This window comes from Oryctolagus cuniculus, chromosome 1, assembly GCF_964237555.1.
Source record: "Oryctolagus cuniculus chromosome 1, mOryCun1.1, whole genome shotgun sequence".
NCBI classification, from domain to species: domain Eukaryota; kingdom Metazoa; phylum Chordata; class Mammalia; order Lagomorpha; family Leporidae; genus Oryctolagus; species Oryctolagus cuniculus.
In genome coordinates, this window is record NC_091432.1 from 38,646,640 (window position 1) to 39,223,355 (window position 576,716).

At 41.1% G+C, this 576,716-nt stretch overlaps 4 protein-coding genes, 2 long non-coding RNA genes and 1 pseudogene across 68 annotated transcripts; 6 read left to right on the forward strand and 1 right to left on the reverse strand.

The window, feature by feature from the left end:
- Nucleotides 1-42,349: 42,349 nt before the first annotated feature.
- Nucleotides 42,350-264,981, reverse strand: LOC103351120 (uncharacterized). 50 transcript variants are annotated; one of them, XR_011387927.1, is made up of 8 exons: nt 233,786-238,883; nt 229,344-229,410; nt 175,551-175,757; nt 169,466-169,504; nt 140,440-140,512; nt 137,378-137,504; nt 129,208-129,331; nt 127,765-128,055 (listed from the first exon to the last, which is right to left on the reverse strand). It is a non-coding gene; the product is annotated as an uncharacterized lncRNA (long non-coding RNA). The 50 variants fall into 50 exon arrangements; XR_011387925.1 differs by lacking the exons at nt 127,765-128,055; nt 129,208-129,331 and adding an exon at nt 93,301-93,564 and having other exon boundaries at nt 233,786-238,880; XR_011387928.1 differs by lacking the exons at nt 127,765-128,055; nt 129,208-129,331; nt 169,466-169,504 and adding exons at nt 179,435-179,514; nt 180,970-181,081 and having other exon boundaries at nt 136,577-137,504; nt 233,786-238,881.
- Nucleotides 55,058-69,760, forward strand: BDNF (brain derived neurotrophic factor). The gene is given in 2 exon segments (XM_017345633.3): nt 55,058-57,353; nt 68,507-69,760. Coding segments are annotated over 2 exon segments (990 nt in total). The 5' UTR covers nt 55,058-57,128; the 3' UTR covers nt 69,272-69,760.
- Nucleotides 233,892-245,982, forward strand: LIN7C (lin-7 homolog C, crumbs cell polarity complex component). The gene is made up of 5 exons (XM_002709024.5): nt 233,892-233,993; nt 237,693-237,811; nt 238,727-238,798; nt 241,260-241,469; nt 242,387-245,982. Exons 1-5 carry the CDS (start codon nt 233,957-233,959, stop codon nt 242,540-242,542), a joined length of 594 nt encoding a protein of 197 aa, XP_002709070.1. The 5' UTR covers nt 233,892-233,956; the 3' UTR covers nt 242,543-245,982.
- On the forward strand, nt 261,735-383,159 carry LGR4 (leucine rich repeat containing G protein-coupled receptor 4). 7 transcript variants are annotated; one of them, XM_002709023.5, is made up of 18 exons: nt 261,736-262,440; nt 326,264-326,335; nt 355,318-355,389; nt 356,634-356,705; nt 362,486-362,701; nt 364,769-364,840; nt 367,147-367,215; nt 368,412-368,483; nt 368,650-368,721; nt 369,055-369,123; nt 370,946-371,017; nt 372,080-372,145; nt 372,854-372,925; nt 374,906-374,977; nt 375,291-375,416; nt 376,596-376,711; nt 376,940-377,023; nt 380,126-383,159. In XM_002709023.5, the coding sequence occupies exons 1-18, from the start codon at nt 262,256-262,258 to the stop codon at nt 381,400-381,402; spliced, it is 2,856 nt and encodes a 951-aa protein (XP_002709069.2). In that variant the 5' UTR covers nt 261,736-262,255; the 3' UTR covers nt 381,403-383,159. The 7 variants fall into 7 exon arrangements, with proteins under 7 accessions (XP_017201116.2, XP_002709069.2, XP_069928228.1 ...); XM_070072127.1 differs by lacking the exon at nt 261,736-262,440 and adding an exon at nt 264,981-266,374; XM_051825178.2 differs by lacking the exon at nt 261,736-262,440 and adding an exon at nt 266,463-273,094.
- Nucleotides 309,386-321,193, forward strand: LOC138849305 (uncharacterized). The gene is made up of 2 exons (XR_011387974.1): nt 309,386-315,066; nt 315,446-321,193. It is a non-coding gene; the product is annotated as an uncharacterized lncRNA (long non-coding RNA).
- Nucleotides 383,160-386,042: 2,883 nt separating the features above from the next.
- Nucleotides 386,043-546,228, forward strand: CCDC34 (coiled-coil domain containing 34). 8 transcript variants are annotated; one of them, XR_011387889.1, is made up of 12 exons: nt 386,087-386,584; nt 389,077-389,106; nt 393,880-394,018; nt 402,178-402,285; nt 412,211-412,369; nt 412,885-413,026; nt 415,316-415,539; nt 464,113-464,216; nt 533,823-534,025; nt 539,385-539,492; nt 542,337-542,430; nt 545,654-546,228. XR_011387889.1 is itself a non-coding variant. In XM_051825207.2 (8 exons), the coding sequence occupies exons 1-7, from the start codon at nt 386,238-386,240 to the stop codon at nt 415,528-415,530; spliced, it is 1,140 nt and encodes a 379-aa protein (XP_051681167.1). In that variant the 5' UTR covers nt 386,087-386,237; the 3' UTR covers nt 415,531-415,539; nt 424,445-436,927. The 8 variants fall into 8 exon arrangements, 5 of the variants coding, with proteins under 5 accessions (XP_002709252.1, XP_051681200.1, XP_051681167.1 ...); XR_007911402.2 differs by lacking the exons at nt 533,823-534,025; nt 539,385-539,492; nt 542,337-542,430; nt 545,654-546,228 and adding an exon at nt 477,167-477,547; XR_011387901.1 differs by lacking the exons at nt 389,077-389,106; nt 464,113-464,216; nt 533,823-534,025; ... (1 more) ...; nt 542,337-542,430; nt 545,654-546,228 and adding exons at nt 424,445-424,551; nt 427,611-436,927 and having other exon boundaries at nt 386,043-386,584.
- Nucleotides 457,250-458,340, forward strand: LOC127484439 (large ribosomal subunit protein uL10 pseudogene; annotated as a pseudogene).
- Nucleotides 546,229-576,716: the final 30,488 nt, after the last annotated feature.

The following is a 576,716-nucleotide window of genomic DNA, read 5'->3' on the forward strand; positions in this document are numbered from 1 at the left end:
TAGAGAGAAAGATCTTCCATTTTCTGTTGGTTCACCCCCCAGTGGCTGCTGTGGCCGGCACGCTGCAGCCAGCACACCGCGCTGATCTGAAGCCAGGAGCCAGGTGCTTCTCATGGTCTCCCATGCAGGTGCAGGGCCCAAGGACTTGGGCCATCCTCCACTGCAGTCCCAGGCCACAGCAGAGAGCTGGACTGGAAGAGGAGTGACCGGGACAGAATCTGGCATCCTGACTGGGACTAGAACCCAGTGTGCCAGCCCCACAGGGGGAGGATTAGCCTATTGAGCAGCGGGGCCGGCCTCTAAAATGTAAATTTTTTTCTGATAAGTACTTTTAGAAAATGTCCCAAAATAGCTAAATCTCCCTACATAGCCTTTAATTTGTAATTCATAACCATCACCACACCTTTCTTCTCTCTTCCATGTCCCATCTTCATTCATATTCCAGATTGAGCTAGTGAAATTGTTCGCTTTTTCCAAGATAATATACTACCTATGTCAAGGAAAAGCAAGATAAGAGACTCATATCTGGTATTGAAATCTTTTCTTCACCATACTTAGCCAAAAGAAGTACTCAGTAAACATTTGATGATGGGAGGAAGGAACCATCTATTTATAACAGCAGAGTCATTAAGCTGTTAAGCAAGATTATTATAGGCCTCAAATTTGGGTTTGATTTGGTGTCATTGTGTTCACAACTTGACTTTTTTTAAATGCTACAGATGAAGGAAGGAACTCATTCTAATTTTGAATTTAAATATTACAATAGATAGCAATTAGCACAGACATCAAAGGAGTGGGGAAAATTTCACCATTACAAGGATAAGGATGTTATTATTATAACCAAAGAAAGATGATTAGATGCAAACCTATTATAACAGCTTCTAATGGAATAAAGCCTCGTAAAATGGGTTAAATTACCTCCCTAATATTAAACAAATGATTTTACAGAGGTGTCTTGCTGGAACTGAATATGAGGACAAGTCATGGCAAATGAGCTCTCCTGTTATTGCATCCCATAACAAAGACAGAAAATAAATGAATCAATGTAATTGTGATCACATCAATATTTACTTTCTAATCCCTTCCACACGTATTTTCATTACTTTATTAGATTGAAAGGTGTATCAAGTCAGATTTGGGATGTTTGAGTTTCAAATATATAACCCAGTGGAATCTGTACTTATTTGTTGATTAAGTAACACATGTGACCCCTGATAATTTTTAGAGTCAAAGAGGGGGAATTTGAATTCTCATGTCATTTCATTCTCCTCCCATAAACACAGAGATAAATTACTTTAATGGAATTTTTATGCTATTCAAAGTGTCTGCCTATAGCACTAGAAGTTAAGTTTCTAAAACAGCTCTAATATAGAATGGAGGGACAGCCTTTCATCCATGGGAATTATCAGGAATCATACGATGTCTTAACTGGTCAGAATTATTATTCAACCCCAGCAAAAGTATATAGCCCTTTAAAAGAAAGAACAGAATGGCTTACAAATGAAGTGACATCTCAATTTAACAGCTGAAGAGAGCAGTGCAAAATAATTTTGGAAGGAAGTGAAGCTTACTTTAACCAAGTGAAGAATGTAGGAGAACTCAAAGTTGTCAGAATGCAATTATCCCTGCTGGAATTTGGTCAGGCCAGCATCTGACACTTCTAAGCAATGCTGTAGGCCTTTTTAATGAGCATGAAGCCTCTAGATTGGATTTCACCTCAATTCAAGGTATAAAGTTTGCACTCTGTGAGTAAGGAGTTCAGAGATGTTAATTAGTTCACTACCATCAGGTTCAGAATTTCCCTCCTAGAGATCAATAGATCTAATTTCATTTCACAGAAGAAAACTGAGGGCTGAACAAGATCACACAATAAACAAAAAAAATTTTGTGCTTCCTTCTGTGTTCCAAAACCCATCACTTCCTCAATTCAATTTAATTCAACAACTATTAGGCCTTATTGTGTACCAGACCCTTTGCTAGAGTCCTGGGAATTTAGATGAAGGATACCTGGTTTCTGCTTTTTCAATCTTTATTTATTTATTTAATCTATTTAAAAAGCAGAGAGACAGAGAAAGATCTTCCATCCATTAATTCACTTCCCCCAAATGCCCACAATAGCCAGGGCTGGGGCAGGCTGAAGCCAGGATCCAGGAGCCTCAGGCGGGTCTGGCATACGGGTGGCAGACACCCAGCTATTTGAGTCATCACCTGCTGCCTCACAGTATGTATGGTTTCTGGTTTTTAAAAGCTGCTACCCTGGGTGGAGTGATTGACATGGACAGAAGTAATTCTATCAGAGGGCACAGTGTGTTCAATGGATGAATGAATGAAAAAAATGTGGTATATATACACAATGGAAAGAAAAAAAAAGAGAAGCCCTGGTTATTTGCAAGAACATGGATGAAACTGGATGACATTATGCTTAGTGAAATAAGCCAGGCACAGAAAGATAAACTGCATGATCTCATTTATGTGGAATCTAAAAAACAAAAAAGAGTAGAAGGGTTGTTGGCAGAGGTTGGGATGCTAAGGAAGGGGGAGATATTGGTCAAAGGGTATAAAGTTTTGGTTAAGAGGAGCAATTTTCAAGGATCCATTATACAAAATGGTGACCACAGTTAATAATAATATGTTGAGAGCCGGCGCCGTGGCTCAATAGGCTAATCCTCCACCTTGCGGCGCCGGCACACCGGGTTCTAGTCCCGGTTGGGGCGCCGGATTCTGTCCCGGTTGCCCCTCTTCCAGGCCAGCTCTCTGCTATGGCCAGGGAGTGCAGTGGAGGATGGCCCAGGTGCTTGGGCCCTGCACCCCATGGGAGACCAGGAAAAGCACCTGGCTCCTGGCTCCTGCCAGGATCAGCGCGGTGCGCCGGCTGCAGCGGCGGCCATTGGAGGGTGAACCAGCGGCAAAGGAAGACCTTTCTCTCTCTGTCTCTCTCTCTCACTGTCCACTCTGCCTGTCAAAAAAAAAATAATAATAATAATAATATGTTGTATACTTAGAAATAGCTCAGAAAGTAGGTTTTAATGTTCTCATCACGCAGAAAAAAAAAACTAAGTGAGATGGTGATGTATATATTAGTTTAACTGGACAAATTACTCCACAATCTATAAATATCTATGTATGTATCAAAACACCCTATGTATGCCACTATATATATATATATGTATGTATGTATGTATACATACACTTTTTCATGTGTCAGTGATAAACTCTAAAAAAGAGAAGGCTGAATGTGCTGAGCTAAAGAACAGATACAAGGCCATGGGAATATGCTAGAGAGAAATATTCCCTTCTCTTAAGAATCTTAGAGAGATCCCTGGGGAGGTCTGCCTTCTTAAACATCCAAGACTCTCTCATAGCTTCCCACTGGGTTTACCTCCGGATCATGGACCCTGCTCTGTCATTTTTCAGACCCAAATTTTAATTCAGAACTTCTCTCAGATTCATAATTTTTTAAAGATTGATTTATTTATTATTTGAAAGGCAGAGTTACAAAGAGGCAGAGAGAGAGAGAGAGAGGGAGAGAGAGAGAGAGGTCTTCCATCCTCTGGTTCACTCCCCAAATGGTCACAATGGTGCGAGGCTGATCCGAAGCCAGGGAAGAGCCAGTAGCTTCTTCCAGGTCTCCCACGTAGGTGCAGGGGCCCAAGGACTTGGGTCATCTTCTACTGCTTTCCCAGGCCATAGCAGAGAGCTGGATCAGAAGTGGAGCAGATGGGACTTGAACTGGCGCCATTATGGGATGCCAGCACTGCAAGGTGGTGGCTTTACCTGCTACACCACGAGCGGTCCCCAGATTCGTTCTTCTGGGTTTTTCTCAATTTCAGCTTGAAGACATGGATGGATCCAGGTTTTGTGAGGCTCAGCATATATACAATTTGATATACTCTTTTAAAGAGAAGAGTTCAATAATACGAATATAACTTCAGGTACAAAAGTAAATATTTATTTAGAAGAAAAGAAATCACAGCAAACTGTTGGAGGCTTGGAAGTTTGGTCCCTTTCTTCTTGGGTTTTTTGGTCAACTTTCCAGAAATGCTTACATAGAAATACTTTCTGATTGCTACCTGGCTCCCATATTCTCCCTGCTCCTAAAGCCCACTACTCTATAGCTCCTGGAAACTCCTGTCTGTAGGGTTCTGCGCGAGTGAGATGTTTCCTTACCTTCATAGTAAGTCTGTGTTTGGGAGAAGATTAGCTCAGGGTCACTCAGTGATTAAACTGGCCAAATCAGGAATGGAACGAGGGTTACTGGAGTGGAATGATCACAGGTACTGACTAGCTGTGTGACATTGTGCAAGTAACTCCTCAGTTTCACTTTCCATCTCTCTTAAATGAGATAATAATATTAGGCTCATAGGGCTGGAAACTATCCTAATAGCCCAGAGCCATTCCTGTGGCTCAAAAAATGATAACTGCCGCAAAGTTTACTAGTTTTCCCTAACATTTTTTTCTTTTTCATTAGTAATAGAATTTATAAAATTTAGCTAGTCAGATGATGTCCTAAATCAAGTTCATGTCTCCAGCCTGTGTATCAGTTAGGTTTGGTCACATGACTAAGTTTGGACCAAGGGAATATACAAACAGTGTATCTAACTTCCTCAAGTGTCCCTGAAGTCATAGACTATATCCTTTTCCAACCATTTCTTCTTTCCTGGTGGCAAAGAAGTAGCTATATTCTATCATGAGGTGACACAAAGAATGATACCACATACAGCATAAAACAGGCAGAAGATTGGAAGAGTATGGGTTTGTGCCACTACAGGACAGCTCATGGCTCAAGACCACCAACTAGCATTTTAACATGAAGTCAAATTTCTAGCAGACTTAAATCATTTGCATCCAAAACTAATTCTAAGGTTCGTTAAATTCTGTGCTCTTCCCCTTGAACTACGTTGCCTTGGATTGGGAGTGTCTTTCCATGCATTAGTCTTGTCAGATGTAATTAGAAATTTAAAAGGGATTGAATCCTTAAAATGAAATGTTACAACTCAAAGGAGCCACTTGTGAGATGTGTGTGGCAAACCAATAAGTGTTGCTTGCCTGGAATAGAGTATTTCATCCAACCCCACAGGAACTGTAGGCAAGATGGCCTGGTTTCATCATCATAATCAGCAGTAGCAATAGTATTACTGCTACAGTAATTTAGGATACTTGTTATCTGCCTGGAAAATTAAAACCTCACAAAATTCCACACAGCCGTGTTGATTCCCTGTTACAGTTAAGGAAACAGAGTGAGAGATATTGAGTGACTTGTCTGAAGTGAAGTAAGTGACTTATTAATTGCAGAGTTTATCAGAATATAAATCTCAATCTAAAGTCCAATCCCCTAACATTCACACTTTACCTCCTCCCTGAGCACAAAATGAGATATGACAAGATTGGACCTAAATAGAATTAATACAACCATAAGCATTTGGTAAGTCCGTTCAGAAGTATTTGTTATACCAAGTAGCAATAAGCTACTCTAAAACCTAATGTCTTACATCAATAACTGTATCTGATGGTCTTGGAATTCTTTGCCAGGCAACTTTTTCACTCAATAGGGCATTGACTGGAGTCTCTTAGTGAACTGCAGCTGGTGGCTAGTGTGATGTGGTTAGTGTGCTCACATGCTCAGAACCTTGGCAGAGCAAAATGGAAGGCTGAGCTCCACTGGGCGCTTCTCCCTCTCCATGACATCTCAGAAGCACAGTTGGGCTTCATACATGTTGGCCAGGGCTCCAAGAGCAAATTCCTCTGAGAAATGAATAGGAAACTAGGAATCTCATAAGACCTGGGACCCAGTAATGGACACAGTGTCACTTTTGCTATATGCTACTGGTCAAAGAAGTTACAGGATCTACTAGGATTTGAGGAAGGAGCACATAGATCCCACCTTGCAATGAGAGAACTGCCAAACATTTGCAGTCAACTTTAGTCCACCTCAGTAGTAAATATATTAAAATAATTTTCACATAAATAGGAAGGCAGATAATTTGACTATTTTCCATCTTTTTTAGTTTGCTATAGCCGCTGAAACAAGGACCACACTCTGGGTGGTTTCAATAAAAGAATTTTTTTTAATTTTTTACTTAAATATTTAGTTATTTGTTTGAAAGACAGAGATATAAGGAGGGAGAGAGAGAGAGGAGAGAGAGAAGAGAGAGAGTGGAGAGAGGAGAAAGAGAGAGAGAGAGAATATAAATCTTCCACTGGTTCACTTCCCAAACAGCTACAACAACAGGCACTGGGCCAGGCTGAAGTCAAGAGTGACTAGCTTCCTCTGGATCTCCCACAGGACAGGGGGCCAAGGACTTGGGTCATCTTCCACAGCTTTCCCAGACTCATTAGCAGGGAGCTGGATCAGAAATGGAGCACCTAGGACTTGAACCAGCACCCATATGGGATGTCAGTACAGTTTAACCTTCTATGCCACAGCACCGGCCCCCAACAGCAGAAATGTATCTTTTCACAGTTCTAAAGGGAAATCAAGATACTGTAGTGCAGTGGATTAAAGCCCCGGGTCTGCAGCACCGGCATCCCATATGGGCGCCAGTTCTAGTTTTGGCTGCTCCTCTTCTGTTCCAGCTCTCTGCTATGCCCTGGGAGAGCAGTAGAAGATGGCCCAAGTCTTTGGGCCTCTGTACCCATGTGGGAGACCTGGAAGAAGCTCCTGGCTCCTGGCTTTGGATCAGCGCAGCCCTGGCTGTTGCGGACAACTGAGGAGTGAACCAGCAGACAGAAGACCTCTCTTTCTCTCTCTCTGTCTCTACCTCTCTCTGTAGTTCTTTCAGATAAATAAAAAAAAAAATCTTTAAAAAAAAAAAGATAAAGGGGTCTGTCTGCAGGTTTATTTTGCCCTGAAGCACCTCCCCTTCATCACCTTCTTGCTATGTCTTCACATAGCCTTTTCTAGTGCACATCTTTGGCATTTCTCTCTTAGAAGATACCAATTGTATTGGCTTGAGCCTCACCCTAACTAATGGCCTCACTTTAAGTTATTCACATCTTTAAAGACTTCTCCGTAAATATAACCTATTATATTCTGATGCACTAGAGATTGGGACTAAAATACAGGAATTTGGGGGTGGGATTCAGGGATATACAATTTAGCTCGTGATAAATGTTAAATAAGTTAAAAAAAACTGAGCCCTAGAGAGAGAGAATGTTGTGTAAAGATCAGACTATTCAATTTGTAACAGTGAGGAACAGAGCTCTTTCTAGTGCACCACCTTCTAACACATCAGATAATGTTTCCAAGACTTATATCCTGTCTTATAAGAGGTGGGAAACAGGCAAGGGACACCCAATAAAGGCTCAATGCAGGGTGGGCAGACATTCCCTCTTTCCCTTAAAGGTTCAGGCTTTCCATGGCTGTCTTGATTCTAAGCGAATGAGTTCATGGGCCTCTTGATAGACCCAGATCTCTGGTCTACTCTTTCCTTTTTCCCATGTCTTGGCTGACATTTCTGGCATTCAGGACAGTATTTAGATTCTGAACCACAGAAATATTGGAGACTATGTTTCTGCCTTAGCGTAGATCTGTCAAGACTTTGGGAACATCTCCCCAGTGATTTGCAAGCTCAGACCCATTCTGGGATTCTGAGTCATCACATTAGTGCCCCCTAATTTGCAGTGTGTACCCCGTCTTTGATTTGCAGTCCTTGGATCTCAAGAATAACCAAAAACTTAGAAAGGAATTAGACTACACTCTCCAGGACTCTCATAGAATGTATGTGGGGGAAGGGAAGACTCCAAAACACATTAAATTGCTGTTCACTGCTCTTCTTCCAGTGTCTCCTCACATTCCAATTATATTTGTGTGTGTCTTTCTACAGAAATAAAGGAGCAATTTAACTCCAACTCATACTGCAAGATCTTATTAAGCTTCTATTATATACCAGTCACGGTGTTGAGGGAGAGCACTACAGGTAAGTGTAACCGGCTCATCCCAGTACACCAACACAAAACAAATTGCAGTAAGAGCAAAAACGTAGATATTAAGAGAAAGAAGACAAGAAGGGGTAAATGTAATCTAGCATTTACAAGCATAAATTTTGAAATCTGAAAACCCTGAGTCTTAACTCCTACTCTAACACTTACAAGATATGTAATATTGGGAAAGTAAGTTGATCGCTTCATGCCTCAGTTATAATGATAATATTATTAGAAGACTAAACATAAGAATTAAGCAATGTTCTGAACACAATGCCTCACTTAGAGTTAGTGCCCAAAGATAGAAACTATAATTTTAACCTGTCTCCTAGTATAGCTATAAAAATTAAGTAACCCACTCCTCATCTAACTGTAAATCTGCTTTTCCTCCAAATCTTCTGCACTCAGTAAATGATTTCTTTAAACATCAGTTGTTCAAGCTAGAACTTTCCCTCCTTCTCATTCCCATAAACCAATCACCAAGTCTTTTTGATTTATCTTCAAACTATATCTCACATCCATTCAGTTTTCTAAGTCTAAGCCTCTGTCATGTCTCACCTGACACCTGTAGTAGACTCCCACATGAACCTCAAATCTAGATCCTTCTAATCTATTCTTCATTAGACAGCCAGTCAAGTCTTCAGATATTTTGCAGCCCTGGCTGTCTTGACTGCAACCCATGAGACAACACAGCCCTTTCCTCCCCAAGGCATGATTTCCTAGGCTGATCTGGAATTCCTGACCCACAGAAAATATGAATATACTAAGATATATTTTTATATAAGTTATTAAGTTTTAGAGTGAGTTGTTACATTGTAGTCACTAAGACATCACCTCTGAAGCTTCAAAGAGGGTATTTTCTCTTCTTGGAATACTCTTTCCTCTTCTTTTCCTCAAGCTAACCCTTATTTAGAATGCAGAACAGAGAAGAGCCATATGAGAGTGGGGATGCACAATCTCACGTTGTCTAGGTGGAGGAGGAGGCAGTGAGAGGCAACAGAATGCATATGAGCACCACATATTTTAAGGAAAAGCTAAAGAAGCCTCCTCTTTCTTTTACTTATATCCTGAGTGACTGAACATTCACAGTGGCCTGGGACAATCTAAAGGAGTGGATCTATAGCAATTCCCACCAAGAGTTGTCCCACTGAAAAGACAGAGTTGAAAATGAATTTTGACAGAGGTTCAGAGTCCTGAGCTAATTTATAGTATGATTGATACATCTAGAGAGCTCATTAGAGAATCCTCAAAGTTTCTGGAAATCATGTATATTCCAATAATATACAGAAAAAGCTGTTTGCTTATTAACTCTATGAGCTCTATATGCCCCTGACATAAAATGATAGGGCTACTCAGATGGCCTGTAAATGCTTCTATCTCTGTCTCAGAGATCAAATGAAAACTCTGGTCCTCATATTTAAAGTCATAGGCAATGCTCTTTCTTTCTTTTTTAAAGATTTTATTTATTTATTTGACAGACAGAGTTACAGACTGTGTGAGAGAGGGAGACAGAGAGAAAGGTCTTCCTTCCATTGGCTCACTCCCCAAGTGGCAGCAACGACCAGAGCTGCGCCTATCTGAAGCCAGGAGCCAGGTGCTTCCTCCCCGTCTCCCATGCGGGTGCAGGGGCCCAAGCACTTGGGCCATCCTCCACTGCCTTCCTGGGTCAGAGCAGAGAGCTGGACTGGAAGAGGAGCAACCGGGACTAGAACCGGCACCCATATGGGATGCTGGCGCTGCAGGCGGAAGATTAACCTAGTGAGCCACGGCGTCGGCCCCAGCCAATGCTTTTTCAAAAAGTAAATAAGAAAATAGTTTCCAGCATTGATACAGAAAAAAAAAAAAAGTAAGAAAAAAAAGTGAGAGGAAGGAAGAACCCTGCATATTGTAACTGACTATTTACATTTCTCTGCTGAATTGATGAAAAAAGTGCCATTTTCAGATGAAGAGGAAACAGAAATGTGATGTGTTACAGAAGTACAGCCCTTGAGCCTGGGGAATGTTAGTAAAGTTCACTATGTGCTATGAATACAAGATTTCTATTAGATTAATAAATTCTCATTTGAAAATGTTCTTAATGAACAAGGAGATAGGATCTCCCTTACCTTCTCATTTTCTCTCTCTCACTTATTTCCCCTCCTTATGTGAGCAGTGGAGTTTTGCCAGTAGGAACACCACTAACCGAGGGCCTTTAGAAAGGAAGAGCCATTCTTCTGGGCTTCAATCCTTGCCAGAACCCTTCTATCTTCTTTCCATAAGGCACTCTTGTCGCATCCTATTACTTCCACTACTTTTAGAATGATATCACCTCAGTGAGGTACCATCTCTTCTCTCCTTACAAAAGAAAATAGACCTAGTTTCTTTAACCTTTCAGCAGAAACAAATTCCCCAAATCCCTCTGTCATTCTGGTTGCCTTCTGCTGTGCCTTCTCTAGTTCCAAAATATCCTATTTATAGAAAGAATCCCAGAATGAGCTCAGGACTCATAATATGACCTAACCAATCCTCTTTACATGACTAGAATAATTTTTTCTGACCTCTCTTCTGTTTTGCAGTGTGCCCAATTTATTGCAAACTGATTATTTTTATTTTATTTAAACACATGTTATGAAAAATACTCAAACTATAGCCAGTTACTGACAATAGAAGGTTGATGTCCACTATGCTTAGGAACTTTCTAGAATTAATCAATTCAGGAACAGATTACAGTTTGTAGTTTATGTAACATTAGGGTTAAAGGAACAATCGTTTCCTTGAATTATTCTTGCTATATGGAATTCACTTCAGTAACTAAAGAGCTTGCTGCTCTTTGCCATGTTGCTGTGCATAATGTGGTGCAACTCCTTCACCTGGGGAATTTGTTGAAAATGTCAAGTCTTGGTCCCTACCCCAGACTCAGAATCTGCTTTTTAACAAGTTTCCCAGGAGATTCATGGGCACATTAAAATATAGGAAGCATAGTTTAGCATCTGTTAAAGTTTCTTTCCAGATGTTTTAGCAGATTAGATCTCAAGCATAGCTTGTTAGGCCCCACCATGATAAATATTCTCTGCTATTCTTAAAACTTTCACTTGGTTTTCATGATCCTAAGTTTGTTGACTCATTGGAGATTTTATTTAATTCCTAAAATGATCTTACATATCTTGCAAATCCTGACCTGACACATTCTTGACCTGTCTTAATCTTCTATCAAATTTTTGTATTAACAACATCACTTCTCCCTTACTTACCACCCATATTTCCTCTTATTCATCTCTTGTCTGTAAGATGGCTTTGAAAGAGTCATTCAGGCCTTCCTCAATATTCCATGTGGGCTTGCTTCAGACTCATTACAGGGCTGTCTGGTTTTCTGAAATTGAGTTAAGTCATGTCCAGATCTTCTATCGCATGCTTACTTGTCAGGCTCAGAAATATACAAAGATTATTGTAAACTAAATCATGACTTTCCCAAAGCTTTCTCTCATTTGAATCTTTTTGATGCTCTGATTGTTTCCTTTCTAACTAAACTAGGTTTAGTAGATAGAAGACTCCTTGAATTCTTTTTAAATATGAACTCAACACCAGGTTCTTGGCAATCGTTGCCTATTCTTGTAGTTAGAAAGCTTTCCAAATTGTACATCGTGATTCTTTTCTTCTCTTCCTATTGCCTGTGGAGAACCATTAGACATCAGGAAGTGACTAAGGGAGCCAATCTTTCTTACCTGGTCAGAATCACTTCTTATATCACAAACAGAGATCTTCTGCTACCTGTTTTTTTCTTTTTCTTTTCTTTTTTGTTAGTTTGTTTGTTTTAGGTTCCAAGGCAGCAATTATCTCACACTTTTATTCATTAATTATTACAAACAATTTTGAGGTAATTACTAGGGGAGAGAAGGATTGACAGGGGGAAGAAGGCACTTGATGTCTTGGCAATAATTATCCAAGAACTCTTCAAATCAAACACTCTGAGATTGTTTAAAGTAGGGACTTACTAGTAGATGGATCACCAACCACTATCAATGCAACTGACAAAGAATACTAAAAGAGAAGAAGAAATAAATAAAAGTAGGAAGGAAGGAAGAAAATATTCTAGCCAGCACAAAGTGAGGTAGAGATCTTGGCAATTAATTAAAGCCAAATAGACTTGAAACAAATAGTGGGAGGAGAGAATTAAAGTACTATCTCATCCATGTCTGCATTGATGGATAGGAGGAGTAACATATCATTTAAATAGTATGTTAAATTTACTTTTTGATACCAAGAGAGTAGACTTTGTCTCAGGGGACATTCCAAGCATCTCTTAGTTCTCTAAGAAAAAGGAACCTTCTTTCATTCTTGGTTTTGTAAATGCCTATTTTGTTGTATCTCACATTAATTCTGATCCACTTCACACACCTCTTTAATGTTCTCATGCTTCTTAGTTTTGATGAGCCCCTCTCACTAATATTTGTACTTATCATCATAAAAGTCCAGACAAAGAATAGCTTTATAACTGTGGCTCTAATAGAAAACTGTATGTGAACATTCAACAGTTCACCTATACAATGAACATAATGAATGTATGTAGTTTGAAAGCAAAAAAATCTTTCCTTCTAGGCTGTGTTAATACATGTTGTTTTAAGTCTGGCTTCATTGTTAGGTAATAATGCTTAAGAAACAAGATTTGTTTATCATGCAGTTAGAAATGTTTTTAGCATAACTAAAAATGAATGAGGTCAGATGAACCCAGGGAAGTGTGACATTCATATCACAGCTAACGAGGGTTGTGTTGAAAAAATATGACTCAGGAATAAGTGGCCCTGAGATTAAAATTATAACAGGTACAGTGCTTGGCATCTATTTTAACAAATGAAAAGACTTCAAACTTGCTTATATTAGATGCTCAATTTCTACATGAAAAAAAAAAAAACAGAAAATTTGAGAAAAGCCTGGAGAGTTAATAATACACCAAATGAAGATAATTATCCTTCAGGTCATTGAAAAAAATCAAGAAAGGAAAATATACATATAGTTGTCAAATATCTGTGTCTCTTCATCGTTCCCCTAACTTTACATAGTAAATCTCATTGTGTGGCAACTCACGCCCCCTGTCTTGGTCCATGAGTTTAGGTTTTAGTAATGGCTCTAGGAAATGAGGGCAATGATAGAAAATGTTCCTTAGGAAATACTGTCAATATAATAATGTATTGTCTAAATAATTTCAAACTAATCAATGGTTCCCATTCTGAATCCTCAGACACCCAAGTCAACAACTCAGAGCATCCCAGTATAAAACACAACATTAATTTTCAGGATAAAGATCCATCAGAGAAGCAGATGATAGTTTATGCAAGCACCACAAACATATTTTTTTTTAAGATTTATTTATTTATTTGAAAGGCAGAGTTACAGAGAGGCAGAGGCAGAGGCAGAAAGAGAGAGATAGAGAAAGGTCTTCCACTCACTGGTTCACTCCCCAGATGGCGGTCATAGCTGTGCCAATCAGAAGCCAGGAACCAGGAGCTTCTCCCAGGTCTGCCACGCAAGTGCAGGGGCCCAAGGACTTGGGCCATCTTCCACTGCTTTTCCAGGCCATAGCAGAGAGCTGGGTCAGAAGTAGAGCAGCCAGGACTTGAAATGGCACCCATATGGGATGCCGGCAGGTGGCAGCTTTACCCACTATTCCACAGCACCCACCCCACAAACTTTTGACTAAGTCAAATAAGTATATCTCATAGCTGATAAAGGAAAATCAGAATGTTCATGTAGTAATCATCTCCCTGTGCCATTTCAAGATTCAGCTCTGTACTAGAGTTACTGATTTTATCAACAGGCAAGGGAACATATTTTTAGCATTATGGATGGTATTCTCAAGGAAACAATTTTAGGAGCCACATTGTGGTTAAGCCTCTGCCTGTGATGCCAGTTCAAGACCCTGCTGATCCTTTTCTGATCTAGCTCCCTGCTGATGCACTTGTAAAGGCAGCAGAGGATGGCCCAAGTGCTCGGGTCCCTGCACACATGTGGGAAACCCAGAAAAAACTTTAGCTCTTAGCTTCGGCCTGACCCAGTCCCAGACGATGTGGCCATCTGGGGAGTGAACCAGTGGATGGAAGCACCCTCTCTCTCTCTTACTCTCTCTGTCTCTCTCCCTTCCTCTCTCTGTCTCTCTCTCCCTCTTTCTGTCTCTCTTCCTCTCTCTGTCTCTGTCTCTCTGTGTGTGTCTCTCTTCCTCTCTCTGTAACTCTGCTTTACAAACAAATAAAATATAAATCTTAAAAAGCAAGGAACCAGTTTTGCCTACAAATTCTGCACCCCAAGACCTCTGAGGATGGTATATGCCAGCTGTCTCAGTCTTAGGGCAGCATCTGCTGGCTAATTCATGGATGGACAAAAATTGGCACTTGTGGGCAATATGAAATCCTCTCTTCATTGGAGGAAACTATAGATTTGATGACTTGAGGGGAGGGAGTGTCTGGCATTCTTTTGCGATGACCCTCCTCAAGTCTCCAGGAGCTTAGCAAATCTAGAACTGTCCCTAATGAGGTCCAGGAAGCATTCGTATTTATCCATTGGCTAGAGTCAAGGATTAGCTGGGTTGACTTCAGAGTACCCCAAAAGAGGTATGAACTCTCAGCACTGGATTTGCAGCCAATAATAACAACCCAGTAACAATGGGAACTCCAACAAACAGAGGTCTACATATTGAATTAAGGAATGAAGCACAATTTCCATAAGGCAGGCATTTCTGGGATGGGAGGGGTGGAAAGGACTTTGAAGCAGCCACTGAATGATAATGTCCCATGACTTCTAAGTCATCCAGTCGTGTAAGTGAGGTTTTCATACATCAGAAAGGAATGAGTGCCATTCAAATACACCAGCTTTGATTGGATTAACAAAATTAGAAATTGGAAAGAACTAGGTGGTCTGAAATTAAGAGCTATCTACCTTCTTCTGCAGTTGCTCTCTGTCTCATCCCTGCAGTCAATAGCGCCACGGCCAGGGCCTGCGCTGCCGCTGGTGGACCCCTCTGGTGGAAAGTAAAATCAGTGTCTGTGCCAAAGCTATGAGACCCGAAAAGCGTCTGGAGACTTCTCCGGGAACTCGCGCTCCTCGGCCCGATGAGTATCTCCATAACAACTGGTTTACATCCATCCTCTGCTCCTGTGCTCAGCCGTGCAGGCGGTGGTGGCTGGGGGTAGGCAAAGGACAGTTTCAGTGGAAAGATACCTTGGGTTAGTGCCTCCCTACCCTGGGGAATCTTGCCAATGCTCGAGTTACTGCTATTTCCTGAGGTTTCCGGAGTTCTGGCCAGGTCTCCAGCAGAGAGCACCACCCCTCCCCCATCCCGCCCGTCTTCCCCTTTATTTTACACCAGCGGTGGAGTGGGCCGGAGAGGGGGGGGGGGATGGAGGTAGAGGATTGTTTTATTGTGCTTTTCTCTTCTTGGCGAAGTTCATCCTTCTGCTTCCAAGTTACTTTCCGCCAACACGTGACCTCTCCACTTCCCAACCTGCGCAGCCACCGGTGGGGAGGCGCGGGTGTTAACCGCGGGGCTTCCTGGGAGAGCCCCTTCCCGGCGTTCGCAGCCTCAGCCCCGGCTCCTGTCGCTCGCCGCTCTGCTCCCCGCCGCGTTCCCCCACGCGCGGCACCCCGGCGGCGGGGAGCCCCCGGAGGATGTGCTAGCGACTCTGGGGCCGAAGCACCAAGCAGACGCGGAGCGCCAAGCCTGCGGCTGGGCCTCCCTCGCTGCCACCGCCGGCGGCTCCGCACTCCGCGGCCAGCCATGCAGAGCTAGCTGCGCACCGGGGCTGTTAACTCACATTTGAGAAGCCATAACCCATTAGAGCAAACGCAGTCATAACTTCATTCAACTCAGCCGCTCGAGAGCTCGGCTTACACTGGTTCCTGTGGGCAACTAGTGGCTCGCTCGGGTGTCTCTCGCCTAGTCATCAGTCCCTAAGAGAAAAAGGGAAAGTTGCCTGACTGATGCGCGATTCGACGCATGCAGTTGTTCCCAAGGACAAGTCACTTAGTCCCCCCTCCCTCACTCCCCCGCCCCCCGGCCGGCCCCCCAGCCCCCATTTGATCATCACTCACGATCTCGTCGGCTGGAGACCCTTAGTCATGACCGGGGTGGGGGGTGGCGGGGGGGAGGGGCACGAACTTTTCTCAGAAGTTTCCTTTTTAGCAAGGAGTCACAGTGAGTTGGTCACGTAAATAGCTCTGAGAGTCGTCGCCGCCGCCGCCCCCCTTGCCCCCTCCCCGCTGAGCTTTTCTGACACTGTTATTAAAGCGGTCGCCCGCTGGCGCTGATAAGCAACAAGTTCCCCAGCGGTCTTCCCGCCCTAGCCTGACAAGGCGAAGGTTTTCTTACCTGGAGACGGGGAAATCTCCTGAGTCGAGCTCAGCTTTGCCAGAACCCCCAGGTCTGACCCGAGCAGTGGGCAAGGGAGCGGTGTACGTGCTGGGTTATTTTTGTAAGGGTACCCCGAAACTCCTCACTTTTTTTCTGGGAACTTTCTCAGCCTGGACCCAGTGACGAGCGGTTAGGAGGCGCCCCAGGAGCAACCTGCTGTATAGCAGGGCAGTTGGGCAGTCATTGATGACCTCGCTCATTCATTAGAATCACGTAAGAACTAAAGAGGAAACGTGGCTCTCGGAGTGAGGGCGTTTGCGTAAATCTATAGGTTTTTCAACATCGGTGCCGGTTGCTTTGTCTTCTGTAGTCGCCAAGGTGGTTGAGAGTTTAAGCTTGCGGATATTGCAAAGGGTTATTAGATTCATAAGTCACACCAAGTGGTGGGCGATCCACTGAGCAAAGCCGAACTTCTCACATGATGACTTCAAACAAGACACATTACCTTCCAGCATCTGTTGGGGAGACCAGATTTTAAGACACTTGAGTCTCCAGGACAGCAAAGGCACAATGGTGAGTAGCGATAAACCTTGCATTATAATTGAGAAATCTTGACATGTTGCTTAACAACGGGCATATCACGGCGCTTCCTAGCACTTCACACGCCAAAGAACAGCAGCTACTCGGGCCAGGAGAATCGGGTTTTTACACAGTGCAACTTTAATTGGAATCATTTGAGATTTAACACAGCAATGTGGAACTGCGTGGAACAAACTTGGAGCTGAAGACGGGGGGTGTGTTATATTGTCTGTTCCAGGCTGATGCTTGTCTTCCAACCGTCTTGTATTCCATTCTTTGCCTTTATGTGTATGATGTGTGAGCATATTTTATGATTTATATGTGGGCATGTAATTGACATTCACAAGGGGAATAATTTCCATATAAAAACAGTAATACCATTAGAGGTTGGGGTTAGAGCTGGAAAGGGGGTATGGGTGGGGTAGAGGCTGGGAGTTTAGGTGCAGTGGGGGAGGGGTTCCGGGGGGGGGAAATAAGTCAGAAGTGCATATCTCCGGTAATGAAATGGGTAATCCTCTCAGAAGAAAGGGGGCTCATCAACATGTGATCAACTGTTAACAGGATGGCTTTGGCAAAGCCATCCGCGCGTGACAAAACGTAAGGAAGTGGAAGAAGCCGTCTAGAGCAATATCAAGTATCACTTAATTAGAGATGTTTTAGCCTTTTCCTCCTGCTGCGTCGGGTGTGTAATCGGGGCTACCGGGAGTCCATTCAGCACCTTGGACAGAGTCAACGGATTTGTCCGAGGTGGCGGTACTCCAGGTAGCCTTCTTCGCCCCCTGGAAAGCCGGCCTGAGTCGCCCTTAAAAAACGTCTTTTCTGAGGTTCGGCTCACACTGAGATCGGGGCTGAAGAGAGAGTCAGATTTTGGAGCGGAGCGTTTGGAAAGCGAGCCCCAGTTTGGTCCCCTCATTGAGCTCGCTGAAGTTGGCTTCCTAGCGGTGTAGGCTGGAATAGACTCTTGGCAAGCTCCGGGTTGGTATACTGGGTTAACTTTGGGAAATGCAAGTGTTTATCTCCAGGATCTAGCCACCGGGGTGGTGTAAGCCGCAAAGAAGGTAAGCACCGGGCCGGGGACCCCCTGCACCCCAGTTCTTGAGCTATTTTGATTCTCGATCTACGGGAGAGGACGCATGGTGGAAGGGAGGAAGTAGAGGGAGAGCGTGAGAGGGGGTTGTTTTGTGGTATTTGCCCAGTTTGAATTGCCCTAGGTGAGAACCCTGTGGCAAAGCGAGGAGGGGGGAAGGGAAAAAAAAGGTCAGTCTTCCTGCGGATATAATGAGTTTAGTTAACTTGGACCTGCAAATGTCTAATTCAAATGTAAGGTTTTTCTTTTTCTTCCCTTCACCTCCCTCTTTTCCGTTCTCTTTGCTGGGGTGTGTGCGTGTGTGTGTGTGCATGTGTGTGTGGTGTACAGTAAATTCATTACTAATTATGAAGCTTTTGGACAACGTTCGATTTCCTAAAATTTGACTTTGTACCATTCAGAATGAGGCAGTGGAGGTGGCGTGCAGTGGGGGAAAAGGAGGTTGGGGAGAGGGAAGGAGGTAACGCCAAATCTCCAACACAAAATGAATCAAGGTAATTTCAGCTCTTCTAGTGAGGAGGATTCATTCTCCCTGTAACCCTCCCTCCCTCTCTCTCTCTCCCTCCCTCCTTCCCGCCCCCCTTCTTCCACCCCGCCCCCTCCTGCCTCCATCCCTCCCTCATTCTATCTCTTCCTCTCCGTCGCCCTCGCTCCTCGCTGGATGTTTCTTTCTGGTTTTCTTTTTCTTTCTTTCTTCCTATCCTCTCTGCTGGCGAGTTTGGGGCGCTGGCTTGGAGGGCTCCCGCTTTCTCAAGGGAAGGGGAACCGCCGAGACCGCGCTCCGTTTCCCTGCCGGGCCGGATGCCTCACTGAGCCCAGGTCCGGGTCGGTCTGGGTAACTCAGGGAAAGAGAGCCTCTGCTTGGGAGTGAAAGGTCTTTTCCTGACCGAAGAGCCAGGGAGCGGGCCGGGGGCGGGAGTGGGGGGTGGCCTGGGTGGCTGGAGGCGGTGGAGAACACTGGTAGCTCCGGCGGCTGGAGAGAGCCACCAATCAGCTGGTCGCGTAGACCGCCCAGCCAGGGCTAGGTTTCGCCTGGAGGCGCGGGTAGAGGGCGGCGGACAGCCCGCAGGGCCGCCGCCGCTCCTGTGAACCCGGAGCCTGGTGGGTGGTGGAGGTGGAGGGCTCCGCGGGTGAGCCGGGAGCAGCTCGGAGCCGCCCAGCCTTCTGTTCCACCTCCTGGTCCCCGCCTGTGCCCCCGGGGGACCCCGGGAGGCCGGAGCCGGGTGCTGCGTTGTCCTCCTCTTTGGAGAGCCAAGGGACTTGCTCGCTTCTGGGCGGGGGCCACCCACCTCTTCACACTCCTACACCCCTCACTGCCACCCCATTCCTGGGCCCTTTGTTCCGGCCATAGTGCCCAGCCCGGTGGCAGTTTTAGCCCCGGGGCTTGATCGTTCTGGTCTCCTCTCCCCATCGGTCCTTGTTAATTAAAAGACAAGGGTTTGGGATGGGGGCGAGAGGAGTGTACAGAATACCTATTTCCCAAACTCAAGACTCAAAACTGGTTTAGCGAAAGAAAGAATCCCAACTCTGCGCAGGTGAAAGGATGGATTCATAGGCAACGCGAGGATATTGTGGAAATTTAGAAGGGGGGGGGGGGAACAGGCACTAGGATCAGATGACGGTGATAGGCTGCTCGGCACACAAAGAGAGCGTAGGGCAGGGTTTACGGAGCAAGCCTACAGCGAATGGGGCACAGATTGTTCCGAGATCCAGTCGTTTTCTCAGTCAGATCTACGCGAGAGGAGGAGAGAGGAGGGGCGGGGAGGGGAGTGTGACGGGAGGGGCTGGGCTTGGGGGCGGGGGGATTTCTGATCAGTCTGATGCAATTCCAAGCGTGCTGCAAAGGAACTCCAAGGCGCTCGCATCACCATCGCCACCCACCCTTCCCAGATGGTGCTGTTTTAAATACGGATCTGCAGGGCTGAACGCAGAACTGGGAGATTTATTGCAAAATCCCAGGAAGGGGGGAGGGGGGACGGGGAATGGAGGGACCGAATTTAAAGGTGCAACGCCTGCTTTTCCCCAATCAAGTGGCAACCATTCGGAATTTCTTTTTCTTTCTGCCTTCTTGTCTCTGGGTTCTAATTCACCAAAGAGGAGGTGTAAATATTGTGACATTTCGAGGCAGCTTGATGGATGAGGAAAAAACTCATCTGTCACTCTAAATTGCAGAGTTCCCTCTCCCCGCACCAAGCCTTGCTGGCGAATACTCGCTGCTGCCTGATACAGTTGCTAGAGCTTCAAATGAATGCACCGTTAAGGGAATATTATCCTTTTAGTCTACTTGCCAATTTATCTGACAGTTGAACCGAGAAAATTGTAGATTTCATGTCTCTGGGAGACAAGGAGCGGAAAAGCTAAACAGTCTAATTTTTGCAACCTCGAGCTCTTTAACAACTTAAATAAACCTCAAAAGTGTCACGTCATTCTCGCGCGCGCGCGCGCACACCACACACACACACACACACACACACATCCTTGACTTGTGAAATGAAATGGTTTCACCTAAAGTGTCGTGGACATGAATGTCACTTTAAGAACGGTGCACCTGGTGTTCAGTGTTTATGTGTATTTACATAGAGCTCTTCAGCATGAAGAATAATAATTGTTAACCTACAAAATTTAACAGTAAGCTAGCCCACTTTTGTATCTCCTGGTCTTGCATATTAATATTTCTGCCTGCCAGATCTTAGCTTGTTCTAGCTCTCCCCATGGAATATATCAGTATTGATTTAGATGAAAATATGCGAATCCTGCCCATACGATTTTCAGTGTCATTGATAGTAAGACCTACAACACAGCAGTTTTTGGAGGATGAAAGAGAATGTAGGAAAGAGCGTTGCAAACTGGGAAGCAGGCACTCCCTAAACGGGGAGCATCATTGTGACATTCTTCTTGGCATATAACATTTTCGTTTCATGGGACCAGAGTACAAATTATTTTAAAATATCATCTAATATGTGTATGGCCCAGGCAAAAATGATAATTTTAAGAACAAATGATTAGCTGACTTACAAAATATTATTTATCAACTGTCTATCAGTTGGAAATTGGAAAGACAACTTTAAAAAGATCTAAAATTCACACAGATAAGCTTCCTCGTTCATTTACCAGACTCTTTCCCTATCAAATTTCTAAATTCTTGTTAAGAAGAGAAGCTGGTGAATTTCTTTCCTTTTCCTGGCCTGTCCTCTAGGGGAAGCTTTAGTAAGAAACAACATTCCCAAATCAGGCAGTGATGGAAATAAGGCCAGGGGCTGGATGACTAGAAAATAAACAACCAGACACAAAAGCCACAAAGAGAAATGAGGGGAAATCAGCTTTAAAACATGACTTACAAATGTTTTTTATATTTTAATTCTGTTTTAATTATCATGGTTTTAATTTTTGATCTTGGGATCAGGTTCCAACTTGCTCAAATAACATTCCCCCAATCATATTGCTTACAATCTGTCAGTTAGAATGATGTTTAATTGAACATATTTTTTATTAAATATACTTCTACCAAAGGCCAATAAAGCTAATCTTTGCTTTTAATTAGGACAAACTAATCTAACCATTTAAATGAGCTTAATGAGTATGAACTGATATCATCTGTTTTAAAACTCTGCTTAAAACTAAATTTGTTCTGAAAAGCACTGACTTGCCAACAAATTATCTATTTTTGAGCTTTCTTTTCACTCTATGGATAATTTAATGAGTTGCCTATTTTAATTTTACAACTGCTACCTCAGAAGTATCTCAAATTATCTTTCTTTGGCTGGTGTCTTTGCTGATCTGCTACTGCCTCTGTGTGTGTGTGTGTGTGTGTGTGTTTTCTAGTGAGAATTTAACAAGCAGTCTTTTAAATTTACATGCATAATCCATGTAAAGAACAGGCATAGTGCTTCATAATAAAAATAAACACTAGCACTCAATGAAGGCTTACTATTTTTGACTACTATAGACATGGGAGCAGAGGAGTTCTTTAAGGGAGAAAAACTAAAATTCTTAAATGATAAGAAAGAAAATATTCATCCCCCTTTGGCTCAAGGGTGACCATAATTTCAAAAATATTTAATTTTTCTTCCTTTACTTTGGAATTTAGAGGTTTAATAAGTGTCCCTTTAGAAAAATACACATGTTCTATAAAGAATAAAACTGTCTGTCCTAACATCATGATGCAGAGATCAAAATATTAAATTCCTTATCTCAGCCTCCACTGTCATTTAACAATTTTGAGGGAAATCTGAGTTTTAAAAATTCAGATGACTTTTTTTCTAACATTCTAAAAGATGCCTGTAAGGAATTCTTTCTTGTAGTGCAGACTTTACTTGTACTTCCCTATTAATGGTAGTTTATATTCATATAGCACTTTGAAATCTCTTTATGGATTTCTTTATTTGACTTCCTTTATCAAACATGTGGGGTAGAAATCATTAATCACCTTTTATAGATGAGAACACTAAGGTGAAGGGTTGCCCAAGACCACTTTGCCAGGAAGAGGTAAAGGCTGATTCAGAATCTACATCTTCATATTTCAAAGATGGCATTCATTCCTCTCTAGACCAACTCTGCCAAGGCAGCTGAGGGAGTTGTAGGCATTACTTCCTCATATTTTTATTTCTTTAGCTTAAGAAATTGCCTACTGATAGTTCTAAAATTTCTGCAGGCTTAGTGCAAAGTTTTAACCAGCCTATGTCCTTCCCTTAATAAACCTTTCTTTTCCTCTCCCAGTTATAGGTTCAAAGAAGGCAGGAGTCTTACTTTAGCAGAAATACCATCTGAAGTACCATCGCCAACTCCCCACAAAACAAACATAGGAAATAGAAGAGCAAAAGCCAAGAAGTACATTACTTTTACTCACGAGTCATAGAATCTGAGGGGTAGGAAAGTTCTCAGAGGCCACTTAGCACAGCCCATATTTGATCCATGAATTCATGCTGATTTATTTTCTTTCAACCCCCAAATTGCATCCCAGTCTTGGATGCCTGGATACTTGTTTATGTTGGTAGATATTCGGTGGATATCTTATTTGATCATGAACTTGACTGGCCATTTCTCACGTTGTGCAAAAGGTACATTTTCTATGGAGGCTCTAACATTCTAAATTTTATTTTGTAAGTATTCATTGACAATATATTAAGCATCATGAACTGTGTTGAGATCGGATATTCAGCAATGAGCAAGTCTCTTAACTTGCTGAAGCTTATAGTCTAGAGACAAAGACTTGTCCCTTCATTACCTCTGTTCCTTGAAAGGGAACAAACTTCTAGATTCTTACTTCTTTCAATAGAATGCAGTGAATCAGAGTAAAAGCCTGAGTTTAAGCATTACTCTCAACTAGTTGTCAGAAGCTAGAAAAGTCAATCACCCAAAATCTCCTTTTCCAGCTCTGACTTTGTGTGATATAAAAGGTGGTCTATAACTATTTATTGGTGGGAAGTATATCCTAAGTTACCCTAACCCTCGATGATTTATAATTTTGGGTTCCACCAATTTTAGCTTGTTAAGAAAAACATTATGAAAAGTCAAAGCAAGTCATTTGAACCCAACATAGAAGGAATCTAGGTATTGAATTTACCGTTTACTGAGGAATGATGACTTATAAAGTTTTAATTTGACCGATGATTTCAAACTTCTGTAGAGTATTCTTTAAAGGATATAGTGTGATAGAAGACCTTTTATCAAAATTTAATCCTTATGTTCTTTGTGCATGTAGATGTTCTAATTTTTCAGGTCATTGCCTTTTAAATCAAAGATATTGCATCTTGAAATTGCCTGAATATCATGAATAATGCATTATATATATATACACGATAATAGGTAATTAGATGGACTAACCAGGAGAAACATGAAAGGGAGCGGGTAGCCCAAGAATTGCAGAAGGTGTGTGGGCATTTTGACATCCAGGAAATGCTATAGATCTGTCCTTAGCTAACTCAGCCTGGTGGAGATAATTAAGAAAAAATGTGGGTGTAAAAAGACTGCAAGCTATTCCCTAGGATTGGTTAGACTGCTGCAGTAGTTCAAAAACAATTGGCACTGCCACCCACACTGGACATGATTGCCCTTTGATGAGGCAGCTATTGACTTTTATAAAGATGCCATATTTAAAATAACTTCTGATGCACTAGGGATGACAGACATCATTCTTGAGTTCTATTTTTGACAAATGGCAAAACATATTCCAAAGTATTAATTTAAAAATAAAAAATCTTTGAAGTCTACTTTCCAAAAACAAGCAGTTTAGCAACATGTGACCTCTGAATTTAACAATTCAGCCTAAAACTGTGAGAAAATCTATGGCTTGTATTTAACAAGTAATGGTCATTTTCTGGACCACCACAGGAAGTAGAAAGTATGTCCTCTGTGTTCTTAATCTCTGAGTGAATGCTAAATGAGCTTCAAAATGTTCACACACAAAGGAAAAGGAGGCTGGCGCCGCGGCTCACTAGGCTAATCCTCCACCTTGCGGTGCCGACACACCAGGTTCTAGTCCCGGTCAGGGCGCCGGATTCTGTCCTGGTTGCCCCTCTCCCAGGCCAGCTCTCTGCTGTGGCCAGGGAGTGCAGTGGAGGATGGCCCAAGTGCTTGGGCCCTGCACCCACATGGGAGACCAGGAAAAGCACCTGGCTCCTGCCTTTGGATCAGCGCAGTGCACCGGCCGCAGCACGCTGGCCTCAGCGGCCATTAGAGGGTGAACCAATGGCAAAAAGGAAGACCTTTCTCTCTCTGTCTCTCTCTCTCACTGTCCACTCTGCCTGTCAAAAATAAAAAATAAAAATAAAAAAAGACAAAAAAAGAAAAAGGAATTCAACAATTGTCCTAAATAACAGAAGAAAATGCTCTATCTTGGGGCCCAGAGTATTTGCTATAAAGTTATGCTATCTATAAATTACTTCAAAATATGATAAATCTCATATACATAAATATCAGAAAGGGTTGGAACAGATTTTTCTCCAACTTCAAGGAAATAAATCAACTATCTGTTGTCCTTATGTAAGAAGGCTACTATGGGGAAAAAATCCCTAAATTAGGTAATTGTAGAAAGGCTCAACAAACAACAAAAGCATCGGGAGTAGGACAGTGCAGGATGAATGAATGGAGAGGAAAAAGAGGATGTGGAAAAATTTGAGTCAAGAAATAAAAAGAAGAGCCAAGATAGAGTTCAGATTATCCTGGGGCTCTTGAGTCATAGCTTCCTGTGAATAAACCTCAAGGTCTTCTGTCCATGGATATGTTATCTACCTTCTTTTTTAAAAAAAAAAAAAAGATTTATTTATTTATTTGAAAGGCAGAGAGAGAGAGAGAGAGGTCTTCCATCCACTGGTTCACTCCCCAGATGGCCTCATTGGCTGGAGCTAGGCCAATCCGAAGGCAGGAGCCAGGAACTTCTGGGTCTCCCTTGCAGGTGCAGGGGTCCAAGCACTTGGGCTATCTTCTACTGCTTTCCCAGGCCATAGCAGAGATCTGGATTGGAAGTGGAGCAGCCATGAGTTGAACTGGCACCCATATGGGGTGCCAGCACCACAGGCAGCATCTTTACCTGCTACACCACAGCACTGCCCCATTATCTACCTTCTATACCCTTTACTGCTCTGGTTACTTCATTCAGAAGCAATAATTTCTTTTGATTGTACCTTCTTCTTCCATTAAGGGCCTCTTTTTCCCCAACATGTTCCTTAATTATTGTTTAAGTTTTACTCTCTTAGTATTATCTTTTATCAAATGTTGAAAAATCATGGTGTTTGTAACCTTTCATGTGCCATGGAGTCCACTCTGGGAAGTCTGGAGAATAATGTTTCTAAATGAATAAAATCATAACTGTAAGATTACAAAGAAAGCCCATTACAATGATATACAGTTATAAAAATATTAGGAAACAGTATTGTGTGATACAGTAATAGATATACTTTTAAATGCATTAAACAAAAACTAGTAAGGTAAATACTATAATTTTGAAGTAGTGATAAGCATCAATGTATTTTGAAATATCTCTAACAACTGACTTGTAACATGAAGATGTTTGTGATGTCTTGTTATTAAAGTTTGCAATTACTACTGCATGACAATTCTCACACATGTTTGACAACATAACACTTAGGGGACACTTATTAATATAGTATAGATTCAAAAATGTTAATTTAACCAATGGCAACATTAGCTATTGGTTATCATTCTTGGCAAGAGAAAATTGCTGCTTGGTGGAAAAAAAAACCTCCTCAAAATCACTTTTGCAATTAGACAAAGGACCTTATGGGGGAAGGCCCAAATGATGTGATATCTAGGGTGGATAGACATGTTTCTATTGACTGAGTTATAACCTTGCAGTGTATCCTCAAGGTTATCCAGGGGCACATGATACTTAAGTTGTTTTCTGAGGAGCAAATAAATGAATAATAAAATCAAACTTTATGGAGCTCATTATAATGATAATTCTGTATTTCCAAATCTAGTTGAATGTGCACAACCACTCTTCTAGGAAGAGATTATTATTATACTATTATTTTAAAGATAAGAAAACTGAGGCAGCAGTTAATTAATTAACTATACTAAATTAGCAGAGCCAATAAATGTCAAAACTAGACTCAAACATGTATCTAATGTCAAAGCCCTTTTTAAAAAATTACCAAGCTAATATTCAAAGCCCTATGCAGTCTTAGCTGCTACTATGACAATGGCTATAATGCTAAAAATGCTATTAAGAGAGAGAATTGTCCGGAAATAAGTATATAGCCACTGAAGAGAAAGACTAGAATTCTGGGGGGCTGGTATGGCCCAGCAGGTTAAGCCTCCTCCTATAATGCGTGCATCTCCATTTCCAATATAGCTCCCTGCTAATGCACCTTGGAAAGCGGTGAATGATGGCCCACGTATTTGGGCCCCTGCACCCATGTGAGAGACTCAGCAGAAGCTTCTGGATCCTGGCTTTGGCCTGGTCCAGCCCTGGCCATTGTGGCCATTAAATGAGTGAAACAACAGATAGAAAAGCTCTCTCCCTCACTCACTCGCTCTTGCTCTCTCTTTTTCTCTCTCTTCTCCTCTATCTATAATTTTGCCTTTCAAATAAAAAAAAAGACTTAAAAAAACTTTTAAAAAAAAGGAATATGGGACTGTTCACCTGCATGTTCTTCCTTCCACTTCATTTAGTTTATTACCAATTGGATGATGTCTAACTCCTTTCTTAACTTGTTTAGGGCAATTCCAAGTTAGTTAACTTCTGAAAGTTATTGAGTAAGAAACGTTATAAATTGTTTAGATTAGGATTTAGTGTGTTTAGAAGACATTTCATAAGTTTGCCTTTTCAAACTGTTACTGGCTATAGTACTGCAGATGCTGTGAGGAGGAACGCCCTCTCCAAAGACACACAGTGGATGACAAACCTCCAAAGCTAACATGTTGTTTATAGATGTAGAGAAGAAGAGGATGGACAAGTACAGTCTTAAACGTAATTACAAGGCTTACAGTCCCTGTTGGGGACTAAAATGTTTATTGGCTTTCCTTGTGCAATTCAATGTTCTTCCTCCAAAGGCTCCACTCTAAACTTGGAGCCTCTCTGGAAATAGCATCTCATTTGGGAGAATGCCAGGAATTATTGTTTGGGTCCTTTGTGTCTTTGCATCAACTTTGAACTTGGAATATTTGCTGTAAAAACTAAACTAGGAGGTGATCTGGGTAATGGAATCATATATCTATTTGGGCATCTTCCTGATAAATGCCATCCATCTTCCTCCTAGAAAGCAGCTCCTAGAAAGACGTGGTTTTAAATGAGGGATTGGATGCATACTGGTAAGTCTTAGATAGCACAAGTCAGTGGTCTTGGCAGAGCTTCCAAATTCATGTAAAAAATCAAAGATGTAGAAGTCTATGGAGAGACCTTATCCCACTCTACTCTTAGGGAATAACACCATGAATTCATAATGAATTTTAAATGTCCTGGAACTCAGAAATAAGCCCGGTGAAAAAGGATGATCTTAAAGCACATTTTCATGTGTGAAGAAGTCCTCCCAAAGCCTTGTCAGATGTAACTAAGTAATACAATGGAAAGAAGAATAAGCAACCTTACTTATCTTGGCTCAAGGCTCTAACTTTTGAAACTTTTTGGAACATGAGTTCCAAGTTCAGTTTATTAAGTAATATATAGCTCCTAAAAGGAGTCCAAATTTACATGGAAAAAATGCCGTAGAGATGATCTACTTCCTTAGTTCCTCTACCACATTGAAATCACATGAATCATTTGTTCTTTCTGAATTAGGGTCTGAATGTGTTGCCAGATTTGACAACTACAGTTTATAGCCCACTGACTTCATTTTATTGATTGAGCAGCTGAGGTGCACAGTAGTGATGATCTTTCAATGTATTCAATAAATAGTTATACGGTCTTTATAGTATCTATGTATACAAGCTTGAGCTAGTGAATTTGCTTGCCTAACTTGGCTAGAAAATGATAGAGTTTAAATAAGGACCCAAGATCTCTTGACTAGAATCTTGGCTTCAAAATCATGTCAAATGACAAAGATATTTCTTCTATTTCCTAGTAATCAAAACAAAAGAAGGACAAAAATTTTTAATTATTTTGATTTTCAAAATAAACTGTGTGCATATAACAGATTACACTAATAAAATATAAGTAAAATATTGATAACATGTCAGTAATAAATTTATTAATTTCAAAATGGGAGTACAAAATAATTATATTTTAAATTTCTTAAAACATCCACAGTTACTTAATAATTATTGAAACACTAGCTAAGACAAGACAAAACAAAACCTCAGGTTTTCATGGATTCCCATATTATTATTTGTGTTTCAGCATTACTGTATTGACTCTCTTGTCTGAGATTTGACATTACTTCTCTTTGTTTTTCAATGACAACATTGTTTTAGCTCTCCTCCACTCCAAGGAAAACAACAATAACAACAACCTGATTTGTTTCCCTTAAAATGATCAAGAAATAAAGGAGGAAATCTAAAATTAATTATATTTGGCCGGCGCGCGGCTCACTAGGCTAATCCTCCGCCTTGCGGCACCAGCACACCGGGTTCTCGTCCCGGTCAGGGCGCCGGATTCTGTCCCGGTTGCCCCTCTTCCAGGCCAGCTCTCTGCTGTGGCCAGGGAGTGCAGTGGAGGATGGCCCAAGTGCTTGGGCCCTGCACCCCACGGGAGACCAGGAGAAGCACCTGGCTCCTGGCTTCGGATCAGCGCAATGCGCCGGCCGCAGCGCTCTGGCCTCGGTGGCCATGGGAGGGTGAACCAACGGCAAAAAGGAAGACCTTTCTCTATGTCTCTCTCTCTCTCTCACTGTCCACTCTGCCTGTCAAAAAAAAAAAAATAATAATAATGCAATTATATTTGTTAAAATCCACAGTCCTATAAAATATTACAAATTTAATTTTTCAAAGCAATACTCTTTAGAACTGTTTCCTTTGTTCTTATATTACATCCATACTTATGGTTATGCTTTTGAGCAACACTGTTCTAAAGTTGTAGTCTTATAATTATCATCCAAATGAAAGGTAAATTAGATATTTATAAATTAATCCTACAGATGGAAAGGAAAATTGTAAATAAAAAAATCTGAACTTCCAAAGCACAGTAATAAAAGATAATATTAGAAAAAATATGAGGCTAGCCAATAGTCAAGACTATGTTAAACTTCTACATATTTTTGGGACAAATTGACATCATATAGATTAGCATGATTCCCTTTTATAGAATTGAACCTATTTTTTCCCAGATTAATTATTTTTTTATGCATACAAAATGAAAGGAAAAGAAAATTTGTCTCACAAAGTAGTTCTAACATGATCTACCTTCACAATCTGGCTGCAGTGCTCTATGGATATGCTATTCATGTGACCATGATAACTGAAGTCTTTCAGAATCAACAGAAAGTAACAAGCAATGTAAAGCTCACTTCTGTAGCTTACACTGGGAACTTCTTTTTTATTATTAAAGAGGCCAATAGATGGTAATATGTTTGACTCATTTTTCCCAAGGCCTTCAGGAAAACATGCCTATGAAATAAAAGATCTTCAATGAAAATGATTGTCTTGCATTTTGGAGAAGCATGAAACTTGGTAAATAAATTAAATATTTGGTCTTCATTGTTATAATTCAGCATGGAGGGTAATTTGAGGAAAACTGACAGATATCTAAGTTTGTGTCTCAGAATTATATTTAATTTGTATCATAGCATTAGCATCTGACTTCCCAAACTGTATATACAGCCATATACTCCACACACACACACACACACACACACACACATACACACTAAGGAGTTTACCAAAGTGTACATATAGCAGTGACTGCAAAAAGAGAAAATTAAATTAAGGGGTCTTGGAATTTAAGTTTATGATTTTACTTCCTCCTATTCATTTTCTATTCCATTCCTCTGTTTTCCGTGTTAAGGAAACACTGTATCTGTCCTATCTAGCTCCATCAGCATCACCTCTTCTCAGCTCCAACTAGACTTACCACTTCTTGGTACCCATCTTGGGAGACTAAGGTTTAAGAATGCCTACTTAAAGCAAACACTTGTAATTGTCACCATTTGGTGGCAGAGTCCCTTGGCAATTTCTCAAGGTGCCATTATGAAGAAGTAATCCCTCTTCCAAGTTTCCTTTTAGACTGCTGCCTTCATTCCATATCTGGCCTAATTTCTTTTGCAGACAAGTGAATTGATTTTACAGTCACCATTGTATATGTCCTCAACTGACAACCATGATTAGCAGGAATGGAATACCTGGTGATCTTCAGCTGGGCTATAATTAGAAGGCCCAAAATATTTGGCTACATTGGGTTATGTGATAATAATGAAGATATACCTGATGGGTGAAATATTCAGCTAAAAACTTAATTTTTGGTATTATGTAGGTTAGTATGATTCTTTTGTAGAATTCAACTTAATTTTATCCGGGTTATTCTAATTAAGTTTGTGTACAAAAAAAAATTAAAAGAAATGGTCCAATTTAGGACAAAGTGAAAGAGTCAAAAGTGCTGTAGTATTTATTAAGCTTCCCCTCCTGGAAAAATTATGTCAAAACATAAATATGTGTGAGTGTACAAGCACTGTAACTTATAGGTCCACAATTTGTGATATTAGGTGAAGTACAGAAAAATCACTTGGTCTTAACCAATTTTGTTGGGAGTGGAGTGGAATAAAAATTAAATATACTAGTCAAGATCTGGTGGGTTTTTTTTGAAAATATACTTCCTCTAAAAGCTGAAGATGTAAGATACAGCTTTGATATGAAAGCTTATCTTTTTATTAATCATCCACTTCTGTCTCCAACTTGCAAGGGGAGGATTTGTCAATCTAATTGAATCTTCCCTGAGCTTTTTCTCAACAGCTGTGCTCAGATAATTCATGACTCCCATGTTTCCTGAGCCCTGGATAATTTCACACATATGTCTAGTGTAGGGCTCCATGGTTTCCAAAGAATATGGGGACCTTGGAGGAGGTCCAAGGTAGACCAAGGGAAATGATTAATAGATTGGAAGTTGGAGTTTATGGAGTAGGTTGTGAGATCTGATCTCTTGCTATGAAAAAAGTCTAAGTGGTGACTTAACACAAGGAGGTTAGTAAACAGCTGTTCTCCATCTTCACTAAGATTGGATGAAATGAAATAAGATATAAATTGCAACAAGAACAAATATATATTACAAGTGAGAACCTCCAAGCACTAGCATTGCTGGATTCTAGAAAGATTCTCAGAATAAGGATGATAGGCCTGATCTCACTGATAGGCCCAAAAGCGGTGAGGAAGATGATATAATCTTTTAAGATCACTTCTGAGCCTACCTTTTCATAATTCTAAATAATCACCTTTAGAAAATTTATTTGCCTCAAACAAAAATTCTTTCTCATTTCCTCCTTACTACTTCCTCTACCCTTGGTCCTTTGCCAATCTTTCTTTGAAACTAATAACCATGAATGATTGGGACAGTGATCAAAGTGGGGACCACAACCCCTCTCTCCCAAACCCTTGGTACTCCTCCAGCTTTGGAAACAAGTGTCTTGTCAACACTGCTACGCTACCCCTTGGCCACTAGAAGCATGATGATTGTCATCTCTGGCAAGGCAAACCAAAATGTACTTTTGTACCCTTGATAAATTCATAAGTGGCCCACGGGATGAACGAAAGCTGAAATTGAGAAAGTTTCCAGATGATGCTGTACGCTAGACAGACCTAAAGCCTAACCTATGCCATCCACGTGTGCTGTTGAGGATGTGATTCTCACCATGTCTGGTTATTTGGAGGAGCAGGACAACAGACCCAGTTGAAGATCTTACTCAGTGCTTTTATCAAAAAGATTATTACAGAAAGACACATATCAGAATCATAGAAAATGTGGCTAAATTCTTAACATATTTAATATAACTTTGTGAAGTTTGGTAATTATTTTTCTCATCATTTTGTGCACTTTTTTCCCTCCATTTTCTTCTTGAAGACTATTAAGTTTAGCAGTTCTCTCACTTCAATCATCACACAGCTTAAATAGGTGGATCTCAAAAATAAGATAATTTGTTCCTTATCTGATTCAATGTCCTGAAATCCTTTAATTTTAGCATTGTTAATTTTTCTCATGGCTCTTCTCCCATCACAACAAATATGACAGTCTGTTTTAATCATTTTAAGTTTTAACTTATGTCCCAAGTCCACAAACTCTCATTCCCTTAGACCATGCGTAAGGAAATAATATAATGAATCAACCAATTTATTCTTCACTATTGATTTTTAAACATTCTCAAGGAAAACCTGGTATCACAGAGGGTTATAAGTTGATGGTTCTCATATGTCTGGGGGTTAGTCTAAGCAAATTCATAATGATTTTTGTGCTGTGTTCTTGATCCAACTAAATATTCCCAGATGGGTTCAGTGTTTTTTTACCTTCTTGTTCTACTCTTCTAATCTGGGCCCTTTAAAAATTTTCTTCTATGGGTTTTTGCTGTTACCAACTAATGGCCATAGCTAGGTACATAATTCCTATAACAGGGGGTGACTAATTTGGACACATTTGAGTATAGCATGGAGCTACTTTGATGGTTCATAAAAGTCTTACTTAAAAATTCCATGTAATGAATAGGGAAATCATTTCTCCATTAAAGTTTTTCTTAGGATAGGCCTAACTCAATAATTTCTTTTTTTCTTTTTTTGACAGACAGAGCTAGACAGTGAGAGAGAGAGAGACAGAGAGAAAGGTCTTCTTTCCGTTGGATCACCCCCCAAATGGCCGCTACGGCCAGCACACTGTGCCGATCCGAAGCCAGGAGCCAGGTGCTTCCTCCTCGTCTCACATGTGGGTGCAGGGGCCCAAGCACTTGGGCCATCCTCCACCGCCTTCCCAAGCCACAGCAGAGAGCTGGACTGGAAGAGGGGCAATCAGGACTAGAACCCGGTGCTTATAAGGGTTGCTGGTGCCACAGGCGGAGGATTAATCAAATAAGCCACGACGCCGACCCCCTTACTCAATAATTTCAAGGATTGAGAGTGACATAGCTCTGCATTGAATTGGGCCTTGGAATTCATCAAGCATGACTTTGAAAACACCTTCCTCATCAGGGGCGCTTTCTGTTGACTTATTATTTTCCCTGTGCTAATTACTTACTCCTGTTTTCAGCAGTGTTTGAGGTCAATTCATCTGATACTAGACAATCCCTCCACCCCCCCCCCTTTTTTTTTTTTCAAGAAACACTGAAGGCAGGAGTAACTAGGAAACTTGAAAAAAACATAATTAAACATAAAATACTTAGGGTGATGGAATTGACTTCAGCCAATTAAAATTATTAATAGAAAAAAATGTGTCAATGTCAACTCTGAGCCTGTTGCCTCTGTTCCACTTGGGTAATGAGGATTAGTTCATATTTCCTGACAAGAATAGATGGGAACTCACATTTCTTGCTGGCCTTTGTCCTCCTGGAACATTGCATTAGGATAGTATTGAACTAAAACCAAAAAGAAATAGATTTTGACTAATTTAAAATTAACATTTAAGTGACACCCAAGAGAAATAGATAGCATTTTCTTATCAAGCTGTGACACCTTTCCTCTATTTGGTGATAGAAAAAATGCTTGTATCATAAATCTGTAATCTGCTCCTAACACACTAATCATGTCAGAGACCAATCTTTAAGAAGCTAAATCTTTAAGAAGAACCAGAAATGCATGTTTTATATTTTCGGCATCACCACTGATCACAATGGGAAGAAATTCCATGAAAAGTTTGATCTTATAATTGAAAACTATTTCAATATACTATCTGTTTTAAACAAATTTAAAAAATATTCAGAAGTCCATTCAAGGCACTCGTACAGCTTTAGGTCATTTTGACTTCATTGCACTTGAATATAAGATAATCTTTTAAGGGAAATGGCTAAGCCTATAGAGTCTGAGATCTTAGCATGTGGATAATTCTATAATCACAGGTGAGAAAATTTGGAAATGCTCAGGTGTGTTAAGAGGACCTGTTCATAAGACTAATCTGAACTGGCATTTAATCTTCTTCTATTTCTAAATGTTCCTGCTTTTTTCTGGCTCCTCTTGTCTCTTCCTCAGTAAAACTGCACCACACACTGGAAAGAGAAGATACAAACATTTATGTATATAATATCAAGGGAGGGTAGGAATAAGAAGATTGGCCACAGATCTATCCAATCAGGCTCTCAGAAAGAACACTTTTTTCTTCAGCAGAAATGGTGACGTAACAGTGTCAGTTTAGAAAGTAAAAGATTTGCCACAACTTCTACCTGAGCAGCACTGAGAATGCTAAGGTTCTTGACTGACATTCACTTACCAGGTACTTTTCAGGAAGGAAGTAAATCACTTAAAACTCTGGGGGCTATAACTAATTTTCAGGCAAATTTAAAGTTAGAAAATAAGCATTAGTTTGATGCTGACATAAAGTTATGTAAAGTGTGGGTGAGGGTTCCTCCAACTCTTTATAAAGTAGTGCATTTTTAAAAAATTATTTGTAATAGTCTGCTACATTGTATTAGGATATTAAAAGAAATTGTGTCTACTTTCAGCTTACACCCCTGGGAACCAACACAGAGTATCCCCAAGGTGACCAAGGCCAGCTCCATGTCCTCCATCCTTTATTACTTTCTAGTTAGCCTGCATATCTTACACAGTTTAAATGTGCCACAATAAACTGCACCATCTGTGCAGTAGGGTAGTTTGTATTGGTCATGTGCTCTGTCAAGTTGACAGAGGTGCAAAGCTAAATGTGTGACACTCTAAGAAAATGCATATATTTGAATAATTTGACTAGTCCAACAATTTGCAAAGGCACTCTGAATGATCACACATTCTGATGACACTTCCCCAGGAACAGAGAGCTTCCTCTATTGAGGAGAAAGGGATGTGAGAAGGGCAATTTCCAGCAGGCACACTTAGGTTTACTGAAATCTTGTCTCTGGTGCTTCACTGTGAACTTGGTCCAAATTATTTCCTGGCACTGAGCCTCAGGTCATTCATTTATAAAATGAATAATAACTTCTGTCACTAGTCTTTAGAAGCTCTAAAATAGCTAAGATTAGTAAGCTCATTTTGCTAACTGTAAACCACTAAGTGAATTGAACTGAGCATGTAATGATACTGTATATTCAGTTCAACAGCAAATTCTTGATAACCACAGAGGGTCCAGGAAAGGAAACTGTTTATAAATCTTTCCCTTTAGCAAAATTAATGTTGGAGTGTTTAAGGAAATTCTTACAGCAATGGGTTTTAGCAATAATTAGGTCAGACTTTTGAGATTACAGAAAAATGCACGTACACAAAAAAGCGCTTACAAAAACTTAGGGAGGGACCGGAGAGATTCCTCTTATGCTCATTTCTGCATCCTTAATTTAAGAAAGTGTGTATGCTAAAGAGTGACTTCAGGTTGTCTACATCTGAACTCTTTGAGGTGCTTATTAAAATGCAAAATCCTGGATCCCGCCTCAATTTCAGGAGGAGGAGGAACCTTCATTTTATCACTCTCCTAGGTGATTTTTATGCTCCGGGAAGGTGGAGAGATTCCAGGTTAACAACCGCTGTCTCGTTCTTTTTGAAGTTTTAAGGTCTGTCCTGATACCTGTGAGTTGGTTGAAATAATGAGAAAACATTTTACCTTCAAAGCCGAAACCCAGATAGATGGTTGAGTTCCTCAAGCGACTAACTGAAAATTGTCCTCTGGCCCCTAGCCACATCTGCTCTGTGGAAGGGTCTCGACCACAGGCAAATGAGAACCCGGAAGATGCGTCTTCTGCTAGGGCGGGAGCTAGGGGCTAGGAGGTGGGGCGAGGTGGGGAGGGGGCTTAACGAGCCAACTCCCAGAGACCCCCGACCGCCCACTCTGGGTGAAGCAGAAGGCTTTTGATTTGTATTTGCCGGCGGGTTCCGTGTTCAAAGGGGTGGCTGTTGGGTGTAGATTTGCTCTGTCTGGAGATGAAAACATCTGCAAGAAGCATGCAATGCCCTGGAACGGAACTCTTCTAATAAAAGATGTATCATTTCGAATGCGCTGCATTTTGATTCTGGTAATTCGTGCACTGGAGTGTCTATTTCGAGGCAGCGGAGGTATCATATGACAGCGCACGTCAAGGCCCCGTGGAGCCCTCTCGTGGACTCCCACCCACTTTCTCATTCACCGCCGAGAGGGCTGCTCTCACCGCCGCTCCCCCCCCCCCCCCCCCCCGCGAGCTAGCATGAAACCTTCCAGCCTCCGGCGAGATCAAATGGAGCTCCTCGCTCAAGGGGTGCAAGCCGTACCTCCGCCATGCAATTTCCACTATCAATAATTTAACTTTGCTGCAGAACAGAAAGACTACCACCGGGCAGCAAAGACTCGCCCCCTCCATCCAGCACTGCCCCGCCACACACACACCCCCTTCTTTTTAACCGAAGGGCAGGTGAGAAAGGAATAACAAGAGTCTGAGAGTTTGGGGGCTGAAGTGTTCCCAGAGCAGCTGCCTTGATGTTGACTTTGACGAGTAGTGACTGAAAAGGTGGGTTTCTCTCCTTTCCTTTCGTTTTCCGTTTTCCCCTGTTGGGTCTGCTGGAAGGTGTGTGGCTGGAGCGAGGTCTGTCATTACCTCGGCTCCCCGTAACTTGCTGTAATGTTATCTGGGGGGGCTCATTAATAAAAAATGCCGTTATTATCTTGATTGAATTCCTATTAGGCAAACTCAGGAGAGAGGTCAGTGCGCGAACTCTGGTTAAGCAGGTGTGTTTAAGGGAGCGCGGTAAACCGATAGCTCCCCGCGCTCCGTAGGACCTCATTGTGTGCGCTCGTGTCCGCGGTGCGGGAAGGTGCGGGAAGGTGTGTCTGTGGCCCGGGAAACGCACGCCCTCTCCCGCGGAACTTGGGTGCTGGGATGGGGAAGAAGCGGAGAGTTGCAAGCGGAGAGAGCAAGACCTCCGGGCGGCCGCTCCGCTCTGGCTCTCCCTCCCGCCCTGGCACGTACTGCCCGGGTTTCCACAGAGGGCGCGGAACGCGGGGTTCCCCGCGAGTGGGGCTCGCCCACCCTTTCCAAACCGCCGGCGTCCAGCCGAGGCAGCCTGGTCGGACGTGGTGCTAGCAAGGCCACATAGCGGGGGCCCAAGGGAGCGAGAGGTCAGGACCGGCGGAGCGCATGCCCGGGGGGAGCCCTCGGCGCGCCCCCCGGGGATCCCTGGGCTGAGCCGGGCGGAGGAAAAGGCGCGGCGTTCCCTTTAAGCGGCCGCCCCGAACTGGTATCGGTAGCGCGGGCGAGCCTGGGCAGGGGGGCGGGGGGGCGGGGGGGCGGCGCCGTCTGACCAATCGAAGCGCAACCGAAGAGCTAAATAATGTCTGACCCGAGCGCAGGGTGCAGGCTGGAGCTCCAGGTCCCCGCCGTCGTCGCCGCCGCCGCCGCACCCGGGCGTGCCCGCCCGCAGTCCCGCGCACCCGGTCGCGCTTCGGGCTCCTGGGCCGCGCCGAGGAGCCGGGCCCGCGCGCCCCCACCTCCCGCAGCTCGGGAAGCGTGGATGAGACCCTTGAACTGCAGCTGCCGCTGCTGCTGTGGGGCCGGCGGGGAGCCGCGCCGCGACGGGGACTGGGGCTGCGCGCAGGGGCCCGGAGCGGGACAACGATGTGACTCCGCCGCCGGGGACCCGAGAGCTTTGTGTGGACCCTGAGGTAGGCGAGCGCCGGGCGTGGGGGCTCGGCGCGGGAACTGGCCGCCCGCGGGGAAAGTTGGCCGGGTGAGGGGGTTCCCCGAAGTTGTGGGACGAGGCCAGAACTCCGTCTCTCCTCCCCTTCGCGGGGGAAGGGGAGGATGTGGAGTGGCTCTTGGGGGAGCTTTCTCCTATCCCGCGAGCCCGATGGGCGGCCGGCAGCCCGAGAGAGGAGGACCCCGAGCAGCCCCGAAGCGTGGGAAAAGAGGCCAAGGAGGACGCGCGGGGCTGCGTCCCGGGGATCCCGGAGCCGGACCCCAAGCCGCGCTGGGGAGCGAGCGAGGTTCGCGGCGCCGGCTGCCGCGGCTGGGGCCGGGGCCGAGCTTAGGGTGTGTCGGACTTGGGTACGATTTTCCCCTCCGGCTGGGTGTCCCCGCGCCGACGGCGGGGCTTGCGCCCTCAGCGCGCACCCCTTCCCCCGGGCTCTGGCCAGTGTGCGCCCGGACAGCTGCTCCCCAGGAGCGGAGAGCACGGAGGACGCACAGGTCCCAGGCCAGAGGAGCGCGAACAACTTGGATCACTGATGCCCTCGGAACTGAAAGGGTCTGCGAGACTCCCGGAGAAGCGGTACCCAGACCTCTCCTCTCGCTGTGGCCCGCCCTAGGGGGCACCCTCCAGGGACGTCAAAGTTTTGACTCCCAGGGTGTGTGGCGGGGAGGGGGCGGGGGGCGAGAGGGTGGTCCTGACTCGGGTTGCTCTCTGGGGATGCAGAGCTGGGAAGAGGAATGGGCGAGTGAGTGAGCTGCGCCTGGGAAGAAACAGGGGAGGGTTGGGGGCTTTTGTACCGGATGGATCGCGAGAAGAGGAAATGGGAGACTTCAGGGCACCCTCAGGAGAAAGAGCCACGGAGCACGGGGGGGTGAACTGAAGTCTTAGCCAGAGGATGCAGTGTTTGTGCGTTGGGGGTGGAGCGGGCACGAGGGACCGCGGGGTGGGGTGGGGGGGGCCGCGGAGCGTGAGGAGCGGGAGGAGGAGGTGGAGGAGGGGACCGGGAGAGCGGCTCTAGGGAAGGTAGAGGGCGCCCTCTGCCGGCCGTACTGCCAAGCGCAGCCGCTGGGGGCGCAGGGCTGGGGGGTGGGGACGTTAGTGATGGTTTTGTGGGATCCCTTTGGGAGCTGGTAGGCGGGACTTGTTGAATGACGTGGCCGCCTGCGGCCGGGTGGGGCGGGCGGCTCCGCGTCTTAGGTTTAGATTCGTCGCGCTCCTTCGGTTGCGGTGCGGAAAGTTTTCCTCGCGCTCAGGGAGTCTTGATGAGCCACGGTTGGTGATGAGTTAGGTGGTCCTGGACCTTATTTCCGGGACTTCCAGGTATCTTGCACGTGCTCTTCAATGTCAGCAGCAAGCAGTAGACCCTTTCCGACAAGAATGCAGCAATGTTCTTGGCTTGAAGCAAAGAAAAACATATTTCTGCGTGTTTATTAACCCTCCTGGTATAATTAAGCAGTATATGGTTGGGAACTTCGATTTTTAACTGCACATAAATGGTGTGCTGTTAAAGGAGACCTCTCAAACTGGTTCAACTTCTTAGAGAGTAACCCCTTCTGCTGTTATTTTGTCCAAAAATATTTTGATGTACTGTTGTTATCAAGAGTCGTTTGGTCTTACAATTTGCCAATATTTCTTTACGTCTTCATTTAATGAGGATATAAATGAGTTTAATTCACCCAAACATGGGAGCCTTCAGTGTGTACATCGTGCCCCATTATCATTTTTAGCCTTGGGTTTCTAAGATTATGACATGTAGCACTTGGAACTGTTTCACGTAATAGAAAACAGACCATGTAAAAATTACAAAGCTTTCACCCTGGGAACAACACCCCATCTGAAACAACCAGAGTCCAGCACCCTGATTCTGCAGACGCCTAAGACAGCTTTCTTTTCTGAGTTTACCTCTGAACTAGCAGCGGAGGTAGGAGAAAGGAAAGAGACACTTACTGAAATGTAACCATAACCTTCACTGGAATTTAAAACACGTTGGCTACCCTGACTGGAATTCCAGGGGAATAAAGTTGTTGTCTTTCTTTATTTTGTAAAATGTGACAAATGTTCATAAATATAGTCCAGTAGAAAGTGTTATGACTGGAAGAGCACAGTGCATGTAGGACTATTTTGTTATTACAGAGCACTATTTATAAATGAGATAAGCAGGAAGAAATGAGTTACAGATAAATAAGACCTATGCACGTCTTGAAGCATCACATTTCAGACACACTTAGATATCACTTTAAAAAAAAAAGCATAGTAACAGTAGTTTTTCTCATACTTTTGGAGCCTTTCATAGCCTGTGCAGAGCTGAGTTAATACTTAGAAATATTCTTTATTTTAAGGTGTTACGAAGGCCATTTAAGAGTATAATATGTCAACATTTGTGCATCCAGAAGTTCAAGCATTTAAGAAATCTGTCTTAGGATATCTCATCCTGTGTAACTTTTACTTGCAAACAAAAGGGCCCAAGAAAGTGGTCATCTGCCTAGAATGCAGTAATCAACTCAAATGATTCATGCTTCGTGAGTTAATCGCTTAAATCTCATAATGGCCATAGGAGGGAGGAGTGGTGCTGGAGTATTGTGGGTTCATTTTGACTCACCAGGTGGGGAGAAATCCTGTAAATGTAAATGCAAATTTCTAAAATCAAGACTGGAAGTCCTTGTGTTTCCTGTTTACAAGGTCCATCATCAGATTGTAAGCTACTCCTTCTTCCTGCAGCCTGTAAGAGACAGCTTTTCAATAGTGGGAATGTAGGTGATTGATAATCCCATTTCTTTCAAATATAAATAGCTCTGGTGTGTAACTCAACACACAGAGCAAGCAAGCTGAGCATGCCTACTTGATAGTATAGCAAAGAGTTTGTTTATGTTGTTTTACACTGGCCTTTTAAAACCTGTAAATCTGTCTCTGTGTCACACATACTCAACACATGCATGCACGCCTGTGTCCAGGTAGTGACCTTTGAAACATAATGCAGCCAGCAGCCTTGGATCTCAGTCATGGACTTAATCTTCCAAGCATCAAGAAAATTGAAGTTGTGCACAATAGAAAGTTCATATACAGATAGTTCTTCAGCATTTTGAGATTTAGATTTAGGAAGTTAGTTGCAGAGTAGGGACAACAGTTTCAGACTTCCCGAATGAAAGCAGAGAGCCTGGAGAATGGAGAATAGCTGAACTCTGAATCTTGTAAGATGAAGGGCGCTTCCATTTCAGATGTCTGTAATGCTGATTTCATTTTAATGGTTAAAACCTAACACTTGTGTCTCTCTGTGGAAGATTTCTGTGTGAGGGGGCCTAGCCCATTGCAAGTGACTGTATCCCTTTAATAGGATAATTGCTCACTTGTCTCAACTTGTTTTCAAACAATTGTTATGGAGCACGCCATTTCCACTAATTGCAAAATTGCTGCTTAATTGAAGGACTCTCAGCCATCTAGTGCAACCATTCAGCCACTGGCAGGCTCTGTGATCTCAAGCTGTGAATTGCATTTTAAAGAGGAATCGAGGAGAGATTTCTGTGGAATTCTAGGTTTAAAATGCTGGCAGTTGTTCAATGGAGGAAGAACTCATTTGAAGGAGAATTGCATTAGGTTGAGTTGGGATAAATTTTCTTTATTAGGATGAATAACATGCACAGATGGGCTTCAAAAGTGAATGAGCAAACTTACTGGTTACACTCTGCCTTCCTTTATTCTGTGTAGCATAGAGTAATGTTAAGCAATAAATGATGTTGGCAAATGAAATCCGTATGGCATTTGCATGTGGGACTTAACCCCAGGAAACATGGGGAGGCTTTGGTACTTTGAAGTTTAGGCTTGTGAGTTCTTAAAGTCCCCTTAAACTTCCACTGTAGGCAGATAATTATTTATCCTAAGCATTTTATGCTCAAGTGCATCACCAGATTTCCACAGTCCTTACACTAAAGACTTAGCAAAAAGTCATGAACTCAAATTATTGAATATATGGAATCATTTATTGATGACATTGCAAAACAATGGGACTCACTAATGTATTGACATTGGACAACTTTTCGGGGAGAGGAACTGAAAATGAACATGAGTATCTTCTCAGATAACTATGGAAACTTCATTCGTGTGTAAATATTCAAATTCATGTCCCTCTGGGACATGTAGGCTCTTGGCGAAACAAATCTGAGCAAATATATTGGATGCTAAGAAGTTTTGTTGATAGATTGTCTGATGTTTGAAGATGGTGCATGAGATGACTTAGGGGGCCGGGTATGGAATGGGAGAGTGACTGGGGGGAAGCAACATAAATTTACAAGCTCCAGTGACAGCCATAATAAAGTAAAAGTTTATTTCGAAAGAGCCCAGAGAGTAACAAATGTTATGTAGTTTTCCCCAAAGGTTCACTTGAAAGAACTTTTCATTGGTTGTCATGGTAGTAATGTACTGATTTTGAAAGCTTGCAGAACTTAGTAGCTTTTAAATGCTCTTTCATCTTTGTGCCTTTGGTCTGACTGAAACTTTATGACGGCCTTCTGTGTTTTTGACATGCCTCTGCAGTCTAGGAGGGGGAAGGCAGGCAAAGGAGAATTTGTTAATGTTAAGACAGTGTAGCAAAGAAATGTAAAATTGCATGATAAAAATATCACCGAATGTCAAACTGGCTTATTAAAATAAAACCTAGAAGCAATCCGTCATTTAATTACAACTGGTATGTATGAAATTAAGATTTATGTGATAGAAATTCAAAGAAAATAAACAGTTTCAAGTTAATTTAAGCAACTCATCAAAAACTGAAGTAATAGTGCCACCTAGAGAACAAAATCATCAGCCTTAGCAGACACATGGCTTATTTCCATATGAACCACATTTCCAAGGCTGCATTTAATAGAATTATGGCTCTATGCAGATTGGGGGAGTGTGGATGCAGGGGGCATGGGAAAATAGGGCAGGGGAGGGTGCACTTGGGATTGTAGATGATATTTTAAACCAGGCAGATCCACAAATCAGTACATGCATGAAGTTCTTTTTGCAAAGTAGTAGCCAAGTGTAGGGTAGCCTGCCAGGGATCAAGGGCTAGTCTCCCTTTTAACCTTTGTTATTTTCAGGGATATGCGCTGAAGCAGTGGGTACAAAGCTTCTGATTTTATTCACTTGCCACAGGCAAGTCACTAAATTTTTGAGATAAAATAACACCAAATAAATTGAGTGGAGAAATCTTTAAAAATGCCTTTGATCTTTGCTCTAAGTTTAATGATTTTGGAAGATTTAAGAATAACATATAGGGTCATATATGTAGTAGGATTTAAACACCAAAAAAAAAAAAAAAAGAAAGAAAGAAAAGAAAACCAGAGAAGGGGAAGCAAATGAAAAGGATTGCCTCAAATTAGAATAGATAAACTGAGCACCTAAAAGGAAACCTGTAGAAGTGAAACTGACACTATGAGAAGCAATGACTTGATCAGCCCTTGTCCTCGCTGTCTAGTAACAGCTTACTATTTTATTCTTTTTAGTATTTTCTTGTTCTACTTAATACAATTGGTTGAACTCTTTACTTAAAACAGAATTATTCTTAGGTGTTTAAATCCAATTGAAAATTGATCTCTGTTAAAAATAAGAGTGGAAATAAGAGAGGGAGGAGATGTACAGTTTGGCACATGTTCCCTTGGACTTATCCCAAAGATAAAGCTAAAAACTTGCCATAGGACTCCAAATCTCATTAAGTTGGCAGGTAGGTACCAATGCCATCTTACTAGTTAAAGTGATCAGTTTAAGTTCATAATTGATCATAAAGATAGGATTAAGTGTCAAAGATATCACATAAATAAGACCAAGTGTATGCTAATAATTGATAGAATTAAAAAGGAGAGAATGATCCAACATGGGAAGCAGGCCACACAGCAGACTCATAGAATGACAAATGCCCTAAACAGCACTCTGGCCTCAGAATCAGCCTCTAAGGCATTTGGATCTGGCTAAAAAGCACATGAGAGCATTTCAGGCATGGAAAGCCAAGACAATTAAAAATGAATCTTAATGAAGAATCAGATGGGAAAGGGAGTAGGAGGTGGGATAGTCTGGGAATGGGAGGGTGGTATGGGGGGAAGAACTGCTATAGTTCAAAAGTTGTACTTTTGAAATTTATATTTATTAAGTAAAAGCTTTTTATTAAAAATATAAGGCTCAGAAAAAAGATTATATAAAGGTATACATCAGAGCCAGCAATAATAACAATAATAATGATGGAACTAGGAACCAACAGTTAGAAATTGCTTAAAATTCTTGGATGACAAAGTCTGTATTTAGTTCATTTATGCATGCTCTCACAACAGCATCCAGAACAGTGTTTGTGGCAGAGAAGACACTTAGATAAATGCTGTTGAATGAACAAATAGATTGACTAACAGTTGCTTTAGATTCTGACTAATGATGTAGACAATGCAGAAATTTTATAACTGTAGAAAATTGCTGGCAGAAATTAGAGAAAATAAGTTTGATAATGCTTGTTTTTTCCAGTACCCATTATGAAAGTCAGTTAGATGAGTTCTAAAATTTCTTATTTATAATCTGATTCACTCACAAAATTCTATTTGCAACATTTGAAATGTTAAAGTCAATTTAGAGAGCAACTATAAACTTGCTGGTAGATTTTCTTTTAAATGTCTTCACATTTTTGGATACCAGAGGAGATGTCAGTTATTAAGCTTCTGGAAATGGAATAAGAAGTCACCTCAAAAGCTTCCTGGAAATATGGAATAAAAATATGTTTCTTTTGATGCAAAAAAATTAAATCTATGCATAGTTTTTTTTCATAATACACATTTTCCATGAATTTTTTGAAGGCCCCCTCTTACAGTTTTGTGTATCTCAAATTTGTTCCCAATTCTGGTAAGCAGAGGGAAAAAAATAGCATGGTAACTTTTTTTAAAAAAAGAGTTATTTATTTATTTCAAACAGTTACAGAGAGGCAGAGAGAAAGAGAGAGAATGGTCTTCCATCCTCTGGTTCACTCCCTAAATGGTATCAACAATGGTGGAGCTAAGCTGATCCAAAGCCAGGAGCCTGGAGCTTCTTCCAAGTTTCCCACACAAGTGCAGAGGCCCAAAGACTTGGGCCATCTTCTACTACTTTCTCAGGCCATTGCAGAGAGCTGGATCAAAAGTGGAGCAGCCAGGACCCAAACCAGCATCCATGTGGGATGCCAGCAACGCAGGCAGTGGCTTTACCTACTATGCCACAGCCCTGGCCCCAGCATGGTAACTTTTAAAAAAAGTCATTATAGGCCGGCGCCGCGGCTCACTAAGCTAATCCTCCGCCTAGCAGCGCCGGCACACCGGGTTCTAGTCCCGGTCAGGGCGCCGGATTCTGTCCTGGTTGTCCCTCTTCCAGGCCAGCTCTCTGCTGTGGCCAGGGAGTGCAGTGGAGGATGGCCCAGGTGCTTGGGCCCTGCACCCCATGGGAGACCAGGAAAAGCACCTGGCTCCTGGCTCCTGCCATTGGATCAGCGCGGTGCGCCGGCCGCAGCGCGCCGGCCGCGGCGGCCATTGGAGGGTGAACCAATGGCAAAGGAAGACCTTTCTCTCTGTCTCTCTCTCTCACTGTCCACTCTGCCTGTCAAAAAAAAAAAAAAAAAAAAAAAAAAAAGTCATTATATTGTCTGTACTTTTTGTCATGTACAAAAGCAGTGAAATGCAGAAAACTTTATTTTCCAAAAAAAGAAAATGACTTAAAAAAAAGAAAAGTGTGATAAACAGCAGCAGGATGTCCATTGAATATAATTTTTGCCACAGGGAATTTAATTTTATCAGTATTGCTGATGGCAGCAGCATTTTCTGATGCTTTTGTTCTGTCTTTATGTACCTTTGAAAGCTGAAACCATGCCCAAATTGAAACAAATTTCTCTATCTTTTCACTTATTTCTTGAATGGGTCTTTACACACAGACAACTCTTCTTTTAAATCATGTGGAGTCTGAAGGTTAAGAAATTTGGAGTCGTGCAGCTGGAGGGAGATGCTTGGCGGAGTCCCAGGTCACATTCCTAGACCAATTCACCAAGGTGTTCTCTCTTAGGCAGCGTTGGGAAGTACATCCAGCACTGGCGTGTTGGCTGATAGTGAGTCTGAAGGCACAGATGATCTGCTTGTCATACTGAAACATAAAGCCAGCGACATTCTGTTGACATTCAGTTGCTGAAATGTGAAATACTATGGTTAAGTTGAAAAAATCTATATGGGTAGAGTAGGGAATTGGTGGCTCATTTTTGGGTGATGACTTATCAGCAGATTGTAGAAAGGAAACCTGGATGTTTTGGGTAAGTGTAAGTTCAGTGTGAGCCAGTAGTGTCACTAGGAGCTGTTAGCATAGCTTCTGAAATGTTGGGCTGTGCAGGTAGAGGTAGATTTCTCAAACAGAGAAGCTAATAATTCTCTTCCACTTCTCTGTGAAGTCAGGAGGTGATTTTGCTCAAATATGTGGTATGAGTAAGAAACCATGTGGTGGCCGGCGCCGCGGCTCACTAGGCTAATCCTCCGCCTTGCGGCGCCGGCACACCAGGTTCTAGTCCCGGTCGGGGCGCCGGATTCTGTCCCGGTTGCCCCTCTTCCAGGCCAGCTCTCTGCTGTGGCCCGGGAGTGCAGTGGAGGATGGCCCAAGTCCTTGGGCCCTGCACCCCATGGGAGACCAGGAAAGGCACCTGGCTCCTGCCATCGGATCAGCACAGTGCGCCGGCTGCGGCGGCCATTGGAGGGTGAACCAATGGCAAAAGAAGACCTTTCTCTCTGTCTCTCTCTCTCACTGTCCACTCTGCCTGTCAAAAAAAAAAGAAAAAAAGAAACCATGTGGTGTTTATGTGTTATGTAAATACGCAATATAGCAAGAGCACAATTTGGCACCATCAACTCAGAAATGTTTAACCTCTTGGTTAACAACAAGGAAGCAAACTTTGACATAGTTCTTTTGTGAAACTCAGAAAACAAAAATCACTAGACCAAGAAGTGGTTATAGATCCCACTTTCTGAAACTAAATTATGCTGCATTCCTAGACTTTGCTGTCACTCCTGGGCATGGCCGTCAGAATACGCAGTAAATAAGTAGGACCAGCAACCACTCCTGTCTTCATTCTTTGAAACAAAATCAGAGAAACAGAAACATGTCTACGAACCTGTAAATTAATAATACAGATATAAATAATAAATAAGTATGATCAGACCAGATTTTTTTCCTAGTAAACTTTTATATGGAACCCCAGTACATCAACAACAGTAAGCAGTGCTGGTCAAAGTTGAGCCTCAGGAGGGAGAACATCATGGCTGTGCCTTCTTGAACTCAGTTTTGCCTCTTGTAGGAGGTTCCCTTAGCACTCTGCTCGGCAAAGCCCCACTGGAAAGTTTATTGTTCTAAATCAAAAGTCAACAGGTAGAGAAGTTCCTAAGCAGTATAGAGAATTGGTCCTAGTTGCTGAGATTCATAGGTTTGTGATATGCCCAGGCACTTGCTGTATTTAAGAACTTTTATAAGTGGTTCAGATGCACAGGAAAGTTTGGGAATTGCTAACCTAGACGCCTAGTAAATGGAATACCCTGAGATTTAGAGACACTTATCGTTTATTTGATTGTCCAAATACTTGGATTAGACCATGGTTAGAAGGGATTTGTAGCCTTGTAAACAATCAGAAATTCAAGGGTTTTGACATGGAGGCCTGCTGAAGATTTGCTTCTGACTCATAGAAACTTCCTAATCAGACAGTTAGACCTAGGACAGTACTTCTGAACCTGAGGATAAAGTTTTATCCCAGGTCTAACACTTACTAGGTCCATGGCCTTGGGCAAGTTATTTAACTTCTCTGTGCCTCAACATCTTAACAGGGTAGTAGTAAGGATTAAATGTGTTAATATATACAAAGTGTTTGGAACAGAACTTGGCATAGCCAATGTTTCATGAATTGAGCCATCTTTTTTGTCAATAGCATTTTCCAACTCTCAAAGAATAGGTTTTTCCAAAGAAACCTTTTTATTTATTTAATGAGTACAAATTTCCTAAGTACAACTTTAGGAATATAGTGATTCTTCCAACCATACCTGCCCTCCTACCCTCACTCCCACCTCACCTCCTCCTCCCTCTCCCATTCCCAGTCCCATTCTCCATTAAGATTCATTTTCAATTAACTTTATACACAGAAGACCAACTCTATACTAAGTAAAGAATTCAACAATTTGCATACACACACACAAACACACACACACAATATAAAAAAACTGAGAATAAGTTTTACAGTTAATTCTCATAGTATAACTCACTGAGGACAGAGGTCCTGCATGGGGAATAAGTGCACAGTGACTCCTGTTGTTAATTTAACAATTAATACTCTTATGTCTGACATCAGTGATCACCCAAGGCTCTTGACATAAGCTGCCTAGGCTATGGAAGTCTTTGGAATCCACAGTCTCTGTCAGTATTTGGACAAGGCCATAAGCAAAGTGGAAATTCTCTCCTCCCTTCAGAGAAAAGTACATCCTTCTTTGATGGCCCCTGCTTTCTACTGGGGTCTCATTCACAGACACCCTTCATGTAGGACATTTTTTCAAAGAATACTTTTTAAGTTTAGTTTTTATTGTTATCAAAACAATAAAAAGCTTCAACAGCATGCTTTATGCCTGGGTCGACTTCGCTTTGTAGCAAAGTTGACAAGACCAAAACTCTTATTTCGTTGTAAGTGTCTGAGTCTATGTGTTTATTTATGACTTTCTTCTCCTTCTATCCATTCAAATCCTACTCATTCTTCAACTTGCTGCTGGCATTTTCCTTCCTCTTATACACCACTCGTAATAAACTTGCCCATCTGAGCTTCCAGGTTCATCTGTGATCTCTGTCATAACTTAGTGGTTACTTGTATAAGCAACTGTATAACTATTAAACCATTATTGTGTGTCTTTTCTGTACTGAGTTCTATATTAGGAGCAGGGGATATGATGTTCTTGTCTGGAAAAATGTTCTAGAATGTCCTATTCAGGATCATCTGTTGACTTTAAAAAAATATTTCTTAAATAGAAATGACATCAACTCGCCCAGACCTGGTACTTACATTCCTCAGCCTGCTGATTAAATTTTATTCCAAGTATACCACTTACTAGCTCTATGCTCTTGGACAAATTACTGACATGCTCTGTGCCTAGAAAAATGTGGAGGAAACTTCTTTTCCCCATTCTTGTGCTTTGACAAGGGTCTTGCTTCCTAAAAGGGAACACTATCCAAGGAATATTGCTGTTTTATCCCATTATGTGTGAGAAGAGAGAATATGACTGTTGAAGCACACTCTGTCATATTCTGGATTGTGTAGCCTGTCAATCAAAGCAATGGACCACTGCACTGTAATTGAGCTACCTTGTTTCATGGGACTGCCACACCCAAACCTGTGGGCTCTTGACATTCTAGTCATTATATACTGAGTAATAAATGCAGGGCCTACTTCCCACAGACTGCACCATAATCCCTGTCTTCAATTCCCATTTTTCTGGCTCTAACTCTATGGGTCCCACAACCGGAATTTCAGATACTAGGAAATAGGCTATACTGTGTTTCTAACACAGCTTTGCTAGCATGAGACTGGCCCTGTACTTTTATGTCCACTTGACAGTTTGTTTCTGTTATGTTCTCAGTTCAAAATTCCAAGGGGAAAAGATATGATTGCCCTAAAAATATAATAGTAGGAAGTTGAATAAATGGCAAATTTTCAAAGTTATGTGAAATATGATTCTTGTCCCAGAAAAGCTCTTATAATGTTTGCTTTTTTCCCCCTCTTAGGATTTTAGTGTTAACTTTACATTTAAGTTGTAAATCCTTTGGAAGAAAATTACATTTCCTGTAATTGTTAGTCCCCATAAGACATAACACTTCTGGGCACATACACAGTGGGTGACCCTGTAGGTACTTGCAAAGTGAATCATGAAAAACCTTTAGTGAAAAGAAATATTTCAGCATTGTCCTCATCAGCTAGGAAGGGGGTCTGAATGGGACTAGGTAAGTACTTATAAATGAGTGTTTGGTTTCCAATCTATCTGCACCAGCAAACACTGATCTCTTCATGGTTATTCATCTTGCTTTATGAGTTGTGCATACTGAGGGGTGGGCAGATCAGCTAATATAATATTTTTTTTTTTTTTTGCTGAAAAATATAATCTCCACTGAACAAAACTCTGGGCCAAAGCCTTTTCTCCTCTACCACCTTCCTCTCCCTTTTCTTTCCTCTTTTGGGAGTGCCCTTTGTGTATAAGTGAATTAATTACAATGTGAACAGTACCACACTCTACTGTCAGTTTATGTGTCTAACCCACTACTCATCCCTGCTTCTAACAGTGAAGTCCCTAAAGACAGATTCTACCCCAGTCATTTGGATGTCCCTAGTGCCTGGGCTCAAAGAATGTCTAATAAAAGGAACAAATATTTAAAAATAAATTTTAGGAGAAGGTTGAATCACAGTCATCCTAAGTCCTAAGCCTGAGGAGTTGACTTCCAAAAGAAAGGCTTTCACAGATAACCATAGATAGACAGGTGACCTTTGTAACTCTGAATGGAGAAGAGACAGAAATTGGAAAATTTTGTGGATTTTTTTCCCTTCATGGAATAAACAATCTGCCACAACAGAATTCTCTTCGCATGAGGGAATGACAGGAACACAGCCACCCACAGCTTCAGCTGACCACCAGAGCTCAGCTGATGAAATGGGGTTTCGTGTCTTGGTCCCTGACATGCATCTTGGGGGTGTCTGCTCAATGTTTCTGTGCTCACTTAAACATTTTTGTAAACATTGATTTTTACCCCTCTAAAATGACAAACCATGTAAAATTGATCACTGAAAACACTATTGATAGATAGGCGTATCATATGTCCACCTCCATGGCTCTCTAATTTTCTTGTTATAATTGAAAATCAGTGATGATTTAAACTTGGGATAATCACTGATAAATCGATTAAGAGTTATCAAGTTAATTATTCCTATTTTACATGCAGCAACCTTAAAAATGATTTTCCTAAAGCAAAGTACATCAAAACTTGGTAAATTCCTTATAATCTTTGCTGAATGAATAACTGAAACGTTAACTAAAATTTAGTACATTGTTAATTCTTTTTTTTTTTAAGGACGTATTTATTTGAAACAGCTACAAAGAGAGAGGGATCTTCCATCTGCTGCTTTACTCCCCAAATGGCTGCAACAACTTCTGGGTCATGCTGAAGCCAGGAACCAAGAACTCCATCCTGGTCTTCCACATGGGGGTAGGGGACCAAGTACTTGAGCCATCTTCTGCCACCTTTCCTGAGACACTAGCAGGGAACTGAACTGGAAGCAGAGCAGGCAGGCTGCAAACTGGCACTCCAGATGGTATGTCGGTGTTGCTAGTGGTGGCTTAACCTGCGACTGCACGATGCTGGCCCCTGTATTCTTAATTCATAACCAGGGGTAGCTTGAGTTTCTGCCTTGAAGTAGCACAGGAAAGCAAAGCTAGAGAAATTTCTGTAAGGAAGCACAGTCTGCTATGACACATGACGCTGGAGCTCATAGGACATAGTATTAGCCCCAACGTGCGTTCAGAGCTTCTTACTGTGGCACGAAGTCCAGGTCCCTCATTTCATTAAGAGGAAATCCCAGAGTACATTGCTGCAGGCACTGGCACTGGGCATTGTCCTGATCACAGCAGTCAGACATTCTTTTCTAGCTGTTTCTCGGGTCCTAATACCTGCCTTCCTAGCCTGGCATCTGGAGAGCAGTCCCGAGTTAGGGCACCTTTGGTGTACTTCCTCGTGGTTATTTCCAGCCTCTCAGAATGTTTCATTTTGGGAAGGTGAGGAAAGCAGCCCTCAGATTCATGCGATTAGTTTAATATTGTGGCACGGCTTTGACCATCTGTTTAATGGGAGATCTGCTTTCCAGATGACTGAACATATGGAGAAGAGAAGAGGGGTGTTTTGGGGGGTGGAGAGCGTTGAAAGAGTGGTTTTTCATTTGGTCTCAAAGTTTGGGGTAAAAGGTCCTCCAGGGAGCATTTTCACAAGTGTTTGAAGCTTGTGTTTGATTTTGGAGGTCCACTGGAGCCCCACCTGCATGTGACAGGTACCTCTGCATCAGCTATATTGATCACAGGGAATAAGGCCCATCCTTTTCGGTGACTTGTTTGACATTGATGTCATCTTCAAATTCAAGTCTGTATCCTTGTACTCTGTTCCCAGATATGGCTCCCTAGCTTCCCTATTAAGCTTTTCAGAATTTCCAGTATATTCAATTGCAGTTGACCACATATGGAGTCATTTAACCACGTCTTGCTTTTAAAGTCTGCCTTTGTCAGCCTGCTCTTGTTTTCTATTTATGTTTTGGTTCGTCTTTTGGAAGTTTTCTTTCCTCCCTCCTATTTCAGTGCCCTGCATTTGGCCATGGTCACCCCTCAGGCGAGGGTTGTGTTTCACGACAGTTGTTTATAGAGTTGCCTCTTCAGTCTCAGTCTCTAAAGTCCTTGCCCTGTATTGATGATCCTGTAGTAAGGCTGTGACTTACTAAGGCAGGGTGTCTTCTTATCCTTGTCATCCACAGAGGTAAGATAGCAAGGTCTTTGAATTTGTTCACACATGAATCTGTCCTATTTGTTGGAATGGTGAGGTCTCACTTATTTCATAGAGCCAGCTTAATAGAATGCGGAAGAGGCAAGACCAGCACTCAGATCTTCAGTGCTGTCTACTCTAACTCCGTATGTGCCTAAAATTGAGATGGCACTCACCAGATTCATCCTTGTCACCCCCAGGACACACAAACAAAGGAAGTGGTGGAAATCTCTGGAGTATCTTTTGCATCAGAGAAATGTGGGAGATTGTTTGGTGCCCCAAACAAAGCCATTAGGTTAAACATTTCTAAAAATTGGTTATTGTTAATTTTAATAGTCCATGAATTTACATAATTCAAAGTCAAAATACTATTCCAAAGAAGTTTTCATTGAGAAGTCTTGTCCTGCTTGGATCTTGCCCACTCCAGTTTCCCTGCCAAACACACACCATCTCTAGGCCATCACTGGTATGTTTCTTGTGAATCTCCCACAGTGTGTTTGATGGCAAAACAAAGAAACGTGGCTATGCATTAAATTCATCTCTTCTTTTTTTTTTTTTTAAAAGATGGCATACCATGTCTGTACCTTGTTTTTATCACCTAACAATAAATTCTAGAGAGCTTTCCTTTTTGGTGTATGGGGAATAACTTGTTTACAGTTGCATGGATTCTATTTTAAATATTATTGTAGTTTAAATACATTCTTGTAGCTTGAAATTGGGCTATTTCTACTATTTTTACTATTATATACCTTATTCCAATTAATAACCTTGTATATATAGCATTTTGTACATTTGTACATTTATTTTCTAAGTAGAATTCCAAGGTCAGCAGGAAAATTCATTTATAATTTTGGTAGGTATTGCCTAATTTTCCTGCAAGGAACCTTAACTGTTTGTACTCTCATCATCAGTAGATGAATATGTATTTCTCCATAGCCTCATGACAGTATGAGATGAGATGAGAAATGAGAGGCAAACTTTTAAGTGAAGTCTCTGTCCTTCACCTTGTCCCAGGTTTGCAGTGGGAACACTGCACAGTTCCAAGAGCTGACGCAGGCATCAGTTCCAATGGAAACAATGCCTCACCACAGACATGGGCTTAAACCAACTCTCATGGTGCACACAGAATCGATCCACGTTGCCACTTGCAGAATTTCCTGTAATGGAAAGTTGAGCATGCATTCATTATTCGCCTAACTAGCAATGCTGGAGCTAGAGCATGGCAGTGTTTACTAGAACAGAAAAGAAAATTGTTCCACCACAACACACTGCACACCAGGCTTTCAATGCTCTTTTCTCAGCTTTTCCTGGGACTGAGTTCAAAAGATGTATACCAAATCACAGAGAAAATCTTGCTAAGCTTTGAACTTTCATACCCAAGGGATGCTTTTTTGAGGAATGATCTTACATTTTCCTCTAGATTTCAAATTAAATAATTAGGGGTTGGCGCCATAGCTCACTTGGTTAATCCTCCACCTGCGGTACAAGCATCCCATATGGGCGCTGGGTTCTAGTACCGTTTGCTCCTCTTCCAGTCCAGCTCTCTGCTGTGGCCTGGGAAGGCAGTGGAGGATGGCCCAGGTGCTTGGGCCCTGCACCTCCATGGGAGACCGGGAGGAAGCACCTGGCTCCTGGCTTCGGATGGGCAGCGCCATCTGTAGTGGCCATTTGGGGAGTGAACCAATGGAAGGAAGACCTTTCTCTCTGTCTCTCACTGTCTATAACTCTATCTGTCATATAAATAACAATTTTTAAAAAAGAAATTAAGTAATTAGTTCTTTATAAGTTACATTGAAACTTCCATGGTACAGTATAAACTTTGAATTGTGATGCAATATTGCTGAAATTCTTCCTTAAAGTTTCCAGGCAGTTTTCTGCATTATACAAATAGGGAATCCTAAAAACACCATGATTCATGACTGAGATAACATTTCCACATTTGAAAAGTATATACCGCAGGTCACCCTCACATAATTCCTTACCATTCTCAGAAAGATTGATTCTCTATCTTGTTTTTATCTGAGGACAGAATAATGTGTTTAGAGAAAAAAATCCCATCAGTTCCACTGTATAGAAAAGTGTGGTAGGCTGGCACTGCGGCTCACTAGGCTAATCCTCCGCCTGTGGTGCCGGCACCCCGGGTTCTAGTCCCAGCTGGGGCACCGGATTCTGTCCTGATTGCTCCTCTTCCAGTCCAGCTCTCTGCTGTGGCCCGGGAGGGCAGTGGAGGATGGCCCAAGTCCTTGGGCCCTGCACCCGCATGGGAGACCAGGAGGAAGTGCCTGGCTCCTGGCTTCGGACTGGCGCAGCGCGCTGGCCATAGCAGCCATTTGGGGGGGTGAACCAACGGAAGGAAGACCTTTCTCTCTGTCTCTCTCTCTCTCACTGTCTAACTCTGCCTGTCAAAAAAAAAAAAAAAAAAAAAAGTGTGGTAAATGTAATCTGGCCGAGGCTCCATCTGAGGCTCCGTTCAAATGGAATGACCAATCCAAATGGTCACTGTTTTCTTCTTTTTCTATAGGATTTTTGACAAGGTCACTTTAAAGGGGAAAGCATCACTTCTCTATGAAGTAATTCCACTTGGAGAATTGCATTGATGACTGTACCTGGTCTACGCAAGAGATCATTCCGAGGCATATAAGGGTGGCCTGCCAAAAGCTAGCTGACACACCTCTGACAAATACACATTTTCTTTTGTTGATAATACCTGTGAAAGCTTTCACAACAGGCATTTCCAGTTTTGTTCTCAGGCTCCTAGCAGTTGCTTCTCTAAGAGTCTATGCTTTGCCAGGGGCTGACTGTTGACAGAAGCAAGGTGTTCTATCTTTTGTGCTGTCATCATCAACCCCTCCATGCACATTCAAGATGTTAGCCCAGGTCTATGTTTTGCAGCATCTTAGTATAGCTATCGGGTCCAGATTGCTTCTGTTATTCATGCCAATGACCTCAGGTACCAGTTTTGTGGGAGACTAGGACTCTTGTTCCTTTGACTTGATGTTGGTGTGACTCGATGTTGGCACAGTCTGAGAGTATGCTGTGTGATCTGTGCTGGATTATCTGTTCTGTTGTCTTTGTGGTCTTCACCAGTTGTTTGAACTATTCCTTGAGAACACATTTGAAATCATCCTGCCTCCCTGAGCTTTTCACTCACATCTCAGCCCCTCAACCGTATTCTTGAAGAACTAGACAGATGGGATGGGTCATGAGTGGGGTGGTATACAGTACAAAGCTTCCAGACACTGAAGAGATCAGGTTCAGGTGTTAAAAATTATAATTATTTTAAAAAGGCACATTGGTACTTGGGTCTTGATAGAAATCATTCTTACTCAAGTGGGGTTGACAGAGGAGTATTAGGTAGTTGTGGTTATGAGTCCGAAAAGCGTGTGATTCTGTTCCAGCGCCCAAAGAGATTTCAGGGGAAAATGTTCTGACATCTTCAACAAATTACCTTCATACATAGTTTTGACACTGTGCCCTATTAAGGACACACGTACAGTTGGTACCTTGAGGGAATAATTCAATATTTGGAAGAGAGTAGTAATAAAGAAACATTACGGTTGTATTCAACCTCTGTGGAATTAGTGTATAACCAAACTGCTTATCAGAAATGGTCATATGGGAGCTTTACTTAAATAAATTAGGAGCTGTTGCAAAGGGACTGTGGGATACCTTTGCCAAGTGGACCTCCCTCAAATGGAACACACCACATCCACATCTGACTCCATATGGAAAGAATCAGTGCAAGCCAGCCCTGGTTCAAGTTCAATCTTCACCACAAGCCAGACATATGGTTTTAGGCAGTTCACTGAAGCTCTCTGTGCCTCAGTTTCCTCAGCTGTAAATTGTGTATAATCAGATTGTCACCTCATTGTTAATATTTTTATCTTCTTAATGCAAGGAGAAGCTTGATATTACTTATCGTTTATGCAGCTGTGTGAGCATCTTCCAAAAATCTCCTTCGTGCACAGCACCACCACCATCAATACTGTGTCAATTAATAGTTATTATGTAGGACTATGATCCCTATCTCATTGCTTAGATTAAACTTATGGATGTTTGAGTGTGCAGGTCATCTGTAGGAATCAATGTTTAGTGCAAAGGAATAAGAGACAATGGATAGTCTCACAGTTCTGTTACAGTGCCTGAATGTTTACATATAGGTACATTCAAATGGCTTAAGTGATGGGGATATTTTCTGACCACCTGTATGGATCTTTTTGCTCTCTGAGATGTTAATGTTTTCCTTATATTTTATAGTAGCTCAGAACACAGCCAGTTTCTTGAGTAGGGTCCACATGGCTCATTATGCACAGGACCCAGAAACTGCCTGACTTGTGCTATTCAGATGAACAGTGACACTTAGCAGGGAGCTGAGTTCAGGCAGTAGGCAGAGGAACATACTCAATTATTTTTCCTCCTGCATTAAGCTATAAATAATGAACACTTTCCTGTGCTTTACAGTAAGCAATTAAAATAAATTATAGAGTTGGATGCAAAAATAACCCAAAGGACAACTGGATGTGTGGAATCACCAGTTTTCTCCATGCATGCAGAAGATTAATCCTCATTAACACTTAGAACATTGAGTTTCTACCGAAAGGGTTGCATGTCCATACATGTTTTGGCATCTACCCACACGCTTCTGTGTGGTGTGACTGTGCATCCCAGAAGAAGGGCTGTGGTGTGTGCCTCAGCACTCCAGTGGAATTGAACCAACTGATTCCTGAAAATGGTCTCATAAAGGTGAGCAACAAAGAGCTAACAACCCGGACCTGCTAATTGGATCTGTCCCCTAGGATTCTTGTGCTGGTTTGAAAAGTAATGTGATTCCTCTGTCTTCTTGCCTCCTCTTTCCAGTTTCTTCCCCAACCTACTTTCTCTTGCCATTTTAAATTCAGTATTCTATGTACTTCAGAGGATGGGGTCTAGAAAGGTCCCTTTTTGGTGAAAATTCTGCATCCCATTCTCATTTTAGTCCTTCTGAATTAATGATGTTGAACCTGCCAGCCTGGTCCAAGATATTCTTTCTCTAATGGAAACGCTGAGATAACTAATTAACCACAGGAATACATTGGCTATGGAAAGATTTCAGGTGCACCATCTGGAAAACTGGGAAGGGCAAGCCTTTACCACATCGCTGGGGTCCATTAGGGGTGACAGAGTCTAGTGGGGCATTGGCTCTCAGCTGTCAGCATTCCCATGGCATCTCATGGTAGAAACTCTGTGTCTAGCAAAGTTATTAAGAAACCTGTTGATTTAAAGTTGCCATTTCTGGAGAGAGAGACTGAAATATGTCAGACTGGTCTTAATTTTCTCTTTCTCTCTTAAAATTGTAACTGTTTTGGCATGTTCCCGAACCCCACATAATAGCAAACTTACTTTCCTAAAGAAGGATTCCCTTTATCAGATGGGGAGAGTGACTGCGTGTTCTCCCTTTTGGGACAGAGAATGGAGTTGAGTCATCCTTGCGTTATTTTTTGGTGTAGAGCATACTTATTCTTTGATGCTGAAAGACAGTACTCTGGTTTGCTTTCACAACATCTCCTGTTAGTAGATGTGCCTTGTATATAATTTGGAGGAGGTGGTCCCTAGCAGTATTGACGCCTGTACTTTTCAACTGGGTCTGAAGGTGAAACCCAGCAATACTTGAGATACCTCCTGGGAAAACAGGGTCCTTTGTTATTATCTCATTCCCACCCATTTGTTAATGAGTTAACAGCAATATTGTCAGGGTTCTCAGTGCAAGTTATTTGCGCTGAGGAACTTGATGACTTCTTGATGTTTGAAAACTCGCAATCTTTACAGTCATTTGCAAAAACACTAAAAGGGTGGAGTGTTAGCCAGCTCTGTTAACAAAACTGATGCTTCAACTCCCCAGAAATGTAACTTTTTACTATTTGTGGTACTTTAGTAGGGAAGCAAAAGATCTCAAATATTAGCTACCAACTGAGAAACTGGGTAACCTGCTGGGTGCCTTAATTAAAGTAGAGACAGATCTGGGTTAGAGAGGGGTTTCTGATGCTTTGTACTTCTACTAATGTATGAATATTTTACGGTTTTGCTGCTGCTGTCATATTTAGTGCGTTTTTGTCTTATTTTAAATTACATAGTATATGGTAGGAGAGAGATGGTTTTGTTGGTTTCAGGACAAGTCTAGAAATAAGCAATTCAGCATTGAGTGAGTGAGTCACTTCTCCCTGCCTGTCTCTACTTCACCATTTCAGAATAGAAAGAACTTATGTGAAACAGAGACAACTGGCTGAAAGTAATCTGACATCTGGCTGAAGTAAAGTGCCTGGAAAGCTACCACCTGCTGAAGCTAGTCATATCATTTCCTGTATGGTCTTAACTGACTGATTTTTAAAAAAATATTATTTATTTATTTATTTATTTGAAAGTCAGAGTTACACAGAGAGAGGAGAGGCAGAGAGAGAGAGGCCTTCCATCCGATGGTTCACTCCCCAGATGGCCGCAACAGCCGGAGCTGTGCCGATCCAAAGCCAGGAGCTTCTTCCCGGTCTCCCATGTGGCTGCAGGGGCCCAAGGACTTGGGCCATCTTCTACTGCTTCTCCAGGCCATAGCAGACAGCTGGATCAGAAGTGGAGCAGCTGGTCTCGAACTGGCACCCATATGGGATGCTGGCGCTTCAGGCCAGGACATTAACCCACAGCCGACCCAACTGACTGACTGAAACAAGGCTGCATTAAGTGATTAGGCTGTCCCATTATGCTTGCACTTACCCTATAGCATTTAGGTAAAAGTTAGTGATTGAGTAGGAATCCAAATTTAGGTCAGCAGTGCTCTATAAATTCTTATCTTGCCAAACATGTTTATAGGTGTCCTGCATAAACACAATAGTGGAAAAGCCAGTTGACATAAAGGGAATGCAGATTTTTACTTAATAATATTATGAAAGCTAATATGTTTTCCCACATAATAAATAACCCAACAAAAGAAGTTGAACAGAGGAAGAAAAATGACAGGTTATCACATGGCATGCTGCAAAAGTAGTATAATATTTAAGTTGACTTTGACCCCTTTGTTGTTTCCTTATCTTACACAACTTCCTTTATCATTTAATCTAGTGCTTCTCAACTTTACTAAGTTTATGAATCACCTTGAGGTATATAAATCTTGTTGAAATGCAGGTTCTGTTGAGTAGTCAGGGTAGAGAGGATTGGCTGCATTCTGCTGGGAGCAGCTAAGAGTTTGCATTTCTTGTAAGTTCCTAGGTGATGCTTGTGCTACCGGCCCATTGATAACACTTTAAAAAGTAAAGTTGAGGTCGGTGTAGCGGCTCACTAGGCTAATCCTCCACCTGCGGCACCAGCACCCCGGGTTCTAGTCCCAGTTGGGGCGCCGGATTCTGTCCTGGTTGCTCCTCTTCCAGGCCAGCTCTCTGCTGTGGCCCGAGAAGGCAGTGGAGGATGGCCCTGGTGCTTGGGCCCTGCACCCTCAGGAGGAAGCACCTGGCTCCTAGTTTCGGCTCAGCACAGTGCACCGGCTGCAACTCACCAGCCGTAATGGCCACTTGGGGGGTGAACCAACGGAAATAGGAAGACCTTTCTCTCCGTCTCTCTCACACTAACTCTGCTTGTCAAAAAAAAAAAAATAAAAATAAAAAATAAAAAAAAGTAAAGTTGAATTTAATTTCAGCTCCTGAAGTTTATCCCATACCTTTGTTTTCTAAAACTTTTTTAGTTCTCATAGATATCTCTTTTTGCTGGGGTATTTTAATGGCAAATTTGAGTTGTGTAAATATACTCAATTTATAGATATATGCATAAAATTCACACTTAAAGTTTTTATATAAATTCAAAAGTCTGTATATGCAACTGTAATTTAAATGCCTGTGTTATGTGACTTTTTTTCCCATTCATTATTTCCAGAGTCATTGCAGCTTTACAGGAATTGCCCCTGCCCCCATGACTTCACAGTAGTTGTGGAACACCTATCATCAAACATGATGTTTACTTGATAATTTTTCAGGTCCTTCATTACTGAAACTACATAGAACCCATTAGAATTAATTAAGTTCTTAATTAATGTCAGTATCTACCATGTGTGGGAATTTGGTAAGTAATACACTGTTAATTCTAAACTTTAGTGAAATGTAACAAATCCCACCTGAAATTCTCTTAAAGAAAATGAAGTCCACAGCTCTTGTCTATTCCATTGAGGAACAATGTTTTTTTTTCTTTGTACTGTTTGTGGTACCCTTTTATTTAGTGTAGGGTTAACTATACAATCATTAAGTAAGCAAAAATTGTAAAAATTAAAAGTAGGAATGTGAGAGGGAGGAGGAAAAAGGATTGAAGTGTGGGTGGGAGGGAGAGTAGGGTAGGAAGTATCACTATTTCTAAATCTGTATATTTGAAATACATGAAACTTGTATAACCTATATTTTTCCGTTGGTTCACCCCCCAAATGGCCACCACGGCCGGCGTGCTGTGGCCCACGAGCTGCGCCGATCCAAAGCCAGGAGCCAGGTGCTTCCTCCTGGTCTCCCATGTGGGTGCAGGGCCCAAGCACTTAGGCCATCCTCCACTGCCTTCCTGGACCACAGCAGAGAGCTGGACTGGAAGAGGAGCAACTGGGATAGAATCTGGCACCCCAACTGGACTAGAACCTGGGGTGCCAGCGCTGCAGGTGGAGGATTAGCCAAGTGAGCCACAGCGCTGGCCAAAAAATAGTAGTTTTAAAATATAATCAGAAACATATTTGCTAACAGCCTACTTATTTGATATGCATGTCACTTGGGAATGCTTGGTGCTAAGACTAAAGATGTGTACAGTTTTTTCTTTTATCCCCTACCCCAAGACTGATGACATTATTTCAGCTCACTTTAAGACTTACTGCTCTTACTTTAATTGCACCTCCCTAAATACTATGCAGATAATACCAGCACAAAGAGAATTAAGCCATTCAGGGTCAGTGGAACCTGGTTTGTACAGGGGACTATACAAATTGCTCCAGGTGGTAATTCAGGGAGAACATCCAATTCTTATGGAGCATATGGAGTAAATTTACTCTTAGAGAGGTGTAGGTCTCCTGCCAATAGAAAAATCCTTATTTTTTTCAGGGGTGAGATGAGGGAATATGAGCAGAGGAAGGCAAGAGGACTAGAGCTATGGTGATTTCTATCAAATATACGTATAAATTTATCCATCAAATTAATAATTCAGGGAAATAGTAGTTTTTTTTCTTATGGTAATTACATGTACTTACTACTCTTGGTATGAACTGAAAATGGGCCATTTCCTTGGCACTCTTAGTGAGGATAAGTAATGTTTGCAAGTGCCACTCAACACCATGGACACACCAGGGGATCAAAGGATACTCTGTATGAAGGACTGCATTTTGTGCAGAGTTGTGTTTGGGTTCTCTAGCGAGACAGAACCAATGCAATTTATATACACAGATAGAAGAGGGGCTTTATTAGAGAAAATTGCGCATGTGATTATAGAGGCCAAGAAGTTCCAGGACAGGCCATCTGCAAACTGGAGACCCTGGGATGCTGATAAAGTGGCTCAGTCCACGTCTGAAGGTCTGAGACCCTGGGGGTGGGAGTGGAGGCAGAGTGTAAGACCTGGAGTCTAAAGGCCTGGATTCTAACATCCAAGGGCAGGAAAGGAAGAGTGTATCCCAGCTCCAAGTCAGAGAAAAACCAATTTTATATTCTTCTGTTGCTGTTCTATCTGGGCTCCAAGCCAATTGTGTGGTACCTGCCCTCCTTAAGGGCAGATCTTCCACATTCACCAATCTCTGAAGCAACTCTCACATATATATGCAAAAATAGTGCTTTACCAGTTCTCTAGGTATTCTTTATCCATCTACATTATCAATTAAAATTAACACTCACAGAAGTATATTTAGATGCCCTCATTCATAAACTACATGACAATATACTACTGCATTATAGTACTACATATACATACTACATATGACATAGTACTACACAATATAGTAAATCACATCTTCAAAGGTTCTTCCTACAAAACTTTTTTTTTTTTTTTTTTTTTTTTTTTTTTTTTTTTTTTTTTGTGACAGGCAGAGTGGACAGTGAGAGAGAGAGAGACAGAGAGAAAGGTCTTCCTTTTGCCGTTGGTTCACCCTCCAATGGCCGCCGCGGCTGGCGCGCTGCGGCCGGCGCACCGCGCTGATCCGATGGCAGGAGCCAGGAGCCAGGTGCTTTTCCTGGTCTCCCATGGGGTGCAGGGCCCAAGCACCTGGGCCATCCTCCACTGCACTCCCTGGCCACAGCAGAGGGCTGGCCTGGAAGAGGGGCAACCGGGACAGAATCCGGCGCCCCGACCGGGACTAGAACCCGGTGTGCCGGCGCCGCTAGGCGGAGGATTAGCCTAGTGAGCCACGGCGCCGGCTTCTTCCTACAAAACTTTGAATCATCTGCATTATCTGATATCATTCACTGAGATATTTAGTTTCAGTTGAATGGTCATTCAGGTAAGTAGGTGAGTTGAGAGGTCAATGTATTGTGTTTTCCATTTCATTTATGGATTTCAACTTCTAATTTTTTAGGAATTACTATATATCTTATGGGTTTCAACTTCTAATTTTTTAAAGCAATGTGAGGTGGTTATTGTTTTGGTGGGTTTTTTCAATTTGCTTCTTAAGTCTTGGCTAAACAATACACATAAATGGTAAAAATAATGCAGAAATAATGTGGAATGGTGGGACAAACTGGGCTCTGCAGTTTATGGCCTAGTTTCCTTTGGAATCTGGGAATCTGACCTTGTTCTACCAAGGGAACCACAGTAAGAGGATGAGTTGATTAAAAAAAAAAAAAAAACTCCTGTAAAAAATGGGGATAATTATAGTTACCTACTCCTCCAGGATCCTATGAGTCTTAATTACTTAATATTTTCAGAGTGTTTGGAGATCTTTGAATTAAAAGTGCTGAGCTGTGGAATCAAAGTTCAGTGTAATTATAATTGGAAAGCAAGTCTGTAGTCCAAGCTTCCTGCCACCTCTATCATGTCCTTTCTGCCAACCCAGACATTACTGTCGAGTGCTACTCAGCTCTGCACACTTCTGACTGCTTGCAACCCATTGCAGCCTAAGGATCAACAAAATAGATGGTTGATTAATTAAAAAGTTCTATCTAGACTTAATGACAATATTTATTTTTAAAGCTAAAGAGTCACTGAGAATAAAATTGTTAAGCCAACTTGTTTCTTCTCCTCTATCATTTTTTCATGTCCCGCTATGTATAGTGATAAACTGGTCTTCCTGAAGCATTCACTGCTCAGAAACTCTTCTGGGCTATAAGTCAACATCCAGTCCCTTCAGTGTCACCCTCAGAGCCTTTCTGTCTGGAACCTGGCAACCGTTCCATCTTATTTCTCACTATTCCTTTTCCAGAACTCTCCTCTCCAGACGTTTATTCAATGCTTTCCAACCTCCCTGCCATTAATCAAGCTGCCACCCGTCCACTGCTGTCTTTTCTGCATCTGTTCAAATCCTTTGCAGTCTTCTTCACAAAGCATTCCTCCATTCCTTTTTTGGAAGTAGCTTCTTTATTTTTGTAGAATTGTATTTGTACTTCTACCTTTATGTTTTGGTTACATATGTGCACTATTGCCTCCTACACTTGATAAACTGGAAAGTAGACTCCATGTCTGATGAATGAATGACCAGAAAGAAAGCCAGAATACATGTAGTGAAACTGGATGCAAATTAAAGATTTTCAATATTTTTAAAAGATTTATTTTTTATTTATTTGGAAGACAGAGTTACAGAGAGAGATAAAGACAGAGAGAGAGGTCTTCCATCCACTGGTTCACTCCCCAGATGGCTGCAACAGCCGGAGCTGCACTGATCTGAAGCCAGGAGCCAGGAGCCAGAAACTCCATCTGGGTTCCCTTCTTGGGTGGCAAGGACTCAGGCATTTGAACCATCATCTGCTATTTTTCAGGCATATTAGCAGGAAGCCAGATAAGAAGCAGAGTAACCAGGACTGGAAGCAGCACTCAGATATGGAGCGTGTGTATCACAATCAGTGACTTAACTTGCTGCACCACACTGCTCACCCTGTCCAATTCCTGAGAGTTTACAGCTTGGGGCTAGTGCAGCCTATCCTGTAAGACCTAAGAATTTCAGTGGATTCAGTGATGATTTCCAAATGGAAATTTTGTGAGAACTCTTCTTCTTAATTTAAAAACCCACCAGTAAGTTTTTATTGAGTACTTCTATTACATGTTTCTATATCATTGTTATGGAGGATCACACGTGAACCATTTCCTCGGAGAACTTACCATCTACTTGAGGACTAGCCCTAATTAGGGAATACAAGTAACAATAAGTGAGAAGGGGATGAAATACTAGATAAGATGTACTGTGGGAGTGTAGAGGAGAAACAAGGCAGTGTGTGTTGGAGTGATTACAGAAGATGGCGTAAATGATTTTGATGCCTGAACTGGGTTATGAAGGGGAGAAAGAGGAGGAGGGTGGTGGTGGTTAGATAGATTTGCCAGAAGAATGGAACAAGTCACTTCCAGGCAACAATATGTATAGAACTCCAAGGACTCTGGCCTTCATCAGAAGTGATGAAGTGTTGAGTAATATGAGAAAGTGAAGTATTGGGTAATACGAGAAATTTAGCTAAAAAGGGTGAGGCCAGATTTTGAAGGGCGTTGGATGCCAGAAAGAAGAGGCTTTATTTGATCAAGTGGAACCAAAAGGCTTTGTGAAAGAGAATGATGAGAATGGTTAGTCAGGCAATGGTCATTAGAGTTGGACAGAGAAGAAAATATGTCCAGTAAAGTAAGGGAACATTGTCATCACAGAATGTAATGGTGAGAGCTGAACCAAGATGGTGGCAATGGGGTGCAGGAAAAGGAAGGGTCAGGAGAAGCATTTTAAGGGGAGACTGTTAGCACATCTTTAGTAACTGGATTTGAAGGCAATATAAGAAATATATTGTCAACATTTATTCTAAGATTTCTGACCTATGCCTAGGTTACCTAAATAGAAGGGAACCATTGTTAGAAGCAGAAAAGATAGGGATACCACTGTTCTAACAAACAGTTTTGAGTTTCGTGTTAAATCTTCTTGTTATCAAGGCTTTCTAAGTGAACATCCAGTAAGAATTGCAGAAATGGGCCTATACTGTGACACAGAAGGTGAGACTAGCACCAGTTTGTGTCCCTGCTGCTCCACTTCCATTCCAGCTCCCTGGAAATGTGCCTGGGAAGGTGGGAGAAGATGGCCCAAGTTCTTGGGCCCCAGCACTTACATGGGAACAGTGGTATCCCTGGCACAGCCCCGGTCATTGTGGCCATTTAGGGAAGGAACTAGCAGATAGAACACATCTCTCTCTGTAACTCTGCCTTTCAAATAAATAAGTAAATCATATATATATATATATATATAATCATATATATAACGATTTCCCAACTGTTTAGTTTAAGATGTCTCAGAACCTTGAGCCATTTTTAGCTGTTAGCGTGAATACTTAGTAAATACTTATTAAACTTACTGTATTTCATTAGTTCAAAAGTGCACCTTGTTTCTTACTCTAACATCTTTCAGATTGCAGTAGTTACTACAGAGCCACTGGTTCCTTAACCAGTTTGTTTTGTTTATTTTTTCTTTTTATACATGCAGAAAAGTTCTTTATTATAAAGTGTGTCCAAATAAATCTCAAGGAGCTCTTTCATTAAGTGTCCAATAGGATTCTAAGTGATGAATAGGTAGTTCTGTAGTTTTCTTTCTCAGTGGTACATAAAATGATATGTTTGTTCTGCCATGATAATATCTTTGGTTTGATGAAATGTGTTTTAAGATAGCTGATCACAATCAAACTCTACCAAAGTGATATAGATGGTCAAAGTATTCTAAATTCCTATTCTTTCTTATACCTGAAAGTGAGGCATCCTTTGGGTTGTTTTAATTTGTGCTAGAAATAGTAAGAGAAAGAGTTTTTATTCAACAGTGTAATTACTGCCTGCCAGGAATAGGAACCTCCTTGGAGAACCCATTTCTTTGATGGTACAGAATCCATAACATTCTCAAAATCTGTGTTTAGCAGAATGGGAATAGGTATGTTATTCAGGCCCATGTTTCCCTTCCTTATCTCAGACTACTGTGCAGTCCAAGCCACTCTGAGCATACTTGCTGTTCCTGTAAAGTGAGAGTGAGTCTACAAGGAAGTTTTGTTTGTGTCTAAGGATGGTATAAAGTCTCACAGTGGTAAAAAAAAAAAAAAAAGTTATCTCTTACAAAGGTCAAGGATAGAAATATTTGATTTTTAATACCAGGGTCTTCAGTCATTTCTGCACTATGATCGATTGATTGGAGGTAGGTTGCCTATGTGTTCAGTGATACTTTGTGGACAGAAACACAGTCTCTTTTCTTACGGATTTGCATAGCATAATGATTCTGGCATGTGTGTGTCTTTTTGAAAGTTTGTGCTCCAGCCCTGGGAAGTAGGAATAAAGTTAGAATGTTAGGGCTGAGGGATGCTACTCCTTACTACTAAGGGACACAATACTTCAGGTAAGTGATGCTGAAGTCCTTCACCACCTGGCGGTAACCTTGGGTTGATCCATAGGTATGTTTTCATTTTGCTTGTTTATCCATTCTAATTGGCTTCCTAGAGCTTGCTTGTAGAGGTAGAGCCAAACTGAGATTAGAGCAACCCTCTGGCAAACAGGAAGAGATTAATTTTGTGGTGTGCTGTTAAGGGACTTCCCAGGAAACTTCAAAAGCACAGAGACACACTTGCTGCCTATTGCAAAAATGTGCAAAATACCACTCAGCTTTCTAAAGGCATGATAAACTCAGAGCCTACGTTCTCTCTCTCTCTTCAACACACACACACACACACACACACACACAGGACCATATTTCCAACAAAAAGAGAAGTTGGGCTTTTTTTTTTTTAGGTAGACTTGTATATTGGCTGGAAAAGCCAAGGGATTGAGGGCTTCAGAGAGTTGGTGGAGATACACGTGAAGCCTGCATATGGGAGGCATTTGAAATTGACTTAAATGGCTTTTTAATGCTGACTTCTCTAGTTTTCTCCTAAGCAGACACATTGTTTTCATGATATCAGCCCCAGGCAGGGACACATCATTAAAATGAGCATACAGAAAATAGTTTTGGTTTGAAAATAAGCAAAACATTTTCAGTTATGACCACCCAGGTGTAATAGACAGAACACTGGAGTTGGGAGCCTCAAGTTCTAATATAAACTTTCTTCGTGACACGAGGCAAATCCTGTACGGCCTTGAGTTTCCTTGCCTAAAACAGCATGGCTCAATGAAATCTTTCTTTTCTGAAATAGAATATCTCTATGAGAGGAAAGAAAGCCAATGGAAAGGCTCCTTGGAGCTCCTTGATTGCTGTTTTATTATTGTGCTCTTCATACCTAGACATTACATAGGAAGAAAGGTTCATCAGACCCCTCAGGCCACCAGTGTTCCTGTCACACATTCCTGCAAAGGACCACATTGCTAACATGAAAAAAAATTACTATTACACTTGCAGCTGTTGCTTGGTAACCTTTCCGATTTTGTGTTTCTTGGGATAGCATGAGCGGAGATCATTAAAAATTTAACTTACCAAACTGCTTAAAGTGAGGAGAAAGGAGAACGTGAAGCCACAATTTTTTCACTTGCATAGATGCCATCTAATCTTAGGTTTATTTGCTAAGTCTTGGGGAAAACACTGCATGTCTCTGGTTTATATTAAACCACATTCAGCACACGACTGACATTGATTTGTGTCTAGTGCAGCTGGAGTTGATCACTAAGACGTAAAAAACCTTGACCCTGCAGAATGGCCTGGAATTATAATCAGATGGACCACATTGTTTCCCTGTGAAAGAAAGCCCTAACCAGTGTGGTGTCTTCTTTCTGCTTTTTCCCTACAGTTCCACCAGGTGAGAAGAGTGATGACCATCCTTTTCCTTACTATGGTTATTTCATACTTCGGTTGCATGAAGGCTGCCCCCATGAAAGAAGCAAACGTCCGAGGACAAGGCAGCTTGGCCTACCCAGGTATGCGGACCCATGGGACTCTGGAGAGCGTGAATGGGCCCAAGACAGGTTCAAGAGGCCTGACGTCATTGGCTGACACTTTTGAACATGTGATTGAAGAGCTGTTGGATGAGGACCAGAAAGTTCGGCCCAACGAAGAAAACAATAAGGACGCGGACTTGTATACTTCCAGGGTGATGCTCAGTAGTCAAGTGCCTTTGGAGCCTCCTCTCCTCTTTCTGCTTGAGGAATACAAAAATTACCTGGATGCTGCAAACATGTCTATGAGGGTCCGGCGCCACTCTGACCCTGCCCGCCGTGGGGAGTTGAGCGTGTGTGACAGTATTAGTGAATGGGTGACAGCGGCAGACAAAAAGACTGCAGTGGACATGTCGGGCGGGACGGTCACAGTCCTTGAAAAAGTCCCTGTATCGAAAGGCCAACTGAAGCAATACTTCTACGAGACCAAGTGCAATCCAATGGGTTACACGAAAGAAGGCTGCAGGGGCATAGACAAAAGGCATTGGAACTCCCAGTGCCGAACTACCCAGTCGTATGTGCGGGCCCTTACCATGGATAGCAAAAAGCGAATTGGCTGGCGGTTCATAAGGATAGACACTTCCTGTGTATGTACATTGACCATTAAGAGGGGAAGATAGTGGATTTATGTTGTATAGATTATATTGAGACAAAAAATTATTCTATTTGTATATATACATAACAGGGTAAATTATTCAGTTAAGAAAAAAATAATTTTATGAACTGCATGTATAAATGAAGTTTATACAGTACCGTGGTTCTACAATCTATTTATTGGACATATCCATGACCAGAAGGGAAACAGTCATTTGCGCACAACTTTAAAATGTCTGCATTACATTCCTCAATAACGTTGTGGTTTGTTGCCATTGCCAAGAATTGAAAACATAAAAAGTTGAAAAAAATAATAAATTGCATGCTGCTTTAATTGTGAATTGATAATAAACTGTCCTCTTTCAGAAAACAGACAAAAAAAAAAAAACACAAAAATTTGAACCAAAACATTCCGTTTACATTTTAGACAGTAAGTATCTCCGTTCTTGTTAGTACTCTATCTGTTTTACTGCTTTTAACTTCTGATAGCGTTGGAATTAAAACAATGTCAAGGTGCTGTTGTCATTGCTTTTCTGGCTTAGGGGTAGGGGGGATGGGAGGGGTAGATTTCTGTTTGTTTTGTGTTTTATTTTTGTTTGTTTGTTTTGTTTTTTTTTAGTTCCCACAGGGAGTAGGGATGGGGAAAGAATCCCTTCAGTATATATTCTGGTTAATGAAAAATACATCTGTATGTTGTAAAGATGTTCGCAATATCAATCAGATGACTGGAAAGTGAATAAAAATTAGGCAACTGAATGAAATGTTCATACTTCACTTCCCATAATGCACCTCCCAGACCCCGGCTCACCCTATGGGCATTGGTTGGGGGGGAAGCTTCTTTCCTTGGAAAGACCTGCATTTGCTCAGAACACATTCTTTCCCTCCCTCCCCCTTTGGTCCCTTCTTCGTTTTGTTTTAGCTTAAGGGAAAAAATTCAGTTGCGCGCTCTGAACTATTTTACCACTGCTGTGAATAAGTGAACAAATTGTGTCACATCATGGCAATCGTATAAGCATGGGGAACAGTGATTTCTTTTCCTGCTTTTTTTTTTTTTAGAAGAGAAAAAGAACAACAACAACAGCAAATGTTTCCTTTTTAGGAGCAGTGAGATTTGCATAAACCATTGTAACACTTAAAAAAAATCAGGGGAAGGCTGAGAAATGTTTTATAAGTGAAAGCTAGAGTTCTAAATGAACCCAGAAACACCTAGGTCAGAGCAGGAATCCACATTGCCAGTGAAGTGAGACTAAGCAGCCAGATGGAGACTGTGCGGAGCTGACGTCATTTCTTGGCAATGCCGGAGGAATTTCTGAGTGGCCATCACGAGGTCTAGGTGGAGGTGGGGAATGGTATTTGAGACATTCCAAAAGGAAGGTCTCTTCAGGGCCCTTGAGGGGACGCTCGGGAATGACACGTGTCAAGTTGCTTGGACCTCGTGCTTTAAGTGCCTACATTACCTAACTGTGCTCAAGAGGTTCTCTACTGGAGGACCACACTCAAGGCGGCTTATGCCCTCCATTCCACCCCTCTATAATTGTGCATAAAGTTGGATTAGCCCAGAGCAGATTTGGAACCAAATGTGGTATTTGTGATGATGAGACTGACACATTGAAATAGAAGATGTTTGTACATGAACACTTAATTTCTTTGAAACTAGATTTGAGGAAACCAGGGTTTTATCTTTTGAGAACTTTTGGTAAAATAAAAGGGAACAGGGAAAGGCCCCAAGACTCAAGCCAAGTGATCAAAGGCCACTAATAGAAATCTTGTCCAGAGACAAGACTCGGGGAAGGTGCCTTGCTCTGTAGAAGAGGCTGGGACCGAGCTGACACAATCTTGCTCCCCAGAGAAGGCCGCAGCAACCTCCTGCCCATCCTGTCTGCTTATGAAGAGGGCTCCTGTCTCATCTCTGCCATTCTGGGTTAGGAGAAATCAAACTGGAAACCTGGAATAGTGGTCCTGAGAAAAATGGACCCCAGTGGAATTTAAGGCTCATCCCATTCACCCATTCAGCCCACTTCCAAAGCTGAAAACGGTGGTGGTTACTACCTGGACTAGTGTCCTTGAGTTTCAGAAACAACTGCATGCAAATGCTGCATGTGAACAGGGTGAGGGATAAGCTTAAATGTTCCAGGGAATAAAGATGCCACCAGCAAATAATTTCTGCTTGTTTCATTTTTCATTCAGAACTGGCCTATCTTTTACAGTATCACCTGAACACCTGTCTTTAAAACAAGGAAGACTTTATGTAGTATAGATTTGTTATGTGATGTTTGAAAATAATATCTTTGTAATTATTTTTAACCTGTAAGGAATGCTTGGGATATCTGTTATATGTTAACTTTTTGAAGCTTCCTTTGGAGGGACAAAACTTTAACAGCAAAAGTCCCTATCACAATCTTAAAGTATTGCAAGGGACAGATCTGTTAGGTGATTTCATAGGAGACATTTAGCAATTGTGTGGTAAGTGTACCCAAAGAGATATTTCACTATCACATGCTTGGTGGTTTATGTTGATCTGAGATTTATTTTGTTAAAATTTCTCTCTGTTGCTCTTTGTTCTTGTTCTGTTCTTTTCTGTTTTGTTTTTTTTAAAGTCTTGCTGTGGTCTCTTTGTGGCAGAAGTGTTTCATGCATGGCAGCAGGCCTGTTGCTTTTTTATGGTGATTCCCATTGAAAATGTAAGTAAATGTCTGTGGCCTTGTTCTCTCTATGATAAAGATATTATTCACCATGTAAAACAAAAACAAATATTTATTGTATTTTAGTATATTTATATAATTATGTTATTGAAAAAAATTGGCATTAAAACTTAACCGCATCAGAAGCCTATTGTAAATACAAGTTCTATTTAAGTGTACTAATTAACATATAATATATGTTTTAAATATAGAATTTTTAATGTTTTTAAATATATTTTCAAAGTACATAAAATCTGGGGGTTCTGGGTTTTTTCTCTTTACTGTAAAACAAACATGAAAACGTGTTTCCTTATAAATACGTGTGCTCCTTGCTTTAAGACCAACCTCACTAGTTTTAGCAATTGAAAAGTGCCCCAGAGAGGATGCTTATGCAAGGCTCAAGGAGGCCAGTTCTGCTGCCTGTGAGCTTCTGAGAAGCTCTGGTATTGGATCTGTCTTCCACCGTGGAAGACTGCAGTGTCATTTTCTAGGACACTTGAAAGTTTTCCCCTTTGAAGTGATATTCTTTCATCAAGTAGAAAACCATGTATCCTAGCAACATGAGGATCCATGAATCAGGGCTGGCTGGCTCTATGTGATTATAAAATAACTGTTAAAAAAAATCAAACTAGGTTTACTTAGGGATAATGAGAATAAATTGACCCAAATTTAGAAAGTCAACAAATGAGAAAAAAATACAGAAATTCAATATGTGGAGACAGGTCATATGCCCTCAGTTTGGAAATGATGCTGTTTGCAGTATGTATTTGTATCCATTGCACTGATTTAATTTTTGTACATTGAGCTTGCAGATTTTATATCATAGTACCCACGATCTAACAGATTGCTAGGATTTCTAAAAAGGTTTGCCTCTGTGATGGCTGCCAAGCCGCTGGGTAATTTAGTTAAAGTGTTTAAAGTTATCACTAAATCTTGGTGAAATAAATGGAAGGATTTTAAATTAGAGAAAGAGCCATTAAGGAAAAAAAGCATCTGTTCTTACTCTTCAGACTCCCCATTTGAACACTGAGAACCCATCCCAGAACGTGGTGAACTATATCTGTGCAATGTATCATTTCTATTTCAAACATACACACATGGTTTCCTCTTGTATTGTCTTATTAATAAGGATCAAGAAAGTCATAACAAACATTGACTTGTGTTGTGTATATGGAAGAACAGATCGAACTAGATGAATTATTCTCATCTGTCCAGTGAGTTTTCAGAGTACTCTAAACTCTAAGAGAAGCTCTTGACTGCCAGTCACGACAGCCCAGCCATGGAATTAAGACCTTGGTAAACTTCAGGCTCAACCAATTTTCATAGTTGTGGAAGTCTAAAATATTTTTGAAAGGGTTTAGTAAAAGAAAGTGAGAATTAAATGTGACATTCAAATTACTTACCAGAGTTTGGTCTGCATGACTGGAAGTTTTTATTACAAAATGAGGTTAGAGAAACAAAAACAAAAATGGAGGCATCTGTTCACCAACTTGGAGTTAACGGGAGTAAACACAGTAGTGTGGCCATCGGGTAAGCAGCTCAGCCTTGTTTAATTATTAAGATGCCAAGAAATATACCATTGCTTTGACCTATTGTTTTTCACCATGCTGCCAAGCCTTTGTGCTCACTAGTTGTGTCTGTGAAGTCTTTATCGGCTGTATTAATTCTATGATTATTGTCTCAGTTCTGGGTGAGAATCTGAACTAAATTCTAGAATTAATCAGTTCAGTTGTCCCTCATTCATTGAAGTGGTTACTAGACCCTGGATAAAATGTCAAACATCTTTAGAACTGCAACCAAAGGCTTCAGACCTTGCTTCAATTCAGCTCACACTCTCGGCAGTATTAGGGTTTAAGCCTGTTTCCAGTATGTTCCAACACAAGGCCTATTCTGCAAGTGGAATGGCAGCATATTTTGGCAAACCGTTGTTAAAGAAAGTTAATCATTGGAATAAAAAATAGTGTATGTACATAAATATAGTGTCAGTGATGTAATTAGCCTGGAAATTTGGATAGTTGGATATTATCCAACCTCAAAATACCAGCAGAATTGGTGTTTGATGGATCCTGGGCCATTCTTTCAGTTGTGGACTGTTGTTTTAAAGGTTTGCAAGTAGGTTTATGGAGTGAGGCGGGGGGTGTCTGGGTTACGTGGAATTAACTAGTGGTCGATTCACTCCCCACCTAAGAACCAAACACAGTGACACGAGTGGATGCAACCACTCCAAAATGGGTAGCATCTGAAAACATTCCACACCACCCACACCACTACCCCAGTTCTTTTGAGCATCATCATTCATTCTCTATCCTGGCCACCAGTTCAATACTCTGCAGGGAAAAAAAAAGAGTGCAACTTCCTTATTTTTTGACCTGTAGTTAGATACAGTTACCCAAGAAGATGTTTAAATATTAACAGGAAAGTTTGTGGTTTTACACATATTCCTCATTCTTAACAAGAGCCAGTTTTATGGTATGCTGTAGGATTTCCACAGACGTTTATTTTAATCCCTCCAATTATTTGCTAGGCACAAACCACCAAATCATGAGCTACTGAACCTGGCATTTGCTTTTCAGAATAACAGTCCTGTGTGCTTGGTTATGTCAGTAACATGGAATGGTAAAATCTGCTCTTTGATTTGTTAAATCTCATCATACACACAGTGTAAACAAGACCTTTACGCAAATTATATATTTAAGTGTGAGATGCTGTATTATTAATGTCTTTTAAGATGGCAAAACAAATGTCCCTTGGAAAATTAACCCCTTCTGCCCTGCAAAAACTCACACAAAATGCCCTATTCATGACAGGACATGACTTAAGCCTGTAAATAACCAAAAAGTGTTGGCTGAAATACTGTGCTTGAAGTGTGTGTTCTACCTTTGGCAAGGACAAGGATGCCCCTGCACCACTGCGCTTTGTTCCTGTATTTTATGTCTAATGGTTCCTTATAATCAGGAGCTGGTCTGTGTAGAATGAACACAGGGGAAATATTTTTGTCTAGCTTAAGTGCTCACATTTTGGAAAAATCTATAGCAAGTACTGCAGTACACATTTGCATTTAGTAAAGCACATTCTCTATTCGGCCCCAGCGTTTAAGAATTGGTGTTTAAGCTAGGACTTAGTACATATCAGGAAGGAAAAAGACAAAAAAGACATGCTGAAATAGCAGAGACCTCAAAAAGACACTGAGCAGTGTTTGCTTGGAGATAACAGTACTCATCCTCTCCTCCAACTGGGCTAATACAATGATTCTGAGTGTGATCTCTGACCAGCAGCAGCAGCAATGGCTCTGGGACCTTGTTAACAATGCATATTCCCAGGCCCTATCCTAGACTTCCTGAATCAGAAGCCCTGGGGGGGGGGGGTAGGGCCCAGAAAGCTGTGTTTCAACCAGTGAGTCTGTGCCCACTCAAATTTGAGTCTCATTGGATTCAGGGGATTAAACAATCAGCCCTCAGTGTGTTTTTCTATGTGATAGGAAATGACACAGCCCAAGAATTTGAAACTCTTGAGTTCTGATCCTAGTCATGCCACTACCTCTTTCCATGGCCCCAAACATATGATTCCAAACTATCTAGATTCCCATTTCCTAAAGCATACAAGAGTAATGGGTGCTCTGAGGTGCTCAGTGTTGGGAGAGTGCCCTGATAATTTAGAAGCACACATAAATGTGTGCCAGAAAAGCTCATTGCAGTTTATAGTTATATTTTTTTCCCTTCCCTTTCAAAGCAACAGCAGTAGTGGATTCAGTACCCAGAGCAAGTGGTCGTTTGTAACACATTTGAAAAATGTGACTGTGAGAAATGAGAAGCAACATGCAGCAAATTAATAAGGAAAAGATCATTCCATCTGGGGAGCTGGGCTCTGCACATGCTGACACAGCTCGCTTGCTCTCTCTCTCTCTCTCTCTCAACTAAAGCTATATTGTCACAAATTAAATAGATATCTAGGATTAATCAGCTGTTAATGTCCAGCAGAGGAGTCCTAGGTTCATGCCTCCTGAATGACCAGACTGCAAATACAAAGGTCTTTGTGACAAAACTTTTCCTAATTAGAGTAACTGGTTTCTGGAAATGAAGACCTGAACATAATCTATTCCCATCCCCACTCCATCTGTGTGTGTATGTGTATGTCTGTGTGTGTGCACACTCCTGCACATTTTAAGCTACAAACTGTATTTGAAGATTTTTCTCTGCATGGGATGTAGGCAGGGTGTCCAAATACATTACTGATCTAACTTGGCAGTATTGCAACCCAAATCTAGACTAGGAGTCCTAATAGTCAGCCATTAACTAGGCTGGCAAACACATTTCTGGTCCCTGAGCCTTTAGACCTTGAATCCCTCATCCTCCATAGCAAGAGGCTCAATTGGGTAGTCTTGGAGGTGAATTCCATTCTCCTACCTTCATTGTCTGCAATAAGAAGAGATTAAAGAGGTTTGGAATCATGGCTGGGGGATGCTATGAGATAACTCACCATCCATCTCCTGACTCCCTCCATTTTGGTGCCCTTATTACTTGGTATTTGCTGCAAAGTTGAAATCAGGAGGCACTTTGGGTCAGCGTGTGGGTTGGGGATGGGGGACATGTCTAAGGGAAGGTTTTTCTGGTTTCAACCTGGCCCAGCCGTGGCTGTTGCCAACTGTTTGACAATTAGGCAGAAAGTGCCTTGTTCAAGGTGAATAATTTTTTTGCCTGACTTTAAGCTCACTTTCAAAGCCCAATAATATTATTTACTTATGTTTCCTGTCATGCATTTATGCCTATGGCATGATGCCTAACAAGGAGGATCCTGCAGTCAGTCAGGAAACTCTAGATTAAACTGCTGGATTTACATACTGTAGAGGTTCTAAACAGAATGGGTTTTTGGTCTTGATAAATTCACCAAATATATGCAGCTCTAACCTTGCTTCACTGCCACCCCCAGCAATCTGGACAGATCCTCTTCTTTAGCGGATGGCAATGAGGACAAGGGTATCTCTTGAAAAGTCATGGCAACACCACACCCAATGGCAAGTATCTTCAGGGCACTCAGTCATCTTCAGTATGGTGGGGGAGGTCATTCAGAGTGGGGCTTTGACCACCTGTTGAGCTAGACCTCAGTGGCATACCAGGGTCTGGAACCTCACTTGATAAACCCATGTTTTCTTTCTAATTGACTCCACTTCTACTCTTGCTTCATGCCCTGCCCCCCTTCCTCAACACCTCAGGGCTTTGTTTCTTCTGGGAATCAACTTTTCACCTCTCAGAGGGCACATAGTATGATAATTAAGGTATACATTTTGGAGCTGAATGCTGGGGTCTTAATTATGGGAGCTGTGTGGCTGTAGGCAAGCCACTTTCTCTGTGCCTGAGTTTCCTCACTGGCATAAACACTACCATTTCCCTTGTAGGATTTTGTTAGAATCAAATGAGGTAATGCACATAGGCATTTAGAAAAGCCAAAGATTCATGGGGAAGCCTAAAAAGTGTTTACCAATTCTTAGTAGTCACTTTGCTGACTGGCGATAAGCTGGGCTCACTCAGCACAGACCCCAGAGACCCTTTTCTTATATCCCTGATTCTTTAAATGGACCCCGTCTAGTCTGTGTCATTAGCATCCAGGGCCACTGTGTCTTTTCTGAAAGATTCAGAGAGGCAACACTTGTTTATCCAGTAGCAATGTTGCTTGACAATTAAGCTATGATCACTACACTTAGGCAAATGGAAGAGACAGACTACAATAAAAGGTGTTTTTCTGGACTACACATTCCAAATGAAACCCATTATCTCCAAGTGACCATCCTGGCTAAATGGCACTGCCTGAAGCCAGGGTGGAAAGAATGAATTCACACAGTAAGAGAGAAGCAGAAGCCACAGTCACATTCCTAGACGTGATCATGGTACATCAGAGCAATCCTACCTCAACTTTCTGCTTCAGGTCATCGGTGCATCCAGCCCATATTCATGAGTAGGTAGTGCTGGCACACCTGATACAGATTTACTCATGTCACAGCAATCCATAAATGAGGTGGTATATTAGTACTTCCCTTTTAGAGATGAGAGAACTAAGGCACAGAGAACTCAATTAGGATGTCAAAGGTCGCACTACCAGTGAGTAGCAGCTCAGGGACAAAATCTACACCCTCAAGATCTGGAATCATTCTCAACAACTGCAAGTTTGAAAGAGTGTAAAAGCCATCAGGCAAATGACAAATAGTTAGCTACGTATCAGAGCATTTAGGCCACCAGCAGAAAGGGAGAATTCTCAGTGTTCACAGTTTTTCAGGAGTGCACTGGCTTGAGTTTTTAAGGGATTAAACAAGCAAACAGGTTCACATTGCATGGAGACCCTTCCAAAAGTGGACAAAACACTGTTCTGCGCTGAACAATCTGAGAGCAGTTTTCTGGAGCTTTGTGCCAGATGTTTCCAATACCTGGAAATGGAAAAGCTGTCATCCCTTCAACCTCATAGTGGATCTGAAAGATTTCCTTATGAGTTGCTGAGATTGGGTAAACAGAGTTCCCTGAAACCTTCTGCCAAACTCAAGAATACCCATTCCTCCCTATATGAATACTTTACAAAGTTATTTTGCATTTAAGATTGGTGGAAGAGAGAAGGGAAGAGAGATCTGTCTACATTCATCTTGGACACCAGTACCAGCCATTTCTTTCCCACTCTTCCATTTATGGTGCTCATCACTAATAAATCCTAGCTAAGCTCAGCCTCAGAATCCTTCCCCAGGTCATGCTTCACATGGTCACCACCACTTAAATGACCCCCCTCCCCCCAAAATGAATTCCATTTGCTGTCCTGGTTTTGTGAAGAGATCCTATATGTAGTGAGGTAGATCAGGCAGCAATGTTGAAGTGCTGAGGCCTGGATGTACCCCTCAGGTTAAGCAGCTGTTAGGTGTAAAAGAGTGAAGAATGTTTTATAGACATGTCTATGGAGAGTGGTATCCATGGGCTTCAGACAGAACATCTGTATGGAGAAGCCCAGTAGAGGAAGATCACGTTAGGAATTAGTTGAACACAAGAACGAAAGTTTCACAATAGGCAATAATGTTACGTACCCATTTTGTACCAGATACCATGCTAGATGTTTGCATGCTATCTAAAATACTTGTCAACTATGTGACAGTGTAACTTCAGAGATAAAGAAGCTGACAACACAGCAGACTATATACCTTGCCCAAGGTCACACAGTTCAAACCACATCTCTATTACTCCAAGGCCATAATCTTCTTTTTAAATTTTTTTTTATCTGAAAGGGTTGCAGAAAGAAAGAGAGAGAGAGAGAGAGAGAGAGAGAGAGAGAGAGAGATCTTCCATCTTCTGGTTCACTCCCCAGAAGGCCACAATATCCAGAGCTGAGCCAGGCTGAAGCCAGGAGCCAGGAGCTTCATCCAGGTATCCCACGTGTGTGCAGGGGCCCAAATATACTTGGACCATCTTCCACTGCTTTTCTCAGGCAATTAGCAGTAAGCTGGATCAGAAGTGGAGCAGCCAGGATGTGAACCGACACTTATATGGGATGCCGGCATCACAGGTGGCAGCTTTACCCATGGTGCTGGCTCCCAAGGCTCTAATCATAACCATCAGACCAATCTCAATCCTGACCTATACATTTGAGTCATATAGGAAACTTAAAAAAAAAAATCTATGCCCAAGCCCTACCCTGGATAGGTTAAATTAGAATTTCTGAAAGTGAGGCCCAGACATCTGTATTTTTTTAAAGATTTATTTATTTTACTTGAAAGTCACAGTTATACACACAGAGAGAAGGAGAGGCGGGAGAGGGGGGGATCTTCCATCCGCTGGTTCACTCCCCAGTTGGCTGCAACAGCCAGAGCTGTGCTGATCTGAACCCAGGAGCCAGGATCTTCTTCCAGGTTTCTCACGCAGGTGCAGGGGCCCAAGGCTTTGGGCCGTTTTCCAGTGCTTTCCCAGGCCATAACAGAGAGTTGGATCAGAAGTGGAGCAGCCGGGTCTCCGACTGGGAGACAATCCATACGGGATGCCAGAACTGCAGGTGGTGGCTTTACCTGCTACGTCACAGCACCGGCCCCAGACATCTGTATTTTTAAAATCTTTCGAGTGGTTCAGTTGACCAGTCATTGAAGAACTGCTGTCCTAGATTTCTCTTCCTCCAATAAATAGGAGTCAGAGATACTAAAGAATTGTTGACGTCAGGAAACAAGACCCTTGGTGACTAGGACTTGAAGATTAGCTCTACAGGACACTAGTCCTAAAGGACATTGAATACAAGTAGGAGTCTAACCATAGAAGCAAGGACAATGATTTTAAATACTGAAACTGACTTTCAGAGTCAGAATGGGACCACCAGACAGTGCAATCTAGCACTGAGCTCCTGCACCAGGGTCTGTAAATTCCTTCAGACTCCCTGTGATTAGAACAGGAGAATCTGAGTCTACAGATGAGGGTCAACTGGCCATGTGCTGGGGGTACAGAACTCCACTGGCATCTCACAGGCCAGTCATACATCACCCCACCCACCTCCAAGCAACCTGGTCTGAGCCAGGAACTTGTTCCCACAGGTCATTTCACAAACCCTAGGCTTATTCTACTGGACTCCAAAGGCCTTTGCAAAGTTCAAGAGGAGAGAAACGATCCACGTTGATTGTAGTGCTTTCTCTGTTTTTAGAAAACATCATTGGATTTCCCTCTGACTTTGTTTTCTGATCCTTGTAACATATTTATCTCTTCCCCACCCCTACCTCCAAACTGCCAAGCAGTCAGTCCTGATTGACACTTACCGGGAAAAAGAAAGCCATTTCCAAGTCTCACAGTCTCTTCTTGGAAGGCTTCTTTTGGCACTGATGCAGGACGTGCCCAGCTTAGCCAGGCCATGGGCTAATCAAGTTTGGCAGACACTCTGCGTCAGCAGACACAAGCGTGCTAATGCCCAGGTCAGCTGGTGAGAGGGTCAGTGGGCAAATACCTGGCTCCTTCCCCATGTTTTCAGGACAGGAATCTGAGTCCCAGGAATCACTAGCTTATGGGACCAGAGGCTATTTTGGGCCTTCCCCTATCCAATAGAAAGTTAGGGGTGGTGTCATCTGAAACTGCCAAGAAGCATCCAGTTTCACCCTTATCCAGGACGTGTCCCGGAGGAAATGGAAGCAATGTCAATGAGGCCAAAATGCAGGTGTCAGAACTTCCTTTTGTTTTTATTTCTGGGTCATTTTCAGCTCACCCCTTCCCCTCCTCCCACTCAAGTCTTCATTGTGTCTCACCTAGACTATCATAGCAGCCTTCCAGTGGTCTCTCTACCTCCAAGCTATGACCCCCACCCCCTTCCAGACTATGCTCCCATGAGAGAAGAATGAGATGTCTGAAAATTCAATGGAAATAATGAATGTGAAAATGCTTAGCAGTATATTTCACAAGTAGCAACAGCCTCCTCACCACACACACACTGCACACAAATATGTTGATTTGGCAGGGATGCAGTAAATACTCACTGTGACTGCACAGGGGTAAAGTCCAGTGCTTTTGCAAGAAGGAAAACTAGACAGAGGGGAATGCTTTAGGGCAGTAAGGTTAGAGACTGAGGCACACAGCATGGATCTTCTAACAAGTCCTCACCAAAGCATGCAAGGTAGTCTTTCCTGCTTGGTAATTGTATCTCAGTATGGCAATCTTGATAAGAATGTAGGCTGTGAATCTAGGTCTGCCCATTTCTCGGGCAGCCAAGACTGAGAGAGGCAGTAATTTGTGGGGATGACTCAGCACACAGCAGAACCATAATATAAATTTAGAGAACATATGATTTAAAATGTGTTACACAGATATAAATACACTTTGCAGATGGATGGCGAATGGATGGATGGATGAACTTTATGTGATTTCCCTCCCTTTAACATGTCAAAGCGCTCTCTATTGCTGACAGGGCACAAATTAGTCAGAATGGCATTCAAGGCTTTCCAGGGTGTGGTTTTAGTTTGTTCTCTGAGTTTAATGTCCTGAGAACTCCCAACATATCTTGCACTGCAACCACATACTACTTCTCCCTATTGCCTGAACATATCTTATACTCTCCCTTTTCTGTGCCTTTGTTCATTTCCTGTTTCTCTCTTTGATCATAAAAACCCAACATCATAACCTGAAGTAGGGTTGTCAGATAAAATACAGGATAACTTTTAAATTTGAATTTCAGTTAAGCCATGAATAACTGTTTAATATAAGAATGTCCAAAAACTGTGTGGCACATAATTGTGCAAAAAAAATTATGTGTTTACTAAAATTCAATTTTCACTCGGTGTTTTGCAATTTTAGTTGTAACATGGTGACCCTATCCACAAAATGGTTGTTTCATGGGCATCCTCTGGTTTTGCAGATCTCAAAGTGGGATTCAGCACTTTGTATGTCCCATACAGATTCCACTGTCACCAAATCATTAGTCAACAATGTGTGTGTGTGTGTGTGTGTGTGTGTATATATTTATTTATTTATTTATTTATTTTGGGGGAAATTTCTTACTAAATGTGGAAAACTAGGTTTACAGTCCACCAAAAATAGTGTTTTATTATTTTAAGTTCTTAAAATGTCCTCTTAGTGTAGGTGTTTTGGCACAGGAGGCTAAGATCACATTTTAAGTGAATTTAACTCTATGCATAAGGAATGAATCAGGGAGTTACTTGAAAATCTGAGTAATTCACCACCCTAATTGCATGTTAAACATATGGGATATTTTTACAAGTTGCAATGTCTAGAACCCATCCCAAATCAAGTGAATCAGGATCTCAGATATCAATATTGCTTTCAAAGCTCCTAGTTGATTTTTCCCAGATAGGATGTGTGGAAAACTATAGGTGATTGCTGGAGACTGGGAGCAATGTTCTTCTCTGGGTGTAATTCATGACAGAGGAGAAAGAGCTATGGCTTTCTTATTGTTTTTTTTTTCCCCCTTTGTACAATGTTTCATCTTTTACACAGTTCTTTCACACATACGTGCTCATTTACGCACATTCCACACCCACTGCACAGTCTGGCCACTGAGCCTTCAGCTGTGTGTTCACTTTGTGGGTATAAATAACAAGGTGGCCTCAGAATTGCTATGCAAATATGCAGTCTTGGTTTTGGTTGACTTGGATATTGCTTCACCAAGTTCCCAACTCCACTGTCACTCTTGAGTTCTGGTCTCAACAAGAATTCAATAACTGGTAGTTTCAGGGTATGAAGAGATAAAGGACTTGCTAAAGCAGAATTGGCCAGCTTTCCATGTGCCTCTCCCCACCCCAAAAAACACACACATACACCCAACCTGAACTGACCATCTAGAAGAATACCAACAGAACCATTTCTTGCTGGTTTGGATACATTCCACTGAAGCTCTTCCAGGCATTGTAAAGCAGAATTCCTTTCAGTAGATGTGACTGTAAAGGGATGGATTCTTGACATGGAGACTTTGAAAAATAAAGAAGAGCATGTTCAGAGAGAAAGTGTGGTCTGGGAGTCAGCAGATTGGAATCCCTGACCTTTCTCTGCCCTTTTTTAGCATCTAAGTTGGGCAAGTCCCCCTTTACTTCTTTAACCTCGATCTTCTCCTCTGAAAAAGGAGTGTCTTCATCTGTTTGTGTGGGTATAACAGAATACCCGAGACTGGGTAACTTACACAGATCAGAAATTGATTTCTCGCAGTTCCAGAGGCTGAGGACATCCAAGATCAGAGCACCAGTTGGTTCAGCACTCTGGTGAGGGCTGCTCTGTGCTTCTGAGGTAGTACCTTGATGCTGCTTTCTGAAGAGGGATGTGCTGTCCTCTCATGGTAGAAAGGACAGAAGCACGAAAAGGCATCAAAACCCTTTCATCAAGCCCTTGTGTAACAGCATTCATCTGTTCATGAAGGCAAAGCCGTCACAGCTTACACAGCTCCCGAAAGGCCAAAGGCCCCCATCTTTTAATGCAGTTGTGTTGGGGATTGTGTCTAGCACATGAACTTGCAGGGGATGGGGGCAGCAATACTCTTAGGCCACAGCAAGGAGAATGCTGGATTTCATGATGTTAAGCTTCCTTCCAACTCTAACCACTTCATGGATTCTCAGTCTTGAAGCACTATTTGAGAAGTCTGTTGAGACTCTGTGAACCATTCCTAAGAAACTGAATTCTCCCCTACAGCCCTGTAGGTGCCCAGATGACACACTGAAATGAGCACTCAAAGGAGACAGAGCAAGTCCTGGTCCCTGGAACTGGCTCTGTGCTCCTGAAGAAGTCATGTTGTCTCTCTAAGCCCTAGTCTCCTGCACAATAACATGAATTCTAGACTAGGCCATCGGTACTGCTCCTGTCAACTTTGCCATTCTAAGGATGTTAGGTGCCCCAGTGGCTGAGAGTTTATGTCATAAATAACGTGAAATTTGAATGTAAGACAGCATTCAAAGCATGAGGAGAAATCAGAATTAAACACACTGTTTTCTAGGACAGATGAGTGAACCTGGCTAAAAGTAAATAGAAGGAAGCAAAGAAGAAAAGGAGGTAAGGAAAGAACTCAAAAATAAATTTAAATTCTAGATCTATTTTATAAACTCAAGCAGAAATACTTATAAATTGCATTTTAATATAGATATCAAAATTATATCAGATTTCAGAAAAAAATTTCTCAACTCTCCTAATGCAAATCAACTCTCCTTATGGTTTAAAGAAAAGGTATGACGTGTTCAGAAGAGAACTTACGAAGTAAATAAACCTATCTTTTCCAGTTCTTACTGGTAAATAATCACTCTCTCAAAATCTTAGCTCTTTCTCTTCATTTTAATTCTTTTTCCATTTGACTTCTTTTTTTTAAAGATTTATTTATTTATTTATTTATTTGAAAGGCAGAGTTACAGAGAGGCAGAGGTAGAGAAAGAGAGGTCTTCCATCCACTGGTTCACTCCCCAGATGGCCTCAATGGCCATAGCTGTGCTGATCCGAAGCCAGGAGCCAGTAGCTTTTTCCAGGTCTCCCATGTGGGTGCAGGGGCCCAAGGATTTGGGCCATCTTCTACAGCTTCCCCAGGCCATAGCAGAGAGCTGGATAGGAAGTGGAGCAGCTGGGACTCAAATCGGCACCCATATGGGATGCCAGCACTGCAGGCGTGACTTTACCCACTGTGCCACTCCATTTGATTTCTTTAAGAGCCCTTTGAAGGACCTCCAATTATTGGTGCACACTCCTTAGCCTGGCACTTGATGCCCTTTGTAGTGTGACATCAATTAGGGTTTGAGGCTTCACCCCTCCTTAATCTCCTACATATACCCTGAGGTCTGTTATCAAATCAGCAGCTACCAGTTGCTCATCTAGATCTCACCCTTCCTACACTGGGGCCCTTTGTCCTTTCTCACTCCTGTTTCTGCATAAGTACATCCTTCAAGATTCAATTCAGTTGGTTGGTATTGTGGATCAATGGGTTAAACTGCCACATGTGATGCTGGCATCCCATATCAAAGTGCTTGCTCCTGTCCCAGCTGCTCCACTTCTGCTCCAGCTCCCTGAGAAAGCAGCAGCAGATGTCCCAAGTACATGGGCCTCTGCCACCTGTGTGGGAGACTTAGATGGAATTCCAGGCTCCAGTTTCGGCCATGGCCATTTGGGAAGTGAATCCTAGTGTAGAAAATCTGTCTCTCTCTCTCTCTCCCCTTCTCCCTCTGGAACTGTGCTTTTAAATATAAATAAATAAGTAAATAAATAAATCTTAAAAAAAAAACCTCAATTCAAATCCCTCATCTTTCTGAAAGCTTATTCTAATTTCTTAAGCTAGAAACAATCTCCCACAGGCCCTGTGCTGAAATGCTCAGCCCACATCATTTCTCTCTTGTGGTACTTAGTGTCCTCAGCCCTGTGTTAGTGCTTCTAGCATGCAATCTTCCTGAGAGAAGGCTGGTATCTGACAGCAGCACACAGCTCAGGGCTTACATGGCCAGGCCCAGCTGTCCGTCAGACCTAGGTTTGAATCTCATCACTGCTTTAGGCAAGTTACTTGACCTCTTAGCTTCAGTTTCCTCCTCTATAAGAGGAGGATATGGGGGCTGGTGCTATGGTGCAGTGGGTTAAGCCACTGCTTGCAATGCAGGTATCTTATATCAGAGCTCTGGTTTAAATCTTGGCTACTCTGCTTCTGATCCAGCTCCCTTCTTTATTTTTTTTTTTTTATTTTTGACAGGCAGAGTGGACAGTGAGAGAGAGAGAGAGAGAGAGAGAGAGGGAGAAAGGTCTTCCTTTACCGTTGGTTCACCCTCCAATGGCTGCTGCGGCCGGCGCACGGCACTGATCCGAAGGCAGGAGCCAGGTGCTTCTCCTGGTCTCCCATGTGGGTGCAGGGCCCAAGCACTTGGGCCATCCTCCACTGCACTCCTGGGCCACAGCAAAGAGCTGGCCTGGAAGAGGGGCAGCCAGGGCAGAATCCGGCGCCCCGACCGGGACTAGAACCCGGTGTGCTGGAGCCTCAGGCAGAGGATTAGCCTATTGAGCCGCGGCGCCGGCTGATCCAGCTCCCTTCTAATGTGCCTGGGAAAGCAGCAGAAAATGGCCCAAGTACTTGGGCCCCTACACCAGTGTGGGAGACCCAAATGGAGTTCTGCCTTCTGGTTTTGACCTGGCCCAGCCCTGACTGTGCTGGCCATTTCAGGAGTAAGCCAGAGTATGGAAAATCAATGTCTCTGTCTGTCTCTGTCTCTCTCCCTCTCTCTCTCTCACTCTCTCTCTCTCTCTCTCTCACACACACACTCTCTTTCAAATAAATAAAATAAAATAAAATTTAAAAAGAGGGGGGCAGTGCAGTGATAAGAAGGGGAGGAGGCCCAGAGCTCATGACATATGTCAGACAGTATAAGCACCTGATGTTTATTAAATTCATCATTCTCACAGTGACTATAAATGAACCCCACTTGACACACGAAGAACTTAAAGCACAAAGAACTTCATGGTTTTGCTCAAAAACACACAACTAGTAGGCATACTGGTCTGTAAATGCATGCTTTTGGCCACTGTGCTATGAGGGATTTGCAAGAAGTTCACAGATGGAAAAACTACACATGGATTTCAATTTTTTGCATCATAACAAACTTTTTTTAATTCCATTTTTGAAGTACCCACATGTATTACCTCTGTTCTATGTTATTTATTCTTTATCTGTGAATAATTCAGTTTCCTTATAGAAGTTAGCATACTGTTGGCATGAAGTAGATGCTCAAGAAAGAATGATTTGACTGAAGTGACTGGATATTTAATTTGAAGAAATGCACCTGGTTAGATGTAGTTTGGCTGTTAGGTGAATGATGCAATTGCAGCGAGCCAACAACTGGTGAGCCCAGAGGTGTTTTCTGGTTTCCCTCCACTGGGAGATCCCTACGATCCCCAGCAGTGAACCTATCATATGTTCCATTGGCCCTTGGAAGAAAAGATTTCATTTTGAAAAGTATTTGCTTTCCAAAGAAATATCAACAATCCTGAAAATATCAAAATGTGTCAGAGGAAGAATAATGGCAGAAAAAGATTACTATTTTGCTGTGTGACCTTAGGCAAGCCGTTTCATGTCTCTTAGTCTCCTCATCTGTAAAATGACAGGGCTAAGCATAATGATCTTTAAGCTGTAACATTTTGTGATTCCATGTTGTTATGTCTTTCTGTCTTCTTTTGAAATCCCAAGATAGGCCTTAAGGCACACAGAATGCAGAAATGAAAAAACAAATGACCTATATAGGGTGTAATTGCAAATGCAGAGAACAAAACAGAAACAAATGCATATAGGGTTATTTTCATTCCTGCTTATAGATTTGCACAGCATTAGTAGGAATTGTATCTCCTGTGAATTTAATAATATCTTTGCATTTATAGAGGGCTTGAGAATTTTTTTCAAAGGCATCCACTTCTCCTATAAGAGTTCGCTAGACTGCTGAAAACATTGCAGCCAAAACATGAATGAAAGATGCACAGAGAACCTGAGTGTTATCTGCATATCTAGATTTATAAAGCATCCATCATTTTTAAGCTCCGTAAAGAAATTTGAAAGACACACCCTAGAGTTAAAATTATTGCCACCTAAGAAGTAAGACATAAAGATATATGCAGCTACAGATTAAGAATATGAAAGTATTGTGCAAAGGCCTTCCTAAAACATCCTGAGAACCAGGCTGTAGTCCAAAAGATCATCCTAAGAGTTTTCTGCCTTAATAATACCTTCTAAATTTGTGGTACCTTGGAGTTTCTAGAACATTTCAGATTAAAAAAAAAAGACTTATTTATTTATTTGAAAGGCAGAGTTACAGAGAAGCAGAGGCAGAGAGAGGTCCTCCATCTGCTGGTTCCCTCCCCAAATGGCCGCCAGCTGGAGCTGCACTGATCTGAAGCCAGGAGCCAGGAGCCAGGAGCTTCTTCCACGTCTCCCATGTGGGTGCAGAGCCCCAAGGACTTGGGCCATCTTCTACATCTTTCCCAGGCCATAGCAGAGAGCTAGATCAGAAGTGGGGCAGCCAGGACTTGAACCGGCACCCATATGGGATGCCAGCACTGCAGGTGGTGGTATTACCCAGTATGCCACAATGTTGGCCCCACTCACATGGATTTTTAAAAACCTAATCCTTAGAATAGAACACACATCACCACCATCAACTCCACATCTTATTTTACAGATGGGGAAATGATGATTCTGAACTATAAGCAGATTTAGCTTAGGTCAAGCAATGAGTATAATGTACTGCAAGATTAAAATCCAGGTCTTCTGACTCCAGGTCCTGCTTCCTTGTCTCTTTTTAAACAGTGTATCTGAGTTCAACATTTTAAGGAGATCAAAGAGACAGGTGGGGAGGCACTGGAAGTTTTGGTTACAGTCAGGGAGAGTAATACAGAACAGGTGTGCTTGAATGAGGCTGGAAAATCCACTACATGGAAGAAAAGAATGATTCTCCTTGAAACATTTTTAATTGGGAAAAGGTATTTTTATCTCCACTTACAGACAAAGAAATCAAGTCTCATAGTAATGAATCCCAATACACAAAACTAGTGGCCAACTCAAGGTTTGGAATCAGTGTGTCCAATTCTAAATATAATTACTATAAGTTTGTGTTTTGGTTTGCCTTCTGCTCTCCACATAGATTTGGTATAGCCAGCTCTCTAAGCCGTGTGTCCTCATCATGAAATAAGGCTCATAATCACTGGTAAGATCTTGTTATACATCATAGGTGATGTACTATATCCTGAGCCAGGATATAGTACCTGGCTCAAAGCTTAGTGCTCAGTAACTATTAGCCACTAAAGTTATTTGCTAGTCCTGACCATTCTCTTGAGAGTTGCTGCTCTGTTTCTCCATGTCCTTCTAGAAAGATACAAGGGAACATAAGAAGTTGTACAGAAACATAATCAGGTAGAATAGACAGCTCACGTCGACCTTCCCAGTGAACTGTCTTCAATCCATGGACACAGACTTGGTGCATGGGGCAGAGCTGTTTGGATTAGAGGTAAATACCAATTTAAACTATCAAGTTCCCTCTTCCTCTTTCGTGTATATGAAATTGAGACTGCAAAACACATGACAAATTTTGCATATATCTGGAACTATTACATGAAAACATGAAAGTGATGGGATGGCCATGTGCCACCCTGTGGACTGGAGAAGCAAAGATAAACTGCAGGGGGAAAGGATAAAGCCAGTTCACAGAAGAAGGCAGAAACAAGAGAAAGTTCACTACCTCAGTCCCTCCCTGAAAGTAAACTATAACCCTACTCTTGAGTTGCACTTCCATTTCCTCCATGTTGCTTAAACTGGCTCAAGAAGTCTCACTATTGCAGCAGTGACAGTGGCCCTGTAGCCCTTATTCAGCCCCCTCAGTGCTTGAATCCAAACCACCAAATCTCCCTTGAGTCACCAGGCCTGGCTCTTTAGGAAAGAGGTCATGGAAGCTGCATACCCAAGCACCCAGAGGAACACTTAAGCCAATCTGCTTCTGGACTGAGGCTGTGGGGTAAACCTATTTCAGATGATTTGAGCTTTCAGGATGCAAGATCACATTATATGCTGACACCTAAGAGTTCAAGGGTTTGACAGATCCATAACCATCACTAAGACCCGGTCATGCTTACTGCAGGCAAGATAACAAGGGTTTTCACAGGGCAGTGAAGACCCACCTATGAAAAACAACACAGTCTGTGGGAGAAGTTACAGTATTGCTGTGGTAATAAAGCCTTCGTCATTAAAGGAGAGGAACAAACTCTGGCTTAGTGTTATGTGTGTCAGTCCAGTTCCCCACAGCATCTTCTTTATGAAGCAATGTAAGGGTATATACAGAGGCAAATGGGTGCTGAGACAAAACCCACCATGCTAAGACTCTAAGACATCAGGCTACCATCAGTTTGGTAGCTATGCTGTAATATATCACATGAGAAGCATTCATTCTACCCACCACTGCATGTCAACCCCATATAACCTGGACATCTCTTGGCACTGGTGTCAGGAGGGAGACTGGTGCCCAGCACAAGCAGATCACCAGGGAAATGTGGCAAAATAAGGTAGATACCATGTAGAAACCCAGAAGACCAAGTGACTGATGCATGTGCAGCAACGTCTTTGGGCTCCTGGAAATAATTGGATAAAAGAAGACTTTTAAAATAATACCGGAAGTACTGCAGGAGTAATTAAGAGTGTGGGGAGGTGGGAGCAGCAAAGCTCAGGTTAGCAATGGCAGTAACTCATGGGACATAAATACGAACTCCGGCAACCACAAAAATTGGGACCAGATGACCTGAAAGAATTTAATGAGGCTGAAAATTTAGGCCAGTGATGTGAAGTGCAGATGGGCTGCTGAATTGCTGGACTGAGAGTCATCCAATCTCTTTTCCCTTTAATGCAAATGGTAACCTTGGAGATATACAAAGAGGTTTCTCCCTTCCTATCTGAATATCATCACACATATTCTCATCAGAGACTCAGCAGAGGGGATGCCAGCCAGTGCAGGAGAAAATCAAGTTGGGTTTTCCTGTTATCAAGTATGAAAACTGGTATTTTATATTTTTTTACTTGAAAGGCAGGGTTACAGAGAGAAAAGGAGAGTCAGACAGATATTCCATGGACAGGTTCATTCCTCAAAGGGCTGCAATGGCTAGGGCTAGGCCAGGCCAAAGCCAAGAGCCAGGAGCCAGAAGCCACAAGCTTCTTCCAAGTGTCCCACATGGGTGTAAGGGCCCATCTTGCACCATCTTCTGCTGTTTATCCAGGGCACATTAATAGGGAGCTGGACTGGAAGTTGAGCACACGGGACATAAACCAGCTATATGGGATGCTAACATCATAGGCAGGAGCTTAACCCACTGCACCACAATGCTGGCCCCAGAAGATTGGTATGTTAACTCTGAAATACTGTCAGGGCATCAGGTGCTCTGGAGCTGCAGAAATGTATGTCCATCCTTCATAAGCAGGAAACAGATCCTAGGTGAAGCCATTGTGGTAGAAAGGTAGAGCAGGATTTAGTGGTAATTCAACTTGAAGCCAGAGAAACCCAACCTCAAATTATGGTTCCACCACTTAGCAACCATATGACTTTGATCATATTAATTAACTTCTCTGGTCTCCAGTTTATCTTTCTGCAAGATTAGAATAATATGGGGCCGGTGTTGTGGTGTAGCAGGTAAAGCCTCTGGCTGCAACACTGGCATCCCATACCAGCACAGGTAAAGTCCCAGATGTTCCACTGCAATTCAGTTCCTTGCTAATGCTCCTGGGAAAGCAACAGAAGATGGCCCAAGTGCATGGGCCCTGCATCCATGTAGGAGACACAGGAAGAAGCGCTTGGCTTCTGGCTTCAACCTGGCACAGCCTCTGCTGTTGCAGCCATTTGGGGAGTGAAACAGCAGATGGAAGATCTCTCTTTCTCTCTGCCTCTCTGTTACTCTTCCTTTCAAATAAATAAAAATATGTGTTAAAATATTTATTTATTTGAAAGGCAGAGTAACAGAGAGGCAGAGAGAGAGAGAGAGAGAGAGAGAGAGAGAGAGAGAGAGAGGTCTCCCATCTGCTGTATCACTCCCTAAATGATCACAACAGCCAGAGCTGGATTGATCTGAAGCCAGGAGTCAGGAGCTTCTTCTGGGTCTCCTATGTTGGGGCAGGGGCCCAAGCAGTTGGGCCATCTTCTACTGCTTTCCCAGGCCATAGCAGAGAGCTGGATGGGAACTGGAGCAGCCAGGTCTTGAACCATCCACATGGGATGCCAACACTGCAGGTGACGCCTTACCCACTACACCACAGTGCTGGCCTTATCAAATAAATAAAAATCTTTTTTATAAAAATTGAATAAAAATATACAAAGGCAATATTATATAAAGTATCTTCTAATTTTTCTTTTATAAACTGGATTGGATCAATAAATCTTTTAACCTCATATTTATTTTCCTTTCCATTCCTTCCTCTAAAACTCAAATGCCAGTGAACCAAACAGGTAGCCTGGGACCAAGTGGGAAACAGCACAGAGAAGAGGGCCTGCCCCATGTGAAGAGGCTTCCTCAGAGTCAGCTTACTCTTGCTGTGGAAATGCCAGCCCAGGATTATCAGATGTGATATTTCAAGAGAAGCCAGAAATCTGGAGTTTCATGTGAAGTCTCTCATTTTAAATGTTGCAACTAATTCATTTTTTTTTTTACAAAACCACATTATAAGGCACATCCCCAGCAGTCTGCAATCCCCCCATAGCTGCTGCCTTGCATGCTCTGGCTCTGTTTTGAGGAAGGAAATAATCCTGAGATTGAAGCCTTGACCTCTCCTCAGAAACCTGTTCAAACCTTCCGAGGCATCATTGGCACCCTCTGCACAGAAGGTCATACTGAGGGAGAACGGAAGAAAAGATTCTAAGTTCTATGGCTAAGTGGGGTCTTGATTATCCTTGTTGGATCAAGGATTCCCATGTCCACCTGGAGTTCCCAGAAGTCCAATGGAAGGGTACTTCCTCCATCTTCCCACAAGGGGGCCGAGGTTCTTTGAACCTGAAGTCCACCCATCCATGAGATTCTACATATAGGGAGTGTTCTAACCTCCTAGTTCTCCTCTGGGTTACCTCATTGATCCTGCAAGGACAGGGTAATAGAGATATTCTGTTTTCTTTTTAAGTAAGATATTCTATTTTAAATTTTATTTGTTTCAGAGTGAGAGAGAGAACTAGAGAGAAAGAGAGAGATCTCACCCACTGATTCATTCCCCAAATTTCTGCCATAGTTGGGTCTGTGCTGAGCTAGGTTGAAGCTGAGAGCAAGGAACTCTACCCAGGTCTCCCAAATGGGGTGGCAGGGATGTAACTACTTGAGCCATCACTACCTCCCAGGGTCTGCATTAGTAGGAAGCTGGAGTCAGGAGTTGGAGCTGGAAATAGAAACCAGATTCCTTGTGGGACATGGATGCCATAACCAGTATCTTTTTCCAAAAAGTTTATTTATTTGTTTGAAAGGCAGAGTTACAGAGAGGCAGAGGCAGAGAGAGAGAGGGAGAAAGAGAGAGTCTTCCATCCACTGGTTCACTCCCCAAATGGCCACAACAGCTGGAGCTGAGCTTATCCGAAGCCAGGAGCCAGAAGCCAGAAGCCAGAAGCCAAGAGTTTCTTCCAGGTCTCCCACGCGGATGCAGGGGCCCAAGGACTTGGACCTTCTTCCACTGCTTTCCCAGGCCATAGCAGAGAGCTGGAATGGAAAAGGAGCAGCCAGGACTCAAATTGGCACATAGGGATGCCAGCACTGCAGATGGCGGCTTTACCCACTATGCCACAGCGCCAGCCCCCATAACCAGTTTCTTAACTATGATGCAAAACACCTGCTTCAGTAGATATATTCTTCATGCAAAGCTGAAGGATTATATTTACAAAGCTTGTCAGGAGTTGATTGATTTTGACATTATCTCTCAGGCTCCAATGAGAAATTATCTTGGGAATCAAGTAAAGGAGGAAATCTCAGTGAGAGAGACAGCCACAAATAAATGCAGATGGAGGCCCCTGGAGAAACACTGGCGACAGAGGAAGTCAACACATGACAATAAGGTCATGGCCTCGGTGGATTAACAGGCTATCAAATTCACAAAGAACATGATGGTAATTCAGCCAATCCTGCTCCAGCAAGGAAGGAACACTCATCCAAGGGTTTTATCTTCAATAATCAGACAATTTAAAAATTGTACATGGTTATTCTGCAAGTCTAGTGAAAGGAGAGAGCTTGGGGCTGGCGCTGTGACGTAGCAGGTAGGGCCACCGCCTGGAGTGCTGGCATCCCATATGGGCACCAGTTCGAGTCCTGGCTGCTCCACCTCCAATCCAGATCTCTGCTGTGGCCTTGGAAAGCAGTGGACCCATGTGGTAGGTCCAAAGAAGCTTCGGATCAGCCAGCTCTGGCCGTTGTACCCAATTGGGGAGTGAACCAGTGGATGGAATACCTCTCTCTCTCTCTGCCTCTCTTCTTTCTGTGTAACTCTGACTTTCAAATAAATAAATAAATCTTAAAAAAAATAAAGGAGAGAGCTCACATGTGTAAAATACCTACTATATTCTATAAATACATATTCTTTAGCTATTGGATGTGGCACAAGTTACTTATCACTGAGGCCCAATTTTCATCTGTAAAATAAGAATGATAATAGCCATCTTATAGGCTAATTATAGGAAAGAAGGTAGGGGCTGGAGCTGTGACATAGCAGGTTAAGCCGCTGCCTGTAGTGCTGGCATCTCATATGGGCACTGGTTCGAGTCCTGGCTACTCTACTTCTGATCCAGCTCTCTGAGATGGCCTGGGAAAGCAGTAGAAGATGGCCCAGACCCTTGAGTCCCTGCACCCATGTGGAGACCTAGAGGAAGCTCCTGGCTTCAGATTGGCGCAGCTCTGGCCATTGTGCCCAATTGGGGAATTAACCAGTGGAAGGAAGACCTCTCTCTCTGCCTCTCCTTCTCTCTCTGTGTAAATCTTTCAAATAAATAAATAAATCTTAAAAAAAAAAAAAAAGAAAAAAGAAAGAAGGTAAAGTGTGTGTAATCCCCTAATACTGTTTTTGGTACATAATTATTCAACAACTCATCATGCGTTTTTTTTTTTAAGGCTTATTTATTTATATGAGAGGCAGAGTTACAGACACAGAGAGGAAGAGACAGAGAGATCTTCCATTGGCTGGATCACTCCCCAGATTGCCGCAACAGCCAGAGGTGGGCTGATCCGAAGCCAAGAGCCAGGAACTTCTTTGGACCTCCCACATGGGTGCAGGGGCCCAAGCACTTGGGGCATCTTCCACTGCTTTCCCTGGACATTAGAAGGGAACTGGATCTAAAGTGGAGCAGCCAGGACTTGAACCAGCACCTATGTGGGATGCTGGCACCGCAGGTGGAGGCTTAACCTACTATACCACAGTGCTAGCCCTGATGATTATTATCTTATTTCAGTGATCTCTTGCAACATCCCAGGAACAGCATCTGCATTTCATGATGAAACTTAGTAAAGAGATGTTTTGTCCAAATTGCTTGCCCCAATTCTTCCAACTAGCATGTCAAGGAGCTTGGAGTCAAATCTAGTTTTGATTTTGATATTTTTCCCATGAAGTATTCTTTTCCTGATTTAGAAAATCTCCCCCACCATCTCCAAATACTTTCACCCATCTGATACCAAGAGCCAGGCCCTCTACTGTCAGTGTCACCTCTTTCCTCTTTCAGAAATATTAAAAAGTATTTAGTTGTGTGTGTGTGTGTGTGTGCGCGCGTGCGCGCACGCGTGCGTACTTCAAGGGGGGAACAGTAGTGGCAGTGTATGTATTACAAAGGAAGTACATTACTACAATTTGGTGAAGTTTATATTTTACTCAAAATCTTAAAGCAAAGGCTTTATGTATGTATGAGTGAATGTAACCAAATTCTCTGTTTATTCTTTATTAACAGAAAAAAATAGACTAGGCCCAATGGCAGTTGCAAGGGATGCCAATCTGAGTAATCCATGGTGATGTCCCCCTGGAGAACTCACTTTCCATAGGAGAAGACAAGTTTGTATATAGAAAATATCCATAATTAAGTATGAACCTTTTCCCTTAACCTCCTCTAACTGCTACAAAGCAGTATCACTTGATGTGGCTAAGAGAATAATAAAAATAATAACTGACATTTGTCAATGACTTGCTAACTGGCTGCCACTTCTAGATGTGCTTTCTAACATTACTATTTAATTCTAACAGTTATTTTGAGATAAGAATTACCACCATTTCCATTGTACAATGAAGAACACAAAGCTTCAATATCTGAGGATTAAATATTAAGTATTAGCTGGAGAGAGACAGCAGAAAGGACAAGATAAGCAAATGCACAACAGAGTAAATCAACCTGGGGGAAGGAGAGCTAGGAGAACAACATAGCAGAACTTGTAGGCCTTATTTCCTAGTCGCATGCCCAAGAATTCTTCTCATATTTTGACCTGTATGGTTTTCTCTAATCCAAGGGAAACAGCTCTACTGTTGAGTGATGGGCTAGATGTGCTGGTAATTAACACAATAGCACATTGAGGTGTGCTGATGGGAGCTGGTGTGTACATGGCCCTGCTCATATGCTCTTCAGGTGAGCTAACCCTAAGGCATGTGTTGTACATGTTTCCAACGTTGCTGTCTGTGGTTAAACTCTGGCTTGATAGCACAGCTTGTCAGTCACTTCCCTTCGCTGCATCACTTTCCTGGGCCTGACTTGCCTTTGCTGCACTTAGCAAGGATAAACCTCTTAAACTTTGTTGCAGGGTCTGCTTCTGAGGAAACATAAATGTAGTATTGCTAAAATATAAAGTAGGAAACGGAAGAGGTGTGGCAGGGTGTGTAGAGTCCACAGTCTGCCATTCCTTCACAGACAGAGGCCAGTTACCAGCCCAGGAGGATGTATGTTGTAGACTCATCAAACAGGTAACATGTGTGATGTCACTGTAGGAAGTCCCTGGAGACCATTTGTTTGTATTATCCCCATTTTGCAAATGATACACCTGAAACCTGGAGTGGAAGATGAATTGTCAATTGTTCCTGAGCTAGTTTGTTGCATAGCCCAAATTCTTGTCACCTGAACACTAATAGTGAGAGTCCTACTCACTGAGGTAAACTAGGGAGATGTTTGGAATGATTTTTGCACCAACTCCACCACCTTTATCAAATTCATCAAAGATTAGAACATTAATTTTTGTGTCCTGACTTTCTCAAAAACCAGCATGTGCTAACCAGTGTTCCAGAGCTGGCCAGGGCATACAGTGCAGACAAATGGAGAACTACTGTCAGTTTGCAAATAAACCTGGGTGTCAATTCATTAACCACCTGCTCAACATAGTCAGTTCACTGTTTCCTGGAAAAATAATAACAGGAAGACATGCATATATGTGCACGATGTAGCATTGTTTGTAAAATTGTAGAAACCACCTGAGTATCCCAACAGTGTAGCAATACATAATGCCATTGAATAAAAGAAGTATAATCTAGAAACACATCAGTACTATACTAAGTGAAAAAGCAAGTCAGAACCATGTAGGTACAGTTTGATCCTCTTTTGCTTAAAAAATGTGTGTAGATAGATATTTTGCTTTGTAAGCACAAGAAAACTTGGGAAAAATACTCATCAAATCATCCACACTGTATGATGGTATAGTTTGGGGGATATTAACTTGTGTTTGTTCTCCCTGTATTTCTTCACTCTGTCCATTGTAAGCAGATGGTCAGGCTTCTTTGTGGCCTCTTACCACAAGGGAGATGTTTGTCATGGGGCCAGAAGCCAAAGTTGTCTGCAAGACACTTCCGATCCTGGTCCTGACTTTTAAAAAGGCTCAACCGTTTGAGGAGAGTGTACTTGGTGTTCTGGAGGAGCTGGAGAGAGAAGGGAAGGTGTTTGCAATGGAAGGGGAATGGCAGTCTGTCAGTCCTGGAACACTCTCCAGAAGAGGAAGATCTCAGATGGGATGAGCCAGGGAGTTGGGAATTCCAAAACCTCCCCAAAGACTTTCCTGGATTTAAAAGAGGCAGCAAAGGGCCAGAACTGGAAGGGACTATGTGATCTGACACCACAAACACCTCAACAGTAAATTTCATAGACCATGTCCAACGGCTGAAAAGACCTCCCTGGGGATAGGTGCTACACGAAACCCTGGGACTTTTGCCCATCTCTGGGTGACAGTAATGGCTGAGATTGAATTCTTAAGCATCTGATGGGATTAAAATGGTTACAGCCTCAGAATTGGATTTACTCTTATGCCAAAAAATAAAGTGCTAAATTTTGCACATCTCAGTTTGTGTAATAAGATTCATATTGACTACTAATAATAAGATGGGAGATTTAAAGAAAAGAGGTTATCACTTCATGAAACATAGTTTTCAAGTGGCAAGTGTGTGGATAGTTTAGATTTTTGTCCCCTTTTGGCTACCACTTCCCTCACAATTTTTAAAAAGTAATGTGGGTTTTAATGTTCATTAAGTCATTCCACCTTCTTAGTCTCAGTCGAGAGGGGCTGAGTCAGCTGCAAAAGCTCCATTTCTGACTCTGAGATGGTTGGCTGTTATCTAACCATTTAAATATCACTTGAAAGATTCACTTCCTCAAATGGATTGTGATGTTTGCACAAACAGGAATGCTCACCCACCTGGGTTTGAATTTCTGGTTCTTCTGGACTTTCTAAAATTTTCTACTCTCTCAGAAAGGAACCTTCTTCCTGTGTTGTGACTTCGTCTTCACATCCAGGTTCCCTTGATGAGGTTCTTTTAAAATTTATTTGGAGGCCATCCCTCTTTGGAGGACAAAATGCCTTTATGGATGGATAGGAAGTACACAGAATATGGTGATAGCTGGGGACAGCTGTAGACAGTCTGAAGTGGACGCTGCTGTCAGTTATAGAAAATATGACTCAGTTTTGAAAAATGCAGTAATTCTAAGTTCCCTGTGTTAGGGATCCATTCTCAGAGAAAGTAACTGTAGTGCAGTTTGAAAGAAATTAACTGCGCTGTAGAAAAGTAACCACTCTAGAGCATAAGTTTGAAAAGGGACGGCCTGATTGGACGGCCTAACCGCAAACCACAAGCCAACTGTCATAACTGTCGTCGCCATGACTACAGGACCCTGAGAAGTCGGTCGGTGGGCGGGGCTAGCCTCTAGAAACTGTGTATTAGGGGACCCTCAGCCATTGTAAACCAGAGGTTGCTCAGCCTCTCTCCCCAGTCCGTAGCGCTTTGTGCCCGTGGGGAGAAGCCCCTGGTCCATAGCGCCTTGTGCCTGCAGGAGTAGGCTTGAGCAATCTCTCCTTCTAGTCGCCTAGAGTATAAAATGTGTTTAGCTTGACCTTCCTCAGTCTCCTTGACTCTTCCTTCGCGGCAACCTGGCCAGTTCCCAGAGGGGGAGATCCTGACACCCTGGATGGAAGGAAAAAGGCAAAGCCCTTTTCTATGTATCAGTCCTCAAGTCCTACCAACCCATCCAATCTTAGTATCTACTGCTCTCCAACACACCTCCAAAATATCAGGCTAGGACTGACCTCTCAAGGGCACAGACCCAATCTCCTGGTCTTTCTACGTGATGAACCATCTCTAGTGCACTTCTCTTAACTTGATGCTATTTGTCTCTCATGAAGCCTACCTTCACTCCTCCTGGCCTCAGTCCCCTTCTCTGAATCCAGATGTTCCTTATTTGTATCATGTTAGTCAAGGTTCTCCAGAAAAACATATATATATATATATATGTATGTATCTCTGATTATATATGTATATATTATACAGTCACACAAATATGTAAATATATATGAAGAGGGAGAGAGAAACTTTAAGGAATAGCACAGCCAACTTGACACAAAATTAACCATTACAATACTGACACTATTCTATTGTTTTATGTGTTTGAATCTTGTTTCCCTAATAGCATTTTTTTATTTGACAGGTAAAGTTATATACAGTAAGAGAGAGAGAGACAGAGAGAAAGGTCTTCCTTCCATTGGTTCACCCCCCAAAATGGCCACTATGGCCGGAACTGCGCCAGTCTGAAGCCAGGAGCCAGGTGCTTCTTCCCGGTCTCCCATGTGGGTGCAGGGGCCCAAGCATTTGGGCCTTCCTCCACTGCCTTCCCAGGCCACAGCAGAGAGCTAGACTGGAAGAGGAGCAGCTGGGATAGAACTGGCGCCCATATGGGATGCCGGGGCCACAGGTAGAGGATTAATCTAGTGAGCCATGGCACTGGCCCTCCCCAGTAGCATTTTAAGCTATGGAGGGCAGGGGACAGAATGATATCATGAGCTCAGGCCTGAGATGTGCTATTAAAAACCTTCATATAGTAACCAGAATCTCAAATAATTACAGTTCCTTTGACTGTGAGTTTAACTAGAAAATGTGGGCTTCTCAGGGTTGGTATCATGGTGTTTAGTGGGTAAAGCTGCTGTCTGCAATGTTGGCATTCCATATGGGTGACAGTTCAAGTCCAGACTGCTCCACTTCCCATATAGCTACTTGCTAATGTGCAGTGGAAGATGGTCCAAGTGCTTCGGTTTCTGCACCCACATGAGAGACCCAGAAGAAGCTCCTAGTTCCTGGCTTCAGCCTGGTCTAGCGCTGGTTTTGCAGCCATTTGGGGAGTGAACCAGTGGATGGAAGACCTTTCTCTCTGTCTCTGCTTTTTTCTCTCTCTGTAACTCTGCCTTTCAAATAAACAAAATGAATACTTAAAAAAGAAAGAAAGAAAATGTGGGTTTCTCATTCTGCTACTGCTTCCTGGATGCTTGATGTGGAAATAAATTTCTATTGTTGTTGAAAGTAAAAACGGTCAGTGGAAATAAATTGTTGAAAATTGTGATTGGGTTGCAACTCTTTTTTTTTTTTTTTTTTTTTTTTGACAGGTAGAGTTATAGACAGTGAGAGAGAGAGAGAGAGACAGAGAGAAAGGTCTTCCTTCCATTGGTTCACTCCCCAAATGGCCGCTATGGACGTTGCTGTGCCGATCCAAAGCCAGAAGCCAGGTGCTTCTTCCCGGTCTCCCATGCGGGTGCAGGGGCCCAAGGACTTGGGCCATCATCCATTGTCCTCCAGGGCCACAGCAGAGAGCTGGACTGGACGAAGAGCAACCTGAACTAGAACCCGGCACCCATATGGGATGCTGGCATCTCAGGTGGAGGATTAACCAAGTGAGCCATGGTGCCGGCCCTGGATTGCAACTCTTAATTGCCTCTGGATTTCTTTAAGTCATGCTAATCATGATAGACAGTCAGTTAAATGTTTAACTGAGCCATCATCTCCCCTCTGCACCTGCCCACTCCCTGTTCCCAAGACAGATTCATGCAAACACAGACATTGGTGTTAGTGGATCTTTGCCTGAATTAACCGAAGGTTGATCTATTAATTTGAAGTCAAGTCTGACGCATTAATCTTAGAATCTGTCTTCTTAAAAGTGACTGGGGATCTGAGTCAGAGAAAATAACGATACCAAGAGGGAAGCAGAAGGGACAAACTTGTCAGCTTCACTGCTTTGCTTCTGTTAGCCTCTAGAGTTCATCACAATAAACAGAAGCATTTTAAAAGGGTCCCCATTGCAATTGGTCATGATCATACAACGTAGTCCCACTTAGAGAATATTGCTGGTGTGGCTGTTCTTGTTCATTCCCTGAAACCTGTCATCTCTGAGAGAGACGGTATATAATATTTTACTATTTGATATAAAACACATACAAGCAGTATTTCATCTGCCTGTATCATGGTCCTAGAGGTATATTTAGAATTTTAAGCTGCTCCAATGACTACACATTTTGCCAAATTTTAGTCATTGAGGGAGCTGTATTTAAACATCTGTTGACTGCAGATGTTAAGTAGTGAGAAATATTCTTATAAGATGCCAAAAAGCAATTAAAATCATAATATTTTTCCTAGTAACACATCATGCTACATCAGTGGAAATTCAGAAGGATAAAACTCAATGAACAATGAATGGTAATAATTCTCTAAATAAATCATCCATAGCTCATGGCAAAGGAGAATTAACTTTTAACTAAATTATGTTAAACCACTGATGCCAATTTTTCTAGATTTTGATGAGAGTTTTTTTTTTTTTAAGCCAGACAATGAATGGTCAGGTAGAGAGAAATGCAAGGAAGGATATATTTTTAGCTTAGGGTATGATGGTAATTGGGTAATACATTTCTCTTGTTTTTTTGGTTGGGCCATTGAACCAGAAGATCTTCTCTTGAATGCCAACTTGGAAGTGTCTGATTTATACCTGGGCTCAGGATCCCAGAGCAGGTGTGGAGAGTACAGCCTAGACATGCCTCAATCTGGTTGATGAACTCCACCCAAGACAGTGGAGGAAACATGTAACATGAGCAGAGAGAGCTTTTCTTCTCTACTTCCTAAGATTTTAAGCTGCCTTGTTTTGGTTGCTGGGTGGGGAAGTGGGAGCAATAGTGGAGTTTCCAGAAGACATATGAGAATTATCTCTTAGGTGTGAATTAAGCATTGTCAAGAGACCTCAAAATAGCTCTCTATCCTGACTGAAATTCTACTGCTAGAGTTTTCCTTTAAGTTTAAAACCTTGAAAGGAACATAATGTTCCTGGTTAGAACATTAAAGTCATTAATTGTCAGAAGATCTCTTCAATTTTTTTTCCTTTCAATTTTAGGTCTATTTTTTTGTTGTTGTTTCCTAAGAATATGATTCCTATTTTCACAAGGCTTGGGGCTACATATGTAAATGGTTCAAACATCTCAATTTGTTGACTTAAACCAATTCAAAAAGTAAAAATTCTTGTTTGGGTAAAAGTGAAGTTATCAAGTTGATTGATCCACTCTTTCTTAACTTCATCAATGGTTAATTGAACATTTGTCATGTGCCAGTTCCTACATTAGTTCCTAGGGCAACAAAGAAGAAAATCTATCATCTCTGTTTCCAGTATGCTATCAGCTAGATGGAGACACAGGTACATAAGTAGAAAATCATGATGTGGTAAGTGGTAGTGGAGATATGCATAGAAAACTTTTGAGCACAGACCGGTAACCCACTCCACCCTGGTACTGTGGCTTTGTCCCTGAGTTTCCAAAAACAAAGAAAAAATGTAATAAGGATATGATAAATTAATATGTAGTATTTATATAAATTTCTACTATGTATCCACTCCTGTGTAAGTTGGGAGTGGGTGTTGGGGAAGAGGGGAACAGAAGTTGGAAAAGAAAACACCCCTCAACCACCAAAGAGTTTACAATGTAATTGGAGGAAATAATGTACAAATGTAGGAAATGAAGAAAAATCAAAACAACTTGTAAATCTGTAATGTAGAAGTATCAAATTATGTAGGCAAACAGTAAACACAGGTACTGTAAAGAGGGAAGGAGTGATCTAGTAGAATAGTTTCAGAAAGGTCCTCTGGGAGGAAACAGGCGAGAGACAGCATGGAAGGACTGGTCCAACTTATATTGGTACAAGCACAGGGCCCAAGCCATCAAACTAGTGAAGATACCAGGGCTAAATGCCCAGAGCTGGCACTGAGGGCAGGGTAAATGAGTATCAAAGAGGTGACAACAGGGACCTGTACAATAATAAGGAACCAGCCAGTGTGAAGCTGAGTTTGGGGCATGATCTTTTACTCGATTCTCGAGGGCTATGCATTGGACTACATTATAACGAATATAGGAATTAATACATTTTTGGCATCTGGAAGTGAAATTTCCTTGAACTTTAATGTGTTAGGGTCTATGTCTTTTTCATTTAATCTTTCAAATACTGCCTACGTCATGAAATTTACCTGATCTGTTCAGGTAAAATAATGTATACAGATAACACTGTGGCATAGCGGGTAAAGCTGCTGCCTGCAATGCTGGCATTCATATGGGTGCCAGTTCAAGTCATGGGTGCCAGTTCAAGTCCTGGCTGCTCCTCTTCCAATCCAGCTCTCTGCTGATGCACCTGAGAGGGCAGCAGAGGATGGCCCAAGTGCTTGGATCCCTGCACCCACATGGGAGACCAGGAAAAAGCACCTGGCTCCTGGCTTTGGATCAGCGCAGTACCGGCCATAGCAGCCATTTGGGGAGTGAACAAGAGGATGGAATACCTCTCTCTATATATCTCTACTTCTCTCTGTAACTCTGTCTTTCAAATAGGCAAAAATAAATCTTAAAAAAAAGAGATAATAGTATCTAGCATTATGAAGTTCCCTAGGCCAATGTTCTATACACGTTCTTCGTATAACTTATTTGTGATGACAGTCAACATCTTTTTTTTTAAAGATTTATTTATTTATATGAAAGTCAGAGTTACACAGAGAGAGAAGGAGAGGCAGAGAGAGAGAGGTCTTCCAGCCACTGGTTCACTCTCCAATTGGCCGCAACGGCCGGAGCTCCGCCGATCCAAAGCCGGGAGCCAGGAGCCAGGAGCCAGGAGCTTCTTGCAAGTCTCCCACGAGGGTGCAGGGGTCCAAGGACTTGGGCCATTTTCTACTGCTTTCCCAAGCCATAGCAGAGAGCTGGATTGTAAGTGGAGCAGCTGGGACTTGAACCAGCACCCATATGGGATGCTGGCACTGCAGGCAGCAGCTTTACCCGTTACACCACAGTACCAGTCCCAAGTCAACATCTTTTAAGTGTTTCAATGTACCATGTTATGTTCTTTACAAAGATTACATAATACAATATGTAAAATGAGCTTTAGAAGTATGTACTAATATTATCCCCATCATCTATGTGAGAAAAACAAGGCTCTGCAGGATTAAATGATTGCTCTGGGGGCCACTCTCAACATTTTTGGGGGAGAGGGAAGATGCTGAGAGAGCAGTGTAATCAACACCGTGTGTGTACTGATGTGAAATAATGTGCAGCACATGGCACATGTTTGCCAAAAAAATGTTGAATGTGTATTTGGTTAAATCAACATGTTTCAGTTTATTGAAAATAGAGGGATAAAGATTCAAAGCAAATGACACCAGAAAGTAGTAAATAGAAAAATCTAGGATTTGAAGACTATAAGGATTGCAGGACAATTGACCTGATTTCTTCACCATGTCAAATATCTTTACATATATATATATATATATACATACATACATATATATATGTATATATTTACAGGCAGAGTTAGACAGTGAGAGAGACAGAGAGACAGAGAGAAAGGTGTTCCTCTTCTGTTGGTTCACCCCCGAAATGGCCACTACGGCCGGTGTGCTGCGGCCGGCGCGCTGCACCGATCTGAAGCCAGGAGCCAGGTGCTTCCTCCTGGTCTCCCATGTGGGTGCAGGGCCCAAGCACTTGGGCCGTCCTCCACTGCCTTCCCGGGCCACAGCAGAGAGCTGGACTGAAAGAGGAGCAACCGGGACAGAACCCGGCGCCCCAGTGGGGTTTAGTTTGTGCTAATTTAATATTTGGGCTTGTTTCATTCCTGATTTGAACATATCTATTTTGTAAAGTCCTTTTTTAGTAAGTAAGAAAATTTGTGGACTGATTATTGAAAAATACCAAGGAAATATTTATTTTGCATGTGATAGTGCCGCTGTGGTTATGAAAGAAAATGCAAATACACATACAAGTGTGTTGGGAAAGACATTAAATCTGGGATTTGCTTAAAATTATTTAGCAACAATAACTACAGAGAGGATAAATTATGTCAGCATGGCAAATGTTTGCTAGCTCTTAGAGCTGAGTGATGGCTATACTATCATTGCTTTAGTGTTTCAACTTTGCTGTATACTTGACTTTTTAAAACAAGTGCTTATTCTTTTTAAACTTGTGTTTTAAAAGCAGTCTGTTGAAATCTTTACTTAGTATATACTAAATTGATGTTCTGTATATAAAGATAATTGAAAATGAATCTTGATGAAGAATGGGATGGCAGAAGGATGGGAGATGGGATGGTTGAGGGTGGGAGGGAGGTTATGGGGGGAAAAGCCGCTGTAATTCAAAAATTGTACTTTGGAAATTTATATTTATTAAATAAAAGTTAAAAAAAAAGCCACCTAGGCATCCTCCCATACCATAGGACTATTTCTTTGCACACAGTAGGTATTTCACAATTGTATGGTGAGTTATCAGAATTGGATCCTGGGAAACAGCTACAGCATGAATGGAAGATGCCTTTGTGTTCATAAACAAAGCCACAGCTGTGTGGACTCCAAGCAGGAAATCTCTTCTTTATCAAAATGTTCATACTACATGTGGTTTTACAGCGTCTCTTCCTTCTCTCTTTGCCTTCAAGGTTGCCTTTGATGTTAATTTCTATCAGAATTTACATAAAGCTATAAATATGAGGGAGAGGGGCCTCTGTAATGCTGTTCACCTTGAAAGGCTAGATTGCCTGATTATGAAGAGCTTTGAATACAGGCTGAGACATTGACCTTGTCTCTCATTGCAGCAAACAACAGCCACAATATAAGCATAGACATGATGAATCAATGGTTTAAGGAGACCAGTTTCTAGCTCCTCTGCTGCATATGCCTCCAAATCTGCCTTTTAGAAATGCATTTCTCTTGCACTAGGATAAGAATACTCCCAAACCATTACTGTAGAGATAATGGCTGCAAAGGACAGAAAGACATTACCAGTGCTATCCTACAACTTTGAATATGACCAGGCTATTTTTCCATACCAAACCTGTGAGGGATATAAAAAATTATGCCAACAAATACTCTTCTGGAAACCAATTTATTATACCAAATAGGAAATTACTGATACCTTTCCAAGGGGAAACAAGATTAAAAGCTCCTGCATACAGCCTGCTAATGATAAGATATTTGTGTCTCAATTCCAGAAGCTGGCAATTGAACTCCAAGAAATGAACTGGCACCAATGACTATGAATCATTTCATTCTTGAAAATTAAACAAAGATGTGACTTAACAGGTGATGAGTTGAGCGGATGTGCAATGTTTCCACAAACACTCAGCCATAATACATGCTCATATTATTGGTGTGATTAGAATCCTTTAAACATTCTTGCATTTGAGGCTAAGAAGAGAGAAGAAACCCAGAATATCTGTTTAAACATGCTTAATAAACCATTTTTATGGAAGTCTGTCTTTCACATTAAGTCATGTGTAGTTTTTAGGGCCTGGAATACCTCACTTAAGACATCCTTTTAAAGGGGCCAGCGCTGTGGTGTAGTAGGCTAAGCCCCTGCCTGTGGCACCGCATTCCACTTGGGCATCATTTTGTGTCCTGGCTGCTTCCAATCCAGCTCTCTGCTGTGGCCTGAGAAAGCAGTGGAAGATGGCCCAAGCGCTTGGGCCCCTGCACCCATGTGGGAAACCAGGAGGAAGCTCCTGGCTCCTTCTGATAGGCCTGGTTGCAGCCATTTAGGGAGCGAACCAGGGGATGGAAAACCTTTCTTTATCTCTCTCCCACTCTATCTGTGGCTCTCTCTCTCAAAGAAATAAATAATTTCTTTTGAAAAAAGACACCCTTTTAGAAGCTAGTGTCTGCTTTTGTCCCCTCACCTAAAGAAGAAATGAGAATATACATGATTAGAATTAATAGTCACTTACTGTCTCTTATACAACCAGAGACCCACTTCTCCATTACTTTGAGCATATAAAGCTGAGCTGTGAAATACAACAGTCTCTAACCAATGTGAATAAATACATTCAAATAAAATAAAATTAAAAATTCAGTCTCTCAGTTGCATTTGTCATATTTCCGGTGTGAAACAGCCACATTTTGCTAGTGCTACTGTGTTGAACAGCCCAGATTTAGAATGTGTGCATAGCAGAGAGAATGGGGTCATTGATAGAGTTCCTATTTCCCTATTTCTTGAAGTTTGAAGAGCAGTATTTTTCTCTATAACTCTCACAAAACGATATCACAGGATTAGTGAGAACAGATCTGAAATTAGTTTCTCCAAAACACATCCTGAAATTCTGTGGCCCTTTTAAATAGTAGAAGATTTTTAATGAAATCTGTCTTTAAATATTCAAAAACAATAGACATGTTGAAAACATTTAAGAATCTACTTTAATAGCTAATTGAATTTTTGACATTTGATGCAAAATAGCATTTTATTATATCTCACTTGAAACTTAGGGAATGGCCTAGGTTTTCATATTTGAAATACTGATTGAAAAAGCCCAAACATGATGAAGGCATGCTTGTGTAATATAATCTTTTGTGTTTTTTTTTAAAACCATAGAACAGGATGTACAGTGGCAAATGGGAGTTCTTTCTTAAGTGACTTCAATGACTGATGTCAAGTGGGTGAAATGATCAAGGAGAAGGCTAGAAGCAAAGTTGTTGTCAAAGCTCGAGAGTTGGTATTTTATGTTTATTTCCAGGACAACTTTTGCATCTAATGAAATGATTTGGGTATATTGCTTTATCCAAAGATAAAACCCATGTTAAATTAAACAGTTTCTGTTAGCCAGTGAAGATTAATGGCAAAAAAAAAAAGTACCATTGCAGGGGAAAAGTATTCACCATTACTTATTTTTAAAAAATATAATGGAGTTCCCATTAACACTAGTCACGATGTTAGGTACACTGAATGTTGGAGAAAATAGGCATTAAAGAGATAATTGAATGTATAATTAATTACAAATGAAATAAGATTATAAAGGAAAAGTGAAAGATCCTATAAAAGCATATGATATGAGGACTAACGAAACTTCGTTTGGGAGTTAGAAAAAATTTGCCTAAAACAATTGCGTTCACAGGGGACGTCTAAATGATGAGTAGAATTTATCCAGGTGAAGAGGTAGGGGAAGAGCACTTAGGATGGAGGATATATATGAGGAATCCTTAAAACAGGGAAGAATATTAAGCATTTATCACGTGGTAGGGAAAAGAAAGAACAAGGAGAGTGTGACCCAAGGCTGGGGAGGCAGGCGAGCACATGCTGGTGCAGCACCTTACAGGCCATGGTCAGTGAATAAATTAATGAATGAAATATGCACACATATAAACATTGCTTGTTTGTATTTTAACAATTATAATTCACAGAAAAAGGCATGATATGCAGAAGTACATGGTATAGAATGTTATTTAGTTATCCAGATCTATGAAAAGAAAGATTTCCAGATGGAAAGAAACTGTGTTTTTAAAGTTGTGGAGGTAACAAAAAATATGGTGTTTTCTAGAAATAGGAAGGGGAAGGACAAGAGGAAAAGTTAAATTGCAGAGGAGGCCAGATTGTTGAAACTTTAAAATGACATGAGAAGGTGAATGAACTTCACTTGTTCAGCAGGTACATTGACGACTTTCAGTACAGAAAGGGCAAAATAAAAACTTTATTTAGGATGCTAGATTAAGTGGTGGTGAGTTTGGGGGAGAGAAACTTCCCAGAAGGAAATGAATTCAGTAGATAGGTGGAATGAAGCTATTGCAACTATGAAGTAAGGAACAGTTAAGAGTATACGGGAAGGCCGGCGCCGCGGCTCACTAGGCTAATCCTCCGCCTAGCGGCGCCGGCACACCAGGTTCTAGTCCCGGTCGGGGCGCCGGATTCTGTCCCGGTTGCCCTTCTTCCAGGCCAGCCCTCTGCTGTGGCCAGGGAGTGCAGTGGAGGATGGCCCAGGTGCTTGGGCCCTGCACCCCATGGGAGACCAGGAAAAGCACCTGGCTCCTGGCTCCTGCCATCGGATCAGCGCGGTGCGCCGGCCGCAGCGCGCCGGCCGCGGCGGCCATTGGAGGGTGAACCAACGGCAAAGGAAGACCTTTCTCTCTGTCTCTCTCTCTCACTGTCCACTCTGCCTGTCAAAAATAAAAAAAAAAAAAAAAAAGAGTATACGGGAGACAGAAGATGGCAATTGGGATCTTCCCAACTGCCACATATATGTGGATATAAAGAGCCAAATCCGAATTTCTCATTTGGCACAGGGACTTAAATTGCTGCTTGGGACGCCACATGGGAGTGCCTGGGATCAAGTTCCGCCTCTACTTCAGCATCAGCTTCCTGCTCATGTGCATCCTGGGAGCCAGCAGAGGATGGCTCGAGTACTGGTGTCTCTGCCATCCAGGTGAGAAATGCCGACTGAGTTCCAAGGTCCAGACTTTGGCCTGGACAATTCCTGGCTGTTGCAGGCATCTAGGGAGTGAATCAGCAGATGGAAGATCTCCCTCTATGTGTGTCTCTGTGTATGTGTCTCTTTCCCTGTGTAATATATATGTACATATATGCTTTTCAAATGAAGAAATGAAAAATATTTTAAATTAAAATTCAAAAGAAATGAGATTGCTAGTTGGTGGTAGCCTCCTCAGCCTCCATTTTCTTCTTCGTCCAACAACATCCGAATCTTCCTTTAGAGACCTGCCCTCACCTCGGTTATATGGCATTTAGTAACCAGCTAGGTATTTGGTAATTGTGTCAGGAATCTCCAGGAGACCCCTTTGGTGTTACTTAACATTTGCTGGGGCCTCCCTGGGGGAGAAATTTCTTTATGGTTCTCCACGAGCTATCAGAGGAGGTCTTTCTCCCTCTGAAGAAAGCAAGGGAAGGATGTGGAGCCTTGAGAAGCTGCTGCCTGTGTATACTCCAGGATGGGGAAAAAATATGTGGATCTTTTGGTCATAGGGGTCGTGTGTGGAGACAAACAGATGACATCAAGAACCTCTGTCTAGCTTGTGCACTGCAGTCCTATACATTTCTTAGTAGCATATTTTTAAACATTTTAAAGTTTTTTTTTTTTTTTTAAAGCAGAATGACACAGAGAGATCGTCTATCTGCTTGTTCACTCCCAGAATGCCCACAGTACCTGGAGATGAGCAAAGCCAGGAGCCAGGAACTCCATCTGGATCTCTCACATGGTTGCAAGAACCCAAGTTCTTGGGCCATCATCTGCTGTGTCCTAGGCACATTAGCAGGGAGCAGGATTGGAAGCACCTAGTAGCTGGGACTTGAAACAGCACTCCAATATCGGAAGTGACTGTCCCAAGGTGTTGCTTATCACACTGTGCCACAATGGCTGCCCCTCACTTACATATTTTTATGAAGAATACCTGCATGATGATAAAAGGTAAGGATGTAGAGCTCAAGTACATGCTCATATCTTGGCTTTTCCCTTTGCCACTGAAGCTTTCTTGGTTTCTTCATTTCTGTTTTGCAGTTTAAATGAAGAAAGGCCTCTACAGTCCTTTGCCAATGCCTGGCACAAGTGGTGAGAGTTATTATAATATTTTTTTAATTAACTGTGATTTGAGACAGAGAGAGAGAGGGAAAAAAGGAAAAAGCATGCTCCCATCTTGCTGGTTCACTCTCCCAAATGACCACAATGGCCACCTGAAGCCAGGAGCATGAACTTCATCCAAGTCTCCCACTCAGGAGGCAAGAATTCAATTACTTAAGCCACCATCTTTGCCTCCCAAGGTCTGCATGGACAGGAAGCTGGGTAAGTAGCCAAAGGCAAGTATCAAGCCCACAGGCCCCAATGCAGGCATCCTAACTGGTGTCCTAACCACTAGGCCAAACGTCTGCCTCATTATTGTTGTGATATTATTAATATATGGGATGCTGCAGGCCGCCAAAGTGAGGAGATAGAGAAGATATGTTTAGATAAATATGTATAATAGAATTTAACCCTGTATATGTATACAACAGAAAAAAAATTAATAACAGAAAAAGAGATAACCAGAATTATATTTAATACAAAAATTAAATTATGAATTTGAGGATGAAAGAATTTTATAGCATAATTGATATACAGTTTGAGTGATGAAGTTGCTCAAACTACTGAACCTTCAAGCCCCCTTTTGATTCCTTCTCACTTTCCACAAATTAAGATGAACAGAAACATAAAAGTAGAGCTTATGGTCTTTATGAAAAAGTGATTTTCTGTGTCCTTAGGCAAAATGCCTTCAATTGACACAGGCTCCATCTGTACTCCAGGCAAAACTGCACGTTCTTCTTTTTTTAAATGTGTGTTTTTAAAATACCATTTGGCACCTACCCTACAAAGCTTAAAAATCAGCATTTGAGAAAAAAATCACCCAAAATGTTGCCTCTCGTGTAGAGGCAAGCAAATTGGATTCATGTAAATGATCCTTAAAAAAATGTCTTTACGTCTGTATTCTAACATTGCATTTTTAAAAATACACATTGATTTTAAAATTCTAGTTTCTCTCTATTTTTTCCTTTATTAGAAAAGAATTATGAATTATGTAAGTATATATTGCCTTAAGAAATCTAATGTATATTGCATTAAGTAACCTAGTACATATATCTAAGAAAAATTAGGGACTCATTACTCCTCAAAATGATTTTCAAAAATAATTCAAAATAAAATCCCTTACAGAGAAAAATGCTCAAGGTAACTAAAAATATCATTTAATTAAAATAGAACTTTTCTGAAACTCATGTACTATGTATGTATAGTAACATAACAATGAACATGAAAGAACTGTTAATATATACTCCATTATACTCCCAGCAGTGCTTGTAATTCTGTAAATATTTTGAGCCACAAAGAGATAGCACAAATAGCCCCAGTAATTCAAGAAACTGACTGCATCCAGTGCAGACTGACAAAATGACAGTAAAAGGGGTCACTTTGAGAACTTTCAGGGAAAGGCCGACACTGTGGCATAGTAGGCTAAGACTCTGCCTATGGCACTGGCATCCATATGCAGCACGCCAGTTCATGTCCCGGCTGCTCCACTTCCAATCCAGCTCTCAGCTATGGCCTGGGAAAGCAGTAGAAGATGGTCCAAGTCCTTGGGCCCCTGCACCCATGTGGGAGACCCAGAAGAACCTCCTGGCTCCTGGCTTCAGACTGGTGCAGCCCTGGCCTTTGCAGCCATCTGGGGAGTAAACCAGCAGATCGAAGACCTCTCTGTCTCTCTCTCTGCCTCTCCTTCTCTCTGTGTGTAACTCTGACTTTCAAATAAATAAATAAATCTTTAAAAAATTGTATTTCTTCAATGTGCTTAAATTACAATCAATCATATGAAGAAAAAACTGAAACTGTATATCCCTATCTCATATCAGATACAAAATATTAATTCTCAATGGTTTAATGATCTTTGAGAAAAGCAAAAATTTTAAAACCTTTAGTAAAACATAAATATATTTTTAGACTTGATCTAGAGAAGAATTTTTTAAACAAAAAGGGAAATAGTGACACATCTGATAACTAAAAGTAAGAACTATCAAAAATATTAAATAATAAAGTGACAGACATTATAACAAGCTTAGGAAGGAGCCTTCCAATGATTATAAAAAAATCCTTTCTTCAGGTTGATATGAATCTCTACTTTATTTCAGATAGAGCGATTGATTAGTTATAATGCTGCTATGATGAGGCCATTTTATCTAAAAGGTTGTCATTGGAATTGTTACAAATGCATCATAGCAGTTTGATAACATCCTTTAGATAATTCTTTCACCTGTTCATTTAATTGCTCATTCATTCATTCATATCAATTAGTAAATATTTATTGACCATCTGCTTTTTGCCCAACATTTCCCTAAGCCCTGAACATCCTCAAGAGAACCAACTAAATTTAGATCATTCATTCATTCAACAGCTGTCTATTGAGTAGCTACAATATACAGGCACTGTTCTAAGAATTGATAAAGAGCAGGGAAAAATGTGAAAAAATTTCCTGACTTTAAGGAATTTACTTTTCAGTGATATCTACTAATATCTCATTAACATTAGTAACTAAAGCTCTCTACACCTAATCCTCAGCTTCTCAATCAAGAATTACAATTCCTTGCAAACTCCCCTTCCCCCCATCAATATATTTCTAGTGCTTACCAAGGAAGTTCATTCATTCCCACAATTTGGAGCAGGCTATTACTTGTCACTGGATTATTTCATTTAATTCTATGAGGTAATCTATGCAGGCTTTAACTTTGAAATAAAGTCATACATAGCCTAACTATGAAGATACATTCTAAGAAATATGACATTAGATGATTTCATCATTGTATGATCATCACAGAATTTTCTTACCCAAACTAAGATGCCTCTGATATCACTAGGCGGCGATATGAAAGTATGGGACCATCATCGTAGATGCAGCTCATTGAAGGAAACATTGTCATGCAGTGCATGACTGTTCAGTATAGGCAGATGTCTGTGTGTATGTGTGTGTGTGTGTGTGTGTGTTTTAATCTACATTGCAGAGTAGTTAATTACCTTTGTTAATTGCCTAAAGCACCTTAGGGGCGGTCAGTTAATACTCAAAGGATTTTAACCAGGAAAACTCCTTGCATAGCTAGTTGGCCTTTGCAAGACTATTAGAATCCAACATTCCAGAGGCAGTTACTACAAAACTATTTTAGTCCTTTAGTTATCATGATCTCTTGACTAACACCAAAGGTTTATCAATTAACATCGGTTTAGCTAGAAGGATCATATAGTCACTCTCCCCATTAACTAAAGCAGGTATGAGAAATATGTATAATTTTTAGTGTCAGTTAACTATTTTCTTTTTTAATTTAGGGAAAGAATCTAGTCACCCGATAACCTAATTGCTCCAAAAGAATCTGTAGACAGGATCCTGAACAGAGGTTGTTGTTTTCTGGTTTCTGCTAGAAATTTAAGCTGAATTGTACCTCTACAATTGTCATATTACAGGAGAATCACAAAGAGCTAGCACTTTGTCACACTAACAGATTGGGTTTGATTACTGTTTTGTGCCTTCTTGTGGTAGAATTTCAGAATTTGGTCTGAGGCCTGATTTCATTGCATAGTAGCACCTGGTAAAGGGATTGTCATGGAGAAAACCTGTAGCCCTCTATGTCTAACTATTACAGGCTACCTACTATCTACTAAAACAAACCTAATAATAACCACTGGAGAAGCTACTATTTGTGAATAAGTCACAGGTAGTCATTTATCATAATATTTTAAACAGGAAGATTTAAGGAGTTTTTTTTTTTAAAGATTTATTTTATTTATTTGAAAGTCAGAGTTACAGAGAGAGGTAGAGACAGAGAGAAAAGTCTTCCATCTGCTGGTTCACTCCCCAGATGGCCGCAAAAGCCAGAGCTGCGCCAATCTGAAGCCAGGAGCCAGGAGGTTCTTCTGGGTCTCCCACATGGGTGCAGGGGCCCAAGGTTTTGGGCCATCTTCTACTGCTTTCCCAGGCCATAGCAGAGAGCTGGATTGGAAGAGGAGCAGCCGGGACTAGAACCGGTGCCCATATGGGATGCTGGTGCTTCAGGCCAGGGCTTTAACACTCTGTGGCACAGTGCTGTTCCCTTAAGTAGGTTTATGGATGCTAAGTCACTATATAAAATTCTAAAATTAGGGGCCCACGCTGTGGCGTAGTAGGCTAAGCCTCCACCCACTGCCAGCATACCATGTGGGCGCTGGTTCGTGTCCCAGCTGTTTCTCTTCCTATCCAGCTCTCTGCTTATGGCCTGGAAAAGTAGTAGAAGATGGCCCAAGTCCTTGGGCCCCTGCACCCACATGGGAGACCCAGAAGAAGCTCCTGGCTCCTGGCTTCAAATTAGCTCAGCTCTGGCTGTTGCGGCCATTTGGGGAGTGAATCAGCGGATAGAAGACCTTTCTTTCTGTCTCTCCCTCTCACTGTCTGTAACTCTACCTGTCAGATAAATGAGTAAAATCTTTAAAACAATTTTTTTAAATTATAAGATTATTAAGTGGAGGAACTGGCAATTCTGTGTAGTTTCACAGACTTTATTCCAAACTCTTAATCACTATGTAATGTGAAATTCTGCTTTACATTATTGGACATATATTTGTTTGGTTCTCAACCCATGGGTGAGTTATAAGCACATTAATGCAAGGTTTATCATTCAAGAATACACATTCATTCTATTAAACTTCCTGTCCCCATTGCTTTTCACTTGACTTTGGCCATAATTCTTGGGCACATTTTTGGGTACACAGGGTAGTTCTGGGTGGCAGACATATGGTCTTTTTTAGCCATTTCTGCCTCAGGAAGGAAGATACAGGACATCCTGAAACCCTACTACTTCCCTAAGACAGTTTTCTCCCTAGGATTCTGAATGGAATCCTCTAGAGAGAAAATTATAGGAAAGGGCCAAATTTCTAATCTTATTAAAATTGTCCAATTGTTTGAACTCAGATGCTTGACAGCATATGAAGATGCACTGATCAGTTTACAGCCATGTAATCCAATTCAGATAATGTTCTGCCTAAAATGGCACTACTCATCCTTACTCTGATGGCAGCCCAGACTGGGAGCTTTCCGGCTAGAGCCACAAGATTCCCAGGCCAGTGAACTCTCGGGCTTTGTTCTGGCACACTGTACGTGCTTACATGCATTTAGGATATTGCCTTGTGTTAACTCCAGTGTTCACAGCTGGCTTATGTTCCACTCTCAGCCCTTGAGCCTTTGTAGTCACCTATACAAAACGGCCCCAAAGTTCCCTGAATGGTGCCTGGTGTCAAGTGGAAAGGCCCTACTTGCTTAAGTGTTAATTATGTTTAGTCTATTAGGGCTGATGTAACAAAATATCATAAACTGGCAGGAGAAAGTTATTTCTCAATCAACCAGAAAATTCCTCCAAAACTTCCCTTTCCAATCAATAATTATTGAGGCATCTACCATCTACCATATACTGATTCTGTTTTAGAAATACAACAGTGAACAAATATAAAGTCTTGCTTTTCTGAATTGCACATTCTTATGAGGGGAGTCAGGCAGTAATAAAGCCAAATAAGTATACAGCTATATGAATACAGTAAAGGCTGGTGAAGAGAAAAGCCAACAGCAAAATGTTGAAATGGAGGGCTAAAACTTTAGATAGTGTAGTCCAGGAAAGCCTCACTAGGGAAGTGACTTTTGAGTAAAGACATGGAAGAAGTGAGGGGACTAGGTCTTTCAGTAGTTGGATAACATCATTATGGGAAAGAAGAAGAGGAAACGCCCCAAAGTAAGAACAGGCCCAGCTTTCTGAGGACTGTCAAGAGCACTGACACAGATGAAAGAGTGTAGGGTTGCTGTGGTGATGGGGACAGGAGGGAGGGATAGACGGGGTAGACAGGCTCTTTGTAAAAATATTTATTTCCTTATTTTCATCTACTTGAAAGGGTAGTAGAGAGAAAGGGAAGGGAGAGATAGAGAGAGAGAATCTTCCACCTGCTGATTCATTCCCAAAGTTCTGCAACAGCCAGGGCTGAGCAAGGCAGAAAGCAGGAACCAGGAACTTCATCCTCGTCAGTTATCATCCATTGCTTCCCAGGATGCAGTAGTGTTGCAAGCAGCAGCTTAACCCACTGCACCAAAACACCTGCCCCAGGCAAGTCTTGGAGCTCAGATTAATGATGTTGACTTGTACTCTGCATTAATCTGACTGGATATAGACCTTCACAAGACCACTCTCTCTGGCTGCTTACTGAAAATAGACTACCAACAGGTATGAGCAAAAGAAGAGAAGCCAGTTAGGAAGCTATTTCAGTAATCCAGGCAAGAGATGATGAAAGCTTGGGCCAGAGTGTGGGCAGTGGAATTGTTGAGAAGGTGGGTATGGTAGAGCTGACAGGTTCTAATAACATACTAAGTGTGTGGTCTAAGTGAAAGGAATGAGTCAAGGCTGACAATAAAGTGTCTTGCCTGAGCAATAGAAGTGATGGAATGACATCAAGAGAAATTCCAAACTTTGAAGTGTGCAAGACAGAACCCTTCACGAGCTCCTCTCCTCTGCTTTTACCCTTTTCCCTCTTGAGCTCTGACCCAATTCCAGTTCTCCTAACCCATCAGGGCTCTCTCTTGCCTCCACACATAGCACCCCTTCTTTCTGTCACACTTCTGACTCCTTCATTCCCTGAAAGAGGGGCTTGTCCTCAGCATATGATTGGTCATGTTCAAAGAATAAATAATGAATGAATACCTAAATAGCTTCTCAAGGATACCCTGGTGCTGGAAAGAAGTTTGTCCAAAGCTGAAAGGAAAAGCGTGAATTGAAGAGCTGCAAGTTCCAGGGAGTGCATGCTTCAGTTATTAGAAGCTGGCAGGATAGCGGTGGAGTGGAAACCAGAGTGCTTTATCCATACCCCTTTATAGCATGGACCACACTTGTCAGAATGTGAATATTGGCTGAGCTTCTCACTGGAAATGGTCTTTTATCATCTAAGGCAAAATTCTCTCTCAGGGAACTGTTTCCAGTGACAGCTTACATAGGAATAAAAACTCTGACTTGCATGGTTCCATTTGAGACTACTCAGAGGGACTTTCCCAACATTTGAGCTCCCCATAGAATGGCTGAGGCATGAGTAGGAACTGCCTTGTAGGTCAGCTTCTCCATCTGCTCAATGTCGTCTTCATCATTTCTTTACAGGTGAATTTCCCAGGAGCACTTGCAAATAAACTTAAAATATGCAACCTTCCATCTCAAAGTCTATTTCCATAGAATTCAATCTAAGGCAGGACACACCCTTTTAAAGGACAGATACACTATGGACTTGAACGAGTAGCATCTTTCTGTGCATCTCGGAGACTCAAAGAACCATGGAGGATTCAGGAGGTAGGAAAGCTATGAGGCTGAGCCCTTGAAAATTGTAATTGTTCATTAGTAAAACTATGCAACATAATTTCATAGAAGATTATTCTATCTGGAGGCTAACAGATGGCTCTGAAGCCAAATTTGGGGCTGTAATTCAACAGAGGGATTCTGCTGATGTCACCAGCACTTGAGCTGTGTGTTCTAGTGTGGGCTTTTTAAGGGTTTTGGTTGTCTTTTTTATTTTTTCCTTCTACAAACAGCCATAGAGCCTCGAGAGTTAATTCAGCCTTGTAGTCACTCCAAGGCCATCTGTTGTTCAAATTAAAATACATATTTTTAACTTTAACCTTTCAATCTCTAAAGTTTTAAACCTTTGCAATAGAAACAGTCATTTTGCAACAGCTTTTCAGCTTCCTGATTCAGTGACATCAATGAAAGGGTAATGTCAGATTTGGGGACGTCAGTAAGGAACGTTGGCAGGGCTGACATTGGTGGAGGGACATAGTGAAGTTACCAGGTTATTTTCTGTTCTTGCATGATATGGTGTCATGCTATGCTCTCGCTAGTTGGAGTTAATCGAAACTCTGATTTCATAAAAGATAATTTAGGAATCCACATTTCTTCTGAGAAATGAATAAATAAAGGAGATAGAAAAATATTGCATAATTTAGGATCTTTTGTTAGTTCTATTAATCTGTTGGCATATTCTAATGTGGAAGACAGAATAAAATATAACCAAAATGCTAATTTATGAATTTTTTTATTTTAAAAGCCATGCATACTCGTTGTAGAAAATATGGAAACTCTGGAAAACTGCAAAGATACTTACCATCTTCGTGTCTAGAGATAAATGCTTTTAGTATCTTCATGTATTGCACTCCTATTTAAAAATGTGAATTTAAATACTTCCTGAATGCAGACATGGGGCATTACAACCCAGGATGTGTGGTTGTTGGTATTTGAAGTGGCTGATGCCAATCCCTCATTAAAAGGAGCATATGTTTTGAATCTATTTCCTCATTTTTTCCCCACCAAAATTCATGATTTTTGTGCCATCCTCCTTACCTGTGACAAATGAATAAATTTGCTGAAGCTATTTTAAACTACACAAATTAAAATGGTATATTACCATTCTCAGTTCAATTTAATTCAACAATCCTTTTTTAAAATGAGAGCTACTATGTATTCTTCACTGTGCTGCATAAAGTGTAAGGATGGAGTGGGATAGAAAGACACAAATGTGAAGACCACACAGATTCTATTTCTTCATTCATACAATAAATATTCATTGAACACCTACTACATGCTGTGCATTGTTCTAAGCATTGGAAATAGAGTGAAAAACAATAAAAACAAGGTTCCAACCTTCATGGGGCTTATCTTCTATTAGAGTAAACAGACAAAACCATAAATAAATGATTATTTTAAATAGCATATGTTAATCATGTTTTTAGCTTTCTGTATCTTCTGATAATTTGACATTTTAAAAATGGTGGTGACCAGAAAGCGACTGCCTCTCGAGGGCCAGCCGATTCTTGGAGATAGCCCAAGGTTGAGGAGCACTCTTTTCATATGCCACCCAACCAATCCTGATCCATCTCTAACATCCCATTTATCTAACTCTCACACACCAGACCAACATTTCTACTGCCCTAAATTATCCCAGGGCCAGATACTAGACAGCTGGAGAACATCCCTGTAGCGCAATGCCCTCCAAAATTATTAAAACTAGCCCATTTTAGAGGTTTATTCCACTCTGCATCACCTTTCCCATGGAATGTCCAATAAAGGTTCTGACCTGGGCCTAGCCCTCCCTTCTGCTTCTGCCTCTTACCAAACCTGATGCTTCCTCCATGGCCCTGCACTGTATGATGTAAGAAACAGTTTCCTGTCAAAGGCATTGACAACTCCATGTTGTCACTCAGTCACCTCTATAAACTATAATAATTAAGACATGGTGGTAAGTACTAGGAAGGCAATAAAAGGGAGAGGTGTTACAGAGAGAAGCTTACTAGTGATAAGGAAAGTATTTGCAGTGCTGGGTGTTTTGGCTGAGACCTTTATGACGGAAGGAGCTAGCTACACAAAGAGTGTTCTAAGCGGAAGTAATAGCAAGTACAAATATCCTGCGGCAAGGCCAGCTTTGCACATTCAGTGAACAGAAAGGCCAGGATGGCTGAAGCAGAGTGAGTTGGGCAGAATAGGACAGGAAGAGGTGGGAGACATGGGTGGGGCAGAGTACACAAGACAGTCATGGAATGGAGCAGACCAGACACACTTGAAAATAAGCATGACAATGCATTCTGAACAGTACATGATATTTGCACTCCTCTCAGTTTTTGGGGATACAAGATTGGTGAACTCAAAAGTTTGCATCCTTGGTGCAATTCCAAGAACTATAGCTCAGTGGTGCCATTGGCACTTCTGGGTGGCTGTATTTGATAGCACCCCTTAAGACATACTCACCTTTTTTTCTGTGTGTTTTTTTTTTTTTTTTTTTTTTTTGTAGGGTGAGTCCTTTTAAATTGATGGAAGACTGTTTTTCATCCAGCAGTGTTTGAGGGAAATTATAAATGTTGCAGTTTCCATAATAAGGGCAAAAACCAAGTGCAAGGTGCATATCCCTTGTGGTATGTGCGCAAGGGTTGAGGATGGTAATGAGCAGGAGAGAGGGATGGCAGATCTCCTTAATAAGGTCTTATTGAAGCCCAGATTACAAACTGTTGGGTGGAGAGCATGCACATGAATCATGATTCACAAAATGGGCCTCAGTGCTGATTAGAATGAAAACTAGAAGGCTCAGTCCTGACAGCTTCTTATTGTCAAATACAAGCAGACATACATTCTCCTTTTTTTGGTTTGGTGCGACATAATTGTATTTTTGTTTACCTGTTAAGTCCATGAAAAGATTTAGCTTCTGGGTTCAGAAAACAGATTCCAAATATTACAGAGAAAGGACTTTCTTTTTAATTCCCCCTTTCTTTTTTTTTTTTTTAACTTTTATTTAATGAATATAAATTTCCAAAGTACGGCTTATGGATTACAATGGCTTCCCCCCCATGTCGTCTCTCCCACCCGCAACCCTCCCCTTTCCCACTCCCTCTCCCCTTCCATTCACATAAGGATTCATTTTCGATTCTCTTTATATACAGAAGATCAGTTTAGCATACATTAAGTAAAGATTTCAACAGTTAGCTCCCACACAAACATAAAGTGAAAAATAATAGATGATTTTTTAAATGATGATGAAATCAGATCAGACCTATTTCTATAACACAAAATATCTTCTTTTGAGCAAAGCTTGGGCTGCAGCTTTACTCAAACGAAAGGGTGTGAGTAAAGAGTAGTTTATTAACTGCAATAATATGAGCCAAGTTTTAAGCTTAGGGCTATATAATTTAATACATTTATTATTATTACAATGCTGTTCAGTAGCTGGCATTATTTTCCCCACTTGACAGATGGGAAAACTGGGATTCAGCGATCTTAAATTACTAGCTTAAGGTCAGGCTGGCGCCGTGGCTCACTAGGCTAATCCTCCGCCTGTGGCGCCGGCACCCCGGGTTCTAGCCCCGGTTGGAGCCTGGAGCGTCAGGGGTCTGTCCCAGTTGCTTCTCTTCCAGTCCAGCTCTCTGCTGTGGCCCAGGAAGGCAGTGGAGGATGGTCCAAGTGCTTGGGCCCTGCACCTGCATGGGAGACCAGGAAGAAGCACCTGGCTCCTGGCTTCGGATCAGCACCTGCACGCTGGCCATAGCGACCATTTTGGGGGTGAACCAATGGAAGGAAGACCTTTCTCTCTCTCTCTCTCTCTCTCTCTCTCTCTCTCTGTCTACTCTGCCTGTCAAAAAAAAATTACTAGCTTAAGGTCAAATAAGAGGTATGGACCCAGATGCCCAAAGAACCCAAGTCTTTTTCCTTCCTGCTTGGATTTTACACACCCATGTCTCCCAGTATTCTGTTTAACCAACTGCAGAAAAAGAATAGTCCTAACAGACCACCTCACATAGTTTTTGCCAGGAACAGACGATAATAATCATGACTTACAAACGACTACAGATTGCAATTTTAAATAGAATAAAAAGAAACCACACAGTAGATACCACCAGCTCACTGACAGGCCTCAATTCCAGGTAGCAAAGTTGCATCCTGTGAACATCAACTCTGCAGCCAACTCCTGGTGAGTTTCTTTTTATAGAACTGGGTTTGGAACACACATTTCAAGGTAAAAGAGTTTCCCATTTTGAAAAGAAAGCAGCACTTTTAAAGTGCTTATGCCAAGATCTAGACCACTAATATAATATATTCTCACTATTATAATTCTCTATATAATGTTCTTTATAATATATTCCACATGTAATTCTCCTAATATATTTCCCCAATATTATAATTATAAACATCTATTAAATGTTGATTTTGCATATATTTATACTTTGTCCACACTATATTTTTAAAAGTATAGGAGGCACCTTAGAATTATGAAAATTTAACATTATACAAAAGCTGACAAGTATTTATATAATGCAAAGAAAATAGACAAAAAAAGGAATGTGGAAGCATGGAGAGGTTATGTAACCTGATATATATTTTTCAGACCACTTATCCTTTCTAAATTCAGATGCATTATCCCATTCGATTCTTGACACAATCCTATGATATGGGAAAACTAAGCAATATTGATAGAATATTATAGATGAGGAAACTGAGATAGGAAAAGCTTACATGATCTTCTTAAGATGACATAACTAGTTAATTCTAGGCTGGGATCAAATCTTAGATTTAATAACTAGTAGTCCAGAGCTCAGTGAATTCTAATGCCCACGTTGCTCAGGTGAAAGAGAACCCAAGGAGTGGGGATAGAAGTGAAGCTTGTCTTGGAACACTTGCTATCTTCAACTATCATTCAAAGCCCTCTTGCTTCTTGGCTGTTCCGAGTCCCTTACAGGAGCCTTTGTCCTTCTCCACTCCCCCACCAAAGACTCATTTGGATTAGTCTCCCTGAAAATATAAACCTCTATGTCATCAACATTACCTGATCTAATTTTTGAAGTCTTGGTGTCAAGTGTTGCTTTGGTGAGTGCTGGGTGAACATTGGATGTACATGTGTTGAGACAAATCATAAGCCAACAGTGATGATTATGAAGAATGATGTTTTCATCTCAGTAAAATACAGACCTTCTTATCAACAAGGCTGTCCAAAATCAGAGCGGGCTAGTTGGGTGGAGGGAGGCAAGGAGGAGCCATGAGTTCCCATCCCTGCAATGGACAGCACCTGTCCACAGCAGACTTTGCTGGGGATCACCTTAGCCCTTATCAGTCAGACCAGATGCCTCTGATTCTACTTTCCACTCTTTCAGTCTGTGGTTCTTAGGGAACCTGTGTTGATGGGGTACTATTGCCCTGCCTCACTCCTCTCAGGCAACCCTTTCAGTCAAAGCTCTCACTCAGAAGTGGGACTACACAAGGGGAAATTCCTCAAGCCTGGGAGAATGGGGTCAGAAGGACTTAAACACCCCTTGATTGTAGTACAGAAAAAGCCACCAAGCCCATATAACCTTCCTTCCTGGGACAACCTGGCTCTGTGTATGGGTTCTTTCCAAACCTTCTCTTTTTATGTTACCGTTTAAAGGTTTTCCCTAAAATCACTGAGTTGTATCTCTATTTTTAAATGCTTAAAGGCGTTGCTCAGTGAATTTGAATACTGGGAAACTTCATACCATTAAAGCAGCCTTACATTTTAGTCTACTCTGATCTCACAATGGTTGTCTCCACCAAGAACAGCAGTGAGGCAGGAATAGTAAGGAGGAGAGGAGGAACAATTTCTCAGCCTGTGCACTTCCTCCCCAAGGGGCCCATTTCAGTTTTTGGGAGGTGGTATGTTAACAATGCTGCTTCATGTTGGAGGAAAAAGAATGACTGCAGGATCATGGAATGCATAGATAAGATTTCCAAGTGCACTCGGTTTGTGCACTACCTCATCCCTAGCCAAGGTGCAGGCATTCTCCTGTCTCCCTGCTATATTCACCCCAACCCCAGGTTAGTCTCCAGTGTCACTTGTACCAACAAACACACTTATCAAACACCTCCTTTGTGCTGGATATTGTCATTAAGGAGATTATTATCTTGTGGAGGAGGAAAAGCACGAATATTTTTATATGCTGTATTCTGTTCAGAAAAAAAAAAAAACTAAAGGCAGTGATTCGGTTAAGATGCTACTTGGAATATTTGCATTCCTTATCAGAGTGCTTGGATTCAATCCAGGCTCCACTCCCAATTCCAGCTTCCTGCTAACATGAATCCTGGAAGGTAACAGGTGATAGCTCATATAGTTTGGTCTCTGCCTCTCTTGTGAGAGACCTGGATTGAGTTCCTGGCTTCCATCTTCCAAGCTGGTGGGTATTTGAGGAGTAAATAAAAAGATGGGAGAGTGCTTTCTCTCTCTCTCCCTCTTACATAAATAAGTAATGTTTAAGATAAAAGTTTACAGAAAAAGAGTAAAGTTAGCAACATGAAATGAGGTTGATAGACACAAACCATAGAAGAATGGATAAACAATACAATATCATATGTAATGGAATATTTTTAAGCCTTAAAAAGGAAGGAGATTCTGAGGCATGCTGCAACACAGACAAAACCTGAGAATATTATGCTAAGTAAAATAAATCTGCCACAAAAGGAAAATACTGAATGACCCTGCTTATATGAGATAACTAGGCATATTCATAGAGACAGAAGAAATAGAATGGCATTTACCATGGACTGCAGAAAGAAGGGTGTGAGTAGTTATCATGTAATGAGGATGGAGTTTTAGTTTAGGAAGATGAAAAAATTTTTGAGATGTATAGTAGTGGTGGCTACACAGCCATGTGAATGCACTTGATACTTAAAAATATTTAATTTTGGGGTAAATGTTTAATCTAGCGGTTAAGATGTCTATGTCCCATATTAGAGTATCTGGATTCAATTCTTGGCTCTGGCCTCTGACTCCAACTTCCTGTTAATGAAAACCCTGGGATAGAGGAGATGTACAGTTTGTCACATGCTTAATCGGACTTACCCTTAATGGTAGAGTTAGAAACATGCCATGGGATTACAATTCAATCCCATCAAGGTGGCATGTACCAATGCCATCTCACTAGTCAAAGTGATCAGTTTCAGTTCATAATTGATCATAATGATAGGATTAAGTGTCAAAGGGATCACATAAACAAGACTAGTGTCTGCCAATACTATCTGATAGAATCAAAAAGGAGAGAATAATCCAACATGGGAAGTGGGATACACAGCAGACTCATAGAATGGCAGATGTCCTAAACAGCACTCTGGCCTCAGAATCAGCCCTTAAGACATTCGGATTCATCTAAAAAGCCCATGAGAGTATTTTAGGCATGGAAAGCCAAGACACTCTGGCAAAATAAAAAAAAAAAATGACCTAAATGAAAGATCTCTGTGAGTAAGTTCCCAGCAGAAAGAATGGGTCATCAAAGAAGGAGGTACCTTTCTCTGAAGGGAGGTGTGAACCTCCACTTTGACTATGACCTTGTCTAAATAAGATTGAAGTCGGTGAACTCAAAAGGCTTCCATAGCCTTGTCAACTTATGAAAAAAGCCTAGGGAGATTACTGATGCCATAAACAAGAGTGTCAAATTGTTAAGTCAACAACAGGAGTCACTATGCACTTACTCCCCATGTAGGATCTCTGTCCTTAATGTGTTGTTCAATATGAATTAATGCCATAACTAGAAAAAGAGTAAAGTTAGCAACATGAAATGAGGTTGATAGACACAAACCATAGAAGAATGGATAAACAATACAATATCATATGTAATGTAATACTCAAACAGTATTTTACACTTTATGTTCTGTGTGGGTGCAAACTGTTGAATTCTTTACTTAGTATATACTAAATTGATCTTCTGTATAACTGAAAACGAATCTTGATGTGAATGGGATGGGAGAGGGAGTGAGAGATGGGATGGTTGCAGGTGGGAGGGCAGTCATGGGAGGAAAAAGCCACCGTAATTTAAAAGCTGTACTTTGGAAATTTATATTTATTAAATAAACATTAAAAAAGGCCGGTGCCACAGCTCACTAGGCTAATCCTCCGCCTGCAGCGCCAGCACTCCAGGTTCTAGTCCCAGTCGGGGCGCTGGGTTCTAGTCCTGGTTGCTCCTCTTCCAGTCCAGCTCTCTGCTGTGGCCCGGGAAGGAGTGGAGGATGGCCCAAGTGCATGGGCCCTGCACCCACATGGGAGACCGGGAGGAAGCACCTGGCTCCTGGCTTCGGATCAGCGCAGTGTGTTGGCCGTAGCGCGCCGCCTGAGCGGCCATTGAGGGGTGAACCAACGGAAAAAGGAAGACCTTTCTCTCTATCTCTCTCTCACTGTCTAACTCTGCCTGTCAAAAAAAAGAAAAAGAAAAGAAAGAAATAAATAAAAGTTAAAAAAAAAAAAAAAAAAAAAAACAAGAAAACCCTGGGATACAATAGTGATGACTCAAGTAGTTGGGTTCCTGTCTCCCACCTGGGAGATCTGATTGAGTTACCAGCTCCTGGCTTCACCCTAGCCCAGCCCTCGCTATTTTCCATTTGGAGAGGGAGATAGCAGATGAGGTAACATGCTCTCACCTCTCTCTCTCTCTCTCTCTCTCAAATAAGTAAATAAAAATTTTAATTTAAAATCATCAAGTTTATGTTATATGTATTTTACTACAAAAAAGTGAACTTCAATAGCTTAGTTAAAACAATGCAAGCCCTCTCGTTAATTCTTTTTAGATTTATTAAAATGTTAAAATTTTGGATGTTGTAGGTTAAATGAAGCACATCACTAAAATTTTTTTAGATATAAATCAAAGTGGAAGAATGATCAAATCAAATAACTTCCAGAGAGCCAGCGGGTTCATACACATGTGAAATGACAAGTGGTGTTCATAACAGGGAGTGAGCATGTTTGAGGCAACCACAAGACTGTGCATTCCTATTAAATTCTCTAAGGCATCCCTATTAAATGTTTAAGAAACTCCAGCTAAACCCACAAAATGCACCCTGTGTCTCAATGTCTTTGGACCAACAGTTAGTGACATTTGACACAGACTGTCATACATTTGCTAACAGGGTATGAATTTGTCTTGAGCTCCTTAGCAACCAATGTAAAAAGAGAAATTTAGTCAGTTGCACAGTTTACAAGGTTGCAAGATACAAATCAAGCAATTATGCAGAATCTCTTGTGCTAAGGATATTGAAATAGGGAAGAAATTTCTTTTGAGAGTTCCATAGAAAGAACACAGCCATGTAGTAAACAATAATCTTACAGATTGAGACACCTCCATGAGATTTTTTTTGTTGTATCCATCATTAAAAATCCACTCTTTATTTCTTTTTGTTTTTTAACTTTTATTTAATGAATATAAATTTCCAAAGTACAGCTTATGGATTACAATGGCTTCCCCCCCCATAACTTCCCTCCCACCTGCAACCCTCCCCTTTCCCTCTCCCTCCCCCCTTCCATTCACATCAAGATTCATTTTCAATTCTCTTTATATACTCTTTATGTCTTTTTAAAAAATATTTATTTGAAATCAAAACAACAGAGAGAAGGGGAGTGGGGAAAGACAGAGAGAAATATCTTCAATTTGGTGGTTTACTCCTCAAATGACCACAACAGCCAGGTCTGGGCCAGGCTGAAGTCAGGAACTAGAAACTCCATACTGGTATTCCACACGGGTGGCAGGAGCCCAAGCACCTGGGCCATCTTCTGCTGCCTTGCCAGAAGCTTTAGCAGGAAGCTGGATCAGAAGTTGAGCTTCTCGATGTGAACCAGCATTCTGATATGAGAACCTGGTGTCACAAGCAGCAGCTTAACCAGCTGCACCACAATGCCAGCCCCTGAAACCCATTATTTCATAGAACAGTACCACAAAAAAACAGCTCATCCAGAGGTCAATGATCCAGTGGGAGATAAACTAGGGTTGAGTGAATAGTAAAGATGATGAGGTGCTTTTGGTGTCCAAAGGAGGGCAAACTTCCTGAGAGGTCATTTATAGGGAAAGGCTTCCTAGATGCTGAGGCAGCAGCTAGAGCTTTGAGAAAGGTAGGATTTATGTAAGTTCCTGTCTTGTATATAGTGGGTACACAGGCAATATTTGTTATGTGAATGAATAGATGTCTTAGTCCACTCTGCTGGCTAAAATGAAATATTTTAGAATAGGAGAATTCTGCAGATTGGGAACTCCAAGATCAAGGCTCCAGCCATTTCTTGTGTCTGCTGAAAACTTCTGCTGTGATTCTCAGATAGCACCTTCTAGTAGATTCCCCATAGGGTTGAAGGAGCAAAGGAGCACTCCTGGGCTTTTATAAAGGCACTAACATGGTTCGTGGAGGTAGAGCCCTCATGACTCAAACAATTCCCAGTGCTCCACCTCTAAATACTATGAAATTGGGTGTTAAGTTTCAACATTTGAATTGGGAGGGCACACCAACATAAAGGCCTTAGCAGTATAGAGGGAAAATAAAGGCATTTCAAGGCAAAAGGGATAGAGTATGTTGGAAATTGGAGGATGTTAGGGCTTTCTTGGTGGCAAGTGACAAAAATCAATTTGATTTAAAGAAAACTGAAAATTTATTAAAAGCATATTGAAGAATCATATGTAATTAAAAGAAAGACGTGAGCATTAAACATGGTAAAGGCATGCTTGAAGGTCCAGGAGCATCCTTTCCCTGGGCAGCCCATATTCAGTGGCTGATGCCCATAGGAATATTAAGGTCAAGCCATCTCAGCTCATGAAGGACAATTATTATGGAAGTTCTCATGGGGCTGGGCCAAGGTTTTGTCAAAACTACACTGAGATCAATTTCTCCTCTACCCAATCCTGCTTTATCTCATAAGTCCTGCTTCCCAGTAAACATCCTGCATTGCAAACTCAATCTCAGGGTCTACTTTCATGGAATTCAATCTTTGATAGCATAAAATACATAAAATAAGGAACTTACACGCTGCCAGGATGCTTTTTCTCTCATCTCTCCTTTTCTCTGGATCTTTGCTCTTGACATTTCCACTCCAGATTGTTTTTCTCCGGCCATTGGTAAATCTGGTTGTAAAGAATATCTGGTAGCTCTAGCCCCAGAAATGATTAGATTCTTATTGCTCAGTTTCTGATTTCAAAAATGTGTAGGGGCCGGCACTGTGGAGTAGTGGATGGGGCCGCCACCTGCAGTGCCGGCATCCCATATGGGTGCCGGCTAGAGTCCTGGCTACTCCACTTTCAATCTGGCTCTCTGCTATGCGTGGGAAAGCAGTGGAGGATGTCCTAAGTCCCTGGGCCCCTGCACTTGCATGGGAGGCCTGGAGGAATCTCCTGGCTCCTGGCTTCAGATCGGTGCAGCTCCAGCCATTACAGCCATCTGGGGAGTGAACCAGCAGATGGAAGACCTCTCTGTCTCTCTCTCTACCGCTCCTTCTCTCTGTGTGTAACTCTGACTTTCAAATAAATCTTTAAAAAAATTGTGTAAATTCCAGGAATGATGCTCATTCAAAAACAAAAAACAAATCAACTCTGGCCTGGATGTCAAGGGAATACAAATTTCTAGGCTTGGGTCAAAACTTATTTCTCAGGAATGGGATCATATAAGAATAGACATGGCAGTCACACATATCCATGGAGTTCAAGTTAGGGTTGTGGAGCAAAAATCATAATGATACCCCTCTAGTTTAGGGAATAGTAATAAAAATTGCCTTTGAGAGATAAATTTGGGATTTTGACTGCCAGGTGTAAGAATTGTAAAGTATCTTTATCTAGTTAATTAGTTTTCAAATACTTAAAACAATATAACTCTTTTTCAAACAAAACTTATTTTGGGACACCAACATGGTAAGAAGATAACCATGATGCTGCTGATTTGAGAGGATATGTTATTCTTCTCTAGTTACATTTGTCAGCGACCAGAGTCACCTCATTCATTGATTCAACAAATATTCACAAGACTCTTATTCTGCCTTAGAAAATGTGCTAGGTGCTAGAAAAGACAATGGCTGAAAAAACAAACACAATTCTTATTTTCAGAGTACACTACTACAATCCTAGGATGAAGTTTGAAACCCACTTTTCAGAGCAGTCTTGTGAGATAGATAAAGTCAAATAAAGGATTGGGAAAGGTAAAATAAAGGATTGGGCTAGGAGTGCGATGCTACAGAAATACTGAAAAATACTTATCTGGTAGTTTTAAATGTTGCCAACTTGATTTTGGGAAGATCGTTGATTAATTTGAAGCCCATTGCGATAGCTGAGCCGTGAAATGCAGAGGAAATGAAAAGGAAGGTTGGATACAAAAATATATAATATAAGAAAAATTGATGAGTCTTGGTGACAACATCTTAATGGATCTGGCTGGTGTCTATTAATGTATGACATTAAAACAATCCCATATACATTTATAGGTCCTCGGTATTCCTTTCACTTTTCCAGCTCAATCAAATGTACAATATATTCTGATCCACATCACTGCACTTACATATTAATCATTCATGCATTCTTGACAGCCTATTTCAGTTCCATTCTTTCAGCACCCTAACCACTCACACATACTTCTCCCTGGTTCCAAGTACAACACCCTCAAGGCTGATAGCAACTCTGGCCATTCCTCATGTCTTTCTTATATACAATAGCAATCAATATTAAATTCCTGATAATTTACAGTTCAACTAGTATCACATATGCTTTTTTCCAAGATATTGTTCTTTAGCTTCTCAAGGACTTACTTTACATCATATGAAAAAAGATTTAGTACTCTTTTTACATATTTTAAGTTCAAGTACAATTCAATGTGTGATTACATGAGTTAGGGTCTACTTTTCTGGCCTTTATAATGACTCAGTATTCTTGAAGCATCTTTGGGCTGAAGATGCTTGGACAACCAACCTTGTGTATATTCACTTCACAATTTAGATTCTCTAAGAATTTTCTAAGATTATCTCTAGAAAAGTCTTTATGGAATCATTGCTCCAATTCCCCACCCCACTCACATTTCACAGTTGAGGGAAACTGCAGAGGCTAAATATGAAACTTCTTAATTTCAATCTTGTGTTCTTTCTCTACTAGATGATACAGGTAAAGGTAGATACATGTATACCTTGTGAAAATTTACTAAAAGGGATTGGAAATTATTGTTAATCACTAAATATTGTTGGTCATTAAAGCCCTGTTCACAGACAAATCACTGGGGGCAAAGGTTTAGATTTAATTCTTACAGTGGTGTCTGGTTCTATACGAATTAGAATTCGTAAGCTTATTCCTAAGGTTGCACCTACATTGCAAATTACTTGAAGGCAAAGTGTGTTTTCACATACCACTTTATTGGCACAAAGATCCTAGGTCACATGTCATTCATTTTAAGCTATTTATTGAGTACTTACTGTGCACCAGGTACTGTTCCAGGTATTTGGATACAGCAATATATAAAGATGACATAGTCCCTACCCTCATACATCATATTGTGTGGAAAGAAAATTTTATATTGAACAAGTAGGATCCAGTGAAAAGACAATAATCAACAAGTAATACAAAGTGTGACGATAGAAACTCAAAAAGGAGAGAGTGGAGGCAAAGTCTGTGGAAATAGCATTGAAAGTACCCATTTCCTTTCTTCTTAACTTTTCTTCTCTCCTGCTTCAGATACATGAGTGTAACTGGCATCAATGGTGAAAGGCATAAATGTTACAATTCTGAGATATCTGTGTTCGTTGGGGTCCTTTCTATTGTTAAACATGGTGATACCTTAGAGCAAGTAGTATTGTAGGCCAAGCCCAAGATTTATAGTGTTTCCCAGAAGAGAACAACTGGGTGTGACAAGCCTGCATTCATTTATTCAGAAAACATTTACTGTGCATTTATTCTGTGTCAGGTGTTATGAGCAAAACATTTGCTGCCATTATTGTTGCACATGTGTGGTGGGGAGACATATTATAAACAAAAGATCTCACAAAAAAAAAAAAAAAAACAATAAAGTACCTTGGAATAAATTTAACCAAGGAGGTCAAAGACCTCTATGATGAAAATTACAAAACACTAAAGAAAGAAATAGAAGACGACACACACAAAAAAATGGAAAAACCTGCCATGCTCATAGATTGGAAGAATCAATATCATCAAAATGTCCATTCTCCCAAAAGCAATTTACAAGTTCAATGCAATACCAATCAAAATACCAAAGTCATTCTTCAAAGACCTAGAAAAAACGATGCTGAAATTCATATGGAGAAACAGGAGACCCAGAATAGCTAAAGCAATCCTTTACAATAAAAACAAGGCCGGAGGCATCACAATTCCAGACTTCAAGGCATACTACAGGGCAGTTATAATCAAAACAGCCTGGTACTGGTACAAAAACAGATGGACAGACCAATGGAACAGAATAGAAACATCGGAGATCAATCCAAACATCTATAACCAACTCATATTTGACAAAGGACCTAAAACCAACCCCTGGAACAAGGACAGCCTCTTCAACAAATGGTGCTGGGAAAACTGGATGTCCACATGCCGCAGTATGAAGCAAGACCCCTACTTTACACCTTATACAAAAATCTACTCAACATGGATCAAAGAACTAGAGATGCGCCATGACACCATGAAACTAATTGAGAGCATAGGGGAAACCCTTCAAGATATCGGAATAGGCGAACAATTCCTGGAGAAGACCCCACAGGCACGGGTAATCAAAGATAAAATAAACAAATGGGATTACCTCAAATTGAAGAGTTTCTTAACAGCAAAGGAAACAGTCAGGAAAGCGAAGAGGCAACCAACAGAATGGGAGACGTTATTCGCAAACCACACAACAGATAAAGGATTAACAACTAGAATCTATACAATGATCAAAAAACACCACAGAATCAAAACAAACAACCCAATTAAAAAATGGGCCAAGGACCTTAAAAGACATTTTTCAAAAGAGGAAATCCAAATGGCCAACAGGCACATGAAAAAATGCTCAGGATCCCTAGCCATCAGGGAAATGCAGATCAAAACCACAATGAGATGCCACCTCACTCCGGTTAGATTGGCTTACATACAGAAATCAACCAACAACAGATGCTGGCAAGGATGTGGAGAAAAGGGGACACTAATCCACTGTTGGTGGGAATGCAAGCTGGTAAAGCCACTATGGAAGACAGTCTGGAGAGTCCTCAGAAACCTGAATATAGCACTACCACAGGACCCAGCCATCCCACTCCTTGGAATATACCCAAATGGAATTAAAGGGGTGAAAAAAGCCATTTGCACCTCAATATTTGCTGCAGCTCAATTCACAATAGCTAACACATGGAATCAACCTAAATGTCCATCAATGGATGACTGGATAAAGAAACTATGGGATATGTACTCTATGGAACACTATACAGCAGTAAAAAACAATGAAATCCGGGCATTCACAACAAAATGGAGGAAGCTGGAAAACATCATGCTGAGTGAAATAAGCCAGTCCAAAAGGGATAAATATCACATGTTCTCCCTGATCGATGGCAACTAAACGAGCACCTAAAATGATACCCATTGAAGTGAAATGGACACTATGAGAGACAATGACATGAGCAGCCCTTGTCTAGACTATTGAGGAAAAACTTACTATTTTGTTCCTTTAGTATTTTTGTCGTTGTTGTTGCTCGGTTTGCTCTACACAAGACCACTGGTTGAACTCTGCAATCAATCCACAACCATTCTTAAGCGTTTAAAAATTAACAGGAAATTGATCTCTGTGGAACATGGGAGTGGGAATAAGAGAGGGAGGAGATATATAGGATGGCACATACTCACTCAGACCTACCTCCAATGGTGGAACTGGAAATGTGCCAGGGGATTTCAACTCAATCTTACCAAGGAGGCAGGTACCAATGCCAGCACACTTGGTAAAGTGACAAATATAAATACACAACTGATCAAAAAGATAGGGTAAGTGTCGAAGAGATTACACAAATAAGACCAGTGTAAGCAAATAATGAAAGATAGAATCAAAAGGGAGAGAATGATCCTGCGGGGGAAGCAGGACACACAGCAGACTCATAGAATGGCAAATGCCCAAAACAGCACTCCTGCCTCAGAATCAACCCTTGGGACATTCGGATCTGACTAAAAGGTCCATGAGAGTCTCACAGGCATGGAAAGCCATGACACGGTGGCAAAAAAACAATCTAAATGAAGAATCCTGTTGAACAACACCTCAGCAGAAGGATCAGGCCATCAAGGAGAGAGGCGCCTTTCTCTGAAGGGAGGAAGGAAACTCCACTGTGATATGGCCTTGACTAAACAAGTTCAGAGTTGGTGAACTCAAGGGGCTTCCATAGCCTAGACAGCTCATAGCAAGAGTCTCGGGTGATTGCTGACGTCATAAATAAGAGTGCCAATTGTTAAATCAACAACGGGAGTCACTGGGTTCATGCTCCCCACGCAGGATCTCTGTCCTTAATATGTTTATCTATGAAACTCAAAAACAACACTACTAGTTGAACAATACCCTATACCTGGTTCGGTTGTGTGAGTGCAACCTGTTGAAATCCCTGCTTAGTATATACTAAGTTGATCTTCGGTATATGAAGGTTATTGAAAATGAAACGTGATGAAGGGCGGGATGGGAGAGGAAGTGGGTGAGGGGAGGGCCACGGGAGGGAGGGAGGTCGGGGGGAAGCCACAACAATACAAAAGATGCATTTTATATTCTACTTAAAACTATTGGTTGAACTCTGTAATTAATACACAATTACTCTTAGGTGTTTAATCAATGCTATAACTAGCACTCAAATAGTATTTTACACTTTGTGTTTCTGTGTGGGAGCAAAATGTGGAAATCTTTACTTAACATACGCTAAATTGATCTTCTGTATATAAAGATAATTGAAAATTAATCGTGATGTGAAGGGGAAGGGGAGAGGGAGTGGGAGAGGGGAGCATTGTGGATGGGAGGGAAGACACGGGGGGGAGGGGGCTATTGTGGTCCATAAGTTGTACTTTGGAAATTTATGCTCATTAAATAAATTAAAAAATAAATAAACAAAAGATCTCACAAAATGTAAAATTACAATGGCAGGGTTTTGTGGTTGTTTTTTTTTGTTTTGTTTTTTGTTTTTTTTTTTTTGCCAGAGTGTCTTGATTTCCATGCCTAAAATACTCTCTTGGGTTCATGGGTTGTTCAGCCAGATCCGAATGCCTTAAGGGCTGATTCTGAGGCCAGAGTGCTGTTTAGGACATCTGCCATTCTATGAGTTGCTGTGTATCCCGCTTCCCATGTTGGATTATTCTCTCCTTTTTTAAATTCTATCAGATAGTATTAGCAGACACTAGTCTTGTTTATGTGATCTCTTTGACTCTTAGACCTATCATTATGATCAATTGTGAACTGAAATTGATCACTTGGACTACTGAGATGGCATTGGTACATGCCACCCTGATGGGATTGAATTGGAATCCCCTGCCATGTTTCTAACTCTACCGTTTGGGGCAAGTCCAATTGAGCATGTCCCAAATTGTATATCTCCTCCCTCTCTTATTCTCACTCTTATATTTAACAGGGATCACTTTTCAGTTAAATTTAAACATGTAAGAATAATTGTGTGTTAATTAAAGAGTTCAACCAATAGTATTAAGTAGAACAAAAAAAAATACTGAAAGGGATAAAGTATTAAATTGTTCATCAACATTCAGGACATTCCATAGCCTTGGCAACTCATAACAAGAACCTAGGGTGATTACTGATGCCATAAACAAGAGTGTCAATTTGTTAAGTCAACAACAGGAGTCACTGTGCACTTACTCCTCACGTAGAATCTCTGTCCTTAATGTGTTGTACAATGTGTTGTACAATGTGAATTAATTAATATAACTAGTATTCAAACCGTACTTTACACTTTGTGTTTCTGTGTGGGTGCAAACTGTTGAAATCTTTACTTAATATATACTAAATTGATCTTCTATATATAAAGAGAATTGAAAATGAATCTTGATGTGAATGGAATGGGAGAGGGAGCAGGAAATGGGAGGGTTGTGGGTGGGAGGGAAGTTATGGGGGGAAAAGCCACTGTAATCCATAAGCTGTATTTTTTTAACTTTTATTTAATGAATATAAGTTTCCAAAGTACAGCTTATGAATTACAATGGCTTTTACAAGGCATGCTTAGCCCTTTTCTTAAATAAAGATGATGTGTATTTCACCATTATTGATGATAGCCATTGAGTGTGGGGAGAATTAACGTCTAAAACTAGACAATTAGTTAATAATTTATGGTATATGCATACATTGGAATGCTAAAAGTGATTAAAATGAATCTAGATTGTATCTAATGATATTTCATATATCACAAATATTCAAAAAATTTTGTAGAGATTTTATTTATTTATTTGAGAGGTAGAGTTACTGACAGAGAGTGAGAGGCAGAGAGAAAGGTCTTTCATCCTCTGGTTTACTCTCTAAATAGCTATGATAGCCAGAGCTGGGTCTATCTGAAGCCAGCAGCCAGGAGCTCCTCCAGATCTCCCACACGAGTGCAGGGGCCCAAGCACTTGGACCATCTTCTACTGCTTTCCTAAGCCATAGCAGAGAGCTGGGTCAGAAAAGGAGCAGCCAGGACATGAACTGGTGCCAATATGGGATGCCAGTGCTGCAGGTGGAGGTGTAGCCTACTATTCTACAGAGCCAGCCCCTCAAAAAGTTTTTAAAAACAGATTTTATACATATATTTCACATGTATTAATCAGTATGTCTATCTAATCTATTAATCTACTTATATGGAGGTAGAGAGATCCAGGGATAAAATCTGGGAAAATATTCTCTAAAAAGTTAACAGCAATTATCACTGACTGATTAACATGTATCTCTTTCAAATTAAAAAAAAAAACCACATTAATTTAAAAATAAAGCAAGTTGACATCTGGTTTTAAAATGATGGAGTAAAGACACCTGTCTCTGTTCTTTCCAAAATCATCTTACAAGAACAAGCAAAAGGAAAACAGAAATGCAGACTCTGCCTTTGACAAAACTAAGAAATAACTTGAAATCTGAGTGATGATATGTGGGGAATGGGCTGCTCAGTGTGGAGACCACTAGAGAGGCCCATGGAAAAATGAAGCCAGGACCCACTCAAAAACGCAAAGCTCAGACAATGCTGGAAGAGCACCTGTTCTCCAAAGAAGTGGGAGATCCCAGGGAGAGCAACCATCAGTTCTTTATCTAAAGGATGATAGTGGAACATGCAGGCTTACAGCAGAAGCTTCTTTAGCCCTCAGCTGGTAGAAGCAGGGAACCTGGGGTGGAAAGCAGAACGACACAGGCTTAACGAAGCAATCCATGAATGAGATGAGGCAGGGTAGAGGAAAACACTGCACTACAAGCTGACACTAGAAAAATAAAGGCAAGGTAATTCTTTTATATACTTACATAACCACACTCACACAACCCTGCATTATAAGAAGTTTTATGACCTTCAATTAAAATAAAACACAGTTATATTACAGAAAAACTCCAAAAGCTTGAACAGGATGGAGACTATTTTTCTTTCATTTAAAAGAACTTCAAGAATAGCACTTATGTAGTGGCTTCAGGGTGTCATCAGGGAGCCAGGCTCTTGACTTTCTGCTCTGCAATCCTCTGCACATGGTTTCTATCTTTAAAGTCACCTCATGTTTTTAGATAGATTCTGGAGTGCCAGTCATTATATCTACCCATACTGGCGCTTGCAGGGATGAAGAAAAAAAGCCCCTTTCCCCTCTGCTTTTAAGGTGCTTGCCCTTGTATATTCTTTTTTTCTTTAATTTTATTTAAGGTATACAAATTTCATGTATTTCACATGTACAGATTCAGGAACATAGTGATACTTCCCACCTCACCCTCCCTCCCACCCATGCTCCCACCCTTCTTCCTCCTCCATCTCCTATTCCCACTCTTAATTTTTGCAAAGATCTACTTTCAGTTTACTTTATACTCATAAGATTTATCCTACACTAAGTAAACAGTTCACAAATAGTATGAAGGAAAAAAAATACTGTTCCTCAACAGTAGGAACAAGGGTTGTAAACAATCATTGAATCTCAAAATGTCAATTTCATTCTAATACATTATATTTTAGGTACTCTATTAGCTACCACAAATCAGGGAAAACATATGGTATTTGTCTTTTTAGGACTGCTTTGTTTCACTAAATATAATGGTTTCCAGTTGCATTCATTTTGTTGCAAAAGACAAGATTTCTGAGCCGGCACTTTGGCACAGTGGGTAAAGCTGCCACCTGCAGTGCTGGCATTCCATATGTGCACTGGTTTGAGTCGCAGCTACTCCACTTCTAATCCAGCTCCCTGTTAATGCACCTGGAAAGCAGCAGAAGATGGCCCAAATTCTTGGGCCCCTGCACTCATGTGGGAGACCTGGAAGAAGCTCCTGACTCCTAGGTTCAGGTTGGCCCAGCTCTGGTTGTTGTGGCCATTTGGGGAGTGAACCAGCAAATGGAAGATTCTCTCTTTTTGCTTCTGCCTTTCAAATAAATACATTTTTAAAAAGGGAGACATGATTTCACTTTTTTTTTTACCACTGAGTAGTATTCCATGATTTATAAATACCATAATTTTATCCAGTCTTCAGTCAATGGACATCTGGGTTGATTCCATATCTTAGCTATTATGAATTGAGCTGCAATAAACATGGGGGTACAGATAACACTTTCGTTTGTTAATTTCATTTTGGTTTGGGTAAATTCCCAGGAGTGGGATGGCTGGATCATATGTTAGGTCTATATTCAGATTTCTGAGGTATCTCTACTGTCTTCCATAGTGGCTGCACCAGTTTACATTCCCACCAACAGTGGATTAGGGTACATTTTCTGCAACATCCTCACCAGCATTTATTGTTTGTTGATTTCTGTCCTTACATACTCTTAAACAGAATTTAGTCACATGGCCATAACCAACCATAAGGAAAGCTAATACTGGATTAGAGGGTATTTTGCATGGGCAAAATCACAATGAATAGAATCTGGTTTCTGTTGTAAAAGAAACATGAACCAGAGAGAATTCTTTATAGCTCAGAAACATGATTCTGTTTTGTATCCTTCCAATAACTTATCAGAAATTACCTCTTTCATTTAAAGATAAGTAGTGATTTTAATTGAACCATTATACAAACCGTATAAAGATATTGTAAGAAAAAGGAGGAAAGAAAATAAAAGCAAATGGCAGATGGAGAATGAACATTTATTAAACAAAAATGTTGTGGACAGGCAGACAAAATTATGATTAAGCATATTGCCATATCACCCAAGAATTCAATACAATTTTCAACAACCTCAAAGCAGAGATACAAGAGCCAGGGAAAGGTTGAATAGATATTGCTGAAAACACTAGAAGGTATTCAGAAGACAGGGCTAAAAAAAGTAAGCAAAATGAGATAAATATGAATAAAGACGAGAGGCTGTAGAAGCTTGTCAAAGTTAAATGAAAAAGTGGATGACTGGTGTCCTTGGATTCCACGGCAGTCCAATTTTGTATTTAATCAAGATAACATTCAAAATAAACAACAGCAAAAAAAAATCAAATCTACAACGTGCTCTGAAAAACTGATGTAGGAGAATTGACTCTAAAATATAACCTAAAAGTTTCTAGATGTTAGAGATAAAGATTTCTTTGGACATCCAGGGAATGACACCAATGTCATTAATGTGGGTAATAGAGTGACTGGGAGACAGGTGACCTCTGACATCTCTGTAGCATCGTTCTGTATGAGAAGATAGAGGAGAAATGTCCAGATTTCTAAACAGCTAAACTTGAGATCAGGAAACTTTTTTTAGTGTCAGATATTAAATGTTTTCAACTTTGTGGATCACAGGATTTCTGTCACAAGTATGAAGTTTTGTTTTTGTGCCTGAGAACAGCCACAGACAATATATAATTGGGTGGGCATGTTGTCTTCCAATAAAACTCTATTTAGAAAAGCAAGCAGACTACTGGGTTTGGCCCAAGCTCCACAATTTGCTGACCCCTGAGATAAACAATCACGCGACTACAAAGGCAAAAAAGGGAAATATTTTTGAAGCTGTGAGATCTCTGGGAATATACTCCACATAATCTAAACTGTTAGAAGACAAACTTCAGTGGACAAAAAGATAAATGAAGTAACTGAAGCAAAAATACTGGCAAGAAATAAAAAGCTAAAATATGTTCTTCTACCTGCAGAACAGAAAAAGAGGCATACCTTCCGGCTCCTTTGGCAGCAAGCGCCTTACAAGCCCCATGACGTGAAAGGATAATTCAAGAAACCAAGACATCTGTTGGAAGCCATAAAAATTATGATCAGTTCTAAATAAAGAAGGTGATGTCACATTCACAGAGCCCTTTAAAAACATCTAGCAATTCACAGGGATATTTGGATTGTTAACCATAGTGACAGCTAAAGTAAGATGTAAAATGAAGAAATTGTATTAAATCAAAGGTTCCTCAGCCCTAGGTGCTCATTAGAATCACCTAAGACCAAAAATGCTTATGCCCTGTCCCAACCCATAACCTGAATTAGAAATTCTGTATTTAGAAAAAAATACCATTGTTTTAAGCTCTCCAAAAACTTACGTATGCACTCAAGTGGGAAAATCACTAGATTAGATTTTTTATATATTTATAAATTCAGATATTTTATATATGTATATATAAAGAATCATCTCAAGCTGAGAAATTTAGAAAATGTTGCAAAGCAAAGTATAATAGTCAGCTTTGTGTCACCATGGTAAGATACCTGACAGGCTACACGTGAAGGTATGCAACAAATTTAGCTCACAGTTTTGGAGAGTTAAGAGCATTGTGCTTGCACCAGCTCATTTCTGGGGAAGACCATACTCCTGACTGTGTCACATCGTGGTGGATTAAAATGGTGGGGTACACGGGGCTGGCGCTGTGGCGCAGTGGGTTGAAGCCCTGGCCTGCAGCACTGACATCCCATATGGGTTTGACTCCTGGCTGCTCCACTTCTGATCTAACTCTCTGCTATGGCCTGTGAAAGTAGTAGAAGATGGCTCAAGTCCTTGGGCCCTGCACCCACATGGAAGACTGGGAAGAAACTCTTGGCTCTTGGCTTTGGATTGGCTCAACTCCAGCCACTGTGGCCATTTAGGGAGTGAACCAGAGGCCAGAAGATCTCACTCTCTCTCCGTCTGGCTCTACTTCTCTTTGTAATTCTGTCTTTCAAATAAATAAAATTAAAAAAAAAAAAATGGTAGGGTTACAAGCATTCACATCTCACGCCAGGAAGCAGAGAGAGCTGGGTAGGGACAGGCTTGCTCTTTTGGTAACAATCCTTACCTGAGAACCACAGAGAGTGCCACAAGAATTACCAAGGGTTTGCAAAAGAACACTTTCACTTTCAGGGACCTAAGGATTTTCTACCAGACTCCAACACTGGAAAGTTCCACTATCTCCAAATACCACCACTTTGGGGACCAAACTTCTAACCCAATGGCCCCTTGAGGAACACCCCAATCATATGTAAACCAAAGAGTCTAAATTAGTTGATTTCAGATGTATACATACCTTTAAATTACAGTTTCCATATTAGTTTGAGTCACAAGGGATTCTAAAGAAAACCTGAGCACTTAATGCCATCCCAATGTAAAGAAACTGGTAAGTATTTATGCATTAAGAAAAAAGAAGTAACTCCTTCTGGCAATGTAGTCAATTCATTATTTTAAAGGAAAAGTATCAATGTTGGGTAAGTTGCCAATGTTGAATGTTCTTTTGTTTCAAAAGTCAGAGTTCCCTGGGATGGTGTTTGCTTTTAAAGAGCATTTCATTAAGACTGGTGCATAATCTACCTCTTAAATCAAATCACTCAGATTTGAAAGTTAGAAAATCCAAAGAAAATTTTAAACACACAAAGAAAAATAAATGAATCTCAATAGAGAAATAAAATATTTTCCTAAAGAAAGCAGATAATCTATAATGATTAAGGTGACAATAGTTCCAGTTTTCCATCACGTGCACTTGTTATTCCAGAGTAATTACTAGTAGTACTCTCTCACTCTCAAACATTTCTCTAGTGTAGGCAAGAAATTACATAGTAATTCTCCTATAGATGCTAACAACAATAAATGAGACATATCTCTTCATTACAGCAGATATAAAAATCTATTCTTGGAAATATATTAATGATTAATATTGTACCTTCATAAGAGGAAGCCAAATTTTTAACCAGAGCTTGTGGTTGGAAATCAGTTTTACTCTGTAGTGAAGTAGGGGGAACTAAATCATTTAGTGGGATCAACAACAATATTTTACAAGAGGATATCAATAAATATTGGAAGGTGCATAATAGAAAATCAAATTGGAATTGTTGATAATGGAATTGGAGAAGTTAGCATTGCTAAAATACTAGGGAAAAGCAGATGCAAATATCAGGGCCACAGGGACTAAATCTGGTCAGGAACAACAAGGAGAGACAGAAGTCAAAGAAAGGATCTAGAGAGGTCATGTATAGTCACTTTTCTAAAGAACTTTCAACTGTTTCCTCCAGCTTTTCACTGACCTAATCACAAAATAGATCTATTGGTTTCTAGCACTCTAATGGAGTTGAAGTTTGTAGAAAACTATTCAAATGAATCTATTCTTGCAAAGATTTCCTTAACTGAGACCTTTAATTCAAATTGTTCAACTTTTTTTTAAAAAAGCCTGATTTTCAAAGAAAACTGATCAAATGGTTTCTAAGATAATTATTCTGAACCAATGTTATTTGATATTCTAAGACTTTCATGAATTAAGAAGAAAATTAAAGTCTGCAGAAAACACAAAGATAAAGTTTCAAACCGGTTAAATCATTCTTGCCCAGAGTATCCTGATGTGCACCACCAGTCAATGGAGAGACAAATGTCACTATCAAATATCCTTCATATCCAAGAAAGAATGTGTGACAGCATTCTAAAAGTGAGTTACAACATTTAGTCATTAAACAGATATTTATTCAACATCTGCTACAAACATAGCATTATGCATCCCTGGTAGAGTATGGGTATTTGTAAAAAGATGTGAAAAATAAACTACAAAAAGAACAAATATGTGCACAAATGCAGTAGTAATGGAAAAGCACCTCATGGGATCCTTGATCAATCTCTTCTAAGAATGGCTTATTTATAGCACCTAAAAAAGACATGGACTTAATCAGTAAGTTAGTGACCTATGATCCTAAGGGAAGACAGAGAACACCATAGCTCTTGGTTTCCCATGTTCTAGTTCCAGAACCTCAGAAGTCTCAACTTCTTATCCTAGGGTTTAATGAGACATCCTTATTCTCTTTCAATCAATTCCTCATTTGCTTAAGCAAATATCAGTGGATTTCTGTTCATTGCAAATGAAGAACCTAAGACAGATAACAAAAGTGAACTTGATATTTTAATATAAGAAAATAACAATAGCTTATTCTTGATGTTTGGTATAATTCATGTCAAGAATATGGCAACAAAAGACAATTTCTTCTAGAAAGAATTGGATTAAATGTAAATGAAAGGGGGAAGGCTCAGTGATAAATGAGGTCTAATCCTAGTGGGAATCCTTAAGCTTTGTGCTAGTATAATGAAGACCACTTGGATGAGCATAAAATAAGAGACCACCAAAGTTGATAGTTACAGAAGTATGTTATTGCCTGTTTAATCAAGTAGAAGCTACAGATAATTAATGCCTTCTTAAAATATACTGGCTGTTTGAGTTCTCATAATTACATAATAATATCCCTCACCTTGCTTTCATGGGTTGAATTTATATATTCATCCCTGCACTTTTGAGCAAACTTTTCAAGCTGTCACTGGGTGACGCTGCCTACTTGTTGACCAGAAGAGCAGTAGTTTCAGCAATATAGCCACCTTTGCCCTCACTACAGTATTCATACAATCACTTGAGTATCCTATGACAGGTTTGTAGTCATTTTCTAAAACAAGAGGGGTGAAAAAATGTGAACATATTGACACTACGATTAAGTAATACAAGGATAGTTCAAAGAATTTGTGGGGAAAATGGAATTCAAGGACAAAGATGGGGGCCGGCATTTGACATAGCAGTTAAGCTGTCTCCTGGGATCCCCACATCCCACCTTCACTTACAACCCAATTTCCTGTTAATGTGCACACTGTGAGGCAGCAGGTGATGGTCCATGTAATTGGCTCCCTGCCACCCACATAGGAGATCTGGATAGAGTTCTGTGCTCCTTGCTTCAGCCTGGCCCAGCCCTGTTGCAGGCATTTAGGGAGTGAACCAGCAGATGGAAGATCTCTTTCTTTCTATGTCTCTCCACCTTTCTAGTAAATAAAAATAAAAGATTTGTAAAGATAAGTTTATTTTGGTTCAAAAAGATTCTGAAATGCAAGCATAGCTCTTTCATATTATACATTTTACATAAACTTTTTAAAGAGCTCTTGTACATTTGTCTTTAGCTTATTACAACTAAAACCAAGATTGGAGTCATTTACCATCAATTGAGGTCATAAGGATTAATTTCCCAAATTGAGGCTTAGGTGTAAAGGAAAACAATAACATTAAAGAAAATATATAAAAAATAAGACTGTTATCAAGTTTTTAAGACTGTAATAGGCTGGCGCCACGGCTCACTTGGCTAATTCTCCGCCTGCGGCACCGGCACCCCAGATTCTAGTCCTGGTTGGGGCACCAAATTCTGTCCCAGTTGCTCCTCTCCCAGTCCAGCTCTCTGCCGTGGCCCGGGAAAGCAGTGGAGGATGGCCCAAGTGCTTGGGCCCTACACCCACATGGGAGACCAGGAGGAAGCACCTGGCTCCTGGCTTCAGATTGGCGTGCTGGCTGTAGCGGCCATTTCGGGGGGTGAACCAACAGAAAAGGAAGACCTTTCTCTCTCTCTCTCTCTCTCTCTCTCACTGTCTAACTCTGCCTGTCAAAAAAAAAAAAAAAAAAAAAAAAAAAAGAGAGAGAGAGACTGTAATATGATCGAGGTGTTTTTTTTTTTTTTTAATTCTTCTGGCAATAGAATCCTTCATTATAATACTCACGTCTACTATTCAATATCTATGCATTTGATTTCCTGCAGTCTCAGAAAAATGTCCTGTACTAAAATAATGCACTACCTCTATGACAAAACTGGCACAGAGGTGCAGTGTATGTTTATGGGAAATCTCAACTTTCTTGACATCTACTAGAATTCTTCTGAAATTCAAAGTGTTTAAAAACAGTTTCCTTTACTTGACTGATAACATCATCTCTGCAATAATAGACAGTAAAAAATAATACTGCTGTTTTGGACTAATTTCTGCCTAACAAGGAAGAACTGAATAGTTACCATGTCACCTTGGAATTTTTAATATGGAAAGGAAATATAGGGCAGAACCTGACATGTGCTGAAGATTTTAAGAAAGCAGATGCTGAGAGCTTCAAAGGAAAGGAATTTCTAACACACAGGGCAAGAACTCAGAGTACAGATGCCAAGAAAGATGCAAATCTGCATTCTGGGTGTAACACTAGTTGTATAACATTGATCAAGCTATTTAGCCTCTTTCAGTCTCATAAGTCTCCTTTGTAAAGTAAGGATAATAAGGATCCCACAAACTGCCTAGGGGGAAAAATCGCTTAACTTCTCTAAACTAATTCTCTTAATTTCAAAAAATGGGGAAAGTTACAGTACATATAAAATACAGAGGCGTGAGAGAGAACTAAGAAAATGTATATGAAACACTTAGCACTGAATTGGGAAAATAGTGAATATTTAAATACACACACGTTGTACATGGCATTGTATACTGTTATTAAAGGTCTACATTTTCCAGAAAGGAGGATGGTAGTCAGGTAAAGAAGTCAAGCAGAATGTACATCCAGCGATAGTTTAGAAGAGCGAAAGGAGGGACTGGAGACGTAGAGCAGCAGATTAAGCTGTTGCCTGGAATGCAGGCACCCTGATTCATGGCACTGTTTCAAGTCTCAGACACTCTGCTTGCAGTCCAGCTTCCTGCTAATGTGCCTCAGAAAGCAGCAGCAGATGATTCGAGTGCTTGGGGCCCTGCCACCTGTGTGGCAGACCCAGATGGAGTTCCGGCCTCCTGTTTCTGGCCTGGCTCAATCCAAGAAGTTGCAGCATTTGATCAGTAATCAGCAGATGGAAGATCTCTCTCTCTCTTTCTTTCACTCTTTCAAATAAAAAAAATAATATTTTTTTAAAAAGGAAAAGAAAAAATGAAGTACAGTTCCTACTTCAACTGCATTCAAGCTTTCAGATCCATAGATTAAGTAGATTAAGTGACATCTCAAGACTTTTTCCAGGACCATAATTACTGGGCATAAAAAGATTTGTTACAGAGGCCAGTCCTGTGGTGTATGGGGTAAAGCCACTGCCTACAGTGCCGGCATCCCACAGGGGAGCCAGTTCCAGTCTCAGCTACTCCACTTTTTTTTTTTTTTTTTTGACAAGCAGAGTGGACAATGAGGGAGAGAGAGAGAAAGGTCTTCCTTTTCTGTTGGTTCACCCTCCAATGGCCGCCACGGCCGGTGCATCGCGCTGATCTGAAGGCAGGAGCCAGGTACTTATCCTGGTCTCCCATGGGGTGCAGGGCCCAAGAGCTTGGGCCATCCTCCACTGCACTCCCGGGCCATAGCAGAGAGCTGGCCTGGAAGAGGAGCAACCGGGACAGAATCCGGCACCCCGACCGGAACTAGAACCCGGTGTGCCGGCACCGCAGGCGGAGGATTAACCTATTGAGCCGCAGCACCGGCCAGCTACTCTACTTCTGATCCAGCTCCCTGCTATGGCCTGGGAAAGCAGGAGAAGATGGCCAAAGTCCTTGGGCCCCTGCACCTGTGTGGGAGACCTGGAAAAAGCTCCTGCCTCCTGGCTTCGGATCAGCACAGTTCCAGATCAGCATACCTCCGGCTGTTGTGGCCAATTGGGGAGTGAACTAGCGAATGGAAGACCTCTCTCTTTGTGTAACTCTGACTTTCAAGTAAATAAATAAATCCTAAAAAAAAAGATTTGTTACAATAATAATAAATTGGCCATCTATATCTTTACAGATTTTGATGTACTTTATAAAGCATACATAGTTTACTTTGATATATTCTTTTGAAGAATATTAAATTATTTAAACCAAATAAGATTCTCCTAAAGCAAGTCAACAATTAGTAGATAGCATCCCTTACTGGAATTTGCTTCCTCCTTCTGAAGATTGACAAATAGGTCAATGAAACGAATCCTTAATTATCCAACAAGGATTTGAATATTTATTAAGTGCCAAGTAAACTGAGAATATAAATATGACCTTTGCTTTCTGTGAAATGAGGTACACAGTCTTGCGATTAGGTTGAAGTTCAAAACATAGTCTGAAATATCAAACATAGGTGCAAGAAAATTGATGCAGGAACACAGAGATGAAGCAATTATTCTGAGCTCAAAGATCAAAGACAGGGAACAGTTGTAGGCAGGATTGCTACAAAAATACAACAATTTATATGGCACAATACATCAGAATGGCCTTTTGACAGAACAGACAAATCAGAAGATAAAATATAGTGGCAGTGGCTTTCCTAGAGAAGTCACCAGCTGGAAATGGCAAGACCAGTTAGAACGTCATTAGTGCAAGTGAGGGATATAAGGGCAACACTAAAACATTGTAAGCAGAGAAATAAGAGAATGTAATGTGTAAGATTTCTAGGCTGTATAACAAGCTAACACAAACGGAGTCACTTGAAGCAACATCCATTTGTTATCTGGGTTTTCATTGGTTGTGAGTCTGGGCACAGCTTAGCAACGTGACTGTTCAGCATCTCAGAGGGCTGCAGTCAAGATGTGAATTGGGCAGCATTCCTACCTGGAGGCTTGACTGGAGAAGAATTTGTTTCCAAGTTTATTCTAGTTGTTGGCAGAATGAGTGTCTTTGTGGCTATATGACTGATTTCTCCACTTCTTGGCGGCTCTCAACTTGGAATACCTCTGTACTCCTAGGGGTCACTGTTGAGTCCTTGTCACATGCTCTCTGGTTTCATAACACTGCAGCCTATGTCTTCAGTGTTGCAAGAGAACTTCTGTTGTTTTGAGTCTCTGGACTCCAGAAAGTTGAACATCTCCTTTAAAGAGCTCACCTGTCAGAAGTAGCTACCAGGGGATGGTGTAGTGGCACAATGGGTTAAGCTACCCTCTATGACATGAGTATCCCAAATGAGCTCCAGTTCAAGTTCCAGCTGCTCCACTTTCAATCCAGTTCCCTGCTAATGTACCTGGAAAAGCAGTGGACCAAGTACTTACAACCTGCCTTCCACATGGGAGACCTGGATGAAGTTCCTGGTTCCTGGCTTCAGCCTGGCCCACCCTCAGTCATTGTGGCCATTTGGGGAATGAACCAGAATTTGGAAGATGTCTGTCTGTCTGTCTATCTATCTATCTATCTATCTCTATCTCTACCTCTCTCTGTAACTATGCCTTTCAAATAAATAAATAAAGTTAAAATAACAACAACGATCACAACAAAGCAGCCGCTACTGGGGCCCAAGTTGTGGTACCATCAGTTAAGCCACAGTTTGTGAGGCCATCATCCTATATTAGAGTGCCAGTTGGAGCGTAGCTTCTCTCCTTCCCATTCTGTTTCCTGCCGGTGCACCTGGGAAGGTAGGAGATGATGGTCCATGTGCTTGGGCCCCTCCAACATTCAGGAGACCCAGGTGAAGCTCCTGGTTCCTGGCTTCGGCCTAGCCTAGGCCTGTCTGTTGCTGCCATTTTGGGAACAAATCAGGAGATGGAAGATCTTTCTTTCTTTGTCATTCTGTCTTTCAAAAAATAATTTTAAAAAAATGTAGCTACTACTGGGGCAGGTGTCTGGTCTAGCAGTTAAAATACCTATGTCCCACATTGGAATGCTTGGGTTCAAATCCCAGCCACAGCTTCTAGTTCTATCTTCCTAGTAACACACACCCTGGAAGCAGCAGGTGATGGCTAAAATATTTGGGTTTTTAGCATCCATTTGGGAGTCCCAGATTGAGTTCCCGGTGTCTAGCTTCAGCCTGGGCTAGCCATTGTGGGCACTTGAGGAGTATCCAGCAGATGGGAGTTCTCTCCCCCCAATAAATTAATTAACTAATTAATAACGAAATGGATCACCTGGTAAGGTCAAGCCCACTCAGGAAAATCCTCCTTGATTAATTAAAAATCAGTTGATTAGGGGATTTAATTATATAGGCAAAATCCCTTCACCTTTGCCATACAATGTAACCTAATCACTGGAGTGACAGTCACCAGATTCATTTTTCCCCACCCTCAAGGAAAGGGATTTTATTTATTTATTTATGATTTTATTTATTTATTGAAAGGTAGAGTTACAGACAGTGAGAGAGAGTGACAGAGAGAAAGGTCTTCCTTCCATTGGTTCATTCCCCAAATAGCTGCAACAGCTGGAGCTGCACCGATCCAAAGCCAGGAGCCAGGTACTTCCTCCCGATTTCCCATGCGGGTGCAGGTGCCCAAGCACTTGGGCCATCTTCCAGTGCTTTCCCAGGCCACAGCAGAGAGCTGGATTGGAAGAGGAGCCACCAGGAGTAGAACAGGCACCCACAAGGGATGCACGCACTGCAGATGGAGGATTAACCCACTGCACCACAGCGCTGGCCCTGGAAAGGGATTTTATTGAAATTGTACCAAGGATTAAGAATCTTGGGAACCACTTTAGAATTCTGTCTACCACATCTAAGAGCTGATTAGACGCAAGGAGGAGACAGGTCAAACAAAATTTTAGCCTGAGTAATTATGAAGATAACCATGTCCTTAACTAATATATGGCACAGAGAAAAAAGTTTTTTCTTTAACTTATCTTTTAATTTTATCTTTCCATGGGGATTTTTAAAGTTTATTTATTTATTTTTATTTGAAAGGCAGAGCCAGAGAGAGAGAGACAGAGAGACAGAAAGACTGAATCACTCCTCCAAATGCCTGCAACAATTAGGGCTGGGCAAGGCCAAAGCCAGAAGCACAGAACTCCATCAGATCTCCCACATGGATGGCAGATACCCAAACACTTGAGCCATCATCTGCTTCTCTCCAGGGTGCACATTAGCAGGAAGCTGAATCAGAAGCAGAGTCAGGTACTCCGATATGGGATGTGGACATCCCAAGAAGCAACTTAACACAGTACCCACAACGTCCATGCCAGGAGGAGCTTTAATGAGAAAGATTATGAATCTTGCTCAGGAGTATTCATCTTGCGGTAGAGCCATTAATGCTAAACCAATCACATCAGTTTGTTTCAACAGTATTTAAAGTTTAATAGTGTGGAAGAGAAGGGCTTCTTAACATCTGGAATGATTCTTTCATAAAGTACACTATTTTTTTAATGTTACAAATGGCCATGAACTTGAGAAACAATTAGCAAGCTGATTATGTTTTAATTCATGTCTTCTTCTTTTAATAGAGCATCTAGTCACAGGGATTTTTAAAATTGAGTTGTTTTGATAAATGCTCCTTTCAGGCTCTGTTATTTCTGAGAAATAGCCAGACATCTTTTTTCTCCCAGGAATGTTTATCTTAAAATACATCCAGTAATAGCTGAATGAGTTGTTAAGCAAGTAGATACATGAAATGCCCAAAATAACCAAGGAAATATTAGGGTTAGCACTAATATGAGTTAAAATAAATAATCCAAACTCTCCTTTTAAACTATCTCATTTATCCCATGACTTTGGGATTACTGCAAATCACACACACCATGGTACACACAACGAAATAAGAACTATTATTACTTGGCACAATTTTTAAAAGAAACATTTACCAGGTCTCTCTTATTGCCAATCCCTACGCTAGAAATTTTTCACATATGCTATCTTATTTCACTCTAACAACTTTGAAATAAAGATCATATAAGCCTCATTTTTTTAGATAGTGCTGTTGAGGCTGCAGTTTCACATTCCACTCAAGCTGGGACACAGGAAAAGCCAGGTATCAGAACCAAATACAGGGATAGTTAAGTTTGTGGAAAATGGAATTAAAGATAAGTTTATTTTTCAAATAGTAAAGCTTTGAAACTCATGTGTATGAAGGAACTTGAAAGAGTTCTTACAAAATGTGAATTATAACAAAATGCTATATGGATTTTAAACATTTTTTGCATGAAAATACAAGTAAACTTATCTTTTAATTCCATTTTTCTACAAAATTTTTGAAGTACCCTTTACATCTAATTCTCATGCCTCATTCTTTCCACTATTAATCTTTCTTCAGTTCTCAGATTAGCTGCAACTTCCTCTAAGGAGTCTCCCATGACCACCGACCACCCTCTGGGTCTTCAGAGACTATGTCTCTCAGAAACCCATTCCCACCACCATGTCTTCCCATAACAACCAATTAGTGCCACAGTTATGTGCTTGACTTTCGGGACTGTATGACAGGATTCAAATTCCACAGGCCAAGATTCAAATTCTGGCTTTATACTTGCTAAGTTTATGAACTTGCAGAATTGACTAAGCTTGAAGTTTTTCAAGTGAATTAGGGGTAGTATCATTTCTATTAATCATATTAATTATTCTTATTGCATTAATAATATTATAGTTGGCTCAAGAAATAGTTGAGAGAATGAAAATTTCTGTTATTGTTATCAATAATACTGTAGGTTGTTATTGCACTTACTGTGCTGTCATTTGCCTGTTTACTTTCTGTATTTCATGCTGGATTATAGAAATCATCTCTGGGATGGAAGTTGGGCCTTGTTAGCCATGATTTCCCAAGAGCCTAGCACAGTGCCCATGTGGCACATGCCAGGTGCCCAAAAATTGCTGAAGGGAGGAAAGAAGCAAAGAAGGGAGAGAGAGGAGTCAGGAAGGAGTGCAGTGAGCAGGGAGGGAGACTTGAGACTGCCCATTATACAGGTGTTCCTGCTTTTCCCTGACACAACCTCAATAAAGGCATGAGGATATGTGCTGATATAAATAGACCATTATTCCTCTTGAATTATATTTAAGGATCAGAGACCTTAAAAATTAGTTTGTTTTGACATCGTTAATGCCCAATATGAACTGGAAATCCTGTTAGGTTAAAAAGTGTATAGAAAAAGGCAAAGCCCAGAAATTTTTCAACAAGTGATCATTGTCCTCCTTCAGGAGGCGAAATCTAGCACTGATGTATGAAATGTAAATGACCTCCCGTGAGCTTCAGAACCCCCCACCATCCAGTTCTCCAGCTCCCATTCCCTATCAAACAGAAACTCCAGTGCAGTTATGAAAATGCCAAGGCTCCCATTTTTTTATTATTTAATAAATATGAATTTACAAAGTGCAACTTTTGTATTGTTGTGGCTTCCCCGCCAACCTCCCTCCCTCCCGTGACCCTCCCCTCTCCCACTCCCTCTCCTATCCCACCCTTCATAGAGTTTCATTTTCAATTACCTTCATATACTGAAGATCAACTTAGTATACACTAAGCAAGGATTTCAACAGGCTGCCCTCACACAACCGCACAAGGTATAGGGTATTGTTCGACTAGTAGTGTCTTTAAGTTTCATAGTAAAACACATTAAGGACAGAGATCCTACATGGGGAGCCTGTACCCAGTGACTCCCGTTGTTGATTTAACAATTGGCACTCTTATTTATGGCATCAGCAATCACCCGAGGCTCTTGCCATGAGCTGTCTAGGCTATGGAAGCCCCTTGAGTTCACCAACTCTGAACTTGTTTAGTCAAGGCTGTATCACAGTGGAGGTTCCTTCCTCCCTTCGAAGAAAGGTGCCTCCCTCCTTGATGGCCTGTTCATTCCGCTTGGGTCTGGTTCACCAGGATCTTTCATTTAGATTGCTTTTGCCACCGTGTTGTGGCTTTCCATGCCTGTGAAGGCTCCCATTTTTAACTTCATTCATCTCAGCTACACCCATCTTCATATTGTCACCTTTCAGTTCTAGCAGGCCAGTGCTTATTTTTAATTCTTCTGGTGACTAGAATACATTTGGAGTTGCCTGTATATTATTTCCACCCATTGGAATCAGTGCATGCAAGTGAGAACAAACTATCCAAATAAGTGTATTTAAGTAATATAAGGTCAGGCAGTTTACCCACTCATAGTCCAAGACAATAAAATATTCTTCATATTTTTCACATTTCTTATAATAAAAGTCAGAGTCATAGGTAAAAATGCAAATTATGCAGAAGTCACTGCAGAGAGATGAATATAAAGACAAAGAGCCCTATTCATCTGTGATTCAAAAGTCCATTATTCAGAACACATCTTCTCCAACAGCCTTGTGCATGCTGCATAATTCACCAAGCCCAGCCGTACTTAGGAAGTGATGGTTAAATATTGAAAATCTGATTGGAAGAAGGAGGTGGCTTCCTGCTCTTTCCTGTAATTGCCTTGTCTGATTTTTCTCATGAACAATGTATCACTGGAATTTTTGACTATGATAGAGTGCACCCTCCTGAGAGTTCTGCCCTGAAGGCAAGGACTCCAACTCCGCAGGAGCCATCTGATGGAGGACTTCATACATCTTCTCTGCACCTGTCATCCTCGTTCCCTTGTCAAGCCCCAGGGTGCTGTGTGGAACTTATGTGCCTCTCCCAGCCTGGCTCCCTCCACTCCACCGCCTCTTGCACATTACAGCAGCTTAATGAGTTGAAGAGACAGAGCCAGCCCAGGCTTCTTGTTACAATCACATTCCATTTTCTTCAAATAAACTCTGCTCGGAACAAAAGCAGGGCCTTCTGGGCACAGCCTTTGTTGTGGATGTTTAATCATAACATTTTGGTGGGACCCGGCATATTATGATGACTGCTTTCAAGTAATTTGTGATATACATGCTTAGCGGATGATGTAACTGCATATTGTTGCTGTGCTTTTTGCTCTGTCACTTCACGAGGCATAGTTTTCTATGACAGTATACTCTACAAATGCAAACAGATGTATTTCCCATGACCTTAACCCTGACAAAATAGAGTTGTTTCATGTATTTCCCAGTTAACATTTTGAAAGCTTCAAAACGTAGGCTTCTAAGTTCTCCCAATACTTGTGCTTTTCACACTTTTAATCATTTTAGATATTTCAGGAATGTGATAACATTGAAGATATGTTAGGACAAGAAATACAATAAAAAGTATTTAGGCTCCAACTATAAAAAGTTTATTTTAAAGTTGTTGGATTCTCTTAAGCCTTGATTTTAATTAACTGACTAAATGGTAAGAAAGAGCTTTTGAAACAAAATGTTAAAAGTGAAAGGCATCTAGAATTAGGTGATATCTGAAAATAGATGTGAAAATCTAGCAAAGAGAATTCCTAATACATTATGATGAAATCACTCTACAACAAACAAATGGGATTTATCCTAAAAGAGCTAATACATAATCGTTATTAGAGCCATCCTGCCACAAATGCCCTATTGTCTCAACCACTTCCTGCTTTGTGTTTTTTGCCTTCTAGGGTCTAAGGAGATGAAAAGAATTCTGAGGAGGTGGGATTTCCTCTTATTTGTGCCTGATCCTTTGGCATTTTCCAGTGAATCCTTACCAGTGAGGTGTGGTGATTAAAAACACTGGCTTTAAAATCAGATAGCCTTAAGATAAAAAAAATTTTCAGTTCTTAATAAGTGATTTTTAAAATTATGATTTCTTGATTTAAAATAGTTTTAGATTCACAAGAACTTCTGCAAATAGTAGATATTTTCCAAATACCCATCACCAAGTTTCCCAGTGGTAATGTATTACAGAACCACTGGATAGGGCCAAAACCAAGAAACTGACATTGATACAATACATTTTCAAACTAGACCTTAGTTGGATTTCACATTTTTTTGCATGAGCTATTTTTGTGGGGTGTATGTGCATATGGTATAGTGCTATGATTGGTATAACCAATAATTAAGACATAAAACTGTTTTATCAGCACAAAGAAACTCTAGGGTTATATGCTTATAGTAACTTCCTGCCTCTAAACCTAACTCCTGGTGTTCACAGATCTATTTATCACTATAATTTTGTCACTTCAAGAATATTTCATAATTGAGGTGGGCATCTAGTCTAGCGGTTAAGACATCCATGACCCATAATGCAGTAGCTAGGTTCAGTACCTACCCCTTGCTCCTGATTCTACCTTCCTACTAATGTAGGCCCTAGTGATGGCTCAAGTAATTGGGTTCTTGCCTCTCACGTGGACAACCTGGACGATGCCTTTTGTTGGCAGCTCTGGAGTAAACCAACAGATGGATCTGTGTGTGTGTGTGTGTGTGTACAAATCTCTCTCAAATAAATTTTAAAAGAATATTAAATAAGTGGAATTATTTATACAGCAGGCAATGCTTTCAGTCTGGCTTCCTTTTTTAAATTCAAAGATATCTAATTTATTTTCATTTATTTATTTGAAAGGCAGAGAGAGACAAATCTCATCCGTTTCATTCCCTAGATGCGCCCAATGACTTGAACTGGACTAGATTTAGTGCTAAGTGCCAAAGACTCAATCCACGTTCTCCATGTGGATGGCAGAAACTCAGTTATATCTATGCTGCCTCCAAAGGTCTGCATTAGCAAAAAGTTAGAGTCAGAAATCACAGCTGAGCATGAAGTCTAAGTAATCTGATATGGAATGTGGGAGTCTTAACTGGTATCTTAACTCCTAGGCTAAATGCTTGTCCCTGCTTTCACTTAGTATAATTCTTTTGAGATCCATTCAAGTTGTTAATACCATTTTATTGTTCAGCAGTATTCTGTAGTATAGCTGTCCCATAATTTGTTTATCCCTTCACCTATTTTAGAACATTTGGCTTGTTTTCAGTTTTTCACTGTAACAAAGCTGCTGTAAACTCTCTGATACAGACTTTTCTATGGATGTAACTTTTCATTTCCCTTAAACACTCATCAAGAGTTTTCTGAGTCATGTAATCTGGGTATGTTTGATTTCATAGGAAACTACCAACTACTTTCCAAAGCCGTTATACCATTTTATATTCCTTGTTATTATATGATATTATGACCTTTTTAAAAAGATTTATTTATTTTTATTTGACAGGTAGAGTTACAGACAGGGAGAGGGAGAGACAGTGAGAAAGATCTTCCATCTGCTGGTTCACTCCCCAAATGGCTGCAATTTGTGCAATGGTGTAGCTGGAGCTGCACCGATCCAAAGCCAGGAGCCTCTTCAGGGTCTTCACATGGGTGCACGGGCCCAAGGATTTGGGCCATCTTCCACTGCTTTCCCAGGCCATAGCAGAGAGCTGGATGGGAAGAGGAGCCGCCAGGACTAGAACCGGCGCCCATATGGGATGCCAGTGCCGCAGCCGGAAGATTAACCTACTGTGCCACAGCACCGGCCCCTGATATTATGACATTAAAAAAATTATTTGAAAGGCAAAGCAACAGAGGGAAAGTTCTTTCGTCTGCTGATAAACTCCTTAAATTCTTGCAGGATCTAGGGCTGAACCAAGCCAAAGCCAGGGGCCTAGAACTCAATGCAGATCTCCCATATGAATGGCACAGACCTAACTGCTACCTCCTAGAGTGTGCATTAGCTGGAATCTAGAGGCAGCAGCAGAGCCAGGACTCAATCCCAGGCATTCTGATGAGGGACATGGGTATCTCAAGCAGCATCTTAACTACTTGTCCAAATGCTCATCCCATCAGTATTGTTTTTTATTTTGATTATTCTTTTTAAAAGATTTATTTATTTGAAAATCAGAATTACAAAGAGAGAGGGAGAGAAATCTTCCATCCTCTAGTTCACCCCCCAAATGGTTGCAATAGCCAGTGCTGGGCCAGGTCAAAGCCAGGAGCCAGGAGCTTCTTCTGTGTCTCCCACATGGATACAGGAGCCCAAAAACTTGGTCCATCCTCCGCTGTTTTCCCAGGTCCATTAGCAGGGAGATGGATTGTAAATCAAACAGCCAGGACTCAAACTGGGGCCCATACGGAATGCTGGCACTGCAGATATGATGGCGGCTTAACCCACTATGCCACAGCACCAACTCCTATTTTGATTATTCTAATAGGTGTGTAATAGTAGGACATGTAGCTTTAATTTGCATTTCCCTAGAGGATAATGATGTTGAATAGCTTTTCATATATTTATTTGCTATCTGTTTGTGATCTTTAGCATCTGTTGAAATCTTTTGCCCAAATTCTACTTGGATGACTTGTTTTCTTACTATTGAATTTAGAGCATTTTTTTATATATTCTGGATACAAATCCTCTATCAGATATGTAATTTGCAAATATTTTCTCTCAGTGTATAGTTGTTTTTTTTTTCATTCCCTTAGCACATATTGACAGGTTAAAAAGGTTTTAATTGCGGGGCTGGCGCTGTGGCACAGCAGTTTAACGCCCTGGGCTGGGGCACCAGCATCCCATGTGGGCGCCTATTCAAGACACGGCTGCTCTGCTTCCTGTCCAGCTCTCTGCTGTGACCCGGGAGGGCAGTAGAGGATGGCCCAACTCCTTGGGCCCCTGAGCCTGCGTGGGAGACCAGGAGGAGGCTCTTGGCTCCTGGCTTTGGATCTACACAGCTCTGACTGTTGTAGCCATGTGGGGAGTGAGCCATCAGATAGAGAACCTCTCTCTCTCTCTCTCTCTCTCTCTCTCTCTCTCCGTCTCCTCTCTCTGTGTAACTCTGACTTTCAGATAAATAAATTTTTTAAAAAAGGTTTTAATTGCAATGAAGTTTTTATCAAGTTTGTTTTCTAGTTAGTTCAGGCGAGGAATGGAAGCCAGTGTTCTTTGGACAGGCTCCACCAGACTGGGCAGGTCGTCACTCAGGACAGGATTCCAGGGTTATAATGGACTGAACTGTGCTCCTTCCAAATTCGTGTGATGAACCCCAATGTGGCTATAGTCAGATTTAGGGTCTTTATAGAGGTAATTAAGGTTAAATGAGATCGTAAGTTTCAGGTTTCATTCTGAAGAAGAAGAAACGGGAGATACCACCTTCTCGACTGTTGCACAGAGGAAAGGCCACGTAAGACGCCAAGGGGCCAGCACAGCAGCCTTGTAGACTAGGCCTCTTGTCTGTGGCACTGGCATCCCATACCGGTACTGGCTCATGTCCTGGGTACTCCTCTTCAGACCCAGCTCTCTGCTATGGCCTGGAAAAGCAGTGGAGGATGGCCCAAATCCTTGGGCCACTGTACCTGCTTGGGAGACCAGAGGAAGCTCCTCGCTCCTGGCTTCCGATCGGCCCAACTCCGACCATTGTGGCCAATTGGGGAGTGAACCAGTGCATGGAAGAAATTTTCTCTCTGTTCTCTGTAGCTCTACCTCTCATACAAACAAACAAAACCAGCAAGAAGATGGCTGCCTGCAAGCCAGAGAGAGGTCTCTCTAGAAACCAACCCTACTCACACCTTGATCTTGGTCTTCTAGCCTCCACAGCTGTGAGAAAATGAATTTCTGCCTCTCATGGCATGATCCTCTGTTATGCCAATCTGCCTTAGCCCATTTTCTGCCATGATAACAGAGTGCCACAGACTGGGTAAATTATATATGGTAGAAATTCATTTAGCTGGCAGATCCAGAAGCTTGGAAATCCAAGATTGGAGGAGTGCATCTGGTGCAGACTTTTTTGCTGTCTCATAACATAGAGGAAAGCATCATTTAGAGAGACAGCCAGAGTAAGAGCAAGAGCAAGAACCTACTCCCTCAGCAACTAACCCATCTGGCCTTAATTCACTCATCACGACAGTGCCCCCACAATCTAATCACCTCTTCTGGTTCCACCTCTCACCATTTTTACAATGACAATTAAATTTCAACAGGAGTTTCAGAGCAGACATTCAAACCATTGCACAGCTAGAGTAGACTAACACAGATTTCCACCTACAGATTCCACAGGGGAAGGGTACCACCTCCTTATTGCAGGGAAAGTGGGTGACAGGCTTCGGTCCGTGAATTCTATTGCCTGTAGCGCCCATGAGGGTGGAGGAAGAACATGACTTGCTTCTAGTCCTTACCTAGAGAGCAGGCAGGTACGGTTAAAGGCTTCTGACTCATTGGGTTGAGCTTTTCACAAAGAACTTTTCATAGCTCTTTGCCTAGAGAATTCAAGCTTCTCTTGTGGCTATTTTGTCTATGCCTGTTTCCACTTTGGTGGTTTCTCCAATGCCAAGGTCAGTAAAAACAGGAAGTAATAAAATGTCCCAGGAAACTCACCTTGAGTCTTTAGATTCTTAGCTAATTCACCTTCTCTTCTCCGCTTTTCAGATTCATGTATTTTATCTAAGATTTCTTGTTATGATAAGTGGAGGGGTTACACGACATGCACCTTTTATATCTTGACTAGAATTGGAAACTGAAACTGTTTTTGTAAAAACTAAACTGAAAAGATTTCAGGATCTTGAGGGTTCTAGAAGTTACCTTGATTGGGAGACAACAGCAGGGTTGATTGACTCGATCTGGTATTGAAGAAGAAACTCTGGACTTGATGGAATTGGTTTCCATTTCAGTTTTGTGTGACCTTGGGGAAAGTGATTCACTCTCACCTTTCCATATTTCACTCTCTTCATTCATCAGAAATGTGACTGGGTTAGATCTGAATTAGGAAATAGATTTCTTCCCTTGTACCAACAAAATGAAATTGGAAAGCTTTGTTCAGAAGTATTCTAAGACCATGGTTAGGCTTAGAGAGAAGGAACATTGTGTTTAATTATTGATGTCTATTGTAGGCACAAAATAAGATCATGGTAGCACATTTGCCTTGCTTTTCTCTCTGTACTAGAAGATCTCTAAGGACTTTGCCAGGTCTAAGATTGTCTGATTCTAATACTGAAAGGAAATTAGCTCGAATGTATAGATTTCCAAGATGAAGATAAAAAATATCAGAAATTATCTTATGAAAAATGAAAATAACCATAATAGAAACAGAAGATAAAACAATTGAGAAAAAAATTTATCTGGGCTTCCTGTCAATCATGGTAAAAGGGGAAACTTTTTTTCTGGATCTCATCTCTTTATTCCTACTTTCTGGTGTGGTGATACAAATTTCCATATTCTCTTTTTTCTTTATGACTTTAGATGCTGTAGCAAAATGTTTCCACCTTTTTAATGGTTATTCTTAAATTTTAGAAGTACATACTTTGTAATTTTAAAAGTATACACTTTCAAAGTATTTCAAAGAGTATAAAGTCATTCAGCTTCAGTATCTCTGTCCTCTCAAATAGGACAAATAACACATTAAGTATCCTGTAAAGAACCACTTAATTTTCTATTATTTTGGTTTTGACTTTTAATTTCACTGTTTTAAATTTAAGAAAAACTTATTCAGTTTCTCTGCTTGCTTTTTATCATCCACCACAGTCTTCCTCTCTGAATTTCATTTTCTCTTTAGAAAAAGATTTTTTTATTTATTTATTGAAACACAGAGTGACAGAGAGAGGAGAGACAGATAGAGAGAAAGAGAGAGAGAGAGATTTTCTATCCACTGGTTCAGTTTTCAACTGATCATAACGGCCAGGCCAGGTACAGACCAAAGTCAGGTGCGTGGAATTCCATCAAGGTCTCCCATGGGGAAATGTGGTTGGAAGAAGGATGAACTGATATCATCTTCCCAGGCAAGCCTTGTTAGGTCCTGAGGCTGATGATAACCTTTTACTCAGATGATTTCCATCAGCATAGAATAATTTAACAGTTTTTTTTTTTTTTTTTTTTTTTTTACCTCAGCAATTTGTAGATATTGCTCCATTGTCACCTGGTATATGTAGCTGCTAATGAGAAGTAAGCTGTGTGTAATGATGATTCCTTTAAGAATTTGATCTTTCAGGTTAGTGTGGGCTAAACCATCACTTGCAATGTGCGCAGGATGCATCTAACTCTGCACTTATTTTTATTTATGCATCTTAGAACCTGAATTATATTTAATTTGAAGACTTGTGTTTTCAGCACTGAAAAATGCTTAGCCATCATCTATTCAGTTGTTGCATCCTTTCCACTCTTCTATTCTATTCTTCTGGAATTTTTGTTAGGTCTAAATCTCACTTCTCTATCTACCAATTCTCTGAATTGCTTTTTCATAATTTCCCAGTTCTATGTTATATTTTGGTAATTTTCTCTTTCATTGTGTTGATAAAGTTTATGGTATTTTATTTCTAGGATTTCTAATAAATTAATCTTAGATCTGCCTGTTATTTTATTTTTGCATGTTTTGGTTACATATTTTCTTATTTTTCATATTTTTATTTTTTAAAAAATTTTATTTTATTTATTTGAAATGCAGAGTTATAGGGATGTTCCATCTGCTGGTTCACTCCCCTTGCAGCTGGAGCTGGAGCTGGGCCAGGCTGAACCCAGGAGCATGGAGCTTCATCTAGATCTCCCACATGGGTGGCAAGTGCCCAAACACTTGGGCCATTCTCCACTGCATTCCCAGGCTTATTAGCAGAGAGCTAAATTGGAAGCGGAGTAGCTGTGACTCAAACCAATGCCCTTATGGGATGCCAATGTCACAGTCATGCTGGCTGTCCCTCTAGAGGATTTTCAATGGCTTTCACTTAACCATGCTAGGCTGTGAAGCTAGGACTATTTTACACTGTTATATCAGGACCCCTTGCCTGTGGATATAGTTGTATATTACAGCTATAGTCACTGATACAGAAGCAAAAGTTCTGGTTTAAAGCTATGTCAGTATCTTTGCTTCCTTCCTTGCTATTCAAGTAGTATTGGGAAACAGTTTCTTTAAACATCCCTTCATGTCCAAATTGTGATCTCCCTGGTCCAATTCCCAATTACCTGGAAACTTTAGATCCTGTCACCCTTTGGGTGCTTAGCTCCTAGTTTTCTATTCTGGCTGTTTACTATGCCCAAACCCAGCATACCCCCAGCTCTGGCCACATTCATTGCTTTGCACTTCTCTTTTCTTCCTGATTCAAAGAAACATTTATTTTGTTCCTGGAAGTGCTATTGGCTCTTGAATTTTTTTTATTATTTTATCTATAATTATTGTTACTAAGAAAAGGAGGGGTGGTTCAACTGTTGAAACTTCATCTTAAACAGAACTACAATATCTCTTATTCATTACCCAGTTTACATTCCACTTCTTTTGAAACATTTTATCTTGAAGATACATTGAGTAAGGTAATTGGGAGTGGTTCTTCAGAAGTAAACATATCCTTATCAACGTTACATAAAACCATAAAGCATCATACTTAAATGTTATAGAGATGACAATAATTCTAATGAAATGAGAGCTATCATCCAAATAATGTCTAAACTTTGTTCAAGGTTAAAACTTATTAATTCCAAATGGCACTCTTCTCAGCCTAGCTTTTTGATAAGACTGAATATTAAACTATTCAAAATTGAACTCTTTAGAGGAAGTGAAGACATTGTGCTGATTGAAAAGAGATCCATATGTTTTAGTCATATGTCAGGTGGCAAGGCTGATGTTCTGTTATGAAAATGCACAAGTGACTTTTACTGTTACTCCAGAAGAAGGCCTTGCCACCTCCCCAGTGAGCTGTAACAATGCCTGTGAAAAAGCTAAACTCTTAGTTTAAAAAAGCTTCAAATCATCTCAAAGCCTTGGTAGAAACCTCACTAGAGATCTTCCATAGCACAGGGGGAATTTTGTAGGACCCAGAAGGAAGATGTTGACTAAAGCAGATATTAGATCAGAGAACATCAAATGAAACACATGTGATCCTAATTTTCCTCTTCATTTAAAGTTGAATGCATATTAAACAAAGACCTTCCATGTTCTCATCTCAGTTCTGAGGATACTGAAATGATGGCCATTTGTTTCCTGTCCTTGACTGATTACATCAGTACAAGACTAGAGGCAGAGAGACACGCTCAGGAAATAACTAGACATTGTGAAATATGAAAAGATTAATCTAAGGGAGTGGAAATGTGAAAGGGATAAATAAACTTTTTGAAAAGTTTTAAAGGGACAAAACCTCAGTAGAGGGGCTGGCACTGTGGCTCACTTGGCTAATCCTCCACCTGCGACGCCAGCATCCCATATGGGCGCCAGCACTAGTCCTGGCTGCTCCTCTTCCAGTCCAGCTCTCTGCTGTGGCCCAGGAGGGCAGTAGAGGATGGCCCAAGTGCTTGGGCTCCTGCACCTGCATGGGAGACCAGGAAGAAGCACCTGACTCCTGGCTTCGGATCAGCGCAGTGCCAGCGTAGTGGCCATTTTGGGGGTGAACCAATGGAAGGAAGACCTTTCTCTCTGTCTCTCTCTCTGTCTATAACTCTGTCAAAAAAATCTAAAAAAAAAAAAAACCTTGGTAGAATGCAGAGTAAGGATACAGGAAAAATTTATAACTCCAAGATTATTTCCACATGTTTTGTTTATGTGACAGGATTGATAGGTGGGGTCAACCATTGATTGACACAAAGAATATGGGAGAAAGAAAAGGAAAAAGGGCAGTAAGACAAAGGTTTTAGGTTTCAGATAGATTGAACTTTAAGCGTTTGGTGGCCATCTGGGTAAAGGAATCCTCCAGTGGGAAGCTGGATGCTTGGTAAATTTTAAGACAGAAACTATAAAATTAAGAGCCATCAGTTTATATGGACAGTGATTAGAGAAAGAATCCCAGAGGGAAGAGCAGAAGGAGTTATAATTTCTCATTCCATCAAAGAAAGTCCTGATGAGCTGAGACACATGAATAAACATAGAATTAGCATTTTTAAATATAGTAAGGCCACAGAACATTCATTTCTGGAGTCAATTTGATGACTTCTGGAGTAGAAGATTACCTGGACTAGAACCCTAGGTGGAGAGACCCTCAGAGAAGTTCCATTACTGAGAGTAAGCTGCCCTTGAACATAGGAGGAGGTTGAAAGAAGGTAATAAGAGCTACTGGTGCCGCGGCTCACTAGGCTAATCTTCCGCCTGTGGCGCTGGCACCCCGGGTTCTAGTCCCGGTCGGGGCACCGGATTCTGAAGGCAGTGGAGGATGGCCCAAGTGCTTGGGCCCTGCACCCACATGGGAGACCAGGAGGAAGCACCTGGCTCCTGGCTTTGGATCAGCCCAGTGTGCCAACCATAGCGGCCATTGCGGGGGGTGAACCAACCGAAGGAAGACCTCTCTCTCTCTCTGTCTAACTCTGCCTGTCAAAAAGTAATAAGAGCAAGTTTTGCTGTTCACAAGCATCTGTGCCCTGGCGCTGTTATATAAACTGCATTTGTGGACGCAGAAGTTGATGGCTGGAGAGGACATAAATTTCAGGGAAGTAACAGGGTCTTCCTCAAAATTCAGGGGCTTATGCCAGAGTCACATTCCAAGTAGAAAGCAGGTGACTTTGAACCCAACAGTGCTGATAGGACCAATGGGAATGAACAAATGTAGCCAGGGGGACATGAGCAATGAGAATAAAGAAAGGTACTGGTGGATCCATGAACAGTGGAAATGGACATAGATTGGCACCATCAGGATGAGCACCATCAGGGAGCATCAGAGCATCAGAGCAGGGATTACAACATGGAGGCAAGATGAGAAGCTTAGGTTGGAAGAAACCTAGAGATCAAGTCCATGCCCACGGGAAGACTCAGAAATAACTCTACGATGCTTCAAGTGGGGAAACTTTCAAACCACAATAATTTGTGAAACAAAAGGGGTTGCAGTTGTACTTGCTGTCATAGACTGATGAGGCAAGTGATATTAGGAATTACATACAAAATATCTAAAACTCCTAGAAATTCAGGAGTATGTCAAAATGTATTTGAGTTTTATTCATTAGAAAAACATCTGTATTCATTTGAAAAATAGCATATGAAAGTGAAGAACAAATTATTTATTCATACTGAGACTGATATGCAAATAGACTTAGGTACTTAAACTAATTTTATGTCATCTTCCCCACATCATCCACTGTGGGGAGCAACCCGGACTAGACTAAGTTACTGGAATTAAGACTTATTCTATGCATCTGCTCTCCCACAATATGGCGCTGGGAGAGGAGAAAAACAGCTTCTACACAGCTGCCTCCAGTTCAGCCAATAAACTGTAGGACTTGCTCCTGATTGGAGGAGAGCAGCGTACTCGGCGTGTGGGCAGCCGAGTTGGGATTGGCAGAGGAGGACTATAAAGGAGGAGAGAGACGGCATGCACCAGGAACATCTATCTGAAGGAACACCTGTGCAGCCCCCGAGAGAGCCGGCCGGCGGTGTGCTGCTCCCCCGTGGAAGTGGGGAAAGTGGCTAGGGGGAACCGCCCTTCCACGGAGGTGGAAGGGTCGGTAGCCAACCAGGGAAGAACCAGCAGCAAACCCAGGAAGGGCCGAGCAGACAAAAGAACAACGCAGGGTCCTGTGTCGTTCCTCCACGAAGACGGGGAGCGACATAATGGTGCCGTGCCTCGGATATGAAGCCTAGGCAGGGTTTGGTGTCGTTCCTCCATGAAGAGGGGGAGCGACAATCCACTAACCAGTGACTCAAAGACAAATTATTTGGTGCTAGCAAAAGCCCAAAGAAGAGAGTGTGCTGATCCTATTTAGGATGGAATCTCCTCATGGCTGTCAGAAGGTCTAGCTAAAGAAGTAGAAAACTGGCTCTCAGTGCTCATGACCTGACCTCTGCTGCATGTTTAGCTTCATCTCATACCAACGTGTACATTGCTTTTCTTGCTCCCCTCTTACTAGTCTGCTTTTTGTTCTCAAAAACTTCTCTCTCCATGAGAGTCAGGGGTCTTTTGAGGGCTGTTCCCTCTACTTTACATGCTCTAATCTTCACTTGCACACCCACCCCCACCTTTGTCTAATATATTCCCAGGCCTCCTCAAACCAGAAAGTTTTATGCCTCTATGGTATTATGATAGAGTGGGAAAAACAATGGTTTATAAGTTAGGAGAAACTGTTTCTAATCCTTTATCAACTTCTATGTAGCTGTGTACTTTGGGTTACTTTACCTCTCTGGAAATTAATTTACTCATTAGAAAAACAGTTAAAAAATTAAGTGTACCCAACCCAAAGGGTAGTCAAAGAATTTTTCTGAGATAATAGGAAGGCCTTTAATAGTACTCATTCAAGGCACTATATTTGGAAAGCTCTAGGAAGACTTTTCTATTACTCAGCCCACAGCTTCTCAGCCTGTTCCTCACATACTCTACAGTAGACATCAGACATCCAATCTGCCTTCCTCTTTTACAATAAAGGTCAGTTCTCACCAGGTCCCATGAAATCACATTGCTCAAGAATAGTTGTTCTCCCTACTCATGATAACATTTGATGATCCAAAGCCCACAAGTTGTTTGACTAGTAATTACCACCAGGAAACAAAGCTAGCAAAACCAAACTCCAGACCTCTGGAAATCTATTTCTCTCGTATGTTTTATTTTTTTCAGAATAACCTAAACATCTTTGGCTTTTATCTTCTAGCTTTCTTCTTAGATGTAAAGCTCAAAACTTCCTTCTGCTTTAGATCCTGGTGTTAGCAAACTCCCTGAGAATTCTGCAGCAATATTCCTCTTCCTAAAATGAGAAGGAAGAAAGGTTTTCTCCTTGTCTTAGGTGCAGTGTGCAACCTGGAAGCCTCCAGTTCTGATGACTCCATGGAGCCTCAGGAATGACCTGAAAGAAGGGAGGAAATACATGGCCCAAGTGCTACTAGCCACCCCATGCCAGTGCACACATTGAGCACACATTGCTGAGTGAACCTAGAGTTCTTTCCAGTTGATCCTAACTCAGCCTCATAGTTCTACTCATTCCAGCCCTTCAGCCAGTCATCATCAATCAAAAGCCGACAAGTGAGATAAAGCCAATTAACAACAAATACCATTGAGGCAGAATCTTTCTCTGAAAGTTCACTCTTAAAAATTCTGGAGTAACCTTCTGTTGTGCCAGAATTAGAAACTACCTTCAACTCTGTAATGTGTGTGTACTCTGGCTCACTTCAGAGATGTTCAGTTCAGATTGGTAAACTGCTCTAAGAAAAGATTTATTAAATAGGACAATTCTGTTTTGGACAAAAATAAATACAGGCTGGAATGATGTTTATGAGGTAATTTTTTCCCTTTGGCAAAGCAATTTTGTACTTTGTCTTCTATAATTGCTGTTCAGGGCTAGGAAACAAAACTTTTGCAGCCACCATTGGTGGCCTATACAAATCCTTTCCCAGTCTTCTTCCTTGCTAGTGGAATCAAATTTCACTTGGGTATTCACAGGTTTACTTTGCTGTGCCCATTCTGACTGGTTGGTGTCCATCTGTACCCACTGTCCAATATTTCAAAGATCACTTTCTAGCTCCCCTCTGCAGAGTTATGCAGTCCTTCTCACAGCTAGGAGTGAACAGAAATTTGTCCAAGCCAATCAAAGTTATTATCTAATTCTCTCTGCCAGTGATTGACTTAGGTATTAACATATACTCCTCCTGGTTAATGACATGAGAAAGTATGTGTGACATTATGATATAAATGTGTTTTTGTTGATGGTGCCTGGTTCATAACTCCCTCCCCAAGAAACCAGAATTTGTCTTCCTCAAGGTGGGTCATAGAAACTCTGATCTTCCACTGCCTTTCAGTCTCAGAGCTGGCCGTAGAAAAGTCTATAACATTCTTTGATAGTAGAAGACAAGATCCTCATTTAAAAAGGGGTCTTGCCCCATACTCACAAAGAAAGAATGTGAAACAATCTTAACAGCTGGTTTCCCCTATTCAGCATAGTAGTAGCATAAGAATATACCATTTCGCCCAATCACATTTCTGTGTGGTAGCCCATTTCAATCATAACTATGCAATGAATTCTCCACAAAAACCCACAAGACAAGGTTCAGAGAGCTTTCCAGAAGACTGAACACATGGAGGTTCCTGCACAGTGGAATGTCCAGAGAGGGCATGGGAGCTCTGTACCCCTTGCCTGATAACTTTCTTTGTGAATTTCTTCATCTTTATAGTATCTTTTTTATTAGACTGATAAATGTAAGTATTTCCCTAAATTCTGTGAGCCACTCCAGAAAATTAATTGAATCCAAAAAGACAGAGTTGTTCAAACCCTAATTAATGGGTGGTCAGCAGCACAGGTGAAAACCTAGGACATGCAATTTGGAATCTAAAACAGGAGGGAGCCTTCAATTCAGGTAGACAATGTCAGAACTGAATTGACCCAGCTGGTGTCTACTGCAGAATTGATTGCTTGCTTGGTTTTGGGAAGAAATCTCCACTTCTTTTGAGTTCACTAGAGTCTTCTTCATTCATTGTTGTGGTGTGAGAAAGCTGAAGGAAAACATGCAGTTTGTTTTTCAATTCAATAAGTCTAGTGAGGAAACTTCTGGGAAAATGTTTTTCTTAAAAAGAGATATCCACGGGGTTTCACAATAAAGTTAGAAGATAAAATGCTTGTATTCAACACCAGTTCCTTCTAAAGCTCCACTAAAAAGACAGTAAAGAAATTTCCTTTAAGGCATAAATTGTAAGAACAGGAAAATATGAGAGAGGATATCAACAATTTGTTTTGTTTTTGTTTTGTTTTGTTTTTTGACAGGCAGAGTGGACAGTGAGAGAGAGAGACAGAGAGAAAGGTCTTCTTTTTGTCGTTGGTTCACCCTCCAATGGCCGCTGCAGCCGGCGCGCTGCAGCCGGTGTGCCGGCGCTGCAAGGCGGAGGATTAGCCTAGTGAGCCATGGCGCCGGCCAAACAATTTGTTTTTAAGCTAGAAAGCATACAGACAAGTAGGAACTGACTTGCAGAACCAAGTTGAATGTCAGCCATCATGGAAAAGTCTAAGAAAGAACACCATTTCACGAGCATGCTTAAAAGTCTCAGGAAGTGGAAATTGGCCACAAGAATATAGACCAGGGCTAAAACAAAAGGATTTTTAAAGTTTTTATTGTTGTTGTTTGAGAGGCAAAGAAGGAAAGAGAGTTCCCATTCATTGGTTCATTCTGTAAATGCCCTGAATGGCCCCTGGCTGAGGATGAAGACATGAGCTGGGCATTTAGTCCAAGTGTCCCACAGAAGTGGCAAAAATTGAGTTACTTGAGTCATCACCACTGCCTCCCAAGATTCACATTAGCAGGAAGCTGAAGTCAGTTGTAGGGAGGGTTATTGAACCCAACCACTCTGATTTAGAAGTTTGGTGTTTTAATGGGTGTCTTAACTACTAAGTCAAATGCCCACCCCTAAGTGTTTTTTTTTTTAATAAATAAAAAGCATCTCCAAATCTCCTCTGAAAATATAATCATTACCCCTCCCCACAATGATGAATTTTGCTCTAAAAGGCTTAGGGAGCACCAAGCAAAATTGAGGACAAGAATTTAGTATCAAGAATGAGGAGCCTGAGTAAAATTCTATATTCTCAATATTGAGATCCCCAGCCCTCTTCTCTAAGTGGGATTTCCAAAATGTTGGCTGCCAGAATTATACCTACCAGGAAGGAGACTGGAGAGTCTTCTCCTGATAATCTGTCCTGTCCAAGAAAAAAAATTAAAGGTCATGTTATTAAGGATTCCTCTCTTAAAGGATTATAAGAGAGGCTCTAACATTTAATCATTTAAGAGAAGCTCTAACACAATGGACACAGTCCAAAAGACATATAGAAAAGCAACTGTGAATACAGTTATGACACAGGGAGAAGAAAACTTCAGGGAAATCAATGTCTTCATTGCATCCATAAAATAAAATAAGTTTCTATTTTTATAAAAAGGATAGGAGAGAGTTTGAAAGAAAAGAAAAGAGCTATCAAAAATAAAAAATTTTCAATGAAAAGACTGGAAGATAAATCTGACGAATCTCTCCCCAAAAATAGAACAAAAAGAATGGGAAAATTTGGATGTAGGAAAGCAAATATTGTAACAAAAAAGACTTAGTATTGAAATAATGGAATTTCTAGAAAACATAATGAAAAATCATAAAGAAACCATGGAAAAAAGAATATAATCAATTTTTAAAAAATTTCCAGTGCTGTAGATCATCAAATTCCATCTACTGAGTACCAAACACATGAATAAAAATAGATCCACACTAAGGCACTTCTGTGGTCTAAATTTTACGTTCACCTGCACCCTCCATTCATACATTTACCTAGGCACCAGGGATATAATATGAGTAAGTGGAACCTTGGGAGATTCCTAGGTCATTTTCATTTTACCCTCATAAATTAGATTAGTCCACTCATCTCACTAGACAGCCCAGTGAGCTAGCTCACCTTTTCTACCACCCAACAGAGGTAGAAGGCACTGTCTAGGAGCCTGAACACCTTTACCAGATGTTGAGTCTGATGCTGCCTTGATCTTGGACTTTTCAATCTTCAGCACTGTGAGACAACATTTAAGCTGTTTATAAGCCACTCTATTTATGATCCTTATTGCAGGATGAAATTACTAAAAGATATATACTATGAAATTTCAAAAATTAAAGATTGGGCAGTTATATTACTTACTAAGGATCAAGAACCACAATGGCATCAGATTTTTCTACAGTAGCATTAGAAGTAGAGAGGTTGTAGAGCAATGCATCAGACTTCTGGGTGGAATAACAATCTATACCAATCCTATCAATCAAATATAAGGATCAAATATGTTTTCAACTATTCAAAACATTTACCTTCCATATACCCTATCTCAGAAAACTATTGGAGGATGCACTCCATCAAAATAAAGAAAGAAAAAACAAACAAAGAAACTTGAAAACAAGAAATCCAAAAGCAAGGGATTCACCATAAGAAATAGAACTAGAAGCTCTAGCATGAAGAAGCTTAGGATGACAGGAAAGCCACAGGACTAAGGCGAAAAACCAGCTCATATTGGCACAAGTCAGGAGATTGTAAGAGATATATCTCCAAGAAGATAAAGCTGATAATGGAGCTGCTAAAGGCGCATGACATCCACAAAGAAATATGCCTTAGTCAAAAGCCAAAATGTTGGGGCCAACATTCACGGTGAAGCAGATAAAGCTGCTGCCTGTGAGGGTAGCATCTCATATGGGCACCAATTTGTGTCCCTGCTACTCTGCTTCCAAGCCAGCTCCCTGCTAATGGATGGGAAAAGCAGTGGAGGATGACCAAAGTGTTTGGGCCCCTGCCACCAATGTGGGAGACCCAGATGAATCTCCTGGCTCCTGGCTTCTGCCTGGCCCATCGCTGGCCATTGTGGCCATCTGGAGAATGAACCAGTAGATAGAAAATCTCTATCTCTCTCTGATTCTCCTTCTCTCTCTGTAAGTCTGCATTTGAAATAAATATATAAATATATAAAATATATATGTAATTTATTATCATTTAGTATCATTCTTGATACTAAATTATATATTATATATAAATATACAAAATATAATGTAAGTCTGCATTTGAAATAAATATATAAGTAAATACATAAATATATAAAACATATATATTTATATAAATATATAATTTTTTTTAAAAAGCCAAAATGTTGAATATATCAAATAGAAAAGGTATATAACGACACTGTGGGACCAGCCCTTTGGTTTAGTGGGTAAAGCTACTGCCTGCTGTGCCGGCATCCCATATGAGCACCAGCTCATGATCCGGCTGCTCCACCTCTGATATGGCTCTCTGATAAGGCCTGGGAAAGCAGTGGAGGATGGCCCAAGCCCTTGGGCCCCTGCACCTACGTGGGAGACCTGGAGGAGGCTCCTGGCTCCTGGCTTCAGATCAGCACAGCTATGGCCATTGCAGCCAACTGGGGAGTGAACCAACAGATGGAAGACCTTTCTCTCTCTCTCTCTCTCTCTCTCTCTCTCTCTCTCTCTCTCTGCCTCTCCTTCTCTTTGTGTAGCTCTGACTTTCCAATACATAAATAAATCTTTAAAAAAAAATAAATGAACTATACCCCTGATGATACCACTGAACAATCCTGAAGCCATCTAGGTCTTCAGACTTCATGTTATGTGAAAAAATAAATATCACTAGTACAAACTGCCTTCAGTTGGATTTTCTTCACTTGCATCCAGAATCATATAATTAACAAAAAGACGCAATTTCCTACAGAAAAAAATGGAGGTGTAGAGTTTGGCGCATGGTTTGGAAAGCCATCATGAATTAAAATAGCTCTCTCATTAGTCACATGAGCACTCCCAACTTTCTCCTGCATCTGTTCAATCTCTCTTTAGCTCTCATTTCCTCAGCTTACTCATATTCTTATACTTTTTTTTCCCCTGTTTTTAGCAAATGGCTGGTTACTACCCCTCCTCACTGTTTACTTCTACCTTCAACTCTCATTATTAAAATAAGAATATTCTCTAGTACTTTCTTGAAAAAATAAATTGAGGAGGTCAAGTTCATATTTTTTTTTAACTTTTATTTAATGAATATAAATTTCCAAAGTACGATTTATGGATTACAATGGCTTCCCCCCCATACCGTCCCTCCCACCCACAACCCTCCCCTTTCCCACTCCCTCTCCCCTTCCATTCACATCAAGATTCATTTTCGATTATCTTAATATACAGAAGATCAGCTTAGTATACATTAAGTAAGGATTTCAACAGTTTGCTCCCACACAGAAACATAAAGTGAAAAATAATAGATGATTTTTCTTAAATGATGATGAAATCAGATCAGACCTATTGTCATGTTTAATCCCAGTGAGAGTCAAGTTGGGAGTTGATAATTTCTTTTTTTTTTTTTTTTTTTACAGAGGATCAGTTTAGTATGCATTAAGTAGAGATTTCAACAGTTTGCACCCCCATAGAAACACAAAGTGAAATATATTGTTTGAGTACTCGTTATAGCATTAAATCTCAATGCACAGCACATTAAGGACAGAGATCCTACATGAGGAGTAAGTGCACAGTGACTCCTGTTGTTGACTTTACCAATTGACACTCCTGTCTATGGCATCAGTAATCTCCCTATGCTCCAGTCATGAGTTTCCAAGGCTATGGAAGCCCTCTGAGTTCTCCGATTCTTATCTTGTTTAGACAAGGTCATAGTCAAAGTGGAGGTTCTCTCCTCCCTTCAGAGAAAGGTACCTCCTTCTTTGAAGACCTGTTCTTTCCACTGAGATCTCACTCACAGAGATCTTTTGCCAGAGTGTCTTGGCTTTCCATGCCTGAAATACTCTCATGGGCTTTTCAGCCAGATCCGAATGCCTTTAGGGCTGATTCTGAGGCCAGAGTGCTATTTAGGACATCTGCCATTCTATGAGTCTGCTGAGTATCTCAGAGGTCAAGTTCATATTTAAATGCAAGGTTGATGGTACCTCTGACCAACTTTCTGATTGGATTCCTTTCATTAAAACAACAGTCCCGGCCGGCGCCGTGGCTCACTAGGCTAATCCTCTGCCTTGCGGCGCCGGCACACCGGGTTCTAGTCCCAGTTGGGGTGCCAGATTCTGTCCTGGTTGCCCCTCTTCCAGGCTGGCTCTCTGCTGTGGCCAGGGAGTGAAGTGGAGAATGGCCCAAGTACTTGGGCCCTGCACCCCATGGGAGACCAGGAGAAGCACCTGGCTCCTGCCTTCAGATCAGTGCGGTGTGCTGGCCGCAGCGCGCCGGCCGCGGTGGCCATTGGAGGGTGAACCAACAGCAGAGGAGGACATTTCTCTCTGTCTCTCTCTCTCACTGTCCACTCTGCCTGTCAAAAAATAAAAATTAAAAAATAAAAAAAAAAAAAACAGTCCCTGGCCCAACCAACCACATGTTGTGGGTGGAGGAAGGAAAGTAGTATTGAGGTCATGGTGAAATAAAACTGGTTACCTGGACTCATTATCACCTCACAGAAGATGGGTGCCATTTCTTCTTAGAATGGGCTGTGGAATAGAATGAGTGACTTAACCTAAGATAACTGATTGCCTTTCTGAAACATCAAAAAAGAGAATACACAAATTCCTTTAATGGCCCATTCCTTTTATGCTACCTCACAGCAAAGGCATTTTAAAGCCTAAACCACAACTTCCCGCTACAATCATTTTCTCTTGTGGCCTCACTGGAAATAAGATACAGAAGCTTCCTACCACAACTATAGTATCCATTCTGGAAATACTATACCCCTTTGATAATCCCATTTCTAAGTAAAAAAGAATCCATTTATTCACACTATTATTTTTAAGAACTAAGGAAGAAAATGTCTCATGCATCACATCTATAGAGCATATCTCCACAAAATGAAAGTGTAGATTAGTTTTTGTTCAACAATAATATGGTATGATGCAAATATCAAAGGCAATTTGATATTTTTAAGAAGGCAAAGATATTTTAAGTTATAGCACTCTAATTCACAGGCTCTGTACTGAATACAATTTAAAGAAATAAAATTTTTGTCTTTGTAGTGCTCACAAAATAACACCAGTCATTTCTTGTGGGAGGCCAGAAACTTATGATGGATGATAGAATTATATATGGAAATGTATATGGATATGCATTACATTATAGAGAAATATACCTAGATATAACTAATGTGCCATTAAGTGCATATAAACTTTGTGACAGCTTGATGTATGCATAGCTGCTTCTAATTAATGTTAATGTGCCTTATATATACAAAAGGGAATTTCAATGTGTATGTGTGTGAACATGTATTGAAAGAGCAAAAGAAACTGACATGTCTTTAAAGACATGTATTAATGTGTACTGTAGACACATTAGCATTACAATGTATCTTTTAATACATGTTTTAACGTGTCTTTAATGCAAACCTTGTAGCAGTTCATCAGAAATATAAAAATGACCTAGCAATGCAGTTATGGAAGATTCGTTGAGGTTTATACATATTTAGGAACTTTCTTGTTAGTAGCCAGTCTATGGACAGTTACACTTCACATTCACTGAGTACTTACAAAGCACTAGAAACAATGCACAGGGCTTCCCGGCTCATGGACAATTGTGGTTAAACTTCCTTTCTGTCCTTCTCGTGTTTGATCCTGCCTCCTCATCTTAGCTGTCATCAGCCCGGGAAGTCCTGGTCACCTCAGCAATTGCTCTGTGCTTCAGTTTGCTGCCCTCTAGATTGTCCACTCCCATTTTCTACAGTGAACACTTTATGGGATCTTCGACCATCAGCCTGGGAGTTTGGTGGAGGAAGAAACTGTCTCCCCCTTACAATTCCTCCTGGTTTCATCATGAGAGAATTACATTGTATGGGAGGGCCAGAGATAAATCACTGAGAGAAGACTCTGCGTATTTTTACAAGTATTTACTTGTTTTTATTTACTTGAAGAGCAGAGTAAAAGAGAGAGAGATGAAAAGGGGGAATGGAGAGAGAAAAAAATATTTTCCATGCATTACTGATGGTTCTATGTATTTGGGAATAAACTTGTGCAAGCGTCATCATCTGGGAAATTATATAAGTAATTAGATGGTTAATTTTAATGTGTCAAGTAACTGGGCTAAGAGATGCCCAGATAGCTGGCAAAAGATTATTTCTGGGGTGTGTCTGTGTGAATGTTTCCAAAAGATATTAGCATTTGACTTATTAATCTGCACTTCTGTTCCCGGGCCTTCAGACTCCAGGATTAACACCAGCCACCACCCTCCACCCACAACCCCAGTTCTCTTACCTTATTGAGTTGTGTCATCAGATCTCTTGTTCTCAGGTCTTGAACTGAATTGTGTCACGGATTTTCCTTAGTTATCCAGCTTGCAAACAGAAGATGGTGGGACTTCTTAGCCTCCATAATCATATGAACTAATTCCAAGTTATATATAATTACTTCTGTTTCTCTGGAGAACTCTTCAATAATACAGATTTTGGACCATGAGTGGTTCTAAAGGTATAAAATTTTAAGGGTGAGTTTTAAAATTAGTTTCTTGAATTTCTGGAACAAGCTTTCTAATCTGATTAAAAATGGTAATGACTATTTCCAGTACTAAAGATAACACTGATAGTCCATGGCATGCACTATTTACAGAGATATATCAAATATCTGCATTGGATACCTCTAACCAATCACTTATAAAGAATAAGAATATTGGCCGGCGCCGTGGCTCAATAGGCTAATCCTCCACCTAGCGGCGCCAGCACACCAGGTTCCAGTCCCGGTCAGGGCGCCGGATTCTGTCCCAGTTGCCCCTATTCCAGGCCAGCTCTCTGCTGTGACCCGGGAAGGCAGTGGAGGATGGCCCAAGTGCTTGGGCCCTGCACCCCATAGGAGACCAGGAGAAGCACCTGGCTCCTGCCTTCGGATCAGCACGGTACGCCGGCTGCAGTGTGCCAGCCGTGGCAGCCATTGGAGGGTGAACCAACGGCAAAAGGAAGACCTTTCTGTCTCTCTCTCACTATCCACTCTGCCTGTCAAAAAAAAAAAAAAAAAAAAAAAAGAGTAAGGATATCAGTGACTCTATATGTGATCCTTCTGAACATTTTTGGAAAACTAAAAAATAGAGCCTGGCACTGTGGCATAGTGGGTGTGAGGCCACCACCTGCAATGCCAGCATCCCATGTAGGCCCCAACTAGAGTCCCAGCTGCTCCACTTCCGATCTAGCTCTTTGCTATGGCCTGGGCATGGGGGAGGGGAGGATGTGGAAGATGACCCAGGTGCTTGGGTCCCTGCACCTGCGTGAGAGACCGGGAAGAAGATACTGGCTTCAGATCAGCGCTGTCCCAGCCATTGCGGCCATTGGGGAGTGAACCAACAGATGGAAGACCTCTCTCCCATTTTCTCTCTCTCTCTTTCTCTCTCTCTCTCTCTCTCTCTCTCTGCCTCTGCCCTCTGTGGCTCTGCCTTTCAAATAAATAGATAAATCTTCTAAAAAATCTGAGAAATAAAATTATGTTGAATGATTGCTCTTAATGTCATTGGGCATAATGATGTTTTTAAAAATTATTAACTTAGGGATTCAAATACATTCTTTGAGTGCTGCATAAATGACCTAAGAGTTTCTGTGTGTTCCCTAAAGTAACCACAAGGCTAAAATTGCTGAAAATCATATGCAAAGTCTCATCCTATGATAGGCTGAATTGCAATAATTCTATGGTTGAAGTGAAGACATTAACCCTGGGAGGTAGCAAATGATGATGGCTAAAGTGCCTGGGCTCTTGCCACCTATGTAAGAGAACTGGATTGAGTTTCAGGCCCAAACTTGGCCATTGTGTGCAACTGGGGAATAAACTAGTGGATGGAAGATCTCTGAATGTCTCTGCTTTTCCCTCTGTCTCTCTGCCTTTCAAATAAATAAATAAAGGCATTCATTAGTAAACAATAGGATCCTGTAAGCTGGGGTTAGGTTGTATGGAAAAAGCTTTTTTTTTTTTTTTTTTTTTTTTTTTTGACAGGCAGAGTGGACAGTGAGAGAGAGAGACGGAGAGAAAGGTCCTCCTCTGCTGTTGGTTCACCCTCCAATGGCCACCGTGGCCGGCGCGCTGCGGCCGGTGCACTGCGCTGATCTGATGGCAGGAGCCAGGTACTTATCCTGGTCTCCCATGGGGTGCGGGGCCCAAGTACTTGGGCCATCCTCCACTGCACTTCCTGGCCACAGCAGAGAGCTGGCCTGGAAGAGGGGCAACCAGGACAAAATCCGGCGCCCCGACCGGCACTGGAACCTGGTGTGCCGGCGCCGCAAGGTGGAGGATTAGCCTGGTGAGCCGCAGCGCTGGCCTGGAAAAAGCTTATTAAAACTAGGGAAATTGAGTCCCTAAATTGTGATTAGTCTTCTTTGCCAGTGGAAGACATCTTATCCCCTGTAGAAGTGGTCTCCTCAACATCAGCAGTGGTATTTTCCCAACCCCTCATGTTAGTCCATCCCCACTCACAGCATGTGAACCCTTCTGCCTCCATCCGAGAAGATTAAATAATTTCCGCAACTGCCCAAGGAAATGGTAATGGCCTTCCCTGAGCCATTATGCAAGATTCTCCTCAAGATCCATCCCTAGCACCCATCTTTGCCTCTAGATCAATAATTGGACTCAAGTTCAGCATGTCCCTGAAAGTGATTTCTAAAATGTGACCCATGAGGGGGCACACTGCATTCCAGAAGAAATACTTGAGTTTTCTAATTTATATAAGCAGAAATATTAGGAACATGTGAAGAGATGGATGTTTAATATGTAGGACAATGGTGTTAGGAAAATAAAGTTGGGTCAGGTCAAATTTATTGATATGGGCTCACTAAAGCCAAGATTCAAAGCTTTAATAGTGCATCTTGGGAGTCAGAAAGAGCTCTACAGTGTGTGGCTGATTGGTTACCTTAGTTTAATGTAGAGAAAGGGATTCAAAGACTTAGAGAGATTAGAATGTCAGAGTAGATTTATTATTTAAGACATATTTACCCACACTGAGAAGGCCCAGAAGACATACCTTTCACCAATACTTTGAGAAATAAATTTATGAGGAGAGTCCCAGAATCTTTGAAGACCTCTGTAATCAACCTTCTCTGCAGACCAGGCTTTATAGTGGGAACTGCAGCCACTCAACTGGAAAACCTAAATGCCATATGAGTAATTGTATTCAGAGTGCCAGGGGCCAAATGGAAGCACTCAAGGAAAGGTGGACATTGTTACTGTGATGGATAGCAGGGCCAAAGAAGCAATTAGAATAGTCTGACCCATGCAAACCTATGGTGTTTCCTAGTTAATCATGGTGTTCCCAAAAGTGCAGGATAGGAAATTTACTATGTTTTTACCTGATTTGTATAACAGAAAATTTTCAAGTCAAGTGAACAAAAATCTAACTGGAATGGTAAAACAGAGAGTCAGAGCCCCTCAATCAATTCCCAGATCTGAGAGATTTTACAAAACCAGAGCCCCTTGAATAAGAGAGGCAGGGTTCCCTCTAAAACACCCTGGTATATTACCCCAATTATTTATTGTTAATCTTTGTTCTAGTTTCACCTAAGAGACCCAAGACATTAAAACAGGGTAAGTGTAAAAATTAAATAACCAGAACTTCTGAAGACTATTGAATACTGACCTTTAACTGACACTGATTCCAGGAGACCCAGAACATCTCTGTGGCCCTTCAGTCAGAATAAGGGGTTAGGCAGATCAAGTGATCAATAGAGTTTCAGCTCAGGTCTATCTCACAGTGGCCCAGTGGAACCCCGCACCCATCCTGTGGTTATTTCCCAGTTCTAAAATGCATAATTGGAATTGATAGACTTTTTAGCTGTCAAAATAACCACACTGGTTCCCTGATCTGTGGAGTAATTCTTGGCTAGCCACGTGGAAGTGACTAGAACTTCAGCTGCCCAGGAAAATAGTAAGCAAAAGTAATACTGCATTCCTGGAGCAATTTCAGAGTCCACCACTAAGACCATGAAAGATGCAGAGATGGTGATTCTGATCACATCCCCATTCAACTCTCCTATTTGGCTTGTACAGAAAACAGGTGGATCTTGAAGAATGACAGTGGATTACTGTAAGCTTAACCAAGTGATGACTCCAATTGCAGCTGCCATAGCATATTTGGTTTCATTGCTTGAGCAAATTAACACATCCTCTTATACCTATTATGCAGATATTACTTGACAAATGCTCTTTTCTCCATCTCTGTCCATGAGGCCCACAGGATGCAATTTTCTTTAGGCTGGAAAGAATAGCAATACATGTTCACTGCCTCAGAGGTATAATAACTCTACAGTCCTATGTCATAATTAGGTTCCAAGAAATCTTTCTTTTTTAAAGATTTATTTACTTATCTATATGAAAGGCAGTGTGACACAGAGACAAAGACAGCAAGAGAGAGAGAGAGAGAGAGAGAGAGAGAGAGAGAGTTAGTTCCATCTGCTGGTTCATTCCCCAAATGGTCATAACAGCCAGGGCTGCCAGGCCAAAGCCAATAGCCAGGAACTCCATCCTGGTCTCCTACATGGGTGACTGCATCCCAAGTACTTGAGCCATCATCCACAGCCTTCTTAGGTACACTACCAGGAAGTTGGATTGAAGGAGAGCAGCTGGGATTTAAACCGGCTCTCTGGTATGTTATGCCAGTGTTGCAAGTTGTGGCTTAATCTACTGTGCCACAATGCTGGCCCACATTCACAGAAATCTTGATTACCTTTACCTCTGTCAAGATACCACACTGGCCCATTCCAGAGAGCTGGATCAGAAGTGGAGCAGCTGGGATTCAAACCGGCACCCATATGGGATGCCAGCACTTCAGGCAGCGGCTTTACCTGCTACGCCACAACGCCAGCCACATAAAGTTGGTTTTATCCAACCCACCAAGCCATAACATTGAGCATGCACAGCAGCAGTCCATCATCAAATGGAAGTTTTATATATATGTTACATATATATATTATATATATAAATAAATTCAGATGTGAGAAGGTCCTGAAGATACAAGTAAGTTATAAAGTTACATGAAGTGGCTCAAATGTCCATGGTCCCCATTCCTGCTACACTGCTATATTGTTTTCCCCCTCCAGTTGTACCTATAGCTTCATGGAAACTTCCCTGCAGTCAGTTAACGGAAGAGAAGACCCGTGTCTGGTTTATAATGGATTTGTATAATATGCAGGTACCACACAAAAATGGAAAGCTGTTAATACTATAGTCCCTCACTGCAACATATCTGAAGGGCAGTGATGAAAGGAAATCCTCCCAGTGAATGGAACTTCAGGCCACACACCTGTTTGTGCACTTTGATTGGAAGGAGAATTAGCTAAATGTGCAGTTATATACTTATTCAAGGACTGAAGCCACTGGTTTGGTGAGATGGTCAGGGGCTTGGATGGAATCTGAGTGATAAAATGGTAACAGACAATTTGAGGAAGAAGTATGTAGACAGACTTTTCTGAATGGACAAATAATGTGATGATATTTGTGTACCATGTGAATGTTTACAAAAGGGTGACTTCAGCCAAGGAAGATTTTAGTAATAAGAGAGATAAGATAACTTGTTTTATGGATACCTGTCAGTCTCTCTACTAAGTTGCTCCTGTTATTATTACCTAATGAGTTTCATCGACAAAGTAGCCAGGATGGCAGAGATAGAGGTTACTTCCATATGAACTCAGGAACACAGACTTCCACTCACCAACACTGATCCGATTATAATCACTGTGGAGTTCATAATCTGCCTGCAGCAGCAACCAACACTGAAGAGAGTTCCCAATATGGCATCATTCTCTAGGTAATCAGTCCAATATCTGGGAACAGATCAATCATGTTGAATCATTTACATTGTGAAAAAAATACTTTGTCCTTTCTGGAATAGATACTCCATATATGGGTTTACCTTCTCTGTATGCAATGCTTTTGTCAAAATTATCATCCATAGATTTACAGAATGTCTTATCCATCATAGGTTATTTTATATAGCATTGCTTCTGATCATGAAAGTTATCTCACAGCAATAGAAATGCAAGAGTATGGGACCATCCATACTCCTGGAATTTTCTGGTCTTACAATGTTTCCCGCCACCCTGAAGCAATTTTGAAATATTGACAGAATGACCATTTGAAGACTCAGTTAGGGTGCCTATGACCCTAACCATCACACTGCACCTTTACAAGATCTGGCCTCTAATGGGGACCCAAAAAATAGGAGTTTCCAAGGTCCCTACTGGACCTGTATGGACTTGTATGATTGCTGTCTTCTCAGAGAGAGAATTCTGAGCACAGAAAGTGTCCTTTCCTCTATAAATCTGAAGTGCAAACTTCTACTTTACAATAGGACCTCAGATAGGTGGCAATACTTGAATCAGCATCCAGGATAGTATTGTTTTTCCCATGACCAGGATTCACAGATCCAGGATTGAGGAGTATAAATGGTAGTGATTATTATCCCTAGTGACTCAGTAACAGAATTTTTGCCTCTTGTTTCTGTGATGTTGTACTCTTCTGACCTAGAAGTGGTAGTTCCAGAGGGAGGAATGCTCTCACCAGGAGATGCAACAATGCTTCCTTTGAACTGGATGTTAATGCCACCCACCCAACCAAATTGGGCTTCTCATGTCTCTGAGTCAACAGACAAAGCTGGGAGTGACAGTCTTGAATGAACTCATTGACTCAAAACCACCAAGGAGAAACTGTACTACTATTCTATCATGGAGGTAAAACTGTATGTTTAGAAAATAGAAGGTTCCTGGGCCAGCACTGTGGCTCAGTGGGTTAACACCCTGGCCTGAAGCGCCGGCATCCCATATGGGCACCGGTTCTAGTCCCGGCTGCTCCTCTTCCGATCCAGTTCTCTGCTGTGGCCTGGGATAGCAGTAGAAGATGGCCCAAGTCCTTGGGCCCCTGCACCCACACGGGAGAACCGGAAAAACTCCTGGTTCCTGGCTTCGGATCGGCGCAGCTCCAGCAACTGTGGCCATCTGGGGAGTGAACCATCAGATGGAAGACATCTCTCTCTCTCTCTCTCTCTCTCTCTCTGCCTCTCCTCTCTTTGTGTAACTCTGACTTTCAAATAAATAAATAAATCTTTAAAAAAAAAAAGAAAATAGAAGGTTCCTTATGCAATCTCTTCAAATTATAATGCTCATGAGAAACTACAACAACTCAATCCAGGTAGGACAATGAGTGATCCAGTCCATTGAGGAATAAAAATCTGGTTAACATCACCAGGTGAAGAACTGCAAGTAGCTGAGATTACAAGTAGCTGAGATGTTTGATGAAAGTAAAGGGAAAACAGAATGGGTAGTAGGAGGTAGTTATAAATATAGTCTCAGTTACCATGTTACCAGTTACAGACTTGATAACCCTAATTGTCATGCATATATCCTCCTTATTTTGTTACAAATACATGTGTACATGTACACATAATAGACAAGTATCTTTTTCTTTTTTTCTCATTTCCTTCTTATGTAATGTATGATATATTGACCTGACATCAGTATTTAAATATTATTTTAAAATTTTTAATTTATTTGAATAACAGAGGGAGAGGGGGGAGAGAGAGAGAGAGAGGAGATTTTCCACCTATAGATTCTCTCCCCAAATGCCTGTGACAGAATGAAGCCAGGAACCCAGAATTCATTCTGGGTCTCCCATGTGGATGACAGGGACCCAGTGACTTCAGTCATCACCTACTGCCTCCTAGGGTGTTCATTAGTAGGAAGCTGGAATCAGAAGTGGAGCCAGGATTTGAACCCAGGCACTCTGATATAGGATAAAGGCATTCCAAATAAGCATGTTAACAACAACATCAAATGCCAATCCCAATATTTAAGTATGACTAATTTTATAGTAAAAGAAAGGAGATGAAGAGTAAACATCTTCTCACAGGAGAAGAATAAATTACTTACGGACTTTATTTCTTCTTCTTTTTGGTATTTTTTTAACTTAATGTTTTATTTATTATTTTTGAGATAATATTTTTAATTTACATTCTAGTCAAAGGCTTAATGGTTCAAAAATAAAAAGTAAAAAAACCATAGTCCATCAGGAAAATAAGCAAGGGTTATAAATAATCATCAAATAGGCTGGCCCTGTTGTGTAGCAGGTAAAGCTTCTGCCTGCAGTGCCAGCATCCCATTTTGGGCCCCGGTTCAAGTCCTGCCTGCTCCACTTCTGATTCAGCTCTCTGCTGTGGCCTGGGAAAGCTGTAGAAGATGGCTCAAGTCTTTGGACCCCTGTACCCTTGTGGGAGAACCAGAAGAAGTTCCTGGCTACTGGCCTTGGATTGGCGCAGGTCCAGTCATTGCAGCCACCTGGGGAGTGAACCAGCAGATGGAAGAACTCTCTTTCTCTCTCTCTGCCTCTGCCTCTCTGTAACTCTGCCTTTCAAGTAAATAAATAAATCTTTTTAAAAAATAATAATCAAATAAAAAGGTGCTGGGGCCAGCACTATGGTACGGCAGGTCAAAGCCATGGCCTGTGATGCTGGCATCCCATATGGGTGCTGCTTTGAGTCTCAACTGCTCCACTTCTGATCCAACTCCCTGCTAATGCGCCTGGGAAAGCAGCAGAGGTGGTCCAAGTCCTTGGGCCCCTGTGCCCAAGTGGGAGCTCCCGGCTTCTGGCTTCAGCCTGGCCCAGCTCTGGTTGTTGCAGCCATTTGGGGAGTGAACTAGCAGATGGAAGATCTCTCCCTTTGTAACTCTGCCTTTAAAATAATAATAATAATTTTAAAATGTGTTAAACTTCACTCATAAAAAATTTTAAAACTCTGAAGATCATTAAAATTATAGTAGTATTTATTTCCTGTCATTTTATTTGACAAAGATTTGAAAGAAAGTTTAACAAAACCCTATATTTGAAGCAAAACTGGCACACATATGCATTTTTCTTTTTTTTTAGTTGTTTTTTGTAATTTTAGCTCCTATATGTAAGGGAGAAGAATATACATTATTCTTCTATGTCTTTCTTATTTCACTCAACATGATGTCCTCCAGTTTCAACCATTTTGCTACAAATGATAGAATTTCATATTTTTTAAGTTTTTTAAGCTTTTTATTTAGTGAGAGAAATGCATAGGAGAGTGAGGGCTATATCTAAGAGAGAAAGGGAAATCTAGACCCATAACGAGCAGAGAGTAGGCTAAGAGCCACTTGAGGAAGCGTTTGGTTATGAGCGGCTGCTACAAGCAGCTTATCATAGGCAGCAAAGTGAAGGCAGAGAGCGTGGGCTACCTCAAGGCCAGGTGCCCCGAAGGCAGGGGGCAACAAGGACAACAAAGGTCCCTAATGGCAAAAAGGAGAAATTCATCTTTTAAGGTGAATAATATTCCACTATATGTAGAAACCACCACTTTTTATTTTTCAATCTGGCAAATATTTTATTCAGAACTGTTATAGTAGAAAAGAGTGTTTGACTTCAATAGCATTAATGGGAAAGATGGGAGGATTTTCAACCATTGGATGAGGTTATGAGAAAGTACTGGAATGTTAGCGTGGAGATTAGCCAATGTGGTTAGACCCTATATGTTTGCTAATTGTCACTCACTGATGTTAGGCTCCTAGCTATGCAAAGAAAGTGGACCACTGCTTTTCCATCTTAAGGTAATATTAATTAATACAAAAAGAAGAGTCAATGTAGTTCATAGATAAAATTCTAAAAATATTATGATATTCTTCCTCTCCCTTTCTTTTTTGTTTAATTGTTTTATTTTGGATTTGAGATAACATTTTTTAAAATTTACATTATAGTCAAGGGCTTAATGCTTCACTTAATAAAGAGATCAACAAAGAAAAAGTAAAAAGACCCTAGATCAATGATATATGCAAAGGCTATAAACAATAATCAAATGGAAAGATGATGGTCTCACCCATATATAAGAAACTTAAAAATTAGCACAGATTATTAAAACTACAGTAGTGTGGCATCCCTAACCATTGAGAAACCATTTTCTTTATCATTCATCTGATGAGGAGTACATTGGCTATTGGGAACAGTGCTGCTATACAGATAGTGGAGCAGGTATCTCTTTGATAAAGTAAATTTATGTCTCTTGTGTATACACTCAGGGATGGGATTGCTGAATCAGATAGCAGGTCTATTCTTAGCTTTTTAAAAAATCTCCATGCTGTTTTCCATAATGGCTACCCTAATTTACATTCCCACCAAAAATGTATAAGAGTTTCCTTTTCTCTAAGTATTTGTTGCTCCCTGTTTTTTGGACAACAGCCATTCTGACAGTGGTGATGTGATATCTCATTACTTACTTCCCCTTATAAGGAAGGGATTAGTTTTAGTGTACAGGATAGTTGTATTGTGTTAGGTGGAATTTTGACCTTATGATTGTCTATTTGGAGACTGAGTGTAGCTTAAGAAAATGCATATAGGTGCAGAGTGGTAAAGGGTAAATTTGTACTGGTTAATTTTATGTATCAACTGACCAGGTAAAGGAGTGCCCAGATATCTAGTAAAACATTATTTCTAAATGTGTCTGTAAGGGTGTTTCTAGAAGAGATTAGCATTTGAATTGATAGACCGGGTAAATATTCATCTTTTTTTTTTTTCACCAGAGACAGGTTGCTTTATTGGAAGCAAAGAGGTTGGCAACAGTCTGTTTTTGCAAAGAGACTGCGTGCTGGGGGCATTTGGGACTCAGGTTTTATCTGGTTAGTGGGAAATTTGCCACTGAGGGAGGAGGTATAGAAGGCTGCTGGGGAAAAGTGGGTGTCTCTTTGAAGCCTCAGAGGACTTCCCCCTTATCTGTTTCTTTTTTTTTTTTTTTAAGGTTTTTATTTAATGAATACAGATTTCATATGTACAGCTTTTAGGAATATAGTTGTATCTTCCCTCCAGTCCTGACTCCCCCCCACACTCCCATCCCACCTCCTACTCCCTCTCCCATTCCATTTTTCATTAAAATTCATTTTTAATTCACTTTATATACACACCAACTCTATACTAAGTAAGATTTTCACTGTTCGCACCCACACAGACACACAAAGTAAAAAGTACTGTTTGAAGACAGGTTTTACCATTAATTTTCATAGTACACCTCATTCAGACAGAGGTCCAACATGAGGAGTAAGTGCACAGTGACTCCTGTTGTTGATTTAACAATTAAGACTCTTATTTTTGATGTCAGTGATCACCCGAGTCTCTTGACATGAGCTGCCAAGGCTATGGAAGCCTTTTGAGTAAACAAACTCCATCGATATTTAGACAGGGCCATATGCAAAGTGGAAGTTCTCTCCTCCCTTCAGAGAAAAGTACATCCTTCTTTCATGGCCCCTTCTTTCCACTGGGGTCTCACTGACAGAGATCCTTCATGTAAGTTATTTTTTGCCAGTGTCTTGGCTTTCCATGCCTGAAATGCTCTCCTGGGCTTTTCAGCCAGATCCAAATGCCTTTGGGCTGATTTTGAGGTCAGAGAGCTAATAAATATTCATCTTCACCAATGTGGGAGGGAATGGTCCAATCTATTAAGGGGCTGAATAAAATTAAAAGGTAGAAGTAGGCAAGTTCACTCTATCTGAGATGCATCTCCTAGACATTAGAGTTCCTAATTTTCAAGCCTTCAGTCTCCAGGACTTACACCAGCAATCCCCAAAACAACCCACCCTCAGTTCTCAGGCCTTTTTTGTCATAAACAGAATTATACCATTAGCTTTCCTGGTCCAGTTTGCAGTCAGAAGATCATGAGACTTTTCAGCTTCATAATTATGTGAGCCAACTCAACTAAATACAGGATATAGAAATATATCCTTTTGGCTCTATGTCTCTGGTGACCACTGACTAACACAATCTCCAATATTAATATTCAACAGTCTGCCGTTTCTGAGAATCATCCGGTCTTGGCTATTAGGGATGTCAGAGACTATGGAAACTCGGGCTTTAGAGTGACTGCTCACAGTCTCAGCCGAGGGCTGGCCCCTTGAGGTGAACTTTTCCTTGTGGAGAGGAGTCATGAGAAATTTCATTTTAGTGTGGGAAAAAAAAAAACCTATCTAGACATACACAAAACAACTAAGAAACATATTCAAGGGAGCGAGATGATTTTCTTCATTTTGACTTTTAACCCAAAATGTTACTGTGACCAACCACATATCACACATTCTTTCCAACAGGACAATGACGTATCTTCAAACAATGCAGTCCTGAACTCTTTTATCTAGCTTCTTGGCTGATCTGAAATCCAATCAACTTGAAGCAGAAGGAAGCCTGGACACTTTTATGATCATTTACAACAACTGACTGATCAATTACTGTTATTGTGTTTTCCAGTCTAAAGCAAACATTGAAAGACACTTTCTAGAAAAAAGGTAAATGTTATTACACCATGCCACAAATTCTTCTATGTGACGCTTAAATTACATGTTTTAGAGCAGGCAAACTATACAAATTTGCCAGCCCATTTCCTTTCTTGTCTACTCCACAAATTCCTTAATTACAGAGATCGATTTAACTTCAGGAGGCAAGGGAGTTGAGAGGAGGGGAAAAAAATCTGCGCAGCTCATAGCAGCTGTTCCTAATTATAAAACATTAAGGAAGAAAGTAGCCTATTAGTTTAGAACAACTGCAGAACCCAATCATAGAGCACAAAATCCTATCTTCTTCTGTCTTTGCCAAATTAAGCCAGTTGTTCCAGACTCCACTTCCTAAATCAAAGTCATACATTGAACAAGGGTTTGCTCCTTTCAGATGAAAATCAGAGGTGTTTCTAGAAGGCTCTTTTACCTATGAAATCTATCTACATAAGTAGCATATGCAAAATGAGGGGGTCAATTACTTTAAACATATGAGGTGGGCAGCTCCACATTATAATATTTCAATATAAATTTCCTTTAGATTTCTATAACTGCTTTTAATTTAAATAACATTTTATCATTATAAAAATTATTCATCCTTAGTATAGAAAGTCTGGAAAATAATATTACGCCTACAAAAGAATATAAAAACCATCACATTATCATAATATATATTACTTACTATTTTGGAATTTTTCCTCCAGTTTTTTTTATTCAAATAGATTTTTTCAAAAAAGTATGTCTCACCATATTTGTATAACATCTTTGTATCTCCTTATGAACTGAATGTATATTATATGCATTAAAAACTTCTCTCACACTGTTTTTAATTGATGCAAAGTAGTCCATTTAATGGAAGCACCATCATTGAACAAATACTCCTCTAATCGCATATTTAGGATGCTTCCAGTGTTTACTATTACAAACATTATTGCAATGACTCCAGATTGATACATTTTTGCAAGCATGTATGATCATTTCCTCCTGCTCTGTTCTTCATGTTAGATATTATGGACCAATATTGGCAAAATCTTAATTCTCCAAGTTATTTACAGAATGTTCACTAAGCAAAGATTTCTGTTGTTAAGGGTTAGAGATCTTGTGCCAACTCATTTTTTTTTTTTTGAAATCTTAAATTCTCATAGAGTAAATTGAAAAACGTTCCTTCTGGGTTGTCTAATTTAAAATGCTCTGAAATGGGGCTCAGCTCAGGCACAGATTTCTTTTTCCAAGACCTGCAAATAATTTTGCAGTGTAGTCAGCATTGAGGACCACTGGGGCTTGTTAGTGAGCTTCCTGGAGGACTAGGAACTTTAGTTCCATGTAGGTGGTAACTAAATCACAAACCCATAAAAATATTTTAAAACTGTTTGGAGCAAATTTTTTGAGAGGCACAACTGTGAGTTTACACGAATGAGTTTTATAGAATATCTGTCGTCCTCATGTGCATGTGTATAAAGTCCACATATACTAAATGTTGAAATCCCTGTACCATCACCTCTTTATTTAAAATCCAGTACAAAATCTACAACAAACAAATGAGTTAGACATTTTTTGGCTGTCATCTTTATTTTAAAACCATTTTTTAAAAGAACAGTGGAAGCATGATGTCCAACACCATAAATTCTCAGAGACAGGAAGATGAGATTCTACTACTTCCTCTTTCTAAGCTTCAGTAATCTTTCAGAACATTATAATCCCCTCCTCATCCTAAAGAAATCTGATCAGCAGCTTACTCATGCAGCTCTCTGTTTTCAGGCCCCCTTCACAGTAGTAACTGTCATCCAGTCTCCCCTCCTCCCTCTGGCACAGTCAGCTGTGTACATTGATGTCACTTGGAAAATAAATGCCTCCACTTCCACCCTCCCCAGCCCCAGTATAGTGTGCTTATCCATTTATATCTTTGGTATTGTTTCATCATTTATCCTATTTGATCTTAGGTCTTTGCATTCAACTCTAAATATCTCTGCAATTCCCATAGAGGGGCCTAGCTATGCCAGGGCAAGCCACAGAAAGATCAATTTACAAAAGACAGGAACTATTTGTGTCTGAAAATGTTGGCTTGTGTTGTCTTTGGCCATTTCCTACGGAATAGAACCATACTCTTAATGAATAATAGAAGTAAATACTAATATTTATTATTTTGTTTAATAAGCCTGGCAGTATACCAAGGACATTGGCTGTATTATGTTTAATACACACAAATAACCCATTTCATGGAGGCAAAAGTGAGGGTGAAAGAGGTCAAGGCACTATTTTAAAGTTACTGGGAAGTAACTGAATGAAATCAAGGAGGCTGTCTAACTTGAGCACCCACATAAACTTAGTTTTGCCTCAAAGGACCTCTACTCTCCCCTTCTAATTTATCTTCTAGGCAAACTCCTAACAAATTATCTTATTCCCTGTTCCTTCAAAATGCCATCTGGAATTATGGTGAAAGATCTGCCTCTCTTATTGAAGTAAGCCACAAAATCCTTTAGAATTTCAGCAGAGAATTCTTGAAGGATAATATTCAATTAGGTAGAATCAAATGTCTGTTCATATGTACCTACTAACCCCAATATATTCCTACCAGAAGTTTTGTTTGGTTTTCAAAAATGGTTTCCTTCTACCCCTTCTTTCTGTTTATACCAAGTTGAGTCACCCATCAAGATCATACTCAGACCCTGCACATACTGTCTCAGGGGGTAATTCCTCTTTTCTTGTAAATTCCTAGTTCACCCAACTACAGGAATCCATTTAGAAAGGCACCAAACGTGAAATTATGATATTTTCTGTATGAGGATACCCCAGAACATTGAAGGAAAATAGAATTAAAAGATAAGTTTACTTTGAGGCAAAATAAATTGAAACCCATGCATGATTTTCTTTATAATACACATTTTCCATAAACTTTCTGAAGTATGCTCATATGTATACTGTACTTGTGATAGAGAATACTCACAGTGAAGGGAAAATTTTGGAAACTAGCAAAATATGACATTGAGAGAGGAGGGAGGCAGATTTGGCCCAATCTTGGCCAAGTTATTACATTTCCAAGTCTTGGTTTCTTTGTCTTTCAAATGCAGAGGTTAGCTTAAGTAAACTCGGTTCTTACTGCTTATACATCTTTGTACAGCCTTCATTATCTGCAGCACTGTGGATGCTGAGCAAGAGATAAAACAGTTCATTAAGTATGAGGCTTCTGACTAATAAAAAATTGTATCTAAACCTTAAGTCCATGTAACCATTGCTCGACTTCAATTTTTGCCATAAATGCAAAATACTATTGAAATTCTGAACTAATTTGGCTTAATGATTTGGAGTAATTCCACCACCAAATCTTATTCAAGTGTCCAAATACAGATAAAACAAAGCTTTATGAAAGCACTTCTTATTGTGGAATATGTACACTACGGAATACTACATGGCAGTAAAAAAGGATGAAATCTGGTCATTTGCAATAAAATGGAGCAAGCTAGAAACCTCATACTTAGGGAAATAACCCAGTCCCAAAGAGACAAGTACCATATGTTCTCCCTGATTTGGGAGAATTAATAATGCACCTAAAATGGGAGCTATAGAAGCGAACTGTCACTTATATCATCAGTGACTTGAATAGTCCTTAATCTGACCATCAAGGGACAGTTTATCATTGTTACTTTTTATTTTGTATATCCTTTTTGTATTGTTTTGTTTTTTTCTCTGTTTTCTTTCTTTTTCTTTTTTTCTTCTTCATACTATATGCTGAACTCTTTATGTAACATAGAGTCAATCATATGTATTCTAAGGCAATTGGAAAAAGATCCCAGTTAAAAATAAGAGGGGGAATAAGAGATGGAGGAGGTAGTCTATAATTGTAAATCAGTATAGTACTGCATACAGTCATTCAGACTTACCTCTACGGGTACAGCCTAAGAACTTGTCATGGGGCTCCAAACTCATAAAAATAGGTGGCATAAATGCCATCTCAACTGTTAAAAATGATCATATTAAATGCTAAAGTCAACATATAGATTGGTTTAAGTATAAAAGTGATCATATAAATAACATCAAGTGCCTGATAATAATAATATAATTAAAAAGGAAGGAAAGTCCAATATGGGAAGCAGTCCATACAACAGACTCCTAGAGTGACATTCACTGTAAATAACACTCTGACCTCAGAATCAACCCTTAAGGCTTCCTGGTCTGGCTGAAAGGCCTGTGAGAGCATTTCAGGAATAGAAAGCCAAGACTCTGTGGCAAAAAAATATCCTACGTGGAGGATCTCTGTGAGACCTCAGTGGAAAGAATGGGCCATCAAAGAAGGATGTACTCTTCTCTGAAGGGAGGAGAGAACATCCACTTTGCTTATTGCTGTGTCCAGATACCGATGGAGTCTATGGTAACAAAAGGCTTCCATAGCTTGGCAGTCCATGGCAAGAGCCTCAGGTGATCACAGACATTCATAAATCAGAGTGTTAATTGTTAAAGGAACAACAGAAGTGACTGTGCACTTACTCCCCATGTAGGACCTCTGTCCCTAACGAGTTGTACTATGAGAATTGACTGCAAATTTTGTGCCCAAACTGTGCTCTATATGTTGGGGGGGTGGGGGTGGGAGGTGGGGGGTGAAAATTGTTGAAATCTCTATTAAACATGGAGTTGGTCCTCTGTCGGGATCTCAAGTCCGAGGCTGGCCCCTGACCAGCAGGGGCCAGTACAGACCCTCTCCAACAAGGCGAACGGGAAGGGTAAGGTTGACGGGTGATGAATACACCACAAACACCCATCAGTTCTGTCAAAGCAGGAACCGCTTTATTGAGGAAGTATACAGGCTTATAAAGCTTACAAAGGACATGCGCAGTAGGGGAGCCAATCGTAGAAAAGGTCACGCAGACACGGGTGGACCACACACAGGGGCACCTTAAGTAGAGTATAGGGATCACGCACTGTCCACATGTTCAGAACTAAAGCGGACCTATCCCTGCCAGTGGTCTGATCTTATGTAGTTTAACCTCGGCAGCCGCAGACATGCCCCTCAAACATCTGCCAGGCGCCATATTGTAATGGAGATTTTAGGCAATGCCCAACAGTCCTCCATATATAAAATCAAACTAAAAATGAACCATAATGAAGAAGGAGATGGGAGAGGGAGAGGGAGGTAGGATGGGAATTGGGGAGGCGGGAAGGTGGGTATGGGGGAAAGAACCACTATATTCCTAAAGTTGCATCTATGAAAAAATACATTCATTAAATAAAAACTTAAAGAAAAAAAAAAAGAAGCACTTTTTTACCTCTCATTAAAAAAAAAAAAAAAAATCTGTCCCTCTCTGGCTGTTGCTGCATGCCAGCCCTGATAGTGCTTCTGCAATAACAGTGATATTTCAGATGCCACACACAATGATGCCTTTTCTTTTTTTTTAATAAACACTTTATTTATTTATATTTGAAAGCCAGAAGTACAGAGAGAGAAGGAAAGAGAGAGAGAGATCTTCCATCCGTTGGTTCACTCCCTAAATGGTTGCAATGGCCAGGGCTGGACCAGGCCAAAACCAGGAGCTTCTTCCTAGTCTCCCATGTGGGTGCAGGAACCCAAACACTTAGGCCATTTTTCACTGCTTTCCTAGGCCATTAGCAGAGAGCAGGATCAGAAGAGCAGCCAGGACACGAACCAGCACCCATATGGGATAAGCCACAGTGGAGGCTTAGCCTTCTACACCACAGCGCCAGCCCCACAACGATGAGTTTTCAAATATACTCAACTTCTCCCTGCTATTGGATCTGGGTGACTCTTCTTACTGAACTCTCTTGACTTACATGACCCTTTTCTCTCCTCTGATGCCCCATTCTCTTGTAATCCCCATTTTAATCTCTTTTATGATTCCTTCTCTCATATTCCCTTATGTATTAGTATCCCGAGTTCCATCCTCAGTTCTTGTCATGCATTCAGTCTTCTTCATTTCTATGCACTCTCCTTGAGTAATGTAATCTGTACTTCTAATTTCTGAAATGGAATTCCACACCCTCACCTCTCTCCTCCGTGTTCTAAATGTAGTAAATACCTCACATATTCCTTAAGGCACACACACACACACACATATACAGATACCTACACATATATGTTATTATATTCCATCCAAAAGCTATTCTAACTTCATCCTGCAAGTAATAAATGAATACAATCAGGGTATAAATGCAATTAAGTCTTGGAAAACCTTATTTTAAGACCCAACTTAAGTCCTTCAGCACCAAAAATTTTCCAAGTAATTATTTTATTTATTTTTAAACTATCGTGCACTGTAATTGATTTTTTTTAAATATTTATTTATTTATTTGAAAGAAAGAGTTACAGAGAGAGAGAAAGAAAAAGGGAGAGACAGAGACAGAGATCTTCCAATCCACTGGTTTACTCCCTAAATGGCCGCAATGGCAGGGCTGGGCCAAGTCAAAGCCAGGAGCCAGGAGCTTCTTCCGGGGCTCCCACGTGAGTACAGGGGCCCAAGAACTTGGACCATCTTCCCTGCTTTCTCAGGCACATTAGCAGGGAGCTGGATTGGAGGTGAAATAGCTGGAACTCCAACCCCTGCCTGTATGAGATGCTGGCACTGCAAGCAGTGACTTTACCTGCTATGTCACACCGCCGGCTCCCATAATTGATTTTTTTGTGTACAGTTCTATAAATTTAACACATGTATAGATTCCTGTAACTACCTCCATAAAAACCATCCAGAATACTCCTGTACCAAGAAAAATTCTCTTATGTTCGCCCTTTGTGGTCACACCTTCTCCATATTCCAAACCTCTAGAAATGACTCATCTTTTCCCTGTTGCACCATTATGCCTTTTAGAGAACAGCATATAAATGGAATTATACAGTATGTACCCTCTAAAACTGACTCCTTTATGTTACTTCAATGCCTCTCTATTTCATCCAACTTGTTTTATATATGAATAGTTAATTCTTTTTAATGATAAGTAGTATTTCATTGTACAAATTAGCACAGTGTATTTATACATTCATCCACCGAATGACATTTGGGTGTTTCTAGTCTTTGGTGATTATGAATAGAGCTGGTATAAACATTCACGTACAGGTCATTATTTGAACATAAGTTTTCATTTCTCTAAGGTAAATACCTAGGAATGGGATTGCTGGGTCATATGATAAATACATGTTTACCTTTTCAATAAACTGCCAAACTGTTATCCGGAGTGGTTGTTTTCTTTTCCTACTAGCAGAGTATGCAAGTCCCAGTTGCTTTTCTGCATCCTTACCAGCACTTGTCAATTTTTAAAATTTTAGCTATTCTAACAGATATGTAGGATATCTCATTATGGCTTTAATTTACATTTCTTTAATGGCTAATGAACACTTTTACATGCCTACTTGCCATCATTTTTCCCAAATTGGTTGGAATATTTTAGTTCCTTTGCTTTTCCATATAATTTATTTCTAACCCTTTGGCTACTTGCCATCATTTTGCCCAAATTGTTTGGGATATTTTGACACTTTTGCTTTTCCATATAATATATCTTTATTTTTAAATCTTTAACCCTTTTGTTGAAATATAATTAACATAAAATTTAATATATTTAAGGTGTAAAACTTGATTTTTCTTTTTAAAAAATTTTTATTAATATAAAGAAAACAGATTTCACATATTTCATAGATACAATTCTAAGAAGATAACCATACTTCCCTCCCACATCTGTCAATCCCTCTCCTTACTTCCTTTTTTCTTTAATTTTTGCAAAAACATAATTTCTTTGTTTTGTTATTTATTTATTTGAAAGTCAGAGTTACACAGAGAGAAAGAGAGGCAGAGAGAAAAAAAGAGGTCTTCCAAAAAAAAAAAAAAAAAAAAGAGGTCTTCCATCTGCTGGTTCACTCCCCAAATGGCTGCAATGGTCAGAGTTGGGCCTATCTGAAGCCAGGAGCCAGAAGCTTCCTCTGGATCTTCCCACTCAGGGGAAGGACTTGGGCCATCTTCTACTGCTTTCCCAGGCCATAGCAGAGACCTGGAACAGAAGTGTGGCAGCCGGTACGTGAACCTGTGCCTATATGGAATGACAGCGCTACAGATGGTAGCTTTACCTGCTATGCCACAGCGCTGTCCCCAAAATAATAATTTCAATCCATTCTTTACTCACAGGCTTAATGTAGCATTAAGCATAACATTCAATGAGTAAAAAGTAGAAAGAGCACAGTTCCACAGGAGTATAAACAAGGGCTAAAAACAATAATCAAATCACAAGATGTCTATCTCATTCCTACGCATTTTTTGTATTCTATACTAACAAATACATTGTGAAATGACAATTACATTCTGATTAATTTACATATCAATCACTCCCACTGAGTTAACATGTGTGTGGTGAGAAGATTTAAGACTTATCATCTTAGCAAATTCCAGTTATATACCCAGTATTTTCAATTATCATCCCTCATGCTATTTAGTCTTTTAAATGCACTTTAGAATCAACTTTTCTCTGCTAATGGCCCGAGAAAATCATCAGAAAATGGCCAAAGTACTTGGGTCCCTGCCACCCACATAGTAGACCCTGATGAAGCTCCTGGTTTCAGCCTGGCTCAACCACAGACACTGAAGCCATTTGGAGAGTGAATAAGCACATGGAAGCTCTCTCTCCTCTCCCTTCCTCTCTCTCTCTCGCTTGCACTTGCTCTCTCACTCTCCTTCTCTCTGTAACTGTGACTTTCAAATTAATAAATAAGTCTTTTAAAAAAAAAAGCAGCTTATACATACCTACCAAAAACATGTTCCGTTAAATCTATAGATAAATTTGAGGAAAACTGAATATCCACTTTGTTGAATCTTTTAATTCATAAACACAGTATTTTTAAAAGTTGAGATGGGGCCAGCATTATGGTACAACAGGTTAAGCCACTGCCTGTCATGCTGGCATCCTATATTAACATGCAGCTGTGCTTCCAATCCAGCTCCCTGCCAAGACTCCTGGGAAAGCAGCAGAAAATCCCCAAAGTACTTGGTCCCTGTCTCCCATGTGGGTGACCAGGATGGAGTTACAGTTTCCTGGCTTCTGCCTGACCCAGCCTCAGCCATTTCGGTCATTTGGGGAATGAACCAGCAGACAGAAGATCAATTTCTTTATCTGTCTCTCCCTTTCTCTCTGTCACTCTGCCTTTCAAATAAAGTAAATCTTTCTTATTTTCTTTTTCTTTTCTTAGAACACATCCTTTTGGATATATGAGTATAAACAAGGGCTTTCTTTAGTGGATTGGGCTTAGTGTCACATTTAAAAACTCTTTCTCATAACAGGTCATAAAGTTTCTCCTCCAGGTTTTTTTTTTTTTAAGCTGTACATTTTACATGTAGGTCTATGATCCATTTTTAGTTCATTCTTATATCAATTTTGATGATCAGGGCTCATTTTTTGCATATGGTTGTCCAGTTGTACCAACACCATTTGTTGAAGATCTGTACTTAACTCCATTGAATTATTTTGCAACTTTGTGAAAAACGAGGACATATTTGTGTGGGTCTATTTCTGTGTTCTCTATTCTTTTCCAATGATCTGTGTCTATTCTTTTGCCAATATCACACTGAATTGACTGGTGCAGATTTATAGTAAATCTTAAAATTTCATAGTGTAGGGGCTGGTGCTGTGGCACAATGGGTTAACACCCTGGCCTGAAGCACCGGCATCCCATTTGGGCACTGGTTCCAGACACAGCTGCTCCACTTCTGATCTAGCTCTCTGCTATGGCCTGGGAAAGCAGTAGAAATTGGCCCAAGTCCTTGGGCCCCTGAACCCATATGGGAGACCGGAAGAAGCTCCTGGTTCCCGGCTTCGGATCAATGCAGCTCCAGCCATTGCAGCCAATTGGGGAGACAACCATCGGATGAAAGACCTCTCTCTCTGCCTCTCCTCTCTGTGTAACTCTGACTTTCAAATAAATAAATCTTTTTTAAAAAATTCATAGTGTAATTTCTCCAAATTTATTACTCTTTTTCAATATTGTTTTGGTTATCATAGTTCCTTTAACATTACATATGAATCTTAGAATCAACTTATCTGTATCTATAATAACACTGCTGAGATTTGATTGAAATGACACTATTTCTATAGGTCAATTTAGGAAGAGTTACATCTTTGCCATGTTGAATCCTTAATCCATAAAATAATATATTTTCCACTTATTTAGGTCTTCTTTGATTTATTTCATCAGGACTTTTAAATTTTCAGCACACAGACCCCATAGAGTTTATGTTTTGTTAGATTTATACCAACTGCTTCATTTTCTGGATAAAAATAAATTTTTTAGGAAATTATTTTCCAATTGTAAAGTATTCAAATAAAGAAATACATTTGACTCTTGTATGTTGACCCTCTACCTTGCAACTTGGTTAAACTCACTTATTAATACTTGGAATTCTTTTATGGATTCTTTGGAATTTTTTAAAAGATTTATTTATTGATCTGAAAGTTATACAGAGAGAGGAGAGGCAGAGAGAGAGAGAGAGAGAGAGGTCTTCCATCCAATAGTTCACTCCCCAATTGGCCTCAACAGCCGGAGCTGCGCCGATCCGAAGCCAGGAGCCAGGAGCCTCTTTTGGGTCTCCCATGTGGGTGCAGGGGCCCAAGGACTTGGGCCATCTTCCACTGCTTTCCCAGGCCATAGCAGAGAACTGGATCGGAAGTGGAGCAGCCAGGACATGAATTGGCACCCATATGGGATGCCGGCACTGCAGGAGGCAGCTTTACCCACTGTGCCAGAGTGCTGGCCCCTGGAATTTTATGCATAAGAAATCACATCATCTAAAAATCTGCATACCTTTTATTTTTTTCTTACCTTAACACTTGAATAAAGCACCCCGTACAACAGTGAGTGATAAGAGCAGGTATCTTTGCATTGTTCCTAAATTTAGGGGAAAAGCATTATTCTTTCACCCTTAAGTATGATGGTAGTTTGTGGTTGACTTTTATCAGATATTGAGAAAGTTTCCTTCTATCCCTCGTTTGAGTCTTTTTCTTTTCTTTTTTTTTTTTTTTTTTTTTTTTTGACAGATAGAGTTAGACAGTGAGAGAGAGAGACAGAGAGAAAGGTCTTCCTTCCATTGGTTCACTCCCCAAATGGCTGCTACAGCCAGAACTACGCCAATCCGAAGCCAGTAGCCAGGTGCTTCTTCCTGGTCTCCCACACGGGTGCAGGCACCCAAGCACTTGGGCCATCCTCCACTGCCTTCCTGGGCCACAGCAGAGAGCTGGACTGGAAGAGGAGCAACCAGTACTAGAACCAGCACCCATATGGGATACCGGCCCAAAAGGCGGAAGATTAACCAAAGGAGCCATGGCACCGGCCCCTCCTAGTTTGAGTCTTAATCATGAATGGATGTTAACTTTTGTTAAATATCTTTCTATCAATAGATATGATCATGCGATTTTTTTCTTCTTTAAACTGATAATGTGGTAAGTAACACTAATTAATTTGAACTAGTCTTACAGTCCCATAATAATCTCTGCTTGGTAATAGTATATTTTTAATATATTGAAAAATCCAATGCTATAATTTTATTAATTATTTTTGCATTTATTTTTATGAAACATTTGATTTGCAATGTTTTGTGGAATTTAAATTTTTTTTTCTTATTCTGTCTTTGGTTTCTAGACAATGCTGGCCTCATAAATTCAATTGACATTGTTCTCTCCTAATTTCTGGAAGAGATTAAAAGGAACTGGAGTTAATTCTTTATATATTTGGTAGAATTTGCCGATGCAATCATCTATGCCTGGAAATTGCTCTTTTGGAAGCTGTTCACTGTAAACACAATTTCCTAAATTGTTCTGCAATCTGAGTTATCAATTACATCTTGGGTAAGTTTTGATAGTTCTACTAAATGTATATGATAACCCTCTGATTACTAGTTTTCTTCAGTTACACCTGCTTCTACCTTTATATCTCTTTAACCTGGAAATACTGATATGTATGGTGGGTGCATCCATAGTATTTTGTTTACAATATATTCAGTTGTACCCAATGTGATTTACTCAATCAATATTAATAAATGTTTCTGAAATGTTTAAAATAATTGTTTTAAGTCTGCTATTTTAAAGAATTTAAAAGTCCTTTAGAAGGAATCACATCTAAATCACAATATCTAAATCAATCAATAACAGTGAGCATCTATTTTAAATATACTATGTGCCAGACATTGTGTATGTGGGGAATAATACATACATTTAATTTCAAACATATCCTACAAGGTACACATAGAATATAAAGGATGATAGTTTCACAGAAAAAATATGAGTTTGGAGTGAAACCAATTTGAAACTTCTGCTGTCTCACTTATCAGCCACGTGACTTAAGCCATTTATTTATCCTCTAAAACTTCAGATTTGCAAATTGAGAAACAGGGATAAAAGTTGTTGTGAGAATAAGTGATACTGTACGAAAAGAGTCTAGGAAAGTAGGGAAATTAGGGATTTGAAGTTTATGATATTTCAAATACAACATCATAACATATTAGTCATGAGACCTTTAGCAAGTTACTAAACCTCTCTGAATTTTAAATACTTCATATTTAAATAGAGCTTATTAGATGATTGATAGATAACAGAAAGAATGAATATGTGTGCAGAGACAGATGAATAGATACAAGATCTTCCATAAAACTTCTTATTTAGGTATTTCTTTCTTAATTATTGGCAACTCCATACATCCCCTGAATTGTTCAGAAAAAAAACAACTTTAGGTAGATTTTGAACCTCTTCCATAACTTGTAACCAATATGAGAGTAAATATCATTAGCTTTACTTTCAAAATCTCTTCAGACTCTCTCATATCTACTATCTCCTCTTACATTATAACCTGAGCCACCTGCTCTAATTGCCACAATTTCCTAACAGGTTTTTCCAGCTTTCACCCTTATGCTTCCAATGCACTACAAGTATTACAACAACCAGAATGATCCATTTAAATTTTTTTCATCTATTCAAAAGGGAGAGAGAGAGAGAGAGAGAGAGAGAGAATTTCACATTTTCTTGTTCATTCCCCAAATGTCTACCAACAGCCAAGGCTAGACCAGGTTGAAGCCAGGATCCTAGAACTCTGTCTGGTTCTTCTTTTTTGGTGGCAGAGACCCAACTTCTTGAGCCACCACTGTTACCTCCCAGAGTGTACATTAGCATGAAGCTAGAATCAGAAGCTGTGGCTCAGGTACTCCAATATGGGATGAAGGAATCCCAAGTGGTATCTCAACCCCTACAAACTCCTGCTCATATGTTGACCCTTTTAATTCTAAGTATGACCAAATTCTCCAATGGTTTCCCATCTCAGTCAGAGTAAAACTGGTCTTTACAATGACTTAAAAGTCTTCCAGAATTCTCCTACCACAACCACCCCGCTATATCACCAAACTATTTCAGGGATCTCTTTTACTCTCTCTCACTTGCACCTGTTCCTCTGCAGACTCACTGGCCTACATGCCATTTTGGGAACACTTCTGGCTCTCTTGCACTGAGGGAACCTTGTACTTCCTATTTCTTCCACATGAAATGTTTTCCACCCAAATAGCTTCAAGACTCCCTACCTCCTTTAAATAATCTTCTTGGCAAGGCCTTCCCTGTCCATTCCACTTAAAATGTCAACAACCTACTCTGCATCCAGAACTCTCTACTCCCTCACCCTGACTTATTTTTCTTTATTGCATTTATCACCATTGAAAATAGTTTTACTGTAGTTACTTTTTTATTGCTAGTACCCTATATGCACAAATGGAAACTGTGAAAGTGGGCATTTTTGACGGTTTCATTCATTTTTTAATCACCAGAACCTAGATAGTATCTAATACATAGCATTTTCTCTCTCAGCCTTTCCCTCATTTCTCTCTCCTTCCTTTTCTCCTCTTTCCACTCCTTCCAATTCTCTCTCTCTTGCATATATATATACAAACACATAAAATGAAAAAAAAAATGTTTGCTTATGGAATCCTAGAGAAAGCAATCTAAAAAGCAAATCTTCCTTTGTTTGTTAGATACAATCCCCCCCCCTTTTTTTTTTGACAGGCAGAGTGGACAGTGAGAGAGAGAGACAGAGAGAAAGGTCTTCCTTTGCTGTTGGTTCACCCTCCAATGGCCGCCGCGGCCAGCGCGCTGCGGCCAGCGCACTACGCTGATCCGATGGCAGGAGCCAGGTACTTATCCTGGTCTCCCATGGGGTGCAGGGCCCAAGCACTTGGGCCATCCTCCACTGCACTCCCTGGCCACAGCAGAGAGCTGGCCTGGAAGAGGGGCAACCGGGACAGAATCCGGCGCCCCAACCGGGACTAGAACCCGGTGTGCCGGCGCTGCAAGGCGGAGGATTAGCCTAGCAAGGCGGAGGATTAGCCTAGCAAGCCGCAGTGCTGGCACAATCCCCTTTCACTGGGAAGGAAGGTGGGATTTATGGTACATAGTAGTTAACATATATATACTGGAACCTAAACCAAATACTATTTTATTTAGGATAAGAAATAATATGTGTTCTCTAATCACTATCTAGTTTAAGAAAGAAACAAGTAAATATATAAAAAATAAGAGAACAGTGTTCAGGAAAACAGCAAGGAGGGAATTATGAGAGGTTTAAATATAGGTCTGATGTGGTCAAGACAAATCCGGCAATAACAATCAATTAAACAGAAGACTAATGGCATAGTGTGAGTTTGGTGCAGAAGTTTCCCCATTTGATCAACCTAGGGGGTTGATCAAGATGATTCAAGTGTTCCCTTGACAATGAGTCATCCATAATTTCATGATTGCTTTTTCTGTGTTTGTGGTTATGAAATGATCCTCACGCTACCATTCCTAATATTAGAAGATTCTGTTCTAACCAGTACAAATTGTTAGGCAAGGGAGCAAGTGTTTATAGCACGGGTTTATTTGTTCTCCAGTGGGCCTGGGTTACAGTGAACTCAGCATTTACTGAATAAGAAACACATACTAGAACCTTCCTTAATTTGCTGAATGGAACTAAACAAGAGGTGCTTGGGGGCACATTCAGGGGAACTCAAACATCCAGATGGAGGAATGGAGAAGGTGAAGAGTAATAGCTAAAGTGTTCTTGCAGTCTGAAAACAAAATTGCCCTTCTGAGTAAACATTCAGCAAACTGGCCGAGTCATAGCTCTAGGGTTCAGAGGGCTGAACGTGCCAATAGCAACAGTGAAAAGAAGCCTTGAGGACATACAAGGGAGCTTTCTGAAAGTTCATGGAGAGTAATATCATCATTTAATTCTATTTTCCATGAACTTTTTGAAGTCTCCTCAAACCTCCAATTTTCAAAACCTGTTTCATTAGGGAAACTTCCAGAGCTCTGTTTGACATTCTAAAAGTCTAACTCTGCAAGGTTCAGGGTGGAAGCTGTAGATACACAGGGAGCAACTAGGGGAAAAACAAAATCTTTAAACTTACTCTTTGGGAAATGTCAGGAATAGCTGATAGCTGTGTGGAGCGTGGTTATTCTGTGGTCATTATACCATCTAATCCTCGTAACACCCTTAAGAAGCAAGTATTGCTTATTTTCAGCATTTTATAAAACAAACAAGAGGCTCAGAGAGATGAAGGAACGTTCATGAGAGGCAGAGCCAGGACTCAAATTCTGGTCTTCTCACTCCTGATCCTACTACCTTTGTCTACTTGCTATGCTGCAATCCTGGAAAAGTAAAGCTCCATTCTATAGCAACGTTTCTCAGCCTTGGTTGTTCATATCTCCTGAGAAGATTGATACCCTGCTCAGATCTCAGTCCTATCACCAGAGATTCTGATTTAATTGAGCTGGATTGCAATCTGTAAAGTGGGAATTTTTAAAGTTTTCCAGGTAATTCTAATTGTAGTCAGACATGCAAAGAACTATGAGGTTATTATTGTAGATTACAGATTCCCTGAGCTCCATCCCAGGTATATTGAATCAGAGTTCTAGAGGTGAGTTGTAGTGACTGTTTTATAAATAGTGATTTATTATATAATATCTATTATATAATAGGGATTATATAATAAAATATATGATTATACAATAAAATATATTATATAATAGTGATTTATTTTATAAATCCCAGGCTATTTTACTAAGTATCCAGCTTTGGCAACCACTGATCATCATATGACCTTCACAGCTGCTCATTTTGCTAATAATTACTAAAGATCCAGGTGTTAGTCCTACCTCTATCCCTGTTCTCATGGGGAACTGCTTTATCTTCAAAGCACCTGTCTTAAAGAGCCTATTAATATTTGTCCCAGAACCAGTGTTGTGGCTGAACAGGTTAAGCCACTGCCTGCAATGCCAGCATTGCACATGGGTGCTGGTTCCAGTCCAGCCTGCTTCATTTCTGATCCAGCTCCCTGCTAATACACCTGGAAAAGCAGCAGAGAATGGCCTTAGTGCCTAGGCCCCTGCACTCATGTGGGAGACTTGGAAGAAGCTCCTGGTTCCTGACTTCAGCCTGGCCCAGTCCTGGCTGTTGCAGCCATTTGGGGAGTGAACCAGCAGATGGAACCAGCTTCCTTTCAAATAAATACAATAAATCTTTAAAACAAAAATTTGTTCCCAAGAATCTCTTTGGTTGTATGTCTAAAGAAAAAACAATGAAAACATGAAACAAACAAAAAAAACATGAAAGTGTTTCAAAAGCTATAAGACATCACAAAAATGTAAGCTATTATTACTATTGTTCCACATGGTGTTCCTGATTTTTATTTCTGAAATTGATTGCCTGAATATGCCTTGCGCAGGGAAGGGTCCTACCCTCCACTGATTCCCTTTTTAATCCTCTTCCCAGTTCAGAGGAGGAAGCCTATTGGCTGAGAAGGGTAGTTTCAGATTCTTTTTCCCATCACTGGAAAGACTATAAAGAGGAGGTTTGCCCCAGTGAGAGGAAATGGAAAGAACAGAGAATTTTATAACCTCCACCTCAGGCATTTGTTGTCAAAGATACAAATTCAAACAAGGGACTGAAACATTAGCCAATATACTTTCCCAGCACACAAATTCAATTCAGAAATGAGACTGCTCATTACAAATATCATCTTATTCCACTGGGACCATCCAGCTTCTTTATCCGGGTATTCTGTGTCTAGCTCTATAATGGGAATATGAGGAGTGACTTGGGAGTGGGGTGAAGAATCATGAAGAAACAGAACACATTGTGAAGATGATTTCTCAGGTCAGATACAACTCCGGGCTTCTGGTAGGTCCCCACTATTAAAATTTTCAGGACAGTGGCACAAAGGGACTGATGGCCTTCTGTCGCTCCCCCTCTTCGTGGAGGAATGACACTAAACCCTGCCTAGGCTTCATATCCGAGTCACGGCACCATTATGTCGCTCCCCGTCTTCGTGGAGGAACGACACAGGACCCTGCGCTGTTCTTTTGTCTGCTCGGCCCTCCCCGGGTTTGCTGCTGGTTCTTCCCGGGTTGGCTACCGTCCCTTCCACTCCGTGGAAGGGCGGTTCCCCCTGCCACATTCCCCACTTCCGCGGGGGAGCAGCACACCGCCGGCCGGCTCTCTCGGGGGCTGCACAGGTGTTCCCCTTAGATGTTCCCCTTAGATGTTCCTGGTGCATGTTGTCTCTCTCCTCCTTTATAGTCCTCTTCCACCAATCTCAACTCTGCTACCCACACGCCGAGTACGCTGCTCTCCTCCAATCAGGAGCAGGTCCTGCTGTTTATTGGTTGAACTGGAGGCAGCTGTGTAGAAGCTGTTTCCTCCTCTCCCAGCGCCATATTGTGGGAGAGCAGATGCATAAAATAAGTCTTAATTCCAGTAACAGTCTAGTCCGAGTTGCTCCCCACAGCCTTCTAAGAGGTTTTAACACTTTAGACCCTGGAGAAATCTTTGCAAAACACTTATGCCTTGGGTCCATCCCCTAGATATTCTGACTTAAATGTTCTCAAGTGGCATCAAGTTTTTCAAACCTTCTGTGGAGATTCTAATAGGTAACAAGGCTGAGACTCCTAGGAGAGATGGATGACAGTAAAAGGGGCCTGATCTGTATCTCTAGGCCTCTACCTTCTTTGGGAGTTTTTTGGCCAACCCACCATCATTTTAACTTCAGTGGAGTGTCCATTCTGCTATAAATCTCTGAGTTAAGTGGGTCAAGGTGGGGAGGAGTTACTTAGCTGTGAACGTCTTTAACTGGCACATGAAAATTATACATATTGATGGGATGCCATGTGATATCTTGATACACGTATCTTGGATAAGTTCAAATCAAGGTAAACATATCTATCTCCTCAAATGTTTATCATCTCTTGATGGTGAAAACATTAAAAATATTCTTCCCATTATTATTTTCTATAGTTCCCTTACTCTATTGTGCATTATATGACAAGAACTTCTTTCTCCTAAGAAACTAATTTAATGCCCATTAATAAACCAATAAACCTTTTCCAATCCTTTCCCACCCCTACCCCCCGCCAAGAGTCCTCACATCTGGTAGCAACCATTCTAGTCTGAACTTCTATGAGATCAACTTTTTTAGACTCTCCATATGAACAAAAACATGGTATTCATCTTTCTGTGCCTGGCTTATTTCACTTAACATAATGACCTCTAGTTCCATCCACCTTAAAGCAGATGACAGGATTTCATCTTTTTTATGACTGAATAATAATCTATTGTGTATATAAACCACATTTTCTTTACCTATTCATCAACTGATAGACACTTAGTGAGTTTCCATTTCTTTTCCTTTTTTATTTTTAAGATTTATTTATTTATTTGAAAGGCAGAGAGATCAATCTTCCATCCTCTGGTTCACTCCCAAATGGCTGCAATGGCCAGGGTTAGACCAGGCCAAAGTTAAGAGCCAGGAGCTTCATCTAGATTTCCCACATGGGTTCAGGGGCCCAAGGACTTGGGCCATCCTCTGTTGCTTTCCCAGGGGCATTAGCAGGGAGCTGGGTCAGAAATAGAGTAGCCGGAACTGGAACCAGTGCCCATACGGGATATCAGCACTGCAGGTGGAGGTTTAACCTACAACACACAGTGCTGGCCCCAAAGTTTTCATTTCTTGACTATTGTGAACCGTGCTGCAATAAACATGAGAATGTCTCTTGACAGACTGATTCCCTGCCAATTCAATTGGCAGACATGTTAACCAAGTCAACACTGGTTGGGTATTTGATTAGTAAAAGTTACATGGCCAAAAAAATTAAAAAGACAAGTAACTGTAATAAATGTTGGTAATTATTTAGGGGATTACAACCTCACAATTTTAAATTTGTTATTTTTTAAAACACCTTTAAATATGATTTAGTATAATAAAATAATCAAAATATATATTTATAAGTATCTTTCTAAGCTTTGGCATTAGATAAATGAACACTTAAAATGGAAGAAAATTTACTGTGTCAGATCATTACACACTTAAAAAGTATTTTGTCTTAAACAAGTGGCAAGTAAGTGCTCCAAAGACTGTTAGATGATTCAAAAAGTAATGCTAATTATGAGGAAAATACTGATACATTTCTCCTAAAATGTGAGTTGCAAAAAGACATGAAATTTGATTTCAAAAAAGCAGTAATTCTAAGTATATTTTTTCTGTAACATATCTACTGTGGGGAGCAACTCGGACTGGACTGAGTTACTGGAATTAAGACTTATTCTATGCATCTGCTCTCCCACAATATGGCGCTGGGAGAGGAGAAAACAGCTTCTACGCAGCTGCCTCTTGCCAACTTGAGTGATGACCTCCAGGAGCTGATCCTGCTCCTGATTGGAGGAGAGCAGCGTACTCGGCGTGTGGGCAGCCGAGTTGGGATTGGCGGAAGAGGACTATAAAGGAGGAGAGAGACAACATGCACCAGGAACATCTAAGGGGAACATCTATCTGAAGGAACACCTGTGCAGCCCCCGAGAGAGCCGGCCGGCGGTGTGCTGCTCCCCCGCGGAAGTGGGGAATGTGGCAGGGGGAACCGCCCTTCCACGGAGGTGGAAGGGACGGTAGCCAACCCGGGAAGAACCAGCAGCAAACCCGGGGAGGGCCGAGCAGACAAAAGAACAGCGCAGGGTCCTGTGTCGTTCCTCCACGAAGACGGGGAGCGACATCTACAAATATCTATGCTTAAATTTATATATTAAATGTTATAAGTAGACATTTCATATTTCACTCTTCTCCAAAGTTTATATATTTATGCTTCCTGATTTAAAAAAATTCATAGTGAAAATGGAGGAATCATGTCTAATTAGTCATAAATAGGAGAAGGTTGATTCTCCCAGTGTTTTTCACAGCTTTAAAAATACTCATATGCATTGTGACTCCATAAATTGATGTATTTCCCGTTGTTATTTGACCATGGGAAAATTGATCTACATGAGACAAGAACAATGCTTTCTTTTAAAAAGATTTATCTATTTATTTGAGATGGGGGTGGCATATAGAAAGAGAATCTTCCATCCACTGGTTCACTCCCCAAATGCTAGGGCTGGGCCAGGCAGAAGCCAAGAATTCATCTTGAGATCTTCAGCTGCTTTCCCAGGCACATCAGCAAAGAGCTGGATCAGAAATGGAACAGCCAGGACATGAACCGGTGCCCATACAACATGTAGGAACTGCAGGTGGCATCTTAACCTACTATTCCACAATGCTGGCCCCAAGAAATACTGCTCTTGCCTCCAAGGAGTCTGACCAACCTCAAAAGCACCTTTGTCAAGTTCCTTCTCTTTGATCTCCAAGCAGAATGCCTCTATGTGTGGTGCTATCTTCCAGGCCACCACAGTGAAGCTATTCCCTGCTGGGCTAGTATGTTTTAATCAAGAAAAATATTTCACTTTCTTTTCTCCAAGCCCTGCCACTCCCTGGGGTTCCAGCCCTATTGAATAATTGAAATAACAAATGAGCTCACTGTTCAGATGTGTTCTCAATCATTAAAACAGAATTCTCTGGTCATTTGCTTGCTCAACTGTGTAATAACCCCTTAATAGGTGCCAGCATTGTGGTGCAGTGGATAAAGCCATGGCTATGATGCCAGCAGCCCATTTGGGCACCAGTTTGAGTCTCAGCTGCTCCACTTCTGATCCAGCTCCCTGCTAATGCACCTGGGAAAACAGAGGAAGATGGCCCAAGCACTTGGGCCCCTGAACCCATGTGGGAAACCACAAAGAAACTCCTGGCTCCTAGCTTCAGACTGGCCCAGCTCTGGCCATTGCAGCTATTTGGGGAGTGAACCAGCAAATGGAATCAATCTCTCTCTCTCTCTTTGTAACTCTGCCTTTCAAATAAATAAATATTTTTTTTAAAAATCCCTTAATAGACATGCTCAATCTGACTTGCCCCAAATGGTAGAGTTAGAAACATGGCAGGGGATTCCAATTCAATCCCATCAAGGTGGCATGTACCAATGCCATCTCACTAGTCCAAGTGATCAATTTCAGTTCACAATTGATCATAATGATAGGACTAAGAGTCAAAGGGATCACATAAACAAGACTAGTGTCTGCTAATACTATCTGATAGAATTAAGAAGGAGAGAATGATCCAACATGGGCAGCAGGAAACAAAACAGATTCATAGAATAGCAGATGCCCTAATCAGCACTCTGGCCTCAGAATCAGCCCTTAAGGCATTCAGATCTGGCTGAACAGCCCATGAGAGTATTTTAGGCATGGAAAGCCAAGACACTCTGGCAAAAACAAACAAAACAAAACTAAATGAAAGATCTCTGTGAGTGAGATCCCAGTGGAAAGAACGGGCCATCAAAGAAGGAGGTACCTTTTTCTGAAGGGAGGAGAGAACTTCCACTTTGACTATGACCTCGTTTAAATAAGATCGGAGTTGGCAAACTCAAAAGGCTTCCATAGCCTTGGCAACTCATGACAAGAGCCTAGGGTGAATACTGACACCATAAACAAGAGTGTCAATTTGCTAAGTCAACAACAAGAGTCACTGTGCACTTACTTCTCATATAGGATCTCTGTCCTTAATGTATTGTCCAATGTGAAGTAATGCTATAACTAGTACTGAAACAGTATTTTACACTTTGTGTTTCGGTGTGGGTGTAAATTGTTGAAATCTTTACTTAATATATACTAAATTGATCTTCTGTATATAAAGATAATTGAAAATGAATCTTGATGCGAATGGAATGGGAGAGGGAGCGGGAGATGGGAGGGTTGCAGGTGGTAGGGAAGTTATGGGGGGGAAAAAGCCATTGTAATCCATAAACTGTACTTTGGAAATTTATATTTATTAAACAAAAGTTAAAAAAAATCCCTTAATATACAACATCCAAAACATCTACCCAAGAATCATACCCTGAGTAATGGAAGGTCAAGTAGTTCTTCTCATATGATAGGCAATGATGATGAGTAATAACATAAACTGTAGCTATAATGAAGTGAGCATCCATTGGACTATGATACGAATGATAAAATGAATAATTATTATGAATGGTATTAATGAATCATATGTGGATGGCATACTATACGGTTTGTTCTATACTAAGCTCATAATATTTAATTCTCACTACATTGAATATCCATTTTACACCTAACTAAACTGGGGAGCAAAGTCCAAACAACTTACCCAGAATCACACAATTTGAAAATGGCCAAGTTCAAGTAGTTAGCCCTTTATCACTGTACTTTCCAACCCTTAACTCTCCAAACTTTATTCTCAAACTGCTTGGGAGCAAAGGCAGTCAAGTTTCATATTACAGAGTTATAATTTGAACTCAAGTGACTGGTTTTTATGCAGTAGCTCCAGCTTGTGGCAGACAGGAGAAAATAAAATGGATAAAAATGGACAGGAGGAATAAAATAAAAGTTCTGATAATGGCACAGAACTTCAGAGAGTGACTAGAAATATTTTTGTTTTCACATAAAAGAAAAAAAATCAGGCACGTGTTCTATTGTATTTGACAACTCTTCAGTGATGAACTCCTGGGGTTTGTTTCCACAAGGAAGAACTGTGGAAAGAGAGGAAAAAACCAGGCCAACGTAGGCTTGCAGCTGGGCCTCCACATGCCTTTCGAAAAGTTACCTCTTGGCTGGTGCCGCAGCTCAATAGGCTAATCCTCCGCCAAGCGGCGCCGGCACACCGGGTTCTAGTCCCGGTCGGGGCGCCGGATTCTGTCCCGGTTGCCCCTCTTCCAGGCCAGCTCTCTGCTGTGGCCCGGGAAGGCAGTGGAGGATGGCCCAAGTCCTTGGACCCTGCACCCCATGGGAGACCAGGAAAAGCACCTGACTCCTGCCTTTGGATCAGCGCGGTGCGCCGGCAGCAGCGCGCCAGCCGCGTCGGCCATTGGAGGGTGAACCAACGGCAAAGGAAGACCTTTCTCTCTGTCTCTCTCTCTCACTGTCCACTCTGCCTGTCAAAAAAAAAAAAAAAAAAAAAAAAGAAAAGCTACCTCTTGACTTTTCATCTAAAAAATGGGGATAATTATCCTTCCTTGTAGAGTTGTAAGACATAAATCATGTGTCATTTGTAAAGAATTTTTACAATAATTGATAGTTTCCTTTCCCGCTGAAAAAGCCATTGAAGACGATTCATGTGTTTTTCTGCCCAGTAGCTTGTTGGCGCTGATATTACTTACAAGTTTCCACCAGGGGGTGATCCACTGCACTCTGAGCAGTATTTGGTTTCCAGTGTATCAGATTTGGCTGGGAAAGGTAACACTAACAATAAGGAAGCTTCAAATCCTGTATAGGGCTTACCTTTGGTAAAGATGATGCAACTTCCCCAATAGCAAGGACATAATTATGTGCAGCAGTAGAACTTCAGTGATGAAAGCTGCACACCAGAGGATGGTCCCTATATTTCCTCAGTGCACTTCCTTCAGTGTAGTTCCCCAGCCACCAGGAAATCTCTGTATCCAGGGAACACTTTAATATAAGGGACAGCTATGAGCGCTGTTTGTATGTTCTGCCTATCCAAAAACATACCGCAATTTGAGGTATTTAAATGTAACTCATGATTAAAACAATTGTTAAATTTTCATGAAATTATGTATGCAGTAGTATTAGTATGTTTTTGTCTTTATTTTTAAACAAAAATTACTGATAAATTATTTTTAGCATTTTTACAGATTTATATTTAACTGTTTAAGTACTCATTCCTCAATTTATGATGATATTATAGCCTGATAAATCCATTGTAAGTTAAAAGACATCATTAAGTTGGGCCGGCGCTGTGGCATAGTGGGTAAAGCCACCACCTGCAGTGCCAGCATCCCCTACAAGAGCCGGTTCAAGTCCCGGCTGCTCCACTTCCAATCTAGCTCTTTGCTTGGCCTGGGAAAGCAGTAGAAGCTGGCCCAAGTCCTTGGGCCCCTGCACCTGCGTGGAAGACCTAGAAGAAGCTCCTGGCTCCTGGCTTCAGATTAGCACAGCTGTTGCGGCCAATTGGGGAGTGAATCAGCGGATAGACGTCCTCTCTCTCTCTCTCTCTCTCTCTCTCTCTCTCTGCCTCCCCTTCTTTCTCTGTGTAACTCTGACTTTCAAATAAATAAATAAATCTTTTAAAAAGATATCATTAGGTCAAAAATGTATTTGAGGGAGTGGGCATAGTGGCACAGCAGGTTAAATTGCTGCTTGGGATGCTAGCAACTCATATTGGATTGTCTGAGATTGAGTTCCACCTCTACTTCTGATCCAGCTTCCTGTTAATGCATCTAGGAGGCAGCAGATGAAGGATAAAGTGCTTGGGTTCCAGCCACCCATAGGGGAGAACTAGATGGAGTTCCTGGCTCCTGGCTTTGGTTATTGCAGGCATTTGGAGAGTGAACCAGGGGTAGAAGAGTGATTGATTTCTCTCTCCTTTCCTTCCTCTCTCTGCCTCCTCCCTCCCCTTCTCTTTCTGTCATTCTTTCAAATAAATAAATAAATATTTTTTTAAAATGTATTTAAGACAGATAACCTACCAAACATAATAGCTTAGCAATGTAGCCTATTGTAGAGTATTGGTTGTTTGCCCTTGTAGTTATGTGGTTGACTAAGAGCAGTGGCTCACTGCTACTTACCCACCATCATAAGACAGTGTTGTATAGCTCAAGAAAATATCAAAATTTTAAATTTGTAGTATGGTTTATACTGAATGCATATCACTTTTACAACACCATAAAATTAAAAACTCATTAAGTTGAACCATAGCAAATGAGGTACTATCTGTATAATTAAATATTTACTATGTCGAGATGGAGGGAATATTTTCTTTTTTTAAATAAAGAAAGGTGGGGGGGACTATAGTTTTGGAAAGATGAATGTTTCAAAAATGTAAATGCTGTAGACCAGAACCTACAGTGAACTTGATATTTCATAAGTATATAGCACAAGTACATTTAAAGCCTCAGTTTACTTGCTAATAAAATGGACATAGTATATAACTTGAGTGTTGCTGTGAGGATTTTTTTAAATTTTTATTTAAAAGACAGAGTTACAGAGACAGGAAGGGAGAGGAAGAGAGAGAGAGAGTATACTCCATCTACTTGTTCACTCCCCAAATGGCTGCAACACCCATTCCAAAGCCAGGAGCTAGGAGCTTCTTTCAGCCCATGTGGGTGTAGGAGCCCTGCTGCTTTCCGAGGTGCATTAGCAGAGAGCTGGAATGGAAGTGGAGCAGCAGTGAACCAACACCCATACGAGATGCCAGTGCTCAGGTGGCAGCTTTACCCGCTACTCCACAGCGCCAGCCCCTTCTATGAGGATTTTAATATGACCTATGTAAAGAGCCAGGCATTTGGTGCAATGGTTGAGATGCTGATTGGGACACCTACATCCCATATCAGAGAGTCTTGAGTTTGAGTCCAGCTCCACTCTCAATTCTAGCCTCCTGCTAATTTGCACCTAGGGAGGCATCAGATGATGCCTCCAATACTTGGGCCACTGCCACTCATACAGAAGAGTTGTACTGAGTTATTGTTTCTTGGCTTCAGCTTGGCCCAGCCCTGGATGGCGCAGGCATTTGGGGTATGACCCAGATGGGAGACTTGCTCACGCTAGCGCGCTCTCTCTCTCTCTGCCTTTCAAAAAAGTAAAATAAATAAATAAATAAATAAATAAATTTAAAGCAAGCCTAGCATGAAACACAGCATGGAACAGACATTCCTATGAATATTAATTTCTTTTGCCTTTCCTGTGAACTGGTGGGCTTCCTCTAGCAGATTCTGACTCCTCAGAAAAGGGCTTCAATACCATCTTAGGACAGAGAAATCTGATTTTAACAGGCTGCTTCAAACACTCAGAAATCTAGGGTGAATACCAACTAAAAAATTAATTAATTAAAAGCCAGTGTGAAAATTATATACACAAAATTGTTAAGTTCTTTTTGAAATGAATGTTGTAGAAACTATTTTAAATGTCTCGATGGAAAAGGAGATAAGAGCTGTCACTGTGCAGTAGCAATTCTGTGGCTTTGCAGTTTATGCTCATCTCTGTGCCTCAATCTATTCATCTAATTCACCAGGATATTAGTGAAAACAAAGAATACGCTAACGGGCTCAGAGCTCTTCCCTTCAAAACATTATTCTGACATGAAAGCAGCTATTTGTAAAGCAATGCTTAGAATTCTTGTAACTATATAATGGACTGAATACATTCTGTTGTCCTTTTTTTTAAAGATTTATTTATTTGAAAAGTCTGAGTTACAGAGAGGGAAAGACAGAGAGATCTTCTATCCACTGGTTCATTCACGAAGTAACCACAAAAGCCAGAACAGAGCCAAGTTGAAGCCAGGAGCCAGGAGATTCTTCAGGGTCTCCCAAAAGAGTGCAGGGGCCCAAGCACTTGGGCCATCTTCTGCTGCTTCCTTAGGCACATTAGCAGGAAGCTGAATCAGAAGTGGAGCAGCCAGGACACCAACGGTGCCCAGTATAGAAAGCTGATGAAGGGCCTCTAAATTGTTTTTCATAACATGCATTTTTCATGGATCTTTTGAATACCTTTTGTACATAATAATTGAATGAACTATCTAACAAAAAAGTTCTTGTACTGATTTATTTCCATTGAAGTTCCTGAACTTTGGAAATGATCCTCAACTTACCAGGAAGAGCAAGGTTCCCATAGTTGAAACACAAAGTGAGATACACCATGTAGCTAGTAAGGAAACGATCAAGAAAGCAGCCTACATTTGCGGAAACAAAGCACTTTCATAGTAATTCTCTCATTTGATCCTCAACAAGTCTGTGACATTAACAAAGAAAATATTTCTCTTTTTTATGATTTATTTATTTGAAAGGCAGAGTTACAGAGAGGCAGAGTCACAGAGAGAGAAAGAGAGAGAGAGAGAGAGAAAGTCTTCCATCCACTGGGTCACTCCCCATATGGCTGCATCGGCTGGAGCTATGCGATCCAAAGCCAGGAGTCAGGAGCTTCATCTAGGTCTCCCACATGGGTGCAGGGACCCAGGTACTTGAGCCATCTCACAACACTTTTCCAGGCATATTAGCAGGGAGGTGGATCAGAGGTGGAGCAGCCAGGAATTGAACCAGCGTCTACATGGGAAGCCAGCACTGCAAGTGGTGGCTTTACCTGCTCTGCCAAAGCACTGGCCCCAGAAGGTATTTCTTAGTATCTTCACTTTATTCATGAGGAAATTGAGGCTCAGTAATCTTACCAGGTAGTAAAGCTGGAAAGTGGAAAGGGGAAATGCTGACTCCTTCTGAAAGGGAGGTAGGTAACAGATAAGAATATTATAATGGCAAGAACACCTCTTGGAGATGGAACAGTTTATAACAAATTCAATCTTTTAGCAGAGCAGGAAGTAGGTTATAAACAAGAATAATCAAAAGGTTCATGGAAAATGGATTAAAAGATAAATTTCTGTACAACAGAATTTTGAAATCTATGCATAGAGGGGCTTTCAAAGTTTGTGGGAAATATGTACTATGTAAAACCTATGCATAGTTACATTTTTGTACTAAATAAAATTACCTTTAATTTTCCATGGACTTTTTACCCTCTGATGACAGCAGTGATATTCATCTGCATGTCACCTTTCTTTGGTTCCCAGTTCCAGTCTAGGATGTTTTGAAATTAATTAAAGAATGCAAGCAAAGTGATTCATTCTGACATTATTTTAACTTTTTCACCTCAGAGGTAAGAACAAAGGAGAATATGCCACCAACCTGACCTGTTTTGGTGAATATATATAAAAGCAAATTAACCAAAGCTTAAAAAAATAAATAAATGGACCGTCTCACCTACCACACCCTTACAGAATGCTAGCCAGAAAGACTTACATATTGTGTTAGCAGCATGAAAGGTGGGGAAAAAGGAGTAGGGCAACCCAAAGTCAAAGTCAACAACCGTTATAAATTTGAGCCATATATTCTTTGCTTACAGGGGATAAGGGAAGAACCAACTTTCCACCGTCTTAATGCAGAAATGAGAGCAAATGTTGATAAACAATGGAAACTCTTTTTCTCTCCTTCTGGTGGGAGGGACATGATTTAAAACAGCACAGTGTCACCTCAAGTCCCAATATCCTAATTAGAAAGCAAAAATGGCATGATTTTAAAAAAATCACACATAATTCATACATATAACAACAACAAAGTAAGATGTCTCCAATCTTTGGTGTAATGGGATTATACACAATAATTAATGATGAATTTGTAAGCAGCCCTGTTGGCTCTGTTCAAATGCCAAGTGTGGTAGTCCAGTGGATCATCAGTTTTAAGTGTGGATCCCTAATCTAAAGGCACTGAAAGTATTGGCACTGAGAGATGGGTTTCAAATGGTTGCAGAGACTTGAAGGAAAAGAACAAGGCTTTGGGGACTAAAAACCAGCCAGACACTTGGGTTGTTTTCTTGGTGCCAAATGTCATCCCTCTGGTCCACAGACTTCTTTCAGACAGAATCAAACTCAAGCCCAGAACATTCAGCAAAGCACACACCCAACCCATACTTAAATCTCTGCCAGCCTGAGATTAGGCCTGAGGACATCTGTCCTAGCCAGAAGAGGACGAATGCCAGAAAGCTGGAATTTAGCCTACCATCCTGTGTTTGCTGGGACTTGCATCCTCTGTATCTGCAGAGAGAATTTTGACACTAGATGGCAAATTCCTGTAGGCATGGCTTTGTATGAGGCTGAACAGAAAAATCTCTTTAATGAAGGCTTTGAATGATGGATTATGGTCCCATGATGATCAAACCATTTCAGCCATTCCCACACACAGGGATCACATAACCATCAATGGAACAAGGCCAGCCCTAGGCCAAATTAAAAACTAGGCCAAATCTGTCCTTGGCTTTCTCCAAGCTTGGTGTGTCTGCCAGCCTCCTTTCTTTCAACATGCTCCACCTTCCCTGACTTCTTCCTATTCTCCACAATAGTAAGGCCTAAACTCTTTATGTTGCCTCTGGCTCTCCAAGAAACCCTCTTAGTACCCCTGTTATTTGAAGTAAGGAAGGCCTTGACCCACTCCAGCAAACATTTACTGAGTCTTAATGATGGGACAGAAAACAAACTATGTACAAGAATTATATACACACACACACACACACACACACACACACGGGTGAGTGCCAGGCTCCCAGCTTTGACCTGGCCCAGATCTGGCTATTTCAGCCATTTGAGGAATCAATCTGTGGATGAAAGACCACTCTTTATTTCCCTCTCTGCCTCTCTTTCTCTCCCTCTCTCCCTCTCTATCTCACTCTATGTCATTCTGCCTTCCACATAAATCAATAAAAATATTAAAAATATTCTCCTCAGCCTTGATGAGAAAGCCTTATAATTCATTCAAAAGCATGACTGGACCACCTACTGTAGGAAACAAAGTCTCCTGGATACCCTAGAGAATACAGAGATTAGGAATATACATTTTTACTTCCAGAAGTCCCTTGAAATTAGGAAAAGACTTAGAAGCAAGAGAAAGAGAACTACATGAATGCAAGAACCATTATGTCTTGCCCAATTAATATAAAAGCTTCCAACTGCCCTTCCTGCTTCTACTTTTATCTCTTATAATAACAATCATAATGAATATAAGTCTATTCACCATCCAGGACCCAAAGTTTTTTTTTGTTTTGTTTTGTTTTGTTTTTTTGTTTTGTTTTGTTTTGTTTTGTTTTGTTTTTTTGACAGGCAGAGTGGACAGTGAGAGAGAGAGACAGAGAGAAAGGTCTTCCTTTTGCCATTGGTTCACCCTCCAATGGCCGCTGCGGCCAGCGCACCGCGCTGATCCGATGGCAGGAGCCAGGTGCTTCTCCTGGTCTCCCATGGGGTGCAGGGCCCAAGGACTTGGGTCATCCTCCACTGCACTCCCTGGCCACAGCAGAGAGCTGGCCTGGAAGAGGGGCAACTGGGACAGAATCCAGCGCCCCGACCGGGACTAGAACCCGGTGTGCCAGCGCCGCAAGGCAGAGGATTAGCCTAGTGAGCCACGGCGCCGGCTTCAAAGTTTTCTTTGTAAAACACAAATCAGATTATGCTGTTTCTAACTTAAACTATCTCCCTACCCCCCCACACAAAGATTTCTCTTTGTCCATAGAATAGAGTTCAAAGTCCTTCTTGTCATTTCCTGCCATATAGCTTTTCAATGACTTTTATCACACATAGCAAACCCAGTATCTAGCAGAAAGGTCTGTACTATCCAATACAGTAGTATGTGGCTACTGAACACTTGAATTGTGGCTAGTTCAAAGTGAGAGGTTCTTTGAGTGTAATTTGCACACTGGATTTCAAAGACTTAGTATTAAAAAAAGAAGCATCTTATTAATCATTTTATATTCATTACATGTGAAAAATGTTAAAATTTTTGACATTGTACATTGCACAAAATATTTTATCTAAATTAACGTGTTCCTTATGACTTTTTAAATATGTCTAATAGAAAATTTAAATTTATATCTGTGACTCACATTTATGTCCTTTATTATAGTTCTGTTGCTCAGCACTGATATAGATAGTATGTAGTTATGATCATGAATGAGATCATCTAGTGAGTGAGTGTAGACAGAAAACAGAAGAAGTCTAAGCATAGAATCCTGGGGGTCTTACAAAAATTAAGGAGCCAGGGAGATAAAAGGGAGCCATTTAGAAAGATTGAGAAAGTATCCAATGAAGTCAGAGAAGACTTGTGACGAAGTCTCAGAAGCCAGATGAAGAAAATATTTCAAGGAGGAGTTATCAATTGTTTCAAGTGAGATAAGAACTAGGAATTGACAACATGGAAGTCACTGGAGAGATTGACAAGGACTATTTTGTTGTAATGTAGTAGATAAAAATCTAATTAGAGTGCTTCAAGATTGTGTGAAACAAAAACAATTACTACAAACATGAATAAAATTTAAAGAAGTTTTATCAGAAAGTTGGTAAGAAAAATGGGAAGGTATCTAGATGGAAGCATGGGATTAAGGAAAAAATGTTTTAATTTGGGAAATACAGTGTGTTTATATGCAGTGTGTTTGTATGAAATAAATTGATAATGAAAAAAAAAAGAACCTCTCCAAAATTACTAGAGTAAAATTGCTAGAGTAATCTCTTTGAGTAGATAAGAAGTCCTGGGAGCTACTGTACAAGAAGAGGAGTGTGCCTTAGAAACATGGACCACTCCTCAGAGTAATAAATGGATGACAGAATATGGGCACAGTATATGTAGGTTGGTAGAAGTGATGGAAGACACAAGGAAAGTCTCTACTCTTTCGATTTTCCCATTTAAAAAAGAACGACAAAGGAGAAAGTGGTAAAAGTTTAAGGAGAGATAATAAAGTTTGAAGTCATGTTTCTGAAGGAAGAATAGACTAATGAAATGAGTTAGAATTGTTGGACTCGCTTGAGTTTAGTGGTTCATGAGTAAGAAGGATAAATATGTAAAAGTTGCCAAGAAGTAAAGGATGTGTGAAGTGTTATTATTATATGCATAGACTATAAGATCTAGGATGGGTAAGGAGATAATAAGAACATGTGGGTTGTAAAGAATAATGAAAAGATGGTAGGACAAATGTACTGTTGGGTCAGGGAATTTTTAAGTCACAGTGCTTGGGACAGCGAATTGGAAAGATACACAGCTGTGAGCCTAGAGTAGAGTGATTGAGGTTGCGATTATGGAGAAGGTAGCAGTTATTAATAAGGACAAAACTGAAAGTAGTGTATGAGTGGTCCATTCCATGGGAATGATTTGCTAAACCTGAGATTGAGTAAGATCATTAAAGGATAAGAGATCAAGGATCTCAGAGTCTATGGTTTTGAAATCATCATCTACATGGAAAATAAAATCACTGACAATTTAAGACAGGCATATTGTTGAAATGAATAAGGGTGAATTGGGAGCTTAAATCTTCAAGGAACATGATGGGAGGTACAAAGTCAGCAAGTAACTTCAATAAAGAAGGGTAATTTGAAATGATGTTATAAGTTTCACATCAAGGTCCTAAAGGGAGAAGAAAACTGGGGTTGCCAAGAGCAAAGGAAACCAATGAGACATCTCCTCCACATTTAAGTACAGAATTCTAGTCCAAAATCACATTCCAAATATTGTCCATATATTCCTGAACCTACAAAAGTCAGACTCTATTCCCAGACAAGCTAGAATGATTCTAGGCTTTTTGCTTTAACTCAAAGCAATACGAAACAGATACCAGCAACACTTGATTGGGCTACAAGAAAGCAGGACTTTGGAAGATCCAGGTTACAGAGCAAAAATGCACAGGGGACACTCAAAGAAGTTGAGAGTACAAAGATTTTTGCTGATGATGAGAGAAAAAAAAAAAAAAAACAAAGAAGAGGAGGATGAGGAAACAGGGGTTGGGACTAGAATAAGGAATAAACAGATTAGCTGTAGGTCTGGGTTATAAGGAATGACTTGGTAAATTGGGATAAGGGTTAAGAGAAATTGTTTGTGATCAACTCAGGCAGATTGTGGTAGGGAAGCTATGAGTATTCATTGAAGAAGGAAGGTGAGGGTCTTGCCAGAACCTAGGGTTGAGGGCTCTGGGGATATTTGAAACATTGGTGTCATTTGCAACACTTCCTCATACCCAGGATGTGTGGCTCCTCCATTAAACTTTATCCTAACAGAGTTAAATACTCATAATATGAGCCTGCTTATACTTTCATAATGAAATTTGCTAAATTCTGAAGGAGAACATAAGACAAAACAACAGGCCGGCGCTGCGGCTCACTAGGCTAATCCTCCGCCTTGCGGTGCCGGCACACCAGGTCCTAGTCCTGGTCGGGGTGCCGGATTCTGTCCCGGTTGCCCCTCTTCCAGGCCAGCTCTCTGCTGTGGCCAGGGAGTGCAGTGGAGGATGGCCCAAGTCCTTGGACCCTGCACCCCATGGGAGACCAGGATAAGTACCTGGCTCCTGCCATCGGATCAGCGCGGTGTGCCGGCCACAGTGCGCTGGCCGCGGCGGCCATTGGAGGGGGAACCAATGGCAAAGGAAGACCTTTCTCTCTGTCTCTCTCTCTCACTGTCCACTCTGCCTGTCCCCCCCCAAAAAAAAAAAAAAAGACAAAACAACAAACAAAAAGGACAAAATATCCACATTCCAAATACAGGTTTCTGATGTCAGAAGAGTCTTACCCTAGCCCCAAAGAAGATACTATGGTTAAACACTTGATGGTTTAACTTGAAGGAAACACTCATGAATTGCTGAGACAGTACTGCATGATACCAGATGAAGATGTTTTGGAAAGGGGTTTTTAATACCTGAGCATTGGTCTACATCTGCAGCTTAGCTGTTTTTTATTTATTTATTTTTTTGGTTCGGAACATTCTTCATATTAACAACAACAATAAAATCACATAAAATCAGTCCATGAATAAATGTTTACTAAAAATCTGAACAATAAAATTTTATCTGATACTCTGAATGAGGGAAGTTCAGGTCAAGTTCATTGAGAGCCAGGAAGATGAGTCACTAGCTGACATCTATAGCAATGCTCTTAATGATTTTTACAATTGTTTCCTTAATAATGGAATCTCAATAAGCAGGTCAATGTTAAATTAATAACATGGAAGTACTCTAAAAAGCATATTAAAATATGATTTTAGCCCATTCATTTAAGGTTTATAACCATTCTCCAGATTTTTTTCTTCCTGGTGGAATATCATCTAGTGAAAGGAAATATTTAAGCTAGGGATAAAGTTTAAAGCACAAAATTAGTAAGCAGGAAAAGTATAGTTTTAACAACACCCAGGCAAAGGCTACATAGGCATATATCAACACTCACAGACCCTCGCCATGTTTTAGTCAATGAGGAATCACCCAACATGTGTAATGTGCCAGACAGATTGCTACATGCTAGAGAGACCACTGTGATCAAATTGCCATTCTTACCCTTGAAGGTAAGGAATGGGGAGTATAGACACTTTAGCAAACACAATACAACATTGATAATTTGTATGAAAAGTGCAGTACGGAAAATGTGTCATTTGAAGTGAGCCTTCAAGGGTGGGCAGAGGTTTGCTAGACAGAGAAGAAAAGTATGCCAAACAAAACGAAGAGTATGTCAGAATGCAGACAGGTATGACTGAGCAATGACATACCCGAGGACCATGAGCAGTTCGGGGAGGCAGGACTACAGGATCCGGAAGAAGGGTGTAAGAGATGAAACTCTTACTGTAGAAGCACCCAAATTCTTTGCCCCATTTCTAGCCACCATTTACCTTTTTTGTCACCACCCTCATTTCCCAATCCTCAATCATCATAAATCTAAATACAATTAGCATGTTGTGATCTTTGCAAACATAAGTAATGATCTGGAGGTCATGGGGAAAGGTCTCACAGTATAAGCTGCATCATCGCCCCACTCTCACCCCTTTACCTGTCCTCAGCTCTTACTCTTCATCCCATGCTGGTACAATTATTCAGCATTTTCTACTTTCTTCTCTACTGTTTTGGCACCAAACAACCAGAGGTTGACAACAGACAACGCCAAAAAAAAAAAAAAAAAAAAAGTGATCCTCTCCTTCAAAATAATTTTCTTACTGTATTCTGATAATCAGAGCATCTCCCTCTGATTATATTTCTTTTTTTTTTTTTTTTTAATTTTTTATTTATTTTTTATTTATTTTTAACTTTTATATAATGAATATAAATTTCCAAAGTACGATTTATGGATTACAATGGCTTACCCCCCATACCGTCCCTCCCACCCACAACCCTCCCCTTTCCCACTCCCTCTCCCCTTCCATTCACATCAAGATTCATTTTCGATTATCTTAATATACAGAAGATCAGCTTAGTATACATTAAGTAAGGCTTTCAACAGTTTGCTCCCACACAGAAACATAAAGTGAAAAATAATAGATGATTTTTTTTAATGATGATGAAATCAGATCAGACCTATTGTCATGTTTAATCCCAGTGAGAGTCAAGTTGGGAGTTGATAGTTTCTTTTCTTTTCTTTTTTTTTTTTTTTTTTTTTTTTTTTACAGAGGATCAGTTTAGTATGCATTAAGTAAAGATTTCAACAGTTTGCACCCCCATAGAAACACAAAGTGAAATATATTATTTGAGTACTCATTATAGCATTAAATCTCAATGCACAGCACATTAAGGACAGAGATCCTACATGAGGAGTAAGTGCACAGTACCAGGGGATTCCAATTTAATCCCATCAAGGTGGCATGTACCAATGCCATCTCACTAGTCCAAGTGATCAATTTCAGTTCGCAATTGATCATAATGAAAGGACTAAGAGTCAAAGGGAGCACATAAGCAAGTCTAGTACCTGCTAACACTAACCGATAGAATAAATAAAGGGGAGAGTGATCCAACATGGGAAGTGAGATACTCAGCAGACTCATAGAATGGCAGATGCCCTAAATAGCACTCTGGCCTCAGAATCAGCCCTAAAGGCACTCGGATCTGGCTGAAAAGCCCATGAGAGTATTTCAGGCATGGAAAGCCAAGACACTCTGGCAAAAGATCTCTGTGAGTGAGATCTCAGTGGAAAGAACAGGTCTTCAAAGAAGGAGGTACCTTTCTCTGAAGGGAGGAGAGAACCTCCACTCTGACTATGACCTTGTCTAAACAAGATAAGAGTCGGAGAACTCAAGGGGCTTCCATAGCCTTGGAAACTCATGACTGGAGCATAGGGAGATTACTGATGCCATAGACAGGAGTGTCAATTGGTAAAGTCAACAACAGGAGTCACTGTGCACTTACTCCCTCTGATTATATTTCTAAAACACAGTTCAATTGCTTCAATGTTTTAAACCCTTTAAAAGCTCATTCCAACTCAAAGAAAAAAATCCAAGCATTCATCAGCCTCCACATTCTGCCTCAGTTTAAATAGTAAACCCTACTTCTTCTACATCTTTCCCAACCCTGTCTGTGTACTCAAGACCCACTGTGCCCATTCCCATCATCATTGTACAATGGTGACTTCTTGCTACCACAGGTTCTCAACCCTCATTACTACTGCCATTTTGCACTGGATAATTCTTTGTTGCAGGAAATTGTCTTGTGTATTCTTAAATGTTAAACAGCCTCCTGACCTCTTTGTAAATGCCAGTAACAATTCTCATCCCCACTACCATCCAAGGTCCTGAAAATTAGAAATGTCTCCAGATATTGCCAAATGCCTTTCAAATGTCTGATTGAGAAACACTGGTCTGTAAACTGTTCTCTGGTTACCTCCAGTAAGAAAGCTTTTCTCCCTCCTCTACTCCACAACACTTGCACCTCTGTTAAAATCCCCACAACTGCAGCACCAGCATCCCATATGGGCACTGGATCAAGTCCCAGCTGCTCCACTTCCAATCCAGCTCCCTGCAAATGTGCCTGGGAAATTAGCAGAGGATGGCCCAAGTCCTCAGTCCCCTGCACCCATGTGGAAGACCCAGAAGAAGCTCCTGGTTCCTGGCTTCAGTCTGGCCCAGACTTGGTCATTGTGGCCATTTGGAGAGTGAACCAGCAGATGGAAAACCTATTTTTGTCTCTCCCTCTCTTACTAAACCTTTCATATTTTTTTTTAAAAAAAATCCCCACAACTAAAGAAATAGCAGCAACTATTAGAGTAACATTTAGCACCATCTCTCTTTTGTTTCTATTGGTTGCTTATAAGTTTGCCCCCTTCCACCAGTTTGTGAGCTCTTCGAGCAAAGAATATCTTCCTGGTATCCCTAGTGCCCAGTATAGTGTCTTAGTACAATGGGTAACTGGACAACACTTGCTGAATTGATTTGAAAAGGCTATTGCCTTGGTCTATTTGTCTTTTGAATAGCCATGTGATGACCAGATCAGTTGGGGAACTGAGAAGCTAAAAATTATTCTAATGCTGTTTTTTTTTTTTTCTTTCTAATGCAGGGCTTCAGTCATTCCTGAGAAGTTTAAAGAAGCATTAAGAACAATAGATCTGAAAAAAGGTTTGTTTATTTTATTCTCACATTTTACAATGTTTTATAATTGGGTGAATATTAATTTACAAACTCAGTTTAGGTTAGCATAGTAAACTGTTTTTAGTTTGAATCAGTTTACAGACTGAATGAATTTTAAGTTTGAAAAATAAAGATAGAGAAGTGGTTTAAATCATAGGACACAGAACTTCAGTTTATACTAGTAGAAGTGTTTTGGATTATTTCATTTATATAGGTTTCATGTACCCAGATTTCTTGAAAGTTGCTTGAGGCCAGAAATACACCTGGGATTTCTTTTCTCTTCCATAACATCTTCTCAGTAAATACCTCTGAGTTAATCATTTGAAAACTTTCCAATGTGCGGAAATAAATCTATTGATCTAGAATTCTCCTGGAAATAGTTAAATCTATTTAAGTTTTAGAGGTTGTGGTATGCTATGGCAATGCTTGCCAAAGGCTTATCCCAATATTCATTTCTGCCTTCATACTTAGAAAACATTTGGGATTTCACAGCTGTGTCCCTTGTTATTCACAAGACTATTTCCTAGTTCCTTTACTGCAAGATGGAGTTATGTATCTGTTCTAGCTGATAAGATATGGGTCAAAATATGTGGAATTTCTGGAAGCGTGCTTAAAATCCCACCTAAAGCAACTGATTCCATTGGGAAGGATGATTTTTATATTCTGCAATTCCTTTTACTTTTTTTTCTAGCATGCAACTCACACATAATGACTGGAACTCCTACAGTCATCTCACATCATGAGTGAATTTGATTATGGAAACCATGGCCTGGGATTGTGGGGAAAAACAAAGAAGCTAGGATTGAATCTTAACTCTGCTTTTGATTTGAGCATCTGCTAACATGTACCCTGGGAAGTGGAAGGTCATGGCTCAGGTACTTGGATCCTTGCCATCCACAAAGGAGACCCAGGTTGTATTTTGGACTCCTGGCTTCAGCTAGGCCCAGCCCTGGCTATTGCAGGCATTTGGAAAAGTAAACCAGTAGATGGACTATCTCTCTGTCTCTATTTCTGTTTCTCTCTGCCTTTCAAATAAATATTTTTTAAAATATTTATAATATATTGTTAGATGAAAAAGGACTATTTTCAAAACATGCTTCGTGAAATAATGACACTGTGTTGGAGTTGTTATACTTGTTCTGAATTATCTATCTCTGGGTTTCTTTTACGCACTTTAAACACTGCTATTTTGAACTTTTCTGAATTTTCTTATAATCTTTATTTATTTATTTGAGAGGAAGGGAGGGAGGAGAGGGGAGGGGAGGGGAGGGGAGAGGGGAGGGGAGGGGAGGGGAGGGGAGGGGAGGGGAGGGGATAGGAGAGGAGAGGAGAGGAGAGGAGAGGAGAGGAGAGAGGAGAGAGAGAATAAGAGAGACAATGAGCTAGCTCCCATTGGTTAGCTCTCCAAATGCTCACAATGGCCAAGATTGTGCCAGGTCAAAGATGGGAGATGAAAACTAAAGCCAGGTCTCCTGTATGAATGGGAGGAACCCAATCACTTGAATTATCACTCCTCTCAGAGTCTGCCTTAGCAGGAAACTGGAATCAGTTGCCAGAGCTAGGAGCGAAACCCAGGTATTCTGATATGAGATGTGGACATTTTAACGGCATTTTAGCCACTAAGCTAAACATCCACTATGGACTTTTGTGGTTTTATACAGATGTACTTAATCCTAATTGATACATAAATATTTAATTTGTCAGTAGTTCTCAAAGACTGCATACCACAAAAACTTTCATTGTTTTCAGAAAGCACAATTGTCTGGGCCATACTTGGAAGTTTCTGAATCAAAACTTACAAAATTTACAGGTTGGGCCTCTAGCAGGAACATTTATAATTATCTGTATGTACATATAAATATAAAATCATAGGTTAATAAATTAGGCAACTTAGCACATTTGTAGTTACATAGTTATATATTACATATAGTTATTCAGCTATATACAGTATATTATTTAATGGAGAGCTTTCATAATTGTCACTTATATTCCTTTTGCTCTTATAGGGTTAGTAGTAATGTCCTCTCTTTTATTCCTGATTTTAGTAATTTCTCCTTTCTACTGGTCAAACTATTGTCACTTTGTTGATTTTTTTTCTCATTTACTTTTAATTTCTATTGTTTTGGTTTTGTTTTGTTCTGTGCTCTACCTTTATTGTTTCCTTCCTTCTGCTATTTTAGGTTTACTTTGCTCTTTGTTTTTTGCGTATCTTAAGATAAAGGGAAAAACTATTGATTTGAGATCTTTCTTTTTTTTAATATAGATATTATAGCTATAAATTTTCCTCTAAACAGTGCTTTAGCTGCACCATGAATACATTTTTAAACCCCTGCAGAGAATTTTGATATGCACATTTGGTGAGAATATGCTGTACTTCTTTTGTCACTGTAAGGTTTCCATTTTTTTTTTTTTTCATTTTCATTTTCTCTGGTCTTTGGAATAAACAAAGCTTTTCTTACAAAGCAAAATGCCTTGGCTTGAGGTTGATTAGATATTGCAGAAAGACTCTTGTTTGCAACTCAAGGATTCCTTTCATAATCTAATCTAAAAATTTTGACCTGATATTCTTCTTTGAGAAGTGAAAACTTCCTTTGAAGGGCACTTTCAGTTGGAAATTTTCTTCTCTGCCTATATATCTACCATGCATTTTTGCAGTCCTGAAACAATGATATCCTGTATGTAGAAGTTAGCTAATAGTGAAACATCCCATTCCACCCTACACTCCCCCTTATTTGGCCTGTGTGCTTTCCTATATACCTTGCTTTTTCCATAATTTGGCAGCAGTATCAGCCACTGCACGTGACAAGTGACATCATTGCTATAATGAGAATTCCAAGCAACACCACTGGATCAAAGCCCATCTGTGTGCCTGCTCCCACACTTGACAAAACAAATTCCAAATTCATTCAGCATGCCGGTGCCATTTAGTCACTGTGACATATCCCAAATTTTGGACTCTATGCAAAAACCAATCTGTGCCCACAAAATTAATCATGGAACACATTTTATGACGTTTGACAACAACTTAAAAGGTTTTCATCTCTGGCAGGTGGCTCTGCCAGTCTGCAAGTATGTTCATGACAAATTCTGAACAATATATTTTGTGTCTGAAAATTCATCTTGCAGGATGCACACCCTGGAGAGAACCAGCACGAGTCTGACCAATTCTGAAGTATTTTTCAGGGACACATAAGCCATACTGCTGTCTTGTGAAGGAAGGATGATGGCCCCAGGTAGTCATAGAAAGCCAAAGAAAAGGCAACAGCTCGTGTGCCAGTAGATGCTGAGAACACTGGCACAATTGCCTGTGTTGGCAGGACCAGGAGTTTGAGATGGCTAATTTAAGCGACAAGATCCTGGCAAACAGATTTATTTAGGGCAAGGGTGCGTCAGGAAGATGCCAGAAAAATACATCAATCTGTGCCTTTAGATGTACTATGGAGTGATGATGAAACAATTGACATTAAAAAAGTCAACCCTTACACTTTAAAATAATCTGCAATTCATCCTAACAAGAAGTAGGGTTTACTTTAGATCTCTAGAACTTCAAGATGGGGTTTTATGTTTTGATCTGAGATTTGTGATAAAAGTTCCCTTCAAAAGATGTGCTTGAAGAGATCTCCTCATCTTCCTATGTTTAAGTGATTAGACCAAGTATTTTTATATATTATTTAATTCATTTTAAAATGAAGCCTATTTTACATGACAATACCATTAAATAAATGAAACTATTTATCCAACATTTTACTTTTCTGAAGCATATGTCAGAGAACCTCTGTTGAGGAAAAAAAAAAAAAGGAAAACAAAAGTTGTTTGTTTTTTTTTTTAATTATTTATTTGAAAGGCAGAGTTACAGAGCGGCAGAGAGAGAGAAAGAGAGAGGTCTTCCATCTGCTGGTTCACTCCCCAGATGGCCACAACAGCTGGAGCTACACGGATCCAAAGCAAGAAGGCAGGAGCTTCTTTTGGGTCTCCCACGCAGGTGCAGGGGCTCAAGCACTAAGGCCATCTTACACTGCTTTCTAAGGCCATAGCAGAGAGTTGGATGGGAAGTGGAGCAGCTGGGACTCGAACCGGTGCCCATATGGGATGCTGGCACTGTAGGTGGTGGCTTTTACACACTATGTCACAGCACTAGCCCCGAGAAATGAAACTTTAAAACTTTAGTTGTACTGTTAGAAATCTAAATGCATCCCTTTAATTAAGAAAAATGTTCTATGCAACGTACAAAATTGTTTTTAAATGTGTATTTCATACAGTATGATTATTTGTGTATGGCTTGATAGAGAACAAAATAGAAATTCCACTTGCAGCATCTTGCTTCCCCATATTATGTTCCACTTTTCCTAAATTCCCTAGACAACCCTCTACCCCAAGCTTACCCCACCAACTCCTCTTTACTCTTTATTAATGCTATCTAGGTACAGCATCTTTACAATGTCTCAGGTTAAGAAAGCTTTCAAATCCAGACAGCCTGGTTAGGACTCTATTTGTTCTATAAAGACAAAATACTCACGAGCTAGCTTTCACTGGGATTTGTCTGGACCCAACCTTCCTGTTCTAATCTGAAAGTTCCTCTTCATCTGTGGCAGGAAGTAAAGTGAGGAAGCAACAGGTGAAGGGTGCTTCCACAGGAAGAGCAATTCTTAATTAAGAGACACAGTGATTTAATAACCTGGCATAGGCATAAAGGCAAAAGCACTTCTCCCTCCTTTGTGCTAACAGTCTTCTTTGAGATATAGGATACCACTCCATTTTCTCTTTTGTCAAGTGAAGGAATTGGACTTTCTAGATGTCTCCCAACTTTAATATTCTGGGACTTACCAGTTAGGGGGAAACATTTTGGGGATTTTTCATTATATAATAGTTGATTCTTTAATATTTTATATGTTGAGTATAAGTGGATTGCTAATTAGAACCATATTTTCCTTCCCAAAGTAGCTCCTAAAACTTTTTTCTTCCTTACCTACACCTCATAATTATAACATTAATTTTAAGATTTATGTGTTTACTTATTTGAAAGGCAGAGTGACAGAGCGTAGAGGAGAGAAAAGGAGAGAGAGACAGAAAGCGAGAGAGTTCTTCCATTCACTACTTCACTCCCCAAATTGCCACACTGGTCAGGGCTGGGCCAGGCTTAAGTTGGGAGCCAGGAACTCCATCGGGTCATCCACATGGGTGAAAGGGGCTCAAGTATTTGGGCCATCTTCCACTACTTTCCCAGTTGCATTAGCAGGGAGCTGGACCTGAGTAGAACAGCCAGGACTCAAACCAGCACTCCAAGGCAGCAGGCTCACCTGCTCTACCACAATGTTGGCCCCTGACATGAATTTTAAAATCAGCTAGAAATGTTGCCCTTTATGCAAGGACACTTTATCTTTTTATAATGGAAATAATTCCCTCAATAACACATCTCTGCAGTTTTGCGAAGAAAAAGAATTTTAGGAGGAAGAGACCCTAACAATCACATTTTGAACCCCAAACACAGGTCAGGCTGGCTGAGTTAGAATCACAAGAAAGTTTTCAAATGTAGATTCCCAGGGCCTTTTCACAGATTCTGGTTTATTAAATCTATGAAGCTCAAGGGAATTTGTATTTAAATAAATATATGCTATATTACTTACTGTATGAGTACAGTAATTAATTATGGTTAAGTAATTTTCATGTACAGACCTTATTCAGTGGTGTTGACAGATGAGGAAACAGGTCTAGAGCAAGACTGATATTCTCAAGATCACACTATCACATGGTGGCCCTGCTATGATTAGAAACCAGAGCTTCTGACATTTACTTCAGTGCTTTCCCACGTCCAGTTGCTACTCCTATGGAAACTGAAAGGTCTTCCCCAAATATATACGTAATATATTTTACTACATACACCAAATGCATTGTCTGCCATGCCCAGCCTTTATTTCATTTCATTTTTTTTAAAAGATTAATTTGTTTATTTGAAAGAGTTACAGAGAGGGAGAGGCAGAGAGAGGTCTTCCAACTGCTGGTTCACTCCTGAAATGGCCACAACAGCTAGGGCTGAGCCAGGCTGAAGCCAAGAGCCAGGAGCTTTACCCAGGTCTCACATGTAGGTGCAGAGGCCCAAGGATCTGAGCTTTCTTTCACTGCTTCCCCAGGCACATTAGCAGGAAGCTGAATCAGAAGTGGAACAGCCTAGACTTAAACTGGCACCCATATGATATGCCAACCCACTATGCCACAGCACTAGTCCCAATGCTCAGCCCTTTCTAAAGGAAGATGTTCTGCCCACAGTCCTATCAGAGCCCTAGGTTAATCATTACCTCTATTCCATAACGCACAGTTGATGGAACCAGAGCTGAGTATTCAATCAAAGGTAGCAAACCCATGGAATGACTACAGTTCCTAGGATTCAAACATCTGATAATGCAAATTAATAAATCTAACAAATGAAAATTGTTTAATAACTAAAAATTACTTCAAACCTAGTAAGTCTGTGCTTTCAAACATTCACATAGTTTTTGCAGTCAAGATTTTTAATATCCTTTATGTCCAAATCCCGAAAGCAAACATTTCAAATTGAAAATACAAGGCTGTGGCTGATGTTGTGGCTCAGTGAGTTAAGCTACCACTTGAGAAATGGGCATCCCACATTGGAACACTGATTCAAGTCCTTGCTACTCCACTTCTAACCCAGTTCCCTATTGATGTGCTTGGGAAGAGAGTAAGTAGACCAAGTACTTGGGCCCCTGTCTCTCTTTTTTTTTTTTTTTTAAGATATTTTTATTTTTTATTTGACAGGCAGAGTTTACAGACAGTGAGAGAGAGAGACAGAGAGAGAAAGGTCTTCCCTCCGTTGGTTAACCCCCCAAAATGGCCGCCTACGGCCGGCGCTGCACCGATCCGAAGACAGGAGCCAGGTGCCTTCTCCTGGTCTCCCATGCAGGTGCAGGGGCCCCTGTCTCCTAAAGTGGGAAACCTGAATAAAGTTCCAGTCTCTTTGTGGCCATTTGGGCACTGAACCAGCAGATGGAAAAATCTCTTTTTTTTTTTTTTTTAAGATTTTATTTATTTATTTGAGAGATAGAGTTACAGTGAGAGGGAGACAGACAGAAAGGTCTTCCGTCCATTGGTTCACTCCTCAGGTGGCCACAATGGCCGGAGGTGTGCCAATCCGAAGCCAGGAGCCAGGAACTTCTTCCAGGTCTCCCATGTGGTGCAAGGGCCCAGGGACTTGGGCCATCTTCTACTGCTTTCCCAGGCCACAGCAGAGAGCTGAATCGGAAGAGGAGCAGCTGGGACTAGACCCAGCGCCCAGCGCCCATATGGGATGCCGGTGCCGCAGGCAGAGGATTAACCTACTGTGCCATGGAGCTGGCCCCATAAATAAATCTTAAATAAATACATACAAGGCTAATAAAAGTTGAAGATTTCAAAATATATTAAACACTATACAATATTCTGGTTATTAATTTTATCATTACGTTTCATTTTTATTAAAATTTATTCTTTTAAAACATCAAATAGCATTACAAGGTTTACAACTAAATAAAAATAAAGTGTTTTATCACCCTCTGTACTTTCCATCACTTTGTGGTATGCAGTTAATCTATTTTGTATTCTATATTTCCTTCCTCATCCAACATTTTAGATTTTTAGTATTAATAATTATTTCATTTACCCCCATTTGCTTAAGTTTCTATGTGCTTGTCACCAGTTCTTCCCTGAACTCTCCACTAAAACTGTTTGTGTGGTATCAATATGGTCACCCATGGAGCAAGCTGTTTGGGACACTGTACCCCATATTAGAGTGCCTGGGATCCAGTTTCCTCCTAATGCGCCTAGTAAGCAGTAGATGATCGCTCAATTACTTGGGTCCCTGCCACCCATGTGAGAGCCCTGGATTGAGTTCTGTCTCCAGGCTTTGGCCTGGCTCAGCCCTGGCAGTTGTGGGCATTTAAGGAGTAAACTAGAGGGCAAAAAAATCTTTTTGTCACTTAACTTTTCAAATAACTAAACAAACAAAACTTTAAAAATAATCATGGCCAAGGGACAGGCATTGGGGCACAGCTTGACACCTGTATCGGATCTATGAGCACTGGCTGAGGAGAGTCCTGGCTGCTCTACCTCCCATCTAGCTTCCTGCTAATACATCTGGGCAGTCAGAAGATGCTAGCATAAGAACTTGGATCCTTGTCACCCATATGAAGTTGTGGGAAACCCAGATGAAGTTCTGGCCTTCTTGGGATAGTGAACCAGCAGGAAGAAGAACTCTCTCTCTCCCTGTGTCGCTCTGTCTTCAAATAAAGAAAATAAAAATTTTTAAAAATGGTCATCCACATTGGTGAATTGCAAATTTCATTTTTTTTTTCTTGGTGACATCCCATTTAGTCTTCTGCCCTGCTCCAGTGTGACTGAGCCACCACTCTGCAAGCCATCTGCATGGGCTCCCCTGAAAAATGCTGATAATTAATTTGCTGTGTCATTTTGACTGTTACGGGATGCTCAGATGCTAGGTCAGTGAGGCTGTTTCTAAATGACATTAGCATTTGAATCAGTAAACTAAGATCACCCTCATTGATGTGGGTGGGCATCATCCAATCAGTCTTTCAGACAACTGAGATATCCATCTTTTCCGAATTCCTTGTCAGGACTGCACACTCGGACTAAGATTCACAACACTAGCTTCCCTGGGCTCAGGCCTTGGAGTCTGGATTGGAACTACATCCCCATCTTTCCTGGGTCTCCAGCTTTCGGACAACAAATCTGCACAATCACCCGAGCCACTCAATCCCTCAGGGTAAGTCTCTTTGTACGTAGCTATTTATAGTCTTTTGGTTCTGCTTCTCTGAAGCCGTTTCTCTATCCTAGGTGAAGCCAAGGGTTTCAAGTAAGAGGTATGAAACCTGTACCAAGGTGTTAGAGTTGGGAAAGGGGCTTTTCTTAATCTTAGTTGGTCGACACCAGAAGCTAAGGAGTGAAGCCTACCTTAAACTCCCACGCGCAAATACACCTACACTGGAAGCGCCGGGAAGCACCTCGCCACCCGCCTGCTCTCGCGATACCCGCTAGTCCTCGCCCTTCCGGCTCCGGTAGGCCCCGCCCCTGCCTCAGCGCCTCTGTCGTCATTTCCTGTGGGTCTGCAGGCTAAAAGAGAAGATGGCGGCGCTGGGGGAACCTGTACGGCTAGAAAGGGGTGAGTGCGGCCAGGGTCCGGACGGAGGTGGGTGGAGGGTATGTGAGAGTGCCGTGTCGCTGGAAGTGAGGAGGGAAGGTCTAGGTCCCGAGATCCAGAGCCAGGCCGTCCATGGTGTTGGCGCATGCAACCGTCTACGTCGCTGTGCGCGGCTCCCGGGAGTGAGCTTAAGGTCTTTTGATTGATATCCAGCCCCGCTCTGTTCAGCACGGACTGTCCGGGTGTTTAGCACTGTTAAACACAACCTTGCCCGCGTTCGCATACAGGCACGGCACATGGGCTCCATGGGTGGCCACAGCAGACGCGGCATTTGGAGACCTGTAAGCTCTAAAAGCAAACGTCACACGCTGTGTTCCGACCGACTACACTCGAACCCATGCACGCGCAAAACCCCGTGTCCCCGCCTTCACCCACATATCACACACTTAGCAGACACGGCACCTCCTCCAGTGCCCCGCTTAGTGCACAAACCGCATTGCTTTCACCCCAGCGTCACTTGTGTTTGGAAACTAGCTTTGCTTTTCCTTTCAGTAAAGGAGAGGATGCTTTAAGAACGATGCTACTGACTTGATCTTGGGAAGTTTATACAACTAGATGGAATAGTGAGTGACACTTGCAGGTGCCATGTTATGCTTTCTTTACAAACACTACAATTGCAAACTGTGGCAGGTTGATTGCTTCTTAGATTGTGAAGGAAAATAAAACCTGTTCCACTGAGTAATGTAGAGAGGAATCGGCCTGTGAAAATACCCGACTCTGCCCCTACCAGCTTCCTGATACAGATTTCCAATATTCCACTCCTGCATCCTCCTCAAATCGTTTTTTTCAAGCAGATTTTAAACACAACAGCATTAGAATCCTTGAAAATAATCAAGAAGTACAAGGTAAGTATTTTGAATACTGTTGGGAAACAAAGCATAGAGTGGAAATTGAAATTATTTTGCACATTGTCACATTTGGTCAAATTTGCAGTTATAGTTATTAATATCCTCTAACAACAATATACATTTTTAGAATTATTGTACTTCTGTCATATCATCCCACAAACAAATGTGTACTTTCAATTGTAAATTTACTCCTTATGGTGTTCACCATTTGGAAGCCTCTTTGTATATGAGATTGTTACTGTTCAGCCCACCAGGCTGTTAATTAAAGCAGCACTCTATGACAGGGGCGTAGCTAGACCTAAGACTGTACATCTTCCTTGCGAATGCAATGGCATTGTGCTTTGTAGATAGAAACAAATCTGTTTGGTGTTAACAGGAGGAGGTATTTTTCTATGAAAGGTGTTTGTAGGATTCTAAGTTAGCATATTTTTGTATTTTTAAGTACAGTGCAAAATGTGTGACAGAAATTAGAAAATACATAGAGCCTCTAGCTCATGTGGAAAGAAATGTGATATTCATTTTGAATTTATAGTTGTTAAACACTTTTGAACTTTTCTATAGAACTAAGGGCCAGAAGGTTTTCAGGGGCAGTAAATCTTCATACTCTAAAGGCAAACTTATTTTTTTAATTTAAAATTAGTACCAAATCTGGTGTACTGTTTGGAAAATATTGTTTTTAAATGAGATTTTAAAAATTGATTCCACAGTAAATAGAATTTTTTAAATGTATTTATTTATTGGAGAGGCAGAGTTAGAGAGAGAGAGGAGGGGGGAAAGGTCTTCCATCCATTGGTTCACTTCCCTAATGGCCACAACAGCTGGAGCTGCGCTGATCGGAAGCCAGGAGCCAGGAGCTTCCTCTGGGCCTCCCATGTGGGTGCAGGGGCCCAAAGACTTGGGCCATCTTCTACTGCTTTCCCAGGCCATAGCAGAGAGCTGGATCAGAAGTGGAGCAGCCGGGACTAGAACTGGTGCCCCTATATGGGATGCCAGCACTGCAGGTGGTGGCTTTACCCGCTACGCTATAGCACTGGCCCCAATAGAACTGTTAATATCATTTTTTTTTAATTTTCATTAATCATATTTAGAAATAGAATTAAATTTTTGTGTATTTTGAAATGTAGAACTCCATTTCTGGAATTAGTGATGATTTTGTGTTTTGTTTTCCAAGTTTCTATAGTTCTACAATAGAATTCTCAGCACTATAGTAGAAATAAGTTAGTAGTGGTTCCATTTATCAAGATGAAGTCAGATTTCATCAACTTGTATGTAGAATTTTATCAGAGTCTACTAACAAACGCTTGCAATAATCTTATAAAATTAATGCCTGTGATCAAGATCCCAAGAGCCCTCTAAATCATCAAAACGTGATTCACTAGAAAACGAATTTGAGTACTTATCAGATACATTGTAGATTTAGTAAAGGGTGTTCTACTTTCTTAAATTTTTTTGTTAATTTAAAATTTTTACATGGCTCATGTGTTATAACTTTGCAAATAATTGGTGAACCAACTATCTCCATTATTAGCCTTTCTGGTGGTAGGAAATCATTGCATTTGATAAACATCAGTGTAAGATTTTATTATCTGAAATTGAAAAACCACGTTCCTTCTTTACTACATGTATTCATAATTTTCCAGCTGCAAATACAAAGAAGGCAATATTCTATGAAGAGGACTCTTCAGTCCTTAGGTATAACATGAAATTAGGAACTTCTTCCATTTCAGTCAGGACACAGGAAAGGAATAATAGCCAATACTCTGGTCCACTGGGGTACAAAAGCAGTTCAGAAAAAAAAGTCAGAATAGAGGTAGTTATAGTATTGGAACATGAGTCTGACTCTGAAACTTCTGAATTCGTAAGCATGTATCCTCACACTTCCCAATGAGAACTGACCGGCATGCTTAATGCATTTGCATAAATGTATTCAGCCTCTTAGTGTTGTGAGTAATTGGTGCCCATATAATTACATTTATGCATGCTAGGCCCTTTTTCATGTTGTTGTTTGTTTCAGTCATCAAGTAACTCTTAGGAAAATACAGTTGTCTCCATCTTACAGTACAAAAGAAACTGAGACACTGAGACATTAAGTGGCTTGCCCAGTTATATACAGATAGTGTTGAGGTGAAATTGGCAGTCATAGAGTTTTTATTTTTCTATTTTGTAAGCATGTATTTGATTGAACTTACCTGAATTAATACATTGATCCTAAGTTGAAAGCAGAGCAGTTAATTTTGTTTGTACTGTTTTAATCGGCTCCCTACCATTAACTACACCTGTTAATGAATATTTTGCATCTACATATGTGTCATGTTTTCAGTCAGGAATTGAATAGTGATTTCACCAGCACAAGGAAAATTATCCTGTTCAATGCTTTGGATGCTAATAATTTTTATTGACTAAATCATTCCTGGTAATGTGAGTACTGCCAGCTGTTCTGAAGCAGGACAGGCTCTATCACATTTGAGCCCCAGTCCTTTCTGGTGATATTCAGTTTTTTATTTTCAATTTGCCTATCTCAAAAGATTCCATTTCCTGGATTTTCTACCTTTTGCAACATGTATTTTTTCCTAATGTACTCTAAAATGTGGCATTCTCAGATTTTGCATTCCCACCTGCCATGTACGTACTTAGCCACACAAATCCTCCCCATATATGTGCATATGCACACTTTCCCCCTCTGTCTTCTATATATTTCTTGTTAGTCCTTGAGAAATGAATACTGTTCCACTGTCACATAGGCATATAGAGCATATAGAGAATCCTTGGAGAAAATTATCTATCAGTTTTTTTTTTTTTTTTTTAACTTTAGATATTTGTAGAGCAATTGAATTGTTGGAAAAACTGCAGAGAAGTGGGGAGGTACCACCGCAGAAACTCCAGGCTTTACAAAGAGTCCTTCAAAGTGAGTTCTGCAATGCCGTGAGAGAGGTAAGTAAATGTGATTCACATTTACTAAAATTTTGAACTGATTAGCCTCTGGAATTGGGGTGCAGAATATCCTTTTTTTTTTTTTCTTTTTTAAGTTTTTTGTTTGTTTGTTTGAAAGAATGACAGATGAAGAAAGAGAAATAGATCTTCCATCCACTGGTTCACTTCCCAAATGGCCACAATGGCCGGGGCTGGGCCAGGCAAAAAGCCAGGAGCCAGGAACTCCTTCCAAGTCTCCCACAGAGGGGCAGGAACCCAAGTACTTGGGCCATCTTCTGCTTTCCCAGGTGCATTAGCAGAGAGCTGGATCAAAAGCAGTGCAGTTGGATGGATGCTCTGAAGTCAGCATTGCAAGTGGTGGCTTAACCTGCTGTGTCACAATGCTGGCCCTGATTTCAGAATTTTCTTAATAAACTTTAAAAATAGAGTGGTGGTATTAGAAGAGAGATTAAGATGCTACTTGGGATGCTCACATCCCATGGTGTAGTACCTGGGTTTTAGTCCCAGCTCCACTTCTGGTTCTAGCTTCCTGCTAGTGTACTCCTTGGGAGGCAACAGATGATAGCTTGAATTCTTGTGTTCCTACTATCCACATAGAAGACCTGGATGGAATTCCTGTCTCTTACCCTTCTCCTGGCCCATCCTTGGCTGTTGGGGCACTGGAGGAGTTAACCAGTAATGGAATATCTGTCTCCATCTCCCTCCTGCCCCCTACCCCCATTTATCTCTTTCTCTCTCTCTGTCTCTGTCTTTCAAATAAGTAAATAACTTTTATAAGAAATACTAGAACTTGTCCCTCTCAATTTTGGAATTTCGAATCAGATATTTTACAGCACATTAATTGACTACAGAAAGAACCCAAACATAGTATAATCTGAGGTTTAAAATCAAATATGATAACCTTTGGTTTTACAGGTATATGAACATGTCTATGAGACTGTTGACATCAGTAGCAGCCCTGAAGTGAGAGCTAATGCAACTGCAAAGGTAAATTTTTTCATTTACAAAAGTAAGAACTCCTTATAAATTACATGTTTAAAATATGTGATTAATAGATTCATAAGCTTATTTTGAAAACCAATATACAATATCTTTAAAACTACACAAAATATTTCAGGTACTTAAAAATAGAATACATTTTTTAATTGGCTTATAGGATATTTTATCATGAAGGTAATGTACTGACAATGTACTTACACAAATATTATACACATCATGCAGAAATAATATATTACCCATGCGTAATTAATTATGCAGACTTTCATCAAAATTCTGAGTTATGAATTACTGAACACATTTAATGGTAAAGAAGCAATATTTATAGATTACTTGCCTAAAATCACATAAATAGTAAATGGGAGAGCTAGAGTATTTCTCTAGGTTTCTGTTTGCTTTCTGTTTTGCGTAGCTCTGCAAATATATAGAAGAATGTCAGGAGTTATGAAGGTTACCTCTTCATAGCTGCAGGTAGCAGGTTTGTCCTCAAATAATTCAAGCATTGACCAGTGTCTATCATATGGTTAGAATAAATTAATATAAGCTAATAGGTAACTTATACTAGAAATAGTCATTAGCCTATAAGTTTTCATTGATAGCTCACAAAAGGAAGCGCTAGACACTCTGTTGAATACAAACATTTAGCCGTGTGGGTATAGTTTGGCAGAACTGAAAACAGCAAAAGAAACTTGGTGTTTATTCTTATAGAGTTATAGGACCTTTGAGCCTTAGTCCCATCAACTCTAGAATAAGGCCTTTTCACAGCTTCACAGATAGTATTCAACAGATCTTGGTTTACTTCCTCCCCATTCCCATTTTGTCCATGTGTCCTGATGTATCCTGAGCCATCATGAAAAAAATGGCACAGTCTTGATTAAGCCACCACTTGTGATGCTGGAGTCCCAGCTGCTCTGCTTACAACTCAGCTTCCTCCTATTGCGTCTGGGAAGACAACAAATGGCAGCCCAAGTGCTTGAGCCTATATCATTCATATGGGAGACCTGGATGGAGTTCCTGGCTCCTGGCCCAGACCTGGCTGTTGTGACCACTGGGGAGTGAACCAATGAATGGGAGAGCTCTCTCTGTCTCTCCCTCTTATCACTCTGCTTTTCAAGTAAATAAATTTTTAAAAGGCGCCAAATTACTTAATTACCCTTAAAAGCAAAGAGAAACAAAAAATACCAATTTTTTGTTGGAATTAGTCTACATTAGTCTAAATTTGAGTTTAAAAGATATTTTGGCTGTTTCATCTTCTGGTTTTCTTAGTTTTTTAGTTGTAACTAGTTAGCCAAGGCAACCAAAAAACACATTGATAATAAGCACTCCTCTTTTTCTCAATATTTATTTTTTAATCTATTAGTTATTTAGCATATAATACAAATAGTGTAGAAGCCAAAATGACTACATAGAAGGACACTTCCCTGTAAGTAACGTAGGCAGGTTATGTTCTGCAAAAAGGCCCCTAAAGGAGCTGGGCCATCTGCCTCTACAGCTCAGGGCTACCAGCATGCAGGGGGACAGTCTCCTCATTAATTTATAGAGTGTCCATCTGCCCAGCAAGCCTGCTTGTCAAGCTTTGTGAAAATGCAGCTGCACAGAAGTTCTGGCCGCTGAGCAAGCTATGACAGACCTGAAACATCTTAATATTTACTACATACTTTTCAGTTGGTATCTCTAAAGAGCCCTTCTGCTTGGCATACTTCTCAGAACCACCTGTGGATTTATGAGCATTTAGACATTAAAATATATGCCCTCAGTAGTTTTAGGACAAGCTTTGTGACAGCACGTTAAACTGCCCCTTGTAGTGCTGAGGTGCTTGTTTGAGTCCCAGCTGCCCTGCTTCCTATCCAGCTTCCTACTCATACAACTGCAAAGGCAATGGAAGACTACGCATGTGAGAAACGAGTTCCTCACCCCTGGGTTCAGCGTGGCTCAGAACTGGCTGCTGTGGTCATTCAGGTAGTGAATCAATGGATGGAAGATCTCTGTTATCTCCTTGTCAATCAAATGATTAATAATAAATAAAAAAAATGTTAAGTTTTATTGATGTATTTACTTGAAAGGCAGAGAGAGAGAGAGAGGGAAAAACAGAAAGGTCTTCCATCTGCTAATTCACTCCCTGAGTGGCTGCAAAGGCTGGAGCTGGGCCAGGCCGAAGTTGGAAGCCTGTACCTTGTTCCAGGTCTCACATACCTGGGTGACTGGAGCCGAAATACCTGGGCCATTTTCTGCTGCTTTCCTAGACACATTACTTTAGCAAGGAGCTGGATGAGAAGTGGAGCCGATGGGATTTGAACCAGCACCCATATGAGATGCCAGCATTGAAGGCAAAGCTTCAACCTCTGTCCCACAATGCTGGCCCCTAAATCTTTCTCTTTAAGTAGTTTTTAAAAGAGACAAAAGAGCTGAAGTAAGCAAAGGTCAGTTTTAAATATGTAAAATTTTATTTTAGGCTACGGTTGCTGCATTTGCTGCCAGTGAAGGACATTCTCATCCCCGAGTTGTTGAGCTACCAAAAACAGAAGAAGGCCTTGGATTCAATATTATGGGAGGCAAAGAACAAAACTCTCCAATATATATATCTCGAATAATTCCGGGTGGAATTGCTGATAGGCATGGAGGCCTCAAACGAGGAGATCAACTCCTGTCTGTGAATGGAGTGGTAAGAATGAGTTTTATTTCTGTTTGTAGTGATATATTGTGACCAGTTGGGGGTGTATTTGAGTTACAGAAATAAAATGTAGGAAAAAGCTAAGAAACTTTAAGAATCCCTTGAAAGGACAGGTAGTACTATTTAGTCCAGTGATCCTTTTTTTTTTTTTTAATTAATTTATTTATTTTTTGACAGGCAGAGTGGACAGTGAGAGAGAGAGAGACAGAGAGAAAGGTCTTCCTTTACCTTTGGTTCACCCTCCAGTGGCCGCTGTGGTCGGCGCGCTGCAGCCGGTGCACTGCGCTGATCTGAAGCCAGGAGCCAGGTACTTATCCTGGTCTCCCATGGGGTGCAGGGCCCAAGCACTTGGGCCATCCTCCACTGCACTCCCGGGCCACAGCAGAGAGCTGGCCTGGAAGAGGGGCAACCAGGACAGAATCCGGCACCCCGACCGGGACTAGAACCCGGTGTGCTGGCGCCGCAAGGTGGAGGATTAGCCTAGTGAGCCGCGGCACCGGCTCCACTGATCCTTTTTAAAGCTTTTAAGTGTGCTTTGCTTCTTTCCGATGTAAATTAGCAGTGTTTAACATGGCTTATATGACATAATTAAGCTCTTCAGTAGTGAAATACAATACATTAAATTAGTACTGTGCCCTAATTAGATAAATGCAGTTGCTGGATATATTGGCAATAATAGGATTTTAATAAATGAATGATTTGAGACTTAAAAAAACAGTTCCTAAACTATAAACAGAATTGATACAGCATAGAATTTTATACTAATTAAGATGATAAAGTAGGATTGTTTCTTAGCTTTATAGTGTTGATATTATATAGCACTGAAACTTTTTTACTTAAAAATTATTGTTTTTTTAACTACTTACAAAAGCTAGATACTAATTTTATACCTGTGTGTTTTATTGTAGAGCGTTGAAGGAGAACATCATGAAAAAGCTGTAGAACTGCTGAAAGCAGCTCAAGGAAAGGTTAAATTAGTAGTACGATATACACCCAAAGTCCTAGAAGAAATGGAGTCACGTTTTGAAAAAATGAGATCAGCAAAACGCAGGCAACAGACCTAATACAGTTCAAACTTTGTATTGCAGTTTGCTTTTTAGCTAGAGAAGTTTTACTTGTGACCTACTGAGGGCCGCAATGCCAGTGATTGTAAAAACAAACAAATTTCCCGTGAGATCCTTCTTACCATTTTATAAATACCTATTTTAACATTATTTATGGTTCCAGAGATGCATACACTTTTTTCTGATGAGAAAAAGTAAAAGGTGATGAGGGCGATTGTGTCCTGCTGTTTTTACAGGCCTTTTTCAAATGCAGATTTTGTCATAAAATTGTTATAGATTTTTTAAAATGCTTTTTTAATATTAAAATGTACTTTTACATTCTTAATCTTTTTTTAGGAAAAAATGTTTTCTTCATTTGGCTACATATTTAAAATAATAGTTCACCAGTTCTTTTTTCGCTTACTCTATTTTTTTTAATCTGTAAAATTTCTTTACAGTTTTCCAAGAAATTAAACTTAACAGTCTCACCTATAGCAGTTCATTAAATTGTCAGTGTTAACATCACTGCTGCATTTTGTACTTTGAACACACACATAATATATATATACTCAATGGTAAATCATAACTCAGCACAGTGGAAGTTTTTAATTTAAGCATAATGTATAATGGATATTCATTTATACTGATTTATACAAATTTTTAAACACTGAAACAATCATTGCTGAAATATGTATTCTTTCATAATATTTGAGCAGTAAGGCAAAAGGATGTAATTTGATTGTTAACATTACTAATTACATCCCTTTCTATTTATATTCAATATATCATAAATTATAAATGCAAACAGGTTCAGATTTCTTCTTTTGCAAATTTTTTTAATGCTATTCATTTTTATTTAAATAAATTTCTTATATTTTGGTCCTTCCATTCCTAAAAATGAGCCAGTTAGTTTGTGGTTGGAAATGGCAGAAGCGAAGAGGAAAAAGTAATACTTTTAATCTCCCTAGCCTCAAGAGTTGTACATTCTTACTAGTTCAATTGAAAAAACTGATTTTCAATAGGAAGAAGAGAGAAGGATTTATTTAAGATATATAGAAATTAATGATGTAATGTATTCATAAGAATCTATGGACTGTGTCAAAATGAGTAGGAACTATTAAAAATGATTGGATTTAGAGATGCAATCTTTGTTTATGGTCAAATATAATGATAGGAATTTTGAGAGATACTTTATTTCATTTGTCCACTGGATGTCACTGTTTTACTAAAAGGCAGCTATTAGTGTATGATTGTGACTGGGATCTAAAAGGCTGAAATTAGAGTTTGTTTTCAGTCACAACTTATAGGAAGTTTCCTGCTTTTCACAATATTGTAAGTGACAAGCAGAAAAGAAGATAGTGGATTAAAATGTATGAGAAATTTGGCATAATTATTGACCCTATATTTGAAAAGTGGGCATTTTGTAACATTCCTTCAGGATGACTAGAAATGTATACCTTTTTCTGCATGTTTGTGAGCACTGTGATTCTTAAAAGATTATTCCAGGTTTCAGTGATTTTTCAGAATAAAAGTCAATCAGCATTGTTATTTATCATTTAGGTATTGAACACTGGATTGCATGGTTGAATGTGTCTTAGTCCACTACAAAATGTGCTTGTTATTGATAGGATCATGTTAAATTGTATATTTTCAAAATTGATGTTTTTAAAATGTTGAGACCAAAGTAGTATAGAAGAATTATGGACTTATTTTAATTTAATTGTAAAATTATTAGTTGTAGAGCTTTATATATTAAAGAGAGGTATTGGTGCATATGAAAACAGTAATATTATTGTTATGCTCGTATTCTTGCATTACAGGGTAAGTAAACCCTGAAGAAACCCTATTTTAGTGTAACTACAGCTGCAGTAGCTTTTAAGAACATATCAACATTTCATTATAAATTACAGCTTCCTGGTTCAGTGTCTCAGCTGTTTCAGAACTTCCAGCCAAGTTAAATCGTTTTGGTGTTGAAACTTAGTAAGTTGAGTAAGCGTTTTTTCTACAGTAATCCACAATCTGTTCTTTGTGTGGGTTGGCACCTATTTATATTTCTTAAAATAAGGATAGCTTGAAGGAGCCAAATACAGTAGTTTTGCTTGCTCCTGTTGAGCATGAGTAGCAGTAGTTTGTTTTCATCATTAATGCAGTTTTCTAGTGTCTCCCAGAATTTTAAATCTTGACCACAGAGAAATTCAATCCTTCAGTGGCAAAGATGTATAGTAGTGGTCTAGTATAGAAAGGAAATGAAGGGAATTTTCATCTTATAAAAGAATGGTTCATGAATAAAACTAGGCATATAGTAAGTATATAGTAGGTGTTTGATTTATAGGTTACAAGTATAAATTATCCACCTGCTCCAGTTTCCACTTATTGTCTTGATATTTCAAAATGGGTTGACTAAAACTTTTGCTGCACATCAGAGCACCCTACAGAACTTGAAGAATATTGATACCTATTAACTACTAAGTCAGAAGCACTCATTTTTTTTTCATTTATTTAAATGAATGCTTTTTTTTAACTTTATTTAATGAATATGAATTTCCAAAGTACAGCTTATGGATTACAATGGCTTCTCCCCCCATAACTTCCCTCCCACCCGCAACCCTCCCCTTTCCCACTCCCTCTCCCCTTCCATTCACATCAAGATTTATTTTCAATTCTCTTTATATACAGAAGATCAGTTTAGCATACATTAAGTAAAGATTTCAACAGTTGAAGCACTCATTTTTTTAAACCTTTCCTGGTGATTCTAATGGACACCCAGAGCTGAGAACCAATAGTTTTCACCTTTGTAAAATGATCTAATTACACTGGATTCTGTTTGGAAGTATTGGAATGGAATAATTCAATTTGCAGCTATTTAATGATTGATTATATTTCTTAAGCATTAAAGGCAACTTGGCATTCCTTATTTGGAAAGTAATTGCAGTCTACTTTTTTAAAAATAAATTTACCAGTAGTTTAAAAGTAATCTTTTAGTATATGTCATCTTTATGCCCCATTGCCCTTAAAACTTAGAAAAATAAGTGTTTATTATTTGAAAAAGCATGTTTAAAAATTGCAGGTGAGAAATGTTGTCAATGATAATTACTTGCTGTCTTAATATGGCCACTTTAACCATTTATTGAATTAAAGTGGCCTTGTATTGTAGGGTTTGATGATTCAGATGTGTTCTTTAAAAATATCATTGTCCTTCTCTTCTAAATTTCTAAAAGCTTTCTGGTCAAGAACTTAAGTAGTTTGGCTCAAATACTGTGTTTATAATTAAAATGGATATTACATCATTTAATAGAAGAAATGGTTATGGCTTATCTGAAAAGAATGTCAGCATGGCTTGGTATAGACTTAAAAGAGTACATGTTGTGAAAATTTTATAATGTGGAATGATCATTGAAATATCAAGGACTTTAGTAATTGTATTTCCTGAATAAATGTATGTTTATGAATTTTCTAACTTACATTTTGTTGTCTCTGCTAATAATAATTATCCCAAACTCACTAGCTTTGTTCCTTAAAGGTTGTTGCAGTAGTGGAAAATTAGTGGAAAGAAACAAATCAGTTACTGACTCACTAATTTTCAACACTTTCAAACTAATTTGTATTTGGACATGGTTTTTAAAAATATTGAGAAGTAGTATACTTTTTAGTTAATATCCTAAATGATATGAAATAACACTTTTTCAATAGATCACTTCATTTATGAGTTTAATTCTGATCTAAGGCTTATTTAAAATAAATTTGTATTAGTCATGTCCTTGTTCACTGGGTTTGAAAAATTTACCACCATACCATGGATACGTTTCTGAAAACTTTTTTACATAAAGTAAAAGCATAATCTGCTGATTGTTAAAATGAAACTTCAGATTTTTATATTTTGCTTTGTCTTTTATAAAAGATAACCTCAGAAAAAAAATTCCCTATTTCCAAGCAGGCTGTATGGTATGTGATTGACAGCACAGACTATGGAGCCCAGCTATTCTTATTTGAATTGCAGTTCCACCCTTACTGTGTAATCTTAATCAAGTTCCCTGATTGTTCTGTGCCTTAGCTCCCTCATCTCTCATCTGCAGTAAATGTGCTTGCAAGTATTGTGCCAGTATCTAAAGCCCTTAGAGAGGTGCCTATTTCTATTTGCTGTTTTTTTCATGTAAAGTAGCATTAGGACCTTGTTTGCTAAAGGAAAAATTGTCAAGTAGTAAATTAGCAGGTTCTTATTGTCGATACCCAGAAAACATACCTTTAAGTTAAGTTTGAAAAAAGATAGGAAGAGCAGAATTCATTAGGAATTTTCAGATTTCTGTCTACTCTGATTAAAAACTTCATGGAATTTCAAGATTATTGGAGTTTTGAGAGGTGGAGGATTGAGAACACTTTCAGAATGAAAATCATTGGAAAATAAGTTCAAGTGAGAGATTTGGAAAATCAGAAAACTAATTTGTAAAGAAATGACCCAGCTGTGAGAGACAGTGGATTGTAGGAATAGGTGTCAATACAAGGCTTAATCACTGCCATGAACATGTTAAAGCATGGAAATGTATCAAGCAATAAAATGCCTTCATAGAAGGGTTTTTGACTGAGAAAGGATGAAACCCGGGTCTTTGGGGGTGAGGAGAAGCTGGAGTCTTTGTTTTCTGTGGTTGAAATGTTTCTGTGGACACCTGTGTGTAGGTGTGTAACTGCTGTGCTTTCAAGTGGCCACCTGGGCTTATTGGCCACTCAGAACCTAAAGCTTTTTCCTCCTGTTAGACTATTGGCTGTTAACATGGCTTCATGTTTTTCAGCTCTTAGGGCTCTCTGAGAGTTGTCATTGTCAAGGCAATGTCTCCTTCAACACTGAAGAGAGATGTTTCTGTAGCACCCCTCGCTCCATTTGGTGTGTGATGAGAGTTTTTCTTTGGCTGCAGAGACTGGACTCTGAAGGTTTGTGCAGACTCCTTAGGATCCATGAAACTTATACAAAACATTAATTCAACTAGAGCTAGCTGTGTTGCTTCCACCTTAAAACTTTCCATAGTATTTGGGATATGGTCCAAATGCCTTAAAAAAGGAAGAAAAGTTGGGGCCGGCACTGTGGCCTAGTGGGCTAAGCCTCCACCTGTGGTGCCAGCATCCCATATGGATGCTGGTTTGTGTCCTGGCTGTTCCACTTACAATCCAGCTCTCTGCTATGGTCTGAGAAAGCAGTGGAAGATGGCTCAAGTACTTGGGCCCCTACACCTACGTGGGAGACCCAGAAGAAGCTCCTGGCTCCTGGCTTCCAGTCGGCTCAGCTCCAGCCGTTGTGGCCATTTGGGGAGTGAACCAGACCTCCCACTCTGTTTCTCCCCCTCTCTGTGACTCTACCTCTCGAATAAATAAATAAATTATAAAATTAAAAAAAAAAAAAAGGAAAGTTTAAGATGGGGGTGGTTAAGGGAGCAGGTATTTGATACAGCAGTTAGGTCACCCCTTGGGATGCTCACATTCCATGTCAGAGTACCTGATCCAAGTTCTGCCTTCTCTGCTTCCAGTCCAGCTTCCTGCAAATGCACATGCTGGGAGGCAACAGGTGCTTGGGTCCCTGCCTTCCACATGGGAGATGTGGATGAAGTTTTGGGCTTCTGGCTTTGGCCTGGCTGTTGCAGGCATTTGGGAGTGAACTAGCAGATGGAGAATGTCTTCCTCTCTCTACCTTTCAAATATGTGAAAATAAAAATTAAAGAAAACCTTGCCATGACTGAAGACGTCCAGCATAATCCATTCCTTACTTCCTCTCAGGCATCATCTCATTCCACTGCCCCACTTGTTCTACCCCATACCAAATCCCCCTTACTGGAAAGCTTTCCCTCTAATTCTCCAACCAACAGGTGGCTCTTCATTCAGAAGTCAGCAGAAGTAACCTTTTGTCCCCTCCTAAAGGTAGGTTCTTCAGCCTTTGTGAATTTGGCAACACTTTGTTTCTATTTTAATTTGCTTAATTGTATCCTCTCCATCAGAACTTAAGTTCCATCCCAGCAAGAAAGATCACAACAGAGCCACCACTGCTTAGTGCAATTTCTTAGCATTGTAGGATGATCTGTTGTTCAGCTGGCTTACTTTCCACAATTTCACTGGCAGATCCAAGAGCTTACATTAGAACTATATAAAAACAGTAAAAAAATAAATAAATAAAAAAATTAAAAACAGTAACAATGATAGATGCAATACTGACGCCGCAGCTCAATAGGCTAATCCTCCGCCTGCGGCGCCAGCACCTCAGGTTCTAGTCCTGGTCGGGGCGCTGGATTCTGTCCCGGTTGCTCCTTTTCCAGTCCAGCTCTCTGCTGTGGCCAGGAAGTGCAGTGGAGGATGGTCCAAGTGCCTGGGCCCTGCACCCGCATGGGAGACCAGGAGAAGCACCTGGCTCCTGGCTTCGGATCAGCAAGGTGTGCCGGCTGCAGTGGCCATTGGGGGGTGAACCAACAGAAAAGGAAGACCTTTCTCTCTTTCTCTCTCTCTCTCACTGTCCACTCTGCCTGTCAAAAAAAAAAAAAATGATAGATGCAAGATGCAGCCATGAAATTTGTCAACTGAGGTTGTTATGTGCCTAGAGAGAACCAAAATACTGAAGGAAAATAATGTCTTAATACCTTACTCAATTCCAAGTAATTGCAGAGGATGATGATGAAGTATACCTTAATTTTTTTACTTACGTAAAAAAGTTCCAACTCAATATTAACCAGAATTGGTACAGTCATTGATTAAAAAGAAAAAATTTGCTGGCGCCATGGCTCAATAGGCTAATCCTCCACCTGCGGCGCCGGCACACCGGGTTCTAGTCCCGGTCAGGACGCTGGATTCTGTCCCGGTTGCCCCTCTTCCAGGACAGCTCTCTGCTGTGGCCCGGGAAAGTAGAGGAGGATGGCCCAAGTGCTTGGGCCCTGCACCCCATGGGAGACCAGGATGAGTACCTGGCTCCTGGCTTCAGATCAGCGTGATGCGCTGGCTGCAGCGCGCCGGCCATGGTGGCCATTGGAGGGTGAACCAATGGCAAAGGAAGACCTTTCTATCTGCCTCTCTCTCTCTCACTGTCCACTCTGCCTGAAAGAAAGGAAAGGAAAGGAAAGGAAAGGAAAGGAAAGGAAAGGAAAGGAAAGGAAAGGAAAGGAAAGGAAAGGAAAGGAAGAAGGAAGAAGGAAGAAGGAAGAAGGAAGAAGGAAGAAGGAAGAAGGAAGAAGGAAGAAGGAAGAAGGAAGAAGGAAGAAGGAAGAAGGAAGAAGGAAGAAGGAAGAAGGAAGAAGGAAGAAGGAAGAAGGAAGAAGGAAGAAGGAAGAAGGAAGAAGGAAGAAGGAAGAAGGAAGAAGGAAGAAGGAAGACGGACAAGCATGCATGACTGCCTTTCATTAAATATCTGCTGGACACTGAGCCTAATGCTTATAAGCGCTCAGCAAGACAGGTGTTATCCCACTTGTACAAAGTCAGAAACCAAATTGTCATTTTTTCAGTGATTCCTGCTAAATCCCAAGTTTATTTTCAAAAGCCATACATTTTCTTGATAACCATGTTGCTCTGCTAGCTACGTTTATTTTTTTTTTTTTACATTTCTGTGTGATTAGATTTTTCTTTTGTATGCTAAATCCATATGTCATTAAATGAGTTTAACCAGTGGCTTATGTCAATATTGAATTAGATGTCTTCAAGTGGTCATCTTTTTCCCAGTGTACAAAGCTGTTATCCATTAAATTGTATGGGTACAGTGAAATATTCTGTTGGCTTACTTTGTATCACAAAATTACAAATAAGTAGATTGTAGCAAATCCTAAAAATCTTAAGCTATAAATGGAATAGTAAATAGCAATTTAAGTGAATTATAACCATAGCACAAAACTTTTTAAAAATAAGGCATTTTTATAACCATTTAAGAATGGTGGATGGGAGGTAGGCATCCAGTATTCGCTACTGGAGCGCCTGGGTTTGAGGCCTGTTCTATTTTTTTTTTTTTAAGATCTATTTATTAGAAAGGCAGAGTAACACAGGGAGAGACAGAGAGTGACACAGAGTGGAGAGACAGAGAAAAAGAGATGTTCCATTTGCTGGTTCACTTCCCAAATGGCTGCAATGGCTGGAGCTCAGCCATGCAGAAGCCAGGATTCTGGAACTCCATCCAAATCTCCCAGGTGGGTGGCAGGGGCCCTAATACTTGGGCTGGTATCTGCTTCTACCCCAGTCAACATTAGCAGGGAGCTGGACTGGAAGCAGAGTAGCTGGGATTTGAAACGGTGCTCTGATATGGGATGTCAGCATCTCAGTAGCCTTAACCTGCTGCACCACAGTGCTAGTCCCTCAGTTCTGCTTCGATTCCAGCCTTTTGCTAATGCACAACCTGTGAGGCAGCAGTGATTTCCAAGTACGTGGGTCCCTGCTATCCATCTGAGAGACCTGGCTTGAGTTCCCAGCTCCTGTCTTCAGCCTGGTGCAGCCCCAGTTATTGTAGGCAATTGTGAAGTGAATCACCAGATGGGATGTGTCTCAGATAGCATACCTCTCTCTCTTTTTCATATAATAATAGGAATGATGGAAGAAACTGAAGAAAGAAATGACAGTGCAAAAGTTGGAAGAAGAAAGATACTGGCTGTGATATTCATTTCAGTAAAATAAGCAAGATTTCTGAGTCATCTCAATGGGTAGAAACTATGAAATTCATGAATGCATGTATTCTGTTTGCACACACTGATGCAGTACCTGAAGCACTGGACAGTGTTCTTAGGATGCAGCAGTAAATGAGTCAAAGTTCTGCTGATGGGGCTGGCACTGTGGCGTAATGGGTAAAGCCACCGCCTGCAGTGTCGGCATCCCATGTGGGCGCAGGTTCAAGTCCTGGCTGCTCCACTTCCAATCCAGCTCTCTGCTATGGCCTGAGAAGGTGGTGGAGGATGGCCCAAGTGCTTGGGCCCCTGCACCTGTGTGGGAGATCCAGAGGAGTCTCCTGGATCCTGGCTTTGGATTGGTGTGGCTCCAGCCATTGCAGCCATCTGGGGAGTGAACCAGCAGATGGGGGATTCTCTCTCTCTCTCTCTCTCTTTCTCTGTCTTTCCTTCTCTCTATGTGTAACTCTTTCAAATAAATAAATATTTTTTAAAAAAAGTTTGCTGATAAGGAGCTCATGTTCTAGTGAGAGAGAAACAGAAAGCAGGTAGTGTAATTTTAGGTGGTGATGTGTTAGGAAGTACAGCAGGGTGGGAGGCTAAAGAGCTATAAGGAAATGAGACTCAGGGACATTTAGTCACATGTTAAGAGTCACATGCAGTGATACCACAGTCCCTTTTCACACTGGGCTGTGTCTGGGGTGGGCTCAGGAATTTGAGCAACCAGCTTGTGGTTTCTGTCAGAACCTTCATATGGCACCAACTGGACCTCCCATTGTGCTTGCAATTGCAAAGTCCTAGCCTTTCTTCCTTTCTTCCTTTCTTCCTTTCTTCCTTTCTTCCTTTCTTCCTTTCTTCCTTTCTTCCTTTCTTCCTTTCTTCCTTTCTTCCTTTCTTCCTTTCTTCCTTTCTTTCTTTCTTTCTTTCTTTCTTTCTTTCTTTCTTTCTTTCTTTCTTTCTTTCTTTCTTTCTTTCTTTCTTTCTTTCTTTCTTTCTTTCTTTCTTTCTTTCTTTCTTTCTTTCTTTCTTTCTTTCTTTCTTTCTTTCTTTCTTTCTTTCTTTCTTTCTTTCTTTCTTTCTTTCTTTCTTTCTTTCTTTCTTTCTTTCTTTCTTTCTTTCTTTCTTTCTTTCTTTCTTTCTTTCTTTCTTTCTTTCTTTCTTTCTTTCTTTCTTTCTTTCTTTCTTTCTTTCTTTCTTTCTTTCTTTCTTTCTTTCTTTCTTTCTTTCTTTCTTTCTTTCTTTCTTTCTTTCTTTCTTTCTTTCTTTCTTTCTTTCTTTCTTTCTTTCTTTCTTTCTTTCTTTCTTTCTTTCTTTCTTTCTTTCTTTTTTAACAGGCAGAGTGGACAGTGAGAGAGAGAGACAGAAAGGTCTTCCTTTGCCGTTGGTTCACCCTCCAATGGCCGCCGCGGCCGGCGCGCTGCAGCCGGCGCACCGCGCTGATCCGATGGCAGGAGCCAGGTGCTTCTCCTGGTCTCCCATGGGGTGCAGGGCCCAAGCACTTGGGCCATCCTCCACTGTACTCCCTGGCCACAGCAGAGAGCTGTCCTGGAAGAGGGGCAACCGGGACAGAATCCGGCACCCTGTCCGGGACTAGAACCTGGGGTGCCGACGCCGCAGGTGGAGGGTTAGCCTAGTGAGCTGCAGCACCGGCCTAATGATCCCTTTCTAACATCCTTAATACTTTCCCTGGCTCCCCATCCCAATTAGAGTAAAAACCTAAGCTACTTACTATGGCTACTCACTATGGCCACCAAGCCTGCTTAACCCTGCTGGTGGCTCCCTCTGCAGCCTTCCCGAGGATCTCCCCACCTCTAGTCTCCAACAGGACAGACCTTCACACTTGCTCTGCCGGAAATCTCCTTCAGCTACTGCTGCTGCTGAGTAGTTGTCAGTGCGGTCTGTTTGCTCTGTCCCTAAGACCATAAACTTCCTGAGGGTCCACTGCTGTATACTCAGAGCTGAGACCTCTGCCCGGCACATAGTGGACAACATTTGTCGAGGGAATAAAATGCAGGGGTGCTGTGTTAGACAGGGCAAGGAAGGTGTCTGAGGAGATGACATTTGAAGAGTCCTGAAAATGAAAATTTACAAAGTAAAACCATGTATTGGGGTGGACCTTGTGCTATAGTGGGTTAAGTCAATGCTTGGGATGCCTGCATCCTATGTCAGAGTACCTGGTTCAAGTCCCAATTATTCCATATTTTCTGATTCAGCCTTCTGCTAATGCATTTGTCACTGACACTCATGTGGGAGATCCAGATGGAGTTCCTTGCTCCTGGCATTGGTCTGGTGCAGTTCTGGCTATTGCAGGCACTTGGGGTATGAAGAAGTAAGTGGAAGATCTCTATTTGTCTCCTTTATCTGTCACTCTGCCTTTCAAATAATGCATCTTTTTAAAAATACATTTTGTTGGCCGGCGCTGCAGCTCAATAGACTAATCCTCCACCTGCGGCGCCGGTACCCCGGGTTCTAGTCCCGGTCGGGGCGCCGGATTCTGTCCCGGTTGCCCCCCTTCCAGACCAGCTCTCTGCTGTGGCCCGGGAGTGCAGTGGAGGATGGCCCAAGTACTTGGGCCCTGCACCCCATGGGAGACCAGGAGGAAGCACCTGGCTCCTGGCTTCAGATCAGTGCGGTGCGCCGGCCGCAGCGTGCCAGCCACAGTGGCCATTGGAGGGTGAACCAACGGAAACAAGGAAGATCTTTCTCTCTGTCTCTCTCTGTCCACTCTGCCTGTCAAAAAAATTTTTTGTTTTTATTTATTTCAAAAGAATGACATAGAGAGAGGGAGACATAGAAAGAGAGTTCTTCCATATATGGATTCAACCCCCAAATACCCCAACCATGGCCAAAGCCATGAGCCAGGAATTCTATTCAGGTCTCCCCCATAGGTGGCAGAGTCCAGATACTTAGGCCATCTTCTGCTGCCTTCCCAAACACATTAGCAAACAGCTACATTGGAAGCAGAGTAGCAGGGACTTGGACAGGTGCTCTGATAATGGCATGCCAATGTCACAGGCAGTGGGTTAACCCGCTGTGCCACAACACAGCCCTCAAGATTTTAAAACCTCAAATATGTGATTATTTTAATATGAATATTTTTCTTTTAAAGAGAAAAGAAAGTAGCAACACAGATACTGCCCCCCACCACCACCACCTGTAAATACATAGCTTCTCAGATAGACTGCACAGGTAACCTTTTTCTCCTACTTTTTATATTCTACCACAAGGTGGCGCCAAAGTGCTTTTGTTTCTATTTTAGAATTTTCTATTCGTGTTGCTGAAGATCAGGCCTAAGTTTAACAATGCCCTTGCTACCCATGGCAGAGACCTGCATTGAGTTCTGGATTCCTGGCTTCAGCCTGGCCCAGTCCCTGCTCTTGCAGGCCTTTGGGGAGTGAACCATCAGATGGAAGCTCACTATATCTCTATATCTCTATCTGAATCTCTGTATCTTTCTCTTCTCTCTGCCTATAAAACAAATGCAAAAATAAGTAACTGATCTTTTTTAAGAAAAAAATTACACTTGAAAGTGTTTTATAAAATTCAAAGCTTTGGGAGCCTGTGCTATGGTGCAGCAGGTTAAGCCGCCATCTACAGTACTGGCATCCTATATGGGTGCCAGTTAGAGTCCTGGCTGCTCCACTTGCCATCCAGCTTCCTGCTAATGTGCCTGGAAAGCAGCAGAGGATAACCCAAGTGTTTGTGCCCCTGTACCCATGTAGGAGACCCAGATGAATCTCCTGACTCCTGACTTCAGCCTGCCCAGCCCTGGCCATTGCAGCCATTTGAGGAGTGACCCAACGGATGGGAGCTCTTTCTCTGCCATTCTCTCTCTCTCTCTCTCTCTCTCTCTCTCTCTCTCTCTGGTGTGTGTGTATGTGTTGTCTACCTCTCTGTCTGCAATGCTTCAAAAAAAATCAAAGCTTTGTAATAGAGAATCAACTCTTCCCAAATATATCCTAAATGAAAACAAAATAAACTAACTTAAATATTAGACTATATGAATGCATATCATTCAACATAAAGGTTGGGAGTATCGTTTTTGGTCCTTCTATCAAATATGTACAACTTAGTTGAATGGAAATTTTCTTTGGCTTTACCTTAGTTGTCATCAATCAAGCTCAAAGAGGGTGTTGAAGAAAAAGGATTTCAGAGGGGCTTTGGCAACTTCTTTTAAGTGAGTCAAAAACCATCTGAGTCACTGAGATTAGCCTTCTTTGTGTGACACTAAATGTATTTTCATATGACACAAAAATCTGCTCTCTTTTCCATGAAAATTAAAATAAAAAGTAAACCAAGATAGAGTAGAAAGAGCAACTGACCTACATATAAGCTCCAGTTCTGTTAGTAACTAGGTATATTGCCTTGAGTAATTTAGTTATCCTCAGAGGGTCTGCTATCTCACTATTAAATTAGGAGGTTTCACACATGCTGCCCAAAGTTCTCTGTATTTCTGAGGATTTATGAAGCGTCAAGAGAAAGAATTTGGCACAACATGGGATAGAACTTTCTAACAGCCAGAACTACCCAAAGATGGACTCTCCCACCTGTACAGATATGAAAATGCTAACCCTAGAGGTATCCAAGAATAGCAGGATGCTGTTTAGCATTCTGAAGCCTCAGCAAGGTGATTGAACGAGTGTTGAGTTCCTTTCTGACTCTGAATTTCCAGATTCCATAAGGCAAATGGAATTGTAGCTGCTTGAAGGCAGGGTTCCTCGGCATACCTTATATCCTGAGGCTTCCATGAAAATGCACATCTCAAATCTGGCTGTGGAAAGAATAATAGACAATCCTATTGCTAAAGCCACACTTCCTACAGGCAGCTTCCAGCCAGTGACTGCACAACTGAGGGCCTTTAACAGGCTTGTTCCTGTGAGCCACGGGACTCCTGATAGATGATTTTGTCTTGAGCACTCCTCACTGAACTATTCTATAATTTCACAGCAGTCCATAATGCACCTTTCTTAGTCTTCAGGCTAAGACCCTCTCCTCCCTTCTGTCCCTCACCTGTGGCTACACCTGTATTTCAGTCTCATGGCTCTGCCAGCCTCCCTCTGTTCCTCCACCATGCCTCTCACAAGCATTCCCACTAATGAATCTCGTTCATGAAGCATCCTGTATCATTGCTTCTTAGAAGATCCAAATGCGCACACTCCTGTAGCAGAGTTATAAGTTTGGGGGTGAGGGGACCACATCAGAATTAGGAATTTCTTAAACATTCAGAATCCATCCACCAAGTCCTTCTGAAACCTACCATAACAGAATCAATGGGTCGAACCCTGACATTTCTACTTTTAAATTCCTCCCTGGGTGACTTCCATGAAACCAGCCTTGCATTAATCCAAACGTTTTAGTTTCTAGTAGAGGAGAATCTGAGGAATAGGTGCATTTTTTTGAGATTTATTTATTTTATTTGAAAGAGAGAGAGATCATCCATCCACTGGTTCACTCCAGAGATGGCTACAACAGGCAATGCTGGGGCCAGACCAAAGCCTGCAACTTCTTCCAGGTCTCCTATGTGGGTGGCAGAGGCCCAAGCACTTGGGGCATCTTCTGCTGCTTTCCCAGGCCATTAGCAAGGAACTGCATTGGAAATTGAGCAGCCAGGACATGAACCAGTGACGTCACAGGCAGCGGCTTTACCCACTATGCCACAATGCCAGCCCTTTAGGTGCATATTAAATATTCTTTGAAAAAAGATCTAAAAAAATGTTGAAAAGGTTGACAAAGTTGTGTTCTTTTAAAATAAAAGGAGCAGGGTGTGCATTTGGCACAGTGCTTAAGTCACTACTTGGGATGCCTGCATCCCATATCAAAGTACCTGGGTGCAAGTCCCAGCTCTACTCTCTATTCCTACTTTCAGTGAGTGTGCACCCTGGTGCAAGGCAGGTGATGGTTCAAGTACTTGGGTCCCTGTCACCCATTTGGGAGACCCAGGTAGGGGGAGAGTTTAATAAACAGCATTTTTAGCATCTTCCTAAATATCTAACCAAATGGCCACAACTTCCCAAATGGCCAGGCCCGGGCCAGGCAAATCACAGGAGCCTGGAACTCCATCCAGGTCTCCCACAATAGCTATTTGGGCAGGATGCCTGTAGGCCCTCATCCTCTCCCTTCCCAGGTACATTAGTAGGACTCCAAAGGGTGCTATACTTTGGGATGCAGGCATCCCATGTGGCAGCTTAACGCATAGCACCACAACACCTGCCCCATTTATTGTATTTAAACTCAGTAGGTATTTCTCCCAAGTTGTGTTATTATATCAGGTAAATAATATTTGGAGTGTTTTATAAAGGGCAAGGTAAACTCTTAAGTGACCAGGACTCCTCTGAGCCATTTATTTGAGGAAAGAGGAGACAGTTTTAAGCTTATAATAGGCTCTTGTTTGCCCATTCTTGCACTAGACTCTTCACCAGGAGTTCACTAGGAAGACCAGAATTTTGAAAGTGCTTTATCTTAACTTACAAGAAAAGATGGCCACCATTGATGAGTCTCCCTGTGAATTTTACATAACCCTATGAGTGTTTTCAAAAATAATCAGATTTCAACAAAATTGTAAAAAGAGGGAAAAAAAGTATTGCCATACTATGGCTGATGGGCAGAACTAGTCCAACACCTGTTTTTATTGAGACTCCTTGGAATACAGCCACATCTATTTGTTTCTGTATTACATATGGTTGCTTTCATGCTACAATGGCAGAGTTAAATGATTGCAACAGAGGCCATATGGTTCCACAAAGCTTGAAATATTTACTACCTGGCCTTTACCAGAAAAAGTTTTTTGACCCCTTTATAGAACAATTAAAGCAAATATGAACAATCCAAAAGAAAATAAACAAGTTAAGGAAATGAATAGACAACACATAGCAGAACACACTGGAATGTGCAATAAACACATGAGAAGATGCAGTTGTAGTCAGGGAAATTCAAATTGAAGCCACACTGAGATTGCATTTTGTATACATTAGGTCCACAAATATTTAAGTCTAACAGTATGAGGTATTGGTAAGATTTTTATTTTTTTGCGGAGGGACACATAAATAAGTGCAGTCACTTTTCTGAGCAACTTGGCCAACATCGAATGATGATGAGTGTACACAATCTGTGAGTCAACACTTTCATTCCTGGGCAAGCACATGCAGGTTTATAAAGCAAATAGGCCCATTTTAGAGAAACTCTTACATGTATGAACAAGGCAAGAACAAGCACAGTTGCATTGTTAGAACACAATAGAAATAAACTTAACATTAACCAATAGGATGATTGAGTAAATACTGGGAGTGACGGTTAATTATATGTGTCAACTTGACTGGGGCAAGGAAGCCCAGATATCTGGTAAAATACTACATTTTGGTGAGTGTTCCAGTGTTTCTTGAGATTAGCATTTGAATTTGTAGATTGAATAAAGAAGATGCCCTCATCAGCGTGGGGACATTCATATTCTTCTGCCACAGGACACCAGTGTTCCTGGTTCTTAGGCCTTTAGACCCACATGGGACCTTATACCATTGACTTCCCTGCTTCTCAGGCTTTGGGGTTTGGACTGGAACTAAACCACTGCCTTTCCTGGGACTCTGCCATACAGATGCAGGTAATAGAATTTAGCATCCATAAACACATAAGCCAATTGCTCATGATAAATCTTTAGCTAGCTAGTTATCTATCTATATATGCCTTTGGTTCTGTCCCATGGCAAACTCTAACATACTGGGTGTAATTTAATACTATATAGTAATGAAAATGATTTAATATTGGCCACCTATATCACGACCATGGATAAAGCTCATAGGTTGAATGAACAAAGTTAAAGAACAGGGACTAATATTGTGGCATAGTGGGTAAGTCCTGTTGGCGGTGCCGGCATCCCGTATCAGAATGCTGACTGAGTCCTGTGTGCTCCACTGCTGATCCAGCTTCCTCGTAATGCACCTAGGAAGGCAGCAGGGAATGGCTCAAGTATTTGGGCTCCTTGCTACCCACATGGAAGGTTCAGATGGAGTTCCTGGTTCCTGGCTTCAAACTGACCCAGACCTAGCTATTGTAGCCATTTTGGGGATGAAAGATCTGTCTCTCTCTGCCTTTCAAATGAATAAGTAAATAAAGTCACAGGACAGTCTTGAATGGTATTTTTTATATATGTAAAATAATACTATATATTATTTAGGAATACGTATGAAAATAGGTATGGGAAATAATTATGAAGTAAAGTATTTCTCAGGGAGAGGAAAAAGGAAAACAATATGATTAGGGAGGGGTACAAAAGGAGTTTCAACCACAGTTTCTTGTTTTTTAAATATTTATTTTACTTATTTGAAAGGCAGAGTTAGAGAGGAGAGAGAGAAAGAAACAGAAAGAGATCTTCCACTTACTGGTTCACTCCCCAGATGGCTGCAACAGTATTATTTTTAATGCTAGCACACATAATATAGCAACTATAAGAAACAGGAACACTTTTGGAGACAGCATTGTGTCGTAGCAGGTAAAGCAACTACCTGCGATGCCAGCATCCCACAGGAGCACTGGTGAATCCTGGCTGCTCCACTTAGGATCCAGGTCCCTGCTAATGCACCTGGGAAAGCAGTGGAGGATGACCCAAACACTGTACCCACCTGAGAGACCTGGATGAAGCTCCTGGCTCCTGGCTTTGGCCTGGCCAAGTCCAGACCCTTGAGACATTTGGGGAGCGAACCAGGGGATGGAAGACCTCTCTGTCTCTGCTTCTCTCTGTAACTCTGCCTTTCAAATAAAATAAATCTTAAAAAAAAAAAAAAAAAAAAAAAAACTAACACTTTAGTAGACTTTACATTCTTTCTTCTTTATCTAAGACAACAGTTCCTGATCTTTTGTTTCGCGCAAGCTGCAAATTTGAACCCTCCTTTCTTATAGGAATTCATCTGAAAGACAATAAGGAATTTCTTCAACAAAATTTAGATTTCTCCTTTCTTCAAAATCTGAATCTCTTCTTTACTTAAGTTGCCAGCTATAAGATTTTATTCCTTGAAAGCAAAGAATAAAGTTCTTCACGTGTGGCTCATGAGCCTCCTATATCCTTCTCAGTTGATGTGCAGCAAAATGTTGATTCCTGGCTCTTAGGCAGGCCTACCAAATCAATCTGTATCTTAGATCAAGCTTTACATGAGTTTCTTATGCTCATACCTTGAAAGAAATGAATTATTTGGAAGATGCATAATTACTTACTACAGTTTATACTTGTCAGACAGCAGAAGAGAGTGATATACATAGCAAGCGAAACTGTCGTCTTTCAGTGTTCAAAAAGAAAGATCTTAACAGCATCAGTTAGAGAGAAACTAACTTTGTCTCCTCACTTCACTCACCCATGAAATTTGCTAGGAACTAATAGAAATGACTTAGTGGAAGCCGGTATAAGGAATGCTCCCAGATAAGGAGCAGGGCACCCAGTTGTTCTGTGATAATCGTAGGCAGAGCACACTATCTGAGAGCCCAGATCTCTTATCTGTGGAACCAGAGTGTTGTCCACCTGCCTTCAAGTTCTCTTTCAGAAGAAACTGGAAGTGAAGGCATGTCTTCATCTATTGACTTTCTATCTTGACTCTCTATAAACTTACAGTAGTCATGTGCCCAACCTCACATTATTTTTAAGGTAAACTCCTGAATATGCTGGTGATGGAAATAGTTCTCTTTAAACTCCTAGGTCTGCCTCACCAGATGACTGTCTAGGAGAGTGACATTTTAAAACTTTTCTTGCCGTGTTCATAAAACATGTCTACAATATAGGAAATGCTACTCAAAGGCATAGCAGAACACAGGAAAAGAGGACCCCATAAAGCAATATTTGGGAGAGATAATGACTCTGTGTTTGGTGGGCCACCAGGACTCAAGGTCCAACAAAGCAGAGACCTCTGATAATTACCGAACAACAAGGTTGTCACCGGCTTCTCAAGGGTAAAAACTTAGCGCTCAGTTTTGTTGTCTGGAGAATTTGTCCCTTGCTCAGAAACATCACCTCCTTTGACCCTTGCAACACTCCCGTGTTTAACGATTTTAAAGGAGTCTGCTTTGCATCGTGGATGATTGGTTGCTAAGATTTAGGCTACCAAGTGTACATCGAGATAGGTGTAAAGAACCTGGGGAAGTGCCGTGTTTTAATTTAGGGTATAACTAAGCCCCCAAGCTTTGTGTCAGATGAAGGGAAACGTTTTCCCTCCTCTTCAAAATCTTTTTTCCGTTTGCACAGCTCCCAGTGTCCTCGCCCTTTGGAACAGAGGAGAGTCATTTGAAACTTAACTGAATGCTGCAGGCAAGTTCTACTTTTCAGGTCATCCAATTTAAGAGATCTAATTTCTGCAGAGGGAAGAAAAAGAGGAGGTGGGGGAGGGAAAGAACAGAATCCTTGTCTTCCGATCTTCCTACCTTCAATCCACAACCTGCCACGCAAATCGAGCCAACTCAGGGATTTTTGCCTTCAACCACTACCACCACCACTACCTTGTCACTCACGCCCGAGACACACGCCCCTCTGGTCCCACTCTCGGCCAATGGCGGCTCCCCTCCCTGCATAGTAATGAGCTCGAGACCTTCCCGGGCCAATGGCGCTCCGGGAGAAGGGTTAGTTTTGCATGTACCTAAATGATTTGCATAACCCAGCGGCCGGGGGCTTGGGAACCGGAGCGTGCAACCCTAGAAGGGAAAAGGACGGGAAGAGCTGGAGCCGCGGCGGGGAGAGAGCGAGAAGAGTCTGGGTGTTTGTACGCGAGCCGAGGCGGGGGCTGGGACGAGGGGCCGGCATGGCTGAAGGCTGCGCTCCGCAACCTTGAAGAGCGGCAAGGCCGGGGCAAGCAGGCGGGTGCGATGGCAGCGCGCGGCCCCCGCAGCTGCGCCGGGCCGGGCGGGCTGGCCTGAGCCGCCAGAGGAGCGGGGCTGCCTCTGCGCTTCCATGGAGCAGCGGGAAGGGCGAAACTCCGGAGCGCCGCGTCCCTGCGCTGCTGCGGCTGGCTGGTGAAGGCGCCGAGCCCGCGCGAATTGCCGAGGGAGAGAGCCCCCGCGCCAGCCCGCAGGCCGGCTGCCCGGGAGCGCCGGGGGGGCGTCGGAGGGCGGCCGAGCGAGCGGCGCCCGGGAGAGGCCGGCGCGGGAGGCGGCTGCAGCAATGCCGGGCCCGCTGGGGCTGCTCTGCTTCCTCGCCCTGGGGCTGCTCGGCTCGGCCGGGCCCAGCGGCGCGGCGCCGCCTCTCTGCGCGGCGCCCTGCAGCTGCGACGGCGACCGTCGGGTGGACTGCTCCGGGAAGGGGCTGACGGCCGTGCCCGAGGGGCTCAGCGCCTTCACCCAAGCGCTGTGAGTGCGGGCGACTGGGGCGCGAGAGGGAGGCTTTGCGGGGGCCGCTGCGGGATCCGGGCCGGCCGTGCCTGTCTGCCAACCCCCAGCGCCCTAGGGACTGGGGGGCGCCGCCACCTGTGTGGGGGTGCTGGCCACTCTCTCCAGTTCTGCGTGCGTGCTTTCCAAACTTTGCGGGTGCGGTGCGAGCCGCGAGCAGCTCTCTTGCCCAGCCTTTTCCGGCTCAGTCAGCCCCCCTACACACACACACACACACACACACACACACACACACACACACACACACACACACACACCCCACACTCAGGTGTGTCTGGGGCCAAGGCGGCATCTGGAGACGCTTGTCCCTGGCAACCTGCTCTCGCGGGTTCCTGCTCAGCAGGGTAGGTCTCGCCACTGGTGGGGGGCCAGGGCGCCGAGAACTTGGCCTGAGTGCACACCGAGGCACGTTTTCTGGGGACTCACCTGGGGACTCCCGGGCTCCGGCACGTGTGGAGAAAAAAACACCTGCATCGCAGTCCGCGCCAGTCTCCTTTCAGTTTGGCCCCATCCACGGAGTGCGACCTGGCACCTCGGCCCGGCTCCACTCCCGGGCTCACCCACAAAGATCCAGGGTTCTGGAGCACGCAGGGAGGCCAGGAGCCAAGAACGGGGAAATGACAGGCTTGTGCTGGTGAAAATACGCCTGTCCCCAGAGAGGCCTGTCCGAAGGAATGCTGACCCCAGGTGCAGGGTGTTGGGAGAGAAAGCCCGGGAGCATGTGTTCAGCCGCTGCGCGCACTGCAGGCGCCAGGTTTCTGCTGCACCCAACCAGCAAAAACTTCTCTGAAGCTGCTTGTGTTCCGGGGAGTCACTCAAAAGGCTCGGCCACTCGAGTGCTCCCTCCTCCAACGGGAACCTGAGCGCTTAGAGGTTTCCCTCCGAAAAGAATCTGACATAGGTGCTGGAGGTGGTGTTGGCAGATGCCGCCGATAGAGGAAGAATAGGGTGAGGGAGTGCAGGGCTTGTGTGCTCTTGTTCTTGTGTTGTGTGGCCAGTGCAGCGATTACATCAGGAGCTGGGACAGGACTGTTTGCAAGAGGAAGGGAGTCAGGGAGGCCCATGGGTAAAGGGAATTTCCTTTTCCCTTATTGCTACCGAAAGGGACCTCTTAGAAATAGACAGTCTCATTAAAAGCAGTAACAGCCCTGTGAAGAAATCCTTTCTATGCAGGCCAGGCTGTAGCTCCAGGTGGGTGGTGGCCAGGTGTTCTGCTTGCCCTCCCCGGGTGGCATTTTAGGCAGCATGGAGGCCTGTGGCCTTGGAATCTGTTTCGGTCCCCCCCTTCAGGTGTTAGGCATTTGAAGCCATTTTCCTTCAGCATGGTGAACTTTAACTTTCTCTCTCTCTCTCTCTCTCTCTCACACACACACACACACACACACACACACGTTAGCTTTGCAGTAAAGAGCATTTTGTTCACAAAGGGTCATTAAGTGACAATGAGGTGAGGGACTAGAAGATAGAGCCCCCCCACCTCAAAATCTTCTAGAAACATTTAGGGAATTGGTGCCAAGAGAGAGAGGTGCCTTTACCTGAACCTCTTTCAAGGCTCTCATATAATAGAGAAGCAGGATTTGAGTGTTTTGACTAGTGAGACCTTGTTTAGCAGCTTCCTTGAAATTTAGTAAACAGACTTACCTTGCCATATGAGGAAAAGAGCTTTCTTTATATTAGTACCTAAAACTGCAAAGAAATAGCACATTTTTGTGAGTGCATGCTCCTCCCTCTAGAGCACCAAGACAACTTCCTATGAGAACTCAGAAAGGGAGTGCTGTGCTGTATCTCCAACTCTGAGCTTCACGAAAGTTACTGCGAACAGATAGACACCAGTCCAGATGAGATTGCCTAGACCAGCATCAAGGCAGGCGGCACTTCCTGAGTTGCAGTGGTGAGCAAATGCGCTGTTTTCTTTGATTTGTGACCCAGAGGTAGCATGACAGTACATACCAGCCACTCCTTACTTCATCCTAATACTCCTCATCTCACCCTCAAAAGTATAAATTCCATGAGCAGCCTGCTTAAGAGTTTTCAAGGGCTGTCTGCTTGTATTTTACTCATGAGGAAACCAGTTAGTGTAGTGATTCTCCAAGCCGTGTCTGAGAAGGGGCAGGTGCTGCAGGTGTGCACACTCCAGTGGATCTTACACGATAGCTTGGCACCACCTGGAGTCTCTTTCCAAGGACGTCCAGGCTGCTCTTCCATCACAGCTGTAGTGAGTGAGCCACTGATACCAAGAAACTAATTCTCTGAGCCCTAACTTTTGATTCCCTGGTCTTCATTTCTGCAGCATATGCACCAAAGCGTGTTTAGTTAACCATAAAATTCAACATAAAAATAGAAATTAAAAAGTCAAAACTATAATTATTAATCTAAGTTCCTTATGCATCAAGGACTTGTTCATTGGTAGCACTTTCACTTCTCCATCCTACGTTGGATACCTGGGACTAACAGAGAACAGGGATTTTATTTTACGCAATTTGGAGTCCACACAGCTAGTACCCAGCAGGCATTTACAAAGCTGGAGTGAGTGAGTAAGTACGTAAGGCTTTACACTGAGGAGCAGAACTGGGATTTGGAACTCAGACACCATTCCCATGAAGGGCTGTCAAATCCAGCCTCCTCAGCACTCAGCCTTTTGTCCAGATTTGAGAAGGCCTCAGAGAGAGGGATACCTGCTTCTCCTTTAGGCTCGTTTAAACTTGTTCAGTCTAACCGTGCCTGTTACCTGCTGAAAGCTGCCTTCCCTGAGTCTGGGGACAGACTCAGATGTAATCCTCAGTGTTCTTGATGGGATTCCCACATTCACACCATTTGCTGCACCTGTAGGAATTATCTATGTTTTTGAACAGCAGTTTTCAATCTTATGTCACAATACACTGGCTTCTCACAGTTTACCCTGAGATGTGTGCTAGAAGGTAATCTTACTAAATCTAGGATTCCAACATTTATTTTAACAAAGGGGTTTGAAGTTATGCCTATGTTAAGAGGTACCAGTTACATTAATCAGTTATATTCCAAGATTAGGGGAGAAAGAGATGAAGTCACAGTGGTGATGGGGAGGAGATTGTGTGTTGTCCTTTGGTGTAACCAACGATACACCTGTGAAGGTTGAGATCCATAGACCTGGAGCACAAATTTTCACATCCTAGATATCCTTCGTGCCTAGTTCTAAGATTATAAAAGCTATTTCTGTGCCTTCATGAAGAGAGTAGTGGATCTGAGCCCTTAATGATAGTCCTTACCATGGCACTGAGTAATTGTGTGGCCTTGGGCAAGTCATTCCACTTTTGTGTTTGTGTGACAATTTCCTTATCTGAAAACTGAAACAATTGAATTCCGCTAGATTATCTCTAAGCTTGCCTTTTGCTTTCAGAAGTTCTCTGATTTTCTAATTCTCACGCAATTTTAGGATGACAGGTGATGATAATGTTGAGATCCTCTCATTAAAAGATCCCAGGAGAAGCAGAATCTTCTTTCAGTTGAAGTTACACAAGCCGGATTTTTACCACTCACTTGCAGGCGTCCTTCTTTGTGTTTAGAAGTGTGTGTTAGGAAATTTGCCATGGAGACTTGTTGCAGAATGCATGACTAGCTAAGGCGCTTTGCTAGGGTAGAATAGCCTTGCTTGTTTCCTGTGGGTATGGCTTAATGCTTGGAAAATAAAATCACTCTGTTTCAGTAATTTGGATACTGTACAAAAAGTTACCCAACATCCTCACTTCCACACGTAATTAGTCATAATCTCTCAAACCTTCACGGTGTGTGTATACTGTAGAGGAGCAGGTTATTGAACTTTTTATATAGGATTGATGATTACCTGGAAGGCCTTGAGGTGTTTTTTTCAAGAATCTGTTGCTTTTTCTTTTGGAAACGTCATCTCAGCTTCTCTAAGGTGTGTTTTCTCAGTATACCCTTCTCTTTTACTAGTATTGTCTGTAAGGATATTTTTATGTATCTTTAGATATTTGCTGTGTTTTCCCCCCTGCAGGTCAGGTCAGTAATCGGTAATTAAGTGTTTATTGATAGAAGAGTTTTGATATCTTTTCATTTCTGAATTATCCATAAATTTCAGGGCAAATTTAGTTTGTGTAGGGTGTGTATCCTTCCAGAGTTTTTATATCCAGGTGAACTTTGATCAAAACACAGATAATATATGAAAATCTGTAAGTATAGTTTGTTGGATAAACTAGTGAAGCACTGAATTTGAATTCTCTTTAAAAATCAGAGAGGAAAGAGGCTTCTGCAGGAATATGGAGACCAGCTCTGTCAATAATTCACAGGAGTGACCTTGAGTGAGTCACGTGCTTAACCCTTTAAGGGCTTTAGTTTCCTCATCTGGAAAACAAGGAAGTCAACAGCTCTAACTGCCAGTTGTTTTCCTTCTATTTAATTTGATTTTTGGTTTTGATGCACTTATCAGGTCCCTTGTGTCATGTTCAGTGAAGGATAGCCGTCTATCTATCGCTCTATATATATCGGTCTATCTATCGCTCATTCACCCAGCGTACTGCTCCAGTTGTCCAGTTTAATTGGGATCTTTCCATTGAATGGGGAATTCACTGTCTCAGAGCAACGATGTGCTGGTATTTCTCTTATTCTGTGATCCTTAAGGCTTGCCGTATCCAACAATATTTTATGATTACCAGTCAAACCAAGTGCTTATGCCAGTTATGGTATCACAAGTATTTAACGTCCAGGCAGTTGGCTCTTTACATTAGAATTGTAAGGTAACATTTGACAGCTTAATCTCTTAGGAAAGATCAAAGTTTGTATTAGTAGGTGGATCCAGGCAAGTTTAGGCATTTTCTTGTCCTCTGTCAGTCTACCTCGCAGATTCTTATTTTAGTCATGTTATAATAGTGGAAAGTACTGACAGCATGCAATTATTAGTTTTGGTTTCTATTCCTCTTGGTTGTGCCTATCCTTTTATTTTCATTTTTTCTTATCAATCAGTAGTGAATATTGGGCAAGATCATGGTTATTAGTCTCTTTCCTGTTTATTTACACAAATATTAAGTAAAATGGTAAGAACTGTGTAAGTGATTCATTGAGATCTTTCTAAGACTATCTCCCACTTCTTGACTATAACAGGCAAAGATATGAATACCCATAGAAGCAGAATATTTGTTGGTGTATCTGGGGTAAAAACTGTCCTGCAAATGTGCCGTTAACTCTGAAAAAGGTAACTAGTAGAACTAAAAGTATTCTTGATAAAACAGCTGTTTCAATTTGTAAAATTTGATCTCAAGGTTTCAGGTTCAGAAATGTTTTCCAACTTATTTTTTAACCAACCTCATAGCCTTCATGTTTTGGCAATGCTAAAGTTTGTTTTCCTATATATAAAGAATATAGATAAGTCCTTTTTACCCTCAATGTTGTTCAGTGAAGTGTGAGTTCTTAAAAGCCTGATGGACGATGATATAATGCTCTAATTCTAAATACCTTAATTGAAGAAAAAAAATCTAGGGCACTTAGCAAATCGGTTCTCTTACACAATGGCTAATTTGTCTGCCTTTCTGGACATTTCTTTTGTTTCTTTAAGTACCTGATGGTCAAGCTGTATGCCAGGTGTCAGCTCTATTGTCTGAGGGTGAGTTCAAAACTGGGTTTAAAAAGTAGTCTTTGCATGAGACAGAGTCTGATTTCATAATTCATTCACATTTAATAACTTCTCACCTTTCCAAAGACTTTAGCAAGTTAGTACTTAGATATCCCTTTTAAATAGCAAGATGTAATTGTGTAGTACTATACTTCGAATTCACCACCCTAAATATTTGTGACTAAACTTTGTATATGGCTGGGCTATTTTTAGCAAGATTCTTAAAGTACACTGAAGTATTCTGTGTCATGTCCAGGCAATTAAAATTCTGAATGTTTGGGTTGGTTATTTTTAGTCCCTAACACATACTTTTATCCTATTACGTATTTTAATTGTCAAAAAAGCCCACTTAGCCAGGTCCTCCCCCACCACAAGATTTGGCATGATGTATCTGTTATTTTAAATGCAAATGATTTGGGTCCAGGAATGCCTTTATAATAATCTAGGTTCAAGAAGTGAACTTTTTTTTTTTTAAGTATATTTCTTCACTTTCTTTACTGAAAGGCCCTATGGAAAGACCACTGAACAACACTCCTGGGATAACTTGTTGTCCTATAGAATATAAGAATATCTTTATAAGGAAATGTAAGCCATAGATATTTTGGGAGGCAGCTGGACCAAGATGGGGCATACGTTTGGTTTCCAGACTGCTCTGTTGTCTGTGCGAGTGAGAAAACTTATGGAGGGAGCATATGTATTATATTCTATGACATTTGGTGACTCTTGTCCTTAAAATTTGATTTATATATAAATATTCTGAATCAGGTTAAGTAAAAGGCTGTATAAGCCCCCCTACCTGGTTGTTTTGATTTCTATTTTTACACTAGAAGAAACATGACTAACTTTTTTTGTAAGAGATTTAAAAATAACATTGACTATTGAAAGAGTGAAAATCTCATTACACTCTGTCACCAAAATATTTTTGGTACTGTATTTGAATGGGAGTGTAGAATCCAGCGTCCACAAAAATGGTGACTTCGAGTCTCCCCAGCCCCTTATATTTTTAAAGTGCTATTTGGGGAAATTTTCCTTCCCCAGAAAAGTGATATAAATTTGGCAGGAAGATGGCTGCTTTACCTTGGAGCTGTACTGGGCTTGGCTAAGGAATGTGTCTAGGATTGCTTTGGGTCTCCCTTCTCGATTTCCCTCAGGCCTTCACAGCTCCTAGTGTAACCCCCAAGGTAATTCAGTGCAAATGGTGATGTAGAACCTCCCCCCAAGAGCTTGATTAGAGCTGCTTGCCTATAAAGGGAGATGAGTTTTATAATTCTCACTGTCTTCCCATTTCTGGTTTTGAAGGTGCAGTTTGGGAGGAGGTGTGCTTCTAAGTTGGCAGTCTCTTCTCTGAAACCCCAGGGATGGGGCTATGATGTTACTTTCTGGGTTTTTCCCATTTACCTAAGGGCTAAGCTGCGTACTTAGAAAGAAACTATATGGATTATACACAAAGGGCTTGGCACACAGGATATTTTAAGGAGAGAGATCCCTGGTTGATACTGTTCTAGAATGACATGCTTTCTATGTACAGACCATCTCAAAGTGGCTTTCTTGCAGAATTCTCCAGAGAATGGGAGAGTACTGCCTCTCCTCTAATGACCTAAAGCCTATCAAGTCTTCTTCCCAGTAGTTGGGGGAGGGAAAATAATGCCAGCTGTGGACCTTTAGGTTTCTTAACGTCTTTGAAGGCTGTCCTGCACTCTTCAGTCTTCTAGTTCAGGTGCTAAATGAATCAGATTTTTGCATTTTCTAAATGTGGTGATTGCCCTTTGTCAAGCTTTCTTTACTTTATTTTATTTTATTTTTTTTAAAGATTTATTTGAAAGGCAGAGTTACAGAGAGGCAGAGAGAGAGAGAGAGAGGTCTTCCATTCGCTGGTTCACTCCCTAGATGGCTGCAATGGCTGGAACTGTGTGATCCGAAGCCAGGAGCTGGGAGCTGCTTTCAGATCCCCCACACAGGTGCAGGGGCCAGAGGACTTGGGCCATCTTCTACTGCTTTCTCAGGCCACAGCCGAGAGCTGGATCAGAAGAGGAGCAGCTGAGACTTGAACCGGTGCCCCTGTGGGATGCTAGCACTGCAGGTGGCCGCTTTACTGGCTACACCACAGTGCTAGCCCCCAAGCTTTCTTTAGCTCACATAAGTTGAAATAGACACAGAATTCACATAAATTTCATCTGAGTTCATAAGAAGGGAATATTGAATGAATTGTTTTTACAACATTTATTTTTTTGAAATTTCAGGGGGTGGGGGAGGGAGAGAGAGAGAGAGGAGAGAGAGAATCCAGTGGTTCACTCCCCACATGGCAGCAACAGCCAAGGCTGGGCCAGGTTGAAGCCAGGAAACAGGAATGCCACCCAGGTCTCTTATGTAGCTTTCAGTGATCCAAACACCCTAAGCCATCTTAGGCTGCCTCCCAGGCATACTAGCAGGGAGCTGGATCAGAAGCAGAGTAGCAGGACTCCGATATATTGAATGAATTTAAACATTTCAAATATTTTAGTGCTGAATTTCTACAGTTACACATGAGTTTACTGTTACTTAGCTGTTTGTCATAACCCCAGCTTCCGTCTTTTCTGTGTTGCTTCTGTTCATCTCATTTGTTGTTGTTGTTGTTGTTGTTTTTTTTTTTTTTTTTTTTGTATCTTAACATTTTCCTATAAAGAAAAATTTTGGTTGGCCTTGTGTTTTCCGGGATCATTTGGAGTTCATGGTCATGTTATCCAGTTTTTTATGCCACTATCAACTCTCTGGTCTTCTTTTATAAGGATATTTTTAATAACATTTTCATTTTATGAAAAAAAATGATTTTTTTTAACTTGTGGCTCATGGAATCAAGGCCCCCACATTCAAGAGCGCATTCTAGATATTGGGTGAGTCACTTCACCACTTTGGACCTTAAATTTCACATCTGCAAAAAGAAGGTGCTCGCTTTATCTTCAGGGTCACACCTAGGGATCTTTTTTCAGCATGAGCTCTTTGAGTAACACTGAATGAGGACCCAGGACCCGATGTGTCGTTTCTTTTGAGAGTGACTAAGTATTTATATATGTACGTTACCACTTTGTGATTTAGAATTCTAAGTCCTATTTCTTTTATCCTTTGAATTCATGTCAGGTCCAAAATCTATTGTAGTCTTCACAGGTGAACCACTGTGCTAATGGAAAATGGCTATTCAACTGGCAGATTTTCCTTTCAGAAATCCATAAAGCTCCTGGTGGAGAAGCATGAGATGAAAAATATGTATTATTTCATATGTTCATGGAAATATGTATTATCAAGATAGCATACATGGATTTAAATTTTTTGTACCAAAATAAACTTACCTGTAATTCGATTTCTCACAAATGTTTTCAATCCCCTTGTGTTTTCCCATGAAGATACCTTCGTATCAGTGGTACTCCTCCCCTTCCACCAAGGCAGCCTGGTGGTGTGGAGGAACAGTTTCTGTGGGGGAAAGCAGTTGGGGGAGATCCTATTCTCTTGCCTTGGGGCTTGATTCTGCTTTCTTGAGATAGTTGGTCAAGTATTAGGGTGCTGTCCCAAAGGGAGAATAGTGTATTTTCAGGCCAAATTAAAGACATGTGACCTTTGCTCATGATATCCCTGCCCTTTAAAGATAGTTCCAGTGTAATCTTTGGGTACGAATTTTCTACTTCTAGATTCTGGCATACTGAAGATTTTCATTAAACAAGCTCCTTGGGAAGCCTTACTTGTACTTTCAGACTTTGGAATACTTAGGACTCCACCAATAGTGCTCTTCAGGAATTCTCATGCCCATGGGCGCCAGCAGTTCTTGGTTCATTCTGTCCTTCCTTGTTGGGGATGGGTAGGACTTTCTCAAGGCTGACAACTTGCCTACATGTTTTGTTTCTAGAAATAATTATATTAGATAACTTTTTAAGTCCTTTAAAAGTGATATTTTATTGGTTATTAGATAACTATATTTTTTATACTCGAGATTATTTTATAGGTAAAAAGGGATGTTATGTTAAAAGTAAATTTTAGAACTAAGTAATTTCTTTAGAATGTTTCATTTTTCTAAAAGGTACAGTTGACTCTTTCTCGGATACTCCCTTCTCTGGGTTTTGATTCAGATCTGATTTGAAAATGAATTCTACAGCCCAGCCAGCAGCCAACACATTCAGTTGTGCTCACTCAAAACCTGAATAGGCTGAGTGTCTCAAATACAGTTGTGCATTTTCTATCCTCTCTTTCTTTTAAAAAAAGGAGGGGGGGGATGTTTTTCCCATTACTGTCTTGACATCTGCCTGGTTACACATGAATAGCTTGACCCAGTCCCTCAGCGGGGAGACTACCGTGGCCTTGCTTTCAATAGCCATGTCACTGACAAAGAAAACATATGGAATATTTCATTCCTATCCTTTGCAAACAGAGTCTGGGACTGTGAGGGCATACAGCAGAAGGCTTCCTACTTCATGGTAGGTTGGCACATTTGCACGTTAACCACAGACTGTGCTGTCAGTAATCAAACTGTTTTCCAAAGCCCCATTACATTCTGTGGAAAGGAAATCCTCCGTTTTGGATAAATCAATTTCTAATATCAGTTTGAATTAAGTCTGTGTGGCGTGCTTCCAAGGTAGGATTTCCTACTGAACCATATATATTCATCAAAGGGCGTGTATGTGTGTGTGTGTGTGCGCACGCGCGCGCGCGCACAGGGCATTTGGTTTCTGCTTTTGCAGACTTGGTATGTAATGTGTGTTGGGAATGCAGATGCTTGATTCCCAGTAGAACATGCCTTGAGGACTGCCTGCCTTTATGTTTATCTTCTTGTCAGTTCACAGAAAGAGATCAATTGATCTTTCTCATGCTAGCCAAACACTGCTGCATTGACTGGGAAATGTTTCTGCTGTCTAGTACCCGCTTTCTACTTGGGGGCTTGATTTCAATTCAGCTAGCATTAAAGGGCTTTGGTTTTTGGCATCTGAATCTATGGTGTGGAGGCTTGTTGGCAGGTGTGACAAGAGACAGCCAAGAACATGGAAAACAGTGGTAAGTTAATTCCTATCTTTCTCAGGTCTTATTCTGTTTTCAAAAACTTACCCTTTGTATTACCTTGGCTGAGGTAGCATTCTGTTAGGAGAAAAAAAAAATCCCAAACCTATGACATTCAAAGGTGAGAATAGTCATAATTCTGGTGGAGAAAATAGTGACATCCATTTCATCAGGACCCTTTCTAATGCTGAAGTTTCCCCAGCCTGAGTGTCTTCTTTTATTATATATATTATATATATGAGCTAGTTTTGACCAGGGTTGGTTTATCTAAAAGGAATTGATCTGTTGATTATTTTATCCCAGATACAGCCAAATATTTATATGTATATGTAAATCTTATCTAGAAGCCATTTATTTATTTATTTATTTTTGACAGGCAGAGTGGACAGTGAGAGAGAGACAGAGAGAAAGGTCTTCCTTTGCCATTGGTTCACCCTCCAATGGCCGCTACGGCCGGCGCGCTGCGGCAGGCGCACCGCGCTGATCCAATGGCAGGAGCCAGGTGCTTCTCCTGGTCTCCCATGCGTGTGCAGGGCCCAAGTACTTGGGCCAACCTCCACTGCACTCCCTGGCCACAGCAGAGAGCTGGCCTGGAAGAGGGGCAACCGGGACAGAATCCGGCACCCAGACCGGGACTAGAACCTGGTGTGCCAGCGCCGCTAGGCGGAGGATTAGCCTAGTGAGCTGCGGCGCCGGCTGATTTCTTTATTTAAAAAATTATCTTTTCATCTACTTTAAAAGCAGAGTGATAGCGATGGAGAGAAAAAGAGAGAGAGGGAAATCCTCTATCCGCCATCTGCTGATTTATCCCTCAAATGCTCTTAAGAGCCAGGGCTGGGCTAGACAAAAGTCAGGAGTCCAGAACTCCATCTGGGACCCAAGTGCCTGAGCCGTCATCTGTTGGATCCCAAGATGCATCAGTAGGAACCTGGATTGGAAGTAGAGCAGCCAGGACTCAAATTCATACTTTGACATGGGATGAGGGCATGCCAAGCAAAGACCCAGTCCACTACCATAATAACTGCCCCAGAAGGCGTTTTTGATGGTTCATGATATCAGTATCGAATATAAGATGTATAACTTTATGCTAGTAGAAGTTATCATCTTTCATATTTTCTCATTACTTCTTTTTATAATTCTTTATTATAATAGATTCTCTTTGAATTTATTGGCTCTTGAAATGTTAAATTTTAAAATTTTTGTTTTATGGTCCTTCACAAAAGGATCTACATAGGTTCCCTCTTTTTCTGTTTTTTTTTTTTTTTTTTTTTTTTTCCTTAGTGCTACTATATTTTTATCCTGGAATGAAGGATTTCATCTTGAATGTTCTATCTTCATTTTGTTGACCACCTAACTGAAATATGCCATATGGTAGAATCTCAGATGCTGTATGGTGAGTATAAGGAGCCAGGCATGAAAGACAACCTTCTGTTTCATTCAATTTGTAAGACATTCTAGTAGAGGCAAAACTATGTAACATAAGAGACCTAGGGTAGAAAATACTTCAGCACTGGCCGGCAGCTGGAGGTAGGAAGAAGTATTAACTACAAAGGGACACAAGAAGATTTGGGAAAGTGATGAAAATAGTTTAGACCTCATCAGTGGTGATGGCCACAGGATTGTGTACATTTCAAAACTCAGAACAGTACACTAAAAACAGTGAAATTTACAGTGGAGAGGTTTGGAGTTTTTTTTTCCCTGTGATTCATAATTAGGATCATCACCCTGACAACTGCTGAACTTTTGAGATTCTGAGTGGCATTTGAGAGCCTACCATGTTGTTGGGTATTTCAGTAAGTGACACTCATTTTGAATGCTGAGGAGTATCCCATTGTGTGGATATATGAGGGTACCTCAAAAAGTCCATGGAAAATGCAATGAAAAGATAAGTTTATTTTGGTACAAAAGATTTCTGAAATCCATGCATATGAACAGTCTTTTCAAAAGTTCATGAAAAATGAGTATTATGAAAAAAGAAATGGCATAGATTTCAATTTATTTGCACCAACTAAACTTAGCTTTTAATTCTATTTTTCCATGAACTTTTGGAAGTAACCTCCTACTACAATTTGTTTATTCCCCAGTTGAGAGAAATTTGCCTTGTTTCTAGTTGTTTGCAGTCACAAATAAAATCACTATGAGTATTCCCATAGTGAATTGAGGGGTGGGATTTTAGTGCCGCTTGGGTTGCCTGCATCTCATAACAGAGTGCCTGGGTTCGAGTCTGAGATCTCTTCCCAATTCCAGTTTCCTACTTATGTGCACCCAGGGAGGCAGCACGTGATGGCTCAAGTAATTGGGTTCCTACCACAACTGTGGGTTCTTGACTTGTGGCTTTGGCCTGACTCAGCTCTGTCACAGTCATTTGAAAAGCGAAGCAGCAGAGAGATCTCCCTCCCTCTCCCTCCCTTCCCTGCCTTTCCTTCCCACTCCCTCTTTCTCTGTCTTCCTCTCCCCTCCTCCATCCTTCTCTCTCTCTCCTTTTTCAAATAAATATAAAAATAAAACAAGATTTTTGTATGAACACAGGTTGTTATTTCACTTGTGAGAATACTTAGAGTAAGATCCTGGGTCATATAGTAAATATCAGATCATACAATGTTTTTATCAGAAAATGTTTGTCTTGATTTTAATGTCTTGGAGCTATAAGGTTTGTGCCATCAGTTACGTAGAACTTTAATATATTGTTAGAATGGTGTGTAGTATTAGCAAAACCTGCTAAAAACCGATTTTGTTTAACTGTCTGTAAAGGAGAATTCTTAAATCTTTTTGAAAATTTTCATCTACTTGAAAGGCAGAGAGAGAGAGGCAAACATCTGCTGGTCCACTCCCCCAAATGCCTGCCAGATCTGGGCCAGGCTTAAGCTAGGAGCTCAGAACTCCATTCAGGTCTGTTGCATAGGTGGCATGGACCCAAGCACTTGACCCAGCAAATGGTACCTTTCAGGATGCTTTAGCAGGAAGCTGGTTTCAAACCGGAGTAGCTAGGACTCAGCTCCCACTCTGATATGGAATACAAGTATCCCAAGCGCTGCTTAACCCACCTGCACTCTAACACTTGCCCTTTAGCTTCTTTGGTACTTGGCAGTTACCATGATACTCCCAAAGACTCTTACAGATATGATCCCAATGTGAAACATTTTGATTACAGTATAAAAAATTGGACTTATTTGTGTATCCATATTTGGAAGGTCCAGTTTAAAAAAAATGGAAATTTAGTGAGTTGGGCCTACATGTGTATTCAACATATTACTTATACAACTATAATTTCCACAATACCCATTCTGGGTTCATGGAACTGTTTCTATTTTATAGCTGAGGAAACTGACATTTGAAAGGGTTAGGTAACTTGCTCAGGCATCCTTTAGTGGATGACAGGTTGTTGGTGAAGCTCAGATGTTCTGTCTTTAAGTCTGTTCATCACTAGTTTGCTTGGCATTTGACAGTTTATCAGACAAGAAAAAGATAAAATAAGAAACAAAATGGTGAGAAGCAACATAGAGTGGGATACTATAATTTGATTTAGGAGTAATCATATTCAAGAATCTATTTATGGGACCAGAGCTGTAGCGTAGCAGTAAAGCCGCTGCCTGTGGTGCCAGCATCTCATATGGGCACGGGTTTGAGTCCTGGCAGCTCTACTTCTGATCCAGCTCTCTGCTATGGCCTGGGAAAGCAGTAGAAGGTGGCCCAAGTCCTTGGCCCCTGCACCCACATAGGAGACCTGAAGAAGTTCCAGGATCCTGGCTTCAGATTGGCCCAGCTCTGGCTGTTGTAGCCATTTGGGGAGGGAAGAAGTGTATCGCAAACCTCTCTCTGTCTGCCTCTGCCTTTCTGTAACTCTGCCTTTCAAATCAATCAATCAATCTTTTTTTTAAAAAAAGAATATTCACTGTGTAAAATGAAGTTATTTATTTATAGAGTTTTCTTAAAGTATCTCTGCCTCTGTTTTTCATACATCTTCATTTAAAAGGTTCAAAAAAAAAAAGGTTCACATCATGTTTCCATGTTAATAGTGTTTTTCTGTGTTAGAAAGGTATCAGTCATGATTTTTGGTTTCTACCTTTTTTTTTTTTTCTTTTGTGGCATTCACTTACACAGTATATGAGGATCAGATCTGTTGGTGGACTTAATTTTCTTAAGGAGTACATTTCTGAATGTGCTGCTTTAAACCAAAACCTTGAAATAGATTACAAAGCCGAGTATGCAGTGTGATGGTTCCCATATAGCTGCCCCTTCTCACTCACAGGAATTTCCTGCCTCTCCTGTTGAAGATGTTTTTATAGGGAAGTCAGCATAAAAGTGAATCACCCATGAGCCTTTTTTTCCCCCCTAAGGCATTTCATTTAGTCAACTTGGTATTAATTTAGTTGGTACTCTTTAGTTGACTTGAACACTGTGTTTGTTGATGGTGTGAGCTGATGTTTATTAAGCTGTTAATATTTTACAGACTTCGTGAGTTCCTATTTGGATCTGTATGATCTTTCCTTTAGCAGCAGGGTTACTCATGGTTGAATCTGTGGCCACAGTCTCCAGTGTGAATGCCCTGGTTGTAGCCAGCCCCATCCTAGGCAGTCATTTGCTTGGTGGTTCTGAAGCTTCTCTTCTCCTGGAAGCATTTTGTTTTTTTCTCTTCACTTCAATTGCATTTTTTTTAAAAGATTTATTTATTTGAAAGGCACAGTCACAGAGAAGCAGAGAGAGAGAGAGAGAGAGAGAGAGAGAGGGAGGGAGGGAGGGAGATGTGGGGAGCAACTGGGAGCAACTCGGACTAGACTAAGTTACTGGAATTAAGACTTATTCTATGCATCTGCTCTCCCACAATATGGCGCTGGGAGAGGAGGAAACAGCTTCTACACAGCTGCCTCCAGTTCAACCAATAAACTGTAGGACCTGCTCCTGATTGGAGGAGAGCAGTGTACTCGGCGTGTGGGTAGCAGAGTTGGGATTGGTGGAAGAGGACTATAAAGGAGGAGAGAGACAACATGCACCAGGAACATCTATCTGAAGGAACACCTGTGCAGCCCCCGAGAGAGCCGGCTGACGGTGTGCCGCTCCCCCGCGGAAGTGGGGAAAGTGGCAGGGGGAACCGCCCTTCCACGGAGGTGGAAGGGACGGTTGCCAACCCGGGAAGAACCAGCAGCAAACCCGGGGAGGGCCGAGCAGACAAAAGAACAGCGCAGGGTCCTGTGTCGTTCTTCCACGAAGACGGGGAGCGACAGGAGAGAAGTCTTCCATCCACTGGTTCACTCTCCAAATGGTCACAATGGCTGGAGCTGGATGGATCCAAAGTCAGTAACCAAGAGCTTCCTCTGGGTCTCCCATGTGGGTGCAGGGGCCCAAGGACTTGGGCCATTCTCCACTGCTTTCCCAGGCCATAACAGACAGGAGGATCAGAAGTGGAGTGGCTGGGCTTAAACCGGCACCCATGTGGGATGCCAGCACTGCAGACTATGTGCTTACACTGCACCACAGCGCTGTCCCCTTCAATTGCATTCTTAGTAATGGATGAAGTTTATAAATCATCACCATCATCATGTTATTAACTGAGATGCTCATAATAATGTTATTGAATGCCAGGCATTAAGTGAAGTGTTTAATCCTCCCAACAACCCCTTCAAGCACATGCTGTTGCTCTCTCCATTTTAGAAATGGAGAAACCATGGGGAGTGAGGGATAATGACCAAAGGTAATGAGTCAGGTTTTGCAGATTAGATGTTGGCTTTTGGTGTTTTTCAGACCAAGGTTATTTGATTGAATGTGTTGTACAACATTATCTTTTAGTGCTTTCTAGATGTAAGTGTTAATCTGTCTTAGATATCTAGATATAACAAACTGCTCACTTATTATTATTCAAAAGTCTGAGAAAGACAGAGATGGAATGAGAGAGATCTCCCATTCACTGGTTCACTCCCCAAATGCCCACAACAAGCTAAAGCCAGAAGCCACAAACTCAGTCTAGATCTCCCAAGTAAATGGCAGGCACCCAAGTAGTGGAGCCATCATCTGCTGCCTCCCAATGTGTCTATCAACAGGAAGCTAGAATCAGGAGTCAGTGAAGTGAAATGTACGCATCCCACACAGTATCTCAACCACTATGCCAAACACCTGCCCCCCAAAATGCCCATTTTATAGATGAGAAGTTGGTTGTAGAGAAGTTAAAGCTGTGTTGTCCTCAGCTCCTTAGGCTGTAGATTTGAGGCGGAGCTTACAGGTCATGTAACGCAGTATACCTAAAGCTCTTCTGTGTTGTGGGTCACCCATTGAAGTGGCTTAATCTTCCCATGGGGAAAAGGAAAAGTCCATTTTCCCACTGGACTGTGTTTACATCTACGTGTTTGTAGACATGATGGTGTTTTATTATTTGCTATTTCAATTACATCAATTGTAACATCAGCATTTTCAGAACTTCTCCCCTTCTCACTTTTATTAGGAACTGGTAGAAAATAGATTGTTTGGCTCAAAATCCAGTTATATTTAGTTAAATGTTTTGCCCAGAATCATTCACAGCCCTCTAGAATATGTTAAAACAACAAGCAAAAGGAAAGACCCATATCAAAATAGATATTTTGATTATGTAAATCATCAACATTTAATAAGAATTTTGATTTGTGGCTTGTACCTGTTAGGTAGTGAGATTTGCTATGCTTCTTCTAAGTCTTCCTTTGGTCTAGTAGTTTGTTGAAGATGAAAGACATAGTTAATTTGTGGAGGTAAGTAGAAAGGTTTAATACAAATAATTTTATCTGTCCATACAATTCTTTGAGAGCTGAGAGCTATGCGTATTTGTATAGAAATTCATGGAAATCAACAGTCTTTCACCTTTAAAGTAATAACTCACCAAGATCATTCAGTACTTAAAAATAGATTTGTTCAATGTATATTTATTTATTAAGTGTCTTATGTTAAGAATTGTTTTTGGTGCTAGGGACACAGAATTGAATGAGACCTGACAACATCCTTGCTCTCAGTAACTTGCCTGGCAGGGTTGAGGCAGAGGTGGCAGCACATAGTAAATAAACTTCATAAACCTGTACGGTCAGATAATATTTAATATTGTCAAGAAAAATAAAGCAGAATGAAAGAGGCTTGCTGTTTAAGTAAGGTAGTCAGGAAAGAATTGAATGGACTGAAGACACCAAGTCAGTCCCTGTAGGAATATGAATACATCTTTTTTTTTTGAGAGGCAGAGTTAGTGAGAGAGAAAGAGATAAAAAGGTCTTCCTTCCGTTGGTTCACCCCCCAAATGGCTGCTACGGCCAGTGTGTTGAGGCCGGCGCGCCACACTGATCCGAAGCCAGCAGCCAGGTGCTTCCTCTTGCTCTCCCATGTGGGTGCAGGGCCCAAGGACTTGGGCCATCCTCCACTGCCCTCCCGAGCCACAGCAGAGAGCTGGACTGGAAGAGGAGCAGCCAGGACAGAATCCAGCGCCCTAACCGGGACTAGAACCTAGGGTGCCGGTGCCGCAGGTGGAAGATTAGCCTAGTGAGCTGCAGCACCGGCTGAATATGAATACATCTTAAATGATGGCAAAACAATGTTGAAAAAGTTCCTTCTTCCCAAAATGACAACTTAATTTCAACATAAAAAGACTAAAAATTGGTATATCAGAATAAACTGGAATGTCAGCACAATGGGATACTACATAGCAAGAAAAAATAAAGTATTGACACATGCAGCTACATGAACAGCTCATCTCAGAGATTTTATTCTGAGTGATAAATGCCAGTCTCAGAAGATCATATGCTGCATGATTCTAGGCATGTCACCCTAGAAATGACAAGATTACAGTGATAGAAAACAGGTCAGTGGTTGCCAGGGTTAGAGTGGATAAGGTGATATGAATACAAAGTGGGTAGTGGGAGTGAATTTCTTTGTGGTGATGGAGGAATCCTTGTTATGACTGTAGTGGTTGTAATATGAATCCATACGTGGGATTTTACAAATGAGCACGTGTACATTGTAGTGAAATTTGAGTCAAGGCTGCAGTTTAGTAAATAGTGTTGCACAAATACATTTCCTGGTTTAGCTAATATATTATGTTTATGTAAGATACTGTCATTGGGCAAAACTGGGTAAAGGGTGCTTAGGAACTTTCTGTAATGTCTGAGGAGTTTTAAATTACTTAAAAAAAAAAAAAAAAACCAAGCCAACAACAGGTCAGGTTAAATTCTGAGAACTCTCAATCTTGACCTTACTCTATAACCAAAAAATGGGGATACTGAGTCTCTAAGGTGAGATGAGAACCTGAGGTTACAGAGCCAAAGTTGTAGTCTACACTTTTGAACTTTCAGATCACATGATTATCCCCCGGATAGCATAACCACCACTTTTTTTTTTTAAAGATTTATTTATTTGAAAGTCAGAGTTGCACAGAGAGAGGAGAGGCAGAGAGAGAGAGAGAGAAAGAGAGAGAGAGAAAGAGATCCTCCACCTGATGGTTCATTCCCCAGTTGGCCGCAACCGCCAGAGCTGCGCTGATCTGCAGCCAGGAGCCAGGAGCTTCCCCCGGGTCTCTCACACAGATGCAGGGCCCAAGAACTTGGGCCATCTTCCACTGCTTTCCCAGGCCATAGCAGAGAGCTGGATTGGAAGTGGAGCAGCCAGGTCTCAGACCTGCGCCTATACGGGAAGCCAGTGCTTCTTCAGGCCAGGTGTTAAACTGCTGCGCCACAGTGCCAGCCCCTAACCACTTTTAACTTCCCAGAAAAACTGTTGCTTATTTGTTTGTTTGATTTGACAAAGAGAAAGATCTTTTATGCACTGATTTATTCTATAAATGCCCAGAAAGGGCAAAGCAAGACTGAGCCCAGGAGTCAAGAACTCAATCTGCGCCCTCCACATGTGTGGCAGGTATCCAAGTACTGGAGCCATCATCTGGTTCACGGAGTGTATGTACATTATCAGGGAGCCAGAATAAGAAGCAGAGCCAGGACTCAAACACAGGCACTCTGATATGGAATGTGGATGCCCGGGCATATCTTAATCTCTCTTCCAAACACCTGTCCCTAGCTTTAGTTTGTTATTGAGCTATTGTTAGAAGATCATGTAGGTGTCCTCCATCTTTCTCCACAGCTTCCTGCCCACAACACCCCACCACCACCTGAGTGTATTTATATATGTTTGTGAGTTCTTTTCTATGTTCTGAGCAGAGAAAGTGCAATATACAAAGTACACATTAGGTTTATAATTTCAATGGTTTTAGATATATTTTTGAATGGAGCACATATACATCCCCCGCTGTGGAGGCATTTCATTCTTGAGTGCTTTGTATAGTCTAAGTAGTATGGGGAGTGATGTTGGATTGCTGCCTGTGAATTAGTAGCTGAGTGGTGTTTTACTTCTGATGATTCAGTATATTTGCCTTAATTGCTGGATTAACCAATTTCTTGCCTCCCACAAAAAGCACACACATTTGTATAAAGAGAGGGTGAATGAATGAAGTTTTAGGGACTAATTTTTGTGGTATTTAAGCAACAATAGTTTAGATTACCCACAACCTTAATTTCCTTTCATGAGTCCTATACATGGGCTTTGTCACCATTTACACTTGATTACTTCATTGTTAACCCCAGTGATGTGATTTAGCATGCAAAGACTTAATTATTCCTTTCTGGCCTAGTGAGAAATTTCCTTCCAATAATTGCCTCCACTGCCCTTTAGCCTCTTAAACATTCAGTTTGTTTGGAACAACATGGTTGCTCAGTAAGCAATTCCAAGCCCAGCAGTGCCTGGAGCTGCCTTTGGACCATAATTTATACCTTTGACATACTGACTTAAGCCTCAATTCTTCAGTGATGACTGTGGGTGTTCTTCCTTAGAGTAGTAGTGTGAAGCGTTTGTCTGAAGTTGCCATTCATGACTAAATGGCACTAAACACTTTTCTGGTTGTCTCTCTTTAAATGTAATATTTTCTTATTTTAAGTGAAAAAAATCATGCCAACATTGAAAATAAGATTATACTGTCAAAATTTAGTTTCCAGTATTCAAAAGTACTTTAGTTTTGGGTACTGGGAACTTGAGTGTATATAAATGCTGTTTTTGTGAGGCAGGCACTTGTGATCATTTTGCCACTTGCTGCTGCACAGTATTCTGTGGACGGGAGGATCAGAGCAGTTGGATGAAATCGAGAAGATGAAATTGAGAGGGTTATGCAGAGTGGGCAAAGAGATCCTTTTATTTTGTTTAGTTTTAAAATATAGGTGTCATTTCATCTGGAGCCCAACAGCAAGGAATGAAGATAATAGCCACATTTTCTGAAAGTATTTTTAATTTTATGCCAGCGGCATTCTATGGGCAACTCTTTCATTTCCCAAGTGGAAGTTTGTGGAACTGAAACTGTGGTTTTCTGCCAGGAGGAATTGAAAGTATTAATTCTACCCAGGCCTTGTTTCAAGTAGAGTAATATGCTGGTATCTCTATAGACAATTTGTACAGCTTGTTAAATTTCACTTTTTAATTTTTTTGGCAGTATACTTTTAGTCCTGAGGCTCCAGCTGCCCATCTTTGAAAATTGTATCCATTCCTGTTTCCTTAAACAGTATCAGCAGCCCCAGTTCTCTCAGGGTCTGGAACAATAGCGGTGTGGTAGGGTAAACGGATAGTCTGCAGTAAAAATTCTTCTATGCCAGACTGTTTGTGGGGACACAGCTATACGTTGAGAGAACAAAATGTCTTGTTTATGAGACTAAATGAAAGCATTTTTGAGAGAGATGTTTTATGTAGCCAGGTTCCACTTTTCCATTGCTGTGAATAAAAGACATAATTTTTATGTAGTTTTATTTATTTTAGATTTATTTATTTATTTGAAAGGCAGCGTTATAGGGAGGTAGGTTTACCCTCTGTGCTACAGAGCCGGCCCCTATTTATTTATTTTTTAAAGATTTATTTATTTATTTGTGGGCCGGCGCTGTGACTCACTTGCTTAATCCTCTGCCTGTGGCGCCAGCATCCCATATAGGTTCCCGTTCTAGTCCCGGTTGCTCCTCTTCCAGTCCAGCTCTCTGTTGTGGTCCAAGGGGGCAGTGGAGGATGGCCCAAGTGCTTGAGTCCCTGTACTGCATGGGAGACCAGGAAGAAGCACCTGGCTCCTGGCTTTGGATCGGCGTAGCTCCGGCCATAGCGGCCATTTGGGGAGTGAACCAACGGAAGGAAGACCTTTCTCTCTCTCTCTCTCACTGTCTATAACTCTACCTGTCAAATAAATTTTAAAAAAAGATTTATTTATTTATTTGAGAGTATTGCTTCATTCCCCAAATGGCTGCAATGGCTGGAGCTGAGCCGATCCAAAGCCAGGAGCCAGAAGCTTCCTCTAGGTCTCCCATGTCAGTGCAGGGGCCCAAGCACCTGGGCCATCTTCTACTGCTTTCCCAGGCCATTTGCAGGGAGCTAGATCAGAAGTGGAGTAGCTAGAACTCAAACCTGCACCCATAAGAGATGCTGGAGCCAAGGTGGAGGCTTAACCTACTATGCCATAGTGCCAACACCAAGGCATAATTTTTAAATCACCAGTTTTTAGGGGAATTGGCTCATTGTGCTAACCTAAGACTAAGACAAAGGAGCACTTACTGAAAGAATGTAGGCAATGGATTTGTTGCAGTTGCTAAAAGATTGATCAGGAAACTCATGGATTGACACCCTCTTGTGACACTGTAGTTCCTTCTTATCTGCGGGGGATATATCCTAAGACACTCCGTGCCCCACGTCTCCTTCAGTGAATGCCTGAAACCTTGGATATTACAGAACATGGTATTTGCTGTGTTTTTTCCTTTATAAATATATGCATTTAATGACTTTTTCATCTTGTTAAGTTCTTAGTGTACACTGCAGCCATAATTTTCACGGTAGAAGTACAACAGCAAAACTAACATGAACTTCTTTTTCCTTAGGATCTTATTTGTTCTTACCATAGATCTTTGCAACCTTAGCCTGTGGTTTATTTTTCCCTTTCCTTATTATGGTCAAGTCAAGAACTTCCACCTTTTCACTTAGCAGAAGTATTTTATGACTTCTCTTTGGCATATCCGAATTGCCAGCATCACTACTCTGGCGCTGTGGGACCATTATTAAGTAAACTTAGAGTTACTTGAACAGAAGCTCAGTTGATCTGTATGATTAATGGGTGGGTAGTGTATACAGCACAGCTATGCTGGATAAAGGGATTCAAGGTCCAAGCGGGACACAACAGGTTGGAGTGAGTTTCATCACTTTACTCTTAAAGGCACACAATTTAAAATGTATCAGTTTTGTTTCTCGAATTTCCCATTTAATATTTTTGGACTCTGGTTAATGGTGGAAACTAAAGCCATGGTGCCGTGTGTGTGTGTGTGTGTGTGTGTGTGTGTTGGGGGTGGGGTTACATTTTTCTGGAGTATTTTCAGAGTTTAAAATATTCAGCCTTGAATAGATATTCATCATGATTTCTGTAGGTATATAAAGTAATAGAATTTTTCTTACAAATTATCTTTTTTAATACTTCATATGATTGAAATAGATTTTTGTTACATTTGAATTTTCCTTTCTTACAGTAGTAATAAATGCAATATTGTTCTTCCCAAACTCTGGAGTGTCTTGAGGAGTCCTTATAATTATTAGGCACTGGTTATTGTTTTTTTTTTTTTTAAAGATTTATTTTATTTATTTGAAAGTAGAGTGACAGAAGAAGAAAGGAAAAGGGAGAAGAGAAAGAGATTCTGTATGCACTAATGCACTCACCAGTGGCCTACAGCCAGATCTGGGCCAGGGTGAAGCCAGGAGGCAGGAACTCCACCTGCATTTCCCACTTGTGTGGTAGAGGCCCAAGTATTGCTATCATCCCCTGCCTTTCTAGATGCATTCGCAGGAAAGTGTATTGGATGTGGAGTAGCTGGCAATCAAACTGGCACTTAGATATGGGATGGCAGTGGCACAGGCTGTGACTTAACTCCCTGAGCCACAATGCAGGCCCCAGCATTTATTATTTTACAGCCAGCCAATAAAATACCTGGACAGTGATCATATGAATCACTCCTCATTCTTATGGACAAAAGCAGTAAGACTTTTGACACAGGTTCAGATTTGTTTTTACTGCTTGGTTAACTTATTTTTTTTTTTTTTAAAGATTTATTTATTTACTTGAAAGCCAGAGTTACACAGAGAGAGGAGAGGCAGAGAGAGAGAGGTCTTCCATCTTATGGTTCACTCCCCAATTGGCCGCAACGTCTGGAGCTGCGCCAATCCGAAGCCAGGAACCAGGAGCTTCTTCTGGTTCTCCCACGCGGGTAAAGGGGCCCAAGGACTTGGGCCACCTTCTACTGCTTTCCCAGGCCATAGCAGAGAGCTGGATGGGAAGAGAAGCAGCCGGGTCTCGAACTGGCGCCCATATGGGATGCCGGTGCTTCAGGCCAAGGTGTTAATTCACTGTGCCACAGCACCGGCCCCTGCTTGGTTAACTTATAATAGATATTGTCAATTAGGTGAGTTTCTCCTTATTTGCATAATGCCATGGAAAACTAAGAAAAGTTAAAATTGACCATGATGTACTTTTTTTTTTTTTTTTCATTTTATTTGAATTTGAAATATCTAGGAGTGAATGAGAAAAGTCATTTGTTGGTAGTCTAACCTGGTGAGAGTAGAGGTAAAAGGAGCTCTACTGGGCTCAGAGCTTGTTCCCAGGGTTGACTGGAGAGGATCCTTGTTGTTAATTTGTTGCTATTCTCCTTCAAAGAGCATGGGAGTTGTGAATCTGCCTGACCTTTTCAAATGCAAACATATATTTGTCACTTTAATGCATAATTCAGACATTCATGAAATGTTTTATGACAAAATAATTTGGCAGTGAACAACTGTGTACCAAAGTCATTTTAATTCCATACATTCTTTTCAGCTAAAGATTTTATTTATTTGAAAGTTACAGAGCGGGTGGTGGGGGTAGAGAAAGAGACAGATCTCTGTATCCTCTGCTGGTTCATTCACTAAATAGTTGCAACATCCAGGGCTGGGCCAGTCTGAAGCCTGGAGCCAGGAATTTCTTTTGAGTCTTCTACTTGGGTGCAGGTGCCCACGCACTTGGGTCATCTTCCACTGCTTTCCCCAGCACATTAGCAGGGATCATGATGGGAAGTGGAGCAGCCAGGACTCAAACCAACACCCATATGGGGATGAGTCGTAAGCTGTGGCTTTTCCAACTGCACTACATAGCACTTGCCTCAGTGCTTTGAATTTAGTAATGATTTGATTAATCTAGATCTTACTAGAATTGCTACATTTAAACAAGCAATCCTGTATTTAATGGTGATGTCTTAGAAAAGAGCATTATAGAAGCAAAATGATTTTGCCACATTTGTTCATGACCCAAATTCTTTAATTTCATGCATAAATAGCTTTGATTTTTACAGTGCTATGGAGAGCAATAATTGTAATCATAGAACCACAGGATGTAGATCTGGAACACATGCATGGAACTATACTAATGAGGCATACAAGTGAGACTTACAATGTTCATTGAAGTATGTTAAATATAACATTTTTATATGCTGTATCTTTTTCTTCCTTTTAGTGAAACAAAATACTTCGGTTGTACTTTTTTAAAAAAGATTTCTTTCTTTATTTGGAAGGCATAGCAACAGAGAGAGACAGTAGAGATAGAGATAGAAAATGGCAGGGGAGTGGGTGGTAGTGGTGGTGGTAATCTTCCATCCCCTGGTTCACTCTCCAAATGACCTCAACAACCAGGTCTAGACCAGGTCAAAGCCAGGACCTGGAACTACATCCAGGTCTCCCACGTGGGTGGCAGGGGCCCAAGCACTCTGGGCCATCTTCTGTGCCTTCCCAGGCACATCAGTAGGATGCTGAACTGGAAGCGGAGTAGCAGAGACTCAAGCTTCAGAACTGTTAGTAAGCTCTGCAAGGGTAGAAATCAAGAGTTACTCAGCATTGTTTTAGGTTTTCCATAGTTGTGTCTGTCTTCTATGGTAGTTCTCCCTTAGTCATGACTTCAGTTTCCCATAGTCAACTGAGATCTGAAAATACTATATGAAAAATTTCAGACATTAGAAATTCATAAGCTTTAAATTTTGTGCCTTTCTGAATCTCACTGATAGCTTTGGGATCCGCAAGGAGGAAGGCCTATGCTTCCGGGAATGGAAGTCCCTACCTGTACTTGTGGGGAAGAAAGTCCTTGTCAAGGTCCCTGTGGGTGCCTAAAGGTCAACCAGTGAGGATCAGACCCGCCTCAACCTTTAACCCCCATGCCCTGAATCTATAAGAGGAGCTCTCCCAATCTCTGATGCGTGACTTCCCCAGCCCCGCTCTGTTGGGACCCCAATAAAAGCCTGTGAATTAATTGATTCGTCTGCCTGGGAAGATCTGTTATGCACCGGACACCTTACACTCAAATTTTCCCTCCCTGTCCTGCTTGGGATGTCCCTTTGTCGCATATCCATGTTGTATACACTGCTCTCCTGTTAGTCACTTAGTTGCCTTCAACTCATAGTATTGTGGTGTTGTGTTCAAAGAACCCTTATTTAGTAGCCTAACACTAAGTCATAATGCCTGCAATATTCACTTCATTTCACCTCATCAAGTGAGCATTGTATCATCTCACATGATCTCAAGAAGGGTGAGTATAGTGCAAAAAGGTATTTTGAGAGACAGGGCACCTTCATTTTTTAAAAAATATTTATTTGTTTGAAAGTCAGAGTTACACAGAGAAAGGAGAGTTAGAGAGAGAGGTCTTCCATGCACTGGTTCACTCCTCAATTGGAGTGAACAACAGGAACAGGAACAGAGAGAGAAAAAGATATCTTTGATCTGCGTGATTACTCCCCAAATGCCTGCAAGAGCCAGGGCTGGGCAAGGCCTAAGCCAAGAGCCTGGAACTCCATCTGGTTCTCATGAGTGCTTTGCAGGGGCCCAAGCACTCGCGCCATCGTCTGCTGCCTCCCAGGGCAGCAGGAAGATGGGTTAGAAGCTGAGTAACCAGGATTCTGATGTGGAGTGTGGACATCACAAGCAGCAACTGTGGTATAGCACCCTACCCAGAAATTATATTTTAACTGACAACATTTTTTTTCAATTAATCTGCTGAGCAGAAGTTTATACTGTGGATACTGAGTGGGTGCCTATTGTATTTCCAGGTGTGTTGATGAGCACTTCATGTGTGCCAGACATTGTGCCTTAGCACAAGCTCTCTTATATTTGTTCATTCCCTTGATTGCCACAGCAACCATATGAGAGAGGAACTCTTTACTCTCATTTTACAAGAAAACCGGGGCTCAAAATGTTTAAATGAATGTGTTAGTCATATATATTCGATATATATATATATATATAAAATAAAACATGACTTTGTGTGTGCTTTTAGACACACAAAGTCCTGCTTTATAATCTGGAACCACAATTTGAATGTGAAAGGTCTGCCCCCCAGACCTATGCTGTCCTACAGGCCACCTTACAGGCTTATGAGTGTTAGTAGGTGATGAGGCCGGGTTGGGAGGACAGGTCCAAGTTTTGACAAAATGCAGTACGAGAGTGCTGTAAAGGAGGGGTGCGCCAAGGGCTGTGGGTGCAAGGAGGAAGGAACCTACTCTGCCTTGGGGAGCTGGAAAGCTTCGAAGCAGAGGTGACATTTGAGCTGGGTCATTTAGTCTTCTGCGGGGCAGCTGCAGGAGTTCTGCCTTGTTTGAAATAAGCACATTTACAAGAGAATAGTGGAGCACATTCCGCTTGATGGATTGGATTGACAGATTGAAAGTAACTCCCCAGAATGATGGCTTTGTTAGGTATTTGTTCTCTGAGAACCCTACCTGCCACTCCCCTTTGGTGAATTGTGGCAAGAAAGCTGTCACATTAAGCTGTCATTCAGGATATTTGTGAGAGGGGGAGGGAAGAACAAATTATGGGCAGAACTAGGTATTTTCAGAACAGTCTAAGACCCGGAAAGATTATATTTCAAGGCATTTAAAAATGAACACAACAGCCTTTCTTAAAGTTGTGCAAAAAGAAAATTGAATAATGAAAAGTTAATTAGGCTGTGGGTACTTTTAGAGCTAAGGCATTCTGATTCTTATCCACTACGATATAGGAAGCTTTGTTGATACGAAGACAGAAAAAGAAATCAATTGTAGAACTGTACAAAGTTTTTATATGGAGGTTGCTGAATTGCAGAAGTACTTTATCTTTTTCTGTGTGATTGTTAAGAAGCAGAATCAATTCCAACTGTAGTACCCTTTGTCTCAATTGTGTATTTGTCTGCCTTAAGAATATCTCATGTGTTTTGTGGCTTCTTTGGATTTTTATGTGCTAATCTCTGAATGACTTAGAAGACCAATCTAGGTCTTTCTAAATTATGGAGAAATGCTTTAACAACACTGCTTCTAGTTTGCCCTCTGGTCCCTTGCACGGACTCCTGCGTTCCCACCTCCTTACCAACCCCTCATTCACCTTCTACTCCCCAAGCCTGAAATGGAAAGAACTTGCTTTGTTACTGATGATAATATTTAAGCTCTAAAATTTTAACAGTATTTCAGTTGCAAATAAATGGAAATTGTGTATTCTGTTTAATGTGTTTCAGAAAATCCCTGCTATTTTTTTTCTTTAAATACAAGAAAACAGGCGTGTAATGCCTCATTGAAAAAAGCCTGTAGGGGTGCTTTGTGCAGGTCTTAATTAAGGGCTTTGAAAGACCAAACAAAAGGGAAAAGGAAAATGCTACAGGGTTATTGTTATTCCACCCCATTGGCTCAGCTAGCTGACCATCCATTGGAGCGTTTTGTCCATTTTGAAACTGAATGACACTTTTGTTCGTGATTAACAGAGGTGAAAGAAGCCAATTATTGGGCCGTCTTTTTCCATAGAGCAGCTGCTGTTGGATTTAACTGCAGGCAAATCTGGCCTTTTACAACCACAAGGATGTTGTGATGACAGTTTATTTTTATAGAACTATGTGGTAGAAAACAAAATCTGTCTGACTCCTGTTAGGAATATGCCCTGGAATTTACCATGAAAGGGTGAGTGTAATGTTCTAGCTCTTCCACAGTTTCCTTTTAAAAATAATATATATGTGTATTTGTGTGTCTGGGTTTTGTACACATTTTTAGCAGCTTTTTAATGCATGAGACTCCAGCATTTAAATTATATAAGATCATTTTTAATCCATAGTTTGTAAGATGCTTCAGTCTTTTCCTATTTTATTTTATTTATTTGCTTGCAGCTTGTTAAAGTTGCAGAGTAATTTGTGGAGAAGGCTGCTTAAAGGGGAACAGATGAGTCTCAGAGCACCTTACCCACTAGTTTAGACATCTGGCCTTGCTAGCATTCAGTGGTAGGAATCTCTCATACTGTCTAGGTGTTAAATGAATATGTAATGGGGTATTGCTGGGAGCGGAGCACAAGATTCAGCTCTCAGGAGTCACCTCACTCTGATAAGCTTGACAATGGGACAGAAGGTGAGATTGGGTACTGGGTACTAGGGGTCAACCTTGAAATCCTTCAGTGAGACCTAAAAGCTAAGCTTTCCTTTTTTTTTTTTTTTTTTTTTTTTTTTTTTTTTTTTTAATTTTTATATACTTAATAGGGGGGAAAGAGGAGGAGTGCACTGGTTCACTACAATCCATGCTGAAGTTGGAAGTGGATCCAGGTGTCCCATGTGGTGTCAGGGACTCCACTATTTGAGCTATCACCTGCTGCTGCCTCCCAGGGTACACGTTAGCAGGAAACTGGAATGTGAGTGGAGCTGGATCTCAAACCCAAGCACTCTGACATGGGATGCAGGCATCACAACTGGCAGTTTAACTTCTAGGCCAAAGGCCAGCCCCAGGTGTCCTGCAGTAGACAGGATGCCCTGTTCAGTGTCTTCTTGGGGAAGTTCTGAAGATTTTTGAGTTTCAGTTTAATCTTCTAGTAGCTGAAGTCAACAACACTTGTTTTTCAGAGTGGTTGTGAGAATTCAGTTGAGCATTTTCTGTGTCTAGCTCAGTTCCTGAAATAGGAAATATTTGTCGACCACTTTTTCTTTTGTTGTTAATAGCTTCTCATACTAAGATCTAAAGTCAAGGGGCGGAAGTCCAGTATCTTCGCTTCCCATTCAATTAGTCTTTTCTTTAATTCTTTTTAAAATCTAGTTTTGAAGTAGCAGAATTTTTAGGGATAACTTAATGAGAATACATGGCTTCTCTCTGCAGCTCTCCCTTCTTCATTTGTTTAGAACAGAATCCACATGGCTATGTTACAGTATGAAAAACATCAAATATGGACTTGCTGAGAACCACTGTCATACTTCATTTGAGAATCTTCCCAGGCCTTGCCTTGGCTTGCTGTGTAGGATTGGCAAAGTCACCTGACTTCTGTGTTTTGTTAATGACAACATAACAATATTAACACTTAACTCAGGACTCACTTTTGAGATGTTTTGAAGATGATCATATGTAAGTAGTGTAAATATTACTGTGTTAAAATAGAAGGATGAGTTCCCTAAAATTGTAAAACTCCAGTACCTAAGTAGCTTAAGTTGTCAGTTGAATGAGTTGTTTAGTATTGAAGTTCATGTCTTAATCTACGTTCTTTTGGATAGCATTTCACCCCATGGGATGTGGATGATTCTGCTGTTTGGAGACCGCTTAGAAAAGGTGGTGTGGGATCTGGGTTATGTGTCTCTTCTCCCCTGATTTGATTTCCCACACCTCCTCTCCATCCCAAACCTTTGCTTGCCTCCCATTCTTTGATACCCTCCTCCTGGGGCTGCTGTACTTTCCTACATCCTTAGCCTCCCCACTGGGTGTTAACTGAGGAATTGCATCTTCTGCAAACTTTTGGTTAGAGGCTACTCATCTTCCACAGTATTGAGATTAGCAGTGAAGTTTTTAACACTCCTCTTTGCTGCCTATAGGTCATTGAGAGTCCGTCTTACAAACAACTACTGTTGTTCTATAGGCTATGGCTGTCAGTTCTAACACCTCACAAATATTGTCATCTACTGGCTTCTTATTCGTTCTTTTAATGGAGAATTGGGTATCAACCTCATGATCTTCTCATTTCTGCCATTCTCTCCCATGTAATAAGGCTATCATTTAATGCACATGAATAGTGCTTCCAGTACTCTTGCCTGTCATTTCATTTACCTGTATCACACTGGTGAACCCTGATTCAAGTCTCTTTAAGCCATGTCCTCGAATGGCCACATCTTGGACTTTGACCTGCTAAGTACCTTTGACTATAATCTCCTTCCTTCCTTCCTTCCTCCCTTCCTCCCTTCCTCCCTTCCTATCTATCTATCTATCTATCTATCTATCTATCTATCTAAGGCAGAGTGACAGAGGAGAGAGAGAGAGAGAGAGAGAATCTTCTATCCATTGTTTCACTCCTCAAATGGCTACAATGGCCAGGGCTGGGCCAGGCTAAAGACAGGAGCCTGGAAATCCGTCTTGTTCTCCCATACAGGCAGAAGGGACCCAAGCACTTGGGCCATCTTTTGCTTTCCCAGACACATTAGCAGGGAGCTAAATCAGAAGTGGAGCAGCTGGGACTTAAACTGGCCCTCATATAGGATGTTGGCATTGCAGTCATCAGCTTAACCACCATGACCATAATGCTGGCCCCTGACTCTTTTTTAAGCCCAGTTTCTACATTATTATCACTATACAAAACTTTCAACCTCATTAAGTTCTCAAGTCCTTTGATCCGTTTACTTTCTCATCATCATTTTTTCATTTCTTTCTCTGGTCAGATTAAGGTTTATTATCCATTCCTTCAACTTCTCAAGCCAATACGCTTAGCCCTCCTACCCTGTTGTCCTATCAAAAGTGACTTTTTACTTAATGATGACATCAGACTGTTTGTCACTTGTGCCTCCTTCTTGGGTGAACTACCCAGTGGGTCGTGTCATGCATGACTCTCATTTGAAGAGGCAGTTAACTAGCAGAGGCTGAGGGCTTGGTTGTTTTGGTTTGGTGGAGAATGAGCATGAAGCTTCCTCAAGAGAAAAGACTTTCAATTATCTCGTTGTGTGGTCTTGCTCAGATCATTTAACCTTCTCTGGGTTCTAGTTAACTCATCTACACGTGGAGGATATTTGGCTCTGTGAAAGCCTTTATTTCTCTAGCACTACACATTCCATGATACTATAATTTCTTGTTAACTCTCCATTTGCTTACTTATATTTGAAATAAGTCAGGTGGTTGGTGTGGGCCTCAGTTTCCCCATTTGTACAAAGGGACACTCCTCAAGCCTGGTCTGCCTTAAAAAGTTGCAGTGAGGTGCCAGCAATTTGACTTTTTTGAAAGTTCTTGGTAAGACCTAGGCAGGGGTTCTCAACTGCGCCATTTAAAATGCATTAGCATCACCAGGAAGCCTTGTAAAATCCTATATTTTCTGATTCAGTAGACGTAGGGTATGGCTCAGTAAATTGTATTTCTAATAAATTCCCAAGTAATATTGCTGCTGATCATGCTGAGAGCACACTGTGTAAAATGCCAACTCCAGGGAATTCTAGATATGTGAGATATTAGTTTGTGATCTTTTCAAACAATAATATGCAGTATGTTAACCATACTTTTTAGCCAAAAATCAAGATAAGTTTAAGTGTCTTCTTGGGAATAAAGCTACAAAATTATTGGGATTCAAACTCTTCCTGGACATCTTGGACCTACTATTGTCCTGTATGTGAATATGCAAAACAACATTTCCCCAAGAGTTGCCTCATGAAAATGATTGCATTTGGGTTGAAACATCTCAGCAGTGGTAAAGCACCCTGTAAAACCAGAATCTTTTCCCACAAGGCACATGTGATAAGAAATCTCAGAAATAGGCTTTCTTTTTCAAAGGGTACAGTCAGGTGCTACACAGAAAACTCAAGATGTTGTGGGGATTATTTCTATCGTGTTTCACAGATGGGAGTCAGGGTGGTTTTCTGAATTGGTGTGGAGAAGGGTCATCAGCTGGGCAGGCAGGTGCATTTCTTCCCACATTCTCCATCTTCTCCACAGCCTTCATCCTGATTAAGATGCATTCTGAAAAGTATACCTCCAGGAAAATGAGAGGGTAGCTATTCATATGAAAAAGGAGTCAGTCTCTGGTGTTTCTTTAAGGTGCTCCTATTTTTTTAAGCATTGTCTCACTACCTGCTTTATGAAAGGAGCAGGGTACAGGGAAGGAAGTAGAGCAGAGAGACTCAGAGGAGCACTTTTGTTATTGGGAGCCAATATGCACCTGTGGGAATATAAACTGGTGTAGCCACTGTGGAAAACAGCACCCTGGTTCCTAGAAAAAAATTAAAAGCAGAAATTGCCATATGCTCCAGCAATCCCTATCCTAGATATGTATAAGCCCCCAAAACTGAAAGGAAGATCTTAAACACAAATTTATAAATTCATTCTCACAACAGCAGTATTCACAACAATCAAAAGGCAGAAGTAGCCGGCGCCATGGCTCAATAGGCTAATCCTCCACCTTGCGGCGCCGGCACACCGGGTTCTAGTCCCGGTTGGGGCGCCGGATTCTGTCCCGGTTGCCCCTCTTCCAGGCCAGCTCTCTGCTATGGCCAGGGAGTGCAGTGGAGGATGGCCCAGGTGCTTGGGCCCTGCACCCCATGGGAGACCAGGAAAAGCACCTGGCTCCTGGCTCCTGCCAGGATCAGCGCGGTGCGCCGGCTGCAGCGGCGGCCATTGGAGGGTGAACCAACGGCAAAGGAAGACCTTTCTCTCTCTGTCTCTCTCTCTCACTGTCCACTCTGCCTGTCAAAAAAAAAAAAAAAAAAAAAAAAAAGGCAGAAGTATTTCAAGTTTCTGTCGATAGTGACTGGACAAATAAAATGTGTTATATCCATACAAAGAAATAGTGTTCTACTTACGAAAGAAGTTCTGACATATGGGTGAACCTCAAAGACACTATTCTAAATGAAATAAGCAGAAGGAGAAACACTCTCATGATTCCATTCAAATGAGATACTTATTAGAGCAGTCAAATTCAAGGGGACAGAAATTGGAGATGCTAAGGGCTGGCAGGAGTGGAGAATGGGGAGTTTTTGATTAATGGGTAGAGTTTGTTTTCTAAGATGAAAAAGTTCTATGGATTGATGATGGTGATGATTTTATAATAAGGTCAGTGTACTTAATGAATGCCATGGAACCATGCATTTAAATGGCAAATCTTATGTCTAACACAACATCTCCGTCATAAAAGTATTTTCACGCATCAGAGTTTCTCAGCCTTAGCATTGACTTTTTTTTTTTTTTTTTTTTGACAGGCAGAGTGGACAGTGAGAGAGAGAGACAGAGAGAAAGGTCTTCCTTTTGCCGTTGGTTCACCCTCCAGTGGCCGCTGGATGATTCTTAGTTGTTGGAACCTATATTAGCCTGGGTTCTCCAGAGAGATAAAACTAATATTTACTGAGACTTACTAAAGGGAATTGGCTCACGTGGTTATAGCCCAAGATATTCCAATGTATACAGTCAGCAATCTGGAGAACCAGGAGAACCAATGGCATTGAATAAAGAAATTGTCCCATTTCAATTTACCCCACAGTATAAGTTCTAGAGGTAGCAAAATCATCTCTGTGACTTCTTTTAGCATAAACACTCCTTTCTCTCTCTGTCTCTGTCTCTCTGTGTCTCCCTTTTTAGTCCTTTGAAAGAGATTCAGGTTAAGTCCATTAAGACTTTAGAAATAGGACCTCTTCTTTCCCTGGCAAGGATTGGAAGGACAGATCTAGTTCCTGTTGTTACAGGAAATACCTGACCAGAGGGCATTCAGTAAAAATAGCCATGCCCTCCCAATTTTAATTTAGTTTATTTAGAATGCACTTTGTAAAAAGTGTACTTTATGGAGATACAATTGGTTTCAACGACTGCTTCTGTCATACTTTAAAACGCATTCAACACTAGAAAGTGGTAGCAGCTCTATATACCATGTGACAAATTTTTTCAAAATAACAATTTGTAAAAAAAATTATAAATTGGCCCAAACAATATACTTTTTGGTTATTTTTAAGGAAGAAATTACCAAGACACAAAATAAGTTTTAAAATAAAAACCAGTGTGTGTTTATTTGGACTAACATATTTATGTTGGTACCTCTAGCTCAACCATAGAAGTGGCAGTTTACACTCAGGGCCAAGCTATTTAGCCTGCTGTCTCCCAAATTTTAGATGCATCCCAACTTTTGGGGCTCATGTTGCTATCTAAAGATCAGGTGGAAACAACAGAACCAAAAAAGGGTGAAAGGGGTTAATTAAAACTATTTAGTAACCACACAGGCAGGTATGTGTCAGTTTTTTTTTTTTTTTAAGGTTTTATTTATTTATTTGAAAGGTAGGGTTTAAAGAAAGAAATACCTATTTTCTATCTGCTGGTTCACTCCCCAAATGGCTGCAATGGCCGGAGCTGGAATGATCCAAAGCTGGGAGCCAGGAGCTTCATCCGTGTCTCCCATGTGGGTGCAGGGGACCCAGCACTTGGGCCATCCTCTACTGCTTTCCCAGGTATGTTAGCAGTGAGCCAGATTGGAAGTGAAGGAGCCGGGACTTGAACAACCCCCATATGGGATGGTGTTACTGCAGGAAACAGCTTTACTTGCTATGCCAAAGCACCAGGCCCATATGCCAGGTTTTTTAATGTCATCTGTAATCTCTCAATCTCCCATCAATGTTCCCTCTACTTCCTAGTGCAGGGCAAAGACCATTTAAGATATAGGCAAGAGAGAGGCCTGCCTATCGTACAAGTATTGGATTTGCAAACATACAATATTCAGGCCTGGTGTTGCTTGCAGGCATGTAATAGTTGTGTGATAACATTAGGGACAAGCAATATTAACACCTGTGACAGAATAAGCAGGCCAGGAGCTATTTTTACTACTGTGTTATAAACTATAATTATGAAAATTGTAGGGCTCTCAGAAAAGATCTTTACTTCTATCATGATGTGTTTTTCAGAGATTTTTTTTCTTTATTCCCTCTGCATACATGATAAAAAAAAACTATGGTGGAAATGCTGTGGAATATATGTGTCATATTAAGTGGCTTCACTTTTTACCAAATCAAACTCTCATTCTCATAGGATAAATTTTCAGGGGTGGGTTTTTTTTTTTTAACAAAGGTAAATTCTTTTTTTTTTTTAATTTTTTAACTTTTATTTAGTAAATATAAATTTGCAAAGTACAGTTTATGGATTACAACGGTTCCCCCCCATAACTTCCCTCCCACTCGCATCCCTCCCATCTCCCGCTCCCTCTCCCATTCCATTCACATCAAGATTCATTTTCAGTTATCTTTATATACAGAAGATCAATTTAGATTATATTAAGTAAAGATTTCAACAGTTTGCACCCACACAGAAACACAAAGTGTAAAATACTGTTTCAGTACTAGTTATAGCATTACTTCACATTGGACAACACATTAAGAACAGATCCCACATGAGGAGTAAGTACACAGTGACTCCTGTTGTTGACTTAACAAATTGACACTCTTGTTTATGGTGTCAGTAATCTCCCTAGGCTCTAGTCTTGAGTTGCCAAGGCTATGGAAGCCTTTTGAGTTCGCTGACTTCGATCTTATTCAGACAAGGTCATAGTCAAAGTGGAAGTTCTCTCCTCCTTTCAGAGAAAGGTACCTCCTTCTTTGATGGCCCGTTCTTTCCACTGGGATCTCACAGAGATCTTTCATTTAGGTTTTTTTTTTTTCCCCAGAGTGTCTTGGCTTTCCATGCCTCAAATACTCTCATGGGCTGTTCAGCCAGATCTGAATGCCTTAAGGGCTGATTCTGAGGCCAGAGTGCTGTTTAGGACATCTGCCATTCTATGAGTCTGCTGTGTATCCCGCTTCCCATGTTGGATCGTTCTCTCCCTTTTTTTATTCTATCAGTTAGTATTAGCTGTTTAGGACATCTGCCATTCTATGAGTCTGCTGTGTATCCTGCTTCCCATGTTGGATCGTTCTCTCCCTTTTTTTATTCTATCAGTTAGTATTAGCAGACACTAGTCTTGATTGTGTGATCCTTTTGACTCTTAGACCTATCAGTTTGATCAGTTGTGAACTGAAATTGATCACTTGGACTAGTGAGATGGCATTGGTACATGCCACCTTGATGGGATTGTATTGGAATCTTCCCCTGGCACATTTCTAACTCCACCATTTGGGGCAAGTCTGATTGAGCATGTCCCAAATTGTATATCTCCTCCCTCTCTTATTCCCACTCTTATATTTAACAGAGATCACTTTTCCATTAAATTTAAACACCTAAGAATAATTGTGTGTTAATTACAGAGTTCAACCAATAGTACTAGGACAAAAAAAATACTAAAAGGGATAAAGTATTAAATTGTACATCAACAGTCAGGACAAGAGCTGATCAAGTCACTGTTTCTCATAGTGTCCCTTTCACTTCAACAGGTTTTCTTTTTGGTGCTCGGTTAGTTGTCACTGATCAGGGAGAACATATGATATTTCTCCGTTTGGGACTGGCTTATTTCACTCAGCATGATGTGTTCCAGATTCCTCCATTTTGTTGCAAATGACTGGATTTTTTTTTTACTGCTGTATAGTATTCTATAGAGTACATGTCCCATAATTTCTTTATCCAGTCTTCTGTTGATGGACATTTAGGTTGATTCCAGGTCTTAGCTATTGTGAATTGAGCTGCAGTAAACATTGAGGTGCAGACAGCTCTTTTATTTGCTAATTTAATTTCCTGTGGGTAAATTCCAAGGAGTGGGATGGCTGGGTTATATGGTAGGGTTATATTCAGGTTTCTGAGGAATCTCCAAACTGACTTCCATAGTGGCTTAACCAGTTTGCATTCCCACCAACAATGGGTTAGTGTCTCTTTTTCCCCACATCCTCACCAGCATCTGTTTTTGGTAGATTTCTCTATGTGAGCCATTCTAACCGGGGTGAGGTAAAACCTCTTTGTGGTTTTGATTTGTATTTCCCTAATGGCTAGTGATCCTGAACATTTTTTCATGTGTCTGTTGGACATTTGGATTTCCTCTTTTGAAAAATGTCTGTTGAGGTCCTTGGCCCATTTCTTAAGTGGGTTGTTTGTTTTGTTGTTGTGCAGTTTCTTGATCTCTTTGTGGATTCTGGTTATTAATCCTTTATCGCTTGCCTAGTTTGCAAATATTTTTTCCCATTCTGTTGGTTGCTTCTTCATTTTCCTGTTTATTTTGCAGTACAGAAACTGCAAATAAATAAAAAAAGAAAAAAATAATGAAAAATAAATAGATTGATGGAGTTATTTTATGCATATTATCATCTATTAAAATAAAAAGTGGGGCCGGCACTGCAGCTCACTAGGCTAATCCTCTGCCTTGTGGCGCCGGCACACCGGGTTCTAGTCCCGGTTGGGGCGCCGGATTCTGTCCCGGTTGCCCCTCTTCCAGGCCAGCTCTCTGCTGTGGCCAGGGAGTGCAGTGGAGGATGGCCCAAGTGCTTGGGCCCTGCACCCCATGGGAGACCAGGATAAGCACCTGGCTCCTGCCTTCGGATCAGCGTGACGCGCTGGCCGCGGCGGCCATTGGAGGGTGAACTAACAGTAAAAGGAAGACCTTTCTCTCTGTCTCTCTCTTTCTCACTGTCCACTCTGCCTGTAAAAAAAAAAAAGTGGAAAACCCTGCGTAGGTCTCCTTAGTTGTGTGGGTTTTTGAGTGCTGGAGGAGGACACTGTAATATTTAAGGTACCAGAATTCTGGGAATCCCATCCATGGTAGGAATGCCCTTTTCCTTGTCCTTGATGGCTGTTCTTCCAGTCACTGCCTATGTATCTCCATTGACAAGGCAATAACTTCTCTTATTGAACAGGTCTAAGGTATTCATGGTGTTCTTTCCTTTTTTATTCTGTGTTGCAGTTGATCCCAGGACAGTTTGGTGGGAAGGCTTCTACTACACCAAATATTAATTTATTTTGGGTACTTAAGGCCAGAGCTGTGGATATTAAAAGGGAACACAGATCTAAATACTCAGCCTACATTGGACACTTGGGAATTGTTAGTTCCTTTTCTTCTTCCTTTCCCATCTCCAGCATCTGTTCATTATTCTTAATTCACTCTTCTACAGCAGAGGAAATGGACTTCTCTTACGTGCAGAAGAGTGTTTCCAGTTTCTTCCTCAGTCTCATCTCCTCCAGACTCGATAACCTCTATTTTCAGCGTGTCCCTTAGTTTAGTGTGTCCAGGCCCCTCACTGTCTCAGCCTTCCCTTTTGGAGATAGAATACATGAAGTTTGTGCTTGGTTCGTCATATTTGCCTGGGCACCTAGTATTTATAGGGTAGTAGTAATAATACCTTACACTTACCAAAGACTTTATAGTTTTAAAAGTGTTCCTACCTCCCAGCTCTGTGGTAGGGCAGATGCATTTGCCCATGAGGAACCTGAGAGTCCTTCTAAGAACAAACATTTAATTTTAGAGTAGGGAAGGCTTTGCATGCCATGCCGGCTTCACATCCCAGAAGAGAAACTAGATGTGCTGTGAGCGTTAAGGGGTTTGCCTCAAGCCACATGGCCAGAGTTTGGCTGTGGCCTTTAGGAATTAGACTGGATTTTTAAGTCTCACTTTAACTCAGGGCTTAAACTGCTACACTGTGCTGCCTCTGTGTTGTGTAAGTGATAAAGAGCAGCCTAAAGCACATGCAACAGGAATAGGGTGAATGATTTGTTTTTCTGTTTAATTTGGAGGACAGCTGAAATGATGGTGCAGTGTAAACTTTTGGAAAGGGTTCACGTGGAGTCGGATCACGTAGGGAGGATATTTTAGAGGAGACCTTAAAGAAAATTAGATTAGGTTGTGGGAGAAGAGGGTGGAAATACACTCTGTGTGTGATGCAGTGTGGTGCTCCTTAAGATGCCAGTGTTGATGACTAGCTTTTGGGTTTTTGTTTTTCTGGTTTTTGTAAGTTTCTGGTCCACTCTAACTCCACACTTCTGCAACATATAGTAAAGATTAGTTTTTAGAAATGGAAAAAAGTAAAACATGTATTACCTATGCAAAGGTATTACTTAAGAATTATTTTGTCAAGTTGCCACGATGGGAACTTTCAATAACTCTGCTTGTCTCTTTGTGGAATAATAACTTAAAGATTGGCCCCAGGTTTTGAGTACTACAAACAAAAGTGGGAAGAAGCCAGATGTGGTGGTGGTGGGCGGGGGAGGATAAGAGATCCAAGGGAGGAGGACCTAGCAGAGCAGAAGAATGTAGCTGGAGCCAGGGGAAAACAGAGTGGTAAGGCAGTGCTAGCTGATGGAAAGGGGAGGCTAGAGTTCAAGTCTGACCCCAGAAACAATGGGGAGCCTCTACACATTCTGAGGTTTGTCAGCATGATACTGCATGGCTTTCTAGGGTATTCACAACTTTAAGAAATTTGCTGCCATATGAAAGCTGTATGTATTGTATATCTCAAACTGTTTTGTTGTATTTCAGTTGCTTTCCATTGAATCCTTTTTTCTTCATTTTCCTCTGAGTGTGTCACTCAGAGAGCAGAAATAAACTGCTTCTGCAGTATCCTCCTCTGCATTTGCCACTGGGCTGTCTCCTGGATAGACACTGTATCTGGAAGAGGTCAGCTGGCTTCTTGCACTCCTGTTACTTCACCACCTCTACACAGTTGCACTCAATGACATTTATCTTTCAAAAAAAAATGTTTGGTTAAACAAATTCTTGTTTTGTTCCTGATCATTTTGGAAAGCAAGGTGAAAGATGGGAGGCAGGGAGAGAGGGTGTTGAAGTGGAAATGGCTACCAGAGTACAGAAGGAAGGCATGGCAAGGAGTATATAGGGAACTGTAAAAACTAGCCATGTTAAGTAGGGTCAGGGTTTCTGCAAGGTGGAATGCCTTATTCTTTGCGTAGGTGTGATAGGAAGTGCCATGTTATATAGCCCAGTCTTTTACTCTTGAACCATCAGGACTGAGAGTTTTCCAAAGACCTAGGCATAATAACCAGCAGGATGGGATGTATTATAGCCAATGCATGGGGTACTTTCCATGCGACAGGAATGCTCCAAACACTTACCTTAATTACCTTATTTAATTCTCACAGTAACCTTGTCAATACGTGTCAGGATTCATTATTTCTAGCTGAGGAAGCAAAAGCACAGAAGTTCTTCAATTACACAGCTAATAAGTGGTGGAGCTTGGAATTCAACGTACGCAACCTTGGTGCAAAGCTGGGGCTTTCACTAATGTTCTTTTTCACTAATGTTCTATTGCCCAAGGCTGAAAGAATCTTAAATTGGAGATGGAGGGCTCTGAGGATTGGTCATCTTGCCTGATTTAGTCAGCTAATTGGTCCTAAGTAATAAGAAAGATGAATGTGAAAGAAAAATATAGTGACCTAAGAATCCCAAATGAAGAAGAGCAGAAGAAAGAGCAGGATGATATCTTTAGAGGACAGCAGTTTAGATAGCCATAAAGTTCATATTTTTAGTTCAATAGGTTGGAGGTTAATTATGGAATGGGGTACCCTCTCCCCACAAATTCCCATATTATGTTAGGTCCTGATGTAGGAATTAGAAAACTGATGGTGAACAAAACAGACAAGATCTTTGCCTTTGCACATGGCAAAGACAATGAACACATAGGAAGCAGTCTTATATACTGCAGTTGTAGTCACATTTGAGTGTGCATCAGAATCACCTGCAAAACCTGATTGGTAGGTCCAGAAGGGGCCCAAGAATGTGCATTTCTGTCAGATTTCCAGGTGGTGCTTGGATCAGTGGTTTGAGAACCCCTGGCTGAATGGGTAGGGCTGGTCTACTGTAAATGCTATGTAAAAAGGGTTTTTCCCCCCTAATAAAGTAAAAGGAAACAAATAAGATAATTCAAATGATAAGCGCTAGAAATAGGAAATAAATTACTGGATAACATAGTTATTTGGGGCCTTTTTAAAAAAGATTTATTTATTTCTTTGGAAGGCAGAGTTACAGAGAGGCAGAGAGAGAGGCCTTCTACCCACTGGTTCACTCAACGTAGCTGGGCTGATCCAAAGCCAGGAGCCAGGAGATTCTTTTGAGCCTCCCATAAGGGTGCAGGGGCCCAAGCACTTGAGCCATCTCCTACTGGTTTATCAGGTCACAGCAGAGAGGCAGATCAGAATTGGAGCAGCTGGGTCTCGAACCAGTGCCCATATGGGATGCTGGCGCTGCAGGCGGCAGCTTTACCAGCTATGCTACAGTGCTGACTTCGGGCCGAATTCTAAGGAAAGACTATCCAAAGAGATGATGTTTGGGATGAAACAGGAGGGTAAGATTGAGACTGCTGGGAAGAATCATCAAGGCACAGGGAACAAGTGCGAAGACTGAAGGAGGAAAGATTCCTGTCTTGAACAGAAAGGAAGCTTGGGTGATGGAGGTGCGTATGTGTGGTTTGAAATGAGGTTGGGGAGGACACAGGAGCCAGTTCAAATAGAACCCCAAGAATAGGATTGGCATGAGTTTTTCTCTTATTTTAAAGAGGTTGTTGGGGCCAGCGCTGTGGTGTAGCAGGTGAAGCTGCCACCTCTAGTGCTTGGCATCCCATATGGGCACCAATTTGAGTCCCTGCTGTTCCACTTCCGTTCCAGCTCTCTGCTATGGCCTGGGAAAGTACTAGAAGATGGCCCAAGACCTTGGGCCCCTGCACCCATGTGGGAGACCTGGAAGAAGCTCTAGGCTCCTTGGCTTTGGATTGGCCCAGCTCTGGCCGTTGCAGCTATTTGGGGAGTGAACCAGCATATGGAAGACTTATCTTTCTCTCTCTGCTTCTGCCTCTCAAATAAATAAAAAATAAAAAAAGAGGTCGTTTGAGTTGCCAGATGCACATTGAATTGGAGCGGGGCAAGTGTAGAAGGAAATAGACCAGAAAAAGAGGCCGCTGTCACCATCCTGGGAGGCAGTGATGGCTCAGTTCGGGTGGGGTTGGTGGGAGGGAGAAACAGGATGGAGGTCAGCTAGAGGAGTGCAAGGACTTCTGTCTCCTGTGACTTATCACGGTGCTGGATGCTCAGAATGCAGGCTGTGGGAAGAGTCAATTCCACTTTATAGGCGCTGTTTTAGAGAGCAAAGAACACAAAGAATATTTTAGAATAGTCGTTATCAAAAGTCATCTAACGTCTGCGCCTCCCCCTTCAGTTTCTCTAAGGGTGAACCTTCAGCTATCGGGGAAGCTTGACCGCCCTGGACAGTTTGTTCACTGAGATCTCTGCTTTAGCCATATTAACATGGAGTATAATCTCTCTGTGTGTCATTGCTTAATTGTTGGCAAGTGGTGACTCCACTGGTAATTTAAATCAATAGACTGTGCATATAAACATACTATTGTTCTCAGATCTTGATGGAGCTTTGATTGGCACGTAAGTGATGGTGTATTTGAATTAATTACTATAGCTGAGAAAGAGCTGGGAAAACTAGGAGGAAAAAAGTATAGTTGCAATGCAGGAGTGAAAGGAATACATTCAATGTGAGAATAAACCTAGAATAAATGGTCCTGGACTTAGAGAATGAAGGAATAGATGCCAGGGATTCAGAAGTATCTGGGACCCTGTCCCACTGTGCCCCTGGAGATGTCATCAGCTGGCAGTGTAGCCCCGTGTGCTCCCCGAGGGGAGAACCTCACCTCATGCCCGCCCTGCCATCCTCTGCTGGAGAAACAGGCACAGCGTGATTCCCCCTCTGCTGTGTCTCAGGATCCTCGCCCAGTCAGTTCCACCTCAGGCGATCTCTTTCGCACATGTTTGCACACATCCTCTTTAAACCTTGTGTTTCTTTTCCTTTGCTCTTTTAAATCTTGCCCAGTTACCTCAGGAAATTCTCTCCCTTTCTTTGTTCTATTCTGAAGCCAAAATAAGGAAAAAAATTTCTAGTTATGGTTAATATGCATGAGATTCAAGCTGTGATAAACATATTGACAAATGATCCAATTACCAAATCCTGTGGCTGCTTTATTTACTGATTCCTCAGCAGCCTTTGACAGCTGAGCGCGCTCTCTGCTTGAAGCGTTTCCCTCTCCTTCCTGATCATTCCTGCTTCCTGCCCACCCTCCCTGTTTATGTGTCTCAGATGGAGTTATTTCTAAAAATGCTTCCTCGGCCTTTTTCTTTCTTTCTCTCCACTTCTTCCGTAGGTGATGCCAACCAGGGCTGCAGTTGTAATTCTCTGTGCTGTTGCCCACACCTACACTTCTCCCCCTTCTCTGACACTTCTTAATTTTGGGCTTGAGTTGACAGCTACCTGCTGGGTCACACCACATGACTCAACAAACCCACACACTTTTCCTGCTTTTGTGCCTCCAACTGATGGCAACATCACTCAGCCAGCTCCACGGACAAAACACCCCCGTCATGGTCAGGCTTCAGCCTTTACTTTGCCCTCAGCCTGAAATCTCCCCTGGAGTTCTGCTGGTTTTGTCGCTCAAGGGGCTCTTGTCTGCTTTCTCCTGTCTGTCCCCTGTGCTGCTGTTTGGGTTCAGGATCTATTACCATCCCTCACTGTAACTCTTTCTACTTCTACCTCCTGTCTCTGTAATAATCACTCTTTTACACTTGTACCACCAAGCAAAACATGTTTGTGCATTTGTTGATTCATGTGTACTAAACACATAGAGAGTGTTCACAAGATGTAGGCCTAATAATATTCCCAGAAGAATTCAGGATAGCTTGCAGAAAATGCCTAAGATAACATACAAAATAGGTGGATGAGAAGACTAGGGACACTCTTCCACCCCCTGCATACACACACACACCCACACACACTCTTTTCAACCTCCTGCGCACACACACACATGCACATACACACCACACCCTCCTCTCCCAAATAGGGCTAGGAAAGATGAGTTGGAGACAGGAATGACTAAAGCTGCCTATCTAACATATACACTTAAGAATAGGGGATTACAGTGTTGGCTCAGAGGGAAAGATCCTCTCTGTGATTCCACATGGTCCATAAGATAAAAAGAACACGTTGTGCAGCAGAAACACAGCTATTCTTGGAATTGAGGTCAGAGAGAGCTTTTCCCCCCAAGGGCTCTGATAAAGGGAATTCTGTTTGCTTCATGAATAATAATCTCATCAGCATTCTTAGAATATTCATAGCAATCAGTTTCATGGGACTGCTGCTTCTCACTCTGCCTGAGCCAGCCAAAGAGTATCAATGTGGAATTTCAAAAAAGGTAGTTGTAGGGAATGTTAAAAAGTGTGCCCACCCACCAGATTGCTTAGTAAAGCAGCCTTGTTAAATGGTGCTTAAAAAAAAACTCTGGGAGCAGACATTTAGTTTAGCAGTTAAGATGCATCCCGCATTGGAGTGCCTGGATTCCATTCTCAGCTGCAGCTCCTTCCAGCTTCCTTCTAATGCAGACCTGTGAAGGAAGTAGGGAAAGTTCAGATGATTGGGTCCCTGTTACCTGTGTGGGAACCCTGGGTTGTGTTCTAGTTCCTGGCTTTGGCTGGGACATCGCAGGTATTTGGTGAGTGAACCAGCAGAAGGCAGCATGATATTCTCTCTCTCTCTGCCTCCCAAATAAAAAAATAAAAAAAAATTTATCTTCTATAGCTTTTTGTTCCCATCCTCCAACTTTACCATGTGGACATTCAGTACCCTCTGTAATCTGAGCCTGTGTTATCTTTCTAGGTTGTTCCTAGCCCCAGGCTCAACTTTCCCATGTGTGCCCCATATCTCAGCCATGCCCCTGTGCTTGCTGTTCCCTGGATGGCTCTGGCCTGTAGAATCTGCCTTCCTGTTGCTGTTGGGCAGCTTCACAGGCCCATCCCTCTATCTCTTTCTCAGGCTGTGTCCCTCACTTCAGTGTAGGTGGGTTCTCCCCCATAAGATCAGAGAGAATGGTTTATTCATCATTGCAGTAGACTTGTTGACCAACAACCACAAAAGCTATAAGTTCTTTAAGTAAAATTGAACATATCACTGTTAATACATCAACCCATATAAGGGTATCCAGAATTCCATGTTAGAAATTTTGCCTCATGAGCAGGCACTGTGGCATGGTGGGTTAAGCCGATTTGAGCTCTACTTCTGATTCAGCCCCCTACTAATGTGCCTGGGAAATTAGCGGAAGCCAGCCCAAGTTCTTGGGCCCCTGCACCCACGTGGAGAGACCCAGATGGAGCTTCTGGCTTCTGGTTTTGGCATGGCCCAGCCTTGCCTATTGCAGCTATTTGGGGAGTGAATCAGTTGATGGAAGGTTTCTCTGTCTTCCTCTATGTCTGTAGCTTTGCCTTTCAAATAAATAAATAATAATAAATTGCCTCATTTTAAACTTATTCAAAGACCAGTATTCTCAATCAGAATAGTGGTTTTGTTCACTCACTTGCTTTGTATTTTATAGGAAGTACTCTTTGCTGGTTCATTTTGATTTTCTGCTGTAACATTGGTTCATTAGTTTAGCCACAGTGAGGGACTTAGCCAACTCTTACTCATTAACCTCAGAGTCTGAGTACCATATGATGCACTGTTTCTGGGCCATTGGTTTCCCCCAAGTTCCAAAACATGTTTCTAAATCATTCCTGTAACACACTCCTGTTCCAGGTAATACAGAGAATACTGGACCAGCACTTATCATTTGGATTCTGATCTTGGTTCTTTGATTAATTATCCAGCCCCTCTGGGTTTCAGTTACCTTTTTATTAAACTAAGATGGTTCTGTGTGATGCTGAAAATAAATTGTAATAGGCTGACTTTTTCCTGTGAGCTAGGTACTGTGGCATTCTGAAGTCAGAATTCTCACCATTCCCACTTGCAGAAGCCGAGACATCAGAGATTAAGGGACTTGCCTGGGGTTGTACAGCTGGTGAGAAAGCAACTCTTGGTCTTGCTTCTGGGAGAAACTCTTAACCACTATGCTTTCTAGTTCAGTGGTTCTGTGTGGTGCTATTTATAGGACAAGGCCTATATTTTGAAATTTTGAGGAAGAAAAATTAGTTTTACTGAAATCCAATTTTACATCATTCTTCCCAAGCTATTTTTAAACCCAGAAACTTGTGTTTAAATGAAAACCCTATCCTCTTTCCTGCTTTCCCTCAAATCTGTTTATATGTAAGGTTATTATTTGGTTATAGAAGTAGTCAGGGAGAAATTCTTGTCATTAACAATCATTGCTGTCCATAAGAAATGTCATCTGTCTTTTTGTTAAAAAAAAAAAAAAAGATTTATAATTTGAAAGACAGAGAGACTGATTGATTTTCCATTTGCTGGTTTATTCCTCAAATGCCCTCTGGAGCCATGCAAGGCTGAGCCACAGTGAAGCCAAGAGCCAGGAACTCCATCCAGAAACTTGAGCCATGATCTACTGCCTTCCCAGGTGCATTAGCAGGAAACTGAAGCAGAAGCTGGGTAGGTAGCTGGGACTTTTAACACAGCACTTCTATACAGGATGCTGGCATCCCAAGGGATAGTTTAACCTGCTGTGCCACAACACCCACCTTAAGGTACATCATATTCTTGCTAGTCTTGCCCAGAAGCAGATCAGAGGTCGCTTGTAAAAAGATAACTTTATCCGTCCTTTATTTCTTCCTGCAAACAGGCCCTTGACTTCCTCTAGATAGTTAGGAAAATGTTAGACCTGTTTTTTTTTTTTTAAACGCTAGATACGTACTAGCTATGATCACTATGTAAAACCTTTACTAGTATCTGACATATCATTCACTCAACAGATATTGTGCACACAGTTTGTGCTAGAGGCATGGCATACAGCAGTATGCAAAACATGGACCCTAACCAGAGCAGAGCATGGGTTCAGGTAGAAGTGCAGGGAATTGATCAAAGAGACATTTACAAACTATACTTGCTCCACAAATTTAAATTTTTCATGTTACTTGTATGTACATCTTTCAAAAAAATTGCACCAAAACTTATCTTTCACTCCTTTTTCTGACGACCTTTTGAAATCGTTCATGTTATTATCTTCATAGTATTGTACATATAAGGAATCAATCTTTTATCTAAACCTTTCCCCAAAGCAGTCCAAACCAAAATTCCCATCCCTTCTGGCCACAACCTATCCAGCATCACTCAGCCATACATGCTTCTATGGGATGATCAGTTTTATTTATCATCCACTAATACTCATGCTGAAACCGTAAGTATAAACTGGATTGTAGCAGCCTGACTGGAATATATTGTCACCCTTATTTGGATATTTACTGATATCTGAATTGACTTTCCAATCTTATACTCTTTAAATAGGATTAAGCTCTTGAGACAGAATATCAGAGAAGTATATACCTCTTTTGCCAGGATTTGGGAGAATTAGATATTCTCTTCCTTATAGGAGTTTTCTTTCTTTCTCCTTTTTTTTTTTTTAAGATTTATTTATTTGAAAGTCAGACTTAGAGAGAGAGAGGGAAAGACAGAAAGAGAAATCTATCCACTGGTTTACTCCTCAGCTGGCTACAACTGCCAGGGCTGGGCCAGGCCAAAGCCAGGAACCTAGAACGCCATTCTCAAAGACTTGGCTGCTTTCCCAGGCCATTAGCAGAGAGGTGCATCAGAAGTGGAGCAACTGGGACTTGAACTGGTGCTTATATGGGTACCAGCATCCCAGATGACAGCTTAACCTGCTGTAGCACAATGCCAGCCCAGGAGTTTATGTTCTTTCTTTTTTTTTTTTTTTTTAAGATTTATTTTATTTATTTGAAAGACAGTTACAGAGAGAGGTAGAGAGAGAGGGAGGTAGAGAGAGAGAGAGAGAGAGAGAGTCTTCTATCTGCTGGTTCATTCCCCAAATGGCCGCAACAGCCAGAGCCAAGCTTATCCGAAGCCAGGAGCCAGGAGCTTCTTCCGGGTCTCCCACATGGGTGCAGGGGCCCAAGGACTTGGGCCATCATCTGTTGCTCTGCCAGGTGCATTAGCAGGGAGCTGGATCAGAAGTGGAGCAGCCAGGTCTTGAACCAGCATCCATATGGGATACCGGCACCGCAGGCCAGGGCTTTAACCTACCGCACCACAGGGCTGGCCCTAGGAATTTGTTTTCTAAGATACCTTTTCTTTGCTTACCAGCTTAGTAAGAAAAACTGCTAGTACTACATCAAATCAACTGCAGGATTTTCTCAGATGAATGTCATAAAGCAATAACTCTCAGTCATCTTTCTCTGGATTGAAAACACTGTGCTGCCATGCTGCCATGAAGACTGTGTGTGTGTGTCTCTTTCTTTTCTGAAATAAATTTTGTAGTAACACATTGTTTTCTATTCAGAGAAAGAAACAAAGGACCATATGGTCCACATGGATTGCAAAAATGAAAAGTAATGAAAATTTTTTATTTCTGGGATTTTTTAGAACTTAAAGATTTGTTATAAACGGAGCTGTCCAGGAGTGTTACAAAGTTTGAGAGTTTTTATTCCGAAAGATTCAGGCTCTTGTTATGATTTGATTACATAGCCTCTTCTATACTGAATAAATCATTTATGATTTTTATGAGTTCTAGGTCATTCCCAAGGGAATATGTTGAATGACTCTTTATAAACCATCATTATCAATGTCTGTTGTCATACAGTTAACAGAAATGATTGAGTCATCTCTGTTATAATTTTGAGTCATTCCTTTATGGATATAATACCTTTTATAAGCCTTCTTAAAAATGGCCATCAGAGGAGAGAGGAGAATGACAAGAGGGAGGGAGGATGCTGGGGCAGGGGAGAAAGAGAAAAGAGGAGATTGAGTGAGTATGTTTGGGAGGGATGTCTTGCATGTCTTATGGCCAGAAAGGAAGAGATTGCTCCATAAGCCTGCATTACAGGAATGGTGAAATCTCAGAGCCTGCCTGGGGGTTCAGGCCTTGACTGTTGGCAGCTGGCCTTGAGTGTAGGGTGCATCACCACTTAGAATTTTCCTCTTGCCTCAACATAATGAGGTCAGTGCCTCAGTGTCTTAGAAATTGGAGCTGCTCTTGCCTAGACCATTTATTGGAAGTTTAAACAGTGCATATTGGGTGGCCCCTTGTGGATTTGGGGTATTAGAGATTTACTAAAGTATAGGTGGATGTTTCAGGGAGGGAGAGCTCTTTTTTTTTAAATCTTAAAATGATTACATTATCTAGGGATGGTTTTGCCAAGATTATTTATAAGCATGTTATACACAGTAAGTGAAAAGAATGTCATGATGTTGTCATATCCTTTTAAAACCCCAGTGGAGCCCGGGGTGGCCAATTTAGCTGACTCAACTTATTTATCATGAGTTCTGTTGGAACACTTGAAAGTATTAGTGTAAGGAGGTCTTTAAAATACTTCATGGATCTCATTGGTATTCTGTCCTGCTGTTACTGTCAATTTTAGAGCAGTAGTGTCACAAAAATATGAAACCATTACAATGTGAACAAAGGTAAAGGGAGGATTTTTTCAAAAAAGATTTATTTATTTGTTTGGAAGTCAGAGTTAGAGAGAGAGGGAGAGACAGAGAGAGATCTTCCATTCACTGTCACTCCCCAGATGGTCACAACTGCCAGAACTGAGCCAGACCAAAGCCAGGAGCCAAAAGCTTCTTTCAGGTCTCCCATATGGGTGGCGGGCCCAGGAACTTGGGCCATTTTCCACTACTTTTCCCCAACCATTAACAGAGGCTGGATATGAAGTGGAGATATGAACCAATGCCAGGGATGCTGGCATTGCAGGTGAAGCTTTACTTGTTACACCAAAATGCTGGCCCCAAAAGGAGACGTTAAGCATTACTAAATTCAGTGATCCACCCTTGTGGTGCTGGGAAAACAGCTCAACTTAGATTCAGGAAGAGAACTATCTGGCTTGAATAGCTAATTCCTTACACTCATGGTTTTGACTATTTTGTGGACAACATATACAAGCCCCAGAATGTGCCAGGTCTGGGGAAGACAGAAGCATACAAATGCTGAGACAGTTTATATCATTACTACATTTGACACATTCTTTTTTTTTTATTCCAATTAAAGGAAGAATTTGGCTGTGAACCATTAATGATTTCACAGCTCTTCCTCTAAGTGGTCTCAGGTGATCTGTGAAAATAATTTGCTATTCATTTGACCCACAAAATCATGCAAATCAGGAGATTCAAATCTTTTTTGTTCACTTTCAGCTATCAAGTATCTGAAAAATGTCCATTAAAGAAGCAATGTGTGTCTTTCTGTCATTACAGTGGTGGGGTTGTAATACTGCTCAGGCCAAACAGTGGGGCTAGACACAGGGTTGGCAGCCCAAAATGCATAAAGGATGTTTGTTGCACATGCTTAAAAATGCAGAGAGTAATGCTGAACTTAAAAGTTTTAGATATAGATTCTCAAGTTATTGAACCTAGCCAGGAGAACAAAACATCAAAGATGTGCACTATACTTAACAGAGCTCATGGTCAGATTAACCCATACGGGAGGTCTCCCTGCCACATTGAAATATCTTCACTGAAAAGTAGCAAACTGTTCCTAAACCAGAAGAGGAGATGGCACAAAAGAAAGAGACAGCCCAGAAGACACTGAAGAAACAAACACGAATGGCTTGGGAATAAATAAATGCAAGTAAAATAAATTAATTAATTAAATGCAAATTAAAAGGAAAAAGATTTCACAACCCATTAATTGGTTGTGAGCTGAAGTTTGAAAAAAAGTACACATCTAAGCAGACGATGTCATGGGTGTGCATGATTAAAGGCAAGGGCCATGAAGTAATGTTTTCCTATCAGTCGTGTTAATAAGTGTAGCCATAATAAAACATAAACCATTTGGTTAGTTAGAATATTTACTATAACAGATGTTCTTGGGTTCGTTTCTTTACAAGTAGTACATTTTGTCTGTTGGGATGAAGTAATTGCATGTTTCCAATCTGTGCAGATAAAGATCCTCACAATAGTTTTTGTTGATGTTAAATGGACTATTGAAACAGTGTTTTGTCTGTGTGTCTGGGCTGGTAATGAACATTGCTTTGTCATGATAGGGTGACCAAAACAGTTGTTGACATCCAAAGAATGCCTGAGATACTGGTTAGGTAGGAAGAAAATGAAGAACATTATAGTTTAACCCTGGCTTGTTCCACGTGATGCCAGATAGTAGGGTACTTGATCAAATTATAAAATCAAAAGCAAGGTTCTTTTTGTCTTTGGCATTCGTTTTTTCTTTGCATGTTGTAAACATTGTTCCAGAATTAGAGCATTTAATATTTTTGTCTTTAGAACACATCCTACAGTTAGTCTCTGTTGAAAAAGGCAAACATCAAATAAGCCGAACTTGTTTTAGTATTAGAAAATATTGAATTAACCTAACCCGTTCTGTGTTTTAAAGTTACCCCTTTAATTTAAGGATGTGTAATTTAAACCCATGTGTCTTTCAGTGTGGTGTGATATTTATAAACCAGCATTTTGTCTATCTGTCCTTTTTAACTTGTGGGGTTTGCATCTTGAAGAACACACCCTTAAATGTCTCCTCGCCTGTAATGCTCCATTGACAACATAAACAATTACAGTATAAACTATTACCTTTGGAAATGAAGTCATGCATCCTTCTTAATTGTTGAACTCTTGAAATTCTGTAGGGGATATGTTTCAGTCTGTACTCATTAACACACTTGCTAACACCAGCAAATGTGCCTACACATATAGAGAGGAAAAACATGAATCTGAGGGTTCCTTATTCTCTACTATTTATTCATGGAACGTGCAGGAGCAGGGATGCCAAAGTAGGAGTCATATGATAGATTTGGAATGAGACTTAGCAGCTAGGTCAAAATATTTTACAGTAGGAAGCTGAAACCCAAAGGGGCGGAGTTTCTACTTGCTAGCTTCCTCTTTTTGTCTCTTAGTAATATATGGCTGCCAGAATGATCTTTTCTGCAGCAAGTCTGACTTCTTAACCTTCAGCGGCAGCTTTCTATGCTTTAAAAATTAAATCTTGAGTCCTGAGGTTTACATGTACTGCCTTTTGAGGTGTACTTTCTCCTGTCTGGGTGGTTTCTCTTACCCCTTGTAGCTATCCTGAATGTAATGCTCAAATTCCTGGGTGGTTTTACTTCTGACCACCCTGACTGATCTCTTTTGACTGCTTTCACACATGATATTCCCTCTTTGAGAAGGTACCTCCCGGGCCGGCGCCGCGGCTCACTAGGCTAATCCTCCGCCTAGCGGCGCCGGCACACCGGGTTCTAGTCCCGGTCGGGGCGCCGGATTCTGTCCCGGTTGCCCCTCTTCCAGGCCAGCTCTCTGCTGTGGCCAGGGAGTGCAGTGGAGGATGGCTTGGGTCCTTGGGCCCTGCACCCCATGGGAGACCAGGAAAAGCACCTGGCTCCTGGCTCCTGCCATCGGATCAGCGCGGTGCGCCGGCTGCAGCGCGCTGGCCGCGGCGGCCATTGGAGAGTGAACCAACGGCAAAGGAAGACCTTTCTCTCTGTCTCTCTCTCTCACTGTCCACTCTGCCTGTCAAAAAAAAAAAAGAAAAAAAAAAAAAAAGAGAAGGTACCTCCCACCTCCCCCAAAATAACTCATCATGTTTAGAGGCTCTCAATTCTTTTTTAAGTTAGGAACCCAGTATGGACTACATTTTAAATCATGATCACATACTTCATGTGTGTGTATTTATATTTGTCTGTGTTGTATATAATATATATTTTATTTAAAATTTTAATTGTAATGAAATTTATTAAAATATTAATTATTTTTATAGATGTTGTACTCAACTTCTTGAAAAAGACTATTTATTTATTTATTTGAAAGGCAGAATGAAAGAGAGAGATCTTGCATCTGCTGGTTCATTCCCTAAATTGTTGCAATGGCTGGGGCTAGGCCAGGCTGAACCCAGGGCCAGGAACCCCACTCTGATAGGGGATGCTAGCATAGCAAGCAGCAGTTTAAGTCACTGAGCCACAGTGCCAGCCCTTACACCTGATTTTTTTTTCCTTTAGATTTATTTATTTATTTATTTGACAGGTAGAGTTACAGAGAGAGAGAGAGAAAGAGAGAGAGAAAGGTCTTCCTTCTGCTGGTTCACCCACCAAATGACCACTATGGCCGGCGCTGCGCCGATCCGAAGCCAGGAGCCAGGCACTTCCTCCTGGTCTCCCATGCAGGTGCTGGGGCCCAAGTACTTGGGCCATCCTCCACCACCCTCCTGGGCCACAGCAGAGAGCTGGACTGGAAGAGGAGCAACCAGGACTAGAACCCGGTGCTCATATGGGATGCTGGCGCCACAGGTGGAAGATTAACCAAGTGAGCCACAGCGCCGGGCCCTACACCTAATGTTGATGTTAGCTATTCATTAGTTTTTTTTTTCTTTCAAATAATGCTTTTTGCCACCTACCAACTAGATTTCATGCTCCTTTCTATGCTACCAACAGCGCCTGAGGGAAGGTTGGAAGTGTACAGGGATGCCAAGCACCCTAGTAAGCAGGATTGTCTTGAATAGTGAAGAGTTACCCTATTCAGCATGCCAATTGTGTCTCTACTAGAAACATTTCCAGCCTAATGAATGAGACCACAGATCAAAGCAGCCACTCTATAAAGATATCTGTCCTTCACCTCAGCACAGGAGCCTCTCTGGAGATCTGGTCTATGTTTATCCTCTCTTGCTGGGCCCTGTGTGTCACAGCTTGTACCTGTATTGACATTGTCTCTTCCACCACCCCAGAAAGCTCTTGAGAGTGGAAACTGTGGCTCTCTTGTCCAAGGATATAAGTGCAAATCTAATTGGTCCTCAACAAAGAGAGAATTAAGAGTCTGGGCCCAAAGTTCCGCTGCAAGTTGATAGCAGGAATCAAAATGACCAAAACAGAAATGGGAACAGGGCCCCAGCTTTTCTGACTGTCAAGCTGATCCTGACATTGTAGTTTTTGGTTTTGCGTAGGGCTTGGAGAGAGGGTGTGTAGGCATAGAATGAATTACTTTGTCTTATGAAGAGGTACTATTATATATACTTTTTTTAAAAATATACCTTTTAAGATTTTATTTATTTATTTGAGAGGTAGAGTTACAGACAGTGAGAGGGAGAGACAGAGAGAAAGGTCTTCCTTTGGTTGGTTCACTCCCCAAGTGGCCACAACCGCTGGAGCTGTGCTGATCCAAAGCCAGGAGCCAGGTGCTTCTTCCTGGTCGCCCATGCAGTTGCAGGGGTCCAAGGGCTTGGGCCATCTTCTATTGCTTTCCCAGCCCACAGCAGAGAGCTGGACTGGAAGAGGAGCAGCCGGGACTAGAACCGGTGTGCATATGGGATGCCGGCGCCAAAAGCAGAGGATTAACCTACTGTACCACAGTGCCAGCCCCATCATACATACTCTTGGTCATAAAAAGTTAACATGGGTATTAAGGTTTAAATTACATATAGTAAAATATGTACTTTGTAATGTGCAATCTAGGATTTTTGAAAAACTGTACAATCATGTAACTGCCATTGAAATCAAGAATATTTCCATCACTCTAGAAATTTCTCTAATGGTACTTGGTAGCCAACTCTTCTCTCATGTAAATTGGCTACTGCTGATCTCTATGGATTCACATTCTTCAGAATTCAGTATAAGTGGAGTCATATGTTATGTAGCCTTTTGCATCTGGCTTCTTTATTTTTTATTTATTTGAAAGAAAGAGAGAGAGAGAGAGAGAGATCTTCCATCTGCTGGTTCATCCCATGAAGTGCCTCACACTAGCCAATGCTTAGTCCAGGCTGAAGCCAGAAGCCCTAACTCCACTCAGGTCTCCCACATGGATGGATGCCAGGGATTCAAGTACTTGAACCACCATGCCTCCCAGGATTCGCAGGAAGCTACATTTGGAACCAGGCACTCTGATTTGGGATACAGATGTTCCAAGCATCTGCTTAATCTGCTGTGTCAAATGCCTGCCTGATAGCTGGCTTTCCTGACATGCTTTCTTTCTTTTTCTTTTTTTTCTTTTTTTTTTTTTTTGACAGGCAGAGTGGACAGTGAGAGAGAGACAGAGAGAAAGGTCTTCCTTTGCTATTGGTTCACCCTCCAGTGGCCTGCACACCGCGCTGATCTGAAGCCAGGAGCCAGGTGCCTCTCCTGGTCTCCCATGGGGTGCAGGGCCCAAGCACTTGGGCCATCCTCCACTGCACTCCCGGGCCACAGCAGAGAGCTGGCCTGGAAGAGGGGCAACCGGGACAGAATCCGGTGCCCCGACCGGGACTAGAACCCGGTGTGCCGGCGCCGCAAGGCGGAGAATTAGCCTAGTGAGCCGCGGCGCCAGCCTCCTGACATGCTTTCAGCATAGATCATTAAGAGTCTCATGTGTTGTTGCTTTTATAAGAGCAAAGGAATTCTGTTGCCAGATAATATATATTCCTTTGTATACATACATCAAAAGTTCTTTATCCATTCACTGTAGAAGGATATTTAACTAGTTTCCAGTTTTTGACAGTTATGTTACTTCTATCTAGGATTGCTGGATTATATGGTCATAAGTGTACATTTATTTTGTTAAGAAGCTACCAAACTGTTTTCTAAAGTGATTGTATATTTTGTAGCATCTCCAACAGCATATTAAAGTTCTAGATTTTCTATATCCTCATTAACACTTGTTACTCTGAACTATTATTTAAAAAATTACAGCCATTCTAACAGTTGTATGGTGTCTCGCTGTGGTTTAATTTGCATTTCCTAAATAACTAATGCCATTGGTTTATGTGTTTATTGGCCATTTGTTTATCTTCTTTTATGAAGTATCTGTTCAAATAGTCTACCCATTTAAAAGTTCAGCTAGGGAATGACTTTATGGCTCAGCAGGTTAAAGTTGCCGCCTGCGATGCTGGCATCTCATATGGACTCTTGTTCAAGTCCCAGCTGCTCCACTTCCAATTCAGCTCCCTGCTATTTCAGCTGAGAAAGCAGCAGATAAGTGTTTGGGCTCCTGTACCCTTGTGGAATACGAGGAAGAAGCTCCTGGCTTCTGGCTTCTGACCAGCCCAGCTCTAGCCACTGGGGCCATTTGGGGAGCAAACTGACAGATTCAAGATCTCTTCTTTCTGTCTCAGACTCCCCCCTTCTCTCTCTGCCTTTCAAATAAATAAATAAATCTTTAAAACATGCAATTAAAAACTTTAATTGAATGTTGCAATAATATTGGAAACACTTATGGCAAGTTAGGAATAGAGTTGTCTAATGGATTTTAAAACAAAATACTGTTAATATCAGTGATTAAATTGCCCACTATCTTAGTATGCATGCGAATATTAGATACTTTGTAAATATCTGCTAAATAGATGACAGGATATCTCCTTTGCTCTTATAAAGATAACCTAAACTAATGTGTTTTTTTTTTTTTTTTTTTTTTTTTTTTTTTTGACAGGCAGAGTGGACAGTGAGAGAGACAGAGAGACAGAGAGAAAGGTCTTCCTTTTGCCGTTGGTTCACCCTCCAATGGCCGCCGCGGCCTGCACGCTGCGGCCGGCGTACTGCACTGATCCGATGGCAGGAGCCAGGTACTTATCCTGGTCTCCCATGGGGTGCAGGGCCCAAGGACTTGGGCCATCCTCCACTGCACTCCCTGGCCACAGCAGAGAGCTGGCCTGGAAGAGGGGCAACCGGGATAGAATCCGGCGCCCCGACCGGGACTAGAACCCGGTGTGCCGGCGCCGCAAGGTGGAGGATTAGCCTAGTGAGCCACGGCGCCGGCCCAGATAACCTAAACTAACATTTTATTTTGGGAAGGCGAGACGTGGTGGCTTCCAGTAGCAAAGATATTCCCATTCCATGGTTATAGGCTGCCAAAATTATCATTGTGATATATTATACTTTAATATTTACACTTTCATTAAAAGATTTATTTCATTTAGCAAATGAACAATCTTAGATGAACATGATTTCATATTTACAAAAATGTCTACCATACACAGAAAAAAATCCATAGTGATACCCATGAAACATAGCAGTGTTTTTCTGTGGATGTTGCTATCATGGATGATTTTTTTTTACAACAATTAGCATACGTAACTTTTGTGATTATAAAAAGAAGGTGTGAAAAAAGAGATTACCAGCCCAAAGATAAGGAATAGTGTCAGAAAAGAAACTATATATATATATATATATTTAAGTTTATTTTTTTTCTTTGTGATGCAGAGAGAGAGAGAGAAATCTTCCATTCACCGGTTTACTCTCCAAATGTTGATAGCAGCCAAGGCTGGACCAGGCCAAAGCCAGGACCAGGATCTCCACCTATGTCTCCCAAATGAGTGGCAGGGACTCAAGTACTTTAAGCCATTATCTGCTACCTCCCAGGATGTCTATCAGCAGGAAACTGAATCAGAAGCAGAGATGAGCCTCAGGCCCAGCCTGTCTGATATGACATGTGGACATCAAAAGCTCCATGTTAACTCGCCGTACCACATCACCAGCCTCAGAAATTATATTCTTAACAAGTTTTTAAAAATTTATTTAAAGAAAGACATTATATTCATTTATTTGAAAGGTATAGACACACAGAAAGATTTTACATCTACTAATTCACTCCCCAAATGCTTCCAATAACCAAGCTGGATCAGCCCAAACCAGGAGCCTAGAACTCAATTCGGATCTCCACATGAGTGGTAGGGACTAAACTACTGCTCATGAGCCATCGTTGCTACCTCCAAGGTGTGTGTTAGCAGGAAGCTAAAAGCAGAAGTAAAGTCAGGCCCTCCAATAGGGGATGTGGGTGGCTCTAGTGTCATCTTCACTGCACGCCAAACACCTGCCCTTCTTTCTAAGATTTGATCAGAACTTGGTGTTGTGTCTGTGTATATTACTTATGGATGAGAGAAATCTTTTTAAATTTGTTCCACTGGAGGTATCTATCAAAGTTAGCTTTTGTTTTTGGTCGTAAGTATGGATACCTGTTAACTGGATATTGGTCTGAAATTTCTAGTTGATTACAAAAACTGGAAAAATCATTGAGAATATTAGCTCTTTTTTTTTTTTAAAGATTTATTTATTTGAAAGAGTTACAGAGTGGCAGAGGCAGAGAGAAAGATCTATCTTACATCATCTGCTGGCTCACCCCCAAATGGCCACCAATGGTCGGAGCTGGGCTGATCCGAAGTCAGAAGCTTGGTCCAGGTCTCCCACACAGGTGTAGGGGCCCAAGGATTTGGGCCTATTTTACTGCTTTCCCAGGCCATAGCAGAGAGCTTTATCAGAAGTGGAGCAGCCAGGTCTCGAACTGGCACCCGTATGAGATGCTGACACTACAGGTGAAGGCTTTACCCGCTATGTCATAGCACCAGCCCCAAGAATATTTGTTTTTGACCATTATCAACTTGTGTTTTTTGAGGATAAGGACATACTCACTTTTCCCCTAGAGAACACAGCTGAGGACCCTGTGTTCTCTACAACCTGTGTGTAATTTCGTGACTTTTTAAGTTGCCAGATAATATTTGAGATAGAATCAATAATATGGTAGTAGCAGTACAGCTTTATCTAAAACAAATAGGAGGGCTTATTCAAATTTAGATAACAGCAGGTCAGTCACAATATATTTAAAATTAAGTAATTCAGTGGCAGAAAGCCCAGACCCAATGAGGATGCAACGACATAGTATGTAGTGGGTACACGCTTGGCCATCAGCAAACAGGTTAGGCTTGCTTAGGGAGCATTTTACAGGGATTTTAAAAGGTGCTTTGTTGAAACATGATGTTCTTCTTTCCTCTGTAGACACTTCAGCATTAGTGAATTTTATGGGGGGAAAAAGAGATGAGGGTTTAACCACTGGGGAGATTTGGCAGTTTCAATTAAACAGTTGTGCCCTTTAAATTTTAATTTTGAAATCAGTGACTGCTGGTGTTTGGGTGTTCAGGTTTATTTTTCTAGTGAGGTCATAGGCTTTTGTATTGTTGGTCTCTGTGGTCAAAAGGTGGGAGTATTATGTTGTGTGAGTGTAAATGTAGTTATATTCTGTTTCAGGTGTATCTCGAGAGACTGAACTCTAAAATCTGTATAAAAACAAATATGTTTAGAAAGGATTTTACACCTCTGCCCTATTAAGTAAAAATTCTAGGTTCTATCCCCCTCCTTTCCACTAAACTGCTTGAAGTCCTCTTCATGCTTCATGTTTTTGAGAAGGGGTCTTGTCTGTCTTTGTTATTTCCTATAAAAATGTGATTTCTTTTTATTTAAGAGGGCATGATTTGTCAACAACTGGATCACAACCTTTTTTTTTGGGGGGGGGAGATGTGAAGTGTTTGATCTCAGAAAGCTCATCCTGCTTAGCATCTTTGACTCCTGGAGTTGTAGAGTTAAGTTTGTGTTTAGGAATGACTCCTAGTTCTGGTCTCCTGTAGAGTTTAGTGTTTTCTCCGAAGTCGTTTCTTTCTGGGAAGGCCACCAGAGGCAATGTGAGGCTTGGCCTCCTCTTAATCCTGTCTGGATCACTGGATTCAGATAGCCTCTGAAGCAGCAAAAACGCAGATAATAGTAAGAAATAGCTACAATTTGTTGGACTTAATTATTTGTGACTTGGCATTTTCTGTTCTTCACAACAGCCTACAAGGTTCAGTTGTCACTGCCTCTACTTTATAAACTAAGAAGCGAGGGCTCAGGAAAGATGAACAGCTTACCACACAGCTAGTGGTGGTGAATTTGTAAGTCAACTTTGGTCTAACTCCAAAGCCTGGATATTTCCACCTAGACAAGGTTAGCTCCAAAGAAGACCATCAGTTCTCTTGAAATTACTCATCAGAGATATTTGTGAGCTTGTGGTAATCTGACCTTGTATTATTATTATTTTTTAATTATTTATTTATTTATTTGAAAGGCAGAGTTACAGAGAAAAGAGAGAGAGAGAAATGTTAGACCTGCTGGTTCATTCCCCAAATGGCCCCAACGGCCATGGCTGGGCCTGGGTGGAGCCAGGTGGCTCATCTGGATCTCCCACATAGGTGCAGGGGTTCAAGTACTTGGGCCACCTTCTGCTGCTTTCCCAGGCATGTTAGCATGGAGCTGGACTGGAAGTGGAGCAGCTGGGACTCTCTGGTGTCCATGTGCAATGCCAGTGCTTTAGGCCACTGCGCCACAATGCCTGCCTGTTTGTTTTCTATGTTGTATTTATTTTGTGGTAGGACCCAGGATGGCAAATCACTCACTTCATTTAATTACTAATGTTACTGCTAAGACCACGTTGTTCATGTGAATTTGAAGGCACTGATCTGTGGGAGCATCTTCAAACTGAACATTCTCTAAATTGCAATTTTAAAAAAAATTATTTTCATAATTCATGTGTCTTATGAGCCTCATGTGTTTCAGTTATTGGCATAGAGCTTCCATTTGTAAATTGTTAGAATTTATCTCATCTCCCTCAGCATCCTTTCTAACCTCTTATTTCTAAAGTCTGTGTACGTTAGCTGTTCTTTTAGGTGTTGGTGAAGTCAGGTCTAGAATAGTCTTAAGACTGTCTGTAGGTTGTTTATCGCCATTAGCTCTCATTATTCTAAATGAGTACCCCACCTAGCCTACACTCTGTAACTACACGTTTCCAGAGCTTCTCTAGAGATAGCATCTCATAGCTTTCCCTCTCCCCCTACACTTTTCTTTTGATTGACTAAAAATGTTTTATGACTGAAGCCCAGAAAGCATGAGGGAAAACACCTGTAAGGAGAGAACGTGCTCTCTGGGTGTGTGAAATTGGGGGGAAACAATTGGAAATAAGTGTAATTCCTGAATCTGAAACTTTGAAATGAAACCTCACCATGTGTTTAACACATATTAGTTTGTAAATAGAGTCTCACTAATTGCATTTACAGCTCACAGCAGAAATACTTGTTATGTCTTGTTACTCTAAGGAAAAAATGAGAGAATTATATATGTGTGTGTTTAAGACTGGGAATGCAGAGAATAGTGTGGTGTCAATTGTCTCTAATTATGTGTCTTTTTTTCTGAAGGCAATTAATCAGTTCTTGCCAGATCTTTTTTGGATGAGGCAATTATTCAGCTTTTCTGTTGTTGTGATACCTGAATTCAGGTGTGCCAAGCTTGGAGGAAACTCCATGGAGTGTCTGATTTTGTAAGGCAATAAACGATTATTGTCATTCTTTCTCCTTTCATTGGAATGATTAAAAAGCGCTAAAATTGTCCCATGTTTTATGGAGTCACTGCTTATTCATTACCAGATTGTAATATGTCTTTCAATAGTTCTAAAAGTTTTCCTGTATCCTCAAGACCAATTTCATTTATTCAGGCCAAATGTGTTTCTAGTGAAGTGACCAGTAGTTTCATAATGACAACTAATTGTCTTTACTTTTTGTGTTATGATAAATTAATGAACTTTGTGTATTTTTTCATTTGTTTTTAAATATTTTATTTATTTATTTGAGAGGTAGACTTAGAGACACAAAGACCGAGAGACAGAAAGGTCTTCCATCTACTGAGTCACTCCCCAGATGGCTGCAACAGCTGGAGCTGGGATAATCAGAAGCCAGGAGCTTGGGCCATCTTCTACTGCTTTCCTAGGCCATTGCAGAGAGCTGGATCAGAAGAGGAGCAGCTGGGACACAAACCAGGGCCCATACGGGATGCTGGTGCTGCAGGCGTAAGCTTAGTCTACTATGCCACAGCGCCGGTCCCACTTTGTGTATTTTTATCGAGAAGGTTGTGTCCCTCCATGAAAAAGCTACAGAAAAAGGTGAACCATCAAAGTGCATAATGTCAGGCCAGGAGGTCCCCGAGTCAGGTAAACTCACTCGTTTTACAGATGATTAAACTGAAGCAGGCCTGGAGCCTGCTTCTTCTGACCTCCTATTTTGGTGCTGTTTCTCCAATATCTTGCTAGAGGCTTTATGAAAAACAAAGGGTTCTCCTTCTTCTCCTTCTCCGTGGATAGTGGTGGCTGATTAATGTTGGGGCCTTGGTTTTAAAAATACCAGTTCTGGGTCTGGCCAACAGACACATAAAGAAATGTTCAGGATCACTAGAGCCATCAGGGAGATGCAAATCAAAACCACAATAAGGTGGAACTCAAGGGGTTGCTTTCTATCTTGATGACTGCTGGAGAGAAGTGACGGGTTTGAAATGATAGTTGAGAAGGCTCATAATTCACAGTGAAGATCATGAACTCTGCAGTGCACATTTCAGATTGCATCACTTGTTGAATGGCCTTGGGAGGTTATTTTACCTCTGTAAGCCTTGCTTTCCCCATTTGTAAAGTGAGATTTTGTGTGTTGTCTTATGAGCATTAGTTGTATATTAAAGGCTGCCTCTTCTGCTGTTATTCCCAAATCAGTTTCCACACCTCCCTTGGGAAAGGTTTCTTAGAATGCAAATTCCATTCCTGAATTGTAATGAGAGGAAAGATGGGGAGAAGGGATTACCTGCCTTGGTACTGAAGGTGTCACAAAAGAAATAGTGTTGTTAGATGAGTTTGGTGTGCTTGATTTCTACCTCTTTATGCCAGTGTGTGTAAAGTAACAGTGAGAATGTCACACAATGAACCTTTATGGCAGTTTCTAGAGAGGAAAGACTCAAGGTCTCAACCACACAATGGAGCACCAACAGCAGATGAGAGGCAAAGGAAACTGAGGGAGGCATCTCAGCTGACCAGTGCATGCTAGGACTTTCCCTTAGGAGGCTGTCCCAACCTGTCTTTCACAGTGTTGATACCAAATGGAGTGTGGAAGAGAACGCCAGTTTCAAAAGGCAGCTGCCAAGGAAAAGGAGAATGGTTAATGAAGTATTTTTTAGTTGTTTGAACTAGTTAATTGTTGAGTTATATCATCAAGTGAGTTCTCTCTCTGCTGATGCTCCACGGGAGAACTGGAAATGGACCGCATACCTATCATGTATGCACTTGTCTTTAGTCTGCATCTGTTCATAGGCTAAAAATGAAGTCTACTTAAAACTCTTACCTGGAGGACTTTTATGATTTTGAAGAAAATATGGCTGCAGTAGAGCTAGGACATATTTTTATTGTCCTCAATAGTAACATCAGAAACCACCCTTGCCAGCAAGTCTATTTTGTCAAGCCTTGGGGTTTGTTTTTTTTAACTGGGTGCTGCACTTTGAATAACAGAACACTAGGAAGCCACACTGAAACCTTTTTTTCCCCCCAAAGATATTTAAAAGGAGAAATCAAATATCTAGGTACATTTCAGAATTTTGGTTATAATTTAAAATAAAAAATTTAACATCTCTGTGTTTTCTGAGCATTGTATCCTGAAGCCAAATTATGGATATTCCCAAGTATGTCTTTGGTGCCATGTTTTCTTGCTTCTTTATAAAATTTCAGCCACTGATTCATTTTCTGTAGGATTAAATGCTTTTAATCTCATATTATTTAGTTAACATCATTCTAAATTTTGTTTTTCAGGGATATCAGTATGAACAACATTACTCAATTACCTGAAGATGCATTTAAGAACTTTCCCTTTCTAGAAGAGCTGTAAGTATTATTTGGAGAAATGTGTTTTGTGTTCATGCCACCTCCCATTCTCTGTAGAATCTTTAAATACAGAAATAGACTAATGTTTCTCTTTAGGAACATTTAGATAGTTTAGTGTCAGTGGGCTTGGTGCAAAGAAAATCATGTTTTCTTGGGAAAACAAACTTGATTTTTAAGCAGTATAATTACTGCAGTTAATTTTGAAAGCCAGAACTAAAAAATACCACGTCCATAAGACTTCTCTCTCTCTCTCTCTCTCTTTTTTTTTTTTTTTTGCTGCAATTATTATAACTATGCATGCTGCAGTGATACAATTTAATTACAGTTTTATCCTGCGATATCAGGGCTGCTGGATAATTACTATTGTTGCTGAAGGAGTTGCTGTGCGGGTAACAGAAGCGTAAAAAATGACTCAAGTTGCTGGAGGATGCAACAGTCTACACTGACAGAGAACAGAAAATGAAATATAGATTCTCTTGGATATTTGCAGATAGCATTTGGGGGTGGGGTGCAGGCATGGGACATCATCCAGCTCTCTAAGAATACCTTTAAATCAGTTGCATCTCATGTTGCCAATTTTTAACAGTTTATATTGTAGAAAAAATTATTTTCACTTGTTTTAACCTGCATTTTGTAATACTGTGCACATGTTTTTGAGTCTATAATCAAAATAGCAAACTTTTAGATTTTAAAGAAATTGGGAGTTCTGATTATATTTTAAGAATACAGGTTAAGGGGCTGGCGCCGTGGCTCACTTGGTTAATCCTCCACCTGTGGTGCTGGCATCCCATATGGGCACCAGGTTCTAGTCCTGGTTGCTCCTCTTCCAGTCCAGCTCTCTGCTGTGGCCCCGGAAGGCAGTGGAGGATGGCCCAAGTGCTTGGACCCCTGCACCCACATAGGAGACCAGGAGGAACACCTGGCTCCTGGCTTCAGCTCGGCGGAGCTCTGGCCATAGCGGCCATTTGGGGAGTGAACCAACGGAGGGAAGACTCTCTCTGTCTCTCTCTCTCTCATTGTCTGCAACTCTACCTGTCAAATAAATAAAAAATAAAAAGAATACAGGTTAAAAACAAAGAAAATCAGACTTGAATCAAATTGATATACCCTTTCATAGGCTAAGCTAATAGATCATATAATGTATAGAGTTTGGAAAGTGATAGTTTGATATTAAGAACAACAAAGAGATCTAGCCCTGAGAGTCTAAATTAGTTTTACAGATGTGTCTCATACTCCAGCTGTTGAGTATCGATCCAAGTCAATGAATGTCTCCTATCTTAGTTGGGACCCTCACCTACAATAGGGAACAGGAGTCAAATAAGATATTCAGATTGTGCGTCTGCTTCTGACAGAATAGTGAAATAGCAGTTAAGTGTTTAATGAAGTACCTACACTACTACTTAGTTGAACATAATGCTCTCATAGCAAAAATGGCATGGTGATTATCTGCCACTTGCAAGTTTGTGAACTGAATCAAATTACTTAGCCTCTCTCTGCTCAGTTTCTTTGTCCATAAGGTACAGATAGTAATAGTCTCTCCCCCTAAGCCGGCGCCGCAGCTCACTAGGCTAATCCTCCGCCTAGCGGCGCCGGCACACCGGGTTCTAGTCCCGGTTGGGGTACCGGATTCTGTCCCGGTTGCCCCTCTTCCAGGCCAGCTCTCTGCTGTGGCCAGGGAGTGCAGTGGAGGATGGCTTGGGTCCTTGGGCCCTGCACCCCATGGGAGACCAGGAAAAGCACCTGGCTCCTGGCTCCTGCCATCGGATCAGCGCGGTGTGCCGGCCGCGGCGGCCATTGGAGGGTGAACCAACGGCAAAGGAAGACCTTTCTCTCTGTCTCTCTCTCTCACTGTCCACTCTGCCTGTCAAAAAAAAAAAAAAAAAGTAATAGTCTCTCCCTCTTAATATTCTAGAGAAGACAATACGAGTTAATATATTTTAAGTGCTTAGGACAGTGCATGAAACTGAGCAAGTGTTATATAAAGGCCAGCTCGCATTTATTTTACTATTTTCAAGGTGCACAAGAACAAAAAGCAGTAGAATATTTACCACATGTTATCTTTAATTTTTTTAATTGAGAGGTAGACAGCTGCTGGTTCACTCCCCCTATGTCCACAACAACCCAGAATTCAGTCTGGATCTCCCATAGTGGTGCCAGGGGCCCAAGCATCTGAGCCATCATCTGCTCTTCTCTGCTATGTATGCCAGCAGGAAGCTGGAATAGGGAGCAAGTCTCTCTTGAACCAACCCACTCCAGTATGGTATGCTGGTGTCCCAAGTAGTGTCCTAACTGCTGTGCCACTCATTCACTCCACCAAATATTATCTTTGGATAAAAAGGCTAAGTGTCTGTTTTTTATTAATAAATCTTATTTTAAAAGATTTTATTTTATTTGAAAGGCAAAGTTACAGAGAGGCAGAGGCAGAGAGAGAGAGAAATCTTCCATTCTGTGGCTCACTCCCCAAACGGCCTCAATAGCTGGTGCTGGGCCCATCCAAAGCCAAAAGCCAGGAGCTTCTTCCAGGTCTCCCATGTAGGTGCAGGGGCCCAAGAACTTGGACCATCTTCTACTGCTTTCCCAGGCCAAAGCAGAGAGCTGGTTCAGAAGGGGAGTAGCTGGGTCTCAAACCGGTGCCCATATGGGATGCCAGCACTGTAGGTGATAGCTTTACCAGCCATGCCACAGCATTGGCCCCTAAGTGTATATTTTTTTTAAGATTTAGTTATTATTTGAAAGAGTTCAAAGAGAGAGGAAGAGACAGAGAGAAAGAGGAGAGAGACTTTTACATCCACTGGTTCACTCCCCAGATGGCCACAATGTCTGGGGCTGGGCCAGATGGAAGCTAGGATCCAGCAGCATCCAGTGGGTCTCCAACATAGATAGCAAGGACCCAAACACTTGAGCCATCCTCTGCTGCTTTCTCAAGCTCATTAACAGCAGCCAGGACCTGTACCAGTTCTCATGTGGGATGTCAGTGTCTCAGGCAGTGGCTTTACCTATTACACAACAATGCCAGCCCCCTAAGTGTATGTTTTATATTTACCTCCTGCATTTTTAATAATGGACATCAATGGTTTTATAATGAAGTTTTTAATTTTTACCTAAAAATTTGAATTGAATTTAAAAAAGTAAACCATGTATATGAAGCCTCCACCTCCACCCCTTAACCAACCTTTAAGGTGCTTATATATCTTCGTTTTCATTCTCTATGTGGTTTTAGATCTTAGGATTAGTCTCTTTACAGAAATAATTGTATAATGAAAGGACATTAACCAGTAGTTGTTCAATTGTTGTATAACCATTGTGGGCTAATGCCGGTGCCGTGGCTCACTTGGCTAATACTCCACCTGTGGCGCCAGCATCCCATATGGGCACCAGGTTCTAGTCCCGGTTGCTCCTCTTCCAGTCCAGCTCTCTGCTGTGGCCCCGGAAGGCAGTGGAGGATGGCCCAGGTGCTTGGGCTCCTGCACTGGCATGGGAGACCAGGAAGAAGTGCCTGGCTCCTGGCTTCGGATTGGTGCAGCACCGGCGGTGGCGGCCATTTGGGGGGTGGGGGTGGACCAATGGAAGGAAGATCCTTCTGTCTCTCTCTCTCTCTCACTGTCTATAACTCTACCTGTCAAAAACAAACAAACAAACAAACAAAAACAAACCATTGTGGGCTGTGTGATGCATCAGGCAGGAAATGGAGATGACTGCCTCACTCTGGATGGAGCTATTGTATGCAGACCACCTCTGCTAATGCCTCTGATTACCAGTTCTGCCTTTAGGATTTTTATAGTGAGTGCCTGGATGTGGAGTCAAACCTGATTAATCTGTGCCTTATGAAGCGCACATGTTGGATTTCTTAAAATCTCAAATAGCTAAGCATATATCAACCTCATGAATTCTGTCAACCAAGACTTTTAATTAGAACCAACTTGAATTTGACCGCCAGTTCTTTTAGCTAGGTCATGTTCTCCATATTCTGCTGTTGTACTAACAAAGCCTATCAAACCAAGCTGGTACAGTTTCTCTAACTACTGTATGGGATTTCAAAAATGAATTTGGTTAGGAGAGTAGAGTGTTATGTTTAAAGAACATTTCAAAGTAGTCTTTAAAATCTGGCAATACTTTAGGCATTCAAAGAAATTTATTTTCCATATTAATATAAGCATAGTATGTTTTTTCTTTATAAAAATATAGTTGATTTTGACATTCCAAAATGATGCTGCTATGACTATTGTAATATTTCATAAACAGTGTAACCATTTGTCCAAAAGTCATCTGGAAGTCATTTAGGAATGACTGTGAAGTTGAATACCCTAGGTAGAAATAACTGATTTGCTGAGAGTTTTTTCCATGTTAGTTAATGAGGTGTGCTTTACAAGATGTGAGTAATTTGGCCACATTTGATATGGTGAGCTAGAATGCTTAGAGTTTTAGGCACAATCATTTCCCAAGAATATGTAAGAAGTGTTTATAGAAATGTACACATTCACTTATTCTTTCAATAAACAATTGAGTGCTAGTCTATGTTGGGTCCTGTGATGAATGCTAGGGATACAGACACAGCATGGTCTTTTCTTCAGAGTTGACAGTCTCCCTAGAGCTGTGTTACCCAGTACCACATCCACTAGTCACAGGTGGCTATTGAAATTCACATGTATAATAATTAAAGTTAAATAAAATTAAAAATTCAGTTCCTTAAAGTTGAACTAGCCACATTACAAGTACTCAGTAACTGTGGATACTTATTAGACAGTGCAGATATTAGATTGTTTCCATTACTGCAGAAAGTTCTATTGGGCAATGTGGATCTAGAGGGAGAGATGAAAGTAACACGTTACATCACCGTACAGAAATGTGTATGGCATAAGCAGAAGCCTAATGCAGTGTATGAATTCAAGGCTGTGAGAGATTTTGGAAAGTCTTCCCAGAATAGCTTCCACTGAGTCTTTTTTTTTTTTTTTGTAATAATCAAGCTCTTCTTTATTTCTTTTAAAACTTTATTTATTTGAAAATCAGAGTTACAGAGAAAGGGAGAGACAGATGGGAGAGAGATCTTCCATCTGCTGATTTACTTCCTATATGACCACAACAGCCTGGGCTGAACCACGCTAAAGCTAGGAGCAAGGAGCTTCCTCTGGTCTCCCACATGGGTGGCAGGGGCCCAGGTACTGTTGCTTTTCCCAGGCCATGATTAGGGAGCTAGATTGGAAGTGGAGCATCTGGACTTGAACTTTTCACCCACATGGGATGCCAGCATCACAGGCAGCAGCTTTATCTACTATACCACAGCACTGGCTCCTTCCACTGAGTCTTGAAGCATGATTATAATAAGCGTGTTCCATGAAGAACTTCAAAGTGCATCCAAAGGCATGATGTACGCCAATATAAGCAGTGGCTTTTTGTGACCAAGTGGAAAGGTCAATTGAGAGAAATGTCAGGAGATGAGGCTAGATCATGGGGTACCTTTTTAAGCTAAGGAGTTTTGATTCTATCCTGAAGGAGCTGAATTTGATATGAGCGTGAGCAGTAGGGAGATGAGGCACTTTGCCCCAGTGAATGACTGGGTGCCATTTATTGAGCCTGGGAACACAGAGAGCCCTTTGTTTAGGGCCTAAAGAATTAAATTTTATAATAAAAACAGGATGGTAAAGAGGATGTGGATAGAGCTTTACGATGTACAGAAGTCCATTCTCATAACTGAGGAAAGTCAGTCTTACCAAAACGCTGAGCTGAAGAGGTTAAGAGTGCTGTTCAAGTTCACATGCCTTGTATGTTGTTTTGCTGGGACTTGGAATCAGGTCTCCAGCGCCCTGCTTTTTTTTTCCTGAAGCACTGTAAATGATATGTATTTATACTCAAGGAAATGTTCCGTCCAAGGTTTTAAGTGAAAGGGACTTTAAGTACTATTGTGGTCAATTGCTTTATTTTCACGTTTGACCTGCTTTCAGAAGTTACCTGTAAACCTGCCACCCCCACCCCCAGAAATACAGAAACATAGATTCTGGCTCTACATTTACTCTATACATGGCTCTGAAATCTTGAGTCTATACTGTACCAAGCTGAATGCGCCTGATCTTATCTGAAATGTTGAGAAAGTCTCTTGATTTTTTTTATACTACCCTTTCCTAGTCTTTAACATGAGACAGTTGGGGCAGACACTTGGTGAAGGAGTGAAGTAGCCCTTTGGGACACCTGCATCTCATGTAAGAGCACCTGTTTTGAATACAGGCTATTCTCCTTCCAATCCAGCTTCTGCTAGTGAGCGTCCTAGAATGCAGCAGATGATGGTTCAAGTACTTGGGTCCCTGACACCCCATAGGCTCCTGGCTTTGGCCTGGCCTGGTCCCAGCAATGGTGGGCATTTGGGAAGTGAAGAAGCAGATGGAAGATAATGCTCTCTTTCTCTCTGGCTTTCAAATAAAGTAAAAATACATAAAATGGGACATCTCATAGGGCCACTGTACAAAGGCACTGAGATAGTTTATGCAAAAGTGCTTCGTGACCATAGAGAGCTTGGTCTAGTAAGGTAAATCTGACTCATCATCTTAAACATTGCTGTCTTTTCCTTGAAGTCTTTGGAGGAGGAGAGATTTTGTTTGGGGATATGAGTTGGAGTGGTCCAATGTGAGTATCTGTTAGCAATATAAAAGAAAAGTCAGAATTTGTAGAAAACATTCAGTTAGCACTGACAGGATCTCTGGCCTGATGTGCGATACTACCACAGATGTTTTTGGTTCTCCTTGAGATTTGTCAGGGCATTAGTAGCCATTTGGGGAATGACTGAAATTTAGAGTTGTGAAAGTGATTTAGTTAGAAACAGCAGGAGGAATATCCAACTATTTTCTGTAGACTGTCGTGAAAATTCCTATGGATTTTACTTTGATGTGGCAACAGCAGTAGAAACTGTCACCAGCTCTGGCACTTGGACTATTATTGTTTAATGCATATTCTATGACTGGGATAATTCTATTCGTTGCAAAACACTATTTTACTTTGGAAGACTTCACAGCGCTCAAGGGCTAATAGGTGTCTGAGTACCAATTCCATGTTACTTGTCATTTTGTTTCATCTGTATGAGAATTCTAAGTGGAGCACCACTTTATACAAAGGGACTAGCAGTAGATTTAAACACAGGGGTGGGCACGTGGCACTGCAGTTAAGACACCACTTAGTTTACCTGCACCCGTGTTGGAGTCCCTGGGTTTGAGTCCCAGCTCTGCTTCTAATCCACTTTCATCTAAGGTGTACCTTGAAAGGCAGTAGGTGATGGCTTAAGTACATGGGCCCCTGATACCCATCTGGGAGACCAGGATTAAGTTTCTGGGCTCTGGCTTTGGCATGGCCCACCCTTGGCTGGGTTGCAGGCATTTGGGAAGTATTTTTCTTTCTCTCCTTCTCTCCTTCTCTCCCTCTCCCCTTTCTTTCTGCCTTTCTAATAAATAAAATGATAATAAAAAATACAAACAAAGGCCAGCGCCGTGGCTCAATAGGCTAATCCTCCACCTAGCGGCGCCGGCACACCGGGTTCTAGTCCTGGTCGGGGTGCCGGATTCTTTCCCAGTTGTCCCTCTTCCGGGCCAGCTCTCTGCTGTGGCCAGGGAGTGCAGTGGAGGATGGCCCAAGTACTTGGGCCCTGCACCCCATGGGAGACCAGGAGAAGCACCTGGCTCCTGCCTTCGGATCAGCGTGATGTGCCGGCTGCAGCGCGCCAGCCGTGGCGGCCATTGGAGGGTGAACCAACGGCAAAAAGGAAGACCTTTCTCTCTCTCTCTCTCTCTCTCTCATTGTCCACTCTGCCTGTCAAAAAAAAAAAAAAAATACAAACAAGGATGGATCAAACTTAAATAGCTTTAAATAGTTAAATTGCCTATGTACACTTACAGTTAGTCCTCTATATCCATGGGTTCAGCCAACTGGGGATGGAAAATATGTGGGAAAACAGACTTTTTATTGTCATTATTCCTTAAGCAATACAGTATTCCTTTTTTTTTTTTTTTTAAAAAAAGATGTATTTATTTGAAAGGCAGAGTTACAGAGAAAGAGAGAAGGAAAGACAGGAGAGATCTTTCATCCACCGGTTCACTCCCCAAATGGTCACAATTGCTTGGGCTGGGCCAGGTCAAAGTCAGGAGCCAGGAGCTTCAGGTCCTCTATGCAGGTGGGCAGGGGGTTTTGGACCATTCTGTTGCTTTCCCAAATGCATTAGCAGGGAGCTAGATTGGAAGTGGAGCAGCTGGGACTCGAATCAATGCCTCTATGAAATGCCTGCATTGCAGGCCATGGCTTAACTCACTGAACCACAGTGCCAGCCCCAGCAATAGAGTATTCTATTTACATAGGATTTACACTGTTTTAGAGATTGCAAGTAATATAGATATGATTTAAAGTATACTGGTGGATGTGAGTAGGTTATAGAGAAGACTGCACCATTTTATTTAAGGAACTTCATCACTCATGGATTTTGGAATCCGTGGGAGGTAGAACCAATCTCTCACCGATATTGCAGGAAGATTGTCTATATAACATGTCAATTTTAATTTCATCTATCCAATCATATATATAAATAAAATTAAATCCTCAGAAGTGGGCATTCCATGCAGTGGTTAAGACACTGCTTGACATAGTGATATCCCATATCAGAGTGCCTGGAATTTTAGTTCTGGCTCTGCTTCCAGTCCAGCTTCCTGCTAATGCACACCCTGGGTGGCAGCAGGTAATGATTCAAGTGGTTGTGTCCTTGTCACCCATGTGGGAGAACCAGATGGAGTTCCCAGCTCATGACTTTGCCCAGTTTTGACTTTCGTCAACATTCAGGCAGTGAAACCAGCAGATGGGAGATCTCTCTCTCCCCCTCCCTTAACTCTCTGTCTCCTCCTTTCTTTCTTCCTTACTTCAAAATAAATAAAATAAAGATTTTTTTAAGATTTAAGAAGTCCAATTCATTTATGAATAACATACAGTAGTATGAAACACATATAAAACATTCTGCATATGTAATATATATAACACTCTGTATTAACATAATATCAGACTTTCAAACTTTTAATTTTATTTGAGAGAAAGAGACAGAGAGAGAGAGAGAGAGAGATCATCCATCTGCTGGTTCATTCCCTAAATGCTAGCAAAAATCTACCAGGAGCCCAGAACTTAATCGTGGTCTCTCATGTGGGTGTTAGAGACTCAAATATTCGAGCTGTCACCTGCTACCTCCCAGATGCGTGGGCAGCTGGATGCCTGAATACAAAGCGAAGCCAGCACTTGGGCCAGCCACTCCAATATGGAATGCGAGTATCAGAAGTGGTGTCTTAACCACTCCAACAAATGCCCACCCCTAGACTTTTAAAATGTTCCAGTCAAAAAGGATTTTCATATACCCTTCAGTCAGATTTCCCAAATATTAGTACTCTTTTTTACGACATATATAAAATATATTTCTTCTGAACCATTTGAGAATAAGCTGTATGCGTAAAGCTCCCATATCTCTAAATACAGTAATGCTGATTCCAGAAACACAGGATACTATCTTAACCAAAATTGAACACAGAGATTCACCTTTGATATAAATAAATAAATATTTCATATGTAAATATATATTTATAATGGTCTCATCTATAATTTTTTTACTTAAATTTTAATAGCCCACTGATGATCTTTATAGAAGAAAAAAATGTATGATCCAGGATTTAATTCAGAATTGTGAACTACATCTGGTTCCTGTGTCTCAATAGTTCATTTTAAAATTTCTAGAATGATTTTCTTATAATCTCTATTTGAAATTATGTAGATAATTAAAATTAGTCAAACTTGGCAAAGAAATTATTTTAGAGTACAGTAGAAAAATAGTGGCAGTTAACATTTATTGAGAGTTTGCTATGTGCTGAAACTTTAATATATTCCACTCAATGAGGTACACAGGGTTTGTTATCACAGGTTTACAAATTAGGATATGGAGGCTTTTTTTAAAAATATTTATTTATTTGAAAGGCAGAGTTAGAGAGAGGCTGGAGCTGAGCCATTCCAAATCCAGGAGCCTGGAGCTTCTTCCAGGCCTCCCACATGTGTGTGCAGAGGCCCAAGGACTTGGACCATCTTCTACTACTTTCCCAGGCCATAGCAGAGAGCTGGATCAGAAGAGGAGCAGCGGGACTTGAACCAGCACCCATATGGGATGCTGGCATTGCAGGTGGAGGCTATACCTGCTACACCACAGCAACAGCCCCAGTGTGGAAGATTTAGAGGTGAAAAGCCTTGATATGGTCACATGGTAAATAGCAGAGCCAAGAGTGGAATCAATATCATTGTGGCTCAGTTCATTCCTCTTCATTTTTAAGCCTATAATTTTGCACACTGCAAGGCACAGGAATGGAAGAAAGCTGAAGAGGGCATCCACTCACCTGCAGCTCAAAGTGGGTCTACAACTTGCCATCAAAGGTAGTCAGCTGCCCAGTGTGTCCTGCAGTAAGGTCACTGGAAGCATTTATTAATAACAAGTACTTTCTAGAACAAAGTTTTCTTGCCTGGTCTGTCCATTTTACAGTTGAGGTCATTGAGACCCAATCGGAGATAAGTGGCTTGCTCAAAGTAACACAGTAAGTATGTCTGAGCCAGAGTGAGAACTACAGTTTAGTGCCTTTTTCACTATATCTCATCAACTTTGTTTTTAAAGATTTATTTATTTATTTGAAAGTCAGAGTTACACAGAGAGAGAAGGAGAGGCAGAGAGAGAAGTCTTCCATCCACTGATTCACTCCCCAATTGGCTGCAACAGTTAGAGCTGCACTGATCCGAAGCCAGGAGCCTGGAACTGCTTCTGGGTCTCCCTTACGGGTACAGGGGCCCAAGGACTTGCATCATCTTCTGCTTTCCCAGGCCATAGCAGGGAGCTGGATCGGATTTGGAGCAGCTGGGACTCAAACTGGTGCCCACGTGGGATGCTGGCACTGCAGGTGGTGTCTTTACCTGCTACACCACAGTGCCAGCCCCTCCCATCAACTTTTATGTCTCTGAGATATATAAGTATCATTGCATAGTTTTTTCATAAGATATACTTTCCATAAACTTAGAAGACCCTTCATATACATTTTTGCTTCAGAATAAATTTGTGTTTTAGTTCCATATTTCCACAAACTTGTTTAAATACCCTTGTAGCCTTATTGGGTCATTTACAGGTAGAGAAAGTATCTATTGTTTCCTTCTAATACTTATAAGGCACCTTCTGTGCTTCCAAACTAAACATTTACTCTGTCTTCTCCTTTGATGACACCTTCTAGATATGTTCTATCAACCAGTATTTTCCAGAAAAAGCAAAATAGTTCCTCACTTTTTCTGATAATGTTTGATAGCTAAAAATATTTTTTTGGATGCACTCTCTCATTTCATGTTGTAGTCCTCTGGGAGGATGGTTTGGTAGCAAAGATCATTGCTCTTACTATTTGGATAGACGTGGTGAGCTCATAGATGAGTGTTGCTTTTCTGATTCATACCATTTCCTTTAATGAGCCATTTGAGAGCTCACAGATTAGAGAGTAAGGGTGAAAGAGAAATGGGAAGGGAGCTTGCATAATTGGGACCTATTCGAACTGTATAAGCCTTCCAAGAACATTGTTTTGTTTTAACTCATAAAACTCTGTGAGCTGTATTTATCCCCATGTTGCTGATAAGACTAAGCTTTTTTTTTTTTTTTGTCAGAGATTAAGTTAGCCCAAAGTCACAAAGCTCATTAAATTAAAAAGCTGTTGTCAATCCCAGGTCTGATTATGCCCCTGTAGATATGGAGAGGATGAGAAAAGACTAGACAGTCTACTGATTCTACAAACATTCGTTAGGTAAAGCACTAAATGCTGTATTAAATGAGATTTTTTTGCCTTCAAGGGAGAGGAACTGTATACTCGAGGTATGAGAGTTCAAAGGAGAAGGGAAATTACTTCTAGCAAGAAAGATTAAAGAGACCTCATCAAAGAGTTGGCATTTCAGGAGAGCCTTGAGGGATGGTGGGAGTTACTCATGAGGAGATGTGCAAAGGAGCATATGCATAGATGGGGAGACAAGGTAGTAAAAATGTTTGGTTTGGTTGAAATGTTGAATTCTTGAAAGAACATTATGGGAAAGAAACCTCGAAAGAAATTTGGGGCCAGACTGAAGACTTTCTTGGCAGACTGGTGGAGTTTAAGGTGTTGAGTGACTAGTGAAGTTTTTTGAGCTAGGGAGTAATTTGATCAGATATGACCTTCAGTAATTGTTATCTCATAGCAGAGAGTTTAGAATTGAGAGAGGTCAGGGAAACAAATGAGAAGCTGATGGCAATAACGTAGATGAGAATTATTTGAGAATCTGCATTAGAATAGTGAGGGTAAGGAAGGGACCTCTGTGAAAGATGTTATAGAAAACGAATTGAGGTTATCTTAACTGGCGTGGCAGGGAAGACATTGACATTTAATTTTAAAATTACCAGAAGTTGAATGATGTTTTGGCAAAATTAGAGACAATTCAGAAAAAGAAACTGTTTCCTAAGAGAAGATATTAAAGGCAGTTTTGGTTGAGTTCATAAAGGATATGGGGACGAGCATTTGAAATAGGTATGGAGGACATAAAAGAGATGCATGGACACAGATTATAGAATAGCATACCATGAGTATAGACTTGGGAGTCTTTCTTTTGAGGTGATTATCAGAAACATGAGATTGAGAAAGCTGGCCAAGGGAGAGAGGGTGGAAGGACGGGAAAAGAGGCAAAGACGTATCCTTGGGAACGAGTGGAGTCAGGGTGTGGAAAGATCAAGTGCCAGACGAGAAAGAGATCCAGGGCAGAGTTCTGCCCCAAGAGCTGTGGGAGGGGAGATTCTGACCAAAGAAGTGAGAGATCCACACTGACATGCTGGAGGGGAATGCCCATGACCAGATACTGAGAAAAGGCCTTGACTTGAAGTGTATTTAGAATCATGCAGTAGGGTGCAGAGAGTGACCTTGGGGTAAAGAAGCTAATTGAGAAGCAGGCATTAAGGAACTGCAAGTTCCTGATTTGTGGATAGTAAAAAAAAAAAAGCCTGGAACATTTTCTATATTTGATGGGAGTCTACCAGTTTTAAGAGGCAGAAACCTAGCTGAGGCATAATAGAGGATTTATTGGTACATGTAGAACTAGAAAGTCCAGAGGTGGAGTTGGATTGAGCTAATGCTGGATCTTGAGGCTTAAAAGTAATGAGAGTTTTCTCATGCTTTCCATTTCTGAGCTTTGGCTATCTCTACTTTTGTGTTTTTGCTTTATTGTTTCCTGTTACAAATAGTCTATCTCTCTATGGTGGAAAATATAACCTTCAGTGGCCTCGAGTGTATCTAAGCATCTTGAGACACTTTATGAATAAAGAGTTTTCTGAGGAAAACTTTTAGGAGGACTGTGATTGGCCAGACTTGCTTCACAGTGCTGTCTTTGAACCATGGGATGGGCTACCTGGAATCATGGACTCGTCTGCAGTAGAACTCTCAAAAGAAGAAAAAGAAAGCAGGGAGGGAGACATGCTAGAAGCATCCATATCCCAACCCACTAGACTGTAGTAACTAGGCACGCTGTGGGAACTGTTTGTGTAATTGGAATAATCCAAAATAAACCAAGGATTGCTGGAAAATACTAAGGGCCCACTTAAATCCTCGATAATATAAAGTTGTAGTGGAACCAACTGAGTCTAACTTTGTCCGGTAGTGCCTAGGAGTCTAGGAATAGAGGTGATGAAAGATGTGATGTATTTAGAATTTGGGTTTGATGAACCAGGATTTAATAGGGGAGCAAGGAAAATCAGGAGAATCAAGTAGTTCATTGTTAGTGTTTGGCATGGGATTCAGAAAGTGTAGAGGGGCAAATGAAACTGCAGTTTGCTGGTTCATTTATTTACTTTCATCAAGGCTGTTTATTTGTTCTTTGACTAAATATATAGGTAATGAACTACAAGTATATATGAAAGTGTATTTTATTTTTACTAGCACAATTAAATTTTCCAGTGCAGAATTAGGCTAAGTCATTTCTTTCTTACACTTATTCAATGTAGTATTAATCATAGGAGTACTTAGAAGTAATCAGAAGCAAACCCATGAACTAAAGAAATCTGTACATGACATGAAAGAAAGGTTTTCTCATGAAATTGAGATTTTAAAGAGAAATCAAGGCAAAATATTGGAAATGAAGAATTCAATAGAACAAATAAAACATTTCGTGGAAAATCTTAACAACAGAATTGGTGAGGCAGAAGAAAGATTATCAGAGGGGCTGGCACTATGGTGTAATGTGTAAAGAAAGCCACTGCCTGCATCCCTTATGAGCACTGGTTCGAGTCTTGGAAACTCCACTTCCAATCTATGCTATGGCCTGGGAAAGCTACCTGCGTTTCCGGCATCCCATATGGGCACCGGTTCTAGTTCCAGTCCAGCTCTCTGCTATGGCCTGGGGAAAGCAGTAGAAGATGGCCCAAGCCCTTGGGCCCCTGCACCCACGTGGGAGACCCAGAAGAAGCTCCTGGTTTAATTCCTGACTGTTCCAGTTACAATATAGCTTCCTGCTAATGCAGTAGGGAAGACAGTGGATTTTGGCCTAATGCCTGGGCCCTTGCCACCCATGCGGGAGACCCAGATGGAATTCCTGGCTCATGGCTTTGGCCTTTCCAGACCTGACTGTTAAACTTATTTTGGGGTCTTTCTCTTTCTCTGTCTCTCTCTCTCTTCCTCTTCTCCACCCCTGTTGCTCTGCCTTTCAAATAAATAAATCTTTAAAAACCAACAGTTAGCAGAGGCTGGCATTGTGGCCTGATGGGCTAAACCACTGTTGGGTTAAGCAGCCACTTGTGATGCCAGCGTCCCATATCGGAACACATGTTCAAGCCCTGACTGCTCTACTTAGGATCTCATTTCCTGCTAATGCTTGAGAAAGTGGTAGATGGTGGCCCAAGTATTTGGGCCCCTCTTATTCACTTGAGAGACATGGATGGAGTTCCAGGCTTGTGGCTTCTGCCTGTCCCAGGTGCAGCCTTTGCATCCATTTTGGAGTAAACCAGCAAATCAAAGATCTCTGTCTCTGTCTTTTCCTCTATGTCACTCTGTTTTTTGAATATATGAAATTAAACTTACAAATAAAAAGAAGTTAACAAATATAGAGCCTGGTGTTCTTTGTAGTTCTTTGTGTATAACTTCTTAAGGTGACAAAGTAGCTGTCTGCTGTATCCTTCAAGACTTCATCCTCAGCTTTCAGAAGGAAGGATGAAAAAGGGGAAATATCCCAGTAGTCAGCTTCCTTTAAGAAGACATCTTGAATATACCAGTAATTCTGCTTGCCTATCATTGGCTAGAATTTAGTCACATGGACACACGTAACAGAGGATGTTGGGAAATAAGACCCTTGAGTTGGACATGTTGTCTGGACTACAGTCAGGGTTCTGTTACTAAGTAGGAAAGGAAGAATTGTTAGTGGTTAGGTAGTTAGGTAAGGTACAAGTAAGAAAACCATTCCAAATGGCTTAAACAGTTTCCAAATGCCTTGTAAAGCAAGGTAATACAAACTGTTCCAGGACTGGTAGTTGCTCAGCCACATCTAGAAACCAGTTCTCTCGTGCTATCCAGTTGCCTTTCTCTTGTATGGGCTATACCATGGCTATTGTCACTTCTCATAGCTTATTACATAATTCACACAGGGTTTCATCCAGAAAGAGAAAACAGTCATACCTACTAATATTGCGTTATTTAGAAAGAAAGCTATCTTTGTCCTTTCACTATATTGACCAAAGATGGAGTAACTGGTTAGGTCTGCCTCTAACCAGTTACTGGAATGAATATTGTGATTTTTCTGAGTCATGAAAAGGAGGGGATATTTGAACAAAACCAGGTTCTGCCAGGAAGGTGTGGAATTGGTGCTTGGTAGGCAACCAGCAGTGCCAGCCAGATTTCCTCTCTCTATTATGCAGATCTCACCCAGTGTGTGGTCTGTTTTGAGTCTCTCCTGCCAAATGAAGCCTTTCCTGGTCGATAGCACTGGACTGTGTGCCTTGTTATTTTGTGCTTCAGGTGTGTCATTGTATACTTGTCTCCTCATCTTAATGGCTTTTCTCCAAGGAAGGATCTATTACGCTTCTCCTGTATGATGTTTGGTGGCAGTAATAACATTTTAAAAAACATATTTATTTATATATTTACATACGTATTTGTTTCTTTGAAAGAGTTACAGAGAGAGTGACAGGTGGCTGTATCAGCCAGGGATAGGCCAGGCCGAAGCCAGGAAACAGGAGCTTCTTCCAGGTCTCCTATGTGGATAGCAGGTGCTCAAGCACTTGGGCCACCTTCTACTGCTTTTCCCAGGCCATTAGTGATCAGAAGTGAAGCAGCTGGGTCTCAAACTGACACCCACATGGGATGCTGGCCTCACAGGCGGTAACTTTACCTGCCACATCACAGTGCTGGGCCCTAGTAATGACATTGTTTAACCTGAAATTGAAGGAGGGGTTAGACAAAGGGTTTCTTCTCATTTTAAGTTTCTTGATATTGGAAACCTTATCAGCCTATTTAAAAGTAAATTCCATTGAAGTTTATGCTTAATGAATTGTACTTATTTAAAATGAAGTGAGTGAGAAACATCCTGGGAAAATCTCAGTACTTCCTTTGCCCTACATATGTTGCTTAGTCTGTTACAGAAGCTCAGTAAATATTTGTTGGTTGATGTTAGTTATTTTTTAAAGCTATAACATATTATTTCCTCACATGGGTGGATATTACATGTGTTTATTGCTAGAAGGTAAAATGACTATGTTGTCAGGAAAACTTTGCTCAGGAAATGTCAGCATTGCTGGAAGTTTTATTGATTTATTTCTAAAATAAAGTCATACTTGGGTTACTGTAACAGGAAACAAGAGATAAAAAGACCAATTTGATGCAGGTGGAACTGAAATATCTTTGAATTGAGTAAAACTTTTTAGTATATAGAAGAGTTTTAAAAGCCTTGTAGATGGAGATTTAGCAGGTGCATATTTACTTTTTAAGTGTTATTGCTTTAGTTTTTGTGCATTTATAGAGAGATATACAGTGATATATATATGCTTAATTTCCCCCATCTCTCTGAAGGAACACTAACTTAACCACCTTAGAATTTCTGTAAAAAGTATTTCTTAATACATGTAATAAGTTTTTTCTTTTTTTAAAAAAAATTCTTTATTTGAAAGAGCCTTAGAGCCTTAGAGAAGGAAGGTGAGACAGAAAAACAGTAGTTCCCTCCCCAAATGACTGCAATAGCAAGGTCTGAAACAGACCAAAGCCAGAAGCCAAGGATGCCATCTGAGTCTCCCGTGTGGGTGGTAGGGGTCCAGACACTTGGGTCATCTTCTGCTTCCCAGGAATATTAGCAGGAAGCTGAGTTGGAAATGAAGTATCTGTGAATTCAACCAGCACTCCAATATGGGATGCTGGTGTCACCAACAAATTAAACCCATGGTGCCACAATGCTGGCTCTAATACCTGTATATTCTCAAAACATATTCGCTATTTACAAATCCTTTTATAGAAGTTATATGAAAGTGGAAAAATTTTCACTGTTCTTTGAAGAAATAGGGTAAGTCAGACATGATAAGTTGATGTGGGATTACTCTTATAATCTATATTGGATGAGGTTTAACCTTCATGGCGGAATATCCAAGGGGAACTATCAAGGATACCACTTGGTTGATGGCCTTCTTCATTCACTAAGAAAATAACCACATCCTTGTTCCTCTTAAAGCCAGTGGCAGAAAATAACACAAAATAATATTGTTCTATTTCTAGAATTTTTGAGGGTACATGGATTTCAAAAATTTTTTGCACCAACATATAACTTATTTGTAAATTATTTTTTCTGTGAACTTTTTCAAACTTGTACATTACTTTATTTGCATTGTTTTATTTCAAGGATTTATATGATTTAGATATACTATATGACCTTGGGCAAGGCACATAGGAAACAGGTTCACATTTCTCATTTGTTAAAAAAAGAAAATAAATCCAAGAGTGAGTGCTTGGATGATAAATTTATCTGGCCCAAGACAGATGATTGTTTAATGGACCAGTATAGTAGGATTATGAAAATGAGAAATACTGCACAAATGTTAGTATGCTTTTATTATATATATTGATATCAAAGATACCTTAAAGGTAACCAATACACCTCTTTTGGTGTCTTGATTTTTCACAAGAGTCATCATAATTCTAAGCCCTTGATCAGGCCCTAACATATAAATGAATATGTGATTCAGGACTTACAGCAGAAGTAGTGTTGTAATATTTTTTGCTGTTTAAAACAGTTGCAAAAATTTTGGATCCTGCTGATTTGAAAGTATACTTAATAAAAGAATGTCACTTACCTCCTGTTAAATGCTTTCCTGTGGCTCTACTTGCCCAGTTCATTTCTAAACGAGGAATGCCTTCTCTGAAGGTAGTGTTCTAGGCTGATGGTTGTGCCTGTTGTACTTTGCACACAGCATGGCACTATGGTGATCCACCCACTTGAGAAAATTTAACGGCATCATTGGAGAGGCAGCCTGGACGTGTTTGAGTCTGATCTGTGATACTTACCTATACATGGCGTCCACAGAAGGTGCATAAAGAAACAATGAAGGGAGAGAGAAGATATTTCTGAGGGGTGGATTAATGTTGATCAGGAGGGAAAGGCTAAACTCAAGGTATTTTTCATTCAGGACTTAACTGTAGCACATTATCCAACCGTCTGGTGATCGGCTCTGCAAAATGAAGGCAGCATGAGAGTGAGTGTGAGGCTGTGGCTACACTCTTCTGGTGTTGTCACCTCCTCCTCAATTTCCCCATAATGTGACAGAGAAATTGCCATTTGTTATTTATGTGCAAAGTATATTTCTTGCCTGATGGGTACAGTTGCTGTGGTCTCCCTCTGCTTTGTCCACCCCATGGCTCCTCACAACAGCTGTTGAAAACTACAGTCCCCTCATCTGCCCTCCCCCCAGCTTAGTACATATGTCTAGTCAGTGTGGATATTGTGTTCATTATTCCACTAATTCTGGCTAGAATCCTAGCCAATTGACCGCAATGAAATTTCTGTGATAGAAGAAACCTAAAGCCACACATTTTTCAGAGAAATAACATCAAATGGTTTATTCTTTGTTTCACACTTGCCTCTCTTGTTTGTTTAAATTGTCTCCCAAGTAAAGAAATCTCAGTCTAATTTAGCATGTTTCACAAAGATATTAACCCCTGGGGCTGGCATTGTGGTATAATGAGGAAAGCTGCACCTGCGACACCGGCATCCCATGTGTGCACCAATTTGTGTCTTGGCTGCTCCACTACCATTCCAGCTCCCTGCTAATGTGCCTAGGAAAAGTAGCAGAAGATGGCCAATGTACTTGGGCCAAGAAACCCAGGTGAAGCTCTGGCTCTTGGTTTCAGCTTGACTCAGCCCTGGCTGTTGAGGCCACTGGGGAGTGAACCAGCAGATGGAAAACTCCCTCTCTCCCTCTCTCCTTTTCTCCCTCTCTCCCTCTCTCTCTCTCTCTGTGTGTATGTGTAATTCTGATTTTTAAATAAATAAATAAAGGCATTAACCTTCTGGCTCAGATTCCCTTCTGAAATGTGGCCTACTCATTCATATACACCACTGACTGCCCAGTGTCCTATGTCTAATGAGTGCTGTTCTTGCTTTCCCTTCCTGCCGAGGGACATAGATAGAAAATGTCATGTAGTATATGCTTTAGGAGTAGAAGATGTATCTGGCTTCTCCTAGTCATGGATGTTGCTGGCATCTGGAGAATGAACCAAAAGGTAGACAATTTCTTTCTCTCTCTCTCTGTCTCTCTCTCTTTCACACTCACTCTCACTCTCTTTCTGCCTTCAGGTAGATGAAGTAGAGGATGTAATTCAGAACACTTGCTTCCCCATAGGAGCTCCTGTTCTGAATCCCTGGCACTTGTGAATAATAAATGCACACAAAACAGATTCATAAAGACATTGCACACTGAGCTAGTAGGATCCTGTTTCCTGGAATGGTTCCAAATCCAGTGGGTGAGCGGAAGTCTGTCTAGTGGGTTGCTGGTTTCCTCTCCTCCACCCTTTCTTTGTCTTTTCCTTTTCTGTCTTTGCTCTTTGCTTCTGGAACTGTTGCAGCAAGCAGAACATAGAGGAGCTGCCTTGAGTTAGACTGTGTCTGTATTTGAAGTCCTGTTAGACTTGTTTTAATTCTGTGAGATCATGTGTACAACACTGAGTGCACTGAGATACTACTGTTGACCAACGGATTGGCATTCCCATGTTTTAAGTCCCTCTCCACCCTTCCTTAAGAAAATATACTTCCAGCATACATTGAGAAAGAAAATTGTTGCCCTGGCACTGGATACTTTAAAAATCTAGCCAAGTAATTCCTTCCTGTTAAGAGAGTGAAGGGGAATGAAGGAGTAGAAGTAAAAGAGAGTAAATATGCAGAAAAAGAAAGATAAGCAGAAAGTCTTTGCATTGTTTAAATCACAGTATTACCCTGTTAAATTCAGATTCTTAATATGTTGGGACCTAACTGAGGCATTATAGCAAATACCAAGTGTCTGCTTTGTATTAGGTCTCATGCAGGGGAATACAAAACTAATATGACCAAATCCCTGCCCATAAGGGACATACAGTGTTAAAGGAATGACTAAGAGGAAGTACATAGCAGCTGGAGGTAAAAACTCAGAGGCACCCAGAAAGAAAACTTAGTTTAAAATACCCATGGAATCAAAGGGCGAGTATCATGATGGTTTCACATTTGTGGTAGTCTTCAACTTGGACCCTTTGAATGATGTTTCAGTTGACAGAGGCTGCATAAGGGGTATTTCCAGTGAAGAAAAATAATGTGAGCAGAGTCAGAGGTGGAAAAACATGGTGTTTGGGTGTAGTGACAGGGTAAAATGAAGTAGGCGACAAGGAACCCTGGCTGAAAGTGGGAAAGGAAATGGGGTCCTCCTGAAGATCCAGCTCATTCGGCGGTTGGGGGAGGGGTGGTGGGGGGGAGCCTTTGGGAAATTGCTCCAAGTTGTGCATTTTAAGATTTAGATCTCACGGTATTATAATTAAGTGGTTTGAGGCCAGAGTTTTGTGGAAGTTCATGGCAAGAATTCAGAGGAAAAAGCCAGGCCTAAACTTAGGTGACAACAGGAAGAGTGGATGGATTGAGACCCTGCAGAGCATGCACTGTGGTCACTGCAGAGAGAAGACACAGGCTGCAGAGAGGGAAGCCGGGATGCTATGACGAGAAGAAAATCATACCCACTTTCACCCTTCTGTTCTCAAACAAATGATTTTTTTTTGTAGAATTTACAGCCATTGGAAGAAAAAAAAATACAAATGTAATTATGTAGGGAATAACATGGTTTTCTGTGGTCAGGCTATAGGTTCTCAGGTTAGTGAGATGCTAAGAGACCTTTTGGCTATGATATGGAAGTGCAGACCCAGGCAGGGAATGGGATGCAGCTGGTCTTTGCTGTTGGGAGCCATCGGTGAGGGTTCTGCCTCACATTCAGCCCCCTCTTTTTCCTGGCAGTTGCTTTAAAAGCACAGCTCTAGAGGGCTGTGTGTCTTAGTAGCTTCCCAGTGAGTTGTGAACATAATTCGACCTCACACTCAGGGATCCCGTTTTCACTGCTTTCCACTGCTTGTCTGTGGCTACAGGCAGGATGGCACTGTTGGTCTGTTGGTAATTCTCCAGGACTGCAGTTCTGAGTTCCTAATGCATGGGCTGTCCTTGTTAGCTTGAGTCTGCTGGGTGAGAACTATTGATACTCAGACAAGGATCTTAACCTGCCTCTCCTCCCTTGGAATTATTTCCTACTCTCCTGGGGACTCACCAGAGTCATCTCAGAGCCGGAAGAAGTGGATAAGTATTTTCCAGCCCAGCAAGGACTGGAATATTGGCTGCTGCACTTCCCAGCTGTGTGGTTTAAGCCAAGTCACCTAACCTCTCAGGGATTCAGAGAAGCAGTGCTGTTATCCTGAGATGATTAAAATGGAGGAAGATCTGCGTACCTTCTATCACTTGCACAGTGCCTGCAACTGCCCTGGGCTCGTTACCAAGGCCTTTTCTTCCAGAGTTTATAGGACTTTGCCCCTAACCCTGCTATTTATTCTGCATCTGAACTTTGAGACGTGAAGCATCCCTACGGTCTAACATAAGAAATACTGGCTCATAAAGTAAGGAAAATTGTGAAGAGGCTCTGGACCGTGCAACTGCTCAGTCTGCAGAGCTTTTCCAAACTGCTGTGCTTATTATTCATTAACACAGCAGCCTGCTCAATTTAGGTAGATACATTCCTGAAGGCTCCATGGGATATGTTTACTCTAGTAAGAAACAAAGTAATCAGAGTAGAGTGTCTTCTTGCGCAGATTATCACCATCTACCGCATACTGGTGGTGTTTATTTCTCCAGATAGTTGGCTTGTATTTCAGAATAAGCCTCATGCAGAGAATTCATTTTGTCATTTATATTAACGATAAGTAGAGGAGAAAGAATACTTTTTGAAGTTAGGTTGCATGAGTTTTCCCATGGTTTATAAAGGGCCAGAGATTTGGGGAAAGGAAGCAAATATTTTGGCTAATGTGGTTAAGCACTCTTTTCTGTTGACAAGTTAAGATAATCAGGTGTTCTGCCTTTTGCCACTTCCTTTATTAACTTACAAAAATATTCTTTGCTGGGGGCCTAGAACAACAGGCTGAACTCAAGGAAAAGCCCATAGACACAAGGACATTAAAAACTAATATTAGAAACAAAAGTGTAGGAATCTTGTAACAGCCTCAGTCTGTTTATAGTATTTATTTTTGGCAGACTCTGGGTTTTTAACACTGGTCTTTCAGACAACTAGGAGGAGCAGAGTCACACAGCTATTAGAGGCTGGGATGGGAGTGGGAGATGTGGGTAAAGATGGCTACTGCCTCTTCAAGCCTTTATGGTACAATTTGATCCTTTTTTTTTTATCTTTTAAAATGTGACTTTTTAAACACTGAGCATTACAGCTGATAGCATTATCAGTTGAACTTAATGAGTGAGCCAGGGGTGTAGAAAGCCCCTTGATAGTGCTTGCACCAATTGCATCAAGCCTGCACTAAGGCAGCCTACAGAATGTTCTGGCATTGAAATGGTGAATGTTTTCCAGGAGGTACTTCTGAGAAAGCAGATCCTGGCTAATGAGTTGGATGTTGGTGGGTGGTAATAAAGGAGTGTGTTGCATGCCCTGTCCTTGGCCTATAAGACTAATAAATGTGCAAGAAACATCCAGGAGACGTTTTCAAGGGAAGTAGCATTGCAGTTGAATATTTAAGGGGAAAAATTGAGGAGAAGCCTTTAAAAGATAGAGGGGTGGACTTGGCTAGAGAATTTACCAAAGGGAAAGTTTTTTTTAAAAGGCTACATTCTATTTATTTAATTTCTATCTATTTAAAATGCAGAGATTAATATCCTATCCTCTGGTTTATTTCCCAGATATCTGCCTAAGCTGGGCCAGGCCAAAGCCAGGAGTTAGGAACTCAATGTGGGTTTCCCACATGGTTGGCAGGGATCCAAGAACTTGAGCTATCCCCTGTCTTTTCCCAGAGAGCTTATTAGCAAAAAGTTGGAGTGAGGAGGGGAACCAGAACTCTAACTCAGACACTTTGATATGGGATGTGGGCATCTCAAACATTGGTTTAACAGCTGTGCCAAACACCTGTCCCAAAGAGAAATATTTTTAGATGGGTGCACTAAAGAGACCTTAAAATTGTCTTCTTCAGTCCTTTGTTTTATGTGTGGTAAGTACACTTAAATGAACTTGGAGAAGTAAATGGCCATGAGGCTTTTAAAAATGTAAATTAAGGCACAAAATTTTTTTTAGGGTTTATTTGAGCAAACAGTGATTCATGAATTGGGCAGCTCCAAACCTGCAATAAAGTTGGGGAGCTCAGCAAGGCGACGAAAGAGGGAGGCTTTAAAAGGAGAACACAGAAGTAAAGAAAAGAATGTATTCGATTGGTGATGGTTGTACAATAGCCTTGTAAGTGTTAGGATTGGTGGAGCTTACGTTCTGTTTTTCTTAAATATAGGCATTTCCAAGAAATAGCTCATTAAGATTTGCATATGTTTGTACATCTTACAAAGACAGTTATGAAATCTCATTGACTTTTATCTGCTCTGAGATTCTGCATGCCTCATTTCCATTTTAATTTACACCAACAAGGCTAGGGCTATGAAGTAAGTTACTGTGAAGCCTAACTTAGGAGATCCTTGAATGGCATGTCATATTGAGCTTAGGTGCTAGAATGCCTTGTGAGACACAAAGAACATGGTGAGAGGAGATTTTAGGGAGACTTTTCTTCAGGGACATGAACCATGTGTTTAAGTTGTAGTGTTGCTTGAGAATCCTTTATTGTTATCATTGTTGTTGAGGAAATAATTCAACATATTCTCCCTTTTGATTTCTGAATTGCTTTGATCCCCTATATGTCTCTGCTAAAGCCAGATAAGGATCAGGTATTCACCTTAGGCTGTTTGTATTTTCACTGGAAAAAAACTTCTCTGGAAAAAATAATGTACCCCAAAGTAGAGTTTCAAATCCCAATGACTTCAGGTCTTAGGTGTAGTAAAGGAGCCTCAAGGAACCTGAAGCCAATGGAGAGGATATTGTATGCCTGGCACTTGTTTTTGTTTTCTTTTCTTTTTTTTTTTTTTTTAATGAATTAAACTTTTAGTGAATTAAAGAATTGATGAATGTGGTTCAGCCATGCCGATGCCTACAGAAGAAATAGAAAAGGCAGGGGAAATTTACATTTTAGAGTTTGAATTATAAGTATTAAGTTTTATAAATTTTAAGAAAGTTTAAAATTACAAATTTTAAAGGAGGACTTGGTGACGATGTGGTCCTAAGACATGAGGGAGGACAGCAATTAAAATTAAGGTGATGGAATCTAGCTGCCTGGCAGATGATTCTGACAGCCAGGAAACTGAGACAGTGCTGTATTTGATCACGTGACACATAACCATCATTTTTAAGTACAAGGACACTTCAATGAGTTCACAGAAAATTGAATTAAAAGGTAAGTTCCTATTGTTACAGAATTTAGAATTCCATACATAGAGATGTCTTCAGGAAGTTCATGGATTTGCTATAAGGAGCTCAAGAAACTCAACAACACAACAAACAATTCAGTTAAGAAGTGGACAAAGGACTTGAATAGGCATTTTTCAAAAGAGGAAATTCAGATGGCCAGCAGACACATGAAAAAATGCTCAGGATCACTAGAGCCATCAGGAACACGCAAATCAAAACCACAGTAAGGTTTCACCTCACCCCAGTTAGAATGGCTCTCATACAGAAATCAACAAACAATAAATGCTGGCAAGGATGTGGGAAAGAGGTATCCTAATCCACTGTTGGTGGGAATGTAAACTGGAGCATCCACTGTGGAAGACAGTATGGAGATATCTCAGAAATCTGAAAATAGATCTACCATAAGAACCAGCAGTCCCCCTCCTGGGAATTTACCCAAGGGAAATGAAACCAGCATATGAAAGAATTATCTGTACTCCCTCTTCATTGCAGCTCAATTCGCAATAGCTAAGATATGGAATCAACTCAGATGTCCATCAACTGATGACTGGATAAAGAAATTGTGGAGGGCTTGCACCATGGCATAGTGGGTAAAGCCACCACTTGCAGTGCCCGGCATTCCATATGGGCTCCGGTTTGAGTCCTGGCTGCTCCACTTCCAATCCAGCTCTCTGCTATGGCCTGGGAAAGCAGTAGAACATGGCCCAAGTCCTTGGGCCTTTGCACCTGTGTGGGAGACCAGAAAGAAGCTACTGGCTCCTGGCTTTGGATCCTCGAAGCTCCGGCCATTGCGGCCATCTGGGAAGTGAACCAGTGGATGGAAGACCTCTCTCTGTCTCTGCCTCTGCCTCTCTGTAACTCTGACTTTCAAATAAATAAATACATATTTTTTTTAAAAAAAGAGAAATTGTAGCTTATACACACTATGGAATACTACTCGGCAGTTAAAAAAATGAAATCTTTTGAAACAAAATGGATGCAACTGGAAACCATTTTACTTAGTGAAATTAACCCGTCCCAAAAAGACAAATACTACGTTTTCCCTGATGTGTGGTAACCAATAGAGTATCTGAAATGTAATGTATAGGAGTGAAATTGACATTTTGAGATTCAATGATTGCTTACAGCCCTCATCTTTACTGTTGAGGAACAGTGTTTTTTTTTTTTTTTTCTCATATTATTTGTTGGAACTCTTTGCATACTGAAAGGTTAATCTGTGAATATAAAGGAAACTGAAAATAGATCTGTGTAAAAAATTAAGAGTGAGATAGGAGAAAGAGGAGGAAGAAGGGTGGGAAGAATCACTGTGTTCCTAAATTTGTATATATGAAATGCATGAAGTTTGTATATCTTAAATAAAATTTTAAAAAGATCATGGATTCAGTGGGTTTTAGCTAATCAGTTAAGATGCCTGTGTCTCACGTTGTAGTGCCTGGATTTGATGCCCAGCTTGGGCTCCTGGCTCCAGTTTCTTGCTGAAGCAGCAGATATTGCTCAAGTAATTGGGTTCCTGTCACACATGTGGATTCAGGTCTGGGCTTCTAACACAGGCATCTGCTGTGGGCCTTTGCAGGCATTTGAGGAATGAACCAGAGGTTGGAGCTTTCTCTAACTTTTTCTCTCTCTAAAAAGAAAAAAAGTAAATGGAAAATGCGTATATGAAAAAAGTATTCATGGAGTTCATTTTCTTATGCACTAAAACTTAACCTTTTACTTTAAAAAAAAAAAGATTTATTTATTTATTTATTTATTTATTTATTGGAAAGGCAGAGTTACAGAAAAACAGAGGCAGAGAGAAAGAGGTCTTCCATCCGCTGGTTCACTCCCCAAATGGCCGTAATGGCCAGAGCTGGGCTGATCGAAAGCCAGGAGCCAGGAGCTTCTCCTGGGTCTCCCACATGGGTGCAGAGTCCTAAGGACTTTTTCATCATCTACTGCTTTCCCAGGCCATAGTAGAGAACTGGATTGGAAGCGGAGCAGCGACTCCAACCGGTGCCCATATGGGATGCTGGTATTGCAGGTGACAGCTTTACCCACTAAGCCACAGTGCTAGCCCCACCTTTAACCTTTTAAAAAAAATTATTTATTTATTTGAAAGGCAGAGTTAGAAGGAGAGAGAGAGATCGATCTTCCATACACTGGTTCACCTCTGAAATTACCACTATGGCCTGGGTTGGGCCAGGCCAAAGCCAGGAGCCAGTAACTCCATCTGGGTTTCCCATGTGGGTGGCAGGTGCTCAAGCACTTTGGACATTTTCTGCTGCTTTTCTGAGTGCGTTAGCAGTTAGTTGGATCAGAAGTGGAACAGTTCAGACTCAAATTGATGCTCATAGGGATTGCTGGTGTCTCAGGCAGTGGCTTAACCTGCTGTACCACAATGCCAGCCCCTATCTTTAATTTTTTTTAAAAAAGATTTGTTTATTTGCTTGAAAAACAGAGTGACAGAGGAGAGAGAGAGAGAGATCTTCAAACCACTGGTTTACACTGCAAAAGGCTGCAACAGACAGATTGAAGCCAGGAGCTGGAAACTCCATCTCAGTCTGTCAAGGGGGTGGCATGGGCCCAAGTACTTGGCCCGTCATCTGCTGCTTTCCCAGGTGCATTACCAGGAAGCTGGATCAAAGGTGTAGCAGCCAGGACTTGAAACTACCTCTCTACTGTGGGATGTTGGTGTCACAAATGGCAACTTAACCCACTGTGCCACAACCCTGCCTCCAGAAACATATCTTTTAATTCTATTTTCCAATGAGGTTTTTTTTTTTTTTTTTTTTAATTATTTGAGAGGCAGAGAGACTGGGAAAAAAGACAGAAATAGGGTAGAGGAAAGAGAGGTAAAAGAAGCATAGTCTCATCTTCTGGTTCATTCCCCAAATGCCAACAGTGGTCCCTGCCTGAAGCGAAAGCCAGGAGGAACTGGTAACTCAATCTAGGTGTCTCTTGTGGCTTGCAGGAACATCACTTTGAGCCATCACTGCTGCCTCCCAGGGTCTACATTAGTTAACAGGAAGTTAGAGTTAGGAGACAGAGTTGGGTATCCAACCCAGGCACTCCAACAGTGGAAGCAGGCATAGCAGCTAAACCTCTAGGTAAAAGTCAGATACAACGTGTTCATCCTGAAGACATTCCTTCAGTTTACCTGATAACAAGTATATAAGTCATGGTTCCCATTTCCTGCTTTTTCTCCCTACTACCTTCTATTCAAGTTTTTCTCCCATTTCTGTATGTTCAGGGAAATGGAAGCAGAAGTGGGGCTCAGAATGAATTATATATTCAAATATGTTATGGAAGGACTCAAAGAATTCTCCTTTTCTTACTACATTCTTCTGCTATTTAAATTCGTCATTTCAACATTTCTTTAGGAAAATATTTACTTTAAAAATATATACGGACTTTTGTTTGGAAAGCTATGCTTACAACGAGTCTCACTTTTTGCCTCTCTTTTGCAAGGGATGTGCTGTCCTTGGTTGTGCAGAGATAACAGGCTGACTTGCCTCCTGAAGGCATTCTTCTTGACAGACTGGTTTGCTCTGATCTGTATAAACACCCCTGCCTGCTGACTAGCAGTCTGTATTTATGAGGCCCTTGGAAAACAGTGCAAGCTGCAGAGAGTGACCATGAATAGCAAACTTAATTTGGTTTAATGTGTTTTGGCTTGCTTGACCTCACCAGAATAAGAATGTGCCTGCTTAAGTTATTGTATTGAAAGTTACAAAAAATTTCTAGAGACGCTTATCTCATTGGCAGAATCTTGGAACTGTTTTAGGGAAAGTTTAAGTCCATGTTTAATGTCAGATAGACTAGAGAAATGTTGAACACAGAGCTTTAGTCACAGGTCCCATTTTTGTGAGTTCTGAATTTTCAGTCTGAATTACTTTATTTTTATTTTTAATTTTTATTTTTACCGTTGCTACTTTTTTTTTTTTTCTAGACAATTGGCTGGCAACGACCTTTCTTTTATCCACCCAAAGGCCTTGTCTGGGTTGAAAGAACTCAAAGTTCTGTAAGTAATGCAATTTTAGAGTTTCACAGCTGGCTCTGTATTTTCTTTCTGCATAGTCAACGTGCTTGGAACTAGGTTAAGCACAGTGTTTTTTAGTGCAGGATTAAAAGATTTAAGGAGTGGCCAATGGGTAGTGTGGGAGACTAGAGGCTGATTTAGACAAACTTGGTTCTAGATAACAAAAGTTAAAACTCTCAATAATACGTATTCTGACCTCCAGGGTATTACAGTTGAATGTTGAGTTTTTTGTGTGGCTAAATGCATTGAATTAAAACCATATTTAAGCTCTACTGGTAAGATTTCATTACTACTTATTTTTTGGCTATGAGAACTTTGAACTTTCTGACCCTAAAGGGGAAAAGGTTTATAAGAGCTTCAAATGTTAAAATCATTTAGCACTAAAGGAATTCAGGTACCTCTAGTTTACATAGATACTGAGAGATCAGGAAATGTATTTCTAGAAATGTCAGGAGCCTGCTGGGTGGCAGATTGGGAAACAGGTGAGCAGACTGCTCCCTCTTCTGCCACTGCCTTGCTGGCCAAAGTCATAAGACCTCTCTGGTTGCAGGCCCACAGTGAGCCTTTACCATTCTGTGGTTATTTCAGGCAGTCATTTCATTAATGTGACAGTAATAGCTTTAGGTAAAAATGAACTGAATTTCATTTTTGGTTTGGATTTACACTTCCATTCTCCAGGCCCTAGTAATCGAATGATTAAAGCTCTATTTCTGAGATGGCCTCAGCTGCATTGGGGCCATTCCTTTTGCTGCCTAAAAGCCCAAAGTCTGCTATCCTCTTGGCAAACTGGCTTACCTAGGCTTTGTCCATTTTGCTAGGCACTGCTTTATTACCATTTGAAAAGGTATTAGGGATACCAGTGAGTTTGCTTGTTTGTACCTCCCAGTGAACTTGTTATACTTCCAATTAACATTTACTAACAGTACCTCAGGTGATGAGCGTTAACTAGAGTGCTGTAATTCCTGGGAATGAAGCAATGTGGGTTGCCCAGCAGGTCTGTGTGAGGAGATGGCTTGGGAGAGCAGCATAGGTTTCATTTCTGACTTTACATCAGATGTTTCTTGCTTTTTAAGCACTTCTTTTGTCTTGGAAACTTTCTACCTCTACTTTCTTTCTTTCTCTCTTTCTCTGTCATTGGAAATATTATTTGGAAAGAAACAGTTCTGAATTCTAATGAAAAATGGTAACAATTGCTTGCTATTCACTAACCAAGAATTTCCTTCCAGAACCCTCCAGAACAATCAGTTGAAAACAGTACCCAGTGAAGCCATTCGAGGACTGAGCACTTTGCAGTCTCTGTAAGTAACTCTTTGCTTGTGTGCATTCTTGATTCATTAGGAGACCACTCTGGCTACTAAATGTGTAAAGAACTGGAATTATCAGGAAAGGGGAGATTTAACTTTTCATGTGGGGTAAAGATTGGTGTGGCAAATGGCTGTTAGGAAAATATCCTTTGGTGAGGGAGGAGGTGGTACCATTTACTCCTCTGTGTCTCGGAGGCTGAGAGTAAGCTACCAAGTAATCAGTGCTGAGGGTACATGGCTAATGATCACACCTCTTTGAAACCAGAGTTCTGTGGGTGCTGATTCAGTGTTTTGTGCCCTTGGTTTCAAGAAAACAGTCACAAAATGGTTTATGTTTCATGAATTAATAATGAGAATAAACTGATTTTAGTTCCTCATTGAGTATATGTTGGGGGTAACTTAAGTGCCTGAGCTACTTCCCTCCCAGAGTTTTCATTTTGAGAAAAATGTGGTTTTATGTGGGGAATTCACAGTGTCAACTATTAATTTTTACTATTTATAATCACTAATGTAAAAATATTTTTCATATAACACTTTTTTTTGCCACTGTTATGCAAAGAACTTGTTTATATATATATATATATATATATATATATATAAATTCCAAGTGCTTTCCATGCATTAAAGTACATGGTAGGTAATGAGCAAACTACTGTTTGGAGAATTTTAAATAATTTTCCTAAAATCACACAGCTAGTAGGAGCAGAGTAGGAATTCATAAACCAAGCAGACCTGTTTCAGAATTCTAACTAATGCAAATTTCTGTTGAGACAGTCTCGTAAGTAGTGGGAAATGAATATGAAAATACAAATGTTTTAATAAAAAATATGTTGTAAAATCTAAACTATTTCATAATGACGTTAATGTCATAACTAAGGGGTGCCCAGTATTACATTGCTTTCACACAAATGGTAAGTTATGTAATATAAGGATTTATTATTCACCACAGCTAATTGAGGAGACTCCAAGTAGACTCTTAAAATGATTCAGTTGGAAGAACAACAGAAATGTTATTTTGCTATTTCTATACCCTTTCTCACCTGGGACAGATGGTTGGGGAGAGAGTCATCCAATCTCCTTGGACTCAAATTTGTCAGACACTTTACATAGTCTTGTTTGTTTTGCTTCTTCAGAATTAATTTTGCTTCAAGGTCATCATACTGAGTTATTTCCAAGAATTAATGATTAATTTTGTCTAGTTGAAAAGGTTAAAAAAAAAGACTACATTCTCATTTTCAACTTTAGAACAGAAAAAGTACCAAGAAAACATAAAAATAGATTCTAATTTGTGGTCTGTAAGTACATCAAAGTACATGTGACATTTACTGATAATGTAGATGATTTAAAGTGGTGTTTTTCACAGAAATCATGGGGTTCTCACTCTAAAATACTAATATTTTAGAAAAACCTGTGCTTCTCATTGATTGCTTGGTTTAAATGATCTCTAGAATTGCAATGAGGATTGGGAGTGGAGTCAAAACAGACTATTTTTAAAAAATACACTGGTTTGTTTGCATATGTATCAGAAATGCAAGGCGCTGCTATGCATCAGGCCTGTTTTATTTAAGAAGGAAATGTTCATGGGTTTGTTAGCATAGTGGGTGCAGTGTCTAGTTAGATATAATTGAATTTCTGTCCTGGTGTAAAACATTCTTATCAGCACTTGAGTCAGTTTGAAAATCTGATCTTCAGACCTGAATTACATGAAAGATTTCCTTGTGGTTTTGAACAGTGTTTAAAAGGAGCAAAGTTCATTAGGGGTTGAAATTGCCTAGAGGTGGTTTGTAGCAAGTGTGAACTTGATGATGTCCATAAAATCTGAAAGTGAATTGTTGATATTAATTAAAAAGATAGCATAACAGCTTCCCATAAAGCCATGAGAATGACTTAAAACATTATTTGAGCAGTGTATTAAAATGATATGTCAGAATTAGTTACACTAGAACTTTTCCTTTAAGCTAGATCTCATTCATCTTGGATATTAAAATACCTCAAAGATTAACTTTGCTAGATCTTCCTCAAGAATTTTAAAGAGTTTATGACTATCATATTTATATTATTGGTAAATTGAAAGTAGGGAGAAAAAGAGACCTTTGATTACCCAGGTCTGTTTATTGATAACATAGACTTTCAACAGTAAGTAACTAGATATAGTGTGTGGTTTTTTTAACTAATTTTTTTAAGACAAATAATTCAAAAGCACAAGAACCTCAGTCAGATGTAAAATAGGCTTTTAAGAATGGGAAACATAGGGGCCGGCGCTGTGGCGGCATCCCATATGGGCACCGGTTCGAGACCCAGGTACTCCACTTCCGAACCAGCTCTCTACTTTGGCCTGGGAAAGCAGTAGAAGATGGCCCAAGTCCTTGGGCCTCTGCACCCACATGGGAGACCTGGAAGAAGCTCCTGGCTTCGGATCGGTGCAGCTCCAGCCGTTGTGGCCAACTAGGGAATGAACCATCGGATGGAAGATCTCTCTCTTTCTCTCTCTGTGTCTCCTTTCTCTGTGTAACTCTGACTTGCAAATAAATAAATGAATCTTTAAAAAAAAAAAAACACATTTTCAAGAAAATGATAAGAATTGAATTCAGTTAATATATTAAACTTTTAACAAGAAAATTGGACTAAAAGTAATATTTATTTCTTGCTATATGAGTTTAAATAGAATACCTTGAAGAGGCACACATAATTTCTCCTCTTTGTGAGCTATCTGATGCTATGATAACTGTTGAGTCATTTACAATATTTTCTTGATCTTAGTGTAGGTCTCTGGTGTAAAGCTACAGTTCTAAGATAATTTCTTTGTGAAGCACTGATCTTCAGGAGAGTGCAAACCTTTATGGGTGTGTCATCAGTACCCACATTCAAATTGAGGTGAAAGGATTAACCATTTGAGTCACCAAAAATCTTTGTCATTTTATTACTTAAGTGTTCCATTTTTCCATACGTATTCCTTTTTAACCTCTTACATGTGCCTTTACAGTTTTGGGAAATGTTTAGTATAGTGGAATTTGTGTCTGTGCTTTTATTGCTTTATTATTATTTTTAGAAAAGATAGTTTCATTACTACCTTAGCTCAAAACTGACATAGTTATCTCATTATAAGTTAAGACTTCTTTGATGGTATATGGCAGAGAATTCTCAGGAGCATAAATGGTGAATATAGTAGTGGATTTATTTTCAAACAGTATGGGCAACTTTTTTATTGCATTTTACCATATCTTCATGGTAAAATTTCATAGCTGTTCATTTCAGTGAGACTGGATATGTGTATTTGGGGGTGCATCACTTTTTTTGTTGAATAGGAAGACATAGTAACATCAGTGGGGGGAGGGTCCTGCAAATTGTTCATATATATGAATTAGGAAAAATCTATGCATGGATTTTAAAAGTTTTATTGTACCAAAATAAGCTTATCTTTTAATTTCATTTTCCATGAACTTTTTGAAGTTCTTTGGTATGGTAAAAATAAGCAATTTAAACTTTTATACTACTGTAACACTGAGAAATGGGAGAACTAATTCAGTTTGTAGTTAAAACTCAATCTAAACCCCTTCTCTGGCTTCCTGGGACCTGCACAATCTGGACCCTGTTTACAGCCTCACCTGTGTCTTCCTGGACCCTCCACTCACTTCCTCAAGTGTTCTAATCACTCTGACCTTCTGGGTCATGCTGGATCTCACCAAGCTGGTTTGCGATACTGGGTCTCTTGCCCTTGCTCTTTGCTTAAAACACTCCTTGCCTAGCTACTGTATGTACTGCCTCTTGATCATTCTTTAGGTCTCAGTTTAAATATCTCTTTCTTAGTGTAATTTTTCCTGGCCAGGTACATTTTAAATTGTTACCTTCCCCATCAGTCCCCATCAATGTTTAATTTCATAATCATGTTTGTTTACTGCATAGCACTTTTTAAACATTCTGTAGTCACTTGGTAATTTGTTTATTATACTGCATGCCTTTCCTTCATTGGAATGTCAGGCTCATGAGGTCAGGTCTCATGCCTGTGGAGTTCACCATTTAATCCTTTGTGCCTTGCAGGATGCTCAGTTTAAAAAGATTGACTGAATTGCAGATAATTAAATTAGTTCAAGTATGAGTTTGTTGCATTACATGGTTAATTTGTATGATCCTGTGAGGGGTCTTTACAAATTTCAAAGAATTCTGTGTTATAAGTTATTCATGGTTTCCAATTTTTTTGTACCTCAGTAAAGTTATGTTTTTAAATTCCATCTTCCATGAACTTTTTGGAAGTCCACTCATGTGTTTAGCATTTCCATCTTCTTAATAAGAGGAGTTCCAATCTGTGCTATGTGTATGTCTGTGTGCATTCTGTCCCCTCATTAAAGCAAATTTCCTAAACAGCACTGTAGCCAGTACTTTTGCCTGTCTGTCATAGAGGATGCCTGTCTCTTTCCAGGGGTAAGTTCTAGAAAGTCCAACTAATAAACAGGTCTAAAAATACTTGTTTTTAAAGCAGTCTTATGGCAGCTTTCCCTTTCTTAAGTGTTCTTTCAGTTATCTTGCCTCTGTCACAAAGAAAGCCCCCATCAGTTTTCACCAATGGTCTTTAACCTCTGCTAATCTACCTCTGGGAAGGAGAATACCTCTGGGGCTCAGGGCAATTAGATGGGAGCAGGAGCCTGGAGCTTGCCTGGAGCAGAAAGGGATAACTGTGACAGGAGCTGAAGTTAGAGTAGCATAAGGAGTCAGGAGGCACAAGAACCTCTCCAACACTTAGAATTTCCTGAGCTTAAGAGTTGCCAAACTTTATTTCTTTAAAAACATGCTGTCATTTTGAGTTCTTATCAGGTTTTTTTTTTTTTTACATTTCCTAATTTTCACAGAGGCTATGAAGCTTCAATATAAGTGATGAGCATATATCAACAAGGGATTTATGAGGAAAATTGTGATTTGCCTTGCACATACCATTCCTCAGCATATTAATTCCAGGTGGTCTTTGTGTTGAAAATGATTATTCCAATAATTATACCTGGTTATGCCAACAATAACACTTGGGACTTTGTTTCCAGATTTTCAGATGAGAACCTAAATTTTAAGTATGAGTAACGTTATTAATAAGATTCCCTTAATTCCAAAATTTTTGAAAAAATACTGAAGCTTGAAACTCATAATGACATTGATTTAAGGAGCTATTTAATTTTTCCTACGGACAACTTGACCTTATTCACTGTAATCTTGGCATATTAACTTTTCAAAAGTATTTAGTGCTAAGAGAAGGTTGCTTTACAGTGGCAATATGGGTCATTGAGAATCCATTGAAATGGCTTGTTGCTGTAGGAAATTTGTAAATATTTTCTAAATTTTCTTTTTAAATACCAGAGTAGCAATTGTTTATTACCAAATATTACATGCAATGTAACATTGTGAATAATGTAGAGTAATTGCTCAACTTGGTTTCTTCTTGTTTTTCTGTATTTTTGATAGGTTTCCACCAAAGGAAAAAAGTCCAACTTGAGCTCTGTAGAGTTTACTTTTTTCCTTCTAATATTTCTTTCTACTATAAAGTCATTTCTTCACCAAACATAGTGGAAGGATTTAGATGCGGATATATCCCTTTGTTATAAGAAAGCCCAGACTTTCATATACTGGTCTTGTAAAAGTTCTTAGATTTTGTGAGAACTTCTAGTAAATCAAAGAAATATAGTTTTTATAAATGCTTTTGTACTTTTTGAAAGCCCTGAGAATTTTGTGACGTGGACTGACTCGTTCTCCCAGAATCTGTTACTGAATGTGCTTGTTTCTGCTGCTGCCAGGCGTTTGGATGCCAACCATATCACCTCAGTCCCCGAGGACAGTTTTGAAGGCCTTGTTCAGCTCCGGCATCTGTGGCTGGATGACAACAGCTTGACGGAGGTGCCTGTGCATCCACTCAGCCACCTACCGACTCTGCAGGCCCTGACCTTGGCTCTCAACAAAATCTCAAGCATCCCTGACTTTGCATTTACCAACCTTTCAAGCCTGGTCGTTCTGTAAGTATCCATCCCTTTCTGAGCATTGATTTAGAGGAAATGCTGCTTTCCTGTGACCAATTATTTTTTGAAAGTAATTCACTGCTCATGCATATGGGGGGTGCTACCTTTGGATGAGATTATTGCAAATGAGGAACATTTTTAAAAATTAATAATTGGGGCCGACACTGCAGCTTAACAGGCTAAGCCTCTGCCTGCGGCATTGGCATCCCATGTGGGTGCCAGTTCATGTCCCAGCTGCTCCTCTTCCAATCTAGCTCTCTGCTGATGGCCTGGGAAAGCAGTGTAAGATGGCCCAAGTGCTTGGGCCTCTGCACCTGTGCAGGAGACCTGGAAGAAGCTCCTGGCTCCTGGCTTCAGATCAGTCCAGCTCTGGCCATTGTGGCCATTTGGGGAGTGAATCAGCAGATGGAAGATCTCTCTTTCTCGTTCTAATTCTGCCTCTCAAATAAATAAATAAAATCTTTAAAGAATTAGTAACTGTTAATTTCCTTAAAATAAATGGGCATTTCTAATCATTGCAAGAAATTGGGTCCTTTAGCAAACATCCATACAACTTTTCTTGTGTCTTAGCAAGGTATTCAATTTGAGAGGCAAAATTGTCATAGAAATAAGTTCTAGGATTAGCCCTTCAGACTTCCTGATCTGGCTGAAAAGCCCATGAGAGCATTTCAGACATGGAAAGCCAAAACACAATGGCAAAAAATGTTCTACATGAAGAATCTCTGTGAATGCGACCCCAACAGAAAGAAGAGGCCATCAAAGAAGGATGTACTTTTCTCTGAAGGGAGGAGAGAACTTCCACTTTGCTTATGGCCTTGTCCAAATACTGACAGAGACTGTGGACTCCAAAGGCTTCCATAGCCTAGGTAGCTCATGTCAAGAGCCTTGGGTGATCACTGATGTCAGACATAAGAGTGTTAATTGTTAAATTAACAACAGGAGTCACTGTGCACTAATTCCCCATGCAGGACCTCTGTCCTCAAAGAGTTGTATGATGAGAGTTAACTGTAAAACTAGTTCACAGTTTTTATGTGTGCAAATTGTTGAAATCTTTACTTCGTGTAGAGTTGGTCTTCTGTGTACAGAGATAATTGAAAATGAATCTCAATGGAGAATGGGACTGGCAAGGGGAGAGGGAGGAGGAGGAGAAGGGATGGGAGTGTGGGTGGGAGGGCAGGTATGGTTGTGCTTTTGAAATTTGTATTCCTTAAAAAATAAAAGAAAAAGAATAAAAGAGAAATAACTTCCAGGGATAAATAATCCAGGGATACTTTATTTTCCAACTTTTCTATTCAAAGAGTATGTCCTCTGTGTTTCTGATCTTTCAAAGCTTGGGCATTATGAAGTAACAACCAGTCTCACTAATGTAAACTGATGTGCTTCTTCATGTCATTACTCCCATGTCCTTATAGGACAGGTTATTGAAGTTCTGCTTCAGATGGTTAAAAGCCAGTCAACCTTTTCTTTTGGTTGAGTACCTATTAAATAATCTTGGAGGGGCTGAATGGGGTGTAGCAGATTAAGCTGCTGCCTGCAATGCTGTCATCCTATATAGGAGCTGGTTTGAATCCCGGCTGTTCCACTTTCCATCCAGCTGCCTGCTAATGTACCTGGGAAAGCAAGTCCTTGGGCCCTCAATTAGGAGACTCAATGGAGTTTCAGGCTCTTCTAGCTTTGGCCTGTTCCAGTCCTGGCTATTGTGGCCATTTGAGGGGTGAACCAGTGGATGGAAGATTCTCTCTCTCTCTCTTTCTCTCTCTCTGTCACTTTCCCTTTTTCTGTAACTCTGCCTTTTGAAGGAATAAATACATCTCTAAAAAAAGTAATACTCAGTGTGTAGACCTTTCTTCTTTTAGATTTTTCTTCCCTTTCTGTTGGTGTTCTGTCTTCATACACACACACACACACACACACACACACACACATCAAAACCTCACTCCCCAGGGCTATGTGTTTTCCACAATCAAAGGTTGAAAAGTTTGGCTACCCCAATTTAGATGCATGAAAAATTATAATAGTTGCCCTTGGAAGATGTGAAAGTAATTTTGATCATTTTTCTCATAGGCATCTTCATAACAATAAAATTAAAAGCCTGAGTCCACACTGTTTTGATGGACTGGATAACCTGGAGACCTTGTAAGTATATTTATATTTTGAGCTATCCCATTGTGATATTTACAATGCAATTTTGTACTTCACTGCAGGAAAGGGAAAATAATATTGGTCTTAGTAAATCTCATTATTAATTTGTTTTAATACATAACTAAATTCTTGCCATCAAATAACGCACTTATAAATCTCAGTTTAGGTTAAAAGCACATTATAAATGTGGATTTTATACATTTTCCAAAAAATGCTGATTTTGCTAAATGTGTGAAAGTTTTGGAACTTCAAAACATCTAAAATAAATTCTGGAGAGTTGTTTTGTTTTTGCCGCGATCTCCGTTGCCTTGCTAATTGTTTATACTGGTTTGAAGACTGTATCTGGTTTCCCATGCTAATGAATAAAAAATTAAGGTTTTATATTTTGTTTATGATACTTTTGTTATTGTTTCCACTAGCTGAAGTGTTCAGGACTTTCTGACTGGTTCAGCTATGTGTAGCACTATAGGCATATAAGGAAACCATATTTTGCAGCTGTGTGTAATTGAGAGTAGAATCTTGGCCGGCACCGTGGCTCAACAGGCTAATCCTCCACCTGCGGTGCTGGCACACCGGGTTCTAGTTCTGGTTGGGGTGCCAGATTCTGTCCTGGTTGCCCCTCTTCCAGGCCAGCTCTCTGCTATGGCCCGGGAGTGCAGTGAAGGATGGCCCAAGAACTTGGGCCCTGTACCCCATGGGAGACCAGGAGAAGCACCTGGCTCCTGGCTTTGGATTGGCGCAGTGCGCCGGCCGCAACATGCCATTGGAGGGTGAACCAACAGCAAAGGAAGACCTTTCTCTCTGTCTCTCTCCCTCACTGTCCACTCTCTGCCTGTCAAAAAAAAAAAAAAAAGATATATAATATTTATTATTGTGATGTAGTAAATGATTCAGCAAATGTTAGGATTAGATGAGTGAGTAAACTGATTGGAATGCTTAAGGCTTTTGTAGTAATTTGCTTAATAGAATTATCTAGCTGTCACTTAATGGAAAGATTTGAAATCCTTTAGGATTCTAGTAATCCACTTTCCTGTCTGAACAGTTAAACAATCCACTTTCAGTTGCAAGCATCAGAGGGTATTTAAAGTTGAAGATCTGGAAGAAATAGTTCCAAACTTAGGTTTTCTTTGCTAAGTGTATATCTTCTAGTGTAACAGATTGAATGAGTCTCCTGAGCATAGGCCATGTATACTATTCTTTTTTTTTTTTTTTTAATTTATTTATTTGACAGGTAGAGTTGTAGACAGTGAGAGAGAGAGACAGAGACAAAGGTCTTCCTTGCGTTGGTTCACTCCCCAAATGGCCACCACGGCCAGCACTGTTGCAATCCAAAGCCAGGAGCCAGGTGCTTCTTCCTGGTCTTCCTTGCAAGTGCAGGGGCCCAAGCACCGGGCCATCCTCCACTGCCCTCCCAGGCCACAGCAGAGAGCTGGACTGGAAGGGGAGCAACTGGGACTAAAACCCGGCACCCATAAGGGATGCTGGTGCCGCAGGCAGAGGATTAATCAAGTGAACCATGGTGCCGGCCCCCATGTATACTATTCTAATTATATTAAAATTAAGCCTCTTCTTTCCAATTAACTTAATTTTTGGTTGCTGTTTATTCTTTATAATATATGTAGAAAAGGGAAATAAAATCATTCTCAAAGAAGCTAGCCTTTTAATTTTACTTTTATTCTGAAATCAACTATGTTAATTATGTCAACCTGCTCTTTATGTTAAGAGAAATGATAATTTAGACAATCTCAGGACCAAGACTTTTGATACAGATCTCTGTGCCTTATTTGTCTTGTAATTAATACAACATTTTCAATCATTAACGGCCTGAATGAAGAGAATACTTACATAAATCCAACTTGATCCTTCTCCTGGTCATTGTTATCACAAGTTGTTATGTTGATGGTGGGGCCAAGATCAGCTGCTCTCATACCAGAATTTCAAAAACCCAGTCTGAATGCCAAATGGAAATTATTTATACGTGGATATTGAATAAATTCTACTGTAAGGTGAATTTGCTGAGAAATGTTATTCAGATGATTAGCTGATTTAATGTGTCAGTACTAGTTTTTCTGAGAATTCATTTAATTCTTAAATTTACTTACCTAAAAACATCACAGAAGACTGATTTATTTTTATTCAGTATTCTAAGAAAAGCCATAAATTCAATTAAACTCTTCTAGGCATTTGACGACAATATGGTTGGTAAAGAAATACTAGCATTCAGAGGGTGTGATCTTTTCAAATATTTATAAAATTCTTTACGAATTGTGAACACACTTCAATATTCATATTTTTTCTAGGGACTTGAATTATAATAACTTGGGAGAATTTCCTCAAGCTATTAAAGCCCTTCCTAGCCTAAAAGAACTGTGAGTATTGCTTTGTTCCCATTATGCATTAATATTCCTACAAGTTACCACTTACTGTTTCATCAAGAGATTTTAGAACATCTTTGTTCAATTATATATATATCCATAATATGTACATACAAGCACAAGTATGATCACATAGACTGGGTTGTGAGGTGAAATAGACAGTTGTTTTTAAAGATTTATTTATTTATTTGAAAGAAATGACAGAAAAAGAGAGAGAGAGAAAGCTTCCATCCTCTAGTTCACTCCTCAAATGGCTGTAATGGCCAGAGCTTAGAAGCCAGGAGCCTGCAATTTCATACGGTCTCCCACATCGGTGGCAGGGACCCAAATGCTTGGGCCATCATCCACTGCCGTCCACTGTGCTTCAGCAGGCAGATGAGACTAGAACCAATGCCCAAATACAGGATGCTGATACTGCAAGCAGGGGCTTGACCCACTGTACTACAGTGCCTATCCAAATATAGACAATTTTGAGCAGAGATTCCTATAGAGGGTTAGATGCTGGTGAAACAAAAAAGGCATGATGTGTACAGTGTCTGCCTTTAGGGAGCTTGTAAGTCTTGAGTTTCACCAAGAAGGCAGACTGTGGAAGTAGACTGTAGGTGAGATAAGTGCTGAACAAATGGTATGAATAAATCACTCCAGAAAATATCTCATTGAGACTTGGAGTCACTGGAAATCACTAAAGGGGAGGAATTTGGCAAGATTTGAAAGAAGGAAAATATTTAACTTGTGAAAGGGCTGAGCAAGCATTTTGGATGCTGGGTTTGTCATGAACAGAGATAGGAATATATATGGCATAGCAGGGATTGTGTCTTGTGAGTGGCCAGCTAGTATTCTAAGATGTATTGCCTAAAGATGAAATTCAGGCTGCAGTGAGAGAGATTATTAGGCTAGACTGCCTTATGATTCTTATGGTCAAAAGTTCTTTGATGATAAAGCAACAGATAAATGCATATATGAGACCTGAAAGATATTAAGCTGAGCAGTAGGTTTAAAAAGAATTAGGTATGGTCTTGAAAGAGATTAGATGGAATTAGACATCCAGGTTCCTTACATTTTTGAAAATTTTCATGTAGTCATTATCAGTTATATTTTGTATAGTACTGAGCAGCAGTAAATATTTGGTTTTTAACTTATTTCGGAAGGGAATATGAATTAAAAAAATTTTTTTTCTCCTATCTCTCTAGTGGATTTCATAGTAATTCTATTTCTGTTATCCCTGATGGAGCATTTGGTGGTAATCCACTCTTAAGAACTATGTAAGTATTTTTGAAAGTTTCTTTTAATATATAGTCATGTAAAGCTATGCTTTGGATAAAGTGTGAAGATTCAGGCTTTTAGATATATGGACATTGGGAAAGTAGATTTACTCTTAGAGTTCATGTGAGCATCTGAAAACTTTGCCTTTTCTGGGTACTTTTGCAGACATTTGTATGATAATCCTCTGTCTTTTGTGGGGAACACAGCATTTCACAATTTATCGGATCTGCATTCCTTGTAAGTATTATGCAAACTTGTAAAAACTCAATATTTATACAGTTAGTTTAATGGAAAAAAGGGACTTACTATTATTCCTTAAGGAAACATAATAATCTTTTGTCTCTTCACACCCCCAGCCAGAAGTCCAAAGGAAAGATTCTAAAAATTTGTAATGATTCTCATGTATGTTAAAATTTAGCCAAATTATCCCACTTTCAAATACATTCAGAAGAAACTAATTTTAGTTATAGTAGTACTGTAATTTAAAACTGTTTCAAAGAAAAGATGAAAATATTATCTGTCAACTCTTTTCCAATCTGAAATAACTTTTTCCTTCTCAATTACTTAAAGAGTCATTCGTGGTGCAAGCATGGTACAGTCGTTCCCCAATCTGACTGGAACTGTTCATCTGGAGAGTCTGTAAGTGAGGCCTTTTGAAGGGGTTAGGGTGGTCTGCTGGCAGGTGTCAGTGCTTGTGTTCCATTGATGAGGAGTTATGTTGATTCCTCCAGTCTCCTTTGTGAACATCATGCCTGGAGGAGGATGCACTGGGTTTGGGTCCATCAGCTCAAACAGAGTACAGGCTAGTAAGTAGAGAGAAGATCTGAAAAGGTCACCAAAAATAAAAGATAGTAACTAAGAGACAGATTAGAAGTATCGCTTTAGGAATTCGGAAGCAGAAGCCTCCATGAAGGAGACGGTGTATTTGAAAATTGAATACTAACACGTTTCTCAGAGCAAAAGTTTTTATTTACAAAGGCATGATTTAATAAAACTGAAACACTGAAAATATATTCAGGGAGAGTGTGCAAATGATCAAATATGTTAACAATGGGATGGAGGAATGATACAGAGATATTTAGACACTTGTTTAGGAACAGATTCTAAAATGAAAAGACGTGAACCTTGGATATTTGATTATGGCAGAGTTTAACAGTCAGTAGTCTGCAAATGGCTTACAGGGGCATCTAATATCCTGACCTCAGTCCTCCAGACAGCCAGATGGGGTTGAAATGACAAGGGCTTCTAACCACAGGAGCCTTATCACAGTGTGCCATATAAATACTGTACTTTTCACATGTGCTAAGGTAAAAAAAAAAAAGCAGTTGAGAAACACTGAGATAAGAAATTTAAACTTGACTTATAAGGCAGTTTGCAGAGGTTGAAAATGTATGAGCAGGCAGTGAGGGGAGGGTAAGGAGAAGACAGACCCATGAGGAGGCCATGGGAATAGTCTGCTTCACCAAATGCACAGAGCTTACCTTGAGAGCTCCAGGTCTTCAGTCTGCCACTGGAGTTGCTCCAGAACAAATAGCATGGTCTGTCTGAGATGCCTCCAACCCTGTCTTCATCACTTCACAACTGATAGGCATAGCAGGAATAAAAATGGAAAGGATCAGATGCTACAAGTACTAGAGAGGAAGAAATTAAAGAAGTGGTGATTGACTGCAGATGGGAGCATAGAAAGAAGAGACTAAGAAAGTATTTCAGAAGGCTAAATAGGTTGACTCAAAGAGAAGAAAAACAAGGTCTGGAGGTAGAATACCAAGCTGGTTTCAGATGTTTTAAGTGTGAGAAGTGACAGGTGATTGTGGTCAGGCTTGATTTGGATCCATGTTTTTTTCTTAGTCTATATGGCAAATCCAGCCCATAATCTGGAAAATGTTAACATCTTGTGTTGCATAACTTTTTGTTTGCATTTATTGTGAAGATAATATCAGTATTTATGGTTGATTCTTCTTACCACATGCCTAACTTTAGTCAGTGAGATGTATACAGTGTAGTCCATAAGCAAATATGTGAGCATTTACTTATTTTTTAAAGATTTTAAAATGTATTTGAAAGGCAGAGTGACAGATGGAGAGAGAGAGAGAGAGAGAGAGGGAGAGAGAGAGAGAGAGAGAGAGAGAAAGATGCATCTTTATTCACTGGTTCCTTCACTGCAAATGGCTGCCATGGCCAGAGCTGATCCAAGCCAGTCAGGATACTGGAGCTCCATCCAGGTCTACCACATGGGTGGCAAGGGCCCAAGTCCTTGGGCCATCACCTGCTGCCCTCCCGTGTTCATTAATAGGGAGCTGGATCAGAAGCAAAGCAGCCAACAGTATCGGATGCTGTTGTCACAACTGACAGCTTAACTCACTGTACCACAATGCCAGCCTGAAACATTTATTTTTCTAGATGAGAATAACATTTGGTTTACTATTTTGATTTATTTCTTAAATGAACTGTTTTTTCACAGGACCTTGACAGGTACAAAGATAAGCAAAATACCTAGTAATTTGTGCCAAGAACAAAAGATGCTTAGGACTTTGTAAGTTGAATTCTTCCTCTCTTCATACCTTTCTTTTACTTCACCCATGCTGAGTTTTATTTTTAATAAACTTTTTTCATGATATAATTTTGAGGCATGATTGTTTCTTATTTGTTCCTTTTATGTAAATGAGCCAACATGTTAGTTGTTCACAGGTTAGATAGTGCGCTTTTGAATTTGGTTTTAGGGCTATGTATGTATTAGGGTTATGTATGTAGATCTTGTTACTTTATTTTGAACAAAATAAAAGCAAGCTAGCTCTTTCTTGATTCTTCCTTATCCTGACTCATTGTCCTTATTCTATTTTTTAATTATTTTTTTATTTTATTATTATAGCTTTAAAAAAAAGGTTTTATTTATTTATTTGAGAGGTAGAGTCACAGAGAGATGGAGAGACAGAAAGAGGGAGAGACAGAGAAAGATCTTCCACCTGCTGGTTCACTTCCCAGAGGGCTGCAACAGCCAGGGTTGAGCTGATCTGAAGCCAGGAGCAGGGAGCCAAGAGCTTCTTCCAGGTCTCCAGTGCAGGTGCAGGGGCCCAAGAACTTGGACCATGTTCCACTGCCCTCCCAGAGTATAAACAGAGAGCTGGATCAGAAGAGGAGCAGCTGGGACTTGAACTGGCAAACATATGGGATGCTAGTGCCAAAGGCAGAGGCTTAGCCTACTATGCCACAGCACTGACCCCTCTTATTGTTTTTTAAGTTAAGACATTATAAAAACTAATTATAGCATAAACAATGTTGGAAAACTCAGCCACTTAAAACATTATATATATTTTTGTATTATATTTTTATATTTATGTTATGTATTTTGATGCAGTTTATCATATTTTATGTTGTCTGTACTCAACATTATATACTTGAACTTTACAAATCTTAAGGCTGTCATACTATTGAGGTTTTCTAGAAGCATATAAAAGCTTAGAGAAGAAATAGTTGCTTTTCTTGTTTAGCCATATCTCCTTATTACAGATCTTAGCATGCTTTTCAATGTTTCTGAGTACAGCTCTTTTAACATAGTATTCTGATAATAACATTAGTTAATTCCTTTTGTTTTGAGGGACTTGTCTTACAACAATATAAGAGACCTTCCAAGTTTCAACGGTTGCCATGCTCTGGAAGAAATGTAAGTTGGTCTCTGATTTATTCTATTAGTTGTGGCATATTGATAGTTCATTGAGTATTTTCTATTTTGAATAAATTGTTTTAATATTAAACTGGGAATATAATTAAGTGTTCCTATCAGTCCAATGTCAAATTGTATCAAATGGTTCCTGTAACCAACATTTATTAGGCAGTTATCTATCCAAATTTCTGTGAGAAAAACAACAAATTGTCTTACTATTGAGAGAAACTAGATATGGATACTGGTACCCATGGAAGCTGATTGCGAGAAGAGAGAAAATATGACTTCTCCCATTTTTAATTTATTTCCTCTAACTTCCTGTGCTACTTGCTAAAGTTGTGCTGTGTTGGATCCTTTCTCATGGTGTTTTCTTCTTTCTCTCATACCAGAGTGGGGTTGAGGAGGAATTTGGATAGTGTACGAGTTATCTACCAGGGTAATTTGGATGGCATACCAAGCTCTTTAATTTTATAGATGAGCCAGTGGAAGTTCTCTTTACTTTCAACAAGATCATTGATACTACCTATGATTGAATATTTAAACTTAGAAAAACCTTTACCAAGAAATGCCTTTTTTTTTTTTTTTTTTGAGGGGGTAAAGATTTACTTTATTTATTTGAGAGGTAGAGTTACAGAGAGAGGGAAAGACAAAAGCTTTTTTTCAAAATACATAATTTTCTCTTTTTTTCTTTATTCCTTTTTTTTTAAGTTCTTTACAGCGTAATCAGATCTACCAAATAAAAGAAGGTACTTTCCAAGGCCTTGGGTCCCTAAGGATTCTGTAAGTTTGTCAGTAATTACTAAAGACAGTTTTTTTGGTAAAACTATAAACTAATGTGTCATTACAATTCCTGTGTCAAGAGCTGTACTTAAAGATGTGATTTATTTTACATAGATATTATGCAAACTGTACCAGTTGGTATGTTATAAATAATCTATATTTGATAATTTTTACCTTAGCAGATTGATGATAATATATATTGCTGAATGAAAAGAACATAATGTATTTAATCTGAGAGATACACATCATTTGTTTTCAAATCAAAATAATGAGATTTTCTGATTCATTCAGATAAGGCTAGGCAAACTACAACCTGGGGGCCAAATTCAGTCTGCCTCCTATTTTTGAAAATTAAGTTTTGAAATACAGATAGATCTTTTGCTGACGTGTTGTTTAAAAGTTCTTGTTATAGAAGAGTTTAGTTGTTGGCAGCAGAGACCCTATGATGCAGAAAAGCGAAAATATTTACTATCTGGCCCTCTACAGAATAAGTTTACTGACCCTGAACTGAGGTATCTATCATGACAAATAGAGCTCATATGCAGCAGAAGCACTCACTGAAACACTTCTTTATATTTGACTACAAATTTTCACCAAGTACTCTAGTAAACATTTGGGAATATAGTTGTCCCTTGATATTCATGGGTGATTGGTTCTGGGACCATACCCTGCCACCTGAGATAGCAAAAATCTGTGGATGCTCAAGTCCCTCATTTAAAATTATGTAATATTTGCATATAGCCTCTGAGATGCTCCCATTTACCTTAAGCTTTAAATCCTATGTAGTCCAATTTAATAAAAACAGTGTAAATGCTATGGAAGTTAGGCATTATTGTGTTTTGGGAATAATGACAAGAAAAAGAATCTGTGCATGTTCAGTGATGCAGTTCACACCTCCACCCCCAGTATTTTCGATCTGAGGGTGGTTGAATCTGTGATTCAGAGGGCCAGCTGTACAAAGGTGACCAAGACAAACCTTGTCACTAACTGATTTAAAAAATTTCAGTACAGAAAATACAGTCCATATACTGCATTAGAGAATAGCTTGTTACATATAGAACACATTTGAAAAATAGTGAGATGAAAATATCTATACTGAATTGATTTTCCAGTAGACTCCTATTAAGAAATAATACATGCATTTTACTGGAAATAGTAATTGGTAGTTGTGTTGCTGAATCTTCCTTACTGCAGAGAGATTCTGAGAAGTCCTGGCAGTGGGCTGGCTCCTAGCTGCCATCATGTTTACAGCACTAAAAAGTGACAACAGTGAAAAACTGGTCTTCTCATAATTTGCAACCAAATTTGTATAGTTTTCTTATTCTCCAAGAAATGTGTGTGGGATGAATTTATCCAGTCTTAAAAATTTCCATTAAGACCCAGTTTAAATTGGAGATTAATCTCTTTTTATCAAGTCTCTAATAGTATCAAAATTCTTCAGGGTGTGTTCCTGAATATAGAGTTGGCTCTACTACAGATATGAATTTTTATTTCCTGCTTTGGAAAAGAATGATATCTGAAGCCCTCTTGGAATGCTCTTGTTTGTGTATTGATTGTTTGTCTTCCCTGAGGGCCTTATCACTAACCTTTGGGAAGGCAAATACTAAGCAGCCTGTTTTTATTTTCAGCTTTGTCAGGAGCTAGACTTTCCTTCACCTAGTTAATAGTAACAAAGGTTATATCGTATCACTTATAGTTTTGAACTGGAACCAGAATGATAAAGTGGAGAAAATTCACAACTGTTTTGAAACAGATGCCAGCTAAAATGACTGCTACAGGGAACACATTTTGAGAACGAGGTTGTTGAAAAGGAGAGGCCTTCAACATAAACATGAAAAATGTTGTTGGACAAGATTGAAGATCTTTGTTATCTTATCAGAGATATTGTGTTACTACCTTATTTTCTAAAACTCAGCCTAAGTAACAGGCATTTTGAGTGTGTATTTGAAAAGATTAACAAGTTACTTTCTGTAATTGCAGTGATCTGAGTAGAAACCTGATCCATGAAATTCATAGCAGAGCTTTTGCCAAGCTTGGGCCAATAACTAATCTGTAAGTAGACTCCCTGATACAATGGCTTCTTGAAAGCACTAAATAGTGGTTCAGAAACTTGTTTTTTTCTTTAAAAAAAAAAAAAAAAAAAAAAAAACATGGTCAAATAAAAATGTATTTAGTTGTTCCCTTACAGTAGGAATGTTAAACTGCGTAAGTGCAGTAATAGCTTCTCAAGATGAGTACTGGATCTGTTGTTTGAGCACCCTAAGCTTATTGTAGGGATCTAATATTTATGTTGCTAGTAGATATGCAGATATTTTGGTGTGACTTGTATGTTAGGCTTTAACTTAAAATCACATTCACATTTTAGAGATATGAGTTTCAATGAATTGACCTCATTTCCCACGGAAGGTCTGAATGGACTAAATCAGCTGAAACTGGTGGGCAACTTCAAGCTGAAAGAAGCTTTAGCAGCAAAAGACTTTGTTAATCTCAGGTGTGTTTTAACTTTTTCATTTTATTGAAGTCACTATAGACTCAAAAAGTATAGCGTGTTCTGTTTTTTTCTGTGGTCCCCAAATTCTCTGGTAGACAGTAACTTTGGTATTTTTCTACCTTGGTGTTTATGGATTTGGTAAAAAAAAATTAGAACATAAGCATTATTCCATAGTGTTTGAGAACATGGACTAGAGCTTCTGATGTTCTCAGAGATGTAATATATTTATCAGAATTTTTTTTTCTGAATATAGTGGATTTGTCACTAGCAGCAAGATGGCAGACATCAAATAAGGGAGGACCTACAGAAAATCAATATAATGCTATAATGTTTCACAGAAGATTTATTGAAGCAACTTCATTAACTATTGCAGAGGAATAGCTAGAAAATATTTTTGTGAGAAAGGAATAAATATTTTGATTCAATTTATATGAACAAAGGAAATTCACTTAATGGTGTACAGTTACATATGACCTGGGGTATTAATTTCAAGTGAAACTGCCAGTTGCATTGTTGGTATATTTATTGGGCATTGTTGGTATATCAAAGGAGTCATAAGATCTTATTTTAGATTGCAATATTATAATGACATTTTAAATATGATTTTTAAAAAAGATGTATATACTTATTTGAGAGGCAGAGTCACAGAGATAGAGAGGGAGAGACAGAGAGAAAGTCTTCTATCTGCTGGTTCACTCCCTAAATGGCTGAAATGGCCAGAGCTGGGCTGATCCAAAGCCAGGAGCCAGGAGCTTCTTCTGGGTCTCCCACGTGGGTGCAGGGGCCCAAGGACTTGGGCCATCTTCTGCTGCTTTCCCAGGCCATAGCAGAGAGCTGGATCGGAAAAGGAGCTGCCAAGACACAAACGGGTGTCCATACGGGAAGCCAGTGCCACACATGGAAGCTAAACCTACTACACCAGAGCGCTGGCCCCTAAATATGATTTAAATACGATTTTAATTATGTACTACCAACTTAAAAGATGTATAGAAAGAGAGAAACTCATGGTGTGTCTCACTAATGAGAAAACTGAGGTCCATCGAGTATGAATGACCAAGCTAAAGTATGTGAAAGTTCCGTCTTTCTGACTCCGACACTAGAGTTCTCAAAGATTAAAATACTTTTTACAAAGCAAAATCATATCTATGAAGTCGCTATTCATTGTACATTTTTTCCCAGGTCTTTATCGGTACCATATGCTTATCAGTGCTGTGCATTTTGGGGTTGTGACTCTTATGCAAATATAAACACAGAAGATAACAGCCTCCAAGACCATCCTGTGACAAAGGAGAAAGGCAAGTGCATGAACTTTGAAAAGTAGAGCACTCCTTAAGGCATTAATCAAAGTACCTGTCAGTGTAATCAGTTTGTGAAGGATCAATACGAAATCTGTGATAAAAATGGCATTTCTGTTGTGCTGGCAACTTTAATCTGTGCCCAAGCCATGAGAAAATTGTGGGCAAATAAAGTTCTTTTGAGTTGTATAAGGTTTCACTGTAACATGCTTTCTATTATATATTCAGGTACTGCTGATGCAGCAAATGTCACAAGCAGTGCTGAAAATGAAGAACATAGTCAAATAATTATCCATTGTACACCCTCAACAGGTATGCTGAACCTAGTTTGTCACAGTTTCTTGCTTTCAACAAGCATTAGGCAAATATAACTAAAACTCCGGGGCATGGACGTGGTTTCTGCAATAGGGATGGGACAAGGTGATCCTGCAGGGCCTGCTGTCTGACAGTGTGCTCTGTGTGCCCGTAGTTTATTCAGCTCTTGCAAAGACTCAGGTCCACACCCACTGAATCAGATCCTGCGTGTCTACCCGGCTGAGGGTAACACATACTACATTTTGTGAAATGCTTTCTTTTTTCTTTTCTTTTTTTTTTTTTTTAAGATTTTATTTTATTTATTTGAAAGTTAGAGAAGGAGAGGCAGAGACACAGATCTTCCATCCTCTGGTTCACTCCCCACATGGCCACAACAGCCGGAGCTATGCTGATCCAAAGCCAGGCGCTTCTACCAGGTCTCCCACATAGGTGCAGGGGCCCAAGGACTTGGGCCACCTTCTATTGCTTTCCCAGGCCATAGCAGAGAGCTGGATCAGAAGTGCAGCAGCCGGGACTCGAACCAGAATCCATTTGGGATGCCAGCACTGCAGGTGGCAGCCCTACCCACTATACTGACCTCATGAAGCACTTTCTTAATGCTTCTTTAACTCTAGGATAAGTTCTGTAAATTACTGCTCTGTAAGGATTTTTACTGCTTTTTTTGCTTTTTAAGTTTATTTAAGTGACTGAGATAGAGGGAGAGACACACAGAGAGATCTTCCATGTGCTGGTTCATTCCCCAAATGCCTGCCACAGGCAGTGCTAGGCCAGGCCGAATCCAAGAGCCCAGAACCCCATCCTGGTCTCCCATTTGTGTGGCAGGGTCTCAAGTACTTGTAATATCATCTGCTGCCTCTCAGGTACATTAACAGGAATCAAAAGCAGAGGTGGGGCTCGATCCCAGGCACTCCAACCTTGCCTTTCCTTTATTTTCTGATATACTTCATTGAATTTAGTATTCTGGGGGAAGTTACTAAATTGATATGATATGTTTGGCTGTGATTAATGTCATATCTTGCCTGGTCCACCAGATAAGATGGATTAATAATTTTATCATGAAAAATAGGATTAAATATTTAGTTAGATTGTATGCTACACAGTAGATTGTTTGTTAGCCTTGGAATACATTTCCTTAGTATAATGTCCTCAAATGATGGACATAGATTTTATAACTCATAAGCCTAAGTATTTTTTGTTCATTAATGATTACTACTGTGAGTTCATTAATGATTATTACTGTGAGTTTCCTGAGAGACTGGGTATATATTTGTTGCATATTTAACATCCTGTCCTATATGGAGAATAAGCTTAATGTTACCAGATGAGTAAATGGGGTTGGCAAGAAGCACTTAAGTTTATGTAACTTATTTTATTCTGTGGTAGTTTCTATATTAATTTGGAAGTTAGGATGCAGCATGCTCACTTGTCTCCTTGGGTTTCATGTGTTTGTGAATGCACATACAAAACCGATGATCCAGTGAGAAGGGATTAGCTTTATTAAAGCGGAAGCAAGACTTGAATATGCAGCAGTTCCATTCTTTCCAGAGTGAACTGAAACTTTGGGGTTGTCCAGGAGGGAAGCTGGTCTCAATCTGTGTCCCTCTGCTGCAGTGCAGATGAGCAGCGTGCCTGTCTCTCCCCACTCAGACACTGATGGGATGTCCTTAGTGCAGCAGCAGGAAGCAGGGTATGGAGGAGCACTGGGATCTTTTTGTTAGAACTGGAGGAGGCTGCTGCAGGCTTCCAAAACCGAATGGTTGGGAACTGCTTCCTTAGCCCTTTTTGGGAAAGTCAGCCCACCCACCTTTGAAGCGGTTCATGTGGGTTCTTACTCTCCCAGCCCAGTCAAAGCATTGGGCTAACCTCCTTCAGTGAAGGATGGTCTCAGATACAGAGATAAAGATGATAAAGAGCTGTTTCTCAGTTTTTTCTGCTAGGGGAGTGAAAGAAAAGTTTTAAAAATTAAATAAAGTCTCTTGTGTTTTAGCATTTAGATAAAGGGTGAAGAGCTTTTAAGGTTTATAACTGTCTCAATAATTAAAATGCTTTATTGCATATATAAAATATCAAGATAGTTCAGAAAGACAATACATGTCTTTTAGGAAATCACAATCCATTATGGAGAAGACTGACCATGACACCTTGCATTTCATAGTCTAAATCTTTTCTTTCCTAATTTTTGAATAATATTCTTACCATTTTTGATGTGAGTAGCATGTCAAAGTCAGTTACTAGAATGTATAATTCAGCTACTATATGGGCTCTTGCAATCCTACTTTGTGTTAGATAGGGTTATATTGTACATAGTTTGTATGAATAAGTAATAGAACCGTAGTTTATCAAATGCTTTAAAATATCAGTTCTCTGGATGAAAACTGGGGATAATTATACCTATCTTAACCTGCCTCATCAGGTTGCCTTTGGAAGCCGTTAGATGGGTAAAAATGTTTTAAAATATGTGCTTGTATATATGTATATAACTATAAAATATACTGGGATTAGGATGGAAGAGGATAAGGGAGCTAATATTTATTAAAGTTCAACTATGTACCCCATAGCTTGCTAAAGTACCATATATGTAAAATTATTATCCACAAGTAAGAAAATGAAGCTTATAGAGCCTTTTTAAAATTTTTATTTATTTATTTATTTGACAGGCAGAGTGGACAGTGAGAGAGACAGAGAGAAAGGTCTTCCTTTGCCGTTGGTGCTTATAGAGCTTTAAATTGCTTTCTCAAGGAAAGAGTAGCAAGTTATAAACCATCTTATTCCAGATCTTCAGTAGATCAAGTACCTTTCATGTGCTAGATAGATATTGTACAATGCATATTATTTTATGCATAGGAAAAAGTGACATTTTTCTTTTAAATATCTATGTGGCCTTACTGAAAATCTCAAAGAAGAAACTAAAGCCTGTTCATTTTTTTGAAAGGCTAGTCCATGGTTAACATGTTAAGTAGTAATCTTTTCCATTTGGTTCAGGTAGGAGCAGATTTAATCTAGATTTAGCCCCCATGAATTTTTTTTATCAAGCTGTATCATATGAAATATGGTGTTTTCTAAATTGTCTTTTATTTTTCTGTCTCTCTTTCATTTCAGGTGCTTTTAAGCCCTGTGAATATTTACTGGGAAGCTGGATGATTCGTCTTACTGTGTGGTTCATTTTCTTGGTTGCATTGTCTTTCAACCTGCTTGTCACCTTAACAACATTTGCATCCTGTACATCACTGCCTTCCTCCAAATTGTTCATAGGCTTGATTTCTGTGTCTAACTTATTCATGGGAATCTATAGTGGCATCTTAACATTTCTTGATGCTGTGTCCTGGGGCCGATTTGCTGAATTTGGCATATGGTGGGAGACCGGCAGTGGCTGCAAAGTAGCTGGGTTTCTTGCCGTTTTCTCCTCAGAAAGTGCCATATTTTTATTGGTGTTAGCAGCTGTTGAAAGAAGCTTATCTGCAAAAGAAATCATGAAAAATGGGAAGAGTAATCATCTCAAACAGTTCCGGGTGGCTGCCCTCTTTGCTTTCCTGGGTGCTGCAGTGGCAGGCTGCTTCCCCCTCTTCCATCGAGGAGAGTACTCAGCATCACCCCTGTGCTTGCCATTTCCCACAGGAGAAACGCCGTCATTAGGATTTACTGTAACTTTAGTGCTGTTAAACTCACTGGCATTTTTATTAATGGCCATTATCTACACTAAACTCTACTGCAACTTGGAAAAAGAGGACCTCTCAGAAAACTCACAATCGAGCATGATTAAGCATGTTGCCTGGCTAATCTTCACCAATTGCATCTTTTTCTGCCCTGTTGCATTTTTCTCATTTGCACCACTGATCACTGCCATCTCTATCAGCCCTGAAATCATGAAGTCTGTTACTCTGATATTTTTCCCATTGCCTGCCTGCCTGAATCCAGTTCTGTATGTTTTCTTCAACCCGAAGTTTAAAGAAGACTGGAAGTTACTGAAGCGACGTCTTACCAAGAAAAATGGATCAGTTTCAGTTTCCATCAGTAGCCAAGGTGGATGTGTGGAACAGGACTTCTATTATGACTGTGGCATGTATTCCCACTTGCAGGGCAACCTGACTGTGTGTGACTGCTGTGAATCTTTTCTCCTGACAAAGCCAGTATCGTGCAAACACTTAATAAAATCACACAGCTGTCCTGCGTTGGCAGTGGCTTCTTGCCAAAGACCAGAGGGCTACTGGTCTGACTGTGGTACGCAGTCAGCACACTCTGATTATGCAGATGAAGAAGATTCCTTTGTCTCAGACAGTTCTGACCAGGTGCAGGCATGTGGACGCGCCTGCTTCTACCAGAGTCGAGGATTCCCTTTGGTGCGCTATGCTTACAATCTACCAAGAGTTAAAGACTGAACCTACCGTGTTTGTAACCATTTCCCCCAACAACCAAAATCACAGTGTTTATAGAGTGGACCCTATTCTGATCTTTCATCTGGGAGGCACTTCTGTGATCACTGCCTGGTGTCACATAGAAGAAGAGGAAGGTGGCAGTTTTTTTCTCAAAGCAGACGTTTTCAAAGAACAGGTGCCTAAATTATAAATTGGTGGAAGTAATGCAATGTCCAAGCAATGTGTGGTCTATTGAAAACAAATTTATATCTTGAAAAGGATTTTAGGTATGGTATGGCAAGAGAACATTAGGTTTTTCTGATCCAAAAGAGCAAATTGTTATCTATTTCTGATTTAAGCACAATATAAAGAACAGCTGTTAATATTTTTTAAAAGTGTCTTAAAATTTAATTTTATATAACTGAAGAAAAAAGTTTTTCTAATTTTACCTAATGTTTCACCATTAATCTCAGGATAATTTACTGCTGGGCCAAAAAAGGGACTGTCTCCCAAGCAAGAACTGTGAGAATGCACAATGGCATTATTTTGCTGCATTTTCTGTTTCCATCCTTGACATAAAATCATAAATTTTGTTTAAATGACTTATAAATCTAAAATCTGAAGATGTTTTTAAAGCAATATTAACAGCTGTTAGATTTCTTTGAAAAGTAGCTGAACTTTTGTTTTGGTATGATCACAGTATTTTTTTTTCCTGAATATTTTGCAATCATACTACTTGGAAAAAGTAAAGGAATAATTGCTATGTGAGATTAGTGGATTTGGCTAAATGATTAACTAATTTTGGGGCTTTAGTAGTACCTGAGGGATTTGGTGGCCCCATGTAATGTTCCCATCAATAAATACTTCCTAATGTCATTGGTTTGCTGATATTTTCCAATTTTGTTGGAATGTCATCTATTTGTGTTTGGATTATTTAGAAAGTAAGTCTTGATAAATAATTGTTAATAATTGGAATAAAGCAGGAGTAGTTCTGACACAAAGCACTTATATTTGTTTCTTAGTGAGCTGGGTCCTCCTGAACCATGCTATACATGGAAGCTTCTGTACATTTTCCCCCATAGTGTGACTTACAGAAGAATATATTCAATAGCTCAGATGCTGAACTCTTGTTACCCAAGACAAATGTGTCATTTGGGGGAGGTGGGTAAGAAGGAATAAAGTTTAGTCCTATGTCTTTAAAAATTAAAACTTTTACTTGATTCTCATCTGTGGGCTTTTGACATTTTACCATGTGGAGTCTTAAAATTGTTCAATATGCTTTTTGAACAATGTACTAAATCAATAGCAAACCCACTGCCATGTTAGTTGTTCTGGATATACTAAAAAAATTAAGCTAGATTACAGTTTAATAATTAAACTGTATAAACTGTGCATATAATGAATTTTTATCTTATGTAAATTATTTTTAGAACACAAGTTGGGAAATGTGGCTTCTGTTCATTTTGTTTAATTAAAGCTACCTCCTAAACTATAGTGGCTGCCAGTAGCAGAATGTTAAATTGTGGTTTATATACTTTTTTGCAGTGTAAATAGTCTTGGTTGTACATTGTCAGTGTAATAAAAACAGAATCTTTGTATATCAAAATCATGTAGTTTGTATAAAATGTGGGAGGGATTTATTTACAGTGTGTTGTAATTTTGTAAGGCCAACTATTTACAAGTTTTAAAAATTGCTATCATGTTTGTATATTTACACATCTGATAAATATTAAATCATAACTTGTTAAGAAAATCCTAATTAAAAGCTTTTTTTTCCAAAATTCAAGTTACTGTGACTTTCTTTCACCTAAGAAATAAAATGGCAGTTACATGAAATATTTGGTATATTGTGCTATACATATAATGATAGTATTCAACAGTTTGGATTGTTAAAGATTCTAGAAAGCAATCTATTTTGCCTTAGTTTATAACTAGTTATATCAATGAAATTATGTAGTGTTAGCGTAGGCTAATTAAATATTTTTCAAGATTTATTTATTTGAAAGGCAGAATAATGACAGAGAGAGGGAAAGACAGAGATCTTACATCTGCTGGCTCCCAATCTTAAGTCTAAACCATACCCGTAGAAAACAGGTTATGAAATTAAGATGAACCATCCATTACATATTGTCTGTTGCTTAGACTCTTAAAAATACCTCAGTTATTTACAATCATCAAATTTTCATTTTGTAGATCAGATAACAAAGGGTTTAATGAAATTTAGGTGAATTTTTGAATCACAACAAATAAGACCCAGCCCAGAAATCAGTTTTTCTGAATTTTGGACATTATTTCTTGTGTTTATTTTAAACTTAATATGTGTTTGAAATTTCCATAAGAGATTAAATAGTGTAATTATCCCTCCTCTCCATCCCCCATCCTATACCCATCTTTTTTGCTTTGACAATTGTCCTTAGCAAGTATAAATCTTGTTTCATCATCACATTTATTAACCTCGTCCAATCCTTTGTAGCTTGGATTATTCTGAAGCAAATCTAAGACAGTATATCATTGCATCTATAAATGCTTCAATATGTCTAGGGATACTTTTTTTTTTAAAAGAGAGTCATTTACTTATTTGAAAGGCAGATTAAACAGAGAGGAGTGTGGAGAGAGAGAGATTGAGATCTTCCATCCACTGGTTCACTTCCCAAATAACCGCAACTGCCAGACTGGACCCATCTGAAGTCAGGAGCCAGGAGCTTCTTCCGGGTCTCCCATGTGGTTGCAAGGCTGGGCCCTAATCCACTGCTTTCCCAGACACATTAGCAGAGAGCTGGATCGGTAGAAGAGCTGTTAGAACTTGAACTGTTGCCCCTGTGGGAAGCTGGTACTGCAGGTGGTGGCTTTACCGGCTATGCCACAGCACTGGTCCCAAAGGATAAATTATCTTGCCACAGGGCTAACTGGTAATTAATTATTTTTGAAACAATGTCAGATAGGTATTTTTAAACAAAAGTTACTCTTTACTAAGGCCACAGAACCTGCAAAAAATAATCTCAAATATGCCATAAAAGTAAAAATAAATGAGTGGTCAGAAAAGGCAATAACCTAAATTTCTCTTTTGAGTTAATTTGCATATATATATAATTCTATGCATCTTGATTATGGCTTCTCAGTCCCCCTAATGAAAAGGCACCGTAAGAAAGGAGACCACAAGGCTGGAGTATGTTTAAATACCAGCACCATATAAGTCTGCCTCATAGCCTTTGGGACACCAGTGTTAACTACAGCATAATGTAATTGTTGTTCATAATGATGACCTTGACGCATCAAGCAAAGGACATAATTTGTTTAGTGGCAGGAAGTCTAACACTTTAGATATCGATGCCAAGACATTAAAGTGGAAAAGTTTTGGAGTTTAACTGACCTAATTTAGCACTGTGTGTCGCTAATAAGACAACACAACTCTGTGAGGTAGATAATTTCCCTATTGTACAAAGGAGTATGTTAGGATTGGAAAAGTCAAAAAGCTTGTTCAAAGATACCTACTTAGTACGAGGAAAACCATTGATTCGAATCCAGGTTCCTTGCCTACTAGTGTTTTTTACAGTTATTTTGGATTATGTCTATTGGAAAATAGTTCTCAAGTTCACCTATTCACAAAGCAGCTCACTCCTTTAAATGTTGTTGCTATTGATTCTAGAGTTGTTGTGATAAATGATTTTAACCAGATATGCCAAAGTAGATTACAGTAGAGAATGAACATTCCCTTTAGTCAGTTTTATTCTTTAATCAATTTTATTAGTTGGATTGCTCTAATTTTCTCCCATTTTTAGTTTGCTGAAAATTGTAACATATTTAAACAATTTAAAGTATGTCATTGTATTATAGCTCTACCTTCTAAATTGTCTTTGGTTGCAATTTCTACCACATTTAATTTTGCATCAAATTTTGCAGATCTAATTAAATCAAAGTTTTTCATTATTTCTCTTTAGTCAGTTATAAATTTTCTGTTTTAGCAGTGGTCAGCTTTTATATTTCTGTCAGCAATCTACATTATGAACTGGACAAAAGCCGTCTTAAGGGCACACGTTTTGTCTGCGTGAATAAAGCATCTGCTCATCACCTCTGCTTTGCTACCTTTATCCCCATTCCCAGTCCCTGAGAAGGCCCCTGAGATCACACAAAATGCTTTCTTTCCTCATAAAATGCATATCAGGACATTTTAATGGTATGACCCTTCAACACAAAACAATAAGGAATTTAAGGTAAAGGCATTATCTTTCCCCGGTGCTTGGCACTAGACCTGGCATACAAGCTTCAAGAGGCCAAAAAGTTCACATGCTAAGACAAACGAGGTGCTACCAAAACACTGCGAGATTGTCCCCAAAGTGTTCTTGGACAGATTTGTAAGACTTGGATAAAATTCAGCCCCCTCTCTTAATAAACTACGGCCCTGTGCTGAAAGAAATCTCACGACTGATGCTTACAATCCTGACGTCATCATTATCTCAGGGGTAGTTCTGGCTTTTGCCTCTGTCCCTTTGAAAATATCTACTCCATTCAGTCACAGGTAACATTTTATGTATTAAATGATGCGCCACACGAGCGGGGATGGACCCTCCAAGTTGTTGGTAGACAGCCAGGACCTCGCCGGTGGAGAAGCCGAGGCGCGGCGTTAACCAAGCGCCGCGCAGCAGGCTCCTCCCTGCCGGTGAGGAGGCGTCAGCGGCCGAGAGGCCCTGGCGGAGGAAGCCACGCTCTGCAGGCCGGGACAAAGCCCTCGCGGCCTCCACGCGTCGCCGTGGCAACGCGGGGTCTGTGTCGTCCCGGATTGGCCGGGTCCATCGCGCGCGGAGCCTGTTGGGAGAGCACGTCCCCGCCGCGGCTCCACCGGTTTGAACTTGGCGGGCCTGATGTGGGCGGCGGGGCGGAGGCGGCCTGCTTCTACCCCAGTCTCCAGCCAGCCCTCCGCCGACTCCAGGCCCGGGTCTCGGCCTTCCTCTGGCTCTTTCCCAGGCGTCCCGACGGGCGCGCGGGAGCAGGGCCTGGCGGCGGTGGCGATGTCTGAGTGCTCGCTGTCGCCGCCACAGAGCTGTAGCAACTCCACCTTGTCGCTGTTGTCGCCTCTTGGCCACCAGAGCTTCCCATTTGACGAGGACGACGGTGACGGGGAGGACGAGGGAGACGAGGACGAAGATGCCCCTGACTCAGAGGCCAAGGTGTCGAGCCTGAGAGGACTGGAGTTGCAGGGGTGCGCCAGGTAAAGCCGAGGCCGCCCGGCCCATAGAACCCTGCTCAGGTTCCTTAGACCCTCCTCGGTACCTCCTGCCGGGCCCTCTCCTGCTGCCCGCCTCCAAGGCTGCACGGGCACCTGCATCCTGAGGGGCGCCTTGCAGAGCCCTAGGGAAATAATGACCACACAGATTTCTGTGTTTCCTAATTCTTTTCCCTAAGAATACCGATAATTGCTACACTTTCACGATCCAGAAAAACGTGTAGTCTCTCAAACACATAAAACTTTGCTGCCATTTCCGTTTTATAGCTCTTCAAAAGCCAGCTTGTGGACTCCGGGAGTCTTGTGCAAAACCTTAACCCTCAAATGTTTAGTAGCAGGTTGTAGTAAGCAGGTCACTTTTTAAGTACGAAAGATTAGCGGTGTGTACTGCAGCATGCTGAGACAAGGGTAGGTCTGATCTAAGCACAAATTTACAATGGAATAATTACCATTGTATTGAAAGTTGGAAGCAAAAAAAAAACCATCCTAGTACGTTTGTGCCATAATGTAGTCAACAAACTTTGGGGGAGGGGAGGGTCACTTATTGGTTTAGATACCCACAACCCTAAACCAGTTAAATATGGTTTCTACTGTCATGAAATCAAAATCCATATCCACCCATTTTACAGATGACAAAACTGCCTCAGAATCCACATAAAAAGTCTGACTCGAGGGCATAACAGCTAGTTACTGCATACCTGATCCTGGGACTGGGGTCTGCTGATCAGGTTCTCTTCCCTACACTCCATGCCTAGTAGTGGGCATTTAGAAATAGGAGTAAAGGGCCTTTCCCTAGGAGAATATCTGAGGCCTAGTAATGCAGGTGCATTCTGGGGTAGACTCTTGTCATCTTCAAAAAGTATGAGTTTCTGATTGTCATGCTTTGTAAGGCACTGTACAGGAAGAGAAGAAAATACAGATTAGAGAACCCGTTTGTTTCATGTAAGTAGCAAGATAGACCCCTTCAGTATAAGGCATTTATATCTAGAGTGAATGAATGAAATAACCATATGAAGTGACCTAATTACAAGTGTGATTGTTTTAAGGATGAGAAGTAAAAGTAAGCTCCTTGCTGGGAATGGAGATCAGAAAGTGTAACCAAAGCAAGCCATTTGTCCAGGCTGATTATGGCAACAAGAACTGTGCCTTCTCTGATCAAAGTGATATCACAATTTAATGGTAGATTTAGATTTTCAGAGGTATGTTTTTCATGGGTCTTCATAGAGATTTTTCAAGACTAATTTGGTCTCAGAGGTTTTTAAAGTAAATTTTAAGGCTTTGGAAAATACCTTCTGAGCATAGTCAACAAAACTAAGCCATGTGGGTATAATATACTAGCATGAGGAATAAGTGACCCTCAACTATAGCTCAGCTACTCAGACTTTGCATTAGCTTCCAAGAGCCAAAGCCCTGACCAAATGGAGTCTCCCAGGAGACAAACCAGACAGAGGTGTTATTTGTCCAAAGAGGGAATGAACTGATAGCAGTCCAGGGCTAAGGCTACCTTCCTTATCCCATTTTAGACCTATAAATCCAAAGAATAGTTAGGACACGGGTCTGGAAAGAGAATACAGGAGTTGTTAGGCTTTGTGTGTGCTGTCAGATGGTTATTAGGTATTCAGTAAATGCTGAATGAATGTCTTTCCCACTTCTAGAGAACAGATAGATGCAGTGATTATTTTTCAAATGTTTCAGAAAACCTAGCACTTCCTTTCAGGGAAGATAAGTGTTTAGAAAATTTCATCATTCTGCCTCCTTGCTTCCAACCTTTAGTTAAGGCCCAGGACCAAACTGGTGGTGATGGGATGAAGGGAGCAGGCAGCCTGAGTCATAGCCCAACCACTGTTCTGGGCACTGAGCATCCTGTCTGTGGAGCAGAGAGATAACCTAGAGCTGTGTGGAATTTTATGCCACCTCTCCATCCTGCACCTGCCACAAGTGATCTGACTGTGGCAAAACCAATAGGGTAAGGTTTCTTTGAGATAGAGACTTAAGCATCAACTGCACATGATGGCTATGAGCTCAAGATATTTTCAGTATAAACAACCTTGTTTAGAGGGTTGATTGACCTTTAACTGTATTGGCCAGGACTTAAATGAAGCACAGTATTGGACTTCAGATAAGAATATGAGAAGTATTTTCCTGGAATCTTTTATAGTATCCCTTGGGCCTGCTGTTTACTCAGCTTTATCTTGGTTTTCTATCACTATTCATTAGGAAAGCCAAGCCTTAATAAATATCATAAATGGCTGCTTATCAAGCCTTGCTTGATTATGGGTAGAGTTGTAGTGTGTATAACATACATTTGAACATATTTATTAAAAATGGTAAGGTAATAAATTTAATATATTTAAAGTATCACTTTTTCAGAAATACTGATTTCTTTCAGCAAATATTTCTTAGGAGCTTACTATATTCTAGGCCTAAGCTAGGCTCTTAAAAAAAAAATAAGTTAAGATATATTTTCTTTCTTTAAGGAACTCTTGGCCTGTGGCAGAGATGGGCAAGTGAGAGGAAACTCAAGACAGTTCATCCAGACTTTTTGCAGAAGTTTCACAGGCAACATAAGACAATGCCAGAGTTGATTCTTGAAGGGAGAGTAGAAGTTAGCATAGTAATGATGATGATAATAATAAATGGTGTACAAAGTGTTTATCAAATATACGGAGCTATACTTAGTGCTTTGGCATGGATATTTTCATGTGTACTACCTGGAGGTAACTACTACTGAATTCCATTTTAACATTTAATGAGAAAAAGGAGGTACAAAGTTTTAAAAAGTAGGGGCAGGCATTTGGCCTAGTGATTTAGATACCTGTGTTCACTCTTAGAGTGCCTGGGTTCTGTTCTTAACTCTGGCTCCTAATTCCAGCTTCCTGCTGGTGCAGACCTTGGGAAATAGCAGATGATGGCTCAGGTTTTCCCCTCTACCCCATGGGAAATGGATTGAGTTCTTGGGCTGGCTTTGGCCCAGCCCAGTCTTGGCTATGGACATTTGGGGAGTGAACCAACAGATGGGAGCTAACTCTGCCTGTCCTTGTCTCTCTGTTTCTTGAATTAAAAAAAAAAAATAGTGTATGCAACCAAGAAACAGCCGGTAGGAAGTACCCATAGACTATTTTACTCCAAAATCTAAGCTGTTACCCTGGCCATCTGTGAAGGCAGAGGAAAGGAGTTTTCATAGTTTTAGGCAAAAGTTGCACATCATAAATGTTGACACATTCATCAACCTTCAGGAGTTCAGCATGACAAATACAGAGTCTGTAAAGAGGCAGGAAGATAGGCAGTTCATAGATGTGAGGCTAAGGAGTTTGAATTTCATCCTATAGACAAAGGAGCCATTGAAGATGGGGGGAGTGACATGACACGATTCATTTAATGGATGAATCCTGCAGCAGGTGTGGAAAATAGTTAGGAAGGGAGGGTTATTTCCAGAGAGTGGTTATAAAGTTGGTAAAGAAAAGAATGGCTTGAAAAAATGGAAGAGGTGGAATTGACAAAAGGTGATCATGTGGAATAAGAGGTACAAGAAAACAGATGTGGAAGGGAAGCAGGTAAAGTTGAACATCTATATTTCTGATTTGGGTAACTTCAAGAGCCATCACCTACTGCCTTCCAGGATGTGAATTAGGAAGCTAAAATGACAGTAACACCAGAACTTGAATCCAGGCACTTTGATATGCAATGCAAGTGTCTTGAGCATCAGCGTCTTTACCTCTGGCTTGGATAATAGTGATACATTTAAGTGGTACTCTTCTACCTTAGCTAGATGAAAGCTAGGATTATAAAAGGTAGGATTATAAAAGAGGAGTCAGTTTTTTCTTTTTTTTTTTTTTTTTTTTTTTTTTTTTTTTTTTTTGACAGGCAGAGTGGACAGTGAGAGAGAGAGACAGAGAGAAAGGTCTTCCTTTGCCGTTGGTTCACCCTCCAATGGCCGCCGCTGCAGCCGGCGCACCGCGCTGATCCTGGCAGGAGCCAGGAGCCAGGTGCTTTTCCTGGTCTCCCATGGGGTGCAGGGCCCAAGCACCTGGGCCATCCTCCACTGCACTCCCTGGCCATAGCAGAGAGCTGGCCTGGAAGAGGGGCAACCGGGACAGAATCCGGCGCCCCAACCGGGACTAGAACCCGGTGTGCCGGCGCCGCAAGGTGGAGGATTAGCCTATTGAGCCACGGCGCCGGCTCGAGTCAGTTTTTTCTTAATGGGGAAGGTGATGGGTGAATGATGGGAGATGATTAGATTTGCTTTCAACTGATTGAGTTTGCCATCTATGTAAAGCTGTCTATCAGGTCATTGGAAATTGCAGTTTGGAACTCCGAAGTTCTGGCTTGCAATTGCATCATCAGCATGGAGTTGATAGTTGAAAATGGAAGCACAGGAGGTCTTTGTGCAACACTGCCATGGAAAATATGTACAAGAAATAGCCCATCAATAGTACCTCTTTCCCATTAGAATACAGATTCCATAATGGCATAGATAAGTGAGGAAATAATAGTAGCAAGAAAAAATGAGTAAGCCATGTCGATGAGGTAGAAAAGTAGTGGGCAAGGCAGTTGGTTGCCAGAAGCAGGAATGTTAAACAAAGAGTAGAGCCTGGAATAAACTTGTGTCTAGAGTTGCTTTGGGTCTTTAACTACCTTTTCTTTCTATGTGTGCTGATTGTTAAGCTTCGCTAAGATTTTTAGACTTCTGTAACTAACTGAGGCCCTGTGTTGTTCTTTATTTACATATGTGCTTATAGTTTATTCCCTCCCTTTGTTTTAGCTTAAATAAGTAGTTACTTTTTTTTTTTAAAGATTTATTTATTTGAAAGTCAGAGTTACACAGAGAAGAGGCAGAGAGAGAGAGAGAGGTCTTCCATCGATAGTTCACTCCCTAATAGGCTGCAATGGTAGGAGCTGCACCGATCTGAAGCCAGGAGCCAGGAACTTCCTCCAGGTCTCCTATGCGTTTGCAGGGCCCAAGGACTTGGGCCATCTTCCGTTGCTTTCCTAGGCCATAGCAGAGAGCTGGATCAGAAATGGAGCAGCTGGGTCTTGAACCGGTGCCCATGTGGGATGCTGGGGCTCCAGGCCAGGGCGTTAACCTGCTGCACCACACTGCTGGCCCCATAGTTACTGTTCTTTGTACTCAGAAGAGACATACTGACAGAAGGAAGGTGCATGGTGGAAATGGAGGCTATGGTAGAAGGAAACCATACTAGAGACTTTTATATACTCTGTTAAAGAATTAGATAAAGGAGTTAATCAAAATATTAAAGAAGGGAAGAGTCATAATTTTTGGTAGTTTTTCTTTCAAAATAATTTCAGACTTAAAAGTTGAAAGGAGAATTTCTAATTGTTAACACATTTGCTTTATCATTCCCTCTGTGTTTATATATACTATTGTTTTTCCTGTACAGTTTAAGGAAGGAAAAGGAAAAATCTGCTCCAAGTGTGAATTGGTTTATATATTTTAATTAGCTATCCAGATAAGATTTTTAGGAATTAAAGTCTTTGACATTAATGTAAATGGACTGAGTTTGAGTTATCCCAGTGAGTTTTTAAATAATGTGATTTTAGAAGTGAAGGAATCCGGCCGGCACCGTGGCTCAATAGGCTAATCCTCCGCCTTGCGGCGCCGGCACACCGGGTTCTAGTCCCGGTTGGGGCGCCGGATTTTGTCCCGGTCGCCCCTCTTCCAGGCCAGCTCTCTACTATGGCCCGGGAGTGCAGTGGAGGATGGCCCAAGTGCTTGGGCCCTGCACCTGCCTGGGAGACCAGGAGAAGCACCTGGCTCCTGCCTTCGGATCAGCGCAATGTGCCGGCCACAGCGCGCCAGCTGCGGCGGCCATTGGAGGGTGAACCAACGGCAAAAAGGAAGACCTTTCTTTCTGCCTCTCTCTCTCACTGTCCACTCTGCCTGTCAAAAAAAAAAAAAAAAAAAAAAAAAAGTGGAGGAATCCAAAGGCAGTTTGATGGATAAAGTAATTCAAATACCGGATTCTGTTTTCATTATTTTTTCATGTGGAGAGTTTTAAACAGTTTATCAAAAAAATGGAAATAAAAGATGAAAACTAAAAATTATGAACCTTATTTCTGAACATACATTCTGTAGAGTTCAGGACACTTTTGTAAGCAATGATACTGGCTGTTTAGTCCATCCCTAAAGAACTGAGTGTCCTGAGAATTTAACCATGTCAGTGTAGTCTTATATTATTAAGTGAAGAAAAACAGGTTTCCTTGTGATATTATTTTTAAGATTAGGAAATAAAAAGAATTTAGAGGAACCAAATGAGGGCTGTGAAGTAGATGCCTATTGATATCCCACTGAAACTCTTGCAAAATTGCAGGAATTTTGTTGTGGTGGAGGTGAACTCTGGTAAAGCTTTCCCTGGCATTTTTCTGATAAAGCTTTAGCCGGCTTTCTCAGAACAGTCAGAGTAAGATGTTATCGTTCTTTCACCCTCCAGCAAAATGCCTTGAGCATCTCAAAAAAGCTTTTGCTTTTGACCTGTCTGCTTCTGCTTTGACTGGACTGTGCCTACCTCTTGGTAGCTATTGCCTTGATTGTGCTTTGTTTTCAGGATTATGCTGGTAAAAGTCCTGTTTCCTTTCCTATTAAAATTCTTGGAAAAAATGCTTCAGGATCTTGGTCCCATTCATTTCAAATTTCCATTGAAAACTCTACTCTTGTGTGCAACTGATTTGGTTGCAACAGTTTGGCACCCATTGAGCAGAGTGGAAAGTTTGCTTCATTCAGAATTATGTAAGCTAAAACCGTTAAAATGTCTATGGTGTTTGGCTGCTGTTTCTGCTGTTAATTATTAGTCATCTTCAGTTAGAGAACCAAGAAGATTAATTTTCTTCCAACTGATATACATGGTCTGCTGCTGAAGGCTTTATCTTCAACCTCTTCATATCCCGTCTTAAAACAAGTTATCTGTACGTTAACTACTGATTTGGGGAGCATTGTTCCCATAAACTTTTCATAAAGGATCAATGATTTTACCATTCTTCCACTCAAGCTTCACCATTAATTGGAGTTGGTTTTGCTTCAGTTTCACACAATTCATTCTGGATTGATAAGTCTTATCCTTAGCTATTCAAATAGATCCTGTTAATGATGTTTTAAAAGTTAGTATGAGTTTACTTTAAAGATCCCATAGATATAATTAATGCATATATGTTTGTAAAAATCACAGGATTGTAAATATATTCAATTTTGCTTTCACTGTACAAAGTGACTTTTTAATTAGGAAAGAGTTTTGTGTACAAGTCCTGAAGTAGTCTCTCTCTTACAGCAATGAGGTTGAATCAGAAGATAACCAAAAAGAACAGAAACAGGTGTTCTTACAAGAAAGTAGCCTGACACCATGGGAGGTGTGGTTTGTTGGCAAAGAAAAAGAAGAACGTGACCGGCTACAACAGAAAGCTCTAGAGGTAAAATTAGTTGGTATTCTTTCTGTTTAATCCATAGGCTCACAAACTAGAGTGGTATTGCCAATTAAAATGTTACTGTTATCATTTCTGAAAAGAGGTTTGTCTTTATGTCAATTTAGCAGTTTTTGATTCTTAATATAGAGGTGATATATGTTAATTAGAAAAGCACTTTGGAAATTCAGCTAAGTGTAACTAAGAAAATTAAAATCTACCATTATTAATATTATGATGTGTAGTGTTCCAGAATATCTATGTGAATTTTTTTAAATGTACAAATTTATAGATACAGAACTACAATGGGACTTTACCATATGTATGTTAAATTAAGGTATATTCAACTAAATATACTCAGTAAAAATTTTAACTTTACTGAAGCAAAAATCAAAATAGAGGCAGAATTTACTCTCATGTTACTCATAGTTTGTGCCCCAGAGTGAGTGTGCGCTGGGCAGTGAGAATGTGCTGATTACCTGAGGGGTGTTTTCATTTTCTATGTACCTTCCTGCTTTGCTTATGGAGTTTTCTCTGTGTGTGATTCTCTTTCTTCGATTCTCCCTAGCCAAATTCAAAAATGTAGATATGTTTTCACTCAGATACCTCATTCTTTGAACTCTTTGGTATTTGCTATTTACTATTTGCTATTGAATACCTCCCAACCAAGTACATTGGAATCATTTGGCATCCCCTAAACTCACTATCAAAACTCAGTAACAGAAACCAAATAGATTTGAATAATGAGAGATACTTTTAATTGTTAATGAAATGGGATCAAACTTTTTTGTAACCTACTTTTTCTATTAATATGTTTTTATATCATTTTTATACCATTAAATATTTTATAATGTCAGTTAAAAATAGCTGCCTAATAATCCTAAATTATACTTAAGGTGTATTAAATATATATTTTAGTTAACCAGTTAATAATGGTTGAGTATTTCAGTTTTTTCTAGTCTGTTAGTAACTTGTTGCCAAAAAAGTATGGGGAGCTAAAGTTTGCCCCTCACCATCTTCTGTAGAATATGTTTTCCATATTAGTTTTGAAACTAGTTGTCATTTTACATTGACTTTCCAACCAGTTAGGCAGTCACATGTTCAGAAGGCTTGGTATGATTCAGATGATTGTGAAACAGTTATATTGTACTGTTTCCCTATTGCATGATACTTCATATTCTAGAATTCCTGGATAATTGTACTGAATAGCATTTCTTTTCTCTTAGCAGGGTACAGGGCTTGAGAGAGACTTTATGGTTTGGTGCCAGGAAGGTTTAGTAAAAGCCCTAGTTCTAGCCTTTTTACTTGCTAAGTGATCTTAGACAAGTTATTTCAATTTTTTTGCTTCAATTTCCCGAATCTGTATAAAAGGAATAAAATAAATACCTGTGGCACAGGATTTTTGTAAGGGTTAAGTGAACCAAAGTATAAAGATGGATTATTTTGCTTTATTTATTGTTATTATTTATATTATTGCTTAATTTATAGCCTTCTTAAGACTTTTTCATTCATTTTTCATGTGTATTTTTGAGACCTTGGACTCTTCCTTCTCTTACCTCCACTTTAAATTTTAACATTTATGGCCGGCGCCGCGGCTCACTAGGCTAATCCTCCGCCTAGCGGCGCCGGCACACCGGGTTCTAGTCCCGGTCGGGGCGCCGGATTCTGTCCCGGTTGCCCCTCTTCCAGGCCAGCCCTCTGCTGTGGCCAGGGAGTGCAGTGGAGGATGGCCCAGGTGCTTGGGTCCTGCACCCCATGGGAGACCAGGAAAAGCACCTGGCTCCTGGCTCCTGCCATCGGATCAGCGCGGTGCGCCGGCCGCAGCGCGCCGGCCGCGGCGGCCATTGGAGGGTGAACCAACGGCAAAGGAAGACCTTTCTCTCTGTCTCTCTCTCTCTCACTGTCCACTCTGCCTGTCAAAAAAAAAAAAAAATTTAACATTTATTAGTTCCATTTTTCATTGAAATGGCTTTAAAAAACATTTGTTAACAGTGAGGAATCTTTATTTTTTCTTTGTTACACATTAAAGCTTACCTATATAGAAATGTGTCTGAAAAAAATGTCTTAACTTTGTGCAAAACCCAGTATTGTATTCTGTTGCTCTTTTTTGAAGGCTGATCAAACTCATTAAATTGACTTTCAGAGCCCGTGCTGTGGCACAGTAGGTTAAGTCACTCCCTGCAATGCCAGCATCCCATATCAGAGTGCTCGTTAGAGTCCTGACTGCTCTGTTTCTGATCCAGCTTCCTGCTAATATGCCTGGGAAGGCAGCAGCAGATCGCTCAAACGCTTGGGCCTCTGCCATCCACAAGGCAGACCTAGATGGAGTTCTGAGTTCCTGGCTTCAGCCTGGACCAGCCCTGGCCATTGTGGCTATTTGAATAAGCAGATGAAACACCTCTCTCTGTATATCCTTATCTCCCTCTCTCTGTGTGTGTGTAACTCTTCCTTTCAAATAAACAAACATCTTTAAAAAAATAAATTGACTTTGGGCTCATCACTTAGAAAACACTGATGGTCTAGTGAGTTAGTAGTAAAGCAGAGTTCGTTTATATATTTGCTTGATCTGTAGTCACTTAACTACATGAAGAAAAAGAGGGTCACTTCTAGTCATTTTCATTCAATCACTTTCATTTTCAGTCAGTATACAAAGAATGTTGTTAGTTAAAGTACAGAAAACTAGTGGCAGAGCCTGGGCTTTGGAGTTACATACAACAAAACTGAAGTTTTACCTTTCTGAATGTGTGACATTGCGAAAATTACTTAAATTTTCTTGGTATTGGTTTCTTCATCTTTAAGCCAGATGATAGAGAAGCAGTAGTGAAATGGTTAAAAGCACAAATTCAAAGATTTATTTATTTTAAGGTGAGAGAGAGAGAGAGATATCTTCCATCTGCTGATTCCTTCCATCTGCTGATATCTTCCATCTGCTGATTCATTCCCCAAACGGCCAACTCGGTTTGGGCTGGGCCAGGCCGAAGCCAGGAGTTTGGAACTCCATCCAGGTCTCCCTTGTGGGTAACAAAGGCCCAAGCATTTGGTCCCTCTTCTTTTGCTTTCCCAAGTGCATTAAAAGGGAGCTGTATTGGAAGTGGGACAGCCTGTACCCAAACTGGCCACCCATATGGGATAACAGAATGGCAGGCAGCAATTTAACCCATTACAACACAGTGCAGGCCCCAAAAGCACAAGTTCTTGAGTGATCATTTCTGCATTAATATTTAGGGGCCAGCATAGTGAGTACAGCCAGTACATACAACACTGAAATCCTCATGGGCACTGGTTTGTGTCCAGGCTGCTATATCTCCAATCCTGCTAATGGCCTAAGAAAAGCAGTAGAGGATAGCCCAAGTACTTGCGCCCTTGCCACCCACGTAGAGACTCAATGAAGCTCTTAGCTCCTGGCTTTAGCCTGACCCAGACTCAGCTGTTGCTGTCATCTGGTGAGTGAAAACAGTGGATGAAAGATCTGTTTCTTCCTCTCTCTCTATGTAACTCTTTAAAATAAATAAATAAATCTTTTACATTTTTTTTAAAAAAATGAGAATTTAGGCAAATTGTTAACATTTGTGCCTCAATTGCTTAATCAGTGAAAGAGGCAGAATCATATTTGCATCATAATGCCTAAATGAACCTCAAGCCTGGTACATAGGATGCCCTCTGTAAAAGTTATTTTTGTGTGTGAAAGGAGATAATAATAACTGTGGTGAATATTTGTGTTGAGAATAGGTTAAAATAATGAACATAGAGTCCTCACAACCTTGATGAAGCATTTAGCAAAATATAGTTACTGGTAATTTGGTTGACAGATTAAAACCTTTTCATGGATCAGTATTAGTTTGGCATTTCTTATGACTACTTCATTACCTAACTCTGAAATAAATAAAGTATTTTAACACGAGTCTTATATTTCTGTCATACCAGAGGTATTATAGGCCAACTAGTCAACTCCTTGTTAGCTCATTTTGAGCTATTCTATTCACATTGTTTTCATGACTTTTCTTCTTTGTTTTCTAAGTCCTATTTTTCTGTCTTTGTTTACCATATCCCCTAATTTGTTTACAACCCATATCATTAAAAGCATAAATTTTTAACCATAAGGAATTGTTAGTCTCATATTCCTATTGAAGCTAAAAAGCCTGAAGGCCAGAAAAACAGCTTTGCAGAGGTGTCAGTTAGTAACAGATATGGGAATGGAATCTAATTCTTTTGACATTCAATTCAAATGTTTTTTCCACAATATCGTACTTGGGAATTAAATGCATCAGAGTTTGTATTTGTTTTTGAACTTAGTTCAGCTTTGTTATTTTCATCCTTTAAATTAAATGATAGGGTAGATTTTCGGCACAGTGGCTAGCCACAGCTTGGAATGCCCACATCTTTTATCAGGGTGTCTTGGCTTGTGATCCAGCTTCCTGCTAATGTATACTTTGGGAAGGAGCAAGTAGTGGCTCAGGTTCTTGGGTCTCTGCCTCTCAAGTGGGGGACCTGGATTGAGTTCCATGTTCCTGGCTTTGGCCTGGCCCAGTTCTGCCTGTTGTAGACACTTAGGGGAGTGAACCAGTTGATGGTTGATTTGTTTCTGTCTGTCCCTATCTCTCTGCCTTTCAAATAAATGAAAATAAATTTTAAAATTTTAAATAATAAAAAAAAAACCTGTAGGGTGATTGGATCATTAAAAATATCACCCCCATTCTTAAATTTGATTTCAGCAACTGATCTTTCAATTTGTTCAGATTCTGTGGGATTGAATAAAAAAATTATTTTAAGGGTCGGCATTATGGTGTAGTTAAGCTGCAGCCTGCAATGCTTACATTCCTTATCAAAGCACTGGTTAGAGTCCCAGCTGCTCAGCTTCCTGCAAATGTGCCTAGGAAAGCAGTGGAAGATGACCTAAGTACTTGGGCCTCTGCCATCCACATAGAAGACCCCATTGGAGTTCAAAGTTCTTGGCTTCAGCCATTCAGCCCTTGCCATTGTAGCTATTGGGGGAATGAAACAGCAGATGAAGATCTCTCTCTTTCCCTGTCTCTCCTTCTCTTTCTGTTGCTCCACCTTTCAGATAAGTACATACGTAAATAAATCTTTAAAGCGTTATTTTAAACCATTAAAATTACAAAATTTCCAGCATCTTATACATTTGTTACTGTTGTTAAGATAATAAATATATTAAGCAATTAACATTAGTATTATGAAAAACTAGCATATTGGTTTTGTAGGTCATTTTATTTATATTTTTATTACTTGAAAACATTTCCTAGCCAGCTGCCCTAAATTATATATGGTATTTGGCTAATTCTGATTTTAAGCAGAGAGAAAAGGAGGGAGTGGCAGAGAACTCTTCCTTCCGTTGGCTTACTGCCCAAATGTCCACAACAGCCATGGCTGAGATGGACTCATCAGACTGGTAAATTCTAAAAAACACTGGCCTTGGAAGAGAAGGTTATGTTTCACAATGTGATGTATATTCCCAGTTGGCAAATTATTTGAACATAGTTGCTGAAGATGGAGCACTATTTGGGACAGTGGTTACATTTTTCTAGGTACTTTTTGACCCTTCCTTCTTTAATCCCTCTGTCAACATTAACTCAAATTTGGCAACCATAAAGTAGGAGTACAAGTTCTTATTTTTTAAATTTAGTTTTATGAAGAATCTTTAAAAGGTATGTAAATGTAATTAACTGTGTCTTTATTCATACATTTGAAGTTTTCTTAAATAAAAATTAAGACTTGGAAATTGGCTATATAATCTGTCAAGTCAGTATATCTCTATCTGTATTGTACATAAAAATATAGGTCATCAGATATCTGTATAATACATAAAGTATCAGATATTTTTCCCTTTCCATGCTTCTTGACACAAGTCCAGATTTTCTTCCTCTTGCAACTCATATTGCAGCCTCCTAGTCTATCTGCCTCAGAATAGTTCTGATCCTTTAAATGCATCCTTCAGCCTTTGTCACAAAGAGTGTCAAATCTTCTCTTTTGCTTTGTATTTTCACTTCATAATGTTATTTGCTGTATCTGTTTCATTCTTTTTCCATCTAGTTAATACCACACTCTAATTTTTTCTGCACACTCAGTCACTCCCTTCCTTTCAAATCATCTTTCAGTGTTCCTCATTGTGCTCATTTCTTTTCTTTTTTTAAAGATTAATTTTGTTTATTTGTAAGAGTTACAGAGAAAGAGAGGTAGAGACAAAGAGAGAGACAGAGAGATCTTCTATTTATTGTTCACTCCCAAATGGCTGCAACAGCTGGGACCCAGGAGTCAAGAGCTTCATCTGGGTCTCCCACATTGGTGCAGGAGCCCATGTACTTGGGCCATCCTCCCCTTCTTCCCAGGTGCATTAGCAGGGAACTGGATCAGAAGTGGAACAGCCTGGACTTGAACCAGTACCCATACGGGATCTGGCATTTTGGGCAGCAGCTTAACTCACTAAACCACAATGCTGGCGGCCCCATTTCTGACTACACTATTTCTCTTCGTCATACCTTTCCTATTATAGACAATAACTTAAAATGTAGCACTTAATTACTTGATGTCTTGAAGAACAGGTTAGATCAAGGTTTCTAGTATTTTATCTCAATAGATACATAGATAAATACATGCATACACACATAGATATCTTAGTTCTTGCTAGCTCAATAGTAGGTACTTCATAAAGATGTATTGAATAATAAAGGAATAATAACTGTAGAGGGTAAAGAATCCTTAAAAACCAAGATGGATATTTGCTTTTGGGAAAATAGAGTTGAAAAGTTGGAACACTTTCTGAGGGAAGTGAGGGTGGCTATTTTTTTTTTAAAGACAGGCAGAGTTAGAGAGAGAGACAGAGAGAAAGGTCTTCCTTTTTCCATTGGTTTACCCCCACCAAGTGGCCACTACAGCCGGTGCGTTGCGGCTGGCACGCTGCACCGATCCGAAGCCAGGAGCCAGGTGCTTCCTCCTGGTCTCCCATGCGGGTGCAGGGCCCAAGCACTTGGGCCAACCTCCACTGCCTTCCCGGGCCACAGCAGAGAGCTGGACTGGAAGAGGAGCAACCAGGACAGAATCCGGCGCCCTAACCGGGACTAGGACCCAGGGTGCCGGAGCCGCAGGTGGAGGATTAGCTTCGTGAGCCACGGCGCTGGCCAGGGGCGTAGCTATTTTCTATGCAACAGAATTTTGAGGAGAGATTGTGGAAGACAAGTATCTTGTGAGCAGCCATTCTAAAATGCAAAAGTAAATCATGATGTCATGTTTTACCTTTATTTAAAACACGGGAATCAGTCTGAGAGTTATGAAACTTTCCTTCCCTCTCCTATCCATATCCAGATAGGTAGGTCTTTGAGAAAAAGAGGGAAAAGGTGAAGAATAGCAGACCAATAGAAGATATGCAAAAGTATCTAATTATTAGTATCTAAAGAGAGAAGAGAAATAACCAGCAATTATGGTTGTAGAGTTCCTAGAGAAGTCTAGTTTGAACAACATCCTCAACTAATGCAGTAATTTCCCTGATGAGTGACAGAGTGGTGGCATTCAACTCATAGTTTTATTGGGCCATACCTTTCACATTCTTTCCCCTGAAGAATGCCCAAACGTGTAGATTCGAGTGAAAGCAAGGCAGTTAAATAACCTGGGATATGAATGTGGTTTTATTTTATATTCCACAAGCTATAAAATCAGTGAAGAAAACTCTGGATTCTTTTTTCCCTAAGGAAAATTGAATAGCTTCCTTATGTTTCTCCTTTGGTTTAACTCTGAATTAGAATTTTAATTTAGGGATTACTTAATTCCTATCATTTATCTTCGTTAAGAATCTAGAAGCTTTTTATAACCGTGAAAAAAAAAAAGTTGCAATTCTCTTGAGCTACTGCCAATAGCTTGCAACGATGCCAAAATTTATGTGTGGGAAAGTTGATTTCAATGAGGGTAATTTAGTTGAAGTTTAGTCTAAGAAACTAGTGTATTGCTGCCAAGCAATTATATATATTTCTAAAAAATGATTTTTACCAGTGCTTGCTTTCATCATATACTAGTTACTTAAATAGTTATTGTCACCGTTAGTATGTGTTCTGTAAAGGGAACTATATTCTTGTTTAATTTGATTAACCTTAGCTTTTTTAAAACTATGTGATTTGGGTACTTCTGTTAAATGCTATCTTTTGTTTAAATAAAATCTACAGGAATTAAATCAACAACTAGAAAAAAGAAAAGAAATGGAAGAACGTGAAAAAAGAAAGATAATTGCTGAAGAAAAGCACAAGGAATGGGTTCAGAAAAAGAATGAACAGGTAAAAAATGCACACACAAACATATGCTGATATCTCTTTGGCAGGCCTATCCCTCATTACCTAGGTTTTTCTTCTTTTTCTCTTAGATTCTTTCTTCTCTGGTATTCCCTACTTCCCCCAACCATCATGGACATTTATCAAATCTCTGTCTATGCCTTTTGCCCTCTAATTCTGTCATTTTTCCCTCCTGTGTCATCCCCTAGTATCTGTCTATTAGGTCAATGGCCAATTCTTAGCCTGCATATCCAAAATGATTCCATTTTTGTCCATTCTCCCTTCATGGAACCATTTTCCTATCTCCCTTGTTTCTGTTGTTATTTCTTTTGCCTTCTGATTTACCTCACAGAATCAGAATTCCTATGTTGTTCCTGGTTATCATTTCCTTTTCTTTCTTTTTCATTTATTTGTTTGAAAGGTAGAGTTACAGAAAGAGAGGGAGAGACAGAAAAAGAGAGATCTTCAGTCTGCTGGTCCACTCTGCAAATGACTTCAACATCCAGATCTGGGCCAGGCCAAAACCAGGAGACAGAAGCTCTGTCCTGGTCTTCCATATGGAGGGCAGGGACCCATCTTCTGCTGCCTTCCCAGGTAGATTAACAGGGAGCTGATCAGAAGTGAAGTAGCCAGGACGTGAACAGGCACTCTGATACAGGATGTGGCAATGCAGGTGAAGCTTTACCCACTGTGCCACAACCCTGGCCCCTCATCTCCCTTTTTTTTTTCTTTAACAGTTACTACCACCCTCTTCCTGAATGATCTCATCATTTCTTCTCTTTTAAAGATTTATTTATTTATTTTAAAGGTAGAGTTATAAAGAGAGAGAAGGAGAGACAGAGAAATAGAGATCTTCCATTTGCTGGTTCAGTATCCAATGGCCGCAGTGACCAGGGCTGTACCAGGCCGAAGCTAGGAACCAGGAGCTTCTAGGTCTCCCTCATGGATTGCAGGAGCCCATGGACTTGGGCTGTCTGCTGCTGCTTTTTCCAGACCATTAACAGGGAGCTGGAATGGAAGTGGAACAGCTGGGACTCGAACTGGTGTCCATATAGGATGGCTACACTACAGTCATTGGCTTTATCCTCTATACTGAAACGCTGGTCCCCTCATTATATTTTTTAACTTATTTCTTGCCTACTTTCACATACTAGAATATAAGTTCATTAAGGTCAGGGATTTATACTGTTTTCATTTTTCCTGCAACTAAATCAGTACCTGACACATATACAGATAGGGCCAAATATTTTTTGAATGAATCAACTCATTCACTACATCTCTGCCAGACTAATCTTGCTGAAGAAGTCTGGCATGCCATTCTCCAGAGCAAAAAGTATTTTTTATGATTCTCCCCTGTCCTCTGAATAAAATTTTTTTAAAAAGATATACTTATTTATTTGAAAGGCTGAGATACAGAGAGGGAGAGAGAGAGATCTTCCATTCATTGGTTCACTCCCCAAATGACCTGAACAGCTGGGGCGGGGCCAGGCTGAAGCCAGGAGCTAGGAGCTTCTTCTGGTCTCCCACTTGGGTGGGTGGGGGCGGGGCCCAAGTACTTGGGTCATCTTCCTCTGCTTTCCCAGGCATATTAGTAGGGAGCTATATTGGAAGTAGAACAGCTGGGACTTGAACTGGTGGCCATGTGATGCTGACATTTCAGGAGGAGGCTTAACTTTCTGTGCCACAGCTGGCCCCACTGCATCCCTGTTCTAACTGGCTAACGCTTTCATTTCAGCTGTGTCCCCTCCTGTCACTCCTTTGATATCATGCTGTTGCTTCCTATTGCGGTTCTTTTGGGAACATGTCCTGGATAATCATGGTCTATTCTCATGCAATATTATTTCTACTGGAAAATCTTGAGAGGAAAAATGTTTTATTTGTATACTAGAACAAGCACAAATCTGTTAATAGAGAACATAAATTATACATTATTTTTCTAGATTTCATAGAAATCTTGAGCTTTTAGGTTCTGTTTGCTAGTCCCCTGAAAATGTGTTCTTGAGGAATTTCCATAGTACTTTTGTTCTTAGTACTATTTCTCACTTCCATATTTTCATGTTAACACGTGGCCTCATTCTTCGTGAAGAATTTGTTGATCACATGCTAGTCTTTCCTATGAATCCTTGTTCAGTTTATACTACTCTTATGCACCTTAGCATAAGCTGCCTTCTGTTTTATGTATATACATTTTTGTTGCTATTAATATTTAGCTTAATAGAAGCTATTTTTTATACTGCCTTTACCATTATAAGGTATAACAATGCTTTGCATATAGTATGCACATGTTAATTGAATAAATGAATGTGTGGATGATTTTTCTTTCAATTTTAATGCAGTCTTATTTTTGGGTTACACATAGAAAGTTAAGCAATACTTATTCTGTTATGGATTTGTTTCCTGCTGTAATTTTTACATATTTAGAATGGCACTGCTTTTATTATTTAATTTTATGAATTTGGACAGATGTTTAAATTACAGACAGAGCTTAAAAATTTCAATTTTATTTTTTGTCCTTAACTATTGTTTAGTCTAAAGTCCAGTAGTAGTCAATAGGATTATCAAGTAAATAGGCTCAGTAAATTAAAGATGACATAGCTTTTGCATCTAGGTATGATAAGAAGGAAATGTGCTGTAACCATAAAAGTATGTGCTGGTTATATCAGAAATCAATGATTGTGATTTTTAGTTTGTTTCATTCCATAGTGTAGTAAGAAACTGCTTTGTGAATAAATACTGAAATAAAATAAGTCTGTGACTATTACCAAACTTTAGATGGTACCTTATTCTAAGTTTATAACTTTAAAACAAAATGGTTTTACATCTGCAGAATAGTATGCTTGCTCCTCTAAAAGCCTCTCTTATCTTCTAACTCCATTAAGCTAATGTTACCATGCCAATCATAGTTGTTGTTTGTCTAAGAATTTAAGATACTGCTGAGAGATAGATGATACATTCATTGTTTTAATTAGTGGCAGTAGACCTAATCCAATTATTTGAAGGGAAAAAAATTCTTTCTTTTGGAGGAAACTGGCTTGCCCTCACGTAAATCACTAATTATTGAAGGCAAAATTCCATAAGGTTGCGAATAGTTCAAAAATGAACACTGAGAAATGAAATTTACCTTCTCAGCACAACTCTTACATGTTAAGGAATAATTGATTACTCTAACTTTCTTTTTTCTTTAAAACCTATCAGATTTCTTATTTCAGCCTTAGTTACATTTACCTCTATTTGTAAAGACTGTTCTCCTGGTTCTTCTCTTCCTGTCTGGCATCTAGCTTTTTTCTCTTCTGTTTACATTGCATGGTGTGTGGTCCTCTGCTGCTTCCAGCTTCATTCACGTTTTAGCTGTATCTGTGACTGCTGTTTTTTTCTAAGTCGTGTTCACTGTTTTATAACAAAAAATCAGACAAAAAGAATTTATGTATCCATTAGCAAAGCCAGTTTCTTATAATATGACTATAAATTGTTAAATCTTTTTCATAATAAATGGCTTATCTCAACTGGTTCTCTTACATTTGTGGTACCATACTCATTTATTTTCTAGATTTGCTTTTTATGTGTTACCACATATTTTTTAAAGAATCCTACTTTCAGTTTTTTTAAGAAAGTTATTTAAAAATAAAATTGTGTTAAATTCTCAAGGCACAACTGATTTTTTTAATGTAAAAAATTAATTCACTTCTACAAGGTATGTTGTTGATAACACTATCAGTGTATCATTCATGCTTTCAGCAAATATTTACTCAGCTTTTACTATGTGCCAGGTACTACTGGAGGAACCAAAACAAAGTCAGAAGTTTTAAGTAGCCAGTTGTTTCCCAAGTTTCCTTTAGTTGTAAGAAACAATGGTTCTCCATCTTTGAGAAACAAAGGACACCATCTTGAAAGAGGAAGATTTATTACTGTGTTGTGTCTGGTGCTAGAAAATGTGAAGATACTCAGTGGCTGGCTACTCTATCCATATTAAAGATACTGCTGTGTTCTTTGGCTGGCTGAAAACATTGTTTTCTCTAGTTTAAATTCTACAGAAAGTCTGAGTTTTCTAAAAAAAATCAATTTTACTGAACTATAATTTGCACAAATACACATATTTTAAATTTGCTAAGTTTTTTAAAATTTTATTTATTTATTTTTTGTTTTTAAGACAGAGAGACAGAAAGAGATCTTCCATCCACTAGTTCACTCCCCCAAATTCCCAAAACATACGGGGTTGGGCCAAGCCAATGCCAGGGGCCAATAACTCGTGTTCTGAGTTCCTCACGTGGGTATCTGGGACCCAAGAACTTGAGCCATCACCTATTGGCTCTCAGAGTGAACAGTAGCAGGAAACTGGAATAGAAAGTGAAGATGGGATTTAAAGTCTGATATGGGATGTGGGTGTCTTAACCATTGAACCACATGCCCCTGCTCAAGTTTGATGTGTTTTGACCAACTTACATACCTGTGTAACTAAGTAGCACCGTAGTAAATATAGAGAACATTTTTGTCCCCCCCGAGAGCCCCCTTATCTCCTTTTGCATTTATCTCCCACTCTTGTGTCCTCAGCCATCCCCAGCTCAAAGGAAACCATTAATCTGCTCTTTGTTAGTGTGAATTAGATTTACATTTTCTAGAATCTCATATAAAAATGATAAAGAATATACTTTTTTTGTGTTTGGCTTCTTTTGTTTTTAAGTCTATCCTGATAGTTCATATATTTCTGGTTCCTTCTTATTGCTAAGTAGTATTCTGTGGAATACAGTAAGTTGACCATTCACTAGCTGGTAGACAATTGTGTTGTTTTCAGCTTTAGGCTATTATGAATTATGACATTTTGTTTTCATTTCTGTGGACATTTTCATTTCTGTTAGGTAAATGCCTAGTAGTTGAATTGCTGGGCTGCACAATATATTCATATTACTATTGTATAAAAATTCCAATTGCTTCACATCTTTGCCAAATTTGATTTTGTCAGCCTTTTTCATTTTAAGTCCTTCTACTGAGACTGTAGTATTGGTGTTGTTTCAATTTTCATTTCCCTGAGATTTAATGATGTTTAGCATATCTGCCTAAGCTTGTTGTATTAGTCTTCTAGAGCTGTCATAACACAGTACCACAGACTGGGTTGAATAAACAGCAGGAATTTATTCTCTCACAGTTATGGAGACTGGAAATCAAGAAGAACATGTCTATGGGTTTCTTTTCTCTGGGGAACTTTCTCCTTGGCTTTCAGATGGCTGTCTTTCTGTCTCATCAAATGCCTTTTCTTTCTACATACACATCCCTTATGTCTCTTTCTCTTTTGATAGGAGTCTACACTTATAACCTGATTTGAACTTAATTACCTCTTTAAATGTCCTCTCTCCAAAATATAGTCACATTGGGAATGAGAGTTTCAACATAGGATTTGAAGGGCTAGGGAGACATCACAATTCAGCCCATAATACTTATTGACTAATTCTATATCCTTTTGTTGTTGGCTGTTTTTGTTCAGTTTTGTATGTATTTAAATCTTTTCCCATTTTTTTGGAGACTATATGACTTAGCATTGTTAAATTGTAAGAATCCTTTGTCAGATGTATATAATACAAACATTCCCTCCCATTTAAGTTTTCTTTCTTTTTTTTTTTTTTAAAGATTTTATTTATTTATTTGACAGGTAGAATTACAGACAGTGAGAGAGAGAGAGAGAGAGAGAGAGAGAGAGAGAGAGAGAAAGAAAGAAAGGTCTTCCTTCTGTTGGTTCACTCCCTAAATGGCCGCAACGGCCGGAGCTGCGCCAATCCGAAGCCAGGAGTCAGGTGCCTCTTCCTGGTCTCCCATGTGGGTGCAGGGACCCAAGCACCTGGGCCATCCCCCACCGCTTCCCCAGGCCACAGCAAAGAGCTGGACTGGAAGAGGAGCAGCCGGGACATGAACCGGCACCCACAGGGGATGCTGGCGCCGCAGGCGTAAGATTAAACCTACTGTGCCACGGAACCAGCCCCAGAGTTTTCTTTTTCTTTTTCTTTTTCTTTTTTTTTTTAAGATGTTATTTATTTATTTGATAGGTAGAGTTACAGAGAGAGAGAAGAAGAGACACAAAGAAAGGTCTTCCATATGCTGGTTTACCCCCTAAGTGGCTGTAGCCGCTAGAGCTGGGCTGATCTGAAGCCAGGAGCCAGGAACTTCTTCCAGGTCACCCACACAGGTGCAGGGGCCCAAGGACTTGGACCATCTCCTGCTGCTTTCCCAGGCCACAGCAGAGAGCTGAATTGGAAGTGTAGCTGCTGGGACTTGAACTGGTGCCCATACGGGATGCCGGCACTGCAGGTGGTGGCTTTACCCACTATACCACATTGCTGGTCTCTCAGATATATTTCTTTGGCATAGTCCAGTTATTTAGAGAAACTGCAGACTCTGCAGATACAGGAATGATTCTGAAAAGCTGTCCAAAAGTAAAGTAACAGTGGATGCAGACCTGTGCATCTCACACCATGCCAGCTTCTTTCCATGGAAAGAAGAAATTGGGGGTCTGACACCTGACCATACCTAGGAGCCTTTATCTGCATACTGAGACAACCCTTGCTTGCTGTGCATATCATTCCCTATCTTCCATAGTCTGCCTCATGGCCCTTCTCCCCCAAGCCCTCAAAATTGGCTACATTTCTACCCCTGTAAAAAAAGGGTTAAATAAATAAGCTTTTGAATAATGCTGACTTAGTGGGTAATCACACTTTTGTGATTTTCCCCTTGCTTTGATTTTTTTTCTCCCTTGTGTATGTTAATAAATTTGTATCCCTTTTCTCCTGTTCAACCTTTGCCAGTTTATCCCAGCAGACCTTTGGAGCAGAGGGGAAATTTCCCTTTGCCTCTAGCAAATCACGTAGTGTAAATCACTCAACCTTTTTCTTCTTTTTCACACTTGTTTTAGTTGCTCTGCATCTTTCCATATACAATTTAGAATCATCTTTTCAGTTTCCCTAGTAATTCCTGCTTGAATAGTGCCTGACACTATTGGTATTGTGTTAAACATGTTGTGGAAAAAATTGCTGTCATAGTAATATCAGTTTTAAATCTATAAATATGATTTTTCTTTCCATTTATTTTTAAAATTTTCATCAGCATTTTTTAGTTTTTAATGTTTGTTAGTATTATAATCTTTTGTAAGTGCTAGATTTTTTTTTTTTTTTTTTTTTTTTTTTGTCATGAGAGCAGTTAACTTTGTTTCTGGTGTTATCTTGTAATTTCCATGTCTGGTTTTGCTATGAGTATAGTGCTGGGTTCTTTAAATAAGCTTGAATTTATAAAGGAACTTTGTTTTATAAATTAATGTATGTAGTTATTTATTCCTTATAGTTGTAATAGAATCTAACAGTAAATCTAGAGACTGGAGGACTGGAGTTTTTTGTGGAAAAGTTTTAGATTTTGAACTGTTTTTACAAGTAGACAGTTATGCAGACTAGTTCTTCTTATGTTAGTTCTAGGGAATGGTAAATTTTAAGGAGTTAATTTGTTTTTTTTTAAATTTTCATTTTGTTTGAAAGGGGGTTAGAGAGAGAGAGACAGACAATCTTCCATCTGCTGGTTCATGTCCCAAATGCCCACAACAGCTAAGGCTGGGCCAGGCCTAAGCCTGGTGCTCAGAACTCCATTCAGGTTTCCCTCATAGATGGGAGGGACCCAAGTCCTTGATCATCATCGCCTGTTGCTTCCAAGAATTACGTTATCAGGGACCTGGATTGGAAGTAGAGTAGCTGGGACTTGAATCAGGCACTCAAATTTGGGATGTGGGAGTCTCAAGTGGCAACAAGCCGCTGTGCCAAATACCCACCCCTATTTTAAGCAGTTTTGACATTTCATTTAAATTGTTGAATTTTTTTCTAAAAATTGTTTTTAACATCCTCTAAATTTGGTGTCTGTATGATCTGTAGTGCTCTGCCATTCACCATCTATGTGTAGGCAAATTACCCTCCTTGTGCCTTAGTTTCCTCCTTTGTAAGATGGGATAGTAGTATTTTTTCTGAGATTGTAGGGACTAATTGATTAATTCAGTTGATACACATGAAGTATGTAGAATGGTTAAGAACCATAATTAGTACTCAGTATTTAGCACTCAATAAAAACATTGTCAAAACTTTTTTGACAGTTCCTTGTGAGGTTGTAGAGAGTCATGAGGCACACAGGTCAAGCCAGATGTGCTACAAGATCTTTTTCAGTTTCCTGACAGTGGAAAGTTGTTAAAGTCCAGCATTGTTGCAGTGGCTATTGAGTTCTCAGGAAAGATTCTGTTTCACAGATACCGGCTGCCCAGCAAGAAGGGAATGCAGCAGCTTGCAGATTGACTCAGGCTTTGATTTTGAAGTCCTACTTTTCCTACATAGCACTGAACATATATTGTATGAAGGATGCTTTTATGTCTTGTATATTATTTACTGAGCCTTTGATAAAAAAGAAATAGCTATGGTGTTGGTTATTTTGAATTCAGGTGTATGGTAGATTTTCTTTTGAATGAAAAGGAAAAAACATTGAGTATACTCTGTAACATACATCAATAATTTTTTTCTGTAAAGGACCAGTATAGATAGTAAATATTTTAGGCTTTTGGGGCCATATAGTCTCTGTTACAAAAATTCAACTTTGTTATTACAGTGCAAAAGTAGCCATGGACAATAAATATGTAAACAAATAGGAGTAGCCACATTCCTGTAAAACTTTATTCGCAAATGTTTGGCTGGTAGACAAGATTTGACCTTTGGCTCTTAGTTTGCTGACCTCTGGTTTCTGTAATAATTATATAGCCTAAGGGGCTGGCACAGTGGCATAGGAGTTGTGGTGCCAGTTCTTGGCTGCTCCATTTATGACCCAAATTCCTGTTAGTACGCCTGGGAAAGCAGTGGAAGATGGCTTAAGCCCTTATGTCCTTGCACCCATGTGGGAGACCCAGATGAAGCGCCTGGCTTCAGATCAGCCTGGCTCCAGCCTTTGCAGTCATTTGGGGAGTGAACCAGTGGATGGGTGATCTTTCTGTCTCTCTCTGTCTCTTTTCCTCTCTGTAATTCTGCCTTTCAAATAAATAAATAAAAGCTTTAAAAAAAATAAAAACAATTATATAGCCAGAGATTTGCCTGTATGTGCCCATGGCATACAGTATTTAATGGGCATTATTTATTTGTCCTGTGTAGCTTTTTAAAATATTTATTATTTATTTGAAAGCAGAATTACAGAGAGAGGAAGAAGCAGGAAGACACAGAGAGAGAGATATCTTCCATCCTCTGGTTCACTCCCCAAATGGTTGCAATGGCCAAGACTGGGAGAGGCTGAAGCCAGGAGCTTCTTCTGGGTCTCCCCGGTGGATGCAGGGCCATCTTCCACTGCTTTTCCTAGACACATTAGCAGGCAGCTGGTTCAGAAGTGGAACAGGCAGGACTCATACCAGTGCCACTCTGGGATGCTGGCATCTCAGGCAGCAGTTTTACCCGCTATGTCACAACAATAGCTCATGATGGTGAGATTTAACCCAGGTATTTGTAGTGGTAAACTATCCAGGAAATGCGTACATTTATGGCTTCTACTTTTGTGTGTGGGAAAATATGCATTAAAAAAATAAGATTCAGGATAATTTAGCATTGCAATTTTTATTTGCTAATTTATTCATCAAATCTTCACTGATTGCCTATTTACTTAGCACTGCTCCAGGCTCTACGTATATGTTGATAAGCATTATCTTTGTCACTGACCTCATGAAACTTACAGCCCAGCAGGTAAACTGACATTGAACAGGTAATTTCAGGTATGTTATACTCATTTATTTTCATAAACCACATTGTACCAACCTATTTTAATCAACATGATACCACCTATTTTAAGAAATAATTGAAGTTTAGAAAATTACTATATATATATATAATAGCCCTTCCTTAGATGTGTATAATTGCATATTTCAATTAAAATTCTATTTTTATTTAAGAAAAGAAAAGAAAGGGAAGAAAAAATTAATAAAGAAATGGAAGAAAAGGCAGCAAAGGAACTGGAGAAAGAACATTTGCAAGAAAAAGCAAAAGAAAAATATCAAGAATGGTTAAAGAAAAAAAAAGCTGAAGAATGTGAGAAGAAGAAGAAAGAGAAGGTATTTTTATTAAAGTGACTGGTTAGAATACCTGACTGTGGTATTCATATGTGACAGTTTTGAAAAAGTATATAATCATATTTGGGACTATCTTAGCGTAAAATAAATGCAGCTATCCGTATTTATTCTGTTATGCTTTGTTTAACCTTCAGATTGAAATATTCACTTGTGGTTTTCTTTAAGTTGAGAAATATTAATAAGCCTGTAAATATTTTTCAGTCAAACTCAAAACTTTTCATTGCCATTATTGATTTTAAATATTTTTGTGAAAAATCATGTTATTGTGTTATATACATTACTATTCCTTTAAAATAGAAAATAGCTTTTTTTCTTGGATTTGCTGTCACCTTAATATCACATCCCTTGTCATACATAATTTTGTTCTCAAATTATTTAACATCATGGTGAGTGATCCATTCAGGTGGGAAGCACCTGGGCTGAAATTCAGTAGCATTTAAATGGGAAAATCTAGTCATAGAATATCCTTGGAAATTCTTTGGTCTTGTCATTTTAAGGAAAAAGAAAAACAACGACAAGCTGAATTACAGGAGAAAAAGGAAACAGCAGAAAAAAAGTTTAAAGAATGGTTGGAAAATGCAAAAAATAAACCTCGTCCAGCTGCAAAGAGCTATGGTTATGCCAATGGAAAACTTACAGGTTAGTTTTTATGTTATGTGGTTTACATAAGTATGGTTTGCCAGAAGCAAATGTTGTACATTTTGTTTCTTTTTGACAGAAATAGAAATGTATAAAAATTGTTTTTCTTTCAAATTACTATTTTCGAAGAATTGTATTATAACCTACTATGTTGCTATGGATATACTACAAATGTATTGTCATTCTCTAAATCAGATATGTATAGACACACACAAACATATATATATATATATATATATATATATATGCATATATACACTTAAAGGCAGTAGTTGCAAAACTGCAAACATATGCTTTAATGATTTCTAACACAAGTATAGTTCCCTTACATTTTTGGTGATTATAAAGCCTTAATCAGGATATATTTAAGGGGTCATTTTACCTCCTCTTCTCACCATTCCTAAGGTGCAGCTTCCAATGCCTTTGGCACTTTTTTTTTTTTCAGGGTGAAATATTAGAGAGCATGTGATCCAAACACAAAAACCATTGGCCTTTAGGCTTGGTCTGATTGTAAATGGTAGTGCATGTTTTCCTTTGTGCTTCATGTTGGAAGCTCATACCTTGCTGACAGCTGCCTTCACTTGTTTAAGTGATTTATTATTAAAAATACTCCCATTCTGTTTTGTTCACACAATAGAACATATACCAGACTTTGTTTTGACCATCTTGGTGAAGTGTGTGTTGACATATCTATGCAGCCAGAGTGGTTTTCAGTATCTGAAAGACACATTCCTGCTGTCAGGATTAGGCCTCTCTCATATGTCACAGAGGTCATCCATTATAGCTACTGAGAATGGCCTGTTCCTTTTTTGTTGTTTCTTGTTTAAAAAAAAAAGAGTAAAATGCAGTGGTTTTTAGCTGATGTTTAGATAATAAAGTTAAAGATTTGGATATATTAACTAGAAATTAATTGCTAGAAAAATTATTTTATTAATATTTTTCCATTTTTAATTAATTCTAAAAAGGTACAAATTTGTCTGTAAATGCCATATTCATTTTAAGTGTCTATTTCTTAGCTTCAATACATTTTCTAAAATTATGAACTGAAATCTGTGTGTATATAGTGACTGAAGGATTTGGTGATGATTTGCAAAATGTCCCTCTTTCACAAGGTTAAACAATTTGTATGCGTCAGTACAGTGCTCCATAATTACTAATCAGAATTACAGTGCTATTGTGAAATGATTTTGAGTAACAGCAATCCAGAATTCCAGTAATTCTAAACAAGAATCTTGATTCACTTTAGCCACATATGCAAAATAATTTTTTTAAGATTTTATTTATTTATTTGAGAGAGTTACAGGCAGTGAGAGAGACAGAAGGAAATGTCTTCTGTCCATTGGTTCACTCCCCAAATGGCCACAACAGCCAGAGTTTTGCCAATCTGAAGCCAGGAGCCAGATGCTTCTTCCTGGTCTCCCAGGCGGGTGCAGGGGCCCAAGGACTTGGGCCATCTTCCACTGCTCTCCCAGACTACATCAGAAAGCTGGATTGGAAGAGGAGCAGCCAGGACATGAACCGGTGCCCATATGGCATGCCGGCGCCACAGGCGGAGGATTAACCTACTGTGCCATGGTGCCAGCCCCTGTTAAACTTTCTGGAGTTTTGGCACCAGCCGCATATGCAAAATAATTGAAAATTTTATTTTTATTATTTGAGAAACAGAGATAGAAAGAGCACTGCTGATTCCTCCCCAGATGCCTGCAGTGGCTGGGGATGAGCCAGGTTGAAGCTGGGAACCAGGAGCCGACAACTCAGATTAGGTCTTCATGTGGGTGGCATGAGCCCAACTACTTGAGCCGTCACCTGCTGCCTTTTAGGGTGTGCAGAAGCAGGAAGCTAGATCGGAATTGGAGGAGTTAGGACTCTAACCAGGCACTCAGATATGGGATGTGAGCTTCCCAAACCACATCTTAACTGCCACTTTAAAGGCCCGCCCTGCAAAATAATTTTTTTTCCTATAAACTTCAGTGTCTACAAGGGAAACTAGTAAACAGTCATTTCCAATACTGAGTTAAAAAGATGAAATTTTTTTTATTTAATGGTTGTGAAATTTGTTTCTTAGTAAAACTTTTGTAGGAGATATTGCTTATCTAGGTTTTAACATTATTGTCATTTGGATTCTTAGATTCATTTATCTTTTAACATTTACTATTCACAAGTTCAAATATTAAATTCGTCAAATTGGTTTATCAGTATATTTTGACTGTTTTCTAGAAATTTTTAAGTTGGTTGTTTTTTGGTCTAAAGAAAATATTTTATTTTGTTTTGATTTTTCAATAATTTTAGGTTTTTACAGTGGGAATTCCTATCCAGAACCAGCCTTTTGTAATCCAATTCCATGGAAACCAATTCATATGCCCCCTCCCAAAGAAGCTAAAGATCTGTCTGGAAAGAAGAATAAAAGACCTGTGATAAGTCAGCCAGAGAGGGCATCATCTGTGATAATTCATAAAGCCAGAAGCAATCTTTGCCTTGGAACTCTATGCAGAATACAAAGATAGTATACATGGGTAATAGCATGCTTTTTACCTGGAACTATTTGTTGTTAAAATCAATTATTTTTTACTGTTCAATCAGTAACTGAAAGTTTGGTGTGATTATTGGCAAGTACTAATTTTTGCATTTGTATATATAGAGTTCTTAGAGTTAATTGAGGAAGGTATTTTTTACATTTTGTTTTTTATGAAACTTTCAAGGGTAGCCTTTGCATATTTTGCAGGATAAGTGACTGAATAGTTAATGATTGTGTTTGTATTTAGCTTATATTAAAACTATGCTGTAATACCAATAGAACCAATGTTTTTTATACTCTGTTATTAGTTTATGTTTATGAGCTAATATTAATAAGATTAATCTGAGGGTGGACATTTGGCACAGTGGTGAAGATATTGCTTGAGAAGTCTGCATCCAATATCACAGTGACGGGTTTCAAGTGACAACTCTGCTTCTGATTTCAGCTCTCCTGCTGATGCACACTCTGGAAAGCAGCAGGTGATGGCTCAAGAACTTAGGTCCTTGCCTCCCACATAGAACACCTGAAATGTGTTCCAGTCTCCTGGCTTCAGTCTGGGCCAGTCCTGCTGTTGTAACATTTAGGGAGTGAACCAGTGAATGGAAAAGCTCTGTCTTCAGCTCTCTGACTTTTAAGTAACTAAAAATAACAAATAAATAAAAAATTAATGAGTAAATTTTTAAAATGAGCATTTCTAAACTGTATGCTTGAGGTAACTCTTAGAACAATCTAAAGATTTAGAATACTAGAGTAATCAGAAACAATCTTTGTTGATAGTTTTTGGTGTTTTTTTAATTAGTTAATTAATTAATTTTTGCTATGTAGGCATTTTACAAATAACTGAAAGCACGTTTTGTAAGGAAAAAAATCAGGATTGAGATGAGCAAAAGAAAATTTAAAAGCATTGTTTTGTACTCTCAATCTTATATTGATGTGTAATATTGAGACAATAACATTTTGTTGCACTTTGTAAAAACACTTACATGTTAATTTTAATTAGACTGCCAGTTTTGAAATTCAGATTATCATTGCTTTATTTTTAATATTGAAAATGTTGAATGTTAAATGATATTTTACTGACATTAAAATGAGTGATCTTATTAATAGATTTAAGGATAGTTCAAATGATTACTAAAATAGCACTCAGTACTTTTTATTAAGTTTTGAAAGTCTGTTATTTTTAGGGGATAATCAATTAATGAAAATTTGTTGTGACAATCTGTGCATCAGTAAGTTCATTTAGAATGATTCCTATTTAGAATATATTACATTTCTGCTAGGTTAATCAACTGCTAAGTTTGATGAGCTGTGTTGATCAATGCAAGGAAATGATAGTAGAATCTTTAAAAGATATTTAAGTCATTAGCAATCTGGGAAAATTACTTCCAAGCAGAAAATAGTATGTTAGCAATTCGTTGGGTTTCATGATATTTAAAGGCCTGACCAGTGAGAACCTCAGAGATATATGAAATGTCCAGAGCTAATTGACTTGTACAGAGAGAATACAAAATTTGACAGGATATCAGTTATCTCATCTGTAAAGAAAATATATAGTGAATATTTGCCTGAATTCTCAGGCATTTGAATATATTTGTCTAATAAACTCCCAGTTTCACAGAGGAGATTTTATTTTAGCTGTAACTATAGTAACAAAACTTTTTCAGTCATTCAATCATCAATCACTTATGTATATTCCAAGAACAGTATTTCAGATCTTACTCTTAATTGTAATGGAAGGCAGGGAATTTATACCATCTGGTTTATACTTTGAGATTACTCTGATTGCTGTGAGGAAATTGTTGGGAGCAAAGAATGGAAGTAGGGAGACTTACTGGGAAGATTTTTCAGTAGACTACAAAGAAGCCATGATAGCTTGGATTAAGGTGTCAGTAGTCACATGGTAGGAAGTATAGATCGATTTGAGTTATATTTTTTTAAAAGATTTATTTATTTATTTGAAAGTCTGAGATACACAGAGAGAGAAGGAGATGCAGAGAGAGAGGCAGGTCTTCCATCTGCTGGTTCACTCCCCAGTTGGCCACAGCAGCTGGAGCTGCACTGATCAGGAGCCAGGTCTCCCATATGGGTGCAGGGGCCCAATGACTTGGGCCATCCTCTACTGCTTTCCCAGGCTATAGCAGAGAGCTGGATCAGAAGCTGAGCAGCAGGGACTCGAACCGGTGCCCATATGGGATACCGGCAAGGCAGGCAGTGGCTTTACCTGCTATGCCACAGCGCCGACCTCATGGGTTATATTTTTGAGGTGGACCAAATAGGACTACTAATTTTTGGATGTCAGATTGAAAGAAGGGAAAACAAGATATGATATCTAGTTTTTTTTTTCTTTTTACCTGATAGTTGAATGTTGATAACTAGACTAGAAATAGGAAAATTGATAGGAGGAAATGTATTGGCTGAGAAGGGTCTGAGAGAGAGGTATTTAAGAATTCTATCCTGGATTTGTTAGGTTTGTGGTACTGACTGAATATCCTGGTGGAGACATTGGTTAAACATACACGTCTGATGCTCATGAGACACAGGGTTAGAGATAGAATTTGAGAAATATTAACATATAGGTAGTGTTTAAAAGCATAGGACTTAATCAGGTTACCCACTAAGAGTTTAGATAGTAAAAAGAGAGGGCTGGGGCAGGCATTGTGACTCAGTATGTGAAGCCCTTTCTTGGGACACCCACATTCTACATCAGAGTCCCTGATTTGAGTCTTGTATACTCTGTGCCTCCAGTCCAGCTTCCTGAGTGCACTTAGGGAGCAGCAGATGATGGCTCAATTATGTGGGATCCTGTCACCCATGTGTAAGACCTGTATGGAATTGTTGACTCCTGGCTTTGGCCTGGCCTAGCCCTGGCTGTTGTGGGTGTTTGGGGAGTGATCCAGTGGATGAGATCTCTCTCTCTCTCTCTCTCTGTTTCTCTCTCTCTCTCCCTCCACCCACCCTCTACCCCCTCCCCATCTCTGCCTCTCTGTGTATCTGTCTGCCTTTCAAATAAATAAATAAATATGAGAAAAAGATAAATAAATAGAGAGGGCTGAGCATTCCAATATTTAAACTTAAAAAGCCAACAAGGATCCTAAAAATGAGCAGCCAGTAAAGTAGGAGGAAAATAGAAGTCATTAGTAGATGTGAGTTGTGAAGTTTTGCCTAGTGCTGCTTGAGAGATGAGGGAAGGAAATATCCTTCATTACTGAATTTGTTAAGATGAAGGAGGGTTTTATTGACTAAAATGGCAAACATATATTGAATAATTTCTATGTGCCTAGTATTCTTGTACTTTTATATGTACTATTTTAATCTTCAAAAAAAATCTCTATGAAGTAGTTGCTTTTATTATCTTCATTTTATAGTTGAGGAAACTGAAGCACAGAGGAAAACGGAACTTATGTTGCTTTTATAGCCTGTAAATCACGAAGCAGAAATTAGAACCCAAGAGGTTATGGTCCATATATATAGGTCTATATACGTATATTAATTGAAAGTCAGAGTTACAGAGAGAGGAAGAAACACAGACACAGAGAGAGAGAACTTCCGTCTACTGGTTCACTGCCCACATGGCCACAACAGCTGGGTTCAACCAGGCTGAAGCCAGGAGTCCAGAGTTTCTTCTGGATCTCCCATATGGTGCAGGGGCCAAAACATTGGGGCCACCTCCTGCTACTTTCCCAGGCACATTAGCAGGGAGCTGGATCCAAAGTAGAACAGCTGGGACTTGAACTGGCGCCCATGTGGTATGCCAGCGTACACCACAATGCTGGGCCTTAAAGTCCATATTGTGTTTCCTATCCTTTATAGGATAAGAAAACTGGTATGAAACTATAGTTAAATAGGTTGAACAGAGAATGGAAAGTGAGAAAGAAAGATTATAACTAAAGATCTCTGGAAATATTTTATTATTGTTAGTATTTTTTATTTAAAAGACTAATGGGGGAGACACCGAAGTCTTCCATGTACTGGTTCACTCCCCAGAGGCCCACAGTAGAGACCCAAGTTTTTGAGCCATCACCTGTTGTCACCCAGAGTGCATATTGGTTGGAAGTTAGAATCAGGAGCAAACCTGGGTCTTGAACCCAGGCACTTCAATATAGGAGGGCCATCCCAGGTGGCATCTTAACTGGTGCACCAAGTGCCTGCCACTCTGGAAGTTTATCATGAAGAAAATATAAATGGGAAGGGAGCTGGAAGATGACATAAAGCCAAGGCCATTTTTTTGTTTGCTTATGATGGGTGATATTAAATAAGTCTCTGTGCTGATGGTTATTATCCAGTTGAAAGAGGGAAATTGATGATTTAGGAGAGATATCAGAGATGATTGTTAGGAATATAATTCTTGGGTAGTAAAAATGGTGGATTATATAGAAGCAACGAAATTTCCTCCATTTTAACAGAACCGTGTACAGAGAGGTTTAGGTAGAGCCACTGGATAGTAGTGGTCATAGGAAGATGATTAGGTAGTTCTTGTCAAACAGCCTCTTGTTTCTCCCTAAAGTGTGAAGGGAGGGCAGAGTCATCAGCAGAGGGACACAACAGTTTGTTAGAAGTTTGTGGAAAAAGGAAAGGTTAATAAAGAAATAAGCATGTTAGAGCTGGGGAGACAAAATAGCCAGAGAAATTAGTGGGACTGCTGGACAATGTTGTTTGCTATTTGGCATTTTTGGCTATAAAATCAGACCAAGTGGGAGTTCTGTTTTTTGTTTTTTGTTTTTTGTTTTTTTTTTCTTTCTCCCGTTTCTGGAGAAAAGTTTAGCTACCTGGGTTTACTGCCAGAGTTAGGTTTAATTGGGAAGGAATTGATGTGACTTGGAAGTGGCAGTTGGGGAACAGAGTAGGAAGGGAAAACCCCTACCTGCCAATGCCAAGTCTCAGTGCATACCCTGGAGGTGGAGGGCTGCAAAGTGGGAGTCCATTGCAAGTATGCAAAGCTTTTCAACACATGGCTGTAGCAGTAATGAGATTGTGGAACCTTTTAATGAGTAAGGATTAGATGAGGGCAGGAGGGTTGGAAAGGAGGAGAGGTGTGTGAAAGAGTCACCAGAATTAGAACTGACAGGACTGTTTTGGAGCTAACTGGGATGATAATATTAATGGACAAAGGGACTACAGAAGTGAAATATGGATTTGGGAGTAAGAAATGGGAAGTTTACTTATTTTCAATTGTTTAACAAAGTAATATATGCATATAGTCTTTTAAAGATTTATTTATTTATTTGAAAAACAGATTTACAGAGATGCAGAAGCAGCGAGAGAGAGAGAGAGGTCTTCCATCCATTGGTTCACTCACCAGATGGCCGCAACAGCTGGAGCTACACCAATCTGAAGCCAGGAGCCAGAAGCTTTTTCTGGGTCTCCCACGCTAGGGGCCTAAGGGCTTGGGCCATCTTCCACTGCTCTCCCAGGCCATGGCAGAGAGCTGGATCTGTAGTAGAGCAGCTGGGACTTGAATCAGCTCTGCCTATAGTTTGAAACAGTACAAAAGTTTTTTTTTCTTTTTTTCCCCCAGAAACCTTTTAAGGAATACAAACTTCTTGCATTTCATAAATACAACTTTAGGAACATAGTAATTCTTTCCACAGTACCTGCCTTCCCACTCACACTCCTACCCCTCTTCTTCCTCCCATTCCTATTCCCATTCTTATTTTTTTTTTTACTAAGATCTATCTTCAATTAACTTTATAACACATATGATTAACTCTATACTAAGTAAGGAGTTCAGCAACTAGTATGAAAAAAGCTGTGCATTTCAAAGTGTCAATTTAACTTCTGTAGATTACTTTTTAGGTTCTCTGTTAGTTATCACAGATCAGAGAGAACAAATGGTAGTTGTCCTTTGGGCTGGCTTATTTCACTAAGTATGATGTTTTCTAGTTTCACCTATTTTGTTGCAAGTGACATGATTTCATTTTTTTTTTTTAACTGCTGTGTACATATCCCATAATTTCTTTATCCAGTCTTCAGTTGACAGGCATTTAGGTTAATTCCATATCTTAGCTATTGTGAATTGAGCTAGGTAAATTCCCAGGAGTGGTCTGGCTGGGTCATATGGTAGGTTTATATTCAGATTTCTGAGTATCTCCATACTGTCTTTGATAGTGGCTGTTATCAGTTTACATTCCCCCCAGTAGTGGATTGGGGTACCTTTTCCCCCACATCCTCACCAGCATTTGTTGTTTGTTGATTTCTGTATGAAAGCCATTCTAAACAGGGGTTAGGTAAAACCTCATTGTGATTTTGATTTGTATTTCCCTGATGGCTAGTGATCCTGAGCATTTTTTCATGTGTCTGTTGGCCATTTGGATTTCCTTTTTTGAAAAAAAATGCCTATTTAAGTCCTTTGCCCATTTCTTAACTGGATTGTTTGTTTTGTTGTTGTTGAGTTTCTTTATGTATTCAGGTTATTAATTTTTTATAGTTTCATAGTTGGCAAATAATTTCTCCCATTCTATGGTTTGCCTCTTCAGTTTGCTGAGTGTTTCTTTTGCAGTGCAGAAGCTTCTCAATTTGATGGAATTCCATTTGTCTATTTTGGCTTGGATTACCTGTGCCTCTGGAGTCTTTTCCAAGAAATGTTTGCCTATGCCAATGTCTTGCAGGGTTTCTCCAATGTTCTCTAATAATTTGATGGTATCAGTTGTAGATTTAAGTCTTTAATCCATTTTTAATGAATTTTTGTGTAAGGTATAAGGTTGGGTCTTGCTTCATAATTCTGCATGTAGATATCCAGTTACCCCAGCACCATTTGTTGAAGAGACTGTCCTTGCTCCAGGGATTGATTTTAGCTCTTTTGTCAATGATAAGTTGGTTGTAGATGCATGGGTTGATTTCCGGCATTTCTATTCTGTTCCATTGATCTATCCATCTGTTTTTGTACCAGTACCAGGCTGTTTTGATTATAACTGCCTTGTAGTATGTCTTGAAATCTGGTATTGTGATGCCTCCAGCTTTGTTTTTGTTTTATAAGATTTCTTTTTTTTTTTTTTTTAAGATTTATTTCATTTATTTGAAACACAGAGTTACAAAGAGAGGTAGAGACAGAGAGAGAGAGGTCTTCTATCCACTGGTTTACTCCCCAGATGGCCGCAACAGCCAGAGCTGCACTGATCTGAAGCCAGGAGCCAGGAGGTTCCTCCTTGTCTCCCACGTTGGTGCAGGGGCCCAAGGACTTGAGCCATCTTCTACTATCTGAGGCCATAACAGAGAGCTAGATTGGAAGAGGAGCAGCCAGGACTAGAACCAGCGTCCACATAGGATGCTGGCACTTCAGGCCAGGGCTTTAACGCGCTGCGCTACAGCGCTGGCCCCTGTTTATAAGATTTCTTTAGCTATTCAGGGTCTCCTGTGTTTCCATATGGATTTCAACATCATTTTTTCTATATCTGAGAAGAATGTTCTTGGTATTTTGGTAGGGATTGTATTGAATTTATAAATTGCTTTTGCTAATATGGACATTTTGATGATACTGATTTTTCCAATCCATGAACATGGAAGATTTTTCCATTTTTTGTGTCTTCTTCTATTTCTTTCTTTAATGTTTTGTAATTGTCATATTTATCATTGACATCCTTGGTTAAATTTATTACAAAGTATTTGATTTTTTTATAGCTATTATGAATGGGATTGATCTTAGAAGTTTTTTCTCTGCCATGACTTTGTCTGTGTATACAAAGGCTATTGATTTTTGTGTGCTGATCTTATATCCTGCCACTTTACCAAACTCTTCTATGGGCTCCAATAGTCTCTCAGTGGAGTCTTTTGGATCTCCTGTATATAGAATCATGTCATCTGCAAATAGGGATAGTTTGACTTCCTCCTCCCCAATTTGTATCCCTTTGATTTCTTTTTCTTGCCTAATGGCTCTGGCTAAAACTTTGAGGACTATATGAATAGCATTGGTGAGAGTGGGCATCTTTGGTTCTGGATCTCAGTGGGAATGTTTTCAATTTTTTCCCACTCAATAGGATGCTGGCTGTGGGTTTCTCATACATTGTCTTGTGTTGAGGAAGTTTGTTCCTTCTGTACCCAATTTGTTTAAAGTTTTCATCATGAATTGGTGTTGTATTTTATCAAATGCTTTCTCTGCATTATTGAGATAATCATGTTTTTTTTTTTTCTTCAATTTGTTAATGTGATGTATCACATTGATTGATTTGCAAATGTTAAACCATCCCTGCATACCTGGGATAAATCCCACTTTGGGTGAATGATCTTTCTGGTGTGTCGTTGGATTAAGTTGACTAGTATTTTGTTGAGGATGTTTTGCATCACTTGTGTGTCACAGTCCTGCACTCGGGATATTTTGTTATAGTATCCCTTTGATAATTCTCCCTACAATATTCTATGTTCTCTTTTTTCCAGATTCCTGTTATGGAATTAGTAGTCTTCTATCCTGTTAAGCAATTACTAGTTAATCAGTTCCCCGCCCCCCTTTTTTTTAGAGTTTTTATCCTATATTTTTTTCTGCAAGAATTCATTCATGTGATCATCTGATCCTTGAATAATTTTTATATGTGTTTTATTTTAAATTACAAGCACTCTTTTCCATTTATTCCTTTTTCTCACTATCTTATTTTATGGCTGAGTATATTTTCTTGTCTCTAAGGACATGAATTACAGTTTTTCTCTTCTTAGTTGGCCATTTCCCCTGAGTGCCTTTTTTCTTTCATTTTCTCTTTTTCTGTTTACAAGTTTCCCTCAAATGCTTGTTAAACCAAGTTTTCTTTCAAATGCTTGTTAAGCTGCGTCTGACTTTATAGTCATAATCTGAATCCCTGTCTGTTTGTATTTAAGAATGGGGCATTAAAAAGCTGAATAGAAGTTATGTGGGCATAGGTAGGGCTTGTTGATAGTAGATTTTTTTTTTTTATTTTTTTATTTTTTTTTTACTGTTGCAGGAAACTTCCAAGTACCTGAAAGTGTTTCACCTTTAAACCGTTCAGTTTCTCAGAGAAGAAAGAAGCTTCTAATCTGGGGGATAAAAGCCCAGTGCCAGTATTTCCAGGTAGGGTCAGGGAGGCTGGTTCTGTATATTATAGTTTGTTACATAAATTCATGTTACCTGTGTTCCAGTCTGGTGGGTGCATAAACTCTACTCTTCTTGGGACCTGCAAACTCCATACACAGAGCCCTTCCAGAGCTCTGTAGGCTGAGTCAGTTCTTCTTTGTTTGCTTAGTATCTATTTCAGTATGGAAACTTTTAGGTGTAGAGGAGAACAGGAAGGGGAAAAAAGCACCAGGGAAAGAAAGTCAATTTTAAAAGAAGAAAAAGATATTGCAACTATCATAATATCCTTAAAGTTGAGAAAGATTCTACATTCATTCCAACTCCTCACTCATACTTCACCTCCATCTACTTTCTACCTTCCCCAAGTCTGTTAGAATCTTTGGTTAACCATTGTATTCTCTTCTGTTCTCTTTGCTCCTGTGGATTTGTACCTTTTTTCTTAAAGGAAATCCTTTGCTGTCATTTTAGCAGGAATTGGGATAGAAAAGGAGATATTTGTGCGTAATTTCTCTGCTGTTTATTTAACATCTTAAGTTTATTTGCAAATCTATTGATGTAAGGTGCTTGCAGGAGTTTACTACCGGCAAGTCATTAAGTTTAGGCATAGATGTTTAGACCCCGTTGATTTAGTGTAATTATTGAAACCATGGAGATGAACAGCATTTGGAAGGAGAGTCTGAAGCATAACATTCTCTCATTCATTCATTCAGCACATGTTTACTAAGTGCCTACCATGTGCTGCCAAGGAGAACTGGACTAGGATGGAACATAGGGAAAAAGAGACTAAAGGTAAGGCAGAGGGAGAGCAATGAAAACAGTGGTAGGACAGGAGGAGAGTGTTCCCACAGCGAGAAGTGAAACTTTCAGGAAGAGAGAATTAAAAGTTTTCTATACTATCAGATGCTGCTAAGATTCTGGGGGAATGAATGAGGCCTTCTAGTAGTTAACTAAATTCTGTTTTTAGGGGCCAGCGCCATGGGTCATTTGGTTAATCCTTTGCCTGCAGTGTCGGCATCCCATATGGGTGCTGGGTTCAATCGTGGTTGCTCCTCTTCCAGTCCAGCTCTCTGCTGTGGCCCAGGAGGGCAGTGGAGGATGGCCCAAGTGCTTGCCTTGGGCCCCTGCACCCACATGGGAGACCAGGAAGAAGCACCTGGCTCCTGGCCTCGGATCGGTGCAGCGCCGGCCGTAGAAGTCATTTGGGGAGTGAACCAACGGAAGGAAGATCTTTCTCTCTCTCTCTCTCTCTCTCTCTCTCTCTCTCACTGTCTGCAACTCTACCTGTTTTTAAAATTACTTTGAGAGACAAGAGACAGAGCTCCTGTCTGCTGGCTCACTCCCCAAATTCTGGAATTGGCCGTGGCTGAGGCTGAGGTAGGCTTACATCAAGAACTGAGAACTCAGTCCAGGTTCCCCACATAGGTGCCAGGGTCCCTGCAACTTGAGCCATCACCTGCTGCCTTTCAGGGTACACATATGCAGGAAGCTGGAATCAGCAGAGCTGGGAATCTCGCATGGACACTCTAGTATGAAATGTGGGCATCCCAGCTGGTGTGTTAACTGCTAGGCCAAATATTCGCCCCTGTTTATTGAATTCCTAACATTATATTAGATTCTTGGGATTGTGATAGATAAGATCTACCTAATCCCTGAGCCTGTTAGAGTTTACATTCTAGCAGAGATGACAAAATCTTTCCCTTTAAACACAAGTCATGAGGGCATATGAGGAGGTAGCTAACCTTTGTAGGGTTTAGGAAGTGCTTCCAGGAGGAAGTGATTAAGCTGAGACTCTGGCTTGAGGCACTCAAATAAACAAAACATTATTTAATCATTATGGAAGCTAGAGGGTAAGGAATGGGCTGAAAACATGGGTGGTTCCATGTGTAACCTTTCTTTAGAATACCAAGGACAAGGGGATACTATAGCTTTTAAACATCAAAGGACTTAGAGGGCTTGTATATACTGACACATTACTACAAAGTTATAAAGGAAATTTCTAAAATCTTGGTTGTAAAGAACATCTAAAGTATTCCATGGGAAAATATACCTTGAGGTTCGATGGCAAAAATACACCATCCATGGCCCCAGAGTCTGAAGTAATATAGATGAAATGAGGCTATTTATTTTAAAAATACATTGCTAGTGATGTCATTAGCAATTCAAAGTTTGAACATTCATGGATTTGCTTATTTTATCTATGGCCCAGGTGAACAACAAGGTGTAGAGAAATTTACATTGCACTAACAAATTATACTTGCATTATCAAAAAAATATAGCAAATAATATTCATGTGTTTGCTGTGCCCATTGGTTTCCTAAATTCATATGTCGGCTTGAGAAAAAAAAAACACAAAGTTACTATAGAAAGAATATTTACCTACTGCTATTGATAATGGCAGTCTGCCTGAGAGAGAAAACTTTTCAGAAAAGGCAGTGGTATCTTGAATTTCCTCTTAAAATAGAGAAAATACTTCATTATCTGTCATCTGGGAGAAAGCTGTGCCTTATGTGCAAGAGAAAAAGAAAGGAACACACTGCCCTTTCCTTTCCTAGAAGCCACAGAAAGCCCCTCCTTTCCCTTTTCCCGTTCCTGTGCCCTTGGCTGATGGAACTGACGGGAGAACTTGAGAAAAGGAGGCAGCCTGCCCTTCCCCCAGTCTCATGCCCTGGGAATCACCGGAGGGTCAGAAAGAGATGGGAGCTGTCCTTGTTTGTCTCCGTGTGGCCGCCCTGGGTGGAGTGGGAGTGGAATGTTTTCTTAGTTTGAATGAATTTACCCTAACAACCATCTAACCGCCCACCTGTCTACAACTCCCATTTCCTCTGCCAAGGGCTCTTCTCCCTTGGTGTGGGCTGAGATGCAGAAGTCAGGCATCACTCATGTCCAAGGTAAAAAAAGTCTGTCAGTGAAACAGCAATGCTTCCCAATTTTCTTCATTTACTGGAGGTTAGACTAGATGATCTCGAAGGCCCCTTTCTACTCCATTATTTTGTGTGGTTCATTTTTGTATTTTTAATATAAAGATATTGTTCACCATTTATCTCTTGTAAGGGCAGTGGGGACATCATTTCCCTTTTAAAAGGTGAGCATGATCTACTCAACAACTGACTTCAGGAAATGTTCCGGAATGCCCAGCTCAAGACAGCATTAAGACTCACCTGAAGCCGCCGCCTGCAATGCTGGCATCCCATATGGGTGCTGGTTCAAGTTCCGGCTGCTCCACTTCCCATCCAGCTCTCTGCTATGGCCTGGGAAAGCAAGTCCTTGGGCCCCTGCACCCACGTGGGAGACCTGGAAGAAGCTCCTGGCTCCTGGCTTCAGATCGGTGCAGCTCCAGCCATTGCAGCCAATTGGGGTGTGAACCAGAGGATGGAAGACCTCTCTCTTTCTCTGCCTCTCCTTCTCTCTTTGTGTAACTCTGACTTTCAAATAGATAAATAAACAGATCTTTAAAAAGAAAAAAGACTCACTTGAGTTTTAATACATGTTCTGTGGGAACTTAGACAAGACTCTTATCCTTTCTAAGCCTGAAAAATGGACTCTGAAAATGGGCTTATTAGGGGCTGGCAATATGGCATAGTAGGCTAAGCCTCCGCCTGCAGCGCCGACATCCCAAATGGGCTCCAGTTTGTGTCCCGTTTGCTCCTCTTTCAATCCAGCTCTCTTCTTATGGCCCAGGAAAGCAGTTGAAGATGGCCTAATTGCTTGGGTTCCTGTACCTGCGTGGGAGACCTGAAAGAAGCACCTGACTCCTGGCTTCGGATTAGCCCAGCTTCAGCTGTGGCAGCCATTTGAGGAGTAAACTGGCAGATGGAAGACTTTTCTTTCTGTCTCTCCCTCTCTCTGTCCATAACTCTACTTCTCAAATAAATAAATAATTGGCTTAATAATACTTAGTTCAGGGGCTGGCACTATGGCATAGTGGGTTAAGCCACTGCCGCCTGAAGCAGCAGCATCCCATATGGGTGCCAGTAGTAGTCTTGGTTGCTCTACTTCCAGTCTGCCTCCCTGCTAATGCACCTGGTAAAGCAGTGGAAGAGAGCCCAATTGCTTGGGCCCCTGCACTCACATGGAGAGACAAAGATGAAGCTCCTGACTTTAGTTTGGTCCAGACCTGACTGGGATGGAGTTTGAGGCTCCTGGCTTTGCCCTGGCCCAGCCTGGCACTGCAGATAGTGGCTTTCAAATAAATAAATTTTAGAAAAAGAAATGAGCACAGATAGGCACAGTGAGAAGGTGGCTTGAAAATAGGGAGAGAAAGGCCGGCGCCGCGGCTCAGTAGGCTAATTCTCTGCCTTGCGGCGCCAGTACACCGGGTTCTAGTCCCAGTCAGGGCACCGGATTCTGTCCCGGTTGCCCCTCTTCCAGGCCAGCTCTCTGCTGTGGCCCGGGAGTGCAGTGGAGGATGGCCCAAGTGCTTGGGCCCTGCACCCCATGGGAGATCAGGAGAAGCACCTGGCTCCTGGCTTTGGATCAGCGTGGTGCACTGGGTGCAGCGGCCATTGGAGGGTGAACCAACGGTAAAGGAAGACCTTTCTCTCTCTCTCTCTCTCACTGTCCATTCTGCCTGTGGGGGGGGGGGGGGGGAGAAAAGAAAATAGGGAGAGAAGAGGGGGCCATGGAGAAAAATTAGAGTTGTATTAACTAGATGGAAAAAGTCTTTGAAACAGATACACTAAATAACACTATGAAGGGAGAATACAAATCAAAAGGGAAGGTTTGACACTCTATGATAAAGGCTGAAGAATGCATTTAAAAATCAAAACTATTCTAAGGCAGACAGACTAGGAGGCTGCAGTATGAGTTGTAAAGGGAAGAAAATTTGCACTTCTGTCTTTATTTATTTGAAAGGCAGAGTTATGGAGAGAGAAGGAGAGACAGATCTCCCCAAATGGCCACAAAGGCTGGGAGTGGACTGATCCAAAGCCGGGAGCTGGGAGCTTCTTCCGGGTCTCCAACATGGGTGCAGGAGTCCAAGCACTTGAGCCATCTTTCACTGCTTCCCCAGGTGCATGCAGGGAACTGGATCAGAGTGGAGCAGGGAAGACTTGAAACAGTGCCCATATGGGATGGTAGCACTGCAGGGAGTGGCTTAACCCACTGTGCCACAGTGCCAGCCCTAGGATGCCTGTCTTTTAAGGATTGAGAGCCTTTAAAAAAAAAAATCAGTATTTATTTGAAAGGTAGTTAGAGAGAATAAGACAGAAAGAGAGGTCTTCCATCCACCATTTCACTCCCCAAATGGTCGCAATAGCCAAGGCTAAGCCAGGTTGAAGCCAGGAGCCAGGAATATCATCCTGGTCTCAAATATGGGTGCAGGAGTCCAAGCACTTGAGCCATCTTCTACTTTCAGGCCATTAGCAGGGAGTGGGATTGGAAGTGGAGCAGCCAGGACTCCAACCAGTGCTCATATGGGATGCTAGCATAGCGGTTGGCAGCTTAACCTGCTGTACCACAATACCAGCCCCATGGAGAGTCTTTAATGTAATCAATTGTTTGGATTTTTTGCATAAATTCTCCATATGAATTCCATGAGGGGAATCCAGGCATATGTGATTTTCTCTAGCGAGGTTGTTTTCCTTAATTAGATTTGATGTTTTGTTCATAAAACTCATGTAAGTTGTCTTGGGCTGCATTTATGGAGAGTTGTTTCTCACATTTCCTAAGAATAAAATAGAAGAATTAATTTTTAAAAAATTAAAGCCTTATTATATAAGATTCTTTCCTCTGAGAAACCAACACTGCAACAGGATTAGTCTTGTCAGAGAGATTACTTGGGTGCAAACTTGTGAGGAAAAACAGGGAGGGAGCCAGAAGGAGGCCAGGAAAGCCATCAGACCATGAGAGTGGTGGAATAGAGAGGAAAGGGGGATAAGTTGGGTAGGAAGAGTCTTAGATGGCAGTACAACTCTAAGAAAAATTCAACAAGGCTGATGATGAATTATTTTAAAAGATTTATTTGTTTGAAAGTTATAGACAGAGGGAGAGATCTTCCATCCAGTAGTCCACCACCCAGATGGTTACAATGGCCAGCACCAGGACAGACCAAAAGCATGAAGCTTCATCCAGGTCTCCCACATGGATGGCAGAGGCCCAGACACCTGGGCCACCCTCTGCAGCCTCTCCCAGGCCACTAGCAGGATCAGAAGTAGAGCAGCCAGGACACAAACTGGTGCCCATATGGGATGCCAGTGTTACAGGCAGTGGCCCCAGTGATGATGAATTCTTTATCCAGAATTACCCATCAGAGGGCCCACTTCTTGCATTTATGGGCCTGCCTAGGAATCTTTGTTATTATCAGTCATTGACTAGAAGCACAGGGGAGGAGGATCTCACCTAGAACACAATGGTAGATTCAGAGCATGGCATCTGGGACCTGCAGACAGTTAAGTTTCTGACAGCAGATTGGGAAGCCCATTTCTATAGCTGTTACACTTACCTACACTTCCACAGTCTTACATAGTTGATACTTTCCTCAAGCATTAATGTCGCAAAGTTATTGAAAAGGAGCATGTAACACTGCATTGCTGTATGTCTTAAAAAGCACTTTTTATTTGCAGCCCAAGGCTATCTATGGTACAGACTGGACTCCACTCTTGTTTTCCCAGGTTTTAGAGGCATACGGGGTGAGGGTAGAATGTGAGTGGCCCACCCTGGGAGTAGGCAATAAGGGTGTAATTTATCTGTAGAGAATTTATAAACAATAAAACCAACTAAAACATGTTCTGCTTTTTATTATCACCATGTGCTGGCAACTCTAAGTGATGTCTGATAAATATTCTCCCTAACCAAGGCAGACTGCTCCTCCCACCCTCCCACCCTCCACCACCACCACCGCCACCACCACCACCATATACTACCGACAGGTCTCCTTTGTTTTTAATTTGCACCCATGGAAGTGGGCTAAAAAATTCAGTTTTTCTCTTTTTCCCTTCAGATTCCTGAGTTGCATTGTTTCAGAGCATCTTTGGAGATGCTAGATGTTGGAAGGCTCTGCTGTACAGTATTATGTGGTTTCCAAAGGGGAAGAAATTGCTTTCTTAAAAAGTGGGTCAGGGAAGCCCTCTAGAGACCAGCACTAGATTTTGAAAGTTGGTAGATTTTGGCTTGGCAGACAGGAAGATGGTAGGCTTGCAAGCTGGAGATAAAGAGGACAGAGGAAATGCAATATATATTTGAGAAGCTATGAATAGACAAAAACAACCAGTGTCATGAGGGATGTGAGAAATTTCATGAGTACAAAAGTACACTGGAACCAGAATTTTAAGATTTTTGAATGCTAAAGAGTATATAGTTACTTAAACATGGTTAAGTAGTTTTGAGTAGGGAAGTGACCCAAAGAAAGCTGTAGTGGGTGCAACATGGAGCTGGTTAGAGGTTACTTCAGGGGAACCCAAGAAAGTCATCCTACATATCAGGATCAAGATCTGAACAAGGGTAGTGGAGGGGAATTTGGAAAGAAACTGATCCAAGAGATACGAAAGAAACTGCATCTCAAACTCATTGTATGAGACTGAAATTGCCTTCCCTCCCAACATCTGCTCATCTTGTCTTCTTACTCATTCATCTTAACTACATTCAGCAGATACATGTTGAGTGTCTGCCACTGTCCAAGGGCTGGTTGATGGCTCAGCTTTCCCAGGTGTTCTCTGATAGAAACCTGCTTTTGTCCATCCATGATGCCTCTCCCACATTCTCACCTTTGGTCGGTGACAGATTTCTATTGACTGACCTTATACACTAAGTTGCTGATTCCTCTGGTATTCTGCACATCACAACCAACTGAGTGAAATTCCAAAGGCCAGCAGGACATCCCAGATCAGTCAAATCAGAAGACTCTTTTGAAGCCTTCCAAAATGGCTCCAGTGTGTAAATTTGGTCATCAATGTCTTAGGTATCTTTTTTTTTTTTTAAAGATTTATTTATTTGAAAGGCAGTGTTACACAGAGAGAGGAGAGGCAGAGAGAGAGAGAGAGAGAGAGAGAGAGAGAGAGAGAGAGAGAGAGAGAGAGAGAGAAATCTTCCATCCGCTGGTTCACTCCCCAGATGGTTGCAACGGCCGGAGCTGTGCTGATCCGAAGCCAGGAGCCAGGTGCTTCTCCTGGACTTGGGCCATCCTCCACTGCACTCCCGGGCCACAGCAGAGAGCTGGCCTGGAAGAGGGGCAACCAGGACAGAATCCGGTGCCCCGACCGGGACTAGAACCTGGGATGCCGGTGCCACAGGCAGAGGATTAGCCTATTGAGCCTCGGCGCCGCCCTGTACTCATTCTCACTTGGATATGGCACCAGCTACCTATGTGATCACTAGACTTCTAATCTTATTTCCGTCCTTTTTATCCTCTGCACAACAACCTACTGACCTCCCAGAAATGCAAAACTGACGATGTCACTGCTCTGCTTCTGACTCCTTCGAGGCTCCCCCACATACAACATTCCTTCTTAATACTTTTTCTCTCTCCTGTCTCCACAATATTCACTAGCATACACACATCCTTCAGAAGTTTGTGTTCATGATGATTTTCGATGTTTGGGAGCATCCCCCCCAAAGGAACAGTGTCAGGGTATTGGAGGAGGATTCAGATGGTCTGTGAGGCTTGAAACACACTTTCTCTCCACCACCATCACACACACACCCCTTTTTTTCCCTGGCCCCTTTTCCCTATTCTGATTTGTGGTTTCCTACTATGGGATTCAAACCCCAAGATAAAAGTCAGCACCAGTTTTTACCGAGTCTATCTCCCTAATGTTTCATCTATCTGTATCTTGCTATTTTTGCTTCATGTACTGCAGACTTCTGAAAGCGTCCAGTTCTCATCTTTTATGCCTTTGCTTGTTTCTCCTCTCTCACAATGCCACCCCTTTTACCTTCTCCATTGCTTTCATTTGAACTAACTTGAAGTTTTGGAAGGAACCCATAAGGCTCAACTAAGGGGTTTCCTGTATAAAGCCTTCTCTGATTCACTATTCTAGCTGGACTGGGACCCTTCTTTCATTATCAAAGTCTCTGTGTATTTTTCTCATTATTCTTCATATGTAATACTATAATTAGCTATTTAATGGTTCTGTTTGCTGTTCTCTAGATTTAAAATTTTTATTATGATAGTTTTATTTTACTTGATATGAGGTTTTGAACCCAAGTAATTGAAAGTGTCTTTATGATTAACAGCAGCTATAATAAAATATCAGTATCAGGCCCTGGAAGATACTTTTAAATGGGACTTTATATTGGAGATTGTACAAAGTCCCATTTAAAAGTGTGTATATATATATGTGTGTGTGTAGTGAATTGTAAGAGGGGCTATCTGTGTAAAGGGAATTATTTCAGCATGTTCTAGAAATATGAAATTATAGGCCTGCACTGCGGCTCACTAGGCTAATCCTCCGCCTGCGGCGCCGGCACCCCAGGTTCTAGACCCGGTTGCTCCTCTTCCAGTCCAGCCTCTGCTGTGGCCCAGGAAGGCAGTGGAGGATGGTCCAAGTACTTGGGCCCTGCACCTGCATGGAAGACCAGGAGGAAGCACCTGGCTCCTGGCCTCAGATCGGCGCAGCGCGCCGGCTACACCACTCCGGCTGTGGCGGCCATTTGGGGGTAAATCAACGAAAGGAAGACCTTTGTCTCTGTCTCTCTCTCTCACTAACTCTGCCTGTCAAAAAAAAAAAAAAAAAAAAAAAAAAAGAAAGAAAAAGAAAGAAAGAAGTATGAAATTACAGTGCATGCTTAAGAATCTAATAGAGAAGATAGGTAGAAGCCTTAAGGGAAAGATACAGAAAGAAAAACACAAAGGACAAAAAGCTGATCATTAGGTAACACCTGCCTTCAGGACACATAAAGAGATTAAGAGATGCCAGTTAAGAGGACAGAAGATTTACAGAAGCACAACCAGTATAGTGTCATGAAAATTATAGCAAAGAATGCTGTAAGAGGTAGGGAGTTAGGCCAGTACTCCTGGGGGCACTCAGACAGCGAGTGGTCCTGAAAAGTTCCTCGCAGCTGTGACTCCAGTTCTGGGAAGCAACATCCACTGAAGAGAAATCTGAATTTCCAAGGAGTCAAACTGGATAAATTTAAGGAGACCCCAACCCCTTTAGCTATAACCTGAACCCAAGTGGTTCTTGGCCTTTTTAGAACTCAGAACCTTTTGATAATCTGATGAAATCTAATGATGCTATCTTCAGAAAAATGCACATAGGCACACACACACACACACATACACACGTATTCAATTTTGCATACAATTTCTGCTGGCTCATTCTACCACCACTACCAAGCCACCCTCATTCAAGCCTCTACAGGGACCCCACATGCACACACATGGTTCCACTGTCAGATACCAAAGCCTGCTTGAGTGGTAAGGACAGGTGACATACTTGAGGATTAAAATCTATTTCCTCTTGCTCAAATCTGAGCAGGTCTAAACCTGTGGAGGCCTTAGAAGAAATCCTGTATTTTGCTCTACCCTTCTAAGGCGCAATAGCCTGAATAGAGGTATTTGGTGCTTCCAAGACACACAGCCTGCCAATTGAACATTTCTTGAATTCCTGTCTATTGACTAATCAAGTCCCTAACCTGAGGCCTGCTAGCCTTTGTGCTTCTCCAAGCCTTGCCTTCTGAAAAGGCCTTGAGAATTTTAACAAGCACTATAACTTACCTCATTTCCACCTGTCTTGTTTTTGACTTCCACTTACTGTAAATGACACATCCTCATTTTTCCCCGAACTTCAGAGAGCAATGAAAACATTCTGGCTTGTAGAAATAGAAAAATGGCTTTTTAAATTTTTATGAGAAAAAAACAATTACAGTCAACTTTTGTCATGCCCAGCCCAAGAAAAGAGTAGTGGGAAATTCAAAGCACTGGGAAAAAACAAGTAGTAACTATATTTGATTATAATTTATATTATGAGGTTATTTTTGGACATATTTTCTGATTTCATTTACTTTGCATTGGCATAGAAATGTTTTGTATGGAGAGTAGAAATGGACTATGGCAAATGACTTGAGATTCAAAATCTCAAAATTGGTTGATCCATATATGTTATTAGTAATTGAGACTTGCTATCATTTCAAGAGAGAATTTAGAATTTTCAAGATTTCTTAAAGTGGAATATGAACTTTGAGTAAAAAAAAGTAGTATATACAAAAGAGCTTCAGCCTAGTAATAACTGTTGTGGTCAGTTGCATATTTGATTTTTAAAGGCCTATGAATCTGGATAATAATGCTGCTTCTGGGCGGGTGTTGCAGAACAGCAGGTTAAACCACTACGTGGGAAGCCTGTATCCCATTTTAGAGTGCTGGTTTGGGTACTGATTACTTTGCTGCTGATCCAGCTTCCTGCTAATGCACATGGGAAGGCAACAGAAGGTGACACAAGTACTTGGGTCCCTGCCACCCATATAGTGGATGGAGTTCTGGGCTCCAGATTTTGGCCTGACCTAACCCCAGCTGTTGCAGGCATTTGGAAGTAAACTGGTGGATGGAAGACCTCTCTTACTCTCTGTCTCTCTTCCCTCTGTCACTCTACCTTTCAAATAAGTTAATAAATAAGTCTTTCTTTCATTAATGCTACCTCATTTCACAAGATTTTTAAGATGACGAGCTGCTCTGTATGGTGCTATGGTGTTGGATTACTTAATTACATTTTTCAAAACCCATAGACTTGCACTCAACACTAGTGATTTTTATCATATGCATATAAAAATCATGCATAAAATACGTAGAAAAATCAACCAGGATGTCAGTGGAATCCAGGATGAAATGCAGACTGTGACAAATTAATCTTAACTCTATTACAAATATAGGCTCTTTAAAGGATGTGGGAAAGAATGGAGTGGTCCTGAGTATATATGGAAAACAGTGTTTTGTCAAGAGAGTGTAAGGATCTAGAAGGAAAGACTAACGAACTATCACAGACTGGAGGAGACTAAAGAGACAACTCATCGCCATGTGGTATCCTGGATTGGATCCCGTAGTAGAAAAAGGCCATTAGTGGAAAACCTGGGTAGATCTGAATAGAGCCTGAAGTTGAAGTAATAGTGTTATGTCAATGTTAATTTCTTAGTTTTGATAAATATATCATGGTTATATAAATGTTTATAAATACTTATATGTTAATGCATCATGGTTGTAGGTAAGGGGAAGATGAATAAAAGATACATGGGAACTCTCAATCATGTTTTCAACTCCAGTAAATCTAAAATTATTTTAATATAAAAAGCTTAAAAATACGTTGCATGCTAAATTCATACAAATTTGGAGGTTTTGTTTATTCTTGTAAATATTGAATATTTTGTTAGTCTTCTACTTCAACATGTTAACTTTCCTTTGGTAGGAAAATGTTTAAGCATAGTCATAAATACCTGAAATTTGTTTAAAGTAAGAGCTTTCCTTTACTTTTAAGTTTTAAACAGAGCTGAAGTTGAACTGAATAGATCAAGGCTAAAGTGAGTAAGGTTATGGATGTACATGGACGGCTGCATTTCATTCAACATAATACTTTTGCTGAGCAGTGAACTAGTGTTTGGACTGTTTCCAACAGAATGTTACCACAGAGAAAAGTACATCATTTCAGATTAAGTACATGAAAGGGAACTATAATTTCATGTTACTATTGAGGGAAAAAAAAAAAAAACCTGTGTTTTCTATGTCATGGTATCTTCTATTTTAAAAATATGTAGATAGGGTAGGCTTTCAGCCTAGTAGTGAAGCTGACAGATAGGACATCTGTGTCTCACGTGAGAGTGCCCGGGTTCATAACCTGCTCTGGCTCCTGAGTCCAACTTCCTGCTAGTGTAGACCCTCGGAGAGAGCTGTGATTGTTCAGGTAGTTGGGTTCCTGCCACCCAGGTTCCTGGCTTTAGTTCCTCGGTCTCAGTTTTGGCCCAGCCTAGTCCTGGCCATTGCAGGCGTTTGGGGAATGAATCAGTGGGTGGGCGCTCTCTGTATGTCTTTTTCTCTCTGTTTCTCTCTCTCTGTCTCTCAAATAGATACATAATTAAAAAAAATAAATATATATCTGTACATATGTGTGTATGTGTAGTCAAGCAAAATAAATTGGTGCTTTAATTCATCTCTAAGAATTTGAAACTGTCAAACAATATAGTGAACTTCCAAAATATTAAAATTATTCTGATTTAAATTGGACTGACTATGCCAGAGTTTTTAAAATTAGTGACCTATAAGATGAATTTAGCCCTAGAAGATGTTTTTATTTGTTGACACAGTTTTAAATTTTTTGTTACTGGTGAGTTTTTTTTTTTTTATTTAAAAAAATTATTTCTTTGACAGAGGGAAAAACAAAGGAGAATGAGAAGGAGGGAGGAAAGGAGGTAGAGAGATCCCGCCTTTCTGCTGGTTCACTCCTCATATGGCTGCAACAGCTGAGGCTGGGCCAGGCCAAACCCAGAAACTTGGAATTCCATCCTGGTCTCTCCCAAAAGGCTGGCAGGGCCCCAAGTACCTAGGCCGTCTTCCACTACTTTCTCAAGCACATTGGCAGGGCAACTGGGATTCAAACAGGCACTCAATTTGAAATGCCAGTGTTGCAAGTGTCAGCTTAACCTACTGAACCCCAACCCTAGACCCAAATTAGTGGTGATTTCATAGATAGTGAATTTTTTTAGATTTTTTTTTTTTTTTTTTTTTTGACAGGCAGAGTGGACAGTGAGAGAGAGAGACAGAGAGAAAGGTCTTCCTTTTGCCGTTGGTTCACCCTCCAATGGCCGCCACGGCCGGTGCGCTGCGGTCGGCGCACCGCGCTGATCCGATGGCAGGAGCCAGGTACTTATCCTAGTCTCCCATGGGGTGCAGGGCCCAAGTACTTGGGCCATCCTCCACTGCACTCCTGGGCCACAGCAGAGAGCTGGCCTGGAAGAGGAGCAACCGGGACAGAATCCGGCGCCCCGACCGGGACTAGAACCCAGTGTGCCGGCGCCGCTAGGCAGAGGATTAGCCTGTTGAGCCGCAGCGCCAGCGAATTTTTTTAAATTCTGAACTGGCAGCACTTGGTGACACCTGGATAGTGGATGCCTCTATTAACAAGGTATAGTTTTTCTAATTTGCTGTGGTTTGTTGTTGTAGATAGCTGTTCTTATACAGTTGAAATGAAATTCACATAACATAAAATTAATTGTTTCAGAGTGAACATTTTAGTGCCATTGAGTACATTCACAAAATTGTGTAACTCCCAGCTTTACCTAGTTCTAGACTTTTCGTCACCCCAAAATAAAACTCCACAACAATGAAACAATTACTCCCCATCCTGCCCTCCTTCCAGCCCCTGACAACCACCAGTCTGCTTCCTGTCTCCCTGGATCTGTCTGTTCTGCATGTTTCATAGACTTAGAATAATCATTTGTTCTTTCTTCTAGCAGAATGTCTTCAGGGTTCAGGTGTGTTGTAGCATGTGCCAGTCCTTCCTTCTTTCTTTACAGCTGAGTAACATTTCAATTCATGGACGAACCACATTTCACTTGTCTTTTCATGGGTTGATGACATTCGGTTGTTTGTACCTTTGACTGTTGAGAATTGTGCTCTCAGAACATTTGTGCACAAGGTTCTGTTTGAACAAATATTTAAAATTTCCAGGGATATTAGGATTGTTTCAGTCACAGTTCTTAACACTGTTGCCTTCCCCCTAGCTTGCTTTATGCTCTTCCTTAGTCATTCAGTCCCCATTAGCTTCTGCTTTTACATTTTCTGGCCTATGTAATGGGGATAGGCATATGCATTTACTTCAATTCCTGTTACTTTCAGTACAAAGCTTGAACTAATTAATAAAAACCTTCTTTACTTTTCTTTCAAATGTACCTCTATACTAGATTTGGTTTTTTCTCCCTCATTTGTGGTTATTCTCTGATAAATATTCATTTTGGATGAAGTTGGTTCTCTCTCGCTCTCTCTCTGACATTAAAAAATCAGACTGTTTGAGATCTAAAATAGTGGCTAGAGCTTTGCCCCTTTTATACTGAGAAGTAACTTTAAATATGCATCTGGGTTTAATTATAGTTGGTATCTCTGAACTCTGAAGCAAAATATGCATTGCCGAGATGTCATGTGTTTCTGGCAGTGCAAGAGTATAATCACTCAAATGTATAATCACGCCCCTGGCTTTTTTTAACCTGGCCTCAAGGTCGGCCTTACCTCCCTCTCCCTCCCCTGCACTCCTGCAAAGGCCTCTTTTTCATTCTTCACTGCCCCCTCTGATTTCTCCTCATTTTCCATGTAATCATTCACTCCTAGTAACATGACTTAACTGCTCTATGGTTATATCTTGCCTTCCTACCTAGATTATAAAGTTCTGCTGAACAGAATCTAGTTTTATGTTTATTTTCAAAATGTTTAGTGCAGAACAAATATAATAGGTATGCAATAAGTATTTGATCTAATGACTCTAAACCAAAAGGATTTCCCTTTACAGTATACCTAATTTCTTAGTTTTAAGAAGTTCAAAATTGCTCAATTGAATTTTTAGTATAATGCTTATAATTAGGATTAAAGATAGCACCCTGAATAAACAAGTTTTATATTATAATTATGGCATCTAAATTCCTTTTCAGCTGTAATCAAATGTATTGGAACGGGATGGGCATTTGATGCATCAGCTAAACCTCCATTTGAGACACCTGCATCACATGTTAGAGTACCTGAGTTACAGTCCTGGGTCCACTCTGCATTCCATTTTCCTGCTTATGTGCACCCTGAGAGGCAGTGGGTGTGATGGCTGAGGTGGTTGGGTCCCTGCCACCCACATGGAGACCAGGATGGAGTTCCTGGCTCCTAGTTTTGGCCTGTCCCACTGCTGGTGTTGTGGGCATTTGGAGACTAATTAAAAAAGAATGTACACTTAATTTTTAAAAGTGCACATTTCAAAAATGTACTGGTAAGGATGGGTGTTGAGCTGCAGTAGGGGCTTAGCCTACACACACATCCAGTCTGAGTACTCCTTTGAGTCTGGGGTACTCAGGTTCCAATCCAGCTTCCTGTTAATGTGTCTGGGAGGCATCAGCTGATGGCTCAACTACTTGAGTTCCTGCCACCCACATGAGAGACCTAGAGGGAGTTCCTGACTCTTGGCTTTGACCTGGCACAGTCCCAGCTGTTGCAGCATCAGGGAAGTGAACCAGCAGATGGAAGATTTCTCTCTCTCTCTCTCTCTCTCTCTCTCTCTGTCACTTCATCTTTCAAATAAATAAATACATAAATAAATAGATCTTTCAAAAAAATTTGTAAGTTGATGATTCCAAAATCATGTGTTACAAACCACCTGCATCAAAATTGCCTAATGTGTTGGTTCAAAATGGAGATACTTAGCCCCCTGACTATTGTGGATGTTTTGCTGGGAGTACTGAAGCAGCAGTTCTATTAGTCTCTCAAATAAATAAATAATTTAGAAACTCTCCTGGAGTCTTCCCTACTCTAAATTTTGAGAATCACTGGCTTGTTTGAGAAGTTAATACCTTCATTTAGCATGATTCAAGTAGATTTGAATTTCAACCTAAGTTGGTGTGAGGGTAAAATAAACAACAAAATTGTATATTTAATGAATAAGAATTTTAATATAATATTTGGAGAGGTTAATTTTTTTTGGCATGAGTCCACATACAATTGTTGTTGATGTTGTATAGTTTTAATGGTATAGAATAGAAATCTTAGGGCTTTGGCAAATCCCAACTCACTTGAGAATTACTGAGGTGAAACAGCACAACAAAAATCACTGGAAAACACCACTGCATATGATGAACATGTAAGTCATTCCTAAGGGCATAATCAGATAATAAAATACTCCTTCCAGGAGCTGAAGATGTAGTTGAAAAATAATTACTGCATGACACCCCCCCAAGTTACAGTTAGTGTTTATTGGTATTTCTTAAAATACTGCATCGTTTATTGCTATTTTAAGGAAGTCCTGGATTGGGGTGAAGAATTTCAAGGCATTGCAATCAAGTATTGTAGAATTTTATGTCCTAGGCATTAAATAAACAGAACATTAATAAGATATCTTCACTAAACAAATGTGACATGTACATTGTTTGCTGGTTGCAAGTTAATTGTAGTGTTACAAGTTTGTTATCCTGTGGATAATATAAGGGAATAAGTTGCAAGCAATGGAGTGAGACATTTTTGTCAGAGAAGCCAGCAATATTCTGGTTATATGTTTATCCACATGCTCAATGGTTTCCTCTCACCTTTTGACACTTTATATTTCTTGAATATGTATATTAGGTAAGTCCTCATTGAGTTGTGGAACATTGGTGCTTTTCCTTTATTCTGCAAAGATGTTTGAAGTGTACTTTCATTGTGGGATTGTTTTTTTTTTTTTAATTTTTGATAATTTCACTTCAAAGACAGAGAAAAAGAAAGAAGTAGACATCTCCCACCTATTGGTTTACTTCCCAAATGTCAACAACAGCTAGGGCTGGGTCAGACTGAAGCCAAGAGCTGGGAATTCTATCTGGGTCTCCCATGGGGATGGCAGGGAACCATCTACTTGAGCAAACACCTGCTGCTACCCAAGGTGAGCATTAACAAGAAATTGGAATCAGGAGCAGGACTGGGACTTGAACCAGGCACTCTGATAATGCAATTAAGGATTCCGAGAGGCATCTTAACCACTACACAAAACACCCACCCCTATGGGATTATATTTAATTCTTCCATGTAGTTTGATAATTCACCACGTGATTGGACAGAGGCAGAGCTTATTTCAACCTAGAGCTAAGAAAATGGAGCAATCATTTGTACAAACTAAATACGTACCAAGAGGACTGGCGCTGTGGCATAGCGGGTAAAGCCGCCGCCTGCAATGCTGGCATCCCATATGGGCACCGGTTCAAGACCTGGCTGTTCCACTTTCCATCCAGCTTTCTGCTCTGGCCTGGGAAAACAGTGGATGATGGCCCAGGTCCTTGGGCCCCTGCACCCGTGTGGGAAACCCAGAAGAAGCTGCTGGCTCCTGGCTTCGGATCAGCGCAGCTCCAGCCGTTGCGGCTAATTGGGAAGTGAACCAGCGGATGAAAGACCTCTCTCTCGCTGCCTTTCTTTCTCTCTGTGTAACTCTGACTTCCAAATAAATAAATCTTTAAAAACAAAAATATGTACCAAGACCTAGGTTGAGTGCTTTTCTCACCATCTCCTTTCACTCTCACCAGAAACAGCTTATATAGAAAGGAAAGGAAACTGAGGTTATAGAGGGCAGTTAGCTTCCTAAGATCATCCACCCTCTATTTATTCTCACTTCACACAACATGTGGCACTGTCAGCAGACATTGGAGAAGATGGCTTCTCCACTCCGAAACAGATTTTTTTTTTTAATTTTTTTTTTTTTTTTGACAGGCAGAGTGGACAGTGACAGAGAGAGAGAAAGGTCTTCCTTTGCCGTTGGTTCACCTTCCAATGGCCGCCGCGGCCGGCGCACTGCGGCCGGCACACCGTGCTGATCCGATGGCAGGAGCCAGGTGCTTCTCCTGGTCTCCCATGGGGTGCAGGGCCCAAGCACTTGGGCCATCCTCCACTGCACTCCTGGGCCACAGCAGAGAGCTGGCCTGGAAGAGGAGCAACTGGGACAGAATCCAGCGCCCCAACTGGGACTAGAACCCGGTGTGCTGGCGCCGCAAGGCAGAGGATTAGCCTAGTGAGCCACGGCGCCGGCCCGAAACAGAATTTTCCCTTTCACTTCATGGAATATATAATTGATAAAGACTGACAGCTGCAAAAGGAAAATGTGTAGTCTGCCCAGTGAAGTCTCCACTTCCAATAGAACTGAAAGCAGATATAGCTGAGAACAAGGTAAAGGAACTGGATGGCTTTTCCTGGTTCTTTGAGTCAGACCGTGTGACCTCATTATTTTGTTTCAATTTCCTATTCCAAGAACTTCATATGTACCCAAGATCAAATATGCATATCAAAATACATTCCAAAATAAAATAAATGATTTTTGGATGATCTAGGTCACTGGTCCCCTCCACTAATATGCATAATCCGATGATGCCATGTATGATAAGCAACCCTTTGATGAAAGGTTTGATGCTTCAGTCCTTAAAGGAGTTTGGAATTTTGCCAGTTTTGACTATTTTTGAAGACTGCTCTGTTTAGTGCTCTGTCATTTGAAATTCCTAGCTATTTAGGAAAAGGAAGATGAAGTCATATTGAAAAAGAAAAAAAAATGGGTCCAACAGGAGTAACAACTTGAGTCAGATTGAACATCATAAAGTATTAACTGGTTGTTGAAATAACAAGTTAGCAACATAAACTAGACTCCCACTGAAAACGAAGCAGTCACTCTGTTTTCTGGCCCCCTCTTCATTCCTTTCTTGTATATGCAACTTTTATAATGCACTTGTCAGGCCACTCATTAAATTCACATTTGTATTCTGACCATGAGGACTGTTTTGGCTTCCAAGTTGGTCAAGTTGAACTGCTTTGAAGCTGGTAATCTGCTGAATTGGCTGACTTCTTTCATGGTTTTCCAGAACAAACAGATCCCCTTTAAAAAATCCCCCCTTTTGTTATTTCAGGTGGTTTGAGTCTGTTATTCTTACATAAAGATGTTAAGGTTCTTCCAAGAGAGGTTCAAAGCAAACTTAGAAATAAAATGTTAAGCGGATTAAAAGGACCTTTAGTGTAATGATCATTTCACTGGATGAAAGATGAGGTTAAAATTGGTCATCACCTAACTATATAGCCAATCTTCCATTTTTTTTTTAAAAGCTTACATAGAAAATCTGAAGGTAGCCCTAAATATTAGAAAGGAATGTCATCATTCAGACAGTCATCAGGATAATAATAACACTTACTAAATGCTTATTCTAACAACCCTGGGAGGTAGACATCCTCGTTATCTCTGTTTTTCAGATGAGGAAACTGAGGCACAGAGATTAAGACCATATGTATAAAGTAAGCATGAAAGCTATCGGATTGAAGAGGCAGTGCAGCATAACAGGGAGCAGGTGCTTCAAAGGTGTGCAGAAATGGGTTCAAATCCAAGCTCTGACCTTTATTTGCAGAGTAAGCACATTTCCTAGCCTCTACACCACCACTTGCTTATCAATAACATAGGATTATTATACCTGCTCCAAAGGTGGTTTCAAGGATCAAATAACATTAAATAACAATAGTATAGGACTTATATTAAGTGGTTTATGTATTAGACTTTTTTTCTTTTTATATTAAGTGGTTTATGTATTAGACTTTTTTTAAATTTATTTCCTCTCCAAAGAAATTTTTTATTTAAGGAATACAGACCTCATGCATTTCATAAGTACAGCTTTAGGAATGTAGTGATTCTTCTCACCATACCCACCCTCCCACCTACTCTCCCAGCCCTCCACCTCCTCCCTATCCCATTCCCAGTCCTATTCTCCATTAAGATCCATTTTTGATTAACTTTTTATGTATAAGACTTTTTCTAGGCACTTAATTTTTACAACAATGTTAATATGTTGGTATTTTTGTTATCTTCATTTTTACCAACAAGAAAATATTAGCATAAAGAAGCTAACTTGCTAGTTATGACTTAGCATAATGCCTGGCATATAATAATCATTTGATAATAGTACTGTACTACTAGTATCAAGAGAAAAGGAAGTGCTTGCAATTTATTTGAAAAAAATTTTTCATTTTACCATGATACCTTCACTAATAGATACTGGAGAAAGACAAAGGTATAAAAGAATTGTTAGGGTCATGGGGCCTAGTTAGGCTGATCTAAACCTATGTATCAATTGAAACCGGAAAGGCATAAAGTAATTATTAGTAAATTTGATTTCAACTCTGTGGCAATGATATATTAAAACAAGTGCTGCTACTTTTTCATCATTGGGTCCAGTCAAGTGGTCATACCTCAGTAAAGTATGATGAATAATAGACACACATATCTAGATATGTATACACATGTTTTCATATGTATAATCAGGTTTTGTTGTTACCTGAATGAATTTAGTTAGTAAGAATCCTGAAATTTGATGTTTTGGGACTGTTTTTCATGTTTTGTTTTTTTTTTTTAAGTCAAGACAGTTATCTTTGGCGATAGGAGGGTAGGTTCTTTTTTTTTTTTAAGATTTATTTATTTATTTGAAAGTCAGAGTTACACAGAGAGAGGAGAGGCAGAGAGAGAGAGAAAGAGGTCTTCCATCCGATGGTTCACTTCCCAATTGGCTGCAACAGCTGGAGCTGTGCTGATCCGAAGCCAGGAGCCAGGAGCTTCTTCTGGGTTTCCCACACGGGTGCAGGGGCCCAAGGACTTGAGCCATCTTCTACTGCTTTCCCAGGCCATAGCAGAGAGCTGGATGGAAAGTGGAGCAGCCAGGTCTCAAACCGGCGCCCATATGGGATGCCGGCGCTTCAGGACAGAGTGTTAACCCGCTGTGCCACAGTGCCGGCCCATTACTATCTATCTGTTTTGACTGAATGTTTGCCAGGTGATTTTAGTTTTAAAATAGTCATCTAATCTCTATTTTCTCTTTTCCTCTCCTGTATCCTCTTACCCTATCTATAGCCCCAACACACATACACACACACACAGACACATACATATATACATACATACACACACTCCTGCACAAAAATAGACTTATAGACTTTTAAAAGTTCCTCATTAAACACAGAAATGCCAAAGAATGTTTGGAACTGGTATGTTCAAGCCAAAGAGATTTATCACATTCTAAAAAGAATCTTTGGCATTAATGAAGAAACCAGAACCAATTTTAAAAGCAATTACTGCACTAACACTCAATATGTGTGAAGCTCTGATCATTCCTTTAATCTCTCATACCAAAGAAAATTAGACAGTGTGTTGGTTGTTTAAATTCCCACGCACATTGCTCCTGTATCCTGCTCAAACATTACTTTGCTTATACATATAGTTATATAAAATGCAAGCAAACATACAAGCTTAACTTCTTGGAAATCTGGTTTGAGTTCTTGAAGTAAATTCATTTGGCTCCTCGTACAGGTGAAAAGGAAGGTGGCATGGTTTTATCACCCCAGTTGCAACAACCACACAGTTCTGTGCAAAGAATATCTGCCTCTTAGGGAAACTGTGTGGTGAACTAATCTTTTAGGAAGAAAGTCCCCTATTTTTCACATTTGTAAAACAAATTTCCTAGTAGAATCTTCAAGGTGTCTCAGGTTTAGCTCATATACATTTCATTTTTTGTACTCTGTCACTTACCTCAGATCAGGGAAAACATGTTTATCTTTTTTTTTTTTAAGATTTTATTTACTTATTTACTTGACAGGCAGAGATACAGACATAGAGAGAGAGAGAGACAAAGAGAAAGGTCCTCCCTCCGCTGGCTCACTCCCCAAGTGGCCGCAATGGCCGGGGATGCCATTAACCCAGTGCACCACGGAGCCAGCACCGATGTTTATCTTTTTAGGACTGGCTTATTTCACTAAACATAATGGTTTCCAGTTGCACCCATTTTGTTGCAAAAGACAGGATTTCATTCTATTTTATAGCTGAGTAGTATTCCATATATATACATGCCACATTTTCTTTATCCAGTCATTAGTTGATGGACATCTGGGTTGATTCCATATTTTAGCTGTTGTGAATTGATCTTCAATAAACTTGGAGGTACAAATAGCTGTTTTGTATGCTGATTTCATTTTCTTTGGGTAAATTCCCAGGAGTGGGGTGGCTGGGTCACATGGTAAGTCTATTTTCAACCTTCTGAGGAATCTCAATACTGTCTTCCACAACGGCTGTATTAGTTTGCATTCCCACTAACAGTGGATTAAGGAATCTTTTCCCCCACATCCTCACCAGCATTTATTATTTTTTGATCTTTGGATGATAGCCATTCTAACTGGGGTGATGTGAAACCTCATTGTGATTTTGATTTGCATTTCCCTGATGGTTAGTATTCCTGAACACTTTTTCATGGGTCTGTTGGACGTTGAATTTCATCTTTTGGAAACTGCCTGTTCAAGTCTTTTGCCATTTCTTAACTGTGTTGTGAGTTTTGTTGTTGAGTATCTTGAGCTCTTTGTTGATTCTGGATATTAATCCTTTATCAATTCCATTGCTTGCAGGTATTTTCTCCCATTCTGTCAGTTGCCTCTTCACTTTGTTGTGTGTTTCCTTTGCACTGCAGAAGCATTTTAGCTTCATGTAATCCTATTTATCTATTTTGGCTTTGATTGCCTGTGTTTCTGGGGTCTTTTCAAGCAGTCTTTGCCTATGCCAATGTCTTACAGAGTTTCCCCAATGTTATCTAGTAATTTGAATAATAAAGCTAGATCGTTGGTTCATTTTGAGTTGATTTTTGGTATAAGGTGGATGTCTTGTTTCATAGCTCTGCATGGGGAAATACAATTTTCCCAGAATCATTTGTTGAAGAGACTGTTCTTGCTCTAGGGATTGATTTTAGCTCCTTTGTCCAGCATTAGTTGGTTTTAGATGTGTGGGTTGATTTCTGGGACTTCTATTCTGTTCCATTGGTCTATGTGTCTTATTTTTGTGCCAGTACCAGGCTGTTTTGATTATACTGCCCTGTAGTATGTCTTGAAATCTGGTGTGTTGTAATGCATCTGGCTTTGTTTTTGTTGTTTAAGATTGCTTCAGCTATTCGTAGTCTCTTGTATTTCCATATGAATTTTAGCATTATTTTTTTCTAGATCTGAGAGGAATGTCATTGGTATTTTGATTGGGTTGTATTGAACTTGTAAATTGTTTTTGATAATATGGACATTTTGATGATATTATTTCTTCCAATCCATGAACATGGAAGCATTTTCCATTTTTTTATTTCTTTGATGTTTTATAATTTTCATTGTAGATATCTTTCACTTCATTGGTTAAATTTATCTTAAAATATTTAATTTTTTTGTAACGATTGTGATGGTACTGATCTTATAAGTTCTTTCTTAGCTATGGCTTTGTCTGTTGTATACAAAGACTATTGATTTTTGTGTGTTGATTTTATATCCTGCATCTTTACATAACCATACATAGAGTTTTAAAGAAACAAGACAGATTTATATTTACATTTTAGAAAACTCACTTCAATGGCTACTGTGTAATTATAAGCAAACAATGTGAAGCCTCAAACTTAGACACGATATGAAATGAGGTATTTGGAAATGGAATACTTGAGAGATATTTAGGTATCAAAAGACCAGGATTTATTGATCTGGGTGGCGAGAACAAATGAAGAGAAAAGATCTAGGTTGACTTATGTTTCAGAGTTGGGTGATATAGGAGTAAGGGTAGACTTTCTACAGCTAAAACTCCCACTCTTTTGCAGAATTATAGGATCTTTTAAAATATTTATTTATTTATTAGAAAGTCATATGCTTTTTTCCAGGCCATTAGCAGAGAGCTGGAAGTGGACCAGCTGAGATTCAAAATGGCACCCATATGCGATGCTGGCATTGTGGGCGGCAGTTTTACTCACTATACCACAACGCCAGCCCCAGCATAACAGAATCTTAAACACAGGCATTTACTTCATTTTCATAAAAGCTGCCAAAAGGTTGATGGTTCAGGTTGATGTGGCTCCATGGGGTCAGTAGGAATCTATGCTCCTGTCTTTATTACTTGTCATCCTGGAACACGGTTTCCAACCCCAAAGTCACCTATGATTCCAAGGTGGATACTGAAACTCTGGTCATCATTATATCCATGCTGGAGGACAAAAGATGGCAGGAAGACAGAAGCACAGAGAAGGGCTCCTCTCAGCTAAATCAGTTCCCTTTAAGTAGTCTTCCTAGAAATACCTTACAACAGTTTCATGAGAGGACTTAAAAAATTTGTGGAAAAATAAAACTAAAAGATGTAATTCTGGTACAAAAATTTTGAACTATATTCATAGTTTTTCATAATATGCATTTTCTTTTTGAGGATCTTTCATATATCATTAGCCACATCTTGCCTACATGGAATTTTTTTGGCCCCATTTTATTTAAAAGGTGGAGAGACAGATCTTCCAGCTGCTGATTCACTCTCCAAACGCTTGCAACAGCCAGGATAGGGCTAGGCTGTAGCCAGGAGTCAGGAACTCAGTTTGGGTCTCATACAGGGAGTGGCAGACACCCAACTACCTGAACCATTATTTGCTTCTTCGGAAGGTGAGTAGTAGCAGGAAAGTGAAATTGGAAGCAGAAATCATACTTAAACCAGGTACTTTGATATGGGGTAACTACTGCACCAGATAACCAGTCCTCCTCCAACAGCCTCATTTAAATGAAAGGCAGTCTCAGAAGTGAAGCATTCTGGGTGTCATTGTACCAAGAAGAAAACTGAGGAGTTTTCCCAAGGAGGGAGGAGAATGTGCTTGGCATTGGCAACTGCTAGTGTATAGTTCATGAGCTGTGGTGCAGAATTATACTACGAAGAGAGAATCAGAGAAAACTTCCTCAGAGTGTTGGAAGAAATGAGCAGAGGGGGCCGGCGCCGCGGCTCACTAGGCTAATCCTCCGCCTAGCGGCGCTGGCACACCGGGTTCTAGTCCCGGTCAGGGCGCCGGATTCTGTCCCGGTTGCCCCTCTTCCAGGCCAGCTCTCTGCTGTGGCCCGGGAGTGCAGTGGAGGATGGCCCAAGTGCTTGGGCCCTGCACCCCATGGGAGACCAGGAAAAGCACCTGGCTCCTGGCTCCTGCCATCGGATCAGTGCGGTGCGCCGGCCACAGCGCACCGGCCGCGGCGGCCATTGGAGGGTGAACCAATGGCAAAGGAAGACCTTTCTCTCTGTCTCTCTCTCTCTCTCACTGTCCACTCTGCCTGTCTAAAAAAAAAATAAATAAATAAAAAAATTAAAAAAAATAAAAAGAAGAAATGAGCAGAGGAAGAAGATCCAGAAGAATGATTGATGAGGCAGATGTGGACTTAGAAATAATGTGAAAGCAACTGAAGAGAGAATCTCACAATGGATAGAGTGACCCCAGGTACCAGATATTGCTGATTAGTCAAGTCAGGCAAGAAGTAAGAAATGCCCGTTGGATCTAGTGGGTGGAAGTCATAATTTTTGGTATTCCAAAGACCAATTTTACTGGAGATTCGGAGGCAGAGACAGACTAGAATTAGTTAAAGCACATATGAAAGATTAGAAAATAGAGACAAGGGTTGTAGGCAACTCTTTTGAAAACCTTGGCAGGGGGAATAGCATGAGAGAAGGCTATAACTAAAAGGGATGATGCGGGATTAAGCAAGTGTTTTTAAGGAGGATATATACTTGAATGTGTTACTGCTGCTGAGAAGGAGCCTGTGGAAAGGAAGTCTGCAGAGACAAGTGAGAGTCTTGATCCCTTCAGCATGACAGAATAGCCGTCTTGAAACTAAAATTGCTGAAATTCAGAGGTGAGAATTTCAAAGGAAATTGCTGAACACCTACCATGAAATTAAGGAATCTACAGATACTTTGTAGTGAGAGAGAGAACCTTGGGCCACAAGCCAGCACCAAGGTCTCTGTATGCTGGAAACGCTGAGCTGCTTTTCTGGTGGCTGCATGCAGTGTGGGAGACAAGATGCAACACTTGGACACAATCTACATAGCCTTCTCAATAAGAGAAATGTGCGCCAAGCTCGAAGGCTAAAGACGCAGTGCAAAGGTGAACAAAAAATAAACCTTGTGCAAGAAGGCCCAAAAATAAAGCCTTCCTCCCTCAACAGAGGTGCTGAATGTGGGTGGTTAGCAAGAAAATCCTTCCTGAGAATTTCTAACAACCAACTTGTTTGCACAACTCAAGTGAATAATTTAATTTACTTTTAAAGCAATCCTTCAGTAATTAGTGTTTCTGAAAGTGACAGAAATCATTTCTGATTATATGATGAATCAGTTCCAAGGGAAATTTGCAGCTCCTAGTTAAAAATCACAAAACACCTGGACACTCTCAGAACTTTCACTTTCAGCCACGAGGGAGAAGAAACAGGGACCAGGTATATTCTCCTGCCTGAAACAACTTCAAGAAGCAGAAAATAAAAATACATGAGACAGAAGGTCTTCAGATTCTGGGCATCAGGCAATATCAGATCATGATCATTGAATGATAGGAAACAGGGCTAGTGAGCCCTAACATGGCTCCAGTTTACTGCCCAGAGAGAATTTCTAGCCTGCAAGCAGGGAGGAGGAACCCAAGCTGAGAGCCCGGGTAGGCTCTAGTTGAAGAGATGGAGCTAGAAGTCTGAGCAGACCAAGGAGAATAGATGTCTTAGGGCAGAGCACTGGAGAGGGAAGGTTGAACAAAAAGAGGACTCTTTTAATTTTTTTAAAGGTAATGATTAGTGGTGAATTAGGCCTGTGATTATAGAGTAGATTAAAATTATGTCTTTGCAAAAATTAAAGAAAAATAAAGGGAAGGAAGGTGGGGGGGGTTGAGGGAAGAGGGGAAGAGTGAGAAAAGCATGGTTATCTTCTTAGAACTGTACTTATGAAATACATGAAATCTGTTCTCTTTTTATTAATAAAAATTTAAAATTAAATAAATATAATCTTAATATATACTAAATCTATCTTCTGTATATAAAGATAATTGAAAATGAATATTGATGTGAATGGAATGGGAGAGGGAGCGGGAGATGGGAGGGGTACAGGTGGGAGGGAAGTTATGGGGGGGGAAAGCCATTGTAATCCATAAACTGTACTTTGGAAAATTATATTTACTAAATAAAAGTTAAAAAAAAGAAAAAACAATAAAAAAAGAAATATAATTTTATTGCTTTCAAGGATAAATAAGCTCAGTTAGACTTATTAAACAAAAAAGATTTATTTATTTGGAAGGCAGTTACAGAGAGAGGGAGAGAGACAGAGAGAGAGGGAGAGAGAGAGCTTTCATCCACTGTTTCACCCCTCCAGATGTCTACAACAGCCAGGGCTGGGCCAGGCTGAAGATAGGAGCCAGGAGCTCCATCCAGGTCTCCCACATGGGTGGCAGGGGCCCAAACACTTGGGCCATTCTCTGCTGCTTTCCCCAGGCCATTAGCAAGGAGCTGGATTGAGGTGGAGCACCCAGGACTGGTACCCATATGGCATGCTAGCATTGCAGGCTGAGGCTTTACCCGTTACGTCACAATGTCAGCCCCAGAAAGGGGATTCTTAAGATCTGCAAAGAGTACCCCACATGTTTTTAGCTAAGTCTGCTCAGTGCACGCATGTGAGACAACTACCAGAGGCTAAGGAAAGAATCACTTAAAGTAATGACAGGATCCAATCTTCAAGGCTCGCTTGGTGCTAGTAATTTTTCTTGCTTCCACCACTTAGAGTAAAAAAAATCTCATAATCATAGGTATCAGATAGAGTATGCAGAAGAGTTTTGCTTCACTAATGAGGCAAAATTACTCTCAGAATAAATGCTTCTCTGGTCCCACAGAGCAAAGCTTAAAATCAAGGCAGATCAAATTGGTTCCAAGTGATGTAACTGCACTCCAGAAGAAGATTCAAGGATCTTTATGTAGCAGCCAATACCTGGAAACAATCCAAACGTCCATCAACAGGTGACTGGGTAAACAAATTGTTTTATATCACTCAATGGAACATTATCCAGCAGTAAAAACAAGTGTATTATAGACACACAGCATGAAGAAACCCGAAAATATTTATCTTGAGTTAAAGGAGGCAGACTACAGGGAATATATACTGTATGATTGCATTTATGTAAATTTCTAGAAGATGCAAGCTAATCTGTTCTGACAAGTAGATGCTTGGACACAGGGATATGGGAATGAGCAGAGTGGTTATTAAGGGAGGATTCACAAGGGCTAGGAGAAATTTTGAGGAGGTCGATGGTAAATGGGCTGATTGTGGTGAAGATTCAAAGGTATATACACTTGTCAGGATCTACCCAATTGTACATCTTAAACATGTAGCTTATTGTATATCGATTGTGTCTTTAAAGTTCTGTTAATTAAAAAGAAAAAAGAAAAGAATGACAAACAAGAATCATCAAAATAATAGCTAACATAATAAAATCTCCTACTTTAGGAAGGAACTTCATTAATTTTTGAAGGCAACTATAAAAACCTACAACATACCAGGGGATTCCAATTCAATCCCATCGAGGTGGCATGTACCAATGCCATCTCACTGTTCCAGGTGATCAGTTTCAGTTCACAGTTGGTCATGGTGAAGGGACTGGGAGTCAAAGGGAGCACATAGACAAGTCTAGTACCTGCTAACGCTAACTGATGGAGTAAATAAAGGGGAGAGTGATCCAACATGGGAAGTGAGATACTCAGCAGACTCATAGAATGGCAGATGTCCTAAATAGCACTCTGGCCTCAGAATCAGCCCTAAAGGCATTCGGAGCTGGCTGAAAAGCTCATGAGAGTATTTCAGGCATGGAAAGCCAAGACACTCTGGCAAAAGATCTCTGCGAGTGAGATCCCAGTGGAAAGAACAGGCCATCAAAGAAGGAGGTACCTTTCTCTGAAGGGAGGAGAGAACCTCCACTTTGACTATGACCTTGTCTAAACAAGATAAGAGTTGGAGAACTCAGAGGGCTTCCATAGCCTTGGAAACTCATGACTGGAGCATAGGGAGATTACTGATGCCATAGACAGGAGTGTCAATTGGTAAAGTCAACAACAGGAGTCACTGTGCACTTACTCCTCATGTAGGATCTCTGTCCTTAATGTGCTGTACATTGAGATTTAATGCTATAACGAGTACTCAAACAATATATTTCACTTTGTGTTTCTATGGGGGTGCAAACTGTTGAAATCCTTACTTAATGCATACTAAACTGATCCTCTGTAAAAAAAAAAAAAAAAGAAAGAAAGAAAGAAAGAAATTATCAATTCCCAACTTGACTCTCACTGGGATTAAACATGACAATAGGTCTGCTCTGATTTCATCATCATTTAAAAAAATCATCTATTATTTTTCACTTTATGTTTCTGTGTGGGAGCAAACTGTTGAAATCCATACTTAATGTATACTAAGCTGATCTTCTGTATATTAAGATAATCGAAAATGAATCTTGATGTGAATGGAAGGGGAGAGGGAGTGGGAAAGGGGAGGGTTGTGGGTGGGAGGGACGGTATGGGGGGAAAGCCATTGTAATCCATAAGTCGTACTTTGGAAATTTATATGCATTAAATAAAAGTTTAAAAAAAAAAAACCTACAACAAATATGTGTTATGATGAAATGTTGAAAGTATTCCATCAAGAAAAGAGAGAGGTCGGTTAACACTAGAAAGCACTGGAATGTTCAGGCAGTAAAGTAATGTAAGGAAAAGAAATGTAATGATAAAGACTAGAAAATAAAAGCAGAAGATCACTATTGATGCTAAATCATTCTGAAAGAGTCTACAGATAAATCATTTCACCTAAAGAGAAAGTTAGGACAAGTGGCTGGATTAAGTATCAATATAGAAAACGCAGGTGATTTCTACTCATTAGCATCAGTAAGTTCCTTTCTATGGTGGCAATACAATGTATAGTTTTAAGGAGTGTGAACGCTTTCATGGAAAAATGATTTAACGCTACTGAACATCATTAGACAACCTACATGAGGGGACAGTTATAATCTTGAATAGAAAAACAGTATTGTAAGATTCTCACTATCTCTAGATGTATTCAATGTTATTGAAACCAAAATCCAAGTGGGTTTTGTTTTAAAATTGGAAAAATTATTCTAAAATTTATATGAAAGAGAAAAAAGTAAAAAAAAATTAAAAAATGAACAGACCAGAAACTTGTGAGGAAGAACAAATGGAGGAGAGGCTTGCTTGACCAAGATTTAAGGCTTATTATAAAGCTGTAATGATTAAGGCCCTGCATTGACCCCAGAGATAGACACATCCATGGATCAGAAGAAAGGACTAGAGTGAAAACCATTCATGCATGCAAGCCTGATTCATGATGAAGTCATTGCAGTTCACTGAAGAAAAGATCAACTGTTCAACAAATGGTGCTGGGATGATCCATCTATATTAGCAAAATTGGATCCCAACCTTGCACTATACATAAAAATGCTTTTTTGATGGATTAAAGATTTAAATGTGAAAGCATAAGCACAGAAATTTAGGAGGCAATGTACTGGAATATAGCCTTTTTTTAAAAAAAGATTCACTTTATTTATTTGAAAGGGTTATAAAGAGAGAAGGAGACTGAGAGAGAGGGAGAGAAAGAGAGAGAGATCTTCCATCTGCTAGTTCACTCCCTGAATGGCCACAATGGCTGGTACTGGATCATGCAAAAGCTAGGAGCCAGGAGCTTCATCCAGGTCTCCCATGTGGGTAATAGGGGTCCAAGGACTTGAGACACCTTCCACTGCTTTCCCAGGCACATTAGCAGGGAGCTGGATTGGAAGTGGAGCAGCCAGAACTCGAACTGGCACCTTTATGGGATGCTGGACTTGCAACAGCTTAACCCACTGCACTACAAAGCCATCCCATAGAATATAGCCTTTTGATACAGGAGGAATTCTTACGAAATTAAATAAACAAAATGCAAATCACAGAGGAAAGCATCGATAAATTCATATTATATAACTGCAGTTCATCAAGAAGCACAATAAAGTAAAAAGGCAAGTTGTGAATTAGAAAATCATATTCTCAAATCATTTCTTATAGAGGATTAGTCCCCTATATGCCTCTTATATATATATATATATATATATTTTTTTTTTTTGACAGGCAGAGTTAGACAGTGAGAGAGAGAGAGAGAGAAAGGTCTTCCTTCCGCTGGTTCAGCCCCCAAAAGGCCAATATGGCCAGCGCTGTGCCGATCCAAAGCCAGGAGCCAGGTGCTTCCTCCTGGTCTCCCATGCGGGTACAGGGCCCAAGCACTTGGGCCATCCTCCACTGCCTTCCTGGGCCACATAGAAACTGGACTGAAAGAGGAGCAACCGGGACAGAATCGGTGCCCCGACCGGGACTAGAACCCGGTGTGCTGGCACTGCAGGTGGAGGATTAGCCTAGTGAGCCGCGGTGCTGGCCGCCTCTTATATATATTTAAGATATAGCTATTCTAGGGGAAAAAATGGCCAAAATATAAAAACAGATATTTCATGGTAAAGGAAACACAAATGGTCCGTAACATAGGAAGATATGCTCCATCTCATTATTAACCATGGAAATGCAAACATCATGTCATACCAACAGATTTGGAAAAAAGTGAAAAATTCACGTTACTAAGTTAGCAAGGCTATGTAATAATGTAAGTTGTGTTTGCTGTTGCTGGGAGTATTAATTCAGAGTATATTTATTATTGGAGCACAGTTTATTATCTTTTTTTTTTTTTGGACAGGCAGAGTGGACAGTGAGAGAGAGAGACAGAGAGAGGTCTTTCTTCCGTTGGTTTACCCCCCAAATGGCTGCTATGGCCAGCGTGTTGCGCTGATCCAAAGCCAGGAGCCAGGTGCTTCTCCTGGTCTCCCATGCGGGTACAGGGCCAAAGCATTTGGGCCATCCTCTACTGCCTTCCCGGGCCACAGCAGAGAGCTGGACTGGAAGAGGAGCAACTGGGACAGAATCTGACACCCCAACTGGGACTAGAACCCAGGGTGCTGGCGCTGCAGGCAGAGGATTAGCCAAGTGAGCCGCAGCACCGGGCAGTTTATTATTATCTAAGCAAGTTCAAACATGCGCATGATTTGCAATCCAGAAATGTTACACTTAGGTTTTTGTTTTCAATGGGATCAGGTGATAGTGGTGGGTGAAGCACATTTTTGAAAAGATGAATTAGAACAGGATATATATATATAAAAAAAGAACAGGATATAATAGAACTAAACAGAGGAGAAAAGAAATGGAGTATGTTAGAAGGCATTGCTAATAGTAAGCTTATGCTTTGTTTTGTTAATGTTTTGGTTGCTAATAGTAAGGTTTTGCTCTTGCCAGCATGCATCCTCGTGAGAATGACATCATCTTTAACCCTGCTTGGGAACCTGCATGGCAATCTCTGACGTACTGCCATGATGCCCACAGAAGAAGGGTGATCTGGAAGTCCAACTATTTCCTTAAGATCATCCAGCTTTCAGATGGTTATACACAATGCTTCACTGTGGGCTCCAGGCATGTCCCTCCAAAGGAAGGCTGTGGTGCTGATGGGCAAGAACACCATGATGCATAAGGTCGTACAAGGGCATCAGGAAAGCAACCCAGGCTTCATATCCGGGGGATTGCCAGCTTTGTGTCCACCAAGGAGGACCTCACTGAGATCAGAAACATGCTGGCTAATAACACCATCTTCCACTCAGGCTGGTATTATTATGCCCTGTGAGGTCACTGTGCTGGTCCAGGATACTAGTTTGAGATCCCAGATCTCCTTCTTCCAGGTTTTAGGCATCATCACTAGCATTTTCAGGGGCACCATTGAAATCGCGAGGAAAGCCAGAGACAAAGTAGGAGCCAGCAAAGCCATACTGCTGAATGTGCAGCACACATCCAGCAGGTGTAGCAGCAGTATCCAGAACCCCAGAGTGCTTGGCATTGCAGAGGAAACTGGATTCTCAACTACTGGAAGGTGTCTGCAACACTGCCAGTGTTTTTCTGCAGACTGGTCACCTGACTGTTGCACCAGTGTTCCACTCAATCAGCAATGGGTACAAGTGAGTCCTGGCTTTGTCTATGGAGATTGAGTACACCTTTCTATTTGCTGTAAAGGTCGAGGTCTCTTGGTTGATCCATGTGCATTTGTGGATCCTGTCCCTTGGCTGCTCCCACCACTGCTGCTCCAGGGTTGAGGTGGAGGAAGAGTTGGAGGAATCAGAGAGCATACGAGATTTTGTCTCTTGGACTAACCACCAAAAATAAATGAACTCAATCAGCTTTATTTGTGAAACAAGGAAATGAAGCCCTACTCTTTTCAAAATAAATAAAAAAGATTTTTCGTTGTTCTGCTAATTTTTGAGGTTGTATTGCAAAATGCTGTTTTCATCATGAGGTTTTTTTTTTTTGTTTTTTTTTTTTTTTTTTTTTTTTTTTTTTTTGACAGAGTGGACAGTGAGAGAGAGAGAGACAGAGAGAGAGAGAGAGACAGAGAGAAAGGTCTTCCTTTGCCGTTGGTTCACCCTCCAATGGCGCCGCGGCCAGCGCACTGCGGCCGGTGCACTGCGCTGATCTGAAGGCAGGAGCCAGGTACTTAATCCTGGTCTCCCCTGGGGTGCAGGGCCCAAGGACTTGAGCCATCTTCCACTGCACTCCCGGGCCATAGCAGAGAGCTGGCCTGGAAGAGGGGCAACCGGGACAGAATCCGGCGCCCCGACCTGGACTAGAACCTGGGGTGTCGGCGCCACTAGGCGGAGGATTAGCCTGTTGAGCCGCGGCGCCAGCCTCATGAGTTGTATTCAAAAACTTTTCGAAGTCACCTTCATAGAGAAATTCTTATTTGCACAGGGACACAATTATAGGAGCGTGCACAATAGTGTTAGTTTTAATAACGAAAAAGTGAAAACAGCTCCAATATCCAGCAACAGTAACATGATAAAAAAAATGGTAGATTAGTCATGAAATGGAAGTTATTCAAGTATTAGATCTAAAAGAATCTGGTGCCAGGGTGTTTGGCACAGTGGCTAAGATGCCACTTGGGATGCCTGCATCCCTTAGGATAGTGCGTAGTTGAACCCTAACTACTCTACTTCTGATCCTAGAACCCTGGGAGGCAGTGGTGATGGCTCAAATACCTGCGTTCCCGCCAACCATGTGGAGATCTGAACTGGGCTCCTAGCTCCAGGATTTAGCTTGGACCAGCCCTAGCTGTTGCAGGCATTTGGGGTGTGAATGAATCGATGGAAGATCCCTCTGTGTCTCTTTCTGCCTCTGTGACTGTCAAATAAAAACAAAAATAAGTAAATAAAAATGTTTAAAAGTATCAGATAGGATATATTAGAAATAAACAACAGTATTCAGAAAAAAAATCTAAAGCATTGTCAACATTTAACCCTTGAGTGAGAGACACAATGCAGAGGAATGCAAAGCTTGATTAAAGTCCCAGTAGTGCTCTATAAGCTTGGGTGATGGGCATACATGTGCTAATATTTTTATTATTTAATTTCAACAGATATTTTATATATTTTACCTTGTGTGATATACTTCACAGTTTGAAATAATTAAGATAAATACAAGCGAGAGAGAAGTTAGCTAATGGAATAAGAATTTTTTTTAAAGCTGTGGATTTTCTTTTCCTTTGTAAAAAAATTATTTGAGGGGCCATTCTTGTGACTTAGCATGTAAAGCCACTGCCTGCAGTGCTGGTCTACCATATGGATGCTAGTTCTAGTTCCAGCTGCTCCACTTCTGATCCAGGTCCCTGCTAATGCACCTGGAAAAGCAGTTAGAAGATGGCCCAGGTGCTTGGGCCCCCACACCCATGTAGGAGACCCGGAAAAATCTCCTGGCTTCTGGCTCGGATCAACCCAGCTCCAGCTGTTGCAGCCATCTGGGGAGTGAACCAACGGATGGAAGACTTCTCTCTCTGCCTCTGTAATGCTGCCTTTCAAAGAAATAAGTAAAATCTTTTTAAAAAATTATTTGTAAGGCAATGTTACAGAGAGAGACAGAGTCAGAGAAAATAGGTCTCCTTTCTTAGTATTTCTCAAAGCTTGGGGTGTGGATACAGTATTAAAGAACATTAGGAGGCCAGTGCTGTGGCACAGTGGATTAATGTCCTGGCCTGAGGCACCAGCATCCCATGTAGGTGCCAGTTCGAGACCTGGCTGCTCCACTTCCTGTCCAGCTCTCTGCTAGGGCCCGGGAAAGCAGTGGAGGATGGTCCAAGCCCTTGGGCCCCTGTGCCCACATGGGAGACCGGGAGGAAGCTCCTGGCTCCTGGCTTTGGATCAGTACAGCTCTGGCTGTTATAGCCATCTGGGGAGTGAAACATCGGATAGAGGACCTCTCTCTCACTCTCTCTGCCTCTCCTCTCTCTGTGTAACTCTGACTTTCAAATAAATAAATAAATCTTTAAAAAAAAAAAAAGAACATTGGATCATGTACTGAGAAAATTGTCCCCATTTCATTTCTGAGAGATCTTCCTTCTGCTGATTCACTCCCCAAATGGCTGCAAAATCCAGAGCTGAGCCAGGCCAAATCCAGGAGCCAGGAGCTTCTTCCATGTCTCCTAGGAGGGTGTAGGGACCCAAAGACTTGGGCCATCTTCTACTGCTCTCCCAGGGATGCTGGCCTGGCAGGCTATGGCTTAACTCATTGCGCCACACACCAGTCCCTGAAATAAGATTTTTGAGTCAATGCATTGGAATGGACTTCGGAATGCAAGTGAATGACCATTTCTTCTTTTTTGTCTTTTCTCTCACAAACATGCACATTTCTTGACCAGAAAGGACAACTCCTTCTCTGAAGGCAAAAAAGGAAAATGCAAGGATTGGAAGGGACGAAGATATGTTCTCAGGTTTTTGTATGCAGGGAGCAAGTGTTAGAAGCAAGTGGAAGGAATGCAAGTTTGATAGTTCCTCTGTTCAAAAAGGGGAAATGGTCTGCTGCGAATGAAAGGGCATGTTTAGGAAAGAGGCATGTATGAGGTGTGTATCAAAGGCGTAGAGAGTAGTGTTCCATGAGGGTGCATTGGCACTGTGGCCAAGATGCTGCTTTGGGGGCTGGTGTTATGTCATAGGGGGTTAAGCCATTGCCTAATAACACTGGCATCCCATATGAGCACCGGTTTGAGTCTCTGCTGCTTCTCTTCCAATTCAGCTCCCTGCTATTGTGCCTGGGAAAGCAGCAGAAGATGGGCCAAGTAGGTTGGGTCCCTGCCACCCACATGGGAGACCTGGATGGAGTCTCAAGATCCTGGCTTTAGCCTGTCCCAACCCCAGGTATTGCAGACATTTGGGACTGGAACCAGCAGATGGAAGAGATTTCTGTCTGTCTCTTTCTCTCCCCCCACCCCCCAAGTCTACCTTTTCAATAAATACATCTTTAAAGAAAAGGAAAAAAAAAAGATGCTGCTTGGGATGCCGCATCCCATTCTACAGTGCCGGCTCTGCACCCAATTGCAACTTCTTGCTAACACACACTCTAGGATGTAGCCAGTGATGGCTCAAGTACTTGGGTATATGCCATTCACATCCCAGACCCCTGGCTTCATCCTGGCCCAGCCCCAGGTGTTTGGGGACATTTGGGAAGTAACCAGTGATGAAATATCTCTGTCCTCTGTCTCTCTGCTTTTCAAAAAAGAAAAAACAAAAAAACAAAATGAGTACTTCACAAAGTGGAGCCAGCATAGCAACAACATTTGGAGGTGATTGTTGTGGCTACGTAGGCAAAATTGTTTTTTAAATTTTAATAGTTATGAGATTTTTTTAAAAAATTAGTTATTTATTTGAAAGGCAGAATTAGAGAGAGAGGGAAAGACACACACACACACACACATACACACACAGGGGGGAGAGAGAGAGAGAGAGAGAGAGAGAGAGAGAGAGAAAGCTTCCATTTGCTGGTTCACTCCCCAAATGGCTGCAACTGCTGGAGCTGGGCTGATCCGAAGCCAGGAGCTTCTCCCGGGTCTCCCATGTGGGTGCAGGGGCCCAAGCACTTGGTCCATCTTCTGCTGCTTTCTCATGCACATTAGCAGGGAGCTGGGTCAGAAGTGGAGCAGCCAGGACTGGAACTGATGACTGTCTGGGATGCCAACATTGCAGGTGATGGCTTTATCCTCTATGTCACAGCACCAGCCCCATAAGTTTGTTTTAAAGAGTTTTTTAGTTTGAAAGGAAGAATGACAGAGAGAGAGAGAGAGAGAGAGAGAGAGAGAGAGAGAGAGAATGAGAATGAATCAGGGTCTTCCATCCGTCTTGTTCACTCCCCCAATGGCCCCAACAGCAACGTCTGGGCCAGGCCAATGCCCTGAGCCAATGAATTCCATTTTCATCTCCCATGTGAGTGGCAGGAACCAAAGCACTTGGACCATCTCCTGCTGCTTTTCCATCCGCATTAGCAAGAAGCTGGATCAGAATCAGAGCACCTGCGACTTGAAGTGGCACCCCAATACGAGATGTTGGTGTCATCACTGGTAACTTAATCCACTGCACTCCAGTGCCAGCCCCAGTTATGAGTTTATTTTAATGCAATGGATTTTTAAAATGTTTAATAATTTTCTGATTAATGTGTCCTGGGAAACATAGTATATCAAATCTAATATTTCATGGATATTACTTACAAAGCAAAAAGTAATGCTCAAAAATTGAAATACTTTTAAAAAAGACTATTTAATAAACATTAGCGGCCAGCGCCACGGCTCACTAGGCTAATCCTCCGCCCGCGGCAATGGCACCCCGGATTCTAGTCCCGGTTGGGGCACTGGATTCTGTCCTGGTTGCTCCTCTTCTAATCCAGCTCTCTGCTGTGGCCCGGGAAGGCAGTGGAGGATGGTCCAGGTCCTTGGGCCCTGCACCCGCATGGGAGACCAGGAGGAAGCACCTGGTTCCTGGCTTCAGATCGGTGCAGTGCGTCAGCTGCAACGCGCCAGCCGTAGCGGCCACTTAGGGGGTGAACCAATGGAAAAAGGAAGACCTTTCTCCCTCTCTCTCTCTCTCACTGTCTAACTCTGCCTGTCAAAAAAAAAATAGCTCAGAAGGTACTTCTTTATATAAGGTTTATTTATTTATTTGAAAGCCCGAGTTATAGAAAGAGAGGAGGAGACACACACACACACACACACACACACACACAGAGAGAGAGAGAGAGAGAGAGATCTTCCATCTGCTGGTTCACTCCCCAGATGGCCATAATGGCCAGGGTTGGGCCAGGCTGAAGCTGGCAGCCAGGAGTTTCAACCAGGTCTCCCACATGGATAGCAATGGCTGAGAAACTTAGGCCTGTTCTGCTGCTTTTCCAAGCCATTAATAGAGAGCTGGAGCTCAAGTGGAACAGCCAGGACAGGAACCAGTGCCCTTATGGAATACTGCCATGGCAGGTGGGGGCTTTACCTGCTATACCACAATGCTGGCCCCTCAGGTGCTACTTTGATATGGCAAAAATTTTGAAGGTGATGCTCAACCACATAGAGTTGGGGAAACTGTGGTTTTAATAGATATCTGAAAAGACCATTGGAAAAAGTGCAGCACTGTGGGTAAAAAACTTGAGTGATGCTGAGAGCCCAGCTATGCCTGATAGCACAGGTGTAGTAGCTCAGGCCTCCATTCTTTACCAAGAAGCCACTATGCTTTCATGGGGGATGTTTCCAGTATTTGCTGGAAAAATCAGATTTGTCAGAATAAAGATAAAAGTTGGTTTTGCCAGAATTAAGATAAGCAAAATAAACCAGAGAATTAGAGGTATAGTGGTTCTCTTTTGAACTCAGAACCCCCCACCCCTTTTATTGGACTTACTGCAATAGGAAGAGGATGGGGCAAAAAATGTATATTCATGTGTAATTAAAGTACAGTCAGAAAGGTATGAACTGCTGTTATGGTTGGAAAATAATTAGGATATTTCCCCCATGTGTAAAATTCTTGATCCCCATTCTTATGTTAGTGGGTCAAGAATGGAAGTTAATCGAATAATAGTGTCTAAAGCTGAGGTCCCAGAAAGTGATTAGTTGGAAAGTGATTGGACTGGATTAGGTTGTTGGAGTAGAGCCCATATGATCACATCATTGTGTGTGCTCCCTGTGCCTGTCTGCCTCCTGGCTTACCTATGATCCTTTTTCTGTTTGGTTTCAGCCATCCAACATCAGATGCCAGACTAAGACATCGGATGCCAATCGTGGGCATCCAAAACGATGACTCTATATGAACTTACTTCCTTCCTAACTAGCTTCTCTCAGGTATTTTAATTCAAGTAATGAAAATCTGACTAATGCAACTGTGCTATGGAAACAGGCGGGGATTGCCAACTCAGGGAGCTGGAGAAGGCTTTTTTAAGGTGACGTCTCGCTAGGTGGGCAGGGATGTAAGAAGCCAAGGGAAGTTGTATGATAAAAGCTCAAAGCCATGGGCTGGGCATTGTGGTGAAGCAGGTTAAGCCACCACCCGGGAAGTCTGCAACCCATATCCGAATACCTGGGATGGAGTCTTGGATCTGCTGTTTCCCATCCAGTATTCTTGCTAATGTGCCTGGGAGGCAGCCGGTGGGTTTCTGCCAACCATGTGGGAAACCAGGTGGAGTTTCTGGGAGCATTTGGGGAGTGAGCCACTGAGTAGAAGATTGATGTCTCTTCTCTCTCTGTCACTCTTTCTTAAAATACATACATACATACATAAATCCTTTTTAAAAAGAAAAGCGCAGAGCCATAGAAATGAATGATGACTGGAAGGTGTGTAAAACGATCAAAAAGACCGTCCTAACTCAGATGCACCATTAACAGGCTGCCTTGAAGCTGAAATATTCTTCTAGTCATTAGTCTCACCTTTTTTACTCAAAATTTAAAATATCCCTCAATGTGCTATCTCCTCTGGGAGGTTAAAGCAGGAAGCTGATATCATTGCCTAGGGGTTTGTCACATAATCTAGACTGCAGCAGTGGGTAGCAGGACAGAGAAGAGAATTTTTCATAAGGGCAGCCCAGCATCCAGAACCTGAGGTCGCAGGTGTGAACGGTTCCAGGGAATGTCCCAGGTCACCAGAAGCCGTGTGTTACCTGGGACAGGGAGTACAGAGAGGATAAGCAGTTTCCCAAAGGTGCTGACTCATTGTGGACCATTCACATATGCCTTCATTAAATATGTGTTGAATATGCCCTGCTGACAGGAGCCAAATGTATTTGCTATCAGGAATACAGCTGAACAGTATGGACATGGTCTCTACCTTCTCAGAACTCATGTGCAAGAGAATCATGTGACTTAGTAAATCACAGCTGTTCATTCAGACTTTTCCAAAGCCATGGAAAATGCCAGAATGAAGGAAGCTAAGAATTTAGAGGCAGGGCTGGTTCTTGTTCACTGAAACAAAGTGCTTCCTATATTCACTGATGTATCTTTAGGCTTCTCATAGAGCCAGCCAGTGAGACTGTGGTAGGCTGTTACATCTGAAAGAATGCTTCCAAATTGCTACTTTCCTAGAAACATCTCAATTTGCCACTAATCCTAGGCATGCCTGTGGGAATGCTAGAATGCCTTGATGACAATATCCCCTGGAGTTTTCTTAAATGTTAGCAAATATATACTAATTTGTTCGATCCTTTTAACTACTCTGAACAATGGGTTAGAAAGATACTGGACAGACATGGAAAACATAATTACCAAGGTAAAAGGTAAAGAACTTAAAAGTTTACCTCCCTTGGGCTCTTGATTTCTCAAGATGAGATCTGTTACATGTTAATTGTTTGGGTGCTTGGAGTCCTGCACACTCAGTAGATACTGAGTGATCCTTGAAATTTCTAATTTTATGTGAAATTATTTATAAATATGGGTCCATAATTCTCATCTGATTCTTAATGGAACATCTTGAAAGCCAAGAATCACTTCTATATATCGTTTGGAAGTGTTTCCATGAAGCTGAAAAGGATACAGTATCTATGAGAATATTCATGGATGACTTTATACAATCATCATGGAAGAAAAGGTGGTACAGCAGAGCACACAAGCCTAGGAGCCAGAAGACCTGGCCTCTGGCTCTACTTTCCTTATTAATCACTCCATGTGACTTTGTACAAGTCTCAGCCCTTGTTCAGCTTCAGTTTGCTTATCTTTCAAATGGAGGAAGTACCAAAACCTCAGGGGTTTGTGACCATGCTCTAGAAACCTCAAGGTGTTATCCAAAAGCAAGAGGCGTTTTCTATCAAAAGCTTGTAGCTGGTGTATGTTCTTGGTCACTAGAGGGAGCTTTAGGATTCAGGGGAAAGATAAGCCAAGGATGTCTATTGTTGAAAGCTTGGGGCCTCTATGAGAAATTACTTCTTTAAAAAATTTTTGCATTATATAAATAATAAATTTAGATGGTTTTTATTCAGATAAAAGTCTATAAAAACCAGTAGGACCACAGATCTTTGTGACACAGATTTTTTCCACCAATTAACTCATAGAATTCTATCTTCCACTACCATGATTTTAGTTTGAGGAAAGTCCTAAGATTTGTGTAGAATCATTTAGAAAGCAAAGGGGAGGGGCCGGCGTTGTGGCATAGCAGGTAAAGCCATTGCCTGTGACACTGGCGTCCCATATGGAAGCTGACTTGAGTCCCAGCTGCTCCACTTGCAATCCAGCTCCCTACTAGTGGCCTGGAAAAAACAAGGGAAGATGGCTCAAGTGCTTGGGCCCCTACCACCCATGTGGGAGACCTAGATGAATTTCCTGGCTTCAGCCTGGCTCAGTCTCAACTGTTGCAGCCACTTGGGTGTGAACCAGTGGATGGAAGATCTCTCTCTCTCTCTCTCTCTCTCACTGTCTCTCCCTCTCTGAAACTCTTTCAAATAAATAAATAAATATTTAAAAGAAATAAAATAATAAAAAATGCAAAGAGGGAAAAAGGTAGAAAACACAGTTTTCCAAAAGGCCATATAAGAAAAATACTTTCCTATTATCAAAAACAATTCACTGTGAGTGGATATTTGGCCTAGTGGTTAAGATACCAGTGCATTTCATACTGGGGTGTGCCTGGGTTTGATACCCAGTTCTGGCTCCTGATTCCAGCTTTCTGCTAATGTAGACCCTGTGAGGCAGCAGGTGATGGCCCAAGTAATTGAGTTTCTGCCACACACATAGGATGCGTGGACTGAGTTCCCAATTTCCAATACGGCCCCCAGTCGGGCATTTGGGGAATGAGTGGGCTAGCAGATGGGAGCTCTCTGTCTGTGTGTGTGTGTGTTTGTGTGTGTGTGTTTCTAAAAATAAATAAGCAAGCTAAAATAATTCATTAGAAATTCTGTGCCTCCTGACATTGTTGTTTGATGATTTTTGTACCCAGGCAAGATGAGGAAGTTCCTTGTCTCTGGCTTTGGGTTTCCTAATAGTACCCTCTGAAGTTCTTAACTGGTGCTTTTCTCATGCTAGGACCAGAGTTAGAGAATTCTCACTTAAAACAGTTCGCTTGTTACAGTAAAGGACTCCAGAATGTTCTGAAGGAGAAGGTATGCTGCAGTGATATCTTCTCTGTGTGATTTGGGGAATCAGAGTATTGTGCTTAAGAACAATATCTATTCGCTTTGAGGGCCTTTATTTCTCTCTATGATTCTGAGCAATACTCCAGCCCACCTACTCCATCCACATATTCCTGTGATCTGATGGACTTTCTTCATGGAGTGTGTGGAACATTTAGATGACCAGACTCAGACTTTAGATCGTGAAAAGCAAAGTTTGCAGGAACACAAGGATCTTAGGTTTAGCTGATTTTCTACCCAAATTTATTTAGGGAAAGTAGAGTCTTGATATTTCCTTTTCTTATAGTCCTTCAGGCTGTGTTTCAATTCTGAAGAAAACAATCATCTTCAGAACACTAAATATCATTTTTCATATATATTTTCAGGAAGCAAAGTAAAGACGTAATTGCTAATACCCATTTCTTCTTGCATTTTCTATTGCTATAACAGAACACCCAGGACTGAGTAATTTATAAAGCAAGAGATTTAGTTTGGCTCACAGATATCCAAGAGTGTGGTGCTAGAATCTGATTGGCTTCTGCTGAGGGCTGCATGGCAGAGAGTGGAAGGGCAAGTGGGTGCATGTGAAAGAGAGATCACATGATGAGAGAGGAGGCAAGAGAAAGCTCAGGAAGCCCAACTCACTGTACAACCTGCTCTGCAGTAACACGCATCCAGTCCCAAGAGCAAGAAGTCACTTCTCCCTGGAGACAGCATTATGCTATTCGTGAGGAATCTGCCTCCTGAAATACCTCCCACTAGTGCTCATCTCCCAACACTGTTGCATTGATGAATTTAACCTCAGCATGAGGTTAAAAAGTGGGGACAAACCATAGCACCATTAGCAAAAGTGACCAATGAAATTGTCAGGCACTGATTCGCCAATTTTTTAAAAAAATTGAACGATATACCCTCATAAATCCTGCTTTCGCCCAACTTAACTCTTTAAAAACAGACAAGTCTATATGTTTTTTAAAAAGATTTATTTATTTACTTATTTGGGGGTGGCAGAGGGAGGGAAAGAGAAATCTTGTATCTTCTGGTTCACTCCCCAAATGACCACAAAAGCTGTTACTGGGCAAGGCTGATGCCAGGACCTAAAAATTCTGGATCTTCCATGTGAGTGGCAGTAGCTAAAGTACTTGAGCCATCCCAGGAGCATTGGCAGGGAGCCGGATCAGAGGCTGAGCCGTCAGGACTCCATCTGGCACCCTGATATGTGATGCGGGCTTCCCAAGCAGAGGTTTAACCTGCTGTGCCAGGCCCTCCCCAAATCAGTGTATTATTTAAAGAAATGCTGACTACCTCTCTGGAAAAGCTGTCATTAAGTCCATGTTGTTTCCTGCAACCAACGACTTTCTGGTGCTGAGGAGGTAAGAATATTCTTTTTTTTTTTTTGACAGAGTAGACAGTGAGAGAGAGAGAGAGAAAGGTCTTCTTTTACCGTTGGTTCACCCCCCAATAGCCACTGCGGCCAGCGTGCTGCGGCCGGCGCACCGCACTGATCCGAAGGCAGGAGCCAGGTGCTTCCTCCTGGTCTCCCGTGGGGTGCAGGGCCCAAGCACTTGGGCCATCCTCCACTGCACTCCCTGGCCACAGCAGAGAGCTGGCCTGGAAGAGGAGCAACTGGGACAGAATCTGGCGCCCCAACCGGGACCAAAATCCGGTGTGCTGGCGCCGCAGGCGGAGGATTAGCTTATTGAGCCGCGGCACCTGCCAAGGTAAGAGTATTCTAAGACATAATTTATTTTTGTTTTGTATTTTCTTCACCCATTGACGTGGAAAAGGCTCCCTTCCACTACCATGTCAAGCCTGAGCTCTCGTTGCAGCTCTTGGTGTCTGCAGTCATTCTGGCAGGAAGGCTTTCTCTGCTGCCAGAGAGGCAGGAGATGGCAGGTTACGAAGAATGAAGCCCTGCTAGGTGTGTTCATTGCCGTTGATGAGAAACAGCTGCCCTTCCTTGTTGGGCCAGTTGTTTAAGGCGTTCCACTCCTCTCCCCTGAAGTCTAATAAGTAACCAAGACAAATCAGCTGATTTGGGTCACACCAAGCTGGAATCTGCCAGCCCATTTTAAGAGTGACTTAAATTTATGGTGTCAGCATTGGGAAATTTTCTAGAACAATGCAAACAGCTAGATCCATGGTTCCATGAATGATCACAAGCTGAGTAATTTTCTCCTCTCTGTTCTCAGGGGCTGCTGTTTCTTCTTAAAGCTTTCAGGTGGGAAAACTCAGAAGGTTGGCAACAGAATCACTATTACCTACTTTAGGATAATGCAAATTTTAATGTACACAGCAATCACTGGGAATCTTGTTAAAAATGCAGATTTTTATTCAGTAGTTCTGGGTGTGAGGTTGAAGGTGGAGGAACTGAAATTCTGCATTGGAAAGGCTCTCCCAGATGATGCCAGTGTGACTGGTCTTTGGACCACACTGAGCAGCAAGCCCCAAATAATTTTTATCTTTGTTTCCTGTTTCAAGCTTGCATGATATTAGAAGGATGAAGAATACATTTTCTAATCCAATTTCTAACACTATCAGCAATGGAGAATGTATAAGTAATGATTTCAAATCCCATGGAAAACCATGAGGCTACATATTTCTATCCTCTGAATTAACAATTGGACAGCCATGACCTTGAAGCCTAATTTATTGCAAATCAAAATTTTGAGAATAGACCTGTAGAATTCATACACGCAGAAAGCAGAACTCATTCAGATTGGTTTTTCTCATAAGATTGCAAAGCAGCTGTTTATGGGAGGTTTTTTTGTTGTTGTCAAGTGTCATGCTGTCTACTATATTTGAGAAGGAACATGGATGGACTACCTGTAAATCTTTGAGCCAATTCCTCTGACTCTTTCTGCTCACTGTTGTGAACCCAGTTAAATTACTGCTTATGCAAAGGGATGCCTCTTCCTCAGTTGTGGAGACATTTCACATTTTTCATGAATATTTTCAGGAGAGCAGCTTTTTGGAATTGTTGTACTGAGTTTCCATTCCCATTTCCAGCTGTAAGTTGGTTGTTGTGGGAGATCAACACCTTCTGTTTGGTGGACTGGATGATTGGAAGTGAACTTTAGAATCACTGAGTCCCATTTTGTCTTAAAGTTTGTATTTCTTCAAGCCAGCCTCTGCCCGAAACACTGTAGGTTATAAGGATCTTACTATTTTATATTCCATACTTTGAATAGCTCTGACCATTGGTAAGCCTTCTCTTATGTTAAACCAAGGGTTGTCTCCTTGTGAGACAACTAGACAGTTTTTATTCACCGGGGGGGGGGGGCAATAACTTTGTCTTGAATAGACTGTAGACACTCAATGCATATGGCTTGGTAACTGTCTTTTTCAGCCCCAGGATCTGGGATTCTTAGGATCTGACAATTTCTCATGCTGCAAAGCCTTCAACTCCTGACTTGGAGAATAGACCTAGGCCAGATTCGGAGTTGCTCTGCCAGAAATTTCATGAGCCAGGGTGAGGTATGACAGTTGCTGCTCATAAAGACGTCACCCTGCTTGATTACCTGGGCTTACAATTTCCTGTGTTTCTTTCTTATGTCCAGCCTGGCTTAAGCCATTAGTGAAATGCAGGATGAGGATTCATGGTTACTCATGAATTTTCACACAACCAGGTCATTCAATGGGAATCTTAGAAATGACTCCAATTTCTAGACTATCATTTCTTTAGTTCTTAGCTAGTGCAAATGTTTAAGTCCGGCAAAGTTGGATTTTAGTCCGCCTTTCTTATTCTCTTTACAGGACTTTTCCACCCTTCCTATTTGTGCTGCTTGTGTGATCTGATCCTCAAGGCATCCCCCTTGCAGTATCATTCTATGCCTTGGATCATGCATTATATCCTCCCTACTTTTCCCTCATGAAAACTTACCTGTTTCCTCTGATTCTCTCAGCAGTTGGCTTTATGCAATATCACTTTGGCTGTTAATAGATTTTGGTCCCCCTTACAAATTTTTCATAATGAGTAAGATTGCTTTATTTGCCTACCTCAACCTCATAATTCCTTAATTCTGTCAAACACAGGTTTCTAGATGGCTCTTAGATAATGACTTTAGAGTGAGGACAGATAAAAATCAAAAGATCATGGATGGAAACTTCTGGTTTGTGAAACCCTTAGGATAACTTCATATCACACGTCCCACTCATTTGTAGTACCTGTGCTGTTCTCTATAAACAATAGTGACAATAGCTCTTATTACATGTGGTTATTAATTACAGCTGTCTACTATGTTCTGGGAACTGTTCCTAGGGCTTAACGGAGTCCTCATTTAATTTTCATAATAACTATGATTTAGGAAGCATCATTCTCGTTCCATATGAACAAACTGGAATTTGGAGAGGTTAGGTAATTTGCTTGGCATCACACAGCTTCTATGTTGCAGAGACAGGGTTCAAAACCATGTCTGACCGAAGCCTCTGTGGCCTTCTGTTCTCTAATCAACCAATAGAATAGAAGCCTAAAATCAGTGAGATTCCTCAGATAAGCCCTGCTGTATCCGCTTTGAACATAACTTTCCTGTTTCATCTAAGTATGAAAAAACCGCCGCCTTGCTCTTTGTCCCTTAGGTCTTTCACTTTTCCATGTTGAGAACAGCTTCTCTGCCTTCTGCATGCACAAGAATAGCAAATATTTTTTATTTAATTATAAGGATTTATTATGGAATGGGAAGAGGGATACTAACAAATCCCATCTGGGGCCTATTAAAAAGAACTGTGTTCCCAAGTCTATGTGGGTTTTCTTTTTTCAACAGGGGAACAGTTCCAGCACCTTTTTTGGCACATGAAGCATGGTGTGGTTTAAAAGGAGCTTGGTGACTGAGAAAATCCTGTGTTATTTCTAAGAGAGCAAGATGGTCATCTGCAATGAATGAGAAATGAAGTTTCCTTATAGTAGGAGCCCTAAGCAGGTGGATTGATTACCTGTGCTGTGCTGATTGATTACTGTCACTTTTTTTAAAAGGGGTACCCCTGTGAAAGCCTACTTTTGGGACAAAGGGGAATAAGAGACACCCAAATGCAGCTTTCAGGGTAAATGCATCAGTTTGCAAAAATCTACAGGGTGGCCACCCACAGAGGGAGCAACATCTGGTCATCATGCTGTCACTACAGGGAAAGCAACACTTGGGCACAGGGCGAAACAGAGCGTTCCTTCTAACTAGAGGGAGCAAGAGCCAGCAGACCTCCCCAGGTCCAGGAAATGCTGAGCTGAGTAAGGTCATTCATACTTGTCCAAGGTACGTTCATCCTTGTGCTGTAGTGCCTCGACAATTTTGAAAGACTTACACAGTCATTAGGAAAATATGAATCTCCCAACAGATTGCCACATATTTCCAGAACACAAGCAGAATAAATTAGTATATTTTAAGACTCATAAAGGAAACCTTTCCTTTCTTGGAAATGTATTTAGCCTATTCTCCATATTGAAAACTGACATTGAAAGACAATTTCCATTCGTGGCCGGCGCCGCAGCTCACTAGGCTAATCCTCCGCCTTGCGGCGCCGGCACACTGGGTTCTAGTCCCGGTCGGGGCACCGGATTCTGTCCCAGTTGCCCCCCTCTTCCAGGCCAGCTCTCTGCTGTGGCCAGGGAGGGCAGTGGAGGATGGCCTGGGTCCTTGGGACCTGCACCCCATGGGAGACCAGGATAAGTACCTGGCTCCTGCCATCGGATCAGCGCGGTGCGCCGGCCACAGCGCGCTGGCCGCGGCGGCCATTGGAGGGTGAACCAACGGCAAAGGAAGTCCTTTCTCTCTGTCTCTCTCTCTCACTGTCCACTCTGCCTGTCAAAAAAAATTAAAAAAATTTAAAATTAAAAAAAATTTAGAAAGACAATTTCCATTCGTGAGATTTTATGAAGTGTCTCCCATGTACCAGGATCTGTGCAATGTGCTTGAGATACAAAGGGAACAAGAGATTTCTATCCACAGCCAGCTTAGAGACAAGCAGGAAAGGCAGAATTAAATAATTGTAATTTTGTAAGCTTTCAGGGACCCCCAGGAAGCATGCCTAATCAACTGGCAGGCAACCATGGAAGCCTCTTGGAGTAGGTGTCATCTGAGTTGGGTCTTGTCAAATAGTCAGGAGTTATCTTCTAGAAACCTGTATTTGCATAATATCCCTATGCCATGTAGCAAGAGAAGATATGAAATAACTAAGTTACTATTGTGGAGTTGGGCATAAGGGGTAGTAAGTAAAGAATAGAAATGTAAACATTCAAGCTGAATTATTCCAGGCACGTAACAGGCCAGTGCAGGGTGTAGCTTAGGATACCACAGTGCAGATTCGCTACCACTTCCCAAGTGTATGAACAGAGAAAATTGCACAGCACTTTTCAGGTCCAGTGCTTTGTAGGGTTTTCAGCTTCCAGTGAAGGAACAGGTGCAAAGCACTTAGCTCAGAGCCTGGCTTATTTAAATGTTAATAAATGTCAATTCTTATCATCAATGCTGTTACTATCATCAGCAATGTTCGTTCAGGATTACGCTTCTAAGCTCCCTGAATCTCCTGTTCCTGAGTTTTGCCTCCAAAGTAAAATAGAGAAACTGGGAAAAATAAGATTAAGAGAATATTTAAAAAAATTAGAATGTGTTGCTGATTATCATCCTCTCAGAACTGGTGGGCGAAAACGAAAATCTTCCAAAGAACCAGAACGCAGCAGTGTTTTCTGCAGCCTATCACAAATCCTGCTTCCACAATCTCTCTACTCACAAAGGCGAAAGCTTTAGTGGCAAGCATTATAAAATATGACAACTTAAAGCCCTCATGCTATAAAACTTCTTTTAAAAAAGCATTAGTAAAATAAGTAAAGTCCCTGTGGGAAAAGGAGGAGAAAGAGGAGTAGCAGGATGAGGAGGAGGAGAAGAAAGAGGAGGCGGGGAGGGAGGATGAGAGGAAGAGAAAGAAGGAGAGAAGGAGGAGGAAAGAGAAGAGTGCTATGGAAAGCAAAGGCGTGCAAGCCTGGGTGTGAGCTGGTGCTGTAGCTGCATGTGGGGATGGAAGATAAGGCCATGGGCCTGCCTGAGTGAAATGTTAGGACTGAGACCCCAAGAATTATGCCCTCACTAAAACGGGACTAAAAATTTTTAACCATCAGTATAGGATGATGACGAGGAGAAAGGCCTCCCTCACATGGGTTTGGAACTTCAATTAAAACCATCTTCAAGTTCCTGGAAGCACCTGTCACATCTCTCTAGCTGATAAATTAGCATAAAAAGTGACCTCAGGCCAGTGATATCACAGGCAGTGATAACTTTGGAGGACTTTCCAAGAGCTACCACTTTAGCCAATAGATTTTAAGACAAAATTTATTAGTGGAGATGAAGGGAGTCCTCTGTTAGTCTCAAAATAAGCAATTTATCACTTGCATGTTCTTAATAATATAGTCATAAATATATTTAAAGCAGAAACCAATTGAATTACTAAGAAAAATTTTTAGAAGTTATACTTACTGGGTTTTAAAAGAATCTCTGAGTAACACACTAAAAAAGAAAAATTAATAAGGGTATTGAAAGTTTGAACAACCCAATTAACTACCTTAATTTTGTCTACCACATATGGCACCCAACAAGTGACCACTTGCTAGGTCACAAAGAAAATCTCAGCAAATAACAAATGAAATCCCATCAGAATACATTTTCTGACTATATTCTAATAATATATGAGCATGAAAAGCAAAAATATTAAAAATATACATTTGAAAATTATAAAGAGAGAAGGAAAGAGACTTCTAAATTTCATTTGACCAATGCAACAGTCAAGATGATATAAGTAATGCTGGAATAATGTATAAGCCTAAAATGTCTCTATGCTGTTTCTTAAGAATTTAAGGTGTATTTCTCATTCATGGTACGTTGCCAATGTAAGTCATTTGGGGCTCCATTGCTCATGCTGGGACCAAAGCTGATGGATATTCCACCACCTGGCACATTACCATTTACAGTGGTGGAGGGAAATGTAGCTCAAGTTTTATGCTCCAGAATGATACATGGCTCTCCTACTCACATGCTGACCAAAGAACATCCATTGCCATAGCTGACTTTTAGAGGATGGGAACTTGACCTGAAAGAGAACTGAACATGTTGGTGACCAGCACTAAGAATTATCATAGGCCGGTGCCCCGGCTCACTTGGATAATTCTCCACCTGCGGCGCCAGCACCCTGGGTTCTAGTCCTGGTTGGGGCACCGGATTCTGTCCTGGTTGCCCCTCTTCCAGGCCAGCTCTCTGCTGTGGCCCGGGAGTTCAGTGGAGGATGGCCCAAGTGCTTGGGCCCTGCACCTGCATGGGATACCAGGAGAGGCACCTGGCTCCTGGCTCCTGGCTTTGGATTGGTGCAGCCTGCCGGCCACAGCGCACCAGCCATAGCAGCCACTTGTGGGGTGAACCAACGGAAAAGGAAGACCTTTCTCTCTATCTCTCTCTCACTGTCTAACTTTGCCTGTCAAAAAATAAAAATTTAAAATTTAAAAAAAGAATTATCATAAAAAAGAAATTATCACAAAAATGAGAAACATCTGCATTTGGAAAATAATGAAAATGTAGCATAACAACATGTAGGATGCAGCTAAATCAGTACTTAGGCTAAAACTTCATCCTTAAATGATTGTATTAAGAAAACAGACTGAAAATTAAGGAGCTAACCATCTAAGTCAAGAAAATAAAATATCCCCAAATAGTGGAAGAAGAAAATATGAGAAGAGATACATAAATGAAGCGGCAACAGAAAATGAAAACCAATATGAAGAATCAAAAGAATAATACAACTTGCATCTGTTGGCTTCTTCAGTGTCAGATTTTAAGATAAAGATGAGTGTGTGCTTGATCTATTAAGGAAATGCTCTCTAGAGATGCAAGGTAAGGGGAATGTTCAGGGAAAAAGAAGCAAAGCCAGGGCACAGGTTCAGGCCTGGTCCCACAGAGAACAGGTTCCCCCTGCCCCACAGTGGATATCTGAGGAATGAAGTACACCTAGAGCTACCCACTCGGCTCCTTCCGTACTCCCACAGCCACTGGTTATTAACCAAGGGCTAACTGAATCAGATGTGAATGCCAAAATTACTCTGTGTCTCTGTACAGGTGGGCACAGTGGCTCTAGTAGCTCGAGGATAGCTCTCAAGAGTTTTAGGTGGGGTCCCACACTGTGGCTTAGTAGGTTAGGCCTCTGCCTGTGGCACCGGCATCCCGTATGGCTGCCAGTTTGCATCCCAGCTGCTCCTCTTCCCATCCAGCTCTCTGATAGAGCCTAGGAAAGCAGTAGAAGATGGCCCAAGTTATGGGGCCCCTGCACCCACATGGGAGACCCAAAGGAAGCTCCTGGCTTCAGCTTGGCCCAGCTCTGGCTGTTATGGCCCTTTGGGGAGTGAACCAGTAGATGGAAGACCTGTCTCTGTGTCTCTTCCTCTTTCTGTCTGTAACTCTACCTCTCAAATAAATAAAATATTTTTAAAGAAAAGACAAAAAATAGTTTTACGTGCTGGCCATTGGAGCTAAGCTACTCTGAAACTGAATAATAATGGCAATCACTGTGAGGACTAAATATATTAAAATATGAAAAGTAGTTAAGCTTTACTGTTCTTGAACACATACTAAACATGACTGGGTATTTGCTTTTATTTATTTCACATACAGAATATTTTTCCCAAGACAGTTATGATAAAACCATTTTTACAATGTAATTTTTTTTCTCTTTTAGAGAGAAAAATGACCTTCTAGATTTACTTCAAATGATATAACTAAAGAAGACACTATTATTATCTGAAAAACATAACACGAAAATGACTATTTCATTCTTGGGCAATCTTGGCAATTATTTTAATGCAAGCATCTCTTCCCTGGGAACCAGCCTTCATTTGCATGAGCCCTGCAGATTGTGGTCTTTTCTTGGTAATCCGAACATGGAGCAAATTCCTCCTGGTGACTTGTAGAATGCAGCTCCTTGGCATCTCCTAGGAATCCAACTGTTGGAGCTCCCCAGCAGGTCTGACGCTGCCATAGTGCTGGGGACTGACCAGGTCAGTGTGAAAATCTGGAGCCTTCTCTGCACTCCCCTTTGACTCTGGGTCATCATTTCACTTTTTCATGTGGGCCCTCCCACATTTATCTCTCGCTAGCTGCTGAAATAAATAAGAGGACTTGCATTCCTGTTTCTGTATTAGACCATGCCAAAATATTGGTGTAGTCAGAAGAGAAATATTTGTAGATACTCTGGAGGTCTTAGGTATTCATCATTTGACAGATAAAAATCAGATGATCCTGGGATTATGTGAACCACAGAGGTGAGGAGGGGCCATTTTTTAAAAAAATCTTTCCTCAAAATGGTATTATTTCTGGCCCCTTGGCTGAGTCCCTATGGTTTTAAAAGGCAGTTGTCCTAAGCCCACTGTTTTGCCTTATGAATAAGCTACTACCATCCTCCCCTTAAGCAGCAGCAAGAGCTGTTTTGCTTCAGCCCATAGCACGGTTCAGAAGGTCAGATGTGACCACAGTATCTCCTGTTATTTCAGGGCTCATATGTGTTTGCTTTGGCTCTGTTTCCCTGGCATTTGGTTTCCGTTATTTTTTCATGGGTTTGGCTAGCAGGAATCAAAGACACACTTTTTAAAAAAATACGCATCGCTCATAAAGATGAAGTCTTCTGAACTGGTGGTGACTGGACGCAGTTGGAGGGAATGCACACCTCCCAGTTTACATTCAGTAGCATGGTCCTGACCCCGCTGTGGTGAATGTGAGTAATGGCCAAGGCAGAGGGCGGTCCCCACTCAGCAAGATTGTACCTCCTTGCCCACCCTGCCTGACTCCGGCTCGGCTCAGCTGTCTCTGTGCAGGAGCCCTACTGAGGTCGAAGAGAAATCCCTGAGAGAGCTTCAGGCTCCCTTTGATAAAATGTTTGTCATTTCAGCCTCAGTTACACCGCATTGTCCTCAGTTGGGCAATACTGTGATTGTCCCATTGCTGTGGCTTGTTTTGGTTCCTGCTGGGGGCTCTCTATGAAATACGCATCTGGGACATGGGCATTCGCTCTCTATACAACATTTCTACATCACTACTGAGGGTTTAGACTGACAGTGGAGACCTCAGGGCCACATGTTACAAGTCTGTCGGGGTGATCTGGTGGAAGAGATGATAGGCTGCCATGGGGTGGGAGAGAAGTACAGTGGTTCCTCAACTTGTGTGTACATTGGAATCAGCTGGGGAGTTCCTCCTTCAGAGGTTGTGGTTTAATTGGCCTGTAAGATCACATGGACTTTGGAGAACGGGGAAGATTCAAAGGAACAAGGAAACATTGAAGTTGTGCAGCCATAATTGAGTTCCACTTCCAACACTTATTAGCTGTGTTATTTTGACCAAGCCACTAGATCTTTCTGAGTTTCCTCATCTTTGATGTGGGGATGATTCTTTCTTCCCTTATGTGGTTGTTATAGAGAGTGAACATAAACATGCCATGATTCTAACACTAAAACTTTCAAATCAATAGAGAGCCAGGTAGCCGTATAAGCTCTGCCACTTCCTACCCTTACACTAGAGAGGCTCTGTGGTAGAGTTGTTCTTAGCATGGGTTTTGGAGTCATATATGATAAGCTTGCGTTTTAATTCTCACTCCTCAGACTTGGAGCAGATATGTTTACCTCTAAGCCTTCATTCTCACTTTTGATAAAATAGAGATTTATCTTACTTTGTTGGGTTAATATGAGGATTGAATGGTACAATGCTGTTAGCATTTGGGTTGAATTATATTAATCACTTCTTTTTGGTTGTTTAAAAATGGTAGAATATCAATAATATCACACATTCAACCTAACATTGTTTTTAAAAATGTTAGTAGTAGTAACTACTACTAACAGTCACATTCTGGGCCTGATTTCTTTTTTTTAAAGATTTATTTATTTATTTGAGAAGCAGAGTTACAGAGAGAGAGGGAGAGACAGAGAGAAAGAGGTGTTCCACCTGCTGGTTCACCAAATGGCCACATCAGCTAGAGATGGGCTGATTTGAAACCAGAAGCCACTTCTTCTGGGTCTCCTATGTGGGTGCAGGGGCCCAAAGAACTGGGCCATATTTTATTGCTTTCCCAGGCCATAGCAGAGAGCTGTATTGGAAATGGAGCACCAAGGACTTGAACTGGCACCCATATGGGATGTTGGCACCACAGGCAGAGGTTTAACCTACCACATCATAGCGCCGGTCCCCGGTAGTAGTAACTATTAATAATATTAATCAGTGTGACCACAAGAGAACTTACTTCAGAAGGTTTCAGTTTACCTATCCACAAAATTGGAAAATTATGATTCTGTCTTTTTCATAGAATTGCTGTAAGGTTTAAATGAGATGAGATGTGATGATGCTTTTGTAATCACTTTGAAGATTATAAAATGTGAGGAAATCAAAGTAATTTAGGAAATGTTCTGTAAACTGATCTTTTCATATACATAATGGCAAATATCTATTCTGGGTAAGTTAGAGAGCTATGTCTATACAGTATGAAACTTGAGAAAGGAATTAAGTCACATAGAGGTTGGCCTTTGGGATTCAAACAGGAAATCACTTTTAAGCCTACTGTTGAGTTCTGTACCACTTGGCATCATGGAGAGAGAAAGGAGTGAAGGCTGTGGTCCTTGCCAAGGGCAAGCTTGCATCATCAGTGAGAACATGTATTGTACTATTTATATAGAGAATAATAACTGATACTCACCTATTGCTTACCACATGCCAGGCTTTGCTTTAGTTCCTCACATGTAGTATCTCATTTTGTCTTCACAAAGTCCTGTTGTTAGCACAGTTTTTGGCAGATGAGGAAACTGAGGCATAGTGTACAGGCATAAGAATAAAAGACATTCAAGAGATGTTGATTGTAAAAAGTGGTACTGGTACATGAATAAGTTCAAAATCATAACATTATAACAAATAACACAAGATTTCACCTAGCGGATGGGAGGGAGGTTATAGGGGGAAAAAGCCACTATAATCCAAAAGTTGTACTTTGGAAATTTATAGTTATTAAATAAAAGTTTAAAAAAACAAATAAATAAAAATCTTTAAAAGTAAAAAAAAAATATTTCCCCTAAAGCTCCTTTGTGCATTTTACCCTTCACTTTTTTTTTTTTTTTAAGATTTTTTGTTCATCTATTTGAGAGGTAGGAGTTACAGACAGAGAGAGGGATAGACAGAGAGAAACGTCTTCCATCCACTGGTTCACTCCTCAAGTGGCTGCAATGGCTGGAGCTGGGCCCATCTGAAACCAGGAGGCAGGAGCTTCTTCCAGGTCTCCCATGTGGGTGCAGGGGCTCAAGCACTTGGGCCATATTCCATTGCTTTCCCAGGCAATAGCAGAGAGCTGGATTGGAAGAGAAGCTGGGACATGAACTGGTACCCATACAGGATGCCAGTGCCACAAGTGGAGGCTTAGCCTATTACACCACAGCATGGGCCCCTACCCTTCACTTTTTTTTTTTTGAACTTTGAATTAATGAATATAAATTTCCAAAGTACAGAATATGGATTACAATGGCTTCCCCCCCATAACGTCCCTCCCACCCGCAACCCTCCCCTTTCCCACTCCCTCTCCTCTTCCATTCACATCAAGATTCATTTTCGTTTCTCTTTATATACAGAATATCAGTTTAGCATACATTAAGTAAAGATTTCAACAGTTTGCTCCCACACAGAAACATAAAGTGAAAAATACTGTTTGAGTACTAGTTATAGCATTAAATCTCAATGTACAGCACACTAAGGACAGAGATCCTACATGAGGAGTAAGTGCACAGTGACTCCTGTTGTTGACTTAACAAATTGACACTCTTGTTTATGGCCTCAGTAATCACCCTAGGCTCTTGTCATGAGCTGCCAAGGCTATGGAAGCCCCCTGAGTTCACTGACTCTGATAATATTTAGACAAGGCCATGGTCAAAGTGGAAGTTCTCTCCTCCCTTCAAAGAAAGGTACCTCCTTCTTTGATGACCCGTTCTTTCCACTGGGATCTCACTCATGGAGATCTTTCATTTAGGTTTTTTTTTTTTTTTTTTTTTTTTTTCCCCCAGAGTGTCTTGGCTTTCCATGCCTGAAATAGTCTCATGGGCTTTTCAGCAGGATCCGCATGCCTTAAGGGCTGATTCTGAAGCCAGAGTGCTGTTTAGGACATCTGCCATTCTATGGGTCTGCTGTGTATCTCACTTCCCATGTTGGATCACTCTCCCTTTTTTATTCTATCAGCTAGTATTTGCAGACACTATTCTTGTTTATGTGATCCCTTTGGTTCTTAGTCCTATCATTATGATCAATTGTGAACAGAAATTGATCACTGGGACTAGTGAGATGGCATTGGTACATGCCACCTTGATGGGATTGAATTGGAATCCCCTCCCTACCCTTCACTTTTAAGATAGACTTTTTCATTTGTAGAAAATGTCTCATAGGTTACACTAGGGACTGATTCCCCATATTTTTTAATTCTTAACCTAATTTTTCATCCCTGACACGTTGGGTGGCCTTGGATGAGCAAAATAATTTCCCCATGTCCATAGCTTGTACATCTTTAACATGGGTCTAATAATGCCTCCCTTAAAAGCATGTGGTGGAGGCTAATTATCATATTATTATTATTATTTTGCCTCTGATGCAGACTGAAAACCCAAAGGCCACCCAGACTTCAGCCCTGTGGTAAAATCTTGGCTTCTCTTGGACAGAGACAAGAGTATTGCTTCTTGGTGGGCTTCCAAACCCTCTCGCTGTCTGCTCTTCATGTAGGGAAGTACTGGGCCTCCTTTTTCACATGTAGCATTACTTGGAATGAGTTTCCATAAATACCCTGTGGCCCAGGAGTAAGTGATACCACTTATTATAAAGTTACTTGGGAGACATTTTCAACTAATAGGGATCATTAAGGCATGACGATGTCACTTGATATGCTCGTGGTCCAGTAGGGAGAAAACACTGTTCCACATAGGAAAATCTGACAACGGATTGACTTCCATTAAGGGCAGAAAGAGTGGCTCCTGTGGATTCTAGAGCCTTGCCTCTGCACGTGTGGTCCACAGTCCAGCAGCATAGATACCATCTCAGAGCTTGTCAGAGTGCAGAATCCAGGGTCACACTCCGGGACTACTGAATCAGACTCTGCAAGCCAAAACAAACAAACAGACAGACAAACCCCACAACTGCTTGATAAGCCTGTTACAGCTTGAGAAGCACTACTCTGCTTGAGGCTGCCGCAGTGATGACCCAGTAAGTGGAGAAGCTGGGAACTCCACAGAGATCTCTCAGATTCCCGGCTTATGCTGTGTCTCCTGTGTAGGTAGTTGCAGGTGAGGTGTTTGTTTTGCTGAAATGCCATCTGACCTTGCTGTAAGAAGACTGACCATTGCCAGTGTGGTGGAATACACACTCCTCTGCTCAGGAAACTTCTGAATAAAACAGCTTTTATGACAGTGTTTGTAATTGTCCTACATTTTGATTTGCTTCCTTTATCTTTTAGAAAGCTCTTGGTGTTTCCTTACCTTAAGAAAAAAATAGGCTGGCTCTGTGGCTCACTAGGCTAATCCTCCGCCTAGCGGCGCCGGCACACCAGGTTCTAGTCCCAGTCGGGGCGCCGGATTCTGTCCCGGTTGCCCCTCTTCCAGGCCAGCTCTCTGCTATGGCCCGGGAGTGCAGTGGAGGATGGCCCAAGTCCTTGGGCCCTGCACCCATGGGAGACCAGGAGAAGCACCTGGCTCCTGCCTTCGGATCAGTGCAATGTGCCGGCCATAGCGCGCCGGCTGTGGCAGCCATTAGAGGGTGAACCAATGGCAAAAAGGAAGACCTTTCTCTCTGTCTCTCTCTCTCTCACTGTCCACTCTGCCTGTCAAAAAAAAAAAAAAAAAAAATAGAGAGGTGAGTGGGGAGGGAGTAGAGAAAGAAAAGAGAAGGAAAAAAAAAAAGGAAAAAGGAAAGAAAAAGCAAGTGGCTGAGCAAACCAAATCTTTATTTTCATATTCTAGTTGTCTATTCTGGTTGTGAAATAAATGATTTCTTTTATAATCTTTTGGAGCTGATATTCTATTTCAACTTAAAAAAATATTGAATGAGACAGATAGAAATCTCCCACCTGCTGGTTCACTCCCCAAATGCCAGCAATGGCTGAGGCTGGGCCAGACTGAAACTAGAAGCCCAGAATTCCACCTGAGTCTCCCACATGGGTGGCAGGGACCCAGCTCCCTGCTCTCTCCCAAAGTATGTGTTGGCAGGAAGCTGGATTCAGGATCAGAGCTGGGACTCCAACTCAGAGACACTGATTTGGGATGTGGGCATCTCAAGCAGCATGGTAACTGCTTCGCCAAATGCTCGCTTCTCAATTGTATTTTTAAAATGAAAATTTTTCTGAAATGATTGAACAATATCAGTGAAAGGAAATAACCAAACAATTTAGCTCTTTTCCCCCTTTCTTTTAAACTTATTTACTTTAACAGGCTATAAAAGTTACCAAACCAGGATGAGGCACCCAACAAATATATCATTACAACTTGATTTTGATTGTCATGCTCATGAGACTGCACTTTACTATAAAGCTGTTACACTTATTCTGTTTTTACCAAAACGAGAATGATGTTAGAAAAATGCAAATTTGAGCTCCTGATAAGGCATTTTATCTAACCATCTGATCATCAATAATTTTTAACATCATCAAAAAACAAACAACCTGGTATTGCATACCTCCCAATGGAGTCATACAATACAACCTAGGAAATGCTGTGATCAAAAAGTAGTAGCTGGGAAGGTGCCGTGGCTCACTAGGCTAATCCTCCGCCTGTGGCGCCGGTACCCCGGGTTCTAGTCCTGGTTGGGGCGCCAGATTCTGTCCTGGTTGCTCCTCTTCCAATCCAGCTCTCTGCTGTGGCCTGGGAAGGCAGTGGAGGATGGCCCAAGTGCTTGGGCCCTGCACCCACATGGGAGACCAGGAGGAAGCACCTGACTCCTGGCTTTGGATTGGCGCAGTGTGTGGGCCGTGGCGGCCATTTGGAGGGTGAACCAATGGAAGGAAGACCTTTCTTTCTGTCTCTCTCTCACTAACTCTGCCTGTCAAAAAAAAAGTAGTAGCTGAATCTCATTAATATTCTATATCCCTTTACCAATGTACAACAAATACAGCATTACTGAACTGTCAACTGGAATGCCTCCTCTTGGGATCCAACTGCCATGCTGTGAGAAGTCCAAGCCACACGAAAAAGCTATGTGTAGGCAATTTTGTGGACAACTGCAGCTGAGATTTCAGCTGACAATCACTGAACGTCCAGCCGACATGTGACTGCATTTGTACAAGAGACCCCAAATGAGAACCACCCCAGGAATCCCAGTTAACCAAAGGAACCAAGGGAGTTAATAATAAATGTTTTGTGTACTAAATTTTTGGACGCTATGCTAAGTAGTGTTATAGATTAAAAGTCTCTTGAAAAGAGGATAAATGACACTCTCTTAGATGGTACTCACTAATTCAACTTTTTCTGGGTCATCAGTGTGTGGTATGAAGGGTGGAAACCAAGTCTCAGCCATTGTGGGGACCTACCACTTTCCTTGATGTTCTACCTAAATTCTAGGTAAACTTACAAAGTGCCAAGGGCTTTGATAGGTCTTCCATGCACCTTAACTATTGCTAAAACATTCTCTAGTTCTATGTGTCTTTCTCCTTTGGAACAGTGTTATTTCCCATCTCTTGCATAATTCTTTGGTCACAGGGCAGGCCTGGAAGGGATCACCTGCCTGGATACATCCTGTACCATATTGTCATCTTCTCTTTCTCACAGTGTCTGGGCTCTGGATCCCTCCTTGAAATGCTGTAGAGAGAAGAAAGCACAAGAATCTTCCCTCTGGCACCCACTGGACCCTTCCTGTCATTAATTCCTTCCTTTCTCTCTCATCCACCCACTTCACCCTCACCTCGGGCATCTTTTTCACAATTTGTGTATTTGAATAGATCTCTGTTCAAATACAGCTATACTTTTTGGCGAAACTCTAAATCATTCCTTAATGATTTAAATTTTTAAAAGTCAAAATCAGGAAGAGACCTAAAGGTGATTTCTACTTTTCTGCACTATATTATCCCTTCTCAAAGACAATAAACATGGGTAGCAAGGTTGCTTGGATGGTGAGGGCTAGGGGTGGTGGGACATAAATAAGAAGATAACAAACTTCTATTTTTTTTTAAAAAAAAAAAGTATTATCCTAAAACATAGTCCAAATATCAGCCTGGTGACTTCCCTTTCAGTCTATTGCTGGAGTTTGTGTTTGCAAGTGAACCCATGCAAGCACAATGACTGTGAAGTGGATGGAGAGCAAGGATGGATTGTGGGTTCTAATCTCTACCCTTCTCACAACCAGCCTGGTGACTTTAGTGCCTCCGTTTACTGAGACTGCAGTTTGATGAACTGAAAAATCAGTAGGTTAGAGTATGATTGACTTGAATAGGAAATATTGCATACATTAAGAGTATTATCTGTAAGATGCTTATATGGTGTGTGTGGATGTTTAGTGGAACACAATATAAAATGTATTTCTCAGATGAAGCATGGTCAAAAAGTTTGAAATTCACTGGACTAGAGGACTCTGTGTGAATCTAAGCAATTGGCCAACTACTATGAAAATGAAGAAACTTGAGGGTTTTTTTTTGCAATGGACTTTTAGAATTGGAAACAACTCCTCCCTTGTGCTATGACCTGGGATGGGATTGCTTCTTCCACTGTGTCAAAGGAACCCAATGAACCTTCCTTTCTTCTGTAGCCTAATGCAAGTGTATTTTTATTTTCACATATTATTTATCCTTTTTCCCCATTTATTTTTTTCCTTCTTTCTTTCCCCTCCCTTTTCTCCTATATTCTTTTTCCTTCTAATCTTTTCCTCCCATCATGTTGCCTTTTGGGAACAGACTTTGTGGGCATGGTTTCCCTTGTGTGGTTCAGCATGTAGATATCTAAGTATTATTAAGTCTGGAAACTAGATGTTGCAGACTTGCTTTATTCCAAGTGTGGTCTTTTGTCCAGCAGCTCAGCATGACCCAGCAGCTTGCAAGAATGCAGAATCTCAGGCCTTGCCCCAGATTTGCTGAAACAGAATCTGCCCTTGACGCCATCTCATTATTCTTATGAACATTCAAGTGTGAGAGGTACTGATACAGCATTGACCATCTTCTTAAATCAAACAATCCTTTGAAAATATGTCATTAAACCCTCAAAACCAATTATCCACATGTGCTTCTCATCAGTATGGTTATAGCAGACACTCCATGTCATTGAAAATAAATGGGGTTAGGGGTGGGGCAGGTGTGGAGATGTGGGAGTCTGTGTGCCTAAATGGGAAGGTGGTGGCTCTCCCTAAAATGTTTAGTCATGAAGGCAAATGTCTGGCTGTCCTAATAAATATCAGGTTGTTTCTTGTTTGTCAAGGAATGGTTGGTGATGTGGTTTGTGGTTTCAGGACCTGTTATACATTGTCAGACGCCAGCCTCAGGACATGCTGGTTTCAGTTGGCTCAGAAAGAGGCATCATTCTACTTGTTTTCCTTCCCTGGGAAACACAGTAAGTTGGAGGTCATCCCTGAGAATGCATCTGTTAAAAAGAAGGGTGCCAAGCCCAGATTTCGTGAGACAGTCCTAGCTTAACACCTGTTTCCCAGAAAAATCATTAATAGAGCCAATTTTGCTTTCAAAAGTGTTTCAATTTTGGCAGTAACTTGTGATCATACAGGGTATAGTAGATTCCAACCAGGTCTCTCTTAGGGAGCGAGTAAAAATGAATCTAACAAGCTAGAGAAATAAATTATACTGATTCTGTTTGTTGCCAAGGCCCAGGGCTAGGAAAAGGATTTCTCCTCACCAGTGGTCCCTGATACTGGATATTTGGTGACATTTTTTGTCACCTGGCATCTTTGAGTAATTCTCAGTTTGGTGCCAATTTTAAGATCACACTCTTGTCCTTTTGCTCTAACCTCTGATTTCTCCTGACTTGGTTGTCTTTTTGGTTATAGTTCCAGGATCAGACTGTGTCTCTGATACCCCTGAACTTCTCTTGCCACCTATGGCACGATGAAGAGTGGATTTCTGGGAATCTTAGAGACTTCTTTGGTCTTGGTGTCTCTGGCTTCATACTTAGGAGAGAAGAAATGGTACTCTAAATAGCTGAAATGTCCTGCACTCCAGGTTGGGGAAGTAGAAGGCTAATTTACAAATGCTGGCAAGGAGGCAAAACATTTTAGACCAATTTATTAGGCTGACATTCTGAAATTGAAACTGAATTTGATGCCAGATGGTTAAGAGTGGGAGACAGAGAGACTTCAAGGCACTGTTTACCAGGCTCTCCCATTATATGCATTCTCTGTTCTTACCAATGTCTTTCAAGGGCCAGGAAGCAGATCCCATGATGCAAAGTTCTAGTCTCTGCAGCTTGTCCTTATACCTAGCCCTTGCATATTTAAGATGAGCTTCAGAAAATATATTTCTTCTGACCCATCTAGAGGCTATGAAACGAAAAATTCTGGTGGTGCTAATACAGTTGTAGAGCTCAGGTTTTTTTTTTTTTTTTTTTTTTTTGTCACTCATGGGGCAGGTCCTGGCAGATGTAGGGTGAGAGAGCACCAACAGGTGGGCTCCAGGGGATGTGTGCTTTGAATGGGGTCCTTTGTGCTTCTGTCTTGGGGAGTTGGTGTTTATTTTTGCCCTCATTCTTAGTCCTTGAAGGTGTTAAATTTCTTTAAAGCCCTCATGGCTCATGACCCTCTGTGAGCTCAGATTCCACTTTTCTATCTCCTTAACCACATTAGCCTTGCTCTTCAAAATGAAAATAGCAAAGTCTCATGGAATGAGCACTTGTTAAAGAAGACATCTCTGATCAGTGTTGGGAAAGCACTTTATAAGCTCTAAAGCACCATGCAGCTAGCAGGTGGGGTTGTCATTCTGAAGAATTTGTTTCTGGAAGTTGATTTTCCACACATGTTTTCATGTGACCAAAGAAGGCTTGTCTTTCAGAATAGTCGTATTGAAGGCTTGCCTTCCATGTTAGCTACCAGGGTTCAGAGAGTGTCTGGAATGGCCTTTAGAACTAGTTGAGGAGACAAGTGAGAAATTTGGTCTCTGTAGTTTCACCTCATTTTTCACCTGAACTCCCCTGTCTGATTTGGTTTCCAGACTTGTTCATCAGACTTGGCACTGAATCTTATTGGGCTTTTCCAGAAGTCAAAACTTCCTTCTGAAGGTTGTATTCGTGCCATTATTGAGGAAATCCAATAGAAGAAGTCTGAGAAATTTGGGGAAAGTTACAATGAGGAGTTTTAGAAACCACTGAATTAGATCAGAGGCAAGATGGCGGAATAGGAAGGGAGCACACTGATAGTCCGGGGAGAGATAGTTTAATAAAAGTGGAGATACTGCAGGTTCAAGGAAGAGTAGGGGAGGAAACAGCAGAAGAAACTCTTCCAGAACGCGTGATTCACAGCGGACCTGTGTGGAGAGCGTGGGAGCCCACAGTTTGGGACACCAGCGGCAGACTCAACACACCAGCGCTGGAACGCAAGGTGAGCCGAACCTCAATAGCCCGAGACACCGGCAGGCAAGCGGAGAGAGACTAGAGGGAACGACCCCAGTGGGGGAAAAGTTCACCAGGCTAGAGAGAGAGAGAGAAAAAAAAAAAAAAAAAAAAAAAAAAAAAAGTGACTGGTACGGACACGGGTTTCTCTCTCTCTGCTCACCTCTCAAGGGCGAGCAAGACAAAGAGCAGGCGCCATCTTGGACATACGTCATAAGCAGAGCGACCTCAGGTCTGCACTGGCCCTGAGCCTAGCAGAAAACCCTGACTCTGGGCGGGGCGAATTAACAGGAGATTAGGACCTAGTAAATTTGTGGTGCTACTGAACTGAGACTGTGAAAAAAGAGACGGTGGGGGAGAGAACTCACGGAATTCACCTGAGTACTCTCCAGAGACGCTACAATTCCGTAACTTTGGCAACCCAGTGGGAGACTGAAGGAGAATTTGAACCCACTCTGAGGGCCAAACAGATTCCCTGTGTGGTCCTTGGGAAAGAGCTTCCAATCTCTGGCTCCTGTGGGTATATCATTTGCCTGCTAACTACCTCCAACTTCGTTCAGCTGTGCGGAATTACTTCCCTTTTGAATCAAAAAAAGAAAGAGAGAGAGAGAGATTTACCACTCCTAACCTGGGAGTGTCACCTTTGGGACACCAAACAGAGCTCTCAGGCCACACCCATCTCAAGCCCTAAGGCTCCATCAAAAACAGATAGTCCACTTAATCTAGAGTCATAGTATAACAAGAAAAAGCACCACAGTGAAGAAACCAAATATCTCCAATATGCCAAATAACAAACGCAAAAACCAAGGTAATAAAAACAAGGAAGTCACCATGACGCCCTCAAATGAAAAAGACACCCCAATTCAAGATTATGAAGATGATGACATAGAAGAAATGCAAGAAGCAGATCTCAAAAAATTGATAAGAACATTAAGAAGTTCTCAAAAACAAATTCTTGAACTACATAAAGCCTTAATGGACAAGATAGAAAATCTCTCTCGTGAAAATGAAATATTAAGGAGGAATCAAAATGAAACGAAACAATTAGTACAACAGGAAACTGTGATAGTGACTGAAGTGAAGAATTCAATAGATCAAATGAAAAACACAATAGAGAGCCTTACAAACAGAATGGGTGAAGCAGAAGAGAGAATATCGGACTTAGAAGAGAGAGAACAGGAAAGGATACAGTCAGATCAAAGAAAAGAAGAGGAAATTAGAAATCTAAAACATATTGTCAGGAATCTTCAGGATACTATTAAAAAACCCAACATTCGGGTTCTAGGAGTTCCTGAAGGCATGGAGAGGGAGAACGGATTAGAAGGCCTTTTTAGTGAGATATTAGCAGAAAATTTCCCAGGTTTGGAGAAGGACAGAGAAATCCTAGTACAGGAAGCTCACAGAACCCCTAATAAACACGACCAAAAGAGATCCTCACCACGACACGTTGTAATTAAACTCTCCACAGTGAAACATAAAGAAAAGATCCTAAAATGTGCAAGAGAGAAACGTCAGATTACTTTCAGAGGATCGCCAATCAGACTCACTGCTGACTTCTCATCAGAAACTCTACAAGCTAGAAGGGAATGGCGAGATATAGCCCAGGTACTAAGAGAGAAAAACTGCCAGCCCAGAATATTATATCCTGCAAAGCTATCATTTGTGAATGAAGGTGAAATAAAGACGTTTCATAACAAACAGAAATTGAAAGAATTTGTCGCCACTCGTCCAGCCCTGCAACAGATGCTTAAAGATGTGTTACACACAGAAACACAGAAACACGGTCATCAGTATGAAAGAAGATAAAGGAAGGAAACCTCACAGCAAAAGATCACAGGGAATTCAAAGCATATATTAGAACTTATCTTTGGCAAATGGCAGGGCAAAGTTACCACTTTTCATTAGTCACATTGAACGTTAATGGCCTGAACTGTCCAGTTAAAAGACACCGATTGGGATTTGCTTTTTAACCTGATGCAATTTTAAATGATGCTTAATTTTGTTTTTAAATTTCAAATCCTAGCTCTTACCCATACATGGAACAACAATCAAATTGTACATGTAATTCGCCACTTTGCTACACTAACATTGTTCCAGGGGTACTTATGATGTACTTTTGAATTTTCTATACATGCAATAATGACATTTGCTAGCAGTTTTATGTCTTCCTTCCCAATATGTATGCATTTTGTATCCTTTCTTTGTGTTACTGCACTGTCTAGTAATTCCACCATAATATTGAAAAGTAGTGGTGAGAAAAAGACACTTCCCCCTTTCCCCAACTTAAGGGAAAACTGTCCAATTTCACTATTAAAGCTGGTTTTGGTAGATATTCTTTATCTAGATGAGGAATTTCTCTTCTGTTTCTTGTTTGCTCAGTTTTTTTATGCCAAATATCTTCTACAAAAGTTGATGTAATCATTTAACATTTTTGCAGTTTGTGTAGTATGTCCAATTTATTGATTTTTTAAAATGCTGACAGCCTTGCTTACGTGGGATAAATACCACTTGCTTGTACTACATAAAATTGTTGGATGTTACCTATTATTAAAAAAAAAAAAGAGATTTCTAAAGGCAACCCAGAGGAATCCTTAATCCAGTTCTTCATTAGAAGAGATGTGCAATTCGGGACATGCTCAAGCTGACTTACCTCAAACAGTAGAGTTAGAAACATACCAGGAGATTCCAATTCAATCCCATCAAGGTGGCATGTACCAATGCCATCTCACTAGTCCCAGTGATCAATTTCTGTGCACAATTGATCATAATGATAGGACTAAGAACCAAAGGGTTCACATAAACAAGAATAGTGTCTGCAAATACTAGCTGATAGAATAAAAAAGGGAGAGAACGATCCAACATGGGAAGCGAGATACACAGCAGACCCATAGAATGGCAGATGCCCTAAACAGCACTCTGGCCTCAGAATCAGCCCTTAAGGCATGCGGATCAAGCTGAAAAGCCCATGAGAGTATTTCAGGCATGGAAAGCCAAGACACTCTGGGGAAAAAAAAATGAAAGATCTCCACGAGTGAGATCCCAGTGGAAAGAACGGGTCATCAAAGAAGGAGGTACCTTTCTCTGAAGGGAGGAGAGAACTTCCACTTTGACCATGGCCTTGTCTAAATATTATCAGAGTCAGTGAACTCAGGGGGCTTCCATAGCCTTGGAAACTCATGACAAGAGCCTAGGGTGATTACTGATGCCATAAACAAGAGTGTCAATTTGTTAAGTCAACAACAGGAGTCACTGTGTACTTACTCCTCATGTAGGATCTTTGTCCTTAGTGGGTTGTACATTGAGATTTAATGCTATAACTAGTACTCAAATAGTATTTTTCACTTTATGTTTCTGTGTGGGAGTAAACTGTTGAAATCTTTACTTAATGTATGCTAAACTGATCTTCTGTACATAAAGAGAATTGAAAATGAATCTTGATGTGAATGGAAGGGGAAAGGGAGTGGGAAAGGGGAGGGTTGCGGGTGGGAGGGACGTTATGGGGGGCAAGCCATTGTAATCCATAAGCTGTACTTTGGAAATTTATATTCATTAAATAAAAGTTTAAAAAAAAAAAAAAAAAAAAAAAAAAAAAAAAAAAAGAAACCACTGAATTATTATTATATCTTTGGGACAAGGGTCCAACTTTAAGAGGTAACCAGTAGGAAAGTCAGTGTATATTTCTTTTTTATTATTATTTTTTTATTTTTGACAGGCAGAGTGGACAGTGAGAGAGAAAGAGACAGAGAGAAAGGTCTTCCTTTGCCGTTGGTTCACCCCCCAGTGGCCACTGCGGCCAGCGCACCGCGCTGATCCGAAGCCAGGAGTGAGGTGCTTCTCCTGGTCTCCCATGGGTGCAGGGCCCAAGCACTTGGGCCATCCTCCACTGCACTCCCGGGCCACAGCAGAGAGCAGGCCTGGAAGAGGGGCAACCAGGACAGAATCCGGCGCCCTGACCGGGACTAGAACCCCGTGTGCTGGCGCCGCAGGTGGAAGATTAGCCTATGAGCTGCGGCGCCGGCCGTATTTATCTTAATTATTTCAAACTGTGAAGTATATCACACAAGGTAAAATATATAAAATATCTGTTGAAATTAAATAATAAAAATATTAGCACATGTATGCCCATCACCCAAGCTTATAGAGCACTACTGGGACCTATTGAGCCTATTGAGCCGTGGCGCCAGCCACGTGTGTATTTCAAAAACATACACACACACAAACACAAGGGTACTTCAAAAAGTCCATGGAAAATGCATATTATGAAAAATTTATGCATGAATTTCATTTTTATGTACCAAAAATAAACTTCTTTTTAATTCCACTTTCCATGAACATTTTGAAATCCCTTTATATATGTTATAAAGTCTCATTTGGAGACTGGCGCCGCGGCTCACTAGGCTAATCCTCCACCTGCGGTGCCAGCACCCCGGGTTCTAGTCCCGGTTGGGGCACCGGATTCTGTCCCGGTTGCTCCTCTTCCAGTGCAGCTCTCTGCTGTGGCCTGGGAAGGCAGTGGAGGATGGCCTAAGTGCTTGGGCCCTGTACCCACATGGGAGACCAGGAGGAAGCACCTGGCTCCTGGCTTCGGATTGGCATAGTGGCCATTTGGGGGGGGTGGTGAACCAGTGGAAGGAAGACCTTTCTCTCTGTCTCCCTCTCTCTCACTGTCTAACTCTGCCTGTCAAAAACAAATAAACAAAATAAATAAAACAAAACAAAAAGTCTCATTTGGGTCACCGCTTAACATATCCTGAATATATTAATATAGTGTTTGCTAACATGTTTACTTTTTGTCAAGAGTAGCCAATAAATAACTTTGTCATCAATTAATTTAGTTAGTTGGTCAGTCCCTATCTGCTTGGTACTCAACTCTCTATGTCAAAGAAGAGATGCTTACTGCCTTCATTCAAATGGGAGAGAGATTTGAGCATTAATCAAAGAATCACCTAAATACTTGTAAGAGAAACAACAACAAAAAGAAAACTTATTACGACTAAGTGCCATGTAGGAGAAGGGCATCCCTAGAGGTAAGAAACAGTACAAGGGAGAGCTCTGGCTAGGGCAGACCTAAGGGAGGAGTAGCAGCAACTTGGTGAGGGAAGCAGCGTGTTAAGAGCTTTCCAGCTAGAGAGACAGCTTTAGGTAAAGCCTCTGAAGCAGAGCATGCTGGAATTGGAAGAAGGGAAAGGCTTCTCCTGGGATTGCTGCTCAGAGCCTGATAAGAGACAGGGATGGGGAGATCTGCAATGCAAAGACCATGTGGGACCTTGTAGGGGGAACCACATAATTTATCATCTGGACTGAAACATTTGTGAGAGTAAGATGAGGGGATATCCATAAATACCAAAACAGACATGAATTCCAGCTCTCCTGGGCAAACCAGGACACATGCTTAGCCCACAGAGACCACCCTAGGGATGGCCTTCATCTTAAAAGCAATGCCAAACCACTGCAGGGTTCAAAATTAGGGATGAGAATGAGGAAGCGATCGCACTTGCATTATGAAAAGATCTTTCTGGTTACACTGTGGAGAGAGGAGCATTGGTCATGTTCTTAAATGCCAAGAGGCTGGGTTTGATTGAGATTTTCTTTGCGGCTCCCATCCCAGTGTTCAGCATACATCTGTGCAGCAGCTGCAGAGCTGGGATTCCAGAGGCTCTGGCTAATTTGTAGTATTATGGGGACGGTGCCTGGCAGTGGACTGCTCCCATTAGTGCTGCTCATGTTCATGTTGTAAGTTTGATGCCTTCCACATGCTCCTGTTTTATTCCAATTCTCCTGGGGTCAGGCCAGTAATTAACTCTTTGGAGGAATTTGTTCCAACCTAGTATCTTCCATTGCTGACATTACAAAATAAAACAAAACAAAACAAAACAAAACAAAAAAACCAGGGCTTGTACATGTAAATCAATGGGGACAATGCCTCAGACACAAAGAGTTTTGTTCCCATGACTATGTCTCTTCTTGATTATCTTCCCTGTCTCCTGTAGAGCCACAGTGTCAGAAAGCAATTCATGAGATCAGATCTCTTCTATGACCTGTTGAAGAGAAGTCATCCCAACTCTGGCTGAACCCTTCTGGGGGCCTGGACCATTCACTGTCCTAGAATTCTATCCAGGCTCTGCTCTCTCCACCTCCACTTTCACCACACAGTCCAAACTGGCATCTTCTCTCACATGGATCAATGCAATAGCCTTGCAACTGGCCTCTGTTTGAATTTAGCCTCTCTAACCAATTCTCCACACCACAGCCAGAATGATTTTTAAAAAACAAATCAGTTATGTTACTCTCTTGCTTAAGCTTCTTCAATAGTCTCTCACAGCTTTTGGATTCAAATGCAAACTCTCTAGTTTACCCATAGTCCCTACTTTCTGCCTATTTCTCCAATCTTCTCTCTCACCATTCTCCTCCTTACCCACTAAACTCCAACATCATTCACTTTCTTTCAATAAACTTTTTTTTATTGCCTCAGAGCTGTTGCTTGGATGACTCTGATGCTGTTTATACACCTGGCTCCTTCTTGTTCTTTAGGTTTCCATTGAAGTGTTACCTACACAGAAAGTTTTTTCCTGACCATCTGTTTACAGTGGTTCCTCTTACTAATCCCTGGTTCAGGACCATTCTGGTCTACTTTGTAATCCACAGCTTGTGATTTAAAAAATTGGTTTATTTGATTACTTTGTTTGGACTTGTGTCTTTGACTAAAATGTAGACCTCTGATGGAGGGGATCATGATGGCTTGGTTCACAACTGTATCCTTAGCACTTAGCATATAGAGCTTGGCACATAGTAGGCGAACTTAATAAATATTTATGGGCTGAATGAACACATGACAGTGGATTACTTTTTCTTTAACAGCTCCATTAGTTATGAAGCAATTTCCTAATATAAACCATACAGTCATGTTTACCTTTTGCTACAGTTCTCTTTGGAATCCTCTTTTCATAATGAAAACTGCTTAGGTATGTGAAGACCATTATCTTGCATTATCTTGTCCATTCTTTTTTTTTTTTTTTAAATCTTTTCCATTCTAAGTCTTCTTTTCTCATGTTAAAATATCCTCAGTTCTTTTTGTGTGGAGTGCTGTCTTGTTTGATCCATCCTATTGTTCTTTCATTCTATCCAGTTTTTTCAGTTTCAGAATGTGTCATTTATCATAGTGGTTATACCTTCTATCTCCTATATTATTTTCAATTTTGATAGATCTTGTAGCTAAACCGCCATAGAATTTACAAGTAAATATGTTAAGGGCCCATCAGCAAGTCCTCTTTTCAGGCATTGATTAGTTAATAAGCCCATGGAAAAAATGAGAGACTCAGGCATTAAATAGAAAGTAAAGAGTTGAATACTTCAACCAACAGATGAAATTTTCTGGAGCTGTCTAGATATTTCCAATTGGATGTCTTACCTGCTTCATTCATTCATTTTCCAAAAGAAACCTACAAATTATGACACATAATAGTAGGTGGTCATTTAAATGGTGGTTGTAAAGGCTCTGTAGCAACATGGAATAATGATTCTGCTATGTGATCCATGATAAATGGAAAAAGCACAATGCCAAATTATGAGCAAATTTTCTTCTCTATTTTGAAATCTGTGGTTTTCACATTTATAATGAAAAGCAGACATTTATATTCCTCTTGTAAAAATTAGTACTTTCTATTAAAGAACCTCGTTTTCTCATAGAAATAGGGATCAGATCTGTGAGTAATGGACGGGATAAAATCTTTTGAGGTCTGGGAAAATTAACCCCCTTCTACCTTAAGTACTCACAGGGCTTACAGTTACATTTACATCCCATTTTGTAAAAGTTTTGGGTTTCTTTCTTTTGAATGGTACTATTTTTCCATGAAGCATATTTTTAGAAAAAAATTTTTTTCAAAAAAATTTCTCCATAGACTTTACCGTGTCCCCACTAAAGTGCTCACCTTAATCTCAAACCTCCTTTTAAACTCTTCTGGCCTCTATCCAGCTTACCTATGCTGGTTCCTGTTCACTCATACTCTAAAAGTAATATTGATCATCATCATGATCTACAGAGTTCATAAAAACATAAAGAAGGAAAATGTCACTCGTTGCTTAATCACCCAGAATAGCTCCCCCTATTTAAAAATAATATATCAGGTTTCCATTTGGCTCAGCACTTTCTGGGTGGTCATACCTCAGTCTCTCCCTTTCCTGTTGCTCTTTCCCATTCTAAAATAACAACGGTCTATAAACTCCTTAATTGAAAGGAGTGACTCCTTGGTAGGCATTTTATTCACTCTCATGGGGCTGTAGGAGTATTCTCCTAGGAAGATCATAAAGAAAGTGCTGTTCCCTTTCTCCAAAGGAAGTCAATGAACAGCCATTTAACTCCATCTTCCTAGAAACTCATCCCTTCTTTACACAATCCCATGTGGAGAAGACACAACTTAAAATTCATTCTCTAGGTCTATTCAATTATTCATTGCAGTTGTCACGTCCCACTCCTAGGCAGCTCCCAGCTCTCTATGATGTTTATTAGGGACAGGCCACCCAGCTAGTGTCTCTCCTTTGAATTCTGATACTTTACTGTCTTTCCTACTTGATTCTTCCCAGCCTTTTTCCTTAGTATTTTTCATATAAATATATATAATGAAGGGCAGCCTTTAATTCGGATACGTTCCCAAAGGTCAAATCTGTACCTTTCACAGGAAAAATCTCATTTACTAAAAATGTTTGAAGGCCTTAGGTCTGATGTATTTTTCTGTAAATGTATGCTCAAAATTAATCTAAATATTTTAATAATATATCCAAGATAATGGAGTCTTCTTTCTGTGTCCATAATAGCACAAAGAGAATAGCATAAAATTTTTTATAATGTTTTATGTATTTGCTGATTTAGCCTTCTGGACAAAGTTTTTCGTTTCTAAAATTTGGCTGTTGAAGTAAACATAGAGGATACAAGGTTTCATCATCGTTCTTAGTCTTTTTCTCTAAGACTTGACCTTCAGTCATCAATAGTGCTTGAAATGTCCAAGTCCATAAGAGTAAAGTTGAAAGATGATATCTGAGAAGTTAAAGAAACTCAACATCATGGCAGGGCCTTGTTATGTAATCAGGAGGGACATCAGCGCTGCACTAGCCCCGTTCAGGAGGTCAGTGCGTGCAGCTTCCGTGGAGTACTGTTAGTCCAGCACAACCTTTCATAGAGTGAAGGGAGCTGCTTGCTGATACTGGGGCTCAGAGACTCAACCTTTGACAAGGTGCAGAAACTAGTTCATGGTAGTTTTTTCTTCCAGCATCTATTTATCCATGTTCTTTGGAACTCCTCTTGGTATATGTGTGGAAAGTACTGTTCAACATTGTGAAAGGTGACAATACATAATAAAAATTCAGAATCTGGTATGTGGAAAGCATTTAATGAGTATTTAGTGGTTTTAAATCAGTACGCCAATGTCAACTGTGCCTTTGCTCTGACTTCGTGAATGACTCTGGACTGTTGTTTCACCACCTCTTTGAACTTTATAGTTTTTTTCATCTCTAAAATGGGTAGGCCATTACCTACCTCCCTTACAGAATTGTACATAATTCCAGTAAATTAAGACTTCTTCAGTTGTTTTTTAAAAAGATTTTATTTATTTATTTGATAAAGTTACAGATGGAGAGAAGGAGACACAGAGAGAGAGAGAGAGAGAGAGAGAGAGAGAGAGAGAGATCTTCCACCTGCTGGCTCACTCCTCAAATGGCCACAACAGCCAGAGATGCACTGATCCGAAGCCAGGAGCTAGGAGCTTCTTCCGGGTCTCCCACATGGGTGCAGGGACCCAACCACTTGGGCCATCTTCCACTGCTTTCCCAGGCCACAGCAAAGAGAGAGATCTTCCATCTACTGGTTCACTCCCCAAATGGCTGCAACAGCCAGAGATGGGCTGGTCTGAAGCCAGGAGCCGGGAGCTTCTTTTGGGTCTCCCATGTGGGTACAGGCGCCCAAGCACTTGGGACATCTGCCACTACTTTCCTAGGTGTGTTAGCAGGGAGCTGGACTGGAAGTGGACTTGAATCCCATATGGGATGCTGGTGCTGCAACAGGAAGCTTTACCCATATGCCATGGCGCTGGCCCCAAATGACTTTCAGATAAATTTTAAAAAAGAAAGAAAAAAAGAAAAAATACTGAGGAGAGATTATGTGGAAGACCTTGATAAATAAGAGGCAACTTGGACATTCCTGCATCAGTTGAACTCACCATTGAATATGGATGAAGAGGTCATTCATTTGCTCAAATGCCTTTACTTTAGAAACATAAATACTGAGACTCAGAGTATTTCAACTAAAGTCACTTGTCTAGGTTCTCTTGATCCAATGTCCAGTGCTTTTCCCATGGAAGTCATCAAAATATCTTTAGTTTCAAAGGAGGTTCCAAAGCAAATGGCATAACATCCAATTTATACATAGCAGTTTGTATGTAGGGCTCCCACATGATCCTTATAGACTGGACATGGTTGTTTTCTAATTTGAAATAATAATAAAAATATCCTATTGAGAGTCATGTTGGTCAAGGAAATTAAAAATTAATTTATCTCAGAAAATGCAAATAAAATGCTGGCTAAAAATACTGTTGGGGGCTGGTGTTGTGGTACAATGGGTTAAGCCCCTGCTTGTGACACCAACATGCCATTTGAGTGTGGGTTCAAGTCCTGGCTGCTCAGCTTCTGATCCAGCTCCATGTTAATGCACCTGGGAAGGCAGTAAGTAGTGCAATATGGTCTAGGTGCTTGGGCCGCCTGCCACCCATGTGAGAGACCCAGATGAAGTTCCAGTCTCCTAGTTTTCACCTGGCCCAGCCCCAGGCTTTGTGGACATTTGGAGAGTGAAGCAGCAGATCTCTTCCTCCCTCTGTCTCTCCCTCTCCCTGCCACTCTGACTTTCAAATAAATAAAATAAATCTTGGGGTTGAGGTTGTGATGTTGTGATGCCTGTAATGTCAGCATCCCATACGGGCACCAGTTCAAGTGCCCTGTGCTCCACTTTCAATCCAATTCCCTGCTAATGCACTTGGGAAAAGCAACAGAAGATGGGCCAAGTTTTTGGGCCCCTGCCACCCATGTGGGAGGCCCAGATGAAGCTCTTGGCTCCTGGCTTCGGACTGACTTAGCCCCTGCTGTTGCAGCCATCTAGAGAGTGAACCAGTGGATGGAAGATCTCTCTGTCTCTCCCTCCCTCTCTCTAATTCTGCCTTTCCAATAAATAAAATAAATCTTGAAAAAATAAAAAAACTCAAAAAATACAATTAGAGATTTTCAAAAAGAATAGAGAAGAGAAATCATAGCAATTCTTGCTAAAATTGGCACTAGCCTGTAAGAATACAAACTGCCTCATCTAGTTCTTTTTTTTTTTTTTTTTTTTTTGCATTTCTTTTTTTTAAAATTTTTTTTGACAGCAGAGTGGACAGTGAGAGAGAGAGAGACAGAGAGAAAGGTCTTCCTTTTTGCCGTTGGTTCACCCTCCAGTGGCCGCCGCGGCTGGTGCACTGCGGCTGGCGCACCGCGCTGATCTGATGGCAGGAGCCAGGTACTTATCCTGGTCTCCCATGGGTGCAGGGCCCAAGGACTTGGGCCATCCTCCACTGCACTCCCTGGCCACAGCAGAGAGCGGCCTGGAAGAGGGGCAACCGGGACAGAATCCGGCGCCCCGACCGGGACTAGAACCCAGTGTGCTGGCGCCGCAAGGCGGAGGATTAGCCTATTGAGCCACAGCGCCGGCCTACTCATCTAGTTCTGTAACCCCCCTCATTCAGCACCTATCAGTTGTACTTTCTTTGTGCCAGACACTGTGGTGATTACTGGGGACATGCATTGAATGAGACAGTCCTTGCTCTCAAGAGAATTTAACAAATACTATCCTGCCATGTGATGGTTAAGTGAATTATTCATGTGCAAATGGGTAGTCATTGATAGATTTGGGGCCACACATGAAGGCTGATCACTTTCGTTGCTGCCAAAGGTATGCCCAATTGTCTTTTGGATCTATCAGCCGTGCTTAATTTTAGCAATTATGTCCTCAATAGGGGACAATTTCATCAAGCCTCTGTCTCTTTTTAAAATTAGAGTTGTGATTTTGGAAGGCTTTGCTGTAACTTACCCATTCTAAGACTCCCCTTTGTGTGTTAAGTAAAATTTTTTTCTAAATTAGATTTAGCTCCTCTCCCTTTCATTAGGGCAGGGATATAATCTGTTCTACAGTGTTATTGTTGCATTCCTAAGAAGCCTCTTTATATAAATCACTTTAAAAACAATTATTTCAAAGGGAAAGCAGAGAATGTAGGCCTGACCATTTAGACTCATGATAATAATTTTGCTTGCAGACATGTCAATAATACCGTGTTTTTATAGCTTTAAGTCTACAGTTAGAAAGTGAAATAAATATCCCGGGGCAAATCCAGCCTTGATTACATCTAGCTTTTGATCAAGAAGAATGGCCTCTGTTTTTCTATCCTCCCCAAGACTATCACTGGCACAAAGCTTTTTAGCCATTTTATCACATTTCTCACCTATTGTTGGATAAACATTCACAAAGCCATCGAAACAAAGACATTGACAGCAAGGTTTTTTTTTTTTCTTTCTTCTGGTAGACCGTCAGTTCTAGAATTATAACCATGTGTATAATGAAAATCATGTGGCCTATTATTTATTTAACAAATATTTTTGATGCCTACCTAGTGTCAGGCAATGAATTCGGCATCTGGGTTGTAAATAAAGTGGACAAGCCTGTGCTCATGGAGCTTGCATCCCCAAAGAGGAAATGATCCATAAAGAGATTAACAAATACAAAATATCACGTCATGTGATGGTAAGTGATATGAAAAAAATTTAAATAGTGTCAGAGTTGGAGAAATGGTCGGAACATGCTGAGCCTTGAGAGTCATCAAAGGGACTTTGGGTTTATTCTGGGTGTGATGGATGCCTTTAGGATTTTTTAAACAGAGCAATGACATAATATAATTTATGTTTTGTAAGATCTACTCTAATTTCTGTAGGACATAGAAGAAAAAAGGTATAGCTGAGGAAGATTAGGAGGCTGCTGTGGTCTGTGTCCTTTTCAAAGCTGAACCTAAGATAAGGGCTTGTGATAGGCAATTTGTTTTAGGAAGTGATCGAAGGAACAGAAATGGAGGACTAGGAAATGTTAGACTGGTAAGGAGGTGTAGTCAACCCAGCAGTGTGGAAGATGCTCATAAGTTCTCCACTCCACTGGAAGCCCTCTTATAAGTCAGGTAGGAATGCAACCCTGAATCATTTAGCTCTTGTGCCTCAGTGGTCCAGGGTCATCCACTGAGGTGTTAAATCCCTAGCACTGCCAGATGTGCTCATGAGGCAGAATGACAGTGGTTTCCACAGCATCTCACGTTTTAAGCAGCAGGCACAGACCAGGAGTGTAGGGGAGCAGTTGAGCCACAGTGAGGGCGTGTCACAACACAGAAACTAGGGCGGTCTGACATGAGGGGAGCGTAGATTTGGATGGCAGTGGTGAGGTGGTGAAGAGTGGACAGGTCCATGGTTTACATTGAAATTGCTCAGTAAAAATTTGCAGTAAATAGAAATATTTGTGTTTCTAAAGGGAGAACATGTAATTAATTTTGCAACACCATGCGACTATGATATTGTCTTCATTCCATAATCCCATTGTATATCCACTCACACAATTACCCGTTATGTGGGCATCAAAATTTACCATTTGAGGCCAGCGCCGTGGCTCAATAGGCTAATCCTCTGCCTGCGGCGCCGGCATACCAGGTTCTGGTCCCTGTCGGGGCGCCGGATTCTGTCCTGGTTGCCCCTCTTCCAGGCCAGCTCTCTGCTGTGGCCCGGGAGTGCAGTGGAGGATGGCCCAAGTGCTTGGGCCCTGCACCTGCCTGGGAGACCAGGAGAAACACCTGGCTCCTGGCTTTGGATCAGCGTGGTGCGCCGGCCGCAGCATGCCAGCCACAGTGGCCATTGGAGGGTGAACCAACAGCAAAGGAAGACCTTTCTCTCTGTCTCTCTTTCTCTCTCACTGTCCACTCTGCCTGTCAAAAAAAAAAAAAAAAAAAAAAAGAAAGAAAAAAGAAAAAAAATTTACCATTTGAAGATTTGAAGCAAGGAAATAGTGGCAGGTGTTGTGACACAGCAGGTTAAACTGTAGCTTAGGATGCCTACCTCCCATATCAGAGTGCCTTGTTTGAATTAAAGCTACTCAACTTCCAATCTAGTTTCTTGCTAATGTACATTCCAGGAAGCAGCAGGTGACATCTTAAGTACTTGAGTCCCTGCCACCAATGTAGGAGGCCCGGCTGAGTTCCAGGTTCCTGGTTTTGGTCTGGCCCAGCCCTGGGTGTTGTGGGCATTCGGGGAGTAAACCACCAAATGAAAGATCTCTCTCCCTCTCTGTTTCTTCATCTTTATCTATCTATCTTTGTTACCTTGTCTTTCAAATCAAAAAAGAGGAAATTTATGAATGAAGGTAAAATAATCACAAGGGCAAATTAATTTTCTTGTTGAAAGCAATCATTTAATTGTTTATAAAGGAAGCTTCAAAATTTTCATGAAAAAAATGGAGTTAAAAGACAATGCATATTTTCCATGAATTTTTAGAATCCCCCTCATAAATGTATATTATGTACAATAAAAAATAAGTCAGTTAATTAAAAAGATTTAATAACCCACAAACAAATCTTGATTTCTTCGGTGTATAGTATATTTGATAGATTGTAGAGAGAAACAGAGGTAAAGTAATGGAAACAAGCTTGAACTTGCTGTATATTTGAATGGAAAATGCATTTTGAGTTAGACAAATGTCTGAAAGGGTAGGAGACTTACAAGCAATTTAAAAAATGTCTGTTTAAAAATTTAAAAACAAAGGATTATCCCTCCATTGGTCACGGGTATTCAGGTTTCTTATATCATGCTAACCCAAGGCCAGGAATATAATTTTCATGGCATGGAACTCAACATGTTGAAAAATAATATGCATTGTGGTGTTTCTCAGGAAAAGAAGAACATCTGTAACTTCTCAAAAAAAAAAAAAAAAAAGAGAAAACATCTTGTGGATGAAGGTACTTAGGAGAGTGATTCTGGAGAAAAGTCCAAAGAATGTTGCCAACAACCATGGTGAAGGGGCTGAACAGAAATGCATTATGGCATCCGAGGTAGCTGTGCATCTTCAGGTTTCAGGATGTTCTCACAGAAGCATGGTCTGTGTTGCTTAGAACTTAGGACTCTTCCATTTTAGTTTTTCTCTGTAGTCGCTGTAGGCTTTATGTTTAACTCCACTTACACAAAGTGACAAGAACAGGAATAATAGTAATTTCCACCTAATAAGTCCTCTTTTGGCAAGCACTATGCCAAGTCTGAAATATACATAGAGGTTGATAAAGAAAAATATTTTCTTGGTAGATGATGCAAGAATTCTTTTTGGAGAGGTTCTCGTCTCAGAAAAGTTACTTTCTCCAGTCCACTGAGATGTAGAAAGAAACCTCTGGAGCTGGGAGTGTTAGGCTATGCCCAAGTTTGAAAATAATAAGGGCATTTTTTGGGCAAAACGTGACAGAGACTCCAGCACTGTTCTATGTGGAGGGTGAGAGGGAGAGCTGACACCTTATGGCTAGAACCAGAAGTGGCTTGGAAATAACACTTGTCTAATGGGGACTCGTTCAAGTGAATCCGTCATGCTCTTTGTGGAGTAAGCCTTCTGGTGCAAGTTGTGGGGAGCAAACCGGACTGGACTGAGTTGCTGGAATTAGGACTTATTCTATGCATCTGCTCTCCCACAATATGGCGCTGGGAGAGAAGTAAACAGCCTCCGCACAGCTGCCTCCAGTTCAGCTAATAAACTGTAGGACTTGCTCCTGATTGGAGGAGAGCAGCGTACTCGGCGTGTGGGCAGCCGAGTTAGGATTGGCGGAGGAGGACTATAAAGGAGGAGAGAGACGGCATGCACCAGGAACATCTATGGGGAACATCTAAGGGAACCCGTGCAGCCCCCGAGAAAGCCGGCCGGCGGTGTGCCGCTCCCCTGCGGAAGTGGGGAATGTGGCCAGGGGGAACTGCCCTTCCACGGAGGTGGAAGGGATAGTAGCCAACCCGGGAAGAACCAGCAGCAAACCCGGGGAGGGCCGAGCAGACGAAAAGAACAGCGCAGGGTCCTGTGTCGTTCCTCCACGAAGAGGGGGAGCGACACAAGTCATGACTTTCAGTGAAAGGGGTGTTGGCTTTTAATATGGTGGAGGCCCTGGGGGCTTTGCAGAGAAGGAGAAAAGCCATTTAGCCTCAGGAGGCAGCAGAGTAGTTGAGAGTATGGCTTTGAATCCCATCAAACATATTTTAGGTTTTTCTCCATTTGCCCTTCCTGGTCTATTTTCAGCCATACTCTGAGCTCTGGGATGTTCACCTCTGTGTTCAATGTCTCACTGTCACCTGGACTGCCTTTTTTTTTTTTTTCAAGATTTTTATTTATTTCAAAGGCAGAGTTACAGATAGAGAGAGGAAGAGACAGGGATAGAAAGAGAAATCATCCATCTGCTGGTTCACTCTCAAAATGGCCACAATGGCTGGAGCTGGGCTGGTCCAAAGGCAGGAGCCAAAACCCTCATCTGGGTCTCCCACATTGGTGCAGAGGCCCAAGCACTTGAGCCATCTACTGCTTTCCCACACCGTCAGCAGGGAGCTGAACTGGAAGTAGAGCAACCAGGACTCGAACCAGTGCCCATATGGGTTGCAAGCATCACGACAGTGGCTTTACCTGCCATGCCACAATGCTAATCTCACTTCCTTGACTTCTGACTTTCACTTGAATTTGATTAATAGGAAGTATCAGCAGAAAACTAGAGGGTAGGAGAAAAGAAAGGTCAGGATACTAATTCTTTTTTCTCTTCCTGCCAAGCCGGAAGTTTCGGCAGTGGCTGGGTGTCTCTATCTGTGACCATCTTGCCCATGTATAGAGCTCCTACCTGGTTCTTTTTTTTTTTTTTTTTTTTTTTTTTTTTTTTTGACAGGCAGAGTGGACAGTGAGAGAGAGACAGAGAGAGAAAGGTCTTCCTTTGCCGTTGGTTCACCCTCCAATGGCCGCCGCTGCAGCCGGCGCACCGCGCTGATCCTGGCAGGAGCCAGGAGCCAGGTGCTTTTCCTGGTCTCCCATGGGGTGCAGGGCCCAAGCACCTGGGCCATCCTCCACTGCACTCCCTGGCCATAGCAGAGAGCTGGCCTGGAAGAGGGGCGACCTGGGACAGAATCCGGTGCCCCAACCGGGACTAGAACCCGGTGTGCCGGCGCCGCAAGGTGGAGGATTAGCCTATTGAGCCACGGCGCCGGCTCAACTCCTACCTGGTTCTAGCTATCTCAGTGTCTACTCTTGTTCCTTCATGCTCTGAGGTGGTGATGACTCTGTTGGGTGGTCTCTGGTTTGTCACCATCCTTGTTTCTTTTAATTTTGACCATGCCTTTATTAAACATTCTCAGTTTCCCCTTTGAACATGTCTATCATCCTGTCTTAAGCGTTTTGGGCTATTATAAGAAACATCTCTTAAACTGAGTGGCTCATGAACAGCAGAAATTTGGAGACAGCGAAGTAGACACCAGTAGATCCCATGTCTTCTGAGAGCCCACTTCCTCTTAGCAACACCTTCTCACTGTGTCCTCGCATGGTAGAAGGTGCCAAGGGACTCTCTATGGTTTCTTTTATATGACCCTACTCCCATTCATGTGGACTCCTCCCTCATGACCTAATCATCTTCCAAAGTCCCCACCTCCCAGTACTATCACTTGGGGGTTAGGATTTCAATATATGAATTTTGAGGGAACATAAGCTTTAGTCCATTACACTCCCTGACTGTTATGGTGAGTAGCCTAACAGGAAGTTACTTAACTGTTTTATGCTTTATTTTCTCATCTACAAAATGAAGGTGTTGGTAGTGTATACCCCGTAGAGGATTACATAAATAAATATCAACAAGGGTACTTTAAAAAGCTTGTGGAAAATGGAATTAAAATAACTTGGATTAAATAATAAAGTTTATGTTAATTCCATTTTTAAAAACTTTTTTGAAGTACTTTTATAAAAAGTACTTTACATATAATAAGTTTTAGTTACTATTATAAACATTATTTCCCATGTAATCAGTAAAGCAACTCTGTAATGTAGGCATTTTCTTATTCAGTATGGGGCGAGTAAGACATAGTGAGGCCCCAATACCAGAGTAGTGACTCAAAGACCAGGTCTGATTTGGGAGCTATTTTTCAAATCATTGCATAAATGAGACTTCCCACCTAGTTAAGAGGGAGAAAAAAGTGGCAAGTTTAATAGCCAGCAAAAAATGTGCTGAAATACACTAACGATGATGGAATCTTGAGTACGTTTGTTTTTAAAACAAGTAATCCTCTAGGAGTGACTTTGGACAGTTAAAAGAACATTTATCAATGTCACGCCAATCATGCCATGAAATAGGACTGTTTCCCCCTCAAAGAGAGCTTGTCATTTATACTTTTTTTTTTTTAAGCTGATTGATTTTTTTCCTTCGGCCTTCCAGGACTTTCCATTTTAGTATGTTATTGTATCTTCAATCCTGGATTCTACAAAACTATGGTTCTCATCTTCCTTATTGCTCATTGAAAATATCTGAAATCCTGTGATGAATTAAAAAATTCTCACCTCATTTTCCAAAGCAGGGCTTTAGTACTGAGGTAAGATGGAAAAAGTGAAGCTGGAAGTTCTCAGCTGCATGTCAAACCTGTATTTAACTGTTGTGTGGCGGGAGACGGGAGACGATGCGTGGAATAAAGCTGGATCTGTCAGAGCCAATGATAAAGGATCTTAAAGGTCTCTTCTGAAGGAGACAAATTCGTTCTGGCTTTTATAGCTTGAGGGCGTCATCATTTTTCAGACTGAAAACAAAATGTTGGACATTAGACAAAAATCACCTGGGAATCTGTGTGTGCCAAGTTCCATTCACTAGTCTCTTCCAAGCCAGCTAGACCAGAATGAGGAAGTGCAAAGCAGTTGTGTCAGAAAGGAGAATGTCTGGGGCTGGCGCCTTGGCTCACTTGGTTAATCCTCTGCCTGCGGTGCCAGCATCCCATATGGGTGCTGGGTTCTAGTCCCGGTTACTCCTCTTCCAGTCCAGCTCTCTGCTGTGGCTCGGGAAGGCAGTGGAGGATGGCCCAAGTGCTTGGGCCCCTGCACCTGCTTGGGAGACCAGGAGGAAGCACCTGGCTCCTGGCTTCGGATGAGCAGAGCTCCGGCCGTAGAGGCCATTTGGGGAGTGAACCAACGGAAGGAAGACCTTTCTCTCTCTCTCTCTCTCTCTCACTGTCTATAACTCTACCTGTCAAATAAATAAAAAAATAAAAGAGGAGAATGTCCAGAGGCATCAGGAATGCTGTTTCTGTCCAAAAAGGCACATTGAGTCTAGGAAATTAGAAATTAACAACATTTAAAATAGGAACAGGAATAAATAAATGGATATAGAAAATCTCCCAGTAAGAAAAATAATTCATTTGGAACCAGTTAGAGGAAAGATTAGCTGGTATGGGAGAAAAGCCAAGTATAAAAGATTTGATTTGATAAGGTCTGGGACAGAGGTCATCATTCATGTCTCCCTCTGTATAAATACACACCCAGTTCACTAACTTTCTTTCTTTTAATATCCCCACCACACTTGGCCGGTGTGTAGTGGTGCCCACATTGGCACACAGGTTAATTATGATAAGAAACGATCTTTGTCCTCCATGAGAAGCTCACATTGTAAACTAACGGAGATCCACAGAACAGATTTGCAAGATGTATTTCCTTTGTCTTAGAAGTCCATTTAACCTATCCTTTCCCTCTTTCTTCTACCTGCAGAAGCTCTGCCATCAAAAATGCTCATTGTCAGTGTGGCCATCGTCATCATCTCCTCCACAAACACATTAACAAGAGCAACCACCGTGCAGTGTTAACATGCGTCAGTTACCAAGTCAAACATTCCACATAGATCACCTCGTTCATCCTTTACAAGGAATGAGCATAAAAAGGAAGATGCTATTTCTTCTGCTTTTTAGAATAGGAAACAGATGATTCAGATGATATAGTCAGTAAAGGGGAATTCAGATTCATATCTGATAAACCCTGTTGGCCCTTCTTTATAATGTGCTAATATGTCGTAACCATAGAGAAAAGAATTTGAAAAAGCGAGAGGGAGACTTGTCAATCCAATTCACTTGCCACTTAGAACAAAGTAGAGAAAGCAATGGAGGAGTTAATCAATTCTTAGAGGTTGAACTCAGTATCACCCTGGTTCATAAACCCTAGAGCCTGAGCTTGCCAACTACACAACTACCCTTTTTCGGAATTGACCCAGAAGTGAAACTCAGGCCTCTTCTGGGTTTACACAAAAGCCCTACTCACACAAAGCCATGTATGTATTTACTAAATTTTATAGAAATCTTCAGATGTGGTTAGGAGCTAGAGGAGCAGCTTACACTGCCCAATAGCAAAGAACTTCACATTGAACTTCAGGGACCCTTGTTTCTAGAGCCCCCAGCCTTCACATTGGGGGCACTACCTTAGCTTCAGGACATCTCATCTCCTGGTGACTTTCACCTTCTCTCTTGGATAGTTTTTCAAAGTTTTCTTATGTGGGGAGCAGCTCGGACTAGACTAAGTTACTGGAATTAAGACTTATTCTATGCATCTGCTCTCCCACAATATGGCGCTGAGAGAGGAGAAAACAGCTTTTACACAGCTGCCTCCAGTTCAACCAATAAACTGTAGGACTTGCTCCTGATTGGAGGAGAGCAGCGTACTCGGCGTGTGGGCAGCCGAGTTGGGATTGGCAGAGGAGGACTATAAAGGAGGAGAGAGACGGCATGCACCGGGAACATCTCTAAGGGGAACATCTAGCTGAAGGAACACCTGTGCAGCCCCCGAGAAGAGCCGGCCGGCGGTGTGCCGCTCCCCTGCGGAAGTGGGGAATGTGGCCAGGGGGAACTGCCCTTCCACGGAGGTGGTAGGGACAGTAGCCAACCCGGGAAGAACCAGCAGCAAACCCGGGGAGGGCCGAGCAGACGAAAGAACAGCGCAGGGTCCTGTGTCGTTCCTCCACGAAGACGGGGAGCGACATCTTACTCTATTAAGTAGAGCCATTCAATTTTCTTTGGTTTGAAACTGCATCTTGTCTGGGTGGCTTTCTATTTAACAGATGCCACCTTTCTTAGAAGGCAGATGGTAGAGGAGCCCCTGCCTACTTTCTCTAGCAGCGTTAATACTAACTCCAGTATCTCACACCTTTCCTGAAAGCCTGCATCAAGCCAATTCCCTGGAGATCAATTTGATGGGGTTGGATCTGTGTCTGCCTCCTGCTGCTCTGGGTTACACGGGGGTTTCTGCAAGCCAGGAGACTTCTTTAGAAATCTGGTCTCCTTAAAGGGCATTTTGCACCCTGTAAAAGCTGCTCATTAAAGGAAACAGTAGGATTGCTTTCCCTTTAATAGTCTAGCCATAGAAAGTTTGACCCACTTGGAGAGATCGGAGATGGAAGACTGGAGGCCTGAGACAGTGGGTTGGTGGGACCAGCCTATTTGGCAAGGCAATAGCAAGACTACAGAGGGAAGACCAGGCCAGGGAGCTCTGAGACCTAGTTCCTGGAGGTCAGGAAAACCCAGCAAGGGCTCTATAAAAATAATGACAGCAGTTAAGCCTGTCAGCGGTCTAGTTTGGGGCTGAAATTCCAGATTTTGCTTTTCTCCTCACTCTTGAGGTTTGGCTCATTGCCTTTTCTCCCGTCCTAGGGTCCTGTTGACACATGGGTGTTATTAAGGTTTCCGGAGGGTGGGATGAAGGGCAACACAGTCACAAAGGAAAGCTAATTGGCTAGAACTCCCACTCCGCCCTCTTCAGCTGGCCTGAATCTCTTAAGTTTTTAGTTCTTCCTAAAGGGTCTTGGAATTACTGGCCTGCCTCTTTTTTCAAAATAATTAAAACCAAAGAAATTCAAATTAGGTCCTTTGTTGCTGTGCATACTATTTTGCCCTTGTTAAGGAGGTAGGCATGAGTGGGGTGCCATTGGACATTTTAGTTTCTGGCTGGACCTGAACCCAGTGAATTCTTTGTGTAGAATATGTCCAGGCTGTGATCTCTCATAAATATGAATAACAAAATCTGGGTATGTGTGTGGCTCACACCCCTCCAAAACTTGTGCAGACATTGCTAATGCATCACAGCATTTTGTTTCTCTCCATCTGAGCCTCAGGAGCATCTCATAATCCTTTTTTATTTTTTAAATATTTTATTTATTTATTTGAGAGGTAGAGTTACAGAGAGAGGGAGAGACAGAGAGAAAGGTCTTCCATTCGCTGGTTCACTCCCCAAATGGCTGCAATGGCAGGAGCTGAGCCGTTCTGGAGCCAGGAGCTTCTTCTGGGTCTCCCGCGTGGGTGCAGGGGCCCAATGATTTGGGCCATCCTCTACTGCTTTCCCAGGCCATAGCAGAGAACTAAATCAGAGTGGAGCAGCCGGGACTAGAGCCGGCACCCGTATGGGATGCTGGCGCCACAGGTGGAGAATTAACCTGTGCACCACAGCGCTGGCCCTTCGCAATCCTTCTTAATAAAACTTTCTCAGAAGCTACTATCAATAATCAACATTGATTCAGGGCTTGGAATTGATGTAGCATCCTTGTTCTTGTTTTCATTTACTCAATAGCTCTGAAGGCATCACCTTCTTGGTAGGGGCTGGGCCAAGGGCAAGTTTCCTTGGATAAATTGTAGATTTGTTTCCAAATCCAAAAGAATCTCTTTCCTGGGCCTTCAGCTTATTTTTCCTTCTCTCCCATCTCCCTCTATGCTTTCTCTTTTCCTAGATGTGTTATAGACTCCTAGGAAAAGCTTTCTGCCTGCTAAAGTGCATCCAACCAAGAATCCCAGTATGTGTGATAAAAGGCCCTACCTAGTCCATCCAAGACTCTGCCAACCTGAAATTCATCCCCTCACAGAAAGTCTTTTTGGTTCAGCCTCAGCTAAAATAAAAAGTGTGTTAGCTAGAAGTAGTTGAGCTTGTTCTGGAGTTTCTGTAGTTGAGTGGGTACAGCACAGTGGATAAGTCTCAGGATACTATCCCAGATGGACCTGGACTCAGACTGTGGCTGGATCACTTTCTTGCTGGGTTATCTTCCAGAAGTTAATGGAACTTTTTTGAACATCTGTTTCCTCACCAGTAAAATGGAGAAAATAATAAGTCCTTATCTCATGTTGTATTGGGAGGATAAAATGAGCTCATACGTAAAAGTCACTTAGCGTATTTTGGCAAATTCTGGGCTCATGCAGGGCCTCTCTCATCCCTAAACTTGTGGCAGACATTACTAATGTACCAAGGCACTCAGGAAAGATATGCTAATTTTATTCTTACTGACCACTTGACAAAGAGGTGAAATTAGTTGTTCAAGGTCACGTAGTTAAAATGAAACAACTAAGCTTTGAATCCAGGTCTGCTGGATTTCAAAGATCAGGTTCTTCACCTCACCAACAACTGCTATTTGGCCTTAGATAAACTACTGTGGTTTTTGGTTTTCTGGAGAGGGAAGTAGACTCCTTACCTATAAAATGCAGATAATAGAATCAATCTTATTGAGAAATTGTGAGAAATAAATGAGTCAGTGCTTATAGCTCAGTCCCCAACCTGTTGGAAATGAGCACTATCACATATTAATCAGCATCTTTATTATTTTTCTGAGTCTACACCTTTCTCCCTATTACCTGGCACTGTAGTTGGCACAGATGTTGAGTAGGTGCACAATCATTTTGAAGTAGGAGATGGTATCATTATTCCAGTAAAGGAGGCAGAATGAATGACTGATGGGACTGATCACCCTAGCTGACCTCTGGCATCCTCATCAATAATTCCAGGAAATCTGTTTCTGGCTTCTTGGACATAGCTTGTAGGAGTAGCGCAGCCAAGCAAGGATTAGAAACTCTTCCCAGTCCTTTCAGAGTCATTGCTGTTGCAACTATTCTGTAGGTGTGGCTCTCTAAAGGGTCAGTGAAATAAAACCTGTTGTTACCCAAATGAGGGAATAGCTCCTAGGGCTCCCATCAAGTCTTCCCTGTCAAGTGGACAGGAAAGACTATTGGATTACATATAGAACTCTCAATAACTGTTGTATCCCTGGCTTTAACACTCAATGCCTGGAAAAGACCACTCTTGTTGAGATTAGGAGAGGTATATTTTGTCACCAAGAGTCCCAAGAAAAATAGCAATCCCTGAGTTTTTGCTTGAACTGTACCTGGACAGAGCTAATATGGGAAATCTTTTCAGATTGTTTTATTTCCTCCTAGTAGTGAGGCAATCGTCATGACTCGGACAGTATACCTTAAGCTCCTAGTGTCATTTCCTTCTGTAAAATGTATTATTTTCAATGGTAGAAACTGTGTATTTAAATTGGATAATGCCAGTGATATACTTTGCTTCTGCACATATATGTGCTTTCTGCATATACATGCTATTTCTAATGACTTACTTATTTTCAAGGCAATATTATTTTTCTAACAGATTTTGTTTTTTACAGAAGTTTAGATTCACAGCAAAATTGAGAGGAAGGTATAGAGATTGCTCATATAATCCTATATCCACACATGCATACTCTCCTCCATTGTCAACATTATGTACCAAAGTAGTACAATCATTACAACTGATACACCTACATTGACATATCATTACCACCTGAAATCCATAATTCAATTCTTGATGTTGAATACAGTATGGGTTCGGACAAATGTATGACATGTGTCCTTCATTATATTATCATATAGAATATTTTCATGCCGCGAAAATCCTCTATGCCTACCTGACTGATCTCACCCCCTTTGGATCTCTGATTGTTTTACTATCACCATAGTTTTCCTTTTCCAGAATGTGATATAGTTGAAACATTATATAGCTAGAGTCATGTAGTTGCCAAAATTATTTTTAAACATTGATTGGAGAGATCTTTCATTCACTTATTCATTCCCTAAATGACCACAGCAGCCAGGTCTGGACCAAGCCAGGGCCGGAAGTCCAGAGCTTAATCCAGGTCTCCCATGCAGATGGTAGGACTTAAGCTACTTGAGACATCCCCTGCTGCCTCTCAGGGAGTATATTATCAGGGAGCTGGATCTGAAGTAGAGTAGCCAGGGCTCAAACCAAGCACTCTGGTATGGGGTGCAGGGTCTCTAGGGGCAACTTAATTGCTATGCCAGATGTCTGTGCCCCCACTTTATTTTTAGCTTTTAATTCACAAATAATTGGAGACTTGTGGAAAAGTGAGACAGTACGAAGAATTCCCATATATGGAACTATGTGTATCTATATTAGATACATGAGTTGGTAGCAATATCTCTACTCCTAATCCAGCTTTCTCTCCTTGCTCATTTTTCAGCCTCCTTGTTTACTTGTAAACTCTTTCTGCAAAAGTCAGAAACCTGGGTCCTACTATTGTTAATGCCAGCATAGGTGTATAATGGTTGCAAAATTGTTAACTCATATCCTCATGGGAAACAATTTTTTAAAATTCAGCACTATGTACAGTTCCTTTTTCCCAGTCTTTTTCTGCTACTTAGGTAAGCTCATTTCCACATTACATCCTTCAGTGTGGTTTGTTTTGTGCTTTTGCAGTACAGTTTGATTCTTTCATCACAGTCTGCATTTCCTCTGGGATCCCTTTGACTTCCTAGATTATTTATTTTTAAATTTATTTTCATAAACAGAGAGAGAGAGAATTGAGGGAGAAGAGAGTCAGACAGAAAGAGGTATTCTGTCTACCTATTCACTCTCTAAATGTCCACAACAGTCAATGCTTGGTCAGGCTGAATCCAGGAGCCTAGACCTTAATCCATGTAACCCATGTGGGTGGCAGTAGCCCAAGCACCAAGTTCCTGCCTCTAAATGATCTATTTTTTAAACTTTTAGGTTTATTCGTTGTTCTAAAGATTTATGGAATTTTGAAAAATATGTAATGTTCATTTTTTATAAATCTTTTTAAAAATGATTTATTTTATTTGAAAGGCAGAGATACAGAAAGAGAGGGAGAGAGAGAGAGAGATCTATCTTCTGGTGTACTCCCCAAATGGCTGCAATGGCCAGTTCTGACCTGATCCTAATCCAGGAGCCAGGAGCTTCTTCTGTGTCTCCCACATGAGTGCAGGGGCCCAAGTACTTGTGTCATCTTCTGGTGCTTTCCCAAGTGCATTAGCAAAGAGCTGGATTGGAAGTGGAGCAGCGGGAGCTTGAACCAGTGCCCACATGGGATGACAACACTGCAGGCAGCGGCTTTACCCGCTAGGCCACAGAGCCAGGCCCAGTGCTGTTCAGTTTTTAAAACTTGATATTAAGATGTATTTTTTTAGCTGGATTTTTAAAAGTCACATATATACAAGCATAAGATGTGTCAATCATTGAATTTAACTCTTTAATTAATGAAGAACTCTGTAAGATATTAAAACCAGCCCAAAGAGTATTTGAGAAGGTAGATGTACAATATTGGAAAAGAGTGCTACATTAAATACAAAAGTGGTTATTGTCCAGCAGTCTAATAATAAGCCACAAATTATAAGAGTATCTGTTCCAGGAGAAAATTATTTCCATGTCTACTGGATAAAATGTTTAAGCTAACCTCAGCCCCAACAGAGTTATAAAATAACCCAGACAATAGGTTGTCAAAACTAGTATTGCACTGGGAGAGTAGCCAGTAATTTTCAAGTTTCAGATACTTTTCTGATCCTGAGTTGTTAAAAAAAAAATTGGATGTTTCTGTCTAACAAAAGTACATAAGTAGGAAAAGGAAAAAAAAATATTGGGTAAAGAGATAAAATTAAGAGACAAAAGTAAGGACAGAAGGAAGTAAAGGGGGTAAAGTTAGGATTCAAAAACTTATTCCTGAAGTTCTTGTGCAACTACCATGCAGGCTTGGAAGTTTTCCTGGGCTTTCTAGCTCTGAAAGCCAAAGGGGAGCTAGAGAACTACTAAAAATTTGTCATATCCTTTGATGGTTCAGAAACTTTTGACCTGATTTTTTTCTCATTGGCAATAATAAAAAAAGTTATCAGTTAAATTTTTGAGAGATAAGTTTGTAACCATCAGAAGCTGAGGAAGTTGTGGGACTAAGAGAATTTCAGATAAAGCCTAATATTCTCAGGTATTTTGTCAAATCATTCTCTGTGTTGGATGCTTCTAGCCAGAATCCTTTGCTCACTAAACCAAGGCCATGAGTCCTAACCTGCTAAGAGCCAGAGAAGTGATAGCTTTCTGCTGTTCTCACCATATGTCCAGTTAGGTTAATTTTCTATAAATATCACTTGAAGAGATGACAAGTCTGTATTAATGATGATAGGATAACATTTCCAATCCCATGGAACACACATATCTAAGAGCTGGAGGACTGAGAATTACAAAGGGTGATCTTTAGGCAAAAATAGGGCAGAACAAAAAGCCAACTATGGAGGAACCAGAAGCCTGCTCTGTCTGCTCTTGCTTCTACCCTGTTTTGATGTTTCTTTGATTATCATATTTCTGCATCACAGGCAAAATTCCTTCTGAAATGTCCAACCTTTGTTTCTTTAACTGCGTTCAGGCTGTAGAGATAGGAATGCACTGGGTCTCCATAGGTGGTATAGGAAGTATTGTGGAAGAAATCCTAGGAGGAAAAGAACACACCAGAGGCCAAGAGTTGAGTTTCCTTGTGTGGCTGAGTCCTCCCTTGAGCTGTACTTCCCAGTAACACATCCCTGCTCTGCTTTTAGAAGGAAAACTTTATAAGTGGTCCTTTCAGGGCGTATTCCCTCGTAGGGCTTGTAGGGTCTTTCTGCAGAGCTGGAAGTGAAATCCTTTTTGCTTGAATCATATTTCTCAGTCAAGAAGCAGCACTGTAGGATTTCTCCCCCATACAAGATTAGTGGAAAATAACTTTTGTCTTTGAAACAGTGTTGGAAATATAATCCCTCTACGAGTCTCAAATTCAGGCAGATCATTTCCAAGATAAGTGTTCTCTTTTGAACCATTTTCGTTTTCCCAGTGAGGTCACCACTCTGCCTCCCCAGGAGGCCTCCCACGTAGGGAACATCACACCATCTTGCTCAGCCCCAGAGATCCTATCTCGTTGCCCTGGCGCGTGTCCGAGCCTGAGACATGGTGAGAGCAGATATGGCTCCTTCTTGTCTCACCCACAAAGATGTGAGTCTCAGCTCCCCGAATGATGGCTTTGCCATTTACAGATGGGAAGAAGTGCTCATGGAACAGAAGGAATGCTGCTTCATTTTATGGTGCTGCATAAAACCCAAATGTGGAATTTAAGAATGCAAAAACATTGAAGAGTTCTCAGTTTTCATCAGTTTTTATTATAAATTGCCACAATGATGAGCATTGGGAACATTCTTGGGGTCAAGGTAACCGTGCCTTTCAAATGATGCTAATTATCAGGAAAATGCAATGTCCTATTTATACCAAGATACTGTTTTTTCATTATTTGTGCCCCCCCCCCCCAAACATGCACATAAACAACAAGAACAGCAACACAAAATTGCCCATAGCTGCCTAAAAATGTCTCCTCCATATTTCCTGGGGATCTGTTTACAAAAGGTTTTTCTGAGTCAAGAAATCTTTTCAAAATTGTCCTCTAAATTGAGGCATGACAGCAATCATTCACACTTTAGTGTTATTTAATTATATAACTTACTACCCCCATCCCTCGCCAACATCCTGCTGAGAATTGACTCCTGAGGGAATGGACACTTTTATTAGAAAGGAGTGGAAGTGGGGGTTAGGAAGGACTTCTATTGGGAAACACCAATCCACATTTCAGGATCCCTTCAGACTTAAGCCTTTTCCCTTGCTCAAAATATCCTTTTCTTAAAAAAATTATGTCGTATATTTAAGCCAATCCAGAGTATAATATGTGGCCACATTAATACACACCTGAGGATAGTCACTTAATATAAACACCCAGTCAGGGTCTCAGGTTCAATTTAAGTAGTGACAAGAGAGCAATTCTAAGTGAATGGCTTATTGTTCCATGTCTGGCTTTTAAAGTGATTTCAAATGCTGGAGCCTGTGACTATAGGGTGAGTCAAGGAGGGGAAAGTGGTATCCTAACTTCTAAGGTGCTCAGAGACAATCAGCATGTAGCATATTTGTTGTCTACCTCATCCCTGTGATAAATCTATCACCTTCTACCCTACCCCATTCAATGCTCTCCCTGTGGTGAAGGTTAATGTGTTGTAACATAGTCTCATTCATCTATTCAGTTACATATTCTTTCAGTTATTCCCAAGGAAGTATAAGCTATGGTTTTGAATTGCAAACATCAGATGCTTATTTTTACTAACTTTAATAAAAAGGGGTTCTGTTGGAAAATTAACAGGGAGCTGAATGGCAAATCTGTGATAGTTTACAGATATGACCATACTTTCCCATCCTGTCTGTATCCATGCCATTTTCAACATGGCTTTGTAGCTCCTCCCATCAAAGAGCAGAGTCTAGGTCTGATTCCACAATTTGTTGTGGTCAATGGGATGCAGTGAAAACGTTGATGTGCCAAGTCTCAAGCCTAGGCCTCAACAGGCCTTGTGTGTTCCTACTGTCTCCTGAAACTTTGTCCAGCTGTGTGTGAGTAAGCTGAGGTCAAAATGCAAGAAGATGAGACACCATGTGGAATATGAATCCCAGCAAGGTCACCCTAGACCAGGCAAACCTCCATTTACCAGCAGCCCTAGAAGTATGTTTGGATCCCTCTAAGACCAGGATAAGCACCAAAGCGAGCCAAGCCCAAAGTCCTTGTCACTAGAATTTTGAGCAACAGATCAATTTTATCTTATGCTATAAGTTTGGAGATTATTCATTATGCAGTAAAACTCACTGGTACAAAAAGCTTGAGTAGACTAGAACTCAGGAGCCAAGGCCCTTGTAACTCCTTCAGAGGGCTGCCACCGAATGACAGAGCTCCAGGTGACATTCATTCTCCAGGAAGCCTGCTCATTCCTGGGTAGGAGAATCTGACTGTCCCATCTTGGTCATATGCCCTCCCTAGGTGGTGGGTGGATTACTTTGACTCAGGAACTTTGTTGGAACCACAAGGAACAGAGAAAGAAAAGTTCTGTAGAGAATAGCAACAGCTGCTATTTGCAGAACACAGAAGAGAAGGTCCCTGGTCAACAAACCATATATCCACTGTAAGCATTTATCCTATGGACTGACTCAGTGATGAGCAAAACATTCACTTGGAACAAGGAAGTAAGTCTTGGTGTATGGAGGGTCAGGCAAGCAGCAGAGTGGTTACTGCTGTCACAGAGGGGCCAGAGATAGCTCTGAGAGCCAGAGGAGGACTCCTGACTCACATTGCTACCAGGAAAGTAATTTGGGAGAAGATGCTAGTGGAGCTGATCTCTGTGGGGGTAAATAATGAGCTGGGTAAAGAGGTAGGAGTGTCAGAGAGCCAGGAGGCGTTTCCAGGCACTTAAAATAGCATGACGGAAAACCTCGTGTGACAGTCCTCAAATGTCACCATGGACCAAATTATAACCTGCTTATGCCTGGTTTGGTTCAACTTCTGAGGGAGAGGGAGAGAGAGAGAAAAAAGAGAGAGAGCGAGAGGATGAATTTGGTTCACAGACTCCACAATTTCCCATTGTTTTATCTCTCCCAATTCTCTCACCTGTTATCTGCTAGTTCTTATTTTGACACCTGAATTTGCCCCTTTGCCTGAGGTCACAGAGCATTTCTTGGTCAGATGGCATAGAAAGTGTGAGGTTAGGGGTGGGGTTTGAGAGCCTGATATGCTTGCTAAGGAATTTTTATTTTCTTCTATATGCAATGCGGGTCTATTGCAGATATTTGAGCAAGGGGAGTGGTCATATTCAGATCTGTGTTTAAATAAAGATGGGTCTGGCAACAAGTAGAAAGAAGATGCCAAGGGCAACAAAGGAGGCAGAGGGACCAGGGAGGAAGCTGCTGTTTCTAGCCAGGAAGTAATAGGTTCAACCAAAGGGAGCAGGATGAGGAAGTGGAAAGGTTGGGATCAACGTTTTTATGATATTCTCAAAGAAGATCTGGGGACACCAGTTATTTTTTCTTCCAAACTACCTTTGTTCCTTTACAACAAAATCATAATTTAAAAAGCCTTCGTATCTGGTAGCAGCATTTCCCTAATGTCAAATGAGATGCACTTGTCCTAGAGAAATCAGTGGTAAGTCTACATGATGCTGAGACACAAAATCCCTCCTTGTTCTTGCTAGGAAAAATAAATAACTCTCCTTGGACCTACTCCTCTTGCCAGAAATGCAAGCAGTTTCCACACCCACTTAGAGTCATGGTGTGAGACAGAGGACTGTCAAAGGCCAGCCCTGAACTAGAAGCAGATGGGAGAGGATTCTTGCCAGAGACATCATCTTGCTTTTCAGTGATCAGAGGTTAAATGTTCAGAGAAAGTGCATCTGATGCCTTAGTCACAACTGGATCAACTGAAATAACAATGCAAGGAGGTGTCGGCCTTGTGAGGGATAAGAGGAGCAGCTGCCAGGAGACCCATGCTTGCTTTCTGGAGTGGGAGGTTAATGGAAGGGGTAGTACCCTTAACACAAAGCAGTTTGGACAGAAAGTGAAGACGACAGATTGATTCCAGCATTTTTCCTTTCATATGATAATATAGGCTTGGAGAAGACGGCAGGTCTCTAGGATGTATATGAACTGGGAGGATAAAGAAAAAACATAAATTTGTGGTAGAAAGAAGTATACCTTCCGTTAGCTGTTTTCTTTTAAAACAGCAACTTGATACTCAACAACTACTACTAAATCAATTAGCATGTTACATCTTTGTATAAGAATAAAAAGTCACAACAGAATATATGACTGTTTTATTCTGGTTTATCCTGGTTTACATGGAAAATACTGGTACTAATATAAGAAATAAAGGCTCTGTCTGCGGCGCCGGTACTCCAGGTTCTAGGCCCAGTTGGGGCGCTTGTTTTGTCCCGGTTGCCCCTCTTCCAATCCAGCTCTCTGCTGTGGCCCGGGAGGGCAGTGGAGGATGGCCCAAGTGCTTGGGCCCTGCACCCGCATGGGAGACCAGGAGGAAGCACCTGGCTCCTGGCTTCGGATCGGTGCAGTGTACCAGCTGTAGCGGCCATTTGGGGGTTGAACCAATGGAAGGAAGACCTTTCTCTCAGTCTCTCTCTCTCTCTAAACCTGCCTGTCAAAAAATTTTAAAAAATAATAAAAAGAATATGTATGGTTTTCAAAATTTCTTGTACTAAAATAAACTCATCTTTTAATTTAATTCTCCACAATGTTTTTGAAGTACTCTTGTATATACAGTAGTTTTATATGCCTTCTAGCTAATAAAACTTACAAAAGCAAAAAAAAAAAAAAAAAAAGAAATAAAGGCTCATATTTCTTTTTTTTAAAGTTTATTTATTTATTCAAAAGGCAGAGTTACAGAGAGGCAGAGGCAGAGAGGGAGAGGTCTTCCATCTGCTGGTTCACTCCCTAGATGGCCCCAACAGCTGGAGCTGCACCGATCCAGAGCCAGGAGCCAGGAGCTTATTCCAGGTCTCCCATGTGGGTGCAGGGGCCCAATGCTTTGGCTATCCTCTACTGCTTTCCCAGGCCACAGCAGATAGCTGGATTGGAAGTAGAGTAGCCAGGACTTGAACCAGCGCCCAGGTGAGATGCCGGAGCTGCAGACGGTGGCTTTACCTGCTATGACATCGCACCGGCCCCAAGGCTCATACTTCAGTCAGAAGCTATTGTCAGGGCTGCCCATGGCAGAGGTGAGAAGGGTCTCCCTATGGCCTTTAGAAAACACCACCAGTCTTTTCTTTCAGATTTTCTTTCCCTAGGAAGATGTTCAGGGCACTTCTAAGCTCTCAGCCTCTGCCTTGCTCCTGTGTAATGATTGTCCAATGTGAGCACTGTGCTACCCCATCCTGTTCAGGGGACCCAGGCCTGGCCAGCTGGGCCACTGCTGGGACCCAGAGAGCAGCATCTGGTCTCTTTCCCTTGGGATTTTCTTGCTTTTTCTGACTGGCTTATTGTATTTTCATTATGGGCTTCTCTTCTCCAGGCCTGCCAAAGGTCAGGAGGAAGTGTTTGCCTGGTGAAGACATCTCTTTAGCCTAGTGAAGATATCTCCTTTCACCAAAATGTTCCTCGGAGGGGTGTAATCGAAAGGAAATGGGAGACTGTGTTTAAAGTGGAACCTTCATGAGCCCTGCGCACTCTGACTTTTAGAGGCCACACCATACAGCATATGAAACATACTAACTGCTCTCACATCTCACATTAAATAGAATTTTTCTCTTAAAAATTTTTTGCAAGGGTTTTTATGCTTGTACTTTAGAAATTATTTGACTCTATGTAACTTTAATTTGTGATTGGCTATGGGTTTGCAACAATCTCTGTGTATACTTAAAGGCATTTGTGAAGTGAGAAAATTGAGCCCATTAGATGTAATGCAATCTTTATGAATACTAAATTGAATAGCTAATGAAGTTGGCATGTGGGTGCATTTTTGTAGACATTTAATTAGACATTTATTAATTTTAATTTTTATTGTTTTCTTATATAGTTTTGGAGCCAGAAAGTGTTCTTCTACCGGAGTCTCATATATTTTCTAGGCCCCTGAAATGCTCATAGCTCTCAGGTTTCATTGTAGTGAGTGCTGGTACCAAATTAGTTCTAAATTTTGACTTCAGGACACTTTTACACTTGAAAATAATTGAGTACTCCAAAGATCTTTAAAAAGTTTTTCTTTTAAACATAGATTATATCTATTAAAATTTTTTGTACTAGAAGTTACAACTAGGAGATTATTAAGTCACTTATTAAAATAATAATGAGCCAATTACATATTTCATTATTTACAAATTTGTGATAATGAAATTTTCCAAACAAAAATGTAGTAAGAATAGTGACTTTTTGTAAATTTCTGTAATGTATATCTTAATTGAAGAGTTTCATAAACCCTGAAATTCAATGGTTGCCATATATTGCTTTGGTTGTAGTACAGGAAAAAAACTAGGTTCACACAGATAGATAGTTGGAAAAAGGATGTGTATTTTAATGGCCCTTCTCGGTATTACATCAAAACTTGGCGTCAAAGTTTTAAAAGTTAGATGTAATTGGAATCTGATATTACAAAATAAATTTTCATACTGTATTATGTTAAAATTGATGGGTTATTTTGTGCTTTGAGTCACATTTGTGTGTGATTTTGTAACATGATCATTGGACATTTGCAAAATCTTGGTTCATTGAATTATGCAGATCTTCAACATGTGGTCACATTTCTTTGTACACTCTCAAAGATCACATTTATTAATTCTACCACAGATAAGCTCAATCTTAAAGTATTGGGAAGTAAGTTTTCCAAAATTATTTTTGTTTTTAAAAGACTTACTTATTTGAAAAGCAGAATTGCAGAGAGACAAAGAGAGAGAGGGAGAAAGAGAGAGAGAAAGAGAGAGATCTTCCATCCCCTGATTCACTCCCCAAATGGCTGCAATAGCCAGGACTGAGCCAGGTGGAAGCCAGGAGCCAGGAGTGTCTTCTGGGTCTCCCATGTGGGTGCAGGTGCCCAACAACTTGGGCTATCTTTTGTTGTTTTCCCAGGCACATCAGCAAGGAGCGGGATTGGAAGTGGAGCAGCTAGGATTTGAACTTTTGTCTATATGGGATGCCAGCACTGTAGGCAGTGGCTTTACCCACTATGATACAACACCAGTCCCAGTTTCCCAAAATTCTAATTTTCAGTTGAAAATAAATGCTACTAATGGCAACAAACACTGTCAGTTGTTTTCCTTGAAGTCACAGTTTCACTTAGTTTAATTTCTGAGAACATGTATGCCAAATACCCACCTCGATTTTCATAGTTTCTCATTTGCTTTTTCAAATCCAAATGGTGATCAATGAAAAATCAAGTTTAGTTCAAATTGCAACTTGAACAGTGGCACAGATGCCTTTCATTGAGACAACCTTGGTATTTGGACATGTGTAGAAATGCAATATGAGTTCTTCCCGGTTCCTTATGCAGAATCATAAAATGAATGTATGCTCAAAAGTTGTAATTTTTTAAAAAAATATTTATTTATATGAAAGGCAGAGTTACAGACAGAGGGAGGGAGAGACAGAGAGAGAGGTCTTCTGCCTGCTGGTTCACTGTTCAAATGGCCGCAACAGCCGGAGTTGGGTAGATCCAAAGCTAGGAGCCAGGAACTTCTTTGGGGTCTCCCACATGGGTGCAAGGGCCCAAACACTTGGACCATCCTCTGGTGCTTTCCCAGACCATACCAGAGAGCTGGGTCAGCAGAGGAACAGCGGGACATGAACCTGTACCCATATGGGATGCCGGAGCTGCAGGCAAAGGCTTAACCAACTATGCCGCAGCGTTGGCCCCAAAGGTTGAGATTAATAAACTGAATGATTATTCTGCATCATCAAAGACATGCTTAAGTGAACTGCCACTTTCTTTTCTAATGCAAGTGGATGTTACTAAAGAACAAGCACCAATATAGTTTGGTGTGTTGCTTCATGCCGTGGGGCTAGCAACTTTTCCCATGTTTTCTTCTGCACTGTTGGTGCACATGTGAACACAATGGAAAAGTCTTGTGTTATTACTAATATTGGCTGCCATTTCGGATCTACTGTAGAGATCATGGAGACCCAGAGGGGTACACAGATTGTACTTGGAGAGTTGCTACAGTACTTAAGCCATGCAGACTGTGCCAGGCACGTTATAAATGCTCAATCAATTCTGATGAAAACTATCATTCTCTGTGCCTTCCTAAGCATTGTTTTTCACCTTTTAAAGGTAGGGTTACTGTTACTCAGCTCAGAGAATTTGCAGAGATTTAATGCAAAAAGTATATAAAAACATACCACAATGTTCAGCACATAATAAATGTGCTATAAAGATGAAGTATTATTATGAATATCACTAATAATAAGTCATTTTAAATTTTTCCTGGAGAGCGTGGGGAGGATTCTTTAGTATTTCTACTGCCAGGGCTTGTCTGGCCTCTTTTTCCCATGGAGAATTTTACACTCTTCACTCTTCCCCTGTCCCTTGCATTCCTTAGGTGGAGGCTGCTTCAGCCTTAGAGCTGTGCCCTGTGGACACTGGGACAAGGCCCCACCAAGGAATTCCCACTTGTTCGAGGGCCGCAGCAAGCAGCCGTCCTTTTTTTTTTTTTTTTTCAGCTCTCGCAATCTAGTCTAGACACTCTGAGGAGGTGGAGGATATAATTACAGCTTGAAACACTTCACATGCACCAGCAGCCCAGCTCCTTCTGCACATGTGTGACTCAAGCCCCAAGAGAGCAGTGAAACCTGATGATTCACTTGCCCAGATAAGCTGGAAGTGAAACCCTAGAGGTCCAGAGTCCAGTTGCCTTTACGACACAGCACCCTTTACATGCAACCAGTTTCTCCTTTTGGTTCACTTGAAGTCAAAGCAACAAATGTGCCTTGAGCTCTATCCCTCTGGGTACCATGCTGAATCAGCTATTGTGCTTTAGTCCCTGTTGGCTGCTCCAGACTCATTCCTGCTTCTCTCTGAGCTGCTCTGAGGCTGACTTTTTTGGATGCCATCTGTAGCTTCTTTCGTCTTCTTGTTTCCAGCTGGATTCCATCTATGGCACGTGCTGGCGGGAAGGAGATTGAAGAGTCAGAGGAGAGGCAGGTTGGCCTTCTGCCTTCATAGCTGTGCTGCACTGGCTAATACTTCTGTTAGGTGACCTCTCTTCCACTGTTAAAGCTGGCTATAGTTCTTCTTGTAATCTGATAATACTATTTTCTCCACTTACGTCTTTTTAAGGTCGTAACAGCCTTGCTCTGTGGCTAATCCCTGGCAAATCACTACCCTCTGCCCTTACCTGTCCTGCCTGCCCACATCTCTGTAGATCCTGCCTTCCTTATGCTCTTTCCAGTTTAGCTTTGAGTGTGCCATCTGTTCCCTGGCTTCAGTCTGACACATAGACAGCAACCTACCCTTGAGAAGCTTACTATGTTCTTAGAGAGGGTAGTTATCCCAAGCATCAATCAGATGCATACCATCTTCATACCTATTGGATCCAAGAACCAGCTGTACAATTATGATGCACTTAATATTTCTGCTTAACTTGCCTCACTTTTTAAAAAATGATACATTCAATTAGAAGACAAAAGACTTTTTCTCACCAACTATGCAGAATTGCTGCTATGCTTTGAGTGACTTATTCCTTCCAAAATTCATGTGTTTAAATTATAAGCCTCAAGATGATGGTATTAAGAAGTAGGAACTTTGGGAGGTAATTAGGTCCTGAGGGCCCCTCCCTCATGAGTGGGATAGTATCCTCATAAAACAGACCCCAAGGAATTAGCTCGTCTCTTCCATCATGCAAGCACATGATGAACTGGGCCTTCACCAGACACCGAATTTTCCAGTACCTTGATCTTGCATTTCTCAGCCTGAAGAACCATGAGGAATATGTTTCTTTTGTCTATGAACGACCTAGTTTATGGTGTTTTGTTTTAGCTGCCTGAACAGACTAAGACATTTGCCAAAAATGTAATACAAGGGTGAAAACAAAGCAGTATATTAAAGGTAGGCTTACACTCATTGTGGTTAAGGGCGCATACTCTAGATACTCTGTCTGTGCTGGAATCCTGGCGGTCCCACTTTCCAGCTCCGTGAACTTGAGGAAGGCACATAACCTTCATGATTCAACGACAGAGTTGTGAGAGCTAAGCTTATTAATGTATGCAGATATACGTAAAGCATTTACAGCCCTGCCGGGCACACAGGAAGCTCTGCATGAATTTAGGCTGGCATTGTTTACTGATGACGATGATGATGATGATGGAATTTCCTGACTCAGGCTCTGAGCTGCAGTGTGACGAGCAAGGAAGTAAAGACTCATCTCCCAGACGGAGACTTTCTCCCTGATGTAACCAGCAGAGTTTGAAGAGAGCAGAAAAGAGTAACTACCTTATCATCTGGCTCACTGTTATTTGTTTCTCTTTGTTCTCTTTATTGATATGCCTCAAAAGTTTCCTTGTAGGCCAGCGCCATGGCTTGCTAGGCTAATCCTCCGCCTTGCGGCGCCGGCACACCGGGTTCTAGTCCTGGTTGGGGCGCTGGATTCTGTCCTGGTTGCCCCTCTTCCAGGCCAGCTCTCTGCTGTGGCCCGGGAGTGCAGTGGAGGATGGCCCAAGTCCTTGGGCCCTGCACCCCATGGGAGACCAGGATAAGTACCTGGCTCCTGGCTTCGGATCAGCGCGGTGCGCCGGCTGCAGCGAGCCGGCCGCGATGGCCATTGGAGGGTGAACCAACGGCAAAGGAAGACCTTTCTCTCTGTCTCTCTCTCTCACTGTCCACTCTGCCTGTCAAAAAAAAAAAAAAAAGTTTCCTCGTGTACCTCCAGTGGAACACCTCCTATAGTTTTGGGAGCACAGACAGGCAAATGAATAACTACAGCAAATAAACCACAAGCGAAGTGTAAGAGCCAGCACAAAGAAGTGGACAAAGGGGGCTGGTGTTGTGGCACAGTGGTTTAAGCCCCTTGTTCCAATGCCAGTATTCCATATGAGCACTGGTTTGAGTCCCGGCTGCTCTACTTCTATTGAGCTCCTTGCTAATGCACCTGAAAAGACAGAGGAGGATGGCCCAAATGCTTGGGCCCCTGTCATCCACTTGGGAGACCTGAATGGCATTCCAGGCTCCTGGCTTTGGCATGGTCCGACCCTGGCCATTGTGGCCATTTGATCAGTGAACCAACAGATGGAAGATATCTGTCTCTCTGTCTCTCTCTGTAACTTGGCCTTTCGAAAAAATAAATACATTTTTTTTTTCTTCAAAGGAGTGGATAACAAACTTGGTGAGTAGAGTTGGAAGGAAGCTGTTGACAGGCTTATCAGGGTCTGAATTATGGTTAGAAAATTGGCAGACGGGGGAGCTCTTGAGAGTAGAGGGACCAATACTTTGTTTCAATGCATGGGGTTAAGTTAACATAGGAAAGGAAAGGACAGGTTCACAAAGAAATACCACCCCTCCCCCAATAGAGAGAGCAATGCCTCATTACAAACTACCTTGAGAAACTGTTCTCAAAGTGTGGTCCCCACAATTGCCTTGTCAAAAATACTCGAGAATCCATTAGAAATGTAAGTTATTGGCTCTATCCCCAGACCTCCTAATAGAAACTCTGGAGGTAGATCCCGATAACCTGGGGCTTAACAGGCCCTCCAAGTGATTCTCATACATGCTTGAGTTTGAGCACTATTGTCGTAGAGGAAGATGAGAGAATATTAGCAACAAGTGAGCATGAGATTCTTGTGTACACTGAGAGCTATTTATTTAGCACTTTCTATGTGTGGGGTATTGTGCTAATCATTTTACCTCCACCAGCTCTGGTCATCATCACAACAGCTCTGACAGATACATTATTATGCCCATTCTTCAAATGAGAAAATTGAGGTGTAGGCTGAAGTTTAATAGTCATTTATTCGGAAGGCAATGGGGTCTAGAATAATGAGGCCATTGGTGGCAGAAAGAAAGGCAGAGGATGGGTTTGAACAGTTTGTCAAAAGCAGCATTGTCCAGTAGAACTTTCTGCATGGTCTGAAATGATAGCTACCGGTTAATGAGATGACCAGTGATGATTGGTGCCTTGGAGGAACTGAGTTTTCAGTTTAATTTAATTTTAATGAATTTAAATGAAAATAGCTACAGAGAGCTAATGGGTACCATCTTGGAGACAGTGCAAGTCTAAAATCACACAGTAAGTAAGTTACAGGGCAGAAATTGACCTTAGGTTCATCTGACACCCCCCCCCCCCAAATAAAAAAGCTACAGTCTTGTTCACCCTTGCTCCTACCATAACGTTTTTTTTGCCCACTCTCTGAGAAAGACTGTGATCTTCTCTTGGTCACATTCCTGGGAAATTACTTCTCAGACCCAGAGGGCTCTCTGGGCACTCTGCTCTCAGTGTGGCTGGTGGGAAGGCATAAAAGTAGCCACAACAGGCTGATCCCCCAATTTTCCCTTCCGTGTGGATGGAGCTGACTGGTATTTTGGAGGGCATAAAGGAGGTGTGCTGACCCTACCCTTTCTGAGCCTTCATGGTGCCCCTCCTGGCCTTTATGGCAATGTCAGACGTTGACTGGGCCGGCCAGAGACCCCAGGAGGCTCCCTGGACAAGATGTTCTCTAAATTAAATTCCAGGACTTGAGCATATTTTATTTTTTTTATTTGCTTAATTCTCCATGGAGCAGATGGAACATTGAAAACTTGCTCCCAGGAATTCTTGGCCTCCTCAGCCCTATAAATTGTTTAAATCCGTCCCTTGCCTTTCTTTCCACCATTCAATGATCTCATTATTATAGGCAAAGGGTTGGCAAACTTTCTCTGTAATGAGCCAGATAGTAAATATTTTAGGTTTGTGGGCCTGTAAGGTCTCTGTTTTATACTCTTTGTGTGAGATTTTTTTGTTGTTGTTTTGCTTTTTAGGCAACCCTTTAAAAATGTAAAAAAAACATTTCCAACTCTCAGGCAGCATTTGGCTTACCAGTCAGAAGGTGCCCTCATTCCAGGCTCTCTTGCCTTGGGAACAAATGTTTATCAAACTTCAGTAAGCACAAGGATCTTCTGGGCCAGCTTGTTTACACCACAGATTCCTGTGCTCCCAGGAGATTATGATTTAGTGGGCTTGGGCTAGGGTGTAGGCATGCACATTTTAACAGATGGTCTAGGTGACCATTCTAATGGAAATGGTCTCCTGGCACCTTTTGAGCAACTTTAGAGCTCACTTATCAACCAATCCCTTCATTTTACACAGCAAGCAATTGAAGTCTAGGGAAGGGAAGTGATTAGGCTTTAAAATTTCTGAGTTGAAGCTACAGGGAAGTTGGGCATTGGGGGAAGGAAGGTGGCACAGCCTAGGGCAGAACAAGGAGACAGGGAGAAACCGGATGGTGGGTGATTTACTTTAGCCGCTGGGCACAAGCATCTCCTTAAGGTGGCCACACTGCTGCACTTTCAACAAAATCCCCTCTTTTACTTAAAGCACTTTGAGTGAGATTCTCTGTCACTGGCAGTTAAAAGTACCCTAACGGATACAGACCCCTCCTGCCCCCAACCTTCTTTGATCCACCTCTTTTGAGAGAACTATCTTTGAAGGGATACTCCCAAGATTTCTTCCAAAGGTTTAATCCTTTAAATGTCAAGGCCTTTGTAACGGGCTGCGCGGAACTCACACACCTCCCTGCACCTGAAGGCTATGCACAGAATTGGAAGTGGGCCAGGACAGGTATTGGGGATTTTAGCTTGTAACCTTGCTTCTCTCTTCCTGTAACTGAAAAGGGCAAATTGCTTAACTTCTTCTGGCCCTAGCTTTGTCATCTGGAAAAGGAGGCGGGTGGGAGGTGGAAAGAGCCATTGGTTAGGCACCTTTGGTCCTAGATATTATGGTGTTCCAATGGTCAATGTTCCTCTCCTTGATATTCACAACTCACTCCTCCCCAGTTCCACTTTGTTTCCCTCTTCTCCCCACCACCCCCATCTCATTCTCCTTTCTCTTTCTTTCCAGAGCAGAAACACAAAATGAAAGCATTGACTTTGGCCCTGTCTCTTCTTTCCTGGCAGAAATTATACTCCTGAGGAGCTCATATATGTTCTCATTTGAATCAACAGCCCTCAAGGTTTCTCTAGGGAACTTGAACGTTTCCTTCCTGGTTTGAAGAATGGAGTTAATTGACACAACATGACTTTGAATTGGGTGGAAACTTTTTTTTCTCATTTGTTGAAAAGTAATCCAGCGAGTCAGTGGAACTGCCACAATTAAAAAAAAAAAAAGTGCACCCATCTTTGAATTCAGTGGTGCTGGTGGAATGAGTTACCTGTGCCCGACACTTCTGGGATTGCAGCCACTGCTCCTGGCAGGTTTTTCTGTTCACGGAGGGAGGACGTTACCTAATCCACCTTCAACATGTTGTGACAGGAGCCAGGGAGGCCACAGGCCCAAGAGCCCACACTCACGTGAAATCATTCTTGTTTGGGTTTTAATAATGTTTGTTCGCGTTTCTTTTAAACCCTAATGCATTACGTGTTCAAAGCAGAAAACGTAGTAAAACAGAAAACACACAAAGGAAAAAAGCAGCAACACAAATCACTCATAATCCACAACCCAGAGGTGACCACATGCAGGGTTTTTTTAACCATTTTGTTTCAACCACTTCTTTTCTCATCACCAAGGCAATGTGTGCTCAACGCTCAAGCAAACACTAAAGAAAAAAATCCATCATGTCTAACCCCACACCGATGATGTTCACATGAAGCCTGCGAATCAATACCCGACCCACCGCGGCTGCCCAGCCTGCTTTCTGCCTTTCCTCACGTTTGTGTCACTCCCAGGCTCCAGCATTCCATGTTCTGTGAACTGTAGGTCTTGGGGCTGGCAGAAAGGCACAAGCATATTTGCTTTAGTGCTTTGGAACAATGCCTCCCTGAGGGCTGGACCCCAGGGAGGGTCTGTACACAGCTCCGCGGAAACACATGGCCACCACAATCCTACCCCCACCCCCCCGCCAGAATTTAAGCAGCATGTTTGGCATGCTCCCAAAAGAGGGTTTGCAAACGACTGTGAGTGCCAGTACTCCCAGGCAGCAAGAGGACCTGGAAGACTGTTATTTGCAGAATGAGCTTCTGATGCTGTCATGTAGTTGTCCACCTTTGTCCCCAACCCAATTCCCTTTCTCTGGCTCTCGGACTCCAGTCAGAAATACCAACACTCTTGCAAATGTCCGGCTGCCACTTTCTTTGGCCCTGTCCATTCTGTCTAGAAAACTCTGAATATTTTCTTACCAGGTATGTGATAAAAAGTGCTTAGAGTCCCATTCCCTTGTCTGTGGAGTCAGACTGACTCAGGTTTAAATTCTGTTCCTGCTGCTTGCCATCTTGTGAACTTGGATGAACCAACTTTGTTGAACCTGTGTCAATTTCTGTGAAAAGTCACGGTAGCCATTATGTGTTAAGTGCTTATTAAATGCACGATACCCTTCTCACTGTTTTTTCATTGTTTACATTTATTTTTATTTATTTGAAAGAGTTACAGAGAGAGGTAGAGACAGAGACAGAGGTCTTCCATCTGCTGGTTCACTCCCCAGATGGCTGCAACGGCCGGAGCTGCGCTGACCCAAAGCCAGGAGCCAGGAGCCTCCTCTGGGTCTCCCACGTGGGTGCAGGGGCCCAGTGACTTGGGCCATCTTCCACTGCTTTCCCAGGCCATAGCAGAGAGCTGGATTGGAAGAAGAGCAGCTGGGACTAGAACCAGCGCCCATATGGGATGCCAGCACTTCAGGCCAGGGCTTTAACCCACTGTGTCACAGTGCCGACCCCTCACTGTTTTTTAACATATTAACTTATTTAACACTCAGGACTAACTGGAAGATACTGTTATTTTCATTTTACTGGACAAAGGGATTTGCCCAGAGAGGTTAAGCCACTGGTCATCAGTTACACAGCTAAGTGGCCATGCTGGGACTCAGATTCAGGTGATCTGTTCTCAGCTATTCCTTTAACTGCCTTCCTGATCAGGGAAGTATTAATGACAAAGAGAATGGCGAGGGTTGAATGAGAATTTATCTCGAGTACTTCAAACAGAGCCCAACCAATGTGCTTTACCTTTTTTGGGAATCGGTGGTTAGCCTAGTGGTTCAGACATTCATCTCCCACATGAAGAACTCTCCCACATAACGAAGTGTCTTGGTTCAATTCTCAGCTCCAGCTCTGACTCTACCTTCCTGCCAATGCAGACCCAGGGAGGCAGAAGTGATGGCTCAAGTGATTGGGTTCCTGCCACCCATGTGAGTGACCTGGATTGTGTTCCCAGCTCCTGGCTTTGGTCCAGGTCCAACCCTGGTTCTTGCAGATATTTGGAGAGTGAACCACTTGACGAGAGCTTTCTCTCTGTTTCCCTGTCATGTGCCGGTTTGTGTCCCTGCTGCTCCTCTTCTCACCCAGCTCTCTGCTATGGCCTGGGAAAGCAGTGGAAGATGGCCCAAGAAGGACCTGAAAGAAGTTCCTGGCTTCTAGCTTCAGATCACCCCAGCTCTGGCCATTGTGGCCATTTGGGGAGTGAAGCAGCAGATGGAAGATCCTTCTCTCTATCTCTCCCTCTCTCTGTGTAACTCTACCTCTCAAATAAATAAATAAAATCTTTTTTTTTTTTTTTACAGAAATCAACAGTGAAGACATATGGCCTGGCCTTAAATTTTTTTTTTTAATTTAAAAATTTGTCTTTCTAAATTTTTGCCTTTTTTTTTTTGTTTGGTAGGGGAAGGTTTGCAAAATGTGGTATTCTTTTAGAATTGCAAAGTGTCTATAAATCTTTAATGGCCAGATTATAAAACACAATTATGGCCGGCGCCGCGGCTCACTAGGCTAAATCCTCCGCCTTGCCGTGCCGGCACACCAGGTTCTAGTCCTGGTCAGGGTGCCGGATTCTGTCCCGGTTGCCCCTCTTCCTGGCCAGCTCTCTGCTGTGGCCCGGGAGTGCAGTGGAGGATGGCCCAAGTGCTTGGGCCCTGCACCCCATGGGAGACCAGGAGAAGCACCTGGCTCCTGCCATCGGATCAGCACGGTGCGCCGGCCGCAGCGTGCCAGCCGCGGTGGCCATTGGAGGGTGAACCAACAGCAAAGGAAGACCTTTCTCTCTGTCTCTCTCTCTCTCACTGTCCACTCTGCCTGTCAAAAAAACAAAAAACAAAACAAAACAAAACAAAAAACACAATTATGTACTTGAATGCTGTGTATTTACTAAGTCCAAGTACTGTGCTAAATGTTTTAGATGAAGGATTTCGCTGAAGCCTCGTGGCAGCCCTGTGGGGAATGTAACATCTTTATCCTGTGGATGACACCATTCTGCTCGGTGTGGTGAGATAGCGCTGCCACGGTCACAACAAATGGCAGAGCCAAGATTTCAGCTGGAATTGCTTCACCTCAGAATCAGAATTCTTAATTCATTTTTGCTAAAAGATGTCATTCTTCAAGGTATTAATGTCTGGGGGTGGGTTGGGGATGGAGTTGCACAGAAACAGTAGAGGTTGTCAAGAGTTCGTTGGGGGCCCTGTGGTGCAGCAGGTTAAAGGCCCAGCCTGCAATGTTGGCATCTCATGTGGGCACCAGTTCAAGTCCCGGCTGCTCCTCTTCCCATCCAGCTCTCTGCTATGGCTTGGGAAAGCAGTAGAAGTTTGCCCAAGTCCTTGGGCCCCTACACCCACGTGGGAGATCCGGAAGAAGCTCCTGGCTCCTGGCTTGGTTCTGGCCTGGGGTGCCCAGTCCTGGTCATTGTGGCCATTTTGGGGGAGTGAACCAACAGATGGAAGACCTCTCTGTCTGTCTCTACCTTTCTCTGTAACTGCCTTTCAAGTAAATAGAGTAAAGGTCATTAGAAATGTATACTGTGGAAGAAACTATGCATGGATTTCAAAAATTTTTGTACCAAAGTGAACTTACAATACATTTTCCATGAGCTTTTTGACTTGTCCTCTTGAAAAGGTTATAAGACAGCCATATAAGACAGGTGTCGGTAAAAGTGTCTGTGGGCTACAGAGCTGGGAGTCACTGAGGCAGCCATGGGATGAAGCACAGGCCTGTGGGCTCAATGCATTTGCAGTTACTTGGCAGCGTGGGTTCCCCCAGCCAGATCTATGTGGATGCTGCCCCACTACCTTTGGACGCACTTAGGGAGCTTCCCCGCTAGACATTGGAATGAGACTTTCTTAGCACAGGGGCCCAGAGTTTCAGGGTTTGTGATGTAGGTGGTGAGATTAGGAAGCAAAGGTAGAATAACAGGAAATCTTAAGGAGAGTGAGGTTTGGGCTACAAAGTTTGCTTTGTTTTGTTCTTGTTTTTCGTTAGTGTAGTATTTCCTTTGCCTGGCACTTTTTGAAAAGTGAAGGAGGAAAGAATTAAACTGATAGAGTCCCTACTATGTACCAGATGCTTGATACAGACTCTCTTTTGAGCTTTGTAATTTAAAAAAAAAAAATACTTTCTTTATTTATTTGACAGAGTTACAGATAAAAAGGGGAGAGAGAGGGAGAGAGAGAGAGCAAGAGTGATCTTCCATCTACTTGTTCACTTCCCAGATGGCCACAATGGCCAGGACTGAACCAGGCCAAAGCTAAGAGCTTCATCCTTGTCTCCCATGTGGGTGGCAAGGACCTAAGTACTTGAGCCATCCTCCATTGCCTTTCCCAGGCCCTTAGTTGAACAGCTGGGATATAGAGCAGCTGGGACACAAACTGGTGCCAATGGGGGATGCCAGCATTGCAGGTGGTGGCCCTACCCACCACAGCACAGTGCTGGACCCTGAGCTTCATGCTTTCATAGGTAAGTAGTACTAGTACTCTATCCCATTTCGTAGATGGGAAAACGAACACCTAAGAAGCATAGGTCATTTATTTAGGATCTTGAAGAAACAAAATGGTTAAATTGGGTTTTGAAATCAGATGCTTATGATTGCAAATTCCCACTGGACTCAGGAATAAAACTAACCCAGTGTGATTTACATGGCTGAAGGCCAACAAGCATGTACCAAGTAATGAGCAGATCCATGGCTGTACAGTTGAGCAGAAACTCAGTGCCTAGTGCAGGCAAGAAGTCAAGACGAGTCATCCTGTAAGCAAGACATGGAATTCCTGAAATGCCAGCACCCAAAGTGAGTGTGTTTGTGATTTTGTTCCAGAAATTACTCTTTATTATTATTTTTTTTAAATCTCAGTTGATAGAGTGAAGAAGTTTCTGAATGGAAAGTAGAACTTCAGGGAGTGAAGCGCAATGCAACATGGTGAGCTTGGTTGTACAGAGTGACCTCACAGAAAAGTATTTTTATTGGAAGTTTCTTGCAATTCACACTGTTCCTGCTTCTGGGTCTTTCCTCCAAGAACTGTGCCTCAGAGGTTTTCTCTCTGACTGGGGAGATATCCATCTCCAATCCTGTGTGCAGCCAGGATTAGTGAGATCTGCCCTGGTGTGCTGCTCAGTGACTTCTGTGACCCACGCCCAGAGATAACAGCCCCTAAATCTCCTGGTCCCTCCCCAACCCTTCCTGGAAAAGCCAGCTCCTTTGCACTGAGCTGCTTCCTGGAGTTTCTTGGTTTCCTTTATTTGGTGTGAGGATGGCCGGGAGGGAGAACTGAGAGCCTTGTTGTGTTTTCGCCACAGGCAACTGCCCGTGGAATTTTCCCTGATGTCTGTGTGGTTCTCAAGTTTCTCAACCTGTTCCCCCAGAGCACTTGGAGTTGGCTCTTCCACTCACAGGAAATACTCGGAGCTGCCAGGCTACCAGGTTAGCCTGGAGGGCTACGAGTAAATAAACAAAAAGGATCCCTCCCCAAACTGGATCAATTTATTTTCAAACATAGGTCTTTGCCCTGGGGTTGCCATGAAGCCACAGGAAAGAGTGTGGGCAGAGGCTGTTGTAGCCTGCAGGGCAGCCGAGGGACTCCGTCTCCCTGACCCATTTAAGTCACCCTGTGATTGATGATTAGAATGGAAACGTAGCAACCGCAGATGGACAGTCAGTAGGGTAAGGGAAAGCCTACGCTGCCTGTTCCTGGCATCTGCCCTCTCTTGATGTCAAGAAGGCACTGTACGTGGAGCAAAGATTAAAAGCATGGATTACGAAGTCAGATAAATCTGGGCACAAACCCTGGCAACACTGCTCACTGGCTCGGTGACTCTGGGTAGATTTGGATCCCTGTCCTGAGCCTTAGGTTCCTCAAGGGGAGGGCACAGTGCTAACTCTCTCTCAGTGCTGTTCTGAGGATTCCCAGTGTGATTCAGAGAAGAGAGTCCCTGCAGCAGAGGCTGGCAAATAGCCAGTGCTTCATCCATGTTGGCTGTGAGAAAGTAAATTCCTCAACCCAGGCTCTGGCACCGAGGAAATGCCTGATAAGTGGTAGATAGTCCACAGAATCCTGGCATGCCAGGGTTGGAAGGAATTTTGTCTGCAGCCAATTTAATTTTATCTTTTCCTTTTATAGATGAGGCTGCTGAGGCTGGGAGGGACTTGTAGCACATTGACAGAGAGAGTTGACTGCATCACGCTTCTGGCTTCTCCCTTTGAAGAACATCCAGACTCCTTTGCTCTTCACACTTAGTTTGGGGCATTTCAAGGTGCATTTCCTGGAAAATTCTGAGTGGCTCCTGTCTAAGAATCTAGACTGTCAGTTTCATTTGATTTGGGAATCAGTGCCATGATGGGAAAACACGAACCACTTCATTTGGCAACCGTAGCACTGGGTTCAAATTTGACCAAGTCATTAGTTCTGTGGCCTTGATCTAATGATTACACTCTGAGACTCAGTTTATTCTTCTGTAGAATGGGATTTGAACAATACTTTGAAATGTATTTTTGAAGATGTAATGAGTTACCATATAGGGCTGAGCATGTTGTGTGGGCCTGGCACATCGTGCTCAGAAATGCTTATTGTTACTAAGGGTCAGGTTGCAAGGACTGAATACTTAGGAACTCTTTCCGCTCCATAGCCAGTTGTGCGCTTCAGTGGCAGTGGTGGTGGCCTTGGTCACAGGACAAGGGTAGAGCAAAGCCTGCAGTCAGGTGGAGGGAGAACACCAGAGTTGTCAGGATTCATGAATCAGGAGGGCAGTGGTTTGCAATCCTAGTATAGATTTGGGATCCCAGACTTTCTCTGCGGATGGAGGCCTTGAAGCATGTACAGCAACATTCTTGTTATTTTTTTCTTTACTAGACAAGGCCATCAGACACAGCTAGAGGCTTTTCTTGTTTCACCCAGGAGTCATGGGCAAGGACATGCATAGAAGCCAGGCAGCTGTCAGGAGAATTCAGGCCGGGGTGGGTTCAGTGCCCGTGCGACACAGCCGGTGATTGGGAGGAACACAGCGAAGTGTGACATCTGCTGCCCCAGCACCTCCCCACACCCCTCCTCCCTTGTCCAGCTGCTCAAGAGCAGGAGGAAGCTAGCGTTTTCCCACTGCCATTGTGTTCCTGACAGGTTCATCAATCTTAGCTTATCTCGTCCTCATAACCTCTCAAGCTGGTTATCATTGCTGTTCTGTGGGAGAGGAAGAGGAAGAGCAGACTGAGAAGTGCCCAAGGGCACACATGGAGGCAAAGACAGCATTCAGTTCCAAGGTCTTGAACTCCAAAGCCCTGCTCCTTTCATGGCAACAAGTGGTTCTTGCTGGCCCAACCAGGAAATCACTGGAAGCTTCTGGCTTATCATTTACTAGTGTGGTGTATGACCAGAGGAGACGGGAATAAACATAGCAGCAGGCAGCTCCTGGCACTGACAGCTGAAGCAAAGAGAGGGCTAAGCCCAAGATTCCTTCTTGGTTCCAGGATTGCTCCCTCTGCCCCCACCGCCATCCCTTCACCTTCCTGTCCCCAGTGCCCTGGACAGATGCTTGACCTGGAGAGGGCAGCCTGTCCTGGTGCCAGCCCCACATGCTCAGTCCTAAGAACAATAGCTGGAAGGGCCCCTTGGAGCAAGTACTTCCTGAAGTGCCCAGAACAGCCATTGTCCCTGCGGCTCAGGAACAATCACAGCTCATGCCAGCTTCCGTGCTGTGCTCCATTTCAGAGCTGCCTGCACTCTCAGCAGAGCCCCTGGGCCTGCTGCTGCGGCCTCTGAGCTCCAGGAGAGACAGGTGGAGGACAAGTGCAGGAGGCCAAGGCTCAGACTGCACAAATGTCTAAAGGTTCTAGGATGACCCGGGATTTTTTTTTCCAAGTTGAAATTGCAAGAATAATCTAAATATTCACTTTTTTAAAACTTCCTATAAACTAAGTGTCTCATCTTTTTTTTTTTTTTTGGACAGGCAGACAGTGAGAGAGAGACAGAGCCAGAGAGAAAGGTCTTCCTTCCGTTGGTTCACCCCCCAAATGTCCGCTATGGCCAGCACGCTGCATCGATCTGAAGCCAGGAGCCAGGTGCTTCCTCCTGGTCTCCCATGTGGGTGCAGGGCCCAAGTACTTGGGCCATCCTCCACTGCCTTCCCAGGCCACAGCAGAGAGCTGGACTGGAAGAGGAGCAATTGGGACAGAACCGGCGCCCAAACCGGGACTAGAACCTGGGATACCGGCGCTTCAGGCGGAAGATTAGCCTGGTGAGCCGTGGCGCCGGCTAAGTGTCTCATCTTTAATCCTTACTTTTTGGTCATTTTTCTTTGGACTTTGAAAACAAAGAAGGAGAAACAAAAGCACTAGGAAAAATAAAATTCTGTAATATGACTAACCATTCAGTTGTTCATTCATTAACATTGAAAAAGGCTTGCTGTGTGCCTTCATTGGAATTCAAGAAAAAGAATTGTTCAATATTTATTCACTTGTTTACTTATATACTTATTTATTTATATGCAGTCATTCCACAATAAAAATTGAGGCCTTGCCAAGTTCCAGGTGTTGTGAATGTGGCAATACCTGGGCAGTGTGGATCCTGCCCTTGCAGCTTCAATTCAACTCTGGAAGGTAGGCAGTTGAGATACCTGGTGTGTGTGCTGAGCGCTGGGAAGGGGTAGCACAGGTAATAAGGACACATATAGGAGAGGCAGCTGATGCTGACCAAGAGTCCCGGAGAGTGAGGTGAGGTGGGGGGCTGGGAGAATGTAGAAGAGAGGTTGGCATTTGTAAATGCTGGAGGTGAGACAGAATGCTCATTACCCAGAAATGTAAAGGAAGTCCATGTAGTTGGATTGCAAGAGGAATCATAGTCTCTAGTGGTTATGAGCCCAAGCTCTGGATCCAGCCTGGCTGGGTTAGAATCCTTGCTGGGCCACTTATGACTGTGTGTCTTTGGCCAAGCTATCAACTTTTCAGTATCTTAATTTTCTTTGTCTTTAAATAAAGAGGATGAAAGTAATGGTACCTACCGCATAGGCTGTCGTAAAGATTGTAATAGGCATGAAGTGTGGGAACCGTATCTGGCAAGCAGTAGCACTAAAGAAATGCCAGCTATGATGAGGTGGGAAGCGAGGGACAGGAGGCTTGGAGAAGCAAGTCTGTCAGTTCCATAAAACCTGTGATGATTACTGCCCGGCATTCGCACACCCGGCAGCATCAGGAAGACTCAACTTCTTTTTACAGGGAACCTGCAAAATTGAGTGGTTGTTAAAAACCTGGGCCTTGGGATCAGAGAGAACTGGATTCCAATTTTGTCTCATCTGTGTGGTCTTGGACAAATTATTTGCCCTCTTTGAGTCTCACCTTTCTCATCTGTAAAATGGGCATAATGACAGCACGTTCTTTATAGGGTTAGGGTGAGGATTGAGTGAGATAATATATGTAAATAGCATAAAAGACACAGTGCTGGAGAAGTGGTAGCTATTATGGCGGTTGGTGAGAGATGAAAGAGAAAGAACCATAATACAAGGGAGGATCTCTTCTAATAACCGGGATGATGATGCCCTTAGACACTGTGGCTCCAGCCACTCAGCAGTTTCCTGTTGCTTGGCTTTGCCTCCTGCCTTCATGTTCCCTGCTCTCTCTCTGCTGCATCTAACAGGCTCAGTGCATACACAGTCTTGAACTTTCCACCCCCAAACCTCCAGAGCATGGGGGAAACATTACTTACTAGAGGGACGTCATTAGTCCTCTGAGCCCCCAGACACAGCCAAGTTCATGTTCCCTGCTGAACTCTCTCCTAGTACATTACTTTGATTAGTGTCTGTCACCCATCTAGGCCGTAACCTCCATGAAGTTGGGAATCATGTCTCTTTCACTTATTATCGCGTTTCCAGCGCTGAACATGGCCTCCCTTATAAGGAGCCAATAAATATTTACTAAATGAGTGAATAAACCCGAAGGCAACCCAAGATTGACCTCTTAGGAACAGAGAAGTTGAAACCTGTTCCTAAGGCTCGGGTAACACTCAGCACAATTTTCCGAGGCCCCTCTGTGTTTCCCCATGTCAAAGCAGCAGACTCTGAGACCCCTTCCCTTTGCCTGGACAGCGGTGTAACTGATATGTCCCACTGTGATGACCTGGAGGGCTGATTAAGAGTTTATGTAAATGTTGAAACTTTTGGCAGCATTCGTTTCCCTCTGATTTTTGGCATGACTCAAAGCAGGGGAATTTTTCAAAAGCGACGGCTTTCAGAGAATACTCACACCCAACGGTGGAAACCTTAGAAGAATGGAGTGCAGAGGAACGTTCCTTGGCAAGGGATTAGGGGACTCGGAGCAGGTTTTCAAAGGCATATGGAGAAAAGATGTCAGCGTGAGCTTCTTGCTCTGACAGAATCTGAACTGCTTTTAACCAGCACATTTCTAAGAGGCTTTTAAGTGAAGAGGCTGAGGTTGTAGGCTTATAAATAAATGAATGTTTGCAGGAACGTCTTTGTGGTTCATGTGACAGGGCAAACTTCAGGGAGAAGGTTACTCCCTACATCAACAGCTTAATTCCTTCTTCTACCTCTTGGTTCAGTGAGCAGGAGCAGAGCGAGCCCTGGATGAGTAATTGGGGAACAATTTTCCCCTAATCTTGACGCTATTTTTCAGGAACAGTGTGACACTGGGCAAGATATTAATTCTTTGACTCAGTCCCTTCCATCTGCCCAGTGAGATTGAAAAAGATCTTGTCAAATTTTACAAAATTGACTTGTAACATCAGTGATTAAAACTTAAACCTAACCCTAATCCTAACCCTAACCCTAAATCTAATCCTAACCCTTAGTATGTGCCAGCCCTTGTATGAATGCTGTCAATCTTTGTAACATATCATGAGACAGATACTATCATCGTTCCTGCTTTACAGATGAGAAAACGGAGGGACAAAAAAAAATCTAAATACTTTGCTTCAGGTCATACAACTTGTAAAGAGTGGAGCCAGGATTTGGACCTAGTATTCCTGGCCCAGGAAACTGACTTAATAATTGTTCTGTACTGGACTATCTTTCTAAGTAGAGGATACATATGTAGGGAAGGATTTTGAGATGAAAAAAGTCCATTTGTATGCTGGCTGGCCAAGATCTCAACATAAGTCTTCAGTGGGAAGGAATAGAGTCGGCTCGCTACTCAGGGGAGACATTAGGTCTCCATGGCAACTGTCGCCTTCCAAAGGTGAGCTTTTACATTTTTGTGGTTAGCATTGGGGAATTAACAGTGCTGAGACCCTGGGCTTAGGGACAGTTATGGGCTTGCATCTGGGCTTGGCTACTTCACGTGTAATTTTTAGGGTAAGTTACTACTTTGATCCAAGTTTCGCAGTTCCCCTGATAAATTGGATGATGAAGGTTACAGGGCATTGTGTGGATAACATGAGAAAATGTCCAGCATATGGTCCTCAATCGATTTTTACTCTCCTTTTTATTGTAGCCTCAAGAAAAGGAATTTATTTGGTGCCAGTCACACTCTTATCCTGGGTTGGGATATGTTTGTTTATTCTCTGGGTTCTTTGGAAAGGCAGAAGGTAAAGTGTTTTTCAGATCATATCGTATAATTTTTCAGGTTCTCTTCCACATTCACACTTGTCTGCCAATGAGCAATTTCTCTGTTTCTGGGTCTGAGGCAGACGACAATTTCTCATGAGGCTTTATCTCTGTTCAGTGTAGGGTCCCGGCCCCATTCTAGTGACGAACTGAGATGGACATGAAACATGAGGGGGCCAGTGCTGTGGCATAGCAGGTAAAGCTGGCACTACCCATCCCATATGGGCACCAGTTCAAGTCCTGGTTGCTCCACTTCTGATCCAGCTCTCTGCTACAGCCAGGGAAAGAAGTAGAAGATGGCCCAAGTGCTTGGGCCCCTGCATCCACATAGGGGACCCAGGAGAAGCTCCTGGTTCCTGGCTTTGCATTGGCACAGTTCTGGGCATTGTGGCCATCTGGGGAGTGAACCAGTGGATGGAATCTCTCTCTCTCTCTCTCTCTCTCTGTTTCTACCTCTGTTTCTCTGTAACTCTGCCTTACAAATAAATAAATAAATCTTTTTTTTTTAATGAGAACATTAGATTCCATTCATTTTCCCTGGGCACCATTTCTTGTCCCAGCTGTCTGAAGCCAAGGGGTTTGGTTGTTTGACCAGGAAGTCAGCTGGGAGGCTTGAGAACCAGACAAGGCTTCCTATCACGGAAGTTGGAAACTCTAGGAATGTCATCAGACAATCCATAAGGTCCATGAAGGCCACTTGGAACTGCACACCTTAGAGTCTAGATGCAAATTCCGGTGAGGTCAGGAGGGCTGAGGATTATATACAAAACCTGAAAAACTGGCCCATACCTACAAAAGGTCAAGATTCAAGTTTTGAATAAGCATAGGGAGTTACATATGACCTTAATTTCTAGAAAAGAGGGTACTTTGTGTGTGAAAGTGCCAGTTGATTTAAACTCAGGTGGTGTGTTAGACTTGGAGGACAGCCAGATAAAACCTGGAGTTTCCCTGGTGGCAAACATTCAGGTGCGAGGGTTACATTGCACAGGAAGGAGAACTGACTTTGGTTTTTAGTTCTTACCTAGCTTGTAATAAACAGTAGTTGCATGTATTGAACATTTTTCTATGGGCCAAAGACCATGAACATTCAATCTTCTTTAATATCTATAGCAAGCCAATACTATTTGGAATTTTTTTTTTTTTTACAAATGAAGAAACTGGGATTCAGGAATATGGAGTGATCAATTCTTGGTCAAATAGCCAGAAGACAGGAGAGCAGAGCCAGTTATATGTGACTCCTTGGCTTCCTTTCTTAGCATTTTTCCTGTTTTCCTAAGCTTCTTTCATTCTGGTTTCCCTGTTTCCCCCAGCAGGGTTCCTGGAAGGCCCTTGCACTTTAGCTGGCAACCAGAAAGTTTTGCTACTGTTGCCTTTTCTCTGACTTGAGGGTTCTTAATGAGTAACTGATGTGTCTCCTCCACTTCTATTGACATTGGTCACCTGCCTCTGAGGAGAGATTCCCGTACCAGTATTAGGATTTTGAGGAGGAGCACATTTCCTGAGGATATGCTAGAGGACCTAGGAGTTGCACCACGCAGGATCCCTCACAAGCATGGTCCCTCTGCTGAAAACGACACTGCAGGACAGAACCTTGAAACTCTCTTTCCATTGGGTGATGTTCCTGCCCATCAATAAGTCTTTCTCGTTGGTTTCAATCTACCCATACCCTTTACTTTTTAAAATATTTACTTTTTTGAAAGGCAGAGTGACACACTAAAAGAGGGAAAAACAGAGATCTTCCATCCACTGGTTCACTCATCAAATGCCTGCAATGGCTGGGGCTGGGCAACTGCATCCAGGTCTCCCATGTGACATGGGACCCAAGTATTTGGACTATCATTTGCTGCCTTGCCAGGCAGATCATCTGGGAGCTGGATTGGAAGCAGAGAAGCCAGGACTCAAACCAGCACTCCAGTGAGGGATGCCAGCATTGCCAAGAGTAACTTAACCCTCTGTACCACAATGCCAGCCCTTACCCATGTCCTTTAGCTTTTAGCCAAGGATTTTGGAAGGGCCTGTGTGTCCCAATGTTCTATTCAACCCTTTACTCAAGGTCAAACTTATGGGTTGTTTTACAAACACAACATTGTAAGCCCTGCTCTAATAGCAGCTTAGAGGTAAGTAGGAAGATTAGGTTCCCTTTTATTGGATAGAAAAGTAGGTGTTGTGAAGCTATTGGTATTGTCATGGTCACAGGCTGATAGAACATCAGAAATATCTCTCTGATCAGTTCTATTCTCCATCTTTTTTTCCAAGTTTAAACTAAGTCTGAAGTCAATTTGTATTTGCCCAGGTATTAATGGTTGTAGAGTGTGGTTCTTTTTTTTTCTACCACATTGACTCAATATATGTTATTTGAGATAACTTCTATATGTAAGAGATCATGTTTTTTGACACTTGTGGTTGACTCTGCTTTCAGAGAAATTGCAATTCCATAGGGGTGACTGATTGCTGGTATGATAAGCACTCTCATGGAGGAAGTAGCAGGTCTTATGTGGACTCATAAACAGAGCACTGTTTAATGAGATCAATGAAAATTTTGAGAAAGAAGTGACAACCAGACTATGTCCACACATGTAAGACCTTGTAAGGAGAAAAGTTTCCATGAATTGTGCCTTTTGAGTGGAAATCTAAAGCAAAGATGCAAAATTATAATTAAAAATTCAATTCTAAAACAAAAATATTATCAGAGATCTTCTCTTCTGTCTCCCTTACTTGTCAACATAGGAGAAATCCACCTGAGTATGGCTCAGTTCTTTGAGCCCTGATTATGACATAACAAGACAGTATTAAAAGAGGGCATCACTCAGAGATGAAGGAATTTGAATCCTTGTCATTAAAGGAATGGGTTGTATTTGGAAGGGTGTACACTACATAAGGCAGAGGCATAGCATCTTAATTCTCGTCTGGGACACAGTAGACCTCCATCCTCCTCCTCCTCTTTACGCAAACACTACAGATGGAATGCCCTGAATGATGACTCAGAGTCATTAATAACATGACCACTTGTGCAGCCCAAAGATTAGACAGCCAAAAGCCAAGAGTCTGTTGTGTTGAAGTGGCGCTGGGTGGGAAGCACTCTCCCCAGAGACTGGGGCAGGGTATGACTTGCCTGCCAGAGGAGGGTTTGCAGAATGTTTAGACTGTGACTCATGAAGGTCTTACATGAATAAATAGCTCTCTTTCTGCTGTGATTGTTGACAGGGCTGGTGACAGTCTACCTTTGCCGTTGCCAGTGAGAATCTGATTCTGATTTTTGACAAGTTCAACTTTCCTAACCAGCCAGGCCCTCCAGATGAACCACTATTGAAAAAAGGCTTGGCTAAAGTGAAAGATTAATGAAGAAATGGTGATATCTGTAGGCATGGAATCAGAAGAACAAATGTCTCCTCCCAGCTAAGGAAGAGTCATCATCGGGAAGAGAGGATTGAAGGAAGAGTTTTCTGCTTTCAGGATTGGGGAGGTGTTATCTTGAATTCTCAGGTGGCCAGTTGGTCAGAGACTGTCTCTTTAGTGATGATCTCAGAGCTTCAAAATTCTGGTGAAAAGAAGGGTTGTTCTCTTTTTTGGAAACACCTGTATAGTTGTCCCATGTTTTCCATAAAGGATATGTTTCTAAGAACCCCAGTGGATGCCTGGCCTGTAATAGCATATATACTATATCAAATATACTATGTTTTTCCTAAGCATATATATTATGATAAAGTTTAACTTATAAATTAGGCACAATAAGAAATTAACAACAGTAATTAATAATAAAACAGAAAACTTTAACAATACATGGTAAAAGATGTGAAGATGATCTCTCTCAAAATGTCTTATTGTCCTGTGCTCTCCCCTTTTCTTGTGATGATGGAAGATGATACAATACCTTTGTGATGAGATAAAATGAGTTGAGTTGAGGCACTGTGAAATATCCTTAAGGTATTATATAAGGTTTATTCAAACACAAGCATCATGAAATCAAAATAGTCAACTGATAACCAAGACGGCTACTAAACAATTGATGGGTGGGTAGCTTACACAGAAGGGATGCACTGGAAAAAGAGATGATTTTTGTCCTGTGCATGATAGAGCATGATTTCATCGTGCTAGATATAGATATGCACAATTTAAAACTTACAAAATGTTTATTTATATGATCTTCCATTTAATGTTTTGGACTACAGTTGAGCATGGGTAACTGGAACTCCAGGGAAGTGAAAGCACAGGTCAGAACAGACCACTGTATTTTTCTGGATGTATTTGAATATAAGTAACAAAGAGCCTGACTGGTAGTGCCCTAAGATAAAGATATTTGATCATTTTATATAATAGGAAATCTAAAGGGAAATAGTCTAGTGTCAGAACAGCACCTCAACACATTCAAGTTACCACGCACTTTTTTCATTCTTTTTGCTTAGGTAGGTCATTGAGTCTTCTGTTGGTTGTTTCACGGGTACAAGATGGTTGCCACATATCCAGATATTATAATATTCAAAGGTACAAAGGTAGCAGGGGTTATGAATATGAAGTGGCAACAGATCTTTTTCCTGTAATGATTATATCATTTCATCACTGTAGGAACAAATATATCTCAAACACGCTTCCAGCTGACTTACTCTTTTTTTTTTTTTTTTTAAAGATTTTATTTATTTATTTGACAGGTAGAGTTACAGACAGTGAGAGAGAGAGAGACAGAAAGAAAGGTCTTCCTTTTCTGTTGGTTCACTCCCCAAATGGCCGCCACGGCCGGAACCTCCTGGTCTCCCATGCGGGTGCAGGCACCCAAGCACTTGAGCCATCCTCTACTGCCTTCCTGGGCCACAGCAGAGTGCTGGACTGGAAGAGGAGCAGCTGGGACTAGAACCCGGCACCCATATGGGATGCTGGCGCTGCAGGCAGAGGATTAACCAAGTGAGCCATGGAGCCAGCCCCCAGCTGACTTACTCTTATATGTAATTGACCAGAATATTATTCATTAGAATTGGGTCACATGGTCACGTTTAGATGCAAGGGAACTTAGAAAGTATTTGAGTATTTGGCAAATGTTAATAGCCAAGAGTGACAGACCAGTCATGATCCAGTACTGTCCCTCCCTTACCCCCGGCCACTCTACCTCAATGCTGGGCACCTTGCTGTCTTGAATGAAACTGATGTCTTTTCTTTTTTTTTTTTTTTAAAGATTTATTTATTTGAAAGTCAGAGTTACACAGAGAGAGAAGGAGAGGCAGAAAGAGAGAAAGAGAGAGAGAGAGAGGTCTTCCATCTGCTGGTTCACTCTTCAGTGGGCCACAATGGCCGGAGATGTGCCGATCCGAAGCCAGGAGCCAGGAGCTTCCTCCAGATCTCAAACGCAGGTGCAGGGGCCCAAGGACTTGAGCCTTCTTCTACTGCTTTCCCAGGCCAGAGAGCTGGATCAGAAGTGGAGCAGCCAGGACTTGAACTGGTGCCCATATGGGATGCTGGTGCCTCAGGCGGCGGCTTTACCAGCACTGTGCCACAGTGCTAGTCCCAAAACTGATGTCTTATTGGTAAGAAAGAAGGTTGTTGGATACAGGTGGTAGTTTCTGACATATACCCTAGGAAAGTCAGTTCCACTTTATACTATGAAGACCCACCCTTCATATAACATTAATAGAAGCAGGGATAAACTTATGAGTCTGTGGGATTTTCAAGGCAAGGAGGTCTTTAGGAATGGGATGGATTCCAAAGTCTGTAAGTGCGTGCTAATAGAACACTCAGAGAAAAATAAGTCCCTCATCTCTCAAGGCCTACATCAGCTTTCCCTGCTTGTGAAACTTCTTCCAGGCAGAACTAGCCAGTTCCTCCTTCTTGCACTCGGCTCACACTTTATGCGTCACCACACTGAATTCAGAATCAACAGATACTTACTATGTCCTGATTCTGTCCTGGTCCCAAGGTTGGTATCTTTCTGCATATGTGCACAGGGGATCTTCCATAGGTTCCCACTGTCATCAGGTAATGGGCATTCATGGATAGTAAACTCAGAAAAATTTTAAACTCTGCTCACAAGGTCTTTTGTGTCCACCCAGTTTACATCTCCAGTCTCAGATGCCCCCACCACCTCACCTTTGGTACATTTCATCCAATCTTAACTGGTGGAAACTCTCCATGCCTTTGCCCTGCAATTCCTGCTGCACTACACACTCTTTCCCTGAACTCTCACTCGTTTTTCAGGCTTCACCTTAGACGTCATTTCCTTTGGAAGGCATTCCTGGCACTCCAGGACTAGGCTAGATGGTTTTTTCTTTGTGATTGTTTTTCCTACCCTGTGTATCATAGCTCTTCACTGTAGTGTAACTGCTGGAGTGGACTGGGTTGCCAGTGCCTGGTACCGTGTCTGATCCATCCTGGGGGATATTCGTGGAGGGACTGAGTGACAAGGGTTTGTATTGCATATTAAGTGTGGAATCCTACAGGAGAGCCCAAAGGTGTAGCCTGGTTCAGAGGAGCTTTCTGAGCACCCTTGAGGCTGCAGTGGAGGAAACACTGGCCCAGTTGCCCTGTCTCTTTGACCAAACCTCTCCTTTGAAACAAACATTTTTCTTCTGGAAAAAAAGAAGAATTAATTTTCATTTTTTTAAAAACCAGGAAAAGTCCCCCCATTTGTTTTATTTCCCAAACAAAATATCACACTGAAGACCAAGCTCAAAAACATTATAGGGGAAGTGCTTTGAAGCAGGTGTATGCTAGGTTGCTATTACAGTCATCACAAATTTTGATAGTTTGTGTGACTTAAAGCAGCACAAATTTATTATCTCATAGTTCTGTGGGTTGGAAGTCAGATGGTTCTCACTGAATAAAAAGCAAAGTGTTGTCAGGGCTGAATTCCTTTCTGGTGGCTCTCTGGGAGCATCCATTCTTCACCCTTTCCTAGAGGCTACAAGTTTTGGCTCATGGCCTTTCCTTCATCTTCAAAGCCAGCAAATGTTGCTTCTTTCTGACCATTCTTCTGTAATCACAGCTCCCTCTCACCACGGCAGGGAAAGGCTCTTAATTTTTAAAGACCTGTGGGATTAAATTGAACCCAGTCTGTTAATCCTGGGTAATTGCCCCACCTCAAGGTCCTTAATTTAATTACACCTGCAAAGCCCATTTTGCTGTGCAGAGTAACATATCAGGTTCTAGGGGTTAGAACATGGACATCTTTTGGGCATCATTATTCTGCCTACAACAAGGGGGACATCTTTCGGGAGCATTAGTCTGTACTACAAGGGGGAGAAAAAGCAGGTGGGAGCTTTCGTTTTTTGGGGGCAGCTCTCATTTCCTTAGTGGGCCCTGGAACCTTGGAGTTTTGGACCCTGATGGCCTCTCAGAACTTTTTTGGCTGTAGTGACAGGAGGAAATAATTGTATGACCTTGGAAAGTTGTTTATGTCTCTGTTACACCATTTCCCCACCTGTAAAATGGGAATAATAAGTCTATCAACCTGATTCAGCTGTGCTGAGGTTGGAGGACGCAATCTTTGCAAAAGACTTAGCCCAGGGCATAGGACATAGGAACAGGTCAGCAAATGTTAGCATTTTCATTATTCCTGATGTCCCTTTCCATTCTAATATCTGGCTCTATCATATTGATCTAAAACATTCCTATACCAGATGGCCTGGGAACTGGTTTCTCTGGGTCACTTAGCTATCAAAACAAAACTTTTAAAAAAACTTTATTTATTTTACCTGGAAAGTAAAGCATATTTTTGTGCCCAAGGGTTAGAGAGGGGTTTTTGCTGTTGTTTTTTTTTTGAGTATTTGGGGAAAATGAAGAATATTATGGTTACTATTGAGAACCAAGGGGCTGGGTGATAGCCAAAGTTTGTTCACACCAGAAGGTAATGTGTAGGCGCTGGTGTTTATTTAGGAACATATAAAAAGGGCTGAGGCTATGACTGCGAGACAGTTTATGAAACACAAACACTAGGAAGTTTACCAAATATTGGGCTTGAATTTTATAGCTTCTGGAAGAAGCACTATATTCCAGTTGACAATAAAATCCAGCCTTCTAAAGGTAAATAGTCCCTCTTGTCATTTTTGACAAAACTAATCCCCAGGGATCTTCATGGGTCGGGTCCTTCCTGTTCCAGGGAGACAGCTTCCTTCTCTTGTCTCCAAAGCCTCCTGGTGGCATCTTTGAGCCAGAGCCAGCCAGGGCATGGAGTGTCAGTAGCCTTCTGGGTACTCATCCTTTCGGATTTCATCATGCCACTTGGGGGCATTCTACCTGAATATGGAAACTCAAAATGTGGGAAAAATGTATGCAGAAAGATGCCTTTGTTCGTAATAACCTGAATGGAAAGTAACCCAAGACGTCTGATAACAAGTTAAGGAATTTGTAAGCTATGGCACATTCAGATAGTAGGAAATAAGGCATCCCAAAGAGCTTTATATAACATAGGAAACTGCTTATGCATGTTAACCAAAAATAAAAAAGGGTGCATGGCACACATTTGTATATCTAGACTAATCTCTGCATTATGAGGAGATACATCAAAAAGTTATTCGTAGTTGTTCCCTGCTGTGGGGACTATGGTAAAGGGCTTCCTCCCTGTTGTTTTTTTCATAAAAGATTTATTTATTTATTTATTTGAAAGGCAGAGTTAGAGACAGAAGGAGACACACACACACACACACACACACACACACAGATCTACCATCTGCTGATTCACTTCCCAAAATGGCTGCAATGGCAAGGGCTGAACCAGACTGAAATCAGGAATCAGGAGCCTCTTCCTGGTCTCCCGCAAGGGTTCAGAGGCCCAAGCACTTGGGCCATCCTCTGCTTCTTTTCCAGGCACATTAACAGAGAGCTGGATCAGATCTAGAGCAGCCAGAAGTTGAACTGACACCCATATGGGACGTTGTTGTCACAGGTGGCAGATTTACCCTACTTTAAGTCAGTCAAAGACTTACCCTGAAGGGTTATTTAACAAAATTTCTTTTTCCTATTCCTGATTAAGTCATGCTAGTTTAAGAATAGGCCAAATAGCCGTTAAAAGCCTTTTGAATGAGAATACTCAGTTCTTTTTGGAGAAAAATCCCAAACCTCCATTGCTAACAAGCCTTTTGTTCTGCCTTCTTTGAACTCAACTCTCATTTTTCAGCACTCTTGGGGAATGTCTCTAAAAGTTATCTGTGTATATACCAACCATGTATCAGTTTCACTGCACATGATGGAAAGCTGACCAGAGTGGTATAGGAGAGTATATTAGTGATTGATTCATACATAACAAATTGTACAGACTTCATGGCTAAAAATGACTTACACTAGTATCTCAAAATTTCTTTGGGTTCTAGGGTCTGGGCATGGTCTGTTTAAAGTCACACAAGCTAGGCTGACACTTCTCACCTGGAAGCTCACATGGGAAAGGATTCACTTCCAGGCTCATTCCAGTTGTTGGCAGAATGTATTTCTCTGCAGTCACAGGACGAAGAGCCCTGACTTCCTGCTGCTTGGAGGCCATTCTCAGCCTCTAAAGGTCCTCTCAGTCCCTAGGAGCCTTCCTTAGCTCTCAGAAGCCACTTGCAATTCTTTGCCACGTGGGCTTTCCCCGCAAGGCTGCTGACCACATCAGTAAGGAGAGTCATACAGTAAGTCCACCAGCCCAGTGCAACCCTGCACATCAACACTACCACAGGAATGAAATGTCACCGACTTTATCATTTCTATGGTTAGATACAAATCACAGGTTCCCTATTCAAGGAGTGTAGACGACATAAAGACATGACCGCCAGTAGGTGGGGCCACCTTAGAGTCCATCCACTGCAACTATGAAGAAGTTTATCTTTTCACAGTAACAAGAAGCCCAAGCACAGGTAGATTTGGGTTGTGAAACCATCTCTACGGTGCCGCCCATGGACTAGGCTCTGTGCTGTTTGTTTTCTGCCCTTTCACCCTTTTGTACGTAAGATGGGTAATTCTCCACTAAGCTCCACATCCTCATGTAAAGAGTGAAGAAGAGAAAAGGGTAAACGACGTGCCAGCTAAGCTTGACTCATTGCGTTATTAAAGCAGGAGATCCCTAGGGCCCTACCCATGCTCAGATCCCACTGCTTCTCATTGGCCTCGTTTGCACCACTTGGCCACGTCTGTTCCAGAGACCACTGGGAAGTGTACATACACACAGTTAATAAACTGCGTCCATTGTGACCTCTCCCCAAATGCCAGATTTAGCTGGCTTGTGTCTTTTGCCCTCTAATACATGGGCACATGGGTTAAAGCTTCTACCGGGGGTGAGCTTGTGAACACGTTTCAAATCTTGAATGAGAAAATCGGTGACAAATCCTTTGCACAGTGCCTGGCACATAATAGCTTCTCAGTCAATGTTGCCTCTTCCCTCTTTTCTCCTCTCTTGCTTGCGCTGCCTGGATCTCTCGGGTGAAATGCTCCAAACACAGCAGCACCTTCAGAGTTAATAGCCTTGACAAGCAGACAAGTCTGTATTTGGAGCCTCAGAAGAAAGTTTATGAGGCAGGAATGTAATAGCCCCAGCTGGAATCCTGCCAGGGGACTAGCAACTGCAACACCCTTATTTGCTCTGGGGAGGAGCAGCTTGGAAACTTTTTATGAGATTCCAGAAGCAGCAAGGTCATCAGTTTTACGGCCATCCCGCTTCGTTTGTAAATACAGCCTTTGAATGATAATGTTTGGGCTCCTTGACAAGAACAAGGCTGGTGTTAGCTCCTTTGGAACAGGGGATAATAAAATAAATGATATTCTGTTCCGTGTGACTGCAAGGCATTCTGAGTAATTTCAGACCCCAAGAAAAAACAACAACAAACCAGTTGGACATCTAGCGAGCTTAATTTCCAAATTGCCCTACCATAAAGCCCCCATGTGGGTCTGCAGCAGGTAATCTGATTTGTCAGGTCACAAGCGAAGCAGCATGTGTTTATTATCACACTCCTTTCTGAGCTGGCTGCAAGTGTCTGGAGGAAAGCTTCTGGTCAGGTCTGTGTGCTGTGATAAAGTCAAGGCCGAGGAGGAGGGCTGCATCCTTGCCAGGCTCCCTGTGTTCTTGTAAATAGGCACTGCCCTCTCCGCTGACCCCTGAGCCCCTCTCTCTAATTGTTCACTGGGTCATGGCTTTTTATCCTAGCTGAATATTTACCTGGGCCCAGGAAACTCTCAGCTTCCACTGTCCGGCCAGCTACCAGGGTGTGCTCTGGATTGGAGTTGCTCATGGGTGCAGGGTCACACCATCTTTGGATTTCTTTTCTTTGGGTCAACCACAAGGCAGCAAAGGCAGAGGTAGCCTGTGTATGTATGTGGGGACAGAGGGAGGGTGTGGGTGGTAGAGGCAGGAAGTGGCAGGGAGTCAGGAATTTTCACAAATGGTTGAAATTCTCCTTTTATAGGAATACTTCCTGGTACCTAATATGTTTTTGAGGAATACCTGTTGAATGAAAAACAAGTGACTTTATTCACTTAACCCATATTTACCAAATGCCTATTGTTTGTCAGGGACCCGAAGTCTGATGATATCATGCAGAACTTGACAGACTAGATTTGTAGCCTACTGAAGGCTGGCACTGTGGTGCAGTGGGTTAAGCCTTGGCCTGTAGCGTAAACATCCCATGTGGGCGCTGGTTTGAGTCGTGGCTGCTCCACTTCTGATCCAGCTCCCTGCTGGTGTGCCTGGGAAAGCAACAGAAGCTCCTGGGTCCTGGCTTTGGCCTGGCCATTGTGCCCAACTGGGGAGTGAACCAGCGGATGGAGATCTCTACCTCTCAAATAAATAAATAAATAAATAATAAATAAACAAATAAATATTAAAAAAGAGATTTGTACCCTATTGGAACTTGAATTCTGGTGAAGGGATAAAGGCAATAAACAAATTAATGAGCGAGATATGATTAACAGTGATAAATGCTGTATGTAGAGCAGAAGGCAGGGTAAGGAGGTAGAGGGGGCCCAAGATGGAGAGCCACTTTAGATAGGGATGCCTTCCTGAGGCTAAAACTTGACTGCTGAGGAGGCACCAGTCATGAGATCTCCAGAAACGTGCGTTCCTAGTAGAGAGAACCCACTTCTAGACGGTGTAATGCATAATGAAGAGAGAGGAAACTGTAGCCCAGACACTTCAGCTGAGGAACGGGCTCCTCTTTGTTCTAGAACTTGAACAAAGATCAGGAAATGAAAAAAAAAAAAAAAAAAAAAACACATGATTAAGAGGGATGTTGAAAACAAGGGAGGCAATGGGAAGTGTGCTTTCTGAACAGGTGGCGTTCCGCCTCTGCTGTGAAATTCCTGGCAGCTAGGCATCTATCCCTAAGGCAAGCCAGCCACACTGTTGTGCTCTAAAGAAACTGGATAGCCCTGGAGGAATGACTTCCCTGTTGAGGAATTTAGGGGATCCCCCAGTGCAGTGGCAGCTCCCTGCCTGAGGAGCCCAATGGGTAACTGTAGTAAGTCTCAGACTTTCCAGGGCAGGCAGAGCTCCCATGCAACCCTGTATTACCTTCTTTGTAAAAAAGAACGATTAAACTTCATTAGACATATAAACAACATTTGCCATGTAAATGAATGGAAGAGTTTTTAATAAGATTTATTTACTGATTTGAGAGAGTTATAGAAAGAGAGGGAGAGACAGAAAGAGAGATCTTTCATCTGCTGGCTCACTCCTCTGATGGCTGCAACCATCAGGGTCAGGTTGGGGCCAGGCCAAAGCCAGAAGCCAGAATCTTCATCTGGGTCTCCCATGTGAGTGGCAGGGGCCCAAACATGTGGGCCATCATCCACAGCTTTTTCCAGGCCATTATCAGGGTGCTGGATCAAATGGAGCAGCCAGGACAAAAACTGGTGCCTATATGTGATGCCAGGGTCCCCTGTGGCAACTTCACCTGCTGTGCCACAGCACTGGCCCCATGAATAATATTTGCACTTAGTGAATTGTTGACCTGTGAGAGTCTTGCCTGGCATCTATCAGAGTTGTAGGGACTTTGGGAACCAATTGCTTTTGAGCCTCACAGAGCCTAGAAATTTTCAAAGCTAGGTTTTTGACATCATGTAGAAATGCATCGAAAGGACTGAAAGACAATGTTCAGTATACCTCTTTAAAGCTACATGCCTACATAATACTATGATTTAATACTATGATTTAACTTGTAAATCCTACAGTTAACTTTTGAATGACATTACATTGTATAGTGGTTTTGAGTCTTCAAAGTGTAACTTTGCTAAATATAAACATATATCATAATTAAAAAATTGTTTTGGCATAAATGCATTTTTGAATTTGCTGCAAGCCTCAAGAAATGGAAGTGGCCTGAATACCTGAATCATTTGAACTGGAGTTTGAGTGGACTCCAAAACATCATTATACATTTGCAGCATGGTCTTGTATTCTTTTCTCATACCTATGTCTGGTATCATTTGCATGTGAGTTTAACTGATTTATCATTCAAAGTCCTTTTATCTGAGGTCATGGGAACCCATCATATTGTTTTTTTTTTTTTTTTTTTTAAGATTTACTTATTTACTTGAAAGTCAAAGTTACCCATAGAGAGGGAAGGCAGAGAGAGAGAGAGAGAGAGAGAGAGAGAGAGGCTCCCCATCCAATGGTTCATTCCCCAGTTGGCCACAACAGCCAGAGCTGTGCAGGTGCAGGGGCCCAAGGATCTGGGCCATCCTCCACTGCTTTCCCAGGCCATAGCAGAGAGCTGGAGTGGAAGAGGAGCAGCCGGGATTGGAACTGCCGCTCACATGGGATGCTGGCGCTTCAGGCCAGGATGTTAACCCACTATGCCACAGTGCCGGCCCCGGGAACCCTTCATATTGTACAGAACCAAAGATTTGAGCCGGCGCCGTGGCTCAATAGGCTAATCCTCCACCTTGCGGCGCCGGCACACCGGGTTCTAGTCCCGGTTGGGGCGCCGGATTCTGTCCCGGTTGCCCCTCTTCCAGGCCAGCTCTCTGCTATGGCCAGAGAGTGCAGTGGAGGATGGCCCAGGTGCTTGGGCCCTGCACCCCATGGGAGACCAGGAAAAGCACCTGGATCCTGGCTCCTGCCAGGATCAGCGCGGTGCGCCGGCTGCAGCGGCGGCCATTGGAGGGTGAACCAGCGGCAAAGGAAGACCTTTCTCTCTCTGTCTCTCTCTCTCACTGTCCACTCTGCCTGTCAAAAAAAAAAAAAAAAAAAAAAAAAAAAAAAAAAAAAGATTTGGACAATGTTGTCAGTTTACTCAGGAGAAAGCTTTAGGCTTCCTTTAGGACTCTCTCAGAGAATTTTCTACATGGTTAAGGAAGTCTTGGGTAGTAAAAACCTAGAATTAAAACTGTTCATACAGAGTAAAGGAAAAGTGTAAGAGGGTCAGAAAATGGTGGAGGAAAAAATATTGCATGCCACGAGAAGCTCTCTTTCCTGAAACTTAATGCCAGCTTTATACTGAAAGCCATCTGTAAATAATTCCAAATGGGCATTTGCAGGATACCCCATCATTATTGCCAGTCAAAGCTCTACTCATTCGTCAAGGTCCATCTAAATGCCTGATTTTCTGTGAAGCTTTTCTTGAGTGCCCAGCTGAAAGTAATCACTCATTTCTGCATGCTCTCATCATAGTACACTCAAATCATATTTTCCTTGTCTATTTCTCTTTCTATCTAAATGCATATTTTGTGCTTTCCTTCCTGGTGGTCACTAATATTTGAGGAGTGCTTCATGGTTCCCAAGTGACTTTCCTATGCATTTTCTCACCTAATTCTCAACAACTCCATGACACCAAGGACAGGAACACAGAACCAGAGAGGAGATTGTGACTAGATTGACCTCATAAATTGTGACTACAAGTCAAAGTCATGTGAAATATCTAAAGTCCATTAGTCAAACAGGGTAAGATTCAGTGAAGCACGAAGATCATTAGCGTTAAATGGAAAAGACAGCCCCTTATCTTCGGATTCTATTACATTCAAAAACCCATGATATTAGAAGAGACAAACATGCAGAGATTATAGGAGCCAAAGAAGATGCATAATCTAATCAAGAGATCAGGAGGGGTTGGAGTTTCAGATATCTATGAGTACATGGCAGAATCATGGATTATATCTAACATGAGTCCCAGGAAGTGATCATGTCATTTCTGAAGTTATAGAATCACTGAAATACCCACTAAAATCAGAATTCATGATCTCACACCAAGGTCACCAAAATCTCTGATAATTAGTAACTCCAAGAATGCTGAGATGACAACTCTCTGCGTGTCTTTGAATGATTTAATAGTTTCTTAGTTTTTATAAAAGGCATCACCCTGGAAACCTGAATCCAATTTTTATGCCCAAACAGTTCTTTGCAAGGTGACTTCAGTTAACATGTATGATGATTGTTTTACTGGGTAAGCATTTTTAATTTCCTGGAACTTTTATATATTCAAATGTTTCAAAATAGTCAAAACCATAGTAAATATTTTTATGTTAGGAATCAGGCCGTATTTGATGTTTCTGTACACTTATTATATTTAAAAGAACTCAACTTATTATTAAAATGATATTCATATATTTAAAATGTATAAGTGAGGGGCCGACATTTGGTGTAATGGCTAAGATGTCATTTGGACAGCCATATCGCATACTGAAGTGCTTGGGTTTGAGTCTTCCCTTCACTCTTGATTCCAAATTCCTGCTAATGCACATTAGAGGCAGTAGGTGGTGGCTCAAGTGCTTGGATCCCAGCTATCCATGTGGGAGACTCAGATTGAGCTTCTGGCTCCTGGCTTTGCCTGGCCTAGCACTTCTTTTTTTTTTTTGTAAAGCTTTTATTTAATGAACACAATTTTTTATAGGTACAACATTGGGAATATAGTGTTTCCCCCCATACCCACCCTCCCTCCCCCACTCCCGTCCCACCTTCTACTCCTTTTTCCATGCCATTCTTCTTTAAGATTCATTTTTAATTAACTTTATAAACAGAAGACCAGCTCTATACTAAGTAAAAATTTCAATAGTTTGCATACATACCCACACATAATGTAAAAAGTACTGTTTGAGAACAAGTTGTGCAGTTAATTGTCATAGTAAAACTCATTAAGGACAGAGGTCCTATATGGGGAGTAATTCCACAGTGACCCCTGTTGTTAATTTAACAATTAAAACTCTTATTTATGACCTATGACCTCAGTGATCACTCGAGGCTCTTGCCATGAGCTGCCAAGGCTATGGAAGCTTTTTGTGAACACAGATTTCATCAGTATTTCAACAAGGCCATAAAAGCAAAGTGGAAGTTCTCTCCTCCCTTCAGAGAAAAGTACATCCTTCTTTGATGGCCCCTTCTTTCTACTGGGGTCTTATTCACAGAGATCCTTCTTATAGGATATTTTTGCCACAGTGTCTTGGCTTTCCATGTCTGCATTACTCTCATGGGCTTTTCAGCCACATCTGAATGCCTTAAGGGCTGATTCTGAGGTCAGAGGGTTACTTAAAGTGATTGTCATTCTTTGAGTCTGCTGTGTGGACTGCTTCCCATGTTGGACATTCCCTCCTTTTTAATTCTGTGTATTATTATTACCAAGCACTTGATGCTATTTATATGGTCTCTTTAACATTTAATCCTATCTATATGTTCACTTTAACACCTAATATGATCACTTCAGTGATTTAGATGGCATTTTACAGCTTTACAATTAGAAACTTCCTCCTCCCTCTCTTATTCTCTCTCTTATTTTTAACTGAGATCTATTTTTAATTGTCTATATATATATAGTCTATATATACATATATATATAGAGAGAGACTCTGTTAAGAGTTCAACGTATAGTATGAAGAAGAGAAAAGAAAAGAAAAAAAATAAAAAATAAAAAAACTATTCCTCAGCAGTCAAGACAAGGACTGTTCAAGTCATTATTTCTCAAAGTGTCAGTTTCGCTTCTACAGCTTTCATTTTAGGTGTCTGGCCTAGCACTTCTGTTGTAAGCATTGAACCAGCAGATGGGAGATCTCGGACTGTCTCTGCTTCTCCACCTTTCAAATAAATAAGATAAATAAATAAAAAATTAAAATTGTATAACTGAAAAATTGGGACTCAGAAGTGAACATGCATGCCAATCACATCATAACATTATTTGTTAGATTAAGTACTTGGGAACATTTTTTGATCAAATAATTGATGCTATTATGGTGAAATTGAATTTATAAATGTGGTTTAAATTATTTGAAGGAATTTAACTGAGTTTTCAAATGTAACCAAATATTGTTTAACGGCCCTTGAAATGTGATTAAAATGTCATAGTTAAAATTTGCTGCACTTATAAACAGAAAAATAGGACTTGTAAGATAAATATGAAGCTGCAGGAGAAAAAAAGAGCAATAAGAAAAATGTATACTGAGCTAAACTGACATCTTGTGGTTTGATTATTGTCTATAAACCTCGTCTACACCCCTGCAGAAGCATTGTCTATCTACCTTTTACTTGCAGAGATCTTTGTTTAGAGGCGCATTGAGCCTGTGATTATAAAGTAAATCAAAAAGCATGTTATTACAAAAAATTAAAAGAAGAAAAAGGAACAAAGGGGGAGAGAGAGGGGGGGAGAGAGGGAGAGAGAGGGGTCACTGTATCCTTGGAATTATATCTATGAGATTCATGAAGTCTGCTCTCTATGTATTAATAAATAAAAAAAGTCAGAAAACTGTAACCACACAAAAACCTGTTAAAAATTTTGTAAAAATCAGTTTCTCAATTGCGTTTTCAGTACACAAAACTTACTCTCAGAGCATGAAAGTAACAGATTCACGGAGATGACCTCTCAAGGTCACATGGCTAATGAGTGACACAGGCCCGACATAAAAACTCAGGGTCTGTGTCCTGCATCTTTCAGTCAATCTCTGCTGCCTTTCTTGACTGCATTTTCAGTATTTCTATTGTAGCACCTGTAGTATTTTCATGGGTTATTTCTTTGTATTTTATTTTGACTATCGCTTTTCCCCAGTTGCCAGCACAATGGAAACAGGGGAACTAAACCCATGTGTCAGGTTCAAATAGTTTTAACCCATAAACAACCTCTGAGAAAGGGTATCTGGTTGATGTTAGGAGTCGCATGTAGAACAATATCTTCCTGTGACACTGCTTAACTTTCAGGGAGACTGAATCTGTAGCCATGGACTATAGGAGTCCATGCTCTAATGAAGTGGGTATAAATGAGTCCTGTGCTGTTTGTCTGTCTTTACGATTTAACTCCAAGGATATTATTTCCACTGCTGTTGGGATAAAAATCAAAATTCTTGCTGTGCTCAATGAGGCTGGTGTGGTTCAGCCTCTGACCATCTCTAAATCCTTGTCCACTTGCTCCAAGAACATTGGTTTTCATTGAAATTCTTTGAACAAGCCAGTATCTTCCCTAGATGTAGTGAGATCTCCCCTCTGTGTGTGAATGTCTTCTTCACAGTGCTTGCGAGAAGTTATAATTCTGTGTTTTTATTTGTAGTTGTTTTTTCAATACATGCTTCCCATGAGACGTCTTTAGTTTTGTGCACCAAGCCTGCTCTGCTCACCACCATGCTTGTTACATACAGGCTTAATATATGAGTGTTTTTATTATTGTTATTAACACTGTGTATCTGCTGCTGAATTAAGTACAAAGAGATCGACTGTATGGTGATCTTTTGGACTGGCCTGATCTCCACTCAGCCGGGAAGGATTTTAGATGAAATATTATCAGACAGATAGGGGACATGATGTCTGTGATTCCTTCCAGGCCAATGACCCTTTTGCTTCACAAAGGCTGTTTGTCACTTTGCTTTAGCCACTGCTTTTATCATTCTCATGGGGAACTGTGGTGCTCACTCTCTCTCCCTCTTTCTCTCTCCCTCTGTGTGTGTGTGTGTGTGTGTGTGTGTGAGAGAGAGAGAGAGAGAGACAGAGAGGGAGAGAGAGAGAAACAGAGAGATAGATACACACACAAACACACACACACACATGCACACACACACACCCAAAGACAGAGATACAAAGATACAGAAAGACAGAGACAATATGCCAGCTCTCAAGGTGTTGAGAAATGAACCAGATAGGCCCCTGTAAACAACTTTGGTTTCCTTCCTTGCCTCATTCAAGCAAGAGCCATCTCATTACTCAGGGGGTGCGTCAGGTGAAGAATGTCAAGCCCCTGAACATCAATGAGTTTTGCATTTCCAAATGATGGGTTTATGATTAAACTCCAATAACGCAAATACACCATCCGTGAAGAATGCCAGCCCTGACTGGTAATTCTTGTTCTTTTTAATCCCTTCCCCCTTTATTTTTTAAATCTGTGATTCAAAATCCCTGAAACCATAGCCATGAGTGGAGGACTGATTAATTCTGTGGTGACATGGAGACACGTTACCCACAATGGTGAACCTATTCTGAAAATTTAGGAAAAGACACCAAAGAGCATAAGGATAGAGAGATTTTCAAAAAATAGATTTTCTTTGTTTTATTCTATGGAGATACTGAAGTAACACTGACCTCTAGCTGGAAGGAGACATTGTGAGTTTGCCTGGTGCTTCTCACTCTGGCTTTTGGATGTGGGCTGATCTTCTGGAATTAAAAGATAATATTTGCAAAGCTTCTCCTCGCTAAAAATGTTCCCTGTATCCTCTTAGCCTCTATTCACCTCCTCACATAGTAATATCACCATTTACTTATTACTCATGATGTATTAGACATTATGAATTTCTGTATTAACTATGGTACTTCTCAACAACCCTGGGACAGAGGTGTTATTGCATCCATTTTTTCTGGCCAGAAATCTCAGCCAGGAGGGAGTTTTCTAATTTGCCTGGCAATATCATTATGTGATAGCTGAACCAGTCTTGTAAATGGGGCTTGTCAACTCCAAAGCATGTTTTCCTCCTCCTGAACTCTGAGTCTGATTGAAATCCAAAAAGAGAGGGAGAGTCAGTGTCTGGTCTTTTCCCTTCCTTTCCAGGGACTGCTCTTTGAGGAAGGTCTCTCACTATGCTTATTTGTTCTGCTTCTACCTTACTAATTCCTGTTTATATTCAGAAGCCAAGCTGATTCTCCTTCCAGATAATGTCAGTCCCTGTAAAAGCAACCAGCTGTCTCCCAGGCCCTTCACCTTCTTGGTGATAACATCTCCATTTTCACAGACTGAGAGCTCTGTTTTAAGACCCGGGGTGACTGCTTAGTAGTGATTCAATGAAGCTACCCAATAATGACCTAAAATGGAATTTGAAAGCCCACTGGGGGTTGAAATGTCCAGGAAAATATATTTCAGTTTTCTGTTTATCTTTCTCTGTGTGTTTTGAAAGATATTCAAGTTGAGATTTTTCTGGTTGATGAATGGGTTTCAAGTTAACAATGTTCAGATGAGAATGAGGGAGAATAGGTCGTAGGAAAACAGTTTCATTGTCCCTTTGATTGAGCTGAGCATGTGGGTGGTGAGATGGATGCAGTAAGAGGAGGAGCTCTGAAAAAAAAAGCAATAAAATTTCAGTTCTTTTAAAAATGCATTAGCTGATGTAAGGACAATTATTGCTTAGGTAATGGGATCATCTCAGTTTTCCACCGTAGGGAGTCTTCTAGCGTGCGTCTGGGTTGTCTGTCTTCCATGGCTAAGACTTTCCAGTGGCTTGCAAGCTGGGAGACATTAAGCTACTGGCCTTTTTCTGGACTGCATCACTCACTGGAGAGAAGCTTGGCCAGGGCAGCTTGACATGTTCCTAATAAGTCAGATACAATGTTTACCTGATGTCACAAGGTCTTAATTTTTTTATTTTAAATTTTCATAGACATTCCAGTAATTACAAATAGTTACATGTTCTTTCATACATATTATATGATTAAAACATTTCTTTTGTTTCAACAACTGGATTATAATATGTAGACTCTATTTTTATTTGCTAATATAATGATACCATTTCTCCAAGGCTGCAAATATTCTATTTTATTGTCCCTTCATTGTCCCAAGTGTACTGAGCTCACACTCTCATTCCATTGTGTGAATGAACTGTTATTTAGTTACTGAACCTCTCATTTTTGAGCATTTTGATGGTTTATAATATTTTGATATTATAAGCATTGCTGTGGCAAACTTAGCTTATATGTACACAGAATTGTTTTCCTAGGATAAATTTTCAGAAGTAGAACTTCCAGTTCAAAAGTAGCAACTCCACTTTTGAAAAAGTATGTTTAGGCCAGTGCCGCGGCTCACTAGGCTAATCCTCCGCCTTGTGGCGCCGGCACACCGGATTCTAGTCCCGGTCGGGGCGCCGGATTCTGTCCTGGTTGCCCCTCTTCCAGGCCAGCTCTCTGCTGTGGCCAGGGAGTGCAGTGGAGGATGGCCCAAGTGCTTGGGCCCTGCACCCCATGGGAGACCGGAATAAGTACCTGGCCGCGGCGGCCATTGGAGGGTGAACCAACGGCAAAAGGAAGACCTTTCTCTCTGTCTCTCTCTCACTGTCAACTCTGCCTGTCAAAAAAAAATTAAAAAAAAAATTAAAAGAAAAAGAAAAAGTATGTTTAAATTTCTCTTTAGAAAAGTTAGACTAATGAACACTTCATCCAGACTTACATTTTTCCATACTCTTCTTAGCTATTTCTTGGCCTACTTATATATACATATACATATACATATATATACATATACATATACATATATATTTCATATATATACACGTATTATATATATATATATAAAGAAAACTGGCAAAGTTGGGGACCTTTGTTTAGGAATCTTAGCAGCACTCATGGTGATGAGCATGGGTGAGGTGTTGCAAGCTAGTGAGAACACAAATATATGAGCAGCCATTGTCTACATGCAGCCCAGTGTGTAATGGGGGAATTGGACGTGAAAGGGTAAGAGCGTGTCTGGAGAAATACTGGCAGCCTGATGTGGATGGAATGAAGCATGTGATGGGTGGTGGGATGGAGACAGAGAGACAAATGCGGAGCCCTCAAATTCTTCTCTAGGGGTTGGGCTGTTCCCTTGGCTGTGCATAGACACAGAGATAGAGAAGGGACATGTTATAAGCAGACTTAATTATTGAAAATATTTCTGTTTCTCTCTCTTTATATATGCATGTTTTCGCTTGTCTTTATCACCTGTCTGCTTGTGCTTCCTTTAGGAAGTTAGAAAGCAAAGTTACTTGTGTCTACATGGGTTATTTAGTTCTTAAAATTAAAAGTTGGGGTAGAGAAGGTTTTTCTAATTGTGTGGGTGTTCATGAGAAAACCCAGGGGAACTTAAGAACAAAATAGAGAACTAACAAGATGTGTTGAACATCTCATCATGCCAAATTAATGCATATTTCACTTTTTTTGGCTCTGGAACTAGAAAATGGAGATTGATTTTAGGAAAAAGTGTCAATTTAGCTTTTTAAAAACCTCATATTTTCTATTTGCATTTGAAAACTTATTTTAAAATGCTAATAATAGTCTAAATTTATGTTTCAGGAAATTGAATATTATGCATTTTATTATGCATAAACATGAATTAATACTACGGTTCAATAAAGGATGCCGCCTCCGAAAACCTAGCAAGTTAGTGATTTGCTTTAGTCAAGAAAAAAAGGCAAATCAAAGGAAAGAAGGAAGGAGAAGAATTAAAGGAAGAAAGGAAGAGCATTAAAATTTTGTGCATACTTTTCTAAATCTTTTTCTGAAGCAAAGACTCCTCTGTGAATTTTTTGTACTTTGCGTAAACTATTAGAAACAGAATGAATCAGGCAAATCTCACACTTACATTGAATTTTGGTGTCTGTAACTCTGGGATCATGCAGAAGGCAGCTCAGAAAACTCTGGCTGTGACATGTGTCCAGAGCAGGCCTATCCAAAATTTGAAGTTTCACGTAGTTCTGCTGTTTCAGTTCAAAGGCAGGTAGGTCTACTCCTGGACCCTGGAGAGGAGATGAAATAAGAGTATAGACAAGGAAGTGCTCTGGAAGGAGAAAATAAAATTCTTTTTAAATGCCTGCCTTTACAAAAATTATTGTTGCTGTTTGGATCAACTTGACACATTGAGACACACACAAGATTCAGTAATGCAGTAATCTGTCATCAGGACAGAAATCTTCTGTAACATACTCCATCTCTCTAACATTGTCACCAATACACAATGAATCCCAAGTACTATATGTTGCATCAGTCTGGCTGTGCAGATGACAACTGGTTTTCCTTAAATATCTCTGTTTCCAATTCTTACAGAGCCATAGACTGTATTTGTTTATTACACATGTGTACATTCCCTCATCCTGCAAACCCAGTAACTGAAACCAGGTTTACCCATGAATCTTTTGGTGTAGATAATTATTACTCATTTATCTTGAATGTCTTACATATTTGACCAGTAGTTCTATTGACTTGTTTTTTTAAATGTAAGTATTAATAAAAACAAGAGTGATAATCTTTATATTCAAGAATTTCTTATCAATGTGGTGTATGGTCAATGTCCTATAATCTGCTAACATAAATTTCTCATTTGTAGAAACAGAAGGGTCATGCTTTATATTTGGTTTTATGACTGATTCATTTACACAAATTTACATTGCACTTTAATTATGGAACTTCAAGGAAAATCTAGGTAATTTTTTGCCCTGGGCTCCAGCTTGAGACATTTGAACCTCATAACTGCTACTCCTTAAAAATGTCCAATGAATTTGCCCAGAGAACTACTTCCTTATGTTTTTATCTCTTGTGCTGTAAAGAAGTTGTTTTCTATGTACAATTGGAAACTCCCCAACTTTCTTCAAATCCTTCTAGTTTGGGAGAAGCTTAGGATGTCCTAATTGATGCTAACTAGTAATGGAAAGAATATTAAAGTATCTGGGACCACTGTTTCAGTCTCCATTAGAGTGAAAATAGGTCCTGGTTGAGATGAAGGAAATTGATGATCCTGTCCTGGATGGAATTATTGATGGAGGACCCAAGATTCCCAGGCTGACCCTTTGACCTTCAAACCTGGTATAACATGGAAAAACCCTCCCAGAGCCATTCTTCATGGTAGTGTCGGACCTTCTGTTTGAATATCTGACTGATATGGAGCCTTACCAGAGATACAGGGTATGCTGTGAGAGAGGTGATGTTTACCATGAGCAGAATGGAGACTAATGGAAAGTCCCTGCTTATCTAAAACCTAGGAGCCAGTCCTTGAGATAACAGAGTACTGTTTTCCAAGCATTTATGTGCAGAAAGAGGAATTTAACAAGGCACCAAAGTATAGACATTATGGAATGGATAGAGTTGTCTTAACCACTGGCTAACCCTGAATATCTATTTTTGGAGAAGACAAAGATGGGGTTGGGAAAAAGAAATTTATATAATGCTTGTGAATGTGAAGTAGTAAGTTAATGATAGCAAAGTAAGAAAATTTTGACTGTGAAGAAAATGGAGTAAAATAGAGAGATTTATTTATGAATCTTCCTTCTCTACTTCCTAATAACATCTGTTACTTTGTCGGACCTGCTATTCCAAATGCTTCACAAAGACTGTCAATGAGTTGATATTATCATCACCTTTTCCAGATGTGAGCTGAGGATCAGATAAAGTAATGATATGCCCATGACATATAACTTCACACACACAAGGTATATATGTACACTAGTAGAAGCTACCTTGGTTACATGGAATCAGTGAATTGCATGTGAAAAACCAATGAGACTCTCATTATCCATATTCCACTGTCAGGACCAAGAGTTTCATGAGAGGACAAATAGCTGAGTAAGTAACATAGATCCCCATCCCCGCTCACTGCAAAATATAATAATAATAGCACAGAGCCAATCTCAATCGATTCTGTGAAAATAGTAAAGCCTCGATCCTATAGCTTTTTCATCTTTACCCACTGCCTTGAATAGTGAAAACTGGTGAAAAATGGTGCCAAGGATGTGTCAGATTTTCAGTTTACAAAGAAAATTACTACCATGTTTGCTGACTTTGACTGCCAGAGCCCCACAGTAGATTCAATATCCAAGAGAAAGTGTTTTAATAAAAAATAGTGGAAACATAAAACCCATTTTGCTTATTCCTCAGTGAACCAGAGCATTCCAGTTCATTAAGATTCCTCTGTATTGATTTGGTACATTTCAAGGAACACAAAAGAACAGTGTGGTTGGAGCAGAGTGAATGCCTGGCAAGGTGGCAGGACCAGATCATGGGGTGCTCTGTGGGCCTGGAAAGGATCTGGGATGTTGTCACAATGCAAAAGAAAGCATTGAAAAATGTGGGGCCAGAGAGTGCCTTGATCTGATGCATAATTTTAAAATGTTAGAAATACTTATTTGAAAAAGAGGGAGAGAGAGAAACAGAGCAATCTTTCCCACTTGCTAGTTAATTCACCAAATGCCCACAATGACTGGTGCTGGGCCAGGCCAAAGCCAGGACTCTCAGATGGGTGGCAGGAACTCAGTCAACCATTTGAGCCATCATCACTCCCTCCTAGAGTCTGCCCTATCGGGAAGCTGTAGGCAGGTGCTACAACAGGTTTCAAACCCAGATACCCTGATGTGGGATACAGGCATCTTATGTGGGGTTTCAACTGCTAGGCTAAAGTGCCCACTTCTGATGTATAGATTTAAACCGTTTTCCTTTCTGCTTTGTGTGGTTAATGCATTAGAGGAGGACAGATGAGGCCAGGACAGCTTGTCCTTGGGGGAGGTGACAATGGAGGTGGAGATGTGTTTTGGAAGTAGGAATTACTGGATTTTGGTCTTGGACTGAATGTGGGAAGGTGAGGAAGAAGAGTCAAGGATGACTCAAAGTTTCTGCCTTAACCAAATGGATAAGGCAGCATTTGTTGGTATGGAGAAGATAGGCAGAAGCAGATACTTGAGGGAGAGAACCAATAAATCAATTATAGATGTGTCAGGCAGATATACAATCATAGGCATGAAACAAGCTTGAGAAGGTATTGATTAGGAGGTCTACGGCGCTATCTAGAATAGAGATATAAATACGGAAGTCACCCTATGTGGGTGGTCTTTGAGGGTTTGGAAATGAGGAAGAGTCCTGTGGTTAAAGTCTCCAGTGGGAAGACAAAAAGTCTCAGAATTACACTTTAAGGATTCCAAAATTTAGCAATCTAGGGAAGGAGGTTGGGCCAATACAGGAAAAGGAGAGGAAGCTACTGGCATGGGAACTCAAGGAGGCAAGCTGTCAGTTACATCCGTTGGGATCAAGTAAGATGAGGATTGCGTTGCAGGATTGAATATGCACTTGCTAGGGATGGTTATATGACAAATGTAGTCTCACAATTAAGGATTTATAGAGGCTCCCGTTCATATATTAGGCAAATATTAAGGGGACTTACTGTTGGTTTGTAGAGTATAAAAACCCATTTCAAGTACTTTTCAAACTATCTAGGTTATTAGCGTGGTGGCAGCAGGATTTGGAACAAAGTTAGGACTCCTTATCTAGTTGAGACCCACTAATGGACAATTCACACAAAACATAAAGTTCTTTGCAAATAATTTCATGGTTAAGGAAGGGAGAGAATTCAGGGAACATTCTTTCCAAAATCTTTAGTAGCATAGACAAGGCACCTTATATTGCCTCTCTGGGCCTAGCAGAGTTGTAAGGCACTTAAAACTGTTCATTAAACAGAACTCGTTAAGAACAGATGCAACAGTGTAATCTTGAGTGTACCAAAGGTTGTATTAGGCTTTAAAGATCAGATCTCGCTTTTGAGTCCAGACCAGGGAGTGAAATTCTTTTTAAAAATGAGGAAAGGAAGGTGTCTTCCTCTAGTCTGATTGACATCAAGATTTAGATTAATTTGAAAGTGAAGTGACCAAGCCTGCTTTTTTTGATTTAGTATTTTGTTGAGATTGAAAAAAAAATGAACAAAAATAGAACAAGAGCTTGTATCTGACAGTCATTGAGGTATTTATGATAATTTCTGCAGAGAATCAGAGGAACACACACATATCACACAGACGCGCACATACACACACATACACAACACACATAGAGAGAATAAAAGGCAGAATGAGAAAAGAGGGCACAGATCACACAGAGAGATTCTTTTAGCACTGAAGTGAGAGAATGAGATTTTGTGGGGAAGAGACTATCTGTTGCATGTCCCCCTGCAGAATAGCTTTACTTGTGGAAGACAAGTCCTAGATCCTTCCTAGTATCCTGCAAACCAGGAAAACAATGCATATGAGAAGGAAAAAGTGAAAGATAGGGGTGGTTTTATTTGCAGTGTAGGGGAGTGGAGTTTCTTTGAAATTGTGAAGTTAGTCCAGGATGAAGTTAACATCTCTTTTAGGGGATGAGAGTATAAACACCAGGCAGACTCCTCTCACTGGAGGATAACAGCAATAAGAAAGCACAGCTTTTATGAGTGTACTTGTTCAGGCTCTGTTGTCTCCATTAACATCAAGATTCCCCATAACATTAAATTTGTTTATTTATTCAACAAATATTTATTGTGTGTCTACCATGTGCCAGGCATTGTGCTGGATACTGGAGACACAGATTAGAATGAAGCAGACAGGGTCCCTGACCTCATGGCACTTAGATCCTAAAAGAAAACACAGACAAGACAAGTAAACAAAGAAGCAATAATATAATTGATGATGAGGAATGGGAAGAAAACAAAACTAAGTACCTTACAGAGAATGTCTTGGGATAGGGGGCTGGGAGCTTGTGGAGTTTTACTGGTGGTCAAGAAAGGGCTTTCTGAAAGGATGGCATTTGCGCTGAGTAAGGCGCCAGCCATGTATAGTTCAGAGGAGGGAATGTATTAAGCTCACGAAGCTGCAACTGTGAAGATGGCAGCAAGGTTGAGGAACAAGAAAGTTCATGTGGCTGGAGCTTAGTGAGGGGAAGAGGAACGGTAGAGAGTACGTTTGCAGAAATAGGCAGGGGGTGAATCAGGTATTTTGGGGCCAATGATAAGGAGCTGGGTTTTGTTCTAAGTGCAATAGGAAGCCCTTGGGAGTTTGAGCAATATTGAGTTGAAGAGTGAGATTGAAGAGTGAGCATGTAGATGTGTTAGGAAGCTATTACAGTCACAAAGAAACTATGGGAGCTCCAGCAAGGGAGGAGCTACAATAGCATCTGAGCTTGGGAGAAATGGGAGTTTCTAATATATGTTGTGTGAAGCCCAAGGGTTCAGAGGAACATCATGGCTGAGCAGGGCAGCAGAGAACTGGACAGGTGGATTTCTATGATTTTCTGGCTCTCCAGGACTAGATCAAGGTCTGTGGTATCCTGGATAGGCTCATAATGTTGCATCTCTTCAAAGAGATTGTCGTTACCTATATTTTCACCAGTCACAGATCGGAGGGAGTTTGCCTTGGGGAGGAGATTACTGGACACGATGCTTAGCCTTTCCTCTGTTGTCATATGCAATTCAATTCAAGTTCCAAACTCGAGAACTGGCTTAGTCAAAGAAAACTCTGTGATAGTCCCCATACAGCTTAGAAGTAGTTCAACAACTGTCACCCATTACTGGGGAGGAAGATTTCATTAACATCCCCTTTGAGTACCATAGTATTCCTTCCATTAACAGGTTCTATTGTCAAAAAAATTCTGGGCCGGCGCTGCGGCTCACTAGGCTAATCCTCCGCCTTGCGGCGCCGGCACACTGGGTTCCAGTCCAGGTCGGGGTGCCAGATTCTGTCCCGGTTGCCCCTCTTCCAGGCCAGCTCTCTGCTGTGGCCAGGGAGTGCAGTGGAGGATGGCCCAAGTGCTTGGGCCCTGCACCCCATGGGAGACCAGGATAAGCACCTGGCTCCTGGCTTCAGATCAGCACGGTGCGCTGGCCACTGGAGGGTGAACCAATGGCAAAAGGAAGACCTTTCTCTCCGTCTCTCTCTCTCACTACCCACTCTGCCTGTCAAAAAAATAAAAATAAAAATAAATTCTGAAGAATGGTTTTTACTTCTTGTTACATTCCTAGTGCTTTCAGTTACCATTTATGATTTCCCCTGCCACCCACCCCCACCCCAGATGGACCACCCCTTAAATCAACTTCACCTTTACTCATGGTGCTACCTATTCATCTCTTTTAGGTATTAGAATTGGACACAACTTTCCATTCTATAAAATGGTCCCACTGCCAAAATTCATTGTGAAACCGTTGATCTAAACTGCCTTCTCACTGGATAAGAGAGGAAATTGAGGCACAGAGATGAGAAAGGACTTCTCTTGTGTGGTAAGTTAATGGCTAAGGATGAGACTATCTCTTCCCCAGATGTTCTTTCCACCGGCATCTAGATATTTGAACAAGCTTCCTTAAAGAAAATCACACACCTCTTTTGGAATATCATCTGGACTTATTTTAGGAGGAATCTAAGACTTCCTCAGGTAGCTTACATCTTCTGCAGTAATCATTCCAGTCACCTAGGTGGGATCATCATGGTACCTCAGAGCTAAAGGGCATGAGGTCCAGGGAAGGATTTGTTGGTAAGGTTCTTTCTTGCACACACACAGACACACACACACAGCTTGAGAGCTGAGTACTACCTGTGCAAGGGGGAAAACAACTCTACTTTTTGCTTTAAAGAGATTAAAGCTAAATATGGAACTACACACTGACTTGAACTTGGGGTTGTCCTAGGGATAGAATTAATCTCAGAGAACCTGGCAACCGGAGCTAACTTGGGTAGAGTTGGGCTTTTAGTGATGTGCTGGCACATTGCTTAACAGTGGGCTCTGGGGTAAGGAGAAGTCTAGATTTGTAGTGTTTGCCACTTATGCACTGTAAATGATCCCACAATGACTGATTACAAGCTGCCAAGGTGATGTAAAGTGGGGAAGAGGTACACACAATTGCTCCCCAGAGCCTGTGCTATCAACTAAAGCATGCCATGGAGCTCCTTCTTTAAGATCATTGCTGAATCTGGCTACTACACCAACTACCGAGAACTGGGCTCCTGGAGCTGTATGGGAGAGTGGGTTGAAACCAGACCCAGTTATCACATCTTCCTCTGGACAGTCCCAGGATATGTGGAGAGCCAAACCTCCCTCCTTATAAGTAGGCAGCTGCCTCCTATTTATTCTGGAGTAGGTCTGGGTAAGACTCTCCTAAAATGTCCCCCACTGCTTTTATTCATACCTGGACCTCGACTCTTAATAATTTTTTCTTCCTCCTCGTAGAGTCCTTTAAGAAAGTCACAGGAAAGCTATATAGATTGTTTGGAGTCAGTGATTTCTTTCCTTAAGTTCTGATATTTCATTGAGGCTGCCAACAAGGTAGGAGAGGAGGAAATTTAGAGACCCCTTATCTAGAACTCCTTGAATAAAGCCCATGGTTAAAATGCTTTCTCTGGCCCAGGAAAAACAGTTTTCAATTGACATAGAAAAAGAGGGCTCTGGGACAGTTGGAAAAGATTGTGTGCTACCTCATTCCATAACTGAAGTCAATTCCTGGTGGCATATATTTATTTTTGTTACTCTGATGAAATACCTGAGGACAAATACTTACAAAAAAAGAAGTATCTTTAGCTTACAGTTTTGGAAGCTGAAAGTCCAAACAGCTTAATGGTGGCTCTTTCAAGGTCCCCTTAGCTGTGTCACCTCATGGCAAATGTCCTCACAGTGGGAGACAGAGACCACACAGGAGCCAGGAAGGCACAGTGTGGGGAAAGTTGAGTTTTATGATTTCGCCTTAAGCTCTTCCTCTTAAGGTTCCATGGCCTCGCAACATCATCACACAAGCTTCTGACTTGCGTACCCTTAGGGAACATACTCAAACCACATCTAAACCACTGCCTGGCATGAAAGAAACATCTTAAAAATTTCTAGAAGAAAACATAAGAGAATATCCTTATGATTTAAAGCGAGGAAATGATTTATTAAATAAGAATAATAAAAAAGTGATAAATTCAACCACATAAAAATTTAAGTTAATTTCCATTCATCCAAAGTCATCATTAATAAAAAGCAAGCCTTAAACTGGGAGAAGGTGTTTGTGACACAATCAGTTGCGAATAGTATATAAAATATAAAAATAATCCCCATGTATTTAAATGAATAATGTAAACAAACTCACAGTTTAAAAATACAAGTAGGGGCCAATAGCGTTGTGATGTAGAAGGTTAAGCCTCGATCTGCGGAGCCGGCATCCCACATGAGCTCTGGTTTGAGTCCTGGCTGTTCCACTTCTGATCCAGATTGCTGCTAAAGCACCTGTGAAAGCAGCAGAAGATGGTTCAAGTGCTTGGGACCCTGAATTCATGTGAGAGACCTGGAAGAAGCTCCTGGCTCCTGGCTTCAGCCTGGCCTAGCTCCTGCCATTGCAGCCATTTGGGAATGAACCAGCAGATGGAAGATCTCTTTCTCCTTCTCTCTCTGTATTTCTGCCTTTCAAATAAATAAATAGATAGATAGATAGATAAGTCTTTAAAATGCAAATAAAGTTAAAAATGGGCACAGGACATGAACAATCAATTCACATAGGAGAAAACATAAATTTTCAAAAGTTATAAAAGATGCTCAATCTCACAAACTATCCATTTTATAACTTTTTAAAAAAAGATTTATTTATTTATTTTAAAGAAAGAGTTACAGAGAGGCAGAGGCAAAGAGAGAGAGTCTTCCATCTGCTGGTTCACTCCCCAAATGGCTGCAACAACGGCTGGAGCTGGGCTGATCCGAAGCCAGGAGCCAGAAGCTTCTTCCAGGTCTCCCACGTGGGTGCAGGGCCCCAAGGACTTGGGCCATATGCTGCTGCTTTCCCAGGCCATAGCAGGGAACTGGATTGGAAGTGGAGCAGCCAAGACCTGAACTAGTGTCCATATAGGATGTCAGCACTGCAGGCAGTGGCATTACCTGTTATGCCACAGCGCTGGTCCTTATCTTGTAAATTTAAAGTTGGACACACACATATTTAGCAATTTCATCCTAGATCAGGGTTTCTTTACTTCATTACTATTTTAATTTGATCTGGATAATTCTTTGTTGTACAGCATTGTCCTGTGCATTTTAGATGGTTTAACAAAACTACTGGCCCCTAGCTCCCAAACAGTAGCAGCCATCTGCTTCTGTTCCCCAGGGGTCCCTTCCAATTGTACAATCAAAATATATCTGGATATTTTCAAATGTCCCCTGAGAGGGAAATCTGCCATGGGTTGAGACCATTGCTTCAGAGAAACTATTGCATGTGTTTGCCAAGAAATAGGAAAATAATATTTATGGCAAAATTATTCTTCACTATACAAAACCTGGAAGCTATTAATTAACTTTTTGTCACATTATCAGAGGAGCTACTGAGGAAGAGAGTTGATTTTGGCTTACAGTTTTGGAGGTTCACAGTTCAAGACTGGATAGCTTCATTAGTCTGATGCCTGATGAGGGTGGAACATGTGTCCAGAGAGGATCCCACAGTGAGCCAGGAAGCTGAGAAGACACAAGGAGCACATTCTGTTTATATCACATCCTCTTGCAAAAACTACCTTCTAAGGGCAAACCCCTAACAAGTTGAAGACCTCCCACTGGGCTTGCCTCCCAGAAGCCATAATTAGAGCAAGTCTCCACCCTTAATCCAACCATCATTGACAATCCACTAACCATTAACATAAGATTTTGAGTTTTAACATCTGCACCAGTTTGGGGAGCCAAGTTCTGTCTAAACCATAATAAATGGATACATAAATTATGTGTTCACACAATGGAATATTATATGGGTGTAAAGATGAATGTCCTGCAACTTCGGAAGTCTTTGAAATATAGCTTTGATGAAAGATCGACTGCAGATTTTGTTTGTTGAATGTCTAAAACAACTGACACATGAAAGATGCAATCTCTAGAGGTATACATACACGTAGTAAAACTTGACACAGAAAGTAAGGAAATAAAGTAAAATTCAGGGAAGTGAAAAGCTCTTGACAAGGAGGTACAGGGAAGGGTCTGAAGGGTACACAGATACATTCTATGTCAAATTACGGGGTGTGGATTCTATATGTTCATTTTATTTTTACACTCTTTCTTGTGTGTGCTACATGCCTTCTTTAACATGTAGCAACACTTTAATAGAAAAGAAGAAATCATGGGATATTTGAGGAAGAAACAAGTTGGTCTGAAGTGTGCCAGGACTACACATGGTGAGAGAAAACACGTGGCTTTCGAAACAGAGAATACATAGGTGCTCTTATTCTATCTGGATCTGCTTCAGGCTTACAATACTTTGACAACTCATCCCCTGTCCTTTAGCTGACTTTGACCAGGTTCCTTGCTTCTCTGGACCTTAATTTTCCCAACTGAAAAAAAAATTGTTGGGCCTAGGTTGGATTGGTAAATGCATATACTGCTCCATTGTGTGCTCATGGTGGAGATGAATAGTTGACCACAACACTCATTCTCTCTTCGTTGGCAAGTGGCTTCCCAGTTGTTTTCAACATAGAATTTCACACATTTCAAGGAACACATCTATATTTCTAAAATTTTGTCTTAAAAGTCCCTTTAGAATTTCGCATTCTCTGTGTTCCCCCTCCCAATCTGTGTTTAATTTTCCTAATTGAGACTTCTTAGAAGGGAGGGACCACGTTTTATTTCCCTTGTACCACTTAGTCCTATTTTTTTGAGGTCGTTGGATACTAATGTTTCAGGAAAAACTGGCTTGCTGTAAAGTGGCATTTCCTAAACCTTTTGCACCATTCACATCCCAGATCAAAATATCAAAGAAACTTCCAGAATCCACTGAAAGGATGTTGCCTGTTTGTGCACCATATTCAGTGTGCTAGGGCCGTATCACAAAACACCAAGACACAGTTTCTGCTGGAGATTTGTAAAAAGGACAAGGGAACTTGTAGAAGCCATGTGCAAGAGTGAAAAGAAAAGATGAGCTCAAAATCGTGGTAAGAGAGTTTGTGGCATTATGGTTTGTATGGAACTAGTATGGGGGAACAAAGGTAACAGAAATCGTTATCAGACAGATTAAGACTTCTCTCTGTTGATTTTGTCAGCTCCATCTACAGGGAATGCAGTTCCTCATTGATTAACTTAAATGAAGGAACTGGTTTCTTTGATTCTTTGGTTCTAAAGCAATTGACTGAAAATGAAGTGAGCAAGAACTAAACTTAGAAGGGCATTTTACAACCAGGCACCGCACGCCCTCCAGTGGTAGCAAACCAGTAATTCAAGTGATCACTGAAAACCAATTTTTGCTTAAATCCAATCTTGGGAGTATTACTTTTTCTTTTGCTTCTATACATACTTTTTTTAAAATTATGGGATAATGAAAGGAGTGTTATGCAATATCATCAGTAAATAGAGTAGAATAGCAGAAATTAATCATCAAACTGATTTATTTAATGTTTTCATTTTACTGAGGAAGAGGCAGAGGGGCTAGGTTGATACCGTGACCTGCATGGTTTAGTTCTTAATTCAGGATATTGCTCCTTT

Coding starts and splice junctions, on each gene's coding strand:
- LIN7C (XM_002709024.5), top strand. CDS start 233,957: ATGGCGGCGCTGGGGGAACCTGTACGGCTAGAAAGGG. Junction 238,799..241,259: donor GAGCTAATGCAACTGCAAAG/GTAAATTTTTTC, acceptor ATTTTATTTTAG/GCTACGGTTGCTGCATTTGC. Junction 241,470..242,386: donor TCCTGTCTGTGAATGGAGTG/GTAAGAATGAGT, acceptor GTTTTATTGTAG/AGCGTTGAAGGAGAACATCA.
- LGR4 (XM_002709023.5), top strand. CDS start 262,256: ATGCCGGGCCCGCTGGGGCTGCTCTGCTTCCTCGCCCTGGGGCTGCTC. Junction 368,722..369,054: donor TTATCGGATCTGCATTCCTT/GTAAGTATTATG, acceptor AATTACTTAAAG/AGTCATTCGTGGTGCAAGCA. Junction 377,024..380,125: donor CCATTGTACACCCTCAACAG/GTATGCTGAACC, acceptor CTTTCATTTCAG/GTGCTTTTAAGCCCTGTGAA.
- CCDC34 (XM_051825240.2), top strand. CDS start 386,238: ATGTGGGCGGCGGGGCGGAGGCGGCCTGCTTCTACCCCAGTCTCCAGC. Junction 389,107..393,879: donor CCTGTGGCAGAGATGGGCAA/GTGAGAGGAAAC, acceptor TCTCTCTTACAG/CAATGAGGTTGAATCAGAAG. Junction 413,027..415,315: donor TGCCAATGGAAAACTTACAG/GTTAGTTTTTAT, acceptor CAATAATTTTAG/GTTTTTACAGTGGGAATTCC.